Source organism: Antechinus flavipes, chromosome 2 (genome assembly GCF_016432865.1).
Source record: "Antechinus flavipes isolate AdamAnt ecotype Samford, QLD, Australia chromosome 2, AdamAnt_v2, whole genome shotgun sequence".
Lineage (NCBI taxonomy): Eukaryota > Metazoa > Chordata > Mammalia > Dasyuromorphia > Dasyuridae > Antechinus > Antechinus flavipes.
In genome coordinates, this window is record NC_067399.1 from 467,490,145 (window position 1) to 467,968,356 (window position 478,212).

At 35.0% G+C, this 478,212-nt stretch overlaps 8 protein-coding genes and 2 pseudogenes across 13 annotated transcripts; 4 read left to right on the top strand and 6 right to left on the bottom strand.

Annotated features, from left to right (window-relative positions):
• The first annotated feature begins 715 nt into the window (after positions 1 to 715).
• Positions 716 to 26,202, top strand: WDR38 (WD repeat domain 38). Its single transcript, XM_051979628.1, has 9 exons — positions 716 to 964; positions 8,414 to 8,534; positions 14,967 to 15,083; positions 18,932 to 19,029; positions 19,815 to 19,895; positions 24,375 to 24,503; positions 24,583 to 24,732; positions 25,434 to 25,481; positions 25,776 to 26,202. Exons 1-9 carry the CDS (start codon positions 749 to 751, stop codon positions 26,049 to 26,051), a joined length of 1,236 nt encoding a protein of 411 aa, XP_051835588.1. The 5' UTR covers positions 716 to 748; the 3' UTR covers positions 26,052 to 26,202.
• Positions 26,203 to 26,251: 49 nt separating this feature from the next.
• Positions 26,252 to 30,823, bottom strand: RPL35 (ribosomal protein L35). Its single transcript, XM_051979629.1, has 4 exons — positions 30,712 to 30,823; positions 29,573 to 29,709; positions 28,874 to 28,955; positions 26,252 to 26,442 (listed from the first exon to the last, which is right to left on the bottom strand). The coding sequence occupies exons 1-4, from the start codon at positions 30,712 to 30,714 to the stop codon at positions 26,293 to 26,295; spliced, it is 372 nt and encodes a 123-aa protein (XP_051835589.1). The 5' UTR covers positions 30,715 to 30,823; the 3' UTR covers positions 26,252 to 26,292.
• A 3,928-nt stretch (positions 30,824 to 34,751) lies between these two features.
• ARPC5L (actin related protein 2/3 complex subunit 5 like) lies at positions 34,752 to 50,126 on the top strand. Its single transcript, XM_051979636.1, has 4 exons — positions 34,752 to 35,079; positions 41,480 to 41,552; positions 43,365 to 43,541; positions 49,236 to 50,126. Exons 1-4 carry the CDS (start codon positions 34,916 to 34,918, stop codon positions 49,296 to 49,298), a joined length of 477 nt encoding a protein of 158 aa, XP_051835596.1. The 5' UTR covers positions 34,752 to 34,915; the 3' UTR covers positions 49,299 to 50,126.
• Positions 50,127 to 51,347: 1,221 nt separating this feature from the next.
• On the bottom strand, positions 51,348 to 111,362 carry GOLGA1 (golgin A1). Of its 3 annotated transcripts, XM_051979631.1 has the most exons (25): positions 111,256 to 111,362; positions 109,928 to 109,992; positions 108,824 to 109,142; positions 106,848 to 106,938; positions 103,779 to 103,853; positions 102,729 to 102,826; positions 99,704 to 99,736; positions 97,645 to 97,773; positions 96,766 to 96,935; positions 96,172 to 96,283; positions 88,402 to 88,497; positions 79,181 to 79,306; positions 78,191 to 78,286; positions 77,627 to 77,722; positions 77,440 to 77,535; positions 76,539 to 76,688; positions 75,864 to 75,959; positions 69,135 to 69,224; positions 68,045 to 68,147; positions 66,239 to 66,426; positions 58,579 to 58,737; positions 57,887 to 57,946; positions 57,103 to 57,273; positions 54,928 to 55,014; positions 51,348 to 53,732 (listed from the first exon to the last, which is right to left on the bottom strand). In XM_051979631.1, the coding sequence occupies exons 3-25, from the start codon at positions 108,956 to 108,958 to the stop codon at positions 53,652 to 53,654; spliced, it is 2,538 nt and encodes an 845-aa protein (XP_051835591.1). In that variant the 5' UTR covers positions 108,959 to 109,142; positions 109,928 to 109,992; positions 111,256 to 111,362; the 3' UTR covers positions 51,348 to 53,651. The 3 variants fall into 3 exon arrangements, with proteins under 3 accessions (XP_051835591.1, XP_051835590.1, XP_051835593.1); XM_051979630.1 differs by lacking the exon at positions 111,256 to 111,362 and having other exon boundaries at positions 109,928 to 110,023; XM_051979633.1 differs by lacking the exons at positions 88,402 to 88,497; positions 111,256 to 111,362 and having other exon boundaries at positions 109,928 to 110,019.
• Positions 111,363 to 113,408: 2,046 nt separating this feature from the next.
• On the bottom strand, positions 113,409 to 341,344 carry SCAI (suppressor of cancer cell invasion). 2 transcript variants are annotated; one of them, XM_051979634.1, is made up of 18 exons: positions 341,226 to 341,344; positions 335,757 to 335,801; positions 252,541 to 252,672; positions 198,531 to 198,626; positions 196,899 to 196,985; positions 190,401 to 190,499; positions 188,373 to 188,469; positions 186,368 to 186,466; positions 186,040 to 186,192; positions 173,498 to 173,599; positions 172,819 to 172,920; positions 171,280 to 171,358; positions 168,408 to 168,507; positions 165,050 to 165,131; positions 144,163 to 144,235; positions 141,974 to 142,147; positions 141,616 to 141,716; positions 113,409 to 123,185 (listed from the first exon to the last, which is right to left on the bottom strand). In XM_051979634.1, the coding sequence occupies exons 1-18, from the start codon at positions 341,273 to 341,275 to the stop codon at positions 123,036 to 123,038; spliced, it is 1,821 nt and encodes a 606-aa protein (XP_051835594.1). In that variant the 5' UTR covers positions 341,276 to 341,344; the 3' UTR covers positions 113,409 to 123,035. The 2 variants fall into 2 exon arrangements, with proteins under 2 accessions (XP_051835594.1, XP_051835595.1); XM_051979635.1 differs by lacking the exons at positions 335,757 to 335,801; positions 341,226 to 341,344 and adding an exon at positions 254,085 to 254,117.
• LOC127552621 (uncharacterized) lies at positions 199,463 to 199,561 on the bottom strand (annotated as a pseudogene).
• Positions 341,345 to 345,249: 3,905 nt separating the features above from the next.
• Positions 345,250 to 403,618, bottom strand: PPP6C (protein phosphatase 6 catalytic subunit). The gene is made up of 7 exons (XM_051979658.1): positions 403,501 to 403,618; positions 361,775 to 361,870; positions 357,717 to 357,782; positions 355,580 to 355,721; positions 351,627 to 351,706; positions 348,744 to 348,953; positions 345,250 to 348,034 (listed from the first exon to the last, which is right to left on the bottom strand). The coding sequence occupies exons 1-7, from the start codon at positions 403,573 to 403,575 to the stop codon at positions 347,786 to 347,788; spliced, it is 918 nt and encodes a 305-aa protein (XP_051835618.1). The 5' UTR covers positions 403,576 to 403,618; the 3' UTR covers positions 345,250 to 347,785.
• A 4,509-nt stretch (positions 403,619 to 408,127) lies between these two features.
• Positions 408,128 to 408,528, top strand: LOC127550582 (prefoldin subunit 4-like; annotated as a pseudogene).
• Positions 408,529 to 412,447: 3,919 nt separating this feature from the next.
• RABEPK (Rab9 effector protein with kelch motifs) lies at positions 412,448 to 434,366 on the top strand. Of its 3 annotated transcripts, none has more exons than XM_051979652.1 (8): positions 412,448 to 412,546; positions 413,133 to 413,191; positions 416,623 to 416,780; positions 418,233 to 418,385; positions 423,940 to 424,101; positions 428,187 to 428,336; positions 431,432 to 431,581; positions 434,066 to 434,366. In XM_051979652.1, exons 2-8 carry the CDS (start codon positions 413,139 to 413,141, stop codon positions 434,344 to 434,346), a joined length of 1,107 nt encoding a protein of 368 aa, XP_051835612.1. In that variant the 5' UTR covers positions 412,448 to 412,546; positions 413,133 to 413,138; the 3' UTR covers positions 434,347 to 434,366. The 3 variants fall into 3 exon arrangements, with proteins under 3 accessions (XP_051835612.1, XP_051835614.1, XP_051835613.1); XM_051979653.1 differs by lacking the exon at positions 412,448 to 412,546 and adding an exon at positions 412,554 to 412,652; XM_051979654.1 differs by lacking the exon at positions 428,187 to 428,336.
• Positions 434,367 to 438,645: 4,279 nt separating this feature from the next.
• On the bottom strand, positions 438,646 to 444,341 carry HSPA5 (heat shock protein family A (Hsp70) member 5). Its single transcript, XM_051979645.1, has 9 exons — positions 444,229 to 444,341; positions 443,792 to 444,033; positions 443,075 to 443,306; positions 442,266 to 442,403; positions 441,611 to 441,723; positions 441,132 to 441,522; positions 440,783 to 441,020; positions 440,136 to 440,303; positions 438,646 to 439,571 (listed from the first exon to the last, which is right to left on the bottom strand). Exons 2-9 carry the CDS (start codon positions 443,923 to 443,925, stop codon positions 439,012 to 439,014), a joined length of 1,974 nt encoding a protein of 657 aa, XP_051835605.1. The 5' UTR covers positions 443,926 to 444,033; positions 444,229 to 444,341; the 3' UTR covers positions 438,646 to 439,011.
• Positions 444,342 to 478,212: the final 33,871 nt, after the last annotated feature.

Consider the following 478,212-nt stretch of genomic DNA (forward strand, 5'->3'; position numbering starts at 1 on the left):
AAGCTAGATTTGAACTCAGAAGGATGAGTTTCCTGACACTCTATCCACTGTGCCACCTCGCTGTCTTATATTATTAACATTATGTCCTATTGTATTTTTACATTTGCAATCTATTGTATGTTGCTGCTTTATTTTTATTTATATCGTTGGATATTTTCAATTACATCTTTGTCTAGTCCAATGAACATTCAAGACAGTCGCAACTGGCGATGAGCCTCTGCAACTACAGGTTTGATTCCAGACTAGCCCACCTGTGAAGTCCCTTCCAGCTATGGTCCTACAAATAAGTTTTTAAAACTCACTCATATTTATAGAAGCTCTTTAAGGTTTATAAAATGTTTTTCTCCTTAAAAAAAAAAAAGGCGGGGATTACAAAGTTTATTGTTCTCATTTTTACAGCTGAGTAAACAGAGTCTCAAAAAGGGACCATGGAAAGCTGGCGCTGGCTCCGAGTTACATATTTAGAGGCGAAGCCCAACAGTATATTCTCCACTGCATCATACTGCCTAAATTCACGAAGTCGGGGGCTCTCCTGCATCTCCCGCGTACGGCCAGGAATTCTCGGTACACACTAAGCGTTTAATAGCTGCTGCTTGGGGATGCTGATGGCGCTCCCCAGTGGCTTTAAGCCGGATTTTGGAGGAGAGGAGGACAGCGAAGGAGAAGAAACCGGGCGGGGCGGTCACCATGGAAACCCCAGCGTACACATCCCCTACCCCACCCCTTGCTCGCCCAGAACAGCCCTAGCATGCCCAGGTCGGCAGTCGCCGTGAGAGAGATGCCCGCGGTGCGGGGAAGGTTTGGGGATCGCGGCCCCCGCGATCGAAGCCCCCACAAAGCTAGATCTGAAGCCACATCCGAGTCCTCCATCCAGACCCCTCCGACCCCGCCCTCACTAGCCAGAAAGGATTGGGCGCCTTTGACCGTGGGCAGTATAAAATACTTCAGTCGTCACAAAGGGGAGGTAAGCGGGAGGGGGTGGGGAGTGCGTTGCGGATGGGGGCCAAAGCTGTAGTCAGTTGGAAGAGGGGGCTTCCTGGACCCCTGGAGCATCCCACAACCACTTTTCCCATTTGCTGCATTCTGCCAGCACCCCAATCTAATTTCCCCCCAGTTTGCTACTTCTACTGGCTTCACTAATGCAATTTGAAGGAATCATCCCGTCCAGATTAGATGCTTTGGTGTTTATCTCAGAGAAGTTCCTTTTTCCTCATTTCATATACCCAGTGAGTCAGTCTTATGTCTGACCCCTCTCTATTCTCTCTAAAACGATTCCAACTCATATGGACGATTGCAATGGCTTCTTAAAATGGTATTGCTACCTTTTTAATCAACTCACCTCGCAGCTAGGTGGACTATTCTAGGAATTAATAGGATAGACCTGGAAGAGACCTTATTGGTCATTTAGTTCAGGCCCTACATTTTAGGGTTTTTTTAAATAAAGCTTTTTCTTTTCAAAACACATGCATAGATAATTTTCAACATTCACCCTTGCAAAACCTTATATTCCAAATTCTTTTTTCTCCCTCCCTTCTCCCCATCCCTTCTCCTAGACAGCAAAAGCCCCAATATATGTTAAATATATGCAATTCTTCTATACATATTTCCACAATTATCATGCTGCACAAGAAAAATCAGATCAAAAAGGATGGCCCTTCATTTTAGAGAGAAGGAAACTAAAGTCCAGCAAAATTAATATATATATATATAATGTATTACAGTACTGCTTTGCTTAAAATCTTTCAAAGTTTTCAGTTTCCTATTGGCTTTCTCAATTCAGATTCTTCCTGTTGGATTCCTCTCTCTCCTTAAAGCCCAATTCAAAGCCCTTTCTTTCATGAAGTATTCCTTGATTCTCCTCCCAGTCTTTTCAGATGTCACATAAAATATTACATGTTTGTGATTCTATTTGATGTTATTATGTATTATAGTCATTTGTATATTTATCAAAGTGTGATGATGTCATGGGAAATGTCTTAAAAGTCAGATGATTAGCTTGGCAGAGATTATTTGATCTACACCCATTTCAAAGGATGAAAAAAGGAGGCTCATAAGAGTGAAGTGGACCCCAGCTAAGAAACAGCAGTTAGAAATCTAATCCACGTCAGGTGATTTCTAGGTCCATTATTCTTTGCTCGGGTCCTGGAAGCAGCAGCATCAGGATATGATGACAAGATCTCTGGATTTAAATGGTCAGAAGACCTATGTTTTCACCCATCCTGGAATTTATTAGCTAGGTAATCTTGGGCAAGCCACTTCACAAACGCACTTATTTTCTGTGTCCTTTGCTGTCAAGAGACATTGGCGTGAGCTACCTCACAGACTTGATGTGAAAAAAGAAATCTGTAAACCATAAAGCTGGTATAGAAATAAAAACAATTATCACTGTCATCTCCTATCATTTCCCATGGAACTAGCACAAGGCTATAGTGCTAGAGATAAAAAAAGACAAAACAAAAGCAATCCCTGGCCTCGAGGTACTCAAATTTTACTAGGAAAATGCAACATGTAAACAGATAATAACCTATGCATTATAATGAGGCTCTAGAGATCTGCTATAAGGGAGATCAGGAATGGCTTGTAAGACTAAGAGATGTCTCAAAAACTGGGCCTGTAAGGAAAAGAGATTCTAAGAAATGGAGGTAAAGATCAAGAGAAACCTAAAAAGGTAAAAAGAAATCTTGGGAACTATATTTCTGCTATAAAGATGTATAATAAATACATGTATACCTTGTTCTAGAAACTAGAGGTGGAAAGGACATTGTACCAGAAAAAGGGTAAAGTGGGGGTGCTACATCTCACGAAGAGGCAAAGGAAATTTAATATATCTGAGAGAAAGAATGGAGAAGGATGAATATAGTGGGTATCTTACTGCCATCAGAATTGGCTTTAAGGGAAAAATTTTAGACATATTCAATTTATGGTGAAACTTCTCCCACCTCATTGAAAAGTGGGAAGGGAAAAGTGAAAAGGGAAAGGAATAAGCTTAGCGAAAGGAAAAATGGAAACTGTGAGGAAAAGGAGTAAGATAGGGGGAGGAACTCTAAGGCAGGGGGAGGGATACTAAAAAGGGAAGGCTGTGAGAAGCAAGTGGTGCTCACAAGCTTAATACTGGGGAAGGAGAGGAAGGGAGAAAGAAGGGAGAAAAGCATAAATAGGGGTTAACAAGATGGCAAGTAATACAGAATGGGTCATTTTAACCATAAATGTGAACGGGGTAAACTTCCCCATAAAGAGGAAGCGGTTAGCAGAATGGATTAAAAGCCAGAATCCTACAATATGTTGTTTACAGGAAACACACCTGAAACAGGGAGATACATACAGAGTAAAGGGTAAACAGTTGGAGCAGAATCTACTATGCTTCAGGTAAAGTCAAAAAAGCAGGGGTAGCCATCCTGATCTCAAATCAAGCAAAAGCAAAAATTGATCTAATTAAAAGAGATAAGGAAGGGCACTATATCTTGCTAAAGGGTAGCATAGATAATGAAGCAATATCAATATTAAACATATATGCACCAAGTGGTGTAGCATCTAAATTCTTAAAAGAGAAATTAAGAGAACTGCAAGAAGAAATAGACAGCAAAACTCTAATAGTGGGAGATCTCAACCTTGCACTCTCAGAATTAGATAAATCAAACCACAAAATAAATAAGACAGTCAAAGAGGTAAATAGAATACTAGAAAAGTTAGATATGATAAATCTCCAGAGAAAACTAAATGGAGACAGAAAGGAGTATACTTTCTTCTCAGCAGTTCATGGAACCTATACAAAAAGTAACCATATATTAGGACATAAAAACCTCAAACTCAAATGCAGTAAGGCAGAAATAGTAAATGCATCCTTTTCAGACCACGATGCAATGAAAATTACATTCAACAAAAAGCCAGGGGAAAATAGACCAAAAAATAATTGGAAACTAAATAATCTCATACTAAAAAATGATTGGTTGAAACAGCAAATCATAGACATAATTAATAACTTCACCCAAGAAAATGACAATAATGAGACATCATACCAAAATGTGTGGGATGCAGCCAAAGTGGTAATAAGGGGAAATTTCATATCTCTAGAGGCCTACTTGCATAAAATAGAGAAAGAGAAGGTCAATGAATTGGGCTTGCAACTAAAAATTCTAGAAAAGGAACAAATTAAAAAACCCCAGTTAAACACTAAACTTGAAATTCTAAAAATAAAAGGAGAGATCAATAAAATTGAAAGTAAAAAAAAACTATTGAATTAATAAACTAAGAGTTGGTTCTATGAAAAAACCAACAAAATAGACAAACCCTTAGTAAATCTGATTAAAAAAAGGAAAGAGGAAAATCAAATTGTTAATCTTAAAAATGAAAAGGAGAACTCACCACTAATGAAGAGGAAATTAGAGCAATAACTAGGAGTTACTTTGCCCAACTTTATGCCAATAAATTCGACAACTTAAATGAAATGGAAGAATACCTTCAAAAATATAGCTTGCCCAGATTAACAGAGAAGAAGTAAATATCCTAACAGTTCCATTTTAGAAAAAGAAATAGAACAAGCTATTAACCAACTCCCTAAGAAAAAATCCCCAGGATCAGATGGATTTACATGTAAATTCTACCAAACATTTAAAGAACAATTAACTCCAATATTATATGATTATTTGAAAAAATAGGGATTGAAGGAGTCCTACCAAATTCCTTTTATGACACAGACATGATATTGATACCTAAACCAGGTAGGTTGAAAACAGAGAAAAAAAATTATAGACCAATCTCCCTAATGAATATTGATGCTAAAATCTTAAATAAAATATTAGCAAAAAGATTACAGAAAATCATCCCCAGGATAATACACTATGACCAAGTAGGATTTATACCAGTAATGCAGGGCAAGTTCAATATTAGGAAAACTATTAGCATAATTGACTATATCAATAACCAAACTAACAAAAAACATATGATCATCTCAATAGATGCAGCATTTGATAAAGTCCAACATCCATTCCTAATGAAAACACTTGAGAGGATAGGAATAAATGGACTTTTCCTTAAAATAGTCAGTAAGCATCATATGAAATGGGGAAAAACTAGAACCTTTCCCAGTAAGATCTGGATGAATCAAGGTTGCCCACTATCACCATTATTATTAAATATTGTATTAGAAATGCTAGCCTCGGCAATAAGAGTAGAGAAAGAGATTAAAGGAATTAGAGAAGGCAATGAGGAAACCAAACTATCACTCTTTGCAGATGATGGTATACTTAGAAAACTCCAGAGACACTACTAAAACGCTATTAGTAATAATTCATAACTTTAGCAAAGTTGCAGGATACAAAATAAATCCCCATAAATTCTCAGCATTTTTATACATCACCAACAAAATCCAACAGCAAGATACAAAGAAAAATTCCATTCAAAATAACTGTCGACAGCAGAAAATAATTGGGAATCTATCTACCAAAGGAAAGTCAGGAATTATATGAGCAAAATTACAAAAAACTTTCCACACAAATAAAGTCACATTTAAATAATTGGAAAAATATTAAGTGCTCTTGGATAGGCCGAGTGAATATAATACTCCCTAAACTAATCTATTTATTTAACGCTATACCAATCAGACTTCCAAGAAAATATTTTAATGATCTAGAAAAAATAACAACAAAATTCACATGGAAGAACAAAAGATTGAGAATCTCAAGGGAATTAATGAAAAAAAATCAAATAAAAGTGGCCTAGCTGTACCTGATCTAAAACTATATTATAAACCAGCAGTCACCAAAACCATTTGGTATTGGCTAAGAAATAGATTAGTTGATTAGTGGAATAGGTTAGGTTCACAAGACAAAATAGTCAACTATAGCAATCTAGTGTTTGACAAACCCAAAGATCCTAACTTTTGGGATAAGAATTCATTATTTGACAAAAACTGTTGGGATAACTGGAAATTAGTATGGCAGAAATTAGGCATGGACCCACACTTAACACCGTACATCACGATAATATCAAAATGGGTCCATGATTTAGGCATAAAGAACAAGATTATAAATAAATTAGAGGAACATAAGATAGTTTATCTCTCAGACTTGTGGAGGAGGAAGAAATTTGTGACCAAAGATGAACTAGAGACCATTATTGATCACAAAATAGAAAATTTTGATTATGTCAAATTAAAAAGCCTTTGTACAAACAAAAATAATGCAAACAAAATTAGAAGGGAAGCAACAAACTGGGAAAACAGCTTCACAATTAAAGGTTCTGAAAAAGGCCTCATTTCCAAAATATATAGAGAATTGACTCAATTTATAAGAAATCAAGCCATTCTCCAATTGATAAATGGTCAAAGGATATGAACAGACAATTTTCAGATGACGAAATTGAAACTATTTCTACTCATATGAAAGAGTGTTCCAAATCACTATTGATCAGAGAAATGCAAATTAAGACAACTCTGAGATACCACTACACACCTGTCAGATTGGCTAAGGTGACAGGAAAAAATAATGATGAATGTTGATGGGGATGCGGGAAAACTGGGACAATGATGCTTTGTTGGTGGAGTTGTGAACGAATCCAACCATTCTGGAGAGCAATCTGGAATTATGCCCAAAAAGTTATCAAACTGTGCATACTCTTTGATCCAGCAGTGTTACTTCTGGGCTTATACCCCAAAGAGATACTAAAGAAGGGAAAGGGACCTGTATGTGCCAAAATGTTTGTGGCAGCCCTGTTTGTAGTGGCTAGAAACTGGAAATTGAATGGATGCCCATCAATTGGAGAATGGTTGGGTAAATTGTGGTATATGAATGTTATGGAATGTTATTGTTCTGTAAGAAATGACCAGCAGGATGAATATAGAGAAGCTTGGAGAGACTTACGTGAACTGATGCTAAGTGAAATGAGTAGAACCAGGAGATCATTATATACTTCAACAACGATACTGTATGAGGATGTATTTTGATGGAAGTGGATTTCTTTGATAAAGAGAAGATCTAACTCAGTTTCAATTGATCAAGGATGGACAGAAGCAGTTACACCCAAAGAAAGAACACTGGGAAATGAATGTAAACTGTTCGCATTTTTGTTTTTCTTCCCGGGTTATTTTTACCTTTTGAATCCAATTCTTCCTGTGTAACAAGAGAACTGTTCGGTTCTGCACACATATATTGTACCTAGGATATACTGTGACATATTTAACATGTATAGGACTGCTTGTCATCTGGGGGGAGGGGGTGGGGAGAGGGAGGGGGAAAATCGGAACAATCGGAACAGAAGTGATGCAAGGGATAAGGTTGTAAAAAATTACCCTGGCATGGGTTCTGTCAATAAAAAGTTAAAATTATTAAAAAAAAAAAAAAAGAAAGAAAGAAAAAGAAATGGAGGTAAAGAGGGAGTGGGGTGGGAAGATAGATGGGTAAGGTGTGGGGGGAGTAAGTAGGACTATTGATTGAAAAGAATGGGGGAGTAACAAAGGGGAAATATGTGAAATAATTGGGGAAGATGGTAGATTGTAAATTTGGCTTTAAAAATGCTAAACAGGGGTAGCTAGATGGCTCAGTGGAGAGAGCACCAGCCTTGAAGTCAGGAGGACCTGAATTCAAATGTGCCTTCAGACACTTACCACTAACTAGTTGTGTGACCCTGAGCAAGTCACCTCGCAGTTACCTCGGCCAAAAAAAAAAAAAAAAGAATACTAAATAGAAGAGTTTGAATTTTAGCTTAGAGATAATAAGCTACACAGAAAGTTATTAGAGCAAGGGAATTACATAGTCAGATCCCTAGTTTAAAGAAATTATGCGTTGAAGAGTCCAGAAGATGAGAATCCAATTAGAGATGGTTGATAATCTAGAACTGACATTTTGGAAACAGAAGGATATGGGGATCCTGTGTATAGTTGATTATAAGGAGCTTGATAAGATCATAAAGTCAGAGATACAAAGAGAGAGACAGACAGATACAGAGATAGACACAGGAAGACAAAGACAGACAGAAAGATAAGGATAAAGGTCCAAAGAGAGTTCCCCAGTGCCCAGTAGTTAAACTAAATTTTAGAATTTACTCTGCCCTCTTGAGGGACTGAAATTTCTAAGAGGCAATATTTTCAAGGTACCTGGTGAGTGGAACTACTGAATTAACTTACTAAATCATCAAACTTGATGGGAATTTTGAAACAATTTACGGAATGAAGTGTTCCCTTATGGAGGAAATACTGTTATTGACGATAATGGTCACAGTTAAATTTAAGCTGATCACGGATTTAGAGTTTTTCTTGAGAATGTTTAATCCAACTTCCTCACTTTGCAGATGAGGAAACTGAGACTTAGAAAGATGAAATGACTCCTACTCAGAGAGTTGCCTTTGAGCCAGGCATTCTTTTTAGGCTATCTGGCTACCTCCTTTTGGAACGGAATCCAATAGAATTATTCCCTCCCAGGTCAATTCGTGTGCCTTCTCCCCGGACACTCGGATCCTCCTCACGTGCTGTGATGACAACAAGGTGTACATGTGGGGGGCTCGGACTGGGAATTTGCTACGGAGGCTGCCGGGCCACACAGGTGGGCGCGCGGCGGGGGCGTCCCATCCAGTCTCTCACTTCCCACCCTTCCTACTCCCGCGCGCACAGTTTTTGCCCTCAAGCTTGCTTGCAGACCAGCGCCCAATATCGCCCCCGGGTCGTCACATAACTAACAGCTGGGGGGCCCAAGCTGGGATGGGATCTCACTTCTCCCTGCCAAGCTTCCCCAATAGCTGCTCCAAAGACTTGACGCTCCAACTAGGAGATCGCGAGTCGGAACTGAATCAAGAATTGCAAAGGAAAGGAGGAGGGAGGAGGGGCGGGTGGAGAGAAGTAGGCTATAGAGAGGAGACGTGGTTGTCTTCTAGCACTCTCGGATCAACCACTTTGGGGCTGCCCTCAGAGAGAAATGAGCAGTAAGAAAAATTCCAGATCCACGCACGGTAGTGGGGCTTTCTACGTCTCTGGTGCTTGCTGATCCAGCTCTCAGAGGGTTTGAATTTTGCTGGGGTTGTAAAAGATAAGTATTTGGAGCCCTTATCTCTTTATAACAAGGTATTACTGAACTAAATGATCTCAGATCCCTTTCAGATCTAACATTCTGTCCCAAGGATCCCTCCTTAGGGCCTTTCCACCCTCACCCTGCCTCTCCTTGACAGAAAAGAAAGGGGAAAAATAGCTTTAGAGTGGTTCAATCTGACTTTTATTAACATCAATCACACCGACTGTCCCAATCCACCCCTTACTTGCTTACACGGTTCTGGAGAAGGAAATTGTCTGAGTAAATGGGTAGTCAGAAGATTCTTCAAATCCCCCACGATTCACCATTTGTGACTGTGTCTCTTTGGGCAAGGCACTTACCCTAGAATCTCAGCTGCTTCATCTGTAAAAGGAAAATAATATTGCGCCCACAATTTTCCCAGAGTCCTCATGAGGAAAGCATTTTGTGGATAACCTTTTCTCATTGTTCTCCAAACAGCTTTTCTGCTTAAAGCCCATTTTGTTGCTTTAATTCATAAACTTTCACCTTACTCTGTAATATATGAACTTTATTTTTTAAAAGAAACTTTTGACACACTTTTGTATTCATTCTCTGTTCCAACTTGTCCTTTTTAAACTCGGTGGAGCTTATGGTGCAGCAACATCAGACTCTTTTAGACACTTCCCCCACCCTCACTTCTTGTTGGGATAATTCTCAATTGCATTGTTATAATTTCATTCTTGCTCTTCAAACTGATTTTTTTAGGTCCCTTAACCATAAGATCTTCCTAATCCTTTCTCCAAACTTTTAAAAATTTGCTTATTTGAAGTCTAAGTGATAATGGATAAATCTCTTAAATATGAAAAATAACATCTTACACAAATTTGATAAAAAAAAGAAGAAATTGCTTAGATGATCTATGGATAGTGAAGGTAACAAAAGATAAAAAGGAGAATCTTGTTTATGTAAAATTTAAGTCTTGCACAAACAAAACAAATGCATCTAAAATTAGAAGAGAAACAGATAACTCAGAAAAAAATTTCACAAGTTTCTCTGGTTAGGATATCATTTCCAAAATGTATGAGCATTGATTCAGATACACAAGACAAGAGCCATTCCCCAGTTGATAGTCAAAGATATGAACAGATAGTTCTCAAGAGAAGAAAATCCAAGTTATCAATATAGCCATATAAAAGAATCTATATCATTTAAGAATTAGAGAAATGCAAATTAAAGAACCTTGGTGTTCTACCTCATGTCCATCAGATTGCAAAGTTGACAACAAAAGAAAAATGAAAAATGAAAAATTTTGGAGGCGCTGTAGAAAACAGGCACCCTAATACCATGTTGATAGAATTATCACTGATCTAGACATTGTGGAAAATGATTCTGGAACTATGTCCCCAAAAGTCCATCAACTATGCATACCCTCTCTCCTAGAGACATCAATAGTAGAACTATACTTCAAAGACACAAAAAAAGAAAAAGGCCAGTATGTACAAAATATTTATGGCAACTCTTTTTGTGGAGAAAAAGAAATAAAAATCAAAGAGGTTCCCGTCAATTAGGGAATACTGTTAACCCAAAAGAAATGCCTGGGAAATGAAGCCTGGGAAGATTTGTAGGACCATGTACACAGTAAAGTGAACAGAACTAGGAGATCAATTTATATAACAGCATTGTAAAGACAAATAACTTTGAAAAGACTTAAGATTTCTAATCAATGCAAATTGAGAGAATGCCCATAAATGAAGGGCTGAACAAACTGGGACATATGATTGTTATGGAATACTATTGTGTTGCAAGAAATGATGCACAAGAAGGTTTCAAAAAAACTTGGGAAGACATAGAAATTGAAGCAAAGAACCAGAAAAATATTGTAGACAATAATAGAAATATTGTATGATGATCAACTGTGAATGACTTAGCTATTTTCAGAAATACAGTAATCCAAGATAATTCCAAAAAGCTTAAGATGCAAAATGTTACCCATCTCCAGAGGAAGAACTGTTGGAATCTGAGTGTAGATTGAATTATATTCTTTTTAAACTTTATTTTTCTTGGGGTTTTTTTGTCTTTTTTTTCCCTTAGTAACACAGCTAATATGAAAATGCTATTCATGATTGCACATATAGCTATATCAAATTGCTTGCCTTCTCAAGAAGAAAAGTGGTGGAGGAGAAGAAGGGAGAGAATTTGGAACTTGAAAAAATTTTAATGAATATCTTAAAATATCTTACATGTAATTAGAAAAAATATAATTAAAAAAAATTCTAACTAATGTGATAGTTGGCCACAATTCCAGAGAAACCACAATAAAATAAAGCCTGTTACCCATCTCTTTCAAGGGAGGTGATGGTTCAAGGTACAACTTGAAGAATAGTTTTAGACATGAGTATGCAAAAATTTGTTTTGCTTGACGATATGTATTTGTTACAAGAATTTGTTTTGTTTTTCATTGAGGAAAGGAGCTGAGAGGTAGAAAAAATATTTTTTTAAAAATTTTTTTAAAAATTAAAACCATTTTTTAATTTAAAAAAAGTTTAGGGAATAAGTCTGATTATGCCCAGTGTTTCCCAAAGAGTTTTCTCAAAATTCTTGTCATTACCAGTTCCTTTTTGTTGATTAAAAATAAGTCTGGAGTTCACTTTCCTTCATTTTTCACAATATCTATGTAACTGCCCACTAAAAACTTCCTCTGATGTCTCATAGCAATGGCCTTGGTTTCTTGAAAACTATGGCAACAGAGCATAAACTTAGACAGACGCTAATGGAATAAAAATTCAGCATTGACAACATCATTGTGAAGAGTCTTTTATCAGAAAACTATACTGGATCAGGTCACCAGTGGTGTTTGAACACCAAATTATGAATTTTTTCAACTATATCAATGGCCTTAAGTCAGGAAAGGATTTGTGAGGTGTTAGTGAATGGAGTGACCATAAATGGTCAGAAATAATGACTAAACTACAGACTGTCAGTGTTGAATGTTCTTTGGGGAGAGGGAGGGGAAGGGAGAAGGGTATGTGTGTCCTTCTCTCTGTGTATCTGTCTCTGTATCTGTACCTCTTGTTTCTGTCTGTCTCTGTCTGTCTCTCTCTCTGTGTCTCTGTCTCTCTCTGTCTGTCTCTATCTCTTTCTCTCTTTTTCTCCTTCTTTTCCTATTCCCAGCTCTCTTCTCTATGTATTTATCTCTCTGTCTATCTATCTAGGTAGTTACTAGAATCACATATCAGTGCTAGAAAGTACAGTAGAGATTCTCTAGTCTAACCCTTTTCATTTATAGACAAGAAGACTGGCAGAGCTAGGCCCAGAACCCAGGTCTCCTAACTGCTTAGTGTTTTTTTCCCAGAAATTCAGAATTTCATTAATGAAAAGGATCCCATAAATCATCCAGATAGTTCCACAGAAATGCTCTCTACAAGCCTTCACTTCACATTTATTGCCTTCAGAATCAAGATTTTTTACTGGTTTTTAGCTCTTTGATCACATTTTGAATCTTGAATCTTTACCATACTCAGGCTGTTTGCTGGCTTATTAACTTGTCTTCTCCCAGGATAAGAAATCATTCCAAAACCCCTTAGTTCAAGCTCTCTAGAGCCAGAGTCACCCAAATGTCTCCTTTTTCTTGTCCATTTACCAATGAATTTTCCAGTCAACAGTAAGGAACATCTTTTGTACCATATTCATCCCCAACCTACTGCTGTCATTAATGTCAGATTATGCACTGTGATAACCATCAACTAAATGCAGAGTTAAGAAACAAGAAAGCTGCTGATAACTCTCAGACTGGGAGGAACAGGAAAATGATGCTCCAGCCTGAAATCTCTACCTCTTCTGACCATAGCATGGAACACTGACAGTGCTTAATTTATTACCTCTGTGTGGCACTTTGAAGTTGAGTGGGTTAATGAAAGTATTATTATCCCTATTTTAGAGATGAAGAAACTAAGGCTGAAAGATCAAATGAATCAGAAACATGAATGGAATGGAAAGAGAAAAGAGGAAGAAGAAGAGAGAAAGGGAGAAAAGAGAGACAGAGACAGAGAGACGGACACACAGACAGACAGACACAGACAGACATATGGACAGAGAGAGAGAGACAGAGACAGAGAGAGAGGAAAGAGGAAGGGAGGAGAAAGAGAGAAACAGACTAAAAGTTAAGTGATAGCTAGATAATAGTAAATAGGTAGGGAGGTTTATAGATGATTGATAGATAACAGATAATAGATAGATGGTAGATATATTAAGTGTATCCTACATACTGGGACCTTGAGTTCTGAGAAAAGAAATATAAGCAAATGAAATAGTTTGTATCCTCATGAAGTTTACTCTTCCAATGGATGAAGATAAAACATAAAAAGAGCCTGGAAAGTGGTTGAAGGGCTATATGGAGAGAAAGACTGGGAGTGGGGTGATTGTGAATATCATAACTGCATTCAAATTATAAATTCCTTGAAGGCAAGAATTTGCTTTTATCACTTTTGTCTTTGTGCCCTCAATGCCTAGCACATAGTAGGTGCTTAAAGTTGCTTGCCTAAGGTCAGTAAGTTTCAGAACCAAGAATGAAAACCAGGTTTTCTAAATCAAAGAATCTCAGATCAGAAAGGGACCTCAAAAGAGATCTAAACTGTTCCAGAACGGAAATTCCCTCTATAACAATCCCAACAACTAGTCATCCAGCCTTCACCTGAACATTTCTCATAACTTAACACTTTATGAGCCTATCCAGTACATTTTTAGACATGGGTCATTATTAGAAAATGCTTGACTGACCCAAGCATAATTGGAATAACCAACATTTATATAGCACTTTACATTAGCAATGTACTTTACAATTACTATCTCAAATGAGATAGGTGTTATTATTCTTGTTTTATAGATGAGGCAGATGAATCAAAGCTTTAATAAATTATTATGGAGCACATAGTTAATGAGGAGCTGAGGCAGGATTTGAACTCTGGGCTTTTCTTCTTCCTGAGTGCAGGACCAGGACTCTGTCCACTTTGCCTAGCTGCCTGTTCCCACTACATCTTTTCTCCAGTTAGCCATCCTCACGTGGCCCAGTCTATCATCCTTTCACCATTCTGGTTACTCTCCTTTGGACTTTCCACCTTGTCAACAGCCTTCCTTAAAAAAGATGGCAGAGAACCCAACACAGTCCTCTAGATGTAACTTACGAGGGAAGAGCATAGTAGGGCTGCTAATTCCTTAGTTTCTGATACTATTCATTCATCGTTAATATCACTTGCTAGCTGTGTTAACTTGGGCAAGCGTCTTTCCCTCTATGGGTCTCAATGTCTTCATCTGTAAAATGAGGAGCCTAAGTAGGCTCCTTCAGAATTCTCAATTGCTGTGATCCTATCTTCCAAGTCCATTGTCACAAAAGACTCTATTGAAAGGGGTCTAGATCATTAGCTTCTAGGGCTGGGGCTGGATCCTAAGCAGCTTTTATGAAAGTAGTCTTTCTTCAGCCTTAGAAGATTGGCCAGAAACTCTGAGGGTCTTCCCCACCCAGATTTATTTATTTAGATTTTTTTTGACTAAGTGAAAAGGCCATTTTTTGCCTCAATTGCTACCCAGCCTTAATCACTGAATGGATGCAGCCTCAGTCAGACCTGTTAAGACCTTAGCTTCCAAAGGCCCAGGCCTCCCACTGCATTCCCCCTCCAGTCATCCTGATCTATGTCTGGCCACTGGACTCAGATGCTTTGGAGGGGCACAGCCTCCCTCACTTACATCCAATTCACTTGCATGTCCTGGCTTCACCTCCCAGATGTCATGGTCCCCTTCGAATACAAAGGTCAAACAATGGCTGACCTGCAAGAACCCAGACTCATCCCTAAGGATTCAGGCCCCTGTATCCCATCCCATTAAGGTCATAAGAGGCACGCTTTCCTGGAATTTACATGTATTTGTTATTCCCTGAGGGAGCCTGTTCTCCCAAAGATTGTGAGCTCCCTACCCAGTCCTGGTCTTTTTCTTTTACAGCTCCAGTGCTTTTCTGCAGATTCTCTCCTGATGGCAGATTTTTTGCAAGTGCCTCTCGTGACTGCACAGTCCGGTTGTGGGATGCCCAAACTACCCGGTGCATCCAGGTTCTGAAAGGTAACCTGAAAGAAAAAGATTAGGGCATGGAGGAGCAGAAAGGAAGGGAGGCTCTGGGGCCTGGGGATCATCACTGGTTTCAGATAGTTTGGTGTGGAGCCAAGGACTTGGGTTGGAATCCTTTTCTAATCCTTCTACCTGTGTGCCATTAAATAAGTCACAACCTCTCTGGGCCTCAGTTTTCTCACAGCTGGAAAAGGAAAGCACTAAACTAGATAAAAGGTCAGCAAACTATGGCCTGAGGCCCAATCCTGATCTGGTTTTGTGCATCCTTCAAACTAAGAGTAGATTAAGAGACCTGGAGTCAAGAGGATTCATCTTCCTGATTTTAAATCTGGCCTCAGGCACTAATTGACTGTGTGACTCTGGGCAAGTCACTTAATCCTGTTTACCTCAGTTTCCTTATTTGTAAAATGAGCTGCAGAAGGAAATGACCAACCATGTTGATATCTTTGCTAAAAAAACAAAAACAAAAACAAAAAAAACAAAATGGGATAATGAAGTTGCACATGACTGAAAAATATTCAATAACAACAAAAAGAAGCTAAGAATAGTTTTTACCTTTTAAAAATCTTAAAACATAAAAACATTCTTTGCTCAATAGGCAACAGGCTGGATTTGGCTCTGGAGCTGTTGTTTGCCATATCTAGACTGGATAACCTCTAAAGTCTCTTCCAATTCCAAGTCCTACTGATGCTATAACAAACAACTAGAAGCTAGTCTGTGTCTTGATTCAGAATCAAGAGAAATTCGGAGGGTACAAGGAGCTCATAATTCTTCTTGGGACCCAAAGAGAATCCCATGGCCCTCATTGCTCCTGACAGGAAACCCCCTGGAGGCTTCAAACTGCAACAGGGATACATGGGACTCCCTTCTTTCTCCCCAAGGCCTGGTACATTTCTTCCTTCCTTCCAAAGACAGATACTGACCTTAGAGTCCAGATGCTTGGCTTTGAATGCCTTTGGCTTTGTCACCTTGAAATTTATAAAAGTTAGGTCAGAACATGACTTTTCAGGGCAACTCGGTGGTATGTGGATAGTGTACCAGTCCTGTAGTCAAGAGAACCCGAATTCAAATCTGGTTGTGTGACCCTAGATAAACCACGAAATCCCAAGTGTCTCCAAAACCTTAACTTCTCCCAAACTCATTTTTCACAGGATTCCAATCCAGGTCTCTTGTTCTCTCTTGCTGAGACGGAAAGATTGGGCTTAGAGTCCAAGTTCAACATCAAGTATCAGGAATCCTCACTATATCACACTTGACCCTGGTCATCTGGTTACTGCTTGAAGATCCCCAAGGACGGGGGAGTCTCCACCTCCACAGGCAGCCCATTCTACTTTGGGATAATTAATTGTTAGGAATTTTTTCCTGACATTAAATCTGCCTTTGTCTTATTTTCAACTTCTACCCATTTCTCCCATGGGGTCAAGCAAAACAAGGTTAATCTATATTCTACATCCTAGCATCTTAAACTATGGTTTAAGAACCCATATGAGGTTTCATAACTGAATGTGGGGGTCACAAAATTATGATTTATTATCAGTAAATCAATATATTATCAGTTTGACTTGTATACCTATTTTATATGCCTATATACCTGGGATTGTATAAAAATTTCTCAGGCAAGAAGGGGGGTCATGAGTGGAAAAAATTTAAGATGTCCTGCTCTACATGATGACCTTTCCAATGATCAGGTTCTTCCCCATACCATTCCATTTGCCCATTCTTATCATCTCCAGTTTCTTCAATTGGTCCTTCTATTTCCAGAATATAGCTGGTACCTGGCACATAGAAAATAACTATTTAATATATGCTTGCTACTGATTATTTATGAAATTAACTCAAGGGTCTTGACCATTCTGATTGCCCTCATCTGAATACTCGCCAGCTTATCATGTTCTTCTCACACTATGTAGCTTAGAATTGGAATATATTGTCTGCCTGTCTGTTGTCTTGACCTGGTTTAGCCAGTATGACAAGACAGTTTTACAGGGAAGTAGGCATTGTGGAGGGCTTAAAGTTTGAAAAGCCATAAAGACACCAAAATCAATTGCTCATCCTTGGCCATTACCAGTCATCTTGACTTTTGTCTCACCACTGGGCTTTGATGACTATGGAAAAGAGAGTGAGGCTGACAACTTTGTGCAACTCTATTTCACTTAAGTCCAATTCACACTCAATCAACATCACAGTGATGTCAAGGGTCATCTTTTAAACAAAGGAGGAGCAATAGCCTAGAGCTGAATGCGGGTATTCCAGATGAGTCCTGAGAAAAGGACTCAGTACAGAGAGCTTCTGTGGAGTCACTTTCTAAGTATACATGTATCACAAGCTTTAAAGGACTGATAAAAACCAGGTTGTGAGATTTACTGTGTGAGTTGGGATCACCTATTCATTTACCTCCCAAAGTTTTTTCTCGGTGAATCTTTTCACCATTCATTACCTCGGTTTCATCATTCAGAAAAGATGAGCTATCCTGTGAGGCACGTCACTGAGATCACAAGTACAGGACAGAGCAGATTTGCATGAAAAAATTCTAGGAGTTTTAGTGGACCATAAATTCAAGGTGAATCAAAAGTATAATGTGGTAATTAAAAGGAAAAATCAAAAGTAAAATCCTAATATGATCTCGGACTGAATTAAGAGCAAAGCAGCTTTTTAGGAAAATACATACATATATATATATATGTAAAGTATGTATATAGCTCAAAGTTAGTGTAGGGTCATCATAGCTTGTGAAATTTGAAGTACTCTTTCCAACAATTAAATGATTCAGATCAGTTCCAATAATCTTGTTATAAAGAGAGCCATTTACACCCAGAGAGAGGACTGTGGGAACCGAGTATAGATCACAACATAGCATTTTCACTCTTTTTGTTGTTGTTTGCTTGCATTTTGTTTTCTTTCTCAGTTTTTTTTTCCCTTCTTGATCTGATTTTCTTGTGCAACAAGATAATTGTGTGTGTGTATATATATATATATATATATATATATACATACATATATTGGATTTAATATATATTTTAACATTTAACACGTATTGGTTTACCTGCCATCTATCTGGAGAGTGGGGGGAAAGGAGGGGAAAATTTGCAAGATTTTGCAAGGGTAAATGTTAAAAAAAAATTATCCATGCATATGTTTTATAAATAAAAGGCTTTAATTTAAAAAAATTCAAAAAAATAATAAAATTAAATTAAGTTAAAAAAAAGGAAACTTGAAGTACTTTCAAAGTAAGCCACTATTATTGTTTATTTCAGGGTTTCTCAAAGTTCTAATGGTCCATATCAAATATGGGGATGGGCATGGGTGGGCAAAGCCTCAAAGAAGAGAGGTCCTGTGCCTACAGAATGATTGCCTGTCTCTTGGAATTCCCTCATCACTTCTAAAGGAGTCCCAACTCCACATGTGAGAAATTGGTGCTCACTTTCATTCTCTTTTTTTTAATCATAGTTTTTTATTTTCAAAATATATGCAAAGATAGTTTTCAACATTTACCCTTGCAAAACCTTGTGTTCCAATTTTTTCTCTCTCCCTTCCTCCCACACCCTCCCCTAGACAGCATTCACTTTCATCTCATAAAAACTTTGGGAGATAGGTGAATTGAATAAGTGATCACAGGTCACACTATAAATCTTACAACCTGATTTTTACCGCCAAACCTCTAGGACATATGGTACATGTATTTATAAAGTACATGTACCACAGAGTCTTTAGCAAGAGAGGCCCAATCACCACCTTTCCTCTGCCTTGTACCATTCCTTTTATACTGCAGATTGGGCAGGAGACTACTCTTGGGGGCTAATTGTTTCTATTTCACATACCCTGTTTGCACTGGGGTCTTCCAGGTCATTCCCGGGGTGTGGAGACAGTCAGCTTCAGTTCAGACTCTAAACAGCTGGCATCTGGAGGCTGGGACCGCAAGGTTATACTCTGGGAAGTACAGGTATGGGAACTGGGGAAAACTAGATATGGTATATGTGTATGGGGGGAGGGTTAAGGAGGTGGGCTCCACAGGAATAGGGCTTTCCCCCCAAGAACCCTACATTGTCTATGCTAGGAAACTCACCTAATAGAGATTCGCTGAAACTAAACTCACAAAATGAGGGAATACTTGCTCACATTTCATCAGGAATCATTATTCTACAAAGAGTCCTTAATACGTGTATTTTATATATTTATTAATTTCATTGTGGGCATGGGAGTTGAAATGAATAGAGAAATCGAAAGTATTGGAAGTCTCTGAGGAATGAAAGTTAATCAGATTTTAGCATAGGGAATACTAGAACACAGAAACTATTCTAGCTGAAAGGGATCTTAGAACCCAGATTTCTCAAGTGAATCAAGAAGTGGTGACAATGATCCCTACTTCTAGGAGGCAGCAGAATGTAGTGAGAAGATCCTTGGATGGGAGGCTTGGATTGAGGCAACTGGAGTTAAGTGACTTGCTCAGGGTAAGCTAGTAAGTGTTAAGTGTCTGAAGGCTAGATTTGAACTCAGGTCCTCCTGACTTTAAGGCCAGTGCTCTATCCACTGTGCCATCTAGCTGCCACCCCTCCCCCAACTATGTTACGTTGAGGAAGCCACAACTTCTTTGAGACTCAGTTCCCCATCTATAATGGGGGCACTGGACTAGATGTTTTTTTTTAAATACCTCTTACTTCTAATGTTTCTCCTTTGCAAGCATTCTACTTTGATGTATATATTTAGACAAATTTTCCTTCTCTTTAGACGGGCCAAATCATCGCTCAATTTCTTGGACATCAAGATGCCATCCAAAGCAGTGACTTTTCACCAAATTCAGAATATCTTGTAAGTGTGACCTCCCTCTTCAGCACATGTAGTGGTGGGCACCTTGGCCTTCAATAACTGTCCTTGTGTGGATTAACTGGCACTCCTCCATTTTATTCACACATATCCCTGCAAACCCTTCCATCCAAATTCAGCCACTTACCAAGTTCTCTTGATTCTGCCTCTTAAGCACTTAATAGAGAAGCACTTAATAGAAGCTTTTTCATTCCTTCAGTCATCCACACACAGAGACCCCTCCTCTCTATACTCCTTTTTATTTCTCTAGTTCAAGCTCTTAACAAATAAACTCTTTAATCTGACATTTGAAATCCTCCATAGTCAGGCTCCAATTTATCAATCTAAACTTATTTCAAATTACTTCTTTTGATTAAGTGTTCCAGAATCTCAACCTAGACTCTTGCTTCTGCCTACATATACATATAGTGCCTGGAATGCACTCCTTAGTTCTACCTATTAGAAAAAAATCTCTAGTTCAGGGCCCCTAATCCTCCTTACATTCCATCCCCCCCCATACACACACCTTTATCCTTCTCTACTCAAATTAAAGTTTTCCTAGAGCACTTAGTCTGGATTTCCACTTGGCCCTTTATTAATTAATTTTTCTTTGCTTTATCTATATGGATACTGAATTCCCACCCATCCCCAAGTTACTGTTAAGCTTAGTGAGGGCAAAGACTATATAATTTTTTCATATTACCATTCCCAGACCTTAAATACAATATTTCTATATGGTAAATGCTTTACCAAGTGAATCCAATTGGTAAGATATCAGACTAAAGTGGTCTCCTATCTCCCTCTCCCAGAGGCGGTATGTTACAATAGAAGACTATCTTTGGAATCAGAAATCCGATCCTGCTTTTTGACACATTCCAGTTGTCTATCTGTAAGAAAGGCACTTTTCAATATCTCAGTCAACTCTCTAAGACTAAGTTATGGAGAATTTAACTGGCAGAGAATTTAACTGGCTATTTCCACATAGATAGCATAAAGTCTATATCCTCCCTGTCATTCCAACTCTCTTCCCCATGAAAAAGCTCAAATCTTCAAAAACATACCCTCTTCTCAATAGAAAATGAAATACCAAAAATGGTTCAGTTGCCAAAGTCCCATTAACCTCCCTTTGCTCTCCTTACCTCCTTCCAGTTCTCTTATTCCCAGAGTCAAGCAAACAAAGCCCCTTCCAAAACACTATTCCCAACAAAAACTAATCAAGGAAAAGAAAAGTAGGATATCATATTTAAAAGTCTAACAGCCTGATTTCCTTCATACCACGCTACTAAAGGCCTGAGTAAAATGGGATGATCACCCCACGTTGTTAGTCTATGGGATATAAGAGTTTAGACAGTTAAGCTTTAAGCCATGGAGTCAAATGAACATAAAGTCAGCTTTGGATTCAAAAAGACTTTGGCTGACCCAAAGGACCTCTCAGTAATCTTGGCAATTCTCTAAGACAAAAATGGAGAGGAAGTGCTACCTGCATTGGTAGAGAGAGTTTACTTATGTGGGAATTCCCCAAACCAATGAAATTACAAATCTGTTCCTTGATTCTGAATCCTGGATTCTTTCTACTCTTTAGCATTGCCTCTCTCTCTTTGATAGCTATGCTTGAATATGTTTTTTTAAATGATAAAAAAAAAAAAAAAACATTGCTTACTATATGTCTGGAACTAGATTAAACAGAGAAGTGAAAAAACATTCACGCACCAAGTGCAAACAGGTATAAAATAATACGGAGAGGTAAGTGCTATGTTTTACTGTTGAGGAACCCAAGGCAAACAGAGGCAGAATTTGAATTCAAGTCTTCTTGACTCCAGGCCCAGGGTTCTTTTCACTGTATCATTTGGTTGCCTCTACTAACAATGCCAGGGTTTGCGAATAGCTAGGAAGTAGGGTAGACAGTATCTTTATTCTGGGCAAGAAAATGTGAATGTTCACTTCTCACAACCCAATCATCCTAGGATAAGATTCCAGTGGGAGAGAATGAGAATGAGAAAGAGAAAGCTGGCCAGTATGAATGGCATAACCTGTATCTTTTTTGTTGTTATTATTTGAAATTCTCTTTTTTTTTTTTATGAATTTGACAAACATCAACATGAACATTAGTATTCTAAGAAGATCTAGAAAGAGTAATATATGAAACTGTAAACTTCTGTTACATACAATGTTTTTTTTAAAATGTGTGTTACACTTAACATGGAATAACAAAATTGACCTGGTGGTCTCCTTGGTCCCCTTCAAAACATCTTACTGTTTTCTTCTGTATTTTTTCAGTGTTTCATTGATTCTTTTTTTCTTCTCCATCAGTATCACTTCCCACCAGTTTTTTTCCTTAAAACTCCTATCTAGCCCTCCAAAATAGATGTAATACGTGACAAAATACAGTTAAGCAAAGCAATGGACACATGGGTCACATTTGAAAATGTATCTCATTTTGCATCTCTCTGGTAGTCTTCTCTGCCAAGAGGTAGGAAGAATGTTTCACTTTCTGTTTTTAAAGTCATGATTTTGATCACTGAACTGCTCAGTTTTTTTTTTTTACATCTTTAAAATTAATTTTCTTTTACATTATTATGGTCATTGTGTAAATTATGCTCCTGCTTAATTTTCCAGGTTTCTCTTCATTTGTCATTTTTTTCTTCATTTTATATGGTCCAGTTTAATATAACAGGCACCCTGATGGGCCTAATCTAATTTCAGAGCAAAGGAGACCTTGGAATCCTTCCTTTGATGGTACTGGCTATTTGAGCCTGGGCAAAGCACTTTAATCTCTCAAAAGTGGGCTAGCCTAGGGCTTCTTCAATTTTTCTTACTTGCAATCCCTTTTTGCCTGAAAAATGTTTACAGGACTCAAGATGTCTAAATTTATAAAATAGGTATATAAATCAAATATCAATTAAGTCATAATTTTGCAAGCCCCATATTCAATTATGAGACTTCATATGGGATTGTGACCTACAGTTTAAGAAACTGCTTTAGTCAAGTCTTTTTTGGGGGGAAAAGGAAAAGTAACCCAGGTCACAGAGCTAATACCTAAAGCCAAGTTTGAACAAATGTCCTCCTGGCTCTAGGCCCAGTACTCCATCCATTTTGCTACCTATCTTTTAATTACAAAAGAATCCTCAGTGTATGCAGTTAGTAACTTTTTGAAGAAAGTTCCAAATTGCTTTCTAGAATGGGTGGATGGATTCCCAGCTCAACCAACAGTTCATTAATGTGGCTGTTTGTATAGCTCTGCCACCACTCTATTCTGTTGCTTTTCCCCTTATTAGCATTTTCTTTTTTTTTTTTTTCTTTTTGATTTTTATCAACCTGATGGGCATGAAGCAGAATCTTAGAATTGTTCGTGTGTATTTCCTGATCACTTGCATTTCTTTCCTTTTTTTTTTTTCCCATTTATCTATTGCAAAATGACATGTTCTTACATGTAACAATTTTCTATATATTGATTATAAGATCTGAGAAATTTGCTAGAGGTTTCCCAATGGTTTTATTGATTGTGCAGAAGCTTCTCATTTTTATTGTTTTTATCTATTGCCTGTTCTAATTACAATCATCTCCCTTCCCCAAATTCTTCTAATTGTGAATGCCATTTCATTTCTTTAATTTCTTTTACATTTAGTTCTTTTGGTGATAGAGGATATGAAGTGACAATTGCTTCTCAATTTTCCTAAATTGTGGTCAGTTCTATAACGGTAATCGTCGTCTTCTTTCTCCCTCCCCATCCCCAAATTGGTATTTTATAGTTTTAACACTGTACAACTGACTCCATTTGTTTTGTTACCTGTTCTGTTGGTAAATTTTTATCTACTTTGAGATCTGATACTACCCCCTCCTCTTTCCAATCTTCCCTGAGATTCATTTTTTGTTCTTCCAAATGAATTTTGTCTGGTTCTAAAGTAATTCTTTGGCAAACCAGTTTGATTAGTATGCCAATTGTAATTTAGATAATATTGGGTTTTTTATATTAACAATCTTATTTTTATTTCTAAAGTTTTATATTTTGAAAATTTACAGAATTCTTGACTTATCTTGGTACAGACTAATAGAATCTCTTTTACTAGCCTAGCATGTTTTTCAGTGTGAAAATGCTTTGATGTGGCCAGTTATTTGAAGCCTGGCAATTTGTGATGGCTTCAAACCTGACATGGATCCTATCTATTTAGTGTTTTCAGGCTGGCTAGTTTTCAAGTTGCTTCAAATCATGCAATCAGTATAATCTAAAAGGGTCTTCTAGATTGTCTTCATCCCCTTATAGAAGATGGCTGTTCTCAGTGTTGTCATGAAGGGCTTCTATGCAGATAAAGGACCATTCTGGATTCAGAGGAGGATTTGGGCCAAATTTTCTCAAGTCACTTCATAAAACTTTTCTATCTCTTCCCTAGTGGTTGGCCAGCAGTTGCTTCTGCCTCACACAATGTTGAATCTGAGATGGTCCTTTCTCCAGAGCTCTTATCAGGTGCCTACTTTTCTTTGAGACAGGCTACTGGCTCCTGGGATGCTACAGTCCGAGTCTGGGATCTGCGCTCATTGGACAAGATTAAAAATAAAGTACTGGAAGGCCACAAAGGAAATGTCAGCTGTGTGTGTTTCTCCCCATCTGGGCTCCTGGTAAGCTGCAACTCTATTCCTTAGAAAGGAGGGAAGGTATCTCAGGAACTACTGCCAACTGCTACCACTTGTTCCACAGGCCTCAGGTTCCTGGGACAAAACCATCCGCATCTGGAATCCTGAGACTGGGAAACTCCTAGCCAAACTGTTAGGACATCTGACTTGGGTGAAGAGCATGGCCTTTTCTGCTGATGGGCTTCGATTGGCTAGCTCAGAATACTCTGAGATGGTAATCCTGACTTCTTTTCAGTTCAGAACTGGGCTCCAGTATACCCTACCCATAAGGTCTCTAGTACTACAGCAAGTGCTGCCTTTGGAGACAAAGAAACTGAATTCAACTACTGGCTCTATGTGAGTTCTAATCTGCTAAGGAAGCAGGCTTCAAATTTAAAGTTGAACTAGACCAGAGATTTTAAGTGCTCCTGAGGCCCAAACCACATTAAAATGTATTTGGGAGATATTTAGCAAAATAAAATATATCATGTGCCTCTCCCGGTCATTAAGTGGCCTCCTCTCTATTCGAGTTTGGCACCACCTCAAAAGAAAAAATCCTTTGAATCCCCTGTGAGCTGCGAACAGCTGCTGACTCTGTAGAATGGCCGAAATGGCTTTTACTTTATCTACCCTCTTACCTGCTTCATTCCTGATCATTGCCAGGTAAGAATGAGCAAAGTTGGCCAGGGTTCCTCTAGTCACCATAGGTGCATCAGAGTTAGATTTTTTGCCATTTAGGCTGGCAGAGGTAGAGATCTTGCCAGGAATTGAGCCTAATTAAATGATTTGCTTTTCAATGTTCTGATTACTTCCTTAACAATAACCTAAATTTAAAAGCAGACTAATAAAAATGGCTTCATATGATCTTTCTATAGGACCAAGCCTTGGTCTTCCAAGTAACAATATTTTGCTGACTTTCTCCCCCTTTTATCGTAGGTTAAAATCTGGGATTGTACGACTGGAAAATGCACCGAGAGCCTGAGGGTAAGATATGGCATGGGGATGTGAGGGTAGAAGAGTTTGGTTTAAGTTAGCAGATGACATATACCCCAACAATCAACAAACTGATTCTTAGAACATCCAAACCATTGAGCAAAACATGTTAACAACATTTTTGTAAAATGGTAGAATTAAAATTTTTAAGGTCATCTAGTACATCATAGAGGAATGAATGAGATCTCGAGTCAGGGTCACCCAGATGTTTTAGTGATAGAGGGACTTAAGAATCAGGTCTTCTGGCTCCTAGCCCAAGACTATTTTTTACTTTATTTTTTGCAGGGAGTTTTAGAAGTGGCCCATGTCTGTGCTTTCACCCCAGATGGGAAGTTGTTGGTTTCGGGGTCAGCTGATCACCGAATATTTGGAGAAGGAACTGCAGATCATCAAGTATTTGGAGAATATTCCAAACGCTGTCAGATGAGCCATTCAACAACACCGAAGTCAACTTTAAGTGAAAACTGTTCCAAGGGCAGCGAAATACGCAATTCAAGTGTACATTACATGGAACCAGGAGCCACAATGAAGAGAGCTGGGAAAGCACCATTTCCCCTTTAGGACAAGAACCGAAAATCTAAGACCCAAGTCAAGTTATAAGGAGTTTAAAAGAAACAGTGTTCGGGTTAACCTTAAATTCAACTATCAAGAGAAACTAAGACTTCTTATGAAATGAGTACCTTAAATGATAATCAATAAAGAGTCAAGACATTCCAGCCTCAACTTCTTAAAAGAGATCAAGGGTCTTCCTCACTACTACACAGGTTATACAATTTGTCTTTTTATTGAGCATCTTTACAAATTATGCCTTGACAGCAAATTTCCGAAGAGGGTACAGCCGTTCCTTCCTCTGCTGTTTTTTGGTCTTCAGGCCTTCCTCATGCTTATTAAGCCTGCGTCGCATGGCACGGGTTTTCTTGGGCCGAAGGTCCAGGGGCTTGTATTTCTTGCCCTGTTTTTTGAGAAAGTAAGACATGACCCTGAAGGCAACCACATATTATCAATGCATAAAATCTGGGAGAAAAGACTCCAAAAGTCAGGTGACCAGAAGTTATTGATTTTTGGGAATTCCTGAAAGGGCTACCAACTTTCCAGGCCTATAAAATCATGACCTTAAAATCAGAACTCTGAGGGACCTTCAAGATCTAGTCCAAAATCAGTTTTGCAAATTAGACCCAGGGAAGAGAATTTTACATGTCTAAGGTCACAGTTAGTAGCAGAATTATGATTTGAACAAGTGGAAAGGACCTTACTCAACTAAGACAAACTCTTCATTTGCCCGAGGTAGATGTATGATTAAATGTAGATTTTGAACTCAGGTCCTCTGACTCTAGAATCACTTTTGTCTCCCCCTTAGTCCAACTGCTGTTTTGAAACTAAGGATATGAGGAGCTCAGAAGTGACATGGATTCATCTAGCTAACTGGAGACAGAGGGAAGTTCTCCAATTCAATTTTTCTTCCCACCAGGGCTTTTGCCACGGGACGGACTGTACGAGGACTAAAATCCTTTTAGCATCAGGCCTCATTCCACATCCAGGAAAGTTAATCAGACCACCTCAGCCTGAAGAGAGCTCTTTCCCTCAATTCCCACATTGGTCTTACCATTTATCTGACTGGGCTGGGAGCTTAATGAATCAAGAGTATGACATGGCAGTGCCATGCCTCCACTGTGCTAACCACCATCCCATAAATGGAAGGCAGTGTCTATAACAAAGGGGGGGAGGATTAATATACTAGATTTTGCACCAGCCAGACAGAGTAAGTTCAGTTCAGAATGCGGCATTTTAGGAAGAACATTAAAACTAAAGAAAATCCAGATGGGGTTGACCCCGTTGATAAAGTGATTCCAGTTCATGCCAGCCAGATCTTAAAATTGTTTTTTAAAAAATGGAAACTTTTTAGCCTGGAAGAACATAAACACATCTCTCAAAAACAAAAGGCTACTGTGGAAAATTAAATAAATTTGTTTTATCCTGATCCTAGGGAAAAAACACCCCCCCCCCCCCACAACTACTCCCTATTTGTGCTGAGGACACTACCAGGCTTCTAAGCACTCAAGTTTATAGTCTGCAGAATAAATGTTAACTCTTCCCTCTCCCTTAATCCCATCCATTCCTAGTCAACCAGACAGTTGTCAAATGCCGTTCATTTTAATTGGGCAAAATCTCATGTGGCTATCCTTCCTATTTCCACTGCCACCATACTATTTCAAATTCTTAACACCTTTCCTTGTTCCATTTTTTACAGTGATGCCAAAACTATTTCCCTAAGGCAAGAGTTATCTTACCAAATGACTCTAAAATATATTAACTCTGCCTTCCACAATATGGTTCCAGACCAATTTCCTCTTATTCCGCACTTATTTTGACCTAACTGAACAAATAGCTGTTGTCTGACTTGACACTCCAAGCCTCCTGCCCAATTATGCAGTAGAAAGGATGTTGATTGGGAAAGGAACACCTGGGTTCACTTTCTTGCTTTGTCATTTGTCATGACTAGTGTGACTTTCCCCCTCACTTTTCCGTTTCTTCACCTGAATGGATTCAATGATCTACCTGAAAAGTCCATTCCAACAACATTGCTATTGATCTTACAATCTGTATTTCTGTATGCATAGAATGCCCACGTTTAAATGATATCCTTTCATCCCTCAAATCTGTTTCCACTTACCAGTGTCCATAACAGTTTGCAGATGTAATCTGAACTATCAGACAGCAACTGTGTACTGTTTTGTGGTTCAATTATTAGTAGTTTGATCACAGTAGGTGACTAATAAAAGTTACTCACTGTGAGCCAGATATAAGGAAAAAAGTCTAGGATCACCTATTAAATATCATTTAAGTATGGGTTAAACTGGATGAATTGGATCACAGATTCCAGCCTTGGTTCAACAATACAAGGATAGGCTTGGAACTTAGTACCTGACACAGTCCCATCCCATTTCTCTAAAGAAATTTTCTTACTGTCACCTAAAGGTTTCTCCTTTGGTAACCAGCACTTTTTAGTCTTGATTATCCTATCAGAAAACACACCTCTACTTTTATTAAGTTGGCACAAAATGAGGTTTCATATACACCCATATCAATTCTCATTTTTCCTTTTCTTTTTTTTTTTTTTAGGACCACTCTCAAGTCTCTGGTTTCATTTAAACCACATTAGGCAAAGGCAAAAAGAAATGCAAACTGTACCTTCTGGAAAGCTGATTGAGTGAAAAAACAAACAAACCCAACACAGCTTTTATGCTTCCCAGCAGATTTATGTAGCAAGATCAAATTCACACTTTCTCTATAAGTCAGAGCAGTGCTGGGTGTGTGTCTTGCAGTTCAGTACAAGCCAATTTTAACGATAAGATAGCTAATACACTTCTCAGAGCTCAATTTACCTTATAAAATTTCCTGAGGTTCTCTTTCTGTGTCTGGTTGATGACAGTCAGGACTCGGGCAATAGATTTTCTTACAACTCGGCTGTTAATGAAAGAGATTTCAGCTTAGGAAGCAAGGAAAACAGCTATATATTTTAGATTACCAACAATCTGCCCTGAACCAAAATCTAGAATGCACAATCAACATTCGTTGGATGAATGTATTTTTATATAAAACATAAAACACTATGCCTCAGAATATGGAATGAAGTTAGAAAAAAACATGGTCCAAACTTATAGTTGAAGGAAATGGAAACTCATGGCAGAAATGGCTGTGTTCAAGGACATACAGTTTATTAGTTGCTGAATAGAGTCCTCTTTATCTTTCTATTTTAATTGGCTGTATCTCAAATTTCCTAAAATAGATATCAGATTTTGGAGAATAGAATCCTAAAGTCAGTCAAGTCTCCTTTATTTTAGAAGAAACTGAAGCCCCAATAAGTGACTTTTCCAAGGTGACAAAGTGATGAGTGGCAGGCCAAAGAACAATTTCACTGCAATGGGTTTTAATCCTCTTATGTTCTAATTGACCCTTTCCAGGATATTTTCTATAACAGGCCACAAGCTAAAGAATTTCCAAAGTGCACTTTGAAAACCAGAACAGCAAATTACATAAATCACCTTCCCTGTCAAGTTTCTTTAGGAATTGAAGACACTCACATCTTAGACAGTTTGGATGCAGCTCCTCCAGTGACTTTGGCCACTCTCAATTGGGAAAGTTCCACCTTTAAATCATCTAACTGTTTGAGTAGCTCCTCCTTCTTCTTTCCACGAAGATCCCTGGCCTTGATTTTTGCCTAATGGCAGAAGCAAGAGATTATGAATTTAAGCAAGCCAAAGGATTGGGCTGTAAGGTTTGAAAAAAAGAAGGCTCCCAATTAAGGACAAGTGATTACATTTACTGGGGAAAAGGTACTGGAGGAAAAAAGGGGCCTATTTTCTCCCCAGAAAACTGAGCACTTTCATCATTTAGTTTTCCCAACAAACACTCTGTAAAATAGGAAAACAGTTGTAATAATTCACTTTTCACCTTCCCTCCCCATTTTAAACTCTTTCCATTAGATAGATGAAACAAAGATGCATTCAATTGCTACATTAGTGCTGCAATCATATTTTGACCTAAGGTCTAACCCCAAGTTCACGGCTCCCTTAGCTAAAATAATACAAGCAGGGCTTCTCAGATAAAGCATTAAGTGAACTGCAAAGGATCAAATGCGGTATTAACCAGACATGAAAGCATTATACCGAAACCCAACGAAAATGGATATAATCGTAGGAACGTTATAAGCAACATGGTCCAGCGTTAACACAGACGACCCGAATGCCAATTCTGGCTCTACCCCACTCGCTGAACTCCTGCACAAATCCTTAGCCTGTATGTTTCCCAAGAGCCACCGTCAGCATATTCCCTCTGGCTTCCTCTCCATCCTGGCTAGATTTGGATACGTCAGAACTGGAAGAATCCTGAGTCTTGCAGAACTACCGGCCCTTCCATTTTTCCGAGTAGGAAATTGAGGCCTAGAAAGGGCCACTACGTGCCCCGGGCGCGGGCGGGAGGCGGCTCCCAGTCCCCGCGCTCCCCTTCATTCCCGCCACCCTCGCCAAAGCCGGTTTGGCGCACAGGCCAAGGAGCCTGGACGCCGAGTCGGAGACTCATCGGGCGTCCGCAGTTCCCCGGCCTCGGCTCCGGAGCCTCCATCGCCCGCCACTGGAGTCCGGCCAAGAGGTCCCCAGGTGCGACGCGGGCCGTTGGACTCCGGAGTCCGAGGATGGCGGCGGATTCCCCGCACAGAACTTACCATGATTACGGATACAACACACCGCCACCCGCTCCGAGGAGAAAGAGGAAAAGGGAGGGGCGGATCCTGAGAACTACTACCGGGTCACGGGCGCGACCAAATCAAAGGGGAGGAAGGTTGTTCTGGAGAATGGTACAGTCCACCCATGGGGATTGGAGAAAGAGGAGGAGGAAAGGCCGCAAGCTAGGAGGGCAGGCCTCACGGAGACACACCCACTCACGGTTCAAGCCAAGGCTACTCTAGAGCTTGCATTTTTTTTTTCCCCTTCTTCCCATTTTTCAAAACCCAGTTTAGTTTCTTCCTCCTGGCAGCCCTCCTTGATTCTTCCCCCATTGAATTTGAACAACCTGGATCTTCCCTTACAACACAATATAAAGTCTCAGTTTTTTTCCTCCTGTAAAATCAGTCAATCCTACCTTGTTTTACATTCCTGACCTGGACACTCCCAGCAGCCCAGTATTACTGATTTATTTGTTCTGTGGACACAGATTATTCATCTCCAGCCTCCCTGTCTTTGCCCTTGTGGTGCCAATTCCTGGAATTCATTTCCTCCTAAACTCTTGCCCCCAATCCCATTTCAGAATCCCTTGTTTCCTTCAAGTCTCAACTCAAGCCTACCTTTGACAAGAAATCATTCCAGACCTCACCAATTTCTAATTCATTCTCACCTATAAATGACTTTGTATTCATTTTGTATTTAAATATATATATATGCATACATATGTACTTATATGTCTACATAAACTTACATATGTATATGCTGTCTCCCTCATTAGAATGTAGCTCCTTGAAGATAGGGGGTGTTTCATTTTTGTCTGTATTTCCAGAGCTTAGCACAGTGCCTGAAACATAATAGGTACTTAATAAGTGCTTGCTGATTGATTCATTCTGGGGGACAATTATACATTGTCTGCCTCACTACTGAGACTCACAAGAAATAAAAGCACAATAGCATCAAGTTTAAAACTGGAAGGAACTGAAAAATTGTCTAATTTTTTGACACAGAAACTGAATCTCAAGGAAGTTAAAGGGCGAAGATCACACAAAGGACAAGTAAGAAAACCAGGATTCCAGAACTTGAACTTCATAATATATGTTAAATTAAGGAATATTAAAATACAGAACACAAGGAAAGGCTCATAGAGCAGAGATGCTAGAATGTTAGAGCTGGAAAGACCTTTTAAGACTTATCCTCTTAATTTGAAGAGGTTCAGAATGCTGAGGCTTGGAAAAGGATAATAATTGAATTTGAAACAGAATTTTTTGAAATCTGTCTCCCAAAGCTTCAAGCTAACAGGAGAGCTGAGATAAAATCCAAGTCTTCTGATACTCAGTTCAATGTTTCATCCATTCTATTTAAAGTGCCTCCTTGTAAAATGTAAACTATAATGCAGAAATTATAATCTGCATACTTATAAATGATTATACAGGAATGCTTGGTAACAATATTTCCCATAACTGGACTTATTTTAGTAGTAGATCTGGGATCTGGATCAGAGTTCAAGAAATTGGAATGGTATTGGTTTTAATTTTCCTTCCTAAACTATTTAGTGATGTGGGAGAGATAAGATAGGTTAACATCTCCCTATGTCTGGAACTCAAATTGGAATACTGACATCACTTCTCTGAGCCCTAAAAATGAAGGAATTGGATATAAATTACTAGGAATGATTTTCTGATACTACTTCATTCCTTAAAACTGTTTAGTTATATCTAGCTCACATATAGAACCTGACAGGAATTAACATCTCTAATATATAGTTACCAACTGATGCTAAGCAACAGAGGCAGGGGCAGGGGCTGTTTCTGTATCTGGTACAGTCTCCAGCAGGCTGTGGGCGATTTACGAACGTCAAGTGATAATAATAACTGCTCCTTCTCCCACTGAAGATGTCAATCCCTATCCCCTGATGATGTAATACAGCTTCTAGGGGAGACAACAATAATTTTAAGGTCCCCTGACCTTAGGGTACTTCTGTTTTAACAATCTGTCAGTGATTCTAAATCTTCTGGCTTTGGAATCTATCCCGAGGCCCTCTGATCTAAGAATGCTATTGTTTTGTCAATGATTATAAAATCCTCTGGCCTAGGAATATAATAATATTTCTTCCGTTAGACTTTAGGGAAGATATGTTATTGATCCTGTCTGTCAATGATTTCAAGTCTTCTACCTTTAGAATAGTTCTACAATCATTACTGTTGTCCTTGGTCAGTGATAACCAAATTCTTGAGACCACTCCTTGGTTTTACCCCTGGGCCATAAAATTAGCATATCAATAACAATGGCATATCAACATCAATAACATAGCTGAGTCCCCTTGCTTCTGTTTCTTAGCTAAATCTTCTGGACTTTAGTCTGGTTCAACTGGTGTTAAAATTACAATAAACTTTGCCCCTTGCCTTGGATATGGGTTCAAGCCTACAAATTCTTTTGAGACACCTCATGATACGGGTCTGCGGAACCCCCTTTTAGGGTCCCTTCCCAGCCTCAACTTTGAGATATGGATCATTTTCCAAAAGTGCCTTTTGCAGTTGGGGAAGGGAAAGTGAGTACAACAGTAATACATCTCTACAGCATTTCTAAGATTCACAAAATGCTTTCCTCATAACACTGTAACACAAGTAGGTCAAGACAAAGAATCTGCTACCAAAGCTTTCTTGGAGGAAAAGCCAGAAATTGATGCCTTTGGGTCAGACCAAGTAAAGATTGTTGAGTGTTCTCTTGGTTCTCTGGTGTCATTCCCTTTCTCACATTAATTTTTTTGTGCCTCCCATAACATTACTGAATGATCATGACCTGGATTTCATTTTTGCCTTTTGGCAGGTAAAGACTCTCCCCCCCACCTCCCCAAAGTAGGAAGTGGGAAACAGATTCTAAACTGGATCTAACTTCTATATCTAATTTAGTCAAAAGAGCACTGGATTTGGAGTATAAGGACCAAGTTTCAAATCCTAGCTTTTCCAGTTACTAGATTAGTGACTTTTGGCTAATCATTACTATTCACTGGCCTCAGTTTCTTAGTCTTCATTAAAAAGGATTTTGACTAATCTCTAAGATCCCATCTAGTTCTAAATCCTATGTGGCCCTAAGCAGGTCATTTCTCTTGGGAATGTCTGCCTCTGTAAAATTCATTCAATAAACATTTATTGGACAGCTATTATATGTACTGTGAAGTTAAAGATGAGTGATGGTCCAGGATCTCAGAGTTGTGATCAAAAGAATTACTTGTAAAGCACTAAGCAGTCAGTCAGGTTCCCTCAGGAACCTCATCATCCTGCAAAATCCCATCACATCAGCCTCCCTACTCTTGCCTCTGGAAAACCTCTTAAGGGGGGAGCAGTCTGACAAGCCTTCACTTTCTAATTTTTCCTTTCCTCAAATCCTTTAGGTTACAAGCTCCTTGAAGTGCAAGACTGTGTTTTGCCTTTTTGTATTCCTAGCATTTTGTACAATTTAGTACATAATAAATAGGTGCTTAATAAATGATTGAATTCTCCCCCTTCGGCAAGAAACTTTCCCCCCTACTTCCTCCCGCTAGTGCCTTTCCTTCATCCCCTTCTTTCTCCCTCTCTCGCTTTTCTTTGTTTCCCTCGCGCTTGGCAAGATGCCTGGCACGTAGTAACAACAACCAATGTTTGTTGACTGACAGACTCCCTCTGCCAGCTGGGCAAAATCACTCACAAATTTTCAGACTACTAGGTCTGGAAGGGACCCCAAAGCTGCTCCGGCTTCCCTTTCTAGACTGCAGGTTGCTCATCTGCAGAAGAGAACTATTAGTCCTCACCCCTTCTTATTTCCCTGAGCTATTGGAGATGGGGAAAGCGCTTCATAAATCCTGAAGTACACACAGTAGAACATCAGTTTACAATGATAATTCAGCACTACTCCCTTAACCCCCGCCCCGCCGCCGCTGCCTCCAACAGCTAGAAACAACCTGGGGCTAGCCTCGCCAGGGTAAAGCAGCCTCCTTGCCTCCCCAAGTTCAACCCTGCCCGCCAGCCCCTCCCCCGGGCTGACCCCACATCCGGTTCCGGCTCTCGCCGGAAGCGGGCGTGCGTCCCGGCGCGGCGCGCGGCGCGGCAGAGTCGTCTCCCGGACCGTTGCCGGGGCCGTTGCCGGGCTCCGAGAGCCGTCCCTACGGGGTTTTTTGCTCCCTCTCTTCCATCTCCCGGCGTTGCGCGGGAGGCTGAGGAGACAGTCGCTATGGCTCGGAACACGCAGTCCTCGCGCTTCCGCAAGGTGGATATCGACGAGTTCGACGAGAACAAATTCGTCGACGAGCAGGAGGAAGCTGCGGCGGCGGTGGCGGCGGAGCCGGGCCCGGACTCGGACCCGGACCCGGGGGAGGTGGACAGCCTTCTGCGGCAATATCCTTCCGCCACCCGCGCGGGCTCCGGGGAGGGAGAGGAGGAAGGGAGACTATCAGGGGCCACAAGGGCGGAGAGAGGGGGAGCGGAAAAGGGAAGAGGGGCCCTGGAAGGTAATAAGCACCCGTGTCTGAGTGTCTTTACTACGCGTCCCCAGCGTACGGACCCTAGAGCCTTTCAAGGCTGCTTTCCGACTTCGGAGACCTTTCCCAGGACAGCTCCGTCCCACAGGTTCTGAGATTTCCCTTTTTTTCCCTGTACTATTTTGCTGTAGATTTAGTTTATCCCATACATTGTAGAAGCCGTTATAGGAAAGGTTTATCGAGGACCCCCCTCAACCCTTTCCCATATTTTCTCAGGTGGTATGCATCTCCCCCCCCCCCCCCCCCCGGTCTGGTGGTTTACACCCTTCCCCTGCATTGTGTAAAGCGATTGGGAGCCTCGAGGAACTTGCCCCCAAACCCTGGGACTCTGGCTTTTCCAAAGTCCTGATTTCCCGTCCCGCCGTCCGACCGAATACAGGTGTGAGGGAAGGAGGGATGGGCCAAGTTTGGAAAAATGTGGAGTGGTTGGTTTTTCCTGTTTAGAAATGGAAGAAGTGGGTGTCTTTAACTGTACTCGTACCCCACCCTACAGAATGGAGATGGGGGAGGAATGGGACAGGAAATTGGGCCCTTCTCCTCAGCCTCTGTCTGGGGAGTGCCCAAGGTGATCCGGTGCTGAGTAATAGATGGGGTCAGAGCAGTCCCGGATACAGATCTGCATTCATTAACCATGCTTCATACCCTCATGCTGTGACAGGGATCGAGCCTTGTTAAAAATAGGTGTGTGGTGGGGGAAGGGAAGTGAGGGAAGCAGTTTTAGAATAGAAGGCCTCCATGGATTTGAGATTTTAACCTCTGCCTGGGAATAGAAAGAAAAGCTTCAAGACCTAGTGCTGATTTCCACTGCCTTAAATTGAGATTTTCATGTTCATTTCCTCAGAAGTGTTTTTTTTATCTTCTGCCTAAAATGTTTAGCTTCTAAAAATAGCCTCACCTCATTTTCTCTTAGTATATTTTTGCTATTTTTAACTGCAATCATTTACTTTTTAGTATTCTGTGTTTGGCGTATCCTTTTTCCATATTGTTTCCCTTTGAGGTTGGAAGCAGTTTTTTAAAAAGAGGTAACTTTTAATACCAAAAATAGGCTCCCTAAATTCTAACTATAGAAATGAAGTCTTTTTAAGCAGGATGGTTATTAAATTGTGTCCAGCTATTCATAAATCCAAAAAGAATGTTCGTTATTTTCATAATAGTTATAGTCATTTATGTCTATCTCATACAACATCTGTTTAAAAAAAAGTTTTGACACTTAAAATTTGCAACCTTCATTTACTTAAGGAATTGATTGACTCCATCACAGAAAATCAGGACTACTTTAGGAAGCAGTCTCAGATGGAGGAAATTTAAAAGCCTGTAGTGGCTCCCATTTTTCTGTTTCAGGTTTAGAACAATCCTATGAAGACAGTAGTGCAAATATTACCAATTTGATCTAATCATAGTTTAAAAAAAATTTTGGTCTCATCATATTTACTCCTAATATCTGACTTGGTAAAATTTAAAAAGAGTATGGCTTGTAATTGGTGTTATTTTTATGTATATAGACAGGTCTTATGATTTCACTAGTATAGGGAATTCTCAAAAACTGCACTGGCCACATCTTCTCTGTAATTTAGTTTCTTAGCAAATTGCCTATAGCACTGAGAGGTCAGTAGATTTGCCTAAAGTCCCAGAGCCCTTATAAATCAGAAATCTTGGCTTCCAGGTCAGTTTCCTATTTATTTACTATGCCATACTATTAAAATTTTGATAAGACTAGTGGAAAAAACTGTTTACTAGAAGTCAAAAGACCTGGGATTAAATTCCATTTCAGCTTCTGATTGATTGTCTTTATGACCTTAGGCAGATAACTTATCCCCTCTGGGTCTCAAATTTCTGTAAAATATAACTAATGCTATAGTGATTGGAATGTAGCCTGCATTCTTCAAATGAGATGATAAAGTCATAGAAAGTCAATATTTTTGTTGTTCAGTCATTTTCAGTTATGTCTTATCCTTTGTGATCCTATTTGAGGGTCTTTTGGCAAAGACACTTGCCACTTCCTTGTTCTCATTTGACAGATGAGCAAATGGAGGCAAACAGGGTTAAGTGACTTGTCTAGTTTCACAAAGCTACTAAGTTTCCAAGGTTGGATTTAAACTCTGGAAGATGAGTCTGGCCTGGTACTCTTTTCACTGTGCCACCAAGCTGCCCTGTATTAATATTTACCTCATTCAAAATGAAACCTCAGAGCAAGAAGAATCCCTTCTGCACTATCCTTGACAAGTAGTCAGTCATTCATTCTGGCTTGAAGACCTTCATTGAGAAGAAACTAATAGTTGAATGATTGCTTGTCTCTTTGTAACCCTCAGTATAGACCAGATAGTCAAATATTTCAAACTTATGCAAACTCAGAATAGGTACAGTTATCTCTGTATTAACCCTGATAAAATGATTCATTGACAGAAATTATGTCAGCAGAGGTAGACATAATAGGAGAAATATAAATACATTCTGGAATGAATTTAGGAACAGGAAGGGTAAAATAATGTGTCTTTAAAAACTTAAACATCAGATAATCTAGGAGTTTAGGAAAGTGTTTTGGTTAAGAGAATGGGAAGAAAAGGACCTATTGCAGAACTTTTGCTTGGAATAGAGTGAACTTGCTTAGTGGGAGTGGATGGAACTAACTTGAGTCAGGATGACCTGGGTTCAAGTCCTGCCTCTGGTCCATAGTATTTATGACCTTGGGCAAATCATTTAACCACTTAGTGCCCCAGTCAGCTTTCTTAAGTCTATAACTTGTAGAACTATCACTGGTATACTTTGGAACAGGTTTCTGTTCTCACTGTTACTGTAACTCACTGATACTAATGAAATTAGAGAGTCTGCAGGTACAGATCAAAAGAAGGATAAGAAAAGGATGAGCTTGAGAACCAATCATTAGGCTTCCAGCTATACCTGATTCAGTGTGCTTTGGGGAGGGACCACAGGATCTCTGACAATGTACCCTTCCCCCTCCTCGAATCACCCAAAAGTTCTAGATTACAAGCTTGAATTTCAGGGCCAGTACAGTAATAATACAGTAATTTCAGAAATCTTTCTAGATTTCATTGTATTATAGATCGTAAGAAAATACATAGATTTATATCTAGAAGAGTCCATCTGTACTAGCCCTCTCATTTATAGAGGCAGAGATGCTAAGTAACTTAAAGGGGATGAAGTAGTATTCCCACCTAGCACACTTTCCACTGTGCCAAATCATGGCAACAAGCGTGTTTGTTGTCAGAAGGGACCTGATTTATTTTTACACCCACCACCACCCCATTTTATAAATGAGGAAACTGAGGCTCAGAGTGCTTAGAAGATTTGGCTTAAGATCATCAAAGTAATACAAGTAAAGCTTGTATTCCTTTCTTGGCAGTGGTAAATGTTCTAACATATTTTATGTTCACATCAGACATTTAGAAAAGTGAAGTGATTGCCCAAGGTCACAGGGTTAATAAATAGCAGACATGGGATTCAAACAAAAATTTTCTGATTCTCAATCTTTTCCCTTTCTTAAAATAAAAATACATAACATTTATATTGTCCTTTAATATCTCATTTGATTTCTATTTGATCTTTGTAGAACATCAGCTCTTGTACTAGAGATAAAGGACTGAAATGGCAAATATCCAATTAAATATCATGAGATTAAGATAGAAAGAGACCTTAAAACAGAATAGAATGTCAAAACAATGTAGACTATTAGACTTAGAAGTGACTTGTTTTTTTTTGGAGGGAGGTTTAAGAAAAGTTGTGGATATATTTTTCTTTGTTGTGTCAACCCGTCAGTGGGGGAAATGTTGGCTTTGGAGTCAACAAAACTTCTGACATTTTTCTTGGTAGACTGTAGTGTCACCTATTTAAAAAGTTTTATGAGTTGGGAAATACCTTTACCTGTCACAAGCTTTATTCAAGGGCTTTTAGGATATATCCTAATTAAAATTCATTCACAATAAAGTACAATTCAAACAAGTGGAAGTTATTGATATCAAGTAATTTGCTATTTTGGTAGAAGAGATAAAGAGGTAGTGGATATATTGGGCAAAGGTGAGTGAATGGAGGATTGTGGAGGAAAAATTTAGACACAAATGGTTTCATGTATTCGTAGCATATTAGAACTAGATTGTAACTCAGGTCCAACTTCCTCATCTTATAGATGGGAGGAGAGATACAAAGAAAAGTGAATTGACTCAAGTTCACAAGATGTCCTACAATCTCATTTGGAAGAGACCACAGAGATCATAACAGTTTAATTATTATTATCTCTGCAATATGTGCTTTGATTGAAAACTTTCCATGATATTGTTGAGGTAGGCATCCCATTTCTGAACAATTTTCATTTTGAAGTTTTTTCTTATGTTAAATGAATTGGCCTCTGAAAATTCTATCCATTTTTGCAGAATAAGTATAATCCATTTCATGTGATAATTCTTTAAGTACTTCTCCCAAGTTTTCTTTTACTCAGCTTAGACATCGTCAAGACCATCTGTTGTTCCTCATCTGTAAGAGACAGAATCAGTCTTGAACCTGTTCTTTTTCTGCCTTGATGTCCAGTTTCACTATACCATCCTGTTTCTTATTTGATATGCATGGTGATCTATTTAGAAGGAAGACAAATGTTTGAGGGAGTATTTGATATCTTCAACAATACTATAAATCTAACTTCATTAGATTTTGGAAAACTATTTTATCTACTTAACCTTAGAGTTCCTTAGTTTGAAGTTTCATTGGTTTAAGTCATGGAGGGACTTAATTGAGCAGAGGTTGTAATAGATATATTGAATCTGTATTTAGATTTCTTTTTGAAGGCCCCATAACATGTTTTAAAAGAGACTAGCAGATGTAATATAGCTAGAAATAAATGTCACCTTTGGGGATATAACCTAGATTTTCTCCAGTGTCCTTTGTTCTGAATAAAGAACAATGTATGAGAATGAAATACTATAATTGAGTTTGGGAAGAGGAAGGTTCTGATCTGCTATGAACTCTTCACTAGATTTAATTTTGAGATATTAATCAGTGCTTTGGGATTTCACTGGTAGACATTAGGAAGAAGACATTAGTCTGTAGTTTAATGACCATAAAAGACTTTGAATACAAGTAAAGCATTTATGTTTACTTTGATGAGATTAAATTGGCTTCAATACATATTTGTAGGCTGTGGAGACCAAAGGTGAAACTTGTTTCTCTAAATAATAAGTTCTCATTCTCAAAGAAGTTAAAATTTACAAATCACTTTCCTCACAGTAATACTTGGGAAGGGGGGGACCATCAAGTGTTGTTTATAGATGGTTTCACATCTATATTACCTATATTAGGAAACAAGTTCATAGAAAGCCTACTGGATCAAATCAAAAAAATATGGATGCTGGGAATTACCAAGACAAACAAGGAACAGCCTCTGCCCCTCCAGGTTTTAATCTGTTGGTGAATCAACATATGCAAATGTAAATCTAGGCACACAGATTCAATAACTTCAGGTTGGGTTGATGATAGCTACCCGAGCATTTCAGAAAAGCTGCTTGGAGGTTGAGCTTCAGCCAAGCTTTAAAGGAATCTAGATGAGAGACTAGAAGGTCCTTCAGGTGCCAGTAACAGCAGATAGGGCTCAGATTTGGCAGTTTATCACAGACTTAATGCTATCATTTGGGCCTTCATTACTGTGAGGACCGCGTATTTTAAAATCAGTAGGAGTCAGGAATTCAGGTTAGGGGAGAATTGTTGATCTTTATTCTTAGTAGAGGTGAAGAAGGATTGAAGGTGAAGGGGAATCGGAGGGGAAGGGAGATTAGCAATGTGAGAACTGTGACAAGATACCAGCCAGCAGTCTCTCTTTCCACTTCCTTCTCTGCCCCTCTGCCTCCACTCACCAAAATCGTCATTTCCTATATAATACATCAGGACTCGAGACTTGCACGAAGAGTAGGTAGGGGGGCCATTCTTTCTCCAAGAATATAAATAGAGTATGGTCCCAATTACTACTTAGCCTCACGTGCTTGGGACCTCAGTGCATCAACTCGAGCCTCAGCCCATTACACACTACCACCTATCAGAGCACAATACTGGTTACTTAAAAAAACAAAACTTAGTGAATAGACTGCCCTCTTTGCTTGCCCTTTTTCACATATTGCTGGGGGGTGAGGTGGGAGGGGAAAAGATGAAGATCTTCTATTTGGCTTTTTCATCCTAAGAACTTTAATGAACATTAAACACGTGCAGCAGGCTTAAATATTCTATCCCATCAGAGTGATCCTTGACTGGCAGTGATGCACAGGTGATATGCTCAGAGCATTTCATGCAGCTTTACGAAACTCCCCTGTCAATGCGAAGAATCAAGCAGTAAAGGTAAACAGGATAGTAGTTTTGGAAATGGGATTTGGGGTACATATTTTCACAGACTGGGTCTTGAAAACTGCCCACCCCCACCCCCACACCATGTCATACAGACTCAATAAAAAGTTTTGTGGGTTTGCCGAGAGAGTTAAAAGCTTATTTGGAAACAAATTCTGCATTATTAAAGATTCTTTTGACCAATTGTGAAATTTGTAGAAAATAATAATAATGGAGTATCACAGAACAAGAAAATTTTAGAATATACACTATTGGTATAGGAAAAGACTGTTGATATTGGAAAGGACATGAGGATATACAAGAATTCTTAATCTATGGCCTGAGAAATTTAAAAAACATCTCTATTTTTATTACTATCATTATATTTGATTTCCTTTATTGTTCTTTGTATTTCATTTTAAAAAAATTTTCGGACAAGGCCATATATAACCAAAGGAGGCTGTGATAATTTAAGATAGGGACCTTTAAGACATAGAATGTTGGTGCCAAGAAGTTCCTTAGAGTATAAAATGTTGGAATTAGAGAGGACCTTGGGATCAGGGTGTAGAATATTGGCACTAAGAAAGTTCTTAGGCCTTAGGATTTTAGCTTTGGGAGGGACCTGTGGTTGGATTTTGGCTAGTTCTTGAAAAGGAACTTGGAAAAGTAGGATGTTGGCCATGGGAGGATCCTGAGGATGTAGGATGCTGCTACTGGAAGGACCTTGAAGAGAGGACGACGTTAGAAAATGGGGAAGAGACCTATGAAGATAGCTATCTAGGAAAATTAAGTCTAGCGGTGATATGAAGGGAGAATTAGTTAGAACTAGAAGAGATCCTAAGAGATTAGTTGCTTTCATTTAATTGGGGAGAAAGGTAAGCTTCTGAGAGGGAAAGTGACATGCCAGATGCCACACATTGGTTAATGGTAAGACTAGATTCCAGGTCAGGTTTTCTGGCTCCAATGTTATTTCTTGTACACAAGCAGATGATTTTGTACATGACTTGTAGCATGGCAATTACAATCTTATGGGCTAGACAATATCTTTAATGGCTTGAAAAAATAGTTTTAGATACTGATTATTTGAAAAAAGCTTTTTGAGAGAGGACATTTAAAAATTAGTTGTATAAAATGCAGTTAACAAAAGATAATAAATTGGAATTAATATTATTATAATGAAATTTTCATTTTATTTTATTGTTAGCCATAGAATCACATATAAACCATAGTGATACAGAAAAGCCAGAAAAGAACCTTCTTTTGACTTCCAGTGAGACTCGAAACAGTGTTGCTTCTTCTGCTTTAGTTATTCAGATATCTGAAGTCTCTAGACTGTATAATGGTAAATGCTTGACTTTAAAAAAGTTATAGCTCACCTTGCAATAATATTTTCTTTATTTGTAAAGCACTTTCTATTAATTTGATTCTCAAAGTAGCTCTGTGGGGAAGATAGGACAAAATGTATTTTCATTTTACAGATAAGGAAACGAAAACAAAACCAAGGTCAAATAGCTTTTGTAGACGTTAGACTTCAAGTTAGGGATTTAGATGTCAAATCCAGTGCTGATTCCTAGCACTACACAGCTTCTCATAATGAGCTCTGTGTTGGAAGAGTAAAAGTGATTGCTCTCTTACCAGTTTTATGGACAGACATTAGTTCTCAGCATTATCTTATAATCCTATAAGACAAAATGGAGCCAACCCAGACCCTGAGAAAGATAGAACCTCTGCCAGCATCCCCGCTCTCTGTGTGGGCACCTTGTCTTGTCCAACAGCTGCCCTAGAATGGCCCCTTGGATCTCACCACTCTCTCTTCTGTCTTTGCAGGAACGGGCCCAAGGAGTGGTACTGAAAGTGCTCACGAACTTTAAAAGCAGTGAGATAGAGCAGGCTGTACAATCATTAGACAGAAATGGCATTGACTTGTTAATGAAGTACATTTATAAAGGATTTGAAAAGCCCACAGAGAATAGCAGCGCCGTGTTACTTCAGTGGCATGAGAAGGTATGTGTTTTTTCCTTCGCAGGGGTCTATTCACAAAGCAAGCGCCCATGTACACGGCCTGCTGTTGTCTCTCTATTTTAAAGTGTTTTGTCATCACTTTAGTATTTCATAAATACCTCACTGGGGCAGATCACCTTTCTAAGCCGTGGTAGATGATTTTTTGAGTTTGTGTGGCTAGCCTTCTAATGATGAGCACATCTCATTTAGCAAGTGGATACCTTGTGTATATATAGTTATGATCCTTGAAGGTTTTGCAGCTTTATTGAGACGTGCCAGAACTAGAACATAGTCTTTAAGAATAGAAGGCCTCAGGCTGCAATTAGGAATCAGAAAGATGTTAGTGGTGATGGTGGTATTCCCAATTTAGAGATGAAAAAAAACCAAAGGTCAAGAGAAGAGAGATTGCCTAAGGATAAATACATAGAGCCATAGCTCTTCATGAAGATAGGGAGTATATTCTGTTCCTTCAAATCTGTGGTGAAAAATTTCTGGGAACATCTTTTTTTGAGGTGGGGGTCTCTCCCCTTAATAAGTTTAATCATATTCAGTAATAATATGTTAGAATATAATAGATACTGAAGATACATATACTAATATATGATTATTGAAAGTCATGTTTCTGTAGTACTTGATGGTTTACAAGGTGCTTTCCTATTGTATGATTCATACAGCATCCCTGAGAGAGGCAAGTGAAGTATCTTGAAGCTTAAAAAATTAGGAAACTATATATTCTTTGGTATATAGTGCTAGGAATTGTGTATCCTAGGTAAGAGCAACTGACAGGCTTCACCCATGGAGACTTGTGCACTGATGGGATCAGGCTGTTTCTGATTGTTTGTATTTTAGCTAAACCCAGGTCCTTTCTGATCTGTTGAGAGAAGAATCAGGTGTGGAATTTCAGTACCTGCAGTGGCAAAACTTGTGGGGAATTTAATTTCTTTCTTCTTTACAGACTGATTTTTTCAGAGCTGATTAGCTATGTAGCAAATATTCTTTGGTTTATCTAAAGAGATTGCCATTATGACAATTTTGTTTTGTTTTGTTTTGTTTTTTTTTTGGCTATATATTTTTATTTTATTGATCATAGCAAATACATACGTTTTAAAAATAACACTCAAACTCAAATGAAAGTGCTTGGTATACATAATAATTATAGATCACTTATGCCATCTTCTTAGTCCCTGGATCCACAAGTTGGAAGCTAATAACCTAGATGATAGTAGGGAAGTTTGTGATGGTCTTTAGATTCTATTTTAGAATTTCCATATTCTGTGTCATGTAGCAGTCTTTTTGTGCTTTGGTTCCCTAACTGGTAGGACATAATTTAAACTGACACATTTATTTGTCACTCATTGTGTGACATAAGTATTCGGTTTTAAAATGGCAAGTAAATAGTGATTTGTTGAACATGGTTTTTAATTGAACTTGCTGTTCATTTTTTTTCTTAATTAAAGCTTTTTATTTTTAAAACATGCATGAATAGTTTTTCAACATTGACCCTTGCAAAACCTTGCGTTCCAAATTTTCCCTTCCTTCCCCCCAATCCCACACTTAGATGGCAGGTAATCCAATATATATTGAACATGTTCAAATATATGTTAAATCCAATATATGTATACATATTAATACAGTTAGCTTGCTGCACAAGAAAAAATCAGATAATAAAGGGAAAAAAGGAGATATCTATTTCTTTGCTTGTCTGAGATTACCCAAATATGTGAGATAGCATTTGCTATAAAAGAAAAATTAGCACCAGCTATAATAATGGGATTCTTCAAAATTTCTGTGTGACTCTTAGGGGTGGGGGGACATACTTTGGTAAGGCAGTTTTCAGCTTAATGTAAAGAACTGGGTAATCTGAGGCATTTAGAAGTAGAATGGTTGGCATGGTGAACTAAAATGATCAATGGGCATGGAATCAAGGGACCTAGGATCTCCTGGCCTTTGCTCTTTATAATCTATGTGATTGGAGGCAAGTCCCTGTACCTTTCTGGACTTTAATTCCTTCATTGATAAAATGAAACTGTTGGATTAAATGATCTTTGAACTCCCTCTTAGTTTTGACACTCTCTTGTGAGTTTTCACTTGGTGGTCAGTGAATTCACCTTCATTGAAAGTGTTCAGGTATGGAAACCTGATGACCAGTTGGGAATGCTCCAGAAAATTCATATATTGGCAGGGGTTGTACTAGATTATTATATAAACAGCAGCAGCAACAATTTATGAAGTTGCTTACTGTGTGCAGGACATTTGATAGAGGGTACAGAAAATACCAAGTTTAAATAAAATATAATCCTGAACTGCTTACAAGTCTAGTAGGATGAGTCAAAATGAATAATAGTAATATGCAGTATTGTTCTAAGCACATAAAAAATATATATAAGAAAGTTCTTTTGCAATTCAAGGAATGCTATATCTAGATGAAGGCATTTAGGAGCATAGATTTTATTCTGAAGAATAGGTAAGGAGTTTAACAAGTGAAGGAGAAGGTGAAGACAATCCGTGTAGGTACATGACAGGTGTGGAAAGCAGGAGATCATAGGCCATATTTGAGGAACAGTTCAGTTTGGCTAGAGTGTGGAAAGCATAGAACAGGGCAGTATAAAAAGGCTGGAAATGTAGGGTGTCCCAGATTATGGAAAGCAGAGGGAATTGATTTTATTTGGTAAATTTTTGAGCAGAGAAATGATATTATTAGATGCCTAAGATTATCCTTGCAACCATATGGAAATGGGTTTAGAGTGAAGAATGTAGAGGGAAACCACTTCTAAGGATTCTATTGCAGTAGTGTAGGTAAGTGGTAATAAGGGCCAGAATTAGGTGAAGACAGTGGGAATGGACCAAAAGGGACAGATATTGAGAATTTTGGAGTCGGAATTATTAGGATCTGGTAGTAATTAAAAAGTGATGGGACTTCCAGAGTTATGTGCATAGAAAACAAGGTGGAGATTTAGATGGTTTAGGGATTAGAGATAATTTACATCTGTGTGGGACAGATTTCATTTGGGATAATGCATAGGGCATGTAAGTAGAGATATCTTAGAAGTGATTAAAGGTGTTTGTATGGAACTTGGGACATCAGATTTGGGAATCTTACATAGATATGGTCAGAGTAACTGTAGAGGAGAGAGCCAGTGATAGTAATATAGGAAAAGGCAACAAAGCCAGTGAAACTGTTCAGGAGCAGGAAAATCCTGAGGAAAATAGAGAGACAGAGAGAGAGAGAGAGATGGGATGTGAGTGTGGAGACAGACTCTGAAGCAAGTTAAGAGAAAAGCGTCCCCCAAAGTGTAAGGTAAAAGATATGGGTAAAAAAAGGCCACTGGATTTGGTGATAAGGAAATCATTGGTTCCCCTGGAATGATGGTGACATGGGGCTGAAGAGAGATACTTTTGCAAGGAATTTATTTGTAAAAATTCCCACTAGTGTCCAGTTTTATTCCTGTTGTACTCTCTTTGGAATTGGCAATAGTCCTTTTCTGTTACTAATAATGTGACACAACTCCTTGTCTAACATTTTTTTCCATGAAAGCATTCCGGGGGGAGGAGGGGGCACAGCCATACAGAAGCTGTTGATTCCATGTTAAAAGTATTCATGTTGGCATTATAAATGTGTTCAGTGGTTTCACATGCTGGCTGACCTCAGAAACATAGCTTTGATGAATTATCACTTATCTATTCTTTCTGGTGCTTTGGTGGAGGCAGTACCTGTGCAAAGTGTGCCTGAAGAATGATTTTCACCCTTGTAAAAGACAAATGCAAATTTATTTTACCTAGAATAATGCCTCTACCATAGAAGTGTAAAAATGTTTTCATGTGGCTGCTTACATAAGAATCTCTGCTCACCTCATCAGTGGGACTGGCTGATATGGAAATATTTCTGCTCAGTGTTTTCTGTATCATAATAGGAAGTTGTTATACATAAGTAGCTTCCTCTGCTCTATTCTTCCCCCCTCTCCCCCAACTGCTGCAGAGGATCAATATGGTGTCCTGAGGAAAATCCCTTGGAGGGTGTCAGTAAATGAATTATTGCTACTGGAATGTTACAGTAGCCTAGCCTCTGATGGAGCTTTTTCTAGCATTCTTCGCTCTGCAGTCAATCTTTCAAGATAGAGTTCTCTGATCATAACACTCTTGCTCAGAATTCTTCAGTGGCTCTTTTTTGCCTATAATCCATATTCTTTAAGCCTCCCTTTGAATGTTATGTCCAAAACTTCTATTCTCCAGCTAGACTAGATTACTCCTGGATGTGCCCCAGATTTCCTATTCTTGCTACTTTCAGGCTATTCTCTGTATCCAGGAAGTCTTCCCCGTCACTGTTGTCCCAGATTTTTAAATCCTGCCCTTCCTTACTCATGGAAAAGACAACAAATATGATACCCACTATACATGTGAAGTCATATAAAACATTACTGCATTAATCCTATTTGGGGGGAAAGGCATCAAGAAAAATTTTTAAAGACCAGCTCAAGCCACTTTATAAGAAGGGACCCCACCCTCCCCCACACCTATTGCCACTTTATCTTATGGACTTTATATCCTTATCACTTCATTTTTATCTTTTTAATCAATCTTTTACTAGACAAAGTTCCACAAGAGCAAGGACTATGTTCTGACTAAATGTAGTGGCATCTGTCAGTGCCAGTACAGGGTATAGTTTAAGTATTTTGCACAGCTCTTAAAGCTGGCTGAGGTGTGCAGCTACATTGGCAGAGGCACTTCCTTATCAGGAGATTTGATCCAAAAAAAAAAAAAAAATTCTGTAAATACAACCTGAGAGTTGGGAGCTCTGAAACCATTTTTGTTACATAATTCCCTTAAATACTCTCAATCATAGAGCCACAGAGCTGGAAGGACGGGCATGATCTAGATCCCAGTTTCTCAAGCTATTCTTTGCGATTCTATACTAACTGAATGTGGGGGTTGTGGAGTTAGTAGTAGTTGTAGAAGATTAGTATTTGTTTGTCTTGTATATTTACCTATAAACCCCGGAGAGTCACATAAAAATTTCATGATCAAAAAAAGCAAGTGGAAGAAGTTTTAAGAAGTTTTGATCTAGATCAGGACTTGGGAACATTTGACTCGTGGGCTACAAAATCATTTGCTAAGGCAACCCCAAGTGATGAGCTGAAAGCTAGGTACAACAATCTCCCACTGCTTAAGTTCTAAAAGTTGATAATTTTGAATGGCCCACAAATGATCTTATAAATATCCAAATGGCCATTTGCAGAAAAAAGGTTCCCCATCCCTAAACTAACTAATAAACAGTGACATGAGTAGGGTGTTCCTTTGTATCATTCCTGACACGTGGTCATTCAAATTCTTATTTGAAAACCTTGAACAATGGGAAATATACTTTGGGAGGCAGCCTTTTTCTTTTTTCTTTCTTTTTTGTCAATTAGTGCTTAATAATAAACATTAACACATATGCAGTTGAATGTAGTGGGAAGAATATTGTAAATATTCTCAGGAAAATAGGTTGAGTCTCAGCACCGATAGTGGCTATATGAATTGTGCTTCCAAAAAGTAGAATTAAGATTTGCACTCCTTGCCTCATGAGACTTTATTTTGAAGAAAGTACTTTGTAAACCTTGAAGTGCTATAGAAATGTGCTAATTGGGTAGGGTAAGGTGGTGGTGTTTGTGGCTAAATGATCTAACCTGTATTATTGATCTCCTTTTCTCACTCCAATAGGCATTAGCAGTAGGTGGTCTAGGTTCCATAATAAGAGTTCTCACAGCAAGAAAAACTGTTTAAAAAAAAGACTTTTAACTTGCACTGAGAAGACCAGAAGAGTTTGGGGGACCCAGAACAAGGAAGAAGGAATAATGGAGATGACACTGGCCCATCTTCCCCAAAACTACAGTGAATATTTCAGACCATTCATTTGTTGAAAATGCTTTTTATTTTTGAGGTGGAGGGGGGGAAAATCCAATGTTCTGCTGCTGCCTTTTCTGAATTCTGCACATGAGCTGACATTCTCCTTCACCTAGGAGTAACAGAATTGCCACCACTGAAATTGGATATTGGAGAGAGGCGGCTTCATTCTGCTGGTGGGTGCTCCTGGGTACTGCTGATGTAGAATGTTGGGATGCCTTTGGCAAGTGTAGAATTTTTGCTGCTTGGAAAGGGAGTGCTTGTTTGGTGTTATATTTTCAAAGAATCTGAGGGTTTGTATAGAAATAGTCTTCCTTAGAAGAGGGAGGCAGACTCTGGGGCTGATTTTTATTGTAAAGTGCCTGCTGGATCAATAAAGCTCTTCACTCATTAGTATATTAATTTTTGGCGTGTTTCATCTAGTAAAACAGAAGAGTGATGTTAAATGGGCAGAAGTTCTGAGTTGTTCAGGGAGACTGACCGAGAACAGAGAACTGCTTCTCTTGGCTCTTAAGCCACGGGCAACTCGTGAGTCTAGTCTACATACAGCTCAGGCTGTTAGCTCTGCATCACACCCAGCTGATGGATCACAAGAAGGCAAAATGATGTTTGGTGTTTAAATATTTATTGTTTCATACAACTTCAAGTTTACCTTGTCTGTACATCTTGGATCTTAAGTTAATAAAGTACCAACCACATTTAATTGTCCATATTTTAAAAGTGTTTTTGTATGGCTTTTCTCAGAGGGGTGTTTTAAAAGGGCAAAAAAATCTGCCACTGAACACAGATTCGTGAATAGGAGAAACGTCAGTGTAAAATGAAATTTCCCAAACAGAATATTTTACTAACGACAGGTTTTCAACTTTTGCTTAAAAACAACTATAGAAATGGGTGGAGACCAGTAAGAAAATTTAATTCAGAGGATGCCACTATTCATATTAAATAAAAAAAAGTAAACTTGGATCTGCTCTCTTGTGAACTCATTTTCTTTAATAAGCAACTATGTTACTATTTTGTGAATTTTTATTACCTTTTTGTACAGTATTGTACAGAAAACCAAATTTTCTTTTTAGCCCAAATGAAGTGTAGATATCCTCATTTTGTAGACAGTTAAATCAAGGAACAGTGAGAGAAAGTGACAACTGATTTGAATCTGGGTCTCTTATACTTTTTACACCATGGCCTGTAGAAAATATCTGTTTACCTTTGGTATAAGCTTGCAGGTATGGGGACTATTTTTAGTATGTGTAATAAATAAGTGGTTCCTGCTACATGAAAGATTTTGCGAATTACACAAGGTGAAAATAGTTTCCTGATTCAAAAGTTGTTAGAAGACCCTATTATATCAAGAATTAAAATGAGCTGTGCTTAAAATGTGTGTGTGTGTGTGAACTAGTGGCACCAGGAAACTGCCCTTCCTAAAAAAAAGATCAGATGCATAGAAAAGTTGGAGCAACCTGAGAGATCCAAGTAAGGTCAGCCCCACTGAAAGAAAGAAACCTTTAGGAAAGTGACAGAATTAGGATTTGGAATTTGGGTCTTTTAATTCCAGATGTCTAGAGTAAAGCCCTTTACCAATCAGTATTTATCTTTAGGTAACATCAGAACTTTATTGCTGAGGCAATTGGGATTAAGTGATTTGCTCAGGGTCACACAGGCTGTGTTAAGTGTCTTGAGGTCAGATTTGAACTCAGGTCTTCCTGACTTCAGGGCTGGTGTTCTGTCCACTGTGCTACCTACCTGCCCTAACAAACATCAGAACTTTTAGAACAGGAAGGGATTGCTGGAGACCAATTAGTCCAACTCTGATTGATTGATTTGGGAGGCAACAGCTAAAAGTGATTTGTCTAAGGTCACAAATGGCTCATCTGAAATCCTATTTTAATACTGTAAACAAACAAACAAACAAAATACAGACCACAGCCTAGATTTAAGAGCTTTAATCAAAAAAAATTTATTGCACCACAAATGAATTCAAAGTTTTACATAATACAATGAATTTTTACAACATGAAGGGAAAGACCCAGAGTCAATGCTCAGATAAAGGATTATACACATGGACCCTGTATGTATTCCCATAATGGGTATTTTTTATACATGTCAAATGTGTCCAGTCAGTATATATTTACACCACTCTTGTTTTTAAGTTAAAAATCAACATGCAGGGAATCCTTAAATCAGTTTAGTTGTAAAATACTTAGTCAAGAGATCTAGTTAGTAGCTTCCCAGAATTACATAATTAACCTGCACCTAGGGAGAGAGATGGTGCGGTCAGATGATTTGGGCAGAAACAGGGCCTGTGTGACTACAGTCTAGGGTGTGTTTTGTTTGAACTGAGTATGTATGCTCAGACTTGCCCATCAACCTCATCTTGGTTCCTTTCCTTCCTCGCGCCAATCTGCTGAACGTACACTGGATATATGTGAAGCAAAACCAGCTTTTAGTTCTGTGTAGGAGTGCCTCTTGCTCAGAAAAAATACTTCTAAATATATTTTCGTGTTGTAAATGTAAATAAAACTTCGACTCGCAGACCTGGTGAGAATTCTTTTATCAGCCTTTTAAAGCTGCCTTTTGGGTGGAGGCAGTAGAGATAAGATTTGAATAGTACCTGGACACTGAACTAGAAGGAGATGATGCTGTCCCCCTCTGGGAACACCAGACTGCTGTGCATTCTTGAAGAACTTAAGACAAAAAAGCAGTGTAAATCTTTATTTTGCTGTGAAAATCTTTTTTTTTTGGCAAGAAAGAATAACCATTTGGTGAAAACTGAACTTGGGAAACATTCAGAGATACGTATGGTCCTGCAACTAGTTCTTAAGTCAGTAGTTAATCACAATGAAACCTTGAGCAAGCTACATACTTTTGTTTTTCAAATGGAATTTAAGCTCCTACTATACTGAATACATGTTGACTTTTCTTTAGAAATAGCTGGTAAATAAAATGGTCCTTAGCAATCATAGCTAGGGTGTTTCAAGGTAGCCAGCTTTGCAAAACCTATATATGTTATATACAATCTGTAGTGTGTTTACACATATTGGAAGCTTAGTGTTATTACGTACAAGGCAATTGAGGGTGTGCTGCAGCTCTCCATCTCCAATTAGGCTTATGGCCTGAGGGCCAGAGGCAATATATTTTGTTCTTACCGTATCAAAATTTGCTCAGTCTCAACTGCATAGAATTGGGAACAAATCCAGGTCTCTGCTACAAATAAGATATACTGATAATGAATTCTCAGGAGATTGTTCAAGAGTGCTATCAAATTGGAGGGAGGAAAACAGAATCTAGGGTGCAAGGCATTTCCTTTTATCTCTTGATTTTTCTCTTTCAACACTGGTAAACTGACTGCAAGACAAGAAATGTTTACAAGCAAATTTGGCTTTAAAAAGTATGTTTTAAAATGGTTTACCAGCAACCTGTACAAGACATAGTGAGTTTAAAAAGGCAACTGAGTATTCAGTACTGTATTAACACCTTTTTTAATATTTTTTTCTTTAAGAAAAGTAAAACGAGATCCCTCCATAAAGTTGCATATTCCTCACTAATATCAGCCCCCCAAGGCATAAATCATATCTTCTGACACATTCTAAAGTTAGGACATACCTAGCTTCAGGAATTGGTGGGTAGGATTAAGGATTGTTTAGTATTTTGCTGTTCCTGTGATCCAAACCACTAGAAAGGAAATGCCGAGAAAGATTTTTACAAAATGTGAGGCCATACTGGGGTTCAGCTGGGAAACTCAGCAAGACACAACTTGGAGGAATCAGGTTGTCCTGTACCACTAATGTCAGTCACTTTAACCCCTCACAGCACTAGCTGTCCACTGGCATTCAGCCTTCTGGACAGACATTAATAGTTATAACTTTTAAGTGCTAGTACTCGGGGTTAGAGAAATCCACATGCAAACCCTTTGGGCAAGGGCCCAAAGTGGGAATTTATAGCAGCACTATGTGAAAGAGGAGTTTCCCACTAGCTAATTGTCATCCCACCCACAAAAGCCCATGGAAAGCAACCCCTTCCTTTCAAAACTGGCCCTGTCTCTGAAACTGATCCTATTTTGTGGCTGTCAGTTTGCAATGAAGGAAGCTCTAACCATTATTTGTCTTGTAAACAATGTTTCAAAGCTTGTACAAAATACTGCAATTACAGTGATTAAAAAACCCACCCAGACTGGTGTGCTGTGTTCTTTTCATAGAAAAAGTGGCTACATATGGAATTTCCATTCGCAGGTTTCTTTTAAGACCATGGCACCCTGGGATTCGAGATGGATGGCCGAATGCTACCTCTGGGAGATGGCTTGGACCCAAACCACGACATCTGTCATTTAAACAGAAGAGCGACAAATGATTAGGATGATCAAGTCTATGGGGAAAAGGATGAAATAGTTCACAAAGGCCATCCATCTTCTGTGGAGAAAACAGTTATCACAATCTGTCACTGGTTCCTTTGGTCTACACAGGCCTTTTGTTGCTAAGCAGAACATCTGGTTAAACTTAAGATGACTAAATTTTTAGCTACATAGAACTAGGCAGCTTGAAGGAACCTTAGAGATCGGCTACATCAACCTACAATGAGGCAATAGGTTGAGACCTGAACTAAGTTCAAGGGTCCTTTCACCATCCTATGTTGTTTAAGGGCCTAGATATCAAGCTCCTTAGAGAACTGCCTTAGGATTTCAAAGTCTGGATGATGCATTATGCTTATAGTGACAATACCTTACTTTATTATCTAAGAATTACAAGGAGGCAGATTTTGACAAGAAAGACCTCTCCAAAAAATCAGATCTGCTTGATAGGGAAAGCTGCTTTCAGAGCTAAGTAAGCAGAAACTGGAAGAGCACTTATTAGAGATACCGTAGAGAAGATTCAAACATTACGTAAAGCTGAACTAGATGGCTTGAAATCTCTGGCAAGACTGTATGATCATAAGAATGTTAAAATAAGAAAGGAATCAGAGGTTGTTATAGAAGATAACCTTCACTATCAGGGGGGCCCAACACCATCCAAATGATCTGTTTTACTCTTCCATATTCAATCTTTAAACATGCCATCTAATTTTGTCCAAAGTATGACATATTAGTGTTCCTGTTTTCTTGTCATTGTTTGGTCTGGGATCACTCATAAACTTTTGAATCTGCTCTCACCACACTGTTGAGAAACTGAAAAGAAGGAATGTTTTTTAATGATTCTTCTTGCCTACTGCATATCAAATGACTGATAGTGAACCCCATTCTAATTGGTCCATTTTTCTACCCACATGATTTGCTTTCTCTGTCTCCACACCAACAAATTATCTGTCCTAGAATTTTCACTGAGATATCAAGGCAGGTGAATCCAGTCTCACTTTTGTGAAAGTGTGGAAGTGCTTTGCTCAATAGGAAAAAAAAAATTTGGCCTCTGGAAGAAAAAAAAAATCATTAAAGGGGTCCAGAGGGTTCTTTTTTACCCCTTTTAAACTATTCTCACCTAAGACTTTACTCTCCATTCTTCTGAAGAATAACAGAAAGATCTACCTTATATTCCAAGGTCTCTTTGAGCATGTTTTCTTCCTCTTGTGAAAAATTCAGTAGCACAGACACGGCTTTAATGAGATGAAAAGCCTAAAACGGAACATCATAAACATCATTACTTATTCCGAGAAGAAAGGATGGGAGGCAGAAGGCAGGTGTAGTGCAGGAGCTGCTGAGATATTCCAGTAAGATACTTGTTCTCCTCTAAACCAAGTTCAGAAGGAGTGTTGTGTGGCTATGGCCAAAGTGGGAACACATTCTTTATTTCGAGCCTACGGCCTGATGAGATTACTAAGAATTGGTTTGTGGTCAAACTTTAGAGGTGATAATTCCAAGTCAACAAAAAATTTTTTTTAAAGTTTTTGTTTTTTTTAAACTTCCAGTTTTTTTTTTTTTTGTTTTTTTTTTAAATCATTAGCAATGAATGGTCATTATTTTTACTAAATGAATGTTACTTTTAGTATTCTGTTCTTTCCTAAATGTTGATTTTCCCTCTACATCAAATGGTCTTCCTGGGTGGTTGTGGCCAAAAAAGATTTCTTCTCTGGTTGGCAACTTTTTGGGGATGAGCTTCTCAGATCACCATTAGGCCTGCATCTGGCTCCTTTCCAGTGCAGTATCTATGAGAGCACAGACACTACTAAACAGCCTTTGTTACTTCAGGGACACAGAGGAAAATGTCAGTGTACATATTATGTCATCAAAGGTTCAAAGGGGAATTTATAGCAGCATTATGTGAAGGAATTATTGAAATAATTATTCCTACCACTAACAAAAGCAGCTAACATTTATACAACCCTTATTGGTTACAAAGCTTTTTCAAAGACATCTTATTTGATCTTCACAAAAATCTCATGAAAGATGTATTACTATGAAAGGTTCAAACAAACTGGGCAGTACAGTGGGTAGGGTGCTATTGGCCCAAAGTCAGGAGGACCTGAGTTCCAAACATGTTTCAGACATTATCTTCACAACCCTGGGCAGGTCACTTTGCTTTTATTTGCTTCAGTTTCCCCATCTGTAAAATAGGGATAATAATAGCACCTACCTTTCAGGACTGTTGTGAGGATCAAATGAGATAATACAGGTCACATAGTGCTATATAAATGCTAGCTATTATTATGATTATTAGCCATCAATGCATTAGACTAAAGACAGGGTACTCTTAAGTAAAGGTTAAAAGATCTCATTGAAAGAAGAAAGTATGTGCTGCAATAAAATGCACAAAATTTCATTAAAATATTTTTCCTGTGAAATTTTAAGAAGCATTTCTTTTAAAACAAGGAAAAAGATGTTTTCTTTCATTTTATCACCATAATTGTCCCTTTCATCACTATTAGGAATTATTTATACACTATATGTTCAATAAATTAGATATGAGAAAAACTATTGTTATATTTAGTCTGATATGGATTGAAAAGTATGCATGCACGTTTCTGTATGTGTGTGAGATGTGCTTATCCCATTTACATCTGAGGAAACTAGTTTAAAAAGATGTGAAGTGATTTAACTAAGGGCACCCAACTCATCATTGGCTGCTTAATCGGGGCCTTGAGAGTCCAAGGTAAGGGACATCAAGGTAGTACATAGTGGGTAGAGCACTGGAGTCAGGAGGATCTGAGTTCAAATTCAGCGGCAGACACTTGACGCTTACTAGCTATGTGACCCTGGGCACTTAACCCTAATTACTTCCCCTTCCTCCTCCTCCTCTCCAGCCCCAAAAAGTCTAAGCTCATTGTTCTTCGACCTCTGATTAACAGGCAGATAGAGCTAATGCAGAAGGCAAAGAGCTGACTGATCTTGCAATTAAAAGAATCAGGTTCAAAGCCCTGGCTCTAGTAATTAGCTATGACCAGGGATGAGAACCCTGCAATTCTTAGAACCTTACTTTCCTCATGATACCAGTATTATACAATTCACAAAACTGTGGTGACAAAAAGACTTTGTAAATTGAAGTGCAATAAAAATAAGCAATTATGATTATTATGAAAAAAAAGCTGAATATAAATTTAGAAAACATGTAAAATGCTACTATAAATCATTTCCTAAGTTATGATTCAGCTATTAAAACCTAAGTTTGGGAGAAGAGGGACAAAGAAATAGGATGGCATGAGGACCTCCATGTGAAAATTCATATAGGAATAAAAATCTAGGGCAAACTGAAAACAGTGTTTTTACCTCTGATTCTCGACAGGACATGAATTTTAAAACCACATGCTTGAGGTATTCAAAATTTATCTCTCGAGAATCATTTAAGTCTGAGTTATTGGTGACAGTTGTGGAAGCAGTAGGCACTTCAGGATTGGGTTTCTCTCGAACTTCAAAGATATCATTTTCAGGCCGAATTTTCTGGAAGAGGACAAAAAAAGAAAACAGAGGAGAAAAACATTGAAATATGCTACCTTTTTCATTTCTAAGCAAAGTAGGTCAGATGTCTTAACATTTCTCAAACAGCATGGAAATAATCCAAGTTTTAAGTCTTTTGTCCTATGCCTTCTCCCTACCTGCAGACAAGAAGTATTTGGTGGACCAAACTGAAAGTTGATCCTTAATATATCATAGGATTTAGAAGTAAAAAAAAATTATCTTAGAGAGCACTGCATCTAACACATCATTTTACAGAAGACCCCAGAAGAAGTGGTTGGCTTAAAGCCACACAAGCATTAAAGGGTCAAAACTGGGATTTCAACCCAGGCTTTCTGACTTAGATCCAGTGTTCACTATACTGCTGCGCTCCTTTTAGGGGGAAGCTTCTGCCTCATGATCAAAGAAAGACTCTTTAAATAAACATGGCTGGTAGATCTGATACACAGGCAGGTTTAGGGTTGGGACTGTTGGGGCTAAAGAAAAAAGCAGCACCAGAAGACACACATTTATATGTCTGTCTGTCCCTTCCTTAGGGAGGGTGCCCCTGCCCACCCAAGCAGCCCAGTTAGGACAAGTCACCTGGATCACCACTCACCAGTTCCTTCTGGAGGGTCTTCTTAAGTTCCAGCATTCTCTGCTGCAGCTGCTTTATAGTCTGTGGAACAAATGTCACAGCATCAGAGAGTTAAGACTTCTGAGGTCATCCAGCCTCATGTTTTCTCCCTCTCCAAATCACAGAACTGCTAAAGGGATTATTCTAAAACACAATTTGAACCAGGTCACTCTCCTCCTCAATAAAATCTAGGGTAAAATAAAACTCTTAATTTTGCATTTCAATCCCTCTACAACTTTGCTGGTTTTTTTTTTTTTCCTTCTTTTTAGGCTCACTAGCCTTCCTTCTTTTCCTCACACTTGACCTTCCATCTTTCAATCTCTGTGCCTTTGCTTAGGCAGTTCTACCATAATTATAATACAGGTCCTCCTCACCAGTACCTTTAAAGATCCTTAATTTGCTTTAAGTGTTTTTCTCTACACGTAGTAGTTTCTCCTGATCGTGCTCTATTCCTACACAAAAGTACTTTGTAATTAACTTCATATATATTTTGAATATAGTAATATAGATATGCTGTCCTTGATAGGATATAATTTCCCTGAGGGCATGGACTGTCTCACTTTTATAGTCAGATCTTTAGTAATTAATACAATGCCTAGCTCGTAGTTGTCACTTAGTGATGACTGGCTGAATGATTTGTGGAGGTTGGTATTTTGAGAAGAAGCCCTTGTTACCTTATTTTTCTCTATAATTTGCTGTTCTAAGTCTCGGTTTTCTTTTTGTAGTTGTACCATATCAACACAGTCCATTTCTCCATTCAATGCTCTTTCATCATTTGAGAGTGGGTATAAATCATCACTCAATTCCTTTGCTGTTTCACCATAACCAATTACCTGTTAGGGTGGAGAAAGCACATCTCAGAGCCTTTTTTGCTATTTTTAGTCTAAAATTTATTCTCAGGTAGAAAGGATACAAAAAATTAAACCATGGAATTTCCCCCCCAGGTATAAGAATGTCTGCTCAAATTGTTACTTGATCCAGCACACTGTGCAATATCATTTGGAAATAAATTTCAATTCTCTGTTCAAAGACAGAGTGGGCCTTTAAAAAAAAAAAAAAAGAAAAGAAAACAAGAAAAGAACCTAAATGGACAATTTTTTAAATAGGTCAGACAAAACGAAGTAGGAATGTCAAATACAATATCCCCAAAGATATGTTTATAATATCAGAATTCAACAAATTTCAGTCACTGCAATGTTAATCTGTCTAAAGAATTTTTTTGAACAGTATTTATTTGACAACACTGCTAAAGTTCCCAAAGATGATCTAGCTTTCTATCCTCTTCCTATTTAACCCTGAGCCCAGATCATTTTCCATTTCAAATACTTCTTCAAGTTACAGGTAGTAACAGATTCAGTGGGTTGCTCTCCAACTGCTTATTTATTTATTCTAATCCAATAAAAATTTCAAATCATCTAGTAGCTTACAAATCAACAATCACTAATTAAGTACCTACTATGAAAAAAGCACTGGATTGGATGATGGGTTTATAATTAAAACAGTCCTCCCCCTTCAAGGAATTTATATTACATTGGGTAGGATTCAACACATAAAACAGTTAAATTTATATAGGATAATCTGAGAAAAGAAGGGGAGATGGTGAAGAAAGGCTTCCTTTAAGAGATGGCTCATTACCTGAGTCTTGAAAGAAGACAAGGATTCTTTTCTTTTTGTAATTGAAGCTTTTTATTTTCAAAACATATGCAAGGATAATTTTTTACCATTGACTGTTGCAAAACCTTGTATTCCCATTTCCCCCGCTTCCCTCCACACACTCTCTTAGATGGTAAGTAATCCAATATATGTTTTTATTTTGTTTTGATTTTTTGACAAGGATTCTACGAAGCAGACCCTGAGAGAGAGCACATTCTAGGGATGGGCACAGAATGTGCAAAAACACCAAAAAGGAAGATGGAGTGCCAAGTTTCTGACAACAAAATAGATCAATTTGGTAAGAACACACCAGTATGGATGGGAAGTAATATAAGTCTAAATAGATCCAAGTTTGGTGAAAGGTTTCAATTACTAGGATGGGGAATTTGTATTGCTTACAGTATATATTACTGTAGAGACAAGAGGAAACCCCTAGTTTCCTGATCAGGAAAATGACATTCTAAGAAGACTATTTTGGACTATGAAGGATGGAATGAAGAAGAGAGAGACTGAAAGTTGGAAGTAAACAAAATACAAGGATCTTTTAAGTGGAGAAAATGGAATAATCACTAAGAATGTTAAGGAGACAGAACTGAAAAAGACAGCATTGTTGGGAGTAAGGAAAAGGACAAGACAAATATAATTTGAAGGTCATGAACCTGGGAATCTGAAAGGATACTGATGTCTTCAACATATGGAGAAATTTAAAAAACTCATCATCTAAGGAAAGTAGGGGATCTCTGTGATAGACAAATTTGGGGATATCTATGGGACATCCAGATAGGCTAATAAGCGATTTGTGATGCAAGACTAAGGCTCAGGAGATAGGCTACTATATGAATCTGCAGCATTACAGAGGCAGAAATTGAATCCAGCAGAGCTGATGAAATGACTAAAATATTTTGTAGTGGGAGAAGGCAATAGACCCATGGTGTATGGGGCAGACCCACACATGGGTGTGGATGTGGATGATGATCCAATAAATGAGACTAGGAATAATCATACAGGGAGCAGAAGTATCAAGTGAAAGCCTAAAGAAGAGAAAGTACCCAGGAGGAAGGAGTGGTTAAGTATGTCAAATGATATAAAGAAATCAAGAATGAGTAAGTGTTAGAATTCTTAACAAGGTGCTAAGTCAATGGATAGAGACAATGGTTGTTTAGCAGGGTGCTTAACAGTTCTCCAAATGTACTTAGTACTTACTACAGCTCCACAAGATTCATACCTTTAAGAGAGCATACATAAACTAGGAGCCTCAACCAGGATTGACTCCCGAGATTCACAAGTCAGGATTCAGTCCGGGAGATTCACAAGTCAGAAACACACAAGCCCTCTCTTGGAGGGAAGAGTCACATTCATTTCAACTTCCACCTTTGTGCTGCCTGGAGACCTTCGGAGGAGGAGAGGCTGAGGCTGTCAGAGGCAAAGGACTAGTGGGCAAGAGCTCTCCGAACCAAGGAGAGAGATAGGCCTCTAAAAAAGCTAACCGGGCTATTTTGAAGGAGAAAATAAAGGATCTGGACTTTAATTCCTGGCCGCATTTGAGGTGATTATTATATTGAACTGAAACTAAGGCTGCTCCCATAAGCCCCTCAAGAAACTGGCTCTCAGAGAACATTATATTTTAAAGAAGAACATTACAAGTAAGAAGAAAAGGACTTCATTTTGAGCATTTAAGAGATTGCTGGCAACACTGTACACAGTTTTGGTTGGTTGGTAATAGAAAAACACTACATGAGATTAAGAAATAAGTGGAAGGGAAGTATTTGGCTTTGAATGGGAGGAGGTACAGGATAGTAAGATTGAGGACATGGAGGGCCAAGAATTTTTCAAATTATAGGGTATACTTGGGACATGTTTGTAGGCAGCAGGAGAAATTAAAGCTCAAACAATTTGGGATGAGGGGAGAAAAGAAAAAATGAAGGAACAGGTTCTCAAAGGATTTACAAAGATATAGAGATCTTGGGTGACAGGCCAAAGCAAAAGAGGAGAGAACAGAGAATGATGCTGAGAAGCATCATCATATGTAGACTAAGGGAGGTGAGAACTTGTGATGAAAAGCATCGATATTCCCAGGTAAAGTAAGAAGTGAAATCTTGTGCTGGAAGAAGAGAGAGAAGGAATTGAGGAGAGAAGAGGTTTGGAACAGTCACTATGTGAAAGTCAATTATGAAACCATAAAAGGATTGCTGTGTGGCAGTCAAGAAGACAGATGCAATTAGTTAACACATTTATAATAGATCCACTCTGAGTGGTTGTGACTTTTTCTATGCTATTCAGCAACACACAATTTTGAGAGTCAAGGTGGAAAATGGGAATAATGCAGGGACAGATTATGGGAAAGAGAATCATGAGCAAAGGCCAGATATACAACTGAAGGGGTAAAATGTAGGTTTAAGACTATAAATGGGCAAAACAAGGCTAGAGTCAGGATAATATACTGATGAGGGATGGGTGGAATTAATAGAATTTAGTGAAGATAAACAATAGATTTAGAAAGATGGAAGAATAGGGGGTTGTGGTCAGAAAGAAATTTCAGAGTTCTGAATCATAGTTCCCAATAGTAATCACATTTACATAGCATTTTAAAGTTTGCAAAACACTTTATTGACATCATCTAATTTGATCATGAAGATTTGTATAACACTTAGGGGTAATATTGAGATCAAGGGTGTGACTCTCCCCACATGTAGCTAAAGCTAAAGATATAGGTTAAAGGGAGAATGTATTAACATGCATACTAATTTCCAACCATAAAGACACAGATTGGTATGGAACATATCACATAAACTGTGTAGATAATTACAACCAGGACGAGATAAAGAGTTATGTATGGACAACGTAGATTTCAAAAAGGAGGGTACTGAATGATGGAAACGGAAGGAAGGTCTGACAACGGCAGTGATGTTTCGGGGGTTTATGACAGAAGATGAATACAAGATCAATACTGAGGAAAGTGGTAAGGGACTGTCTTCTGAAGGACATCAGCTTTCTATGAATAAAAAATAATGGAAGGAGTATGAGAAGATGAGGTCTAAGATATAGGGAAGTTCGTAAATGATAAATTGTGAATTTTTCATTGGACACAATGGAAGAACAGTAGGGGATGGGTAGCAAGGCTGATGACTAAGAGACTTGAAATCATGTAGTAGTAGAAGCGAAGAGGCTTTTTGCCTGGATAGTCAGTGATTCTGAATTGCAGATTTATTTGATAAAGAAGAAGGGGGAATTTGCTTGCCATTAGAAATGGATGTAATACTATATGACAAGAGTATGTACCCTCAAGTGTCCTATCATGATTATTAGGAACTATCAGTTCTCTCTGAAGCACAAACTGATTCTAGAAGTGAGAAGCATCACATTTGAAATTTCTTATGCATAAACTGCTAGGACAATCTCCTATGAAGGACTGTAGATCTCAACTGAGAAACTATGCAATGCTTTCTATGATCCCAAGCTACTCTTTGATATAAAAGCCTATCTTTTTAACAGTGTAGTTCTCCTGTTTATGCTATACAGTTACAAACCATAGAACATCATCTCTGAAAAATCAACATAATAGTGAACCCAAAATAAAATGAAAAGACAAAAAGAAAAAAAGTAGAGAAAAGTGCAAAGCAACAAGCAAGTATGTGGGTATAAATACAAGCAAAAAGTAAGACAATTCTTTTACTCAAAGAGCACATTCTAGTGGAAAAGACAATGCATAAAAGGGTGTTGAAAGAGAAGTGAGGGGAAAGAGACTCCTCCTATTCAAGGGAGTCAGAAGGACATCCAGGAGGGAATGAAGTATGGTCTAGGCTTATCCCAAAAAAGAACTCACCAGAAAAGGGAGAAAATGGGCAGCATTGTAAAGGATGAGCAGACCATAGGATATTATCGCTCATGGTGATATAACATGTAACAAGAAAAATTAAATGACAACACTGAGCACACATATTTTAAAGACACAAAAAAGGAGGTAGGTTGATCATGCAGCAAAAAGGAAAACAGATAACTGATGCAATGGTACTTATGAAGAGTATCTAGATCAAGTCTTTCAGCAATAGATAGATGTTTTATGGAAGACTTATGGAAAGGTTGTGAACAAGAACTATACAGGATGAGGTGTCCATACTATGGGATCTGCTTCAGTGAAGCAGATGAAGCAATGAAGCAATGAATATCGATACATTCATGATTCTCAGCTAAAGTTCTACATCCTTCAAAAGTCCTCTCCTAATATAATCTCTCTCACCCCCTAATCTCTGAGTGCTTATTCTGTATATATCCTATATTTCCTGAGCTTTGTATATATTGTATTTCCTAGTAGAATGTAAGCTCCTTAATAATTTGGAACTATGTCCAAAGAGTTATAAAACTGTGGATATCCTTTGATTTAGCAGTGTCACTATTGGGCCTGTATTTCAAAGAGATCATAAAGGAGAGAAAAGGACCCCCAAATGAAAAAATGTTTGTAGTAGCTGTTTTTGTAATGGCAAGAAACTGGAAATTGAGTGGATGCCCATCAATTAGGGAATGACTGAATAAGTTACGATATATAAATATAATGGAATGTTAATGATGAGCAAGCTGATTTCAGAAAAGCCTGGAAAAACTTGCATGATGCTGAGTGAAGTGAACAAAACCAAGAGAACATTGTACACAGTAACAGCAAGATTATGTGATAGTCAACTTTAGTAGACTTGCTCTCCTCAGCAATACAGTGATTCAAGACAATTTGATAGGCTGGAGATAGGAAATGCTGTCCCAGAGAGAGAACTACCTAGACTGAATGTGGTATTTTCATCTTAGTTTCTTTGCTTTTCTTTCTCATGGTTTTTTCCCTTTTGGTCTGATTTTTCTTGCACAAACTGACAAATAGGGAAATGTTTAAAAGTATTATACATACATAACTTATATTAAATTGTTTGCTGTCTTGGGGAGGAGAGAGATAAAGGGGATGGAGGAAAAATTTGGAACAAAATCTTACAAAAATGAATGCTAAAAACTATCTTTACATATATTTGAAAAAATAAAATACTATTGAGACTAACTCAAAATTTTTTTGAAATAACTAAACAAAAGAATGCAAGTTCTTTGAGGGCAAGGCTTTTTGTATCGCTGACACTAAGCACAGAACTTGACACAAAGTAGAGATTTAATAAATGCATTTATCTGAAGTATCAAGCTATAATTATTTGACAACAAAATGTATAAATACAGGTTTAAATTTCACACACATCTTAGATTTGGAACAGCCCTTATAGTTAACTAGACCAATCCTGGCATTAAGCACAGAACTTGACACAAAGCAGAGATTTAATAAATGCATTTATCTGAAGTATCAAGCTATAACTATTTGATAGCAAAACTCTGCCCTTATTCAAATCACTGATAAAAACATTAAAGAACACTCTAATCTCTTGGGCATTTCACTGAAGACCTTTCAAGATGACATCAAATTATTGGATTATGGATTCAAAATTAGAAGGGATTTTAGAAATCTTCAAGCCCAACATTCTCATTTTATAGATGAGGAAAATGAAGTCTACAGAGTTTAGTGACTTGCCCCAAGTCAAACTTAAGTATTTCTCTGACCTATCAGTCTAGTTATCCTATAAAAAAGAAACTAAATTTAGTTGAGCAAAACTCATTTTTATTAACAACTACTTTTCCCCACAGTGTAGCCACCTTCTGATATGCACCAACACAACCCCATCCCCTAACCGCGGTCTACTGCACTTTCCCCTCCTCCACAAAGGAAAAGAGGCAAAACCAATCAACAACAAAAACAAAAAATTTTCTTTTAAAGAGTTACATAATTTACGTGTAAGCAGTACGACTCTTTTATCAGTATTAATGCAAATAGCCAGGAACTAGTGTTCTAATGGGAGAGACAAATACACATAAAAATATCCTAGAGACAATAGAACTAGAGTTGATTTGGTAAGTCATATGGTCATATGTTATGTTTACTAGTTGTTTTAACTTGGGGGGAAAAGGATTCAGTTTCCTTATCTGCAAAATAAGGTAACTGGACTAGATCAAAGGTACTTAACCTATTACCTGAAGAACCTGGGAGTGCCAGGGAGCTACTGCAAAAGGATTTATAAATCTGTATGTGCATCGAGGATTATTTTTATCTTTACTGTACTCTTAAACAAAACATGCATGACAGTATAATAAGCTAATATACTTTCCAAATAGTGAATACTATAATGTCTTACTTAAATGAAGTGATGCAGAATGAAGGCCAAGAGACTACAAGGGACATAACTACAACAATTCAAATGAAAATTAAATCATATGAATCAGCTTGTAAATAACAACCAGTCTTAGTGGTAGAAGACTGGTGAGAACAAGTACCTCTTTTCTCAAAAGAAAAACAATGGACTATAGGTGTAGAATGCTGAAAATGCTATCAAACATTATCCCTGGGTAGGTGGGTTTGACTTGTTTCCCTTCTAAGGGAGAGTTCTGTGGCATGGAAAGATAGGAGTAAGGGGGGGGGGGGGGCACGCGCAGTTATTGAGGAAATGACTATGTTTTAAAAAGTACCAATAAAACATTATCATAATGTTTTATACATATATTATTAATTTTCAAATAGAGAGATAATAAAGATGAATAAAATAAAAAATCACCATACAATTCACAATTGCATAAATCTCGTGTTTAAAGCAGTGCCAAAATACTCACATTTGGCTCATCCTGGGTTTCAAGGGTTTCTTCTTCTTCCTCTTCTTCCTCCTCCTCTTCCTCTTCTATCTGCAGCCTCAACACATTCATATCTTTTCCTATGGATTCTTCATTTTTGGCTTCTTTACACCTGCAAGCCTCCATGTCACTCTGCAACTGGTGCATTTGTAGCAGGACAATGTCATGCCCTGGACCAGAACACATGGAGGCACCACATGATTCCTTTTATTTCTCTTTAAAATACTGAAAATAATCCCTAAAGTAATTTTCTGGAACTATATTTTCCACTCATTTGTCCACAAAATGCTTTTAGGTTTGCTATATAAGGAAAAAAATACCCATTCTAGGTAAAATGAATCGAAGTTATAGACAATCTTCCAGATAAATGGTGGGGGCAATCCTGGAGCTAAATGCCAAAAACAATTTCTATATTTTTATATGGAAAAATTTGTTGTACCGAGCAAGTATTTTTTGATAAATAACTTCAACTTTGTATTTCTGTTGATGGAACAGCTTTTCTTTCTAGCACCCAAGCACAAAAACCCAGAAGATAACTTTTGACTCTTTTTTTATTTTATCTGTAACTTCTGTCTTCATTCCCAGAACTGCAACCTTAGTCCAGGAATTCATTATCATCCATCTACACTATAATAATGACCTCTTAAAGTGGTTTCCCTACACTGTACAACTAGTCAAGTAATCCCAAAGCATTTATTCAGCCAGTTCCTCATGACCACTGTTCATTCAGAATCTTTCCATTCCTCTTAGGCTCAGTTCATTTTCTGAAGCTTTACTTAATATCCCTCATTAAAATTATTCTCTCCCTCTGCAGATTTTATGGAGAACTATGGGTCCTCCTATCTCTATTATTATTCTATCTTCTATTATGGATGTATGTTATTTCCTCACTGCAAACCCCTTTAAGCCAAAATCTGTGAAACATTAAAATTCTTTGTCTCTAGTAGCTTGCCTATGAGGTGGCATTTAAGAAAGGTTTAATTGAACCAAGAAATAAATGTTGCTACTATTGAAGTTCAAAACTCTTTTGCCTAACACTCAAGGCTACCTCTTCACCTGTCCAGCATTATTTCCTGTGACCCACACTCAATGCTCCAGCCACACAGCAGAGCACTCACTGATGCCTGTATTCTTCTGATACTTTTTTTGTTCATTTTGCTCCTTATGCTGAGACAGTCTTTCTTCTACTTCTCCTTTTGCTACTGAATTCATACACCTTTAAAAGCCCAAATCAAATGCCATTGCCTTGAGAAGGCCTTACCTGATTTTTCTGTCAGTAACAATGTTTTCTCTTAACAATTCTCACTGCACTTAGTTTTGCATCCACTAAAGCGTTTTTCATGTATAACTGTTTATTACAGATTCTGTGCTAGTAACTTAAAACTCCTAGTGGGTTGGCAGTTCCAGGAGGACAGAAATCATGTTTTAGCTAAACTTCAACTTTGCCTAAAAGTCACAGCACAATATTTTGCATGTTATTTTTAGGTGCTCCATTAAATGTCTATTCTATATTATTTTATTACAAAACTCCTATTCACATAATATGGAACACCACAGGTTCCATTATTTTGGAAGTGCAGGTTTTGGTCTCTCCTTACTTAGGTAGGATATAGACTTAGGTAGTTAATTATAATAATTATACATAGCAATTTTAAATTTAGGCCTCCAGAAGGAAGGAAGTTGGGCCTAAGCACTTTACCAATTTCTATTTCAATGTTGTTCTAACAAAGGGACAAACACTTAGAAAAGTATATGTAAGCACATTAGGATGGAGTTGGTTGGTCCAACCTTTTTTCAGCTGGTCAATTTCTTCTTCTTTTTGGAGAATAGCTTCAGTTTTCTCATTGAGAAACTGTTCCTTCTCATTTATTAATGTTGTTAGTTCAGCAACCTTGGTGAAAAGATAAACCAACATGAATCAGCAGTAGTTACTCCTTATGCAGAACCACCGCTATACAATTTGCCATTGTAAGTATCCCAAATATTTTCAGAAACTTCACTGAGAAGTACTTTCTCAAAATCTATCAGGTTTTTCCTTTTTCATTCCATCTTCAACCATGAATTCTGTGGAAATCATTTTTCACTATCACTCTGACCCATGGAGAAAATCTCTCAGCAGGGTTCTATCCAAAAAGTGGCTGTATAAGCAGGTACTCAAACTAATATACTAATAATCCTAGCTTGAATTTCTGGGCATTAGCTTGCAAGAATCCATTTCTTAAAGGCTCAATAATGCAGACATCAATAGCAACTATGTGTGATAATTTTATAAGACAATCCAATGATCCTTCAATAATGAACATGAGACCAGATGCTGAAATGAAATGGTGACTGTTAAGCAGTAGTATCTACTGAAGCATTTCCTTCAATGCTCCATCAAGGCACAGAGATGTCCCTGTGTTCTTGAAAGCTATGCAAGTAAAGAATGCCTCAGGGTAGTTACTGATATACTGAAAAAGCTTCAATCAAGAACAGTCCTTGGTTAGTAGATGATAATGAATTTTTTGGGCAACAGCATTCTATGGAACTGTTGGCTAAGAGGGGATGAACTACAGCAATGAATAGAAGTAGTAAAACCTACAGTCTTAGTTCTCTTAGAATATTGCAATAATGTTCACGCAAGATAATCTCCTTTAGTAAATAGTATTACATAAATAAGTTATAGCATTTTTGTGACCTTCTTCCATATCCTTCTAAATCTGAGATAAGTAGCAAATAAATAATGAAGCACAAATACTTAGTGGACCTAACTCCTACAGCTGAAAATGCCTTTATTAGTCATCTAAATTTTTGACAGACAAAATGCTGTGAAGCACTTTATCATAGGAATGCTAAAGAAGCAGCAGTGATCTGAACAAGTAGCCACTACTAGACAAACCTGCTGTTGAAGATCTTCCTTTTGTTTCCGGGTTTCTTCCAATGCCTTGGCAATTTCCACACTAACAGTTTCCCTCTGACCCCATTCTTCCTACAAATCAAAGTACACTCATGAGATTTTTAATACTAAAATTCTGGTTCACATCCCTTTGGCTATTACATATCAATTTATTACTAAACATAGCAACATAGTGCATGAGATCAAAGGATCAGATTTCTATATCACTTAGCAGAGAAAAAAAAATCTTAACAAACAATGGATTTTGAGGCAGGGAAGCAGAGTTGGATACTACCAAGTGATTTAGCAAAACATTTTTTTTGGTAAACCCCAGTTTCCTATCTTTAAAAGGAAGGAATTGGACTAGATAATCTCTAGGATCCCTATCTCTAGGAATACCATTGAGCTACCACTAAGAGAAGCATTTAAGGAACCTTCTATGGGAAAATTTTCTATAATGGAAGTAATTTTCCTTAAACAGAGATCTAACCATGTGACTCTTCTACTGAATCTACTCCAATGTCTCATTATAGCCTTTAGAATAAAATATAAACTCCTTTATTTAGCTTTTAAAACTACCCAACCTGGCCCTAAACTACCCTTTTAGGCTCATTGGACATGATTCCCTCTAGCATTAGGCAATCCCCTGCACAGACCAGTTCATCTCTCATTTTTGTGCCTTTGCAAAGGCCATTCCTCCTTATCCTGGCCTCAGAATTGCTTTTTTCCTTTATGACACAGCTTAAGCACCATCTTTTGTCCCCCCACATTAGCATTTTATTTTCCTAAGTAGGTATAAGGATAGCTTTCAATATTTATTTTTGTTAAGACTTTGTGTTCCAAATTTGTCTCCCTCCTCCCCAAGCCAGCAAGCAATCCAATATAGGTTAAATATGTGTAATCTTAAGTACCATCTTTTGCAGAAAACCTAATAAATACCAAATTTCCATATTACAGTACATTGTAGAATAGGTAAGAATTGTACAAATCTCTATTATATAATCTCAATAAATATAAATTATACAAAATATAGGAGGAAAGGCAATAGTAGTTGAGGCAGAGGTAGTCATATTCTAGGTATACGGTACAACCAGTGCAAAGACACTAAAATGGAGAAGAATATTGCATATAAGGAACATTCAAAAGGTCAATTTTGTCCTTTCTCTTCTTTTTAAACACACAATAAACTTAATATGCAAAATTTCCAAAACAGATTTCTTCTGGACTTTTTTATTTGTTGGGAAAGCTTTTCTTCCTCTTTTGCTTCCTCCTCCCCGATTTAAAAAAAAGAAAAGTAAAATCTTTCTGACAAATTGGTATTGTCAAGAAAAACAAATTCTCACATTGGTCATGTCCAAAAATGCATGTCTCATTCTGAACCTTTCTTTCATTATCCCTAGTCAGTAGATGGATAATATTCATCATTGGTATTGTGATATCTTTGTCCAAATGCCCACAATGCACTTCCTCTTTTTACATCACATTTCATAGAGTCCTCTTCCTTTAAGATAATGATTAAATTGATGAGGGTTAAGTCTTTCAAAGTAATTTTTCATTACATTGTTGTTATTGTTCAACTACTGGTTCTGTTCATTTTATTCTGTATTAGTTAATATAAGACTTTTGAAGCGTCTTTGAAATCAATCTTTTCCTAATTTTTTATGGAACTAATGGTTTCCCCATTAATTTTCAGTTCCTTGCCAGTACTTCCAGAAATATTCTTGAACATATAAGTCCTTATATACGCCTAATAGCAATATCCTTGAGTCAAAGTATGCAATTTGAGTCAATAAGCATTTATCAAGAGCTTTAGCTGTATGTTTAGTAACATTTGGGGCTAGAACATTGCATGGTTCTGAATGATTAGACAAATTCATAGTTCCATCAATAATGAATTAATATGCCTGTTTTCCCAAAATCCCTCAAGCATGTCATCTTCCTGTCATTTTGCCAATCTGATGGGATTTGAAGTAGAAGTTTTAAGTTATTCCACTTTACATTTCTATAATTATTAGTCATTTGGAAAACTTTTCTTTTAATATAGCTGTTGATAATGTAGATTTCTTCTTTTGAAAACTATCCATATCTTTTGACCATTTACCTATAGTCAAAGAGAAAAAAATAATGGCTTTTCTTTAAAATTTGAATGAGTTTCTTGTATATCTTGGAGAACTTGTTGCAGAGGATTTTTCTTGATTGCCTATTTTCCTTCTCTTATTTTAACTATACTAAATCTGTTTATGTAAAATATTTATCGATGATCCTTTCTATCCCTTGTTTGATCATAAACTCTGCCTTAGCCATTGATTCAAAAAGTTCTTCCTTCTTTTAATTTGTTACCTTTCATACAAAATGGATAATTTTGATTACATTATATTAAAAAAGGTTTGCACAAACAAAACCAATGGAGCCAAGATTAGAAGAAAAACAGAAATCTGGGGAACAATATATATATATATATATTTTTTTTGGTTAAGGCAATTGGGGTTAAGTGACTTGCCCAGAGTCACACAGCTAGGAAGTGTTAAGTTTCTGAGACCAGATTTGAATTGAGGTCTTCCAAACTTCAGGGCTGGTGCTCTATCTACTGCGCCATCTAGCTGACTCTGGGAGACAATTTTTATAGCCAATGTTTTCGATAAGGACTTCATTTGTAAAATATTGAGTCAAATTTATAAGACTATAAGCCATTCTCCAACTGATAAATGGTCAAAGGATATGAACAATTTTCAGATAAATTAAAACCATTTATACTCATTTGAAAAAATGCTCTAAATCACTATTGATTAAAAAAATGCAAGTTAAGACAACACTACACACTTCTAGCTTAGCTAAGATGACAGGAAAAGATAATGATAAATATTGAAGAGATATGGTGAAACACTAATGCATTTTTGGTGGAATTGTGAACTGACCTAGCCATTCTGGAGAATAATTTGGAACTATGCCCAAAGGTGTAGAGAGCTGAAACTCTTGAGTTGTTGCACTGAGGTCAGGACAGCTGAGCACTTGAGGCTAACTCCCGATTGGACAAAACTCTATGGGCATGTGCTTGGAAAATGGTCCTTCTTGCTATCCTATGCTGGTTCAATGATTGGTGTATACAGAGGATTGTAGGAGGGACTAGGGGGTGGAGTAAGACTAGCCAGGGTCACTTTCGCTGCGGACAAGGAAGAAGATGGTTGTGGAGATTCTACTTCCATCCCCTTCACTTCTACCCCTAAAGACCAAGAATAAAGACAAAGGACTTTTGCTTATCCTGACTCCAGTTGATTCTGGGGTATCCTGGGTGCTAGCGCAATCGTCACACAAAGGGTTATAAATCTGCACATACCTTTTGATTCACCAGTGCCACTAATGGGTCTAGATCCCAAAGAGAACATTAAAGAGAGAAAAAGAGCCATGTGTACAAAAATGTTTATTAGCAGTTCTTTTTGTGGTGGCAAAGAATTGGAATGAGTGGATGTTCATCAGTTGGGGAATGACTGAATAAGTTATGTTATATGAATGTAATGGGATATTATTCTGCTTTCAGAAAAGCATGGAAAGACTTAAATGAACTGATGCTAAATGAAGGGAGCAGAACCAAAACAATGTACACAGTAATTGTAAGATTAACTATGATAGATTTAGCTCTTCTCATCAATATGGTGATCCAAGACAATTCCAATGAAAAATGTCATTCACATTCAGAGAAAGAACTATGGAGAATGAATGTGGATTGAAAGTGTAGTATTTTCACATTTTGTTTGCTTTTTCTTTCTTGGGGTTTTTTCCCCTTTGTTGTGATTTTTCTTTCACAGAAAACTTTAAAAAAATGATGATTAATAAGGAAGCATTTAAAATGATTGTACATATATAACCTATATCAGACTGTTTGCTGTCTTGAGGAGAAAAAAATGTGAAACTCAAAATTTTATAAAAATGAATGCTGAAGTGTTTCTACTGGGTTTATATCCCAAAGAAATACTAAAGAAGGGAAAGGGACCTGTATGTGCCAAAATGTTTGTGGCAGCCCTGTTTGTAGTGGCTAGAAACTGGAAATTGAATTGGATGCCCATCAATTGGAGAATGGCTGGATAAATTGTGGTATATGAATGTTATGGAATATTATTGTTCTGTAAGAAATGACCAGCAGGATGAATACAGAGAGGCTTGGCGAGACCTATGTGAACTGATGCTAAGTGAAATGAGCAGAACCAGGAGATCATTATACACTTCGACAACGATATTGTATGAGGATGTATTCTGATGGAAGTGGACTTCTTTGACAAAGAGACCTAACTGAGTTTCAATTGATAAATGATGGACAGAAGCAGCTACACCCAAAGAAAGAACACTGGGAAACGAATGTGAACTATCTGCATCTTTGTTTTTCTTCCCGGGTTATTTTTACCTTCTGAATCCAATTCTCCCTGTGCAACAAGAGAACTGTTCGGTTCTGCAAATATATATTGTATCTAGGATATACTGCAACATATCTAACATATGTAGGATTGCTTGCCATCTAGGGGAGGGGGTGGAGGAAGGGAGGGGAAAAATCGGAACAAAAACGAGTGCAAGGGATAATGTTGTAAAAAAATTACCCTGGCATGGATTCTGTCAATATAAAGTTATTATTAAATAAAATTTTAAAAAAATGAATGCTGAAAACTATATTTACATGTAACTAAAAAAAAATACTTTCAAGTAAAAACAAACAAAAAAATTAATTAAATATGGAATCCTGGACAAGGGAAAAAAAGGCTATCTTTCACATCTAGGTTATGTATCCATCTGGAGTTTCTCTTGCTATATGGAGTGAGTAATTGATCTTCACCTAATTTCTGCCATTTTTCAGAAACTTTTATCCAATAGTAATGCCCTTCCCCAGGATCTTTTTTTTTTTTTGATTTGGCCAATTTTCTCATGATAAGGAAAATCAAGAACAGAGAGATTAAATGACTGGCCCAGTGTCTGAGATTCAAACCCAGGATCTCTCTGACTACAAATCTAGTGTTCTTTTTCCACTGTACCACCCAAGACATTGTCAGGTAAATAGGAAAATTTCATGAAAACCTGAGACAAAATTTATTACTTTTTGACAACAGTTTGACCAAATAAGGAGGAATAAAAAATTTATCAAGCCCATTAAGTTTAGCTTTGTGATTATTTTTGCCAGTCATTGCAGATCAATAACTACAAAGCCCTGGAATGGTCGTTTTATCACATATATTTCTTTATATCAGCTCAAAACCAGTATATTTTGGTCAAACCAATTTATGCTCAAACTACTTTAGGAATCATGCTCTAAAAGAAATTATCCTTCTTGCATATTATTGAAGAATTGTGGACATGTTTAGTTGAAATTAACCAAAGAAATCTTTGACTCCTTGTAATAGTACTCTTCTATTCCAGTATGATAAAATGGAAAGGACACAAAAGTTGGACCTGGCACTGAATCCTGTCACTTCTGCTTACGATTTGTATGACTTTGGGGAGGTTACCTTTCCTTTCTAAGCTTCAGTTTTCTCCTTTGTAAAATTAAGGAGTCGGATGATTTTCAAGTCCCATTCCAGCTTTAAGTAATAAGAAATTTATATTCTTAGGGAAAGGTCAAGATGGAAGAGACACCATTTTGGCAAAACACTGACTCTACATAAGGAAAATGACATAAAACCTTGAGAGACTGCATCACTCTTTGACCACAGTTTTATAGTTTTTAGTGGCATTTTTAAAAAAGAACATTTTAAACATTCCTTTGCTGTACTAAATTCAAATCTGATGTCACTTATATAGCTGTGTCATTCTGAGGATCAAATGAATAACAGGTAGAGTGCTTTGAAAATCTTAAAACCCTTTCTAAATGCTAGCGATTATTGTTATGATTCTAATTGGGAGAAATAACACAAGGGTGATTCAACAGGATTACTTTAACTTAATTCAATTCAATAAATATTAAGTGTTTCTATGATAAAACATAGGATACAAACACAGATGCTACCTTCAAGCAACTTATGTTCTACTGGAAGGGCATGACATGCCTTACTCAATATAAGTTAGAATGTACTAAGTGCATAGAAGGCGTCACATGGTATGGCTCAAGAAATCTGAAGGAGGGAAACATTTCTAGTTGGGAAGGAATGAAGGAAAGCTTAATGAATGAAGTAGCCCTGGACTATGAAGGAAGAGAAGATTTTCACCAGCCAAGTGGGAAGGAGGGATGGAAGAGTTCATATCAGGAATGGGGAATTGTCTGAATAAAAGCAAAGAAGCAGAAAAGGGCAGGATGTGATCAGAGACACTGAGTACTCTGACAGAGACACCACCCAATACTTTGGGTTAGAAGTATTAAAGGCAAATGCTACACTGTATGTTACAGAAGAAACTTTTACCAGTAAAAGGCATAAGGAGTATATTTAAGTTTTTAGAAACAACAGATTAAGCTAAAGCTTGCACTACTTGCTTTTTTGTAGAATCACAAATTAGACCTAAAAGGGACCAAAGAATCAAAGAATATTAGATGCACAGGGCTTTAAAACACAAATGTTAGAAACAGAGACAACTTAACTCCTTCATTTTATCAAAGAAGAAAGTGAGGCTTAAATGACCTATTCAGGGTCACAGAAATAATGATAAGTATTTGAATCATTGTTCTGTGATTCTGAGCCCAGAATTCTTTCTGCCATAAAGGCTGATAACTTTTCAAAACGATTCACATTGCTGGAAGTATCCTCATTTAATTGTAAATACCTTCAATTTCTTTAGCTCAAGCTTGTGGGCTTCTAAAGAATTTTCATATTCGTTTCTATTTTCTTTAAGGTTTGCATTTTCTTCTTTTAGCAGTTGCTGAAAATGTGAAAGAATAAGTATTAAAAGAAAAAAGTTTTAAAGGGTTATATATCTGCACAATATTCAAGTTACTAGTCCTTTAACTAGGGGGACCTTCAAACAGGCATTTTACAAAAAGAAGTCATTATAGGATTATCTCTAAGATACAGTGGATGGAGGAAGGTAAGGAACAAAGAAAAGAACAATAGACAGCTAGCTAGAAGCTGAGTTCACCAAAAAAAAAAAAAAAAAAAAAAAGGAATAAGAAGCAAAGACAAGGTGGAGAGGGGACAAAGAAGGTGTCTTAAGAGAATAAGAGTAAAGAACCAATACATTTTGGATATGAAGAGAAAGGAAATTTAGGCATTATAATCTGAAATATTTTAAAACTCTCTCTCCCATTCAAAACATTTACAAACTGCTGCTTAAAAAAAAAAAAAAAAGACTGCAACTAAGAAAATGACTTTCCTTACCCACATGGAAACAATTATAAAAACCACATTTTGTGTGTCCTTTTTATGTTTAGCTTCTTGGACTTAGAAAGGGAGTGCCTTGGTAATCACAATATCCTTGTGTCAAACACTTTCCTCCACTTACTATCTGGTGACTTGCTGCTGTTTTGTCAGACTCTCGAGCTTTCTGAAGGGCAGCTATTTCAGCCTCTAGTCGGTTTTCCTGCTCTACATTCTTCTGCTCCAGGACCAAGATGTGCTGTTGCAGTTTATTGCTTTCTTCTGTCAAACTGGACTGCTCAAAACCCAAAAAAAATTTTTTTATTATTACCTAGTTAATAATTTGTTAGCAGAGATGCACCAATTTAAAGTTCTGCAAAGTAATTTTACCTAGGAAGCAGGTACTATAGCTATTATTTCCATTTTACAGATGAGACTGAGACTTAGAGATACTGACTTTCTCATAGCCACATGACTAGTTAATATCAGAGATGGGATTCAAACCCTTGGCAGTAAATCTCCCTCAGCAGTAAATCCAGAGTACTTTATATTAGATCATACATTTCTCTTCAAAACAAATCCAGTGAAGCCCTTCTCATAGCACAAGAGGTTCTCTAGGTTCTCTAAGGCTAGCGTATCTTGATAACAAGTTGGTATTACTGCCATGTTCAGATCAGATTTGTTGAGTGCAGAGAAATTCATTATCATGAGCTGATTTTTTAAGGGGAGGAAGGGGGAGGGGAAGAGAGATCCTTCCCCAGGATCTTATAGAAGATCTAGTCTTTCTATAGAAATAAGCTGTCATCCCACTCATGTAGTCACATCCAATACTCTTGGCATGTCACAAGGGGAAAAAAAAGCACTCAAGAGGCACAAAGCTATGAATTATAGAAATCTGAGTGTGTGTCAAATGACAGGAATAATCATAGAATAAAGTCAGGATCAAGATATGATGCTTCCTAATTGATCCAAACCAGAAAGTCCACCTCCTGAAACACAACAAACCCCCTTTTTGCCAGCAAATGAAAACATCAGAGAACACTTACAAGCCTCTGAATCTGTGCTTCTTTCTCAATCATTATTTCATTGCTTTTCTTGAGCTTCTCATCTGAAATTTGCAGCATTTCCTCAAGTTCTTTTACCTAAATGGGGAAAGAAAAGAAATACTCTTCCCTATTCAACAAATGCAGACACGATAAGAGAAGAATGCCAGTTCACAGGCTTGAATTTCACCTGACTAAGACTGCTTTCTCTGAATCCTTTTATAAATTCTTCTTTCTCACGAAGTAATGCTTGGCTGTCAGTTACTTGACTATACAGGTTTGTGATCTAGAAATAAAACAAGAAGAAATATTTTCAATTGAGAGAAGTAAAGGATGGAGAACCCAAGCATAGCAGCTAATTCCACTAAAGGAAGGATCTCTTCAGGTGCCTGGCATGCATCACACTGAACATAGTAAGGTTCTGTTTCAGAGGCTGACGTCAGTAATGCTGAATATGATCCATACTTAATTGCTGTGTGATTATGGGCACACTACTTCCCCTCCCTGGGCCTCAGTTTCTTGATCTGTTAAATCTGGCTATTGTACTAGACTCATCACTTAAATCCCTTTAATCTTGAAGGGACCAGATGATACTATTCACTGAATCACTTATACCATGCTACTAAAAACAATTATATGGAAAAGCATTCCTGAATTTATAATTCCAAGAGATTTATAATTCAGTTTTTGTCACAGAGACACACTGTTTCATACATAAAGCACTTCCAATACACAGACATAATGAAAAAAGTACCTGGGTCTCTAGCAGGCTAACTGTTTCAGCTTGACTGGTTCTAGCAGCCAACAGTTGCTGTCTTGTATCATCCAATTTCTGTTCTGCAATAGTTTTCTGAAAGAATTGAAAAAAGAAAAGCAATACCCAACACTATTAAGGGTCACTCTCTATGGTATTCTGCAAACTAGGCCTAGTTAACCTGCAGCATAACTTTTTCTTAACATAATTCCACATCCATAACTATTTACCTACACAAGAACACAAAGGAAGGAGAAGGAGAAGAGAGAAGTAGTAGAGAGAGGATTCTCCAAGTAGTACAGAATGATGAGTATATTACTATTTGTAAAGTGCATCTCATCAAATCATAGCTATTTCTTACAAGTGGAGGGAAAAGTGCTTTAGTTCCTGGGAGAAGCCTTGTCATTTGAGGATGACTGATGGTCAATGAGATTTCCTCTTATGAGAACAGTAAATCTAAAAACTTTCTTTCTTGATGTGTTCTTTCAATTCTAAAATTCTATGAAATAGCAGAATTCAAATTCAAAAACAGATGAGAAACTTTACAATTTCCATATACCAGAATATTGGAAGAAATACTAAATTTCTTGCCCTTTGTAGATATTAGATTCTAGTAGATGATGTAACAAAAAGGCCAGTAACTATTAACACTTGATAGTACAGGATAGTGTAATAGATTGAGTCAGTCAGATTAGTGTAATGATGGAAAGCCACCATTGGGTTGAAGTCATTACTGACAAAAGTCACATCCTGGCTACATAGTACTGGGCAAGTCATTTAACTGTCCCTGCCTCAGGAAGCTTGGGAATAACAGAGCCCCATCCTAAAATGTAGGCTCACTGGGGCTGAGGGAGGCCACACGAAAAGTCATGAAGAAGAAATTATAAGACTTGAGCTTGAAAGAATGGGTAAGGTAAATATTCAACAGAAAAAAGGTGGAGGAAAACTCCCATTTCATCACTGTTTTATTTTGACTAACCAGGGGATTACCTCCTTAAGTAGTTCCTGTACTTGTTCCTCATCTGACAAGTTTCCTTCTAGTCTTTTCTCCAGGGATGAAACTTTTTCCTGCAAATGTTCAATGAGTTTTTCTCTTTCTTCAGCTTTGACAGCAGCCTGTTATAAAAAAGTGATGTTCACTTTCTTAAGTGTCTCTTGACACAAAAATTCTTCAGAATTCAATTCAAATCCCCAAAGATTAATTCCTTACTTCATGTTAGACTAGGAAATCCTTCACTTGACCCCATATTCTCAAAACTAAGAGAAGGCTTAGGTCAGAGTTAACCACAGCTTTCTCCCCACTTAAAGCAATGGGAATTCTTAGAAGTAGTAATGCAATTACCTAAGTTGGAAATTAGCCAGGAAGCTGGACGGATGCTCACTACTATTCTTTAAAAGAACTAAATGTTTTCTTGAATTAGAACTCATTTTAATTATATTATCTATGTTGTAATAATCAAGATTAGTAGCACTTGAACTGTTGAGCCTATGTCCTGAGGTTTGTCTTCATTTAATTAAAAATACCTAAGGGCTTAAGACTCTCCTAAAGCAGACTGAGTTTTTTGAAAAGTGAGCCACACTTGGATAGGCCGAGTGAATATAATAAAGATGACAATACTCCCTAAACTAATCTATTTATTTAATGCTATACCAATCAGACTTCCAAGAAAATATTTTAATGATCTAGAAAAAATAACAACAAAATTCATATGGAACAATAAAAAGTCGAGAATCTCAAGGGAATTAATGAAAAAAAAAAATCAAATGAAGGTGGCCTACTGTACCTGATCTAAAATTACATTATAAAGCAGCATTCACCAAAATCATTTGTTATTGGCTAAGAAATAGATTAGTTGATCAGTGGAAAAGGTTAGGTTCACAAGAAAGAATAGTGAACTATAGCAATCTAGTGTTTGACAAACCCAAAGATCCTAACTTTTGGGATAAGAATTTATTATTTGATAAAAACTGCTGGGATAACTGGAAATTAGTACGGCAGAAATTAGGCACGGACCCACACTTAACACCGTATACCAAGATAAGATCAAAATGAGTCCATGATTTAGACATAAAAAACGAGATTATAAATAAATTAGAGGAACATAGGATAGTTTATCTCTCAGACTTGTGGAGGAGGAAGAAATTTGTGACGAAAGATGAATTTGAGACCATTACTGATCACAAAATAGAAAATTTTGATTATATCAAATTAAAAATCCTTTGTACAAACAAAACGAATGCAAACAAGATTAGAAGGGAAGCAACAAACTGGGAAAACATCTTCACAATTAAAGGTTCTGATAAAGGCCTCATTTCTAAAATATATAATTGACTCAAATTTATAAGAAATCAAGCCATTCTCCAATTGATAAATGGTCAAAGGATATGAACAATTTTCAGATAATGAAATTGAAACTATTACCACTCATATGAAAGAGTGTTCCAAATCACTATTGACCTGAGAAATGCAGATTAAGACAACTCTGAGAAACCACTACACACCTGTCAGATTGGCTAAGAAGACAGGAAAAAATAATGATGAATGTTGGAGGAAAAACTGGGACACCGATGCATTGTTGGTGGAGTTGTGAACGAATCCAGCCATTCTGGAGAACAATCTGAAATTATGCCCAAAAAGTTATCAAACTGTGCATACTTTTTGATCCAGCAGTGTTACTACTGGGCTTATATCCCAAAGAAATACTAAAGAAGGGAAAGGGACCTGTACGTACCAAAATGTTTGTAGCAGCCCTGTTTGTAGTGGCTTAGAAACTGGAAATTGAATGGATGCCCATCAATTGGAGAATGGCTGGGTAAATTGTGATATATGAATGTTATAGAATATTATTGTTCTGTAAGAAATGACCAGCAGGATGAATACAGAGAGGCTTGGAGAGACTTACATGAACTGATGCTAAGTGAAATGAGCAGAACCAGGAGATCATTATACACTTCAACAATGATACTGTATGAGGATGTTTTCTGATGGAAGTGGATTTCTTGACAAAGAGACCTAACTGAGTTTCAATTGATAAATGATGGACAGAAGCAGCCACATCCAAAGAAAGAACACTGGGAAATGATTATAAACTATTTGCATCTTTGTTTTTCTTCCCGGGTTATTTTTATCTTCTGAATCCAATTCTCCCTGTGCAACAAGAGAACTGTTCGGTTCTGCAAACATATATTATATCTAGGATATACTGCAACATATTTAACATGTATAGGACTGCTTGCCATCTAGAAGAGGGGGTGGAGGGAGGGAGGGGACAAATCAGAACAGAAGCAAGTGCAAGGGATAATGTTGTAAAAAAAATTACCCTGGCATGGGTTCTGTCAATAAAAAGCTATCAAAATAAATAAATAAATAAATAAATGAACAGATAAATAAATAAATAAAGGAAAAGTGAGCCGCATGTGTATTCAGGCTGCTTGAATATTTAATATAATAGTGAAGTATATATTGAAATCTATTACATGTAAAATTTAAAAATTCACATTTTTTGTAATAATCTAAGATGAACCCCAATCAGTTTAGTGAAATTTAATAGTGTACAAAAGCACAGCTGAAAGTTTAGTGCTATCAGTGATCAATCACATCAATGACGTATTCCTTAGAAATAGTGATAAAAGAGTTATAGAGAACTATACTTAGGACATATCACAATTCTAACTTCAGGTTTATGTATCAGAGACATTGTAGAAGGAATTCTTATTTTAGCATAGATTGGGTAGGATGACCTAAAGTTCCTTAGAACTATGATTCTGTGAGCTCTTGATGGTGGCTCTCAGCTTTGATTTCAGCAATTTCATATAAAGGAAATGTAAGTACTCAAGCAGACCCAAACACTGAGTAAACTTTAGTCATACAATGTGAAATGTTTGGTATTTAGACCCAACTGGCTTAGTAATTTCCAATATTAAGTAAGTAAAGTTTGTTTTGCTAACCACTTCAGAAAGAGAGAATAATGAATAAGTCAATAATTGAGATATTAAAAAGAAGCTCTAATGCAAATATAAGCATGATTGTCACCTAGAATGGTCTAAGCAAAGCAATTTTCTAGGTAATAGTTCTAATAAAGACCAAAATGCAAAAGCAGACAAAACCCCACACAATATTCTCATCTAATCTGTGATCATATCATTTATTAAATTCAGAACATAATAAAAATATTTTTAAAAGAAAAAGAAAATGCCTCTAAATATTACATTTACTTAGACTGTTCTATTTGGCTAACAAGAAACAAGACTATGAAAAATCCAATTTTTCCTCCAACTACAACCAATTATTATATCATCAATAGCTAACTAAACCAGATAACTGCCTTGGTCTGATAACATCCCTTCAGTTTCCATCTACCACCAATTTAATTATATCCAATAAGCATTTGTTAAATGCTTCTGTGTAAAGCAGTTTATAACCATAGCATAAACTAATCCCTATCCTAAAGAACTTTCACAGAGGATTGTAGAAGTGCAATGGCGTAGTAGAAAAGATGCCAAAATTAGGAATCAGGAGATACTTGGGTTCAAATCCCACTTCTGACACCTCTAATTATGTGACCATATGCAATTAATTCACTTATCCTCTTTCAATGTCCATTTCTTCATATGTAAAATGGGGATAATACTATTAACACAACCTACCCTCATAGAATTGTTATGAGATAACATGTAAATCTTAAAAAACAAAACAAAACAAACCTACATATTGTCAGTAACTATTCCTATTCTTAATAGTAGTAGAGAAGATATAAAAAATATATTTAGGACAATCACACTGGTTATTCTAAGTATATATGAGAGGTATAAATAAAATTGTATATGAGGAAGTTAAAGTTGATGGAAGTTAAACTTAGTAAAATAAGTTACCAACTGTTGCATACAAGGAGTAATACTGAGCTTAAGAATCCTAAAGTTATAACACTTATTGTTTCTATTTACCTTGACAAATCAATTTACCTCCACAAACTTCAGTTTCCGTCTATAAAGTGAGATTAATTTTTAAACTAACTGAAACAGCTTTTTTGCTGTACACATTGATAAAAGACTTTAGGGTGCTATAGAAATAAGATCTGTTACAATTCTTATAACAAGAGCCTTGCTACAATCATACTTATCTGCAAATTTGAAGAAAGGCCTTTTGTGAAAATCAAATGAAACAGTTTAGGGGAAGGTAAGGATAGTGGAAAAATAAAGCAGAAGACTTATTCTGTTGCTCATCGCTTGTGCTACCTTGGGCAAGCCATTTTATTGTTCTGGGACTCAATTTTCTCAACTGTTTAATTAAGGGCTTCAATACACCCCTCTCAGACCAAAATGAATCTAATCATAAAATAAGCAACACAGAAGTTAAGGAGATGAATAGAATTTTAGAATAGTTAAATATGAAAAGTTTTGTACATATAAAATACTGAATGAGAATAGAAAACAGTATTTCTATTTCTCAGTTGTACAAGGCACCTTCACAAAAACTGACCGTGTATTACAGCATAAAAACTTTACAAACAAATGCAGAAAAGCAAAAATATTCAATGTCTCTTGTTAAACATAATGCCAAAAAAAATTTACACTTAACAAGAAGTCTTTTGAAACAGATTAAAAATAATTTCTAAAGAATGGGTGGGTCAAAGAACAAACCACAGAAATAACCAATATCACTAAAGAAAATGACAATAAAAAACAACAATTTGTGGGATGCAGTCAAAGCAAAACTTTGGGGAAATTCTGTATCTCCAATTTCTTATAGCAAAAAAAAAAAAGAAAAGATTAAAAAATTGGGTATGTAACTAAAAAAAATTAGAAAAACAACAAACTAAACTTCCCAATTAAATAACAAAATAAAAATTCTGAAAATCAAAGAAAATATTAGCAAAACTGAAAGCTGAAAAAAATTGAATAAAAAACTAGGAACTGTTTTGGTTTTTGTTGTTGTTTAAAAAAAAAAACATATAGTAAAACAGATAAGCCACTGGCTAATTTGATTCATTCATTTATTTATTTATTTAAATAACTTTTTATTGACAGTTGATTTATTTTTTAAAAGAAGAAAACTAAATTAGTATCATCAAAAATGTAAAAGGTGAATTCACAAAACCAATAAAGAAATGAAAGCAATTAGAAGCTGTTTTGCCCAATTATATGCCAAAAGAACTGACAATCTAAATAAAATGGATGAATATTTATGAAATTATATATGCCCAGAGAGACAGAACAGGAAATAGAATACTTAAATAATTCAATCTTGGGAATAGGAAATTAAATAAGCCATAAATGAATTTCCTACAGAAACAAAGTCAGGACCAGATGGATTTTAAAGTAAATTATACCAAACTTTTAAAGACTATATAGTTCTAGTATCACATAAATTGTTTGAAAAAATAGGTGAAGAAAGAATACTACCAAATTCTTACTATGAACCAAATATAATCTTTCTTAACACCTAAACCAGAGAGGGTCAAAACAGAGAAAAAAAACTATAAGCCAAATTTCCCTGAAGAATATTAATACAAAAATGTTACAAAAAAATTACTAGCAATGAGACTACATATTGTATCATGAAATCATGTACTATTTATAGCAGAGATACAGGGCTATAAGCATAAGTGACCATATTAAAAAAATAACCAATTTTTAATTAGAACTAGTATCTCTCTAAAATCAAGAGCCATCTAGCTGTACCAGATCTAAAATTATATTATAAAGCAGCAGTTACTAAAACCATCTGGTATTGGCTAAGAAACAGACTAGTTGATCAATGGAATAGTTTAAGTTCAAAGGACAAAACAGCCAATAACTTTAATAATATAGTGTTTGACAAACCCAAAGACCCCCAGTTTCTGGGATAAGAACGCATTATTTGACAAAAATTGCTAGGAAAATTGGAAATTAGTATGGCAGAAACTAGGCATTGACCCACACTTAACACCGTACACCAAGATAAGGTCAAAATGGGTTCATGACCTTGGCATAAAGAATGAGATTATAAATAAATTGGAAGAGCATAGGATAATTTACCTTTCAGACCTGTGGAAGAGGGAGGAATTTATGACCAAAGAAGAACTAGAGATCACTATCGATCACAAAATAGAAAATTTTGATTATATCAAATTGAAAAGTTTTTGTACAAACAAAACAAATGCAGACAAGATTAGAAGGGAAACAATAAACTGGGAAAACATTTTTACAATCAAAGGTTTTGATAAAGGCCTCATTTCCAAAATATAGAGAATTGACTCTAATTTATAAGAAATCAAACCATTCTCCAATTGATAAATGGTCAAAGGATATGAACAGACAATTCTCGGATGAAGAAATTGAAACTATTTATAGCCATATGAAAATATGCTCCAAATCATTATTAATCAGAGAAATGCAAATTAAGACAACTCTGAGATACCACTACACACCTGTCAGATTGGCTAGAATGACAGGGAAAGATAATGTGGAATGTTGGAGGGGATGTGAGAAAACAGGGACATTGATACATTGTTGGTGGAATTGTGAACACATCCAGCCATTCTGGAGAGCAATTTGGAACTATGCTCAAAAAGTTATCAAACTGTGCATACCCTTTGATCCAGCAGTGTTTCTACTGGGCTTATATCCCAAAGAGATACTAAAGAAGGGAAAGGGACTTCTATGTGCCAAAATGTTTGTGGCAGCCCTGTTTGTAATGGCCAGAAGCTGGAAAATGAATGGATGCCCATCAATTGGAGAATGGTTGAGTAAATTGTGGTATATGAACATTATGGAATATTATTGTTCTGTAAGGAATGACCAGAAGGATGAATACAGAGAGGACTGGCGAGACTTACATGAACTGATGCTAAGTGAAATGAGCAGAACCAGAAGATCATTATATACCTCAACAACGATACTGTTTGAGGATGTATTCTGATGGAAGTGGATCTCTTCGATAAAGAGAGCTTTAATTGATCAAAGATGGACAGAAGCAGCTACACCCAAAGAAAGAACACTGGAAAATGAATATAAACTGCTTGCATTTTTGTTTTCTTCCCTGGATTATTTATACCTTCTGAATTCAATTCTCCCTGTGCAACAAGAAAACTGTTCGGTTCTGCACACATATATTGTATCTAGGATATACTGTAACCTATTCAACATGTAAAGGACTGCTTGCCATCTGGGGGAGGGGGTGGAGGGAGGGAGGGGAAAAATCGGAACAGAAGTGAATGCAAGAGATAATGCTGTAAAAAAATTACCCTGGCATGGATTCTATCAATAAAAAGTTATTTAAGAAAAAAAAAATAATAAAATAAAATTAAGAGCCATTATTATCTGTAACAGAAACTAGATAAGTTTCTTTGATAAGATCAGCAAGTGAAATGAGGAAGCCCATTGTCACTATTATTATTTTTGAATTAGAAGTGCTATCTACAGCAATACTGGACAAGAAAAAGAAACTGAAGAAATAATCAATGAAGAAACAAAACTATAACTTTTTTTTAAAAACAAATGTTGGTTTCCTTAGGACCCTAAATCAATTCTAACTAATTGAAACAATGAATTTCAACAAAATTGCAGAATATAACTAATCCTCCACAAATCATTCAGATTTCTGTATACTACTAACAAAATGCTGTAGGAAGACAGAAAATTCTATTTAAAATAACCAAGGACACTTAAAATATCTGAGAAAGTACCTACCAAGACTCAAACAACAAATTATACAAACACAATTACAAAAACACTTTTCACACAAGTAAAGATGTCTAAATAACTGAATGTTATTTGTTCATGGCTAGACCAAGCCAATTTAACAAAAATGATAATACTACCTAAATTAATTTTTTTTCAGCACTATATCAATCAAACAACCAAAGAATTACTTTACAGAGATGGAAAAAAAATACCAAAATTCTTCTGGAGGAACAAAAGGAAGAATACCAAAGGAATCAATAAAAAAAAAAAAAAATGGAAAGAGGACCTAGCAGTACCAGATCTCAAACCTACACAGCTGTATGTGTCAAAACAATCTGATAATGGGAAAGAGAAGTTTTTCTGAAACTTTCCCCCCTTCATCCTTTATTATAATACATTAATATTCTACCATATTGACATATCAATTTTTTTTAATGAAAGCAACTAAAATGGAAACATGTCTTATATTACTAAACATTTGAAATATGTTTTGTTTTTCTTGTCTTCCCAATGGGTGGGAAGAAGTGGGAAAGGGAGTGAATTTAAACTGAAAAGAAACTGAATTAAAAAAATAACATTTCTAAAAGTCCCTTTCCTTCCAGTTCTAAATCTCATGATACAATAACTATGCCACATTGGCTTCTGGAACCTCTATGGATGCTTCCATTTCTCTGAAGCTGCAGAAAATAAAAATGATGGCAAGGCATGGGCTGATACTACAGGAATTTTTGGCCACAGCTCTTGTTAGCCAAGACACTCCAACAAAGAAGATTCAAAGATTGCTGGCATAGCTTCTAGAAGATGGGGCGTGATTTCTGTAGGATGGAAAAAGTTTACTTCAAAGAGAACAGGAAAGAGGAATCCAATGAAGGTTCTAGGTATAGGTGAGCAGGAGGATCAGCAGTTGTACTCCTTGAAAATTTCCTTTGTATTTAACATTAATATGTTTTTTTATTTGTCCATTTTAGGATTATTGTGTTTTGGGTTAATATTTTTTTGGTCCCCCAAAAGCTGTTTTTGGTCAGAACTAGGAGTTGGTCTGTTTGAGGCTATCTAGTTCTTTCTAGATAAAAAGAAGTGGACATAGTGAATAGCTGCTGGGTCCTATTTTAAGCTACCTCCCAGACATGTTAGTATAAGTTATCTTGAGAAATCCAACACTCTTTAACTATAAATGCTGGAGCAATAGATTACAGTTAATAAACCTTATTTTTATGTAGCTTACAAAAATTTATAAAGCTCTGATGTAGATATTAGGGAATATACCCAGCTAGTCAGCATGTACTGGGATCTAAGTAAAGGCCTGAATAACTCATATAATTTGTGATAAATACTAATGCCAACCCTACTTCATATGAGAGGATAGGAGAGTCAGAGATAAAGTGACTTGACCAGTCATATAGCCAAGAAAAATCAAATATGAACCCCGGATTTCTGATTATAAATCCTGTACTATTTCTACCTTTCAAAACTATTTGATCTCTTACTATTATTGCTATTTCTCTTATTCAGTTTTGTCCCTCCCTTGGCTATCCTAAACTCCCTACCTTTTGATTTTGCTGTTCATTTTCAAGCTTCAAAGATTCATGCTCAGCCTGCATCGTGCCCAACCTCTTCTCAGAACAAGCTGTGATAATCTGAGCCTACAATTTTGGGAAGGAGAGTTAGTTTTATGAATTCTGTATTTTTTTTTTAAAGGGGTAGGCCCTTTCCAGCTCCAAAATTACAATATTCTAACATATAACAAATGAATAATAAAAAATGGTACAAAGACTATTAATATATTCCAGATTCAATTTATTGTCAAATATTATAAAAAATGTAGAAATAGGTAACACTTTTAAAGTAAGAATACAAAAACTACAGACATATTATTCAAAATAAATCTGGACCAAGAAATGTATTGCAACACTTTCCATTTCTATTATCTACTTACTGAAAAAGTAAATCCAGTATCAATGAATGTGCGTTAGATGAGAAATCCTGCATGATTATGTATATGATGATTTATTGAGGGTAGGTTTGGAGGTCAGCATGGTATGATCACATGAAGTGAAGGAAGTCTAAAGAGTAATTCTTGTGAGATCCAAAGGAACATGACTTGCTAACAAGCTGGTAGAAAAAACAACCATCTGAGAATGAGTTATTGTCCACTCCTGCTGTGGTATCCCCAGAAGTTTCTGCTTGACAAAATTCCCCATTCACCTCACAGTGTAGAAAGACCCAACAAACATAAGGGAGTCTAGAGCAAAGCAGGCAAGGGGCCATCTGTACCTTCCCATGTCAAAGCAAAGTGCGGGGGGCGGGGGGGTTTCATGTGTTTTCCTAAAACAATGGAAAGGAGAGGCTTCGAGAAGGCTGTAGGGAAGACCACAGCAGCTGTTTGTCTGTCTTTGGGAGAAGTGGTACAGTAAGTTAGGAAGATATTGTAAAAGCAATTTGGGAATTTCTATTTCTGCCTCTGCTCTGACTCATAGCAATTGTGTGATCCTAAGAGGGGACTCCTTCACCTCCGAGTGTTTCCTAATGCATACAAAACAGATCACCAGGTCTGCAGCACCCACCTCACAAGGCTCAAATGATAAATCTTAATAAAACACTGTCAATCTTACCATGTTACATAAACACACGCTGTTTTTAACAGATCCTCATCTGATTCTTCTCTCCTTTTTTAGATCAAATAGAAATGAGTCTTAGAAGTCATTATTTAGTTTTCTTTTGTATTTAATGTTCTCTACACTTTTGCATAGGTAGATAAATAATTGCTCTTTGCAAATAATGAGAAAAGTTTGGGATGTAAGCTCCTCTTCTTTAGGCTCAAAAAAAAAAAAACCAAAAAACAATTCATGATAGTCTCAGTGACAGTAAGAGTGACAGAAATTGTATATCCACATCAGTTAATTCCAGCATGATTTTGATTTTTTCTGCTGGCTACTATGTTTTGAAAACCTTCTCTAAATGTAGCTGAATGATTATAGATATATTAAAATTTTTTTCCTTTAATTTTTACTTATCAGTTATGTCTGGGCAACTGTGAGTAACAATTCTGTTGGAATAGTCTAATTCCAGTTTTATGTGATGAAATTTAAAAGCTTTTGTAAAGTCTATACTTGTGTAATAAGGATTCATCATTTATGAAAAATATCAAGTTTCTGAAGAAAAACTATAGCCACTAGGTTATAGCTTGCTAAGCAGGTCATATCTTACACTCTATAATGATACATACTTTCTTGAATAATCTGCTTTGAACAGTATAAAAACTGAAGTTTTTATAATCTTACTCTTACCTTAAATTAAATTAAGTTCAAACAGAAATTGGCCTGGGAAAGATTATGTTGCTGTTCTTCTTTTATATCTAATGGACTACTGTGTAGGTGAATGCTTTTTAAAAATATAATACAAATATTGGGATGTCGGATCATTTCCAAGCTCACTAAAAGGAACTTTAGGCCTAAGTTTCAGGCATTTCTCACAAAAAGACAGGTAGAACATGCATTTCAATTTTGTTCCACCATGGTTTTGATTTATTGCACTAGATTTCTATATACTTAAAAACTTTTATTCAAAATAGTTAGATTATGAGTATTTGGTATGATGACATCTATTAAAAAAGTTCTTAAATGTTTATGTATCAGTATTATGTTTGGGTTAATTGATAGCAAAAGCTTCCTTTATCATACTACTTTGATTCTAGTACAATTTACTTCCAGAATTCTCAAGGATATTTTGAGGTTTTAATAGAATTTGTTATCCGTTAGTTTATGAAGAGGAGTGAACTTCTTAATGCAAGATCTCTGACCATCAGATATTCTAAAATATCTCCAGATAGTGAATTTGTACAACCATTGGAGTGATTATTTCAATTTCTACCATTTCTTCATAAAAATACGCATTGATTGCAGTGTTTCTACTAGGCTTGTTTCCCAAAGAGATCATGGAAAAGGAAAAAGGATTCACATATGCAAAAGTGTCTGTGGCAGCCCATTTTGTAGTGGCAAGGAACTAGAAACTGAGTGGATACCCATCAATTGGAGAATGGCTGAATAAGTTATGATATACAAATGTTATGGAATATTATTTTTCTATAAGAAACAATTAGTAGGATGATTTTGGAAGGGGCTGAAGAGACTTGCATGAACTGATGCTGAGTGAATTGAGTAGAATCAGAAAAACATTGTACACAGCAACAAGATTATGTGATGATTGACTCTGACAGACATGGCTTTTTTCAATTATGAGGTGATTCATGCCATTTCCAAGAGAAATCCAGAAATCTGCATCCAGAAAGAGGACTATTGGGACTAAATGTGGATCACAACATAGATTTTTGACCTTTTTTGTTGTTTGCTTTTTGTTTTCTTTCTCATTTTTCCCCTTTTTGACCCAATTTTCTTGTACAGCATGATAAATGTGGAAATATGTATAGAAGAAATGTACATGTCTAACATATATTGGATTGCTTTCTGTCTAGTTGAGGGAGTAGGAGAAGGCAGGGAGAAAAATTTGGAACACAAAGTTTTGCAAGGGTGAATGCTGAAAACTGTATTTGTATGTATTTTGAAAATAAAAAGCTATTAAAGATATGCCTTGATCAGTAAGTCTGAATTCTGAAATAATCTTTCTGTACCTTCTAGTGGTAAAACCTGTTTTTGAGTCACTATCAGAAATCCATTTCTGCAAACAAATACTTGAGAGAGCATTTATTAAATGCTTATGGATATACTATTGATTGAACTCATGTGGATGTTGCTGATTATGAACCTTCTGATTTCACTTTTGGATCTCAGATGTTTCACAGGTTCATTTGAAGGTTCATTCAATTTTGGATACATTTGATCCACTGAGTGACATGTCCCTATTGTTAGCTTTTACTAGTGCTCTTTGAAGTGATGTCAGTTCCATAAACATCTTGGTTGTTTTTAACCTTTTAATCACCTATTCTAAAATTATCTTTCATTTCATCTCTCTCCTTATTGATGTGTCAACCTTTTTATGACTAACTTGGAGAGAGGGTCCACTGTGCTTGGTTTATATTGTGCAAGTTAAAATCATCATCCTGCTCCTTTTATTATTTTTGTTGATAGGATTGATAGAAATGATCCAGAATCATCACTATCCTATTTTTTTTTTTTACATTTTACCTTCTGTAGACTCTGGAAAGGTAGATAAGTATTAGGATGTAAGCCATCTTCTTATACTCACTGTAAGCATTCTCAGTACATATCCAGGCTTCAGTCTAAGCCCTTTTACAGGCTGCATTCAGAGAAAAATTACTTTCAGTTAAATTTTTCGTAGTGATATCTATTGTCATCCTTTATACTTGCTTATAATCTGTTTATCATTGACATCTGCTTATTTCAAAAGTATTTGTGTAGGGTTGTTGGTTTTTTTTTTCCAATCTATTTATCATTTGCTCTGCAAATATCCACTAACCTTCTTCCTCTTTTCTGATAAGGAATTGTTAATCTTTGTATAATTATCTCAGGGGGACAACCCTGAATTTTAAGATTGTATGAATTTTGGTTAGGATACTTTCTAAATCTTTTTTGGTTTATAGTTTCAAAAATGGTTATTGAAATTGATATTAAATGTGTTCTTCCTCTCCAGTTTTGATTGTATGCTGACAATAAATCTCTTTATTCCTGATGTATTTTGCCTGGAGGAGACCAAAATATCTGTAGATATTACCTTCATCCATTGATTCAATGTGGCCTCCAAATTCAAGCTTGAAGCTGTCCATCTCTTTCATTGGTGTATAATAAGAATTTAATAATTATTTTTTCCAACTGACATTTTGGTAATATTAAAGGAAGATTTTATGAGATGAAGGATCCATCTAATGTCTATCCTGGTGGAGTTATATACTGTTTTTGTTTAATTCAGTCCTTAATTTGGAATACTGAAGCTGTACTTAGGAGAGATGATAATGGATTTTAAAATATACAGAACCATAGTAAGTTTAAATGGTCCCCAAGAAAATGCCGTATTTTATATCAATCATTCTTGACACTACTGCTTTGGTAATGTATCTTAAAAAGAAAAGTGTTTTCTATTTGGAACTTCAGATATTCTAGTATTCTAATTATACAGGGGTATATCTTATATGTACACAAATAAGCTACAAGTGATGAACTGAGTCAAAGACTATGTAATGATCAAAAGATAATATTTAAGAAACTGTTAAAGGCAGCTTGTTCAACAATTACCAAAGCAATGAGTTGCTTTTTATGATACTCTCATAATTTTCAAATCTAATCATCACCTCATTCATCAATCTTCTTGACTTCTTTGAATTTTGACAGTATTCATGTTCTTTTCTGGATATTCTCTTCTCTCTGGTTTTTCTTGACACTGCTCTCTTCTGGTTCTACTATCTGTCAGATGATTTCTGCTTGATTTTTTTTGCTGGATATTCCATTAAGTTAAGTTCACTAACTAGTGTGTTCACCAAGAATCTACACAGTTCCATGGATTAAATTATCATCTCAATACCGATGATTCTCGAATCTACTTGTTTAGCTCTAACCTTTCTCCTGACTTCCAGTTTTATATCAACAACTAAGTACTGGACCTCAAACTGAACATGTTCAAATCTGAAATCATTATCTCTTACTCTAAACCTTCCTGTACCTCAGCTTTCTTATTACTGTAGGAGAAATCATCACCATCTTCCCACTTACCAAGTGTATAATCTTGCCAACTACACTCACCTCACCTTTCGAATATATTGTCGAATCTTATTGTTTCTACTTTAAAATCTCTCTCCCAACAGACCTTTCTCCACTTACCACAACCACCACCCTGTTAGAGATCATTATCTTCTCACACCTGGACTCTGCCAATAGCCTTCCAATTAAGACTCCAAACCTTCTCTATTTTATCATTCAGTTGCTAAACTGATCTTCCTAAAGCACAAGTCTGATGTCATCAGTAAATTTCAGTGGGCCCCATTACCTCCAGAATTAAATATAAAATCCGATTATTTGATTTTTAAAATCCTTTGCAACCTAGTCTCTTCCTAATTTTTCAGTTTTTTTGTACTTTACTCACTTATACATACTCTATGATCCAGTGACAGGGACTTCCTTGCTCTTTCCTTAGTCTCTCTTCCAAATCCCATTTTTGTTGACTGTCCTCCCATCCCCAGAATGATCTCTTCTCAACTCTGCCTCCTAGCTTCCCTCAAGCTTCAGTTCAACTCTCACCTTTTACAAGAGTGTTTCCCCTCCAATGAGAGTGCTTGCCCTCTGAGAGTATTTTTCATCTAATCTATTTATATTTTGCAAGCACATAATTGGTTTTCGTGTTATCTCCCCATTAGAATGTGAGCCTTGTTTTTGCCATTCTGTGCCCCACCGAGAGGAAATGGTTAATAATGCTTGTTTGCTCAATGATTATAACCCCTAGGACTTTGTAGTATTCCCTTTTTTATCCTGTCAATATGTTATTTTTTTGTGTATGAAATTTATTTTAGCAATATAAGCAATATAAAGTTTGTGTTAAATATATAAAAATGTAACTGATATCTGGAGGAGTTGCTTTTGTTCCCATCTTCTAACAATAAAATGCTTTCTATTAAGAAAGGTGGAATTAGGTATATATCCAAAAAGAAGCTGATAAAATCTTTGCTAGTAATCTCTATGCCATTGTGAAGCAGTTAAGTCAGTACTTACTAAAACTACATCTATTACCACTAAGACATAAGGTAGCATGGTGGATAAAGAGTTGACTTTAGAACTCTGAAGTCAACATAATTTGGACTCAAGTCCTGTCTCAACACATCCTGACTGTATGACCCTGGGCAAGTCATTAAACTTCTCAGAGTGCCTGCTAACTCTCTAAATAGCTAAGTTGTAGAACTGAAGAATTATATTAGCACTGAGTTTGCTCTTCTAGATTTTTGAACACCAATAAAATCAACTATTATTAAAATGGATATAATTACATTTGTCCTACAAATATTAAAAGGCAATTGCACAAAAAAACTTTTACAAACCTTGAAACTACTCTCTAAGTATGTTTCTTTTTTTTCCCTTTTTTTCTTTTGTAAGGCAATTGGGGTTAAGTGACTTGTCTAGGATCACACAGCTAGAAAGTGTTAAGTGACTACAGCTGGATTTGGATTCAGGACCTGCTGACTCCAGGGCTGGTGCTCTAATCAGCCATAATATTTCACTTGACTATTGACCCACTCCAACTCCTCAGCTGTCAAACTTATAAATCATATAAGTCATAGGTTGCCAAAAGATATGTTAAAATAAGTTATTGTTACAATTATTAGTTTACACTACTAAGGAACATGCTATCTGGATTAATAATCAAATTGGAAAATTCTGCGTTCTACTGAAGACTAGAGGCACCTTCATCACTACCTTGAATTCTGAAGGTCAGGAAGTTTTTATGAAGTCAAAGGGCAATCAGATTCTTTTTACTACCATTGTGAACAGGTAAAAATGTGTTGTTAAGAAAATCCATGCTAGACTAGTCCTCACTTTATCTTAACTAAGCCAAACTCAATTCCTCAACTAAATAGTCACCTCCTCCCCAAACATTAAGGTAAAGAGAAAAGAACACTGAGCTTAGAGGCAAGAGACTGGGATTCAAGTCCTGACTTTTTCACTCAATATGATTTTGAACATTAAGTTCATCATCTATCAAATGGGGGGAGGGGAACCCCAACAACTCCCTAGCCCATATGGTTAAGAAAATGCTATGTAAACACTAAAACATAATATAAATGAATATAGTCTTATTATTCACAAATGTTGAATTTTTCACCAACTACTGATGTAAGCACATTATAAAACAAAATGGCTAAACTGTAGTTTTAAACTTACTGTTTCTGCAAGCTTAGCTACTGAACAGTCTCATAAGGGAAATTAATAACCTGTCATCTGCACTGTCCTGTACTCTTGCCTCCATGTCTTTGTCCACAACATTTCCTATTCCAAGAATAGTTTTACTTCCTACCTCACTGACAAGTGAATTTCTATCCATCTTTTAAAGTACAGCTAAAATTTTATTTCCTAAGGAAATCTTCTCCAATCTCTCCTCTAAGTAGCATTCCCTCTGAGAGTTCACTTAGTATTTGATTTTATACCTCTCTACTGCACTTAACCTGCAACAGGGTACATTATTCCTAAGATTGTATGTGCAATTCTTTAGGTCAATTGTTAGTATTTTGAGAGCAAGGACTTTGTCCCTTATGAAATTTATATCTCCCAATGGCCAGCACAATACTTTATACACAGTCGAATACATAATGTTGTTCTAAGTGTTATGAATCAGGGAAAGCTAGGTTCTCTTTCATAACTCACCTTTTGTAAATCAACAGAAAGCTGCTGAATGAACACTTGTAGTTCCTGTTCCCTTTGCTCCAAAGTAGTGATTTTATTTTCTGCACCTGTTTCTGCAGCTAACAAGTGATCCCTTGATTGGAAAAGAAAATACACAGAACATGTAAAGAACACAACTGGATAAGTTAGCTTAAAACAGTTTGCTTCTGGAAGCAAAAACCTCATGCTCATCTGAAACAATTAACAGAGACTATTCCTTCTGCTTTTCTTAAAAAAGGATACAAGAAGAAATAAAGTCCAACTAAGCAGTTGTGAGAAATTCTGATCTAGGTTCACTAAAAATGCTTACTCAACAATGATGAAAATATAAACCATTACACTGAAGAGGAAGAACGAGATTGGCCTACAGTTCTCCTGTGATCCCAAGCTGAAGTATTATCTACTGTTACAACAGATCTACAGTCAAATGCTGAATGCATGGATGAGGCACAAGTAAGGTAGAATGAAATAATGGACTGAACTCAGGAATATTATAAAGTTAAATTGGAAAAAGAACAGCTAAGTTCAGATTGGAATGAAAACAATCCTCATAAGCCCCATAGACCAAGTAATAACCTCTGGTCTTCCAGCGCTGAATACTGCCTCTGCAACATCTCCAGTTCACAGCTTAAATCTGAAGACACCCGAACAGAGGCCAACAATTCCTCGTGTGCATGACTTAATTCTCTGGTTCTTGCCTCCATTTCCTGTTCCATTTTTGCTAGACTTTCTTCCTTTTTCAAAAGCTACAGGATGCAAAATGAAGAATATATATATGCACAATGGCTACAATAATGTCAACCAAAAGAATACTAAAAGGCAGCTAAACTCAATTTACATGCAAAGTCCAATCTCAGAAAAAAAGGTGATGAAACACATTTCCCAACCTTTTAATATAAAGCTGGGAACCATGGGTGCAAAATATATACTTTTTTTTTCTTAATTGTTTTTCTTCACCGTAATGAAGAGTCTTTAAGGATGAGGGACTTTATTAGATTTCATCATGTAAAAATTATCAATAAAAATTTTTAAAGCTATTAAGCTATTTTTAAAGCTATTATTAAAGCTATATTGTTAACCTTTATAATAAATAAATATGGATTGATACTAAGAGGCCACTTGAATATTTATGTCTTTTTAGGGGAAAAACCTAAGCAAGGTAAACTTATATGCCCAAAAAGAAATTATATATGTAGATGACAATTTTATAGAGATCTTTGGTGGATCAATTGTAGTGACAAAAAAACCAAGCATGAGTTATCACACAGAAATATCTTTCTGTCCGTGAAAGATTTTCAGTGGGTATGAACATACATATGAATCAACAATCAAAAAGACTTGAAAGGCAATGTCTCAGAGGAACCCCTGATGTTTATTTTAACTTTCATCAGGTAAGATTAATCTCTTCAAAAATATTTTAAGTGCAGACTTGATGTATTTAAAAGAGATGCTCACCAAATGTTTGACTTTAGCCAGCTCCTGTTGCTGGAATCCCTCTAATTCATCAATTTCATCCCTCTTTTGGAACAGATTCAAACTTTGGTTCTTCATTTCCTGCAACTGAGCTGTCAACAGTCTTTTATCCTATTTGAAAGAAATAGATACTATCACTAAGATGGAGGAAATGTTTTGTTTTATTTTTTTGGAAAAAATTAATTTTTACCCAAAGAAAAGTCCCTAGAGAAATAGTCTACATTAATAGCTTTATAATACAAACAGCTTTTTTATATTTCATGTTAACAATAATGTTGATAAGAATTATACCTGTGACCAAGACTGAATAATTAACAATTAATATTCAATTAGTAAATAGATTTTGTAAAATAGCCAGTAATGAGATAGATGATGACCAAAACTATCTGAAGCATTTAATTAATTAAATTTGACCATCAGTTCCAAATAGTCATTTCACTTCTGTATTCACAATGAACATCCTGAACTAGTTAACTAATAACTAGATCAAGACTGAATGTCTTTAAAAATTACAATATAACAGAAATATGTTTGATATGATTGTTCATATATAGTCTATCGTTGGATTGCCTACTGTCTTGGGGAGGGAATGTTGAAAACTATCTTTATATGTAATTGGGAAAAATAAAATACTATTAAGTGAAAAAAAATTACAATATATTTAATTGGAACTTTGGTAAACTGACAATAATTAGACATGAATGTTGTCAGCAAAAGCAAATTTGTTGACCAAAAATTGCTATAAGGAATCACAAATACGCTAGTTATTTCTTTCTCTAGTTTAAAAAGATATTAAAGTCATCTATAAGATTTACTACTGCCTATAATTAAAATCCTAGACAAGCATTTCTATTGCCCTATAATTGGCACCAAAGCAGATTTTTCTTAGAATGAAATGAAGAAAATCCAGGTCAGATTTTATTTAGCATAGCTCCCTGTTTTAGAAATAGAAAAATAAAGAGGATGTTCACTAACTTAACTCATTGGTTTTTGATTTTTAAAAACCATAATTTTAGGGGCAGCTAGTTAATGTAGTGGATAGGGTACCAGCCTTGAAGTCAGGAGGACCTGAGTTCAAATCTGGCCTCAGACACTTAATACTTCCTAGCTGTGTGACCCTGGGCAAGTGACTTAACCCCACTGCCTCAGCAAAACCTTTGTACTCCATTGTCAAAGATACTCATTAAAAAGTTTTAATGATGTTTTCTGAAAGAAATTAATTTATGCATTTATTAAAAATACCAATTATGGATGGCAATTATGGGGTATGAAAATACTGAAGACTAACTGGAGGAGAAGAACTTCAAGGATTAATTTTTCCACTTTTGCTTAAAAAATTTCCCTGGATAGTCTTTTAATCAAGGACCCTATTTCTTCCTGTGTTCTGTGTCTAAATTAGTTTGGAAAACATTGTTTTAAAGTATGAACTATGCCTGATAAGAAAACACATGGGAGAAACAATTTAAAAAAGCCATTAGTTTAACTCAGCTTTATGTGCAAATTACATAGTATTCAAATCTTTTCTCCATTGAAAAGCAAAGGAGAAACTTCTTAAGATCTACAGAGGATACTACAGAGGATACAGGACTTGCCTGGGACTACCAGGACACTTTTTTTTATTAGTTTTATTCATATTATAATTTTTATGTTCTCTTTTCACTTTGCTAAATAGATATTAACATCAGGAAGTAAAAGGTTATATAGAGGCAGCTAAGTGGTACAGTAGACAGAGGGCTGGACCTGAGACAGAAAGACTTTGTAAACTTTTCTGAACATTATCTAGTAAGGAAAGATTCTTTTTTTAGCAGCTTGATACTATAAACTTAGAACACTCTCCACTCTGGCTACTTCTCTAAGTACTCCTGATTTTTAACTAGTAAGAACAATAAAACAAAGAGATTTTTCAATCAGTTTGCCTTCTTCAGGGACAGCTCCAGCAATAATACCCATTCCTGTGTTGCCTCATTTATTGCAAGCCAAAAAACAGATTTCTTAAACTCAGAGACAAAATCTAATTCTCAGAAAAATGAAAACAACTTACTTTTTCAAGTTGAGTCAACTTCTCTGCCCATTCCTGAAAAAAAGACAAGAAAAGTATAAAAATGATTATAGTTTTAAAAACTGGCAATGCCAAGATTTTGAGGGGAAAAAAAATCCTGTTACAAAACATTTCTATGTTAAGAAAGCAACAAGTTCTAACTGAAATAACAAAATAAACTTATGAAAGTTTGCAAAAGGACAAAGGCTATTGATTTTTAACCAGCTACTGACACCACAGCAAGCTCAACATTTTTCTAAAAAAATATATCTCTCACTTAACAAAAGCTTTGCTAAAACTTGAAATTAGATGAAACATTGCTTGGAAGTGATAGTAGTTAACCCCATAAAAACAGCATTTTAATCATTTATAGTGGCTGTACCAACATTACAACAGAATTTTACACGGGGTTTGGTTATTATAACCAATAATGCTACTGTAATAATGCATAAGTCAAAGCAATGTAGGGTGTGCCCATACAGTTTCATTTAGCACAAGTCAAAGGAACAAAGGTCAATTGTATTTCACACATTAAAAGAGATGAGGAAAAAAGCTAAGTTAATCCTGGAGACATTTTCTTATTAGCTTTTATTCATGTTATAATTTTTATGTTCTATTTTCATTTTGCCAAACAGATGTTAGCATCAGGAAGTAAAAGGTTATACAGAGGCAGCTAAGTGATGCAGTGGACAGAGGGTTGGACCTGGAGTCAGAAAGTCTCAACTCCCACTGGCTATCATTTAACTTGCCTGCCTCGGTTTCCTCATCTGTTAAAAAGAGGATAATAATAATAGGTACTATTAGTTGAGTTGTTGTGAAGATAAAATGAGATAATAATTGTAAAGTGCTCTGTAACCTTAAAGCACTATTTGTTATTACAAAGAAATAAATTTTAAAAACAATAACCACCTTAAAAACAGATTTTTTTCAAAGAAGTGAATTTAAATAACATTACTTATTATTTATATTATGTCGCAATGGCCCATGATATCAAACTTCCCACTTCACTCTAAAATATCACCTCCTTTAAAATAGAATTGTAAATGATTTACTAACCTCCTTTTAAAATAGTTGTAATTTACTAATCTATCACTGATAGAGTATTCAAAAAATAAATGGTTCAGAAGACTAAAGTTGACCATTTTAATTGCCACAACTTTTAAATTTTTAACCTGTTCTTAAGAACATATCTCTTTATTTCCCTAAACAGGATATACTGTGTGGCCATGAGTAATTAATCCCTTTAATCTCCCTCAAACTTCAGTATTCTAACTTATAAAGCAGAAATAATAATACCTGTAGCTCTTGCCCACCAAGGTTTTTATGAGAATCAGATGAAATAATACAACTTCAAAATTCAATCCAAAATTCAGAATTTAATCTTTTTTAATGGCTCTAAGTTGTCATTTTAATTCATAATACACACACACACACACACACACGTAAAAAACCCCCTCTATACTAGATTATGATAAACTATTTTTTGCTTCCTCCCTTGCCACAAAGCTAATGGTTACTGTTCCTTTTTTGCCAGGGTTATCTGCCTCATGTTCTCTTTCTAGTCTACTGAGATGATCAGAATTCTATGTATACTGAATCACTATTTTTATTAATAGCTTTTTATTAACAAAACATATGCATGGGTACTTTTTTAACATTGATCCTTGTAAAAACTTCTGTTCCAACTTTTCCCTTCCTTCCCTTCACTCCCTCCCCTTGATGGCAGGTAGTCCCACACATGTTAAAGTATATATTAAATATAATCTATGTATAGATATTTATACAATTGTATTGCTACACACAAAAAATCGGATTTAGAAAGGTAAAGATAACCTGGGAAGAAAAACAAAAATGCAAGCTACCAATAACAGAAAGAGTGTAAATGCTATGTTGTGGTCCACACTCATTTCCCAGTGTTCTTTCGCTGGGTGTAGCTTGTTCTGTTCATTACTGATCAATTGGAACTGATTTGGATCCTCTCACTGCCAAAGATAGCCACTTCCATCAGAATTGATTCTCATATAGTATTGTTGTTGAAGTATATAATGATCTCCTGGTTCTGCTCATTTCATTTAGCATCAGTTTATGTAAGTCTCTCCAGGCCTTTCTGAAATCATCCAGCTGGTCATTTCTTACAGAACAATAATATTCCATAACATTCATATACCATAATTTATTCAGCCATTCCCCAACTGATGGGCATCCACTCACTTTCCAGTTGCTAGCCACTACAAAAAGGGCAGCCACAAACATTTTTGGCACATACAAGCCCCTTTACCCTTTACTTTAAGATCTCTTTGGGATATAAACCCAGAAGAAACACTGCTCGATCAAAGGGTATGCACAGCTTGATAACTTTTTGAGCATAGTTCCAAACTGCTCTCCAGAATGGTTGGATCCATTCACAACTCCACCAACAAAGTATTAGTGTCCCAGTTTTCCTGCATCCTCTCCAACATTCATCATTATCTTTTCCTGTCATCTTGGTCAATCTGACAGGTATGTAGTGGTATCTCAGAGTTGTCTTAATTTGCATTTCTCTGATCAATAATGAATCACTAAGTATTGAATGATAGCTCAAAGGCTTCTCCTAAAAAAAGAGAACTGTAGGCACTCTGGGCTTGTGTTTTATAGAAACTATATAAGTTGCTTATTTTCAAGTTTTAGGAATACCAAAAAACCATACTCATCTCATCAGCATAAATGAAAGTTTTAACTCCAGATAAGTGAGGATGCTACTAGGATAGTATTTTCTTTCTCCACTTCATAACCTTGTAGCTGGAGATGGAAGAATCTCATTAGCCTTTTAGACCCTGGCAAGTATTTTATTACTAAAATCAGGTTGGTTTTGTTTTTGTTTGTTTGTTTTACTCTTTCCCCAACCCCAAATTTAAAGAGAAGTCAAAGAATGTGCTTAACAGCATAATTCCTTTTATCCACAGCTATCATAAAAACATTTGTCATAAGTCTATAATGCCACTAAATAAAAACAAATCTTTTGGATGGGCCTAAGTCACATATGCATTACCTGGTCCTTTTTTGCTAATGCCAAAACCATTCCTTCTGCCATTTTGGCTCTGTTGGCTTGATAAGTTTCATTCTGTTCTTGAAATTTCCTCATGGAAGCTGTTAATAGAGAGTCTTTATTTAGAAACTGAGAATATTTCAGGACTAAGCCTTGTTGGATTGCACCAGAACTTACTTTAAAAACATTCGCTAACTGAAAGATAGACACAATGCAAAAAGATCATGGAAGTTGGAAATTGACTATATCAATACTTCTGCTTACAAACATGATCTTCTGGGCTCAGTAATGTCAGGTAGGTAGGTATTTATTCCTCACTGGAGGGCACTGGTAATAATTAAATCAAACATAAATTACATTAAAAATTTCTTGGGCAAAAAAGAGTCAGGAATAGAAAAAGTTTAAAGAAGCCCTCCTCTATACTAAGCATCTCTCTTCTACAGTGTACAAAGGGCTGAAAAAATATTTTCTTTTATCAATCTAGGTGAATTTTACATTATATTGTTAGAGGGAAGGTAGACCTAGATTCAGATATCGGCTCTGTCATGTTTCCTCATTGGCATAACAGGACATAATAATCTCTATACTATTTTAATTCAAAGTTTAATCCACTATTTAGACACAGTTCACTTGTGTCAATCATATAAGGATTTTGAAGATCTTAAAACATAACATAAATGTAAATTCTTATTATTTTTATAATCACCAGAAACTTCTATGTTAGAGAGCAGATCACCAGTACAGCTAAGCCTACAAGCCAGATCTTCTAAGACTTGTTTACTCTCTTATCACTGGATCACAATGACAACTGAGAGAAGCTAATAGGTTTTAATATACCAAGAAAACAGACCCAGGGAAGACAGCAATCATTCCTATCTATTCAACATAAATGTAATTCACATTTTTTTCCTAAAAAAGATATATCTGTGATCGACTGTTATATCAAATATTTTGCTGTTATGTTACTTTCAAAGGGAAAAAAAATCTAGAATATTTTACTAAAAAAACCTCAATCCTTAACCAACTGGAAAAAAAAAAAGCAAGAATACATACAATCCTGGTGCTTTTCCAATGCAATTTCAAGCTTCTCTTTTATCTTCTGCAAGTTTCGTACCTGTTCAGCATATTCTTTGGTAAGGAAGGAATACACATAAATCAGGAATGGATAAATATTAGGATAGAAAATTTCAAAAAATGAGTTGAAAATGATCATGATTTTCTGAAATTAAACATTTTTTCTTTTAAGGAAAACTAGGTAGTTTCTCTTTAACAATGAGCAATACAAACAAACAGTTTTATTGCAAACTAATTATGGTAAAAAACAGTGAATACAAACAAGAGATCCTACTTAGTTCAAGAGAAGTAGTACTTAATACTTAATTTCAAAACTGATTAAAAAACAGTGAATACAAACAAGAGATCCTATTTAGTTCAAGAGAAGTAATACTTAATACTTAATTTCAAAACTGATTTCCCTTTTTGTCTATATAAATGGGATATCTAGCAACTCAATATATAACCTATTTGCAGGCCACACTTTTAATCTTTCAAGGCAGTTAAGCAAAATTACATTCTGGCTCAGCTAACAGTATGCTACTGTGACCTCAGAATATAAATACTTAATATTATAGGAATGTGAAGCTCTTGGCTCAGTAGAATCTGATCAACACTTGCCATATCCAAGGAGAAATGTAATATAAACTTGGATACTCAAGAGAAGTTTATTCATTTCTCAGATACCACAATAAAACCCAACTATCTTTCAGTGGGTAAATTATTCCCAGAAAAATCTATATTGAATACTTAATCTGTTTTCCAGTTTTCTGGAGGTTTTTTAGGGGTGATGGAAGGAAAGGAATGAAATAACATTATAACATTATCTTGAATTCAAAGAAATGTAAAATATAGCCTACTTTAATATTTGAATGAATTATAATTTCATCAGGATGGCTATTTCTTCCCCTAATATAAATGGCAACTCTTCCATGCTTCAGTAGATAAAAGCTAAAAATATTCATTATACACAGGCCCAAACTAAAAAGTTGATGAGTCCCTTTATACTCAGTTAGGCTAGTCTTCTGATAACAAATTCATGATTTCTTTACTGGGTCCATACTAAGAGCTTTCCAATTTGGTTAGATCCATCAGAGCTTGGGATCCATTGAAACAGCTTTCTAGAATCTAGGGTAGATCACCTCCATCCCCAGATAAAGTATAATGGGAAGTATATAAATGGGAAATCTTCTACCAAAGAAAACAGCCTGAGTAACAATGACATAACTGAATTCATTACAAATATATTGAGTTCAAAAGTCTACTACTATAATCTTAATAAAAAAGATATAGTGAATGCCATTAAGATTGAAGACAAACACAACCCAAAAAAGATATTCCTGAATTGTTGAAAGAAGTAAAATCTTTATAATACCAGTCTGCAGTTATAACAGTATAAGACATTCTATTCACTAAGAAGAAACTGTGCCTTATTGGACTAAATAAAAGGAGTACTAAAAAACTCTTAATTTCCAAACATCAATATCATTAGTTATGATAAATATAATTAATAAAGACCATCATAGGTATGGTCTGGAGAAAAATTTTAGCCTAAGAAAAATGTCAATGGAAACTAAAAACTGAAAATGTGTTACAGAAAGTCTATTAATGGTACATAAAAATATTCCTAGTTAGAAAGAAATCATACCTTTACTCCAAAATTTTCTTTCTTATGCAAAAGTTCATTATTCCTTTAGCTTGCCGTACTGCTTTCATTACTACTGCCTCTTCTTGGAGTTATCTTGCGCAAATGGGCATATTTGCTTTTATGAATATTCTTAATACTTTATACTTTCATGACTACAAATAATTGTAACCAGTAAAAGTTGCCTTAGTTTTCTAATCTTTAAAACATATGCTAAGTAATAACTCTTGCTATAACCTAAGAAGAAAAACATTCAAGTCAGACTATTGAATTTACTGTTAATAGAATGCAAGGATATCAATTTTTTCCGTTTCTAATCATAAAGTCACAGAAATTCAGAAAGATTTACAAAAAATAAGTCTCCAGACTACTCTACTCATATAAAATAACTACATATATAGGTAGTTCAGGTAGTACATGATCTCTTCAGTGTTCGCTAGAAACTAAGCTCAATTGTTTAGAAAAAAAAACCCAACTTGCACAGCTTTAGTAAAAAATAAAAATATAAGGGAATTTGCTGACCATTTATGTTTATTTAGTTTATGTTAGTATAGTTAGTATACATAAACATCATTAGTGTAGTTAGTATACATAAACATCAACATACAAATTTTACTAAAGCTGCATCTTATTTCAATGATCTTTGATTTTACTGACTTAGACTTTCATCAACACAAACTGAAATTTTTCCAAGTCTTATGAGATTTCATAAACTGCTATGGCCCAAAAAAATTTATCACCAGGTAGGCAATATTTTGATAGTTTCTAGCACTAATCTGGATTGATCCTTATGAAAAGACTAACACACATAGTCTTTAACTTGGCTTGAACTCAAATCATCATCAATTTTGCTTTAAATGTTTCTGGCCTTCAGCTACTTTGATGCAAGTACCACAATGCAGAATAATGAGAAGAATGTGCTCACTTTCTAAGTTCTTAGACATAAGCTGAAGCTATTGTATGCATTTAGAAGTCTAGTGTAGCTGAGCAGACAAAGGATCACCATCTGAGTCAGAAAAACCTGGATTTATAATCTTTCTCCCACTTATACTAATGGTGTGATCTTAAGTCATTTAACTTCTTAGAGTTTTAGGTAGCTCTAAGACTATAATTTACAGATGAGTTGTCAATATGCTTCAGTGGAAGGGAATTTCTGAAGTGGGAAAGTTTCCCCACATTGATGACATCAAAAATTCAAACTAAAAAATTTTTTTTAAAAAGAAGGTAGGACTTTTTGTGTAATTAAAACAATCTACTCTAAATGATTTTTTTTTTAAAGGAACTGATAATATGCCTGAAAAGCTAAGACTCCTAAAAAGAAACCTCTAATTCAAGTATTATCTAAATTATGACATAGTTTAAATGTTTTGCTTTTTAAGACACAGGAATGTTGTATTTATTTTCTTACAAATTAATGAACCTACCAGAAAGTTTAGCCTCTAGTTTCCTTATCTGTTCATTTCTTCTAAATAGCTGGGATGAAAGGTCTTCCCGAGAACTGCTTCCATCAGAAGCCTGTCAAGTTATAAAGAATTATAATTTCTGAAAAATACTGTTCAAACATTTCTGGAGAGTCAAATGAGGAATAATTTCACAGTAACTTGAGAAATAAACACTGAACAAGAAGCTCAGACCACCTACATTAGGCAGAACTATGCTGTTAACTGTGTGATCTTAACAGAGTCCCTGGGCTTTTCTGGGCCTGTTCTTCTGCCTGTAAAGTGGAAATAACACTACCTATGTTCATTTGCTTTACAGATCTTAGAAAGGACTTGTGGGATAAATAATATGGGCTTGAATGTCTCTTTTAGAATGTCCCATAAGATATGTGACTCTTTCTTAGAATACAGATTGCTTAGAAGAAATCCATTGTAAACTCATAGACTAATAGATTGTTAGTGATAAATGGAACCCTGAGATCATATATTCTCAGCTGTCTCACATTTGACAGGTGAGTAACATGAAGGAAGCCAAGAAAAGAGAAGTGACTTTACTCAAAATCTTAACTTAAAATAGCAAAGCCAAACTACTTTATATGGGATAAAATGTGTTTACAGCAACAATCAAAAAAGTAATTACTTCTTAATACTTTTTCCAAAGCATACAGTTCTAAAATATGGTGACAGCACAAGACAGGCATTATTTATTTTAAAGAAGGAGAAAAAGAAGGTCTGCAACTAAAAAAACACTATAATGATATTAATAGAAATTCTTACCCAATAACTTAAACTGTAACACATTAGAGATAGGTATGGGGAACTTTACTGTTGTTAGTAAATAATTTGTTTTGGATATATGTTTGATAGAGCAAATCAATTAAGTCAGAAGCTCTAAAGAGAGATTTTTTTCTCAATTACAGTTTTTAAATATAAGACTTTTTTTTTATTGCAATACCCTTAGCCTTGATTTGTTAGAAAAGACTATGCTTGCTGCAATCTAGCATCAAGGAAAAATAGGTCTCTTGCCAGAGTGTTAGTATTGGTAACTATATCCTCCTGCCTGATGCACAAGTGTATTTGTATTTCCTGTTAATACCTGGTAGCCAATGCAAACTCAAATTTAGAAGCCTGCTATACCTACAATGTACAACAACAACTCACTGCCTTGTAATTCGACCTAGGATCCAGCTGGCATAAAAATGGGAAGAGTCATCTGACTTGAAAGACCGCTTCAGTCACCCAACAAAGGAACTCTGTAATCCACAAGAATATCATTTCCTTAAATGCACTGACTTCTTACTTTTTAGTGTTTTAAACTACAAATTAGTTTTAAGACTATAGAGCCCATTCCACTTTCTCCAGTAAAGTCACAACTGACAAGTTTAGCAGTTCAATGAGAAAGAATACAGGGTATATAAACAGTTAATATACCTAGTCTATCTCTCATACTGTAGTCAGTGCTCAGTATTCAGTGACATTCAAAATGAATATACTTGAGGAAATAATAGCCAGGGGCACATACTTATCAGACTCTCAAGAATGTGGAGAATATAAGGAATCTCAGAGTTGGAAGAGACCTCAAAAGTCATCTAGCCCCAATAGTAACTCACTAAAAATTCCCTCTAAACTATTCTGAACGAGTGGACATCCAACTTTTTATTTATTCAAAACCCCAAAGTGGGAATCTCATTACCTCTCAAGCCAGTCCATTCCAATTTTGGTACTGTTAGGGAGGTTTTCCTTAACCTATAAGAGAGTGATCTGCTCACAACTAAGAGAAAAATCCCAGAATAAGATTGAGACTTAAACTATTTTAATGGCTAAAATTATGAAATCCAAAAGAAAAAAAATACAGATCAAAAGAAAACCCTTATCAAAACAATCCTCTACAGCATCAAGAAAAATATCCAAAAGACCATAGGACAGGTCATGCTAAATAACCAAAAGGAAGAGTTACTTACAAAATCATCTCCTGAGTCAGCACCAACAGAAGCAACAGATTCCTTGCTGATAGACCTTGGGATTCGTGCAGCTCCTCCTGGCCGGGGTGCAATGGCAGCCTCCTCCGCAATCTTCTTTTTAAGTTTGGCAAACATTTTCCAGAATGGGGCTATCCTAGTTGACTTTTCTCCCCACCTCTCCCACTAAACCAAAGAAATGATGCCCTAGAATCTACTGGTGAATCACTGAAGGGCCATTAAGCAGCTCTCAGGAGCCAAGATTTCCATTTAAACCTGATGAACTTTCAAAACCCTCCAAGGGTTCAAGACATCACAGTATCTACACAAAGCAAAAAAGAGAGAGTTCTGAGTTGGGGGCATCTTTTTTTAGAGGGAGTAAAAGGTGAGGGGCAGAAAGGGGATAGGTCTGAACTTCAGGCTTCAAGATTTTAGACAGATAATTAATAAAATACAGTTAATACATGAAATTAACAAATAGAAATAGAAGAAATTATTTAGGTAACCAAAAAAGCTGTAATATATTTATTCAAATTATTTAAGGTAACCATGTTTACAAGGTGACCTAGAGAGCCATTTGTAAGTTAACTATAGATTTTCAGTTTAGTAGTGAAGGGAAGGAACAGAGACAAGCAAGGAACAGAGAGCTAAACAATGATCAGAGGCATATATAGAAGCTCTGGATAGTTTTTAATTGGGTATCTCTATTCAAGACTAGTATCCCAAAGGTAAGCAGGTAGACAATATGATTCAGGTATTTGGACCTTTATAAATTTTCAATTTATGTTACCAAATATGATTTTTTTTCCTGAAGTAATCTGATAAAAATTACCCCAAACTACACTTTTTATTCCTGTGGCAGAAATAGCATATTAATATATCTCAGATTAAAATCTCTTTCCTCCCACTAGTCTGCAGAACATCAATACTGAGTTCTAATCATCATTTGTCTTGTATGTGAAGAATTATCATTGCCAAACTTTGCTCTGAGAACTTGACACAAATATGAAGACAATCTCTTTTACCACTCAATATTCATTTAAATTTGTGCAATTTGGAAAAACACCACAATCCATTACCTTCAATTACTCTGAATTACCCACTCACCTCATATATCTATATCTATATATATATCAGACATAAAATCAGTTTTCTTGTTACTGCATTCTGTCCTGTGAAGAAGACAAAAACAAAATACATTTGATGTTTCCTCTACCAATTTTAATTTAGAGGAAACACATACAAACATATTGTACTATTATTACATTTCACATTTTAGTAGTCTGATCTGCCTGGTGCTTCTATTGGCTGATCAAAAAAATATTCTTAACTTTTTTTCCCACAGGATCATAGAACTTAGAGCTGGAATGGTTCATCAAACCCAATATCCTCATTTTAAAGATAAAGAAACTGAGGCTTAGGAGGCAAAGTTTCATAGCTAAATAAGCAGATTCAGGACTCAGTGCTGGATATTGATTTGAAATCCAGTATTCTTTTTATTTTACTACACTGCTGTCAAGTTCCTAATTCCACTTCTCAAGCTTCAAAGAGGAAAGAAAAAGGGCTACTAAAAGAAAAAGACAAAAATAAAATAAGGCAGAATTCATTGACCAGGACGTACTTCCTAATTTGTTCTGTCAAGTCACAAAGGTCATATAATAAGCTGATTATGTTGCCAGACGATGGCCTGCCATTCTCTCCCAGGCTCACCTTTAGAATGCCACGGAGAACTGCAGCCCTAAATTTAATGAAGCTTTTAGTCTAAAGAGCAAAACCCCCAAGTGGGAATGAACTGCTGACATTTACAATTCTGGAGCGCTCTCCCTCTTCATTATCTTTTCTCACCTCCTCTATCAAGGGCTTTGCCAGCTAAATTCATAAATTAGGACTGAATGAGACCTCCTAAACAAATATAATCCAACTGTGCAAAGGAGGCAAGTGGCTTGCCCAACTGACAGGGGCAGAATCCAGAACGCGGGTCAGATCTTCTGACAACAGACCCCGAACTATTTTCAGTACAATCCACTGTCTCGAGTTTAGAAATGAACAGGGATCGCTTCAGGACAAACATGCTTGGCTTCCTGCAGGTTGGTGAGAGCCCTTCAGACCACCAAATCCACTCCACCCCCACCACTTAACAGACTGGGAGACTGAGGCCAGAGGAGGGGAAGTGACTTGCCCAGGGTGACACCGGGAGGCGGTGGCAGAGTCAGGTCTGCAATCTAGTCCTCCTGGCTCCCAGGAGGGGGCTCCTTTGAGACCCGCAGGCAGACCAGCCCCCTCTGAGTCCCAGAGTGATGCAAAGACTGGGCGGGGAGCCGGCCCCGAAGGGCTCCTGATGCGCAGCTCGGGGTCCTCTCCCGGGAGAACCCTCAGCCCGCCCGCTTGCCGCGGACACCGGCCTGACCAGGGACTCCTGCTCCGGGCCCGCGCACCTGTGGCTCGCACCGACTCGGCCAAAGCCCCTGTCTCCCAGGAGGAGGGGGGGTGGCGGCAGCAGTAACTTCCGGAACACAGTCCCTAGCGCCCCAGCGGAGGTGTCAGCAATACCTCCGAGGCGACTGCAGCCCCGGACCCGGAAGCGCAGCAGGCGGCGCCGGAAGTGACTGTGACGGCCCGAGCGCTTCGAGGGCTCTGCGCATGCGTTACAGTCCAGCGAAGCGGCTAACTTTTTTCCTTCTTTTCTCCTCATTACCTATTTTCTGACTGAGTAGAGAGGGACTAGATCGCGGCGCGAGCCTGGCGAGGACTGTTAAACGTAAGCGCTCCCTCCTGAGCGACTAGGCGCGTGCGCGGGAGGGCTGGGCCACGTCAGAGAATTGGAACGCGGCGTCCTTGGTCTTAGGGAGGTTACCGGGTGTTCCATTGACGTGCCTCGGAGGAAAGAAAAGGACGCGTTCCTGTGGAAAAAGCGCTGGTCCTCAGTTCGCCCATGTGTAAAATGGGATAATAGTTAGAAAACCAGTCCCTGGTACGCCCACATTGCTCACAGAGGAATGCAATGGTCTAGCCATTCGTGAAAACACTTGGAAATGGTGCAGAATCACTAAACTCGATCTATGTGTTGGTTTTATATAACTTTTTTCGATAAAAGATGGGAAAATGTACCTTCCTCCTCCTTTACGGAGGAATGGAACAAGGGTATGAAACGTGCATACTTATCAGATTTTCCTTTTTAAAAATGCTTTATTACAAATATTTTTTCCTTGGAGAAGGGAAGAAGGAATTCTTTATAAATAAAGATAACCATAAAATTTAAAATACCTGCCTCATTGCCTATTGTTTCAGCCAAATTGTTCTTTTCTAAGGTCTGTCAGAAGTGGTAAGCTGAGCTCTTGGCACAAATTAAAAAAAAAAAAATCAGTGTGAATGAATTCCACTTTTGTCTCTGAATAGCACACAGAGAACCATCAACCCGACAAATGTTCACGGAGTATCAACCAAATTCAATGAGCTGTGTTCGGTGCTAAGAAGCAAAGATGAAAAGCAAAAAGCCCTTCAATCTAATGAGACATGTAATATTTACATGACACAGAGATTTGCAAAGCATTTTACACATGCTATTTCATTTGATACAACGCTGTGAAGTAGGTGCTATTATCCTCATTTTACAAATAAGGACATTCAGACTGAAAGAGGTTAATGAGGTCATGCAGCTATTAAGTTCGAGAGGCAGGATTTTAATTCAGGTCTTCCTCACTCCAAGTCTAACATTCTATCGCTCTATGCACTGCCTACCTATCCTCCATACACAAGTAGGATTATGATGTCAGATAGAAAATGGGGTAAAGAAGTGAGACAAAATGAGTCAAGAATAAAAACAACTATCTGAGGCTGGGGAAAGTAAATGGGGTCCAGGTGTAACCTTTGGAATAGATTTCAATAGTTAGAGCTGGCTGGATGCTTATGAACATTTATACTGATAATTATAACTCATGATTATCATGTCAGGGAAAGAAGGTATTCAGTCATTGGTATAAAAGGTGACAGTAAGGCAACTTTTTGCAATTTAGTTTGGCACCTCTTTAGCAAACTTATAACTAACTTCCCTCTCTAGATTCAGACTGAAAGTTGGTATTTCATTGAATGAAAAGGTTGTCATTTACCCTAGGGACATACAGCCAGTAAGTGGGGAAACATGGAAGTTTCTGAATCTAAGATCAACTTTCTAGTCACTGCCCCTCAGTCTCTTATTTTGTGGGTAAGGAATTAAGTGACAGTTAAACAGTGTGTAACTCTGGATTCTTGAAGACTGTAACTAACCACAGAATACAAGCTTAAAAATATGTTAAGCTAGAAAGGTTTTGGATCTCAGTCTAGTAAAAGATACCTTTTCTGTTGTCATAGCACCAAGCATCAGCTAGCTAGCTGCTAAGAAAAGTCTGGCCACCAAAGAATGACTTTTTTTTTTTTTTTTTGGTTACAGCTTTTTATGAAACCATGTATTAATATGGAGACTTGTAGGTGTGGGTGATCTCTCAGTAGAGGGAATATTTAACAGATATGATATTACAGATCTTTTCAAGAATTTGAATTAAGTGAGAAACTCAGAATCATGATGTCTGACAAGCTGACAAAGAACCAGCACTTTAAGCAAATATGTTTATTTTTATATTGATAGTACACATAATATACGTGTGGATTCCAGATACAAAATTCATGTACAATAATAGTTCACAAATGATGAAGGTAGTCACATTCCTAGAGAACATTTATCAATGAGAAAATAGCTTTAATACACTGACAGCAAAAATCAAACCCTCCATAATCTTGTTTTTCAATGCAATATAAACAGTACGAAACTTAGCTTTTTTAAAAGCACCTTGAATGTGATAGATGCTTTTCAAAAGAACAAAATCCAGGAAAGACATGGTCCTGCTGCCATTAGCTCTGCAGAATCACAGTGTTATTTTTTTTTATTTTTATTTTTTTTTACTTTTGAGTTCATTTACTGAAGTACAAGGGTGAAAGGAATGAAGCACAGACTATGAAATAGCAATAGTAACAGATTTAAGAACTGGAAAAGTTTATCTAATGGGATGAAACAAACTGGAAACATTTGTTAAGTGTATGGCTTAAGCAACTGAGATGCTTCAACATACAAGGCCTATACAATATCACAAATGTAAGATATCAGATTTTTATGTCAAATCTATAGTACTGACAAAGCAACATTTTCTTAGTTATTGGTAGCAATATTTCCTCAAAATTGAATCTGACAACACATTGTGAAATGAATGAATCCAGATAACTGCCACCTGATAAGACTAAGTTAATGGGCTTGATTTTTCAAGTCATTTTTAAAAATACATGATTCCTTAAAGTTTTAACACAAATGGGCAAACAAGACAATGTATCAAAGATTACAGAGACTGAGAATGCTAAGTAGGTTCTTACACTTACAGTTACATCATATGCACTACAGACTTGCAGCACTTAAAAAAGGATTGAAACATGTAAAATTTTTTGTGCTTCAGTCTCTTCTGGAGAGCTCCTAAAAGATATACAGGTATATAATCCTTATAACTTGTTCCACAATTCAGAAACATTTCAGTTATAGACAAGTATTTGCCACAGTAAAAAAAAAAATTATATCACTAGGAAATCAAGTTATCATGATTTCCAAATATAACTATGTTTATAAACAAAAAAGTATTAATTTCTAATAACCACAGTATGAGGAAAAAAGTTTACAATAATTTCCATGAAAAACAGATGCAACTATATTTTTAGTTATTACATGGCTATCTTGAGGTTTAATGAGTTTTACATGAATGAGGTAAAATCTCAATTATTCCATGTAGACTCTGGTGTACTATGAAGAACACTAAAGATAGAGTCAAATGACCCATGTTTTAATCCTTTGTTCTGTCATTTATTACATTTGTGGTCTTAGACAAAGTCCCAATGTCTCTGACTTTGTTTCTTTTACCTTAAAAAGATGGATATTTGCTCTATTTACGCAAATATAAGGGATGATTATCAACAGCCTGCACTTACTGTCCTCAATAGGTTAGGCTATTGCTGGTTCCTGTAAACATTAGGTTCTAGAGAATTGATTAGGCCCAATCATCAAGATGAAGGTAGATAACCCAAATACATGTGACAGCATATTTCAATGTCATCTTGCCAACTGAAATATAAATACTGAGAGAAAACTGGCAAGGTGGATAAGAGCTGGACTTAGGAGTGAGCAAAGGTTGGGTTCAAGAACTGTCTCAAATATTTTCAGTAACCCTGGGCCAGTTGCTTAACTTTTCATTGCTGTCAGTCACTCCTTAAGAGTATAAATTGCAAAACAAATGCTCATCTGCACTTATATGGAAGGTGCCCTAAGGGAGCTCCCTAATATGGTGAAATAAATGGTGAAAAAAAAAGTGTTCAGAATTTATGTTCCCCATTACTTAAGGTCTTTCTATCTCGATAACAATTTTCAAAATTTGTGATCCATTTCCTCATATGTAAAATGGGCTTAATAACTACATTCTTTATTTCATAGACTTGTTGTAAGGAACTGTTTCATACATCTCCGAGTATTAAAAGTAGAAATGTAAGTTATTCTTTCTCTTCAGAATGTTTATTGACCAATGGTAAGTTCTGTGGAAACAGAAAGCACTCATAGAACCAGGAATGAGAGTTTAAATGACTCTATAAAGAATGCATTCAGGTCAGTGTAAAAAGCCATGAAAGTCCTAAAATATTACTTTAGAAACATAAATAAACAATTCTACATACTGACAAAATAAGAAATAGTTTTTAATCATGAATCATGAAAAAGAAAAAGAAAAATCCTCTTTTCTTGCTAACCTAGTCTCAGGGATTGCTTCTCACCCAAAACAGCCTAAAAGGAACTTATTAGGCTATCTTTTTGCAATTTCTTTAATATGTTTTAAAGGAAGAAAAGATGGAGGATATATTGGGTAAATTTATTTGTTTTAACAAAATGATCTTTTCTATTCAGAATTCTCTCTCCTGGGGTTATCAACTTCCATTCTTAAATGCTAGCCTTTGTATCATAATGTTCAAGAAGGTTTAAAAAATATAGAACATAGCATTGGCATTTCTTAAATTTTCAAATACTGGGGAAGGAGAGGATTCAGAATAGTCCTAAAAGCAAATGGAAATTAGGTGAAAAAAACTAACAGTTTTAAGATCTCACTTCCAGGAATAAGATCTAAGTTTTTTCTTCATAAATTCTCTAAAGTTAGTTTGAAAATGGTATAATATCATGGGGTAGGTAGGTGGTGCAGTGGATGAGGATTGAGTGAATAAAGAATTAGAAAAACCTGAGTTCAAATCCAACTATAGTCCTTTTTACTAGTTAGTGTGGCTAGTAAATGGACAAGAATGGGCAAGTCACTTAACTCCAACTGCTTTAGCCGCCCTCCCAATAGTATAGTAAGGAGCCTAGTTATATATTTTATTTATGATACTGGACCCAGAAATCCCCAGTGCTTTTTACTCTTTGTATGTAAGTGGTTACTGATTTTAGGATATCAACCATGTCCAGTAAATGAAGAAAAAATTCACAACTGAAAATTAGTTGGCAGACCAAAAATAACTTTAAAGGAAAAAGAAGAATCTACTATGCAAACATTTTATGTTTTAAAAAATGTCTTTGCTTATCAAACTGATAAAATAAAACAAGACATTATGTGAAATTTAAAAATATTTCAATCAAGTGTTCAAGTAACATTGTCAAGTAGAAATGGAAACACTAAAAAAAATCAGCAATTTAGAAATGAAAAATAAAATCAATAATCAAAAGCATAAACATGTTTCATATATACAGTTTCAAATAAAATGTTTCAATGCTGCAGAAAATCAGTCCCACTTAATTTAAAACATTTTTATTTTCCTAAAGGTATTTTCTCCACACTTTTTCTTAATACTCTCTTCCTTGCTATTGAGTAGACGACTGATTTTATTTACATACACACATGTCCATGCACATATACTGCTTTCCCCATTCTACAATAGTTTTATGTATACAAACCCTAAAGAGAGCACAATGAGACATTATGATTTTCAGATTTTTAACTCAACTGCAAGAACTAGTAAAAAGGAAAGAAAAATCAGTATTTCAGAGAAAATTGGGGAGGCAGCACCTTCATTTACGAAGTACTAATTTATAAAAGTACAGAAAACTATAAGGAAGGAAAGACTTGTTTTCCTAGGGTATGGATTTCAAATCTGTGCTCTATTAAATGCAAAAAATAAGAACTAACTTTCCAACTTTTGGGCCAAAGGAATATATCACAATAGGAATTATCAGCTTATCTACCCAGTACTTTTTGTAGCTACTGTTCTCAAAAGAAAATCCATATTGAAGGCAAATCATTTTCATTAAACTAAATAAAATATCCCTCACTTTTTTGGTATTCAATTGCAATGTCTTACTTTTTCTTACAGAAACAAAATATGAATTAAATACTTGCATTAATTTGCAGGTATGTGAAATTCTAAAATTCCTTTATTAAGAACAAAAAACTGCTAAGTATTTGAACCATCACTTTCAATTATATTTTGTAACTGAAAATATTACAAATTTTGCCTGTTAGCACAGTCAAAAAAAACCAAAAACCAACCAAACAACAACAACAATAACTAACAATTTGGGAAATAAATTTTTTTTTCAATCAATAAAAGGGAATTGGTTGATGTTTCAGTTTGTAAAAATTACAACTAATCTAAATTTCTATAATGAAAGCACCTCAAATGCAAAGCAAATACTGAGCATCTCTTGAACTATTCCATGCAAATATACATGCTGTCTAAAGATGGTGGTATCTTCCAAATCATTCAAAATTGCATGATCAATTATATTCCAAGGTCTAAAATGGGCATTAAGATCACAAAGCTATCCATTATTCTTGCTGGAGTCCAGTTATTTTTTTTTTTTCCTCTTCAGTTTTGGATGGTTATCAACAGCAAAATACGGTATATTATATACCTAACATTAGGGGACCCAATTTTAGTTCTCAAGTTATCCAAATGAAGGCACGAAATGGTTTCACAGAGAAACCAATTTTTACACTATTTCTTTCTAATTATTGGAGACTGGCATTGTTTAATCTAAACACACCTAACACTAATTTAAATGATATCCAATTGCTATTTTTGATCTATTCAGAAGGATCTACAATGAAAAATTTCAAGATGGGTATATCCACAATTGCTGTAGGTACAGCAGAACAAGCAGAAACTGGTGAAATTGTAGCTCACCTACCTTAAGCACTTTTTCCTAGGTCTGCCCCGAGAGCAGAAGTCAGAAAATAGCAAATGTCCTTTTCCCTGCCTCACCAAAATGCACACAGATAAAAACAAAGCACAGGAAAAAAGAAAAAAAATTAAATCCAGTATCAGGTTTCAGTGCAGTTGGGAAATAATTTTCCTTTTTAAAAGAACAAGTGATCTTTCATATTCATCTAATCATCTTGGTTTATGATAAATCAAATGTTATCCACACTCCCATAATAAAGTTCCTAATGGGTGTCCACTAAGTACAAATTACCCCACTTCAGATCAGGAAATAAGAGACTAATACAGTACCAGCAAGTGCCCTCATTTAAGATGTGAATCATTTCAGATACCCAGTCTCCAGATATATTTCACAAATTTATCAAAAACTTAAATGAGAATTCCTGATTATTTGCAAAATGTGAAAGAAGGGCTCTTTTGCTGAGATTGTCTGGTCCTAATTTTAATTTCCAATTATTGACCCAAACATGAGCCCCTCAAAATAGAGGCTCTTGAAGGATTACAGCCACCACCTTTATAAGCACAGCATGAATGATGCCATTCTGACGTCCTCAATGAACAAAAATAGATTCATGCCACAAGAGCTATGTGGTATATAATATACACATACTGTATCACTTCATACCAATATATTTACAAATATATACACATATACATACATGTACACACACAAGATTGCATCAAGCATCACAAAAATATATATACGTATATATCATTACAAGGAAAAAGATTTAAAATAAATAATGGCAACTATAGAATCACAGTCCCTCAAAAGGATACTGCATACTTTCCCAACACGTGAATGCACATACACACATACAAGCATATATAAACCCACTCAACATGCCATAATCAACTAATAGGAAAGCCCTAGAATCATTCATATCAAAGTCAAAATAAATTGGGTTTATCTAAGTCTGTTACTGGAGCAACAGCATGAACCAGCTAAAAAGAAGTGTCCCACAAATCCAGTTATCACATTTAGTATGCTTTCAAATCCTGGAACTGAGTAGGATTACACAGAGTGGTGTTTATAAATTTCTGTTGAATAGAATGGAACACATCTCATTCTGATCAGGATTAGCTGCATGCAACTTTGGTGCCAGTTCTCCCACAAAGAATTGTCAACACAATCTAATGCCCTCTTAAAGGCAATCAATCACACAGAAAATAATTAACTCACAGTAAGCAGGGTTAACTGGCAGGGACAGATATATGACAGAAAGGAACTGGTTGAGAAAGTGTGATTACTGATCTATCCACAGGACCCACTCCAAATTAGATGTGCTCTTTCCATTTGTGCTACACAAATACAATATAATTCTTATCTATTTCAGGGAATTAAAACATAAGAAAAAAAAATGAGAAATGAATCCTATGAGAGAGAAATTGGCTGGGACTTAGGTATTTTACATCGATAGACTCTAAAATGTTTCAGCTTGGTAAAACTTATGGAAGGTACAAAAAAGGTTAAATGTGCTAATGCTTTTTTCAGTTTTTAATGTCAAGCTCCTATCTTTTTAGGAAATACACTTCAAAAACGAATCTTGCCCTGCTAAAAATAAATTCATGCAATTTTAAGTATGTCACCTCACTCCTAAGAGAAAAATAAATAAATAAATAACTTGCATATGTGTGCTGAATCTTCAGTTTCTCAATTTCTCACAACTGTTTTTGAATCAGTGTTTTGTGCAATTTGACCAAAACAAACAAACAAAAAACACTACACAAGTTCTAAAGCAAGTGCCACAGCTAAAAATGCTAAAAAAAAAAAAAATTCCCAAAAAGACTCTATAGAAGTGTATAGTGTAGTGGAAAAAACTGCTGAGGTGATAGTTAAAATTTCCTTGATTCTGGATCTGGCTCCAGCACTAAACATATGATTTTAAATGAGTATCAAAGACTCTGGGATACAGTTTCTTTACCTGGAAAAACAGGAATAATACATATCTTATTTGCCTTAAAGTTATAAGGAGAAAGTATTATTATCAATTAATTGAAAACACCATACAAATATCATTATTATTATAGTTATTATGAAAATTAGTAGTGATAAAACTATTGTGCTTAAAATTTATTTTGCGGAGCCCTGATTTTATAGTTTTTAGAATGTTTCTATTCATTTCATGATTCCTCTCAATATCCATTTAGAGATCAACTATTACCAAGAGAAAACCGCTACAAAACAGCAAAATGTATTTTAACCCAAGGAGCAAAATTGTGCATCAATCTTTGTTAGAATAAACATGCTTAGGTAAGCAGTCATTATTGCTTGGTTATTGACCCTGGTTGAAGATTTCTAGCATTAACAGGGGCATGGACTGCTTCTAGAGCATGAAAGGTAGTATTTATGCATTTAAATTACAAGTATTTGCTCAGAACATCATTCTCTTTTTGAAATAAGTAACTGTCTTAGAATTATAGTACTGAAAGAGACCTCAGGGAGCACCTAGTACAACTTCATTTTAAAAAAGAAAACTAAGACCAGGTAGAAATGACTAAAGCTCAGTATGAATCAACTGAATGATATGGCAACCAAAAACAAATGCTGCAGTCTCTGGATTGTATTTACCAAAAAAACACAGTATACAGAATGATGTACTCTGTCCTTGTCAGTATGCATGTATTTAGTTCCAGGTACCACATTTTATGAAGGATATTGACAAATTGGAATATAGACAGAGGAGGGTAAATGGAATGGTGAGAAGACGTCAAAACATGCCAGAAAAGATATAAGTGATATTTAGCTAGGAGAAGAGACTTCTGAAGGAGAACTGATGGCCAGGCTCAAGGATTTAGTTTTGTTCTGCCCAATTCTCCAAGGCATAAATAGGAGCATTAAATGGAAGTTATAAAGACAAATTTAGGCTTTACATAAAGGAACACTTTCTAATAGTATGAGCAGTCCAAAAGTAGGATGAGTTGCCTCAGGAGGTAGTTGGTTCAGTGTCACCAGAGGTATTCAAGTGAAGATCAAATCACTACTTGTTGGAGAAATTGTAGAGAAAATTCATTTTCAGGCATGGGTTGGACTAAATGACTTCTGAGGTTCAAATCAGATTTTATTTTTTGCCTAGTTAACCAAAGGCATGATCCTGGAAGTCCAGGCTCCTGGCTTTGAGAATAGTGTTCTTCATGTACACAACACAATTAGAATGCTGCTTTGGGTAAGCTGTCTTTCAAACTTTGCCAAAATGGGAAATGTATTAAGGACATCTGTATCTTAAAGTTTGTTTATTTTTTAATAATCCCTGACTTGAGTTCAAGGGACCAATGCCATTCTGTTTCTAAGTTCTCAGTGTCAGGCAAAAAGCATTACAAAAGGGAATCAGTTACTCAAAAAAATCATCCTTATCTGAGAAGGAAAAGAGATCCACTAAACACTGAATTCTTTCTTCAAAATAATTCATTTTGTATATTTTAAAATGCTAAAGTTTACAACTATTACCTAATCCTTCAATATTTCAGAGAAGAAACTGGCAAATTAGATTTACTTTCTGAGTAACATAAAATAGATTAACACAAACAAACTGTGGCATGGCTCTAAACAAGGTGAGTAAGAGCAAGGGCCTGAATAAACAAAATAGGGTATAAATAACAAAAGTAATCACTTGATTTGTTGTAGGCTGAGGGAGACAGCACATAGGTCTATCCAGATGATATTAATGGGCATTATGTCTAATCAATTTTCTGTTATATGCTTTAGATTTATAATATAATACATTTAAAAGAATACAATCCTGTATAACTAACTCTAATGAGGGGAAAAAAGGTTGATTCCTTGCTGGTGCTAATAGAATAATGAATAGAAAACAGAAAGAAACAAAACCCTCTCTAGCAACCCTCCCTAGCCCCCACAAAAAAGTGTGCGTGCAGATACAAAAGGTCCCCTATTTTATTCAATATTAATTTTCTCTTATCAGGTTTTTCTCCCTTCTTTCTTATATTCAAAAGTAATGACAGCCCTACATTTCAAACTATACAGATTTAGAGCTGGGCACAGGCAAAATTAAAACTTCATTCTTTTTCTGCTTGCATCCTGGTGCCTAGAGAAGTCACAGATATAAACTCAGTTTACAAATTTGGTCCTGCTAGATAGAGTTATATTCACATTTTTTCCGCTGGCGTCAATGTACTGTAGAGCCAATAACCATGACATCATGACATTTTGCCAGAGAGGGTTTGTTCTTCAGACTTCACTATTTGAGATGTGGTTTTCAAATGATTGGCAATATGGAAAAGAGAAAATAAGACACATACATGTAGTGAAAGAAAAAGCTACATATAACTAACACATTGTCATGTTCCACTTCAAATTTTCAAGAAAAATTCAAAGCAGCAAATCCTTCTCCATAAGATCAAAAAATCTGGTAAAATTTGAAGAATATAAATGATGAAAGGAGACAAATTATATCGATTCAAAGAATCAGTCTTTTTTCCCTGTTTAAACAATGATATTGAATGAAAACAAGTGTTATGGAAGGGCTATGCTTTTGTTTTTCCTAGTATTGGTCTAAGTTGATTTGGTTCATCTTTGTGAACAATTCTACATTTTTCCAAATCCAGACTTTACAGGATAAAATATCACTGTTAGAATTTTCTCATTATACAAAAATAAATGATTTATTCTTCTCTGGGTGAGAGTGGTTACTGATTACGTGTTTGAATTTAGGACCAGTTGTTGAAGCTGGGACTCTTCAACTTCTAAATGACAACAAAACAACAACAACAACAACAACAAAAATTTTCAGGGTTATTCTAGCTTTTAAAAGATCGCAAAGATTGAATTACAAAAATTACCCTATCTGTCAGAAGAATATTATTTTGAGTTGTCTGTAAAATGGTGGTCCTAAATTTAAAAATAAAAATTTAATGCCACTATGTATCATCACATTAAAAAACTGCACCATTTAAAATTTGTGGCTAATGAAACACAGTTTCAACAAGAGTTCAATTAATAGTCATCTATAGTATTCTCAAAGAAAACATTTCGCACATCCAGGATGGACGCCAGCTCCAAAATGTGCTTCTGAAGATGAGGATTTTCAACTGTTTCATCCCTTGGCAGCTGAGGATATGTTTCTGGATAATTTCGAGTTTCCTGCTAGAAAAAGTAGAGGAGTAAAATTTTATGGTCTAATAAAGAGAAATCACATACAAAAATTAATTAATATGAATAACTGCATTTCAGGCTAAGGACAATAAATTATATCTCATCTTTACATATATACAGGAAAAAGTTCCTAATACTGATTTTATTCATTCATGCATTCATTCAATATCTTTTATCATTTAACAAGGCAACAAAGATACAAAAATGAACAAGGCAAACTCTCCAAGATGTTTATAATTAAGTAGGGGAGACATTAAAAATTACCCAAATAATAATAACAATACCTTGAAGAATATGATTAGATGCAATTAAAGGTAGTATCAAGTGCTGCAGAGATTCATAGGATAACATTTTATGTCAGATTGAAGAGGCTGAAAAGTTTGAACAACTTTATGAAGAATAGGAAAAATTTGAATAGAGTAGTTTAGTTGTGCTATAATGCAGGAAAGTAGTGAGTTGTGAGACTGGAAACTGAAGACTGGACTAAGGGAAAGCCTTAGATACAAGTTTGAAAAGTTTGGGTTTGGAGAAAGGAAATGACATGATGAGAAATTTCTTCTAATGAGTTTAAATTAGGAGAGGCATGCAAAATGGATTGATGAAGTGAAAAACCAACCATGAAGCTACTGCATACACACACACACACACACACACACACACACACACACACACACACACAAAAGCACATACACATATACAACATAAAGCAGACTTGACAGAAAAGGGAGGACTAGTTCTCAAGATCCAGGAATCATTTATTTAGAAATGTTTAACTGAAGTTGTAAGAATAGATGATATTGCTCAAGGAAAGAATGTACAGAGAGAAGAAAAAAGGATTGAATATATTACAGTATATGAATATAGTACAGTATATACATACTATATATGAATATATAGTACAGTATGAGTTACAAGCTCATAGTAACTAGGATAGGAAGGGTGAAGAACTAGGAACTACAGTAATAAATTGAAGAAATTTTAAAACTCTAATGTGATTAATAGGAGTCTTGCTAGCCCATAACAGAACTGTATTTAATAATCAAAATTACAACCTTTGGAGGTAGTAAACTTAAAAACCACAGAACACTATAGGTTTAACTACTAATCTCATATATAACATTTTGTTACAGAAAAATTTGACAAGCTAAAAAAATAGGCTAAATATAAAGAACTCTAAGGAACTTATTTGTGGTTTTTAATGCAGGAAAAAGAGCTAGAGAATCAGTAGAATTACTTCATGATCATTATATGAAAGCCATACTTGGGGGCGGAGCCAAGATGGTGGAGAGGACAAAATGCTTCATTATGAACTCCCCTACCATCCTCACTACTAATTACCAAATTCAGCCTCTGAAATAATGTTTGACTGGCAGAATGCAAGAATATTAAGAGTACAATAAATTACCAACCCATGATAATCTGGAAGATCACCAGAAAAGGTTTGTCCTGATTGGGCAGGAAGGGGCCAGTGCAGGCAAGGAGGCAGAACATGGAGGCCACCACACTCCATGCGGTGGAGGGGTGGGGAAGGAAGAATAAAGGGGGAGGAGAATTTGCAGGGAGGACTCTACCACAAGCTGGCTGCTTTGCTTTGGTTGCAAAGCAGTAGATCAGCAGAGAAGTTATACAAATGGCAAAAGTAGAGTGTACCCCCCAAAACACCACAGTTTAATAGGACCTGGCCATACCCACTCAGCACTAGGAGTAACTCAGCACAATCACAACCAGCCCTTGGATCACAGCGCAGCTGCACTCTGCAGCAAACAGTCGCTTTTCCCAGGGCAGCCACTTTTCCACAGCGTAATGACAGGATGCACGTCCCTGTTCTGCAGAGGAAGCTGGAAACCTCCTTGCCCTGAAGGTAGACCTCAAGGGCTTTTAAAAAAAACGAGTAAAAAAGCAAAGCGAACTCTAATTGTAGATAGCTTCTATAGTGAAAGAGAACAGACTTCCAACACTGAGGGGACTAATATCAGACAATCTCTAGATAAAACCCCAAAAGGGGATATAACTTGGTCCCCATCACACAATGCTTTCCTAGAAGAAATAAGAAAAGATCTTAAGAGAGAGCTAGAAGAAAAATGGGAAAAATAAAGAGAAGCTCTGCAAGAGAGTATGGAAAAGGCATATAACTCATTAAAAGAAAGTTTTGAAAAAGAAAACAACTTCCTGAAAAGTGAAATAGAAAAGGTAAAGAACTCCTATGGAAACAGAATTTGTGAACTGGAAAAGATAAAGAACTCCCAGGAAAGAAGGATTTGTGAATTGGAAAAAGAAAATAACTCACTAAAAAAATTTTGTGAAATGGAAAAAAATTCCATAGAAAACAACTCATTTAAAAACTCAATTGGACATATACAAAAAGAAGTTTAAAAAAAGTAAATGAAGAACATAATTCATTAAAAATCAGAACCAAACAAAAGAAAATGACTTGATGAGACATCACGAATCAGTCGAGCAAAAACAAAAAATTGAAAAAAATTGAAAAAAATGTTAAATATCTACTTGAAAAATAAGAGACCTGGAAAAATAGAAGCAGGAGAGATAATCTGGGGATTATTGGACTTCCTGAAAATAATGATGAAGAAAAGAGCCTAGACAGTATTTTTCAGGAAATCAAAAGAGAACTGCCCAGATGTAATAGAATCAGAGGGTAAAATAGACATTGAAAGAATTCATCAAACACCTTCTTAAGAGACCCCAAAATAAAAACTCCAAATAATATTGTGGCTAAATTTCATAACTATCAGAATAAGGGAAAAATAGTGAAAGCAGCCAGAAAAAAACAATTCAAATACCGAGGAGCCACAATAAGAATCACTCAGGATCTAACAGCTTCCACATTAAAGGATCAAAGTCCTGGAATCTGATATTCCAAAAGACAAAAGAACTTGGAATGCAGCCAAGAATAAACTATCCAGATAAGCTGAGCATTTTCCCAGGGAAGAAGATAGACATTTAATGAAACAGGTGAATTCCATTTATTTCTAATGAAAAAATCAGAGCTAAAAAAAACTTGACTTCCAAATACAGGATTCAAGAGAAGCATAAAAAGATAAAAAGAACTCTTGAGAACTGTATTTCTGTTACAAGCATACATAAAGAGCGCATACATAATTTGATTTTGTTATATAATATTAAAAAAAGGGAATTAGAAATGGAAAGGGGATTGTATCAGGAAAAAGGGAAAAGTGGAGGTAAAAAGAGGGAAATTACATCTCACAAAGAGGCAAAGGAAAACTATCATATCTGAGGGAATTAAGGGAGGGGGAGGAATATTATATGAATCTTATTCTCATCAGATTTGGCTCAAAGAGAAAATAATTGACATATATGGTTTACAGAGAAATTTCTCTCACCTCATTAAAAAGTGGGAGAGGAAAAGGGAAAAGGAAAAGGGCAGGTTAAATAGAAGGGAATACAAAAATAACAAGAGAAAGGTATGAGAAAGGGGAAGGGACTGAAAGGGGATAGGAAGGATTCTAAAGAGGGAGAGCTGCATGCGGTAAGTGGTGCCCGTAAATTTAATACTGGGGAGAGGGATAATGGGGGAAAGAAAAAGAAAAGTATAATCTGGGAATAATAAGATGGCAGGAAATACAGAATTAGTAGTTTTAACCATAAATATGAATGGGATGAACTCTCCCATAAAGCAGAAGCAGATAGCTGACTGGATCAAAAGCCAGAATTCAATAATATGTTGTTTACAGGAAACATACTTGAAGCAGGGCAATATATACAGAGTAAAGGTAAAAGGCTGGAGTAGAATCTATTATGCTTCAGGTGAAGTAAAAAAAGCAGGAGTAGCCATCCTGATCTCAGATCAAGCAAAAGCAAAAATTGATCTAATGAAAAAAGATAAGGAAGGAAACTATATCTTGCTAAAGGGTAGCATAGACAATGAAGCAATATCAATACTAAACATATATGCACCACGTGGTATAACATCTAAATTCCTTAAAGGAGAAGTTAAGAGAGGTGTAAAAGAAATAGACAGCAAAACTATAATAGTGGGAGATCTCAATTTTGTACTCTGAGAATTTGATAAATCAAATCACAAAACAAATAAAAAAGAAGTTAAAGAAGTAAATAGAATATTAGAAAATATATGATAGCTCTTTGAAGAAAACTAAATGGAGATAGAAAGGAGTACACTTTCTTCTCAGCGATTCATGGAACCTTTACAAAAATTGAAACATTATATAAAGACCTCAAAATTAAATGCAGAAAGGCAAAAATAGTAAATGCATTCTTTTCAGATCATGATGCAATAAAAACTACATTTGACAAAAAAAACTAGGGGAAAACTAGACCAAAAAGTAATTGGAAATTAAATAATCTCATCCTAAAAAATGAATGGGTGCAACAGCAAATCATAGACACAATTAATAATTTCACCCAAGAGAATGACAACAATGAGACAACATACCAAAATTTGTGGGATGCAGCCAAAGCGGTAATAAGAGGAAATTTTATCTCTCTCTCTCTCTCTCTCTTAATAACTTTTAATTGACAGAACCTATGCCAGGGTAATTTTTTACAACATTATCCCTTGCATTCACTTCTGTTCCGATTTTTCCCCTCCCTCCCTCCACCCCTTCCCCCAGATGGCAAGCAGTCCTTTACATGTTAAATAAGTTACAGTATATCCTAGATACAATATAGGTGTGCAGAACCGAACAGTTCTCTTGTTGCACAGGGAAAATTGGATTCAGAAGGTATAAATAACCCAGGAAGAAAAACAGAAATGCAAGCAGTTTATATTCATTTCTTAGTGTTCTTTCTTTGGGTGTAGCTGCTTCTGTCCATCCTTGATCAATTGAAACTGCATTAGCTCTCTTTATTGAAGAGATCCACTTCCATCAGAATACATCCTCAAACAGTATCGTTGTTGAGGTATATAATGATCTCCTGATTCTGCTCATTTCACTTAGCATCAGTTCATGTAAGTCTCGCCAGTCCTCTCTGTATTCATCCTGCTGGTCATTTCTTACAGAACAATAATATTCCATAATGTTCATATACCACAATTTACTCAACCATTCTCCAATTGATGGGCATCCATTCATTTTCCAGCTTCTAGCCACTACAAACAGGGCTGCCACAAACATTTTGGCACATACAGGTCCCTTTCCCTTCTTTAGTATCTCTTTGGGGTATAAGCCCAGTAGAAACACTGCTGGATCAAAGGGTATGCACAGTTTGATAACTTTTTGAACATAGTTCCAAATTACTCTCCAGAATGGCTGGAAGAAATTTTATATCTCTAGAGGCTTAATTGAATAAAACAGAGAAAGAGAAGATCAATGAACTGGGCTTGTAACTATAGTAAGCTAGAAAAAGAACAAATTAAAACTTCTCTTAATCAAATACTAAACTTGAAATTCTAAAATTAAAAGAAGAAATTAATAAAATGGAAAGTAAAAAACTATTGAATTAATAAATAAAACTAAGAATTGGTTTTTATGAAAAAACCAACAAAATAGATAAATCTTTCGAAAATTTGATTAGAAAAAGGAAAGAGGAAAATCAAATTGTTAGTCTTAGAAATGAAAAGGGAGAATTCTCCATTAATGAAGAGGAAATTAGAGCAATAATTAGGAGTTACCTAGCCCAACTTTGTGCCAATAAATTTGATAACCTAAATGAAATGGATGACTACCTTCAAAAATATAGGCTGCCCAGATTAATAGAGGAGGAAACAAATTGCTTAAATAGTTCCATTTTAGAAAAAGAAATAGAACAAGCTCTTAATCAAATCCCTAAGAAAAAATCCCCAGGACTAGATGGATTTACATGTGAATTCTACCAAACATTTAAAGAACAATTAACTCCAATGTTATATAAATTATTTGAAAAAATAGGGAATGAAAGGCTCCTACCAAATTCCTTTTATATCACAGACATAGTACTGATATCTAAACTAGGTAGGTTGAAAATAGAGAAAGAAAATTATAGACAAATTTCCCTAATGAATATTGATGCAAAAATCTTAAATAAAATATTAGCAAAAATATTACAGAAAATCAACTCCAGGATAATACACCATGACTAAGTAGAATTTATATCAGGAATGCAGGGCTGGTTCAATATTAGGAAAACTATTAGCATAATTGACTATATCAATAACCAAATTAACAAAAACCATATGATTATCTTAGATGCAGAAAAAGCATTTGATAAAACCCAACACCCATTCCTATTAAAAACACTAGAGAGTATAGAAATAAATGGACTTTTCATTAAAATAGTCAGTAGCATCTATTTAAAACCATCAGCAAGCATCATATGTAATAGGGATAAAGTGGAACCATAAGATCAGGGGTGAAACAAGGTTGCCCACTATCACCATTACTATTCAATATTGTATTAGAAATACTAGCCCTTAGAAACTGGAAAATGAATGGATGCCCATCAATTGGAGAATGGGTGGGTAAATTGTGGTATATGAATGTTATGGAATATTATTGTTCTGTAAGAAATGACCAGCAGGATGAATACAGAGAGGACTGGCGAGACTTACATGAACTGATGCTAAGTGAAATGAGCAGAACCAGGAGATCATTATACACTTCGACAATGATACTGTATGAGGACATATTTTGATGGAAGTGGATTTCTTTGACAAAGAGACCTGAGTTTCAATTGATAAATGACGGACAAAAGCAGCTACACCCAAAGAAAGAACACTGGGAAACGAATGTGAACTATCTGCATTTTTGTTTTTCTTCCCGGGTTATTTATACCTTCTGAATCCAATTCTCCCTATGCAACAAGAGAACTGTTCGGTTCTGCAAACATATATTGTATCTAGGATATACTGCAACATATCGAACATATAAAGGACTGCTTGCCATCTAGGGGAGGGGGTGGAGGGAGGGAGGGAAAAAAAATTGGAACAGAAACGAGTGTCAATATAAAGTGATTATTAAATAAAAATTAAAAAAAAAAAGAAATACTAGCCTTGGAAATAAGAGAAGAAAAAGAGATTAAAGGAATTAGATTAGGTGATGAGGAAACCAAATTATCACTCTTTGCAGATGATATGATGGTATACTTAAAGAACTCCAGATAATCAACTAAAAAGCTATTCGAAATAATCTAGAACTTTAACAAAGTTGTAGGATACAAAATAAATCCACATAAATCATCAGCATTCTTATATATCACTAACAAAATCCAACAGCAAAGAGAGATTCCATTTAAAATAACTGTTGATAATATAAAATATTTGGGAATTTATCTGCCAAGGGAAACCAGGAGATCATTATACACTTCAACAACATCACTATATGATGATCAATTCTGATGGACATAGCTCTCTTCAACAATGAGATGAACCAAATTAGTTCCAATTGTTCAATAATGAAGAGAACCAGTTACACCCAGAGAAAGAACTATGGGAAATGAGTGTGGATCACAACACAGCATTTCCACTCCTGTTTTTGTCCGCTTGCATTTTTTGATTTCCTTCTCAGGTTATTTTTACCTTATTTCTAAATCTGATTTTTCTTGTGCAGCAAGATAACTGTATAAATATGTATACATATATGCATTTAACATATACTTTAACATATTTAAGATGTATTGGTCTACCTGCCATCTAGGGGAGGGAGTGGGGGGAAAGAGAGGAAAAACTGGAACAGAAGGTTTTGCAAGGGTCAGTACTGAAAAATTATCTATGCATATGTCTAGTAAATAAAAAGCTATTTTAAAAAAAGCCATACTCAAGGATAAAAACATGATTGCAATCAGGTGAATGAGTTTGGCAATATATTTTTGCAAGGAATATATTAGAGATATTGCAACTTCTGATACATCAATCCTTTAAAAAATATGATGTACTTGAACTTGGACCACATTAAAGGCCACCTATTCTTCCTAAAGTTAGTCTAATCCTGTCTCCAAATAATACCAGGTTTTTTAGACATTTCAAATGTGAAGTGAAAATAAGATGCAGAAAAAAATCTTCTGAGCCTATATATAAGGTAAGAAAATTTTATGCTTAGGAAAAAACAACTAGATTGTCACAGAAAATTTTTCAGATTAAGATGACAAAATTGCAGAGCCAAGACAGTGCAATGACAGGAAAGCAACATAGTGAGCTATTCTCCACAATATTCTAAACATATCTAAAAAATGACATAATTGTGATAGGGAAATTCTGAAAAAGTCCCAGCAATTCATTGGTGCATCCCGGCTCAACACAGGGAGACAGACATTGAAGTTTGCAGACACTGGGGATGAGATCAGGCCAAGAAGACTTAACAAAGAAAGTACACTGATACCTAAAGAAAAGATATGCAAGAGAAGATCACAGACCCACACCCTAACTCTAACAGAGACAAGAGTGAAACAGCAACTTTTTCATCCACTAAAATAAAATGGATTTGGGTTAAAGATCTATAGAATACTGAGAAAGGGATCTGCACAAAGGGACAGCATTTTTGGGTAGGGACTTCTAACCAAAAAAGAAAGTTGAGAAACAAGTTGCAAGCAGTATGGACCAAATTCAGGGCAGAGTTGAGCCTTATGTCATATCTAGCCCATAACTATACAAGAATAACAAGACAGGAATTCCTTTTTTTGTATTTTGTTTTGTTTTTGCTGAGGCAATTGGGGTTAAGTGACTTGCCCAGAGTCACACAGCTATGAAGAGTTAAGTGTCAGATCCTCCTGACTTCGGGGCTGGTGCTTTATCCCCTGTGCCATCTAGCTGCCTCCCCACCACCACCACTTCTTTTTAAAAAGCTTTTCATTTTTAGAATTTATGCATGGATAATTTGACAACATTGACCCTTATATAGCCTTGTGTTTCACATTTTCTCCTCCTTTCCCTCATTCCCTCGCCTAGATAGCAAGCAATCTAATATATATCAAACATGTTAAAATATATGTTAAATCTAATATGTTTAAACATATTTATATACTTTTCTTGCTGCACAAAAAAAATCAAATCAAGAAGAAAAAAATAAACAAAACAAAACAAGCAAACGACAACAAAATGAGTGAAACAATATGTTGTGATCCACACTCAGTTCCCACAGTCCTCTCTCTAGGTGTAGAGGATTCTCTCCATCACAAGAGCACTGGAAGCGACATCAATTATCTCATTGTTAAGAAGAGCCATATCCATCAAAATTAATCTTTGCATAATAATATAATATGTAAATGTAAAATCATGTACAATGATCTCTTTGTTCTACTGACTTCACTTAGCATCAATTTATGTAAGTCTCTCCAAGCCTCTCTGAAATCATCCTGTTGGTCATTTCTTACAGAACAATAATATTCCAGAACATTCATACACCATAATTTATTCAGCCATTCTCCAACTGATGGACATCCAATTCAATTTCCAGTTTCTTATCACTACAAAAAGGGCTGCCACAAACATTTTTGCACATGTGGGTCCCTTTCCCTTCTTTAAGATCTCTTTGGGATATAAATCCAGTAGCAACACTGCTGGATCAAAAGGTATGCAGTTTGCTAACTCTTTGGGCATAGTTCTAAACTGTTCTCCAGAATGGCTGGCTTATCCCCTCCAACATTCACTATTATCTTTTCCTGTCATCTTAGCTAATCTAACAGGTGTGTAATGGTACCTTAGAGTTGTCTTAATTTGCATTTCTCTAATCAATAGTGATTTAGAGCATCTTCTCATATGACTAGAAATGGTTTCAATTCCTTTATCTGAAAATTGTCTATTCATATACTTTGACCATTTATCAATTGGAGAATGGTCAAATTCTCATAAATTTGATTCAATTTTCTATATATTTTAGAAATTAGACTAATCAGAACCCTTAGATGTAAAAATGATTTCTCAATTTATTGCTTCCCTTCCGATCTTGTCCGAATTAGTTTTGTTTATGCAAAAACTTTTTAACTTAACATAATCAAAGTTATCTATCCGGTGTTCAATTATGAGGTCCAGTTCTTCTTTGGACGTAAATTCCTTCCTTCTCCATAGATATGAGAAGTAAATTATCCTATGTTCTTCTAATTTGCTTGTAATATTACTCTTTATGTCTAAATCATAAACCCATTTAGATCTTATCTTGGTATGTGGTGTTAGGTGTGGGTCAAGCCCCAATTTCTTCCATACTAGTTTCCAATTTTCTCAGCAGTTTTTGTCAAATAGCAAGTTCTTATCCCCAAAGCTGGGGTTTGGGGGATTGTCAAAGATTAGATTGCTATAGTTATTGACTATTTTTGTCCTGTGAACCTAACCTATTCCACTGATAGACCACTCTATTTCTTAACCACTACCAAACAGTTTTGATGACTGCTACTTTATAATATAGTTTCAGGTCTGGCATAGTTAAGCCACCTTCTTTGGTAGTTTTTTTCATTAATTCTCTTGAAATTCTTGACCTTTTGTTCTTCCAGGTGAACTTTGTTATTATTTTTTCTAGATCTGTAAAATAATTTCTTGGGAGTTTGAGTGATATGACACTAAATAAGTAGATTAATTTAGGTATTATTGTCATCTTTATTATATTTGTTCGGCCTACCCATAGGCACTTGATATTATTTCAACTGATTAGATTTGATTTTATTTGTGTGGAAAGCGTTTTGTAGTTCTGTTCATATAGTTTTTGACTTTCCCTTGGCAGATAGATTGATAAATATTTTATACGATCAACAATTATTTTAGATGGAATTTCTGTTTGTATCCCTTGTTGCTAGACTTTGTAGGTAATATATAAAAATGTTGATGATTTATGTGGATTTATTTTGTGCCCTGCCACTTTGCTGAAGTTGTGAATTGTTTCTAGTAGCTTTTTAGTTGATTGTCTAAGATTCATCATATCATCTGCAAAGAGTGATAATTTGATTTCCTCATGACCTACTCTAATGCCTTAAATCTTTTTCTTCTCTTATTGCCAAAGCTAACATTTCTAATACAACATTGAATAGTGTAATGGTGATAGTGGGCAACCTTGTTTCACTCTTGATCTTATTGGAAATGATTCTAGTTTATCCCCATCACATATAATGCTTGCTGATGGTTTTAAATAGATTCTACTGATCATTTTTTGGAAAGATCCATTTTTTCCTATACTCTCTAGTGTTTCTAATAGGAATGGATGTTGGATGTTATCAAATGCTTTTTCTGCATCTACTGAGATAACCATATAATTTCTGTAGTTTGGTTATTGATATAGCCAGTTATTCTAATAGTTTTCCTAATATTGAACCAGTCCTGCATTCCTGGTAGAAATCCTACTTGGTCATGGTGTGTTAACTTGGGAATGATTTTATGTAATATCTTTGTTAATATTTTATTTAAGATTTTTGCATCAATATTCATTAGGGAAATTGGTCTAAATTTTCTTTCTCTGTTTTCACCCTACCTGGTGTAGCTATTAGCACCATATCTGTCATAAAAGGAATTTGGCAGGACTTTCCCTAATTTTTCAAATAGTTCATATAGTATTGGAATTGTTCTTTGAATGTTTGGTGGAATTCACATGTAAATCCATCTGGTCCTGGAGATTTTTCTTAAGGAGTTGGTTAATAGCTTGTTTTATTTCTTTTTCTAAAATGGGACTATTTAAATAGTTTATTTCCTCTTCTGTTAACCTGAACAATCTATATTTTTGTAAATATTCCTTCATTTCATTTAGATTATCAAATTTATTGGCATATAGTTGGACAAAATAACTCCTAATTATTGCTCTAATTTCTTCTTCATTGGTGGAAAGTTCTCCCTTTTCATTTTTTAAACTAACAACTTGGTTTTCTTCTTTCCTTTTTCTAATCAAATTAAAGGTTTATCTATTTTGTTAGGTTTTTCATAAAACCAATTCTTCCTTTTATTTATTAATTCAATAGTTTTTTTATTTTTAATTTAATTTTAATTTTTTTTCCCCTGAGGCAATTTTGATTAAGTGACTTGCCCAGGGTCACACAGCTAGAAAGTATTAAATGTCTGAGGCCAGATTTTAACTCAGGTCCTCCTGACTTCAGGGTTGGTGCTCTATCCACTAGCCCCCTTATTTTCAATTTTATTAATCTCCTCTTTTATTTTCAGATTTTCAAATTTGATATTTAATTGAGGGTCTTTAATTTGTTCTTTTCCTAGTTTTTTTTAGTTGTAAGCCCAATTCATTGATCTTTTCTTTTTCTGTTTTATGCAAGTCAGCATCTAGAGATATAAAATTTTCCCTTATAACTGCTTTGGCTGATCCCACAAATTTTGGTATGTTGTCTCATTATTGTCATTCTCTTGGATGAAGTTGTTGATTGTGTCTATGATTTTTTGCTTCACCCATTTATTCTTTAGGATTATTAATTTTTGGTTTATTTTCTCCTAGCCTTATATTGCATGTGATTTTTATTGCATCATGATCTGAAAAAAAATGCATTTACTATTTTTGCTTTTCTGCCTTTGATTTTGAGGGTTTTTTGCCTTAATATATGGTCAATTTTTGTATAGATTCCATGAACCGCTGAGAAAAAAAGTAAACTCCTTTCTGTCTCCATTCAATTTCCTCCAAAGATCTATCATACCTAACGTTTCTAACATTCTGTTTACCTCCTTAACTTCTTGCTTATTTATTTCGTAGTTCAATTTATCTAGTTCTGAAAGAGCAAGGTTGAAATCACCCATTAGTTTTGTTGTCTATTTTTTCTTGAATCTCTCAACTTTTTCTCTATGAATTTGGCTGCTATACCACTTGGTGCATATATTGATATTGTTTCATTATCTATGGTACCCTTTAGTAAAATAGTTTCCTTTCTTATTTCTTTTAATTAGCTCTATCTTTGCTTTTACTTGATCTAAATAGGATTGCTATCCCTGAAGCATAATAGATTCTGCTCTAGCCCTTTACCTTCACTCTCTATGTATCACTATGCTTTAGATATGTTTCTTGTTAACAACATATTGTAGGACTCTGGCTTTTAATCCAGTCTGCTATCCCCCATTTCCGTTTTATGGGAAAGTACATCCCATTCACATTCACAGTTAAAATAACTAATTATTTCCTGTCATCTTATTTACCCTAAATTATGCTTTTCTCTTTCTTTTCTCACTTCCCTCCTCCCCAATATTTTCCTTTTGATGACCACCTCAAACAGCCTTTCCCCTTTTTTATATCTTTCCCTTAAAACTTCTGTTTTCTTTTCTATTAGCCTTCTCCTTTCCTTTCCCTTTTCCCCTCTCACTTCCCTATAAATTGAGACAAGTTTCTCTGTGAAACCAGTATGTCTGATATTCTCTTTTTGAACTAAATCTGATGAGAATAAAATTCATACAATGCTCATCCCCCTCCCTTATTTCTTTCAATTATAATAGGTTTTCTTTGTCTCTTCATGAGATGTAATTTTCCTTATTTTATCTCCTTTTTCCTCTTTTTTCCAATACGAACCCCTTTCTACCTCTAGTTTCTCTTTCATCTTATAATAAAATCAAATTATACCTGCATTCTCTAAGTATACCCATAACAGAAATATGGTTCTCAAGAGTTCTTCCCTTTTTATTTTTTTATGTTTCTATGTTTCTCTTGAGTTCTATGTTTGGAGAGCAAATTTTTTGTTCAGCTCTGGTTTTTCATTGGAAATAGGTGAAATTCACCTATATCATTGAATGTCCATCTTCTTCCCTAAAAGATAATGTTCATTTTAGCTGGATAACTTATTCTTGGCTGTAATCCAAGTTCCTTTACCTTTTAGAATATTAGATTCCAGGCCCTTGGATTCTTTAAGGTGGAAGCTGCTAAGTCCTGGGTGATCTTAATTGTGGTTCCTTAGTATTTACATTCTTTCTGGATGCTTGCAATCTCTTTTCCTTGGTGCAATAGTTCTGAAATTTAGCCACAATATTCCTTGGGGATTTAATTTTGGGGTCTCTTTCAGGAGGTGTTCAGTGAATTCTTTCAATGGCTATTTTTACTTTCTGATTCTAAAATATCAGGGCAGTTTTCCTTTATGATGATTTCCTGTAAGAAAATGTTTAGGTTCTTTTTTTCATCCTGGCTTTCAGGAAATCCAATAATCCTTAGACTGTCTCTTCCAAACCTATTTTCCATGTCAGTTGTTTTTCCTAAGAGATATTTCATATTTTCTTTTATTTTTTCTTTTTCTTTTGTTTTTATTTGACTGATTCTTGAAGTCTTATTAAGTCATTCACTTCCATTTATTCAATTCTAATTTTTAGTATATTATTTTCTTCAGTTACTTTTTTAGTTCCTTTTGTAAACTGGCCAAATGAATTTTTTTGTTCATTGCATTTTTTTTTCCATTTCACAAATTTTGTGTTTCAGTGAACTAGTACCTTTTTCATATCTATTTTGCAGGACATTATATGCTTTTTCCATTCCTTCTTGCAATGATCTCATTTCCTTTCCCCATTTTTCTTCTAACTCTTTTAAAATCTTTTATGCAATTTTCCAAGAAAGCCTTGTGAAATGGAGATCAGCTCATATCTTCATTTGGGGCTTCATCTGGAATTGATTTGCCTTTAAAAACCTCAGAATTTGAAGTGTGTTTCTCTCTCTCTCTCTCTCTCGGTTTTTTGTTCATCTTTCCCCCCTCCTCTCCCCAAGACTTGAGGTCTGCTCAATGCAAAGGAGCGACAGCTGCTTTAGTTTGTCTTGGGACAGTTCTGCTGATTGAATTTCAGTGCTGGGTAATCACGGCTATATTCTGTGTTCTTCTGGGCCTCACTGGTTTACAATTTGTGTTTTGTAGCAAATCTGCCAAACCACCTGCTTGCAACCTGGACAGAGTAGCCTAAGAGGCTCACAGAAGATTCCCAGGTGCATGAAACCTACAACGCTCTGGCTCCCCACCCTAGCTTCTTGCTTCGGTCTCCCTGTGCTGCTATTTGGACTCACCAGGCTATCCCCCTGCCCATTTGTAACAGACCTGTCCTAAAGTTCTTCCAAGGTATCTTCTGGGAATGTGTTGTCCTCTAGATATTTATGGGTTCTTTGACTCCAGAACCAGTACAGAGGCTTAATCTGCTGTTGGTTTGAGAGAAGGTCAGAGACAATCACAGAGAGTCATGTCTGCTCTCCACCATCTTGGCTCCCTACTCCAAGACAGGAATTCCTAATCAAAAAGGAATCTACAATTCTGCCACTCTGAACCAAAAGAATTTTTCAGCTGGCTGGCAGAGGCTGAATCCAGCAGTAATCTACTCTGGCTCAGATCCAGGTCAGAAACCAGCAGAACTCAAACACGGTTGAACGGGGGAAAGGCAACAATCAGATTTTGCCCTTGATCACACACACTTTGGGAGCACTGAAATCCTGCAGAACCCCAGCAAATTGCTAAAATCCTAGAATAATAGAACACTCAATAACTGAGAATGCAACAGAACCAGCACAGACCTTCCCTCCAGAAGTGCCACAGTTCAACACTATTATTAATCCAAAGTCACAAAAAAGACTAAAAGAATGAACAAACAAAAAAAAAGCATATGCCCATAAAGAACTATTATGGTATCAGGGATACTCAGGACACAAACCTAGAAGAAGAAAGTGACTTCAAAATCTCTACAAGAAAAGCCTTGGGAAAAAATAGCTTGGGTAGACACTCAACTAGAATTCTATAAAGTGATGATGAAAGTGTTTTAAAAAAAAGTGTAAAGTGAAAAGTGAAAGTGTTAAAAAAAAAAGCTGAAAAATGTTTTTATAAATGAAATGAAAGCACTTGAAGAAAAAAACTAAAAAAATGAAAGCTATGGAGGAGAGAATTGGAAAGGTAATATAGCTTGGCACAAGCAATACAAAACCTTACCCAAAAAACAAATTCCATGAAAATTAGAATGGATTAAATAGAAGTCAAAAGACTTCATGAGACAACATGAAATAGTAATACAAAATTTTAAAAATTAAGAAAATGAAAATGTAAATTATCTCAATGCTTTGAGATTGGAAAGCAGACAGATTTAAAAAATTAAGGATCATTTGACTGTAATGAATACCACGAACAAAAAAAGAACCTAAATATTCAGTTTCAAGAAATCTTTAAAAACAAAACAAAACTGAAGAAGCAGAGAGAAAAGAATCCACTAATCACCTTCTAAAGAAATTCCTAAATGAAAACTTCTATGAACATCATAGCTGAAATTCAGTTTGTAGCTCACAGAAAAAAGATAGTAAAAAGTCAGAAAGAATTCAAGGACAGAAAACCATGGTCAAGATCACACAATACTTAGCGGATAACCTCATTATAAAGAAGAGGTGAACTCATAATTACAACACTGTAATTTTAGAAGGCAAAGAATATGGCCTTATAGCCAAGAAGAACTTAGCAAACTGAGTATAAAATTATCCCTTCCACATCATGGCTTTCCCCATCAAGGTTTGAACATATCACAGATCAACATAAGAAATTAAATGGGAATTTTGAGGGAGTTCTGTGGAAGCTGTAGATGACATGAAGACCAGCATACTACATAGAAAAAATTGAGAAATTCAGAAATGCATAAAATATATGTATGGTAATACATATTATCAACCCAAATTTTACAATAGGGCACTGTAAACAGCCAATAAAAGAAAAAAAATTCAGACTTTTTATCTAGTACAAATGGGGCACTATGTTTCCAACCCCCATGCTGTGGAAAGGATTACTGTAATAAAGACAGGGAAAAGTGAACCTTTATTGAAATAGAAGACTTGGAAGAAATTCTGATGAAAATAATCAGAGCAGTAGAGAAAATATGAAGTTTAAATAATGAAGCAAGGAGAAACAAGGAGAAACTGCTTATATTCAAATATGAGGAAATGATACATGTGTCCTCCCCAAACCCTATCATCATCAGGGGTGATGGAAAGAATCCATTTAGTTCTGGCAGTGTTATATCCTGATGATATTAAAAAATGAATGGAAATTGAGGGGAAAAGAATACTTGGAGGGTAAGAAGAAGGTTAAAAAAAAGGTTAAGGAAAATTATCTATACAAAAAAAGGAGGTGAACCTCACTCTCATCTGAACTATTTGGGAAAAAGAAAGGAATACACACACATAATTAAGAACAGAAATAAGTTTTACTCAAAAGAGAAATACAAAGGAAAGGGGAGAAGAAGAGGAGGGATAATTAGAGGGAAAGCATATTGAGGAATCAATTCTAAGAAAAACAAATTCCAAGGATATTTTAAAATATTTTTCAGCTCCTTTTGAGGTGGGAAATAATGAAAATCTGACAAGTTGCCCATAAACTGGAGATTTGATGAATAAATAGTAGTATATAAATATAATGGAATACTATTATAATGAATTTTTATCAGCATAGTAATCAAATATGATCGACAAAACATACTAACTACATTCTGATAGAGAGGTACAGAATGCAGAATCAGACAAATGTTTTTGGAACATGGTGAATATGTAAACTTATTTTGATTATTCATGTTTGTAATGGATTTTATTTTTCTTGAAAGAAAAGGCAGATTTTGGCTGATTAAAATATATTTTTAAAAGTTTTAGTAATACTCAATCTAGAACTACTAGTTATTTAAAATACATACATATACATAAATACATACATATAAGCATACACACATATGAATATATCAAAATAATGGGAGATTTAGATATATCTCCTAGTATCATAATTATTTATATATAGTAACTTTTCTCATGCAAATAAACTAGAAAATGTTTATTTGTGGCATGGGGTGTTTGGCAGGGGATGTTGGAAAGCAAAGAGAGAACAGATGTTATAATCAGACATCCAGTTACATTGCTAGGGACAGAATAAAAAGAAAAGTAATTAGGGATTGGATGAGGCAAATTTTTAAGTCAATAGAGCCTGTGCAGGTGCAGGGACCATGAAGGATCAGAAGGCTTGAGACCTCAAATTAGAGTTTAATAATCAAAGAAGATTTAGAAAGTGGAAAAAACCTATGAAATCATGGCAAAAATCCACGGATAGATAGAATGAGATTTTTCACATGTGATCATAGCAGTGGCATAACATGGCAATTCTTATGACTTTGTAACAACTGGGTGAGATTTAATAGGAACTTTTTTTAATAAAAATTTTTTTTAAAAATCACATATGCAGTTAGGATTACTGTATAAAGATAATCCATAAAAATAGATGAAACTGATGTACAGTTGTATAGAAAGTAGAGATAAAATATAATTCTGAACTTATATAAATGAAAAAGACCACAAATACAATAAATGTCCATTAAAATATGTGGATATTAAGAAAATACTTACTTGCAAACTCTGATTTTAAGTCCTTTATGAATATTATGAAGATTCAAATTTAAACTTAAATGTGGAAACTATATCAATCATCTTAAATAGTATCCATTGTAAGTGACCTTTTATTTGGTGAAGCCATTCAATTACTTTACCATAGAACTTGATTTCTTCCAAAGATTAGTGCATAAGTTGTATATGCCTAATCTTATTAAAGTTGGACCCAAGTGATTATTTTCCCTGCATACCCGAAAAATTTTGTGCATCCTCATGGTAGCTGAGCAGAAGACAAATCTGGTAAGAAGTAAGCGAAGAAATTCATCTCCGAAAAACTGGAGAAAAGCTTGATCTGAAAAGAATAAAAAGATGATATTTGAAGAAAGTTTGCTTGGGAAAAAATGAGAGAGACAGAGACAGAGAGAAAGAGAGAGAAGTAGGGAGGGAGAGAGAGAGAGGGAGAGAAAAAGAGACAGAGAATGAACACTTGGGGGAAAATTTTAATTTTCTTGTCTGTAACATATATTAAATGATCATTTGAAAGTCAAACAAAATATCATGAAGTTTAACCACTGTTCCAAAGTCTGATAAATTATATTAAGAGAGTACCTATGGAACGTGAGTGAGTCAGCAGTTGGGCAATATCCCGATTGATTTTTCGAAGGTATTCTTGACATTTTTCCCATAGACTTCTACGCATACTTGATAATCCAGAGACAAATAGGAAAGCCATTAGAGGATTGTTCAGAAAGAGAGTGAAAAGGCTACCACGTTGAGACTGATCTGAAATAAAAAACAGGTTGTATTGGGAGAGAATTAACCAAGGAAAGCATTCAGTTCCAGGACATATTATCCAAATGGTCCCAATTTTTTCATTCAAGTCAATGGAGACCACTTGTATGCATGAAAAACAAAATAAGCCCTAAATAAATTCTTGCTATGTTGTTTGTACACATTCATCAATTATAAACCATCTGATCTGCAGACTTTCTCTTGATGCTTTGTTATTTAAAGTTTACCTTTCTTATGCAATAGTTGAATAAAACATTTTATTTAAATAGACATTTAATAGCATTGGTATACCTCCTTTCAGAAATGCTGAAAACCTTTTTGTGGGTCATCTTTTCCACAATAAAAACTCAAAAAAAAAAAAAAAAGGTTTGCAATAAAAAAAAATAAATAAATAAGAGCAAAAACATTGGACTTGGAGTCAGACAGAAAATCTTTTTGAAACCGTTACTTGTGTGACCTGGAGAAACACATTTTACCTCTTTTGGCCTAAGTTTTCTCATATGTAGAATAAAAATGTTGAATGAGATCATCTCTAGGCTCTTCGGCAACTTAAAAATACAGTGATCCAATGAAGTCAAATTATGGATTAGTTTTCAAAAATTCTTTCAAAGTTAAATCTTTAAATAAAAATGTTACTTAAGTATTAGAAATAAGATAACAGGTACCCAGCAGAAGACTTTCACCATTGTTTTAAGGTAAGTTCTATCATTTAGTAGAAAGGATAATTCGATATTTAGACAAATCACTTGAATGTTACTGCTATGTTTTTTTTTTCCCTAATAATTATCTTGCTGCACAAGAAAAATCAAATCAAAAAGGGAAAAAAATTATAAAGAAAACAAAATAGAAGCAAACAACAATAAAAAGAGAAAAAATACTATGTTGTGATCCACACTTAATTCCCACAGTCTTCTCTCTGGGTGCACATGCCTCTCTCCATCACAAGAGCATTGGAACTGGACTGTATCATCTCATTGTTGAGAAGAGCCATGTCCATCAGATTTGATCATAGCATAATCTTGCTGTTACTGTGTTCAATGATCTCCTGGTTCTGCTCATTTCACTTAGAATCAGTTCATGTAAGTCTTTCCAGGCTTCTCTGAAATTATCCTGCTGATTGTTTCTTATAGAACAAAAATATTCTATAACATTCTTATACCATAAGATGTTCAACCATTCTCCAACTGAATCCCAATAGACTTTGGACAGAAAATGCCATCTGCATCTGAACTAAGGAGATTGAATATAAACCAACACATGTTTATGGTCACTTCTTTTTTGTTTTTTTTTAATATCTCTCATAGTTTTTCCTTTTTGCTCTGATTTTTCTCACCCAACTTTATTCATAAAATAACATGTGTTAAAAATAAATAAAAAACCCAACAGTTTAGTAGTTTAATGTTGCTTTAAGTATACTGGGTAATTTCAATGAAGACAGAAGAAATAATAGTTGTTGAACATAATATCATCTGACAGACACTATCTTTTTTTCATCTCAATATTTGCCTACAAGAGAAAGTTTAATACAGAGCAGGTTATATGGGAAATGACTGGTATAAAAAAAAAGATAAAAGTATCAATAAAATTTAAATTAAAAGTTTACATAGGAAAGATGTTTAATCAAGATGAATCCTTTGAATTTCAAAATAAATATCCACAAACAAAAAACTCATAAACCATAAAAATTTCTAAAACAGCAGAAGTAAAAAACAAAAGTAATGATAGTAGATATTTCTTCTGATAATAATGTATAGTATTTCTTGGAAGATAGCTCTATGATATTGAAATTGGAGTACTGCCTGGACCTTCTGAACCAGAGTCTACTTTTAAGCAAAGAGCTAAAATTTAGCTATATTACTAAGGCAATTCCAGTCTGACATACGCCACATTTGTTTTTCACCAATGAGTGCTATATGTGCTCATCAGAGAGGAAAATCAAGTTTAAGAATATAAAGCAAAAAAGAAACAGTTGAAATTAGGCCTAGGTATCTTAGTACAAAACATACCTTGTAATGCTTTTGGATATGTTGTTGGAGAAAGCAAGCAGACTAGAGGCTGTCCAAATAAGTTTGTGAAATTCTGTAACATAAAACAATTTAAAATAAGCCGCTAAGTCTCTGGCTAAATTTAGTTTTCCAATAATACACCCAATGAACAAATTTGTTTCTCAATAAACACATACAGCAAATAAAAAACATTAATAATGGAAAAAGTCAAAATGTTTTACTAGACTAGGAAAGTAGCAGACCTGTGATTTCATTAGGTTAGGAACTACTGCTGAAATACATCTATTACTGCAGATTGGCATCTGCTTTGCTATTTATTTTTAAAGAAAGTTTCCCAGGCCACTGAAAAGTCAGCTGACTTGGCCAGGGTTACAAACCAGGATATGTCTGAGGCAGGACATAAATCCAGGACTTCTTGGCTCTTAGATTTGGTCTATGCCAAATTATCATTCCAGTCTGCCTAAAATATAGTAGATACTTATTCATAAGATCATAAATTTAGAGCTGAAAAGGACCTTGTTGCTAATTCCCTCATTTTATAAAAAAAATAGAGGGCAAGAGAGATTAAATTACAAACCCACAAAGTCACACAAGCAGCAAGTCACAGAGAAGGGACTTGAGCCAAACTAGAATTCCTTTGGATCTAAATCTTAGCATATTTTTACTACATCATACTATATCTGATTATTAAAAGTTTTCTGATAAAATTATTATCCAAATGCTCAGATGAACCAAAACTCCAGGAAAAAAATAGTGTCAAAATAATGTAAAACCAACAAGATAAAAATGGTAAGGAGAATTAGTTACACACACTTAGATTACAATTTCAAGTTTAAGAAATGAATATAGTAAATTACTCCATGTAATTCAGAGGATTACCCAGATATAGCATCAAACAGCCTATAGGAGGAAGCATGGCATCTTCTTTTACACACTCCCTATTTAGTGTCTATTCATTTACATGTATGAGTGAAGAAAGAGGTAGGGTACTACCTTAACTATTTGCATTCCTGAGATTTGTTGGCATTATTGTTAGGGTACTTCAAAAGAGCTATGCTTTTTGTATGTGTGGAGAGAATTTTCAGTTTCCTGATATGGTCTGCAGCCACATCAAACTTTACCAGATAGGTTCTATGGCCAAAAACATTATCACCCAGTGCTAAGCCTCTGGTGATAAGTACCTCTTAACTCGGCAAATTCTCTGAGTTTTTCTAGATTGCTAGGATTTGTTAGAAACTGTGTTCTCCTTGTATTACCTTAAAGATGCTAGGATCATCTCAATGTATGAGAAGGTGCTGGAGTATGATATTTTAGTAACAATGGTCAGGGATACTTTCAAGAACATTGAACTCTAGGCAATGGCACCAACAAAATGTTGGGAAGAAAGGAGGATGCTTGAATGCAATACAAACATGCAAATGTGTTGCTTTTGGATTTCTGTGGGTAGAGGGTGTTTTAAATATCAAATATAATTAAATTTATATAAATCTACATATAGTATTCATACACCTATCAGCCTATAATTTATATTCTACAAGAGGCACCTAAGTTTGTCATCTGTCCACGGTCACACAGTTCAGTGTCAGATGTAGGATTGGAATCCATAATTTATTGACTCCAAGTTCAACATTCAAAACATTACATACTCTATATAGCCTCTCTTAATAACCAAAACACAGCAGAAATAATATAGTGGTCTCCATTAAATAAAATAAAGGTAATTTGTCTTTCAGGTTACTCCCTATTGTCCTGGATATCATGTCCAGTAGTGATTTTTAAAAGCAGGCAGCTATTATCAAATTTATTAGATATTTTAACATTATACTTCATTTCCTTTAATTTTAAAGACTTATCATTAAATATGCAAATACATTTGGGAAGGGCAACCCAGGAAGGGGTTACTTGTTAAAGTCTTAATTATCAGTTAGCACCTGAACAAAGATTAAATGGTATTAAGAGACCAGAAATTGGGAAGTAGAGGGAAAAATTCTGGGAGAAAAGAAAGGAATGCAGATGTAGAAGATAAAGCAAAGATAAAAAATGCCTACACAAGAAGGGTGAGACCAATACTACACTGAATTAAAAAATCATCTAGCTTTCTACTTTTAATAAGTCAATAAGCACTTATTAAGCACTATTCCATTGCAAGGCAATGGACAGATGCTGGAGTTATCAATACAAATAATGAAACTGCACACCCAAGAGAGCTTACACTGTCAAACAAAAAATATTAATACTGTACTACAAGTACAATTTGAGTACAAGTCTGTCACAAGTGGTCTAATTATTAGCATTACTCAAAATCCAAGCCCTGCCCAGAGTAAGATCTGAACTGGTATAGTACTCCCCGCTCCCATGTCCTGGAGATATCTCTACCACAAGACAATTTGAAATAATTATAGGCATCTTGAAGAAAAGAAAAGTTATATGTTAAAATACAGTTTGAGTCAATAATCCAAAATGATAGTCACTAAATCTTCAATTAGAACTCAATTTCTATCTTGATCTCTGCCCCCAAGACCTGAAAAGGCTTCTTTCTAATGCCCAATACTTAAGTTTCTAAAAGGAGAAGGATTGATCACCTCTTTAGGGGACAGGGAAAGCAATAATATTTATTAGAAAAGAGAGATTTTCCCATCTACCTTACCTTTCCTAATCTGTTACACATATTCCTAAAAGGAAAAGTCTGAGAAAGACTTTAGACTAAAGAAAACATTTCTTCATAATAAAAAGGTTTTTGATATGGTTTGGCACATTCTAACAGGGGAAACACATATATACCTGTATACTCACACTCACATGGATAGAGAATGAACCTATGATTTCATTGGTAAGGAACTCCCAAGAATTAAACTTTCTCTGTCAGAACTTTCTCTGGGATTTATCATTTTAGAGAATTGCCTAGAGAAGTCATATCAAAACAATACAACAAGAAGGTCCATTAAACTGTACTGAAGGATTCCTTAGAGCTGCATATTGACTTAGAAAAACATATTAACTTTATGTTTCATTTCATCTTTATTTATCCTGTTAAGTATTTCTCAATTATATTTTAATCTGGCTCCAGCCACACTTCAGAGTATTGTGGCCTGCAGAGGGCCATGACAACTTTGGATTACAGCACTTACAGGATCATAGAGTATGGAAAGGATCTGAACCCAACATCTTCCTAGTTTTGAGGCAAGCTCTCTATTCTACTCTATCACACATATATAAATATTTACAGAATAAATATAAAGACAAACAAATAGAAGCTAAGAACAGTACCAGCAATTGGGGAAATCAGGAAAAGCTGCATTTATAAGTGTAATCCAAGCATGGGACAGTTAGTATAAAAAGGGGCAATTTGATTATGGGAAGGGGATTTATGTATAATTAGGCTGAAAAGGTTGGGAATGAGATGTAACCACATTTAAAAGCTAAACAGAGAACTTTATATTTCATCCTAAAGAAAATGGGGGAGTGGGGGAGTCAGATTGTAAGATTTCTGATTAGGGAAAAATATTTTGGCAGCTGTGAAAAGGAAAGGGCAGAGGAAGCACAGGAGACCAATTAGATGAAAGTTTCAGTGAAAGGTGATAAAGGCTTGGATTGAGGTCATGACAATATGAGTAGAGAGAATCAGCTGGATAAAAATGATGTTGAAAAGAAGTTGAAAAGGCATGATTTTATAACAAACTGGATACTAGCAGTGAGGGAGAGAGATTGAGGAATGATGGATAATATCAAAATTATGAACTTGAGAGAGAACCTTCAACAGAAACATCAGGAATGATTTTGGTGATAAAAAAAAGTTTTGTTGAATTAGAAAGTTGGTTAGAAAAATGAACAAAAACAAACAAAAAGAATTCTAAAATAAAAAGCTATTACAGTGGTATGCTTCACACAAACCTAGAAGAGAATGACTCCAAAACATCTATAAGCAAAGTCTCAAAGAAAATAAAAGGACACAAATTTAACTAGAAATCCTTGAAGAAATGAAGGAGGAGATTTTTTTTTTTTTTTGGTTTAAAAACATTCTTGTAAATTAAATGAGAAAACTAGAGAGGAAAAAATGGAAAACAAATGAGAGCTATGGAAGAAAGAATTGGGAAGGGAATTAACAGCTTGACATAAAAGGTAAAAAAGCTTGTCCAAGCAAACATTCCCTAAAAATTAAAATGGTCCAAACAGAAAACAATGACTCCATGAGACAATAAAAAAAGGTATGAAAGTTTAAAAACTTTTTAAAAAATGGAAGAAAACAAATAAGATCTATTTGGGATATAATGAGTTTAAGATACCTCTAAAATCTGTAGTTTAAAATGTCCAAAAGGCAGCCTGTAATACAGAATTAAAGTTCATGGAAATTGTTAGGGTTGAATATATAGCAAATGTTAGTCATATGCATAGAGATAATTCTTAAAATGGTTTTAAGAATCATGAATCCTCAAGAGGGAGAATGGTGAGAAAATATAAAAGAAGATGTGTTATGTCCTGCTTTCTTAGAGCCCCCAACCCAGGGTGATTAAATATACCTTCCTAGTGGAGAAGTGATGAGGCAGGATTCCATTTTCCCACCCTCCTCAGGAGTCCCGCCTCATCACTTCTCCACTAGGAAGGTATATTTTAATCACCCTGATATGGGGGCTCTAGAAACCAGGACACAACAAAGGTGAAAGACACAATTCTGGTGAACAGACATAGTTAATGGGTAACAAAAGAGATGGAGAAAGGTCAATCAGTTATGAGAACCAGGAGGAAGTAGTATCACAAAAACCTAAAGGGGGAGAGAGAATAAGCAAAGTATCAGGAAGCAGTACAACTGAAGTTCCCTCTACAAAGCTCCTTCAGATTTAGAAGATGTACCAGATCAAATTCTGATGAGGAAACTCAGAAAAAGTTACAGTGAGCCATTTGCCCCACCCAGATGGGCATAAAAAGACAGAAAGAAATGAATAAAGGAACAATTGACACTATAACCTCATACTCATCTGAACTGGTTAAAGTAAGAATAAATATATACACACACAAACACACACTCAGGTACAAAATTACATTTCAAGGAAATTACAAAATTACAAAGAAAGAATAGGAAAAGGAAAAAAACAAGGTTAAGACATTAAGGATGAGATTAAGTTCTATGCAAAACCAATTAAATTAAGGATGTACAAAAATATTTATAGCTCTTTTTGAAGTAGCAAAGAATGGGAACTTAAGGAGGTGTTTATAAACTGGGGAATGGATGAACTGGCTATGGTGTATCAATGTGATAAAATATCATTGTGCGGTAAGAAAGGCTAGAAAGAATTTTAGACAAACCTGGGAAGACTAGTATAAACTGATAACTGAAAAAGGAGAAATAAAAAATAACAACCTAAAGGGTAACAGAATTTAGATTTCTAAGGATGGGGGAAACTTAGAAAATGAATAAGGTGGATTAAAGGACAGTGAAGAGTCAAAAATATCTTACAAGCTGCAAACCTAGGGAACTGAAGTATGGTGGTGCATCCTTGTTTAAAAAAGAGGGAGTAGATTTGGGGAAAAGATAACAGCCATTATGTTTGAGAAGCCTCAAGAACATCCAGTTTTAAAAGTCCAATAAGAAGTTTGTGACCCAGGACTAGAATGAGAGAGGGACAGAGAAAGGGAGGGAAATAGAAAGGGAGAGGGAGAGGAAAAAGGAGAAGAAGAGGGAGAGGGAGAGGGAGAGGGACAGAAAGAGAGAGACAGAGACAGAGAAAGAGGGAGGGAGGGAGAAAGAAGGGGAGAGGGAGGGAGGGGACAGAGGAGAGAGGGAAGAAGGAAGAAAGGGAGGAAGAGGGAGGAGAGGGAGGCAGGAAGAAAGAAGGGGAGAAAGGGAAAAAGGGAGAGAGAGAAGAAGGGAGGGAGAACAGGCCTATATAAACTGATCTGAGAATCAAAGGAAAGGGAATATCAAACCTATAGGAGCTGATGTTTCTACTAAGAATAAGAACTAAAAATAAGAAGAAATGGATACAGGATGGAAACTTAAGATACACTTAAAGACTAATATGAGACATGAATAATAACTTTACAAAGAAAATCTGAGGAGTCGTTAGCTTAGCCAGTTGGGAGAAGAAATAGAAGTGTCACAAAAACCCAGGAAGGAAAGAATATCCAAAAGGAGAAATAGTTTACAGGGTCAAATGCTACAGACAGGTCAAGAAAGAAGACGGAAAAGTCATATTTAGTAATTAAGAGAACACTGGTCATTTTGGAGAAAGCTTTCTGAAACAAAGTTGACTCACAAATAGTTGAGGAATGAGAAGAGAGAAAGCTCCACTAGAAATGAAAGATTTTTCTAGGAGTCTGGCTAAGAATTAGACATAACTTTAAAGCATATAGCAGGACAACTGAATGTGTTTTTCAGCAGAGAAGAAAACCGTATAGAGGAAGAACCATAGAGATTCATAGAGGAAACAGGATTATTGGGAGAGCAATCTACTAAGACAGTTGTTCAAGGGTCTATATAATTGGAGAGAAGAAGGGTCACCTTTTCAGAGACTGGAATGATGGAGACTAATGTCCAATTGTTTTGAGAAGTAGAGAAGGGATAAGAGGAAGTGCAAAGAAAACGGCTTTCTATTTTCTTCGTAAAGTAAAAAGCTGGGTCCTCAGTTATGAGGGTAAAGTTAGGTGGTAGGGAAGGCCTGAAAAGAGAAGAGGATTGGGACTGTGAGGAGTATGATGGAATATCAATTAGGAGTAAAAAAGATTGCTTTATTGCCACAAATGACCAGTTGAGATTCAATAATACACTAATTCTGGATCCAAGCTGGCTGAGTGGCTACTTGCTACTTTTCAGTTCCTTTCATTGAATGTGAATAGGAACAGAGGCTACTAGTAAGAATAATATAGGGTTGGGGTTTGGCAAAGTATGAGCTGTGACAGGACTAAGGGAAAAGGGAATCAAGAATAGGGGATAATTTAGTATTAAATAAGTCAACTATTGAATTGACAGTAAACTTGAAGAGAGTTTGGGAGAATATTGTGGAATAAAGTAGAGTGAGGATGGGGGAGGTAGGAAGAGGAAGGATATCACAGGAAGAAACAAAATTTCATCTTTACTATTCATCAGTGGCCCTGCTATTCACCATATATGAATGCAATCTTTTAGCACTTCACTTTTTCCAGCTAACTTACAGAAGCTCCCAATTAGTGAATGACAGAGCTGGAACTTAGTAACACATCCTCTCATGTCAAAATTCAGAATTTGTGACTACAATATCCTATTTTCTCTTTGTTATCTGTTAGCACTATCTAGGATCATAGAGCTAGAAAAGTAAGGGAACTTACCATTTAGTCCAACTCTCTTTTTAGGGATGAGGAAATTGAGGCCAAAGAAGTTAGGTGCCTTGCTTACAGAGTTATTAAGTGGCAAAACCAAGATTCTAACTTCAATAATCTGACTCAAAATGTATCCTTTCAGCAAAAGTAGTACTAAGGAAAGGAAAAAAATAGCCAGCAGGTGGGGCTGTGGAAGCATCCTCGGAACAAGCTGCTTGAATGGACAATTCAAAATGATGGGTGGAGGCGGATCAGGTGACAATAGCTGAGACAGGTGTGGGATTTGCTTTATCCTGAGACTGACTGGACAGATTTGATACAGAGGAGTCTAGTTTTCAGGAAAACAGATGATAGGTTATGTACCCTGGCTCCTAACACTAAACCAAGCAGGAGTATCCCTTCTATGTTCTCTTAATAGAAGATTAATTTGATATGTTCATTTTCAACTTCTCCCAGAAAATTTTTTTGTCCATTCTTGTCCTCAGAAGATCCAACTAAAGCTCACTAGTAAATTTTTCTCTGACTTTTTAAATATCTAATGGTTACCAGTTGCAATATTTGTGCGCTTCATCTACTATGTCATTCTGACTCTCCATAAGTAATTCAACTTTTCTAGTTACACTTCTCTCTCTTTCTCTCTCACATAACTTTTTATATACAAAACATATGCATGGGTAATTTTCCAAAATTGACCCTTGAAAAAATTTCTGTTTCAACTTTTCCCCTCCACCCACCCACTCCTCTAGATAGCAGGTAGTCCCATACAACATTTTTCTTGATAATGATGTCTCTTATACCATATCAGACTCTCTCAGGAGGAAGAGATTTTGTCACATTTGTAACTAACAGAAATGCCCTCTACAAGTTTCAAACATACAATCACAAATGAATTCAAACCAGATTAAAATGTCATTAGGAAATATTTAACAAAATAAATAAAAATATAACACACAAAATGATGTTAATTTACGGTTTTCGAGGTCAACAGTTAACATTTGGCTGGCCACTTCTATATGAAGTTAACACCACTAATCTACAGCATCCAATATCAAGCAAAAACGGTGATTAAGAATTCCCTACTGAGAGATGCTCAGACTACCTAGCATAAATAAGAGGGAAGTCTGTCAACTTCTTGAGGCCTTTATCCAGGCTGTGAATTAGAATATCCTGCAAACTGCCAAACTGATAACATGTAAGGACAAACTGGATAACCAGAAGGAAGAAACCTAGATTGCCAAGGAAGAAAGAAAATAAGCATTAAGTGCCTACTATGTACCAAGCATTGTGCTAATCTCAATTGGTCCTCACAACTACTCTAAGAAGCAGATATTATTATTATTCCAATTTTATAATGGAGAAAACTAAGGCAGATAGCCATTCAGTAACTTGCTTAGGGTCAGAGTTCCAGAAAGTGATTGAGGTAAGATTTGAACTAAGATTTTTTTGATTCTTGATCTAGCACTCTATCCTTTTAGCTATCTAACTTATTATTAAGTCCTGGGGGAGAAGAAGAAAAAACATTGAATATCTCTGGGCACAATGGTGCTTCCAAATTTATTCCAATTTAAATTAAATGATTTAGAAGAAAAAGAAGATATGGAATGTGAACAACTGGTTAAAAAAAGGTGGTATATTGAAGAAAATTTGGATTTGGGGTGCAGAATTTAGGAATACAAAATTGCAGCAAGGGACAGAGTACACCTGATGAGGATTAGTAAAAACATTTGCCTGAATGCCTGTGAGAAAGTAATAAAACTCTGGCCTTAGATGTCTAGTTACAAAGGATGGGTAAAAACAGTGAATTAGACACAAGAAAATGAATTTTATCTCAAAGTTAACAATGAGAATTGGCAGGATGGGACATAGTAGGATATACTACAAATACATGCATTTTTAAATGACAGAGTAGCATTACATATTTTTATTACATTATGTTGAGAAATTCTGATACATGAAGACAATCATTTGGGTAAGGATCAAGAGAATTAAAAAAGAATCATGTTATTCTATCATAGGAGAATATTACTAATAACCTGCAAAGAAGAAATTATCTGAGGAACTTGGGAATCAGATCATAAATTCAAAGGGAAAGCTGCAATAATAAATGACTATATATTGAGAGAGAATTGAAACTGAATATCAAAAAAATCTCCAGACTAGAAGAATCAATAAAGTAGCATTAATAGCAAATTTCTACATGTGGGTTAAAAATTAGTTTCAGAAGTATAGAATGAGAAAAATATGACTAAATAACATATCCTGTGAAAAAGATCTGGGAGTTTTAGTGAACTTCAAACACAATATAGCTCAATAGTGTGATGATATGACAATCAAAAAAGCTAAGTCTATGCTAGGCTGCAGTAATAAAGGTTTCTTTATGGTCTTCCCTAATCAATCCATGTTTGCAGAAATCCTTATTGGCACAATGTTTTAGGAAAAAAGTATTCAAGTTTGGAGTAAATTCATTAGATTGCAACCAGAATGGCGAGAGGAATATGCTATCCTATAAGGATAGGGTAGAGAAAATAAGGACATTTTAGTTTAAAGAAAAAATAATGAAAAGTAGATATAATAGCTATATTCAAGAATTTCAAGAGCTATTATTTTCTAAGTATCATTAGACTTCTTGTTCTTAGTCCAAGGAGGCAGAACTTTTAGTAATGAATGGAAGCTCCAGAAAGGCACATTTTGATTTAAGGAAAAATTGTAGAACTGCCAAATAAGAATATGCTTGTTGGGGGGTAAGAGGTCTTAGGTTGTCCTTCATTAGCTAGAGATCACAGATACTAAAAGCAGAAGGAACCTCAGAGGTCATTTAATTTAATATACACCTTCTACAAAATCTCTGTGAAATGGTCCCTTAGTTTCCACTTGAAGATTTCCAATGAAAAACCCATGACCTCAAGAAGCAGCCCATCTTTCTTCTAGATAGTTTTAATTAACTGAAAGTTTCATGGAGCTAAAATCAAACTCTGCAACTTCCACCCATTGTATCTAGTTCTGTTCTGAAACCAAAAAGAACGTATATCAAATCTTTCTTTCATTAAATGATAGTCTTTCTAACACATGAATACAATCATCATGTCACCCCATGTTATTATTACCATCCCCCTACACATATACTTCCCATTATCTAAGCCCACCATATTTAATTGTTTCACCTGAGCCTTTGTGACATGGTCTCTAGCTTCTCACCAACAATCATCCTTCTCTGAATAAGCTCTAGCTTATCAGTGTCCCATATGAAACATATTAACTAAAACTGAAGATAAAACTTCAGACATGGGTGGAAGAACAGCAGGTCTAGCATTTCCTTAGTTCTGGATACCATGACCCCAAAATCATATTAGATTTTTTAAAGTCATGTTATCCTGTTGCCTCATAATTCCCAGTCCTCCTTTACATCCAGATTTTTTCCACACAAACTCTCTCTATATTATGCTTGTATAATTGGTTCTCTGAACCAAAATACTGATGAACAAATCATCATTAGTTGGGATGACTGCGCTAGCACCCAGGACACCCCAGAATCAGCCAGAGTCAGGATAAGCAAAAGTCCTTAATCTTTATTCTCAGTCTTAGAAGCAGGATAGAACAGGATGGAAGCAGAATCTCCGCAACTGCCTTCTCCCTCATCTACCACCAAAGAGCGACCCTGGCTAGTCTTACTCCACCCCCTAGTCCCTCCTACAATCCTCTGTATACACCAATCATTGAGCCAGCACGGTTAGTGGAAAGGACCATTTTCCAAGCATATGCTTATAGATTATTGTCCAATTGGTAGTTAGCCTTAAGTGCTCGGCAATCCTGACCTCAGTGCATTGACTCAATAGTTTCAGCCCTACAATTACTAATCTTCTGCGTCATATATATATTTTTCTTTTTTGATAACGATATAACATGATTTGCTGATATACTATGGAAATACTGATGTTAAAGAGACTGGCTGTAGAGCAATTCACACCATATAATACAGCCAGATTACCTTTTTTTATTCAGTTCTGTGCCTAGTTCATTATTCATTAGCAGACAGTTTTTAAAAATAAAACAAAATCCAAACCTTTTTTTAATCCTTAAATATTTCTGAAAGCTCCTTATGTGTTTTTACTTTGCTGACACTCATTTAATAAGGCCATACCAATTGTTCATAATTATCCTTGGTTTACATTCCTCCTTCTATCTTCTGAATGATAGTTTAAAACTTTCAACACCTCTTAAAAATCTGTTTCATTATACGGTTCACTTAGCTTTATTTTAAAATCATTCATCTTGATCATTTTTACATTTTCTCAGTTTCATGGTTGAGAACCACCTATTCTTAAAGCATTTTCACTTTGAGAGTCTCTGGCCACCGGATCAGACTCAAATATGCTTTGAACCTTTGAATATCTGTTAAGTTTTGTTATTTTTAAAGCCTAAAGCTTATGATGAACTATGCCAAACAGTTGTTTCCTTATCTATTATAATCATGTTCAAGATTACAAGGAGTTCCAATAATTTTCAGTTCACTAACTCATTCTACCTTATTGATTAGAATGAAATACAGAAAAGCAGTTTCAGCCACTGCTTTCTCTAATACTTACGAACTGAAATTGCTTGAGAAACAAGCAAGGAATTTACAAGATAGGCTGCTTTGAAAAAATGAGACTACTGGCAAGTGCCAGTATGAATTGGAAAAATTTATCCACTGCCAATATATATCTCGCATATCCAAAATTTACATCTTTTTAAGAGGAAAGTTTTCATCTATAAGGTCTTCCTCTGGCTATGTACCTAAAGGAATGAAAGCTCAAATTGTTTCTTCTCATGCATAAATGTTAGCATTATTTCATACCATTGCATTCATGAAAGCATACTTTTTTGATTGTTTAAAGGATAAAATTCAAGCAAACTAACTTATAGAATATGAAAATCATATTCTTGGTCTAAAAGGCTGTTGAGGTTCTTTTGAGCTGGAAGGTGAGCCAGCAAAGAATATTTAAAGGAGTGGTCAGGGAGGTTATGATCCAGAGAAAACACTGTCATCAAAGACAGGAATATCTAGGAGTGAGGAGACATGGTTGGCAAATTTCACTAACACCAAGTATGAGCAAGGATAAGAAAGGACAATTGATTTAGACACTAAGAAATTACTATCAACCTTGAGAACATTTTTAATTGTGAGGTAAAGTAAGATTACAAAGATTGAGAGATAAGGATTGGTAAAGAACTGGAAACAGTAAGTATAGAAGATTGTTTGTCAGATTCTTTGACTGGGTCAAGTGAAGGTAACCCAACTGGGATAGAACCAATTAGAAGACAAAAAGGAAGGATGAGAATGCTACATGGGTAAAGTTCTTAGAAGATAAACAATATAGATAAAGATATGCTAATCCTGGCAGAAGGTTTTCTATCTTAAAATGGGCCACCTCTTTCTTAAGGTAGAAAAACTACTTGATTGGGGCTCCTTATCCCCCTGGGTCCTGTGCCCCATTATAATGGGGCAATGCTTCCACAGCAGATAACTCTAAACATACAGTATTTAAGTGAAAGTGGTTCCTTGGGCAAAAATGCACTCACAGCACAGAATATACTCTAAATATGTTGCAAGCACTCAGCCCCCCTACTCAAGCAGAAATCTACTATCAAATAAAATTAAACTTATGTAATTAAAATTAATTAACTAATATAACTACATGTAAATAATGTAATAAAATAAGTCATCTTTGGAAGGTATTTCTTCTAATACACATGGGTAGCACAAGGCAGCTAGGTGACTCAATGGATATAACTCTGGGCCTAGAGTCAAGAAGATCTGAGTTGGAATCTGGCCTCAGATGCTTGCTAGCTGTATGATCCTAGGCAAGTCACTTAGCTTCTGTTAAACTCAAAATGTAAAATTCTATGTAAAAAGGGAATGATAATGGCACCTATCTTGCACACTTATTTTGAGGATTAAATAAGGTATTTGTAAAACAGTTGGCATAATGTCTGGCACATAGTAGGCACTACATAAGTGCTTATTCCTCTTCCATCCTTTTTAGTGTTCATTATCCCTCAAAAGTAGACATCCAAGTTTGATAAGACCTCCAGAGAAAGAAAACCCTTCTGTGGCAAGAGCAAAAAGATATATCTTATCTCTTCCCCCTCTGCAGAAATACTCTAGGATGGAAGGTTTTGATTTTTCTGCCTTACTGATTAAGTAAAAAGCAACCATGAGGTTGAGTATCTGAGTATAAAGAATATCTGAAAGCTCAAACTGAAGATCATAATGGGTAATTCAGGCTAAGCAGCTTTAGTCAGCTAAATTGACTTGAGGTATTTTCAATGCTTACATAATTTTTTTTGGCAGATTCCCCTCTTGCTATAACTAAGTAAACCTTTTTGTTAACTGGTGAATGACTTATGAATGTCTCATTGTGTTCCAACACAACCTAAACTATTAGGGGATTGGCCTGATATGATATTGAAAAGTAGCCTATTCTATTTTTGGACAGCTCTACAATATATTTTTTATTTCAAGACCACTAAAGATTAATCATAAGTATATTATCATTATCTCATAGATAATTGGAGTTTCAAAATATTTGATATCATTCAAAAAACAAAGAAAACCAATCCAAAATTTCATTAAACATTTTAACATTAAGAACTGAAATACCATAAAAAGGAATACTTTACAGAATTAGACAAGAAAAACAAAAGGATCATTCAGAGGAAAAAATATATAAAACAAAACAAAGGATATAGAATTGCAATGGAAACAAAGGACAAAAGGGGAAGAAAGGCACTCCTAAGCCTTACATTTTTCTAGAAAGCAGTAATTATATAATAATTTTAATGATAAAAAAAGAAGAGTAAAACAAATTGGAAAATAGAACAAAATAGACAAAAAAAAATAAAAAACAACTGACCTCAATAATCCTATTAGGTTATAAGTTAAATTATTTGGGGAAAAACTCCCTATTTGCCAAGAACTGGTAGAAAACTGAAAAATAATTTACCAAAAAATAGGTTTAGAACAAGTAGGCTTCCATTGCACCCCTTAGCTACCAACGTCAAATCATTTCATTTCCACTCCAACCATTACCTACAAATCTTTCTAATGGAACCATTGACTATGGTTCTATAATCAACCTGGATTTTCACTTTAACTTCCCCCAAACCTGGCTTCTTTCTGACTTCCTGGCCACCAGCTCAATGTTCCTCTTTTAATGTCTTCCTCCATTAGAATGTAAGTTCCTTGAGGACAGGAGCTATCTTCCTTTTTGGTTTGTGTCCCCAGTGGGTTTAAGATAGGGATTGAAACACCACAAACTCTTAATAAATGCTTAATCTATTTTATGCCATATGCTATAGCAAGCTTAAAATGAATATGTAACCTGAATAGTAAGATCACATAGCAACATTAGAAGAGAACCAGATCAAGCACTGATTATAGTTACAGCTCGTAAGCAAATTAGTCACCAAAAAAGAAATAAAAGAAATCAAAAGAGATTGAAGTTAAAAAGCTTTTAAAAAACTAAATAGGATAAAAAGAAAAACTATTAATTGGGAGAAATGTAATATTACATCAATTATCTCTAATAAAAGTTTGATGTTCAAAATATATAGACAACCAGCAGAAATTTGAAGAACAAAAGCCATTTCCCAACAGACAAGTGCTCAAAGAATAAGAGGAAATGGTTTTCAAGTGAAAAATCATGAATAATTAACAACTGTATGAAAGAAGGCTCCACATTACTAATAAAAAGCAAATCAAAAACAACCCTGAAATTTAACTTTACACTCAAAAAATTGGCAAAGATGACAAGAGAATGCTAAAGGTACCTAGGGGATCCAGTAGATAGAATGCTGAACCAGATATTAGGAAGCCCTGAGTTCAAATTTTGCCTCACAGGCTGTATGACTGCTGGGCAAAGCTCTTCACCTGTCTTCTTAAATGTCATCATCTGTTTAATAGGGACAATAATCAATAATATTTGTAAAGTACTTTGCAAATTTTAAAGTGCTTTATGTAAATGATGCTTCTTCATTATTATTATTATTGTTGTTGTTGCTATAAATGTTGGAAGAGATATAGAAAAGTATTTTTGGTGGGGCTGTGAATTAATATAAAACCATTCTAGAAAATAATTTGGAATTATTATCACTTTCTTAGGAAAGTGACTTATAGGTCTTTTCTTTTTGACTTCGAGATCATACCTCTATACATTTATCCCAAGGATATTGTTGGTATTGTTTTGGTGAGGGGGAGCTAGGTAGCATAGTGATAGAGTTCTGGGCTGAAATCAGGAAGACTCATCTTCCTGTGTTCAAATCCAGCTTCAGATATTAGCTGTGTGACTCTGGAAAAGTCACTTAACTCTGTGTGCCTCAATTTGTAAAATGACCTGGAGAATAAAATGGGAAATGATTCCAGTATCTTTCCAAGAAAACCCCAAATATGGTTACGAAGAGTTAGACATAATTGAAAAACAACAGAATACATTTTTTTTTTGGTGTGGTAGCAAAGAGATGGAAACAAATTAGATGTCCACCAATTTGGAGCACAGCCAAACAAACTTCAATATGTGAATAATGTAAGAAACTATTAAAATGATAAAATACAATAAAGCAAGGCATCATTTACATGACTGAATGCAAAATGAAATAAAAAAATTAGGAAAATAGCCTGTACTTTAAGAATATAAAAGAAAATAAAAACAAATCAAATGAACCAAATGCTATGAAATTACAACCAATTTTTGCCCTCCAAAAGATATATGTGAATATGAATCTTTGCTGTTTTTGTAAAGGAGGAAGGAAGAGACCTTGGTATGGAACTACCAAAGGTAAGTAGGACTTAAATAATGTTGGATACTCGTACTGAACTACTTACTTTCCCCTAATGCATAATGTGAAAGCAGGTGATATAGAAACCAAAGAAATAAATTTTTAAAAGATTTCTATCTATATAACATGTACCTTATCTGAAACAGATGCAAAGTAAAACTCAGAGATTTAACAATAGTAAAACTTCTATGCAATAAAACTGAAAACTTAATTTTTATAGAAAAATCATTATTTCCTGAAAGCAGAATAACAGGGTAACTATTTTTCATATTGTATTAAGAGGTGATTTGAATGATCTTTTGCTTTTAAATAGAGTAAAAATTATGCTTTGGTAAATTCAGTGGCATAAAGAAATAATGACAAAGTTTAACAAATATGGAAATATGAGTTATTTCTTTTGAGGTATATTTCTATCAGCCTTTATTTGTGTCCTGCAGATGGCAACATCATGAAATGAAAATAAGGAAAACTTTTAACACATGATTTTAAAGCAAGAATGGCTTCTATTTTAGAATTTGCTCATTTGAACTAGCAGTACATTTTGAAACATTTGGGGGTAAAAAATATGCTGGAAGAAGATAAAGATTATTGGAGAAATGACGTATATTTCCCAAACCAAAAATAATCAGAAAGAGACAAGGGATGGCTTTTCTACTTTATTTTCTCGGCAAATTACTAGAGAAGTGCTTCAAACATATATTATTGTACATAAGAATATTGCCTTTGCTTTGAAGCTATGTAAATTATGATCTATTCTGCTTAGACTGTTGTTAGTTAATGGCATACTTTACATAAAAGCACAATACTTTGGGTTACTGAATTCTGTTGCTTTTTTCCTCGACTATAGCCTCTTGCAAAGATGACAAGAAGCTAGTATTAATTTAAAAAAAACAAAGAGACCAGGTTTTATCTGTATTATGTCAGTTATTCTGATTCATATAAACCAGATAGAAAACAATACAAATCACATTCAAACTCAAATTCCTATGTAATAATTTAAAACATTCACAGGGACAGAAAAGGGAAGAGTAAATTTTTTAAACTACATTTAATCAAAGTATTGTAGACCATATCCCTGATCTCCACTCCCGAAACAAAAGAAACACCAAAAAAATAATATTCAGGGAAAAGACATCATATGTCTATATTATTTGTTATTAATGTAATTTAACTTATGAGTTCTAAGTGGATTGTGTTAATCTAATTTGCTTGCCATAAATTAAATGATAAAAATGTTAAGAGTGGTTTGGCCTAATTAACCTAATCATAGATATCAAAGCTTAATAGATTTATAAAATGGAACAAATTATTATAAAAGCAGCATATAGATTATCAATGCAATGGAAATGTTAAAAGTGTCACAAAAGATTACAGGTAGCACAAACATCCACATTGGAAGGCAAAAGTGAGTGAAAACTATTTAATAGTTTAAATAAAAAGCTGCTTTGTGTAAAATAAATTAAAAAATAACAAGGTCTAAGTAATTTATTTAAATTATTTATACTTTACATATACAACTAGAAGGAAAGAAAAGGAAAAAAATTCAAAATTCATTTCACGAGGAAACTAAAAAGGGCTGTTATGCAAAAGGCTGATCCTAGACAGGAGGTTCCTACTTTGAAGAGAATGCTACAAAGGAACAAGAGTTTATTTAAATGTTTTAGTAGTTATGCTGTCTATAGTGAAATAATGAAAATCTATGTAGACCAATACATTTTTCTCAGGGAAGAAAAGTAGCTGATAATCAGGTTTAAAGATAAATAGACTAGTGTTTATGAATATTAATAGGCTATTATTATCATAAGAAGTTGACTATCAAGAAATGATTCTCCAAAAATCTAACTGGCAAGTTAAAATTAATGGCATCCTAAACTGACAGCCTCCTAGTGACATTTTCCTAAATATGAATTCTGATTATCTAGCTCCTGGAATTCCTCCTTCCTGACACTTCCTATATATCTGACCTTGATCAAGTCATTCAGTCTTTTTAATCCTCATGTTATTTATTTATAAAATAAGAAAGTTGGACTAAGTAGCCTTCAAGGTCCCTCCCAGCTCCAGATCTTTGATCAGTGATTCCCAAAGCCATCACTACATAAGTTATGTTGCTATGACACAATGGGATTCAATTATTAATGCATCAATATCTACTATATATTTCAAACTTCTTAAATCACCTTTTGCCATTAAAAGTTTTAACTTTTTAGTAGTTTCCTGAAAGTCAGAAATTATGAACAGACTGCAGCTGTCTGCTATGCTGAGCCAAATGCTTTAAAAATGAGGCTCTGTGGATAATTATGTTGATTTTGACAAAGATGCAAATCATTTCTTGGCAAGGATCCATCCTTCTCATTATACTTCAGTTCTTCAAAGGGGTTTCTTCTTTCAAAAGGAAAGAAAGAAGGAAGATGAAACAAAAAACCCATCACAGAATAACTCAAAACATTTTACCCTTACTCCCATTACCACTACTACAGATGACATCACTTAAACATGTAAGTAGCTACCATCCCCCAAAAATGGTGACAATAGCAGGTTAGAAAATTTCCAATGCTCAGGTCACAGAATTTCATAAATCACCTTTTCTAATTTGAGTTTCAGTCTTAAAATCGGAAAGGACATTATATATCATCTAAGTCAGGTTTTATCCAATTAAGGAATATACTCTACAACATTCCTGACACATCATCATTCAGCATTTGCCGAAATACATTGAGAGAGAAGATAATACACCACTTCAACTAAAGTTTATAAGTTCTAAGTGCTTTAAAAAAAAAAAAATGAATTGTTTGCTGTCAAGTCATATCTTCCTCAAACTATATCTTAGTTTATCTTTTTAACTTACACAAAGGACATTTTTCCTATTCTCCTTTGTACGTGAAAATATTCATGTTTGTTACTAAGTTCATAATAGAGAAAAATTTTAAAATGAAGTACTAGAGACATAAAGATTGCCGATCCCTGAAGATAATGCAATAGATCACTAGTACTACTACTCTTCATAACATATATGTTAGCATATAACACTTTAAAGTTTACAGGGAGTTTTACATGTGCCTTATTTGATCATCACAACAACCCTATAACATTGGTGCTATTATTTATTATCTCTTCTCTACAGATGAGAAAGCTGAGGGTGAGTAGTTCAATGATTTTCCTATGGTCATATAGCTAGTAACTGAGACAGGATCTGAACTCAGTCTTTCCAACTCACAAAGTCCAACATTATGACATAAAACTGGATTAAAACAACAAAATAAATGAATTTTTGTACATCAGAAAATCATTTTTCAACTTAAAACAGGTATATTCTGTTTTTTGAAAAATTATACATCAACTTAATTCCTTTGTTTTAATTGTAAGTTTCTTAAAAAAAAAAAAAAAAACTGCCTCAAAAGAAGCTATCTACCAGCCATCCTTTTCCACTCTTTAAAAAAAACAACAAAAAAAACCCTTGAGTAATTACAACTCCAAATCTGAAAAAAATCATACAGATATAGCTAACTTTCCAAGCAACTGAAAGACCTGACATTTTATTAACAGGGTATGTACTAAAAACTTGGTTAATACAAAAGCACCATTAAAATTCAAAGTTCAATCCTAAAAGGTAAAACTAAACATGTAAACCAGATGGAAAACATGTATTTAGCGTCAGACTTCCCTTAGTCAACAGATATCTCTATTGCTCTCTAGAAATAAATCTGAAAATTCAAATTCCTCTAATGTGATCATAAATATTAAAACATACAATGGAAAGTAGGTAAAAGAGGAAGCTCTGCATACCCTGAATATTTTTTAACATAAGCTTCACTAATGAAATAATTCCAGATAGATGCAGTAGATTCCAGAATTTTTCTTGGCATTTTTCTGGGAATTACCTAGTTTGAATCCTAACAATTATTCAGTTATGAAGTGTTGAACTGCTAAAAAAAAAAAAAACCTAAACATTTTATTTATTTATTAAAAAAAACTAAAACATTAATTTCACAGTGGATCTTGTTTTAGTATCCTAGGCCATAACCTTCTTTTACATCCATTATTTCACTTGATCTTCAAAAGCACAGGAAGAGGATAGGACAAACATTTACATCCTATTTTATATATAAGCTAAATGATTGTTCTAAACAACAGGATCAGAGAGTCTACAAACTAAAAAGACTGTTCAGTCCAACTTCCTCATTTTACACATTAGGAAATTAAGGCCCAGATTAGTTACAGGATTGGTATAAGTTGACTTAAATTTTAACTCAAAGTCTTCTGCCATCATTATCCCATTGTTATAACTGACAAAATCTTCATGATATACATATTCATAGTCATCCATCTATTTATAAGGACAGTAATTTGAAATAAGTTCAATGGCAAAAATATGGCACAGCAAACTAACTCAAAAACTAAAAGTAACTTAATGTACAGGAGGTAAAAAAAAAATTTTTTTTAGAAAAAAAAAAGAAATTTTCCCCAATACCCCCACCTCCAGAAAAGCAGACATCCTAGGATATATAACATAAATGAACCTCCCACCAGAGATCTTGGAAATCTTGATTTTTTTTTTCCTGCAGGATTTATTACTTTCCACTGAGCGTCCATTCATGCAGTTTTCTTCTTGTTTCTATTCATAGCACCAGATCCTTACTAGCATGCACAACCTCAAAAGAAAAGAAAGACTAAATACAAACTGTGTAAAAGAAATAAAATAAAGCAAGACACAAAACACACAATAACAAGAAGAGAATCCTGGGAATAAAATTTTATGACTATCACTAGCTCTTTCTAGACTCACCTTATATGCAACACTATTAGATGAGTCCACAATGATGAACAGGGGTTTTCTGGTGAAAGGATAAAGATCTCCAGGATGAAGGCTAAGAAGAGAAACACAGAGCTCCTTAAGACCAATCATCCAAATCAACTATTATATATCTTATACAAAGGGGGCCTCTTTTTCCCACACCCACATAACTCTTTATATATATATATATATATATGTATATGTATACACACACACACACATATACACATACACATATAAAACATTATAGCTAATGCATATGGAATAATTTAAAAAATGTTTTTCAGTTTTTATTTTAGATATTTTCACTTTCACTTTTTTTTCTCTCCCCAATTCTCTCCTCTGCCCTTTGAGAAAGAAATAGGATACCCAATATACATACACAATTATGAAAAACATTTTTGCATCAGCCATGTTCTGGGAAGAGAGGAGGGAAGAAAGCAATAAAGACACAGGGGGAAAAATGTTTCAATCTGCATTGTAGCCCTTCAATTCTCTATCTGGAGGTGGACAGCAATTTATATCACAAGTCCTTTGAAGTTGTGGTTGATCACTGTATTAATCAGAGTTACACAGTTTTTTACAATTCATTTTCCTAATACTACAGTTACTTTCTAGACTTTCCTCTTGGTTCTGGCTCACTTCACTTTATATAAGTTCAGACAAATCTTCCCAAGTTTCTCTGAAAACATTTCCTTCATCATTTCTTAAAGTACATTAATTTTCTATAACTATCATACAGTATAACTTGTTCATTGTTTCACCATTGATGGGCATTCCCTAAGTTTCTGGGTTTGGTTTTTTTTGGTACCACAAAAAGTACTGGTATACATATTTTTGGTAACATACAGGCTTTTCCTTTTTCTTTGCTCTTTTTAAGACACAGGTTTAATAAAGGTTTTACTTTAAGAAAGAATATGCAATTTTATCACCCTTTCTACATAGTTACAAATGTATTCTTTAGAACAGCTGGAATAGTTCACAGTTCCACTAATAGTGCATCAATGTACCTTTTACTTTACATCCTCTTCAGCATTTGTCATTTCTCTTTTACATCATGTTAATCAATCTTGTAGGTGTCAGGTGATACTGTTATGCCAGTTCTCTTTTATTGTCCTGACTCAGTTTCCCTAATTATCCTGACCCAATCCTGACTCAGTTTCTCTAATTGTTCTGCTTCAGTTTATAATTATCAGTTCCAAAACTTCCCTTCTTCATCAGAATATTTGATAAGGATAAAAAGATCTTATGTTTTAGAATATCAGAATGCTTCTCCCCATCCCAAGATATCAGAATTTAAGATAACATCTTATCAAGATGCCTCTCCCCATGTCCGGGGTTCCTCCCCCCATTAGGCCATCCGTCTCTGGAGTCTCCCATCCTATCAGAATCACGTTCCTGCTCTCAGCACCCTGATTCCGCCCCTGCCTCATTCTACCCCCTGAGTCTGAGAGTGTATGTGTGTGTGTGTGTGTATATATATATATATATATATGTGTGTGTGTGTGTGTGTATATATATATATATATGTGTGTGTGTGTATATATATATATATATATATATGTATGTATGTGTGTGTGTGTATATATGTGTATATATATATATATACACACACTCATTGAGAACTCATATTGTTTGCTGGATTCTTGGAGAAGGTAGTCTCATTCAACCCTAGGACCAAACCATGGATCCATTTGGTCCCTGTAAATCTTTCCCATTTAATAAATTATTAAATATTCTCTAATCTCTATCTTGACTCAGTTTCTTTGGCAATACAATAACTCAGAATTATTTTAATTGGCATTTTTGTAATTGTTATTAGTTAGAGGATTTTTTCATATGATTATTAATGGCTTTGTTCTTTTACTCTTGTCTGTTCTTATCCTTTGACCATTTATTAACTTTGGAATGGCTCCTGTTTTTATAAATTTGTCTCAATTCTCTATATACCTGAGAAATAAGACATTTATCAAAGAATGCTACAATTTTTTCCTTCAGTTTTCTATTTTTTTTTTGTGTGTGGGGGGATATTTTCTTTTTTTTGTAGACTTTTATCTTCAAAATATTTACAAAGATAATTTTCAACATTCACCCTTTTATCTTCTTTCTAAATCCGATTTTTCTTGTGTAGCAAGACAATTGTATAAATATGTATACATATATTGTATTTAACATATACTTTAACATATTTAACATGTATTGGACTATCTGCCGTCTAGGGAAAGGGGTGGAGAGAAGAAGGGGAAAAGTTGGAACAGAAGTTTTTGCAAAGGTCAATGTTGAACAATTACCCATGCACATGTTTTGTCAATAAAAAGCTATAATGATAAAAAAAAAAAAAATGAAGAGGAGGAAAAAAACAAATACTTTTTTAGGAGTTAGGAGACAGAATTAAGATAATATTCTTACCCTTTCTAGCTTTCAATCTCTCAAGATGGGATATTTTACACATACTAGTATGCAATAAGAATATTGAATAACTAGCATTCAGAGCATAATATAAGAGCGCAAGAGGTATAAGGTGTTATGAAAGGTCTGAGGAATAAAAGTGATTCCTGACTAAAGGGATGAAGGAAATAAGTGTTAAAAGAAGACTTAAGTTTTCCTGATTATAGGTCCATGTCTTTTCATTAAACCATATTTCTTCTGTCTCTTGAACAAAGTTTGGCTTTTGGATGAAAGATTGTTTCTCTTCCTATGCCAATACCATTAAAGTCCCATCTTGTTAGCTGTCAAATATAGGTATGCCCTTTTACTATTCAATATCATCCCATTAGAGACAAAGGACAAGAACAAACATTGTTGTAAAGGGAGATCTACTTACAATTCTAGTTATATCAATTACCAAAGCGCTCAGTTTCAGATAGGTTTGAGCAAAAGAATTCTTTCTTCCTTGAATAATCAATGGGTTCTGTCATTCACTGATTAAGTGATCTTAGGGAAATCACTCTGTCTTTTTGAGCCTCAGTTTCCTCTTCATTGCTCTAAAAAGTAACATTACAGCTCTAGTATTGTATGTTCTAATTCCTACCATTCTATGTTCCTAGGTCTTTATGTCCAGCTAACTTAATTCTAGATTAATTTTGTTTTTTAATGAATACTTACTATGTTCTGTTGCATCTCTGTGTTACTAGAAATCTTCTACTTTAAGAAGAAGTATAGACAGGACTGACATTCTGGGCCTGGAATCAGGAATACCTGAATTCAAGTCTGGCCTCGGACACAGCTAGGCAATCCTCTGTTAAGTGCTTAGTATAGCATCTTGTACAAGTGCTATAAATGCTTGTTTTCTTCTTTTCCTCTCCCTACCCCACCAAAGAATTACTGGAAGCTAGATCAGCTTTCTTACCAATGCATTTCTTTATGAGTTTGATTTCGTTTATGGATGGCATCTCCATTTATGATATCTCTATTACTATTAGTGAGTACTCCTCCAAAATCATATGGACCTATAAAAAGAAAGGGAAGGAAATGTGATATTAATTGGAATATTATTGTTTCTTAGGTTCAAACAAAATAGTAACAAAGAAATATATATTCTCATCAGGAGAGAAAAAGAAGTACACATTTTCTAATACATAACATAATGTGATTACTAAACAATTCCATGTAGTGTGTATCTCAACATTATAAAAGGTTTTTTGCAATTTTTTTTTATAAAATAGGGCATAATGAGAAACAATAAAAACTTAGTATATGACATTACTGTGAATATAAATAGTGATGGAGAACTTGAGTCATTATAATTAAAACTCCAAGAGAAAAAAAAACCCTAACATTTTATATGAAAATTAAAATCAATATATAAATTTTATGTAAAATAACTGAAGAATTGAAATTTTCCTGTATGACCTCTTATAAAAAGCCATGGAAAATTTTACCTATTTTTAGATTTACTCTAAGAATAAATATTGCCAAAGTATTTTAGAAGTTTGGGAATTCTCATAATGATACATAATTCAATATAAAGAAAACAGCAACAAATTCTAGTACTATGTCAAGTGTCTTATTAAGTTAAGCATGACATAGTACATAGAGAGCCAGATGCAAAACAAGAAGAATCCATATTCAAGTCCTATGTGTATGACCTTGAGCAAATCACTTAATCTGTCAAGATTGTGGACCAATGCTGTCAAAGTCAAATTCTGCAGGCCATATAATGACTTACAAAACCACAAAATAACATCATCTATGTTGTACTGTATTTTTATTTATTTTGCTAATTTGCTAATAAATATTTTCTAATTACATTTTAATTTGATTTGGGCCTCACAAGCTGTGAGTTTGAGACCTCTGTTGTAGGAAATTCTCTATCACTCTATGTTGCAGATTTACATTTGTAAAGGAAATTTCCTCACCCAGAATTATCAATGAAATCTGTAGTTCCTATTATCTACCCATTTTTGAATTGGTACTTTAACATTTTGAAGTATTATTTTTCAAACAAACTATACTACCTCAAGGCAATGTGGCTTACGAGAAAATGTGCTATTCAAACTGGCTCTGATACTTTCAAGCCATGTGACTTTGGGCACATCACTTCCCCATTTTAGGCCTCAATTTTCTCATTTAAAAATGGCGATGATCATATTTTTATGCTTTATCTTACAGGGTTGTTCTTTTAAAAATGCTTTATAAATCATCATTATTTTTGTTATTCTACATATTCTAAGAAGTCTGTATGATCAGAGGAAATCTTTTAACACATTGAAGGATTAGAGGAAACAAATGAGTAAAAATTAAAGGAAAAAATCAAGCTAGATCTGTCATCAGTACAGGGAGGGAGTAACCAACCCAATAAAAACAAGGCTCCACAAAAGAACCTATAAATTCACCATTAGGTAGTTTTAATGTAATAAAGCATACTTCTGAAGTTACCTTCCAGAATGATTTAGCTATTGTGAAGCATGACTGAAAATATGGTTGTTTCATTATAAAAAGGAAAAAAATAAGCAAATTATAAAGGTTCAATATTCTAAGAATTAATGTTTTACAAATCACACACTAGGCAAAATATAGAGTCCAGGTCACTTATCCAGAGGCTTTCAAAAGTAAAAATAAGCAGAATCTACTTCTTCAATGAAAGATTCACTTCAAACTTCCAGTCTTAAGACTAAAGAGGCAAATAGGGAGGAACCCAAAGTCAAATTGGCTAGACTAGATAGGAAACAAACCAGCATACAATGATGCAAAATAAGACGTGCAATATCATATTGTATTTTTCTTCCCCTCTGCTGCCTCCAAACTTCCCTCAAATCACTGGAACAAAAAACTAGAGAGATTTTTTTTTTTATTTTAAATATTTTAAGAGGGACTATGAGTCATGCAAGGAAGAAAAGAAGAGCATGCTTCATTATAAAGGAATGCAAGTTTCAAAAAAGAAATGAGTTTTTAAAAAGAGGAAGGAAATGAAATAGAATTTCTTTATAACAAAGAAACTATTTTAATTACTTAAATCAACTTATTTATATATTCTGACCATTCTACTTGTGTCAGAGAGTTTTCAGTTTTATCAGCAGCACCCTAATATGCAACTTGGTTTAAAAAAAAAGAGAGAGAGAAATGTAAAGAAGTACAGAATCAACAAAATCATGACAAGGGCTTGAACTTTCACAGTAATAAAAGTATAATGATTTCCACAAAGATTCTCAGCCACACTGCAGCCACAGACCCAACCATTTAATCAACTAGAAGCTCAGGGAACATGATTATGAAGGAGAGAATCATGTTATGAAGTCGAGATCAACAAGTTAAATGAGCTTTTGAGGATCTTCAACAGTATTCAGCGGGCTTTAGGCAAAAGCTGAAGTTTTCTCTTAATGTGTAATCAATAGGCTCACAAAAACAGAATTTAAGCTAGACTACACTTTAGAGATAACAATCTTATCCAAGTTCATTTTATAGAAGGAACCTGAGGCCCAGGAAGGTAAAGAAACTAGATGGTCACAGCTAGAAAGAATAGAGCATGAATTCAAATCTATAGGTCTTTGGACTCAAATCTAGAACTCTTTTATGTGATTAATAGGTATCTATGTATACTACTTAAGGAAATAAAATTAGCTGGGAATCTATAGGAGCATTACATTCAAAAGAAACTGGAACTGAAAATGGCCTCTTAAGAAAGGAGCTTTGAGACAGTCAGGAGGCCACAGGCCATCATCTTGCAGAATATAAAGAGAATTCAAGCCCTGCTCATGACAGGGAGCATTCCTTTATTATACCTTCACTATCAGAACGACCTGTGGGAAAAACTCCAGTGGCTGACAGGTAAATCAGGAGCACACTGTTGGCTGGCAGCTCCTGGAATTTAAGACACATATATAAAACAATAAACAAGGAGAAATGCACTTAAAAAAAAAAACAAATTGTGACTTATTAAAGAGCAATAAATTCCGCTAACACAATGTGGTGATAACCAGAGCAGAAATTTTAGTTTTGTTGGCTTAATCACAGAATACTAGACGTGCAAGAGATTTAGCAACTATCTAGTCCAAGCCCCTCATTTTATAAATAAGAAAACTGAGGGTCAGAAAACTAATTAAATCATACAACTACTAAACAGCAGAGCTAGATTCACACACACATTTTCTAGCTCAGGTCTAATGGCCTTATCACAAGCCCACACTTCTACTCAGTGATATCTACTTCTTCCATAATTGTCTACACAGCAAAAATAAAAAAGCTAACCATTACTCAGAGTGTGTGTGTGTGTGTGTGTGTGTGTGTGTGTGATCATAACTTATAAAGATTGTCTTTAGACACTAACATCTGAGTAATGAGTATTTTTTACATACCTAAATTCAGATTTGTAGGCAGCTGGGTGATGCCAGGGACAAAGCTCTGAGGGTGGAGTCAGGAAGACCAGAAAGACTTAACTTTCTGAATTCAAATCCAGCCTCAGATATTTATTAGCTGTGTACCCAGGGCAATTCATTTAACTCTATTTGCCTCAGTTTCCTCATCTGTAAAATGAGCTGGAGAAGGAAATAGCAAACCCCTCCAGTACTTTGTCAAAAAAAATTCTAAATAGGGTCACAAAGAGTAGAACATGACTGAAAAACTACTAAACAACAAATTCAGATTCAGGGCTAGAAGTAGATAAAGGAGGAGCCTAAGGCACAAGTAGAAAGGAGGAGTGCAAGGGGGTACAATTTTTAAGATGCAGATTTTTATAATTGCACAAATGTTCAAGTGGATACTAATACATACATCCTTTTCAAAAGTAAAGGGGTATAACACTCAAGATTTTCTTAAGTTGCAAAAATATTTTGTTCCTAAAATAGAGAATATATCTTAACTATTGCGCTAAAAGAAATTCTCTTCCCAGGCCTCTAAATTAGGGGTGGAGGAAAAAAAAAAACTGAGATCTTTAATCTCCCAAGCTGTTAAAATGAAGCAAAAATATATTTAGGATGCTTCTTGACAGGTGACAAATATACATGACAAGATACCGTTTTGCTTGATGAGGTGTCAGCAATAATTATTATGCCTGCAGTATTGGGGGTACGTACACTTATGATAAGCACAGTGGTAACTCATCATAACTTTGTTGAAAAAACATATTCATTAAGTTTCTCAGGAAAATACACATCACAAGCTCTTTCTATACTACATAATGATACTTAGGAGACTTATTTTCCAAGTTCTAAAGTAGGTATTTCATTTGAATATGGCTCATCAAATTTGTCACTGGCATATTTAATATGTTTCTTTTAGGACCCAATTTCTCCCTAAGCACTAGGAAACATAATCATACAAACCTTAAAAGAAGCTGCTAAAAATGTATATAGCTGGCTAAAGGTTGGTTTGTACAGCAAATATTTATGAGGGTTTTCTCGCCGGGCAGGTTTGTCAGCAGATTCCTGTAATCACACAAAATAAAAAAATAAATAACTCTAGTTTATTTTAATGGACAATTTTAATTTTTTTTCATGGAACAAATATGTCCTAGTACACTAAATAACAAAGGCCATTTTACTGGATCTATATACTCATGTTGTCCATGAAAGAAAAACTTTTATGGTGTATGGCCTTTCACAAAAGACCTCCTCTGATATATGAATATGGTATAAAAGTGAATCTAGTTCTTGAAGGCTACTTCTAATAGAGTTTAGTTCTGACATTTCTAGCTGATTACAAATTCAGGGAGGAATTAAGGGTCATTTAAAGATGAGCCTAGCCCAATATAAAGAGTATCATTACCAGAATACAGGCCACTTATTGGAACTTATTCTGATCACAATAAAAATAAGGAAAACTATACAAGTACTAGAGGAATTGCAATCTATATCCGTTAAAGAAACAGCCACAGTAATGAAAACCTGGATCTTCTGAAGAATTATTTTATTGTACACTAATTCTTGAGTTATAAGAAACAAAGATTTCCTTCTATACACAGTACAAGCAGCTCAAACTATAAAAACTACAGAAAACTGTCACCTGCATTCCAGGTTTGTTCATCTGTGAAGCTAAATTCATTGGCTCTCGTTCTAAGGCCTGCAACATCCGGAACATGTCAACAGTTAGTTCACTGAACTTCACCTACAAAAGAAATAGAACAAAATATTAATGTATTAGTCAAGGAAAAGATATAGTCTTAAACAAAGCTCAGTAAAATAAAGATCTTAATTATAGATGTTAACAAGGGCTACTGTCAACTTACTTAACGTCATTTTCTTAAATTCCCTTAACTATGAAGAAACCACCAAAGTAATCACGAAAGCAAATCAATGTTGCTTCATCAGACACTGTGTTAAGCACTGACTATATAAAAAAAGGTAAGCAGTTAATGTTCTCAAGAAACTCATAGTATAATGGGAAAGACAATGTGCAAACAATCATGTTCAAACAAACTAAATATAATTTGAATTGGAAATAATCAACAAGGGTAAGGCATTAGAATTAAGAGAAATTGATAATGTCAGTGGGATTTTAACTGAGACTTGAAGGAAGCTAGAGGATAGAAATAAATAGGGAAACAGTTCTGAGTGGAGCAGAGAAAAGAGAAACAATCCCTGAAAGTGACTGAAGTGGGGGATGGAGGAAAAGGAAAAGAAGGAACAAACATAGTAGAGTAGAGGAAGCTGGCCTCTCCCGACATTCCTTTCCAAACAACTTTAAAATAATGCTTCAAATTGAATTTCTGGAATGGTAAAGCCAACAAAAATTTGGGATAAGACTTTTTTCCCAGTCTAAGGTAATTTAAAAGATTGGAAGGAGAGGTCTGTGACACTGGGTTGGGGACTGGCCTAGAGCACATATCATGGCAACACCAGCAGCAATTTTAGGAGTTCTCAGCCCAGAGATGTTAAGGGGAATGGAACACTGTTTAGAAGGAAATTACAAGGGAGCCCTGTGCAAGCGCTGAGCACAGAACAGAGCACTGTAAGGCAACTCTATTCTACATAAACACTCCCAAATTACATTTCCAAGGTAAAGAGAAGGTGACAAGGGATTAAGGGACTTGAGCACTAGTACTGTGGCTACAGGAAATCTGAGACCCTTTCTAAGTAAAAACTATAGTACATAACTGGAGAGCTGTGACCTCTCCAAATCATATCACTATAGAAGCACTGAAAACTTCCAAAACATAACTTGCTCTGAAAGCAGCATACCAAAAAAGTCTGAATCTTGGGATAATGCTCAATTCTCCCATTCAAATAAACAGATTTCAACTAAAGCATAAAATTCAAAATAAGAAAATCTGGAAAAATGAGCAACCTATCAAAAAAAGAACCCGACTGTAAAAAACTACCATAGTGACAGCAAAGATCTAGATATAAACTCAAGAGGAGACAATGATATCAAAACAGCTATAAGTAAAGTCTCAAAGAAAAAAACGCAAATTGAATACAAGTCCAACAAAAATTCCTGAAAGAGCTAAAAAATTATTCTAAAACTCAAATAAGTGGCAGAGGAAAAACTTGGAATAAAAGAGTTATGCAAGAAAATTTTTTAAAAAATAAGTGTAGTGAAAGAGGCACAAAAAAAATTAACAAAATAACTCCTTAAAAACAGAATTAGCCAAATGATAAAAGAGGCACAAAACTTTACAGATGAAAAGAACTTAAAAAGAAGAACTGAACAAGTATAAAAAGAAATACAAAAGTTCAACAAAGTAATTTCTTACAAATTAGAATTGGGCAAGTAAAAGATAATGATTACATGAGATATGAAGAAATAATAAAATAAAGACATAAGAATAGAAAAAATAAAAGAAAATATGAAACGCCTTATTGGGAAAATAAGAGACACAGAAAATATTTAAAGAGAAATAATTTAAGAATGATATCTTTAATCCATGATCAACAGCTGAGTCATCATATTTCAAGAAATTATAAAGAAAAACTGCCCAGATATTCAAGTACCAGTATGTAAAATAGAAATAGAAAAAAAAATCTCACCTATCACCTTCTGAAAGAACCCCACCTCCCCTCCCCTGCAAAAGAAACCCTCCCAGGAATATTATCACTAAATCTCAAAGCTCCCAGATCAAGGAGAAAACATTACATGAAGCCAAAGAGAAACAATTCAAATATTGGAGAATCACAGTCAGTATCACACAAGATTTCGCCACTGTGAAGTTAAAGAAGTACAGGGCTTGGAATATGATATTCCAGAAAGTAAAGGAGCTAGGATTACAATGAAGAATAACTTACTCAGAAAAACTAAGTATATGCATCTTTCGGAAGTGAGAATGAACATTTGATGAAATGGAGGTTTTTCAAGCATTCCTTATGAAAAGACAGCAATGAATAGAACATCTGACTTTTAAATACAAGATTTAAGAGAAGCAACAAAAGTTAAATATGAAAGAGCAATCATGAGGGACTCAATACAACCAAACTGTTTACATTTCTACATGGTAAGATACATATTAACTTCTAAAAACTTTATCATTATTATGGTAGTTAGAACGACTCTATAGAGACAGAGGGCATGGGAGTGAATTGATTATGGTAGGATAAGCTAAAAAAAATTTTAACTGGTAAGAAAAAAGGATGCAGTGAAAGAAGAGGGAAGATAAAAAAATGGGCAAAATTATTTCATACAAAGGAAAAGCTTTTATATTAGAGGGAGAAAAGAGACAGGGGGGCAGATTTTAAAGGGAAATTGGGAGCCAAAGTGTACATTTTAGTTTGTTTGTTTGTTTTTTGCATGTGAAAAATGCCCCTGCCTGCTGTTGGCAAATTCAGAATATCAAAAATAAGGTTTTAATTATTTTTTAAAAAATAGAGTCAGGAAATGGCATGTCATTAAAGGAAGATCAAGCAGGTCAGTGACATTAGATCAAAGAGTATATGAAGGGGGTAAAGAATAAGGCTGAAAAGTAAAGGGACTGAATGTGAGAGAGGATTTTATACTTAATCTTGGAAGTGATGGGCAGTCTAGAATTTATCAAAGAGAGCAGTGACATGGTCAGATCTGTAAGAAAACCACTCTGACAGCTGAATAGAAGATGGATTGAAGTAGGAAAAAACCTATAGCAGACAGACAACCAGCTTGTTTAATGAGGCAATGAAGGCCTATACCATTGTGATGGCAAGGTGAGAAAAGAGAAGTGGACCTAAGCAGAGATGTTGCAAAGATAAAATTGACAAGTTTGGCAAGATTGAATATGGAGTAGGATAAGTCAAGAGTCAAGGGGCTGCTAGATAGCACAGTGGATAGAGTACTGGTCCTAAAGTTCAGGGAGACCTGAGTTCAAATGTGACCTCAGACACTTAACATTTACTAGCTTTGTGACCCTAGGCAAGTCACTTAACCCCCAATGCCTAGGCCCCCTTCCAAAAAAGAGTAAAAGATCACACCAAAACTGTAAATAAGAGAAATTGGGAGAGTGGTGATGCTTTTAACAGCAGTAGTAAAAAAGTTAGAAATAGGGAAGGATTTGGAGAGAAATAAAATTAGTTCAATTTTGAACTTGTTGATTTTTAAGATGTCTAAGAGATATCCAAGTAGAGGCAGTTGGAAATCCAAATCTAGAGATCAGCAAAGAGGTTAGGGCAGAATAAGAAGATAAGAAGATGATAAGATATCTCAACAAAGAGATAATAATCCAATCCATGGAAGCTGAGAAGATCAAGTAACATAGCAGAGAGGAAGAAGAGAAGACCATCCAAGAGAATCCTGTAAGAAATCTGTCATTATTGAACATACCTGGATGAAAGTCCAGTAAAGGAGACTGGAGGGAGATTAGCTAGGTAATATGTGAATCAAATTGATTCCATCTTGTGAAACTAACTCCAATTTGAAATTAAAGTTTCATTTTCCTGTAAATTCCATCTGCTTGCAAATCATAAGAATTGTGATATCTTGTGTCATATTCCAGAAAAGTCTACCTGCTCAGTCTGCTTTCAACAGATTACCTAATCTTGTTTTTTAATGTACACAAATTTGTCTCCCCCATATTTATGATTCACTGTGAAGCTAGGGACCTGCTTCCAATTTGTTATGCAATTGAAATGTATTGCTTAATAAACCAGAATACTTGGGACCTCAAACTTTTGTTTCCTCGGTTACTTCGGATTTCACCCACCATGGTTTTAGGTGCAGCCAACTAGGGTTGAAAAACAGGACCCCAATCACTAGGAAATAGTTTCAGAAAAACTCCCTAGAACTGCTCTAGATGTCCAACTTTTCCTCTCCCCTTCCTCAATTTTATTTTTTCCAACTTAAATTAAATCTCATTGTTTGCTAAGGAAGGCAAACACCATACATTATTTCCTGGGGAAGACTGAGAAAGCTCCTATCTCACTGGGAAAGCTAAGCTCCCATACTCCTGGGGAAGCTTAATTCCAATCTTCTAGGGAGATAAAATAGCTCTGAAAACTCCCTTTAAGGAACTAAAAGTAAGATTTTTCAGTGTGGGAAAATTTTCTTTAGGGAAATAAGCAAGGAAAACTCCACACAATTGGGGAAGTTCTCTTAAAGAAATTGTGGGATCCAGGAGTAACATCCCGGTAAAAAGCCCCCTGGAAAAATGTCTTTTGGCTTGAGACCAGAAAAAGAGTGTACTTTTAATTTGATATCACACTTAGGGAAATTCCTATACAGGAGTGGAAGGATTTATTTTAAAAAAAATAAGAACTCTTAGATTATGCCAAAAATTATAAAAATCCAAATCAATCAAAAAATTGACCTGAAAAAGGGACTTTTAATTGCAAATTGCAGCAAATTAAAGTTTTGAGATTAGATTTTCAGTAGAAGATAAGGAGGCTTGCAGGTATGGGTTTGTCTCATCATTTTGACTATTTTTATGTTTTAGTAAAATGCTTAGAAAACTCGTCTTCTGTTGTGTTCACTGTGGCTTGTAAATTCTGTTACCTTGAAAGATTTCTGAGGGGAAAAAGGCAAGCAGAAGACAAAGACTATAGTTATAAACCTAAGACTTTAAAATGTTGGAGAAGATAATGAAGTTTTATACCTGAACCATTTCTGCGAACTTTCTGTAATCTGATACTAAGCTCTTTGACCCAATAAGCAAGACCTACTCTCAGTCTAGGCTTTCAGCAGGAAGTTAAAACAAATAAACAAAAAACCTGACAAGATACTTTGTCATTTCAGCCCTAGCTAAGTTGAAGTTATAGAAACTAAAGGATAAAACAAGGAAAACTTTTTTCTACTTTGTACAAATTTTTGGCATTATAAATGATTGGATGGAATAATTTTACTGTAAATTACAGTAACTGCTTAAAAATATCTTAGTAACTTTTGATTAGGGAGACTGAATATTAGTCATTTTAAGATTGTAGAGGCAAACTACTAGGACTTTAGGTAATTCCAGAAACACATTCCATTTTCTTTGTCTTATCTGATGAGGTACTTAGCAGAATCAGGTCAACATATGCTGAAATATCTTATAATGAGTTCTGCAGTACTGTTTGGTACAATGTGTTAAGGAAAAATAAGAATAAGACTTTGAGAGTAAAAGTTACAGGGACATCATTCTTCCCTATAAACTTAAAGCAAGATCACCAGAGTAAACTAGAAAGAAAGAAACTGTTATGCCACAGTTCTCTTTTATTGTCCTGACTCAGTTTCTCTGCTTCTCAGTCCTGCAAAACCTTCCTTCCCTCTTTATCAGAATATCTGATAAGGATAAAACATCTTATGTTTTAGAATATCAGAATGCCTCTCCCTATCCCAAGGTACTAGAATGTCATATACCATCTTATCAAGATGCCTCTCCCCATTTCTGGGGTCTCTCCCCCTATTATGTCATCCCATCTCTGGTGGCTTGCCTCATCCTGTCAGAGTCCCGTTCCTGCTCTCAGCACCCTGACTCTGCCCCTGCCTCACTCTACCTGTCTGAGTCTGAGCCAAGTGTATATAGGTCATTAAGAACTCTCATTGTTTGCTGGATTCTTGGAGACAACGTCTCATTCAGCCCTGGGACCAAACCATAGATCCATTTGGTCCCAGTAACTCTTTCCATTTAATAAATTATTAAATTGTTCTCTAATCTCTATCCTCCCTCAGTTTCTCCAGCATTACAAAACCATGAATTAATAAGCTCTTAGAAATCTCAAAAAGTAAGAGTATTGAAATTAATCAGGGGTTATTCAAAAATTTGTAATAACTTACAATGAAGAAATACAATAAATAAAGATTTTGGGTTATGATTAGGAAATATCATACTCTGCCACTGAAATATTATTTAAGAAGCAAATCCTCCATCTGTAGAATCTTTAGAGCTCCACAAGGATGTCACTTGGAATCTTTCCCTATCTTTCATCTGCAGTTGAAACTGAAAAGAAAAAAAACCCTCATAAAATATTGGGGGTGGGGGTGAATTAGATTATAAACATATTGATTTGGCTTTTCAGCTAATATTTGAAAGAAAATTTTAAAATTATGGAAAGGTGAAAGTGCTATCAAAAGCCTTTGGAAATGAGCTCATTGTTAATATGCTAGGCTCTAAATTTTAAAATGCAGGTACCAGTAGCCCTATGAAATTGAAGTTTTGATTTTATGGTTGTAAAGTCATGTTTGATTTTTCTGAGTTTTGTCCTGTGACTAAATTATGATGTGGTGAAATATATTCTCCTGTTAATTGTGGCATCAAATGCAAAAAAAAAAAAAAAAAAAAAAAAAAAAGCTGGAAAATACAGGAAAACCTGAATTACGCTCTGGTCTCAAGCATTAATTGTATGATTTTAAGTAAGTTTCCTTATCTCGTTTATCTCTATAAAAAGGAAAACAATGATGTTACTCATTTCCCAGGATTATTGTAATGATCAAATATAATGATTGCAAAGTGTTTCACACAGTGCCTAATGTATGGTAAATACTACATATTATGTAGAATATTCTTTTTTTTTTTAATTTTATTTAATAATAACTTTATATTGACAAAATCCATGCCAGGGTAATTTTTTTTACAACATTATCCCTTGCACTCGTTTCTGTTCCGATTTTTCCCCTTCCTCCCTCCACCCTCTCCCCTAGATGGATATGTTGCAGTATATCCTAGATACAATATATGTTTGCAGAACCAAATGGTTCTCTTGTTGCACAGGGAGAATTGGATCCAGAAGGTAAAAATAACCCGGGAAGAAAAACAAAGATGCAGATAGTTCACATTCGTTTCCCAGTGTTCTTTCTTTGGGTGTAGCTGCTTCTGTCCATCATTTATCAATTGAAACTCAGTTAGGTCTCTTTGTTAAAGAAGTCCACTTCCATCAGAATACATCCTCATACAATATCGTTGTCGAAGTGTACAATGATCTCCTGGTTCTGCTCATTTCACTTAGCATCAGTTCATGTAAGTCTCGCCAAGCCTCTCTGTATTCATCCTGCTGGTCATTTCTTATAGAACAATAATATTCCATAAAATTCATATACCACAATTTACCCAGCCATTCTCCAATTGATGGGCATCCATTCAATTTCCAGTTTCTAGCTACTACAAACAGGGCTGCCACAAACATTTTGGCACATTATGTAGAATATTCTATAGTGTATCTTACATGTGGTTAGTATAGAATGTCAAACGTGGTAAAATGAATAATTTTCTATTTGCAATTTGGAAATGCATTCAACTAAAGTGATGCCATCTGTCTTATATTTTGATATTTAGAAAACCATTGTATCAGAAATGCTGTTAAAAAGAAAACTTTTTAAATCTACAGGTTGTTAAACTACAAATTGATAGGTTAAAAGAATGTGATTAAAATCAATATTTGAAAATTTAAATATTTAATGGAGTATAATTTCAGAGCAGATAATAATTTAATAATTACAATAATCATATATTTACTGTTTGGAGAAAAAAACTGCACAGACCATTTAAGATATCCTTATATATGAGGGCCCTTAGATTTTGTATTCAGGTGTCATAAGATATTATTAGCCTTATTGAATTAATACTATAAAATCTAAAGTACTAAAGTCTGAGAACCTAGAACTGAAAAACCAAATCCCCTCTCCTACTACTTGTCAAATGGCAAAAAGGAAAGGAGGAGGACTTACAATTTTACCAGAATAAAGAGTTAGTTTTCAACTGAAAATTTTTGGCTAGCTCTTATAAAAATTATCAAAATGTATGGAATAAAAATATAACTTCAATACATGAATAAGAATCAAGTATCAGGTATTCAATATATGTCTGAAACCCCAGAGTTGGATATTTTTAATTTATAAGTACAAGATAAATGAAATGTAACTGTTAGTGAAACATGAAAAAATTAATATTATTCAAGTCCTAATCTGTGATTAGTGAAATTTTGCTACTTCAGTTAAAAACTTTGAAAACTGTAATTTTAATAGTTATTTTTAGTTTTGATTACAGGGATTATCATGAAAACAAGAAAAGAAAAATTACACATGATACAGTCTGAGAAGTGGATGTTTATGGAATTCTGTCCCTAGGAAAAGTTGAGAGGACAACCTTGATATGACCTAAGGTAGGATCCTCAGTTTCTTCATTGTGCTATTTAATTTCTTAACAGAAAATTTCCCTACCTGATAAATCCTTAGCCTGATTTTCTGATACCTTGTGAACAATGTGGAGTCTTATTACAAGCTGACTGATAGATTATGACGCATGCCTAGAATCAAACAGGGATAAGAGTTGTTCCCCTGTTATGGTGTATGTCAGGTAAGTCTGTGCCCTGGAGGGGACAAGTCTTGACATTTTTTCCTTTTATTTAAAACTTAAATAAAAAATAGAAAAAGAAAAAATTGTCATATGCAAAGAAGAATGAGAGGATTCAAAATATGAAACAATAAATTTCCATTTCAGGAAAACATATATAATAAATACTATACATTATATTCATAACTGTCTATCTTTTCCTTGCTTCATTGTAGGTTTTCTTTTGTTCTCTGCTGTGTACTTTTTATTCTTTTTTTTCCCCATTTCCTCCCTTTCATCCCCCTCAAGAAGGCTATTATTAAGCAGATATATTTATATCCACATATATACATATACAAGGACATGTATAATTACATACATATATACATTCATATACATCTATGTATTACTATGTGTGTTTGTCCTGTTTCTCTGAAGTTGTATCAAAATCATCTTTCTTAAGTCCAAGTTTTTCCACAATTTTCTAAAATCACCAAGTCATCATTTCCTACACCAAAACAATATTCCAACTTTATACTATCTAGTTCTTTTAAATAGTCTAAAACAATATTAATATAGCTAACATGTGATGTAATTTCGCTACTTTTCTCTTTTGATTAAATCTATTTTAACTTTATCTGAGATCAATTACTCCCCGGTTTTTTTTCTAATAAATTCTTCACCTAATCATTATTATTATATTTATATGTATCTCTTGTTTCCTACCACTGCTGACTATTTCTAGTTTCTACCCTACCTTGATATTAAACTTAACCTCTTCCTCTTTAATCTCTGCCCTACTCTCTTACTCGCTCTTAATACCATTCCCACTAGTCTATATACCTTATGCCATTCTTTATATACCCCTCTTACTTTATTCCCTCCCCCATATTTCTTAGTGAATTTAGAAGACTTTTACATCTTAAATATATATATATGTATATATGTATATGTATATGTATTGCTCCCTCTTTAACTAATTCCTAATATGAGTAGAATCCCAGAACTACCAGTCCTCCTCCCTTACTGAATTCCTCTGTGGCAATTCTTGTTCTCATACCTCATTTGTATACCCTAATTAATCTTTTTACTTTTTCCTACATTGGTTTGGCTTTTCAAAATCATATCATATTCATTTATATCCCAATCTTTCTTTTCAACTACCTGTTTACTATGACAATTTTAGACACAAGTTTATTACATTTCCATATAATAAATCTGTCCTTGAGTCTCTTCGTACTCGGATCTTATACATCAAATCTTCTATTAAGTTCAATTCAAGTCTTTTTGCAACAAAATTCTGCGAGTCTGGCCAAATTGCATCAAATCTTGTTATAGGCAGATTTTTAACAGAATTACTAATAGCTAGTAGACAAAGAGAGAATGATGATAAATGAGACAGTGGAGATAATAGAAGGGACAATTTATGGGAGAAGAGGTGATGGAAAGGAATCACCTGTATATTTAGAAGTATTTCCCTTGGCAAGGAGAAGAATCATCTCTTCATGCAAAATAGGGGCAAAGGAGGAGACAATGAAAGAAGACATCTGGGTGATGAGTGATTAGGAGAAAGAGAGAAGAGGGAGTTTTTAAAGGATAGCCTCAAATTTTTTTCTTTTTGTATTTGATTTATTTATTTAATATTTTTCTTCAGAATCATTTAAAATAATTTTTTACATGTTTTAAAATTTTTGAGTTCTAGGTTCTCTCCTTTATCCTCACTCATAATTAAAACACTATATATGAAGTTATACAAAACATTTCTGTAAAAGTCATGTTGTGAAAAAAAAAATCCCCACACTCATGAAAATGAAAACTCTCAAGAAAAATAAAATTTTTTAAAAAGAAAATGCTCCAATCTGTATTCAGACACAATCAGTCCCTTCTCTGGGTATGAAGGGATTTTTTATTCTTAAGCCCTTCAGATATCCACAAATTGTAGATCACTGTATTGCTGATAACAGTGAATTCATTTACAGCTGGTTATCCCAGAACATTGCTATTGCTTTGTAAACAGTCCATTTCACTTTGCTTGAGTACATGGAGGACTTTCCAATTTTTTGTTTTTGTTTTTTGTTTTTTCTGAGAGCATCCTGTTCATCATTTCCCAGAGAACAATAATATTCTATCATAAACACATCACTTTATTGAGCCATTATCCAATTTTTCAATTTCCAGTTTTTTTGCCCTGAGAAGAGATCTGCTATGAATATTTTTTTGGTACATATAGGTCACTTTCCTTTCCTTTCTTTTTTTTTTTTTTTTTTAAACTTTTTGGGTATTTATGCCTAATGGTACTGTTGTGAGATCAAAGGATATACATGAATTTATAGCCCTTTGGTAACAGATTATGTCTTTTGATCATTTATCTTTTGGGGCATAGCTCTTATTTTTTAGTTCGGATTTTTTTTTTTTTTTTTTGAGATACAACTGGGGTTAAGTGACTTGCCAGGATCACACAGCTAGTAAATGTTAATAGTAAGATATATGAGGCAGAATTTGAACTTAGATCTTCCTAACTTCAGGGCTGGTACTTTATCCACTGCACCATCTAGCTGCCCCTATGGCTCTTTTTATAAATTTGACTCTGTTTCCTCTATGTTTGAGAAATGACAGCCACAATTTTTCAGTGAAATATGAGGCAAATGTCTTCACTGAGAAAATTAGGGAAAAGGAAACAGTGGGAGTTTGAGGAGGAATGAAAAGGTTTAGAAGAATTGCTGTATTGAGTGTGAAAATGAGTTATTTGGAGAGATGTAAAAGGGTTGTCTTATAAATATGAAAACCCAATTGAAGTTGTTCAACAGAAACTTGTGGAGGAAGGATCCTGTCAGCATGGTTTTATGACTATGTCAGCATATTCAAAGCATAAAAGGCTGAAGTGTGTACTGGAAAGAAGTCCATATATCCTGGTCATTACTTACAACGGGAAGTGATTTTGAGTCACTTTCTGGACTTCAATTTTCTTCTTTGTAAAAAGGAAGAAGTTGTACTGGCATCATAGAAGCAAGAATTAGAAGGTACTTTCAAGATCATATAACTTCTTAGTATCCAGCTCAATGATTTACTACTTCCAAAGGACAACATTAAAATTTTTCATTCTGTACCACATTTCCCCCCACTTAGCTAGAAAATGGGATAAAATTATCTCCATAAAGAAAATAGGGGCAGTTATATGCTGCAGTAGATACAGCACTGGTCCTGGAATCAGGAGGACCTGAGTTCAAATTCAGCCTCAGACATTTAACACTCACTAACTGTGTGACTCTGGGTAAGCTACTTAATCTCAATTTTGAAAGAAAGGGAGGGGAGGAGAAAAAAAGAGGAGGGAGAGGAAAGAAGGGAGAGAAAGTGATAACAGAAGGGAAAAGGGAAAGAGGGGAAGAAAGGGGAAGGAAATAATTGCAAAACCTAAATAGCAACATAGCCTTGAAGTACAAAATTCATTTTCTTAAACAATTTTTTAAAATAAATCTAATTTTTCCCCAAAAAGCTATAATAGTCAAAAGGTACAAAATGCTAAGGAACTAATATAACACTTTAATAGATATAAATGAAATAATTATTCCAAGAGTGGCTATTAGGGTTGTGCTTATTGATGGGGATCTATTCCATACTACCTAATAAATCTAAAAAATCTCTCTAGTTATTTCTAATTTATCACTGAACTGAACTAAAAACTCCATGAGGACAAGGATCATATTTTTAATCATGCCATGTAACTTTCTAAATTCTTGACAAAGTATTCGGCCAACACAAGACATTTAACATTTGCTTTTGAAACCTCATTATATTCTTCAAGAAAATGTGGCAAATGCATTAGGAAAATACTATTAATAATCCCACTTTGACAAATTTCCTATTTTTCTAGGTAAAATTTAAACATTACACAGTAATTCTTTACCTGATTATTACAGTTGCCAATAATGAGTGCATCAGCCAGAGTCAACTGTCCTACGATCATTCCTTGCTCCAATAAGGGGGCCCCTGCTTCAGCCAATCGGTTAGATGTGATAACAATGGTATTGTCATCATTTAAAACCATGACTGGATCTGCCTAGAAAAGAACCAGTCACAAATTAATTATACAAAAATGCTTACAAAGAAAAAGACTTTCAGATGTCAACCATTTTTGGTACAAAGATATACATATATACCCACTCTATACAGTAAAAATGTGTCCTCACACAAACGCATCAATAGTTTGATAAAAAACAACTAAGTAAGCCAACCTCAATAAAAGCTGCAACCTCCTGAAGTACCAAGTTCCATTCCACCTGATCTTCAGTATTAAAGCGATGAGTGTAATCTTCAATTTCATCTGACAGTTCCTGATTTTAAAAATCCACAAAGATAGATTTTAGACAATTCAACTAATGGTATGTAGACATTTAAATATCATTAATACCTGACAGAATAGAACTGACAAATGTAGGAAATCTTTTGAAAGTCTGAAAATACTGTCATCACAGAATCTCTTTAAATACAGCCTGAATAACTATATCCTAGGAATATTATAGATAGAATTCCTACTCTAATACTGTTTGAACTAGATGAACTCATAAGATCTTTTCCACCTCTATGAACTCAATTCTAATATTCTATGATAAATCTACTGCAAAACTTCCAACTAGAAGAGAAAGAATGGAATGTAAACATGCATTGGAGGCCAAACTAGAATTATGGCATTGTTCATTCATGAGTAATTGTTATATCTAGCAGTTCAGATGCCAACTCTTGCATAAAACTTTTTCTCACTATTTAAATTAGAATATAAATAAAAGGAAAGGTCCAAACAAAATAACAGAAAGAAAAAATAAGAGAATCTTTTTAGGTGGGGGTGGAGGGAATGAAAGAGTAAGGGAATCAGGGAAGGATTTATGGAAAAAGTAACACATGAGATAGATATTTTAAAAAGTAAAGATTTTAAAAGACATGAAATGGGAAGGGAGTGGAGGTAGTATTCTCCAGGAATATCTGTATATAAGTACAAGCATGGAAAGAGGACAGGATAAAGCAAGTAAATAATGGTTAAGGTAGGCTAACTGAAACACAGAGTCAATGAAGAGTGATAAAGAGATAAATTTGGAAAAGGAGATAAGAGTCATATGGTGAAGAGCTCTAAAAGCCAGGCTAATACTTAATTTTTTTATTTTTCCTTGAGATATCATTGACTTTTCTTTAATAAGTTTTTTATTTTTCAAAATACATGTAAAGATAGTTTTCAACATTCACCCTTGCAAAACCTTGTGTTCCAAATTTTTTCTCTCTCTCATTCTACCGCAAGCAATCCAATATAGGTCAAACATATATTATTGACTTTTGCTATTTGTCAGTAAAGAATTAACCCAAGTAGCAAAATTAACTGAGACTATACACGTCATTTTAAACTTCAATTTGATACCCCTAAAATCATCTCCGTCATGTAGTAGTACTTAGGATAGAAGTACCAGGTTAAAGTCTTCGCTAAAATTTTGTCATTTTAGGGGGCTTTCACTTATTTTGAATGGTCTAGAGATGAGCAGTTACTGCAGACAAAAGAAATTTAGTGGGAAGAGTACTAGACATGGAATAAGGAGACCTGGTCCAAGTTTCAACAGGGCTAATCATTAAGTGAATGACCTTGAACAAATCACTTTATTTCTTTGTTGTTGTTGTTTTTGCTGAGGCAATTGGGGTCAAGTGACTTGTTCCGGGTTACACAGCTAGGAAGTGTTAAGTAAGGCCAAATTTGAACGCAGGTCTTCCTGACTTCAAGGGCTGTTGCTCTATCCACTGCACTACCTAGGTGACCCCAAATCACTTTAATTCTTTAAGACTGTTCCTTCATCTTTAAAATATGTAAAATACTACTTGTACTACCTGTTTCACAAGTTTGTTGGCAGACTATATAAAGTGATGGGCATGGAGCTCTCTATAAACCCTAAAGTATTATGTGAATATAAGCCATTATTATTACTTATTTCAAGTATCAATAATTTTAATGGAATGATTATTATCAGCAACAATGCAGAAAGCAATTCTCATTATTAATAATAATAGTACTTACTACTTTCTTTAAAGCTCCATGATTTCATCTCTGTATGGGTGTGCCTCTACTAATTCAGTAGCAACTATTATTACTAAAGATTACTAAAAATATAATTCAAGTATGAGAGTATTAATATTATTTCACAATAACAGATACAATGGTAATAATGAGATTTGAACTTCCTCATTGTTCCAATTTCCACATACCTTGACCAGATCCTTAACAACATCCATTTTATTGAGGAGAAGGCAAACCACTATAAATCTTGCATAGTACCGTAGTTTCTTAACCACCAATTCGGGTCTGTGGCAGGAAAAGATAAAATCATGCTATCATTTAAAAAATATTACATATTTAACTATCTCTATTTTCCATGGCATTTCATAAGTCATTGTATTACAAGATGTTAGATCCTAAGATGAGACAGTTTTCCCCAAACATTCTCTTTCTGTATTATATTTGTAACAATATTTGATCTCAGAAAAGAAGGTGGTAGCCTCATATTCTGTCAGTGCTAATAGCACAGGCAGATCTTGAAATAGTTATTCTATGACCATAAAAGGAAAGAGAAGTATCTATCATGACTTATTTGCCATGAGAGGTTCATATTAGATATCAAAAATCTCCCAAACCTGAAGCAAGCTTCAAATTAGCATCTAGTTCTGAAGAGTGAAGAAAGAAGTGTTATAGGAGACAAGGAAAGAAAAGAAAAAAAAAAAAGAAAGGTAAGATGGATTATAATATATAGAGACAGCATAGCCCCAGAAAGGGAGAAGAGTGGGCTTGTGGGAATTAGCAAGGATCACCAGGCACATAGGAAGCTTGGAATGAGAAGTATATCAAAAACAGTAAAAGTTGAATATACAACTTGGCTGAAAACTGCATGCTTCCATGGAAGGTTGATTTTAAGACTATTTAGAGAGAAATAAAATTGAAAGAATACTTATTGGAATTAAAAAAGAATAAAATTAAGCTGAGGAGTAAGGTAGGTGGGGGAGTACAAAGAATCTCTATGATCCTATGAACCTATATGATTAAAGGCTATATGACTGAAGAATGATGAAGAAACACTTGTGCATGCTTGTGGCTAGCACCATGCAGATCTCTACAAAAATTAACGGAGATCAGTTTCACTCAGAAAGGTGTATTAAATGTTTTTGAACTTGCAAATGGCAAGTACAAGGCATACTCAATGCTTAAATTGCAAGGCATTTACACTACTTTGAGAGTAGAGAGAGAACTTAAGACACTGGGTATAAAAAAAATGCTAAGGAAACCAGGATTGTAACAAGACACAAATTAGTTCTTTAGAACACAATGGTGTAATCTCAAATGCATTACATAGAATGTAGTGAAGATTTCATCCTTTCTCAACCTGCCTGAAAATAATGGGCTTCCCATTATAACTGAATTCACATCACAATAACTCATTCTAAGAACTTTATTCTAGTCCCAGCATTGCTACTTATTATTTAAAAAATCAGTTAAATTCTTTGAAATTCAGTTTCCTTGTCTATAAAAGAGGTATTACATTTGTGCTATTGTAAAGATTAAGTAAGATGATGTAAAACTCTATACAAATATAAGGGATCATCATCATCATTCTGATTATAAAGATTTTAATTTTCTTATCATATGAAGGAACCAAAATTTAAATTTCTTTTATGTTCTTATAATTTTTGATATGTATATATATATATGTATGTTTATATATGTATATATACATGTTCTGGAATTACTGTCCTATGGTAATAACATTTTGAAATGGTTGAGACTAGGCAATGAAGAGACTACATTAGATAGCTTATGTTTGTTCTAATAAGACTGTTAAACTTCAAAAAGTACAGGTAAGTTTTCCTAAAGTATAAGTAACAAAAAAAAAATTCTCTAAAGTTTCATACTCTGGGTTATCTTAAAAATGTTGAAAAATATTCCTACTAATGAATTAAAAGTTACAAAGAACATAAATATTTAACCATCACTTCAATTAACTTCAAATCTTTTCCCTTTTTTTGACAGAATTAAATTGTAAAATTATTTAGATGAATATAACAGTTATCACCAAAATTTGAGCTTTTCTACCTAATTTTGTTATATAATTCAATTCAATAAACATTAAGCAACTACTCTGTGTGATGCACTCACTTAGGTACAGAAACTAAATGAAGTGCAGTTCATGAGTATTAGATACCATTATTTATAAACTCATAGGTATTGTGTTACTTCCACCATACCTGTCCTCTTTACTGACTTGAGAGTAATAAGATCTCTGTCTGATTGCAGAGTAGAAGGAAAAGGCCTCATTCAGATAGCTGGTCTCAGATGTACGCAGGCTGTAGGAGAAATATATCATCTTAATTCTCTATATCTGGGTGTATCTCAAACTCTCCAAATATATAGGTACTTGGCTCCTCTACTGTTTACAAAAATATAGGAGCTTTTTTTCCTACACTATAAGCTCCTCAAAACCAGGAAGCACATGTTTTTAATTCAGGTTTCAGCTCAGCATAAGAAAAACTTCCTAGAAACCAGCCCTGTACCAAAATAAAGTGGGCTGCTTGGGAAAGAAAGTCGTTACTTGCTATCTTCAAACAAGCTGGATGGCCGCTTGTTGGAGAAATTGTAAAGGAGATTCAGGTTCCAAATATGGATTAAACTAAATGACCTCTAGTGCTATGAACAGGAATAAGATTCTTCAGTGTAGGGGGGAAAAAACTTTCCTATTGCATCCAGAACAGTAATAAATACCGGAAACTCAAACACTCAAAGCTTGTATTTAGAATCCTTCACCTTCATAAGTTGATTATTGCACAAACTTGTGATTATTATGTACAATATATTCCTGGTTCTGCTTGTTTTGTTCAGCATTAGTTCATATAAATCTTTTCAGGTCTTTCTAAAATCAGCTTACCCATCATTTTTTATAGCACAATAATATTCCATTACTTTCATATACCATAACTTATTCAGCTATTCCCCAACTGATGGGCATCTTCAACTTTTTGAGGTATGTGTCTCCTATTTGTGCTACACAGTCCAAGTACTGAGGGAGTATTCTCATCTTAACGTGTCTCATTGTAGCCCTTCCTAGATTTTTCAGTCACTATTTCTCACAGCATAATAATAGGCCAAGACATTAATATGCCACTATTTTTTTTAAACCATTCCCTTAATGATAAGCATCTATAGACTTTACATTTTTTGTTATAAAAATTATGAATATTTTAGTGTACATGGAGCTCTACTTTTGGTTTGATTTAAGGTCCATACTCAAGGTAGGATCTCTGAGTCAGAGTAAGGACTTTTTAATCACTTTATTAATATAATTCCAAAATGATTTCCAAAACAAATGAACCAATTCACATGTATCCCCAAAATGGGATCAATGAATTTTTCTTTCTATGTCCTATATAATACTGACTACTTCCCTCTTTTCTCACCTTTACCAATTTATTAGGTATAAGATATAACTTCAAGGTTGTTTTGATCTGCAATTTTCTTTTTTAAAGTTTTATTTTTTCAATTAGCAAAAATCTCTTCCCCTCACCTCCATTACCACCCTCCAATTGAAATAGAAAAATAAAAAAACATTACATGCTTAGTCAAGCAAAAAAAAATTTCCTATTTTGGCCATGTTTAAAAAAAACAAACGAACATTACAATTAAAAACTACTCTGGGTCTTTCACTGTTCTATCAAGAGATGAAAAGCATGTTTCATCATGAGTTCTCTGGAATCATTCCTAGTCATTGCACTGATCAGACTTCCTTAGTATTTCAAGGTTATTTATCTTTACAATATAATTGTCACTGTATACATTGTTCTCTTGATTCTGCCACTTCATTCTGTTATCAGTCTTCCCAATTTTCTCTAAAACCATCCCCTTCATCGTTTATTACAACACAATAGTATTCTGTCACATTGTTTGGACATTCCTCATGCAATGGGTACTCCCTAGGTTTCCAATTCTTTCTTGCCACATGAAGAGTTACAATAAATATTTCTAACTTTTTCATATTTTGTTTGGCTTAAAACTGTTTTCTCCCTTAATATGCTCTCCTTAATTTTCCTCTTTCCAGTCTTTTCTCTTCTATTTCCCTTTTGAATAAAATGTTTTGCTGTACCCAATGGTGGTGAGATTCAAGTATCACACTACCCCCATACCCTTTTTCTCATTTTTTGCATTTATTTTGCATATTTCTATATACTGATTATGTGAATTTCTTTTTTCTATTCTTCCTTGCTCCTCCAGTATGATCTTTTTGCCCTGTCTTTCCTTTCTTTATTTATTCAATAGGACATAATACAATTGTTCATAGCTCTCAGTCTTATTAATATCCCTCTATGATCTTGATGAGAAGTTTGGTGGGGGAGGAGGACATGAAAGGAGACACAATCATCATCTCCTATAGCAGTTTGTCTTTTTTTTTTGTTACTTATGGCTTATTTTCATATTTTGTGTGTGTGTTTCTTCTGAATCCTGTGTCTGCACTTCAAATTATCTATGAAGCAATTTTTCGGCAGGAATGCTTGGAAGTCCTTTATTTCATTAAAGGTTAATTTTCTCCTTAGAAGCACTATGCTCAGTTTTGCATAACTAAGTTAAGTTTTGAATTACTAAGTTATTCTTAGCTATAAGTCCATTTTCTCAAATACTGTACTACCAGTTTTTCATTCCTTTAGAATGCTGGTTACTAAATCATGTATGATCCTGACTAGCTCTTCAGTACTTGAAGAGTACTGCATGCTTTACACATGCTTGCAATATTTGTTCTTAGATTTTTAGCAATTTCTAGATTTTAGTTCTAGATTTTAGCAATTTTGCTATGGGAGTTTTCATATAGTTATCTCTTTCAAGAGGTAACGAATGGATTTTTAAAAAAAATTTTACTTTGCACTTTACTTCTAAGAAGTCTAGGAAGTTTTCTCCTAAGCTTTCTTAAAATAGAATATTGTCTCCTTTTTTCCCAATCAGAGCTTTCGCACAGTTCAGTACCTCTTACATTATCTGTCAATCTCTTTTCCAGGTTAGTTGTTTTTGCTAAGAGATGCCTTATATTTTCTTCTACTTTGTTCATCTTTTGACTTTAATATTTCTTGTTGCCTCGTGCATTCATTGGCTTTTATTTGGTTCATTCACATTTTCAGGGAATTTGTTGTTTAGATATGATTTTGTACTTTTCATGCCAAGCTTTAATTTCCTTTCCACTTTTCTTCCTTCTGTAACTCTCATTTCTTTTCTAATTTTTTCCCTCTAGTACACTCATTTTATTGATGAAAACTTTTTTTAAGCCTTCACTTCAAATCTTTCCAAATGAAATTGTGAATTTCAGTTGTCAAAAATGTGTTTTCTTTTAAAGTTTGTAATGGAGTTATGTTCTTTTTCTGTGTTTTTATCTAGAAATTCCCAGTCATCATGATAATTTTTTTAAGGCGATTTTTTTTTTCTCTCTTTCTCCCAGCCTTCTTCCTGATTTTAGCTTTTATATTAGAATTAGGCGCTATATATTTTTGGAAGTAATGGATAGTCTGGTTTTGTTATGGGTTTCTTTGGGTAGTATTTTGTTATTCCAGAATTTTAGCAACAACTTGGGCTAGGTAGCTAAAAAATTTCAGTGCTCCCAATGTGGTCCAATCCAGGGCAAAGTCTAATTTTTGCCCTTCTTGTGTGAGTTCTATAAGCTCTTGCGGACTTAGGTTTGAGTCTGAGCCTATGGAAACACCTTATTTGAAGTTTTAATAAAATGCTCTTGGACTTAGTCATGATGAGACAACCTGAAAGTTCTGTTCGTTGAGAAGAACAAACTTATTAGGTGCCCTGTAGATCTGAATTTCCTCTCTTGGTTATTCTGTTGCAGGCTTCAGACTGGGCTGAATGCTGAAACGAGAACTTGATTCCACTTCTATCCTCCGATGCACACAGCGCTATTCATAGCTATGCTTGCTTCTGATGCTGCTCCTAACTTTGTATGTGGTCTGGGGCACACAAATGGTCCAGGAATGCCACCCATATGCACAGGTACCCTCCTTATCCATTTTGGATCTCTTACCCAGAAAAAGAAAGTGAACAAAAGAACTATACATTGGCATCTTTTCCAGCACTCTCCACAAGGTAAGCTTTCTCTCTGTGAGATCTGAAATCTCTCCTTGCCCTGGTGCACAACCTCTCTCTGCAGATGTTCCTTCCTACATTTACTCCCCGATCACCACAGACCTCTCTATCTTCCTATGACAATTAGGATTGGAAAAATGACTTAGTCTATTTTTTTTCCTTAGATTTTCTAATCAGGTTTAAGTTTTAATCAAGTTTAAGTATTAAGATCTGTTTGGAGGAACTGTGGAAGAAAACTCACTGTCTTCCTGCTACTCTACTATTTTGATCTCCCTCCCTCAGATTTCTCTTAATATTAATAATGTGGAGCAATATATTATGTACTTACTAATCATTTGTGATAATTTGAGAACCATTTGTTCCAACCTTTTGATTTTTCTCTTAGAAAATAATGTTCAGTCTTAATAATTTTTGTTTGTTGGCCACATATCTTGGATATATCAAGCCCTTCTAAGAAATAGTTGAATTAAAAAAAGAATTTTCCTCAGTGAATTGATACTCTTCTTCCATCAACTTTGTTCTTATGAAAGATTTTCACTTTCATGTACCTGAAGTTATTTATTTTATTCTTTGGTATCTCTTTTTTTCCTTTAAGAATTTCCCCACAGTCCTTCACTATTACTAGTGAAAGATAATTAATCTAGTTATCTTATAACTTTTTAAAATCAGGAGACCTTTAACATTCATTATTTTTGTTGATTGTTGTACATCTGACTAATTTTCTCAAGTTATTGAATTCTCAATTAGTTCTTTGCTGATTCTTTGGGGCTTTCTAAGTAAATCAGCATGTCATCAATAAATAGAAGTATTTTTGTTTCCTCTTTTTCTATATTTATGTTTTAAATTTTTTCTTTTAAGCTATGGCTATCACAAACATCATTAGCATAACTCCATCAAATGACAAAAGGAAAAGGAAACATCCTTGGTTTTTCTCAAGTTGTTCCCAAGATAATTTTTGACCTGCATCTTCTTAATAAACTGTCTTTTTTATCTCTTTCCTCTAGGATCTTCTTTTCATCTCAAACCTAAAAAAATTAATATGTTCAATGAATATTAAGTACTTATCTCTCTTTATCAGACCAAGCCTAGACTCATTTGATTCTATCCTTATTTTAGGATACATTTTATTTTTATTTTAGGAATGTGAAGCTAGAGTTTATCGAATTTATCCAGATTGACGGTGACTGTCACTCAGATAAGAGAAAAGTGGGGTGAGGATTGCTGTCTTCAAGTATTTAAAGGATCATTGTGGAAAAGCCATGTAGTGAGAGATTATATTTGTTTTAGTTGAATTTCAGAGGGGAGAAATGAAAATAAGGAGTAGAAGTAAAAAAAAAAAGAATTTGGTTTGGTAAAAGGAAGAGCATCCTAAAAATCTGTTCAAAAGTGAGTTCTTTTGCTTAAAGGCAAAAGTTGAATGACTTCTTCAGAATATTGTAGAAAAGATTCCTGCTCAGAGACAGGTGAGAATAAATGGCATACATCTCAAAGATCTGTTTTGTGGAAATTCTGACAATGAAATTTAGAAGTTGCTTAGTCTCTAGGATTCGAAGTTCCAAGGATCCCAAATGAGCAGTGTTGTAAATTAACAATGGGATTTCTGAGACTATATATACATATTGATTCTAAATTGTTAAGGCTGTAAGCAGCATGTATGTGGAGAACATATTTGAGAGAAAAAAAGAAGTCTAGTGCCTCTCAAAACACTTTTGACCATACCTAAAAAGGAGCTGATCTAAGCCACGTATCATGGACTTGTACATTGTAGGAATTAGAGGAATTCCAGTGATAAGGAAATCATTATACTCAGAAAAACTCCAACTTGCCAATATCCATCCTAAAATGTATTGCCATGAATCAGCCATAATACTCCAGAACTAGAGATCTGACTAGGGCAGGGTGCAAGGAGACTATCACCACTCTTTATTAGATACTATGCTCTTATTAATACAGCCCCAAATGCTGATGCCATTTTGGCTACAAAATTACAGCACAAATCCTATTTGAGTTTACAGTTTGCTAAATATTAATGTCTTTTTAATAAGAATCATTAGTCTAAGTATATTTATCTTATCTTCTATATGTGCAATTCGTCTTATAACTTAATAAATAATTACTGTTGATAAAGGGCAGGCTCCCTAAAAGATGTTCCCATCCCTTTCCCACATGTTATTATTTTAAGGATATAGTCAACTATAAAATGATTATTACCACACATCATCTTTTAATAAATACCTCATTACTCTGTAAGCTTGCTGTTTTATAAAATATATATATACCTATAGATAGTTATGTATATGTATACAAACATATAAACCATTAGAGTTCCTGGAGTTCATTTCAAATGAGCAGACTCCTAAACACTACATATAGGTATGAAGTATCTTCATGGAAGAAGTATGAAAGTCTCCCAGAGAGACAGGAGATTGCTTGACATGTAGTTCAGTGTCAATCACCTCATGTCATCCCCATCTGTTTTGTTTTCTAAACTCTTAGAATATCATTTGATTAGTTCTCTTCTTACACTAGGAATCAAGGTTAACCCATACTTCAATTCCTACATGTTTTAATTCACCCCTCTCAGTATAATATGTTAGTCTATATATAGTTTGTTTACTTACTAATAATGGTAGTAAAGTTGTCCAATCTTGGAAGCAATTTCCCCTATCTGCCACCGCTTCAAGCCATACCGATTATCCAAGACTTGACTGTTTTTTTTTTAAAGGGGAGGAGAAAATAGACACGAAGTTTAAATAACAAAGAAAACACAGATTTGCAAATACAATTGTCTTATTCGAAATTTTCCCCCCAAAGTGATCTCAAAGCAGCTATTTCACCACTTCAAAAAACATTTATTATTTGCTCTTATGAACTCAAGATGAAACAACTGATATTTAAGACAACCTGAGGAAACACCACAAAGATATAGTATGGTCAACAAGTCAAAACCAATGCAAAATAAGATTATATTTGATATAAAATTCTAAGTTCAAGATCGCTACTATGTGACCTTGACAAAGTTATCTTTAAAGTATTTAATAGGGCTTGATTAGATGTTCTCAAAAAATACATTCCAACTTACAAATAGTATGAATTTATCATTCTGTCAGTAATAAGGAAACCTATTTAAAAATTTTGAAATATGATTTATACATCATAGTGTTCCTTCTGGATTATTACAAATGTAAGAACATTTTTGTAAAGGTCAAATAAATGTGCTACCTTTTTAAATACTAATTTTTACAGTTTCCTTCTTCCCCATTCTAACATAAAAATTCAGCTACAAACCATTATTATCATTTGGCCAATAAAAAAAAAACTGAGGCAGGACAATGAAATATGGTTATCTCTAGTCACCAGAATAATGAGGGTCACAATTGGAATGAAAACAGAATAACATTCACTTGGGCCTTCTTACCATGTGTCATCAATGACTTGTTCTTCCCACACCAGATTTGACACTTGGACCTCTATATTCAGGTCTTCCTAAATTTATGCACCAGTTCATGAAGACGTTAATCCACTCATCTTTGAAATTCCCATTCAAGGGCCCAATCCAATGCCTTCTGACTAAAGATGTACAATCTAATATGCTGGCTCCCCTGGACATTAGATCATACTCCAGTCCATCTACCTATCTCATTCATCACATTCCACCCAGCAATCTTATTATCTGCCTGATTCTTCCCCAATGCATACCCCAATTCCATTTCATTTTTTTAGGAAAAACAAAAACCAAAAAAAATCCCTTATTTAGTCATATCTTTCCTACATATATTGTCTTCCTCTTTTAGAAGATAAGGTACTTAAGAAAAAAGATTGAATTAAAAACTTTTTCTTAATTCTCAGAGCTTACTGTAGTAAGCATTTAATATATTTTTTTTCATTTCATTCACTCATTCTCTCAGCCATTAATACTCTAAGACATATTCATTATGTCATCAGAGTGTGGAAGTCACCCAGGTTCTTGAAAACTCCAATAGTTGAGCTAGTAGATCTTGCTCAGCTAAAAGTAATTCCAGTACTACTTCCTCTCAACCAATAGATAATGTATTAACTGTCTTGGACCATCTTAACTAACTAAAGGTGGTTCAACCCCTGAAGGCTGATGAACAGTTGGTGATTTTTATAGCCACAATAATTTATGAAGACTAAATTACCTCCATAAGTTAGCAGTAGTAGTCTCTACAAAACCTATATAGTTTGTAGTAATATTCTCTGGACAGAAAATATAACAGGAAACATTTTCTTACCGATGCTGCTGTTGGAATTTCCAGAGTTTTGTGTAGACATCAAAAGTTCGCCCAAAATAAGATTGCCACTGCTTTTGTCCATACTGTGGCAAATCTCTGAAACATAAATTGCACCAAGTTAAATATTTTAAAATAATATGAATTTTTACAATTTAGACAATTCAGAAATACTTTCAATGAGAATCTATAGAAAAAGTATGACATATGAAAGAAATAAAGATGTGATAAAGTCACCTACTAATTGACTATAATTTGATCATTTTGTTTGTTTTTCTTTACACAGGAATGTAATTTTTCTGAAGACATGAATATTGTTCATAAGGGCAGCTAGATTATACAATGAATGGAGGGAGCATTGATTCTGAAATCAGGAGAACCTGAACTCAAATTTGGCCTCAGAGATTTGACATTTACTAACTGTGTGAACCAGAACAAGTCAATTAACCCCAATTGTCTTGCAAAAAAATAAAAAAAATACAAGGTGTACATAAAAAAAAACCAACATGGTACAGAAAATCACTTAATTTACAGTCAATGAAGTCTGTGTTCTAATATAAAGTGATATATTTGTGTAGCCATGGACTATTATTTAATAAAAAATAATAGATGATATATAGTATTTTAAAGCTTGCAAAGTCCTTTACACATATTTTCTAATGTGACTGTGAGAGAAATCTAATTGCCTTATTTTCCAGATGATTTTAGGACAGGTTAAGTGACCTGGTCAGGGTCATGCAGCTGCCAGGTACTTGATCAGGATTTGAACTTAGGTCTTCCCAACTCCCAAGTCTACTATATTAATATATAACAAGGAAACCTATATACTATTTATGATTTAAAGGGTTTTTATGAACAATAAAAAGTCTATCAACTATTTATTCTTGTATAATATAGATGAAATCCATGAACTTCATTCAACAAGTTGTTTTTTTTAAAATTTGGAACTTCACAAATTTGCATGTCATTCTTGTCCAGAAGCATGCAAATTTTCTCTATATCATTTTAATTTACTTTATGCACTGCTAAAGTAAACATTGACAAGTTCTTTTCATTTTTTTTTGGTTAGTTTTAATAAATTCCCTTTCCCGCCCTTTATATTTGAATCCTTTTTTTTTTTTTTTCTTAATTAAAGCTTTTTATTTACAAAGCATATGCATGGGTAATTTTAACAACACTGACCCTTGCATAACCAAATTTTTTCCTCCTCCCCCCAACCTCTCCCTTAGCTGGCAGGTAGTCCAATACATGTTAAATATGTTGAAATATACATAAGATCCAATATGTGTATACAGTTATCTTGTTGCACAAGAAAAATCAGGTCAAGAAGGAAGGAAAAGGAAAAACTAAGAAAGGAAACAAAATGCAAACAAATAATAACAGAGAGAGTAAAAATACCATGATATGTTCTACACTCTGTTCCCATGGTTCTCTCTCTGGGTGTAGATGGCTCTTTTCATCACTGCAATGATTTGAATCATTGCAATATTAAAGAGAGCCACATCTGTCAGAATTGATCGTCATATAGTATTATTGTTGCATTGTACAATGATCTCTTGGATCTGCTCATTTCACTTAGCATCAATTCATATACGTCTCTCCAGGCCTCTCCAAAATCCTCCTACTGATCGTTTCTTATAGAATAATAACATTCCATTACATTTATATATCATAACTTATTCAGCCATTCTCCAACTGATGGGCATCCACTCAGTTTCCGGTTTCTAGCCACTATAAAGAAGGCTGCCACAAACATTTTGGCACATGTGGGACCCTTTCTCTCCTTTAAGATCTCTTTGGGATATAAACCCAGTAGAAACACTGTGGGTCAAAGGGTATGCACAATCTGATAACTTTTTGAGTATAGTTCCCAATTGCTCTCCAGAATGGTTGGCTGCATTAACAGCTCCACCAAAAATGTATCAGTGTCCCAGTTTTCCCCACATCATCTCTAACATTCCACATTATCTTTCCCTGTCATCTTAGCCAATCTGACAAGTGTGTAGTGGGTATCTCAGAGTTGTCTTAATTTGCACTTCTCTGATCAACAGTGATTTAGAGCACCTTTTCATGTGGCTATAAATAGTTTCAATTACATCATCTGAAAATTGTCTATTCATATCCTTTGACTATTTATCAATTTGAGAATGGCTTGAACTATTATAAATTTGAGTCAATTTACTATTTTAGAAATAAGGCCTTTATCAGATCCTCTGAATGTAAAAATGTTTTCCCAGTTCATTGCTTCCCTTCTAATCTTGTCTGCATTAGTTTTGTTTGTACAAAAACTTTTTAATTTAATATAATCAAAATTATCTATTTTGTGATCAATAATGATTTCTAGATCTTTAGTCATAAATTCCTTCCTCCTCCACAAATCTGAGAAGTAAACTATACTATGTTGTAATGGGCTGAGGCTTGAGTTGATATTTTAAGGGGAAGAAGGGGAGGAGATGGCTCAGTGGATAGAGCACCAGCCTTGAAGTCAAGAGGACCTGAGTTCAAATCCAGCCTCAGACACTTAACAGAAAAAGTTGTCGAAAGCAGCAAAAGCAAAAAGAAGAAGAGAAACAAATCAGCTAAGAGAGAGCGATGCGAGCCGAGCCAACCGTGGCAATGGCAGTCCCAAAAAGTCTCTCCTCCCTTCCTTTTCCACTCCCCTGCCTCCACCCACCAAAATCGTCATTTCCTATACAACACATCAGGACTTGCACAAAGAGTGGGTGGGGGCCATTCTTTCTCCAAGCTTACGTATTAATAGAGTATGGTCCAATTACTATTTAGCCTCATGTGCTTGGGACCTCAGTGCATCAACTCAAGCCTCAGCCCATTACACTATGTACTTCTAGTTTATAGTATCATTCTTTATATGTAGATCATGAACCAATTTTGACCTTATCTTGGTATACAGTGTTAGGTGTGGGTCTATGCCTACTTTCTGCTACACTAATTTCCAATTTTCCCAGCAGTTTTTGTCAAAAAGTGAATTCTTATCCCAAAAGGTGGGGCCTTTGGATTTGTCAAATACTAGATTGTTATAGTCATTGGCTATTTTGTTCTATGAACCTAACCTATTCCACTGATCAACTAATTACTCTATTTCTTAGCCAGTACCAAATGGTTTTGATAATTACTGCTTTATAACATAGTTTTAGATCTGATACAGTGAATTCTCCTTCATTTACTTTTCTCTTCATGAATCCTTTGAAATTCTTGACCTTTTGTTCTTCCACATGAATTTTGTTGTTATTTTTTCTAGGTGATTAAAATAGTTTCTTGAAGATTGATTGGCATAGCACTAAATAAACAGATTAATTTAGGGAGCACTGTTATTTTTATTATATTCAATGGACCTATCCAGGAACACTTGATATTTTTCCAGTTGCTTAGATCTGACTTTATTTGTGTGGAAAGTGTTTTATAATTTTGCTCATATAATTCCAGACTTTCCCTTGGCAGATAAATTCCCAAGTATTTTATATTATCAACAGTTATGTTAAATGGAATCTCTCTTTGCTATTGGATTTTGTTAGTGATATATAAGAATGCTGATGATTTATGTGGATTTATTTTGTATCCTACAACTTTGTTAAAGTTCTGGATTATTCCAACTATCTTTTTAGTTAATTCTCTGGGGTTTTCTAAGTATACCATCATATCATCTGCAAAGAGTGATAATTTGGTTTCATCATTACCTAATCTAATTCCTTTAATCTCTTTTTCTTCTCTTATTGCCAAGGCTAGTATTTCTAATACAATATTGAATAGTAATGGTGATAGTGGGCAACCTTGTTTCACCCCTGATCTTATTAGGAATGGTTCCAGTTTATCCCTATTACATATGATGCTTGCTGATGGTTTTAAATAGATGCTACTGACTATTTTAAGGAAAAATCCACTATACTCACTAGTATTTTTAATAAGAATGGGAATTGGATTTTATCAAATACTTTTTCTGCATCTATTGAGATAATCATATGGTTTTTGTTAATTTGGTCATTGATATAGTCAATTATGTTAATAGTTTTCCTAGTATTGAACCAGCCCTGCATTCCTGGTATGAATCCTACTTGGTAAGGGTGTACTATCCTTGGGATAATTTTCTGTAATCTTTTTGCTAATATTTTATTTAAGATTTTTGCATCAATATTCATTAGGGAGATTGGTATATAATTTTCTTTTTCTATTTTGTGTCCTACCTAGTTGAGGTATCAGTACCATGTCCGTGTCATAAAAGGAATTTGGTAGGAGTCCTTCATTTGCTTTTTTTTCAAATAACTTATATAATATTTGAGTTTATTGTTATTTAAATGTTTGGTAGAATACACATGCAAATCCATCTGGACCTAGGACCATCTGGTCCTAGGAATTTTTTCTTAGGGAGTTGATTAATAGCTTGTTCTATTTCTTTTTCTAAAATGAGACTATTTAAGTAATTTATTTCCTCTTCTGTTAATCTGGGCAGTCTATATTTTTGTAGGTATTCCTCCATTTCACTTAGATTGTAAAATTTATTGGCGTAAAGTTGGGCAAAGTAACTCCTGATAATTGCTCTAGTTTCCTCTTCATTGTGGATAGTTCTCCCTTTTCATTTTTGAGACTAAAAATTTGATTTTTCTCTTTACTTTTTCTAATCAAATTAACTAAAGGTTTATCTATTTTGTTGTGTTTTTTTTTTCATAAAACCAACTCTTAGTTTTATTTATTAATTCAAGAGAATTTTTATTTTCAACTTTATTGATCTCTCCTTTTATTTTTAGAATTTCAAGTTTGGTATTTGATTGGGGGAGTTTTAATTTGTTCCTTTTCTAGGTTTTTTAGTTGCAAGCCCAATTTATTTATCTTCTTTTTCTTTATTTTATGCAAGGAAGCATCTAGAGATATAAAATTATCCCTTATTATCATTTTGGCTGCATCCCACAAATTTTGGTATATTGTCTCATTATTGTCATTCTTTTGCATTAAATTATTGTGTCTATGATTTGCTGTTTCACCCATTCATTCTGTAGGATGAGATTAATTAGTTTACAATTTCTTTTTGATCTATTTTCCCCTGGCCCTTTATTGAATGTAATTTTTATTACATCATGATCTGAAAAAAAATGCTTTTACTATTTCTGACATTCTGCATTTGATTTTGAGGTCTTTCTGCCCTCATACGTGGTCAATTTTTGTATAGATTCCATGAACTTAGAAGAAAGAGTACTCCTTTCTGTCTCCATTCAATTTTTTTCCAAAGATCTATCATATCTAGTTTTTCTAGTATTCTATTTACCTAGTTCTGAGAGAGCAAGGTTGAGATCTTCCGATATTAGAGTTTTGCTATCTATTTCTTCTTGCAACTCTCTTAACTTCTCCTTAAGGAATTTAGATGCTACACCACTTGGTGCATACATGTTTAATATTGATATTGCTTCAAGGGTAGCTAAAGGTACCCTTTAGCTAGATATAGTTTCCTTCCTTATCTTTTAATTAGATCAAATTTTGTTTTTGCTTGATCTGAGATCAGGATGGTTACTCCTGCTTTTTTTTACTTCAACTAAAGCATAATAAATTCTGCTCCAGCCTTTCACCTTTACTCTGTATGTATTTCTCTGCTTTAAATGTGTTTCTTGTAAACAACATATTGTAGGATTCTGGCGTTTAATCCAGTCTGCTATCTGTTTCTGCATTATGGGAGAGTTCACCCCATTCACATTTACAATTAGATCTATTAATTCTGTATCTCCAGCCATCTTATTAACCCCAGATTATGCTTTTCTCTTTCTTTTTCTCCTTTCTCTCCTTCCCAATATTTTACTTATGAGCATGAGGTGCCTCAATTCATTGGTGGATAGTTCTCCCTTTTGATTTTTGAGACTAAAATTTTGATTTTCCTTTTTCTAATCAAAATTTTAAAACCAACTCAGTTTTATTAATACAATAGTTTTTTTAGTTTCAATTTTATTGATCTCTTTTTTTATTTTTAGAATTTTAAGTTTGGTATCTGTTTGGTGGTTTTTAATTTGCTTTTTTTCTAGTTTTTTTTTTTTTTTTGTTGTTGTTGTTGTTGCAAGCCCAATTCATTAATCTTCTCTGTCTCTATTTTATGCAAGTAAGCATTAAGAGATATAAAATTTCCCCTTACTAGACATTATATTTCAAGAAATTACCAAGGAAAACAGTCTTGATATTCTAGAACCAGAAAGTAAAAAGAAATTCAAAGAATCTACTGATCACCTTCTAAGATTCCAAAATGAAAATTCCCAGGACTATTATAGCCAAATTCTGGAACTCTTAGGTCAAGGAGAAAATACTGCAAGCGTCCAAAAAGAAACAATTCAAGTATAGCGAAGCCACAGTCAAGATAACACAAGATTTAGCAGCTGTTACACTGAAAGATCAGAGAGCTCGTAATATGATATTCTAGAGAGTAAAGATGCTAGTACTACAATCATGATTTACATAATCCTTCAAGAGGAAAAATGGAAATTCAATGAAATAGAGGACTTTCAAGCATTCTTGATGAAAAGACCAGAATTTAATAGATTATTTGACTTGAACATACAAAAATCAAGAGAAATATAAAAAGGTAACTGGGAAAAGGAAATCATAAGAGTCTTAAAATTAATCTGTTCATATTCCTACTTGGGAAGATGATCCTTGTAATTCATAAAAACTTTCTCACATGTGAACTGAATATGAAGGGAAAATAAAAAAATAAAATTAAGAGGTGAGAAATTTATTGGAAGAAAGAGAAAGGAAAAGGTAGAATGGCTTAAATTATCTAGCATAAAAGAGACAAGAAAAAGCTTTTACATGGAGGAAGGAAGAAGAAAAGATGAATTAACTTTACTCTCATCAGAATTGTTTCAAAGATGGAATAAAATGCATATTCAAATAGGTATAGATATCTTACCCTACAGTAAAGCAGGAGAGAAAGGGGATAGTAGAAGGAGGAAGGGTAATTGAATGGAGAGCATATTGTAGAAGGAAGTAATCAGAAACAAAATACTTTTGATGAAAGACAGGGTAAGAGAACATAAACCAAGAGAAATAATAATAGTAATTGTGAAAAGAATTTTGAAGTAAATTTCTCTGATAAAGGCCTCATTTTTCAAATATATGAGCCATTCCCCAATTGATAGATGATCAAAAGATATGAAGATGCCCAATAAAATAATTAAAGCTATTTATAGTTATGTGAAAAAAAATTTGTTAATTCACTACTGGAGAAATGCAAATTTAGACAATTCTGAAGTATTACATTATATTTTTAAGATTAGTTAATAGGCCAGAAAAGAAAAATGATAAATGTTGGAAGGAATGGGGGAAAAAATAAGAAATATTCCATTTTTGAATGAATTGTGAATTGATTCAACTATTCTATAGAGGAATTTGAAACTGTGCCCAAAGTGCTATACAAATATGCATCCCCTTTGATCTAACAATATCACTAGTAGGCATGTATCCCAAAAGGGGGAAAAAAAAAGAAAAAAGACATACATGTAAAAAGAAAATATGCTTATAACAGATTTTTTTTTCAGGGCAAAAAATTAGAAATTGAAGGGAAGCCCATCAACTGAGAAATGGTTAACTAAATTGTGGCATATGATTGTGATAAAATACTATTGTGCGGGTGTCTCTACTGGGCTTATACCCCAAAGAGATACTAAAGAAGGGAAAGGGACCTGTATGTGCCAAAATGTTTGTGGCAGCCCTATTTGTAGTGGCTAGAAGCTGGAAAATGAACGGATGCCCATCAATTGGAGGATGGTTGAGGAAATTGTGGTATATGAACGTTATGGAATATTATTGTTCTATAAGGAATGACCAGCAGGATGAATACAGAGAGGACTGGCGAGACTTACATGAACTGATGCTAAGTGAAATGAGCAGAACCAGGAGATCATTATATACCTCAACAATGATACTGTGTGAGGATGTATTCTTATGGAAGGGGATCTCTTCGATAAAGAGAGCTAATTCAGTTTCAATTGATCAAAGATGGGCAGAAGCAGCTACACCCAAAGAAAGAACACTGGGAGATGAATATAAACTGCTTGCATTTTTGTTTTTCCTCCCGGATTATTTATACCTTCTGAATACAATTCTCCTTGTGCAACAAGAAAACTGTTCAGTTCTGCACACATATATTATATCCAGGATATAATGTAACTTATTCAACATGTAAAGGGTTGCTTGCCATCTGGGGGAAGGGGTGGAGGGAGGGAGGGGAAAAATCGGAACAGAAGTGAATGCAAGGGATAATGCTGTAAAAAATTACCCTGGCATGAGTTCTATCAATAAAAAGTTATTAAAAAAAAAAAGAAAGAAAAAGAAACTCAAAAAAAATACTATTGTGCGGTAAGAAATAATGAACAGCAAGATTAGAAGGGAAGCAATAAAGTGGGAAAAAAATTTTAACACCCAAGGGTTCTGATAAAAGCCTAATTTCTAAAATATATAGAAAACTGACTCATATTTATAAGAATTCAAGCCATTATCCAACTGATGGTCAAGGGATCTGAACAATTTTCAGATGAAGAAATTGAAACCATCTATAGTCATGTGAAAAGGTGTTCTAAATCATTATAGATCAGAGAAATGCAAATTAAGACAACTCTGAGGTACCACTACACACCTCTCAGATTGACTAAGATAATGATGAATGTTGGAGGGGATGTGAGAAAACTAGGACACTAATACATTGCTAGTGGAGCTGTGAGTTGATCCAACCATTCTGGAGAGCAATTTGGAACTATGTTCAAAGAGTTATCAAACTGTGCATACCCTTTGATTCAGCAGTTACTACTGGAGTTATATCCCAAAGAGATCTTAAAGGAGGGAAAGGGACCCACATGTGCAAAAATGTTTGTGGCAGCCCTCTTTGTAGTGGCTAGAAACTAGAAATTGAATGAATGTCCATCAGTTGGAGAATGGCTGAATAAGTTATGGTATATGAATGCTTTGGAATATTACTGTTCTGTAAAGAATGATCAGCAAGATAATTTCAGAAAGGACTGGAGAGACTTACATGAACTGATGCTAAGTGAAGTCAGCAGAACCAGGACATCATTATGCAGAACAACAAAAAGATTATACGATGATCAATTCTGATGGACATGGTTTTTTTCAACAATGAGATGATTCAGGCCAGTTTCAATGGTCTTGTTATAGAGAGAATAATTTACAGCCAGAGAGAAGACTGGGAACTGAGTATGAATTACAATGTAATATTTTCATCTCTTTTATTGTTGTTTGCTTGCATTTTGTGTTCTTTCTCACTTTTCCCTTTTTGATCTGATTCTTGTGCATCATGATAATTATGGAAATATGTATAGAAGAATTCCACATATTTAACATATTGAATTACTTACTGTGTAGGGGTGGGGATGAGGAGAAGGGAAAGAAAAAAAATTTGGAACACAAGGTATTACAAAAGTGAATTCTAAGAATTATTTATGCATATGTTTTGAAAATAAACAGCTTTAATCAAAAAAAGAAATAATGAACAGGATGCTCTCAGAAAAACCTAGAAAGTCTTCCATGAGCTTATGCAAAGTGAAATGTACTGTTTGCAAAATAATAGCAATACTATAAGATGATCAGGTAAGAATGACTTGGCTATTCTCAGCAATACAATAATCCAAGACAACTTTGAAGGACTTAGGATGAAAAATGCTATCCCTACCAAGCAAAAGAACTAATTGTTTCTAAATACAGATTGAATTAAATATACTTTTTTAAATTTAATTTTTCTTACGAGTTTTTAGGAGTGAGGGGAAAAACTTTCACAACATGATTTTTATGGAAATGTTTTACATGACTTCACATACACCTTGTAAATGTGGAGAGAGGAAGGAAAAGGATCTGAAATAAAAACCTTTAAAAACAAATGTTAAAAATTGTTTTATATGCAACTGGGGAAAAGTAAAATATTAAAGAATAGGGGGAAAGGGAAAAAATCTTACAAAGAATTTAATATAAAGTGATTTCTGGCCCATTAGAGATCTTTTGTCGAGATTGCCTGAATTTTTAAGTAATCTGGAAGTGAGAATAAAACCAAAGTCATATCCATCAGCCCCTCATTAAAATAAGTCCACCTCTTATAATATTCATTCTTATCATTAATTGTAACCTAATCAGAGTTGACTGTCACTCTCAGTAATATCTACTATTCCAAGGGCATTTAAGTATTAGATTCCATAAGCAGTCTTTGGCATTCAAAAGTACCACTGACATCTTTTATTAATTATCTGCTAGCATGATTAATATTCATCACCAAACTATATCTTTCAAATTTTTTGTACATCACAAATGAGTTAATTTTGCTTTCCTATATTTATGTGTTACATGGAATAGACAACTTGAGTAAAGGTAATGATGCAAAAAGAAGGGTAAGGGTAGCTAAGCACTTTTTTATTTTTATTTTTGCAAGATAATTGGGATTAACTGACTTGCCCAGAATCACACAGCTAAAAAGTGTTAACTGTCTAAGGTTACATCTGAACTCAGATACTCCTGATTTCAGGGACAGGGCTCTATCCATTGTGTCATCTAAAGACCCTGCATTTTTTTTTTTTAACACAAATATCTCTTTTGATCCTCAATACAATTCTGAGAAGTAAATGCTATTATCATCCCCATTTTACATTTGAATAAAATGAAGCAGTGTATTATTATGGTTACAAAGGCGGCACCAACAGTTATTCTTCAGAACACCGATCAAACATGCTGTGAATAAAATTTTTTTCAATTAATTTCTCAAACCTAATATGAGTCCACATTCTATACTGCTCAATTCTAAACACTACATGATTCAAAGTACTCGTCCCCATCAGCAAAAAGATCAAAATTTGTGAAATAAAGCTTAGAAACCATAAGAAATCTCAAAACTAATTTTAACTTACAACAACTCTTTCCAAAACTTTCTCTTCTCCCTAATCAAAATGGAAAATTGAAGGGTTATGGGCAGTTCCTTATTTTACCAAGTAAAATGATTCCAATTTTTTTTCTTATTTAAGAGCCTGTATGTCTGTTCTATTTTAATTTCCTTTAAATATTCTTGCTTCTAATTTGCTTAAGTGATTAAATTCTACCAAATCATTCAGAAAAGATCATAAATATCCACTTTCAAAAAGCTTAGTACATTTTTCTAAATTATTTGCCTTTTAGTGAACAAGCCTCTTACTTTAAAATTGGAGAGCAATCTAATACTTGAACTAAGACTTTCTCAAACTCCAGATGAAGATCTAAAAGTTTCAACTACAAAGCTGCTTTTCTAATTTGCTTTTAGAATTACTGTAGACAAAATTTTTAGTTTGCCTTCAGGTCAGTTTAGGACTACACATTCTCTAGCTGTTGAAAAACACTTTCTTCCTTTACAATAAAAACAAAAATTTTTTTTACTCTTCAAGGAAGGGAATGAGTAAGACGGGTTTGGGCGGTATTTGAAAAATTATAAAATCTTCACTTTTAATGCTTCAAAGAGCAGAGTTCTCAAACCTTATTATTTTTCAATATAGTTCATTAAAACTACACTGACATCACAATTTGGAAATTATGTATTAAATATGATATTTCAGTCATAAATGTAGGTTTATCGTGCCATAAATTTCTGCAAATGGGGAAAGAATGTCTTTATCTGTCTCTCTCCAGCTTACTCAGAATCATAAATAATAATAACTACATTTCAAAGGTGTTAAAACTTGAGCAGAAAAATTTTCACTTTTTTTTACCTTTTGTCCTATGGCTTATCAGAACATAAGAAAAAAGATGGACTTAATAAGATACATAATACAACCAATGCTAAAGTTACCAATACTCAAATAAAGTTTTTTTTTTTTGTTTTTAATACTCAGAAGGGAAGAAAGAAAAATTTTAAAGGGGATACAGACAAGCATGGTAATTTTGTTACTATTTTGTTAAATTTAGAGGTTTATATTTTCATATGTAACTTTCTTTTCTGTTCTTTATAAGTTGAAATGTACATATTTGTTGAGTTGTGAAGTTCAAAATAAAAAAGAAGATAATTTGGAAATAATTATGACAAGATTCATGAAATTATTTAAAGAATTATTACTTTGCTAGTAAACTTTGTTCCACAGCGATCCCACTAGTAAATATATTCCCCCCAAAGAAATTAAAGAAAGCAAAGTTCTCTTTTGTAACAAAATATTTATATCAATTTTTTTTATGATGGCAAAGAACTGAAAACCAAGTACTTGCTTACTGAGAAAAGAGTGAATAAAGTATGGTATATAAATATAATTGACTATCATTGTGCAGTAAAACATAATGCATATGATAATTCCAAAAATTGTGCAAACAAAAAAATTGATAAAGAATGGAGCCAGTAGGCTGAGAACAATATACAAAAAGACTATAGTAATTTAAATGAAAAAGATACAAAAAAGGGAGTGAAAATCTGAGTAGTCATATTGACCATTTATGGTCCTACACAATTAGTAATGAAACAAACCTTTTTTTCTTCTCTGCTAAAAGATGTGGGACTGCAGGAAAAGAATGCAGCAAATATTACTAGATATGGTCACTGTACTAATAATATTTATTTAAATGTTTCTTTTTCTTAAAAAGAAAGTACAGTGCTAGGGAAGCTATGATTGTGATATGATTGTATACTCACTAATTCCTGGTTTTTTGTGACATTGCTCTCTATTCTTTACTTACTTTTCTGACCAACATTTCTCAATCTCTTTAGAAGGATCACTATCCATTTTCTTTCCCTAGCATGCACCCCAAAGCTCCGCCATGGATTCCCTTCTCTGTATGTATTCTGTATCAGTAATCTCACCAGTTCAGATAGCATCTGGAAACAGATGATTTCCAAATATCATATCCAGTCCTCAACTCTCTTCAGAACTTGTTTGGCAGTTTTAGTGACCTATTGAACTTCAGCATCTTGTGGAACCATAGAGGTATACAAAATGAACTTATTTCTTTCTGCCAGACCCACCCCTTCCTAGCACCATCAGCTTCCCAGTTATTCAGGTTCATAACTTAGGCATCCTTATCAACCCTTCATTTTTACTACTCTCTACCTCCCATATTCATTCAGTTGCCTCATTTTATCAATTTTGCCTTTTAGTCTCATTCCTACCACAACAATCCTAAGTTAAATCTTCATTGCTCTCCTGTTGGTAACAGTAATATTCCTAATTAGTTTCTCAACCTCCATTTTCTCTTTTTCTTCAATCCTTTTCCCACAACTACTATCATGAAAGCAGAGCACAAAAATGTTATTCTTCTATTCAAAATTCTGCTCTGGCTCCCTACTGCTCCCAAGACAACTATAAATTTTTTTTTTTACATTTAATACCCTTCACAATCTAGATCCTACTCATCTTTTGAGACTGATTCAATGTCACCCCATTGCAAGGATGTTACAATCTGGCCAGACTAATTTTGTGAGATTTACAAAACACTATCTCCTGTTCCTGTGTCCTTCCTTGGGCTGGCCTAGATGCCCCATCTAGCCTCTTAGAAGACACAGCTCCCTTCAAGTTTCAGATAAGTGTCACACCTAATTCCCTCAATTGTTAATCTCTTTCCCCTCAGTCAAAATCACTTTGTATTTTATTTTGTATATATATTCCATTTGCTCTGTGTCTGTGTATATGTATCTCTTCCCTTCCACCTAAAAGAAAGTAAGCTTCTTTGAAGGCAGGATACTTCCTCAATTTTGTCTTTATAATATCAAGATGTAGCACATGAAAGGCATTTAATAAAAAATTAAGAAAGAGAAAGAGAGAATGAAAGTTGAAGACAGTATGAAAAATAAACAGCCATTTAAGTGAGGTGGGTCTAAAGTCACATATTCAGATGTAGTCTCAGAGATAGTACTTGAACTCAATTATTTATTCTAAAATCACTACCTCTTTATCCACTAAATGAATGGCTGATTCAGATAGCCCTATTAAATAGATAGTAATGATTACTATCCCTATTTTAAAAATAAGGAATATGAGATTCAAAGAAATTAATTTATTTACTCAGGTTCACTTTTACTAAGTAACATTTGAAGGATTTCATCCCAAGTCTTTTGGGCAAATTCTTGCACTAAGTTGATTTATTTATAGCCTTTATGTACATTTACTCCTACTATATCATAGCTCTTTTCTATCGTTTTTTCATCCTTGTTTTTTGAAATCTGATTAATTCCTTTAGGATTTAAGATGATGAAGGCTGGTTGAAAAAAAACTTACCATCTATTAATGTTATATTTGCTTATGATCACTAGAGGGAGAGTCACTGTTATAATTAGCACATGAGACAGAAAAGATAATGAGAAAGAGGAGTAGGATTTTTACAAATGTCCATAAGTCCTAGAAATAGTCCATAAGGAATCCATTGTTCATTAGTTCATGCGCCAGGAATCTAATAATTCCTGTAAGCTCTGAAGTATTGCAAAAAGTCTCATCAACAATTTTTCATCTCAGGGAATCCAGTGATTCTTGCTGGTTTTTCAGGAACTGAAAGCTGAAGATTTTAAAGTTCTTTTGACAGTCTCATTGTTAGCCATCTGATTCCTTTCTTCATCTGTGGAAATATAAGCAGATCCTCTTCCCCAAGCACTTAACCTATCTAATTCTCTTCTATTTACCACTTTTGGGATTTCTCCTCATCATCTGGTAATTACATTGGAGCTGTTTGCATTGGATATTGTCTTGTTGTCTTAAAAGGCCTGTATTCTTCCCAACTGTAATCCTGATTGCTTTTCTGTTGGTTGATGACATCAGAGTTCTGAATTTCTAAAGTCTCTCTGGGTGTAACCTCAGCTGCTATCATGCCCCACCTGTCCTTTGATTGATACTTTGGAGCTGGGCCTTGCCTCTCATTCCTCTGGGTCAATATACATTTAGAGGCCCAGTGAAAGCCTCGGTTACATTTTGGACATGGGGTTTTGGGTTTTCTCTCACCCTGTCTTCTCACTCTATCTCCATATCTACAATGAGCTCTCAAATGTCCAATTTTTCCTCACTGAAAACATTGACGAGTTTCTCTAGAATTCCTCTGCCAAGAAGGACCTTGTCTTTCCATGTTCATCATAGTCTGGGCATAATAAGCATTTGTGCCCACTGTGGCACAGCATCTTATGATTTCTTCTAAAGGAGCATCTTTGTCTAGCCCCCATATAATTCTTTTGCAAACCTCATTGGCATTTTCCTTAGCCAAATGTTTAGTCATTATTTCTGTTGCTGCATTGTCTCCAATGGTTCTTATTACAGCTGTTTGTAAACGTCCCACAAAATCTGCAAAAGGTTCATTGGGACCTTGCTCTATTTTTGTGAAAGCATTATTTCCATCTTTCTCTCCAGGGAGAGAATTCCAAGCTTTTATTGCAGCCTTAGAAATTTGCTCATACACTGTTATGGGATAATAAATCTGTTCTGAACTCTCTGCATACTGACCTTCTCCAGTTAGTTGGTCAAAAGCAACTTGTACAATAGCTCCTGTTTGCCTATTGCATTGGGCTTGAATCCTACATAATTCATGAAACTCCGAAAGCCACAATAAATTTTGTCCGGTTCTAGACAAGTTTTCGTTATGGATTTCCAGTCATTCGGGTTAGGATTTCATTAGACAAATTATCCAGTAACATCTTCACATAAGATGATGTAGCCCCATAAAGAGTGCAACCCTTTTTCAAATCTTTAATTTTTCCCAAATTAAAAGGAGTGTATTTTCTCTCTTTTTGACCTGAAGAGTCAATCTTTTCAATCACAGGATATGCATTTATAAAATCAGATATATCTTCTCCTTCATTTTTTGCTTTAATTAATGCTTTTTCTAATCTTGTCAAATTCTGCTTTACAGGAGAAGCTGACTGTGTTTCTGTCTCTCTCCCTCCCCCTTGTTCCACCCATGAAGGGTTAATTGCGGGGGGAGGGTCATGAGATGTGGAATCACCTAATTCCTCCTGCTGTGAAGTATCATACTCAGAATTGTAATTAACTCCATTCTCATCTGATTCATCCTCCTTTTCACCTAGTAAAGTTGGCACTTCCTCCTGTACTTTCCTTTTCATCATTCTATCACTTAAATAACTTCTTATAGCCAATTGTATTACATTATATGTATTAATTATTGAGTTAGGCCCATTTTTATCATAGAATTGACAAAGATCCTCTCCAACCAATTTCCATTCATTTAGATCTAATTCCTTATCAAGAGAGAAACAAGGACATATGTCCTTTACAGTTTGTAAAAATTCAGTGATTTGCTGTAAACTTACAATTAAGCCTTGGCTTTCCATAACTTTGACAATGCTCTCTAAACATTTTCCTTGAACAGAAACAGGCTGTTTTCTAAATATCTGTCCCATCTTAGCTGAAATTCTACTTTAACTCTTCTAACAAAATTTCTTTGTTGTACTCACTCTAATTTCTGGGTTGAAGTTTTTTCCACTGGATCAGGATCAGAGGCTTTTCCACTTGAATCAGGATCGGAGCTTTTCCACTGAAATCCACTGAGGGGTCTGTTTGTCCCACGTTCAGGGCGTCAAAATATTGGGATCTTTTTCTTCTCAAAACGCAGCCAGGTGATAAAAGTTCAGATCTTTTATTATCTCTAGTATAGCCCGGTTAGCTTAGAGGCCTATCTCTCTGCTTGGTTCCAAGAGCTCTCTCCGAATGTCTTTAAATCCAAAGGTCTGGTCCTTCAGCCTCTGCCTCTGCTTTCTTCAGCCTCCAGCCAGCTCCAGTCTTCATGTCATTCCGGTGAAATCTCGATTTGTAGCGTCTTCCTCTCTCCCAAGAACACTTCTGCCACCAGCCAGCCAAGTGGAAAATATTCTGCCTTGCCTCGGAGAGAGGGCTTCTGGCGTAACTCTACTGAAATCTGACCGAGAGCTTCTGTCTGTTTCTTTTATCCAAGAGGGAGGAATTGTGGGATACGAGAGAGAGGGATTATGGGTTTTCTCCCATAGTGCTCTCTGGCCCAACGAGCTTCAAGGGAGGTGTGAACTCATTGAACTTAGTTCTACTTAGTACCTTGTTTCAGGTTCTGCCCAAAACATCTTTTTGTAAGATTAGATCAACTCTAACTACTTAGCAGTTAGTAAGGATTCCAACAAAAAAGGGAGTGAAAATCTGAGTAGTCATATTGACCATTTATGGTCCTACACAATTAGTAATGAAACAAACCTTTTTTTCTTCTCTGCTAAAAGATGTGGGACTGCAGGAAAAGAATGCAGCAAATATTACTAGATATGGTCACTGTACTAATAATATTTATTTAAATGTTTCTTTTTCTTAAAAAGAAAGTACAGTGCTAGGGAAGCTATGATTGTGATATGATTGTATACTCACTAATTCCTGGTTTTTTGTGACATTGCTCTCTATTCTTTACTTACTTTTCTGACCAACATTTCTCAATCTCTTTAGAAGGATCACTATCCATTTTCTTTCCCCTAGCATGCACCCCAAAGCTCCGCCATGGATTCCCTTCTCTGTATGTATTCTGTATCAGTAATCTCACCAGTTCAGATAGCATCTGGAAACAGATGATTTCCAGATATCATATCCAGTCCTCAACTCTCTTCAGAACTTGTTTGGCAGTTTTAGTGACCTATTGAACTTCAGCATCTTGTGGAACCATAGAGGTATACAAAATGAACTTATTTCTTTCTGCCAGACCCACCCCTTCCTAGCACCATCAGCTTCCCAGTTATCCAGGTTCATAACTTAGGCATCCTTATCAACCCTTCATTTTTACTACTCTCTACCTCCCATATTCATTCAGTTGCCTCATTTTATCAATTTTGCCTTTTAGTCTCATTCCTACCACAACAATCCTAAGTTAAATCTTCATTGCTCTCCTGTTGGTAACAGTAATATTCCTAATTAGTTTCTCAACCTCCATTTTCTCTTTTTCTTCAATCCTTTTCCCACAACTACTATCATGAAAGCAGAGCACAAAAATGTTATTCTTCTATTCAAAATTCTGCTCTGGCTCCCTACTGCTCCCAAGACAACTATAAATTTTTTTTTTTTACATTTAATACCCTTCACAATCTAGATCCTACTCATCTTTTGAGACTGATTCAATGTCACCCCATTGCAAGGATGTTACAATCTGGCCAGACTAATTTTGTGAGATTTACAAAACACTATCTCCTGTTCCTGTGTCCTTCCTTGGGCTGGCCTAGATGCCCCATCTAGCCTCTTAGAAGACACAGCTCCCTTCAAGTTTCAGATAAGTGTCACACCTAATTCCCTCAATTGTTAATCTCTTTCCCCTCAGTCAAAATCACTTTGTATTTTATTTTGTATATATATTCCATTTGCTCTGTGTCTGTGTATATGTATCTCTTCCCTTCCACCTAAAAGAAAGTAAGCTTCTTTGAAGGCAGGATACTTCCTCAATTTTGTCTTTATAATATCAAGATGTAGCACATGAAAGGCATTTAATAAAAAATTAAGAAAGAGAAAGAGAGAATGAAAGTTGAAGACAGTATGAAAAATAAACAGCCATTTAAGTGAGGTGGGTCTAAAGTCACATATTCAGATGTAGTCTCAGAGATAGTACTTGAACTCAATTATTTATTCTAAAATCACTACCTCTTTATCCACTAAATGAATGGCTGATTCAGATAGCCCTATTAAATAGTAATGATTACTATCCCTATTTTAAAAATAAGGAATATGAGATTCAAAGAAATTAATTTATTTACTCAGGTTCACTTTTACTAAGTAACATTTGAAGGATTTCATCCCAAGTCTTTTGGGCAAATTCTTGCACTAAGTTGATTTATTTATAGCCTTTATGTACATTTACTCCTACTATATCATAGCTCTTTTCTATCGTTTTTTCATCCTTGTTTTTTGAAATCTGATTAATTCCTTTAGGATTTAAGATGATGAAGGCTGGTTGAAAAAAAACTTACCATCTATTAATGTTATATTTGCTTATGATCACTAGAGGGAGAGTCACTGTTATAATTAGCACATGAGACAGAAAAGATAATGAGAAAGAGGAGTAGGATTTTTACAAGTGAAAAATAATAATGTTCAGAGGATTATTCAGCATTGTTGAAAGAGTCTATTTTTTAGGGAACATGATGATCCAAAGTGAAATGGAAAGATGTATGATAGTCATAAATAAGCTACACAGCATATTGCCACTTATGATTTATATGCAGGAAATAGTGTGGGTAAAAGTTATAATCAGCTTCTCAATAATTACATTCTTTGGCTTGTTCTACAACATCCATTTTCCCTCAGGGCACTTCAGAATTTAGATTGTTCCAAAGTATGTATATAACAAAAAGGGCTCTGGGCTTCCATGAAAACACTTAGGCTAAAGTAACATAGAGGCAAGCTTTATTTAGCCCAACAATAAAAAAAAAATGTCGAAGCATAAAGAACTCATATCCTCACTCAAAAAAGAATGTTGCAACTTCTATCTCATATAACAAATACGCCTCCAATCCTTCTGATTAATTGTACTACTACCACCACCAACAATCCTTTGGGGCAAGAATTTAAGGCTGCTATAGAGTCAGCAACCTATGGTGAAGACCCACTTTGAGCTCTTATATTTTTTCCTATTTCCTTTTAAAGGTTAAGGCCCACAGGTAAAATAGTTCAAGTATGCATTAGTAGGAATATGACAAGACATAAAATAATTTCTGAGATTTTACACTTATCTCTAGGGTAAATTTCAGGAAAGTATCTCAAAATGTCAACTGCTACATAATGTGAACTATTATCATCATTATGATTATTTCTCCAATATCATATTCTATTGCTTCTTCATGGCATGGGACAGATAGAAACTTTTTATAGATATACCAGCTAAGTACAAATTCTGTCAAATGTAACATGTTCTCACTTATCCAGGAACAACCCAAATAAAAGTACTCATAGTTTCCCAATTGATAAATGGTTAAAGGTTATGAAAAGGCAGTTTTACAGAAAAAGAAATCAAAGCTATAGTCATATTAAAAAATGTTCTTAATCACTAGTGATTAGAGAAATGTAAGTTAAAACTTTCAACACCTCCACACCTATAAGATTGGCTACCATGACAAAAAAGGAAAAATGACAAATGCTGGAGGAAATATGAAAAACAGGGTCCTTAATGCACTGCTAGAAGAGTACTGAATTCATCTAAACATTCTAGAGAATGATCTGGAACTATGCCCAAAGGGCTATAAAATTGTACAAACCCTTTGAAATCACAACCAGATCTAAATCTCAAAGAGAGCAAAGAAAAAGGAAAGGATCTATATGTACAAAAATATTTATAGCAGTTCTTCTTGTGGCAAAAAAATGGAAATGGAGGGGATGTTCATCAATTGGGTTTAACAAGTGATATTTGGTTATGCTATAACAAATGATGAGAGGTAACTTAAAACATAAAGTGTAATACTATAAATAGTATATTTATATATAATATAAAATATATAATAAATCCTAAATAAAAAATAAATAAAATAATACAAATTAGAAGAACAAGCAATAGTCTGCCTCTCAGATCTGTGAAGATGGGAAAAATGTATGTCCAAAAAAGAACTAGAGAACATTATGAAATGCAAAATAGATAATTCTGATTACATTAAATTAATTTTTTTTTGCACAAACAAAACTAATGTAGCCAAGATTATAAGGGAAGCAATTGTAAATGACTTTGCTATTCTCATTAGTACAATCGTCCACGACTACTCTGAAGGAATTTTAATGAAAAATCCTATCCATATCCAGAGAAGGAACTGATTTTGTCTGATACAGATTGAAGTGTCCTGTCTTCTCTCTCTCTCTCTCTTTATCTTTCTTTTTAAGTTAAATTTTTTTGAGAGGTTATTTTCATTAGGGTGTGAGACCTTTGTTTTCTTTCACAACTCGACTTTTATGGAAATTTTTGCATAAGTTTACATGTAATTTTTTAATTGTGGGTGGGGATAAGGGAGAACCTAAAATGCAAAAATCTTAAAAACAAATGTAAAAAAATGTTTTGATTGCAATTGGGGAATATGTTAAATCAATTAAATTAAATTAGAGGAAACCAAGAGAGCTAAGAAAAAAAATTTATAGCCAGTGTTTCGGATAAAAGCCTCATTTTTAAAATAGAGAATTAACTCAAATTTATAGGAATTAAAGCCATTCTTTAACTGAGAAATGATCAAAGGATATGGACAGATAATTTTCAGATAAAGAAATTAAAGCCATTTCAAGTCATATAAAAAAATTCTCTAAATCACTGTTGATTAGAGAAATTCAAATTAATACAACTCTGACATCCCACTTCACACTTCTCAAATAGGCTGAGATGATAGGAAAAGATGATGATTAATGTTGAAAGGGATATGGGAAAACTGGGACATTAATATATTGCCGGTGGAGTTATGAACTGATCCAACCATTCTGGAGAGCTATTTGGAACTATGGCCAAAGGACTATGAAACTACACACACACACACACACACACACACACACACACACACACACACACACACACACCCTGATTCAGCAGCATCCCAAAGAAGTCATAAAAGAGGGAAAAGGACCCACATATGCAAAAATGTTTATAGCAGATCTTTCTGTAGTGGCAAAGAACTGGAAATTGAATGGTTATCCACTAGTATCCAGCCATCAGAATGGCTGAATAAGTTGTGATATTTGAAGGGAATGGAATATTATTGTTCTATAAGAAATGATGAGCAAGGCTGCATTCTGAAAAAGACAAGAACTGATGCTGAGTTAAATGAGCAGAAGCCAGAGAACACTGTACATAATAACAAGATTATGTGATGATCAACTGTGATGGACTGAGCTCTTTTCAACAATGAAGTGATTCAAAGCAATTCCAATAGACTTGTGATGCAAAATGATGAGAATTATGGAGACTGAATGTGGATTAAAATAAGTATTTTCACTTTTTTGTTATTGTTTGCTTATTCTTTCTCGCATTTTTTCCCCTGTTGATCTAATTTTTCTTCCTCAGCATGCTGAATATGGAAATATTTTTAGAGGAACTGAACATGTTTAACCTATATCACACTGCTTGCTGTCTTGGGGGAAAAATCTGGAACACAAGATTTTGCAAAGGTAAATTTTGAAAACTATCTTTGCTTATATTTGGAAAAATAAAATACCATTAAAAATAAAAAATACACTTAAAAAAAAAGGAAATGATCATATATGAATTAAATGAAGTGAGTAGAACCAGTGGATCACTGTATACATTAACAACAATACTGTAATAATGATCAATTATGAAAGATTTAGCCACTCTGATGAACATGATTACAAAGAACTCACAATAAAAAACAATTACTACTTGTGGCAGCCCTCTTTGTAGTGGCCAGAAACTGGAAACTGAGTGGATATCCATCAATTGGTAAATGGCTGAATAAATTGTGGTATAAGAATATTATGGAATATTATTGTTCTGTAAGAAATGACCAGCAGGATGATTTCAGAAAGGCCTGAAATGACTTACATGAACTGATGCTGAGTGAAATGAGCAGGACCAGGAGATCATTATATATTTCAACAACAATACTATATGATGATCAATTCTGATGGACATGGCCCTCTTCAACAATGAGATGAACAATCTCATGAACAACAATGAACAATAGAGCAGTAATGAATTGAACCAGCTATACCCAGTGAAAGAATTCTGGGAGATGACCATGAACCACTACATAGAATTCCCAATTCCTTTATTTTTGTCTGCCTGCATTTTTGATTTCCTTCACAGGTTAATTGTATACTATTTCAAAGTCCGATTTTTTTGTACAACAAAATAACTGTATGGACATGTATACATATATTGTATTTAAATACTTTAACATATTTAACATATATTGGTCAACCTGCCATCTAGGGGAGAGGGTGGGGGGAAGGAGGGGAAAAGTTGGAACAAAAGGTTTTGCAACTGTCAATGCTGAAAAATTACCTGTGCATATATCTTGTAAATTAAAAGCCATATAATAAAAAATAAAAACAAACAAACAAACAAAAAAACCACCTCCAAAAAGAGAATTGATGAACTCGAGTACAAATTGAAGTATAATTTTTTTCACATTCTTTATTTTTCTTTCCTTTTTGTAAAAGTGGCTAATAAAATTTCACAAATATATTTGATATATTGCTTTCCTACTCAATGGGTGGAAAAGGGATCAAAGAGGAAAACATATGAAAGCCAAAAAAATTTTTAACGAATGTTAAAGTCAAATAACGAATCTGATTTCTTAAAGGAGTACTCATATAGACAAAATAATGAATTGATTAAAATATCACAAGAATTATTCTCAAAATTATTATGTACACTTATGTTGGAACATCATCTGATATACTATGAAATCAAAATAACAACAATTCTATAACTTAAAAAAACAAAAGGTGATTATATCCCTAGAGTGAGACCTTTAATGCTGATAGGTCCCTGTGTAGTATGAGACGAGGGAGATGGGAAAAAAAAAAAAAAAAGGAAGAAATAATTTTTTAAAAGTAAGGCAATTAGGGTGAGGAATTCAAATTAGAAGAGGATTGAGTCTAAAAAGATACCAGACTTAAAGACCATCTAAGGAAGATAAAATTCTGCTTGGTTTGAGAAAAATATACAGGGATATTCCTCTGAAAGATATTCAAGAGCTCTATAAAAATATGACATCAGAAAAAACAACTTTACAAGAAGAAATTAATTCCATACAAATACTGTCATAAAGGGATTATCCAAGTAATGTTAAAAGATGTGATAGGGTTTTGTTATAATGTACTAATGAAATAACTGAATTTAATGTTGATTGGGGCCATGTTATATAAGGCATATTTATAAATAGGTCTTGGGGAACAAAGTAAAAAGAATCCTGTATGAGAAAAAGGTAAGTTAAAGAAGGGTGGATGGGAGTATGTCAAGACACTACCACACATAAATAGAGACTATTTGCCAGGACTAACCAATAATTCATGTGAAAAAGATCTAAGGATTTTAGTGGACTGAAAACTCAGTGAATCAAGAGCATGATGACATTAACAAAAAGACAAGAAAATATTGTTACCATTAAGAGAGATAAAGAACTTAGAAAAAAGGAAAGTAATAATTTACTGTATTCTGTCCGGGCAAGAGGACACCAAGTAGCACAATGGATAGAGTACTGGATCTGGAAGAAGGAAAACCTGAATTCAAATTTGGACTCAGATGATTATTAGTTATGTAATTCTGCGCAAGTCACTTAATTTGAGTCTACTTCTGTTTCCTCATCTAAAATGAGGACAATAATAATACCTATCCCTTATGGTTACCATAAGGATAAAAGGAGATCATATTTGTAAAGTGCACTGAAAACCTTAAAGCATCATATAAATAAACTCCAGTACTGGGGGGGAAAAAAGATCATATCTAAAGCAGTACATTATGATGAAGAGCAATGGATCTCGATCTAGAGACAAACAACCTGGATTCAGAGCCAACTCTGACACTACCTGTATGATCTTGGGCACATCATTTACCTTTCTAGACTTCAGCTTTCTTTTAACAATGAAGAGATTGAACTAGATTGAAGTGCCACCCCAACATCTAAACTAACCCTTGCCTAATCCTGGAAGCATGACTTAACCCACCTGTTCTCAAAGACAACACAAAATATCGTCTTGGCCCTGGGCAAAAACCCCTGAGAGGTCTCTACTCCTGACAGGTGCACCCACCTCGTGCACAACGGATAAGTATAAACTTGGCATCCAATGCTCAATCTCCCATGCAAGCATACTCTGTTGGCCCCATGACAGTGAAATTGCAGCAAGCTCCCCCTTTTGTTAGGCCTCTAGGGGTCCCCCCTTTGTTAACTCCTAGAAAATCTGGGCAGCATGAGACCTAAGGACATTCTGGTAATTCCCAAATGAGGAACTAAAGCTGACTTTTTGCTTCTGTACAATTATTGCTTATGGCAATAAGGACCCTCCCCTTTGCAGTTTTTACTCCTTATAAGCTTGATCCTTCCTCCATTAAGACTTGTTCAGATTTAAGACCCTTTCCCCTTGCAACCCAGCCTTTCAGTAAATCTTCACATCAAATTCTGACTGGGTCTTATCTCACATCTGTTTTGGCATAACACAGATAAGCTTTGAGATGCCCTCAACTTCCCAATCTATGATCCTATGACAACTAAGGATCTGTGTTCCTAGGACAACAGTCAGCTCATTAGGAAACTGATCACATCAACTTCTCTCAAATTTAGATGCTTTATCTATAAAATAAATAAGTGCAATTAGATCCCACCTCTAAGTTCTAATTAGAAGCCTTCTAACCCTAGAATCCTAGGGAATATAATGTTTGGGACTGAATACACATTTGAGGAAGAACAAAGACAGAATGAAATAAACCCAGATAATATCAACCAGGATGTTGAGATGACTCCACAGCGATATGAGGAAAAATTTATTTCATCTGAAGGATTAAAAGTACTCAGTTCTAAAATTCAGAGCTGGAAACAACAGGAAAACTGCAAAATAAAGTTCATCTGTGAATATGTTCAGTCCCTGACATTTCAAGGCAGTATCTTCAATATCACTTTTCTTTGACTTCTTTTTTAAAATACAAACAAGGAAAGAAAGATGAAAGCAGAGGTTTCTTTTTTTTATTATTATTATAGCTTTATTTACAAGATGTATGCATGGATAATTTTTCAGCATTGACAACTGCAAAACTTTTTGTTCTAATTTTCTTTAGACATTAAAGACATGTACACATGTCCACACAGTTATTTTACTGTACAAAAAGAATTGGACTTTGAAATTGTGTACAATTAACCTGTGAAGGAAATCAAAAATGCAGGTGGACAAAAATAGAAGGATTGGGAATTCTATGTAGTGGTTCATAGTCATCTCTGAGAGTTGTTTTGCTTGGTGTAGCTGGTTCAATTCATTACTGCTTTATGGGAACTGATTTGGTTCATCTCATTGCCACATCCATCAGAATTGATCATCATATACTATTGTTGTTGAAGTATATAATGATCTGATCTCCTGATCCTGTTCATTTCACTCAGCATCAGTTCATGTATGTCATTCCAGGCCTTTCTGAAATCATCCTGCTGGTCATTTTTTACAGAATAATATTCCAAAATATACCATATACCACAATTTATTCAGCCATTCTCCAATTGATGGGCATCCACTCAGTTTCCAGTTTCTGGCCACTACAAAGAGGGCTGCCACAAACATTCTTGCACATACAGGTTCCTTTCCCGTCTTTAAAATCTCTTTGGAATATAAACCCAGTAGTAACTCTGCTGGTGAAAGGATATGCACAAACCATTCCCAATAAGATCAGGAATGAAACAAGGTGGCCCACTATCACCATTACTATTCAATATTGTATTAGAAACACTAGCTTTGGCAATAAGAGTTGAGAATGAGATTAAAGGAATTAGAGTAGGCAATGAAGAAACCAAATTATCTCTCTTTGCTGATGATATGATGGTACACTTTGAGAACCAGAGATTCTACTATAAAGTTATTAGAAATAATCCACACCTTTAGCAAAGTCGCAGGATACAAAATAAACCCACATAAATCATCAGCATTCTTATATGTCACTAAGAAAATCCAACAGAGTTACAAAGAGAAATTTCATTTAAAGTAACTACTGATAATATAAAATATTTAGTAATCTATCTGCCAAAGGAAAATCAGAAACCATATGAGCAAAACTACAAAACACTTTCCATACAAATTAAATCTGATCTAACCAACTGGAAAAATATTAAATGCTCTTGGATAGGGCGAGCAAATATAATAAAGATGACAATACTACCTAAATTAATCTGTTTATTTAGCACTATATCAATCAGATTCCCAAAAAACTATTTTAATAACCTAGAAAAAATAATAAAGTTCATATGGAAAGATAAAAGGTCAAGAATGTCAAGGGAATTAATGAAAAAAAAATCAAATGAAGGTGTCCTAGTTGTACCAGATCTAAAATTATATTATAAAGCAGCGGTTACCAAAATCATTTGTCATTGGTTAAGAAATAGACTAGTTGATCAATGGAACAGATTAGGTTCAAAGGATAAAACAGCCAATAACTAATAATCTAGTGTTTGACAAACCCAAAGACCCCAGCTTTTGAGATAAGAATTCACTGTTTGACAAAAACTGCTGGGAAAAGTGGAAATTTGTATGGCAGAAACTAGGCATTGACCCACACTTAACACTAAGATAAGATCAAAATGGGTTCATGATCTAGGTATAAAGAATGAGATTATAAATAAATTAGAACACAGGATAGTTTACCTCTCAGACCTGTGGAAGAGGAAGGAATTTATGACTAAAGAACTAGAGATCATTATTGATCAAAAAATAAAAAATTTTGATTATATCAAATTGAAAAGTTTTTGTACAAAAAAAACTAATACAGACAAGATTAGAAGGGAAGCAATAAACTGGGAAAACATTTTTATAGTCAAAGGTTCTGATAAAGGTCTCATTTCCAAAATATATAGAGAACTGAATCTAATTTATAAGAAATCAAGCCATTCTCCAACTGATAAATGGTCAAAGGATATGAACAGACAATTCTCAGATGAAGAAATTGAAACTATTTCTAGCCATATGAAAAGATGCTCCAAGTCATTATTAATCAGAGAAATGCAAATTAAGACAATTCTGAGATACCACTACACACTTATCAGATTGGCTAGAATGACAGGGAAAGATAATGCGGAATGTTGGAGGGGATGTGGGAAAACAGGGACACTGATACAGTGTTGGTGGAATTGTGAATACATCCAGCCAATCTGGAGAGTGATTTGGAACTATATTCAGAGGACTATCAAACTGTGCACACCCTTTGATCTAGCAGTGCTACTACTGGGCTTATATCCCAAAGAGATACTAAAGAAGGCATAGGGACTTTTATGTGCCAAAATGTTTGTAGCAGCCCTGTTTGTAGTGGCTGGAAACTGGAAAATGAATGGATGCCCATCAGTTAGAGAATGGTTGGGTAAATTGTGGCATATGAATGTTACAGAATGTTATTGTTCTGTAAGAAATGGCCAGCAGGATGAATGCAGAGAGGATTGGAGAGACTTACATGAACTGATGCTAAGTGAAATGAGCAGAACCAGGAGATCATTATATACTTCAACAACGATACTGTATGAGGATGTATTCTGATGGAAGTGGATTTCTTCAACAAAGAGAAGATCTAACTCAGTTTCAATTGATCAATGATGGACAGAAGCAGCAACACCCAAAGAAAGAACACTGGGAAATGAATGTAAACTGTTGGCATTTTTGCTTTTCTTCCCAGGTTATTTTTACCTTCTGAATCCAATTCTTCCTATGCAACAAGAGAACTGTTTGGTTCTGCACACATATATTGTATCTAGGATATACTGTAACCTATTTAACATGTAAAGGACTGCTTGCTATCTGAGGGAGGGGGTGGAGGGTGAAAGGGGAAAAGTCAGAACAGAAGTGAGTGCAAGGGATAATGTTCTAAAAAATTACCCAGGCACGGGTGCTGTCAATAAAAAGTTATAATTATGAAAAAATAAAAAAATAAAAAACAACAAAAAAAGGACATGCAGTGTTTGATAACTTTTTGAGTATAGTTCCAAATCGCTCTTCAGAATGGCTTGGATGTATTCGCAATTCCACCAACAATGTATCAATGTCCCTGTTTTCCCACATCCCCTCCAACATTCCGCATTATCTTTCCCTGTCATTCTAGCCAATCTGACAGGTATGTAGTGGTATCTCAGAGTTGTCTTAATTTGCATTTCTCTGATTAATAATGACTTGGAGCATCTTTTCATATGGCTAGAAATAGTTTTAATTTCTTCATCTGAGAATTGTCTGTTCATATCCTTTGACCATTTATCAATTGGAGAATGGCTTGATTTCTTATAGAGTCAGTTCTCTATATATTTTGTAAATGAGACCTTTATCAGAATCTTTGACTGTAAAAATGCTTTCCCAGTTTATTGCTTCCTTTCTAATGTTGTCTGAATTAGTTTTGTTTGTACAAAACCTTTTCAATTTGATATAATCAAAATTTTCTATTTTTTGATCAATAATGATCTCTTTGGTCATAAATTCCTTCCTCTTCCACAGGTCTGAGACATAAACTATCCTGTGTTCTAATTTATTTATAATCTCATTCTTTATGCCTAGATCATGAACCCATTTTGATCTTATCTTAGTGTTAAGTGTGGGTCAATACCTAGTTTCTGCCATACTAATTTCCAATTTTCCCAGCAGTTTTTGTCAAACACTGAGTTCTTATCCCAAAAGCTGGGGTCTTTGGGTTTGTCAAACACTAGATTATTAAAATTATTGATCTTTTTTTGTTTTTTGTCTTTTTACTTAATCTATTCCACTGATCAACTAGTCTATTTCTTAGCCAATACCAAATGGTTTGGTAACTGCTAGAAAGCAGAAGTTTCTTAATAGTTTCTGTTATTTTATTACTGTTGTTATCATTTCTTCTTGTTATTATCACTGCTTGCATTTATTTACTTTTCTTGTACTTCTGATCTTTGGAGTGTTTGAGAAACAAATTATTCCTTTTCAGGTCTACTTACTAAGAATGTTTCAAATACTTCTTCATTATTAGTTTTTTCATTTATCTTAAGATTAGAATTGCAGGGTAAGTCACCTTGGGCTGCTTTCTGAGTTCTATTACTCTTAGGAATACATCGTTCATTCTATTCCTTATTCCATTTCCTAGTAGATTTAGAATAGTTTGGTCTTCATCAAATTACCTTTCCTTTATATTTGGAGTTTCTTCTCAGAATCCCTAGCAGAATTTCTCAATGAAATTGTTCATTTTAACCAGAAGTTTGCAGCTTAGGTTGTTCTTGGTTTTGTTTAGTTATCTTTTTTTTCTCTCTCCTGGAGGATATCCTTAGATTCTTTCAATTGGCACTTTGCATTCTATGTTAAGAAGTTCTAGGCACTTTTCTTGTATTATTCCTGCATTGTGGTTGGGTTTAGTGGAGAGACCTATCATCATTAAGTTGTCGCTACAAAACCTGCTTAAGGACAGGTTTTGCCATCAATATTTTTGCTTGGTCAGACACAATGCTATTTTTAAATGTTATTGCCTTTTTGCATCTCTTGTTCCACACTGTCCAAAACTTCCACATTGTATTTGCATTCTCAATTAATTCAGTTATTCTCTCTGTTGTTTGTTTGTTTGTTTTTTTTGGTAACAAAAGATTCAAATTTGCCCATTTTTGCCACGAAAGATTCAAATTTTTCTATCCTGCTAATTATTTATGCTGTACAGGCCATAAATACTATTCTCACAATTCAAGAACAGTAAGCAATTGTTCCATGTTCCATACAAAATGCACAGAATTCAAATTTGGCCTCAGACACTTAATACTTCCCAACTGTGTGACCCTAGACAAGCCACTTAACCCTAACTGCCTTTGGGTGGGCAAAAAAAAGAACCTACTCTAAAATCTACAGGTCCTTCTCCTATTCATATATTCCTTGTAGGTTTATCTGCATATGCTGCAGGTCTTTGAGTTTTCTTCCTCCTGTTTTGTTAAAGTACAAGTCAATTCTCTGAGAGCCTCCACCACTGTGGATCATAGCATCTGAAGGAGTTGCAGAACAGCCTTTGCTGACATAGGTGTTGCAGACTAGGAATGATATAAATTGGAGGCAGAGGGAAGAGTAGAGAGGTCAGACAACGCAATGGCCTCTCAGAGAAGTCAGAGAACAGCAACTGCCTCTCAGTCTCTTTGTATCATCTTCTTCACAAGAGAATTTCCATTCTGCAGGTCTGGGTTGGATGTCCAGCTGCCACTGTCAGGAGGCAACATTGTTTATGTTCTTTGGTCATTTCAATCTTTTTTTATCCCTTGTATTTTCTCCTGCTGTCTGACTCCCTCTCTTCTAATGGCAATTTTCCTAGGTATTAATCTCAAAAGTATCTCAGCCTCCTCTCACATCGAGCAATTCATTATTTACCATCCTAGGTTTCTGGCCTAAATGACTTTCAGAGTTAGCCCCAGTTAGACACTTTTTCCCTCAGACATAATCGAGTATCACACAATTCCCTGCCTCTCACTTCCCATCCCAACATATATCAAGTTTTGTTCTTTCAGTTTCTCAGTTCTCTGACCCAATGGCACAGAGCACTGGCTTGCACTATTGTAGCCCAAGCAAATTTCTGTCTTTTGGAATTTAGATTTCCCTAGTTCTGAGAGGAGGGGAAAGAAGGAGGAAAGGATGTTGAGCTGAGTTCTATTAAAAGCACACTGGTATAATATAATTATTGTGGCCTAACAATTTTCTACCTTTTGGAATTTGGATCTTTTTGGCACTTAGAAGAAGGAGGATGAGGGTAGAGAGAAAGAAACATGTTCTGATCTTTCTTCTGTTCTTCCACTAGGGCCAAACTTGGTTTCAGTATATAACACTGCCATGGGATTACTGAAACCTCAGCATGTTTCTGCCTTTGGGAAACTGGATCTCTGCAGCACTGTGAGGAAGGGATTGGGTAAAGAAATGAGTTCTGTTACAATTTCAAGGACTGATTTGTGCAGCTTCATTAAAACTTTACAGATAGTATGTAGGAGGGTACTTAGTGAATACTTATTGTGATTTAGGGAATATTGATCTTTTCTGCTGTTAGTTCATTGAGTTTTTACCTTGTTTAGATTCTTGGCGTCCTAAAGCACAGAGAGAGCTAAAACTGCTTTATTTGTGGCACAGCAAAACTATTTTGAATAGATATAAGAAATTGTGAGCATCAGAAATAATTTCTGTTTCTCTTTCTTGATCACATAATCCAGAAGTCCTCAATAAATTTATTATATAAATGCTTCCTTTCTTCCTCTTGTCCTGGGAAGATAATTTTAATAATTATCTTATTATACTTTTAATTATAAAATATATACTACAAATTATAAAATATATACTTTTTGGTTGTAGAAAAAAGTTTTTCCTCAGACAATTCATTAGATTCACAAGGAGAATGAATGTTTCAGTTCAGCAAGAAGCTTAGATTTATATTTAAGGAAGATTTTTCTAAAAAAGTGACATGAATAATTATAAATGGGTAAAAGAGAGGTAAGAAATAAGAATAGGACCAAAAGTGGAAGCCTATAGTCTACTCTGTAAACCATGATTAGCTCTGACTAATTTCAAAACTAATCACACTATTAACTAGTAATAAACAGTTTAAGATTTGACAGTTTTCATGTCTTCATTTTGGAAAATATAACCTACTTTGAAAAACAAGTTACAGTTAGTAGTCTATTTATGCTTCATTATTGTTAACACTTAAATTTAGAGGAAAAATTTGACTTCTAATTTTTAACATCTTAATGCACTTCACAAGAAAGGTGCTAGAGATATACACATTGAATGAAAGTATACACATTTTTCAATCTTTTGAAAGCCCAACCTAAGATTATATTCTAAAAATCTCATTACTGAGCTAAAAAAAAAAAAAAAAAACAAGTAAAAGAAAACAATTCATTGCTTTTAGGTTTTAAACTTTGAGATATAGGCTTAATCTCAATAAAACCTAAAATGCCACATGTTTTATTCTTTTAATCGTTAATATCTATTTTGAGTACTTCTTAATATAAATTGTATTAACACAATCTGATTAACAAAACCCAACAAGTATCCAACAAACAAGTGCTTTATTTTCAGTCTTTTTGTTTCAGAGTAATCCTAATTATATAAAAAATATTAAAATAAGACATATATTAGGACTCTTTGAAAAAGTCAGTTGATAAAATCAGTTCATAAGAAATGAGGAAAAAAGATGAAGACAAAGAAAAAAGAGGGGGGGAGGAAAAAAATCTAATTCACTTTCATTATTCCATGTCACAAAGACAAAACAATAAGTTACTTTCTTTATTTGCCCAACTTTAAGTTAAAAAATGTTTTTCTTAACAGTTTAAGTGAACATTTTACAAGTAATTTTTTCTATCATCACTTTGGTCGTCATAAAAAGCACAGAAAATAATGAGTCTACCCTAACATTAGAGTATTGACATAAAATTATTTATATTGATAACACTATTTACATATATTTTTGCTGAATTATATTTCTACTTTGTAAATTTTATAATTATAGGTAGTGAATATCACATTGTTATACCAGTTTCCATAATTATCCTGACCCAATCCTGGCTCAGTTTCCCTGCTTCTCAGTCCTGCAAAACCTCCCCTCCCTCTTTATCAGAATATCTGATAAGGATAAAAGATCTTATGTTTTAGAATATGAGAATGCTTCTCCCTATCCCAAGTTACCAGAATGTCAGATACTGTCTTATCAAAATGCCTCTCCCCATCTTTGGAATACCTCCCCCCATGCCTCCCCTCACCTGGGTCAGAACCGGATTGTCAGAGTCCTCTTTCCGTTCTCAGCACCCTGACTCTGCCCCCACCTCAGTCTACCCCCTGAGTCTGAGCAATATGTATATATGTCATTGAGAACTCTCATTGTTTGCTGAATTCTTGGAGACGATAGTCTCATTCAGGCCTGGGACCAAACCATGGATCCATTTGATTCCAATAAATCTCTCCATTTAATAAATTATTACATACTCTCTAATTTCTATCTTGCTAAGTTTCTCCGACATTACAACATGAACTTTCAAAAATATATTAAAAAAGGTTTTCTTTATAAAATGACATGGCATTAGATTATGCATACTGGTTTTTAACTTTTTTTTTCAAGGTGGAACTAGAAGTTGGAAAGAAGTAGAATTGGTTTTATTTATTAAAGAATAGAATTTAACATTTTGAAAAAGATGTCATGATATTTGAGTGACTTCTGTGAAAGATTGAATAAAATTATTTCAAACATCCAATCAAAATACCCACCATGAATAGTACAAAGACAAAAAGGAAAAAAAAGTTTAGACTAAAAAAGAATGTTAGAAAGAGTGATATCAAACTGAAATATAAATAAGGACAACTTATCCATATATAAAGACCACTGACTTCATCTTGAAATGTAATATTACTTATGTTTATTATATTTTAATTTATTTTATCAAATAGTTCCCAATTAGATTTTAATCTGGTTCTTTCTGTTCGGAGTATTATGGGCCACATGCAGCCCACTGGGAAGTGTGTTTGACAGCTCTTTCCTAGGTCTTAGAAGGGAAGATTTCAAAAAAATTCAGATCTTATCAACCAGAGAAAAGAGCTCATTTCTTCTGATTCTTTTTATTTCTTTATCTTCTCTTATTGTCACTGCTATGATTTCTAATACAAAACAAAATATTAGTGAAAAAGAACATCCTTGTTTCATATCTGATCTTACTGGTAACGCATCTAATTTATCTCCTTTTGCAAATAATGCTTGCTGATGGTTTTAGCCTTTTATTAATAATCCAATGAAAAATCCATTTATACCCAATCCTTTCAATTTGCAATTATTATTGATGCAATCAATTATGCTAATAGTTTTCTTTATATTAAACCATTCTTGTATTTCTGGAATATAAATCCCAATTGATTTTAGTATCACCTGCTAATGTCTACATTCAACTTAGATTCATATCCATGCTATGATAATCTACTTGTAAAAAGATACTTTCAATCTTTCATATCCTACCAGGGAGACATATTTCAAGAAATCTTTTTTTTTTTTTAAATTTCAAGAAATCTTAAAAAGAAAAGTACATCTACTGGACTGCAAATTCCATGAAGATAAGCAAAGCTGTTATTCAAACTTTTGATTCTAACACTGAAAAAGTACTTTGTACACAAGTGCTTAATTAACATTTGTTTTTAAAATTTCTGGTAATTGTGATGGATTTTGCTCTTTTCAGCAAAGTGGTAATCCAAGATAATTCCAATAGACTTTGAATGGAAAATGTTATCCACATGCAGAGAGAAAACTTTGTAGACTGAATATGGATCAAAGCATAATATTTTAACCTTTTTTTGTTTGTTTGCTTTTTCTTCCTGATTTTTTTTCCTTTTGGTATGATTTTTCTTGCACAACATCACAAATATGGAAATATGTTTAAAAGGATTGCACATTTATTGCATTTTTAACCTACATCAGATTGTTTGCTGCCTTGGGAAAGGGGCAGATAAAGGAAGGAGGGAGAAAAAATTTGGAATACAAAGTTTTACAAAAATGAATATTGATGTAACAGATTTGGCTCTTCTCAACAATGTCGTGATTCAAGCCAATCTCAATAGAACTGGAATGGAAATACCATTTGAATTCAGAGAGAAAACTATAGGAGAGTGAGTATGGATCAAGCATAGTATTTTCACCTTTTTTGTTTGTTTTCTTAATTATGTTTTTCCCTCCTTTCTGGTATGATTTTTCTTGTACAATATGACAAATACAGAAACGTTTAAAGGAATTGTACATATTTAACCAATATCAAAGTACTTTCTGTATTAGAGAGAGAAGAATTAAGGGAGGGAAGGAGAAAAATTTGGAACACACAGTCTTATAAAAATGAATACTGAGGTGGGCAGCTACACGACACAGTGGATAGAAGAATCAGTCCCTGAGTCAGGAGAATGAGTTCAAATCTGATCTCAGACACTTAACCCTTCTATTTACCTGTGTGACCCTGGGGAAGTCATTTAACCCCAACTGCATCAGAAAAAAACTAAAAACAAATGAACAAAAACATATCTTAACATGTATTTTAAAAAATAAGATATTATTGAGGAAAAAACACAAATAAAAATTGTTAAGCAAAAAATATTTTTAATTAAAAACTGCTGGTACTAAAAGATATGAGAAATAATCCTTCATGATTTCTCTTGGTGTTTTACTTTGCTAAATTAGTGATGATGAGGGATTTATATGATTGCTATGTGGGTAAGATGTCTGTTTTGCTTTCAATAGCATTTAAAATTGAAATGCCTTCCTTTCACATTTTCTGGCTGAATTACTATCCATCCTTTAAAGCTCAACTAAAATACCTTCCTTGAAGCAAATGCTAATCCTCGTCTGAAGGTTTTTTACCTTTTCCTTTGGATCTCACAAAGTATTTTGTTTCATATGTTTTTATAATGCAATAATTTTTTTTAAATGAACAAAATTCAACAGACGTTAAAAACAAAATTGTCTAATTCTTTTTTTTTTAATTTTATTTAATAATTACTTTATATTGACAGAATCCATGCCAGGGTAATTTTTTTACAACATTATCCCTTGCACTCGTTTCTGTTCCGATTTTTCCCCTCCCTCCCTCAATCCCCTCCCCTAGATGGCAAGGAGTTTTATATATGTTAGATATGTTGCAGTATATCCTATGTTTGCAGAACTGAACAGTTCTCTTGTTACACAGGGAGAATTGGATTCAGAAGGTAAAAATAACCCGGGAAGAAAAACAAAAATGCAGATAGTTCACATTCATTTCCCAGTGTTCTTTCTTTGGGTGTATCTGCTTCTGTCCATCATTTATCCATTGAAACTCAGTTAGGTCTCTTTGTCAAAGAAATCCACTTCCATCAGAATATGTCCTCATACAATATCATTGTCGAAGTGTATAATGATCTCCTGGTTCTGCTCATTTCACTTAGCATCAGTTCATTTAAGTCTCTCCAGTCCTCTCTGTATTCATCCTGCTGGTCATTTCTTACAGAACAATAATATTCCATAACGTTCATATACCGCAATTTACCCAGCCATTCTCCAATTGATGGGCATTCATTCAATTTCCAGTTTCTAGCCATTACAAACAGGGCTGCCACAAACATTTTGGCACATACAGGTCCCTTTCCCTTCTTTAGTATTTCTTTGGGATATAAGCCCAATAGAAACACTGCTGGATCAAAGGGTATGCACAATTTGATAACTTTTTGGGCACAATTCCAGATTGCTCTCCAGAATGGTTGGATTCATTCACAACTCCACCAACAATGCATTAGTGTCCCAGTTTTCCCGCATCCCCTCCAACATTTATCATTATTTTTTCCTGTCATCTTAGCCAATCTGACAGGTGTGTAGTGGTATCTCAGAGTTGTCTTAATTTGCATTTCTCTGATCAATAATGATTTGGAACACTCTTTCATATGAGTGGTATTAGTTTCAATTTCATCATCTGAAAATTGTCTGTTCATATCCTTTGACCATTTATCAATTGGAGAATGGCTTGATTTTTTATAAATTTGAGTCAGTTCTCTATATATTTTGGAAATGAGGCCTTTATCAGAACCTTTAACTGTGAAGATGTTTTCCCAGTTTGTTGCTTCCCTTCTAATTTTGTTTGCATTAGTTTTATTTGTACAAAGGCCTTTTAATTTGATGTAATCAAAATTTTCTAAATTTGTGATCAGTAATGGTCTCTAGTTTATCTTTGGTCACAAATTTCTTTCTCCTCCACAAGTCTGAGAGACAAACTATCCTATGTTCCTCTAATTTATTTATAATCTCATTCTTTATGCCTAGGTCATGGACCCATTTTGATCTTATCTTGGTATATGGTGTTAAGTATGGGTCCATGCCTAATTTCTGCCATACTAATTTCCAATTATCCCAGCAGTTTTTATCAAATAATGAATTCTTATCCCAAAAGTTAGGGTCTTTGGGTTTGTCAAACACTAGATTGCTATACTTGACTATTCTGCCTTGTGAACCTAACTTTTTCCACTGATCCACTAATCTATTTCTTAGCCAATATCAAATGGTTTTGGTGACTGCTACTTTATAATATAATTTTAGATCAGGTACAGCTAGGCCACCTTCATTTGATTTTTTTTTCATTAATTCCCTTGAGATTCTCGACTTTTTATTGTTCCATATGAATTTTGTTGTTATTTTTTCTAGCTCGTTAAAATATTTTCTTGGAAGTCTGATTGGTATAGCACTAAATAAATAGATTACTTTAGGGAGTATTGTCATCTTTATTATATTCGCTCAGCCAATCCTAGAGCACTTAATATTTTTCCAATTACAAAATTGTCTAATTCATTCAAATAATTATACAAGACCTCAAAGATACAAAAACTTTTAAAATGATGCTATCCCTATCTTCAAGGTATTGTGGGATGGGATATCAAGTTCAAGTAATGTGAAGTAAGCATGGAAAGATTAGTCAGAAAAAGAATTGAATGAGATTTTAAAGTCAGCCTACAGAGTTCATATCTTATTCTATCAGGAAAAAAGAACATTCAAGTGGACTTAAAATATATTATTATTATACAAAGTCTAGTTATCTAGAAGAACTTGAGAAGATACTAGACAAGTGCTAGTATTAGCAGATCCTAGAAAGGCTTCATGAATGGACTACAATAGGCTAAATGTTTTTTGCCTTATGCCCAGCTGGTAAAATTTAAATAAACTAACTGGTGATGTAATTTTTTTTTCAACCACAATAATTCTTAAAGACCAAACTGAACAATAAAGAGGTTTTAATCCTCCTTAGTGAGGGAATATCAATGAAATCATAGATTCTTCAACTACTGTTTACAATATCTGTGCACATGTCTCTTACATTTACAATTTGGGGGTATAAGAGAAGGGGGATCTTCCACAGGGTTGATCCCAGTGTTCTAAATATAGAAGGTACTTAAATGAATTTAATGAAATGAATATGATCTTCAAACTTTTAAAAACACTGATTTACAGAACTGCTGCCTCCTACAATTCACATCCTGCTGAAATCTTGGCACAGAGGAAATGAAAATTTTGATTAAAAAAGTGAGGAAATTGTATCTGTCATAGTGAACTGGCTCTCCAGTGATGCTTGGAGATAATTGAAAGAAAGGTTCAAAGATCAACTGCAAATACATAAGACTATGCAGTGTAATATTATTCTCTAATGAAAAGATAACAAGAGAGAGAAATAATTAAATAGACTAAAGAAAGAGGAACTCTACCACACTGCTGATAGAGCTAAGCAGGTTTCCTAGGGGGCTTCTGGGAGCAGCCTTCCTTATTCAATGTAATAATCACCTCAAATGCAGCCAGGAGTTAAATTCCAAATCCTTTATTTTCTCCTTCAAAATAGCCCAGTTAGCTTTCTTAGAGGTTTATCTCTCTCCTTGGTTCCAAGAGCTCTTGCTGCTAGTCCTTTGCCTCTCTAGCTTCAGCCTCCAACTCCCTCCAACTCTCAAGCTGGCACAAAAGTGGAAGTTGGATGAATCTGACTCCACCTCTGAGAGTGGGCTTGTGGGTCTCCCTGACTTGTGAATCTCCTAGACTCCATACTGATTGAGGTTCCTAGCTTATATATGCTCTCTTAAAGGTGTGAACCTTAAAGGTGTGAAAGGTGTGAACTCTAATAAGTACTAAGTTCATTAGTGAACTAGAGTACTGTTAAGTACCATGCTAAATTAGATAATTATTGTCTATCAATTCCAGTGACCTAGCACCTTGTGAGAATTCTAACAATGTACAATTCTATAACATAAACAGATAAGAAAGAACTATGCTTAAGAAATAAAACTGTCATAACTTTGAAACAGCTAAGGTAGACTGTATTCAAAGAACAAATGTTTGAAATAACCCTAAATTTTAGGAATAGCCCCACTGATGGAAAAAAAATATGACAGGGATAAGAATTGAACCTAAGAATGTAAGACTCAATCATTCTCTACAACTCAAGAGTCTTAAGAGTTGCCAAAGATATGGAGAAGCTAAGTAATTTTTCCAGGATCACATAATCAGGATGTATCAGAAGTAGGATTTAAGCTATTTCTTCCCATCTTTGTGTACAGCTCTCTCTACAATGTAATATGTTCTCTGTTCATTGAGAGGAAAACACTATGTATCAAATGTTAATGATAACATATTATGAACAAAGTACATACAAAATTAACACAAGTTTATAAGAACAAAAATCATTCCCCCTCAGATAAATGGTTAAGAGATATAACAAAGAGGTCTCAAAAGAACTAAAAACCATAAATAACCATATGAAAGACTGTTATACATATATAGGACTGCTTGCCATCTTGGGGGGGGGGGGAGGGAGGGAGGGGAAAAAAACGAAACATAAGCGAGTGCAAGGGATAATGTTGTAAAAACTTACCCTGGCATGGATTCTGTCAATACAAAGTTATTATTAAATAAAATAAAATTTAAAAAAAAAGACTGTTATAAATAATTATTAATCTGAGATTTTACTTCACACTCAGAAAATTAGAAAAGATGACAAGAGAGAGAAATAATTAAGAGGATTAAAGAAAGAGGAACTCTACCACACTGCTGATGGAGCTAAGTAAAATAAATAAATGGCTCATCATTCAGGAAAACAATTAGAAATTATGTTCAAAAAGTAACTAGAATGTCCAAATCTTATGATCCTATTATAAGACACATGAACATAAAAGGTCAAAGATAGAGAAAAACTATCTCATACATAACAAAATATACCTAGTAATATACTTTGTGGTAGCAAGGAATTAGAAACAATATAGTTAATCAGAGATTAAGTAATGGGTAAACAAGTTCTGGTACATTAATAAAATGAGTATCACTACACCATAAAAATGAAAAAGACAAAAAAGAAACATTTAAAGATCTATGTGAATCAATGCAAAATGAAGCAAGAGCAAGGAAAATAATAAATACAAAGACTATAAAAATACAGTTATAATGACCAATTTGAAATTCTACTTTCTTGGAACAGAATAAGATACATCTCTAGATATGGCCAATGTATTATGTTGTGTTAAACTGTAATTGTTTAAAAAAAGTAAGGCTTTTTATTGGGGGGTGGGAAGAGGACAGCATGGGAAGAATGAGAGGATAATGGTCATCATACCAAAAATGAAAAGAAAGAAAAAAATCAATAAACAATTTAAAAATAAGCACAAAAACAGATATTCAGAAATGGGAACAGATAAACTGAGCCGCTACTAATCAAAATTTATTATATACAACAGGTATATAACAGAAATTGATAGTATTTCATATATCACCTTTTATGATCATATTTATATAAGAAAATAACAATGTCTTCATTTTCATCAAATTTTTAATCATAAAAAGGAAAATTAAAACAAAACAAAACAAATATATGTCCTTCCTTTCTTTGAAAAGGTAGAGATTATAAACATAGAAAATCGGATATTCTGTCAGACCCAATTTAATTAGCTGGTTTTCTGAACTTTTTTTCTTTTTAAATTCCTTATTATAAAGAATTAGAGAATAAGTAGATGTCCATGAATTAAAGAATGGCTGAATAAGCTGTGGTATTTGAAGGTAATAGAATACTATTGTTCTGTAAAAAATGATGAACAAGTTGATTTTAGATAGGCCCGGAAAGATTTACCTGAACTAATGCTGAGTGAAACAAACAGAACCAGAAATACATTATACATAATAAAAGCAAAAATGCGTGATCAACTATAAAAGACTTCATTCTTCTCTATCAGTCAGTGATCCAAAGCAATCCCAACAGATTTTGGACAGAAAATGCAATCTGCATCCAGAAAAAGAACTATGGAAATTGAATGTAAATCAATACATGCTATGTTCACTTCTTTTTTCTCTCCCATGATTTTTCCCTTTTGTTCTGATTTTTCTCTCCCAACATGATTCATAAAACATGCACTAAAATAAGTAAGTACATTTTTTAAAAAATAATTATAACTTTTTATTGACAGAACCCATGCCTGGGTAATTTTTTACAACATTATCCCTTGCACTCACTTCTGTTCTGACTTTTTCCCTCCTTCCCTCCATCCCCTTCTCCAGATGGCAAGCAATCCTATACATGTTAAACATGTCACAGTATATCCTAATACAATATATGTGTGCAGAACTGAACAATTCTCTTGGTGCACAGGAAGAATTGGATTCAGAAGTTAAAAATAACCTGGGAAGAAAAACAAAAATGCCAACAGTTTACATTCATTTCCCAGGGTTCTTTCTTTGGGTGTAACTGCTTCTGTCCATCCTTGATCAATTGAAACTGAGTTAGATCTTCTCTTTATCAAAGAAATCCACTTCCATCAGAATACATCCTCATACAGTATCATTTTTGAGGTATATAATGATCTCCTGGTTCTGCTCATTTCACTTAGCATCAGTTCTTTTAAGTCTCTCCAAGCTTCTCTGTCTTCATTCTGCTGGTCATTTCTTACAAAACAATAATATTCCATAACATTCATATACCACAACTATTCTCCAATTGAGGGCATCCATTCATTTTCCAGTTTCTAGCCACTACAAACAGGGTTGCCACAAACATTTGGCACATACAGGTCCTTTCCATTCTTTAGTATCTCTTTGGGGTATAAGCCCAGTAGTAACACTGCTGGATCAAAGGGTATGCACAGTTTGATAACTTTTTGGGCATAATTCCAGATTGCTCTCCAGAATGGTTGGATTCGTTCACAACTCCACCAACAATGTATTAGTGTCCCAGTTTTCCTGCATCCCCTCCAACATTCATCATTATTTTTTCCTGTCATCTTAGCCAATCTGACAGGTGTGTAGTGGTATCTCAGAGTTATCTTAATTTGCATTTCTCTGATCAATAGTGATTTGGAACACTCTTTCGTATGAGTGGAAATAATTTCAATTACATCATCTGAAAACTGTCTGTTCATACATATCCTTTGACCATTTATCAATTGGAGAATGGCTTGATTTCTTATAAATCAGAGTCAATTCTCTATATATCTTGGAAATGAGGCCTTTATCAGAACCTTTAATTGTGAAAATGTTTTCCTAGTTGTTACTTCCCTTCTAATTTTATTTGCATTACTTTTGTTTGTACAAAAGCTTTTTAATTTCATATAATCAAAATTTTCTATTTTGTGATCAATAATGATCTCTAGTTCATCTTTGATCACAAATGGCTTCCTCCTCCACAAGTTTGAGAGGTAAACTATCCTATGTTCCTCTAATTTATTTATAATCTCGTTCTTTATGCTTAAATCATGGACCCATTTTGATCTTATCTTGATGTACGGTGTTAAGTGTGGGTCCATGCCTAATTTGTGCCATTCTAATTTCCAGTTATCCCAACAGTTTTTATCAAATAATGAATTCTTATCCCAAAAGTTAGGATCTTGGGTTTGTCAAACATTAGATTGCTATAGTTGACTATTTTGTCTTGTGTACCTAACCTATTCCTCTGATCAACTAATCTATTTCTTAGCCAAGACCAAATGGTTTTGGTGACTGCTGCTTTATAATATAATTTTAGATCTGGTACAGCTGGGCCATCTTCATTTGATTTTTTTTTCATTAATTCCCTTGAGATTCTTGACCTTTTGTTCTTCCATATGAATTCTGTTGATATTTTTTCTAGGTCATTAAAATATTTTCTTGGGAGTCTGATTGGTATAGCACTAAATAAATAGATTAGTTTAGGGAGTATTGTCATCTTTATTATATTCGCTCAGCCTATCCAAGAGCACTTAATATTTTTCCAATTATTTAAATGTGACTTTATTTGTGTGGAAAGTGTTTTGTAATTTTGCTCATATAATTCCTGACTTTCCTTTGGTAGATAGATTCCCAAATATTTTATGCTATGGACAGTTATTTTGAATGGAATTTTTTTTTGTATCTCTTGTTGTTGGATTTTGTTGGTGATGTATAAAAATGCTGAGTATCTATGGGGATTTATTTTGTATCCTGCATTTTTGCTAAAGTTATGAATTATTTCTAATAGCTTTTTAGTAGAATCTCTGAGGTTCTCACATCTGCAAAGAGTGATAGTTTGGTTTCCTCATTACTTATTCTAATTCCTTTAATCTCTTTCTTAACTCTTATTGCTAAGGCTAGCATTTCTAATACAATATTGAATAATAATGGTGACAATGGGCAACTTTGTTTCACTCCTGATCTTACTGGGAAAGGTTCCAGTTTTTCCCCATTACATATGATGCTTATTGACGATTTTAAATAGATGCTCCTGACTATTATAAAGACAAATCTATTTACTCCTATACTCTCAAGTGTTTTTATTAGGAATGGCTGTTGGATTTTATCAAATGCTTTTTCTGCATCTGTTGAGATGATTATATGGTTTTTGTTAATTTATTTATTGATATAGTCAATTATGCTAATACTTTTCCTAATATTGAACCAGCCCTGCATTTCTGGCATAAATCCTACTTGGTCATAGTGTATTATCCTGGGGATGATTTTCTGTAATCTTTTTGCTAATATTTTATTTAAGATTTTAGCATCAATATTCATTAGAGAGATTGGTCTATAATTTTTTTTCTCTGTTTTCAACCTACCTGGTTTAAGTATCAGTACCATGTCTGTGTCATATAAGGAATTTGGTAGCACTCCTTCAATCTCTATTTTTTCAAATAGTTTATATAGCATTGGCGTTAATTGTTCTTTAAATGTTTGACAGAATTCACATGTAAATCCATCTGGTCCTGGGGATTTTTTTTAGGGAGTTGATTAATAACTTGTTCTATTTAGGGAGTTGATTAATAACTTGTTCTATTTCTTTTTCTAAAATGGGACTGTTTAACCAATTTACTTCTTCCTCTGTTAATTTGGGCAAGCTACATTTTTGAAGGTATTCATCCATTTCATTTAAGTTATCGAAGTTATTGACATAAACTTGGGCAAAGTAACTCCTAATTTTGTTCTAATTTCCTCTTTTGGCAAGTTCTCCCTTTTCATTTTTAAGACTAACAATTCGGTTTTCCTTTTCTTTTTCTAGTCAAATATTATGTCTTTCTATCACTGAATTTGTATTTTACCAAAGTTTTTCAAATCAACGTCCATAGTCTCATAGACTCAGTACTTTAACAAAGTTGTCTTCCTTCATTTAAAGCACAAGCCAATGGTAAGTACTTTATCCTTTCTGATGTTAGTTAAGACGCATGAATTCTCATTCTCAACATACTGATGATTTTAACAGAAATTTTGTCAGGCAACAGTATTATCTCAGTTCCTGCTGTTGCCCCCCTTTCTCCTACCCCCACTCTAAAGAAGCATCCTAGCAATTATGTTCAAAGTTAGAAAAGCAGATATACCCACCAGACACCAAATAAACAGTCCCCTTGTTAGAGCATTTCCAAAAGAGCAGAAGAACCGTACAACATGTCCTACCAGAACTTCAAAGACTATCTACAACTGACCTTCCACAACATGGTACTAGCATGCCTTACAGCTCTTTTTAAATTTTTCATCAAGTATATACCAGAATTCTTATTTTATGTCCAAATATCCAATTCATTAAGCAAATGAAGAATATTATCAATTGTTCATTGAAAATGAGTAGGAGAGTTGACTAACCATCTGTGCTCAAATAAGCCATTCTTTTGTACCAAAAATTATTAAAGAGGAGACAAAATGAAACTGGTTGATAGGAATGTTTGCCCAGTACTACTGCTTGGCAGACTTTACAAAGGACTTAGGGACAACACAAAATCCAAGGGTTTCTGATTGCAAGAAAAGGATACCATCTGTCTAATTTGTGATGGTGTCTCTTCCCACATTAGGAGAGACACTGAAGAGTCAAAGATATCAACTTGCTCACCTACATGGCTCATAGAACCATACCTACAACAATAACAGAGAAGATAAGACAAATGGATGGTTTAAGAAGAAAAGATAATGGGTTTTATTTGAGTCATTGAGTTTAAGATGACTATGAAACATCCAAATTGAGATGTAAGTCTGAAGGTTAGCAGAGATTACAGCTGAAAAAGTAGATTTGAAAATCATCAACAAATAAATGGTAATTCAATTTATGGGAGCTGAGACAACCAAGTGACACAATATAGACAAAGAAGTGAAGTTACTGAGGTTTATGAGACATCCACCATTAACAAGCACGACTTGGATGAAGATCTAGCAAAGAAGACTGAGAAGGAACAATCAGAAATGTATAAGGAAAACTAGAAAAATAGTGTGCTGAAAACATAAAGAAAAAAAAAAAGAGTACCAAGGAGAAGAGGATGACCAACAGTGTCAAAAGCTGCACAGAAGTCAAGAAGGATGATAAATGGGAAAAGGATTTTTGATTTGGCAATTAAGAGATTACTGGCAACTCTAGATAGAGTAATTGCAGTGAATGAAGAGGTCAGAATCCAGAATATAGGGAGTTAAGAAAATAAGAGAAATGACAGAGGCCTCTATTTTAAATGGCCTTCTCAAAGTTAGCCATAACAAAGAGGAGATGTACTTATTAATAAATGAAAGCTAACAGATCAAAAGAGGAGTTTTTAAGGATGAGGAACACATCAAAATTTTTATAGTTAGTAGGGAAACAGACAGTAGAGAGGGAGACTGGAGATAAGTGAGATAGTAGATAAGAGAAAGGCAGAAATCTGCTGGAGAAAAAGGAGATGAAATGTACAGGTTTTGGCAAGAAGAATCTAATCATGTGAGATGGAGTAAAGGCAGAAATAGAGGCAAAAGATTATTTGGGTGATCTGTACTTAGGAGAAGGGAAGAGGAGGAAACAGTTCATAAATGGCTTCCATTTACTTTAATAAATTATAAAGCAAAGTTCATTATATTCTATACTTCATTCTTTGATTCATGGCCCCTGTACTTATTTATTCCTTAGGGATAGTTTCTGTATTCCTTATGAAATTAAGTCTTCTAAGATACCTATTTTGAGTTTTCCCAAAGCCCAGTGGGATACTCTCCCACCAATGAAATAAGATTTCCCCTCTTCTTTCCCTGTGTGCCAAATCCCATTCTTTGCCACCTCACCCAGTCTCCTGAAGGCCTCCTTTTTCCCTAGGATATGAAGGGAGTTATTTTCCTTTCTTTGTTGACCATGAACTTAATTAGGGTACCTCACTTATTCCTCTCTATCACAGTCTGATATATCCTCTCATTCTACAGTTTAGTCTCACCAAAACAAAAACAAAAACAAAAACAAAAAAAAAAAACAACAAAAAACAAAAAATCATTGATTGATTTATCTGTAGGTGAGCAAACTGGATGTTTCTTAGTCATCTTAAACTCAATGACCCAAGTAGGTAGGAGGTTTTAGTCCATGATATTTCAGGACCTATCCCTTCATCACTTTATTTGATTTCCACTTTTATCTCTGTATTCTTATGCCCTTTTAGAAAGAAATTACTTAATGGTCTTCTGTTGTTGTTAATTTCATAAATATCTTTCTCCTTTTCGTTTTTGCTCTTATTTTTGTAAGGTAAATTTGCCTTCTTTGGTAGCTATATTTGTTTATCTTCCTTACCTTTCTATTTGCAAAACAATTCGTCTGTTCATGTCTAGTTTTCTTTGGAGGAATGCTTCAAATAACTCTTTTCTTCTGAAAGGCTATTTTTTTTTTCATTACTACTTTGTCTTGGATTTTCAGGATGTTACTTTGGATTCTATTTTGGGAACCTTTGCTTTTTGGAATACCTTATTCCATTCGTTCAAGCATTTTCTGGTGAGTGCAAAATAGACTTATGTTATTCGTATTTTTCTTCCTTTATATTTGAAGGTCTTTCTCCTAGGCGGCTGCAGAACTTATGTAATTGGTAGTGTAGGGTTTTTGTTTGGTTTTCTGTAGGTACTTTAGATTCTTTCAATTTGCATTGTGTTCTGTTTTCTAGGAAGTATTTCTGAATTATTTCTTACATTATGATGTTCAGGTTGTTTGGCCTATTATGTTCCTCTGGGAAACTTATAATCCTTAAGTTGTATCTGCACATCCTGTCTTCACAATCAACATATTCTGACATGTGTCACAATGGATTTAATTTTTTTTTCCTATTCTGTCTTTTCTTTCTAGTGTACAAGGCATAAATTTTACTTTCCCAATTCCTAATTCTCAAATACTCTGCTGTCAGTTTCATGTTCTCTTGAGAAACTTCTAGGCTCTATGCCTCATCAGGTGTTGATTCATTTCCCTTTGTCATATAATATTTATTCACAGATGTCTGGTTTCATTTAGATGATCTGGCTGCCATTTACCCTTCTGTTAATAATCTTCCCTGTTAGTTTATCTCTGTGTATTCAAGGGCTTTGATTAAGTTTTCTTCCAACTGAAGTCTTCAGTAATTTCATACTTTATTTCTTCTCCCTCTTTAATATTCCTGAGGCCTAGGCCACAGAGTTGTCTCATATTATTCTCCAATTGAGCCACTATTTTTTACTGGCCTCAATCTCTGATTTCTAAAAGATAAAACTGGTCCCAACTGGAAGCCAGTCCCCTTTACTTCAGGCCTGGTAAATCCACAAACATACACACAAAGAGTAGCATCCTAGTGTAGTTCCCTATGTTCAGAATTCTCCAGCAGAGCACTGTTAGAGCACAGAGCATGGCTATACTATAGTCCAAGGCAGAGCAAACTTCTGCTTTTGCCCTCCTACAGTATTGGGAAGGAATGGGGATAAAAGAGTGTTAAGTTCTGTTGCAAGGTCAAGGACTGGCTTGTGTAGATTTACACAAAAGATAGTAACTGTTAGAGGAGGGGTAATGAATAAGCACATTAGGGATTAGTCTTCTTTGCTATTAGTTCAATTAGTTCAATGAATTGTTATTTCTTTGGGGTTCTTCATGTCTTATAATTCTGGGGACAGATGAAATTTCTTTATCTCTTGGGCATAATTCGTATTTTAGAGAGGTTCATGAGATTGTGAGAAGAAAATGTATGTAATCACCTATCTTGTTGGTCACAGGATCCAGAAATCTCAATTATTTTTGCCAAGGATCTTTTGAAGACTCTATATATATCTCCCCATTTACTTCAACAGATCTTATCACATAAGTTTTATCATTTCATTTCAAGTCATTTCAAGAAATGACCAAATACAAGTTTGGTCCAATTCCTGATAGGAGTAAATCCATCTGAACTACTAATTATACATATATATGTACATAAACACAAACACATACACCTTTTCATTAATTTACGAAAATAATGATGATGGCAATAATGATGGTAACTGATCTTTTTATGTTCACTAAAGTTTGTATGGTAAATTATGTTAGGAGTAAGAATAAGACCCTAAAGCAAAGTTCTTAACCTATGCATGGAACACAAGCCACATTTCAAGGAATCTTTGAAAATGGATAAGGGAAAATTTACACTTCTATTTTCACTAACATCAAATTGAAATTTAGCATTCCCTCCAATTATTTAAAAATATATATATATCCTGACAAGGGATCAAAGGAGTCTAAGACTTACACTAAATTTCTTGCACTAAAAATTCTTGGAAAGAAGTAACATGATCAGATTTGTGCTATAAGAATATCACTGTAGCAGCGATGTGTAGGACAGATTAGAAGAGGCAGTGACTAGAGTGATAGTGTGAATAGGAAAAAAAGGAGATTGTTGGAGATATTGTAGAAGTAGCATCAATAAGAGCTGAGTAAATGAGGAAGAGTAAGGGAATAAGAAAAGTAAAGGATGACTTCAAGGTTGTAAAGCTGGATGGATGTGTTGTGAGATTCCCTATCTCTCAGGGTCTCCCATTTGTACATTAAGGTTTTTTTTCCCCTTAAGCAGTAACTATGCTATTCTCAACACTCAACTAGGGAATGAAGATTTTTGCTTCCTAGCCATAGGCAGTCCTGGTAGCCTCACGCCATGCTGATGCTTTCCGATCACCTTTAGATTTGATAAGATTAATTTATGAGATTAAGCTAGTTGACTCTATATTCAATCATGGTAAAGTTGTTCATAAATAAAAAAATTATCAATACTGGTCATTCAAATATAAAAATATAGTTAAATGACTTACCCAGAATCATATAGCTAGTAAAAGTCAGGCCAGATTAACTCACAAAGCCTCTAGGTCCAAAGCTCTTTCACTACAGGATCGTACAACTAATAAGTGTATGAGGCTGGATTTAAACTCAGGTCTTCCTAACTCCAGGGTGAACACTGGGCCACCTCACTACCCCAAACACACACACACACACACACACACACACACACACACACACACACGTGTATTTATATATGTGTCCTTCTATCCTAGTCAATCAGCTATTAAATCTTGTCAATTTTATCCCTCACATCATTTCCTTTTCTACTCACACAGCCACCAACCCCTTCATATACTCATTATCTCTTGCCTAGAGAATTATAAAATCCTCCTAATTGGTGTCATTAGCTTCACCTTACATATAGCAGACAGATATGCATATATCTCTTATCATTTCAATAAATGAACAGAAAAATTAAAAGTTAAATCAGAACTTCACCTTGAACAAACTTAGCCATCATTATTTTGTGTATAATATCTGTGAATGGGAGGGTTTTTAAAAAATACAGCAAAGGCCATAAAAAACAGACCTTAAATCAGCTATAAAATAGGTCAAATTCTTTCCTGATTTCCCTTTCTCTGTCCTTTACCCCATCAAACAAAGATCCTCCAATATTTAGATTTAGAAATATAAGTATCAGTTAATATTTTGCTTTCTTACTAATCACCATGCTGGAGCCCCTGAAAACTGAAGGAGCATCCCTAATACATGTTAGAGAGAAGAATTTTTTTTTCAGTCAAAAAAAAAAGCAAAGTCAGGAAGTAATTTTGTGGGTCTTAACACCTTACTAATTCAATTTCAATATAAATTTAAAGGAAAACAACAACCCTCCAACCTCCTGAGATCCTAGGTGTCAAGTTCACAGTATGCTTAATAAACCTAATTGATAAGTATTGAACTTAGAGACCAAAAGACCTAATTTCCAATCTTACCTCTAACATTTGCTAACTGTGACTCGAAGCAAGTTTTTTCCGTATTTTTTCTTCCTTTACCTCTTTCCTTCTCTGATTCCCTGCCGCCCCCTTAACATATTTTTAATACACATTGCTTTATGAATCATGTTGGGAGAGAAAAATTAGAGTTAAAGGGAAAAACCATGGGAAAGATTAAAAAAAAAAACAGAAAAAAGAAGTAAACATAGTATATGTTAATTTACATTCAGCATCCTTACTACTTTTTCTGGATGGAGATGGCATTTTGCTTTGGATCACTGAACCACTGAGAAGAACCAAGTCTTTCATAGTTGATCATCACACATTCTTGCTGTTATTGTGTACAATTTATTTTTGTTCTTTTTATTTCATTCAACACCAGTTCATGTAAATCTTTCCAAGCCTTTCTAAAATCAGCTTGTTCATTGTTTTTTATAGAACAATAATTTTCCATTACCTTCATATACCACAACTTGTTCAGCCATTCCCCAATTGATGAGCATCTACTCATTTTCTAATTCTTTGCTACCACAGAAAGAGCTGCTATAAACATTTTGCACATGTAGATCCTTTTCCCTTCTTTATGATTTCCTTGGGATACAAACCCAGTAATGGCACTACTGGGTCAAAGAGTATCCACAGTTTTATAGCTTTTGGGGCATAGTTCCAAATTGCTCAACAGAATGGTTGGATTAATTCACAATTCCACCAACAATGCATTAGTGTCCCAGTTTTCCCACATCTCCTCCAACATTTATCATTATTTTCCTTTCATCTTAGCTAATCTGAAATGTGAGATGGTATCTCTGAGTTATTTTAATTTGCATTTCTCTAATCAATAGTGATTCAGAGCATTTTTTCATGCTCTATAGATGGTTTTCATCATCTAAAAATTGTCTATTCATATTCTTTGACCATCTATCAATTAGGGAATGACTTGTATTTCTATAAATTTGATACAGTTCATTATATACTTTAGAAATGAGACCATTATCAGAAATATCTAGGCAAGTTTCTTAACTCTGAGCTTTAGTTTGTTCATGAGTAAAAGGAGAGGGTTAGATGGTTTCTAAAGTCCTTCCCAGCTCCAAATCCATGACCCTAGCTCATGATTACTTTACTTGCTATATACTGGTTTTCTCTTTTTGTCCATCCCTAGTATGTACACTGATTTTACAAATACACAGAATTTGAGAGTTGAAAAAGACTTCAACAGTCATTTAGTCCAACCTATACATGAATGAAGCGCCACTAAGTAGATTTAATAAGAAAATGTCTAGCTGCTATCTAAAGACATACACATCTCTCCAAACAAGCCCTTTCACTTTGGGACCTTTGACTTATTCAGACATTTTTCTTGATATTTACTCTAAATTTACTTTTTTGCGATTTCTATATATTGCTCCTAGTTCTACCTTGTGGGTCTGAATAGTACAAATCTCATCCTAACTCCACCGAACAGCTCTTCTAATATTAAACGGACTATCATGTCCCCGCCCCCCCAATAATTTTTCTCTTCTCCAAGTTAAATACCCTCACTTTATTCAACTAATCCTCATACAACACAAATATATTAATAATCTTGATGGTCCTTCTCTGAACAATATCCAGTTATTTGTGGGGAGAAGATAAAGGAAGGAATAAACATTTATACAGTACCACAAAGCCAGATAGGTAGCACAGTGGATAAAACACTGAGCCTGGAGCTGGAAGATCTGAATTCAATCCAGTCTAAGACACTTACTATCCATGTAACCCTGGGCAAGTCACTTAACCTCTATTTGAATCAGTTTCCTCAACTGTAAAATAGGAATAATAATAATACCTGCCTCTTACAGTTATTATGAAGATCAAATAAGATAATAATTGTAAAGTGCTTAGTACAGTGCCTGGTACACAATAAATGCTATCTCAATATTAGTTATGAGGATTACAATGATGATGTTTACTTTGTTGAGATATATTTAGTTATTTTTAATAATTATTATCTCATTTGATTATCTATCCTTCATAGTGCTCAGAATTAAAGGTAGTACCACAAATAAAGTCCAACGGGGCAAAGTACAATGGAAGTATCTACTCCCCATTCCTAAAAATTGTGCACCTCCTAATGCAGTACAAGATTGTATTAGTTTTTCTGGCTGCTGCCACATCATATTGTTGACTCATATTGATTTTACAATTCACTAAAACTCCCAGATCCTTTTCTCCTTTTCTCCATACTTCCCACATACCTATGGAGCTGATTTTTTTTTTTTTTTTGGTACCTACATATAAGACTATCTTTACCCCTATTGAGTTTTATCTTATTCAATTTTGGATCCTGATTCTGTTATCCAATGTATTAACTATTCCTCTCATCTGTGTAATTTTTCAAAATTAAGGATCCTTTATCCAAGTCATTGATAAACTACACAGGGCCATGTACAGATCCATAGGGTAATCAACTGGAAACCCTGCCATGCTAACAGTAACCCATTAATTCTGAGTCTGTCAATCAAACAATTCTGACTCCATCTGAAATATTGTTTAATTCATAAATTTATTTGTGAAACTTGAAGAATCTGCTAAAACTTAAGTAAATTATATCCATAACATTCCCCTCTCCTATTTGTTTAGATAATCTTACTGTAAGATGGCACAGTAGACAGAGTACTGAGCCTGAATTCAGACACTTTCTAGGTGTGTTAGCCTGAGAAAATCACTTAACCCTCAGTTTCCTTATCATAAAATGAGCTAGAGAAGGAAATGGCAGACCACTCTGGGATCTTTGCCAAGAAAACCCCAAAAAGGGTCATAAAGAGTTAGACATGGCTGAAAAATAACCAAACAACAACTAATCTTGTCAAAAGAGAAAATGAGATTAATCTGGCATGATTTATTTTGTAGTAAGAACAGAAAAATGAAGAAAAGAAAATTTCATCTTCTCAATGAAATGTGCATATAGCAAATTTTTTTTAAAAATCAGATATACATTGTATAAAGAAAAACAAAAATATTCAGAAACAAAAATACCCCAAATCTATGCTTATCCCCCATGGTAACTTCTTCCTTAGACATGAAGAAAGCAGATCACACAATTGTACTGATATGTTTTATTCTCCAAAATGTACTCCCTTAATGGAATCCAAAGTGTGACAAAAGGAATTCTCAATTCCAAGTCTCATGCAATATTAGAATATTAACAATGATAGTCTTACAATCATTTATAATAATCAACGATAGTCTTACAATCATTTAAAATAATCACAGACTTCAATTTGGATTTAATATTACAAACCATCCCCTTCTCAAATGTCTTTGACACATATTTTAAGAAGAAATTCTAATGAGAAAAATTTCATATGAGTTTTCTCTCAGATCTTTACAAAAAATATTATCCATTAATTTTAGAAAACTTGGGTACATTAAGGACCACAAAGATTCAATGCTACAGAATATCTGGGGTCATTTGTCATTCACAATAAAGTATTAAGAATTTACTGACCTTAACCCATTGAATAGTTGCTTAGATTTATCCAGTAGGTAACAAAAATCGGTGACTGTTTTTCTCTCTCCCTGTGGGATATCATCTTCAGCTCCTCCAGAGGACATGATTTCTTTAAGAGCAAATTCAGTCCTATATATGTTTTTAAAAAAAAAAAAAAAAACCAAACATGTTCATATGCACATCAGATGAGGACAAAAAGAGAGATTAAATTTTAATGTTCTAAATATTTGTCCAAGTTTTTCTTTAAAAAAAAAATTTCCATCAGGTCATTTATACTAAACAAGATTAAAAAAGGTCAGAAAACTATTTATTCAACTCTACCAATTAAAGAAAGAATATTCTCAAAAATTATAACCACAGCTACTAAAATCGTACTTTGATATTTCATCATGATATAATTTTAGCCTAAAAACTATATTAGCTTAGTATAAACTCTGGCAAATCCAACCAAGATCAGTACATTGTATATAATAGATGTCCAATATTTATTAAACTGAACTGAATTAGATGAAAAAATATGAATCATTACTTAAAAAATAAAATAAATAAGATTTCAAGGATTTATCATCATAAAGCTAAATATTAGGCAATACTTTGCAGGGGCCATAGGAAACTCATAAAACCATTTAGCATATGAATGATATTAGAATCTGTATCAGTGCAGAGAACATTCAAATAACTGACATCTTCTTAACTTCTGAACTTAAAAAAAAAAAAAACCCAGTATTATAGAAAATGTTTGGTATATAATTGAGCTTTAAAAACACAATTCAAAATGGTAATGGTAGCTCACAGTTGATAGTATAATAGCATATAGTTTATAAAACATTTTCTTTACAAGAGCCCTGTGAAATAAGTATACATAGCTTATCTATATTTGAAATATGAGTAAGTTGAGGCTCTGGAAAGATAAGTGAGTTCTCAACATTTCAAGCTTACTAAGTGGAGTAAACAACATCAGCAAATACCTTATGACTCCAAATCCAATATCATTTCCACTTTATCTGTATGCTTTCCAAATTATTCATTTGAAAATCTTTGCTACATATATTATTAGAATAGCATAATAAGCATATTTGTATTAAGTAAAATTACAATTTTAGTCAATACTTTTATAAAATTTAGACCAATGATGATATTATTTTATATGTATGTGGTATCTGAGGAAACAGATACATAGCTCATGACACAGTGCCTGGATTATTTTTTTAAGTATGTTTTTTATTAATAGGTTTTGCTTTTATATTTCCCACTATATTCGTTCCTTCCTTTTTCCTAGGAAAGACATAAATTCTTTTCTTGGTGCTTGGCTCTTAGCTCAGCTCAATTAATTTTGCATCAGTTCATATATTTTCCCATGCTTCTCTGTATTAACCATGTTCATCATTCCTTACAACACAATAATATTATATTATATTTATATTTTGATTGACCACTACCTGACAGGTGGCCATTAACTTCGTTTTCACTTATTTGCTACACTAAAAAGTGTTGCTAAAAATAATTTGGGTTATATGGGGCATTTCTTTTTTGTCACTAACCTCCTTGGAGTATGAGCCTATCAATGGAATCTGTAAGACAAAGAATATAGATATTTTTAGTCACTTTATTTAAAAAATTCCAAATTATTTTCCAAAATGGTTGTACTAATTAGTAATTCTATTATTTAGCCATTCTCCAATTGATGATCATCCACTCAAATTCCAGTTTCTTGCCACTACAAAAAGGGCTGCCACAAACATTTTTGCACATGTGGGTATCTTTCCATCCTTTAAGATCTCTTTGGATATAATCCCAGTAGAAACACTGCTGGATTAAAGGATATCCACAGTTTGATAACTTTTTGAGCATAGTTCCAAACTGTTCTCCAGAATGGTTGGATCCGGTCACAACTCCACCAACAATGTATCAGTGTTCCAGTTTTCCCACATCTTAGCCAACCTTAAGTGGTATCTCAGAGTTGACTTAATTTGCACTGATCGATAGTGATTTGGAGCACCTTTTCCTGTGGTTACACATAGTTTAAGTTCTTCATTAGAAAGTTATCTGTTCATATCCTTTGACCATTTATCAATTGAGAATGGCTTAAACTATTATAAATTTGAGTCAATTCTCTATATATTTTAGAAATAAGGCCTTTATCAGATCCTTTGGATGTAAAAATGTTTTCCCAGTTTATTGCTTCCCTTCTAATCTTGTCAGCATTAGTTTTGTTTGTACAAAAACTTTTTAACTTCATATAGTCAAAATTATCTATTTAGTGATCAATAATGATCTCTAGTTCTGGGGTGAATTCATTTTTAAAAGAAAAGACTAGAGGTTATTGCAAAAAATAAAATATAAATTTTTGATTACTTGAGGTTGAAAAGGTTTTGCACCAACAAAAGTAATGTAATTAGGCTAATGAGGCAAGTGGGTATAAATTGAGGAAGGAATTATATATCTTCAACTGTAATTCATTTATTCTCCTCACAAAGAACAGCTAATCAAATATTCACCCCTTGGTTTTCTATATTTTGAAATCAACTTCCAAGTTACAGTAATATGCAATTTAGTTTCTGGTATATTCACTATAATATTTCATGACAAGGAAAGTACTGTTTATCATGCTACATGGAGTCAAACTCTGTGTGTGTGTTTGGCGGGGAGGGGTATGTGTAGTGGCTATGTGTCAATATGTTTTAAACCAATAGTACAGAAGTCTAACTGTGATGAGGGTAATTAAGTAATAAGGAAAGCATGGTGTTCTCCACAGCTCTATTCATTAGCTTATAAGCATAAAACATCAAATGCCTTACAATTTTAAAATCCTATTGCCTATGAGGTAAAACATAAACTCCTGAACCTGGCATTTTAAAAGCCCTTCAAAATGTGGTACCCGTCTGATTATTAATATTCATATTATTCCCTTTCTGGTGCTCTCCATTTCAGACAAAGTGGCCCACTCACTATTCCTAAACTCAGTTTTCCATCTTTCTTTCCTATATTCTTCCTTTCCTATGTCTTTGCACAAGCTATCTTCTATACTTAAAATGCATTTCTACACAGTACTTCCACACCTTGGATTTTTCAGCTGTCTTTCAAGGCTCAAATCACTTCTCATGAGAAGCTTTTTCTTATCTTCATAGTTATTGGTACTCAACTTCTTAAATTTGCTTGCATTATCTATGTACAAATTGGTTATATCTCTATAATAGAATGAACATGAGGTTTTTGTAGGACAGGATTATTTCAATTTTTTCTTGTATATATTTAACATATTTATGCTGCTAACCGGAGTTAAAAGTCACTACAAAAGACAAAACTTTTTATCAGAGAAGCAAGTTTCTATTTAATCTTATTCATGTAATTTTTGTTACGAAATCAATTAAAATTTAGTTAAATTCATTACATTCAAATAAGCTACTGATCAGGAAAGACTACAGATTTTCAAGTAGCAAAGACAATTCCTCCGTACTTTGAGAAAGGTAAACATAGACTTCCACAGATAAAAGGACTATCTTCCTTCCTTTTGATGTTAGAAAATCATTTTAGAAAATAATTTCAGAACTCTTGAGTACTCAAGATTCTCTATGCTCAGAGAGCTTGGAAAGGCAGGAAGGCAATTTAAAGCTAGGTCAAGTTTTTCTGAATCTAGTCAGAATTGCCAGGGACCTTAAAAGTGAATTAATCCTAAAATGGAGACTAATAGCAGAATGGTTTAAAAACCAGAACCTGACAATATGGTGTTCACAAGAAACAAACTCAAAACAAAGAGCCACAAAGAAAAAATAAGGGGTTAAAGCAGCATCTATTATGCTTCAACCTGAGGTAAAAGAAAAAACACAGTAGTACAATATGATGTAAGACAAAACAAAAGCAAAAATAAATCTAATTAAAAGAGATTAGCAAGGAAATGGCATTTTGCTAAAAGGTAAATATAATGAAGTAATAACAGTATTAATCATATATGCATAGGATCCAAGTTCTTAAAGTTAAAAAAGTACAGGGAAATAGTAAAACTACTAGTAGGGAATTTTCTCAGAATTAGATAAATAAAAAAAAAAAACAAAAAAAAACAAAAAAAAGTTAAGGAGATGAATAGAATTTTAGAAAAGATAAGTTTCTGAAGAAAATTCAACGGGGAGAGAAAGGAATATTCCTTTTTCTCAGCTATAGATGGCACCTTCACAAAAATTAACTATATATTAGGACATAAAAACCTCACAAATGCAGAAAAGCAGAAATATTAAATGTGTCCTTTTCAGATCATAACATTAATAATAATTATATCCAATAAAGAGTCACAGAGACATCGGTCAAAAATTAATTAGAAATTAAACAATCTAATCCTAAAGAATGTCATGACAATTTTCGGGAAGATAGCATACTAAGACAAGAAATACTGGATTTTCCAAAATTCTCCCATGAATAAGTTAAAATGTGTCTTCAAAATGAACTTTAAACAGCAAAAATAATTAAAAGTTAGGGAAACGCAGTTGTCTTTCTAAGACAAGAAGGGATTGTGCAGCACTGGGAGCTTAGGAAATCATGGAAGACATCAAAGTAACCAGCTGCATCTCAAACCATCATCAGTTGCCTTGATTCTGTCCTGCCACTGGACAATGGGGCCTTTAGAAGAGAGAGGCCAATGACTTCAGACAACTCTGCCTTACTGAAATCCACTTTATGCAAAATCAAGACATCACTATTCCATTTTAGCATTTCTGCCTATCTCAAAGCCATGGAGGCAGATGAGTAACAAAGTTGCAGGTGCAGATACACTGAAGGCTGTAGTCACAACCTTGACACAGGTTCCCTTCTCCCTGGAGACAGTGGGGGAATTCAATAACCCTCTGGGTGTCTTAGCAGCCATTTAAGGATCTTACTGCTCCCCTCTATATGTGAGGAAGGGGCTTGCAAAGATGCCCTAACAATGGTGCCTGATTACTGTGGCAGGCAGGGATGCTACTCTGTGACTGAGACACTAAAAAATGTACAAAAGGTTTTGAAGAACTGATTCCTTTAAAATTTACAATCAAATGTATGACTGGCACAGGCCCTCATCAGAAGATATGCTGTGCTCTGAGCAAAACAGAATTGAATAAGCCCAAAGGAAATGCTAGATGTAGAAAATTAAAGAAGCTACCCAAATGTTCATATGGACTATTTGTGTCCCACCTGTGGCACAGCATTCTGAGTGTGTATTGTTCTGATCAGCAACATTTGGACACACTGTAACTCAACTCTAATATAGTGATTATTATTTTGGTCCTCAGAACTAAGGAAACCTTAGAGAGGACCTTACTAAAGAAACAACAAGAATTTAAGAATTATATTAGTTTTTTATTATAAAAGTCTACATTGGGATAGAATACCTAATATATTCCAAAAGAGTTATGATCTTATTGATCAGGTTACTTTTTACACTGATACCCCCTCTATTAAACTTTCTTATACAGGGCACTTTCTTATTTCAGGTTCTTCTCCATAAGGCAAAGTTTCCAAATTCACAGAATCTAAGTTCAAAAGGAGAGATTCAGAAACCATCTGGTACAACTTATACCTAAATAAGGATTCACTTAAAAATATTCTTAACAAGACGTTACCCAGTTTTCCCTTCCAGTCAGGGAGAACCCACTATCTATTACTTCAGACAGCTCATTCCATATATGGATAAGTTATAATTATGTAGAAAACTTTCTTTGCATCAAGTTTTTACTTATTCCTATGCAACTTCTATCAATTGCTTCTTCTTTTGTCCTAGAGGACCAGGCAGACCAAATCTAAGCTTTTATTCCCCTATAAAAACTTTCAAATACTCAAAAGCAGCTAAGGAATCCTTTATAATAAACATTTCATATAATCTTCATACGGCTTGATCTTGATCCTGATTCATTCACTATCTTGGTTTCCTTTGTCTGGTCTGGGTAATTTCTACCTAATTAGTGCTCTTCCTAAAATTTGGTACAAAGAATTGAGCAAAATCTTCCAGATGTGGTATAATTAGACTATAGTATTGTATGACTATCACTTTCCAGGTCCTAGACAATATATCTATTAATGCTTAGTAAAGAACATGAGCTTTTTTGCCTGTAATATATGAACTGTCCAATTTCCTTAATTGTGGTGACAATAATTGTTCTTCTTCAATTAGAACTATGCTCATCCTTTTATAGTGCTTTTTGGCATATCCTAGGTAGCCTATCATGATTCACATTTTTCTTGTTTTAATAAGAATGATATAAGGGGGTGATTTGCCACCTTGTTTTCTATCTGGAGAGTTCTTGTCTTCAAAATGTTAAAATGGGGGGGTAGAGGGTCCAAAATTTTCTATCCACTTAAATAGAAGCTCCTCTGAATTACCTCTCTGAAAGTTCCACTTAGTGGAAGTGAATGACCACACTATGCTAAAAAGCTATAGTGTACCATTATACTGAATATTCCCCTTCAATTCAAGCAACCTAATGATCCACACAAATCCAAATTATTTCAGTGTCTGCATAGTTAAAAATGCTACAGCCCAGGTTCCAAAATTATCACATAGAAGAGAGAGGGCATCAAAACTAAAGAGATAAAAGAGGATCATCTTTCTTCCTGTCTAATGTCATTCTCTTTCCATTATGACTTTCTTTCTCTGGAAAGCAAGATTCTTAAAATGCCACTATGCTCAACCACAGTGACTCAGACAATGACTTTTCAGCTCATATTTCAGCCAGAAATTTTTTTCCTATACCTTTGCCAAGCTATCCATAACTTTAAGTAGTATTTGATTGGGGGATTAGTTGTCCTGTCATCAATGACACTTCTGAGTACTTTATTGGTAAAACAGACCAAACAATTACACAAATATACACCTTAAAAACTGATCCTTTTTTTTTTTCATGAAAACAAAAGTTATCCAATAAACCATTGAATTTTTTTCTTAAACTATAATGTTTAATTTTCATGTGTAATTATTCAGAATCTTTCAGAGTCCTCTAGCACTTACACAGTCCATAGAAACTCTTTATTCACATTGACAAACCCTGTCATATCAGATACAAGTTAATGTATCTCAGCAGATTCCTTTAGGATACTCACTACATTCAAGGGCATGGCTGCCTGGATGCTGGCCTATTTAGGCATATGGAATGAAAGCCAAAAGTGCTTTTACAAGCACCGCTTCCTACAGAGTAGCAGCACTCATGGGAATGTGTGGCAGGAGTCTGTCACCCTTTGGGAAACATTTGGTTGCTAGCTGAGCCAAACAATGCTAAGTGACAAAGGCTCCAAAACAGAAGTCTCTGGGGAAGAGGTGAAGTCAGAATGCCAGTCCAGTCATCAGAAAATCTTGATATTTTAACTCTTCAGAGAGCCAAGTCTCAACATTTTCTAACATGCCTGTGAATTACAAAATACAACAATCTCAGAGAAATCAAAATCGCAAAGTATACAAAGCACAAAAGAGAAAAATAGAAAGTGAAAAGGTTTCATTTTGTGTATTATGAGCAATAATAAGTTAGATTCAAAAAGCAGGATAAAAGATAACATCAAAGAGAGGTATGACTGAAAAGTAGAATATGTATTGAGAGTGAGGAAGAAGAGATGATACCTATGTAATGTGCTAGTACCCACATAACATGGAGAGACCAAGAAGAAACTGGTTTCCAAAATGTTAGATAGATTTTCTTTTTCTCTTTTTTTTGCTGAGGCAATTGAGGTTAAGTGACTTGCCCAAGGTCACACAGCTAGGCAGTGTTAAGTGGCTGAGACCAGATTTGAACTCAGGTCCTTCAGGACCTTAGGATTGGTGCTCTATCCACCACTGCACCACCTAGCTGCCCCTTGGACTTTCTGATGAAGATAATAGGGTCACAGATTTGTGGGGAGACAATATGGTGCAGTGAAAAGTACACTGTATTGCTGTCAAAGTATAATCCAACTGAGTTATGATCTCATAGATGACATTATTTACCCTTTCCACTAATACATCCTGTCATTCATATAAAGAAAATTTCTCATCTGTGCCTTTCTGTAAATCCTCCATTAAAAATTCAAAAAAAATAGATTTAAAACATTTGCTTTTGGTGGTAATTCATTTTAAAATATATATGTTGTATATTGTATTTAACATATACTTTAACATATTTAACATATATGGGACTACCTGCCATCTGGGGGGTGGGAGGAAAGAAGGGGAAAAGTTGGAAAAGAAGGTTTTGCAAGGGTCAATATTGAAAAATTACCCATGCATATGTTTTGTGTATAAAAAGCTATAATAAAAAATAAAATTAAAATATGTAATATATATATAATATATATATATATATGCTTCTTTGATTAGGACTTTAGACCAGTTTCCCCATATTTTTTGATCTCCTAATCTAATGAATTATTTGTTTCAAAATTTAAAAGTTTCCTTTTTCTAACTTTCTTTTTTTCTTTTTTTTTAATATTTATCAAAAACTGAATACAAAATAAGAAAAGCAAAATAGAAAAAAAAAGACAAAAAAGAAAACTAAAAAACAAAAACAAAACAAAACATTGTCATGTGCCTGTCAGGTAAAGAGTCAAAATATGTGACAATAAACTTCCATTTCAAGAAAGCATTAAAAAAAAAGATACAAAGAAATATTTTGTCATTCAGTCATTTTAGTCATGTTCAATTCTTTATGATCCCAATTTGGATTTTTTGGGAATTTTTTGACAAAGATACTGGAATAGTTTGCTATTTCCTTCTCCAGCTCATTTTTACAGATGAGGAAACTGAGGCAAAGCTAAGTGGCTTATTCACACAGTTTATAACACTTGTAACATAGGTTATAAATGTCTGAAGCTATATTTGATCTCAGGAAGAAAAATCTTCCTGATTTCAAGTCCAGTACTCTATCCATTGCACCCCTACTAACTGCTTACAAATATATACAAAATAAATTAGGGGTAATGTGATAAGGAAGGCACTAAGATTAAGAACTGGGAAAGGCTTCTTGCTAAATTTGGTGTTGAGCTAACAATATTAAGAAGCCAATGAAGATGAAGGGACATGAAGGTAAATTGGGACAGACATTGGGGACATATATTGAAATGCTCTGAGTTGGGCATCAAATGAATTCAATCCTGGAAACAGTAACCAAGGAAGTTATATCTTCAGGAGGGAGCCAGATCATAGAGCAAGAAGATAGAGGAAGCAAAACTGAAAAGGTTTAAGATGAAATTCAGTTTCTACCAGAAAGCCTACTAGAAAATATAATGGAAGGATTAGATATCTTTAGAGTAGAATTTTTGTGGGGAGGGGACAAGGAAACAGTCAATGAAGATAATAATAATAATAATAAACATTTATGTAGTGTTTTAAAGTTGACAAAGTACATTTCAAATATCATTTCATGTAATTTACAACAATTTTATAAGGTAGATATTATTTCCCATTTTACAAATGAAGAAACTGAGGCATCCTTTAAGTGTGAGACCAGATTTAAATTTGTTTATTCCTGAAATCCAAGTCTAATAATACTGTATCCACTGTACATACCACCACTGGGATGGAATGGATAGATTACGAGAGGGTGGAAGTATGTTAATCATTAAAGAAAGAGTTCCAATATGTTATCATTATCTACAGGGTTCTTCCTCAGTGGAAGTGTTCAAGGTCATCAAGGAATTACATATGGCTGGAAAATAGAAAAGAAATGTTGTATGGAGGGTGTACTAGAAGGAGCAAGGCAGGGATTGTAGAGCTATAGATGACCACAAATAGTGCCTGTCTGGAACAAGAGTGGAGGCAAGTCAGGCCTGTCGAATTATACGTGACCACAGACTGTGCCAATTTAGAGTGACAGAATACAAAGTAGGCTCTATGGAAGGTAATCTGAGATTTGTCTGCCTTAAGCATTGAGAATTCAAAGTCATTAAAAAAAAAAAAAAAGTACATATCCTTAAGGATATTTACACTGAACTCGGGTGACATGAGAACATATTACTGGACAAAGATCAACTTCTTCACTTAGTTAAAGAACTATCAAAAGTCTCATATACTACAATTTTCTTCTATGATTTTTTATTTAGCAATAATTTGAAATGACTCCCTATTGTCACCAGAATAAAATGCATTTCTCTCTGTTCATCATTCAAAGCCTTTTCTAAAATGTCATGCCTTTTTTCATATTTTCCTCCATGTTTTTTACATTCCAAAGTAGACTGCTCTCTTATCTTTAGGAAATGAGTTACCTTACCTCAATGTCTCTGTGACTGAAATATCTCCACTCCTCCTAACCTGCTGATTTTCAAGTCAGACTTTATGGTCCTCTCCTTCAGGAAGCCTTATTTAAATCCTGTTCCTTCCTACCCACCAAGTTGTTATCTTCCACTCTCAGAGGTAACCAAGCACTCTTATTTTGAAACCCACTAATGTACTTAACCTGTAGCATTATCTACCACAATTACTGGGTTGATGTTTTATATTCCTACTAATCTAATAATGGTCTAAACTGCTTAGTCTATTATCTCCAATATGTAGCAAGATACTCTGCACATAGAAGGAATTAAATTAATATAAGACCTTATTTAGAATGGCCTTAATGGAATCGTAACATATCTTTAGCCAGAGATAGTCAAGCTAGAACTGGACTTATTGATCATTTGTGAAAAATGTTGTAGGCATGTTTTATGTTTTGGATAGGGGCTCTATTAGATGAGGGCTTCTTAAAATTTTTCCACTAATAACCCCCAGGAATATTTTTGTGTTGCCCCTGGGTATATAGGTATATATAAAATAGGTATACTAATCAAGCATTTACTGATAATAAATCATAAAGAAATTTATTTTAAAACAATTCTTTGGTATACATATAATTTTACCATTTATTAAAAACAAACAAATCTACATATTAATAAGATGGTTGTGCTTATTTATTTTTACATAAAGAATTAAATCTTGGTGGAATATATAATACCTTTTACCACTGTCAAATTTTCTCGACCCCCACATTCAGATCCACTGTAATGACTCACAGTTTAAGAAGTTTGGGACTACATGACCTTTAAAGTTCCTTGAGGTAACAAGGTAGTACAGTGAGAAAAGCATTAGGTTTGGAGTCAGGAACACCTGAACTCAAATCCAGATGGAGACACTTCTTAACTTCATGTGTGACCCCGGGCAAAGCACTTAGCTTCTGCTTGCCTCAGTTTCCTCATCTGTAAAATGGAAATTAAAAACAGCATGCCCCTTTCAGGGATATTATGAGACAATTATTCCCATTCCTTTCTCAATGAATTCAACAAATGGGTCATCATTCAAGTGGATCTACTCTCTACACAGTCATCACTGACTTCTTAATTGCCAAATCTAATGGGCTTTTTCTAAGTCCTCCTCATCCTTCTTGAACTCCCTGGAGCCTCTAGCACTGGATCTGCTCCTGGAGACACTCTCTTCCTCAGTTTTCATATGACATTATTCTCTTCTGGTTCTCCTCCTATTTGCTTCTTTGCAATCTCCCTTGAAGACTCTTTATACCAGTCACGCCCCCTAACCTAAGGTTATGTCCTTAGCTCTCTCCTCTTCTCCCACTATCCTATCTCTCATGGCGATCTCAGATCCCATAGGTTAAATTACCATTTTTTTTTTTTTGCCAGTGCTTCATATAGCTATTTTTCTAGCCCTAACTTCTCTCTTCCGTATCTCTCATCATCAACTGTCTTTTAGGCATTTCAAACTGGATGTCCCAAACCTATTTTAAACTTAACCAGGCTCAAACAGAGCTCATTCTCTTCACCCCCATCAATAATATCCTTTCATTCAAATTTTCTTAATAGAAACAAATCTCCCCATTCACGTAGGGTCACAATCTCTGTCATTTTTGATTCCTCACTCTTACTTCCCACAGTTGTCAAGTCCAATCAATTCCACTTTTATAACTTCTTTCATATAATCCCCTTTATATCCTCTGACATTGCACCAGCTTCATGTAGATCCTCATCGCCTCATACCTGGATGACTGCAATAGCCTTCTGGCTGATCTCCCTAAAATCTCTCCCCATTCCAGTCCATATTCACTCAGCTACCAAAGTACCTTTCCTAAAGCATAGGTCTGACCATGTTACATCCCTCTTCAATAAGATCTACTGGTTCCATTTTACTGCAAGATATATATATATACATATATATATATAACACTTAAAATCTACAATTTGAACCTTTCCTACACGTCTAGTCTTCTTATATTCTATTTGTCTCCATGAACTCCATCTCTGTGTTTCTGCACTATCTATTCACATAACACTCTCTCTTCACTTCCACCTCTTGGCTTCCTATGTTGCCCTTAAAATAGCTCAAATTTAATCTCTGCAGCAAGTCTTTCCTGATTCCCCTCCCCTCCCGGAACCTACCCTTTAATATTATATTCCATATTTTCTTTTATCCATACAGTTATTACATGTTGGTTCTCCCATTAGAATGAGAACTACTTATCAGTAATTCAATAAGCTTTTATTAAGTGTTTTCTATATGACAGGTATTGTACTGAGTACTAGGAGGATATTAAAAAAAAAAAAAGTTAAAAGACAGTTCCTCTGGGGCAACTAGGTGGTGCAGTAGAAAGCCCTGAAGTCAGGAAGACCTGAGTTCCAATCTGTTCTCAGACACTTAACACATTCTAGCTGTGTGACCCTGGGCAAGTCACTTAACCCTGATTGCCTCAGCAAAAAAACAAACAAACAAAAAAACCCCCACAGTTCCTGCTCTCCAGCAGCACACAAACTAATAGAAGAAACAACATGAAACAACTCTGTACAAACAAGCTATATGGCAGATATATTTGAAATAATCCAAAGAAGACAATAGAATTAAGAGGAGCTGACAAAGACTGCCTGAAAAAAAGGTAAGATTTTTGTTGTTTTTGAAAGAAATCAAGGAAGTTAGAAGGAAGAGATGAGGAAGGAGAGCATTCCCAACATGAGGGACATCCAGAAAACATACTTGGAGCCAAGAGGAGGAATAACTTGTTCCAAAACAGCAAGGAAGCCAATGACATTGGATTAAAGAGCACATTTACATGGGACTTTATGGAAGTAGTTTGCATTACTTCACATGTGATTTCTTAATGGGGCTTGAAGATGGAGATGAGAGAGAATCTGGAATTCAAAAGTTTTAAAAATAAATGTAAAAAAAAATTTAAATGTACCTGGGGAAAATAATTAACTAATTAAGAAGGAGTACATGGGTATGAGGTAGAGGGGAAAGATGTAATAAGATTTAGGAATAAACTGGGTGGGAGATTTTATTAAGCTCTTACTATAAATATTAGGAATACAAATAGAAAAATTAAATAGTACTTGCTCTCAAGTTTCATATTCTAGGAGGAATAACAATATGGAAAGTTTCAACTGCAAATCTGATGGAAAAGTCCCATAATCCTTAGAGGGCAGTAACAAAATGGGTGACAATATCTCTTCTTTTAAGTGTCATTCCCACTGATAAAATAATTTTGGTTTCTTATGTTGAGTCATTTGATAGTGCCAAAATATTAGAGAGAACAACTTAATTTTCAGGGATTTCAATAGTTGTGGCTTAAGATACCAACAATATTAGGATCCCCAGGTCCATGTGGCAGGTATGGTGAAAGAATTTGCAAACTCAAATTGTCTCCAAGTTAAGGGGCAAAGATTTTTTATGCTGCTAATAGTAGGCTAAGTTCCAAAAGAAGTTGCCAAAGAAGCAGGAGCAAGAAGATAAATTTATAGGAAAAAGTTAAGAGAGAGTACTTCATGTCACTGATATGCTAATTTTATGGCTTAAAGGTGAAGCTGGAGAGTGATCTTAAAGATGAAGTTGAAGTGTGCACCTCATTATTCTCTCAGAAACTTTATTATCACTGACCAACAGATTGGCTGATAGCCAGCAAAGACTGTGGAACTACAGAATTCCCCAGGGCAGGTGGCCTTAGGGTTAAGGGCAGGTGACCTTAGGGTTAAGGGCAGGTAGCCTTAGGGTTATTGCTACCTCCTCTCTAGGAGCTACACCACATCAGCTGTAATCATTTGCAGGAGCAATTGCTTCTCAGGATAATGGATAAAGTCACTGGGCTTGAAGATTCAGGGTCATGGGTCTGAGTCTGAAGGGCCATAGTGGTCAAGGTGGTGAATGATTTGGCACATGCTGCCTCCTATCCCTTCTTCAGGGTACCTTGCTGCTTCAGTTAGACTAGCTAGCCCATTCTGACAGTTGGTGGGAATGACCTTTAGAATAATTTATATGAATCTCCTATTAAAGCAGATTAAAATCTTTCCACATTCCATATTTGCTATATATTGCACCATGGTTCTAACTTCAGTTGATGAACCTTTCAACAAAAGTCTACCTTTGTAAGTTGCCTGGTTGACAATTAAAAGCCTTCCAACAGTAGACAAAGTTGACTTAAAGACTGCTTTCTTATGGCCTTCCTCCTGGCATCTGCTATTTAATACTCTTCTGTCAACATAACCTTTGAGAATTCAGTCACAAAGCAGTTGCTGAATGCTAACTGGATCACAGTACTCAGTACTACAATATTTTTGAATGCTTCAAAGGACCTGTACGTTCAACAGTATGTATCTCTTAGTCTGATCCAGCTAAAAACTCCATTTTTAAATTCTGTCCAATGTATTCCTGTCTTTCTATAACTCTTCTATAGAAAATCTATGCATTGGAGGAGTTTCTCTGGTTCTTTCAACATTCTATAAATACCAGTAGACAACTCTAGCACTCCATCTGTTACCTCTCTCACAAAATTACTAACCCAGTGCTTTTAAAATCCCAAACTTCTTTGATTTCTCATGTGAAGTTTAACCTCAGAAGACTGCAATCTACTTAGTTATTCCCATCACATATATCTTTCTAGTGTTTTTCAGGTCACCTACAAAATTTTATCTTCTGAGATAATTGCTGTTAGATCATGTAATATTTTGATCTTAGTAGTCTCACAAGAATTTAATTCAGTAAGGTTGGTCAGTAAAACAAATAGTAGTTATTAAAAACTTACTATGTACTAGGCAATGTATTAAAGGAAAGACAATTTAGTTTTAACTAAAGCAATCTTTTTTATGACTCACTTGATTCCAAAAAAATCAAGAGTATAACAATAAGTTCAAAGGGGAAGGAAAAACATGAAGCATTAACATTTTTTTTCCAGACCTATGATTTTACTATTAAACAGAGTTTCCCTGACTTAGAAAAATGAGTCTTTAAAGGATATAGTTACCTGGAGCACTAGAGCCCAAGTCACAGTCAAAGTGGGTCAAAAGAAGGACAGAAGACTGAAAACATTACTCAATATTAGAAAGCTCTATCTTATCCATCCCTTCCCCCTCCAAAAAAAAAAAGAATTAAAAGAATAAAACATCAGACAAAAAACAATAAAAAAAATTTTGATAATTTGAAAATGACATGAAAGTTAACACAGAAAAATGAAGAAAATCAACAAAAGAAATCAATGGAGATTATGGCTTCAAACAAAGTTAAAAAATTCACAGAAATTATCAATATTTCTATATCCTACAAAAAATAGAAAAGGAAATACTGAAAACAAAATGCATTAAATATCTGGAAAGTAACCTACCCAGAGAGATATAAGATATATGCAAATACTAGAAAATATTTAGATAGGAAAGTCATAAACTGACCAGATTGAGATGGTATAATATCCAGAATAATCTAGTGATTTTTAAAAATACTAATCAAAATACCAAAAGGATTACATAGCTAGATATAACCAAATTAATATAAACACATGAACCAAATTAATCAAACATATGAACATAATATGAACAATAATATCAAGAAAGAAAAAGGAGGGAAAGGGACACTATATCTTCATTTATATTACCAGAAATGATCAAAGTTAACTGAAATCCAATGAAAATGGCAAAGTCGATCAATGAAAAGATCATATAAGGTAAACAAAAAATATAATGAAATGCACACAACTATTATTCAATAAAACTGAGAGCAAAAATTGCTGGTGAAATCATGTAACAATTTCAAGGAAAATGGGATTAGGGCAATATCTACTAACATATGTCACAACGTCCAACAAGCCCAATGTTTCAAAGGCTGCACCATTTTTAAATAAGATGGAAATGAAAGGCTATAGGTTCAAAAGTTTAGAGGTAGAAAGAATATGAAAAAACATCTAATCCAACTCTCTCATTTTACAGAAATCCAAAGAGATTCTTTAATTGGCCCAAGGTCCCATTGGTAATTCAGCCACAGGAGCTTAAATGACTTCCCCAAAATCACTTGGGTAATAAATGTCAAAGACAAGCAAACCAAATAGCACTGGGATTTGATAATCTTATAGAAAACAGAAACTCAGGGAAAGGATTCATTAATAAGCATGAAAAACAGCAGCATATAGGGGATATAGGTAGTCTTAGAATCAGGATGAAGCTAGGAAAGTGTTACCTCTGATCCATTTTGTCTGTTTGACTCTGGAATTTTCAACCTTCAAGACCAGAGAAGGCAGAACAATTGCTTATCTACATTGACAGAGGAAGTCCTTTAATAAGAACTTAAAACAATAAACCACAGATGCAATAAAATACATATATTTGGGAAAATTAACAAGGTACCAAAAGGAGAAAATGGAAAAGAAACACTATATACAAAATTAAATTCCACCTAGATTATAGAGCTAAAATAAAAAAGGACTAGAGATTATAAGGAATTCCTTATAGTTAGACAAGGAAATACTTAACACTGAAACATATGCAGTATTGCCAATGGAATATGCTCAGGGTCACACAGCAAATATATGGTAGGAAACATATAGAAAAATTTTCCAGACTCTGGGACCAACTATCTACTATAACATTTACACATTATAAAAATATGGAAGAAAATAAAATAATTTCAATTTTTGATGAGAAATAATTATCAAACAAAAAAAGAAAGAAATGGGAACAAGGTATATATACTGAATAACAAACTATTCAACAAGACTAGTTGAAGAGAAAAAAGATGAAACTTGGGGAGGGGGGGAAGAGAAAGGAAAAGAAGGGAGAGAAAGACATGCATTTTTAATTTCATGGCTATAGCAGCCACTATTTACAGTGATCTTTAAGACCAAGAATATAAAACCTGACACTGCTTTCATTCTTTCTCCTCCTATTTGCCAGCAAGTGATGAGATCACTTGCCATACTAAGTTTGCTTGTTTTGTTTTTTTTTAATTAAGCTTCAAGACATCTTTTACACTCTCTTCTTTCACTCTCATCAAGAGGTAATTTATATGATGATCAACTATAATAGACTTAACTCTTCTCAATGATGTGGTGATGATCCAGGACAATGACAATAGACTTGGGATGGAAAATATCACCCACATCTAGAGAGAGAATTATGAAGACCAAATGTGGATCAAAGCAAGGAATTTTCACCATTTTTTATTTGTTTGGATTGTTTTCTTTCTTATGTTTTTTTTTCCCTTTTGGTTTGATTTTTCTTGTATAACATGATAAATACATAAGTATGTTTTAAAGGGCTGTCCATATTTAATCATAGCTTGCTGTGTTGAGGAGATGGGAGATAAAGGAAAGGGAAAATTTTGGAACAAAAAAGTCTTACCAAAATGAATGTTGAAAACTATCTTTACATGTATTAGGAAAAATAAAATACTATTGAGAAAAAGAAATGATGAGCAAGCAGATTTCAGAAAAACCTGGACAGACTTACAGGAATTGATGCTGAGTAAAGTGAACAGAATCAGAACACTGTACACAGTAACAGCAACAATATGTGATGATCAACTGTGATGGGATTTAGTGATACCATTTAGTAATACAATGATCTAAGACAATTCCAAAAGACTTTATGATGGAAAATGCTCACATCCAGAGAAAGAACTGTGGAATCTGAATATAAATTGAAGCTTACTATTTTCTTTTGTTTCTTCTTTCTTATGGTTTTTCTTTTTTATTCTGCTTCTTTTTTTTTTACAATATGATTAAAGGTGGAAACATGTTTAACATTATTATGTTATGTATAACAAAAAAGGCATTTCTGTGCCTGTGTGTGTCTGTGTATTTGTGTGTGTGTCTTCTTTCTCTTCTAAGTCAGTTCAGATGAGAGTGACATTGAAGTATCAGCTGCTTCTCAAATTCGTTCCTCCTCATCTATATAGATGTCTACTTGGGCATATATCTACATGACATAGTTTTGGCTATCTTCCTTTTGCCTGTCTCATGCCCAATGTATTTTTCTTCCTCATTCTTTCCATTCCTTAATTAAGATCATCAAGATATAACAAAACCCACTCTCAGGCCTTGTCTAAGTAGATTCCCTCTCCAACTTATGATGATGATGATAGGTTTCAGAGGGGATACATATATCATCTCATTTTTTAAAAATAATAGCAGTTTATCTTTGTTTGGTCCCTTAAAAATTAAACATGAATGAACAACAATATGTTACTACTCTGAATTTCAAAGTTTTTATGAATTTCTTGTCTTTTCATCAGGAATATCTAAAGTCCTCTATTTCATTAGGATCCATTTTTCCCCCTGTAACAATAATCTCAGTTTTCCTGGAAAAGGTATTCTTGGCTATAAGTTCATATTTGTAACTTTCTGAAATATTGTACTCCAAGTTCTATGCTCTTTTAGAATAGTAGATCCTAAATACAGTATGATCCTGACTATGGTTCCTTAAGTTTTTTCCCTTTCTGGCTGTTTGCAGTATTTTTTCTTTGACCTGGAAACTCTGGATTCTGGTTGTTATCTTCCTGAGAATTTGTCTGGTGGATTCTTTCTACTTCTACTTTGTCCTCAGGTTCTAAGAGTTCTGGAAAGTTTTCAGATTTCTTGAAACAGGTTGTCTAGGCTGTGATATTCAGATAGTCCAATTATTCTTAATTTTTTTCTCCTCAGTCCATTTTCCAGGTGAAATGTTTTTGCTATGAGGTATCATATCATGTTTTCTTCTTCTTTTTAGTCTTCCTACTTTAATATCTCTTCTGTTTTATATAATGGTTTCCATTTGCTCCATTGTGATTTTCAAGGTTTGTTGTTTGAGCAGTTTTGTATTTTTTATACCAAACTACTGATTCCCTTTTTAATTCTTTCTTCCAAAGTGCTCATTTCTTTTTCAATTTTTTACTCGTGCTCTTCACTGCTTTAATTTTTTTTTTAACTTTTTTTAACTGTTGTTTCATCTATTCCAAGATTTCTAATTGTGACGTAGTGGCGATTTTTTCTGAGACTTTCTTTGTAGCTGTTTTGAAGTCATTCCCTTCTGGGTTTGCATCTTAAATATCTCTGTCACCATCATATCTCTTTTTGGGAGGATTCTTTTTGTGTTTGCCCATTCTTGCCTCTACTTACTGACTTTGGATTTGATGTTATTGTTTATTTTTTTTTGCCTGGCATTTCTGGATAGAAGGTCTGGGTTGGTCCTGCTGCCATCTTCTTGGAGTATTGAGAGTTGTATTATTTCAGGATCTCAGCAATAGCTCGGGCTAGGGACTTCCAAGCTTTCAGTGCTCCTGAAGTGGTCTGATTTAGGGCAAAGTCTAGATGCTGCTCTGAGGTTGGGACTAAGCAAGGGTAGATTTCTGCTGGATTAAGCCTCTGTCAGTCACATGCAAATTTCTTTTACTTTAGTAACAGAACTGTAGGTTCTTCTTCGGTCTAGGATTTCTGCTCTGGTTATTCTTTGGGACACTTGAATGCTAGAACTGAGATCCTGTACTTCCTAATGTCTAAGCTACATATCACTACTACTTGCTTCTAAACTCCCTCCTTTCTCCATATACTCTTCCAGAGCCTCCCTATTAAGGAATATCACTCCTGGATCCCAGTTTCATCTCAATCTGTCCTGGATCTATGACCTCAAACAAAGTATTAAGCAACAAAGCTGCCTTTTGGCACCTGTCTCTGAGGCTGTCTGTTATGAATCTGGGACCTATTCTTGCCCTGATGTAAAGGCTCTCTCTGAGCACTGGCAGGCACAAATGGTATACACGCACCTGATCCTATCCCCAGTATTTGCAGACTTTTCTATCTCTCTAAGCCAATCTGAGTTGGATAAATGACTATGACTTTTTCTAGATTTCCCCATCAAGATTAAGTTTATATCTGTTTGGAGGAGAATTATGAAGGAAGCTCAGCAGTACTGCTTCCTACTATTCCACCATTTTGGGTCCCCCTTCATAGTTCACCCTTTTAACAACTATAACCTTCGATAATTTTTTCACTGCACCAAACTGCTTATTATTACACTCATCTGTGTCACTTTAGCTCTCTGAGGGCATGAAGTCTGTTTATCTGTGCAATCATTTTGCTGAATGTATTCTTTAAACATACTGATACTTCCAGAACCACGAATGAATAGCAACAATAAGGATTTGTAAAGATTATCTTCTATCTCTGCTTTCTCTGCCAATTGGATTTATGTATCTATACTGGAAAAGTAGTGTCAACACAGGCTGGGAGATAGGAAATGAAAAAATTGCATTGTTAGTAATTTCTTGACTTATGGAATACTTCACTTCAGTTGTTGGATTCTCAGAAGCTAGCATAGGACCATGTACACAGAAGTAGTTTAATACATATTTGTTGACTTATTTATAACAAAGTCGTATCAGTCCAGTAGAATCAGAAGGCCCGGGGTCAAATTACAGGTCCGATGCTAACTGAGCTAAATGATCATGGATGAGTTATTTAATTTCTCTGAGACTGTTTTCTAATCTATGAAATGAGGATAATACTTCCATTACTTACTTGAAAGTTGAGTATAAGTATATAACTATAATTATACACTGAAACAGGCACATAAACAGGACTTTAAAATATAAGATAAAATCTCTATGTCTTTGCTCTACTTTGATTTATTTTTGAAATAAGAGGAAAGCAATTTTCCAATATTCTAAGTTAAACTTTTTTAAATGGTATTTTAGGGGCAGCTAGGTAGCATAGTAGATAGAGTACAGTCCTGAAGTCAGGAGGACCTGAGTTCAATCTGATCTCAGACACTTAACATTTCCTAATTGTGTGACCCTGGGTAAGTCATTTAACCCCAATTATCTCAGCAAAAAAATAAAGGTATTTTAGCATTTTGCAATGATGAATTTCAATAGAGTTAGCTCTCCTCAGCAATACAATGATTTATATCCACATCCAGAAAAAGAACAATGGAGTTTAATGCAGACTGAAGCATACTGTTTTCACTTTTGTTATTTTTTTTCTTTCACAATTATGACTAATCTGGAAATATGTTTAATATGACTATACATGTAAAACCTATATCAAGAGTACTTGATGTCTTGGGAAGAGAGGAAAGGAAGGAGAAAAAAATGGAAATCACAATCTTATAAATGTTGAAAACTATCTTTACACATAATTGGAAAAAATAAAACATACTACTAAGTGAACTTACAAAAAAGATAGTTTACACAGACATTTGTCCTGTAACAAAAAGTAAACTAAAGGTATAATTAATTAGTACTTTCCAAATCGAGGTACAAATTAACTAGAAACTGTTAGAAGTCAGGCTTATAATGTGAAAGGTAAGGTGTGTTTTTCACACTTCCACAGACAGGAAAGAAAATTCCTTGCTTTTAAAGGGCTCCATCTGTTCCTGGTGCTAACTGTCCACCTGGGGGTCAAAATGTGCTGAGATGATGATGTCATCTAAACAGTGCAGAACTGCTGACTTAGGACTTCCTGGAGATCAGACAGCCAAATTTGTCTCGGATTGTTTCTTATCAGGCTATAACCATGAATAGTACTTCTCTTGGGCCACCACCTCAATAAGTCTGATAAAAATTTCTGGCAGCAATATTTGTATCCAATTCAAATTCAATTCAACTACTTAAACTATAACTCTCCTCTGATTACCAGCTAAAAGTCAAAATTACATAAAAAATATAGTCTGGAAGGGACCATCTTTCCTTTTCCTTCGAGTAGAAATTCGCCCTTGCCACAAACTTAACAAATATTGCCCATATCTAAGAAAGCATTTCTGGTTCTATATCTCTAATTAAGGGTTTCTGAAATTCTTTTAAGTCATGGACCCCTCTGGCAGTCTAGTGAAGCTTATGAACCTCTTTTCAGAATAAGAAAATAATTTTTAAAAGAACAAAATAAATAAGATTAGAAAGAAAATCACAGATTAATTTCTGTTTGGTTTTTTTGGAGACAATTGGGGGTTAAGTGACTTGCCTAATGTCACACAGCTAATAAGTATCTGAGGCTAAATTTGAACTCCTATCCTCCTGACTTCAGAACCTGTCTTCTCTTCATTGCACCAAATAGCTGACCCTAGAAATCAAAGAAATGACTGAAAATAAAAATATCTATAAATAGATACGTACATGTATACACATATGTGTTTCTATATATATATCTGCATCTAAATTCAGAGAACCCCTGAAAACTATCCATGGACACCTTGGGGATTTGTGAATCCTAAATTAAGACTCTCTATTGCAGTTTATCCCCTCTCTCTCTCCCAAGATATCAAATTTTATTTAGTTAAATGCAAATACATTTAGAGAATAGACAAAAAGTAATGCTGTTAAAATATAATAATTTTAAGTTTTTAGTTTTTAGTTCACAATCAAATTATACCTTCTAAAATATTAATATGTTAAATTATTTTAAAATACTCAAGCTGTAAATGACTTGTAGTTCATTATATTTTTTGATGTCTTCTTTGTAGCTTATCTGAAAAGTAGTTTGTTGATAATGTTGATCAAGTTTGTAATAAAAATTACTTTTTTGATTTTTTTTACCAAATGGAAGTGACCAATTAATTCAATCTTTCTTATGCTGCTCAGCAGGGAAAGAGGCCCAGAAAAATTATTTGCTCAAAGGTCTCCTGATTTTTTTTTGCTGAGTCCTCTAAAATGCTAAATTTTTATACATTACATTTCATTGCCCATATCTTATTTATCTTCAATGCAAGAAACTGCATTCAAATGCATAAATATTTATTAGATACCCAATAGGTACAACATCTCAAACTGAGAAAGATCTGAGTTCATGTCTTATATTTTATACATACCAGCTATATGACTCTGGGAAAGTCACTTAACCTCTTGGTGCTCCCAAAGGAGTTGTAAGGCTATAAATTGAAAGTCAGGTTCAGATCTACATGAGTAGAAGGAGCTCCCTCATCAGAAATTTTACATTAAAGAAAAAATTTACAAAGAACTCTACTAGGAGCTAGGAAGAGATAGATTAATGTGACCCAATCCTTATCCTTAGAGAAAGAGCATTCTTATTTAACACTTGCTTAGATGCTGTTTTCCTCAATATTACCTTGTTATCTTTGTACCCAGGAAAAAGAATTGTCTAGAACTGTTAACATATAAGGAAAGTTAATTGTTGCCTTGAACAAAGCATTTAAAACTAAGAAAATAAAGAAAACATTGGACTTGCAAGAAGAAAAACCACAAGGGCAGTGAGTTTGAAGCCTGCCACAGAAAAATGATTCTAGCCCCTGGAGAGCAGTCTTCAATCCCTGACTTAAGACATTCATATATTAGCATTCTCTAATGTCCAGAGACACTCACCAGAGACCAATCAGAAAATTATAATAGCTAACATTTATATAATAAGGTTTACAAAGCACTTTATAATTAAAAAGAGAGAGAGAGAGAGAGAGATAATGGTCGCAACAGAGTGCAGACTCCAGGCTTGGAGGGAAGAGAGGGTTAGGCAAGGTTGGGGCTAATATAAAGAACCCTGCCTCAAAGATATATACAAGATGATTCTTGACCTAATTGTCTTCCAAATGAATAAGCATTTATTAAGCACTTACTTGGTACAAAGCACTCTGCTAAAGCTCTGGGGAGTAGAAAGTTATAATGACAAAGAACACATTCAAGAAATTTCAACTGTAAAACAGATGGAAAGGCCCAGTAGTACTTAGAGTGCAATAGTCAAGCAGATGGCAATGCATCTTACTAAGTGTCATTTTCATTGATAAAACCATACCAATTTCTGACACAGAGCTTTGAGAGTGCCAAGGGCTTTGATGAGATTTTTCTTTTCTGCATACTCAGTAGCCATGGCTCTTGGAAGAGACAAGGGCTGCCAAGTTACGGCTTTACAAGGTCTGTTCCCTTGGATGGATACTAGGTTGCAAACATGACCAGTGGTCTAGAGATGCTATTCTCTGGGCTTTTGGACTGTCTTGACTGCACGTCAGGGCAAGCAGCAGTCAAAGTGATAGCCATGCACTGATCTGCCTGATACATGTCAATTCCTATCTCTTCCTCTTCCCTAATCCCCTTCCAAGAGACTGGAGCCAGAGTACATGCTGCTGAGATGTTTTCTCTGATTTTACTAAATTCTTGTGACAATGGAACACAGGAATGTGTCCTCCTACAAGACCATTCCAAAGTATTAGGAATACGTAAATGAAGACAGGGAAAAGGAAAAGTAGAATTTTTTCAGATTTTTCCAAGGTGAAATCTTTTTTTTAATTCTAATTCCATTCAATGAATATTCTCTAAGATACTATAAAAGTGTGTATTTTTCTGGGAAATGTAAAATTGGAAAATAGATATGAGGCAACAGGAAATGGATACAAAAGCCAATTGCAATCAATTTTTGAAATATCATAAGATAGTGATTCTTCTATTTTAAATCTGGCTTCAGGACAACAAACACTAGATTGAGCAAAAAAACAAACCAGAAAGGCAAGGAAGGCAGAGAATACCTCCTTCTGTTGGATGATAAGTAATCCAGGTTTATTACATATCTAAAAAGAAAATCAAGCTATACATAATAGGAATTCATAGTTTCATATACAACCTCTTTTTTTTTCCTGTTCTAAAATGCATATGGAAATACTCCTTTTATTTATTTTGTTTGTTAAATTCAGAATTTAAAAATATATACCTACAAATAGAGTCACCCAGGCAGGTAGCCTAATGTAGTGTGATAGAGAGAGCTGGGGCTGGCAACCTGGCAACCTGAACTTATATGACTGCCAGATAGTTGACAATGAAATTTCACTCTGACTACACAAACCTCACCTCTGAAAGCCAAAAACTTGAGGAAAAGCTAGAAATCTAGTTTTGATAATAATGAATTACACAACAATTATACACAAAAAAAGAGTAAAAGAAAATAACAGGAAAAGTGTGTTGGATCCTTATTGTAAGAGGTTAATAAGAGTATAAAGTGAATCACTAAAGATTTTTGAACAGACAACTGTATTGAGTAGAGCTGTATTTTGGAAATATTATTTCAGCAACCATATGAAGAGAGATTAGAGACAGGAATGAATAAGAAAGTAAAAGAGATTACTATGTCCCAATCCTAAGTTCAAGAAAAGCAAAATGACAAATTGCTGCTCTCGAGAAATTCACATTCTGATTAGCAGAAACAACATATAAAGAAGGAATGTTAATTTCATGACAGATAAAAAGGCTAAGAAATATTCAGGTACAATATCAGGGGGAAAAGCAAGCCCCATGGACCTTGGAGAGTAAAGGCAGGGCAAATGGTGCCCTACAAATAGATCAGCGAATTTAAGGCTTTACATGTAATGGAGGCTCTAGGATACCCTGAACTAGTAACATTGGAGTCAGTATTCTCTGGTTGGCATGTGCATCCCATGATGGGAAGTCAGAAATGAAGCAGTTAAAATTACCTAAGGAAACTGGCTGACGCAATTGGGATTAAGTGATTTGCCCAGGATCACTGCTAGGAAATGTTACATGTTTGAGGCCAGATTTGAACTCAGGTCTTCTTGACTTCAGGGCTCAGAAGATAAGGAGTTAAGGATAACACCTAGATTACAGGTCTTGGATACAAAGATGGTGGTACCCTAGAAAGAAACAGAGAAATTCAAAAGACAGGAGGGTTTGGGAGAAAAGATAATGAACTGGCATGTGTGTTGGATGTTAGATGTGTTGAATTTAAAATTTCTAAAAGACTTAATTTTATGTGTCCTGCAGATAGTTACTGATGCGAAACTAGGAAAAAATAAAATAATAAATATATATTAAACACCAACTTTATGCCAAGCACTGTGTACAAATATAGCTTTTGATACAAAAAAGTAAGGATATCAGATTGACAGAGCTCACAAAAATAGAAAATAACACATGCTGGCAGGGCTATGGAAAATTCAGTGTGGAAATTACCTAAATTTAAGATATATTATTTGAGAAGAAAAACTGTCTCTGAAGGTTTGGCCTAGAACAGTAAAACCTACTTGAGTAAAACAAAAATCACAATTCCATAGCATCAAGCACAATTTACATACATTAGAAACTCAAAAAGTAGTTGAGTGAATACAAGATAAGCAAATGGACAAAAGAAATTAGGCTTTTGAACCAACTCAACAATATTTATTGTGTGCCACTCTCCCAAGTGTTGGACATTGTAATTGTTTCTGAAATTTACTTTTATATGATTCACAGTTTACAAAGTATTTTCTTTTATAAGTGAAAAGACACATGGTGATAGACAAGTGATAGAAATAAACCATTGCCAGGATGGAATTTGAAATTTATAGAGCCAGTACTCAAGCTTAGGTCTTCTGAATACACTTTCCATCATACCTTGTTGCCTTTAACAATTTTGTGAAATTGTTTCACAACTGAATGCCTTGACTCCCATACTTTCCTTTACCTTGGCAGAATACTTTCCAAGAATGTCCACATTGATCATGAGACTGACACATGCATTGCCAGAGTTGGCTCAGTGTTTGGGAGGCTCAGAAAGTGTGAGAGAGGTATTAGACTGATACCAAACTGAAGGTCTACAGGGCCATTGTGCTGACCTCATTATCATATGCCTGTGAAACCTGGACCATCTAACAGCGCCATGCCAGGAAACTGAATGTCTTCTATTGAAATTGTCCTAGGAAGATTCTGAAGATCACCTGGCAGGATAAGTTCCAGAGGTTCTTTCTCAAACTAAAGTGCCGAGCGTTCCAACTCTGCTGCAGACAGCACAGCTCTGCCGGGCTGGCCACACTGTTCCAATGCCAAATGTGCTCTTTCCAAAAAATGTTATTTTATGGAGGACTCACACAGGGCGAGCGCTTACAAGGTGGTCAGAAAAAGTGATACAAGGCCACTCTTAAGAACTTTGGAATCTATCGTATGACACGGGAGACACTGGCACAGAACCGCCCCACATGGCGTGCCCTCATCAGAGAGGTGCTCTGTGAGCAAAGCAGAATGGAACTAACCCAGAAGAAATGTGAAACACCCAAAGTTAGAGAAGCTAGCCCAAATGTTCACATTCCTGTCTGACCTGTGGCTGAGCATTCTGAGTTCATACTGGTCTCATCAGCCACTGTGGGACACACTGTAACTTAACTCTAACATGGGGATGTCATTTTGGTCCTGTTTGAGAAGGAAGGCCAACAATCAGCCATTCTTAACTGAAAGTTTTCATAGGCAATAATAATCAGGCATAATTACATATTACAAGATAGTCAAAATCAAACCATGGATAACCATAAAGACTCAACATACTGAATCACATACCCAGAAACAACCAACATAGACTATGAAAAATAAGGTTACCTTTGTTTTACATATACCAATAAAAATATTCTCGTACTCAAAAACCATCCAGACAGTATGGTATAATGTATATGGATATGTACAAATATTTGGAGTTAAAGGGTTTAATCTCCAGTTGATACCATTTATAAATTGAATATCTTTTGGACTCAATATTTCAAAAGAATTCTGTATTTGATAACAACAATTTTCAAAGATATTATTTTTATTTTTATTATTTTTTGCTGACACAATTGGGATTAAGTGACTTGCCCAGGGTCACACAGCTAAGAAGTGTTAAGTGTCTGAGACCAGATTTGAACTTAAGTCTGTTATGGGCCAGAACTCTGAACTTGAAACAAAGGATTCTTACAAGGTGCTAAGTCAGTGGAATTAATAGAGACAATGATTGTTTAGCATGGCGCTTAACAGTTCTCTAGTTCAGTACACATACTTAGTACTTAATATAGTTCCACAATATTTACACCTATGACAAGAGAGCATATAAGCTTGGACAAACTCAGCCAGAATCAGAACTGGAAGACGGAGACTGTGGTGGAGGTCCTCCTGCCTCCCCGACAGAAACCAAGACACATTCAGGAGGACCTCAAGAAGCTGGCAGAATATAACTTGTAAATAAAAAACTATTTTAAAAAAAGTATATCATAGAGGATATTGAGCATAGACTCTAAATATTAGAACGATCCCCTAGAGAAGATGAATTGTATTGAATATATCACAGAAGCTCAGGGAGGAAAATGAATTTAGAAGTCAATTAGTTTAGCCATACCTGAACAGGATCTGTTCAACAAAAAATCCCCAAAATGGTCATAAAGCCTTTGCCTAAAGATTTCACTAGATCCAGTGTATCTGATTCTAGGCCATATTCATGCATATAGTCAGGGTGATATTTTTCCCTTGACTATTCCTTCCACTCCTTTCCCATTTGCTATCCGAGACTCTCTAGTTATGGGACCATAATAAAGTCACTGATATATCAATCTAAATAGATGTCAATTTACTCTGTCATGATTCCATTCATTATCTCTATAACTTTTTACAAATAATATTATATCCCACTATCACTCTAATCTCCCATTAGAATAAAATCTTTTAATGACTATTGAAGAAGAAGAAGAAGAAGAAGAAGAAGAAGAAGAAGAAGAAGAAGAAGAAGAAGAAGAAGAAGAAGAAGAAGAAGAAGAAGAAGAAGAAGAAGAGGAGGAAGAAGAAGAGGAGGAAGAGGAAGCGGAAGCAGCAGCAGCAGCTGGCAGAGGCAGAAAAGACAAAGGACTGGTGGCAGGAGCTTAAGCTCTTGGAACCAAGGAGAGAGATAGGCCTCTAAGAAAGGTAATCAGGCCCCAGGAAAGGAGACAAGACTTGGAAAGAGATAATAAAGGATTTGGATTTTAACACCTGGCTGTACTCGTGGTGATTACTGAACTGAAATGAAGGCTGCTCCCAGAGACCCCAAAGAAACCAAACCAAGAAGAACATTACACAAGTCCTCTTGACTTCAGGACTGGTGCTCTAACCACTGTGCCACCTAGCTGCCCTGCAAAGATATTATTTTCGATGAACACTCAAATATCAAAACTTTCAGGGGCACAACATATAGATTACAAATCTGAGGCAACTTTTGTTTCAGCATCTTCAAGGACTGAACAAATATGTATCACCTTACAAAAGTACTTAGTTCTATAAGTAAAATTGCAAGTCTTTTCTAATAAAACCAACTTCTAAGAAATCAATTTAGAATGCTTTCTACTAGTTATGACTTTAACAAATATGAACCAGTATAGAATATTTTAGTGTGAATAAAAAGTGACACTCCATTCTACGATGATTTGTGCATGTATTCTGATTCTCAGAAGTAAAAGTACTACTTTGAACCACTTTAAGAAAAAAATATTTTTTGTCAAATCAATTTCCAAAGTAATCATAAAATAATCACTGTAACAACAAATTCTGGAGACACTAAGAAACTAGAAATTGGGCATGATACAAAATTTACATTTCAAAAGGCTATCTTTTGACAACAGAATCTAAGTTTTGTTCCTCTTCCACTTTTTCCAAATGTATATCTTTATATCAGTGACTTACTCTCAGAAACTTAATGAAAATGAAACTATCTAATTTACCAGGTACAGGAATATTTTAAATTGAAGTTTACAAAAACCAAATTTGACAAGGTGTTCTCAATACTTGTAATCAGAGCTATATATTTGCTACACTAAAAAGCTGCCTAACATTTTCCATTATGATCTTTTCAAGGAATATTAATAGGGCCACTAGAGTGTATTTGGCAAGAAGGTGGGGGAAGAGGAAGGTTAGAGTAGAATAACAACCCAAAATATGATGGAAGTAACTGCAGACTGAATATTTTAAGGACCTGTCCTCCACAAATAGCACTACTGAATAGGAAGGAGTATAAATGCATCTATAGTATAAGGATAGGCAATGTCCTTAAGTATGCAAAGAAAGTATCAAATAACAGAAGTTTTTAATCTGGCATTAACATTTTAAAAAATATTTTGACAAATGACTTTTAATATAATTGGTTTGTCTTTTAATCCCATGTATTTTATTTATTTAAAACATAATTCTGACTGGAAAATGAATGGATGCCCATCAACTGCAGAATGGTTGGGTAAATTGTGGTATATGAATGTTATGGAATATTATTGTTCTGTAAGAAATGACCAGCAGGATGATTTCAGAAAGGCCTGAAGAGACTTACATGAACTGATGCTAAGTGAAATGAGCAGAACCAGGAGATCATTATATACTTCAACAATGATTCTATATGAGGATATATTCTGATGGAAATGGATTTCTTCAACAAAGAGAAAATCTAACTCATCAATGATGGACAGAAGCAGCTACACCCAAAGAAAGAACACTGGGAAATGAATGTAAACTGTTTGCATTTTTGTTTTTCTTCCCAGGCTATTTTTACCTTCTGAATCCTATAAAGTGAAGCAAACAGAACCAAAGCAACAGTTTGCAGTCAGTGACTACAGCAATGTAAATGGAAAGCACCACATACACACGCAAAAAAAAAAAAAATCAAAAGTAAACATAATAAAATTATAAAGATAAAGAAAATGAATTTAAAAGATATAAAAACACTCCTAATCTATCCTTTTCCCCTTCATAGAGATAGGAGATCTACATGAATTACACAATGAACCTTTTTTGGGTACTTTTTCAATATATAAATCAGTTGTGCCGGGGATTTTCCTCTCTAAAAAAATTACTATTTGTCATATGGAATGATCCTCTGAAAGGGGAAAAGGAAGCATCCTCAAGATAATTATGATGAGATGTAAAAAACAGAAGATATAAATAAAAATCCATAAAAAAAAAAAAACATTTTGCTAAGAAGGTACCCAAAGGTTTCATAATATTTTCCCAAAAAAGTTAAGTCCTGAATTAGAAGAAAATTAGTATTATTGATGAGGTCTAGATATGGGGTATCTAAATGAAATTAGGGTTTGAGGTCTAGTGGCTAGTTCGGGGTACAGGGAGTCAAACAGAGCTCCCCTGCAATCCCTTTGGATTCAGCACAAGGATAGGAAGTTAAATGAGATCTAGTAGCGTCACAAGAGTCCTCTATAAAGGAATTTACAGGCCTGAAAACCTAGATTGATAAAAGAGGTTTATTATGGGTTTGGAAGGTTAAAGTACAATTAAGGAAATAGGTGAGGATCAAGAGAGGAGAGCACCAGAAACAGTGTTCCAGTGGACAGAGATCCCTGGCATGTCAAGCATAAGGCTGGCATGTTTGGAACCTCTGCAAAGAGAGGATTTTAGTTTGGCTCTTTTATAATGAGAGATTTAATTAAAGGGGCCCATGGGTGGAGTCCCAAGTCAGCTCCTTGCTGGGTTCCAATGAGGGCCATAGTCTGCTTAAGGGGGCTGGGGAACCTGAGCAGATCATTAAAAAGTCATTATTAATCAGAGAAATGCAAATTAAGACAACTCTGAGATCCCACTATATACCTATCAGATTGGCTAGAATGACAGGGAAAGATAATGCAGAATGTTGGGGGGATGTGGGAAAACAGGGACACTAATACATTGTTGGTGGAATTGTGAATACATCCAACCATTCTGGAGAGCAATTTGGAACTATGCTCAAAAAGTTATCAAATTGTGCTACCCTTTGATCCAGCAGTGCTACTTCTGGGCTTATATCCCAAAGAGATCTTAAAGAAGGGAAAGGGACCTGTATGTGCCAAAATGTTTGTGGCAGCCTTCTTTGTAATGGCTGGAAACTGGAAAATGAATGGATGCCCATCAATTGGAGATTGACTGAATAAATTGTGGTATATGAATATTATGGAATATTATTGTTCGGTAAGAAATGACCAACACGATGATTTCAGAAAGGCCTGGAGAGACTTACATGAACTGATGCTGAGTGAAATGAGCAGGACCAGGAGATCATTATATACTTCAACAACAATACTATATATGATGATCAATTCTGATGGACGTGGAGATCTTCAGCAATGAGAGGAACCAAATCAGTTCCAATGGAGAAGTAATGAACTGAACTAGCTACACCCAGTGAAAGAACTCTGGGAGATGACTAAGAACCATTACCCAGAATTTCTAATCCCTCTATTTTTCTACCCCTGTATTTTTTATTTCCTTCACAGGCTAATTATATACTATTACAGAGTCTGATCCTTTTTGTACAGCAAAATAACGGTTTGGACATGTATACTTACTTTGTATTTAATTTATACTTTAACATATTTAACATGTATTGGTCATCTTGCCATCTGGGGAAGGGGGAGGGGGAGGGGAAAAATTGGAACAAAAGATATGGCAACTGTCGATGCTGTAAAATTATCCGTGCATATAACTTGTAAATAAAAAGCTATTAATAAAAATAAAAATTAAATTTTAAAAAAAAAAGAAAGAAAAGCACTAGAATGGGGACTAGGAGAGCCCAAGTTGGCTCAGATCCAGGCTGGGACAGCCTTGGATCTTCTATTGGAATTCAAAGGGATGCTTTTGACCAGGATTTGTGAATCAAAGGTCCTAGCTTCCTGGATTGACCAGCTGATGGCATAGGAGGGGTTGGGAATCAGAAAGGAATAAATCAGTTCTTAAAGGGACCACAACCCACATCACTATAACAGAGAAAGGAGAAAAAGAAGAGGGAGAAAATCCTACTTAAGATTGTTAATGTGTTTTAAACTACCCAAATCAAATAAAAGAGGTAGAAAATTTTCCTCTGAAAAAGATTTATAGGAATTTGTTTATTTTTTATTCAACAACAGTTATCTCTGATAAAAATATTTCCAAATCTAGAACATTTTAAAGTTTACAGTGCTTTCCTCACAACAAACCTTTAAGACAGATAATACATTATATAATCATAATTATACATCATAAACAATGTATAAATTTACAGAAAAAGAAAGTGAGGCTCATAAGTGACTTTTCCAAAAGTAAGCCTGGTAAATTATGTCTTCTGTTTCCCACAGTTCTCCCTACCCCACTGTTGCTTCTAAGAGAACAGAAAAAAACAGAAGGGGAGAGTAACAATGAAGAGAATCATAACATCTCAGAGCTCCAAGGGACACCAAAGTTCACCTATTTCAGTGTTCTCAAAGTACAATTCAAGGAACTCAGGGGATTGATGAAATCAAAATTATTTTCATAATAATAGTAAACTGTTTTCATTTTCAATACAGCAATTTTGTTTTAGTCATATTATGACTTAGAGGCAGGGTCCTGACAAAAAAGTAAAGATCTGGCAGAGAAATCCCGACAGAGGAGTAAAGAGGGGTAAGGTCTTGTGGGGAAAATAGGTGAGAGAGATAAAGAGGGAGTAATAAGTGGGGATTTCTTGACAAAGATAATATAATGGTTTTCCATTTCCAACGACTACAACATTGTAAACTGAAAGAACGACCATACAACAATCAAAACTGAATATTACATAATTACAAACAAATTTCAAGGGTGAGAAGAGAGAAGATAGTCCCCTTTTACTCTTTTTCAGAAAGAAGAGAATCACAGAATGCAGAATATTACATGTTTTGTCAGAACTTTTCGATACATAGAACAGTTTTGCTTATTTCTCTCTCTTTTTTTAAATTATTTGCTAGGATGCAGCTTCATGGTGCAGTGAATAGAACACCAGCCCTGGAATCAGGAGGCTCTGAATTCAAATTCAGCCTCAGGCACTTAAGACTTCCTAGCTGTTGTAACCCCAGGCAAGTCACTTAACCCCAATTGTCTCTCAAAACAAACAAAACTATTTGCTATAAGAGAGAAGAACTATGGGGAAATTTAGGTGGTATAAAAATAAAAGATAACAAAAATTTATTTTTCAACCAAAGAAGTTTCTTGTTATAATAAGCTTAACTTTGCCATAGTGTATCTTCCATCCATTTCTGCCTTTTAAGGCCAAGTAAAACAAATCTAATCTCCTTTCTACATCAGATGTCTAAAGAAAATTATCATGGTCCTAGTAAATCTTTTTTCCTCCACACTAAGCAATCCTGAAATTGTCTCTAGTCTCCTCATCAATTTGATCCTGTATCAAAGTATAACAGAATTAAGGATAACTATAAAGGCTATGTCAGAAACAAGATGATCAAACCTGGAATCCTGTTGCTCTTTGGCTAAATGATGCCATAATAGAAACATAAAGGAAGGAATTTCTTAAATTTTGCTTTCTTTCCATTTTCTCTACAAAAATGGCCTCCAAAATGTAATGCCAGAGAAACTGAGGCAAGACAGAGAATAGAGAGTTTTTAATATTGTATGTGAAAGGGAGAGATTGTGCTGGGGGCATGGTGCCCCCAAGGCTGATATGCAAAGCATCTAGCAGCAAATTTGAGTTCTCAATGACATATATAGTGGCTGAGCTACAGAGATAGACTGAGGCAGTGGCAGAGTCAGAGAACTGAGAGCAGAAGGGACTATCAATCCAGTTCTGACAGGGTGAGAGGAGGCACTGGATATTGATAAGTAGGAAAGGGCTGGGGTCATGATATCTAAGACAGAAGGTCTTTCTCCTTATCTGGATCATGATGATTAGGAGGAAGAGGTGGTGTTGCAGGATTGAGCAAAGCAATTAGGAACTGAGGCAGAAAAATTCAGAGAAACAGAGGCAAACAATTTAGGGAAACTGAGGACAATTAGGGAAACTGAGTCAGGTCAATAAAAGGGAACTGTGGCACAACACATACTGGCAAGGATTAAATACAAACAAATGAAAGAGAATTGAAACTCAAGCTAAATGGCAGTCCCGATTTCTTAATAATTAAAATACTTAACTTTATTCATTCAAATATCAGCAAAACTAAATATATTCTTTTGTTTTAGTCAAAATTACAGTGAATCTTCTCAATTAGAAAAATGATACATTGGAGATGCTATATATTTACCAACAGGAAGTCAAACTAAAACAAGTTACAAAGTAGCTTGCAGAGTCAATACCAAAAGTAAAAAAAGATTTATTTAAAAAATAAAAATAAAAACAATAAAAAGATTTAATGCCAAAGACTTATTAAGAGTAACCAAAATGGACAGAAAACAAAGGGAGATATTAAACAATGATTTAGGAACTCCTACTAGTTAGTGGGTCAAATTCCTTCCCTTCTCTGTATGTTAATTGTCTCATTTGTAAAAGGAGAAAAGGGAGTAGATTATATGACCTCTAAAAGTCCTATTCAAGTCTGTAAGTCTATGAAAAAAATCTGCTAAATATCAATGGTTTATATAAGATCAACAGTAGGTATGATTACTCAAAAGAACTACTATTGGGTAAATATAGACAGATATTATATACATATTTACTTATAAGAAGGCCTTAGATTATCTCCAATTTGTCCTGTATATTCTTATTTGTGCATAGCTGTTTTTATATATCGTATGTTGTCTTCATCATTAGACTCCTTGAGAGTAGAGACTATTATTTGCCCTTGTAGCCCAAAAGTATAGCAGTGCCTGGCACATATTGGTTGCTTAATAAAAGTTAATTGACATAGCAACAAATAATGATACAATGAACAAAATGCGTAGACACATTAAAAGTTTTTAAATTATTAAATAATGACTGGAAGGGAAATGACATTATTATAAAAGCAAAAGAATAGTACATCAAAGATAATGACAACATTGATAGTACATATCAAAATCTATGAAATAAATGCAACATGCCTAAGTCAATAACAAATAGAATTCATAAAACTGATATCACACAAATTGAGAAAAGGAACAAAGCAACAAACAACAACAAAAAAGCTAGCCCAAGAGATGAAATCAAAAAAATAGGGGGAAAAAAAGATGAAATAACTAAATTTGAGTTAGTTTTTAAGACTAAACAAAACTGACCAAACTAACAAAATCTAATCAAAGAGAGTAAACTTAAAAATATGAAAACAAGAAAAAATAAGAGAATTCAAGCATAAAATAAATAAAAAACTACCAAAGTTGCTAAACAGAAGTCTATATTGACACATTTGGAGAGCTAAGATAAATAGATTATCTATGATATCTAATATCCCAAACAAAAAAATAAGAAATATACAAAATAAGAAATGAATTGCCTAGATAGAGCAATACAAAGAGAAGTCAGATAGGGCATTAAAGAACAGCTCTATGAAAAGGCCCTAAATCTAGATACTGTCACCAGATAATCTGACCAAATTATTGATTTGATCCTTGTGATTGACCTTGTCAATTTTACCTGCATTATATCTTCTGTTTATGTTCTCTTCTCTATGCTATCACCCTGATACATGCTTCATCACCTCATGCCTCAATTACTGTAATACCTTGCTAGCTGAACTTACTGCCATAAAACTCTCGCCACTCCAGTCCATCCTGGACTGAACTGTCAAAGCAATTTTCTGAAATTTAGCTACAATATTCTTTTGAGTTTTCATTTTGGGGTCTCTTTCAGGAGGTGATAGGTGAATTCTTTCAATGGCTATTTTACCCACTGATTCTAAGACATCAGGGTAATTTTCCTTGATGATTTCCTAAAAGATGCTTTCTAGATTTTTTCATTATGGTTTTCAGTAAGCCCAATAATTCTTAGACTGTCTCGCCAATATCTATTTTCCAGGTCAGTTGTTTTTTCAATGAAGTATTTTACATTTTCTTCCATTTTTCATTGTTTTGGTTTTGTTTGACTGATTCTTGAGTCATTCACTTCCATTTGTTCAATTTTAATTTTTAATGAATTATTTTCTTCAGTTAGCTTTTTTATCTCCTTTTTCACTTTTGCCAATTGAATTTTTAAATGAAGTGTTTTGTTCATTGCAATTTTTTTTTCCATTTTACAGATTGTTTTTCAATGAATTGATTTCTTTTTCATATCTATTTTGTAAGGAATTATATGCTTTTTGCATTTTATCACTTCTGTTTTTTAAATTTTCTTCAGATAATTTGTTTTTCCTTTTCCAAACCCTCTTGCAAAGATTTCATTTCCTTTTCCCATTTTTCTTCTAACCCTCTTTTAAGATCCTTTTTGAATTCTTCCAAGAGAGCCTGGTGAAATGGGAACCACGTCATATCACCCTTTGGGGCTTCATTTGGAAATGAGTTGGCTTTAGGAACCTCAGGATTTGAAATCTGTTTTTCCCTTCTTGAAAAGTTGTCTATGTTAAGCATTCTTTTTACTTTTTTGCTCATTTTTTAAAAGATTAAAGTCTGCTCTAAAGGCAAAGAGCTGACAGTGCTTTAGGTTGCCCTAGGGCCAGTGCTGGTGACTGACTTGTGGTGCTAGATAGGTTTGGCCATCTCCCCCGTTTTTTCCTGGGTTTCAGAGACTCATTACTTGCCTTTTGTATTTGCTTTGGGTGTCTCACAGCTACTCTGCTGAACCGCTAGCTTGTAGCCAGAACAGAGTAGCTAAAGAGCCCCAGTAGATTCCCCAGTAATGTCCTGGTTCCCTGTCCCACGCTGCTCCCCCAACCCAAGCCCCAGGTTCCCTTCCTTGGGCTCCCTGAGCTGCAGTCTGGGCTTGGCAGGCTCTCCCTCTGCTTGATTGAAACAGACTTGTTCTGAAGTTCTTCCAAATGATCTCTTCTGGAAATTCATTGTACTCCAAATATTTGTGGGTTCTCTCATTCCAAAACCAGTTAAGAGGCTTAATCTGGTATTGATATGAGGGATGTTTGGAGGAACTCAGATAAGGACATGTTTGCTCTCTGCCATCCTGGCTCCACCCCACAGTGATTTTCTTAAAATGCAAGTGTGACCATGTCAATAAATATCATTTGCTTCCTAATATCTCCACAATTAAATATAAAAATCTATTTTTAGTGTTCAGAGATTTTCATAACTTATCCATTTTTCTCATACTTACAACACCCTCACATATCCTGAAATCCAGTGGCACTAGCCTCCTTCTTGTCCCTCCCACCAGACCTTCCATCTCCTGACTCTGGGCATGTTCACTAGGTCCTTAACCACTTCATCCCTTATCTCCTGGCTTCCCAGGCTTCCTCCAAATCGCAGTTTGAATCTCATTTGCTATATAAAACTTTCCTTATTGTCCCCCTCTCCATTAATCCTAGTATCTCCCTTTTGTTGTTTAATGACTGTGTGATCTGTCTATGGCTTGTATGTACATAGTCATTTTAGTAGCATCTTCTCTATCAGACTGAGTTCCTTGAGAATATGAACTATTTTTTTTAACCTTTCTTTGAATTCTAAGTGCTAAACATACTATCTGATACAATAGTAGGCACTCAATAAATGTTAGATGACTGACAAACATTAATGTTGATCTTCCCTCAAATAGCAGTTCCTCAATTTCCATGATTCCACTGTTACATTATAAACTTCTATCTCCTTAGATCGCTTATGATAACAAAATATTTATGAAATGTTTATTTTACCACCATAATATTTCTATATTCATCCCTTTCTTTTTATTCATACAACTATCACACTGGTTCAGACTGTCATCACCTCTCAACTGGTCTACAACAATAGCCTCCTATTTGGTTTTCATTACAATCTATCTTCCACAAGGCAAAATGATTTTCCTAAACAAAAGAGTTTGATCACGTCACTAACCCCTCCAAATTCCAGTGGTTCTCTATTATCTCTACCTACCATTAAAAGTTTTTCACAACCTAGCTTCTTCCTATCTTTCCAGTCTTTTTTGTATTACTGCCCTCTATAATCCAATCATACTTGCCTACTTACTATTTCTTTTTTTTTAATATATATTGAAGCTTTTTCTTTCCAAAACATATTCAAAGATAATTTTTCACCATTGATCCTTGCAAAACCTTGTGTTCCAATTTCCTCCACTTCCCCCCACCCACTTCCCTAGGTGGCAAGTAATCCAATATATGTTAAACATGGTAAATATATATGTAATCCAATATAGACATACATATTTATACAATTATCTTGCACAAGAAAAATCAAATCAAAAGGAGAAAAAATGAGGAAGAAAATAAAATTCAAGCAAACAACAAAAAGAGCAAAAATGCTATGTTGTGATCCATACTAAATTCCCACCATCCTCTCCCTGGATGTAGATGGCTCTCATCATCACAAGATCATTGGAACTGGCCTTCATCATCTCATTGTTGAAAAGAGCCACATCCATCAGAACTGATCATTGTATGATCTTGTTGTTGCCATGTATAATGATCTCCTGGTTCTGCTTGTTTTTCACTTAGCATCAGTTCATGTAATTTTCTCCAGGCCTCTCTGAAATCATTCTGCTGATCATTTCTTACAGAATAATAGTATTCCATCACATTCATATACCATAATTTATTCAACCATTCTCCAATTGATGGGCATTCATTCAGTTTCCAGTTTCTTGCCACTACAAAAAGGGCTGCCACAAACATTTATGCACATACAGGTCCCTTCACTTCCTTTAAGATTTCTTCGGAATATAAGCCTAGTAGAAACACTGCTGAGTCAAAGGATATGCAGAATTTTATACCTCTTTGGGCACAGTTCCAAATTGCTCTCCAGAATAGTCGGCTCAGTTCACAACTCCACCAACAATGTATTAGTGTTCCAGTTTTCCCACATCCCCTCCAACATTCAGCATTATCTTTTCCTGTCATCTTAGCCAATCTGAGAAGTGTGTAGTGTTACCTCAGATTTGTCTTAATTTACAATTCTCTAATCAACAGTAATTTAGAGCGTTTTTTTATATGACTAAAAGTGATTTTAATGTCTTCATCTGAATTGCTGGTTGAATTGTGAATGGATCCAACCATTCTGGAGAGCAATTTGGAACTATGTTCAAAAAGTTATCAAACTGTGCATACCCTTTGATCCAGCAGTGTTACTACTGGGCTTATATCCCAAAGAGATCCTAAAGAAGGGAAAAAGATGTATATGTGCAAGAATGTTTGTGGCAGCCCTCTTTGTAGTGGCCAGAAACTGGAAACTGAGTGGATGCCCATTAATTGGAGAATGGTTGAATAAATTGTGGTATATGAATATTATGGAATATTATTGTTTGGTAAGAAATGACCAATAGGATGATTTCAGAAAGACCTGAAGAGACTTCCATGAACTGATGCTGAATGAAATGAGCAGGACCAGGAGATCATCATATACTTCAACAACAATACTATATGATGATCAATTCTGATGGACATGGCCATCTTCAGCAATGAGATGAACCACATCAGTTCCAATAGAGCAGTAATGAATTGAACCAGCTATACCCAACGAAAGAACTCTGGGAGATAACTATGAATCACTACATAGAATTCCCAATCCCTCTATTTTTGTCCGCCTGCATTTTTGATTTCCTTCACAGTCTAATTGTACGCTATTTCAAAGTCCAATTCTTTTTGTACAGCAAAATAACTGTTTGGACATGTATACTTATATTATATTTAATTTATACTTTAACATATTTAACATAGTATTGGTCAACCTGCCATCTGGGAGAGGGAATGGTGGGAAGGAGAGGAAAAATTGGAACAAAAGATTTGGCAATTGTCAACGCTGTAAAATTATCCATACATATAACTTGTAAATAAAAAACTATGTAATAAAAAATAATAATAAATAAAATTTCTTCATCTGAAAAATTTCTATTGATATCTTTTGACATTTATCAGTTGGAGAAAGGCTTTTATTCTTATAAATTTGATAAGGCCTTTATCAGAACTCTTGGATGTAAAAAATTTCCCCCAGTTTTCTGCTTCCTTTTTAATCTTAGCAGCATTAGTTTTGTTTATATGAAACCTTTTTAATTTAATATAATCAAAATTATCTATTTTGCATTTCATAAAGTTTTATAATTCTTTTTTGGCCATAAATTCCTTCCTTCTCCATAGATCTGAGAAGTAGATTATCTCTTGTTCTCCTAATTTGCTTATAATATCATCCTTTATGTCTAAATCAAGAATCCATTTCAACTTTATCCTGCCATAGGGCATTAGGTCCTGGTCAATGCCTAGTTTCTAACATAATGTTTTTCAATTTTCCCAGCAATTTTTGCCAAGTAGTGAGTTCTTATTCCAGAAGCTGGAATTTTTAGGTTTATCAAATACTAGATTCCTATAGTCATTGACTATTATGTTTTGTGAACCTAATCTATTCCACTAATCAACTACTCTATTTCTTAGCCAGTACCAAATGGTTTTTGATGACTGCTGCTTTAGTATAAATTCTTCTGAGATACTTCAAGACACTGGTCCAAAACCTCAATATGTTTTGGGGGTTCAACTCCTGTTCCCCAATATTAGGAAAAGTCCTAAAACTCCAATATATTTTTGGAGTTCAATACTTCTGCACTCCCAAACCCCATCAATATCAAAGGATTAGAAACAAAATAGCTGCCCACCAATTTATTAAACTATAATAATAAATGATGAATATAGAGAAAAAAATTATACAATCTGATACAGAGTGAAGATTCAAGAAAACAATACACATAATTCCAATAATCTAAATTGAAAGAAAATAGTGAGAATAGTAATAGTAACATGTGGGCATTTATAGTAGCTTAAGATTTCAAACCTCTGTAATATAGTATCTCATTTGATCCTCAGAGCAATCTTATAAGGTAGATGCTATTAACTCTCATTTTACCAATAAGGAAGATGAAATTAAGAGAGGATAAGTATATTCTGTATCACATATTTAGTAAATATCTAAGATATAATCTGAACTCTGGTTTCCCTAACTCCATCTTCAGTGTTGTTACTCACTGTATCTTCAAGCTTCATAATCAAAACAATCAAAAATTAATGTTGCAAAATTATAACAATCAAACATAGTTCTAAAGAAGAAAGAAAACGCCCTTTCCCCCACTCTTTTGCAGTCACATTAGGTCCATAGGAAGGGTATATTTCATATACTTTCAAATTTTTTCAATAGACTGATCAACTTTACTAAGTTTTTTTTAACTTAAAAATATTACTTGTTATATGGGATGGCTCTCTGTGAACTGAGAGGAGAAAGAATAATGAGAGAAATTTTGAGAATATAAAAAAGCAAAACAGATCCAAAAAAATTTAATTTAAAAAAAAATTCAAATTGTGTTCTGTTGGAATTTTTACAAATTGTTAAGTCATTAGAATTGATAGAGACAATAATTATCTAATTTAGCATGGTTCAGTATCATTGATCTAATCCTACAAGGAGATGTTTTGGGCCAGAACCTGAAACAAAATACTAAGTAGAACTAATTGATACAATGCTTGTGTTCACAACTCTAGAGAGCTCATATAAGCAAGAAGTATTTAAATACTCATTGGAGTTCACAAGTATGGGAGATTCACAAAGTAAACTTTGTAACTTTGTGAATTCACACCTCTCTTGAAGCTCTTAGAGCCAGAGAGCACTCTGGGAGAAAACCCATAATCCCATTCTATCAGAAGAGTCATATATAAACCCAGTTAAGGAAGTTCAGCTGAATTAGATTGGAGTGGAGCACACCGGGCCAAACACAGAGCACTCTGGGAGAGCCAGAAGCCCTCTCTTGGAGGCAAGAGAGATTCATTACAACTTTTACCTCGGTGCTGGCTAGAGGCAGAGGCAGAAGCAAAGGACAAAGCTGCAAGAGCTCTTAGAACCAAGGAGAGAGAGAGGTCTCTAAGAAAAACTAACCAGGCTATATTGAAGGACACAATAAAAGATTTGGACTTTCAGCACCTGGCTGCATCTAGGTGATTATTACTTTCAACTGAAACTAAGGCTGCCTCCAGAAAACCTCCCCAAGAAACCTGCTTTCTCCCAGAGAGAACCATCATATTATATATTTTAAAGAAGAAAAAGAACACCACAGTGTTCCCTTCTATAGAGATAGAGACTATATCTATCTATAGAGACTCCCCCCCCAAAAAAAAAGACTACCTTTATTTTTTTTTTAAATATTCTGTATACATTTGTGTATTATAGTTTCCTCCTTCCCCTAGCCACCACCTCAGAACATCAGCTCTTTGAAGGTAGGGGATGTTTTTCCTTTAATCTCTATATCCCCATTGATAATAAAGACCAACAGAGCTGCTCAAAATAATCCACTCTTGAAATACTTCCTAAAATTAGAAAACAAGTCAACATTTTATTTAAGACTAAAGTAGATCCATTGTCCTTTTCCTCAATGTACAAACTGTCTTCCATATTTATGGCCAAAGAGGAACTAGGAAACATTATGAAATGCAAAATGATTAAGTTTGATTACATTAAATTAAAAACTAAACAAAACCAATGTAGTTAAGATTAAAATGGAAGCAGAAAGCTAGAGAAAAAAAATTTATAGCCAGTATTTCTGATAAAGGTCTCATTTCTAAAATATACAGAGAACTGACTCAAATTAATAAGAATACAAGCCATTCCTCAACTGATAAATAGTCAAAGGATATGAACATTTTTAGATGAAAAAATTAATGTGAAAAAATACTTTAAATCACCATTGATTAAAAAAATACAAATTAAAACAATTCTGAGATATCAACACATACCTCTCAGATTGGCTAAGATGATAGGAAAATGTTATGGGCCAGAACTCTCACTTGAAACAAGGATTCTTACAACATGCTAACTAAATGGAATTGATAAGACAATAGTTATCTAGTTTAGCATGGTGATAGTTCTCTAGTTCAATATGATTCAATTAATCTTACAACAAATAATGGTTCCCTAATGATATAATGATTGACTTATACTCAGTATTCTGCATATAAACTGGAATAAACTCAGCCAGAGACAAACTCAGAAGGGCTAGGAGACAGACTCGGAAGGGGACTGGAACAGATTAGGGGAAGACAGTGGCTGGAAGCTGGAGCACAAGCCTTCGGACTGATACAGACTTCAAAACAGAGACCGTCGTGGTAGTCCTTCTGCCTCCCCCACAAAAACCAAGACGTATTCTGGAAGACCCCAAAAAAGTTAGGCCAGGCCCCAAGCAAGGAAACTAGATGGTAAAGGAGATAATAAAGAATTTGGACAATATCCTTGACTATTCTCATGGTGATTACTTTGCTGAAACGAAGGCTGCTCCAGAGACCTCCAGAAAACCAACCAGAACATTATAGGAAAAAATAATGATGAATGTTGGAAGGAATGTGGGAAAACTAGGACACTGATACATTGCTAGTGGAGTTGTGAACTGATCCAACCATTCTGGAGAGCAATTTGGAACTATGCTCAGAAAGTTATCAAACTGTGCATACCATTTAATCCAGCAGTATTTCTATTCGGATTATATCCCAAAGAGACCTTAAAGAAAGGAAAGGGACCCATGTGTGCAAAAATGTTTGTGGTAGCCCTTTTTGTAAGTTGGAAACTGAATAGATGTTCCTCAGATGAGGAATGGCTAAGTAAGTTAGGCTATATGAATGTTATGGAATATTATTGTTCTGTAAGAAATGACAAGCAGATGATTTCTGAAAAACCTGGAAAAACTCACCTGAACTGATACTAAGTGAAGTGAGAATAATCAAGAGAAAACTGTACAAAGCAACAACAAGATCAACTGTGATGGACTTGACTCTTCAACAATGAGGTGGTTCAAAGTAATTCTAATAGACTTTGGATGGAAAATGCCATCAACATCCAGAAGAAAAACTATGGAGATTGAATATAGATCAAAGCATAGTATTTTCACCTTTTTGTTGTTTGTTTGCTTGTTGTTTTTTTCTTTCTCATGATTTCTTCCCTTTTCATTTGATTTTTCTTGCACAAATATGGAAATATGTTTAGAAGAATTACACATATTTTAACCTATATCAGATTGCTTGCTATCTTGGGGTGGGGGGAGATAAAAAGGGAAGGAGAAAAATTTGGAATACAAAGTTTTGCAAAACTGAATGTCATCTACACAAAAGTATCTATACACATCTTTGGAAAAATGAAATACTTAAAATAAAAGAAAAAAAATTTTTTAAATCCCAAAACAAAAAAGCTAGTCAAACAATATGTGGTTAAAATCAGAATAAAAACATATGAAGGCAAAAAAAAAAAAATTGTCTTCCATTTCCATTACAGAAAGAGCTTGGATAACAATGTAGTCATTCATATAACAATGAAATAGTAATTGAAGGATATATTCTTCCCTAAATGTCAAAATTTGATTGCCAATTATACTAATATGTAAAACACTTTGAAAATTTCGACAGCAGCGATGGCCGAGTGGTTAAGGCGTTGGACTTGAAAATTTTAAAGCAGTATGTAAAGTTAGCTATTATTATATTTCTAATTATAAAAATTACTAATAATAACTGCTCAGTTTAAAAAGCATTTTTAAATAGATTATTTCTCATTGATTCTTATAGCCCCTTCAGGAATTAAACAAGCATTATTAACATCACTTTTTATATGAGAAAATAGTCTCAGAGAACAAATGATCTCCTAAGTACCAAGATTGAATTTGAACCAAGTAGTCTTCTGATTCTAAATTTAATGTTCTATTCATACTATATCTTGTAGATTCAAACAGAAGTGATCACTAACTTCATATATTTTTAGAGAATTACAAAGTACTTTCCTCACAACCTTTCAAGTTATACTATGCAATCCATTAACAAGCATTTATTAAGTATTTACTATGTGCTGGGTACCACTGTACACAATGCAATAATGAAAAAACAAAAAAACAATAGTGAAACAATCCTCAAAGAGCTTACTTACAGCCAACAGAGGCATTATGTACATAAAGAAATATATTTTAAAAATAGAGAATAGATATAAAGTAAATGAGGGAGAGAGTGAAACACTAGTGGCTGGGGTAGTGAGGAGATTAAGAAAGATTTCAGGTAGAAGGTAGTATTTAAGCTGAACCTTGAAGTTATTATTACCTCTATTTTAAATGAGGAAATAGGCTTAGAGAGTTGAAATGTCTTGCCAAGATATACATACCTAAAAAGTGCCAGAGCTAAACCAAATTCTCTGACTGCCGTTTCCATTATTTTTTCACTGAATTATTATAGAAGTTCACTGTAAGCTTTCTCAAGAAGGAAATGGCAGGCCTTTCGCTATATACTATGCCTTTTACTCTTAGCCAAAGTAGCTACTGCACTAATTCTGTAGTGATCTTACATCAGAAAATGTTTTCTATCTTATTGAATTATTCAGACTATCAAGTGCTTCACTGAGACATCTTCTGATAAGTAAAAGTAGAAAGAATGGCAAAAGCCTTTGGGTAAATGTTTGAGAAAATTAATTTGATGATTATACCTACCTTATTTTATTACATATTTGTTAATTAAATATTTGTCTCCCATCCTAGAACATTCACCATCTTGAAGATTTGTGAAGTATTTCCATATCTTAACCAATAGCACCTAATGCCTTTATAAAAGTACAACTCTGAAGCTTCATTGACATGGAGACAACTCTGTACTCTCAAAGGTTATTCCAGAAAATGACATGCTGCAGCACATTCTACCAAGCTGGAGAAATTCAAATAGAGATCCCAAACAAAACGTGTCTATTGTCTGAAGGTATAAAGTTAAATACAGAGAAACCTATCACTATAAAAATGCTAAAGTAACCCAATCTTAATAGTATCAGCTCACATTTTTGTAATGCTTTACAATTTTCCTGAAGACAAAGAATTCTAATATTATTATATCCATTTTACAGATGAGGAAACTAAAGTTTACAGCCTAAGTGACTTACCAGATTCACATAGCTACTAAGTGACAATGCCTATCAGGCCCAAGTTATCTGATTCCAAATCTAATGCTCTTTATATTATAACAGGTTACTTTCTTATAAAACAATTAGACCAAAGTGAGATAATGGATTATGTGCATTAGATCACAGGCATACTTTTTCATCTGTTACTATAATAAAAGACAGAACTTTTCCTAACCCCACAATAGAATAAAAAAAAAAAATTTAGATGATTAAAGTCAATGCTTTTATTTAAAAAAATTTCTATTGTAAGAAAAAATACTAAATAAAAATAAAAATAAATACATGATAATGTATTTTGTGTTGTTAGGTTCTGTGTAAAGGGGTTTTTTGTTTTTGTTTTAAGGAAGAAATGAAACTACTTTATTTTAGTTCATTCTTCATTCTGTATTCCAATGAGGAAATGAAAAGTTACTGGATAGGTTCAACAATTTTAAAAATTATGCTAAACATAATTGACTATATCAATAACCAAACAAACAAAAACCATATGATCATCTCAATAGATGCAGAAAAAGCATTTGATAAAATCCAACATCCATTCCTAATAAAAACACTTGAGAGCATAGGAATAAATGGACTTTTCCTTAAAATAGTCAGGAGCATATATTTAAAACCATCAGTAAGCATCATATGCAATGGGGAAAAACTGGAACCTTTCCCAGTAAGATCTGGAGTGAACCAAGGTTGCCCACTATCACCATTATTATTTAATATCGTATTAGAGACACTAGCCTCGGCAATAAGAGTCGAGAAAGATATAAAAGGAATTAGAGTAGGCAATGAGGAAACCAAACTATCACTCTTTGCAGATGATATGATGGTATACCTAGAGAACCCCAGAAATTCTACTAAAAAGCTATTAGAAATAATTCATAATTTTAGCAAAGTAGCTGGCTACAAAATAAATCCCCATAAATCCTCAGCATTTTTATACATCACCAACAAAACCCAACAGCAAGAGATACAAAGAGAAATTCCATTCAGAATAACTGTTGATACCATAAAATATTTGGGAATCTATCTACCAAAGGAAAGCCAGGAATTATATGAGCAAAATTATAAAAAAGTCTCCACACAAATAAAGTCAGACTTAAATAATTGGAAAAATATTAAGTGCTCTTGGATCGGCCGAACGAACATAATAAAGATGACAATACTCCCTAAACTAATCTATTTATTTAGTGCTATACCAATCAGACTTCCAAGAAAATATTTTAATGATCTAGAAAAAATAACAGCAAAATTCATATGGAACAATAAAAAGTCGAGAATCTCAAGGGAATTAATGAAAAAAAATCAAATGAAGGTGGCCTAGCTGTACCTGATCTAAAATTATATTATAAAGCAGCAATCACCAAAACCATTTGGTATTGGCTAAGAAATAGATTAGTGGATCAGTGGAAAAGGTTAGGTTCACAAGACAGAATAGTCAACTATAGCAATCTAGTGTTTGACAAACCCAAAGACCCTAACTTCTGGGAAAAGAATTCATTATTTGATAAAAACTGCTGGGATAATTGGAAATTAGTATGGCAGAAATTAGGCATGGACCCACACTTAACACCATATACCAAGATAAGATCAAAATGGGTCCATGACCTAGGCATAAAGAACGAGATTATAAATAAATTAGAGGAACATAGAAGAGTTTATCTCTCAGACTTGTGGAGGAGAAAGAAATTTGTGACCAAAGATGAACTAGAGACCATTACTGATCACAAAATAGAAAATTTTGATTACATCAAATTAAAAAGCCTTTATACAAACAAAACTAATGCAAACAAGATTAGAAGGGAAGCAACAAACTGGGAAAACATCTTCACAGTTAAAGGTTCTGATAAAGGCCTCATTTCCAAAATATATAGAGAACTGACTCAAATTTATAAGAAATCAAGCCATTCTCCAATTGATAAATGGTCAAAGGATATGAACAGACAATTTTCAGAGGATGAAATTGAAACTATTACCACTTATATGAAAGAGTGTTCCAAATCATTATTGATCAGAGAAATGCAAATTAAGACAACTCTGAGATACCACTACACACCTGTCAGATTGGCTAAGATGACAGGAAAAAATAATGATGAATGTTGGAGGGGATGCGGGAAAACTGGGACACTAATGCATTGTTGGTGGAGTTGTGAACGAATCCAACCATTCTAGAGAGCAATCTGGAATTATGCCCCCAAAATTATCAAATTGTGCATACCCTTTGATCCAGCAGTGTTTCTATTGGGCTTATATCCCAAAGAAATACTAAAGAAGGGAAAGGGACCTGTATGTGCCAAAATGTTTGTAGCAGCCCTATTTGTAGTGGCTAGAAACTGGAAAATGAATGGATGCCCATCAATTGCAGAATGGCTGGGTAAATTGTGGTATATGAATGTTATGGAATATTATTGTTCTGTAAGAAATGACCAGCAGGATGAATACAGAGAGGACTGGTGAGACTTACATGAACTGATGCTAAGTGAAATGAGCAGAACCAGGAGATCATTATATACCTCGACAACGATATTGTTTGAGGATGTATTCTGATGGAAGTGGATTTCTTTGACAAAGAGACCTAACTGAGTTTCAACTGATAAATGACAGACAAAAGCAGCTACACCCAAAGAAAGAACACTGGGAAACGAATGTGAACTATCTGCATTTTTGTTTTTCTTCCCGGGTTATTTATACCTTCTGAATCCAATTCTCCCTATGCAACAAGAGAACTGTTCAGTTCTGCAAACATATATTGTATCTAGGATATACTGCAACATATCGAACATATAAAGGACTGCTTGCCATCTAGGGGAGGGGGTGGAGGGAGGGAGGGAAAAAAATTGGAACAGAAACGAGTGCAAAGGAAATGTTGTAAAAAAAAAAAAAAAATTACCCTGGCATGGATTCTGTCAATATAAAGTAATTATTAAACAAAATCTTAAAAAAAAATTATGCTAAAAAGTTATTTTAAGTGCTCTTATAAAAAATAACGAAGAACTGATAAGAAAATACAGCTACTTACTACATTTCATGCCTCTTTTGTATGCACATTTAAACTCATGTAGTCTTATACTCAAAACAACTTAGTTTAAAGTGAATTGAAATTTTACTACATGATACTTTAAAAAACTTAACCTTCAAAGAAAGAAATTTTTAAAAAGGTATTTACAATAATTTAGGTAGAAGAAGGAAGAGGAAAAAAACCAAAGAAGTAGCCATAAAATTTCAGAGTAGGAAAACTTTAAATCATCCAAAGCAAACCCTTCAATTTCACAGTGAGAAAACTGAGTGCCAAAGAAGTCTTTGTCAAGTGAAGGGATTTGCCCACAACTAGATCGTGGTAAAGAAAGGACTTAGAACCCAGGTCTGCTGATATCCAGTACACTATTCCTTACACCACATCCAATAATTTCCTTGATGTTAACATTAAGAAGTCTTTTATGCTAAAGATTTGTAGCCACTTGTATCTAGACAATATCATCTACAACTGGAAAATTTTCCAAAGACTTCAAGAGAATATTTACTTGAAAGAAAATATATTATATATATTTTACTTGAAAGAAAATATATAATTATAGATTATTATATACTGTAACCTATTTAACATGTAAAGGACTGCTTGCCATCTGGGAGAGGGAGTGGAGGGAGGGAGGGGAAAAATCGGAACAGAAGTTAGTGCAAGGGATAATGCTGTAAAAAATTACCCTGGCATGGGTTCTGTCAATAAAAAGTTATTAAAAAAAAAAAAAAAAAAGAATCCTTATAATATGATAAATTAGGTAAAAAAAAAAAACACACTAAGAAGTCAAAATGTTAAATAATGTGACAAAAGCAATATATCTTTTAAAAATATTAAACCAGTATTATCTTTAAATATTTTAAACTGGCAAATTTTTATTAAGCACTATAGGAAAGCATGATACAAAGTTGAAATAAGACATGATCCTTGCTCTCACAGAATTGACAATATAACTGTGGATAAGAAATAAACATGAATATATGATATGTTTTCAAGCGGTACTATGTAAAGTCAAAGAAAAATGGTTATCATCAAGTGGAATACAGTTTAGGAAAAGCCTCCTAGAAGAACAGACATTTGAGCTGGACTATAAAAATGAATGAATTGGAATAAGACAGAATTTCTCAACAGATGCTTTTTATATTCTTTCTCCCTGTCATGTAAGTCATCCTCATTCCCTCCTGTGACCTATTTTTCATGGTACTCTTCCTCCTCAAAGTTTGCTTTACATAAATATAATACTGGAAAGTCATGCCTCTTTTTTACTTTGTAAAATGGATCTCATTTTAAAAGCACAAAAAAAGGATCTCTGCAAAAAATCTAGTCCTTTTTTCAAGAAATCTTTAGTAAAAGTGAATATTCATGCTTCTCAGTTTGTCTGCTTATTCCAAATATTCACGTATTTTTCTTAAAGCAGTAGGGTATGGTAGAAGTTTAAGTTTATTTTCATAAACAGCTGAAAAGGACAGATATTCCTAAACAATAGCTGACTCAAGAACACAAGATCTCTCATTCAAGTTAAAAGCTTAGTATTTCTCATTTTTCATTCTGTTTGTTGATTCAGTGCTAATTTTCAAAAGAACTAACTAGTTTTAACCAAATTTGGTACACTATAATTGGCTAAGAAAGAACTTAATTTGATTTATAGTAAAAAGAAAATGGTCCCCAATAAAAGTTTTCAAATGGGTTAAAAAAAAAAAATGAGATCCAAAGAAGCAGCAAGTTTTTTCCTCCAAAAAATGGCTAAATCAATTTAATATCTCTAAATTATGCAAACAGTCCAGCTGTTGCTTCCAAAAGATAGTCTCTTAAGAGGGGCAAGAGTTTTAAACTCTTCTCCAACTATTTGAGTTAAAGATGGCAAAAATCTGGTACTGTCAATACTCAATGAAATTCTAATTGAAAAACCTGAAAAAAAAAAAAAAACATTTGGAGAATAAAAGAGGGAGTAAGTTAGAGTGGGAGAGTTTGTTCAATTAACTTGTATAGTGGTATTTTTCCTATTTGTATACTGCAGAAGGAAATCACCAATCTAATAATTAAACCTTCTGTTTGTCTGTGGTAATAGCTACTATGGCAAAAGCAATTATATGATCTAGGAGTAAAGAGTCAAACAGTTGCAGGGTTTTTTCCTTTCACTTACAAATGAACAAAATCTTTTCTGGTTTTAGTGGATTTTCCCCCCTTAATCAGAATGTGAATACCGTACTTTAAAACTTATCCAAATGTCTATATTTCTCTCATTCTCTGAAGGCATAATTGGCATCTGGAGGTGAGAAATAACAAAGGGCCAGCTTAAAGTTGCATTAGTATCTACCAAAATAAAATTTTTTAATCAAAGGAAAACTTGCAAGATTTACAGAATGATATTAACAATAATTCGCCAAAGATGATAAGATACAGAATTAATTTTGTCCACAAAATCATATATCTACTAAAGTTTTGCCTTTGAAAACAGAAAAAACTGGTAGAAGTTTCCAGCATTTGAAGATCTGATACAAATTCACATAGTTTTAAACTGATTTTTCTTAAGAGATATTCATAGTATACGGAATAATTGCAGTTTAATTCTGATGAAGCTAACATCTCTGATTACCTTTAAAACTACATGTTCCAAATGAAGGTTGAAAATAATTCTTTCCCTGATGAAAGAGCTAACTAGAATGTAATGCTGAAATGCAAAGAAAGCCATTTTGGTTTTTGTGCAATATAAATGAATGTACCTGATGACTGATAATTCCTTATACTGAATGCAAGAAAAGTCACCTTAGTTTTTGTGTAACATAAACAAATATACATTATGACTCAAACAAAATTAAGAATTATCTCAAAGATCAGTTCTGGCAGATTTCTAATTTTCTGCCTAAGTGCTGAGCTTGGGAATAAAGAGCTGCCTGTCAGTAAAGGTTGTTAGACTGTTATTAAACATTCTCTAAAATAATAATTTTATTTTTTGTACATCTTTTACAAATGTCTCTTTATTTGACACTTCCCTTCCTGTGCATCTGTTCAAGTATCCATAATATCAAACTACTCTCTGTTGACTGTTTTGAAGCATATGCACAAACCATTTGCAATGTCCCTATTTTGTTTATTGGGGGGAGGAGGGGTTGGGCCATCACAATATCCTGGTGTGGAGTCTTTTAAGACAAAGTCACATTATTCTACAGAACTGGGAGGAGAAAGGACTCTACCAATTGTCTTCTAGGTCCTCAAAAACCTGTGGGAATTCAGACAGCATAAACTTTTAAGAAATTGTAGTACAGAGGTGGAAAATAGACTTCATGATTTATCATTTGTAAGAAAAATGAGAAATAGTTATCAAATTAAATTATGCTGCAAACAAAACTGTTCCTACATGAACTAAACTGTACTACTAAGGCTCACCTCATCCTGATATGGAGCTGACTATGTTTAAACAGCAAGGTTTGACGTGTCCCAATCAAGAAGGAAAGGGTTTGAGCAAAGGTTCATAGATAAACTGTGTCTCCAAGAATCAGCCTAGCTAAATGCATGAAGGTTTATCACCAAAATTTAGCCACCACAATGATTTGAGAGGTTTCATTTTGCTTTGTGTCCTTTTTGAAACATTAATATATACAACTATGTATCAAGACACGAGGCATTAGTAAATAGTACATACCATGCCCACTCATATAAATGAAATAAAAAATTTCTGAATAAGAAACAAAATGCTAATCAATTAATTAAGCTGCATTATAAAACTGTCCTTCACATAGAATAATATCATCATTAATATAATCTTAGTAGAGTATTGATTTAATTTCCCTAATGTTGATGAATTCCTAGTGATTTATGCACATTTTCACTTGTTCCTCTTTATGACCATCAGAATATATAATGGTAGGTTAGGTTTAGTAGTAGAGACAGTAAGTAGCCAAGAAACAGAGCAATTTAGTTTTTCTCTTTTTTAAAAATTTCAATAGTATTTCATTTTTACAAATATATGTAAATACAGTTTTCAACATTCATTTTTATAAGACTTTGCGTTCCAAATTTTTCTTCTTCCCTCCCATACCTCACTACTAGCCAAGACTGTAAGCAATCTGATGTAAGTTAAACACGTGCAGTTTTTTAAACAAATATTTCCATATTTGTCATATTGTGCAAGAAAATCAGACCAAAAGGGGAAAATACAAGAAAGAATAAACAAAACCAAAAAAAAAAAAAAAGGTGAAAATACTATGCTATGATCCATATTCAGTCTCTATAGTTGTCTTTTTGGATATGGATGGCTCTTTCCATCATAAGTCTATTGGAATTGCCTTGAATCACCATATTGTTGAGAAGAGCCAAGTCCTACATGAACTGATGCTAAGTGAAATGAGCAGAACCAGGAGATCATTATATACCTCAACAACGATACTGTTTGAGGATGTATTCTGATGGAAGTGGATCTCTTCGATAAAGAGAGCTAATTCAGTTTCAAGTGATCAAGGATGGACAGAAGTAGCTACACTCAAAGAAAGAACACTGGGAAATGAATATAAACTGCTTGCATTTCTGTTTTCCTTCTCCGGTTATTTATACCTTCTGAATCCAATTCTCCCTGTTCAACAAGAGAACTGTTCGGTTCTGCACACATATATTGTATCTAGGATATACTATAACCTATTTAACATATAAAGGACTGCTTGCCATCTGGGGAAGGGGGTAGAGGGAAGGAGGGGAAAAATCAGAACAGAAGTGAGTGCAAGGGATAATGCTGTAAAAAATTACCCTGGCATGGGTTCTGTCAATAAAAAGTTAAAAAAAAAAAAAGAGAGAGAGAGAGAGAGAGAGAGAGAGAGAGAAATTTGGACTCAAAATTTTACAAAAATGAAAGTTGAAAACTATCTTTACATGTAATTGGGGAAAAAATAAAATACCAAAGTGCAATTTATGTTATTTATTTTTTTAATAAATAAATAAAATAAAAATTATTTTAATATTTTAAAAAAAAAAAGAGAAGAGCCAAGTCCATCACAGTTGATCATCACATAATCTTTTTTTTTTCTTCCCTCTTTCTTTTTTTTTTTTTTTAAATAACTTTTTATTGATAGAACGCATGCCAGGGTAATTTTTTACAGCATTATCCCTTGCATTCACTTCTGTTCCGATTTTTCCCCTCCCTCCCTCCAACCCTTCCCCCAGATGGCAAGAGTCCTTTACATGTTGAATGGGTTGCAGTATATCCTAGATACAATATATGTGTGCAGAACCGAACAGTTCTCTTGTTGAACAGGGAGAATTGGATTCAGAAGGTATAAATAACCGGAGAAGGAAAACAGAAATGCAAGCAGTTTATATTCATTTCCTAGTGTTCTTTCTCTGGGTGTAGCTGCTTCTGTCCATCTTTGATCAATTAAGGCTCTCTTTATCGAAGAGGTCCACTTCCATCAGAATACATCCTCAAACAGTATTGTTGTTGAGGTATATAATGATCTCCTGGTTCTGTTCATTTCACTCAGCATCAGTTCATGTAAGTCTCGCCAGTCCTCTCTGTATTCATCCTGCTGGTCATTCCTTACAGAACAATAATATTCCATAACATTCATATACCACAATTTACTCAACCATTCTCCAATTGATGGACATCCTTTCATTTTCCAGCTTCTAGCCACTAGAAACAGGGCTGCCACAAACATTTTGGCACATACAGGTCCTTTTCCTTTCTTTAGTATCTCTTTGGGGTATAAGCCCAGTAGAAACACTGCTGGATCAAAGGGTATGCACAGTTTGATAACTTTTTGAGCATAGTTCCAAATTGCTCTCCAGAATGGCTGGATGGATCATCACATAATCTTGTGATTAATATATACAATGATCTCTTGGTTCTGCTTACTTCATTGAGCATCAGTTCATTTAAGTCTTTCCAGGCTTTTCTGAAATCAGTTGAGCAGAGAAACTTATAAATTAAATAGATTGATTCCACAGATAGACAGTAAGTATGACAAAACAGAAATGGCTCTGACACTTTCTAACCAAACAAAGCAAATAAAGCAAGCCATTTTACCTCTTCTGTGCCTCAGTACTCTTATCTTTGAAAATATTCTGACTTAGGTACAGGTTATACTTGATGGCCAGAAGTCCCTTTCTACTGATATTCTGTGACATATTTGTAATACATACTTCACAAGGTTGCTGTGAGGAAAATACTTTGTTAACCAGAATGTTAATGTAAGCTATTATTTTTAACAATAAGAAAAAAATCAGATTCCTAGAATCTGCTAGGGAATAAGAGGAATAGCCAAAAGTATTCTAAAAGTTCCAAATGCATTTTTCAACTCTTTACCTACAGATGGAAAAACAGAAAATGAAGTCATATTTATGAGAAATCTTCATCAATTACAACAGCTAATTTCCTAAAAGTAAAGCAGTTACTGTCACAGACAACTTTAAGTACATCTCATGAGTATATTAGTGTTGATGGCTACAAATGAATTCCTTCTTAGAAATTTTTGAATGAAAGTGCATTCTTTTCCTTTAGGATCTGTATGTACACTAATGTTTGTGGCAGCCCTCTTTGTAGTGGCCAGAAACTGGAAACTGAGTAGATATCCATCAGTTGGAGAATGGCTGAATAAATTGTGGTATATGCATATTATGGAATATTACAGTTCGGTAAGAAATGACCAACAGGATGATTTCAGAAAGGCCTGGAGAGACTTAACCGAACTGATGCTGAGTGAAACGAGCAGGGCCAGGAGATCATTATATACTTCAACAACAATACTATAGGATTATCAATTCTGATGGACCTGGCCATCTTAGGCAATGAGATGAACCAAATCAGTGCCAATAGAGCAATAATGAACAGAACCACCTATGCCCAGCGAAAGAACTCTTGGAGATGACTAAGAACCATTACATTGAATTCCCAATCCCAAATGCCTGCATTTTGGATTTCCTTCACAGGCTAATTATATACTATTTCAGAGTCCGATTCTTTTTGTACAGCAAAATAATGGTTTGGTCATGTATACTTTTTATATATCTAATTTATGCATTAATATATTTAATATCTACTGATCATCCTGCCATCTAGAGGAGGGGATGGGGGGAAAGAGGGGAAAGATTGGAACAAAAGATTTGGCAATTGTCAATGCTGTAAAATGAGCCATTCATATAACTTGTAAATAAAAAGCTATTAAAAAAAAAACATTCTTTTCCTTTAAACATTTCCATAAAACTCACTGTCAGTTTCTCCTGAGTTACTGAAATCTCGTAAGATAAATGAAAACATTTCAACAACACTGCATTTCTGGCTTAAGCATTAAGTTAAACGTTTTTCAGAAAGCCCTCAAGGCTACAGAGAAAATAGAAGTTATATAGTCTATCCCTCATACCTATGACAGAATTGTATTTACTCAAGACAGACGGGTATTTAAACTATTTTTAAAGACACTGAGAGAAAGCAATCCATTGCCAATTGCAGTACACAATGACATTCTGAATTTAGCTTATAAGCCCAATGGGAAGGGAACAGTCTAATTTTATGTTGTGCATATCTATGCCTTCACTTCCTATTGGTGCAATCGGTCAGACTATTACTAAAAGAAAGAATAGAAGGTTAAAAAGCTGCAACTGGGACCATAACATTAGTGTCTAAGAGGTCTGACAAAAATTCTTTCCTCCAAATTTAACTCCTCTACCTGAATGCTTTAAAAGTTTATGTGATTTACCTGTATCACAAACCAGTTTGAAAAAATTTCATCATAAAGCTTTATCAAAGTTAATATTGAAAACTATATTATATGTCAAATTTCTAAATTCCAAAAACTTAAATAGAAAATGTACCAAATTTATTAAGTGGTTATATACCAAAACTTCATTTAGAAGGTAATTTTCCAAAAATAATATTTAAAAGAGGTTAGATTTTTGTTTTAAAACCTGGATATTATATTAAGAAAGCATAAACAAAAATTACCTAGATCTATTAGAACTGGTGGTCAAAATGAAAATAAAAAGAATGTACCAACTTTCTGCCTATCTTTATGAAACTCCAAAAGAAAAAGTTCTACTATTATCATAGACAAAATCCAGAGTCCCCACATCTATTTTTTAAAAAGTTTCAAGCAATCAGAAAGAAGTAGTTTAAATACCAAAGGACTATGGTCAAAGTCACATAAAACCTGGCAACTTCTACTAAAAATGAGGGATCCTGGAATACAATATCTCAAAAGAAAAAAAAATACACTTACAACAAAGAATAACTTATTCTGCAGAGCTGAATATCAAGATACAGGAGAAAAATGGAAATTTTCAAGCCTTTTTTAAATAAAAATACTAAAGCTAAGTAAGAATTCTAAAATGCAAATATAGGAAGAACCATGCATTTTTTTCATTTTCATAGCACCAGCACTAACCACAATGCCTCACAATTAATATACTAAATACATAAATACTGAATATAAATTTGAAATACTATCCATTTGAAGTGAAAAAGGGGAGAAAAACAATACTAATGCATTTGGAATTCCTACTTAGTGAGCTAGATAGCTCAATGCTGGTCTTGTTTATCCTTCATTTTCAAAAAGGACCATGACATCAGAGAGGTGATGATATGCCAATAAGTTGGATGTAAATGAGGGAGGGCTGGGCAAAGTCACCAACCTTACTTTCCCCTCAGAACCATCTGAGTCCAGTGGCCAGGTCACAGATTAGGAGGACAATGCTGGTTCTAAAATCAGGAATACCCAAGTTCAAACTCAGCTTGATATACTTACTAGCTGAGTCACTCAGGACAAGTCATTTAATCCTCTCTCTGCTTCAATTTCCTCAATAAAGGCAGGGTTGAGGGTTGGGGATAGGGTGCAATAATAGCACCTCCCTCCCAGAAATATTGTGAGAAGCAAATGAGATAATATGTGAAAAGCATTTAATAAATGCTTGTCCACTTTTCCTTTTTAAAACTGAATAAAACCAAAAAAAAAAAAAAAAAAACACAACTGAATTTAAATGGCTATTGCCAAATTAGATATTTAGTGAAAAGCAGATTTAAGTAGTGAAAGATAAGAATAGAGGTAAACTTCTAGGAAGAATCAATTACCAGACATTTTCAAGGATGTTCATCCTTACTGGATTAGTAATTTTCACTTCAGTGCTTAGTCTTGCCTTTCCCCAATCCAAGTGTATTAAAATCATCTAGCAGCTCTGATAAGCAACATTTCTTGTAAATGTTCTGAAGGTAAGAAAGAAAATGGAAAAGAAGTTTTCTAATATAATTACAGTATGGTACAGTAGAAAGAGTAGGCAGAAGTCCTGCTAACTAATGTCCACTCTGTGAAGCTATGTGACATCAGGTTAGATGCTGCAATTCTTTGGCTTCAATCTGTTTCTCTATAAAATAAAAACACTGGACTGGAAATATAAAGGTCCCTTCCATATTAATATTTTATGTTCTGCCTTCTTCACCCAGAATCAGTGGTGCTATTTTCTTCCTTCTCTGACAAAACCCTTTCTTCCTTCCTTTCACAGATCCCTATACTGGGCAATAAGTAACTAAACTACAAAGTCTAAATGTGGTACCCGAAAACCAAAGTAGTGAAGAGATCTTAACATTTCACAGAATTGTAGTTTCTATAGCTGGAGAGGTTATCTAAGTTCTCATCTAGTTCAACCCTTCTTTCTTTTTACCCAAGAGAAAAATAAGAATCAGAAAAGTTAAGCAATTTGCTCAGAAGCACAGAGATCCAGACTTCAAAACCACGTCTTCTAACTCCAAAAGCAAAAACATACTGTAACTCTAATATCAGATGCAATATACTGTGATAAGAGACAGAATGGACCCAGAGTAAGGAGGCTTGGACTCAGTTCCCAGCTCTTGAGATTTCATGGTTTTGTGAACGTATGCAAGTGACTTGATGTCTGTCTGCTTCAGTCTTTTTATCTGATTGTTATGAAGAAAATACTTTGCAGATTTTAAAGTTCCATATGAATATAAGTGAATATGAAACTAATAATTTTTTCCTTTATACCACACATTCTTCTTTTCAACTACCTTCCTTGCAAATTGTGTTCTTCTCTCCAATCCTAACATCCTAACAAACACTACCATTGTCTCTTCTTTGTGAAGTAACAGCTAATTCCACTGAGAGCCCACATAGGGAATCAGTGGGGAATATAATGAAGAATACTATTTAATATGTTTTAATGCACACCTTGTTAATGACTTTAAAAAAAAAAAACACTTATTCTCCGTGGCATACAATTTATTTTGTGATAAGTTATCTGTTTTTCTGAAATCTCAAACAAAAAGAGGCCTAAGTTTCACACCATGTTAGGGAATTCAAATGCCTTAGTCCAGTTCTGAATTCATTTTAAGTAATTTCTTTCTAAACATCCTCTTTAACCTTCTTTCTAGCTCTTCCAAATTTTGATCAGAGTACATAGAATATCAGAATTGGAAGGAAGTCAAACTGGGTACATACCACTTAGTTACGGCTCAGAATGGAGCTGTAAGAAGGGGGAAGAGGAGAAAAGGGAATAGAGGGAAGGTGAACCAGGGATTTGGGAGAGGAAAAAAAAGCAAAAATTATATCAGAATGAATTTTAAGTGAAGACAGTGTTCAATCAACTATTCCATTCTACAGACCATTCTCAAAAATCTTTCTTAAATTAGCCTTGGGTGGGGGCAGCTAGGTGGTGCAGTGGATAGAGCACCAGCCCCGAACTCAGGGGGACCTGAATTCAAATTTGGTCTTACAAACTTAATACTTCCTAGCTGTATTGACCCTGGGCGAGTCACACTTAACTCCAATTGCCTCAGCAAAAAGAAAAAAAAATAGCCTTGGGCTTAGAAATCTTCAAAGGCATGTCATTCAAACTTATGTTCCACAGTATTTATGACTGCAGCTAAACTTAACAATCATTCAACTTAATCTTTACTAATAAATCAGGGAAATATAGCATCATTTGGTGGGAAGGTAATGATTTTGGAATCATTATTCTAACACAGAGTTTTGGGGAAAATCACTTGATGCATGATAAATTGTGGCTAAGCTATTCATTTTCATTGTATGTCTTTCTTTCTTTCCTTTTCTTCTTTTTTTTTTTGAAAATCCTCCTGACTGCATGGCTGGTACTCTTATCTACTATATCACCTAGCTGCCCCTATGTCTTAATTCTTTAGATATTTTCCTTCTCATGGAAAATTGTTGAATTTTGTTTTCTTTTTCATTCTTTCACCCTTTCATTTTATTAGACTGCTTAAGCCATTTATGCTTCCGTCATCCAATGAACAAACATTTATTAGGCACTTATTGACACACTAACTAGTTGTTATGCCCCTGAGCAAATCACTTAACACTATATGTCTCAGTTTCTCATCTTTAAAATGAGATGGAAAAGGAAATGGCAAACCACTCTAGTACCTTCACTACAAAAACTCCAGAAGGGGTCATGAAGAAATGGACACAAATGAAAAAATGACTCAACAGTATTTACCAGGTACTATGCTAAGCATTGAGAACACAAGAAAAGGCAAAATCAATTTCTGCATTCAAGGAGCTCATAATTCTAATAAAAACAACAACCTGAAAATGAAGGATATACAAAGAATATAGATAAGGCAATTTCCAAAGGCACTGAGAGGAAAGGGGGGGAAAAGATACCAGGAAAGTTATCCAGTAGAAGGCAAAATTTTGAACTGAATCTTAAGGAAAACCAAGATGGAAAAATGAGGAAAAAGCATTCCGGGCAGGAAGGACAGCAAGCAAAAAGGTACACAGTCAAATAGGAGCATGTCTTGAGCAAAAGAACAGCAAGAAGGCTGGATAGTAGAAAATAAGGAGACAAGTAGAGAGTAAAAACAACAGAAATATAAGATGGACAAAGGTTGTGAAGGCTTTCAAATGCCAGAGAATTCAGCATTTGATCCCTGGAAATCATCAAAATGTAGGCGTAGAGGAGTGACACACTCAGATAATGCACTTTAGAAGCTAACAGATTGGAGGAAGAAACTTGAGGAAGGGACATTAACAAGAAGATTATTAAGCATGTTTTCCACCATTTATTTTGTGTTTTATCTTTATTCCATTACTTTAAGCAAACATTTTGTCTCTACAATTAGTTTTGCTTACCATAACTTTGACTCTAGTCTACTCCTTCAGTCTCTTCCTGACTCTCATCATTCCTATTTACCTGCATTATCTCAAGTTTCTTGCTTAAATTTTTAATTTCTCTTTTTAGTTATCCTTTCCTCCCCTTCTTATGACCTCTCTCACTTCAAAAATTTTCCTTTCTTCTCCCCTCCAAACTCTTATTTTAAGTAACATTCTTTAACAGTACCCTTTTCCAAGAAGTTTTTCTTTTCCTGTTCTCTTTGTCTTTTTTTCCACACCAAATACAAGCTATATCCTTACTTTTCCTTCATTTTCTCTATTCTTTTATGAAACTAGAGTTTATAGAACATAAAATGTGAACTGCCTCTTTTATCCTATTCCTATATATCCCAATCTTTCTTTTTTTTCGGCTATACCTCACTGTTAGGGGAGAAAATCAATTTGTGTAAGAAATGAAGCTGAATGGAAGCAGTGTCATATCACAAAAATCCCACAGAAATCTCAATTCACAAGGCCTTGTCCCTTATCATGATCTCTTAATACTTTTTTTTAAATAAAACTTTTTATTTTCCAAACATATAAACGGATAATTTGACAACATTGACCCTTGCATAGCCTTGTGTTTTAGATTTTTCTCCTCCTTTTCCCAACCCCCTGCCCTAGATGGCAAGCAATTCAATATGTCAAACATATTAAAATATATGTTAAATCCAATATGTATAAACATATTTATACAATTCTCTTATTGCACAAGAGAAATCAGATCAAAAAAAAGTAAATAAGTAAAACAACAAAATGCAAGTGAACAACAACAGAAAGAGTGAAAATGCTATGTTGTGTACCACACTCAGTTCCCATAATCCTTTCTCTGGGTGTAGATGACTCTCTTCATTATTGAACAATTGGAACTGGTTTGAGTCATCTCATTGTTGAAGAGAACCACATCCATCAGAATTGATCAACATATAGTCTTCCTGTTGCCATGTATAATGATCTCCTGATTCTGCTTATTTCACTTAACATCAGTTCATGTAAGTCTCTCGGGACTCTCTGAAATCATTCTGCTGGTCATTTTTTACAGAACAATAATATTCCATAACATTCATATACCGTAATTTATTCAGCCATTCTCCAAATGATGGGCATCCACTCAGTTTCCATTTTCTTGACACTAAAAAAAGGGCCACCACAAACATTTTTGCACATGTGGGTACTTTCCCTCTTTCAAGATCTCTTTGATGTATATAAGCCCAGTAGTAATACTGCTGGGTCAAAGAGTATGCACAGTTTGATAACTTTTTGAGCATGGTTCCAAATTGCTCTCCAGAATGGCTGGATCCATTCATAATTCCACCAACAATGTATCAGAGTCACATCCCCTCCAACATTCATCATTATCTTTTTCTGTCATCTTAGCCAATCTGAGAGGTGTATAGTGGTATCTCAGAGTTGTCTTAATTTGTATTTTTCTGATTAATAGTGATTTAGAGCACTTTCTCATATGATTAGAAACAGTTTTAATTTCTTCATCTGAAAATTGTCTGTTCATATCCTTTGACCATTTATCAATTGGAAAATAACTTGGATTCTTATAAATTTGAGTCAATTCTCTATATATTTTAGAAATGAGGCCTTTATCAGAACCCTTAAATGTAAAAATGATTTCCCAAATTATTGCTTCCTTTCTGATTTTGTTTGCATTAGTTTTGTTTGTACAAAAACTTTTTAACTTAATATAATCAAAATTATCTATCTGATGTTCAATTATGAGTTCAATTACAAATTCCTTCCTGCTCCACAGATCTGAGAGGTAAACTATCCTATGTTCCTCTGAGATCTTATCTTGATATGTGGTATTAGGTGTAGGTAGAGCCCTAATTTCTTCCATACTAGTTTCCAATTTTCCCAGCAGTTTTTGTCAAATACTAAGTTCTTTTCCAAAAATCGCGATCTTTGCAGTGAAACACTAGATTGCTATAATTATCGCCTATTTTGTTCTGTGAGCCTAACCTATTTAGATTGGCTAATCTTTTTCTTAGACAATACCAAATGGTTTTGATGACTGCTGCTTTATAATTATAGTTTTAGGTCTGGCACAGATAGGTTACCTTCATTTCTTAATAATTCTAATGCCTCAGTTCCATATCTGTAAAATGAACTGGAGAAGGAAATAGCAAACCATCTTAAAATTTTTGACAATAAAACATCAAATATCATCCAAAAAAGTCAAAGCCAACTGAACAACAAGAAATCATTATTTCTGTAGAGAATGCTTTGCAGATATAGTCATATAGTTTGTGTATGTATATGTGTGCGCGCCTTGATGAATAGACCAATAAGTATTGTATATATTCTGTAATTATTTTAAATGGAATTTCTTTATCTCTTCCTGCTATGTTGGTAACATGAAAATCCTGATGATTTCTATATAGTATTTATTTTATATCTTGCAACTTTGTTAAAGTTAAAATAACAATCCCTTTTCCAAGTTACAGCCCTTAAAATACTTAAAGACAGTTACTGTATACCCTCTAAGTCTTCTCTTCTCCAGATAAAACAGCCCCAGTTCCTCAATCTAGCATAAGCCCCCATATTAAAAACGCCCTCATCTGGACCCTTTTAAGGTTATCAGTGTCTTTCCGAAAACATATTGCTAAGAACTAAGCACAATATTCCTCATCTGATCCAACCAGGACAAAGTACAGCAGAACTGATACCTAGCCCTGAACAGTCAGAGTACATTACCTTTCTTTTCCACTAGCACACTAGTGCATTTGTTTTGAGATAACTGTCCACTAAAACTTAATGTTCTTTTTCAAAAAAAAGAAATTTGCTTAACAATACCTCCCTCATCTTATACTTCTAAAACAGGTTTTGACCAAGTGCAAGATTTTACATTTATCCCTATGAAACTGCACTTCATTAAATCAGCGTAACATGATCATTCTTCTTAGATTTAAAAATGAATATTACAAATTGTTTTTAGATTTAATTGGGAAAAAATAAAACACTACATAAAAATAAAATTTTAAAATCAGAACTATGCCCAAAGGGCTATAAAATTGAACAGTGCCTCTACTGGATTTGCATCCCAGAGAGATAATAAAAGAGGGAAAAGGACCCATATGTGCAAAAATGTTTGTAGCAGTTCTTTTTGTAGTGGCAAGGAACTGGAAATTGAAGATGGCCACCATCCACTGGAGAATGGCTAAGTTATGGTATATGAAGGGAATAGAGTTCTAATAGAAAAAAATTGTTCTATAAAAAATGATGAGCAGACTGATTTCAGAAAAGCCTAGAGAAACATACATGAACTGATGCTGAGTGAAGGGTACAGAACCAAGAGAATATTATACACAGTAACAAGATTATGTGATGATCAACTATGGTGGATTTTGCTCTTTCCAATGGTGAGGTGATTCAAAACAATTCCAATAGACTTGGGATGAAAAATGCCAAATGTATCAAGAGAGAAAACTATGGAGACTGAATGTAGATCAAAGCATAGTTATTTTCACCCTTTTGTTGTTGTTGTTATAGTTTGTTTGCTATTTTTTCTCATGATTTTCTTCCCTTTTTGATCTAATTTTTCTTACACAGAATGACAAATATGGAAATATGTTTGGGAGAATTGCACATATTAAACCTATTTTGTATTGCTTGCTGTCTGGGGGAGGGGAGGAGGAAGAAAAATTTGGAACACAAAATTTTGCAAAGGTGAATCTCGAAAACTATCTTTGCATGTATTTGTAAAAATAAAATACCATAGGAAAAAACATATTAGTTCTTGAGATCATGCTAGAACCTAATTCTGTCATCAATTCTACTTGTTATCTCTGTCAATAATCAATTTAACAAACATTTAAGCTGCTACCTTTGCCAGGCTCTATGCTACGTGTTAGGCACTGTGCTATATACATTGAGTCACCTGAGAATTTGCTAAGTATACCATCTTTACCTTTACCTAAGAGGAAGATAAAAATGTTAAGCAGCATAGATCCCTAGAACATTCCACTAAGAGACCATCCAAGCTGATAGTGAACCTTTAATGATTTAGCCAATAAGATGACAGAAAGAGATAATGATGAATGTTGGAGGGCATATGGGAAAACTGGGACACTGATACATTGTTGGTGGAGTTGTGAAGTGATTAAACCCTTTTAAAGAATAATTTGGAATTTTGCCCAAAGTGCAAAACTACGCAGTGTCTCTACTGGGTCTGTATCCCAAGGAGATTTTAAAGAGGGAAAGGGATCCACATGTGCAAAAATGTTTGTGGAAGCCCTTTTGTAATGGCAAGAAACTGGAAACTGAGTGGATGCCCATGAGTTGGGAAATGGCTGAATAAGTTATGTTATATGAATGTTATGGAATATTATTGTTTTGTAAGAAATGACCACCAGGATGAATAGAGCGGCCTGGAGAGACTTTCATGAATTGATGCTAAGTGAACTGAGCAGAACCAAAAGATCATTGTCCAATGCAATAACAAGATTAATGTGATGATCAACTCTGATGGATGTGGCTCTTTTCAACAATGAGGTAATTCAGACCAGTTCCAATGATCTTGTGATGAAGAGAACCATCTACACCCAGAGAGGACTATGGAAACTGAGTATGGATCATAACATCGTATTTTCATCTTTTTTATTGTTATTTGCTTGCATTTTGTTGTTTTTTTGTCATTTTTTTCCCCTTTTTGATCTGATTTTTCTTGTACAGCATGATAATTGTGGAAATATGTATGGAAGAATTGCATGTGTTTAATATATATTGGATTATTGCCATCTAGGATAGGGGGTAGGGAGAAGGGAAGAAAAAAATTGGAACGCAAGGTTTTGCAAGGATGAATGCTGAAAATTATCTATGCAGATGTTTTGAAAATAAAAAGCTTTAATTTAAAAAAAAGATTTAGCCAGCTGCAATTCTATCTAAATGTACTAACATCTATAGACTATATCTTTCCAATTTTTCCACAAAAATTGCAAGATTTTGTCACATGCCTTGCTAAAACTTATGTAAGGTATATCTATAATATTCGTTTGATGATCTGAGTAACCCTTTTCAAAAAAGTAAAATTCTCCATAATCTTCATAAGATATATGATCTTATCTTGTTAATATCATTCTTATAGCAATAATTTTAAGAAATATCATTTAGCTTCTTTCCCATAACCCTTCCTTTCAGTTTTCTGGATGATAGTTCTGTAAATTCCCTTTTCAAGGGATCCTTTCCTCAGAATTCTACTCTTTGTTTTCAATGAGGTTGATATCTTTTTATTGCAGATTTCCTTTTTTATATTCAACTCTACATCATTTAAAGTTCCATCTGCCTGCCAATTCCAGATTTCTCTTTGGAAAATGATTAAGTAATATGACTTTATCAAAGAATCACATTTGTCCATGACAAGAATAAGTTCTATTTTTCAAAATTGATAATGGTGGGAAGGAAAATAATTATTTCATATTTCCACCTCTCTTTTCACTTCTTGTGCTACATAATTTTTACATAGTCTAAATTGTTGTCTATTGATGTATAAATTAATACTTCATGGCTGCTTGAAAAATTTATCCTTTACTATGAAGCTCACAACTTGAAAAGGACATTTCCAGGCAAATTAAACTTAGGGTTCCTCTCTTCCAATTTTACCAAAATGAACTCATTACTAATCCTGATTAACAATCCAATAATATTTAGAAGAATTACTCAGCAAAAGTCAAAAACAGCATAAGTAGTTTAAGATATCTATGATTTTACCATTTCCATCTAAAGATAAGCTTTACATAGTATTTTCATCTTTTTATTATCGTTTGCCTCTTTTTTTCTTTCTCATGGTTTTTTCCCTTTTAATCTGATTTTTCTTGCACAGCATGACAAATATGGAAATATATTTAGAAGAATTACACATGTTTAACCTATATGAGATTACTTGCTATCTTAGAAAGAGTTGAAGTAAGGGAGGAAGGGAAAAATAAATGGAACACTAGGTTTTGCAGAAGTGAATGCTGAAAACTATCTTTGCATGTATTTGGAAAAATAAAATACTATGGGGGGAAAGGAGGGAGGGAGGAGAGCAACTATACAGAGCTTAAGTTTGCCTGAGATAGGGTTTCAAATTAGATTAGTGATTCAACACTTTCCAAGAGGATTTGTGAGCACAATGGAGGAGATGGTAACTTTTTCCCTTTTGTATTTCATAACTTTTTTTTCAATTAAATTCTAACTAGTGAATGAAACTAGTACATTGTTGTTGTTTTTAATAATAATAATGCTATTTATAGCATTTCTATAGCACTTTGTTTTCAAAATGTTTTACAAATATTTTCACATTTTACCTTCATAACAACCAGAGGAAAAGGGTACTATTATTATCATCCCTCTTTTACAAACAAGAAAACTAAATCAATACAGAAGGTTAAATGATTTGCTCAGGGCCCCACAGCTAGTAAGTGTCTGAGGTCATATATGAACTTGGTTCTTTCTGGCTCCAGATCCAGTTCCCTATCCACTGCATTCACCTGTCATTCTAATATATTTTATATATTAGATCTGAGAATAGACAGAACAAGAGTTAGTATTGTGATATTTAAATTACAATTTGCAGTGCATTTATTTCTCAAATGGCTTTTCTCATCATTTTGATCTCCCTATTCACCTACATACAAACCATAGTTTCTAGCTACAAACTAAGGATTGGGTACATCAATCATCAATGTGATTTTGTGAAGAAACACTCTGGCTCTATATTATAACCTTGAACAAATGATTTAGTTATTCTGTAACACAATTTCCTTATCTTAAAAATAAGAAATTGTATTAAATCTTTTAAGATCCCCTCCTGCTTTAAAATGCCATGATTCTAAAATCTAAATGTGTCTATGTGTGTGAGAGAAAGATGGGAGGGGTGGATATTTACTGAAAGACAGACTTCAAAGATCAAACACCAGTTCAATTGTCCCATAGTTTGTAACATCCATTTTCTTTAACAAGAGGAAAAAACTTATACTTATTTCCAATATGCAATGTGATATAGGGAAAAAAACACAACACTTGACATAGGATCTGAGTTCAAATAACAATGCCACCACTTACTCTATATTCCTGGGTCCATTATTCAATACTGTTGCTTCACTTTTGTCATTTGTTTTTTAAAAATATCAATAACAAAATCTGTATTACCTAACTCACTAGATTATTATGAAGATAAAACTTTAAAATGTATACAAAGGGCTTTGTAACTATAAAAGTGCTATTATACCTAAATTCAAAATTAACCCTAAAAATCTCTGTGATTTAACATTTTGTCTGTCTCAAGACCACCATGAATAAACTTCAAATACAAAATTTCAGGAACACAAAAGTGAGCTATATTAAAAAATTTTATGCCAATTTTACCTGATGCCCACAACTTCTTGTTCTCAGTCCCCTGAAGCTTAATTCAAGCTAACAACCAGGCTACTATTAAGAAAAACTTTTTAAGGAAAACCCTGAACCAATACATTTGTATCTTGATAAATTCCTTATCCTTTAATTAGAATTCAGAAAATATTCAATGCTAAAACAAAACCAAAAATCTGAACATGGGAATTTTTCTTCTTGAGGGCCAGGCATCCAAAGAGGTTTTTACCATCACATTCCTTGTTTCCTGTCTGATATCCTCAGGGATCCAATTTGACAGCTCCTCTGCACAATTTCCCCTGCAAGACTACCCTGGCCTCTCTCTTGGCACATGTAAATGGCTGCTAGGTAATATTTCTTTTGGCAGCAACCTAACATACTTTGTAGAAACAGACCTCCAATTGACCCCTCCCCCTCTTAAGACCACATGCTTTCCTTTTCTAGCATTTTATAAGAAAGAAACCCTGTTGTCTACTGCACTAAGCTAGATATTTTAAAGATATTTAAATGCTAACTATTTATCATCAAAAATATCTTTAAATTTCTGGGGAATTAAGTTTAAATAATACTCACTTTCATAATTTTATTTTTATTTTGCAAAATATGCAAGTATTTTTACCTCAATGAAACTCACCCTTATTACTTTTCATTTATTTACCTGCAGAGTTTTTATAACATTTACTCAAGATTTAAATCTGGAACTGAAGACAAATAGATTCTAAAAAAGAAAAATAAAAGCCAATAGAACCAAATAGTTTAAGTGGAAAAAGTTAACAATGACTATAGAAAATAACTATTTTTATTAGAAAAGTTTATCATACTTTTTTTTAATAATAGCTTTTTGTTTTTCAAAATACATGCAAAGATAGTTTTCAGTATTTACCCTTGGCAAAATTTTCTGTTCCTGATTTGTCTCCCTTCCTCCCCATCTCCTTTCTTCCCTACATAGCAAGTAATCCAATATAGGTTAAACATGTGCAATTCCTCTAAACATATTTCTACATTTATCATGCTGCAGAAGAAAAATCAGATCAAAAGGGGAAAAAAACAAGCAAACAACAAAAAAGGTGAAAATACTATATTGAACATACACACTTCTTGATATTCCTCTCAAGTGTAAATTTTTTTTACACTTTAAATTAATGCATATCTACACTGACTTGCATACTTCTCTGAGGAACACTAATTACCTCACAGAACTTTAAGGGACATTTATAAAGACTGATAGATTAAAAAGGAAATTTTGTTAAATAATAGTCATTTGTTCATCAAATATATTCTCTTCTCTGACACTGCCACTTGGCTGGCACGGACCCTTCACCATCTCACACATAGACAACTGGAATAGTCTGCTGGTGAGGCTGCCTGCCTCAAATTTCTCCCTACTTCTAATCCTCCATTCAGTCAATAAAGGACTTTTCTTAAAGAGCTAGTCCAACCACATCATTGCCCTACTCAATAAATTCTAGTGTTTTCCCTATTGCTTCCAGAATCAAATACAAAATCCTCTACTTGGTGTTCAAAGGACTTTACAACCCAACCCCTTCCTATCTTTCCCAGCATATATTCTCATATCCAATGACACTGTCCTTCTTGCTGATCCACAAACAAGACAATCTCAAGGTTAGTGGAATTTTCTCTGGCTGGCCCTCATGCCTGGAACACTCTGCTACCTCATCTCTTTGACTACTAGGTTCCCTGGTTTCAAGTCCCAAGTAAAATCCAATCTTCTACAGGAAAGCTTTCCCAATTCCTCTTTAATTTAGTGTCATTTATTTCCTGTTTACACTGTATATAGCTTTTTTTTTGTATTTTTCTTTTGCTTGTTGTCGTCTCCATTAGATTGTGAGCCTTTTTTTTGTTGTTGTATTCCTAATCTTGAGGACAGTGTCTAGCATCTACTGGGTGTTTAATAAATATGTACTGACTGACAGATTTACCAACTGTTCTATGCAAAGCACTTGGCTAAGGAAAGAACCATATCCAACACAAATAGTTCCTATGTCATTTATCTTCTCAAAAAAAGAAGAAAAATGTCCTACACTTTTAGTCCCACAAGAAAATGCATGCTGGTTAAATAACAAAAAGGATAGAACCTGGGTTCTAATCTCAGCTGTAGGAGACTAAGTAGCATTATTATCATGAATTTAAGGTTTGCAAATCACTTTTCATATCTTACCTAAAGAGCTAGGCAGTACAGTGGAAAGAGCACTGAATACGGTGTCAGAAAGACCTGAATTCAAATACAGTTTCAGACACTAGCTATATGACCCCGGGCAAGTCATTTAACCTATCTCTCTGGGTTCCTCATTTACTCCCTAATATTGTTATGAAAATCAATGTGATAATATCTACAATGTACACTGCAAACTTTAAAGCACTATAAAAATGCTAGCTATCATGATTATTACTCATTTTATCCTCACAACAATGCAGTAAGGCAAGTGCTATTAACCCTATTATACAAATGAAAAAAAAAAAAAAGATTAAATAACTTTACTAGGGCCACAAAGTTAATGAATTTAGCTCAGATTTCAGTTCAATTCTCTCCTTACTGGAGGTTCAGGCTCTTTCCACTATCCACCGAACTGTACTAAGCAGATCATGTGCCCTTTCGTGGTCTCACTTTCCTCATTTATACATAACAGTTGATATTTTTATAATAATTCAAGCTTTACCAAGCAATTTCCTCACAATCGACTAACAAAGTAGGGAGCACGATAGTATCCCATCTTTACAAAGTACCAAACTAAGATTCAGAGAGGTTAAGTGATTTGCCATGTATCACACACTGGCAGAATCAGGACGCACACGTAGCACTCTTAACATAACATTAATGTTATTTTAGGGGGAGCAATATCCTTACCATTAACCCAGGCAAGTTAAGATAGTTTTTTTCCTTTAAAAAGTATCCTATCTCAAGATTTGAATGGCTCAGAGGGCAAATTTTTGATATCCTTCTTAATCCTCTGAACACAAGCAGCCAAGAGAGACAATCTACAGGCCCATTCTGATATTTGGCTGGTATTCCACAACGAACAACTCAAGGAAATCAGCTTAGCTAAATAGACTCTGGTATCCTTGATACATATTCTTGTGAATGCTCCTCTTCTGCTTTGACAATAAATTTCCTTTTATTAACTATTGAAAGATCTGTGAATGTCTTATTTTATTGAATTCCTAATGTAAATAGGATACTAACATATCTTAGACTTTCCTATTATAGCTATTTTTTAATCTATAAAAGATGAAGCAGAAGAGGAGGAATAAGGTGAAGGGGTCAAGACTAATGACCTCTATAACTCTGTGACTTGTGAGAAATGAAATCTTTGCCAAGATTATGGTAAGATTCTCTACGCTACCCTACACTAATTCTATTTGATGTGACTTTTTCCAAACGTAGAACTTTTTTTTTTTCCAACATGCTACAGAGGCTACAGGGATATAAAAAATGCCAGAAGCAAAGAGTCAAAAGTTGTACAAAGCAAAGATGCTTGTCACCATGATACAGAGCTGTACTTGAAAGAATATTAGACTGGATTCCTACAAATACCACCTAAACATGTTCTGCTTTCTTCAACAGTTAAAAGAACCTCTCCAACATGTAGTCCTAAGTGTGCTACCTATCTGGTAAATTAGACAAATGCAACAGAAGTGACATCATCACTACATCACTATCAACATGACAACATGACAAAACAAGCAATAAAATCTCATTACTTGACAACACTGTGATGTAAAAGAGGTGAAAGACTGATAGGCAGCCCTATAAGCTCTATATTGGACTGAACAACTATGGTATACACATACAATAGAATATTAGTGTGATGTAAGATTGGGTAAATATGAACAATTTAGAGAAACAGAGAAAGACTTTTATGAACTGCTGTAGAGGGAAGTATGGAAAAGACCATAATAATGTAAACAAAAAGAATACTAAAAGGAATCTAAACTGAGTACTGTAATGATCAATTCTAGTTTCAAAGAACAGGTAAGGAAACACATTTCCCCCCCTCTTAGGCTGATAGTGGATAATACTGTCTACGTTATCAAATGCAGTAACTGCATTGTCTTTTGCAAAAAAGTCCGGTGTTGGAGCAGTGTTGAGAGGAGAGAGGTGCTAAATCTGGAAATAGCTAATGTAAAAATGTAAAAACAAAAACCATCAGAACTTAAATCAACACAACTTTCAAAAAAAGATATTACTTTATAATTTTTAAGAAGTCCTTCAAGACAATGGGACATAATGGAAAAAGTACAGCCTTGGGCTCTAAAGATATGGATTTAAATATTAACAGATAAGAAGTATCTATATTCAACTTCAATAAACATTTATTAAGTGCCTACTATGTGCAAGTCTCTAAATCACTTGTTGTCCTAAGCATATAATTTTACTGCTCTGTACTCAAGGTTTCTTCACTACCCAATGGAGAAAGTAATCCCTCTACTATCTACCTCACAGAATTATGAAGGAAAAAAAGTCTTTTATAAGTTATAATGTATTGCATAAAATTATACAGTTAAGTTAGATAATCTCTATGATTCTATACAATTCAAATACTCTATGATCTTACAAATGATCACTGAAGGGAGAGAAGAAAAAGTAATAAGTATTAATTAAGGGCCTACTATGTGTCAGGCAAGATGCTAAATACTTTACAATTATTTTCGTAGTTAATCCTCACATCAACCCTGGAAGGAAGGTGCTATTATCTCCATTTTATAGAAAAGGAATCTGCAACAGATAAAGATTAAGTGACTTTGAATTCTGTTTCTCCTGACTCCAGGCCCAAGTCGACCCACTGTGCCACCTAGCTCCTTAAAATACTAAAGACATCCTTATAAAAATATAATTTGTTCCCTGTATTTGGAATGTATTACCAGATTTCACAACATTTCCATACCATTCCATTAATTTTTACCATCAATAATATGGAGTATCACTATTCTTTTCTTTTCATGTTCTTCTTACAGGCAATATTCATTATATATTCCACATTTTTCTTGAGATCTAGTAAAGAAGATAAGAACATATGTTCACTACCAGTCAGATACAAATTCAATAATAAATAGTCCACAAACTAAAGAAACAATATAGTCTTTTTTTCCTTTCACTTAAAAAAATGGCAATGGCTTCTAGACTAATAGAGGTACAATGCTCTTATAATTAATAATTATAATTTAATAACTGCTTTTACTGAAAACTGAAAATTTTCAGTTTAATATTATTCTCTCTTTAAAAATCTGACAAAAAATAGCAACTAAAAATTTGTCCACCCTGGGTAGGAATGATTTTTTTTTTTTTTAATAAAACTCCACAGCATACATACTTCAGTGTTTGCATTGCCCAACATTTCATCTAACTCAAGACAACTCAATATCATTTAGTCTTCATAAGCTGCTGTGGTCAAAAAAAAAAAAAATACATTTATTAACAGCCAATCTTCTGATAATAAGTATATCCAAAATTGTTACCAAATCCATGTTCAGAGGATTTTCTGATTTACCAATCAAACTTTTTGGCCTCAGACTCCTTTACACTCTTAAAAATTATTAAAAATCCCCTAAAGACTGTCTTTATGTGGATTATATCTATTAGTAGTTACTGTATTAGAAAATTAAAACTAATACATTTGTTTGAATGTATTAATTACTTTAAAATAAGATTATGATACTAACATAAGTAACATGTTTATTTAAAAAAAACTTTTACAAAACAAAAAATTGTGAGATAATAATGTTTTATATATTTTTGCAATTATATTTTAAGTTTGGCTTGATAAAAGATAGTTCAGGGCAGGCATAATGGATAGAGTATCCACCCTGGAGTCTGGAGGACCTGAGTTCAAATTTGCCCTCAAACGTTTAACATGTATTAACTGTGTGATCCTGGGCAAGTCACTTAACCCCAATTGCTTCACCAAAACAACAACAAGAACAAAAAAAGCCAACAACAATAAAAAACAACATTGATTCCCATATCTGTTTTTGCATTTCTTCTATTGTAATGTTGTTTTAGTTGAAGTATATGTAAAAAAAAAAAAAACCAGACATACATAAATATGTAGTTGGAAAGTAGAGTATTCTAATAAGAAAATAATGCCTTATGAAAACAGTTCTGATTTCAAGGACTTCCTTAAAGGATCCTGATTGAAACAAAAATCTAGGGACTTCACTTTAAGTACTCATATACTAACCCTTTTCGTAGTGGCAAGGAACTGGAAACTGAATGGATGCCTGGTTGAATAAGTTATAGTATATGAAAGGAATGAAATATTTTTGTTCTATAAAAAATGACAAGTAGAATGATTTCAGAAAAACCTGGAAAGACTTATATGAACTGATGCTGAGTGAAATGAAAACAACCAAGAGAACATTTTAGAGAGTAACAATAAAATTATGAGGTGATTCAAGACAATTCCAATAGATATGGGATCGAAAGTGCCATCTACCTCTAGAGAGAGAACTATAGATAATGAATATGGATCAAAGCATAGCATTTTCATCTTTGTTGTTTGCTTGCTTTTCTTTTTTTTTCCCATAATTGTTTCCCTTTTGATCCGATTTTTCTTATGCAGCATGATGAATATGGAAATATGTTTGCAAGATGTGCATATGTTTATTTTATATTGGATTGCTTGCTGTCTTGGTTAGAGTGGAGTTAGAAGAGTGACAGAAAAATTTGAACACAAGGTTTTGCAGCGGTGAATGTTGAAAACTATCTTTATAGGTATCTGCAAAGATAAGATACTATTAAAAAAAAAAAGAATTCATATGCTAGACATGTGCTAGAGCTTCAGTTTCTCTAGAATGATCTACAAACTATACTAAGGTTACTTATATACCATAAAAAGGTATAAGAAGCTAATGAAAATGGATAAAAATTATTACATAGTTTTTGAATATCATTTTTTGGAATAAAAATATGACATCATTTTATCTTAAATATTTTACTTAATAATCCAACAAATCTATTATCAACAATGTTCTATTGCTTTTGCTCACTTCACTCAGCATCAGTTCATGTAAATCTTTCCAGGCTTTTCTGAAATCAGTCTACTTATCATTTTTTATAGAACAAAAATATTCCATTCCTTTCATATACTATAACTTATTCAGCCATTCCCCAACTGATGGAAATTTACTCAATTTCCAATTTCTTGCCACTACAAAATGGGCTGCTATAAACATTTTTGCATCCTAACATCCTTTTCGGTCTTTTATGATCTCTTTAGGATACAGACATAGTAGCAAATCAAAGTGTATACACTGTTTTATAGCCCTTTGGACATCGTTCCAAATTGCTCTCCAGAATAATTGGATCATTTTTCAGGATTATTTTATTTTAAGACATTGTTTCCTTTAAGGTTAAAATTCAATTATTTGTTTAAAATAATTGAATAGAATATAAAGTAAATCCATATAAATCATCAGCATTCCTATATGTCACAAACAAAACTGCAATAGATAGAAAAGTGTTATAAATTCAAGAATATCAAAGGAAATAATGGGAGGGAAATGTAAAGGAAGAAGGTTTAGTTATACCAGACAGTAAACCCTATTATAAAAAAGGAATGATCAAAAGTATCTGGTACTAGCTAAGAAACAGAAAGGTAGATCAATGGAAGAGTGGACATATAATTTACAGCAGCAAATAAATGTAATAATCTTATATTTGACAAATATAAAGCCTTAAGATTTTAGGATAAGAGTTCATTATTTGGTTTTAAAAAAAAAAAAAACACTGCTGGGAAAACTGGAATGGCAAAGAACTGGATATTGCATGGATACTCATCAACTGAGGAATGCCTGAGCAAGTATACTATATAATTGTGATGGAATACTAATGGCAATAATGAATAATGATTTCAAAGATTTTGGAAAAACATAGAAATTTTGCACAAAATAATGAAAAGCAAAAAAGGTTTTCCCCCAATCATGTGTCTCCTGTGCATATGTTAAAATGTACAAGATTTTCTAACAATGTAACAGAAATAACTTTATCCAATGACCGTCTGATCATTAATATCAAGCGAGAATCAGGAATAAAACAGAAAGATTATGTTTGTAAAAGGTGTTTGCTATTATCACTGAGGATATTCAATACAGAACCCAAATGGAAGAGGGATTCCCTATAATGGAGAATTCCTGCATAACCTCTGGTTTGTAGAAGACATTAGCCAGAACTAATCAAGCTTCAGAATACTGCACTCTCCTAAATAAAATCCATGATTATTTAAAAAGAATTTGGCTTATCTAAATTGAAAACAAAAATAGATAAAAATGTTTATTATTTAGACTATTCAGGATGCAATTCCACAGACAACTCACAGAACTGGTTCATCATTATACAGTTCTTTAAAAAGGACTGTGAATAATTTGGAACCAAAATTGTCAGAACATGAACTAGACTGCTTTTTGAAAACAATCCGTACCTTTAATAATCTGAAGCGTCTCCTTGAAATAAAGGCCCATCATTTTTTAAAAACCACTTATGTCAAGATACCATGGCACTAAATCATATCAAAATATCCAAAGAACACAAGATCATCCAAAGGACAAGAGAAAAGCACATGATGGGTATCAGTGAGATGCAACATGATTTGTAACCAAGAATTTTACAAGAGGGAAAAAAATTTGGTAGAGAGGATGTTACCAGAGAGGTATACAACTGAATAATCAAGTGATGAAAGCAAGATCTAAATGGCTAGTTTTCAAGTTATGAAGCAGAAATTAATTAAAAAGGCAGCAGGTATAAGAGATGTATATATGCACATATCTACATATATATACGTAATTATATCTTTTCTTAATTGTAGTATGCTTGAGGGTGAGGGAGAATAAAAGGAAGGGAAAAAGAATAAATTTTAAAAGGTGGTGCAGCAGAGAACCAAGGAATAATTTACAAGGAAGTAAAGAAAAAAAATGGACATTCATGAATACAATTTCTTTTACTAATATATATACTTTCTTGATCTGGGAATTTGTTATTATATATTTTTAATCCTACCTGATGTTCTGCTGGGCATATGACAATGTTCTCTTTTGCTTTATTTTGTTTTGTATTTCTTTTTTTCTTACTGTTTTTTCAAATAAAATATATATATTTTAAAAATCCATCAAAATAATATGAGAATTTTTTATTTCCAGTGAATCTGGAAGTCTTGTCCTCTTTGTAGGAATGATAAAACTCTGTTAAATACATAGATTCATAATTGCCTTGAAATTATAAACATTTTTTCAAATGGAAATGGGAAATAACAATACAACATTGCTCCATGCCATACTTCAGGAAAAGTTGGGCATGCTTTAGAGGAAATGTAAATTAAATATGATTCATTGTACTTTGAACTCACCTTGTTTAAAGCCTATTGAAAACCTATGGGTTATAATCAAGTGTGTAAGTCTGGAAAAAGACTCCCTTTCAAAGGTACATTTAATATTCAATGTGATAGAAATGAAGTATAATGATGAATTTAAAAATATATCAAAAAATCTTGTGAACTAAATAGTGTAAATTAAGTGATTACAGCAAAAGAACAATGCACCTAAGTGTCAGAAAAGGAATGTGAATGAAGATCTCTGGGACTAAGACCCAAGAACTCAAATCTGTACTGCCCCACCACAGTTTAAAGGTTTGGGGTACTTTTCTTTAATAAAAAAAAAAAAAACTGAATTTAAACTACTCTTTTGCTATTTCTATATCTTCAACACTCTTTAGTCACAATGTCATATAACACTATTTTTTTTCTTTTTACAAAGCAGTTGGGTTGAGTGACTTGTCCAGGATCACACAACTAGTGCTATATCTGAGACTGAATTTAAACTGAGGTCCCCTGAAGTCAAGGCTGGTACTTTATCCAGTGCACCATTTAGCTACCCACATAATACTATCCTTGAAAACAGAAGCTATATCCAGTTTTAAAAAATTTGGACTGTGGAGGACAAATATACATTGTTTGTTTTTCTTTTCTTTTCTTTTTTTTTTTTTTTTGTTACACTGACAAATTTTTCCCATTTTTCTATGAAGCAGCAAACAAATTCTCTGTTCCTTATTGTATAGCCTCAGTCTCAAGGGATCCAGGCTGCATATGCTGATAACTTACTGAAACAAGTGCTTCAGGAAAAAGGTAACAGCAAACAGCCACCTTGGAGAGAAGTCAATTTATTCTGCTTTACAAAGCACATATTCAATCTACTGAAACTGAATCTCTTGTGTTTTAAAATTATAACCTCCCAAGCCCCAAATCCTATAGTGTGAAGAAAATCTTTATTAGTGTATATAACAATCGTTCTGTCTCCAACAGGATAAGAAAAGATTTAGTCCCTCAATTACTGACAACAGTTATTATTGAAAAGCTCAAAGAATTTTGTTCTGGAAATCTTTCCCTAACCGTACATAAAGAAAGAAGCATCTCAGCAAATGGTCAAGGCATGAAAAACCACCAGAGAAGACTTATATGAATTAATGTATATGAAATAAGAAGGAACAAAACAATGACATATTCAATGACCATAGCATTATATGGTAAAACAATACTAAAAACATTTGAAGTCAGATCAACAAGGTTACCAAAAGACACAGAGATGATTATGGTAATAATAACAGCTAATATTTATATAATATCATGTGCCAAGCACTATGCTCAGTACTTTACAACATCCTCACAACAATCCTGATAGGTAGCATGCTAATATTATCCCCATTTTAAGAAAAGAGATAAACAAAGATTAAGTGACTTGCCAAGTGTCACATAGTTAATAAATGCCTGAGTAAAGATTTCAACTCATGTCTTCTCTACTCCAGGCCCACTACTACATCCACTCTGCCATTTAACTTGAAAAGATAGTCTTTTATGAACTGCTATGAACAAAAAAAAGAAAAATTTCATCTGTTGATTAACGTTCTTCTAGAAACAAGGCTACCTAAACATAAGCTGGTCCTTGGATAATAACAGGGCCAAGACTATACCTGAAACTATCGATTCTGGCAGGACCTACTAGATCCTTCAAGACTCTACTGGTCTAGCTATATGACAACACATAGTCATATCCAAATTATTATTTAAAAAGGCCTTGGCTGGGGAGGGATGGAGCACAAAAAAGAGAAAGAAGTAGGAGAGAGATGCAGACAGATATATGTATGTGTACATTATATATATATATATATATATATATACACACATATACATATACACATATTAAACAAAACTATCTCTGAAGTTTACCACTGATGTAACCACTCATACAACATTAGCAAGTCACAAACTTTTCTGGGCCTCAGTTTTCTCAGCTATAAACCAAGGCAAGTGGAAATGAGATCCCTATCTCACATGACCAAATTTTACATTTACTTTCAAAAATGTTTTACCTTACCTCTCAGATTTGTGGAGAAGGAAGGAATTTATGGTCAAAGACAAACTAGAGAACATTATGAAATGCAAAATGGATAATTTTGACATTAAATTTAAAAGATTCTGTGCAAACAAAACCAATGCAGCCTTCAAAATTAGAAGGGAAGCAAAAAGCTTGGGGGGGGGGGGGGGGATTTTATAGCCAATGTTTCTGATAAAGGTCTCATTTCTAAAATATATAGAGAACTGACTCAAATTTATAAGAATACAAGTCATTCCCCAATGAAACATGGTCAAAGGATATGAACAATTTTCAGATGAAAAAGTTAAAGCCATTTGTAATCACATGAAAATATACTCTAAATCACTACTGATTAGAAAAATGCAAATTAAGACAATGCTTGAGGTACTACTTCACACCTCTCAATTGTCTAAGATCACAAGAAATAATGATAAATGTTGAAGGGGATGTGGGAAAATGAGGCCATTAATGTATTGTTGATAGAGTTGTGAACTGATCTAACCATTTTGGAGAGAAATTTGGATATGCCCAAAGGGCTATATAACTGTACATACCCTTTAATCCAGCAGTGTTTCTACTGGATCTGTATCCCAAAGAGATCTTAGAGGAGGGAAAGGGACCCACATGTCCAAAAAAGTTTGTAACAGCTCTTTTTTTAATGGCAAGGACCTGGAAATTGAGTGCATGCCCTAAGTTGGAAAATGGCTGAATAAATTATGTTACATGAAGAGAATGAAATTATTATTTATTGTTCTATAAGAAATGATGAGCAGGTTGATTTCAGAAAAGCCTGGAATGACTTACATGAACTGATGCTTAGTGAAGTGAACAGAACCAAAATAACACTGTACATAGTAACAAGATTATGGGATGATCAACTGTGATGGACTTGGCTCTTTTCAACAATGAAGTGATTCAAGGAAATTCTGTATTTCCTGGACAGAACTACAAAGGCTGAATGTGAATCAAAGCATAATATTTTCATCTTTTGTTTGTTTCTTTCTTTCTTTCTCATTCTCGGACAACATGACAAAAATGAAAATATGTTTAAAGGAACTACACATGTTTAATATATATAATATTACTTAATGTCTTGGAGAAGAAAAGTAAGAAAGATTTGGAACCTAATGTCTTATAAAAACAAAATGTTGAAAACTATCTTTACATGTATTTGGAAAAATAAAATACTATTGAAAATATTTTTTAAATGTTTTACCCTACCAGTAGTATAATCAAGGACTTCTTAAACTTTTTACCCTAGAGACACCTTTTCACCTGAGAAATTTTAAATGATCTCAGATATATAAGTATGTAAAATTGGCATATAGATCAAACATTTGATGATAATAAATCATAAGTTTACTACTTCCACATTCAGTTACATGGCCCCATAGGAGTTTGCAACTCATAGTTTAAGAAATTTTGGATAGCCCACTGATATACTGACAATCAAAGCTTCATCCATCACTAATAACATTCTGCCACTCTAAGAAATAAGAAAAGGTTGTTGGCCATTATTAGTAATAGTATATCAATAACATGGCTACTTATGAGACATATTCAAACTAATCACAACTATTTAATAAGCATATTTATGGCAATAATTATAGACTGGTCATTTCACTAAAATGAACCCTTCATAACTACATATTTGCTAGGATCTTTTGGTGATATAGTTGAAGGGCAATTTTAACTTTTCAGAATTCAAGTGACAATTCTCTAATCTATGGGTTATCAAACTCTTCAGTTTCTCCTCTTTAATTCCTTATATTTCAGATACTTCATTGCTTATTTCAAAGGTACTATATTTAATAATAAAATAATAAACTTGCTAAAAGTTCTAATAAAAGAGTTGCAGGAAAGAAGTTAAAATTATAAGCCATTTCTTGTAATAGCAAAGAACTAGAAACAAAGTAGATGCAATAGTTAAATTGTAGTACATGAATATAGTAGAATATTACTATACTATAAGAAACAAAGAACATAATGAATACAGAGGCATGAAAATACATGAAATGATATAATGGTAAAATAAAAATAACTAGAAAAATAACATAGATAACAAGTACAACAGTGTAAACAAAAAGAATAACATTGACACAAAACTGAAATTTCACTGGAAATTTATAATAATCTCAGTCAAATAACAGACATTTCCTACATATTAATTTTTTTTTCTTTCTTCCCCTTTTTTCCTTGTTTATTGTAGGGGGGAACCTTCAAGGAGGGAAGAATAAAGCAAGGACCATAGGTAATGTAAAAATAAAAAGATAGCAGTACTTTTTTTAAAAATTAAATTATTAGCTAATGATTCCAGAGAAGAGAGTGAGGAGGATGGATTCAGGGTGCAGAATGAAACATTTTGTTTTGGACATGACCAACTATGAAATTTGTTTTGTTTGACTATACATATCAATAATAGGAGTTTGTTTCCCTTGCTTTTTCAGCAGAAGGTGGGAAAGAGAGAAAACAGAGTTTAATTGATTGGAGAAAAAAAATTTAATATTGAGCAAAAAAGAAAAATGACAGGCTAAAATAAGAATTTAGGAATGTTAATAGATTTTAATTATCTAAGACCTACATTGTCCCAGATAATCAAAAGTTTACAATGAGAAAGACAACTACTCAAAAGACAGGTGCTTTATTTATATATTTATAGTGTACATATTAAATAAGTCAAGGAAGAATTTGGACAGGGTATATTATCTACCACAGAGCAAAAAAGCAGGCCTGAGCTTCAGAAGCCAAATACTACAAGCAAATAAAACTTAGGACTTACCTGCTTTTCCGTTTTCGTGATGGTTTCTCCACTGTGCCAGTTAGTCTAGAGACCAAATAGATAAAGCATTTATTAGAGAGTGATAGAGCTAGGAGCAGGGTGGAGGAAGGAAACTCTGGGTTTATCATATCAATTCAGAAATAATCCACCATCTTGAGAGCTAATTCACTCTAACCCAATTCATTATCCCAGCCTGGAAAATCCTGAATACAATATGCTCCTATATAACCACAGTACACCAATACAATGCCAGCTCATCTTACAATGATTAACTACTTCTATCACTTAAGCAAACTTAAAATTTCACACACCAATCTTCATTTGCACACTCTCTCACACATCAAACCAGCTCCATTTATACCTAATGCTATCCACAGTCAGGTCTAAAGGGCACTATGGGCTCCATACTCAGTTCTTCATGACATGCTGAGACCTGTTCACATTATCTAAAAAACCCAGTAAACTTTTCATTCATGGACAATTCTCTAGTTTTTAGGTCATCTTGAGGAGGGAAGTCCTGAAACACTCACACACACTCTCTCTTTCTTTCTTTCTCTCTCTCTCTCTCTCTCTCTCTCTCTCTCTCTCTGTCTCTCTGACTTTGAGGGGAAAGCTTGGGAAACTCCCTCAGAGAAGCTCTCCCCTGAAAGACCTGCCCTGGGGAATCAAGATAAAAGTAGTTTCATTCTGTTATCTGGGTGGGACTAATAGAGTCCAGGACCACTCCTACTTAGCCTGAGCTGGAGATAGAAATTTCTATCCAACTCTATTGAGTTGAAGATTAGCCCAGGGACACTCATTCAATTCCAAGACTCTCTATTCTGATTCCAGGTCAAAGTGCTCCCAGTCCCCATCAAGAATTGTCCATAAAACAAGCTTCCTTCAGCTCAATCCCTTGCAGAAGACCTAATCATGCCAGAGAACTTCTCTCTCCCCCCCTTGGCATAGCTGCAGCCCTCTCTGCCTGCTGAAAAGACAGATTTCTTTCAGCATTATTCCCTCTTTATTTCTCTCACCTATTTCCTAACAGGACCCTATTCACCTCTCTGTCAGGATTTTCTGCTAGAAACCTTCTCTGCCATATCTTTAATAATAAACTTCTTTTGCCAGTTTAACTTTTCGGTTTCGTAAATTCATTTATGAAGGACCTGCACCAACCAGAAGGGGGTTCCCACAACTCCCTGCCCTGTGCCAAACCTCATCAATCTGGGCCCTTTTTTCCTCCTCTCTAGTTCCCTGACTTTCAAATATGCAGACAAAAAGTAAACAAAATAAACCCCAAATCACCTACACTAATTACCCTGATAATAGAGTCCTATCACTCCTTACAGTTCAGTCCTGAATGCTCACTGTCTCTCATAGTACTTATTACCTACTCCTAGTCTTCTGCTCTTTACAATTCCAGACCACTTGTCATCCCTAGCAACCCAACTCTACCAAAACCTCCTAGCTCCTCTTTTGTTCTATCTTTTATCTCATCATTTCATCATAGAACCTCAGAAATCTTTTAATTCAACAGCCAATATCACTCAACAACCTCTTCATCCAATTATGGTAGGTTATGTCTAATTATCTACCTACCTACTCCCAAAGCAATCTCCCTCTTTTCTCAAGGAATTCAACAACTGGTTTAGTCTTATTGTGTACTCCAACTTCTTCCAATAAAAAATGTTGATGTTCCCTCATTCACCCAATGTATCGAAATCATCATTCATAAACTGCCTCTGTATTTCAGCAGTCAAATGCAGAGAGGATCATATCCTTTAATCTCATTATTACTTCTAAATGTTCTGCCCTCAAAATTCAAAACTCTTTAATTCCCAACATAATCTATCATCTCTCCCTGTGTCTAAGCTTTTTAAATCCATTCTTCACCTTTACTGCAACCATCACTCACTCTATCCTTTCAATCTTTCCCAATTTATCACCCCTATATCTACTCCTTTTTGTCCCTTTAGAATCTGGATATATAGTTAATTAGTTCAACTTCATGAAAAACCAGGTATCAAGAATTCAGAATTTGTCAGTAGTGTCAAATGTCTTGGAGGAGTCAAGAAGCATAAGGACTATTAAGTTGTTACCTACCCTCTAATTATTATCCTCTTGTCTTATTTTGTTGGGTTCATCCTTTTCCAAATTCCAACCCTGTCACCATATACCTTTTATGCTTCTTCTCATATGCCTCTGGAAACAGTAGGAAGAAGTCACAAAGCTGTGTTAATTGGGCCTACTAAAAAATTATGTTACTTCATCTCACCTAGTCCCTTACAGCTACATAAAAATCCTTTTACTCTTCCCTAACTGACTCTCTTTTGTAGGATCCCACAGTATCTATTCCAAATTTTCTCTTCTCAAACTCCCAACTATTTCCCTTCTTACATTCAGCAAAGGATTTTGCAGAGAAAACTGGATCAATACTGGAATTTCTTTTGTTTGACTATATATAATACATTTACATTGACTATATGTATACATATACATAAGGATTTTGTTTTTCTTTTTTCCAGTAGGAAGAGCAGGTAAGGTAAAAAGGAAACAAAGATTTTTGTTCATTGAAAAAAATTTAATTTTAAAAATCAAGGTCATTCATCATGACCCTTCTCTTCTCCCCAGTTCTACTCCTCAAAGTGCTTCACCATCACCCCTATTCTTTTCTCCTTTATTTCAATCTGCAAGAAAGAAATGTTCCTTTTACAGACCAAAAGGAACCCTTCTATTTTTGCCCTTGATCTTATCCCCATCAGTCTTCTGGAGAACAGAAGACAGGCAGTCCTTTAAAGATTCCTTCTAATTTTTAACCATCTAATTTTAAATTAAATTTGTCCACTAATTCCTTTCCTGCTTCATAAAAACAAATTATGGGATCCTAGATTTAAAAAAAAAAAAAAAAAAAAAAAAAAAGCTTCACTTGATCCTGTTATTCTTTCAAGTTACCATCCATCTCTTTCCTTTTCCTTTACCTAGAAAAAGCCCTATACTCTTTGCCTCTATTTCCTCATAATCCTACTTCTTAATTTTTTGCATTCTATCTCCAGATCCAGCACTTAACTACTCTCTCCAAGGTTAGAACAATCTCTTAACTGCTAAATCTAATGATTTTACCATCTTCATCCTTCTTGGTTCCTTTATGGCATTTGACACCACTGACAAACTCCGTATTCTTGATACCTGTTTTTCATGACATTCTTTTCTTCCGGTTCTCTTACTAATACTTTTCTGTCCTCTCAGTCTCAGTTTTCCTTGCTTAATCTTCCATGTCCTACTCTCTATGGGTGAATATACTGCGGCGTTCTGCCCCCCTTCTCTTCTTGGGTATCTCTCTCTTGATGATCTCATCTGCTCCCATGAGTTCAATTATATCTATGCAGATGGATCCCAAATCTATATATCCAGTTATCATCTTTCCTAAGCTATAGTCTCAATCGCCAACTACCTGCTGTGCATCTCTAACCTGTATGTTTCAAGGGCAAATCTAACTCCACATAGCTGAAGTAAAACTCATTATCTTTTCCTCTCTATGCATCCTTCTTCCTCACTTCCATACTTCTATCCATGGTACCATATACTCAATCACCCAGGTTTACAACTTAGAAACCATCCTCTTTTCTTCCTCTTCCTCACTCCCCCACCCCCACCATGCCCAATCAATTGTCAAATCTTATAGACTTTATCTCCACAACATTCACCATAACCATTCTTTTTTCTATTCAAATCCTTATCATCTGTGGCCCACTACAATAACCTATTACATGGTCTTTCTGCTTATATCTCTCCCGTTTTTTAAGGAATTTACTATACCCTTTGCCAAATGAATAGTTCTAAGACACCAAGTCTTACCACTCAATCCCCTGCTCATGAAGGTTTAATGGCTCCCTAGTGCCTTTAAGGCAAAAAAACAAACTTTTCCATTTGGTATTTAAAATCTTTTCCCACCTGGCTCTATCCTATTTTTATAAGTTGATGTCACATTATTCTCTTATGTATTCTAGGTTCCAGCCAAAGTAATCTAGCCTAGTTAAAGTTCCATATATAAAACATTCCATCTTCCATTCTGTGCCTTTCCACAGGGTATCTCTCATATCTGAAATGCTCTCCCTCCTCACTTCCATCTGTGAGGTGAGTTTTCTTCAATCTGAAGCTCAAATGCCACCTTCTACAAGAGGCCTCTCATGATTCCTCTATCATAACAGTTCTTCCTCCCCCCCCCATCAAAATAACTATTTACCTTTCACATATTTTGCATTTATTAGCCTATGTATTTGTTTTAACCTAGTTGTAACTATATTGTAATCCAACCAAAGAGAAAGCAAGTCAACAAGTATTTTAAGCACCTGTGTGCTAGGACTATGCTAAAAACTGAGAAAGACAAAAACAGCCTCTACCCTCAAAGAGCTCATAACCTAACTGGGAAAGCAACAGGCAGATAACTAAATACAAATAAAGTATTTCCAGATTGGAAATCAAAACTTCATTAGCATTTAGGGAGAGCCTAGAAAGAAAGAATTCTTGTGGAAGGTTGAATTTTAGCTAAGATTTGAAGGAAGCTAAGGGCCAGGAAAAGAGGGAGAGAATTACATGTTCAACTGACACACAGTGACCAATTTAATATATGCTTGTTGACTTGAATAGAACCTGTACCAAAGTAGAAATTCGCTCTACAAGAGCTCGGATCTGTGAACGTGTGTGTAAATATAGATATGCAGAGATCGATAGAGATATGCAGATTTATTTACATATATATGCACATATATATTTGATATTTATTTCCCAGTTGGTCTCCTTTTTCATCCTTAATCTTATTTTACACACTTAAAAGCAGTATTCTGGGGTGTCCACAGATTTCACCAAACTGCCAACACAAAAAAAGGTCGAGAAACCCCAAGCTCTCCAACTTCCTTAACAAGTGGCCATCTAGCTTCCATTCAAAGACCTCAGGTGATGGAGAACTCACTACCCTCCAGAGGCACTTCTGGACAGCTCTCCTGGTCAAGAAAGCTTTCCTTATCCACAACGCTATCTCTGTCACTTCCCCCCATCGCTCCCTTCGGGGCCAAAACGAACAAGTCTGAGCCTCCCCCTACTCGACTGCCCCTCAGCCCGTAGAAGGCGCCAGCGTCTATGTGCCCGTCTTGTCTCCCATGCTCAGGCAGCACGATTCCCCGTGCTCTTCCAACCTCTCCACTCTGGACCCTCTCCAGTTTGTCAAGATCCTTCCCAAAATGTGCTGCCCAGAGTCAAGCACAATTCTCCATCGGGGACCTGACCTGGGGAGCTGGGGGCAGAGTGCCCTCCCGGCCGCTGCCTGCTGCCACCCCCCGACCACGGCCCCTGACAACGCCGCCCCCCGGCCCAGTCGCCCTCCCGGCCGCTGCCTCTCACGCCCCCCTCGGCCTCGACCCCTCTTCTCGAGGCTGATCGTCGCCCCAATCCTTCTCGCCCCCCCTCTCCCCGTCCGGGGCCCCAGCTCACCTGGAGGGCAGGCGAGTCCGCGGCTGCTGCTGGCGGCCTCCTCTGACCATCCGTCCCCGGCCCCGGCTCCGCCGCGGGAGCTGCTCCGGCGGCCGCTGCGCTCGCGAGGTTAAGGCGGCGGCAGCGAGCGGCGGCGGCGGCGGCGGCGGCGGCGGCGGAGGCGGCGGCAGCGGCGGCGGCGGCGGCAGCCGAGGGGCGGGAGATAGCACCCTTACGCCTCAACCTAACATGCCATGGATCCGCCCCCTCCGCCTATTGTTTTCGCCCCTCATTGGCTGGGTGACTAGCGTGGAATCCCACTCGCTTGCTGAGTGGCTTGCGCCACCGTCCCTCCGGATTTGCCTGTCCAGACGGTTCGGTTGAGGTTGCAGGTGACGGCAAAGGCGCCTTAGCTACCGCTAAGCGAGTCGGGGCGAGAGAACCAAAGCGCCATCGTGCGCCCCAGATAGAAACTGCAATGAGCGCACCAGGCACCTGCATGCAAATCCCTCCCCCACGCCCACAGCCCCCAATGGCCTGCTCATCTTCGATGCACCACAGAAGTGATGCACCCTAATAAAGTTCTTACCCAAGCCTCCTGTTGTCCCCTAGCAAGGGGAGATGGAGCTAGGGCAAGGACGGTGTGTAATGTAGTGGTAAAATAACGGGAAATCAGCTTAGCACAGAACCTGGCCAATAATCGATGCTTAATTGTTGATTGACAGGAGCCATGTGACCCTGGGCAAGTGGCTTCCCTAGTCAAAATTCTTAAGTTCCTAAGAAATCATCTGGTGCCACATCTTTATTTTACACATAACAAGTCCAGGTTAGTGAACTTGCCCAAAGTGACACAATGGGGCTGGCTAACAAGCCCGGGACATAAATCCACGTCTAATGACGGAGTTTTTGGTTCTTACTGCCGCTCTACTGAGTTTTGTGGGTATTAGCCTTGTAAACAGGCTAAAACTTGCACTTAATGATAAGATAACATTTATGGTATTTTGAGGTTTGTAAGGTAATTTACATACACTGTACCTCAAGTGCTATGAGGATGTAAATTTGTAAACTGTAAACCGTCAGGGAAAAAGGGAGTTATTGTGCTTACCAAAGATGCTAAAATAAAACGTTTTCACCTCTCCTTCAATTTGGTGCTGGATTTTGGATCTTCCTAACCTTATACTTACTAAGAGCCGAGGGGGAAAAAAAATGCTATCCATTAAAAGACCAAGAATCACTACAAAGAACATCAGGGATGGGAGGTGTAAAGCAACTAAATCTCATGGTATAATAATTAATCCCATTCAGATTAAATAATTAGGCATAGGAGTCCAGTTTACCCTATGTATCCTACCCTTTTCCTTCACAACTTTTGGAAGAAGTGTTCTGTAGTACAGATTGAGAGCCAAGAGCCTCGAGTTCAGCTTCTCTATTTTAATAGCTTCCTAAGTGGTGGTCCTGCCTATTTTTATGCACATCACTTTCTTCATAATCTCCCTGATGGAGAGAGATAACCTTATCACTCCTTTACTCAAAAAAGTTTAATGACCTCCTATCAAAGAAAATCTCAGCTCCTTAGCCTTCAGTTCAAGGCTAACACTCTGGCTCCACCCTAACTCTCCAGTCTTAGTGATTCACTTTGACATCATAGTTCCAACTCAGTAAGATTCATCCTAACTGCAAGCATTTTTGTAAACTGCCCAACAGAGAACTCTCTCTCCACATCACTACCTGTTAAAATTGTACTACTCTTTCTTCAAAGGGTTAGCTCAACTACCATCTCCCTCCCGAAGCCACCACTGACCCTATACACTACTCTTACTCACCAATGAAAGTGATTCCAAATTTTCCCTTTGGACTTTGTACAATACCCCAACTCCTCTCCTCCTTGTATTCTATATCAATGTTTTTAGACCCTATGAACTACAATTTCCTTGTGGAGTTGTTTACAATTCTTTCTTCTTAATATCCTCAGAAGTAAACAAGCCCAGAATAGGTACTTAAGAATAATATCTATTGAGTGGGTATTTGATTACTTCTGGATTAAACTGATATATGAACCACTAGATTTCTAAAAAAAAAAGCTGCTTTGACAAAACAGTCAATTGTCAGAATTCCCTCATTCAAAAAGCTGAATCAGAAGAAAAGTCTGGTATCCTTTAACATTTTTACAATGTTCTATAATTGTTAGATTAATAGATTGTAGTCTACTATTCTCAGCCCCATTTCACCTCCATTCTACTTGAAAGACAAAAGAAAACTGAATTCCTATTTCTCAGCCAGGTTTTCTACCATTTAGTACTGTTCTTATCTGAAACAGTGAAGTAGAATGTTGTGGAAAGAGCCCTAGAGATGTGGGGTCAGAGAACTTGGATTCAAATTTGCTATTGCTGTGATTTTAGACAATTAATCCTCTGTGTTTGTCAAATGAAGACATTATATTAAATAACCCTAAAATCTCTTTCAGCTCTAAATCTTATAGTCTCATAATCTTAAAAGTATCTAGAAACTATTTGAACTGATGCTTTTTACAGGAAAAAGCAGATTCAAACCAAGTCCTTTAATTACAAAACATATTCAAATAGTCCCTGTAAAACTCTGAATTGTACTGTTATATAGAGGAGATCCAGAATGAGTAAGGCAGCACGGCAATAGGTGGTAAGAAAAAGATTTACTTCCATCTCTCCCACATTTTAACCCTGAGCAAGCCATCTCCCTTTTGAAGCTTCAACTTTCCTCATCTGTAAAATAGCAATAATTACAGAAAGGGGGTGACAGGGTGAGAAGAGCAAAGAACTTGGATCAGAAGACTGGGTTCAAATCTCTCTCTCCTGGCAAGCAGTTTCATCTTCTGTTCAATGGGAAAAGTACTTGTACTACCTACCTCACAAGGTAAAGATGAGTGAAGCACGTTACAAAACATGCTTACAAATATGACTTAAAAAACCATCTGACAGGGCTGAGAAGATTAGAAAAATAATGTTATTCAAAATACTTATAATAACCCCAAGCTAAACCTCAAGGATTGAGGAAGTAAAGTTTTGTGCCTCATCTAACAGGGGCAAACAAGTGCCTCTTTGTAAAAGCTGTATCATCATATTTACTACACATAAAGTGTAGTAGGTTCAGTTCCATTCATTATAAACTACCAAGCAGGCACAACTCTGATTCAGAAGTTCTGGGTTCGAATTCCAGCTACCACGCTTATTAGTCAATTTTTTTTTTCATTTGTAAAATGAAAAGACTAGATTAATGATGTAATATTTCTAATAGTTTATAATTATAGAATTCTATGATGGTGAGAATTTTTCTACTGTCAGGAGTATTTTCTTCATACACACCTAATAAACCATACAATGGATAAAATACTTACTTGACAAACTTCCTGTAAGCTTTTTATTTTTCATTTACAAAGGGCATAATAATAGCACCTTTCATCTGAAGAGCTGAAGGTGTTTTTACAAATGTCAACATTTTAAAACAATCAAAGAACAAGGAGTCTTGCAATCAGTCTCTGTTTCAAAGTGCACCATTTTCCAGAAGCTGTCATAGCGCAGACCTACCAATGATATTTTCAGGAAATGAATCCTGTTTCTATATTATAAATCAAACTGGAAAAAAGGTATAGTCTCAAATCCTTTCACAATACAAGCATCCATTTTAAAAGGATAATAAAAAATAATTGGCCCAAGCAGAAAAAAGGGAAAATTCGAAGGGTAGTCAGCACCACCCAAATACAATGTATAAAGCAGTCAACACTGATTTAGAAACACCACAATCTACCTCAAATGCCTGGGATAGATGCTAGTGTAAAACACATAGGAGGCTGATGTCTTCCATCATTTCTATTCATGCAGGTACAGAAGGAAATGATGCAGGCTATATGCTACCTGTATTGTAGACCCAAGACCTCTTACCACTGCACCCAATTTAATCCACTTATAGTGGGATTTTCCTGTGAAAAGCATCAATCAATAAAAGGTTAAAAATACATAATAGGGTGTCAGCAAAAGGGAGTCGATGACAATTAGAAGCAGACAGTGCTCACTACAGCCTAGGATATTTTATTAGAAACCAAGTATGTTGAAAAAAGTAAAAAATAAGTCACCCCCATCAATACAACAGAAATGATTTCACATACAACCTACAAAGGGAGTAACAGATCCTCCTGCCTACAGACATATTAAGACTGTCAATTAACTCCCACACCAAATGACATTTATTTTCTATTGTACATAGCCCTTTTTCATGGGATGGAGTCCAAATATTCCTTCTGAAGTTTACAAAAATCTAATACATTCACTCTTTCTTGAAACTGAATAAATCTAAATGATCCTTTTTCTCTGTGTCAAAAAGCTGTTACACTTTTGTTGACAAGAAATTAGACATGTCCACAATTATTGAGCAATGGATGTAGGATTATCGTTAGCATATGCCTTACCAGTGACATACAAGTGCAGTTCCATAAGAGAAAGTCACATTGGAGGGAGAATTTAAACAATGACAATGATATAGGAATAGAAGTGTCAGAGGGTAGGATAGGATACTAGATATAACTAGTTTTATTGGTACAACTTAAAAGCAGTAGAGGCTGAACAATTCAATACAATTTATAACGGAAAAAAAAATACTGTAATAAGGAGGTGTCAAAACAAACAGGAGTTATTTGCATCATATATCAAAAGATCATCAATTTCCAGTGTTCCACAATTAGTAAAATACACAGCTACGGATAGTCCCATAAGACAAAAATACCTTTTTTCCCCCTGAATTCAACTGGGGTCAAGTCAGTAATACAAAACTACTGACCTGACATTAGTTCAAGTGTGTGCAGAAAAGTGTCCAAGCCACTTCTTTTTCTGATAATAGCTACATAATCAAAAGCTACACAAAGGAAATCGTTAGGGAAGGGGTAAAGTAGAGGAAGAAGGAAAACGGAATCTCCAATTATTGAAGAAAATTGAAATCCAAAGGGAATTGTGCTCTTCTTTTCCCCAAACACAAAACCAAACCAAAAGTGTCCATCAAAAACAATGTGCCAAGGAGAACTTTAGCTACAGTGATTTTTTTTTTTTTTATTGCATTTCAGGATGACCTGGAGGTTATTTACCTAGAGGGGAAAAGTTGATTTTTCAAAACTACCTGAACAGATACTAAAGTGCTTTATTAAAATTGGCTGGCTTCACAAGATTCCTGGAATGACAAAAATGAACCACAGTCAAGGAATACCAAGATAGTTCACAAAATGGTCAAAGCCAACATGACTCACACGCACAGCTCTGAGATGGGCTGCTGGAACACTTGTCCTTCTTTAGCAGACAGTTGCATATTAAGAAGTGATCATCACACCACTGTAGGTGTTCAAACTGCTCACACAAAGCCTCAAACATGCTATCACAGAACTTTAAGGAAAGCTCCAACATATCTTCTTTGTAAGCATCAAGATTTTTAAGGATTTGCTTTTCACATATAGCCTGGATTCTTTTCACTTTTGAAGTTGCAACCAAATCAAAAGTCTTTCTTTAAAGTGAAAGGCAAGTGTTACAGCAAGAGAAACCATGATTTTTGCTTAATGGTACTTGTGGATGGATTGTAAACTGAGTTAATCTCAATCCATTAACTGGTATCAAATTAATACATCAGTATTACAAGTATTAAATGTTTCAATACTACCTACAGAAGATAGAACCAAAATTTTCATATGGCAGTTATGTTCTTTAGGCACAGTTTAGTGATTTTTTAAAAAATAAATACCATTGAATTTCAATTCAAGTTCTAAACCTGATAACCAAAGACTTAAGATATTCTTACTTAGGAAAACAAGGTATACCTTTAAGCTAAACAATGAAGGTTGTTGTTGAAATTTCTAATACTTAACCTAGTTGGGTTTCATTTAAGATTCTTTTATTAAAAAATACAAGGAAATCTGAAAAAGATTGATACAATTATTTTAACGTACAAAGTCATAAGCTGGAGCAGGATTTGCATTTTGCCTGGAATTTAAAAGAACAACAAAGAGGGCAGCCCTTTCGACCAATTTATTTTATAGCCACTTAAAATATCATCCAACAAAGGACAATGTTTACAGCTGGGACAGGTGTACACAACGCAAAGGCATTTACAGTCCATCGTGCCCACTGAATAATAACTTTGCTGCTGAAATTTCTTAAAACTTACCAAACTTAAAAAAAAAAAAGCTGAACAATACAAGAGGAGGGGAATATTCGGTGTGGTCTGTTCTTTCCAATTTGCTTTTTTTAAAAAGGAAAAATGTCCTGTTTCCCCCCAAACCAGTAATAAGCAAGAACTACATGCAGCAGTGTGGATGTTAAGACATTTCTCAAAGTCTTTGCAAATAAGTCCAAGGTGGGGATGGGATGGGGAGGAAATCAATAGAGAAACATTGCTATAGACACCATAATACACAATAAATTTAGATAATTTAAAATAAAAAAGGGGGGAAGGGAGGCAAGAGGCAGCATTTCAGCAGCAAAGTGCTCAATAAAAAGTATATTGTAGAGGGGTAAATACAAGGAATTTGGGGGGAAGGGTAGGAAAAGGGATCAGCAGGATGGGCGAAGGCCTCAAAGGAAATACGGCGTAGTTGTTCTAGGAGGAATTACACGTTCTGAATCTGGAACTGCCCGGAATAACTTTGGTTCTCTTGTATTTACATCTTTGAAGACCATGATTGAGGCGATATTTCCACAACGGTAGCAATAATTGGGAGCTGACCATACTGTCACCAGCTTTTCATCAAACATAAATTTATACCCTTCATGCACCAGTTGATGTGCTCTGCAGATGAGTTTTAAGTTGTTGATGTGAACAAACTGCAATATTAAAAAAAAATATATATATATAGGCCTTGTAAACAAACAGAGAATAAAAATACAATGTACACAGAAAATTAGACCTTTAGCCACTAAATGAGCAAATTCCTATTCAATTATACATAAAAAGATAAGCTTTCCATCAGGAAATCAAGTGTCAAAAGCCTTTTCCTTATTTACAGTAAGTCCACCAGTGACCAGAGAGCTTACTTACAAACTCTATTATTTTTGACAAGTCACTTCCCTTCTTTGGGGGAAAAAGTCTTCATATATAAAATAAAGATGACAATACTGGCAGCATCAGACTAAAAGGATGGTCTGAAATGATCAAATATGATAACATAATGTAGGGATTTGTAAGCCTTAAACCACTACATAAAAATGTCAAGTTATGATGATGATATGCATAGGGATCATTTCATTTCATTCTTTTCACATATACCCCCTCCCCATGCTTAATTAGCTAAGTATCTGGCAAAGAGTAGGAACTTAATAGATGTTTGTGATTATGTAACCATGGGAAACTCATCAAAAAGTCCCTAAGTCTAAGTTTCCTAACTGGTCATGTATATGGACTATGTACAAACAAGATATATACAGAATAAATTGGAGATAATCAACAGAGGGAAGGAATTATGATTCTATGACCCTTCTTAGCTCTAAATTCTCTAATTCAATTTATGCTATGTTAATCAAGAATGACTTTTACCTCGTTTGTGACCTTCGCTCCAAAAAGCCAACCTGCTCCCCGTGGACTGATTGCCCAAGTATCCACATCTTCAGGATCTGACCACACCAAGTCACAAAATGCTCCTTTGTGAGGAATTTCCTGATTCCTTTCAATGGTTCGGATTTGATCCAGTGTTTTGATGTCTGGAGAGAGACCACCATGGACGCATAAAATCTGCTCATCTATTAACTGGATAAAAATGTGAAGAGAAGGATCAGTGTGAAATGTTTTTAATAAGATTCAGGATTATAATTAGAAAGACTCTAGTGTAATCAAGTTAACAACCTTGTATTTTTGATCAAAAGGAGACTCAAAACCATGCCAAATCAGGATTGATTAAAGGAAATAGAGATGTTTAGCATCAAATCAAGTCCTACAGGGAACATGACTTTTGGTTCTTAAAATATTTGATGACTTGTCATTTGAAAGAAAAAAGCAGATTTAACCTGCTTAGTTATTAATGCTCCATAGGACAGAACCAGAACATGGAGTAAAAGTAGCAGAGAGGTAGACATAAACAAAATATCAATAACATGCTTAAAACAGAATTTTTAAAAAGCTGTCTGATGAGGTAATAAGTTCACCACTACTGAAGTAGTTGAGAAACTAGATGACCATTTATCAAGAACACATGAAAGGAGCAGGGAGGTTCCTAGGGTTTAAAATTATATTAAGAATATTTAGTGCAAGAAGGAAAAACTTCAGAACAAAATTCTGAAGACATCAAAGAAAAGCAATTCCAATGGGAAAAAGGAAATAATGTGAATAAGAAGTGCCCAGATCTTACCCAACTTGGATATTTAAGAGACATATACCTATGAAACACATCCTTAAGAACAGTCTCAAGAGGGTTAAATCTTAGAAAGGGCTAACGGTGGTGAAGATGATGTGGATCCCGCCCACTCAGGATGGGTGGGATAAAAGCAAGAATGTAAGTCAGGCAATTATTTTGGTTCTGTTTTCTATGCCAAAAAGAATGATCTTTGGACCTCTGCTGTTGTAAGCCTGGGCAAATCTGGATATCTCTCAAGGCAGTTATCAGGTGCCAATCTACAGTAATAGAAGACATATTCCAGTCAGTATCTAGAGTAAATAGTGATCATAAGGAGCCAGTACAGTTTTCTCAAAAATCGATCATGCTAAACTACCCTTCTTTCCTTTATTGACAGAGTCACCAAACTTTTAGACGGAGTGCTGAAGATATAGGTGACTTAAATGTTAGCAAAGCATTTGATAAAGTCTCTTATGTTATTATTATAGAAAAGACAGATATGTGGGTCAAAAAATGATAGTTACATGACAAAATGACTAGTGGTTCAAAGGCAACTTGGAACAAGTTATCTTTTGGAGTATAACAGAAATCTGTTTTGTCCTATGATATTTAATACTTTTACCAAAGACATGAATGTTTTGATAATGACTATTTATCAAATATACAAGTGACACAAAGCTAAAGAAGAGTGTTCATATGCTATGTGATAGGAAGAAAGAAGACCATTTCAGATATGGTCCTGTATTCTAATCTGTAGAGAAATTATACAGAACAGATATAGGACTATCATTATAAGATGATGACATTTAATAGGAATTATCTAAAGGTGCATATCAGAGTTTAAAAAAAATTTAAATTTTCGAATGCAAAAGGAGAGGATATAAAATGGCTAGATTAGAATTTATCTAAAAAAAATATAGGAATTTTAATGGACTTCAAACTAAAATTGGGGCAAAAGTTTCCAAAGATAGCCAACAAAGTTATGGCATTTTAAGACTGTATTAAGAGAAGTATATAGGCCAAGCCTCAGGAGGTAATAATCACCGGGTACTCTGTTCTGGTTAGATCTCACTTCTAGATGATATATTTTAGGAAGAACATTAATATGTCACAGTACATAGAGGAGGACAACCACAAAGAAAAGGTCTTGAGATCATATTATATGAAAATTATGTGAAGGAAATACAAATATCTATTGTAGTGAGAAAAATACCTGGGGAGCAAATTGAGAGTATTCTAATTATCTTTTAAATGTATAAAAAAATTAACATTTAGAAAAATCAGGTCTGCTGTATTTGGCTGTCAAGGGAACGACTGGGAACAAAGGATAGAAATTACAAAAAGGTAAATATGAGCTTAAAATAAGGAGAAATTTCCTAACAATTAGAGCTGCCCATAGTCCATATGACTAAGGCAACTACCCTTCAATGAAGGTCTTCCACCCAACAAAGATTAAATGATCATTTATCTAATATATCGTAAAGGAGATTCTTATTTAAATACAGACATCTGAAATCTCTTCCAACTCTGAAATGCTATGTGATCAGAAATTATGTACTAGGCAAGGACTATTAAAGAGTCAGCATGAAAAAAAATGTTAGATTTGAAGGAAGAGGATCTTGGGTTCAAATGTGCATTGTTACTTATTATCTGTGAGTCTACGCAAGTCAATAAAGCATTCTAGTCCTTAATATTCAAATCTCTAAAATGAGAAGACCAGATTTGCAGCCCAGAGATATGATGTGTCAGATAAAATTCTGTACTTTAAGACCCAAGTTTAAATCTAACCTCTAACACTTACCAGCTACAAGATAATTCATGCCACTCTCCATGACAAGACAAGCTGATAGACAATCCCTATCACTCTCCAAGCCTGCTCCCTTATCTGTAAAACGATCTCTTTTAACTCAAAATGTATGTAACTATGACTAGATGACCTCAAGGTCCTTTCTCTCCATAAATCCATGTTCATATGACTTTTGAAGTCTCTTCAAACTCTAAAATTCTCAATAAAATAATTAAACCTATATTGTGAGTTAACATTTATGAGACTTAGGAAACAAAATATAGAAGCGATTTTATAAACTTACAGCTGCTACTGTGAGCATATCAAAGACTTTGGTACAGTATCTCCAAGCATTAGCATTCCCATATTTGGTTTGGCACTCATCTGCAAAAGAAATAAAAGTATCAGTATCTTTCTATAAATCTAAAGTTAATTCTAGAACTGAAAGATAAAAATCAATAACATGCCTCATTCCAGTATTCCATGTTTTAAGATTCCTTCCAGCTAAAATATTTGGTTCCTTTCCACTCTCTTTTGAATAACTTAAAATTGTGAAATGGTAGATCTCATAAAGGATTAAAATTAAAATTTTCAAATGTTAATCAGTTAGTCAAACTGAAAAATTTGGAGGTAAAGAAATATTCATTCTCTCACCCTGTTTTAATTAATTTTAAACAAAGAATGTAAACAGAAATCACTTATTGCTACCTCTCAGTTATAGGTATAGCTATATTTCCAAGAAATAGTACAAAGAAGCTATCTAAATTAGCAATTAGGATTTCCATTATCACTTTGTTTTATCATCTCAGCTCTGGGAAGATATGATATAATGTATAAAGCACTCTATTTGAAATAAGAAAAATGTCAAATCTTAGCTCTGCCACTCTACTTTCTGTGTGATCCTGAGGTAAGTTTCTTCATCTATAAAATGAGGTGATTAGATTGTATAATTAGTGTGGCCCATTCCAGCAATAAAATGCTATGATCTTAAATATATAAAATATCTGGGGACCAGCCTATCAAAGCACACAAAGACTTATATAGATTTAATTATAAAGTGCTCCTTAAGGAAAAGAACAACTTACATAAGTGGAGGAATATTCAATGCTCCTGGCTAGGTCAATATAATAAAAATGACAGTTAACTATGGAAATTAATTTATACTTTTACTGCCATACCAATCAAATTACTGAGGGGACACATTATAGAACTTGATAAAAATAATAAAATTCATTTGGGGGGAGGCTAGAAAAACAAGAAAAATGATGAAGAGAAGTAGGGATGAAGAGGGAATAACACTTCCAGACCTCAAACTGCATTATACAGGAGCAGTCATCAAAATCATCTGGCATTAATTTAAAAATAGATATATCAATGGAATAGGCTAAACAAGAGAGAATCAGAAAGGACAGAATTCAATAACCCAGAGTTTGATAAAATGGAAAATATGAATTATCTAGAAAAAAACTCTTTTATCTGACTTTTTTTTTAAGTTGCTAGGAAAACTACAAAGTAATCTGGCAGAAATTAAGCACTGATGTTAAGAATGCTAAGGGATTCTCGGAACTTGTCTTTTGTCTCTGCCTATGTTGTGATTGCCTATTGACAACCAACACCTTACACATACTTCACAATGATATACCACCTTGATGGTAAATATCATACTACATAAAAATAAGAGGAGCTGATCATAATTATCTCTCTCTCACAGTTTTGCATGGAAGACACATTCTTAAGCAAACAAGAGATGAAGGCAATTACAAAAGATAAAACATAAGTTTGATAACATGAAGCTGAAAAACTTCTTCAAAAACAAAAATGAATGCACATAGGATAAGGAGGGAAGAGTAAATAGGAAAAAATCTTTTTATCAGATTTGATTTGCTACCCAAGACATATAAACAATCAATCAATATGGACATGTGTGTATGTATACACATCTATGATTGTAGCCATTTCCCAACATATCTGTACAAACAGTTCTCAAAATAAGAACAGCAATAAATTCATAATAATGTGGAAAAATTACATACATCACTAGGAATAGAGAAAAGCAAATAATAAACAACTTAGATTTTATCTCCCACTCTGAAAATTAGCAAAATTGATAAAAAATAGGAATACTTAATTTTGGAGGAATTGTGGAATGAAATCACATATAAACATTATTGTTGAAGCCACTGGGATAAGATAAAGCCAAATTGAAAAGCAATTTGGAATTGCTGAGTTTATATCACAAAAAAGCCTATGATAAGAAAAAAGTCCTCATATATTCCAAAATGTCATTAAGATAAACTATGGTGTGTGAATATAATAGAATATAATTATGTTGTAAGAAATTATATGTAATAAAAATGGTAAGATCTATAAGAATTGATAGAGTGAAATCAAGAAATCAATATACACAATGTAAATGAAAGAACTACACATCAAAAAACCAGAAATGAATCTATAAAATTCTAATGATCTAATAAAATTCTAATGAAGAGATATAAGAAGACATTCTTAACCCACCCCTTTGTGGAGACAGAAGATCCACATGTGTTACACATTGCATATGTTTTCATATTTATTAAATGTATTGATGAGTTGGATTGACTTTTTTCCTCTTTAAAAAATAATATTTGTTATGTGGAATGGTTCTCTGAGAGAGTTATATTCAAGAAATAACTGAAATAACTACGCTAAAGTAAAAAATTATAGAAATCAATAAATTTATTTTGAAATTAGTTTTTTTTTTTTAAGTATTAATAGTTCTATACTGAGCTGAAATCTCAGTTAACCATACTGATATCTTGTAATATTTATGGTTATAAAACCAGATTTTCAAAGACTCACCATTTTACATCAGAAGTCATGGGATATTTATGTTTAAAAACAGTTTCAACTGTTGGTGGCTGTTGAGTTGGGAGGTCAGGGTGTACATTTAACAACAAGATAAATTTTGTGCTAACTTTGATATCCTTCTACTCAAATAAATATGTGAAGCATGAACTCCTTTATAATAGCCATGATTTGAAGTAGCAATAAAGTTGAAACTCTTTAAATGTTCCACAATAGAGAAATGGCTGAACAAACTGTTTCAATCAGCATAATGGAATATGGACTATTTTTTAAAATAACATTTTATTTTTTCAAATACATCCAAAGACAGTTTTCAACATTCACCTCTGCAAAATTTTTTGTTCCAATATGGACTATTTTAAAAAAAACCTTTCCCTTTCTACCCTTCCCCACATACATATATTTCTAAAGTATTATAGTTGGTATGTATTCTTATATATTATTATGAGCCATCATTCTCAGTACATGTATCATATCTTATTAAGCCTCAGGAGGATAAGAACTATTATCTAAACTTTGTACATACCAAAAGGGGATAGGCCCAGGGTTCTCTATACAGAAGTACTTAACTAAATGCTTGTTGCATTGACTCAAAAATAAAGAAATAATAAAGAGATGAAATAATGCTAAGTGAAAAAATCTTATACGTGATCTACAATTACATGTAGAAAATACACACATAAATGTTGGGGAAAGTGAACAAAAAATGATGGAAAGAAGCACAGAAGAAAGGCACTCATATGAATTTGTTCTAGGAAGGGCTTTTAAAGATTATCTAGAATATCATCACTCTTTAATTTCAGAGATAAAGAAAATGAGACCTAGAGAGAGAAAATGAATTGCCCAAAGTAACAGAAGTATCAGCAGAACTGGGTTTTCAATCCAGATCTTCTGATACCAAATCCAACACAGTTTGCACGTCAACATATTATTTTATGGACTGAAAGGTTTTCTTTCAGAGATAAATTAGTTGTAAAATTAAATTCAGCTGATCCTATTACTACTTAAAGAATATAATGATTTACTTATAAGAGAGCTAACTCATTAAAAAACAAAATATCTCTGAAATATAGTATTCAAGACTTTTAGGTCCAATTTTTCTGACCCTTGTTTTCAATATGATTTTTCTTAGGATTATCAACAGCAACAGCTTTTCTTCAAGGAACATAAAAAAATTTTTTTCACTTTCAGAAAAATATACAGAATTCTGTTTTAATTACTGAGCTACACACTGGAATGAATAATACTTCCCCATCTTTGGAATATTTCAAATAACATATATTTCATATAACATTTACTGATCAACTTTTACATTTTGAAACTGATAAAAGTATTTTTTTTAAAAAGTGGAATAAAAAAATTTTTTTTAATTGTATATACCTTGAAGAGAAATAGATGGGAGAAAAGTCTTACCATAAAATCCATAAACCTGTGTTATCTGTCTACTCTCATGATTTCCTCTCAAGAGTGTAATGCGATCAGGCCATTTAGCCTTTAGTGCAAGAAGGTAAGTGAAGGTCTCCAAACTGTAGTAACCTCTGTCTACAAAATCACCCTGCAAATTAAAAGCACACAGATGTTAGTAACATCATGATCAGGATGATCTCACATCTATTAAGATATTCCTTCAATACACCTTCCTGTGCCAAGTTGTCCTGTGTTCCTAAAAGCTAGGTGAGCAAAGCAGATGTCCTAGAAATGCTCCCAAGATGAACCAGGTGATAAAACAAAAGAGTCTGTCTTCCAAGTATAAATGTAAACTTAGTTAAACTGGGAAAAGCTCAGTACTAGACAGTGACCTACAAAGTAAACATTATTTTTGATTACAGAAACTCATCAAACTGTATCCTAAGACATGGAGGAATCAAAAAGTGCTTTGATAGACATGTCAACAACAATGATCCTGAAGTTTCTTAAAGCACTTCCCTTCCTTCACTGGAGAGATAAGAGCAATAGTGACATAGAACTATAAAAATAAATAATAGGCAGATTCAATGGATATGTAGGCTGTTGGTTGCTTTTGCTCAACTATTTTATTTTTTGTTTTAAGGAATGACATAGTATATACAAAAGAAGAAAATATATTCAGAAATGAAGATGTAAAATGAAAGAGAACAACAATTTTTTTTTTCAAATGAAGGAATCCAAATACATTTACTTAAAATTATTTTAAAACCTGATTTCTCAGTCTCCTGAGTTCACAATTTTTCAAATATCATGTGTTTGGCTTTTTTGCTCTACTTAACAACTCCTTTTAAGTTTTGATTAGGCCCATATTAAATTACTGAATACACAGACCAACCAAAAGGGAAGTACTCTACAAAGTCTACGATTAGAAGCCTGTCATGCAACGATATTGTATGAGGATGTATTCTGATGGATGTGGATTTCTTTGACAAAGAGACCTGAGTTTCAATTGATAAATGACGGACAGAAGCAGCTACACCCAAAGAAAGAACACTGGGAAACGAATATGAACTATTTGCATTTTTGATTTTCTTCCCGGGTTATTTTTACCTTCTGAATCCAATTCTCCCTGTGCAACAAGAGAACTGTTCAGTTCTGCAAACATATATTGTATCTAGGATATACTGCAACATATCTAACATATATAGGACTGCTTGCCATCTAGGGGAGGGGATGGAGGGAGGGAGGGGAAAAATCGGAACAGAAGCAAATGCAAGGGATAATGTTGTAAAAAAAAATTACCCTGGCATGGGTTCTGTCAATATAAAGTTATTATTAAATAAAATAAAATAATATATATATCAATATAAAGTTATTATTAAATAAAATAAAATAATGTGTGTGTATATATATATATATATATGAAGAAGAAGAAGCCTGTCATGGGAAAATTACATAAAAGTAAAAATTAATTTTAAATGAAATTCAGAACACAAGACCCTAACTATCTTTGTGACTTTACTTCTTAATCTTAGTTCCTCACCTATAAAAGGAGATTAAAGCAGATGATTTCTAAAGTTTCATTTAAATTAAAATTCTAGGTCTCTGAAAATAGTAAATGTATTCTACTATTAACCTGGCATCAGAAATATTAGAATTACAAGGAGAAAATAAGTAAATTATTAACATAAGAGAAACAATACCAATTCTTTTAGAATATTTCTTTTAGAATTCTTTTAGAATATTTCTGTATACCATACCATTAAAAAATCAAAACAGAAACAAAAAACCTTGAGTCCAAAGGCACCTCAAAAAGAATCTAATCTCAAGCCAGCTGAAAAAGGAGGAATTCCTTCCTCAACCTTCCCAACAAGTGGTTATACAGCTAGTGATAGAGAATTCTCTAACTGCTCAGGTTTCCTCTAGTGGAAAGCTCTAATTGATATAAGAATTTTACTTATAGGGAAATAAAACATGTTTTCTTATAGTTTGTGACCACTGATCATCACTCTGGTCTCTACAATCAAATAGAACAAGCTTATTTAAGTAATAAGTACCTCTCATGTGGTTATCATATAAATGACTAAAATATACCTATTCACACTGACATCCATCTAACGACTTATCATCAATATTTACATACCATAAATATGTAGTTTGTATCTGGAACTTGACCTCCAGTTCTGAAGAGTTCACAAAGGTCATAGAACTAGGAAAAAAAATAAATAATGAAATGATCTATCATTTATTCTTATTAACAAACAAAATTATAAAACCAGTCATTAAAATAAATAAATTACAAAAAATAATTTATAGCATTTACAATTGAAAAATCTTTGAGATATACAATCCAATTTCCATATATTACAAAAGAATGAAATTGAGGCCCAAAGAAGAGTCATGCAGATAATAAGATTATACAGAGCTAGGATTCTAAGTACACACTAAGGAAAGCCTAAGATTTTTTCATACATAATATTAAAAATGGAGTAGAGCAAAAATGATAGCAGCAATGAGCTCCTAAAAACCTAAGCTCAGAAAAAAAACTAAACAAATTATCACTACTAAAGGACTTTAAGGGTCAATACTACCACTATCATTTCCACCACTACCATCACCAATTTTATAATTACTTCTAGAATCCCTAACAGGGTGGAACTTTGAAACAACTCCTATTTACACTAACAGAGCTATCAGAGCCTAAATTATGACCCACCTAGGCTTGGGTCAAGCCCTATTGTTGGCCAATCAACAAGCCAGAGTGGTCTGCATTTAAGGCATGGTCCTTAAAAAAAGAAATCTGCCTGTAAATCTCAAGATATCTTAGAAGATTTCAGCAATCAAAATTTATTTTTTGAGAGAGGAAAAGGAGGAAAGGAGGAGGGAGCTTCACTGCTCAAGTGGAATTGGTCAGTTAGGTCCACAGTGGGGCAGGGAAGACATTCTAAGAGTTGGAGGTGAGGGGGGGAAGAGTACAATCTATGCATGGGGAGCAGCCTGTGTAAAGGCACAGAAAAAGGAGATAAAATACCACATAACAGTAAAACCAAGTCAGTCAGTTGGGCTGGGATACAGAGTATATGTGATTAGCCTATAAAAGCAGTATATTGGTAAGGTCAGATTGTGAAAGGTTTAAAATCTTGGACAAAGGTGTTTGTTTTTTAACACAGTGACAGAAGAGAGCCCTTGAAGGCTTCTGGGTAGTAGCATGGTATAACTTGTGTTTTAGGAATATCTTTCTGGGAGAATTGAGATGGGAAAGATATGCTATAAAGAAATGAGGATACCACTACAATAATACAGGAGAAAGTTGATAAGGAGAGGGAAAGTATAGAAATAGAATCAATAAAAGCTGATTTAAAGACTGGCCATGAGAGAAAACGAAGTATGAAGAGTCTAAAATGACTCCAAGATTACAAACTGGGGTTACTGGAAAGATGACTGGGCCCCTGACAAAAATAGGCATATTAATATGTAGCGTATTTGTTGGAAGGAAAGATGGGGATTCTATTTTAGACATGCTGAGTTTGAACTGTTGATGGAATATAAGATTTAAAATGTTTAACAGGAAGTTGGTGATGTAGGATGCAGGACCAGAGCTCAAGATCTCTTATGAGATCTAAATTCATTCATTCATTAAAACTTATTAAGAGCCTAATATAGGCCATTCAAATGAAATCATCTCAAGGAACATCATTTTCAGTATGTCACAATGTCAACTGTCAACTCAGCTCTAATTCTAAATCTTATACAAATAAGAAGTAGGCCATGTCATAGACTTGGTGGACAGATGGGTGGGTCTGCTTTCAACTTTATTATCCCCAAAGTCAAAAATAACCCTTTAATTCTAACTCAAAATTTTATTCCCCAAACAGTTGTGCTTTTACAGGTCAGCAATTGATTATTCCAAATATTCTTAAATCAGATGATTAGTAAGATGTCACTATATCTCTATGGGTCTTAGTGTCATCATCTACAACATGGCATTAAGACTAATTGATAGGGGCAGCTAGGTGGTGCAGTGGATAGAGCACTGACCCCGAAATCAGGGGGACCTGAGTTCAAATCTGGCATCAGACACTTAACACTTATGAGCTATGTGACCCTGAGCAAATCATTTAACCCCAATTACCTCACAAAAGGGGGAAAAAAAAGATAAAGTTTTATGGACTCAAATGCAATTACTAAAATAAGACTAGATGATAGACATATTGTTTACTGTCTTGAGGAGAAAGATGGTAAGGGAAGAAGAAAGAAAAAATGTGGAACTTAATATGTTACAAAAATGAATGTTAAATGCATAAATGTTTGTGGCGGCCCTTTTATAGTGGCAAGGACCTGGAAACTGAGTGGATGCCCATCAATTGGAGAACAGCTGAAAAAGTTATGATATATGAATGTTACGGAATATTATTGTTCTATAAGAAATGACAAATAAGCTGATTTCAGAAAAGCCTGGAAAGACCTATGTGAACTGATGCTGAGTGCAGTGAGCAGAACCAAGAGAACATTTTACACAGCAACAAAATTATGTAACCAACTGTAATGAACTTGGCTCTTTTCAATAATGCGATGATTCAAGGCAATTCCAATAGACTTGGGAGGGAAAATGCCATCTGCATCCAGAAAGAGACCATAGGACTGAATGTGGATCAAAGCATAGTATTTTCACTTTTTTTGGTATGTTTGTTTTTTCTTTCTTGGGTCTGGGGGGTTTTTTGGTCTAATTTTTCTTGCACAACATGACAAATATGAAAATGTTTAAAAGGACTGCACATAACTTATATAAGAGTACTTATTGTCTTGGAGAGGAAACAGGTAAGGGAAGGACAAAAATTGGGAACACAAAGTCTTATAAAAATGAATGATGAAAACTATATGCATTTGAAAAAATAAAATACTATCAATAAAATCTTTTTACAAAACAAACATTGAAAACTATCTTTTCATGTAATTGGGGGGAAAATTACTACTGAAAAAAAAAAAAACTAGATGTTACAATCATGTTATGTTAGGGCTGGAAAAGATCTTCAAAATCATCTAGATCAATCCATGCATTTGACAAATGAGGAAAATTAGGAGAAGTGATACATCCAAAGTTATATTATAACACAATGGCAGCTAGGTGGATACTCACCTGTAATCCCTGCTACTGGAAAAAAAAAAAGGAAGGAGGTAGATCACTTGAGTTTAGGGCTAAAGTCCACTGGGTAAACACAGTACACATTGAGTCTGGAATTAATACAGGGAGCCTGACCAAAAAGGGATGAACCAACCCCAAATTAAGGAGGCAAAGCTTCTCTGCCAATGAGCAGTAGGATTTAGACTATGAATGGGTGCTACACTTCCAGTTGAGTGAGATCGTAAGAACCACTTGAACCTACCCTTCCAAAAAAAGTTAATGGCAAAGTTGAAAAGAAAAACAAATTTCCTAAATCCCAAGCCAGAGTTCTTTATACCACATAATGGTCTGTTTGAGCTAGGATATTGTATTATTCCAGTTCAGCAGATAAAGAAGGAAACAGAAGATTTCTAAACCCAACCCTCTGGGTTAGCCATTGTTAACTTTTTCTTTTGGAAAATTATTCACATTTACTCTCACTAACAAAATTATAGGATTTTCAAAGGCTTCAGTAATTTAGAAGAGAAGACAATACTGAGAACCAAATTTCAAGTTAATAAAGGGCAATTAATATAACTTTATAATAAATTCCTTTGAAGACCTAGATTTCTATGACTCTTACTTGCTAGTTCTGAGCCTCACATCTGTAAAATAAAACTATCTCATAGGGTTGATATGAAGGAAAAAAGACTTTTGTACTTTAACACACTATATAAATGTGAATTATGATAATAATCACTACTTTTTTGACTCACTAAATAAATCAATTTATCTGACTCCTCAACTACAAAATGAAGTGATTAAACCAATTTCTAAAGTCCACTGCACTCTAAACCCAATGATTCTTCTTCAGAGCCAGTAAATGATTTTTCTTTGTAATTAGTTTCAAATTCTAAATTTCACTATCCCAAAGGGATGACCCTCCCACTCTCATTTACTCACCATAACAATAACTCAAGAAATCCAAGTAACTGAGGCAACCTAGACAACCAGAGCTGATATATGTTAAAAATTTGAAGAACAAGTAGAAACACACATGGACAGTACAAAAGCTAAACATTTGCTCATGGGATGTTTACCTGTCCATGTATATCTCCACAAACTGTGACTGGTGTAGATACTGGCTGAACATTTGACTCTTCCAACAGCAGGTCACAAACGTAATCACATAATCGCTAGAAGAAAAAAGAAAGCTTGAAAATATTAGTACAATGTTAACAAAAATGAAAAGGCATCATTAATCATGGTTTTTGACAAAATTATTTCAACTGATGTGAATTAATCTGTTAGATTTATGCTGGATATACTGTTTTCCCTTATAATCTAGACTCCCTAAATATATTATTAGTAATTATTTAAAAAACAAAGCTCCCATTTATATTCAATAGCTTTTCTTTTAAATGAGAGGGAATATAAAGGGGGAAAAGAGGGTTAAAAAAAACTAAAAATAAAATAAAATCTTAAAAATGCAAGAAACACTAGAGGCCATTTAGTCTGACCCCAACTTGAATCCCCTCCATAACATTCCCTACAAGACTCCAGCTAGAGTTTACGACTCTAAAATCAGCCTATTCAACTTCTGGACAGTTCTAATTGTTAAGATCCTTTTCCCTTTAATAAAACAAAATATGCTTCTTCATAATATCCACCCAATTCTCTATGCCCTCTAGAGCTAATGAATCCAAAGATAATTCTTCCATGTAATAGCTCTTCATAAAATTAAAGGTGGTAATCATGTGCCCCTTGACATGTTACTCCCTTAAGTTTTCTCTTCTTCAAGTTAAAAGATTCCAGCTCCTTTAGTGGAAGCCAAGCTGACAAATACAGCAGAGGGACTACTGACTATGCAATCAGAAGACTTTCATTAAAATCCTGCCTGTAATTCTATGTGACTTTGGATAAGTCATCTAAGCTTTGCAGGGACTAGACAATTTCCCAGGCCTCCTCCAACTCTTGATCTACCATCCTACAAATGACATCTAACAATTCATCACAGCTTCAACTAAATTCAACACATACTTATTAAGCATCTATGTAGAATAGCTTCCTAATGAGATTATATGGCTATGAATGATGGTATAGCAGTTTCCAAATAATCAAAATTGCAAGTGACTCAAGAAATTAAGAAAGTATGGTGGATAAGCAGACTGCAGTATATTACCAATGATGACTTGCATAAAGGAAGTAGCAAAAAAATCATCTGAACAATTAAAAAGGAGTAAGATGACTGGTCATATAGAATGAAGCAAAACAAATGTTAAATTCTGCTTTGGTATTTGTGAAATGGTAAAAGACCTACAAAGGTCCATCTTCTGTAAAGGATTTATTTAGAAAAGGACATCTCAACAAGAAATGTACTTCAAACTCTAATTAACCCCATGACTCACCACTTGACTTCTCCATCTCTACCCATCCTAACTCCAAATGGTGAGTTCCTCTCTGGCACCTCTACTTGGGGTATAATCACTTCAAAGGCAGGCTGAGCTGAGCAGAGAGCCAGACTTTGGGCCTACTTTTTCCATTTTCCCCTCCAGCTCTAGATCAGCACCTTTACAATCCTCACATATTCTAAGATCTTTGAGGGCAAGGGCTATCATTCTTTCAGTGTTTGTATTTGCATTCCATGTGCTTATCATAGTAACTCAATTCATAAATGCTTTATACACTTAATAAGTATCAAATGAGCTGCAATAAATATATATGACTAGAAGCACACATTCTTGGGTTCATGATATCAAAGAAAAGGCTGAAGTATATGCACACCAAGCATTCTGCTAGGCACTGCAGATCCAAAGACAAAATGCCCTTGGGTTGTTTACTGAGTGGTTATCATAAATACAGAGTCAGGGTCTGAACCTGTGATTTCATTGGTAGAGGATACTTTCAGATTAGAAAACAACTATTGTCCAACTCAGTATTTGGCAATTTAAGAGAATTACAGCCAAAACTAGCTCAGAGAGATTGTCTTCCCCAGATTGACAGAGCCAGTCAGTAAACAGAGCTTGAATCCAGAGCTTCTTAGCTCAAAGAGCTCTCTACCCACTATAGGCAAGGCTGTTTATCCTGCAAAAGCCTTTCGATAACAAAAATGTGTTATGAATTCACAAGGAAATTTGATATACTTATTTTAGGTTTATTAAGTATTTACAATAACTGATAATTTTTCCCCAAAAAAGCTCCAAGGCAAAATTTTCACTATATAATTATAATACAACTTAATTATGCCCATAATTATGAAATTCTAAATACAAAATTACAAAATAATTACAAATATTTTATATGGGATATTTTTTAAGAATTAAAAGAACTGCTTACCATTACTCTTATCTACAGGACAATATTTTAAATGAAATAAGTTGCAATTTGGAATATAGTTAAGATTATAATTATATACAACTTTAATTTCTTAGACTATTTTATTTGAATAAAGATTTGTAATATGGGGCTCAACATCAGACAAATACAATCTTAAATCGAGTTCTGCATCAAGTTTCTTTCTGTACTTTGATTTAAAACAAGAACAAAGCGAAAATGTTTGCTCCCTATAAAACCTAGCACACTCTTTGATTCAGCAGGATTTCTTTTGGGATTATATCCCAAAAAGATCAAAGAAGAAGAAAAAGAACCCATATGTGCAAAAATTTTTGTAGCAGTCCTTTTCATAATGGCAAGGAACTGGAAACTAAGTGGATGCTCATCAGTTAGAGAATGGCTGAATAAATTATGGTATATGAATGTTATGAAATATTATTATTCTATAAGAAACGATCAGCAGGATGATTTCAGAAAGGCCTGGAGAGACTTACATGAACTGATGCTAAGTACAGTGAGTAGAATCAAGAGAACATTGTACACAGCAAAGCAAGATTATGTGATGGTCAATTCTGATGGACATGGCTCTTTTCAACAATGAGATGATTCAAGATAATTCTCATAGACTTGGGATGGAAAATGTCATCTGCATCCAGAGAGAGCATGGAAACTGAATGGGGAGCAAACGTCTTTGTTCTGCTGTTGTTGCTGCTTGACTATTTGCATGTATTTTTTTCTTTCTTGTGTTTTTTCTCTTTTGATCTGATTTCTTTTGTGTGTGTACAGCATGATGAATATGGAAATATGTTTAGAAGGATTGCATATGTTTAACTTACATCAGACTGCTTGCTGTTTGGGGGAAGGAGTGGGAGGAAAGAGAGGGAAAAAAATTTGGAACACAAGGTTTTGCAAAGGTGAATGCTGAAAACTATCTTTGCATGTATTTGGAAAAATAAAATACTGTTAAAAGTTTGCTCCCACAAATATGTGACTGAAATGGGAAGATAATTTTTACAATCTCTTTTGCTGGAAGATGAAAATTCACTTTTTATTTTAAGCTACCGAAGCAAGCAATGAAAATGAAAATACAGTTATAAAATATTTACTTTTCTACTGATTAATGACAAGCATTGTATTAAGTGACAGAAGCACTTACATATTGCTTCATTTAAAAAAAAATTTATATATAATTATCCCAAAATCCTAAAGGAGTTTTAAACTATTAAAATTTAAAACTTTGGAGATGCTCTGTATATAAACTAAACTCCGTGAGGAAAAAATTTCTTTAGACATGACTTTCTTTTCTTCTACCACTGTCATAAAAGCTTTGTTGTTTTAATTCATTAATGATGTCCAATGCTTCATGACTCCCATTTGGAGTTTTCTTGAATAAAAATACAGGGGAGTGGGAGGGGGAGGTTGTTGTCATTTCTCTAGCTCATTTTATAATTGAGGAAACTGAGGCAAATAGGGTTGAGTGACTTGCCCAGATTTACACAGCTAGGAAGTAGATACTTAGGAAGTATCTAAGATCAAATTTGAATTCAGGTTTTCCTGATTACAGCATCAGCACTCACCATCTAGGTAGTGTATCAGCTACTTTCACAGAAACAAAAGTGAACAAAAGATCAGTGTTGCCAACCAGATCATCCAAAAATCCTCCAGATACCAGAATAACAACATAAGGAGAGGATAAATTTAAAACAGAAAAGTGTTAATATTAAAACAAGAAGCAATATTAGATTTGTTTCTGTAATTTACAATGGTTTCAAGATGACTTAAGATGCACATGCCTAACAACCATGGTTTTCAAACAGCCAGATAATTTGTGCTACAAGAATACAATCATTCAAAGCACCTTGATCAAATGATTACATAGATGACAAGATGTAATTACAGGCTAACTGGGGAATGACGGAGCTACTCTCCCAAAATGTATACTACATAAATGAAGCACATATATCTGGATAGCTGAGTAGCAGTTGAGAATCATTTTGAGCTGAAATGTTGAACCCACATTGGAAGTTATAGAAACAATTTGGTGACAGGTTGACAAATTGCAAAAATACACTGCATTTAGTGCAATCAATGAACAAACACCAAAATTACTGTGCACACAATCATGACAGTTCCAAATTCCTGCAGAAACAATTCTATATAATGCTTCAAACATGCACATATTTGTTGTCAGAAAGAAAAAAATGTATTTGTAATTTACCTGGCCAATTATTCATTGATTACAGCACCATTAAAGAATTTTGAGTGCAAACCCCTTGGATCATTATGGGAATTCTGGAACCACTAGAGCAAGCTATATTCTCATACATACATATAAGTTTAAGTATACAAAGTAAAGGGAGCAAGAAAGGAATCAAAGTATTTAGGAAAATTCAAGGAGAAAGGCACCACTAATAACATGAAGGGAAAATGAAAGGTACAGAGAAGTAGCATCTGGGTTAAACCTTAATATTTCAAATTTCCTCTTTATTCCAGAGCCCCCTTCTCAGGATATACTCAGAGGCAACAATACCCTTTCTAAAATGAACTGTAAAATAATGATAGAAATGAAATTCTAAAGGATAATGGATCTGTCTAAAAGTAAATGGATTTTGGTCATGACTTGTCGTCCTCTGTCTCTGAATGAATAGCAAATGATTTCCATATATAGAAATCCAGGAAAATCAAAATGTCTATTGTGTTACCTAAAAATAGAAGAGCTCTTGACCAGAAAAAAGCTATCAATCCTTCAGAAAAGATGGGCTACAGGAGACTTGGTTATTAAAAAGTGAAGAGGAAAGGAAAAAAAAATATGGAAGGAATACTTTAGGGTCTTAATGTTAATGTTGACCAAATCTGTACTGAATTTTTGGTATATTCATTTTTTTTTAAACCTGTACTAGACCTTACTTCAAGGACCTTTGATTTCTTAAGTTTAATTATTTTCTTCCTACCTTCCTATGCATTCTGAAGTCTTCTTGAGTTGTTGTGGCCTAAAAGATTCATCATTTAGTCAAAGATACTTTGTCATTAGCATCTCTAAATTTTTATAGGCTAGTCTTAAGGAGAAAGAAATCTATAATGAAAGCATTTTCAACTTTTTAGGACATTCAAGAACTTATAGTTCATTAACATAGCCTTCAAGAATGAAAGATAATTTCTAAGCAAAAAGAGGCACTGCAAAAGGACTTAAAAGGAGATCTTAATCTTTATGTTATGATAGAATGATAAAACTTACAGACCCCCATCTAGAAAGTAGTTTCTCTGTTTTGTTTTGTTTTTTAAGTATTGTGAATCCCATCAGTTGGGGAATGGTTGAATAAGTTATAGTCTATGAATGTAAGGGAATATTATTGATCTATAAGAGATGATGAGCATATTTAACATATGTTGGATTACTTGATGTCTAGAAGAGAAGGTGGGGGAAACGAGGGAGAAAAAATTTGGAACACAAGGTTTTGCAAGGGTGAGAGCTGAAAACTATTTTTGCATATATTTTGAAAATAAGCTATTTTTTTTTAAAATGAGCAGATTGATTTCAGAAAAGCCTGAAAAAGACTTACATAAACTGATGCTGAGTGAATTAAGCAGAACCAAGAGGACATTGCATTCAGAAAGAACAAGATTATGGGATGATCAACTGTGATGGACTTGACTTTTCAACAATGAGTTGCTTCAAGGCAATTCCAATAGATTTGTGATGGAAAGTGCCATTCACATCCAAAGAGAACTATGGAGACTTAATGTAAATCAAAGTATAATATTTGCACCTTTGGTTATTATTGTTGTTCTTTGTTTGCTTGTCTTTTTTTTCTCCTGTATTTTTCCCCTTTTGATCTGATTTTCCTTGTGCAGCATGAAGAATTTGAAAATATGTATAGAAGATTGCACATGTTTAACCTTGCTTGCTATCTAGGGGAGGGAAGAAAGAGGAAGAGAGAAAAATTTGCAATACAAGGTTTTTCAAAATGAATGTTGAAAACTATCTGTGTGTATTTGGAAAAATACAATACTATTTTTAAAAAATTATAGTACAGTACATAATGTACAGTATTTCTATCCTTCAAAACTCAAATCAAAAATCTTATAAATGAGATTAATTATCCTGGTCTCTTTCTGATGTGACCCTATAAATGCTAGTGATAGCAATAAAACAAGAGAAACAGAATTAAAGTAATTAAAATATAGAGGGATGAAACAAAACAATTCCTATTTGTTAACGATTTCACTTCCAATTTTTTTTTTATTTAAGATAATTCTAGAGAATCAGCAAAGACACTAATTGAAACAACAGATTTAGCAAAGCTGCCAAGGCTGAAGTAAACTTGTCAATATTATAAAATAAACTCATTTTTTTAAAAAAAATGAACATTTCTATTCAAAATCAAGAGGCAATTATAAAAAAGGAAGCCCCTGGGGCAGCTAGTAGGCCCAGAAGTCAGGATGACCTGAGGTCAAATCTGAGCTCAGACACTTAACAGTTTCTACTATGTGACTCTGGACAAGTCACTTAACCGAAGGGAGGGGCGGAAGGGACTGAGGGAGGAAGGGAGGAAGGAAGTTCAATTCAAAATAACTATAAAATATATAAATACCTGGGTGTCACTCCAACAAATTACAAAAACATTCCTTAAAGAAATAAAGAAAACCTTAAATAACCAGAGGAATACCCACAGCTAATCACTAGGTCTTGTCAATATGATAAAATAATTCTACCAAAGTTAATCTGCAGATTTAGTGCTAGACAAACCAAACTACCAAAGGATATTTTACAGAGCTAGACAAAATAATAATTTTGCAGGAACAAAAAAGATAAGAATAGAGGGAGACTATGACTTCAAGACATCAAATTATACTATAAAACAGTAAATTTTCTAAGCTATTAGTTATTAATTAAAAAAAAACGAGATCAGTGGAAATGACTAGTCAAAGATGAAACAAATATAATTGAATTTAGCTGGTATTATAAAATTGAAAAGATAAATTACCTAGGAAAGAACTCCCTAATACAGTAAGAGCTTCTGGGAAAACCCCAAAATAAGCTGGCAGAAAGTATATTTTTATAATAATAGCTTTTTGGTTTTTCAAGTACATGCAAAGTAGTTTTCAACATTCACCTTTGCAAAACCTTGCAAAAAAATTTTTCTCTCTCCCTTCCTCCCCTCTTCCCTTGGCAGCAAGAAATCACTATAGATTAAACATGTGCGATTTTTCTAAAAAATCTCCACACTGGCTCTCTTCAACAATGAGATGATTCAAACTAGTTCCAATTGTTTATGATTCAGAAGAGTTAGCTGCACCCAGAGTGAGAACTATGGGAAATGAGTGTGGACCACAACATAGCATTTACACTCTTTGTTACTGTTTGCTTGCATTTTAGTTTTCTGGGCTTTTTTTTTCTAGATCCGATTTTTCTTGTGCAGCAAAATAACTGTGTGTGTGTGTGTGTGTGTGTGTGTGTGTGTGTGTGTGTGTGTATGTATTGTATCTAACATATACTTTAACATATTTAACATGTATTCAATTACGTCCCATCTAGGGGAAGGAGTAAGGGGAAGGAGGGGAAAAGTTGGAACAGAAGGTTTTGCAAGGGTCAATGTTGAAAACTTATCTATGCATATGTTTTGTAAATAAAAAGCTATTTAAAAAAAACCTCCACATTTATCATGCTATGCAAGAAAAATCAGATCAAAAGGGGAAGGAGAATCAAACAAAAGAGCAAACTCATACCACACCATCAAGAAAAAGTGAAAATAGTATTCTTTGATCCACACTCAATCCCCATAGTTCTCTTTCCGGATGCTAATGGCTTTTTCTATCACAAATCTATTGAAATTGGCTTGAATCATTTCATTGCTGAAAAGAGCCAAATCCATCACAGCTGATCATCACATACTGACATTGTTGCTGCAGACAATGTTCTCTTGGTTCTATTTACTTAGCTTAGAAATACTTCATGTAAATCTTTCCAAGCTTTTCTGAAATGAGCCTGCTGATTGTTTGTTACAAAACAATAATATTCCATTAAATTCATGTACCATAACTTACCTGGCCATACCCCAACTGATAGGCATCTGTAAGTTTATACTTCGTTGCCAATTCAAAAAGAGCTGCTACCAACGTTTTTGCACATGTGGGTCCTTTTCCCTTTTTTATGATTTCTTTGGGCTACTGACCCAGGAGAGACACTACTAGATCAAAGGGTATACACAGTTTTAGAGCCCTTTAGGCATAGTTCCAAATTGCTCTACAGAATGGCTTGAATCAATTCACAACTCCAGCAACAATGCATTAATGTCCCAGTTTTCCCACATCCCCTTCAACATTTATCATTATCTGAGCAGTTTTTTCCAGGGAAGAAGATGGACATTCAACAAAATAAGTGAATTTCATCTATTTCTGATGAAAAAACCGGAACTAAACAAAAAATTTTATCTACAAATATAGAACTAAAGAAAAACCTAAAAAGATAAAAAGAAATCTTGGGAACTATATTTCTGCTATAAAGATGTATACAGAACACATGTATACTTTGTTCTAGAAACTAGAGGTGGAAAGGAAATTGTACCTGAAAAAAGGGTAAAATGGGAGTATTGCATCTCACGAAGAGGCAAAGGAAATCTACTATATCTGAGAAAAAAGAGGGGGATGAACATAGTATGTATCCTTCGCTCATCAGAATTGGCTTAAAGAGAAAAATATTACACATATTCGATTTATCGTGAAACTTCTCCCACCTCATTGAAAAGTGGGAGGGAAAAAGTGAAAAAGGAAATAGTAAGCTAAAAGGAAGGGAATACAGAAATTGTGAGGAAAAGGGAAAAGATAGGGGGAGGAATTTTAAGGTGGGAGGAGGGATACTAAAAAGGGAGGGCTGTGAGAAGCAAGTGGTGCTCACAAGTTTGATACTGGGGAGGAGAGTAAGGGAGAAGGAAAGGAGAAAAGCAAAAGTAGAGGTTAACAAGATGGCAAGTAATACAGAATTGGTAATTTTAACCATAAATGTGAATGGGGTAAACTCCCCCATAAAGAGGAAACTGTTAGCAGACTGGATTAGAAACCAGAATCCTACAATATGTTGTTTACAGGAAATACACTTGAAGCTGGGCAATACATACAAAGTAAAGGTAAAAGGTTGGAGCAGAATCTACTATGCTTCAGTTGAAGTAAAAAAACAGAGGTAGCCATACTGATCTCAGATCAAGCAAAAGCAAAAATTGATCTAATTAAAAGAGATAAGGAAGGGAACTATAGTTTGCTAAAGGGTAGATAGATAATGAAGCAATACCAATATTAAAAAATACATGTACCAAGTGGGGTAGCATCTAAATTCTTAAAAGAGAAATTAAGAGATCTGAAAGAAGAAATAGACAGCAAAACTATAATAGTGGGACATCTCAATGTTGCACTCTCAGAATTAGATAAATTAAACCACAAAATAATTTAAGAAAGAAGTCAAAGAAATAAATAGAATACTAGAAAAGTTAGATACGATAGATCTTTGGAGAAAACTAAATGGAGACAGAAAAGAGTACACTTTCTTTTCAGCAGTTCATAGAACCTATACAAAAAGTGACCATATATTAAGACATAAAAACCTTCAAACGCAGTAAGGCAAAAATAGTAAATGCATCCTTTACAGACCATGATGCAAGGAGAATTACATTCAATAAAAAGCCAGGGGAAAATAGATCAAAAAATAATTGGAAACTAAATAATCTCATACTAAAGAATGGTTGGTTGAAACAGCAAATCATAGACATAATAACTTCACGCAAGAAAATGACAATAATGAGACATCATACTAAAATGTGTGGGATGCAGCCAAAGCGGTAATAAGGGGAAATTTTATATCTCTAGAGGCCTACTTGCATAAAATAGAGAAAGAGAAGATCAATGAATTAGGCTTGCCACTAAAAATGCTAGAAAAGGAACAAATTTATAATCCCCAGTCAAACATTAAACTTGAAATTCTAAAAATAAAAGGAGAGATTAATAAAATTGAAAGTAAAAAAACTGTTGAATTAGTTAATAAAACTAAGAGTTGGTTCTATGAAAAAAAACCAACAAAATACATAAACCCTTAGTAAATCTGATAAAAAAAAGAAAGAGAAAAATCAAATCATTAGTCTTAAAAATGAAAAGGGAGAACTCGCCACCAATGAGGAGGAAATTAGAGCAATAATTAGGAGTTACTTTGCCCAGCTTTATGCCAATAAATTCGATAACTTAAATGAAATAGAAGAATACCTTCAAAAATATAGCTTGCCCAGATTAATACAGGAAGGAGTAAATTGGGTAAACACTCCCATTTTAGAAAAAGAAATAGAATAACCTATTAATCAACTCTCTAAGAAAAAATCCCCAGGACCAGATGGATTTACATGTGAATTCTACCAAACATTTAAAGAACAATTAACTCCAAGCTATATAAACTATCTGAAAAATTAGGGATTGAAGGAGTCCTACCAAATTCCTTTTATGACACAGACATGGTACTGATACCTAAACCAGGTAGGTTGAAAACAGAGAAAGAAAATTATAGACCAATCTCCCTAATGAATATTGATGCTAAAATCTTAAATAAAATATTAGCAAGATTACAGAAAATCATCCCTAGGAAGATACACTATGACCAAGTAGGATTTATACCAAGAATGCAGGGCGGATTCAATATTAGGAAACTATTAGCATAATTGACTATATCAATAACCAAATTAACAAAAACCATATGACCATCTCAATAGATGCAGAAAAAGCATTTGATAGAATCCAACATCCATTCCTAATAAAAACACTTGAGAGTAGAGCAATAAATGTAAATTTCCTTAAAATAGTCAGGAGCATATATTTAAAACTGTCAGTAAGCATCATATGTACTGGAGATAAACTGGAACCTTTCCCAGCAAGCTCAGGAGTGAAACAAGGTTGCTCACTATCACAATTACTATTCAATATTGTATTAGAAACGCTAGCCTTGGCAAAAAGAGTGGAAAAAGAGATTAAAGGACTTAGAATAGGTAATAAGGAAACCAAATTATCACTCTTTGCAGATGATATGATGGTATACTTAGAGAACCCCAGAGATTCTACTAAAAAGCTATTAGAAATAATTCACAACTTTAGCAAAGTTGTAGGATACAAAATAAATCCCGATAAATCCTCAACATTTTTATACATCACCAACAAAATCCAACAGCAAGAGATACAAAGAGAAATTCCATTCAAAATAACTGTCAATAGCATAAAATATTTGGGAATCTAACTACCAAAGGAAAGTCAGGAATTATATGAGCAAAATACAAAAGACTTTCCACACACATAAAGTCACATTTAAATAATTGGAAAAATATTAAGTGTTCTTGGATAGGCCAGGCGAATATAATAAAGATGACAATATTCCCTAAACTAATCTATTTTGTTTAGTGCTATACCAATCAGATTCCCAAGAAACTATTTTAATAACCTAGAAAAAATTACAACAAAATTCATATAGAAGGACAAAAGGTCAAGAATTTCAAGGGAATTAATGAAAAAAAAAATCAAATGAAGGTGGTCTAGCTGTACCTGATCTAAAACTATATTATGAAGCAGCGGTCACCAAAACCATTTGGTATTGACTAAGAAACACATTAGTTGATCAGTGGAATAGGTTACAATCACAGGACAAAATAGTCAATAACTATAGCAATCTAGTATTTGACAAAGCCAAAGATCCCAACTTTGGGGATAAGAATTAATTATTTGACAAAAACTGCTGGGAAAACTGGAAATTAGTATGGCAGAAATTAGGCATAGACCCATACTTAACACGTACACCAAGATAAGATCATAAGGGTCCATATTTAGGCATAAAGAACAAGATAAATAAATTAGAGGAACACAGGATAGTTTACCTCTCAGATTTGTGGAGGAGGAAGGAATTTATGACCAAAGAAGAACTAGAGACCATTACTGATCACAAAATAGAAAATTTTGATTATATCAAATTAAGAAGTCTTTGTACAAACAAAATTAATACAAACAAGATTACAAGGGAAGCAACAAACTGGGAAAACATTTTTACAGTAAAGGTTCTGATAAAGACCTCATTTCCAAAATATATAGAGAATTGACTCTGATTTATAAGAAATCAAACCATTCTCCAATTGATAAATGGTCAAAGGATATGAAAAAACAATTCTCAGATGAAGAAATTGAAACTATTTTTAGACATATGAAAATATGCTCCAAATCACTATTAATCAGAGAAATGCAAATTAAGACAACTCTGAGATACCACTACACACCTGTCAGATTGGCTAGAGTGACAGGGAAAGATAACGCGGAATGTTGGAGGGGATGTGGGAAAACAGGGACACTGATACATTGTTGGTGGAATTGTGAACACATCCAGCCATTCTGGAGAGCAATTTGGAACTGTGCTCAAAAAGTTATCAAACTGTGCATACCCTTTGATCCAGCAGTGTTTCTACTGGGCTTATACCCCAAAGAGATACTAAAGAAGGGAAAGGGACCTGTATGTGCCAAAATATTTGTGGCAGCCATGTTTGTAGTGGCGAAACTGGAAACTGAATAGATGCCCATCAATGGAGAATGGTTGAGTAAATTGTGGTACATGAATATTATGGAATATTATTGTTCAGTAAGAAATGACCAACAGGATGATTTCAGAAAGGCCTGGAGAGACGTACATGAACTGATGCAGACCAAAATAAGCAGGACCAGGAGATCATTACATACTTCAACAACTATATGATGATCAATTCTGACAGACGTGGCCATCTTCAGCAATGAGATGAACCAAATCAGTTCCAATAGAGCAGTGATAAATTGAACCAGCTACACCCAGCGAAAGAACTCTAGGAGATGACTATGAACCACTACATAGAATTCTCAATCCCTCTATTTTCGTCTGCCTGCATTTTTGATTTCCTTCACAGGCTAATTGTACACTATTTCAAAGTCCGATTCTTTTTGTACAGCAAAATAACTGTTTGAACATGTATACTTATATTGTATTTAATTTATACTGTAACATATTTAACATGTATTCGTCAACCTGCCATCTGGGGGAAGGGGTGAGGGAAAGGAGGGGAAAAATTGGAACAAAAGGTTTGGTAATTGTCAATGCTGTAAAATTATCCATACATATAACTTGTAAATAAAAAGCTATTTAAAAAAAGAAAAAGAAATCAAGCCATTCTCCAATTGAAAATGGTCAAAGGATATGAAGACAATTTTCAAATGATGAAAATGATATTATTTTTACTCATATGAAAGAGTGTTCCAAATCATTATTGATCAGAGAAATGAAAATTAAGACAACTCTGAAATACCACTACACACCTGTCAGATTGGCTAAGATGACTCGAAAAAATAATGCTGAATGTTGGAAGGGATGTGAGAAAACTGGGACACTGATGCATTGTTGGTGGAGTTGTGAATGAATCCAAGCCTTCAGAGAGCAATCTGGAATTATGCCCAAAAAGCTATTAAACTATGCATACCCTTTGATCCAGCAGTGTTACTACTAGGCTTATATCCCAAAGGGATACTAAAGAAGGGAAAGGGACCTATATGTGCTAAAATGTTTGTGGAAGCCCTGTTTGTAGTAGCTAGAAATTGGAAAATGAATGGATGCCCATCAATTGGAGAATGGTTGGGTAAATTGTGGTATATGAATGTTATGGAATATCATTATTCTGTAAGAAATGACCAGCAGGATGAATACAGAGAGGCTTGGAAAGACTTACATGAACTGATGATGAGTGAAATGACCAGAACCAGGAGATCATCAACAGCAATATTGTATGAGGATGTATTCTGATAGAAGTGGATATCTTCGACAAAGAGAAGATCTAACTCAGTTCCAATTGATCAATGATGGAATCAGCTACACCCAGAAAAAGAACACTGGGAAATGAGTGTGAACTGTTTGCATTTTTTTTCCCCCAGGTTATTTTTACCTTCTGAATCCAATTCTTCCTGTACAACAAGAGAATTGTTCGGTTCTGCACACATATATTGTATCTAAGATATACTATAACATATTTAACATGTACAAGACTGCCTGTCATCTAGGGGAGGAGATGGAGGGAGGGAAGGGAAAAATCGGAACAGAAATGAGTGTAAGGGATAATGAAGTTTAAAAAAAAAATAACCCATGCATATGTACTGTCAATAAAAAGTTATAATAAGAATAAAAAAAAAGAAAATAGAATCAAAAAACATTTATCATTATCTTCTCCTGTCATCTTGGCCAATCTGAGAGGTGTGTAAGTCGTACCTCAGAGTTGTTTTTATTTACATTTCTCTAATCATTTGTGATTTAGAGCATTTAGAAGTCTATTTTTTTAAAAAAATTGTATACCACAGATCACAAAAAATTCAAAGTGATATGACCTAAACATTAAAGTTAAAAAATAATTAGAAAAGTTCATCATACTTATAGCAAAGTATGTAGAGGGTGAATTCTTTTTTTTTTTTTTTTGAGCAATTTTATTTATTTTTTTTTATTAAAGCTTTTTATTTGCAAAACATATGCATGGGTAATTTTTCAACACTTACCCTTGCAAAGCTTTTTGTTTCAAATATTCCCCCCTTCCCTCAACCCCTTCCCTAAATGCAATATATGTTAAATAATATGTTAAAATATGTTTTAAATCCAATATATGTATACATATTTATAGAATTATCTTGCTGCACAAGAAAAATCAGATCAAGAAAGAAGAAAAAAAAACCTGTGAAAGACAACAAAATACAAGCAAACAACAACAGAAAGAGTGACAAAGCTATGTTGTGGTCCACGCTCAATTCCCACAGTTCTCTCTCTAGGTGTAGATGGCTCTCTTCATCACTGAACAAGCGGAACTGGTTTAAATCATCTCATTGTTGAGGAGAGCCACGTCCATCAGAATTGATCATTGTATAATCTTGTGGTTGCTGTATATAATGATCTCCTGGTTCTGCTCATTTCACTTAGTATCTATTCATGTACTTCTCTCCAAGGCTCTCCGAAATCATCCTGCTGGTCCTTTCTTACAAAAAAATAATAATCCATAGCATTCACATACTATAATTTATTCAGCCATTCTGCAAATGCGCATCCATTCAGTTTCAAGTTTCTTGCCACCACAAAAAAAGGGGCTGCTACAAACATTTTTGCACATGTAGGTCCCTTTCCTAGAGGGTGAATTCTTAAACAAAAGGATGAATTGAGGAAATTACAAAAGATAAAACATATAATTTCAATGATGTAATTTATTTTTTTTAATAACTTTTTATTGATAGAACCCATGCCAGGGTAATTTTTTACAGCATTATACCTTGCATTCACTTCTGTTCCGATTTTTCCCTTCCCTCCCTCCACTCCCCCTCCCCCAAATGGCAAGCAGTCCTTTACATGTTTAATAGGTTACAGTATATCCTAGATATGTGTGCAGAACCGAACAGTTTTCTTGTTGCACAGGGAGAATTGGATTCAGAAGATATAAATAACCTGGGAATAAAAACAAAAATGCAAGCAGTTTATATTCATTTCCCAGTGTTCTTTCTTTGGGTGTAGCTACTTCTGTCCATCCTTGATCAATTGAAACTGAATTAGCTCTCTTTATTGAAGAGATCCACTGCCATCAGAATACATCCTCAAACAGTATCGTTGTTGAGGTATATAATGATCTCCTGGTTCATGTAAGTCTCGCTAGTCCTCTCTGTATTCATCCTGTTGGTCATTCCTTACAGAACAATAATATTCCAGAACGTTCATATACCACAATTTACTCAACCATTCTCCATTGATGGGCATCCATTCAGTTTCCAGCTTCTCGCCACTACAAACAGGGCTGCCACAAACATTTTGGCACATAGAGGTCCCTTTCCCTTCTTTAGTATCTTTTTGGGGTATAAGCCCAGTAGAAACACTGCTGGATCAAAGGGTATGCACAGTTTGATATCTTTTTGAGCATAGTTCCAAATTGCTCTCCAGAATGGCTGGATGTGTTCACAATTCCACCAACAATGTATCAGTGTCCCTGTTTTCCCACATCCCCTCCAACATTCTGCATTATCTTTCCATGTCACTCTAGCCAATCTGATAGGTGTGTAATGGTATCTCAGAGTTGTCTTAATTTGCATTTCTCTGATTAATAGTGATTTGGAACACATTTTCATATGTCTATAAATAGTTTCAATTTCTTCATCTGAGAATTGTTTGTTCATATCCTTTGACCATTTATCAATTGGAGAATGGTTTGATTTCTTATAAATTAAGAGTCAATTCTCTATATAATTTGGAAATGAGGCCTTTATCAGAACCTTTGATTGTAAAAATGTTTTCCCAGTTTATTGTTTCCCTTCTAATCTTGTCTGCATTTGTTTTGTTTGTACAAAAACTTTTCAATTTGATATAATCAAAATTTTCTATTTTGTGGTCAACAGTGATCTCTAGTTCTTCTTTGGTCATAAATTCCTCCCTCTTCCATAGGTCTGAGAGGTAAACTATACTATGCTCTTCCAATTTATTTATAATCTCATTCTTTATGCCTAGGTCATGAAGCCATTTTGACCTTATCTTGGTGTATGGTTTTAATTGTGGGTCAATGCCTAGTTTCTGCCATACTAATTTCCAATTTTCCCAGCAATTTTTGTCAAATAATGCGTTCTTATTCCAAAAACTGGGGTCTTTTGCTTTGTCAAACACTATATTATTAAAGTTATTGGCTGTTTTGTCCTTTGAACCTAACCTATTCCATTGATCAACTAGTCTATTTCTTAGCCAATACCAGATGGTTTTAGTAACCGCTACTTCATAATATAATCTTAGATCTGTTACAGCTAGGCCACCTTCATTTGATTTTTTTTTTCATTAATTCCCTTGAAATTCTTGACCTTTTGTTTTTCCATATGAACTTTGTTGTTATTTTTTCTAGTTCATCAAAGTAGTTTTTTGGGAGTCTGATTATTATAGTGCTAAATAAATAGATTAGTTTAGGTAGTATTGTCATCTTTATTATATTTGCTCGCCCGATCCAAGAGCATTTAATATTTTTCCAGTTGGTTAGATCAGACTTAATTTGTGAGGAAAGTGTTTTGTAGTTTTACTCATAAAGTTTCTGATTTTCCCTTGGCAGATATAGTCCTAAATATTTTATACAATCAGTAGTTACTTTAAATGGAATTTCTTTTTGTAATTCCAACTGTTGGGTTTTGTTAGTGATATATAAAAATGCTGATGACTTATGTGGGTTTATTTTGTATCCTGCAACTTTGCTGAAGGTGTGGATTGTTTCTAATAACTTTTTAGTAGAGTCTCTAGGGTTCTCTAAGTATACCATCATATCATCAGCAAAGAGTGATAATTTGGTTTCCTCATTGCCTATTCTTATTCCTTTAATCTCTTTCTCAACTGTTATTGCCAAAGCTAGCATTTCTAATACAATATTAAATAGTAATGGTGATAGTGGGCACCCTTGTTTCACTACTGATCTTATTGGGAATGGGTTGCAGTTTGTCCCCATTATATATGGTGCTTACTGCTGGTTTTAAATAGATGCTCCTGATTATTTTAAGGAAAAGTCCATTTATTCCTATACTCTCAAGAGTTTTTAATAGGAATGGATGTTGGATTTTATCAAATGCTTTTTCTACTTCTATTGAGATAATCATATGGTTTTTGTTAATTTGATTATTAATATGGCCAATTATACTGATAGTTTTCCTAATATTGAACCAGCCCTGCATTCCTGGTATAAATCCTACTTGATCGTAGTGTATTATCCTGGGGATGATTTTCTGTAATCTTTTTGCTAATATCTTATTTAAGATTTTAGCATCACTAAGTGAGATGAGCAGAACCAGGAGATCATTATACACTTTGACAACGATATTGTATGATGATGTATTCTGATGGAAGTTGATTTCTATGACAAAGAGACCTAACTGAGTTTCAATGGATAAATGATGGACAGAAACAGCTACACCCAAAGAAGGAACACTGGGAGACGAATGTGAACTATTTGCATTTTTTATTTTCTTCCCGAGTTATTTTAACCTTCTGAATCCAATTCTCCCTGTGCAACAAGAGAACTGTTTGGTTCTGCAAATATGTATTGTATCTAGGATATACTGCAACATATTTAACATATATAGGACTGCTTGCCATCTTGGCGGCGGGGGAAGTGGGGGGATGGAGGGAGGGAGGGGAAAAATCGAAACATAAGCGAGTGCAAGGGATAATGTTGTAAAAAATTACCCTGGCATGGATTCTGTCAATACAAAGTTATTATTAAATAAAATTAAATTAAAATAAAAAAAAAAGATTTTAGCATCAATATTCATTAGGGAGATTGGTCTATAATTTTCTTTCTCTGTTTTCAACCTACCTGGTTTAGGTATCAGTATCATGTCTGTGTCATAAAAGGAATTTGGTAGGACTCCTTCATTCCCAATTTTTTCAAATAGTTTATAAAGCACTGGGGCTAATTGTTCTTTGAATGTTTGGTAGAATTCACATGTAAATCCATCTGGTCCCGGGATTTTTTTTTAGGGAGTTGATTAATAGCTTGTTCTATTTCTTTTTCTGAAATGGGATTATTTAAGCAATTTACTTCCTCCTCTGATAATCTAGGAAGCCTATATTTTTAGAGGTAGTCATCCATTTCACTTAGGTTATCAAATTTATTGGCATAAAGTTGGGCAAAGTAGCCCCTTATTATTTCTTTAATTTCCTCTTCATCAGTGGAAAGTTCTCCCTTTTCATTTTTAAGACTACTAATTTGATTTCCCTCTCTCCTTTTTCTAATCAGATTTACCAAAGGTTTATCAATTTTATTGGTTTTTTTCATAAAACCAACTCTCAGTTTTATTTATTAGTTCAATAGTTTTTTTACTTTCTATATTATTAATTTCTCCTTTTAATTTTAGAATTTCAAGTTTAGTAATTGATTGGGGGTCTTTAATTTGGTCTTTTTCTAGATTTTTAAGTTGCAGGCCCAATTCATTGATCTTCTCTCTTTCTATTTTATTCAAGTAAGCCTCTAAGGATATAAAATTTCCCCTTATTACTGCTTTGGCTGCATCCTATAAATTTTGATATGATGTCTCACTGTTGTCATTATCTTGAGTGAAATTATTAATTGTGTCTATAATTTGCCGTTTCACCTAATCATTCTTTAAAATGAGATTATTTAGTTTCCAATTACTTTTTGGTCTATTTATACCTAACTTTTTGTTGAATGTAGTTTTTATTGCATTGTGATCTGAAAAGAAAGCATTTACTATTTCTGCCTTCCTGCATTTAATTTTGAGGTCTTTATGTCCTAATATATGGTCAATTTTTGTGTAGGTTCCATGAACTGCTGAGAAGAAAGTATACTCCTTTCTGTCACCATTCAGTTTTCTCCAGAGATCTATCACACCTAATTTTTCTAATATTCTATTTACCTCTTTAATTTCTTTCTTATTTGTTTTGTGATTTGATTTATCTAAATATGAGAGTGCAAGATTGAGATCTCCCACTATTATACTTTTGCTGTCTATTTCTTCTCGCAACTCTCTTAACTTCTCTTTAAGGAAGTTAGATGCTTGTTGGTGGAGTTGTGAATGAATCCAACCATTCTGGAGAGCAATCTGGAACTATGCCCAAAAAGTTATCAAACTGTGCATACCTTTTGATCCAGCAGTGTTACTTCTGGGCTTATATCCCAAAGTCATACTAAAAAAGGGAAAGGGACCTGTATGTGCCAAAATGTTTGTGGCAGCCCTGTTTGTAGTGGCTAGAAACTGGAAATTGAATGGATGCCCATCAATTGGAGAATGGCTGGGTAAATTGTGGTATATGAATGTCATGGAATATTATTGTTCTATAAGAAATGACCAGCAGGATGAATACAGAGAGGTTTGGAGAGACTTACATGAACTGATGCTAAGTGAAATGAGCAGAACCAGGAGATCAGTATACACTTCAACAACGATATTGTATGAGGATGTATTCTGATGGAAGTGGATTTCTTTGACAAAGAGACCTAACTCAGTTTCAATTGATAAATAATAGACAGAAGCAGCTACACCCAAAGAATGAACACTGGGAAATGAATGTGAACTATTTGCATTTTTGTTTTTCTTCCCGGGTTATTTTTACCTTCTGAATCCAATTCTCCCTGTGCAACAAGAGAACTGTTCGGTTCTGCAAACATATATTGTATCTAGGATATACTGCAACATATCTAACATATATAGGACTGCTTGCCATCTAGGGGAGGGGGTGGAGGGAGGGAGGGGAAAAATCGGAACAGAAGCGAGTGCAAGGGATAATGTTGTAAAAAAAATTACCCTGGCATGGATTCTGTCAATATAAAATTATTATAAAATAAAATAAAATATATAATAAAAAAATAAGAAAAGAAAAGAAAAAAAGGAAGTTAGATGCTATACCACTTGGTGCATATATGTTTAATACTGATATTGCTTCATTATCTATAGTACCCTTTAGCAAGATATAGTTTCCTTCCTTATCTCTTTTAATTAGATCAATCTTTGCTTTTGCTTGTTCTGAGATAAGGATGGCTACCCTTGCTTTTTTTACTTCACCTGAAGCATAATAGATTCTACTCCAGCCTTTTACCTTTACTCTGTATGTATCTCCCTGTTTTAAATGTGTTTCCTGTAAACAACAGATTGTATGGTTCTGACTTTTGATCCAGTCTGCTATCCACCTCCTCTTTATGGGAGAGTTCATCCCATTCACATTTATGGTTAAAATAACCAATTCTGTATTTCCTGCCATCCTAATATCCCCAGATTATACTTTTCTTTTTCTTGCCCTCCTTCCCTTCTTCCCTAGTATTAAACTTATTGGTCCCACTAATGTCATGCAGCTTTCCTTCTTTAGTATCCTTCCCTCCTCCCTTTGAATCCCTTCCCCTTTCTTGTACCCTTCCCTTATTACTCTTTTTCCTTCTCCCTTTTCCTCTCCCACTTTTTAATGAAGTGAGAGAAGAATCTCTGTAAAACAAATATGTCAATTGTTTCCTCTTTAAGCCAACTCTGATGAGAGTAGTATTCACACAATGTTCCTCCCCCTCTCTAAGTTCCCTCATATATGATAGGTTTTCTTTGCCTCATTGTCGCATGTAGTTTCCCTCTTTTTATCTCCTCTCTTCCCTTTTTCTGACACTAAACCCTTTCCATTTCTACTTCCCTTTTTTATGTTATATTGGTAAAATCAAATTATACATATGGTTTTTATGTATATCCACAACAGAAATATAGTTCTCAAGAGTTCCTTTTATCTTTTTCTACTTCTCTTGATTCCTGTTGTTGGAGATCAAATTTTTTGTTTAAGTCTGGATTTTTCCTTAGAAACAGATAGAATTCCTCTATTTCATTAAATATCCATATTCTTCCATGGGTAGTTTATTCTTGGCTGCATTCCAAGCTCTTTTGCCTTTCGGAATATCTGATTCCAGGCCCTTCAATCCTTTAATGTTGAGGCAGCCAGATCTTGCGTGACCCTTATCATGTGGCATTTTGGTATTTGAACTGTTTTTTCCTGGCTGCTTGTAAAAAAATTTTTTTTAATCTAAAAATTCTGAAGTTAGGCCACAATATTCCTCAGAGTCTTTATTTTAGGGTCTTTTTCAGAAGGTGTTCAATGGATTCTTTCAACGCCTATTTTCCCTTCCGGTTCTATTACTTCTGGGCAGGTTCTCTTTGATGATTTCCCGTAAAATAGTATCTAGGCTCTTTTTTTCATCATAATTTTCTGGTAGTCCGATGATCCTCAGGTTATCTCTCCTAGATCTATTTTCCAGGGCTGTTGTTTTTCCAAGTAAATATTTGACATTTTTTTCCAATCTTTCATTTTTTTGGTTTTGCTTGACTGATTCTTGATGTCTCAATGAATCAGTTATTTCTATTTGTTCAGTTCTGATTTTAAGTGAGTTATTTTCTTCATTAGCTTTTTTTTACTTCTTTTTGTATATGCCTATTGAGTTGTTTTGCTCTATGGAATTTTTTCCATTTTACTAATTTTTTTTTTAAGTGAGTTTTTTTCTTTTTCCAATTGGCAAATTCTGTTTCCCTGCACTTCTTGGGAATTTTTTATCTTTTCCAATTCACATTTTAGGAAGTTGTTGCTCTCTTGCACAGCTTCTCTTTCCTTTCCCCATTTTTCTTCTAGTTCTCTTTTAAGGTTTTTAATAGTCTCTTCTAGGAGAGCCTTTTGTGTTGGGGACCAACAATTGTCTGGAGACTGTCTGCTATTGGTCTCTTCAGGTTTGAAAAGGTGTTCTCTTTCTGTATAGAAACTATCAATTGTTCTTTTGATTTTTTTACTCATTTTGTTAAAGCCTGTAAGATCTGCCTTCAGAGCCAGGAGGTTGCCAGCTTCCTCTGCAGAGCAATGAAAGGTATGGACGGGTAACTGTCCTGCCAGCCAGCTACAAAAAGCAGGGAGGTAGTGGAATGCTCTGGGAAAGAGCTCCCCACCCGGGAATAACTGAGGCCTGCAGGGCAGAGCTGGGAAAGTGCTCTTCAAAGAACCCCTGCTGTTCTTTGAGATAACGACTGCCCTGGGGCTAGACCCTGAGCAGTGAGAGTTTCACTACCCCAAGCCAAAGCCTGCCCTGGGGCTGTGGGTATTAGCAGCTGAGCAGTGAATGTATTTGCAGGAACTGGAAGTGTCTGCCCCTGGAAGCACAGTCAGCTGAGGAGGTTCTATTGCCCCAGGCCGAGCCCCCACTCTGCCGATTAGAGGCTGCCCAGGCTGTGCCCCCTTGCCGTGCAGATTTGTACATGCCCCCGCAAAAGCCCCGAACTGCAGGATGTGGCTGCAGGGTGCGTTAAAGTCTGCCTGAGTCACTTCCGGGTTTAAGGGGTTATAGCCAGATCTCGTTAGGTTCTGGCATTTTTTAGAGGACCCTCTGTTTTAGGCTTTCATTTCTCTGCCAGTTTACTGCTTTGTAGTCAAGGCAGAGCAGTCAGCCTATAGCAGAGTCGTCTCTCTAACTTCTCTAGCCACAGAGATCACTCCCGCCCCTGGTCTGCTCAGGACGCTAGTCTCTCGCAGCCTGTGCTAGTCTGTTCCTGGCCCCTCAGGACAAACCTTTCCTGGCGAGCTTCCAGATTGACTCCTGGCAGGTAAATTGCAGTACTTCTAATCTTCAAGAATTTAAGCAGTGAAGAGCTATTTTTGAGGCTGGATTAAATAGTTGGTTATGAGGGGAATGAGAGGAGTTTAGAGAGTCGTGTGTGCCTTCTCAGCCATCTTGGCTCCGCCCCCGGAAGTGAGAGATGTAATTTATTCTTGCAAAAGGTTTTTTATTTTATTTTAACAGAACTAGGACAAGAAGGAAAGCTATTACAGAGGGAAAATCTTCATATCAAATATCTCTGATGATTTATATCCAGTTATACAGAAAACAAAGACTATGAAAAGTATTTTCTTATAATGTTCTAAGGTGATAAACAACATTTCTTAAAATAAGAAATACAAACCATTAACAACTATGTGAAAGAGTGCTCCAAAGAAGAGAATTACAAATCAAAACAACTTAAAGCCTTATCAATACACCCATCAAACTATCAAAGATGACAAAAAATGGAAATAATTAATGTTAGAGAAATTGTAGAAAAATGAGTAAACTAATTTACAGTTGGTATAATTATAAATTAGTCCAAACATTCTGGAAGATGATTTAAAATTATACCAAGAAAGTAACTTAATTATAATGACCAAATAAGAAATGTCTTTGTTTAATCAACTTAAAAGAGGGATCATTTTGTTCACCTAGGACCAGACTGAAAGGGAAATCTTTAAAAAGTACTGAAAAAAAGAGTTAATTGATAGCAGGTATATAGTTTCTTTTAACAATATGTTGTATTAATATTACTATTGTTATGATATGTAAAACAAAACTCTAAAATTGAACTTATCTTGATTTTACTTTGTGGTGGAATTTTACCTCTTGTTTCACAATTACTATGAAATATAAGCTGGAAGTTAATTGAGCTACAGAGAAAATATCAATTAGTAGAAGAAACTGCCCATCTGGATCCCTTTCCAGAAGAAATGCTTGCATATTAATAAACTGTCATACAGATTTTGACTTGAAACAACATTGCCCCTCTTTTCTCTGAATATTCTGTACCTCTAAATATACTTTCACATCATAACGTGTATTATATGTATCTCTATGTATGTCATATATTCTCAGTCTTTATATTCACTAACGCTCCTAGTATGATATCTTAGAGAACAGAGCAAGTCAACAAGCATCATTAAGCATGAAGTAGTATGTACCAAGCAATGAAATGTACTAAGCACTTGGAAAATAAAGAAAAGCAAACAAATTCAAAAACAAATTCAAAAACTACTCTCAAGAAGTTCATATTCTACTTGGGGGAGAAGGGGAAGGACTTAAAAAACAATTATGTATAAACAAGACATATACAGGCTATTTTAGAATAATCTTTGAAGAAATGCTCTACGGTTAATTATGGAGGACCAGGAAAACATTCTTGCAGATGGTTGGAATTTAACTTAGACTTGAAGGAAATCAGAAGGCAGATAAAGAGGAAGGGGAAAGCTCCAGGCATGAGAGACAGGCAATGGAAATGCAAAGAATCAGAAGTGTCCTTGTTAGAGGCCAGTTCACTGTAAATTTAGTGCCTTTCCTCTGAGAATAGCCCAATTACTTCTCAAATATTCTATGTATACCTTGTTTGTACATAATTATTTCCATGTTGTCTCTGTCATTATACTGTGAGCTCCGTGAGAACAGGCACTGATTATTTTGTTTTTGTTTGTTGGCTTGTTTGCCTCTTTTTGTATCCTGAGCACTTAGCAGAGTGGCTGACACATTAACAGTAACTATAAAAACTGATTATGTCACTGCATCCCTGATCTGATTTTGATCAAGTCCAGAATCTCATGGGCTATGCCTCCCTGCCTGCCCAACACTTAATTGAAACATTTGTTGATCTTTTGTTATATCTACATTAGCTTTCTACCATAAATACATATATACATATATATAATGAATTTAATTTACTCATTACTCTTAATGCACATGCTCTTTCTCTCTTTCTTTCTCTTCTCTTTTTCCCCTCCTTTCTCCTTCTCCTAATTCTTTCCTATTTATCTGACCACTTCTTTTCAATCTTTTTTTGCAGAACTGTCATCTAAGTTTTGCCCACTATGGATGTTTCCCAAAGCTCTGTGTTGGATCCTCCTTTTTTCTCCTCCCCTCTACAATTTCCCTTGGTAATCTCATCAGCTTCCATGGATTCAATTATAAAATCTTTGCTTCTCAAATTAACTTAGCTTTTACTTCTCTTCTTATCTCTAATTTAATAAACATTTATTAAGCACCTAATGTGCCAGGCATTATGCTAAAGATCTGTTAAACATCTCGAACTGGAGTTCTCAAAGATAGCTTTAAATTCATCTTCTCCAAATCAAAACAGTATCTTTATCCCTAATACTCCCTTTTCTCCTAACTTCCCTGTTAGTATTAAGAGTACTATCCTCCCAGTCATCCAGCCTCATAACCTCTATTTTTTATTCTTCCTCCACCTCCCTCGTTCAGTCCCTTGACAAGTCTTATCAGTTTTACAACATCTCTCATACACCATCCCCCACTTCTCTCCTCTGACACTGTCACCACCCTGGTTTGAACTACTATCCCCTCCTGCCTAAACCAGTACAATAGCATTCTGGTTAGTTTTCCAACCTCATGTCTTTCCCCACTCCAGTCTAACCATCCTCTTTGCTCAGCTGTCAAATTGGTTTTTCACAAGGCGCAAATCTGACCATATTACCCACCACCACCACCAATTCAATCACCTTCAATGGCTTCCTGGAGCAAATATACAAACCTGTTTCACTAAACTTCCGTTTCACTTTTAAAGTCGTCTTTTTATTTTTTTTAAAAACTCGTCTTTTTATTTTTATTCCTCCTTCTCATGTATTCTGTGATGCAGTGAACTCCCAGTTCAATAATTTTTTCCATCAAATGATGTTTTACCTTTAGATAGTGCAAAGTACTGTGCCATACCCTATGGCAATATACAGCTATATAAAATATTTTCTCTACTTTAAGTAGAGAAGTGCTCTTAAGTGATCATTTAAAATCTAGCTGGGAAAAGACAGCAGCTCCTTACCTATAGCTTATCTAAACCTGGTAGTGCTTAAGAAATGCTTTATTTGAGTTGCTGAATAAACAATAATATAGAAAATTTAAATTATATCATTTAGACAACAATTCAAGACAATAAGATTATTTCATTCAATAAATATTTATTAAGCAAGTACTATGAAGTTCTGGGCATTGCTGAGCATTGAAGAAGATCAAAAATTCAACTAAAACACAGTATCTGTTTCTTCAACACAAGATTCTGCAAGCTTTACAAGTAACACAAGTTCCTAATCCTAGAGAGACAGAATCAAAAAAAAAAAAAAAAAAAAAAAAAAACCCTCAGGATTAGAAGAAACATCAGAAGCAATCTGAAGAATTCCCTCTAAAGATCCCAGACAAATGGTCAATCATCCTTTGTTTTAAAGATCCTTAGTGAGGAAAATCCCACCACCTATTTGGTGTACATAGCTTTCACTTGTAGGAAAATTTTTATTTTTATCAACTGTAAATCTACCAGTGCACAATTTTTTTTTGGTCATTCCTCAGCTTTATTAATTTTTGTAATATTTTACAAATTATAATAAAATTACTTTTTTTAAAATAACTTTTTATAGATAGAACTCATGCCAGGGTAATTTTTTACAGCATTATCCCTTGCATTCACTTCTGTTCCGATTTTTCCCCTCTCACCCTCCACCCCCTCGCCCAGATGGCAAGCAGTCCTTTACATGTTGAATAGGTTACAGTATATCCTAGGTACAATATATGTGTGCAGAACCGAACAGTTTTCTTGTTGCACAGGGAGAATTGAATTCAGAAGGTATAAATAACCCGGGAAGAAAAACAAAAATGCAAGCAGTTTATATTCATTTCCCAGTGTTCTTTCTTTGGGTGTAGCTGCTTCTGCCCATCTTTGATCAACTGAAACTGAATTAGTTCTCTTTATTGAAGAGATCCCCAGTGCACAATTTTTATCAATTGCTATTAATTCAGTACTCTGGAACCAAGCAGAACTAATTCCCCTTCCATATCAGAGTTCTCCAAATACTCAAAAATAAATGAAAGTTAAAAGAGCATAGAATCTATAATTAGAAAACCTGGGTTCCACTACTGTCTGAAAATTAAACGATATGGTCTTGAGCAACACATAATTTTTAAAAACTTGTTTCTACACTAGTAAAATAGAGATGATAATTCTTAGTGATTCAATGGTGATTCAAGTACTTCTTATCTATTATTCCATATGAGTTTCACAACAATTCTGTGAACTATTTTCCCATTTTACAACTAAGAAAAGTGAAGCTAAGACAGGTTAAATGTCTTGTCGCGGGTCACATAGCTTGTTCAAGGCAAGATTGGAACTCAGATATTCCTATTCTGATCCTAGTACTCCAGTCATTGAACCAACCAGGTGTATTCACCAATATTACCTGTTTCACTGTCATTTTAAATACTATATATAATAACCATTTACCTACTTCCTAGATCATCTTGCTAATTATATTCCAGTGAGTAGGCATGTGGGCTATTAGATAGCTTCAAAACCTAGCATGAAGTTCGACCAACAATTAAAGGTCTGGTACTATCAAAGTTCATTCTTTCCTCTTCTTCATCATGCAATCATTTACCAAAATGCCAATTCTCCTTCCACAAAGTCTCTTTCCTTCTCTCCAATTACACCATGCTCCTTAAAGACTCTCATCACTTTTATCTGGGCTACTGTTATAACTTTCTGATTTTAGTCTTCTAGATTCTAGTCATTCCACTCTCCAATCCATTGTCTTCATGACCGTTCCCACCTATCCTCCCAAAATTTAAGGCCTTAATGTGCCATGTTACTCCTCATCCTCCCATTCAATAGTTTCTGAATACTATTAGGACAAAATAATCAATATTTAAGGCCTTCTGCAATATGATTCTAACACAACTTTCACATTACTTCTCAACACACAATCTACATTCCAGCCAAACTCCTTGAACCTGACATTTCACCTCCTATTTCATGACTCATTGTGCTATGATCAAAAAAAGGGGGAAAAAAATCAGGAAGGGTGCAGGAAATAGCAACAACAACAAAAATGCCATATGAATGCAAAATGTTGTCCACACCTGAATAACACATGCAGTTTCCAATATACCTGAAGAAAGATAAAACATAATATCAATGATCCAGAGAGGCATGAATAGAAAAATTAAAACAGTGACACTGTATGGAGAAGAAAAAAACTAAATCAATTAATCTAAGATATGCAGAATGTAAGCTTCTTAAGGGCAGACTTTAGCTTCTCTCTTTGCATCTCTAATGTCTTGCACATGGTAGATGCTTATTGGTAGATGCTTAATATATGTGTGCTGAAGATAATTTTCTAACAAATTAGAATCTATAAAATCATGGAGGGGATAGAAAACTCTGTTCCTGCAGGAAAAGAACTTTACAGGAATACCAAGCACACTGCAACCAAAGTTGTTGCTTTGTTGGTTGTTTTTTGGGAGTTTGGGGTTTGTTTGTTTGTTTTGCTTTTTTTGGGGGGGTAAGACAGTCATAATGATTATTGTTCTTAATATATTGTAACTAACTTCTAGATTCCAGCTTCTTAAATTATGGTTTTTGATCACTTAGGGAGTCTCGTAACTGAATTGGGGGGGCGGGGTCGTAAAATTATGATTTTGTCAATAAATGCCTTATTTGTGCACATAGTGTCTTTATGCCTATAGGTATATTGTGTAAAACCTTCTCAGTCAAAAAGAGATCAAAAGTGGGAAAAGTTAAAGAAACTCTGTTCTAGATCATATGAGCAACAAGATAAAGGACAAGATATTTTCTTTGATCCCCATGATCTCTACAAGCCTCTCCAAAATAGAAATTATGTACAAAAGATAAAGTAATTTTAGCTGTTTCCATGGTATAGGACAACCAGAATTTAAAAAATAAAAACAAAAAAACAAAAAATGGGCTTACATTAAAACCTACTTCTACCTCAGGGTCCAGTCTCCCAATCCCACCCCCCATCTCACCCTATCGCCACCTTCTTTTTCCAATGCCATGGAAAACTCCAACTTCAGGTTGAAGAAGTTTGCAAGTCTCCTAAAGTTTGCAAGCCTCCAAAAGTTTGGTCAGACCTGGACAGTGAGCTAGGCCACAGTCCTTTAAGAGCATAAGTCTGCTGGAAGTGGTAACCTGGAAGTACCAGTGCTGCAAACCTCTGAACTGCTAGTGCCAGTGAAGATCAGAGAAAGTAGAACATCAGAACATCTGTTCTGATGAACAGAAAAGAGAGTGATAGTTCAAGGGCTATGTAGCATTCCACCAAGACTAAAAGAGCACTGCATCCAGCTGAGACCAGTTCTAACCATTCAGAGATCTAGATTGGAAAACCACAAAGTAAAGGAAGATAAGACTATTTGAGATACAGCACCAAGAAAACCACAACCAGAAAAGAAAGAGTCAGAAAATGAATAATTAGGAAAATGGGAGAGGGAGAGATGAGGGAATACTGAGAGTACTAAAGATTTCAAGAAGAAGGAATTTTAACAATAGTAACATCAAAAGGAAATATGGCGTCAAGTTCTAGTAAACAAGTTTAGGAATCTGTGAATAAAAACTGCATAATAAAAGATGACCCAATATTTGATAAACAGAGGACCTTGTGGAATTTGAGGAGAACATGGAAGCAAATATGCTTTTTTTTTTGAGTGATATAAAAGAAAAATAATAATTGAGAGCAGAATTTTATGGCCTATATACAATAAAAATAATGAGCAGAAGAGACAAACTCAAATCTGCAATAGCAATCCTATCAAAGATTTATAAGCGAGAACAACAGATTAAGAATGCAAATACACAGAAGTGAAGGGACAAACCATAAGAGAAGCAAAAAAAAAAAAAAAAAAAAAAAGTGCTTGGTATGTAAACAAATCATATTGATCTTAAAAGTAGGGTACAGAGATAACTTTAAAATTAGAGATCTCCCAGAATTATATAACAAGACAAAAAAGCCTTAAGGAAATCATAAACAAAAGATGCCCAGAACTTCTGAACATAGAAAATGAAATTTCAATAGAAAAAAAATTCATAGACTATCTCCAGGAAAAAAAAAAAATTTCCAAGGCTGCAAACTCCAAGACATATAGTACTGAACTTTGACAATTTGATTCAGAAACAAATTCTGGAAACCATCAGGAGAAAGACCTTCAAATACAAAGGAAAGGACATTCAAACAATATAAGGGTATAAGGCTATTCTTGACCAATTGGGAAAAAAGTTAAGGAAATAATGTGTTTAGAAGAGCAGTGGAACTCAGAATGCAGTGCAGGGTGATCCATCCCACAAATATGAACTTAACCATACAGGACAAAAGATGGATATTCAATAATAAAACAGAACTGAAGAAATTATTTACTTCTCTAATATAGAAAATGAGAAATGAGAAATGTGAGAAGAAATAAATACAGCAACAGAGTAACAACAAAGATTAGTAAGAGACTTGTTTCTAAATGTAAACAAGGAGGAGATAAGTTAAGGCAGAAATTCAGGAGTTAAGAGTGAAGAGCTGGAGAGCAGTTATTATGGACAAAACAAGGAAACACCCTGATTACAGCTGAATGCTTCATTTGTGGGACTACATTATAAGTTGGGGGGGGGGGGGGGCCATGCGGGAGAGAAAGAGAGAAAAAGTGATTGACCAAAAGGGGAAAGGGTAGGGAGAAGAATGTACAGTAACTACAACAATGGAAATGGGAAAGAATGACACACCAAGAGACCAGAAACACAAAAATAAATGTAACAAAATTACAAAGATTTGCACAAACAGATTATGAGAAGATACCCAAAACTTACCCCTTCATGGATACGAGGTCCTCATGTTATACAATGCAGTTTCAGACTTTTTCAACAAATCAATTGTGCTAATCGTTTTTTCCTCTCTAAAAATACTATTTGACAAGAGGCAGCTAGATGGCACAGTGGATAGGGCACTGGTCTTGAATTCAGGAGGATCTGAGTTCAAATCCAGCCTCAGAAACTTTACACTTCCTAGCTATGTGACCCTGGACAAGTCACTTAACCCTAACTACACAAAAAAATTTAATAAATAAAAATACTATTTGTCATATGGGACGGGTCTGGGGGGGGGGGGGGGGGAAGGAAGATATATGAGATACCACAGTAATGAAAGAAACAGAAAATATCAATAGAAACATTTTTCCAAAAAATACATTATAAACAAAACTCAATTGTAAACCAAATTCCAGAATACAGAGAAGAGTAAGGGGCTATTCTTTGGAAGCTAGGGAAAGGTGAGCTTTGAACAAATAAAAGAGAATTGCTACTTCATAATCAAATATATTTCTTTAATAAATCAATAAGCATTTATTAATGCTTATTGGCATATACTAATATGCCAGGCATCAGGCTAAGAACTGATACAAAGATAAAGCAAAAGTAGTCCCTGCCCTCAAGAAGCTTACATTTGGGGAAAGCTAGATGGTGCAGTGGATAGATCACTAGTCCTGACGTCAGGAGAACCTGAGTTCAAATCTGATCTCAGACATTTAACACTTTCTAGCTGTGTGACGTTGGGCAAATCACTTAACCCCAATTGCCTCAGCAAAAAAAAAAGAAGCAGCAGCAGCAGCTTACATTTTAATAAGACAAAACTCAATGGAAAGGGATATATACTAATAGACTCTCAAAAAGCTGGTGTGAATTATTGAACCATGATGGATACTTAAGGAAATTTAAAATTTCTGACTTCACTTCTGAAGCATAGAACAACCACACCTTCTGACAAAACATCATTTGATGCCTCCAATATAGAAAATACTCGCCTGGATGGACTAAGTGACTGAGTCCCCCCCCAAAATCACAAAATTATAGATTTAAAAACTGGAAAGGACTCAGCAATCTTATTTAAAAGAAGAAATAACTAAAGATCTGAAGAGGTTAAATGAACATAATGACCACAACCACATAAAGAAAACAGTATTGAAAGACTTCAGTATACCAATCAAACCTTTGCTTCATACATGGACAGGAAAAGGCATCTATGTCATTTCTGATGGTTTTTTGGGCACAGCAGTGTACTAATCTAGTAATTTCTGATACAAACTCGCTAAAATACACTATTAATAGAATAGTATTATAGGGAGCAGTCCCTCAGGAACTGTTATAAATATAATAACATTAGGGTAGGTTTTGGTTATCATTTATTATTCCCCTCCAAGCACTTCACAATCTAGCCATGTTAGTCCAGTGGCCCATGCTAGTTCCTCACATAGGTTTCATTTTCTGTCACAGGACATGGGCTATCCCTCATTCCTGAAATTCTGTAACTATTCACCCACATATCTCTGAATCCTTTGCTTTCTTCAAGAGTCATCTCAAATGCCACCTTCTACACAAGACCTTTCCTGGTCCTACCTAGTTGCTGGTGCCTTCCTCCCTAAGGTTAAGGTTACCTTCCATCTCATCTGCATGTATCTTATATAAACGTATTTGTCACCTCTACCATTAGATTAAAATATCCTTGAGGTCAGGAATTTTTTTTTTGAGGGGGGGAGTATCCCCAACAATTAGTACAATCTTGTCACATAAAAGCCAAAACAAAGTCTTATGGTTTGCTTGATGGATAATAATTACATTATGAAAGTGACCAGTCTTAACTTTAGAGGACTGGAAGTGAAACATGCTTCCCTCCTGACTTTAGGAAAAGTATTAGACTATAGCTATAAAACAAGGCTTTGTTTTTTGTAAACAAAGTTTGTTTTTAAGATAACAAGTAGAGGGCAGCTACCTGGCGCAAGGCATAGAGCACCAGTCCTGAAGTCAGGAGACACTGAGTTCAAATCTGTCCTCAGACACAACAATTCCTAACTGTATTACCCTGGCCAAATCATTTAACCCCAATTTCCTCATCAAAAAAAAAAAAAAAAAAAGATAACAAGTGTGCCCCAAGTCCCACAAATACTAACAGAGAATTCTAACAAATGTCCTCTGACCCCAAATGTAGTTGCTTTCCCTCCATATCACTTATTTTCACTCAAGCTTTTTTTTAATAGTTGTCAGCTACTGATTTTTCCTTTACAAGAAGTTATTCTTTCTTCTAAAAAGCTGATCAATACAGCCCTCCTTTACCATTTATTTCACTACTTCCCTGATATAAGAGAATTGATAAGACAAAAGTCAGTAATTCTCAACACTCTCTATGACCTTAAGAATCAGCCATATTGAATTAGTTGCAGTAAAATATTCATTAAGTATATACTATGTGCAGAGACTGTGCTGACTGCAAGATGTACGAATGAATAAGAAACAGCATAATTCTCATAGTTTTCAATCATGTAGGAGTATAGCAGATACTATAAAGATGTTAGCTCCAAGGGATACAATATAATTCACTTTAAATAGCCCTTGACAAAAACCGGAAGACCAGGGATTCAAAAAAATTAACAAGTCTCTTCATACTGAAGCCTCATTTTCCTTGCTTGTAAAATGAGACAGCCAGAATAGATGGCCTCTCTGGCCTATACCAATTCCAATATTCTGAATCTAGATCCTGTTTAACCCATTGCTTTGTACATGAAATGCTTAATAAATTGTAAGTTTTATTTAATTGTAAGTTTTGGTAGGAAAGGTACAGTGAATAATGATTCAGCCTCAGAAACAAGAAATCAGAAGACCTGGGTTTAAATCTCCTCTCTGACAAACTTGCTCCCTAATAATTCAGTTGATAATAGTTGTCCTTTGTTCTCAAAAAGGACCAAAATGGCATTATTCCATTAAGAGTTGAGTTACAGTGGCTGATCAGACCAATATAACCTCAGAATGCTCTGCCACAGGTCAGACACAATAATCTCTATAAATATTTGGGATATACTTTCTTAAATTTGAATATTTCAAGTTTCTTCTGAGCTAATTCAATTTTGCTTTGCTCTTTGCCAGTCACCAATGGAGTGAAACAAGGCTGCGTACTTACTGACCTACTTTTTTTAGAATGTTTTCAACCATGTTGTCAAATGCCTTCAATCAAAACAAACACTGACTCAAAATCAGCTACCACACTTGATGGGAAATTCTTGAACCTGAAAAGGCTACAAGCCAAAAACAAAGTAAAAGTAGTATTGGTGCATGGCTTTTTGTTTGCAGATGATTATGAAATCAATACAACTTCTGAAGCCAAGTGCAACAAAGTATAGATTGAATCTGCTACTTGAGCTAATATTGGACTAACACCACCAAGAAAATACAGGTACTTCAACAACCAACACCACATCATCCATATGCAGAATATAGTAAATCACTTAATTTCTGGGTGCAGTCACTTAACTCCTGGGTGCTGTAGGCCAGAGCTTAAATTTTTTCCACTAGCAACCCCTTTTTACCCAAGAAATTTTTACATGGACTCAGGTACATAGATATATAGAAAAGGTAAGCAAATCAAACATTTACTGGTAATAAACAATAATTTCACAATCCTAATATTCAGTTACAAAATCCAATATTGGGTCATAAACCACAGATTAAAAAAATGAGCCAATACTCAAACTCTAAGCTGAAATACAGCTGTGGATTCAAGTAAGTAGAGAGAGTTTCTTCACCAAAGATTTCTTTACATCAATTAAATCATAGATCAAGACTACCTCCCCTGCAAAAATGTACAAAGAGCATAGTCCATTCATCCACACAGGATTATTTGTAAAGTAGTATACAGAGATTCGGTATATGGTCCTGCACATTCCAATCTAAAGGATTTTCATATTGCCATCCAGTCCTAGATGTCAACATTTTGTTGATTAGCCTAAATACATTAGCATTTATTATCACTTATTCTAGTGCCTCAAACAAGAAAAAGTAAGGAAAGCTTCCAATACATTGAGTAGACTCTCTATGGACACATAAAGGGTTTCCATACAGCATGATTAGGTGCCCACACTTTTTGAGAAATATACTAGTCACAATGTAGTCACAGATCCATTTGAGACTAGTAAGTATCTCCAATTTAGCCCCTTCAAAAATAAAGTAATAATTTAGGTAAGAAATTCATTTAACTTTCATACTAGAACAAACATTTTTCCCATTTAGCATTTATTCTTTCATTCAATAAACATTTATTAGGCAACTAACATGCAAAGCACTGTAATAAGTCTTCAGAGAGAAATAAAGATTAAATTAAAAAGGCTCTCAAGACTTACATGAACTGATGCTAAGTGACATGAGCAGAACCAGGAGATCATTTTACACTTCAACAACAATACAGTATGAGGATATATTCTGATGGAAGTGGATCTCTTCGACAAAAAGATCTAATTCAGTTTCAATTGATCAATGCTGGACAGAAGCAGCTACACCCAAAGAAAGAACACTGGGAAATGAATGTAAACTGTTTGCATTTTGATTTTTCTTCCCAGGTTATTTTTACCTTCTGAATCCAATTCTTCCAGTGCGACAAGAGAACTGTTAGGTTCTGTACACATATATTGTATCTGGGATATACTGTGACATATTTAACATGAATAGGACTGCCTGCCCTCTAGGGGAGGGGGTGGAGAGAGGGAGGAGAAAAGTCGAACAGAAGTGAGTGCAAGGAATAATGTTATAAAAAATTACCCAGGCATGGGTTCTGTCAATAAAGTTATAGTTATTTAAAAAAAAAAGGCTCTCAGTATTATCTAAGTTCGTCCTGTATTCAGGTTTTCCTATACTCAAATCTATCTTCCACACAGTTGCTAAATTGATATTCTTAACCTAGCTTGGCTCAAGAAGCTTCAGTGGCTCCCTATTGCTTCTTATGATCAAAACCAAATTCCTTTGTTTAGCAGTTAATATCTTCATATCTAGTTACAGACTGATAACACGATTATTCTATCCTCCCCACTCACCCCCACCTCAAGAACTCTCTATTTCAGTCAAACTGACCACTTGTTCCTCCTCTCACATAGTATTCTATCTGCATGTAAAGACTATCACCCTGGCCTGAGAGTCAGCTTTCTAACCTTGAACTTCTCTCTTCAAGAACCAACTCTTAGAAGTCATTCTTGCTAGCCTCAATTGTTAATACTGTTCATTACTGTGTACTTTTTAATGTACCCATTATTTTCATCTTTGAATAGAATATAAATCCCCTGACACTTAATAAAGGCTTACTGATTGATAAGACCTAAACATTTAACTATAAAATACATTATTACTTTGCAAATTAATTCGAGCAGAACAAAATAACTAGTTGAGTGATGAATGAGGAAGATGACAACTAACTATAAGGAAAGTCTTCAAGAAAAACAATTAAGAATTATCCTTTAAAAAGTGATTAAAGGGCCTATTTTTGACAATGACTCACTCCTAAGAATATGCCCCAAGAAGGTCAATGACAGGTAGAAAGTCATCTTATATACTGAGATACTTCATGCAGAGCATTTTGCATTAGCAAAAACCTAAAAATAGATGTTCAGCTATAGGGGAATGATTAAATAAATAGTGATACTTAATGCAGAGCATTTTGCATTAGCAAAAACCTAAAAAATAGATATTCAGCTATAGGGGAATAATTAAATAAATAGTGGTTTATACTGTAATGGAATATTTCTAGGTCATAATAAATGATACATGTGAAGAATTCAGAGAAACTTTGGAAAACTTAGCAAGTACTAAACTAAAGCAGTACCAGAAAAAAAAAGGAGGGTAGTACAACAATATAACAGGAAAAAACAATAAAAATAAATAAAATGATATGCTATATAATTACAATGACTATATCTGATCCTAGAAAAGAGTTGAGTAAATGTACTTTCCTCTATTTATTACAGAACTGAGGGCTATCAGTGTAGGGTATTGCATATGTTGTTAGACATAGTCTTGTGTCATTTGGGTTTGGTGAACTCTATATTTGCTTTTTTTTTTCCCAAGGGACGATTCACTTTTCAGGGAAAATATATATTTGGAAGTTCATATCATACAAAAATAAAAGACATCAATAAAAAATAAATATAAATTAAATAAAGAAAAAGAAAAATTAGCAGTTGAACAGGATCTGAGACTAAGATTTTAATCCTTGTTCTGTACTTGGCTTTAGGCAACTTAATTAATTTCCTTGTGCCTCAATTTCCTCATTTGTAAAATGGCTAGAACTACCTACCTCCCAGGTTTATCCTGAGAGTGCTCTTTAATATAAACTTTAAAGTGCTAAACAAATGAAAAAGCATTTTTTAAACAGTTATTATGTGCTAGGCACTAGACTAAATCTAGGGATAGGAATACAAAAGAAACCATTCCTAATGCCTTCATTCAGAAGAAGATTCTCAAAAGAGAGAGAGAGAGAGAGAGAGAGAGAGAGAGAGAGAGAGAGAGAGAGAGAGAGATTGAGATTCAGAATAGGTGTTTTGGTTTGAGAATCAAAAGAGATGGTGAGTTCAGCCAAAAAGGCAAATCAATCAACACATCTTAAAAGCAATCAGTTATTATTATTAGTTATTATACTTAACCCTACCATTGATAAAATTTAAACTGTAATGCTACCAACAAATACTAAAGTACTTAAAATTAAATTAGGACCTCTATGCAATTTAACAAAAGCTTATTTAAATAGCTGCAAGACCCTGTATTAGGAACTAAAAGAGTTGTAAAATTTGGGTAATCCCTATCCTTACAGAGTTTGGAGTCTAGGAAGATAGGACATGATAAGAGATACAATAATAAATAATAATTCTATATCACTTTAAGGTTTGTGAAGTATTAGTGCTAACTCATGTTTCCTTCTGGGTAAGCCGCACAGTAAGTATATGGGGCTAGATTTGAATTCAAGGTCTTTGAAGATATGTCAAGTACTCTAACAATTGCACTCTCTAGCTGCCTCTAATACATATATATATCAACAAATATAATACAAAAAACAACATAAAATCAACCCAAATGCCTAAAGGAAGAGAAGAAAAGAAGGAACATTTATTAAGCTCCTACCATGTACCAGACATTGTACTGAGTATTTTATAAATAATTTCTCATTGATCCTCCTAACAATCCTGTAACATAGATTCTATTATTATTCTATAATTATATGAGGGAATTGAGACAAAGGTTAAGTGACTTGCCAGGGTCACAAGTTATTAAGGACCTCTGAGGCTAATTTGAATTCAGGTTCTTGAACTGCAGGCCCAGAGACTAGAGGAAGTGAAAACAAAGTTTCAATAACTGATATACTGCAGAGGATAGACTCAGATACAAATCCTCTAAATTTAAATCAATACTTTTCCCACTGTACTTGAGAAAAGATAAGAAATTCAATCTGCGGTGTACTGAGTTTGAAGTGTTAGTGAGAAGTCCTGTCTTGGTAAATATGTCCTGAAAGTATTCGTGTATATCCAGAGTTCAAGAGAGGTCAGGACTGAAAAAAGATTTGGGTGTCAATCTATACTACACTAATAGCTGAAACTGTGGAGATGAGATTGCCAAGAGAACAGAATCAAGGATAAAGCTTTGAGATGCAAACCTTAAGGCACAGAGATGAAGAGACAGAGAAGTTAAATAAGATAGGCCAGGGAAGCATGGAACTCTCTGAGACAAAAGGAGAAGAATATATTCAGAAAGAAAATGTGGACATGGCATCTAATGCTGAATATTTTCAAGGAAATAATACAAGAAATGGATGTCAGAAGGCCTCAGCTGCAATCACAGCTCCATCACTAGTTCCATGACTGTAGAGAAGTCTTTTCGTATCTCTGAGATACTATTTGTTTAACCTACTTCATAAAACTGTTGAGGAAAGTGCTTCCTAACTTGCCAAGTACTACTTATATTACTATACACAATTATTATTATGGAACAATCTTTTAACTTCTCATTTGTGTCTAGACAACTTGTTGAAAATAAAATGCCCATAAATTTCTTCCAAAGAGAAAAAAATCATAATAAACTTATATGCAATTATTACACATAAGTAAATTTCATGAACTGAACAGATTCATTAAGCAAAAGACTTCTCAGAACAGCATTTTACATTGACAAATTCCTTTAATATCTACAAATGGAATAGAAACTTGCCTATAGGCTAACAACTGAGCAAACAGCTGATCAAAGTTTATTGAGTAAAGCAATACTCTGGCACTAGTACCCACTCTTAAGCACAAACACCTAAGCACTAAACAAACAAGAAACCACTTAGGAAAAAAAAAAAAAAAACAATATTCCAGAGATTTAAATTCTTTCATTCTCAAATTACTAAAATATGGTAGCATACCAGAAACAACTTGGGAAGAAGCAGAGATTAAACTTCAAAATATCAATCAATTGATAAACATTAAGCACTTGCAATGTATTAGGCATTAGACTAGACACTGAGATATCAGAGATAAAAAGATAAAGAATGAAATCTGTATGGTCAAGGAACTTACATTCTAACAAAGGAGCTTAGGCTGCCACTTCTTTAGATAAATAGAATTAGCAAGTAAGCTTATCCTGTTAAGGCTTATAAACAACTCGAATTTGGGGGATGGAGGAAAATAAGGAAACTTGGTTTATTTCACCCTCCTGAATTAAATTATAATCTCTGCTATATAGTTTAACAATAACCTTAATATTGATACTCCAACTCTGCAAAAAAAAAAAAAAAAAAAAAAACATAAAAAACATTCATTCCTAGCAAGTATGGTTAAGTCTAAAAAGAGCTCAATCAAAACAAAGCAGAGTGTTAAAATTTGACAGAGATAAAAAGTTTGATCTGAACTCTTGAACATACAAGATTCAGAAAAATTGCTTTCCTCCCCCTCCCCCATAAGGAGAGAGAAATAAAAGTAGAGTCACAAAAAACTCTTGGTCAAAAAGGACCTCAGAAATGACCAATCCTACCATAGCTGAAACATAAATTCCCATTAAATCTTCCTCAATAAGTGTTTTATTACTGTCTTCTTGAAGAAATCCAGCATCTGGGAACTCACACTTATTGAGGGAGTCAACTGTACTACAGAACAGGTCAATTTTTTTTTTTTAACGAACAGGGAACAAGGGCTGAACTTTGATTTGTTGTATTTGTTGTACAGAAATCCTAGATGAAGAAACTCAATGAATTTCATTCTTCTGCAATTCTTAATCTTAAACAACTGCCTAAATACTAAGAGGTTTGTTAAAATAGCTTACCTAAGACCACAAGTATTACCTTTATCAAAGATTCTTAAGACTTAAAACCTCAACTTCTTGACTTGGACCCATTCTATGTCCCTAACACTTCCCCAAACCTCTCGATTTTTAGGTAGTTTCAAAACTATGCCACTGAAAATTTATACCCACTTGTTTCTACTTTTGCCTGCACTGCTCCCTCAGGACCAGGCAGAACAAGCCTAATGCCTATTCTCCGGTGGGGAGGTGGGGGAAAGAATAGGGAGACAACCTTAAAGTTCATTACAAATGGCTATCAAAGCCCTAGTATCTAAAAACTAGAAGACCTTCAGATTTATCGGAATCAACTCACACCTGAGCAGCAATACCTTCTACAGGTTCCCCAAGAAGTTAAGCCATCGAGTCTCTATTGGAAGACCTCTAGGGAAGGGGAGGTCTGAGGTTGCCCATTCCACTTTTAGTCGGCTGTGGTCTGGCAGGAAGTTTTCCCCCACGTAAGGCTCAATCGCTGCAACTTCCATCTACTGCTCCTAATTCTGCTCTCGGGGGCCAAGCGGAGCAAGCTCAATACCTCTCGCACATGACAACCCTTCAAACACTTGAACTGCAACTTTCCCCTTAAATGACAGAACCAGAGCATCTCAAGCTGGAAGGAACTTCAAGAACCAGAACCCCTTCTGGAGCACACATCGCCGGACAAGCAGGCACCCCTGCCCCGATGTAGGATCAGCAAGAAGCAGCATCCCCAGGTCTTGGCCGGGAACTGCCAGGCTAACTAGCTTGAAGTTCCGACCCCGAAGGCCCCAGAGACTTCAGACAGCTGTCCATGCCCCCGTCCTTTATTCCAACCCAAGATCAACCAGCGACTCCCTGGGTCTCCTTCCCTCTCGGTATCTCAGTTTCCCTATTTGTTAAAGGGAGCTGAACCAGATGATGTTTCAAGTTTCCCCAAGCTCTTTCCTTGACTACTCCCCGCTTCTCTGCATCTCAGCTCCAGGGACCAGTGGGGACCAGGTGCAGGGAAAGTGAGATTGGGATGAAAAGGGAAAGGACACAAAAGCCTCCGGGGGGCAGGAAGGCGCCGCCACCATTCCCACTCCCCCGGGACTCCAGGAGCTGACAGGGGCGGGGGCCGGGACGGAAAGAAGGAGGGAAGAAGGGCGGGAGGACTCTCAGCTGCACAGCTCCCGGAAGGCGCGGGACCCTGGAGTCAGCGCCCCACGGCCCCGCCGGCCCGGCCCAGCAGCCCGGCGCTTACCTTCAGGTCATTCTCCGGCAGATACTTGCAGAGCCGCGCGATCTCCACATACTTGTCCAAGTCTAGGGGCGCCATTTTAGGAATAACAACCCGCAGTGGCGGCGGCGGCGGAGAAGGCCGAAGCCGGAACTCTGTACAGCGTCACTTCCTGTAGACGCGGAGCGTCTCTGCGTCAGGGCGTGAAAGTTTGCTCTTCCGTTTCTTCCTTCGGCCCGCCTCTAAGGCCCTTCTTCTCACTAGCTCAATGAAAGTCGCAGGAGTTTCCTTGAAAAAGTGGAGCTTTGCTGCTCTCGAAACTTGCCAGGATCCGTAGGGTCCTGTCAGGATCCGCTAAGCCGGCTGGGACTTGTAGTTTCCCATGTCAGGCGTCGCTTCTTATATCTCTGGTTTATGCACATAAACACTTACAGAAAGACATGCACATATACTGGGCAAAGACCGCCTTGTCCCATGCAGGAGATCGATACTGAATTGTGACGTGGGAGAACCTTCTCTGGACATTCAGGCCATGGAGCCCTCGATCGTGCCCCTCCCTACCCTGCGTAATTCTCTGACTCTCGCCTCCCCTTTCCCCGCGTCCCCCAACTCAGAATCTAGTTCAAATCCTGACCTCTTCGTACTTTTCCAGGTTTCCTACGCTTTCTTCTCTTCCATGTACTGAACGATCCAGTTACACACTCTTCTTTTTTGTACCTCCCACAAGACACTTCATCTCCCAACACCGAACATTTTCACTAGCGGTTCCCCAAACCTGGAATGCTCTTCCTCCTTGTCTCCGCCTCCCGGTTTCCATGTCTTTCTTCAAGTCTCAACACAGATTCCACTTTCTGCAAGAAGTCTTTCCTCCTCCCCTTTATTGCTAATGTTTTCCCTTCGAGATTACATGTAATTTATCAAGTATATACCTTGTTTGTACATAGTTGTTTGCATGTTGTCTCCCTCCTAAACTGAGCTCCTAAAGAGCAGGAGTAAGTTGTTGTTTTTCCTTTCTTTGTATCCGCAAGTGCTTAGCAAATGCCTGGCACATAGTAGGAACTTGTAGACTGAATGACTGACTCATCTCCAGCTACAGGGAATGGATAGAAGAGGGGGTAGGGGAATTCCCTCCGCGTCATAGGCCTGGGGGCTGCCCATAGGCCCGCAGGTGTCCTTCCCTGCTGCGCTAAGCAAAGTACACCCCCAAGTACGATAAAGAACTGATCTAGGACTGCGATCCCAATCCAGGTAAACAAATAAGCTGCATCATAGAAAGGGTCCTAGGAGACCCGAGACCTGGATTCCAGTCCTGGCTGGGGCCCTTTGCTCTTTGTGTGACCATAGACAAGTCACTTCTCTTTGGACGTCGGTTGTCCTCGTTTTTAAAATGAAGGGTTTAGATAACGTTATCTTCACTCTCCCTCCCAGTACCGACATTCTACCGATTTTGCCCAACTTGGCCATTAACTTCAGCAAATCACTTCTTTTCACTACGTCTCCGTTTTTGCTTCTTTAAAATGAGTCGGTGTACCAGTTGCTCACTAAAGTTCCTTCAGGATAGTTTCTCTGTATAAGGCTGACTCTCATCCCAAGACTCCGGGATTGCTTTTTTAACATACGAGCATAAGGCAGAAGAAAGGCTGTAGAGTTCTGTGATTTTTTTTTAAGACAAGTATAATACTTGACATTTGTATACCTATTTATTTAATGCTTTTAAAGTTTTGCACGTTCTCATTTGCTCTTTACAACAGTCCTATAAAAGAGAGTTTGAAGCTATTACTAAAATTTGTGGATCATCTAAAAATTGTGTAATGCTTAACACCCCTTGAATCTTTTTTGCCACTTTGCCAAAGGCACTTTTGAAATGCATAGGGGCGCATAGGATGGTGGTCTTTTAACCGTTCAATAGATTTGGAGTCAGAAGATATTCTAGCTGTTACACTTGCACTATTTCCAGCACCTAGTACAGTGCCTGGTACAATGGGCAGTAAATAAGTAGTTGTTTATTGATTGAATGATTGATAGATTGATTGATTCAATCTTAAAACACTTTGGAAATGGGAACTTTAATTAGTATGAAGTCATTTAACTTTTCTGATATTCAGTGATACTGCCCAAGAATATGCCCCAAAAGACCGCTGAGTATAGAGCCCTGTCCTTTGAGCTGTGAAAGATAAAGTTTATGTAATTACAGAATTCAAGAATCAAAAGGCATCACAGAAGTCAATTACCTATATATGAAGAGAAATTCCTTCTATCCATAAGTCAATCAACAAGTATTTATTAAGTACCTACTATATTCCAAACACATTTTCATAAATAGTGCTTGGTATTAGAGAGAGGCAAAAACAAAACAAACAAACAAACAAAGGGTCCCTGACTTTAGGGTGCTCCCATTCTATTAGGGAAGACAAAATGTATACCCACATCTAAGCATGGTTGTGGGGTATAGGGTATGTATGTGTGATCTTGGCTCAAAAAACTAGTTGTATGGGATTCTCTTTATATTGATGTAGATCAATGCCCTTGGTTGCATTGAGAGGTAAGAGGAGTTGATGAAAGATCTAATCTCTTTACTTTCTTTGGACTCTTGAATCTCTTGAGCTCTTTCTGGCTTTCATCATCAAGAGAGAAGATGCATGGGATTCCAATTTTTCTTCACAGCCATGAAGAGAGAATAACTCTAGGGAGAAGCCAATATGAGAGTCCTGTCATTCACTTCATACAATGACCAGGAATTTTCCTCTGGGTGAGATTTAGAACTTTCCCTCTTTTGGTTGAAATGAGCCATCTCTCTCCCAATTTGAAAGCTTTAACCTGTATTGTCTACTATATATTCTCATCTTTATTCTTTATCTGATTTCTGTTTTCTTAGATACTTAGATAAATGGGTTTCTTTGCTATTTGCTACATGAGTTCATTGTGGAACTAACATTGGGAAAGGATCAAGCCTTGAATATAAAGGAAGTACTTCTTTCTCATTAAAAAATAGCAATAAATAGAGAAATACAAATTAAAACAGCTCTGAGATACCTATCAGATAGGCTAAGATGACAGGAAAAGATAATGACAAATATTGGAATGAATGAGGGAAAACTGGGATATCAATGCATTAGTGATAGAATTGTGAACTGATCCAGCCATTCTGGGAAACAATTTGGAACTATGCCCAAAGGGTTATAAAACTGCATATCTTTTGATCCAGTAGTATCACTACTGAGTCTGTATCCCAAAAAGATCATAAAAGAGGGAAAAGGACTCACATATGCAAAAATGTTTGTAGCAGCCTTTTTTGCAGTGACAAGGAATTAGAAATTGAATGAATGCCCATCAGCTGGGAAATGACTGAATAAATTATGGTATATGAACATAACAGAATATTGCTGTTCTATAAGAAATGATGACAAGCTAATTTCAGAAAAGCCCAGAAAGATTTACATGAATTGATTCTGAATGCAATGAGCAAAACCAGAGTGACAGCAAGATTATGTGATGATCAACTATGATAGACTTAGCTCTTCTCAGCAATATGGTATTTCAAGACAGTTCCAATAGACTTGGGATAGAAAATGCCATCCACCCCCTTAGGAGAACTATGGAACCTGAATACAGATCAAAATATACTATTTTCATTTATTTTTTGTTTGCTTTTTCTTTTTTATTATTTTCCCTTTTGTTCTGATTTTCTTTTCACAACATGACAAACAAAGAAATATGTTTGAAATCATTGTATATGTATAACCTATATCAGATTGCTTGCTCTCTTGGAGGAGGGAAGTAAGGGAGGAAGGGAGAAAAATTGAAACTCAAAATCTTACCAAAATGAATGTTGAAAACTATCTTTACATGTAATTGGAAAATACTATTAGGAGGGGGAAAAGAAAGAAATAGCAAACAAGAGTTTAACTTAAACCTAAAAATTACACCCCCTGGACTAATAATATCTAAAGGAACACATAGATATAATTCTAGCTCCATATACCCATACTCCAAAGAGAGCAGACCATCCTCTTCCCCCCTCCACTTCCCTCTTCCCTTTCATGGCAGGAATCAATTACTCTCTTGAAGAAGGTAGGGGAGGAAAAACTAAGAGATGTCTATTCTTGTTTTCCTATGAGCCATAAAATATAGAAAATAAGTAAAAGATTAATAGGATAAAGGCATTAGCATCTTGGAGAAGTAAGGCCTTATGAGAAGGTAATACAAGAACTTTGAAGAAAACTAGGAATGCTAAGAGGCAGAGATGAGCAATGAGTATATTCCTCATGTGGGAAATAGTGCAAAGGGTCAAGATGTTAGATGGAGTGACATGGACTAAAAGCAACAAAAAGACTAGTTTGACTAGACTATAGAAAGAATGAGTATGCCTTAGTGAAACTGTTGATGGAGCACTCAGGAAGACCAGAGTTTAAATTTAGCCTCAGATACTTTCTAGATTTCTGACTTGGGTAAGTCATTTTTCCTCTACCTCAGTTTACTCAACTGTAAAATGGGAATAATTATTGCATCTATTTCTCAGGACTGTTGTAAGTATCAAAGGAAATAATATTTGTAACATACTAAGCACAGAGTGATACACAGGTACTTCCTAAATACTATATTTCCATCTTTCCCAGGGTTGCTGTAAGGATAAAATGGGATCATTCCCAATATGGCCACCATCATGAAGTAGGTGGCTACAGAAGATGTCAATGTTACCTTTGAAGACTAACAAAAGATTAACAAATTTGCATGGACTATTAGTAGAAAAACAGAACTGAAGGAAGAAAGAGATGTTTAAATGTTACAGCTCCAAATTTAGAGGTTGCTCGTGTTATAATGATGATGAAGATTCTTTAATGATTCCCTATCAAATTGGTGATTTTTTTTTAAATTAATCACTCTCAAAATGAAATTCAAGAAATGTTGGAAGAAGCAAAGAAAAATTTACAAGATGAAATTGAAGCATTAGAATCCAGAGTTAAATCAATACATTGGGTGTTAGCTGATTCGTAAGTTCAATTATATGGAAAAATTGAGAGTAACATAAACCTTGAAGCAGGTCACAATTAAAAGTCTTCCAAATATAAATTTTTATTTGTTTAATAAACTTGAATAGGTAACAAAAAGAATAAAATGGGATAATATTTATAAAGTGCTTAGCAAACCTTAAAGTACTATGTAAAAACTATCTACTCATTAATAAAGTCTGGAAAAGTAGGTTGATATCAGTTTTGAAGGATTTTAAGTAGTAGACAGAAGAGATAAAAGGAAAAGATATGAAATTTTAATGAATAGGAGAATAAAATGGTTAAATTTGCATTTTAGAAAAATCACTTTAGCAGATTATTGAGAATGGATTGAAGAAAGCAAAAATTTGACACTATTATAATAGTCTAGGGTAAGGGGAGATAAGTGCCACACTATGGTGGTGGCTGAATGAGTAGAGAAAGGGGGACATATGAAAGAGATGTTGTAGAAATGAAATTGCAAGATTTGGCCAATGGGTGAATATTTATGATAATTAAGAATGAGGAGTCAAAGGTGACAGCAAGATTTCAAAACTGGGATAGGCATGATCATTGGTTAATAATTTCTCCAACCTTTCACCCTGAGATCATGCTTGTTTAATCAAGTCATCTTATGCCTTGTTCCCTGATCCTACTCCATCTTCTACCATGGACCTCCAAAGACTATGTCCAGGAGAAACTAAGTCCCTCAGCTCCAGACTTCCACTTGGGACCAGACTTTTTATCCCAACCATTTTCTTTTTTCTTTCTTTTGCTGAGGCAATTGGGGTTAAGTGACTTGCCCAGGGTCACACAGCTAGGAAGTATTAAGTGTCTAAGGTCAAATTTGAACTCAGGTCCTCCTGATTTCAGGGCTGGTGCTCTATCCACTGTGCCACTTTTCTATCATGCTGACATGACTATATATCTTCCTCACCTTCATTTCCTTCCTCATATTGCTCTGGGAGCTGTATTCAAATCAACATTACCATTATTTCATAAAAGACTATGTCAGTAGACTCCCTTATGGAACTACTCACCATCCGGCTGATTTACTAGACTAAAATATGCTTCCTTAACTACCACTGTCCCAGTAGAACATAAAATCCTTGAAAGCAGGAACTCACTTTAATATTTGTATTTAGAGTGTCTGGTCCACACAAATGCTTAAGTCTTTGGGTTTTTCCCTTCATTCAAGCAAGTCATCTAATAAAAATCCAGAGACCTCCAGTGGTGGGAAATACATTTTCCTAAAGAAACCCATTCCTCTTTTGGATAATTCTAATTGATATAGAATTTTTTGCATTTTTTTTGCAAATCTTTTGCAAGAATTACTTGCATAAAGCTGACATACAAAGACTTTCTACATTTATCTCCTCCAAGATTCTCCTCTATTGGAGGAAAAGGCTTAGAAAATCCTACACCTAGTTGCAAAGACCTTGGTTTTTGTTTTGTTTTTTAACTGTCAATATTTTTCCCCAAATACATACAAAGACATTTTTCAGCATTCATCTTTGCTAAACTTAGTGTTCCAAATTTTTCTCCCTCCTTCTCCCTGCTTCCCCAAGACAGCAAGCAATCTGATATAGATTATACACATACAATATTTTAAACATATTTCCATATCCATCATGCTTGGCAAGAAAAACCAGTCCAAAAGAGAAAAAAACCATGAGAAAGAAAAAATAAAAAATAAAAAGGTGACAATGCTATCCTTTGATCCACACTGTCTCCATAATTATCTTTCTGGTTGAGGATGACATTTTCCATTTCAAGTTTATTGGAATTGCTTTGACTCACTGCATCTTGCAAGGGCTTTGAATATAGTTCTGATGACAAAGTATGTGTCCACTGTCAGAGAACTAACCCAATCAGCTACAGAGAAATTCATCACCAAGAAGGTTGACTATTAGTTTATGAAAATTTAGCCATATTAACTCATGAAGACAATGTGGAAAGGGGCAAAATCTTCTTTATCCAGAAAACTCCCTAATTTTCCTTCTCTCTGTCTCTCTGTCTCTGTCTGTGTGAAAAAAGGTAATATGTCAAGAACTTGAGTACCCACCCTACTTCCCTCACTAGGTTGTTGTTATTCAACACAAGATATTAGCTGTGAAATAGTTGTAAAAAATATAAAGTGTAATACGAGTATGAAGGATTACTGTTACAAACCCCCCTCCTTAATTGTTCTGGGTCAGTTACTAGTTTGGCAATTAAAGGCTGAAGTGTCTTTTCGCCTCTGAGCAAAGTACTGTACTCACTTTTCCTAAGTGCTTTGAAATGTGAAGGTCTCTCTGGAGGATAGACTTTTTGCTCTACAGCAGACACTAACTAGAAACTGGAAAGGAAAAGTTTCCTGGAGTGGCAGGTAAGTGCCTGGAATGGAACTTAAAATGCCTCTGGATAGTAAACATACTACAAAGTATTTCCTTTGGGACAAAGAATTTGGAACTTTAGTCAACTTGAACATATTCTAGAAATGGAAGTTTTTGCATAGAGTTCTATTTAAATATCTTTATTTGCAGACAGCAAGATGCTGTAGTACCTGTCTTAATTAGCATTTTTGTCTTGTTCTGTACCTAGCATTCAGAATCTACCATAGAGCATTAATTACATTACACTAACAGTTTTTTGAATAAATTGATAAAAGACATGAAAAAAACAAAAAAACTTGTGATCTGCTTCAAGTAAAGTTACTGAAAGACAAAAAAATTTATTTTGGGGATAATCCTGAATTTTTTTTGAATGAGGAAATATTCTCATTATAACATAACATTAGGAATTTGAAGACTAGAAAAATAATGTCTCTTTCTCTCTCCCCTTTCTCTCTTTCTCTCTTTAAACTGGACAGTGCTCTATCCATTACTTAATGATTTTTTCTCATATTACCTGTTAATCCCTCTCTCTGAACCTCAGTTTCCTAACCTGTAAAATAAGAGGCTAGACTAGATGATCTCTAAGGTCCCTTCTAGCTCTTGTGGATATATTTGGATGCCAGGCCTTAAAAATCAACCAAATACTACTTCAGTGGGGACATCTAGATAAGGAGATGAGCACAGAGGAAGGATTTGGAAGCTTCCTATCCCTAATGCATTTACAACTTCTGAAGAAGACTATTTGAGTGCTGACCATCAGCAATCATTTCATCTCTTTAAGTCTCAATTTCTTTATCTATAAATAATCACTATTTTACTTGTATTATCTGCCTCTTTGTAAGGGTTTTGCCCTTTAAAGCATTATAGCAGTTCTCAAACATTTTGGTTTCAGCATTCCTTTTTGCTCTCAGATTATGAGGATCCTCTCCCAAGGAGCTTTTGTTTGTACCGGATATTTTTGTGGATATTTATTATTTATTAAAAATTTAAAATTATAAAAATATTTTTGACCTCCAGAAACCTCATGCTTCAAGAATTCTGCCAACAGAAATGTGAGCTTTTATTATTGTTGTTACTTTTTCAGCTAAATGGGAGAAGCAAGGTTGCTCCTCTTTCCAAGAAGAGCAAGACAGTTTGAATTTTTTCTAGCATAGCAACAAGATCTATTGGAAAGACTGCTGATTCTGGAGTCAGAAGACCTGGTTTCAAGACCTCTACATGGGATCTGTTTGATCCAGAGAAAGTCAGGTTCTTAATCTCTCAGTGCTCCAGACATCTTTCTGAGACTAGGAATTGCAGAACAGCAGATCTTCACAGAGAGTTTACTTGCTGAGAGTTCCATACTCCAATGAATTCGTAGCTCCCGGACAACGGAAATTATAACTCACATTTCTAGTGTTTTCAGGGTATAATCTCACAAGATCATTTTGAAGATCAAAAGAGATAATGTAGGCACTTTGCAAACCTTAATGCACTACAAAAATAGGAATTATATTTATAAGCCTTAAAGAGCTCTAGAAATGTGAGTTATTATTACTACCGAACCACCACGGCAACTGCTTTACCTTCAGTCACACTGACCAGACTTCTCCCCTTTCCCCTCCCCCACCTATTTGTGCAGGCGGAAGGTGGAGCCCCAGGCTCTAAGCGGGGCGGATCCTGTGGCCCTGGAGAGACTAAAGCCACTAGCTCGCTTAAGCAGTCCAGGTAACGTGGTAACGCCGTCCTGGGCCCCACACATTAAGGAGCTTCCCCAGCTCCCAGATCGAGCAGATCGCGGGCGAGAGCTCCATACACAGGAAACAATTTGGGGGTGAGCGGGCGGGAGCGCGGCGGGGTCATGGGAGTGGAGGTGGGGGTGGGGGTGGGGCGGCGGGAACTGCAAGGTTTAAAAAGGTGACAGCGGAGAGTGGACAGTTTGGAGCTGGGAAAAGGATGAATACTAGATCAGGGCAAAATATATTAAGGGATGAGCCCTTAAATACCGTCTATCTCTATGTCCTAAAGCTTCTGCCGTAGCATATTTACAGAAAGCTCTCGCGCCTTCACCCTTTTATCCCCTTAATCCCACAAATTCAAAGTGGTTCACTGCTCTCCCTCCCACGTGTATGGCTTTGTAGCTTGCTGGGGACTGCATTTTTGGGGATCTTTGCAATAAAAGCCTGCAAGGATCAGGACTATTTTTTTTAATGCTAGGATGGCCATAAACGGCCACGCAAAAGTCCTCGTGTTGAACCAGGCTAATGGTAACAACAGTGAGTTCCTAAAAAGTCCCTTCATTTCACCTTTCTAGGATACCATGAAGCTACTTCAAGTCTTGGAGCCTGGAGACTGCCCCCAGAAGGCAACATGGTCAGTAATGGAAGATTTGAGTGCATACCCTTGTCATTAACCAACAAAGTGTTTTAGAGAATATAAGAGTTGGAAGGGAGCGCAGAGGTTTTCAGGTTTTCAGGTGTGAAAACTAAATAAAGTGGCTTGCCTAAAGTCTTAGTGCTAACTAGCTAGTGACAGAGCCAGGAGTCAATCAAAGGGAACTTAGGGATCATCTACAGTAGTCCAATCTAGGCATTTTACAGATGAGAAAACTGAAGTATGTCAAAGAGAAAATGTTTATCCAAGGTCAGTGGTGTCAAACTGAAGCAGAAAGAGATCATTAAATATAAATATGTACATATATATATGGATCCCTAAAGGCTGCATTTTGATTTAGAAAACCACATTTTAAGATGATCTGTATTTTATTATATTTTTATTCATTTTGTTAAACATTTCCCAATTACCTTTTAATTTCATTCCGCTTCACTGGGAAGTTTTGTGGGCCACATGTAGCCCACAGGCTGCTGTTTAACACTTCTGTCCTAAATCACAGCTAAGGTGGTCAAGGGTGTCACAATTTGAACTCAGATCTTCTATTTGATTCCAAGTCCAGCATTCTTTCCATCCTACCATTCCCTTCTGAAGGCCTGTTTGCTCACCTGTCAAATCAGACTGTTCTATTACTCAACCATTAAGATTCCTTCCAATTCCAAAGTGAAATGCTATGATTTAAATGAAATTTAAATTAAAAAAAAAAAGGATAGAAACCCTATAGTGCTCTATAGATCTTCAATAGACCTATAAATCTAATTAGGATCATAAATTTTGGTTGGACTTACCATTTCATTAGTATAGGAAACTCATTTTATTTATGCAGATCTATGACTTAGAGTTTTAAAATTTTTAAATGACTTTCCCAGGATTATAGTTACTTTGTGTCAGAAACTAACTTTCCATGGCTAAGCTTACTTCTCTGTTCATGCTCTCTCTCACAAAAAGAGTACTCTCTGTATTTAGATTCAAACTGATTTTTTAAGAGTATCAAAGTTATAATTATTGCAAAGCTGACAATCTCTTTACTGAAGTACATTTCGGGGGTAGAATTAAATCAATAATTAAATCTAATGTTCTTGGTTCTAAAGTTAATGATGATGATTTCTTACCATGTATTATTTCATCTACAAGATTTTGGTTTCTGTTAAACTGGCATCACTGTTTCTCTACCTGTTGTTCATAACAGCAATGGGGTCGTCTTCAGAAGCTGCTTGTTGTAGTAGAAAGGGCTTTGCATTTGCAATCAGAAACCTCTACTTGGAATCTGTCTCCAACACTTCCTGATGGTTAGTTCCAAGTTAGCAACTTCCTGGGCAAGTTACTCCAGTCAGTGAAAAAGGATTTGAAGGGAAGAAAAAAAACCTGTACCTTTCTTCTACACCAGGTACTAGCTGACTTCTAGAAAATCACTTAATCTCTGAGCCCTAATTTTCTTCTCTGTAAAATTAGAAGGATTAAGAAGATCATCTCTAAGATCCCCTTCTGCTCTGAATCTCATGATTCTACGACGAGATGCCCCGGAAATTCATTTTACTTCTCAGAGATTTTATTTCCTATGTAAAATTAGGAGGGTAAGGATGGTAACGATGTTTCCCTACTTAGCTCTTAGGATGATTGTAAGACTCAAAAGAAATAATATGTTTAACCAATTAGTAAAGAGCTATATATGTGAAAGCTGCTATTATTCATACTAGAAATACTTGCAGTATACTTGTCTTAGCCACATCCAATGATCACATTTAGAATGGGGATAGAGTTGGGGCCTGGAGTCAGGAAAACTCATTTGCCTCAGTTCAAATCTGGCCTCAAACACTTACTACTATGGGACTCTGGGCAAGTCACTTAACCTTGTTTGCCTCAGTTTCCACATCTGTAAAATGAGTTGGAAAAAGAAATGACAAATACTCCAATTGCCAAGAAAACCTCAAATGGGTTCACAAAGAGCTGAATATGACTGAAAAATGACTGAACAACATCCACATTCAAAATAATTTTATGATTAAAATAAATGGATCCCTTATTTCATTTGTTAAGAGATTCATCAGTTTCTGCTTTATAATTATTTGGGAAACATATTACCTAGAATTTCTCAGGTAATATTTCATGACATTAGGGCTAATAAACCTATAGTAATATCCTTCTCTGATGCCTAGTCATGTCCTAGAAATGCCTTTGGATTCTTGAAGGCACTTCCAGCAAAGTAGGTCCTGACAAATTGGAAAAGTTTTGGGTAAAGGTCTGTCAATCAATCAGCCAATAAGCATTAATTAAGTCTATTATGTGTCAGACACTGTGCTATGTACTAAAGATACAAACACAAAAAAAGAAATAGTTCCTGCCCTTGAGGCTTGCATTCTATCAGGGAAGATATTTATATATATATATATGTATATACAAAAGAAATACAAGATTTGGGGAGTAGGACAAGAAACTGTATCTTCTGTCCAAGGACCAATTTAGCTAAGTGTTGAAAGTTGAACAGTAGGTAACTGTTTTTTGATCTTAGTCACCTATGGGAGGGGAGAAAGGGGGAGGGAAATGGCTAATTAAAGATAACAAGGCTTAGAAATAATAATAACTAACTTTTTTTGGCACTTTAGGGTCAAAGCACTTTCCTCATAGCTGGTCTATGAGAGAAGGTGGTGGTACAAAGTTCATTTTAATGAAAATCCCCTGGGCCCAGGGGAAACAAAAGGCCACAATTCTAGACCCAGTTTTTGTCCACCTTAGATAAATACTCCATAAATAAATTGTTCTGACATTCCAGAACCTAAATTTCCCCATCTATAAAACGAGAAATCCAAGAATGAAAGCTGGATTGAGAGTCAGAGTTTTGAATTCTGAATCTTCCAGGATATGACAATGTGCTATCATGTGGCCTCTCTTGACCTCAGTTGCTTCATCTGTAAAAAGAAGTGGTAAAACAAGATGATGGCCTTTTAAAAATGTCCTTCCAACTCTAAATCTGTTACCTTGGAACCCAATGATTAATTTTAACTTGTTTTTGTGAAGTGAAAAGGAGTGACATTCCTCCCCCCCAAAAAAATACAAAGATACTATATAGAGGTAAAGCATCAGATTAGTTCTAATTACTCTAGCCTTATAATATGGATGATACAAGCTGAATTATCCCCATTTTACAGAAGAGAAAACCGAGGCTTAAAAAGATCAAATGACTTGTCCATGGTCACATAGCTATAGTAACCCTGCCCTAGTGACTCTGCTTCCTGTTCTCTTTCCACTACACCTGCATTGCTTCTATTCACACGGAAAATGCTCCTTCGAATTAGACAATCACACTGTGTGCTCGAGACTCCTTTTCCCTGGTGCATATTTAATGGTGAAGGAAAGCACACACTCCTTCATTTATTTATCACCCTTATCTCTTGAACACAAAATCCTGTTGGCAGGTACTCCTTGGCACCCCCTGGACTTGGCCCCTGTGCTCGAGTTGGCCATAACTGTCTCTACCTTCCCCCTGGTCAAGATACCGATCGAGGAAAAGTCTTCGTAGTTGGGGGAGCGAATCCTAATGGCAGCTTCTCAGATGTGTACTGCATTGATCTGGGTAAGATTAAGAACTGCAGAATGTCTTGATTTCATATTCTGCTGTTTCTTTGGTTGGGGTTGCCAAAGAGGGATTTCTACAAAATTCTCAGCCATTTCTACAAAATTCTCAGCCATAAATGATTCTGGGTGCCCAGAGATTTTGTGAATGAGTGGGAAAAATACTACAATTGGACTTTCAATTTAGTTTGAATGACTTATAGCTTGAATCCCAGCCCTGCTACTTACTGTGTGACCTTGAATAAATCCTTTTCTCTCTCAGCCTGTTTCCTCATCTGTAAAGTGAGGAGACAAGATTCATAAGCTCTAAGATTTCTTTCAGTTCTATTGTCATGGGATCCTATGTCTAGTCTTAACATTACTGTGAAGTTAAAAGGAGTGTAAATACTAAAAAAAAAAAAAAAAAAAAAAAAAAAAGTGTTCTTTACAGAGGTAAGAAAGAAGTTCATGCCTTCTGTTTCTCTTGCAGTCAGGTATATCCAGGGTGAATCCTGGTTCTATTACTTACTATCTATGTGACTTTGTATGTTACTTACCTCTCTGAGCTTTAATTCATTTATCACAAGAGAAGGCTTGACAAGATGATCTCTTAAGTCCCTTACAACCATATATCCTATAGTCCTATGGGTCCCTGAGTCTCAACTTCCTCATCTATAAAATGAGGATGATATTAGTACTGTTAGAAACTCAGAAACAATCTGAGAAACCAATTAATTAATAAGGTTCTCTATATGTGTAAGCTATCGTTATTATATTATTAGCAACCTCCTAGGATTGTTTGCATATAGGAAATACTCAATAAATGCTTTTTCATTCATTTAGATAATAGTCATAAACCCCTTAATAATCTTTCAACTACAAATAAATATCAATGTGCGTACAGATAACTTTCACTGATTAAGATCAAACTCTTCATCTTATGGTTTGCAATTCTTACCCATGTCTTCACCTAAAACCTCCAAAGAGCATTCACCCAATGCAATGGAGACCTCCCAACTAGGAAACACTAATATAAATGTGAGCTATTATTATTATAGAAAATTCATTGTTCTCATCTTGCTGGAGGGAATTCAGAGAGGTACGATTCTGGAATCAGTTATTCATCTATTATTCTTTTATATTTAATGCTCTGTGGATGACTGTGATGAATAAAATACCTGTATTTTAGGTTGAATAAAAGTATTGGTGTTGAGTTCATCTTCTATAGACTAACAGAAAATATTCTCAAGAAACTAGTTTGTATCATTGTTAACATACACTTGACAGTTGCCTTTTCTTGTGAATTATTTGGATCATTTCAGTTTAATTGAAATGTACTAATTGTCTGTTATATGTAAAATCAGTTGACTTTGGTACACAGAAGATTAGTTTTTTGCCATTAGCTGCATAAATCAGTGTATCCAGAAGAAGGGACTGACCAACCAACCCAGTAATTATTGAAAATGTTTTACAGATACTCATCAGTGGGATGAAGTGGATTGTGAAGGTCTATTGGCCCGCTATGAGCATGCCAGTTTCCTTCCCCTCAGCACCCCTGGCAGGATCTGGGTGTTTGGAGGAGCAGACCAATCAGGGAACCGAAATTGCTTGCAAGCATTGGATCTTGGTAAGTGCCTCTTGGCTACCATTCCTTTCCTGATGAGGAAATCATCTCATTTCCTATGGAGAAGATTATTTGGATTTAGTGAATAAATGTGTAACAGAACTGATGTTGCAGAAAATAAGAATTGTATTCCCTATGATAATCTGAAAATATTTTAGATTTTTTTTATCTGTGATGAGAAAATGTACAGTCCTTTCACATGTTGCATTCTATCCTGGTCTCTACATTTAGGAAGGACCTTGAAAAAATAAAATATATCCAGAGAAGAGAGATAGTAGGTAATGTATGAATTTAGAGAAAATAGTAGTTTGAATTCTGCCTCTCACCTCAGGCAAGTCACTTAGTTTATCTAGGTCTCTGTTTTTTTCAGCTATAAAATAAAGGGGTTAGAGTTAATGTTCCTAGATTTAAATCCTATGATTCAAGTGTGTGACAGAATAATATTGTAGAAAGAATTCTTGCCCTGGGTAGGGGGTTGAACTAAATGACTCGTTTTTGTTTTTTTTTTTTTTTCTTGAGGCAATTGGGGTTAAGTGACTTGCCCAAGTCACACAACTAGGACCTATTAAGTGTCTGAGGACAGATTTGAACTCAGGTCCTCCTGATTTATCCACTGCACTACCTAACTGCCACTAAATGACTCTTAAGATTCCTCTCCAGTTCCAGAATTCTTTGACTCGCTGTTGATCAGCTGTGGGAGCACCCAAGTTGGTTTTCCAGAAGAGGACATGGGATGTATGAACCATTCCCACAATTTCCCCCAGTCTCCCTTATGAAGTATATATTTCTCAGAATCTCAGTGCCAGAAAGACTAACACGTAGTCATCTAGCTTCTATATAAAAGTGTGCATGGATAGGAAATTCATTACCTCTCAAGTCAACTCATCTATCTTCTGTGTAGCTTTGATTATTAGGAAGTTTTTCTTCATATGAAATAGAAATCTGCTTCTCTGCTACTTCCCACTCATTGTTCCTAGAAGAACAAGTCTAATCCCCTTCCACACATCAGTCTTTCATAGAACTCCAGGTTGATAAGCGATTCAGAAGTCCAACTCAACCTTGAACAAAAACTTACAAAGCTCCAGCAAGTGTCCACTTTTAAGGCAACCGTCCTGTTTCTCCCTATGCTTTCCCAGGCCCAAGGCTTAGCCCCACTTCCTTCAGGGACATGTAAATCATTTTCACTGTTAAGGAGAAGGGAAAGAATATTCCCTCTGGGTAATTCTCACTTGTCAGAATGGAGAATGGAACTAGAACCTTGAACTTATTAAGCTAAGTCTGATAGGACTTGTAAAAGAGAGAATATAGATGTTGGAACTGATCCTACATCAGCTCCTGTCCCTTTCCTAGAAAACATAAATTTGACACTAAGCTAAGAAATATCAAAAACAAAAAATCATTGTTGACAATTCTTATAGTTAAGAATAATTAAAAAAAAAAAGAATAATTTCAGAGATGGCACCATACTCTGAGATCATATGGGGACTGAAGAAAAGAGCATGAGAGTTATACTTTTAGGCAGCTAAGTGGCACATTTTGTACACTGGGAAACTGAGGCCCAATGAGGACAGTATGTGGTCATAAATCTGGTAAGAGATCTCTCAATGACAACTCACATTTCTCAGCATTTTACAGAGCATTCTTCTATGAGACATTCCTGTGAGGGAAGTAATCCAAATGAGATTTTCTCCATTTTACAAGTAAAAAAATTGAGGCTGAGAGGCTGACGTGTCAAGGCACTATTCAAGCTCTAGGTTCTGTCCTCTTTCCACAATATTATGCTGTAATTCCTTAGCAGTGGGCTTTCAGTTAGAACACCTGTATTCAAGTGCCAGCTCTGCCACTTGGCAGCAGCATGGCTTGAGGTAAATCACTTTAGGTTTCTGAGCAATCAATTACTTCACATATTACCTCAGAGGCTATTGTGAGGATTTAATAGAGTAATATATATTGAAAATACTTGGCTTGTACTCATAGATCATCATATGCATATATATATATATATATATATATATATATGTATATATATAGTTATCTTTGTATATCACAAAAAGTCAGTGCAGTTTTAAGTGATTGAGGCTTTGTGGAAATTACAAATAAAGACATACCTGTATGAACACATACATATATGATCACAAACATACATGGGATTTTTACTAAGATTTTGGTTAACTTTATGATGATTATGGGTTTTAGAGAACTCTGGGAGGTTTCTCCCGTAGGTATTCATAGGGACAATAAGACAAATGTGGGGGTTTCCTATATGTTATAATTTGAGGGAAGCCACAAGCTTTCTCTCTGTTAATGAGACATTGTTATATATTGGTGAAGGTCAATTAGTTAACAAGCATTTAGTAAATACTTATGATATGCTATGTTCTGTGCCAAACTCTGAGAATAAAAAGAAAGCAAAAACTATAATCTCTGATCTCAAGGACCTATTTTAATGGGGGAGGGAAGCATGCAAAAATTAGTCAATAAAAGATCATATATCATATAATATAATATCATCAATCAATAAACATTTATTAAACACCTACCATTGCTAAGCACTGTGTTAAGTGCTAGAGATCCAAAAAAAGACAAAATATAGTCCCTGCGCTCAAAGAGCTTACAATCTCATGGGTGAGACAACATGCAAATAAATATATTCAAAACAACATATAATACAGCATAAAAGAAAAATACTTGACAGTGAAGGCAGTGAAATTAAGAGGAGCTGGGGAATACTTTCTGTACAAAGTGAGATTTTAGTTGGACTTATTGGAAGCCAGGGAAGTTAGTTATTGAAGCAGAAGAGGAAGGCGTGGGAGACAGCCAGAAAAAAATTCTGGGAGCTGAGAGAGTCTTGTTTGTGTAACAGTCAGGATCATTGGACTGAAAAGTATATGTTGGGGAGGAAAGGTGTAAGAAGATTGGGAGGTAGGAGAGGCTTGGATATGAAAGGCTTTGAATGTCAAACAGAATATTTTGTATTTGATCCTGCAGACTATATAAGGAACCCTTGAAATTTACTAAGTGTGGATTAAGTATTAGATCTGTGCTTTAGAAAAATCACTTCCTGTCAATAAAAAGTTATTTAAGAAAAAGAAAAATCACTTCAGTGACTGAATAAAGATCCTCCGGAAATGAGGAGGGGCTTGAAGCAGGCTGACTGACTTGCAGGTTATTGCAATAATTCAGGCAGGTGGTACTACACTACACTAGAGTGGTGGTATTGCCAAAGGAGAGAAAGAGTGATAAAGATAAAATTGACATGCCTTGGCAACAAACTGACTATGCTGGAGATAGTGAGGAATCTAGGATAGATGGTCCTTACATTTGAGGTCTGAGAATTACCGAGCAGCAGTGAGAGCCCAGTTGAGATTGTATAATAGAAATTTGTAGTAGACTCAGTCAGAAAAGTGATTTCCTCCGCCTTCATTTAACAGTATTTATGTAAGAGTAAAGGTGACAAATGATCCAAAGTTTAGGCTTAGCTGGACATAATTGATAATATGATAAGGGGGAGGCGGGAGATTCAAAAGAAGAGAACATCATAAGAGTTGAATTAGTTCATCAGGGGATCAAGATGGGGAGAAGAAAGAGTGGATAGTACAGGGGAGATGGCTGAGGAGATAACTGAGGGGTCAAAGCATTGGAGATCACAGTGCAAAGAGTAGGGTCTTAAAAAAGATAAAGTCTTTAAGAGACTAAGAGAAGGCAGGGGGACAGATTAAAACACAAATCAGATTGTGATTAGTTAGGGAATTTAGGAATTCTTGAATAAAGACATGGTACATTTGTGGGTGAAAGATCAAGGGTATGACCATTTTTGTATGTGGCTGGAAGAGTAACTCATGAGAAGTGAATAGACTGATGAATTTAGTAGTTAGGGTTTTTGAGGCAAAATTACTATATCTGTTGAAGTTTCCTAGTATGAGGATAGGAACTGAAGAGGAGATATAGCCAGCAGTATTGAATCACTGAGGAAAGATGAGTAGTGAGCTGGGGATTTGTAGATAATTTGATTTTGATTGGGAAGTTCTGAGTTCAAGTCTTGTCTCTGACATTTGTTAAATCATATGACCCAGGGCAAGTTACTTTGCTTTATGAATTTCACTTTTCTCATCAGTACAATAGAGATGATAATATTTGCACTATCAAACTTCTGAGGATATTAGGGAAAAGTATTTCATAAATCTTTAAACAAAATAGAAATGTGAATTGTAATTAAAATGTCAGTACTATAACTCTTATACTTGTGCTTCTCCGTGCTTAGAATTTCACCTTAAAGGTAATTAACTCCCTTGATCCTTATTTTAAAATAAAAATTCAACAAAACTTTAGGACATTATTGTGTGCATAGCCATCTTTGAGGCTCTCGTGTCTCTCTTATCCATCCATCCCCCTAGTGCCAGGCACATTGCTCTACAAACTGTAAGGATTTTAATAAAAGTTCATTCATTGAATAGAATAATAATTTTATTATTGCTTATGATAAGAGCCACAAGTTCTCAAGGATTAAACCAGCAAAATACAAAGTTGGAAAAACTACAAGTTTAGGTCTAACAATTGACTGAGTGTTTGTCAAAGGACCAGTCCAGCTGAGTACAGAGAAGTTTATTACCAGGGGGCGTTGGCCTCCAGAGAATGAATGTCTTTGCCTACAGCAATTCATTATGGTCATCTACTAAAGTATAGAGGGATTGTGACTACCACAGATCCCTGAAATGTAGAAAAACTATTGGTGGCAACTAGGTGGTACAGTGGATAAGATCTGAATTCAAATCCTTTCTTAGACATATAGTTGTTGTATGACCCTGGGCAAATCACTTAACTTCTTGTTCTCAATTTCCTCATAAATAAAATGGAGATAATTTTCAAAATTAAAAAATACTTTTAAAAAATTCATTTTTATTTTCACTTCCAAATTTTTTCCTCCTGTTACCATTCTCCATTCAAAGAGAAGGAAGAACCACAATATCCATTATAAATATGAAGTCATACAAAACATATTTCCAGTAGTTATATTTTTTAAAAGAAAAAAAAATAAATGCTTTTGTCTTCTGTCTGAGTCCATCAGTTTTCTATCTAGAGATGAATAGCATTTTTCATCATGAATCTTGGAATTATGGCAGATCATTGTATGAACAGATTCACTAAGTCTTTCAGAATTATCTTTACAATATTGTTACTATATAAATTGTTCCCCTGGTTTTGCTCACTTCACTCTGCATCAGTTCAAGATCTTCCAGGTTTTTTTGAAACCATCCCCTTCATCATTTCTTACAGCATAATAGTATTCTGTACATTCGTATAGCATTACCTATTCAACCATTCCCCAACTGATGGACAAAATGGGGATAATTTTAAATACTTACTTAACAGGTTTGTTGTGGAACTCAAATGAAATTAAATTACATAAAGTTCTTTGCAAACTTTAAATATAAGTATTGGCTCTTATTAAATATAAAGTTGTAGCTCATGGCCTTGTAGTATGATAATAATGATGATGATGGTGATGTAGCAATTCCGCTAACCTAAGATTGTCTTACAAAAATTACATGTGGATCAGAAACCAGGATATGGAGCACTCCTAATGTGACTGGCACACCACCATCTCCAAGAACATTTCACACAGCATCCGCGATCATCGGAAACCAACTATATGTTTTTGGTGGTGGGGAAAAAGGAGCCAAACCTGTTCAGGACACGCAGCTCCATGTATTTGACGCAAGTATGGTTAACAAATTTATTTAGTAATCCAACAAACTTTAGGCCCTCATCACCTCTTTCTTTTACTATTTTTTTCATAGCCTCTTTGCTTTAACTTTTTTGCCTTGAATCTGTCTTTCATATTGCTGTCAAAATAATCTTTCTAATGTACAAGTCTGATCTTGGCCATCCCTTGACCAGAATTCTTCAGTGATTTCCCATTTCTATAAGATAAAATACAAATGCCATATCCTGGTATTCATTATTTTCTACAATATGACTTCAAATGAGTAATTTCATATTATTTCTCCATTATTTTTTCTAGGTGCTCTAGTAAATTATTCAGCTGTTCCCTAGTCTTCTGTGGTTATTTCCTTTTACTGTGCAATCATGTAGACCATTCTACAATGACTGAAGTTCTTCTTCATCTCCAACTTTTGAGAATCTTTTCTTTGTTCAAGACCCACGTTAGGTGCTACCTCCTCAATGAAGCCTTTTCTGATTTCCCCTGCAGAAAGTAGTCTTTCCTTTCTCATCTTTTTCTAGAGCATTTTGGATCTTTCTCTCCTTCCCTTCCCATTGTCCATCATATTCTGCTTTGTTTCACATTTATTTACATCATCATTGTATATTCACCTAAATCCCTAGATTGAAATTTTCTTAAGATTAGGATATGTCAGGCTTTTTTAGTCTTTGTATTCATAGTACTGACCATAGGGCTGAGCACATAATAGGCATTTAAATGATATTTGTTGAATTGAATTGAAATTGGGTATTTCTTTTGCAAAACATGGTATTAAGTGTTATGAGGGAAACAGATATAGGGTAGCTGGTCTTTGATCAAAAGAGCTTCCAGTTGACATAGGAAGACATGATATAAAATATCAGATACTCTAGTAACTAGGAAAGATTCTGTTAGAATGTCTGAATTCTAATCTTTGCTTTACCACTGACTACTAGATAAATCATTTGGTTTCTCTGGACTTTAGTCTTTTGAAAGTTCTAATCTCCTTGAACTCTGAAGTTTATCTTTTGTGGAAAGTTTAGGAGTCTCAACCACAAATGGTGTATGGGTCTAGATTTTCTTCTGTCTCTATCTCAGATTTCTCGTCTATAAAATGAGAAACCTAGATTAGATATTCTCTAAGGTTCCTTCCAGTTCTTTTTTTTTTTTTTAATATTTTGTGAGACAAAGGGATTAAGTGACTTGCCCCGGGATCACACAACTAGGAAGTGTTAAATGTCTGAGCTCATATTTGAACTCAGGTCCTCCTCACTTCAGAGCTGGTGTTCTTTCCACTATGCCACCTAGCTGCCCCAATTCCTTCCACAGTTCCTTCCACTTCTGACCTCTTCTTTTCTATATCTTAAAATTCTATGTTCATTCCAGCTCAAATATTCTAGGACCTGTATTCTCACATTCTGTGTCCACAGATCCCTTACAGCTCTAATTGTCATTTATGATCTAAACTTGCTTTCAAGTTCTCTTTGGAAACTCCCAAAAGTTGTTTCATTTACATCTCTTTATATATATATATATATATATATTCCAGATGTGACTTGCTGAGAAAACCCAACAGACAAAAAAACATAAGCTACAGAACAGATGAATTTGGTGGAGGGAAATAGAGAGATTTGTTCAAATCGCCAAAGGATTCTCTCACTTTTAAAAAAGCTTTAGGGTTCCTTTACATAATAAAAACTTAATAATGTATTTTATTAGTGGCTTTGGCCAAAAAAAAAAAAACAAACAAAACAAGCCATCATTTTTTGACAAACTCTCTGCTCTTAGCTAGCTTGGTTCTTGAACTGTATATGAAACCTTTCTAGCTGGATAGAACCTAAAAGAACTTACACACCATTGAGAGAACTTCCAACAAACCAGTAAAAATTTAAAAAAAATTTTTTGAACTTGTGGGTTAAAGCAAACATTTCCATAATGTTGTACAATAAAAAAGATAATTATATATGAAACTACAAATCTACTATGCACAACTTGATATTCCCTTCAAATATACAACAAAATTACATAAGTTTATTTTTTCCTTTTTTTTTCTTCTCTCCCTACTCTGTCTGCATCTAGAGAAAGAACTGATAAATATAAGTGTGTATAAAATAATTTTAAATAATAATTCAACAAACATTTATCAAGTACTTATGCAAGGCTCTCTGTATTAGGCACAAGAATTCAAAGATAAAAAATGACCCAGTTCTTGCCTTTAGAAACCTGCAGAAATACCTTAAAGGAGAATATGGTGAGCCTACATATCATCACTTAACATCTCAGTGCCTCCAGGCAACTCCCTAAGACTATAAATTACAGACCATTACTAACTTTTATCATTGGAGAGAATTTCCACACCTGTCATACTCTATATTGATAAAATAACAACAGCATTAATAATAGCTAATATTTACATAGGTTTGGATGTAAAGTCTAAGGTTTGTAAAACCCATTTACATATGTAGACACACACACACAAATAATCTCATGATTACCATTCTGGGAGGTAGATGCTATTATTATCCCCATTTTACAGATGAGGGAGCAAAGAGGTTAAATGATTTGCCCCAGGTCATACAGTTTAATGTATTTGAAATAGAATTTGTATGCACATCTTCTCAACTTCAAGGCTACAATTTTGACATCTAGATGCCTTACAAAATTTTTTTCCCCAATAGTATTTTATTTTTCCAAATATATATAAACATAGTTTTCAACATACTTTTTTGTTTCCATATAAATTTTTAAAAATAATAATCGTTTTTTATTTTTCAAAATACACGGAAAGATAGTTTTCAACATTCACCCTTGTAAAACCTTGTGTTTCAATTTTTTTTCCTTCCCTCCTCATCTCCCCCCTCTCTTGGACAGCAAGTAATTCAATATAGGTTAAACATGTGCAATTCTTCTAAACAAGTCAGATCTAAAGCGGGGGAGGAGTGTGAGAAAAAAAATAAGCAAACAAACAACAACAAAAAAGGTAAAAATACAATATAATGTGATTCACATTCAGTCTCCATAGTTCTTTCTCTGGATACAGATGACTCTTTTCATCAAAAGTCTATTGGAATTGCTTTGAATCACCTCATTGTTAAAAACAGCCAAGTCCATCACAATTGCATAATCTTTCAACATTTTTTTGTTTTGTTTTTACTTATTTATTTTTATTAAAACTTTTTATTTTCAAAACATAGGCATGGATAATTTTTCAACATTGAGCCTTGCAAAGTTTTGACCTTGTGTTTCAATTTTTCCCTTCTTTCCCCCCATCCCCTAACCTAGTTGACAAGTAATCCAATATATCAACATAAATTTTTATAAAACTTTGTGTTCTAAATTTTTCTCCCTCCTTCTCGTCCCCCTCCCAAGACACCAAGCAATCTGATATAGGTTAAATATATGCAATCTTTTAAAACATATTTCCATATTTGTCATGTTGTGTAAGAAAAACCAGACCAAAAGTATGTGTGTGGGGGAAGAAACACAAGAAAGAAAAAAACAAACAATTTTTAAAATATGCACACAAATAGTAGAATATGAAGTAGAATGTTTAGGAGACAAGAAAGCCAGGAAAAGTGCTATAATAGGGACAATCTTTTCTAACATTTCTCTGCCATTTCAAATTTTTTGATCGTGGATGGATTCTAGATATTCTTTTTTTCTAGCTCTAGATATAATAATAGTTCCTATCTCCAAAACACTTTAATGTTTATAAGGCACTTTGTTCATAATAATCCTGAAAATATACATCTTATAAATTTTATCTCCATTTTGCAAAAGAGGAAGCTGGGCCTCTAAGTGGTGACTGACACAGCCACAGTAACATAACCAAAACATTCCAGAGCCATGAGTTGAATCTGAGTCTATTGGAACCCTTGTCTATGCTTTTTCCACTATGACAATTTATTCAGCAAGATTTAATTTAAACTTAACTTTCCAGGAATGACTTTTTGCATGAAATGAGGTTCATTTATTCTCATAGGATTGTTTCTATAAATTTTAAAAGTTCGTTATTTCACATGATGCCAATGCATTGTAGTTTAGGGGTGCTTGTAATTTTGCAAAGTATTGCTGTCTAATGTCATTATATCTTATATTTTCAGTGACATTAACCTGGTCACAGCCTGAAACCTGTGGGGAACCACCCCCACCCCGTCATGGACATGTGATGGTGGCCTTAGGGCCGAAACTTTTTGTCCATGGTGGCTTAGCAGGGGATGAATTCTATGATGATCTGTATTGCATAGACACAAGTAAGTAGAGTAAAAAATGGCGGTGAGAATAGAAACAATGACTTTTTAAAGAAAAATTTAATAATTTTTTATTTTCAAAATACATGCAAAGATAACTTTCAGTGTTCACCTTTGCAAAACCTTGTGTTCCAAATTTTTCTCTCTCCCCTAGATATCAAGTAATCCAATATAGGTTAAACATATGCATTCTTCTATACATATTTCCACAATTATCATACTGAACAAGAAAAATTAGATCAAAAAGGAAAAAAATGAGAAAGAAAACAAAAAGCAAGCAAACAACAATAAAAGGGTGGAAATACTATATTGTGACCATAGTTTCTATACTCCTCTTACTGGATGCAAATGGCTTTCTCTATCCTAAGTCTATTGGAATTGGCCTGAATTACCTAATTGTTAAAAAGAGCCATGTCCTATAGTCTTGTTGTTGCTGTATATAATGATCGTCTGGTTCTGCTCATTTCACTCAGCATCAGTTCATGTAAGTCTCTGTAGGCCTCTCTGAAATCATCCTGCTGGTCATTTCTTACAAAACAATAATATTCCATAACATTCATATACCATAACTTATTCAGCCATTCTCCAATTGATGGGCATCCATTCAGTTTCCAGTTTCTCGCCACTACAAAGAGGGCTGCCACATACATTCTTGCACAGACAGGTCCCTTTCCCTTCTTTAAAATCTCTTTGGGATATAAGCCCAGTAGAAACACTGCTGGCTCAAAGGGTATGCACAGTTTGATAACCTTTTGGGCATAGTTTCAGATTGTCTCCAGAACAGTTAAATCAGTTCACAACCAACGATGTTTTAATGTCTCAGTTTTCCTGCATCCCTTCCAACATTCGTCATTATCTTTTCTTGTCATTTTAGCCAATCTGAGAGGTATGTAGTGGTACCTCAGAGGAGGAATAACTTTTAAAAACAGTTTTTGGTGTACCAAATTGGGAAATAGGTAATCATACTGAATAATGAATAATCTTTTTTTTCTAATCTTCACTTAATAACAATGACTAATAGTATTATAAGCTTTTAATATTTGCAGAATTGTTAAGATATAGTTTTACTTAAGCTTCATAGTTATTTCCATGAGATAGAATGCTATAAGCAGTATCTTCTCCCATTTTATACATGAGGAAACTGAGGCTCAAAGAAGTTAAGCAACTTGTCCTAAATTATGCTACTAATAAGTTCATGGAAGGAATTAGTTCTTTCTTGACTACAAGGCCAGTGTCACCTCTTCTATATCATGCTGCTTTAAATATTGTAAGGGACTTTTCTTTATAGCAAATGTATATGCAAAATGTATAGGAAAAGCATTATTTTGCCCATTTTACAGATGTATTGGTACTTGTCTTATCTCAGGTTTCCAAATTTCTAAATTCCAGCATTTTTTCCTGCTGCTATACAGTATATTTGAGAGAGCTTTATCCATAAAAAGCTAGGTTTTATAGCTTTCAAGACTCAATGTTTTGCTTTGAGAAGATCAGAAACATCTCAGATTTTACATAAGGACAATCTGCAACAGCTACCCATCGCTATCTCCTAGGATTCCTTGTAATTCTGTCTTCTGGATAAACTTTAGTTTGTCATTGTCCTTTACTTGTATCATGTTTGTTCCCTTGGGCAAACAGCAGGCAAAATTGAGCTAATGGATTTTAGAACAAAAAGAATGAGGAACTCTCTAATATCCCTTCTGCCTTTAAATCCTTTCAGACTTCAAGACTTTTTAGTGTCTGAGAGTTCATTACATCCCAAAAGAGTTCATTCAACTTTGGGGTTAAAATAATTGTTAGGAAATTATTCCATATTTGGAGCCAAAAATCTCCCTCTTTATGACTTAAAGAGTCCTACTTTTGCCATCTGAGGTCTAGCAGAATAAATTAATTTGTTCTTTCATGAAACAATAAAGTATTTAAAAATAAGTATGCAAGTATTTTAAAACAGTCATGTCCCCTCTTCCATATTGTTGTTGTTTTTTCTCTCCTCTACCAGCTTAAATATTCTAGTTTTTTCAAGTGATTTTGAAGAACATGGTTTCCTCATGATTCTGGCCTCTGGATAAACTTTAGTTTATCTGTGTCCCTTTATGGTGTCAAAGAAAAACTAATAATACTAACATTGTACTTTACAATTCAGGCTGAAGTCTGCTAGAACATTAATTTATTCCTAAGTCATTTCTACTTTAGAAAAAGAGATGTGTTGACTGTTTCCTGAGCAAGTTTCATCTCTACACCATTTCCAGGTAGTTGACCTGACTCTGACTCCGATATTCTTTAGACTAAATAACTAAATTATCTAAAAGCAAATTTCATATAACATATAAAATGTAGAATAGGGAGGAAAAAGAGAAAAGAATCAGAAAAGAGAATTATTTTGAAATGAAATATCCTCCCAAGAACTTGGGACCAGGTCTATCCTACAAAACTATTTAAATAAAGTTAATAAATGTTCGATCCCTCTCCTTGAATGAATGGCCTTTTGCTGAAAACTGTGAAGTCCCTGTTAAAGCTACAAAGGAATGTGTCTACTGTGATTGCAGTTTCATACAAACCACCTGCTAGGAAAATGGCTCTAAAACTGAAAGGGACTTCACAGGGCAAAACTTTAATTTTCTAGATGAGGGATCTGAAGCCATGCTAAGCAGCTCACCCACAGGCAGGATTTGAAGTCAAGTACTTTAACTCCCAAATCAGTGCTTTTTCTACTCCATCATTCCACTTGAAAATCACCAATGACAGCTTTCAAGCTGAAATCATATGTAAACTGTAGGCCATGTGGCAGTAACATATCTCAAACTAAATTCTGGTTGTATATAATAAGCAATTTTTATTTAGATAATTCAATTCTGAAAATATTTATTAAGAACTTATCCTGGGCAAGGCAAAGCAGTCCCTGCTCTAAAGAAATTTACACTCTATGGGGAAAGGTAAATATAATGCAAAGTAAGGCATGATGGTAGCAACAGAGAGAGAGAAAGTGTTCTGGGAAGAAGTGTGAGATAAGCATGAGACTGGGTGGAGAATTCGGGAATTTACCTCAGTTGAATTCCTTGTCTGCTTATTTGCTTCTGAAATAATGTCCCCTCTTTTGGTAGATGACATGAAATGGGAGAAGTTGGAGACTACAGGTGATGTTCCTTCAGGCTGTGCTGCCCATTCTGCTGTGGCTCTGGGGAAGCACTTATACATCTTTGGAGGAATGGCTCCCACAGGGGCTTTGGCTACAATGTACCAATATCACATAGGTAGGAAGTTCGCTTTTATCTCTTTAAATCAGTGTTTCAGCTGTGACTGGAAAATGCTACATTATTTTGATTTTTCAACAGGGCCATATAAGTAGCAATGGATCTCAGAGATTAGAAGGTGCATTTATGAGGAATTTTTTTTTGTTAACATATTTTGTTTCCCAATTACATGAAAAAAAATTTTATCATTCATTTTAAAAATTTTGAGTTCCAAAATCTCTTTCTCTTTTACCCCTCTCTCGCCCTTGAGAAGGCAAGTAATATGATGTGAAGTCATGCAAAACATATTTCTATATTTTATTGGTGTTCAGTTGTTTTTCAGTCATGTCAAACTCTGTGACTCCACTGAAATTTTCTTGCCAAAGAGACTTCATTTGTTTGCCATTTCTTTCTCAAGTTCATTTTACAGATGAGGAAACTGAGGCAAACAGGGTTAAATGATTTGCCCAGGATCACACAGCTGGGAGGTGTCTGAGGCCAGGTCAGTTTCATGCTATGTAGATCTAAGGTTTGTAACCTTTTTTGATTCCTGGATCCACTGGGCAGTCTGGTGAAGATTTTGGACCCTTTCTCAAAATAATATTTTTAAAAGCATAAATTTAAAATATGTAGAGTTACAAAATAAATATATTTAAATACTATTGTAAAAAGAATTATAAAGGAAATCAATTTTATTGAAATACCATTATAAAAATATTTTTTTTAAAAATTCATGGACCACATAAAATTTTGAAGGATAAATGTTGAAAACTATCTTTGCATGTATTTTGAAAAATAAAAAGTCATTATTACAAAAACCAAATAAATACAATAAAATACATAAAATGAAATAAAAGAGATTACAAAGGGAAACAATTATACTAAAATACAGTTATCAAAAGATTTTTTAAGTGCACAATTTTGTGCACAGCAAATTTTTAAAAAATTTTAGAACTCATGCTATAAACACTGGTTCCTTTGACTTTTCGCCTTTCTCTGTTTATTTTTCTTCTTTGTTCTTTATTATTATTATTAAAAAATAATTTATCAATCCCTTAATTTCCAACAACAGAAACACCAAATAAAATACACATAGCTATTTATAACTAAAAATTTTCTACATATGATAAATCCAGTTAAACTATTTGTCTGAACTTGTAATTTTATCAGTGAAGAGAGCTTTAAGAAAATTCCTTTTACCAATGCAAATAGTAGCTCTTCTGCATTTTATCCATGTTAGAGAATTGCCTGGACCATTAAGCAATTGTAAACCTGTACAGGTTCACATAACTAGTAAGTATTAAACATAGAACCTGAATGCATGTGGTCTTGATTCTGAGGCAGGCAGTCACCCTTTCTGTACAACCTGTTTCTCCTGTCCATAAAAGCTCAAGAATTACTAACTCCATATTCATTTCTCTTTGTCCATTATTCTCTGTATTTGTTTATACGTTTTTATGAATCTGATTTTAATCAATGTAATTGCTGTTTTAATTCTAATTTCTTTATATATTATTTCATATTTTTAAAAAACTGTCTTTATATTCCTCTCTTCTTTTTGGAAGGAGTCGTCAAAATCTATGACTTCATTGAAGTATAGAGCTCTCCATATAGAAACTCTCTCCATAAATGCAGCTCTGTGGCTCATCCGTAATTTGTACTTAGAGAATTGTCTGGGACACAGAGAGGTTAAGGACACATCTACTGTATGTAAGGACAAGACATATCTACTTACTCAATTCACTTCAATAAAATTTAGGTAAATGTCTCCAGATACTATGCTAGCTTTTAACTAGCTCTCCATTCACTATACCATACTACTTTTTGTATTCTTCATGTGTCATTTCAATGGCCTTGTAGTGTTATTTTGTGGGGTTTTGTTTGTTTTTCAAAGGAAATTGGAGTTAAGTGACTTGCCCAGGATCATGCAAGTAGTAAGTGTTAAGTGTCTGAGGCTGGATTTGAACGCAGGTTCTTCTGCCTACAGATCTGGTATTCTATCCACTATGCCATGTAGTTGTGCCATGTAGTATTATTTTGATATTTCATAGTTATTTTTCTAGTTGTTTCTAATTATATACAAATATATGGGGCAACTAGATAGTGCCATACTGCACAGAGTGCTAGGTCTAGAGTCAGAGAGTCTCATCTGAGTTCAAATGTGACTTCAGATACTTACTAGCAGTGTGACTACAGACAAATCTTTTACCCCTGTTTGCTTCAGTTTCTTCATCTGTAAAATGAGCTGGCCAACCACCCCTCACAGGGACACCCAAAGAATCAAACATGACTGAAAACAACTGAAGAACTATCATTTTTTCTTTATTATAATACTTTGTGTTTATTCTCAAAAATGGAATTATTAGAACAACAGATAACATTTTGTAGTATTTGTATTTTACCAAAATGTCCTCTGAAAAGATTCTACCGGTTTTCAATTCCAATAATAATATATGGGTGTTTCTTGGATGTTGTTTTTTGGGGTTTTTCTTTTTTCAAACACAGAAAAACAACACTGGAGCCTGCTTAAGTTTGATACATATTCACCCCCTGGACGACTGGACCATTCAATGTGCATCATTCCTTGGCGTGTGGCTCCTGCCGCTGCAGAAGAACATACAAATGTAGGCAGTGTCACCAGCAATGTAGAGAAAGAAGACTTAGCTGATGAAATTGTGAAAGAAGGTGATCAGAAAGTGACAGATACATTCCTATGCTTAGTGTTTGGTGGGATGAATACTGAAGGGGAAATCTATAATGACTGTGTTGTAACACCAGTTGACTAATAAAATTAATGTTTTCTTAATACCTTTCAAATTTTCTATTTTAAGAAATTTAAAGTGAACATCTGTTAGGGGTAGATAGGACTGCAACATTACTTTTATGCTAGAAGCTTGTTTAAGTGTTTGTGATACACAGGTGGCACAGTCAGATTGACCAGATGAAGAAATTATCCTGTCAATAAAAAGTTATTTAAAAAAAAAAGAAAAAAGAAATTATCCACAAAAGTGAAAAAATTCAAGAATCATAGACTGTTAAAGATGGAAAGGGACGTTAGGCTAGGGGTTCTTAGGTGTTTTATGTGCGTCATGGTTACTTTAAAAAGAAAAAAACAGAGTTTTTTTAAGAGTTTATGTTAAGAACCTCTGCCTTAGAATGTAGAATATTAGAACATGAAACACAAAATGTTGGAATTCCAAATGGGCTTAGAAATCACCTCCTCCAATCCTCTTATTTTAGTTATAAGGAAATTAAGATTTAGTGGTTAGTAACTTGCCCAGGATCATATCAAACTAGTAAGAGAACTAGCATCTGATCATTTCCTGATACCTAGGCCAGTAGTTTCCCCCTGCCCTCACCCCACCACATTTTCTCCCTGTGATCATGGAAATCTTATTTTGCACTAGCAGTGGGACTCAGAGAGTTTATCAACTAATATGCCTAGATTTCATAAAAGGCAAAACAATCAGGTGGTTTATATTAAATTGCACGTATTCACTCCAACTTGAATTGAAAAAAGATTTCAAACTTTTAAAAGAGGGCTTGAATAGTCATTAACTTTATTAAGTTCTGTATGATAATACTGGACCCACTGTTGTTTCTTTTACAAAATAAAATATTCTCTTTCCTGATTTCTGTCTTTCCTCCCTCAATCCCCTAGATCTTGCACATCATTATGAGATTTGCCTTTAGACAGTTTAGTTTTCAGAAAACAAGGATGGTTTAGTTCAAAGAATACTTGAAACAGAAAACCTTTTTTTTGTCTAGAATACTTACTACATGGCTTTAGGAAATCATTTAACCCCTCTTGGTACCATTGTACTTTGAGATTAGCCTAGATCATCTCTAAGGACCCTTCAGACTGCTACTGCTCTATAAACGTAAGAAGCTACAATTGGTACCTGTTGATAATCATATTGAATACAAATGTCTATCTCACTTTCAAATCCCTAGGTTACTCTCAATCTACCTAACCTCACTGTTCCACATACCAGCTTTCTGCTTCAAATATTCATTCATAGGAGAACCAAGTTCAAATCCAGCTTCAGATACTTACTACTTATGTGGTCCTGGGCAACTGCCTAAAAAAAAAAGTATTCATTCATTTACATTCAACATTAAGTGAATAGGCATAACTCTCCAGCTCATTTCGGCTATCAATATGTTCTTTAAGCTTCTTGTCCTCCTCAGCAAACTTCTCATACCAGGAGGAAATCCTATACTCTAGTAGGGAGATAGCAGCACTGATAACAATATTACTTATGACATAAGTTAATGTGGTCCAAAAAAAAGTACTATGAATGTTAGAGTATCAAGCAAGACTTCATGGAGGAGCTGACATTTGGGTTAAGATTAAATAATATCTGGAAATTTGGCTAAACAGAGATAGGACGGAGATTGCTGGTGTAGGGGGGCAGTGTGGACGATAGCAGAAATAGCAAGATTCTAGATAGTTCATTTTTCCAGGGGTATAGAATATGTAGAGGAAAATTGTGACAATGTGCAGGACCTCGGGTGGAGGCAAAGTAGTCAATCTTAGTTATTGTTTGTCCTTTTTTCTCGAAGAGGACCATGACATCAGGAAGGTAATGCTGTGACATGAAGTGAATTGGATGTGAGAGAGGGAGGCTGGGCAAGGTCACTGGCTTCACCTTCCCCTCCAGAGCCATCTGGATCCAGTGACCAGGCATAGATCAGGACTGGAGAAGGCTCTCATAATTGATTATATATGAGAGGTGAAGAAAGGAAAATTCAGGCTTATGAATGGCACTGTTGCAGACATAACCAACAAACATTTGTAAAGGAGCTTATTGTGCAGCAAGCATTAAATTCCTATTATGTGACAAATGGAAGAGGAAAAAGAAATATAAACGAGAACGTTCCCTGCCCACGGGAGCTTAATTGAGGGATATACATAGCCTAGATATTTATAAAAGATAATTTGGTAGGTTGAGGCTATAGTAGTGAAGCATAAGGTTTCATGCAGGTGTCGTTTGACTTTAGAAGTAAATCAGGGAGTCTAAGAGGAAGAACTAAGAAGTCAAGAAGAGCACATTTTAAGGGAAGAAAAGATAATAAACTCAATTTAGGTATATTGGGATGTCCAAGTAGAGATATTCTATATGCAACTAGAGGATATAAGATCATAGATTTAGAGCAGGAAGATACTATAGTGGCTATCTTAATGCCCCCATTTTAGAGAGAAACTGAGTCCCAGAGAGGTTATTTTTTTCCCCTAAGGTCACATAGAGAAGCAGCAATTGGAATTTGAATTCTATTTATTTTTTATACTGTGACACACTGCCTTATGAGAATGTTTTCCTTATCAGGGTATGTTAATAGCTATTTTAAGTTATCTCTGGGAAGGTAGTTATAGAGGGAAAAAAATGGAATTTAGCTTTGGGAAATTTAAATGTGACTACTCACTCCAATTTACATGTTGGGGAGCCATGGTTCTCTGAATTTTCCTACCTCTTTGAGCATAGGCAACTCAAAATTCTTTCTATACCTATAAAATTTGAAATACCTGTATTATCTTCCTCAAAGTGCAAATTTAAAAGTGAATTTCATTTATAATTAGCTGAGGAATCAGTCATATAAATGTCAGTCTTTTTCTCATGGGATAATGGCTTTGGTTTTAAGAGTTTGTTAAAAAACTTTGTAAACTGTACACCATACACAGAAGCTAGTTAACTTAAGTAGCCAGATCACTTCAACTTTAGATTTTATCTAATTTACCTTATCACACACAAATGCCGTGATGACTGAAGCCCAGATCCTTCTAAAGTATTTTCTAAAATAATTTTATTTTAGAAACAAATCTGGGAACTTAGAAACTAACTTATGTTGAATAAAACCCCCACTATTACTTTTTTTGTTAGCAGAAGAATGAAAAGTTGCTGTATTAGACTAAAGTATTTAAATAAGAATCCTGAAAGCTTATTTTAAAATTAAATTTTTGGCTGGGAATTTGTGTTTCTCTAGACTTTTGCTCAATATTCCTTCATAAAATTAAGCTATCAATCTCCAGTTTAGTGTCATCTATCCTTTTTCTACCATCAAATATCACGTATTTGTGTTAGGAATTATTTTTGAAAAATTGTTTACCAAAAATTGGTACCAATAAATATTATTCAAAATTGAAGTAGTTTGTTGTCTTTTTTTAAAGGTCCCATGGCAGAATGAAACAATTAGGAACCACAGGTCAAAAGAATAATGATCTATATTTAGCTATTAACCAGTCCTAGTTATCACTCATCTTTTTTCATCCTTTGAGAAGTATCATAAATGCTCTTTATAGTCCCTTCTAGCTAACATGCTTATAATTCTAGCTCTATGTAGACATGTTTAACTTTAGTAGGCTCTTTGGTGTAAAATTTTTGAAAAACCTCTGAAAAGGTTTAAAAAAAAAAAGGGTCAAGACTACAAGGCACCTTATTTTATTAATCTAGTTACAGCCCTCATTTGACAGAAACCTCTATCAGTTTGTTCCTACTGTCCTATCAGTTCCTCAAAACATACTGTTTCTTCTCACACTGAGTCTGGCCAGACTAGTTTTCTTATCTTTTTTCTTGTCATGAAATCCTTTGACTGTACAATAATGCCTATGGACCCCTTCACAGACATCTGTGTATGTTGTGAAAGATTACAAAAGGAAACCAAAAGGGGAATATGAATAAATCCCTCCCCCCCCAGTTTGTGTATGCTAGATTAAGAACCCTTGTCCTAGAGGATAATTGAAAGCATTATTATCACATGGAAATGTAGAGTACTAAATCAGTTTCTAGCCCATTTGAAAGGACTATTTAATGGAATAGAAAATATTGGTTAGAACTCAGAAAACCTGTTTTATTACTTTTGACTAATTATAAGGGGATTTGGATAAGGTCCTAAAGCAGCCTTAATGAGCTATTAATTCCAGTGTATCAAACTTCTATCACCATTAGGCGTGAAGACAAAGTTTCTATCACTTGATTTCTTACAAAGTTCTAATATTAGCAACCTCTTGCTTTTCATAGGGTTATTTGTATAAACTTCAAAGGTATTAGAGAAACCAGTTTTTAAAAGTCACTAAAACCAACATGTAAATAACAAACATTTATTGGTATCACTTAATGGTAGAAAAAAAGTTCTACACCAAAATGCACATGACCCAATTGTTAAATAGAACATTTGCAAGGTGAACACATTTGCCAACCCAGGTTTCTTTACCCCTCCCCCCTTTAAGCCAATTCTAATCCCCTTCCAACCATCCCCCCCCTCCCACCACCCAACCCCCCCAAGAGTAACTGCTAACAAAAGCAGCAAACAGCCACTTGGGCTATAGCATTTTCAACTCCACTCCATAGTGAAGATTCCAATTACATTCGAGATTGAGTTCTCTCCATTTTCTCCTAACAAAAAGTTCCTGAGTCCAGTATTTACAATATTACAACACACACAAGTGGTGTCTACAACTCATCTTTTTCTCCTGTTTCTTCACTCCCTGGGGGAGGGCCTGCACCACCATATAGCTTACTAACAATAGGCTGGACAATCTCTTCAAGTTCCTTCTTTTTTGCTTTGAAATCTTCAATTTCTGCATCTTGGTGACTCTCAAGCCACTCAATTTTTTCTTCCACTGCTTTTTCTACAATCTCCTTGTCTTCAGAGGAGAGCTTTCCACCCAGCTTTTCCTTATCACCAATCTGGTTCTTTAGTGAATAGGCATAACTCTCCAGCTCATTTCGGCTATCAATACGTTCTTTAAGCTTCTTGTCCTCCTCAGCAAACTTCTCAGCATCATTTACCATTCTCTCAATCTCTTCTGGTGTAAGACGGTTTTGGTCATTGGTAATTGTGATCTTGTTCTTGTTCCCTGTGCCCTTGTCCTCAGCAGTGACCCGAAGAATACCATTCACATCTATTTCAAAGGTGACTTCAATCTGAGGAACCCCTCGAGGAGCAGGAGGAATTCCCGTTAAGTCAAATGTTCCCAGGAGGTGATTATCCTTGGTCAGAGGTCGCTCACCTACAAAGATATTACATCAATCCTTAAAATGTTGTTAGGACAAACTATTAGAAAACCCCCACATATCATTATCTTTGGTTAATATTTTTATATTCATTCAACTTTAGCTCCAACTATATACCACTGGCAAGAACTACATTCCCCAAAGGCAGTCCAACCAAATTGAATGTTCTAATCTTTTTTTTTCTATATAAGCAAAATATTTAGCACAGTAACCTATTTTTAAAAATTAGTAACAAAAGGTGGTATGGTTTCAATAAGCAGGCAACAAGGTAGGAATGGAGAAAAACATGTTTTAGTATTACTTTGGATATATATGACTTTTCTCCCCAATGACTGAGAATTTAAAGAAAGGCAAAATCCTATTTTTTAGAGCCCAAGATGGTCAGGAGATCTCTAAATGCTAGCTGATAACTTTATTAGCTGGGCCATAAGCAAGTTATTTTTTTTTTTAGTCTCAATTTTCTCATTTCTAATTACAGTCCTATTCTTAAAGACAATACTTGATAAATGGTCTAAGTTCACTACTTAGTAGATTTATTTCTTTGTATTAAAATATCTTACCTTCATAGACTTTGATAGTGACAGTTGGCTGATTATCAGAAGCAGTAGAAAAGATCTGAGATTTCTTGGTGGGCACAACAGTATTTCTTGGGATTAATTTGGTCATGACACCACCAACAGTTTCAATGCCAAGTGTAAGGGGACACACATCAAGAAGCACCAGATCACCTAAGACAAAAAGAATTATAGTTTCAAGTAAAGTTTGACATTAGTAATAGTCCTTTAATGAATACACAAAATAATTTATGTGCAGCATCATACCACCACACTCAGGATTGTGGATTACTTCTAATCTCTCAATATTCTTTCATTCCCTATGCTTTCTAATTTTTAAAAAAAATAGTATTTTCTTTTTCCAAATACACATAGACATAATTTTCAATATTAATTTTTTGTAAGAATTTTTCTCTCCCTCCCTTCCCAAGACAGCAATCTGATATTGGTTATACATATACAATAATTTTAAACATCTTTTCTGTTTTAGTCATGTTGTGGAAGGGAGAAAAAAAACATCAGTAGAAAATATTATTTTATAATATTCTTTCAACAAATCCGGGTCACAAGTCATAAGCTAGTTCTTGGTAATGGCTGCAAAGAGAAGTGTGTTAGGAATTCTATCTTTTTGGAAATGTTAGATGTTGACCTACCAGTATCCTGATCACCAGACAATACACCAGCCTGGACAGCAGCACCATAAGCAACAGCTTCATCTGGATTAATGCCCCGGGAAGGCTCTTTACCATTGAAGAACTCTTTCACCAACAGTTGTATTTTAGGGATCCGAGTAGAACCCCCAACAAGAACAATTTCATCAATATCAGACTTCTTCAAGTCTGAATCCTCTAGTACTTTCTGGACAGGCTTCATTGTAGATCGGAACAAATCCTAAAACACGAATCAGTAATATGTAATCACTAGAATGTCTTTACTATACTATAATTAACAGGGAAAGTAAAAATCCATTAACCCACCATAGTCCATATCCTATAAACCTACCATGTTTAGTTCTTCAAATTTAGCACGAGTGAGTGTCTCAGAGAAGTCTTCACCTTCAAAGAAAGATTCAATTTCAATTCTAGCCTGATGCTGAGAGGACAAGGCCCGTTTAGCCTTCTCAACTTCCCTTCGAAGTTTCTGCACAGCTCTGTTGTCTTTCCTCACATCTTTTCCAGTTTTCTTTTTGTACAACTTAATAAAGTGCTCCATAACTCGCTGATCGAAGTCTTCTCCACCCAAATGAGTGTCACCATTTGTGGCCACCACTTCAAACACTCCATTGTCAATGGTGAGTAAGGACACATCAAAGGTGCCACCACCCAGATCAAACACAAGGATGTTCTTTTCTCCCTCCCTCTTGTCTAGGCCGTAGGCAATGGCAGCTGCCGTACTGGTGAAAGGGAAAAAAAAGGGGCTGTCAGATTAGCACTTCCCCTATTTCCAAAACACTTTATATTTCCCAGATTATCAATACTTACGGTTCATTGATTATCCTCATGACATTAAGACCAGCAATAGTACCAGCATCTTTGGTTGCTTGACGCTGGGCATCGTTGAAATAAGCAGGAACGGTAACAACTGCATGAGTAACCTAAAAAAAAAAAAAAAAAAGTCACTCATTTAAGGCCATGATAAGTCAGTAGTTGTTATACAATCATAAATATTAGGGATGAAAGAGAGGGGAAAAAACCTCTATTGAGGAAATTATGTCAGTTTCCCAAAAAATCATATTAATAAGTATGTCTCTTGATTTTTCCCTCTTCAGTAAAGAGCTTTTTATGGCTGCATCTTGCCTATCCATTTTTCCATAACCAATCAATCCCCATTTTAAGACATTACACTATATGGGGAACAGTCTAGACCTATAGTTATCACTGGCATAGGAAACTCCTCCTTCCAATGAATGCAGGATGAACCTTTTCTACAGCAAATCTGACAGAACTATCTAGAATGCTGAAAGGTTAAGTTACTTGCTCACAGGTCACATAGCTCAGTGTGCCAAAACAGCACAACATTCAAGACCAGCTTTTTATGTAGTATACTATTTTATTTCTCTTCAAAACTGTTATGGTAACAATGTCAAAAGTTATGAATGAACCCCACATTTGACTATCAATTTTCTAAAGTTCTTACCTTTTTGCCTAGATATGCCTCAGCTGTTTCCTTCATTTTTGTCAGGACCATAGCAGAAATTTCTTCAGGAGCAAATGTCTTTGTTTGTCCACCTCCAACATCTACTTGAATGTATGGTTTGGTCTTCTTTTCAACCACCTAATTTTAAAATGATTAAGAAGATATGATTATTTACATCCAAATAAATTATATTATATACAGACATAGGTTCATTTTGTTATAAGAATCTACTATCTTATAAGGACTTTACATTTATAACCTTAAATTTTCTCCAAATAGCTAATTTGGTGTCAGCATTTTAAATTCCCTGGATTCCATAGAAACTTGGAATCCTAAAAAAATCCTAATTTGCTTTGCTAGTACTAATACTATGCTGTCCAAAAGTAGTTATGGATTTTTGTTTACTTAGTTATACTTTCCGAGAACTTTTGATGATTTTAATCAAAACCAATACTGATCACATTCTAAAAAGAATTTCTGGGTAATATGGTTGGACCAACACCATTGTCTAACAAAAAAACTGTTCTTTCCAGGCTTAATTTTATTAGAACACCACTGTTTGTTCAAGCACTATTAATGTTCTAAAGATTTTTTTTAAGATGGTAGAACTGGGAAAAAAACAACCTCTGGGATCTTTAAAACAAAGGGGTTATATAAAACCAATATCAAATATGGCTAAAGACACTTTTTAACTTTTTAAAAAGTTAAAGTAAAAAAGGTGAAGTTCAAAACTACATCCCAGAGTTTTCCTAATTGAGGTTTAACATCCTATATTTTAATACATTATTAACTCACGGAGAAAAACAGACCTTGAAAGGCAGATATTTAATGTCTTGCTGCACTGAAGGGTCATTCCACGTTCGGCCAATCAGCCGCTTAGCGTCAAAGACTGTGTTCTCCGGGTTTGAGGTAAGCTGGTTTTTGGCGGCATCACCAATGAGCCGCTCTCCTTCTGGGGTGAAAGCTACATAGGAAGGTGTGATTCGGTTGCCCTGATCATTGGCAATAATTTCCACTCGACCATTCTTAAACACGCCAACACTGGAGGAGAAAGACCACGCCGGAGAAAACAAATGAGCCTTGGACATAATTGTTAAAGAAAACACTGCCAGAGAACAGGAAAAAGGGATGAAAAAACATCCTCCTCATTGATTCTCCCCTTGCCCTGATCTTGAGAAATCAGGTTTGGGCAGGAGGGGAGGCCTACCTGGGCCTAAGGGCTGATTCCGTCTCATCTCATCCCTTCTACCCCCTAAACCTCGCCCCCCCCCCCCTCGCCCGAATCTGGTCGCCGGCTTCCAAGAAGGATCTCAAAAAAAAAAAAAAAAGAAAAAGAAAATCTTCCGGGACCAAGGAAAAAGATCTAACAAAGGCTTGTGGAAATTTTCCAGACTGGATCCACCCAACCATAAGCCTTGGCCTAGAGACGCTGTCAGAAGCCAGGGATGGACCTAATCATCTCCATTACCCCCCCTACCCCAAACTCTCGAGATGAAGATTTCAACAGAGGCAGCTGTTGCTCTTACCACGAGTAGGTGGTGCCCAGGTCGATGCCCACCACCGTGCCTACGTCCTCCTTCTTGTCGTCTTCTTCAGCCCGAGCTCCCATGGCCACCAGGAGCAGCAGAGTGGCCGCCACGGCCACGAGCGAGCGCCTCATCCTGTCTGTAGGTCCACCCGCCCTCCTGCTTATCTGCGCTTCCGTTCGCCCTCCGCTCTCCCGACAAGATTCCTTCGATGGAGTTAACTCGGATGAAGAGTGAACAACCTGCGGAGACACGGGTCGTGCTTACTAGGAAGGCCGGGGCCGACAGAGGCCCATCGCCTATGAGCGGAAGCTCCCCCAGGACCGGCCAGAGCCAAGTGGCGACGGCAACGGTGGGTCCAAGCGAGGCATAGATTAGTTCAATTCGGTTCCCTTCCCCTTCTTCCCCAACTTGGGGCCCAAGGTCGTGGCGCTTACCTCGCACCGCTGGTTTGCAAAAAGTCTCAGCAGTCTCAATAGTCCTTCGTCAGTCCGTTGGTCAAGTCTGGGCCCGAGCCGGCGCCGACTTCTCTTATATATCCACCCCCCAGCCCCGTCGTGGAGGCCTCCGATTGGTGAAGTCTCCGCGCGTTGGACGCCGCTTATTGGCCTCAAACACCAAGCTGGCCACCGCCGATTCGAGGCGGCGGCAGCCGCAGACTACGTCAAGACATCGACCCTCCTCCATTAAACAATTGGTTTTCCTTTGCGCCAAAGAGAACCAATCGAAGAGGCATTTGGGCCTTGCGGAAGTATTTTATTGGTCAACTCTCTGTCAATCATTTAAAAGTGGCGCGCGCCAGCCTCTCAATCCTCAGAGCAGTTTCCGCTGGTTGCCGCCCTGGTCCCACCTTTTCTCTGGAGCTTCCGAGATGTTCATGTGGGTGTCGGCTGGGTAACCTGTTGGGGAGTTGCGAGCTCTGGTCCCCGCCCCTTCAAACATTCCCTGCGCTTCCCTTGGCTCCCCCGATTCTAGCGTCTGTATGGTAATCTCTCTTTACGCTGCCTATTGGTGCTGCAGTCCCAGAGTATTAATATGATCGCCGCGTACCATTAAATACTTGTTCCGCCCTCCGGCGGCAGGTATCTGTTCCCAGAATCTATGGAAGACTCAAGGAATGTTTAGAGCTGGAAGTTAGTTATTCTAGGAAGTTTCTAGCCTTTCATTTTACCGATGGGGAAACTGAGGCTCAAGGAGAGCAAAGGTCTTGTATATCCGCAGTAGAATTCTGGTACCGAGACTTAATTCACTCGTCCGCTGTGGAAGTGACAAATCACTTTCCCTCTCTGGGCTTGTTTCCTCCTCTGTAAAATGGGGCAAGAATTTCTCTGGCCCATCTCTTTAAGTCCCGTGATCCCACAACACTGTTTCCTATAATCGTACAACTGGAAAGTTTAATGCCCACCTGAACAAGAATCTCTTATGCAATATTACTGACAAGTGATAAATTAACCTTTCCTCTAGTCATAGAAAATCCAAATCTGAAGCAGCATAACTCCATTGCTGTGCAGTTCTCAATATAATAATTATTAGGAAATTTGTTTGCCGCTGAAATCTGTCTACTCAATTTCTAACCATTGCTCCAAAGTCTCCACTCTAGGGGCTAAGGGAAAGAACTCTAATACATATTCGTGTTTTGTTTTGTTTTGTTTTTTTAATTGTTATTGTGAACTATTTGCATTTTTGTTTTTCTTTCCGAGTTGTTCTTACCTTCTGAATCCAATTCTCCCTGTGCAACAAGAGAACTGTTCGGTTCTGCAAACATATATTGTATCTAGGATATACTGCAACATATTTAACATATATAGGACTGCTTGCCATCTAGGGGAGGGGGTGGAGGGAGGGAAGGGAAAAATCGGAACAGAAGCGAGTGCAAGGGATAATGTTGTAAAAAAAAAAATTACCCTGGCATGGATTCTGTCAAAATAAAGTTATTATAAAAAATTTTTTTTAATTAAAAAAAATTGTTATTATTTCAGCAGGATGATTTCAGAAAGGCCTGGAGAGACTTACATGAACTGATGCTGAGTGAAATGAGCAGGACCAGGAGATCATTATACACTTCAATAACAATACTATATGATCAATTCTGATGCATGTGGCCCTCTTCAACAGTGAAGATGAACCAAATCAGTTCCAATAGAGCAGTAATGAACTGAACCAGCTACACCCAGGGAAAAAATTCTGGAAGATGACTATGAACTACTACATAGAATTCCCAATCCTTCTTTTTGTCCACCTGCATTTTTGATTTCCTTCACAGGCTAACTGTACACTATTTCAAAGCCCGACTCTTTTTATACAGTAAACTAACTGTTTGGACATGTATACATATATTGTATTTAACTTACACTTTAACATATTTAACATGTATTGGTCAACCTGCCATCTGGGGGAGAGTGTAGAGGGAAGGAGAGGAAAAGTTGGAAGAAAAGGATTTGCAACTGTCAATGCTGAAAAATTGCCTATGCATATATCTTGTAAATAAAAAGCTATAATAATTAAAAAAAAAAAAAGGAAAAAAATTGCTATTATTCAGTTGTTTCAGTCTTTCCTGGTTGTCTTCAGTAAGATCAGAAGGGGTTTGCCATTTCCTTCTCCAGCTTGTTTTACAGATGAGGAAACTGAGTCAAAAAGGGTGAACTGAATTACCCAGGGTCAGTATCTGAGGTTACTGCCATGGGGCGCTTCTTGACTCCAGGCCCAGGGCTCTATTTACTTCAATACTTGAAGACATCAAGACAATCAGAACTGGAAGAGGCTTAAGACCACATCTAATCCAACCCCCTTATTTGATAGGGAAGGCCAGAAATATAAAATTACTTTCTTAAGATGACACAGTATCAGAGTCACAACTCCAGACTAGGTCTTGAGCCATCTTTTTGCTTGATCACTTTTCCTCCTCTCTTTTCTATGTCAGCTGCTACCTGAATGCCACAGCACTTCAGATAATATTTTAAAAATGTATTTTAAATGTTTTTACTCATATCCTTTCCTAGGCAGAGTAAGTTTCTCAGGATTCCCTCTCTTCTAATTTTCTCTGACAGTATTATGCTTCTACCCAACAGCTGATAGTGTGATGGATCTGGTCCCACTGCCCATGATAGGTCATCATTTCACCTGCCTCTAGTAGCTGTAATTTTGCCTCTTTCAGCATTATCACTATGAGTCTTTCTTAATTGCCACTATGATGATTTGGATTTCCAAAGAAAGCTGTTCTGACTTGGAAATGAGTCCTTTATTCTCCCACATTTCCTCCTCCATATATCTTAGACTTGAATGTTACTCTACGAGTGTCAGCTATTCAATGACTTTATTTGTGATTCCTGTTCTCTCCAAAACAAAATTTAAAAATCAAAAACAAAAAACTCTCTCATTTCTATTATACTATAATATCCTATGAGGAAGGTAGGGAGATCTTGGTAAAAATTTCTATTTTACTATCAGATTCAGGAATGTCTAATTTCTACTTTATACTAGTTATTGCTGTTAAAATGAACATCAGAACATTTTATCACATAGAAATGTGGTGTGATGTACTCCCAGTTGACCACAGTTTTAAGTCCCAGTTCTGCCCCTTATTAGCTCTTGGGCAAGTTATTTCCCCTCCCTTGATCTCACTTTTCTCTTCTATAATATGAATAGGTTGACTAGATAATCTCTAAGATCTTTTTTAACTTTGTGAGTTTTTGATTCTATGTATAAACTGATTACATTGTGTTTGAAATCTTGCCCCCAGAGTTCTGTTTGAGATCTTGATCTGATCATATATTGGCAGAAAATTTCTTTCTCCTAAAAAGTTCCCTGAAGTTATACTCCCTCAGATAGGTTTGGCTTTTAAATTACTTTAGTGATTGCATCATCTAGCTCCTTCATTGTGCTGGTCCTGCAATACTCTTGCAATATTGACCTTCCTTCAATTCCACTGACCCCCTGTTGCATCAGAAGATTTTAGAATGTCAGAGCTGGAAAGCACTTTACAGTCAAGAACGGTACAGACATAAAATTAGAAGTCTGGCTGAGACTTTAGAGTATTACAAACTAGAACCTATATATATATATGTATATATGTATATATATATACATATATATATATATATATATATATAGAGAGAGAGAGAGAGAGAGAAGGAATTTTAGAGATTATCTAGCTCAACTTCCTCATTTCCTATTGTAAATACCTAAGTCAATAAGACCAAATAGTGAAGTGACTTTATGACTTGATAAAATTTATAAAGTTTCATTTGAAAATATCAGGTGATTTTCAAAATTAAATAAAGGCAAAATTAAAGAGAGAAAGCTAGTAGTTTTAAGATCATAGACTGGTAAAAAATATTAGAGCCTGAAGAGACTTACAGAGCATAGAATATAGGAAGTTAAGAGTTGAAAGGGGCCTTCAAATAGAAAATATTAGCATTAATATCTTAGAACACAGAATTTTTTGACCTTTAATTTATTTTTCCCCAGTTACATGTGAAGACAATTTTTACTTTTCATTTAAAAAAAATTTTTGAATTCCAAATATTCTTTCTCCCTTACTCTCCTATTTTCTTCTTGAGACAATTTATTATAGGTTATATATAGAACACAGAATTTTGGAATGTAAAACAAGGAATATAAAAGCTGAATGGGATTTTAGAGATCATCTAGTCCTCATTTTATAAATGAGGAAACAAGCCCAGAGAAAAGAAAATGACTTAGGTAATAATTAGCTGAGCAAGCAATCCTCAGCTTTTCTCACTACCCTTTCCACTTGCTTTTATATCCTTTCTTTGCCTCTTAAAAGGATGATTAGCAATCTGAAAAGTGAGATTGGGAAAAGGCTACTATAGTAAAAAATTTAACACTCAGTCTTAAATAATTGAAAGTTCATTATGATGTGATAAAGAGTATCAGATTAATAGTAAGAAAACGTATGTTGTAATCTCAGTTCTCCTATATATTAATTTTCATCCTCAGGCAATTAGCTTATCCTTTTAAAGCCTCAGTTTCCTCATCTGTTAAATTAATATATCCTCTGCCTACCAGTTTTAATGTTCAAAAAGCTTTTCTTTCTCAAGAAACAAAATTTGCATCTCTGTACCTTCCACTTCTGGCCTCTAGCCTCTGTTCTCTAAAGTGCAAGAAGGAGAGAAATATTGTATTTGGAATTGAAAGACTGACTTTGACCTAGCTCTGCCACTGATGTAACTGCCTCTCAAAGGGTTTCAATTTTCTTATTTGTTAAATGTGATAAGCAGGTTGAGTAAAAAGCAGTATGGAGTTGAGACCAAATTCAAAATTAGCATGATCTAGGTTCAAAGCTGACCTCTGGCTCTATGACTAAGTGACCTGAGCAAGTCACATATTTCTCAGAGCTCCTAGAAAATTTCTAAACTTATAAATTACAGGAGCAGTTGCTGATTTGCATTGAAAGACAGATTTCTTAATGAGGAACTCACTAAATAGTTGTAATCAGAGCTCTGAACCAAAAGTAAAAATTGGTAGGGAGCAGAGAGAAAGAAAGATGGAATTGGATCAGATGATTTTTTTATGGTCTTTTCTAGTTCCAAGGCCTAAAGTATACTTCATAGCATTGCTGAAATCAAATGAGATAAAATATATAAGTAGTAATCTCTCTCCTAGTCCTTTGGGCTCCAGCCACCAGCAATGACTAATACATCCCTCTCTCCTCTCTTTTGAAGATCTTTGAAGAATTAGCCTAGGGTTATGTGTAGTGCCAGGACTAGTTTCAGAGGAAAATGGTGTTAGGAAGACAAATGGAAAGAGAGCAAAGGAAAATATCAATTGCTCGTGGGTAGGCTGAGCTAATGTAATAAAAATAACTATTCTATCTAAATTAATATATTTATTTAGTGCCATACCAAACTGCCAAGTATTTCATAGAGCCAGAAAAAAATAATAACAATTTATCTGGAAGAAAAAAAAAAGTCAATATCAAGGAGATTAATTTTTTAAAATGCAAAAGAAGGTGTCCTAGGCCTAGTATTATAAAGTAGAAGTCATTAAAACCATTTGGTACTGGCTAAGTGTTATGGCTCAGAACTTGAAACACAGTGCTAAGTCAGTGGAATTGATAAAGACAATGGTTATTTAGCATGGTGCTTAACAGTTGTCTAGTTCAGTACATGTACTTAGTACTTACTAGAGTTCCACAAGATTCAAAGCTTTGATTAGAGAGGATATAAGTTTGAACAAACTCAGCCAAAATCAGAACTGAAAGACAGAGACAGTGGTGGTGGTCCTCCTGCTTCCCTCACAGGAACCAAGACACATTCAGGAGGACTCAAGAAGCTGGCAGAAGCAGAGAAGACAAAGGATTGATGGCAGGAGCTCAAGCTCTTGGAACCAAGGAGAGACATAGGCCTCTAAGAAAGTTAACCAGGCCCCAGGAAAGGAGACAAGACTTGGAAAGAGACAATAAAAGATTTGGACTTTAATCCCTGGCTGCACTTGTGGTGATTACTGAACTGAAACGAAGGCTGCTTCCAGAGACCCCAAGAAAACTTCAAAAGAGAATATTACATTTTATTTTTTTTTTTTTACTTTTTATTGATAGAATTCATGCCAGGGTAATTTTTTACAGCATTATCCCTTGCATTCACTTCTGTTTCGATTTTTCCCCGCCCTCCCGCCACCCCCACCCCCAGATGGCAAGCAGTCCTTTACATGTTGAATAGGTTACAGTATATCCTAGAAACAATATATGTGTGCAGAACCGAACAGTTCTCTTGTTGCACACGGAGAATTGGATTTAGAAGGTATAAATAACCCGGGAAGAAAAACCAAAATGCAAGCAGTTGATATTCATTTCCCAGTATTCTTTCTTTGGGTGTAGCTGCTTCTGTCCATCCTTGATCAATTGAAACTGAATTAGCTCTCTTTATCAAAGAGATCCACTTCCATCACAATACATCCTCATACAGTATCTTTGTTGAGGTATATAATGATCTCTTGGTTCTGCTCATTTCACTTAGCATCAGTTCATGTAAGTCTCGCCAGTCCTCTCTGTATTCATCCTGCTGGTCAGTATATTTTCTTTCAAGTAAATATTCTCTTGAAGTCTTTGGAAAATTTTTCCAGTCATAGATGATATTGTTTAGATACAAGTGGCTACAAATCTTTAGCATAAAAGACTTCTTAATGTTAACATCAAGAAAATTATTGGATATGGTGGAAGGAATAGTGTACTGGATATCAGCAGACCTGGGTTCTAAATCCTTTCTTTACCATGGTCTAGTTGTGGGCAAATCCCTTCACTTGACAAAGACTTCTTTGGCACTCAATTTTACTCAGGATATGTTCTTTTTATTTTATTTTTTAAAAATTTATTTAAAATTTTTTTAATTTTGCAAAGATAGCCCTCAACAATCACCCCCAGAAAAACCTTGTATTCCAAATCTTTCTCCCTCTTTTCACCTCCTACCTCCTCCAGACAGCAAACAATACAGGGTATATTCTAACAGGATATGTTCCTCCCAAGTTGGAATGTCCAGAGCTATAACAATATTGCAATTGGTTCTAACCAGCATAGGATAAAGTAGGTTTATCATTCCTGTGGCTCTGCCTAGCTCTAGATGTCAATTTTGGGATTTAAAGAAAATTTGAATAAGTCCCTTTTCTTCTCCAGGCTTTAATTTCTTCATCTAAAAAATAAAGGGTCTGCCTAAAGTCTACTCCTATTTTGAATCTTATTCTATGAAATTAGAAATATATTTTAAAAGGCAGTAAATGAAAAAAAGCCTTTTAAAAACTTCTAATTGCTCTTGGGTTCAATTGATGTCTAAATGAAGTCCAAGCCAATGTGTCAAATAATTTACCATCAATTGAATGGTCAAAAAATAAGCATCTAATTTCATATTTATTTTGTTTATTTATATATTTATATTGTTTTATACTGTTGTGTGGGTCAGAAACCATTAATAAAAAAAGACTGGAGAGATCTCTAGAAGCAAAGCAAAGTTTATTATACGTTCTCGGGAGAATAGGGCGTCCCACCCATAGAGCAGACAATCAAAGGGAGGAAGCACCTTAGGGGGCGGGGTCAAGGCTTTTAATCCCTAACGCAAATTCCCCTCCCACCACTGACCCTCATCCTTATTGGCTGAGGATCTTACATTCTAAATGGGAGAACTACCCAAGAAATTGAACTGGACCAAATAAGTACACAGTTGCCCATATTTGGTCGAAATAGGGAGGATAACAAGAAGGGGACTTAATTATGCCCTTAGGGGGATAACAGGGAGGAGACTTTAAGTATGTCCTTAGGAGTATAGCAGGGAAGAGAGACTTTAAGTATGTATGCCCCTACTCAAACTTTGAAATAGATGAAGCCTTACTCGATTTTCATAACTGTCTTGAAAGATCTCACCTTATCTCGTTCAGTATGATAAGTAATAGTACTGCAAAAGCTAAAATGAAACAATCTGTGTTCTCCTTCAAGGAACATATATTCTTGTAGGGGAATATGACTCTCTCTGTATATATGGGAATGTATACACTCACTCTCCAATCTCTGGAGTCTCAGTCCCCTATGCCTGGAATTCTCTTCCTCTTCATCTCCCTTTCGGGGCTTCTTTTTCTTCCTTCAAGTCCCAGCTAAAACCCCACCTTCTTCAAGAAGACTTTCCTGATCTCCTTAATGCCTTCCCAAGTTGATTATCTCCATTTATCTTATATGCACATCTTGTTTGTACATAGCATGATGTCTCTTAGATTGTAAGCTCCTTGAGAACAGGCATTTTTTGTTTGTTCTGAGGTTTTGTTATGGTTGTCTGTTTTTGTTTTTCTTTTTATCCCTGAACGAGATAAAATGAGATCTTTCAAGACAGTTGTGAAAATCGAGTAAGGCTTCATCTATTTCAAAGTTTGAGTAGGCCTGAAGGACTTTAAAGTCAAGGGCATACTTAGTGTCTCCTCCCTGCTATCTTAAGGACATACTTAAAGTCTCTTCCTGCTATCCCCTCCCTGTTAGCCCCCTAAGGGCATACTTAAGTCCCCTTCTTGTTATCCTCCCTATTTCAGCCAAATATGGCAACTATGTACTTGTTGGTCAAGTTCAATTTCTTGGATAGTTCCTGCATTTAGAATGTAAGATCCTCAGCCAATAAGGATGAGGGTCAGTGATGGGAGGGGGAATTTGCGTTAGGGATAAAAGCGCAGACCCTACCCCCTACGGTGCCTCCTCCCTTCGATTGTCTGCTCCATTGTTGGGACTCCCGTTCTCGAGAACGTAAATAAACTTTGCTTTGCTTCTAGAGATCTATCCAGTTGTTTTATTAATCGTTTCTGACCTACACATCCCCAATCCAACTTTGTGACCCCATCTAATATGTATGTACCAACATAATGTGTGGTACATAGTAAGTGTTTAATAATTGATTGTTAATTGACAGGCAGACTTATAAATGAAGTATTGAACAAATTAAGGTCAAATGATACCTTAAGAATATTTGGAGGGTGTGGAAGGATGAATTAGAGAAGGCTTTATAGAAGAGCTGAACCTTGAAGATAAGGGCTTTGAAAGTCTGATAAGAGGAAGTGAGTTCATGATTGGGATCCAACTTCAAAGAATTCAAAAAGGAAGGTATACCAAGATGAAGGAATAATAAATAGTTCAGTTCTTCTGAAAAGTAAACTATGCAAAGGGGAGTAATATAAAACTGTAAGGGTGGACTAGAGTCAGATAGTAGAGTCTTGAATATCAGATTTTTGGTAGGAAATATTACATTTTATCCTAGTGCTGATAATAAAAAACCATAGAATATTTTTTAGCAGAGGCATAAAAATGATCAGATCTCTGGGCCTTAAGATTATTTTGGCAGCTGTAGAATAGTTACTTGGAGGAATACCAGTTAGGATAGAAATTGGACTCAGCTCACTCTGCTTTGCTTTTGCTGGCTCCCATGACTTGAACAAAATGCCTCTCCCAGATAAATTCATCTCTTATAATCTCATCAACGTACAATTAAATCAAGGCTTGATATCATTTCTCTCAACCTTCTCTTTCATCTGAATGGAGGGCTATTGTTCAGTAATTTTTTCAGTTGGGTTCAATTCTTTGTGACCCCATTTGGGATTTTCTTGGCAAAGATACTGAAATAGCTTGCCTTTTTCTTTTCCAGATCATTTTATAGATGAGGAAACCGAGATAAACATGGTTAAATGACTTGCCTAGGATCACAATAGCTAGTTGGTGTCAGAGGCTAGATTTGAACTCTGGTCCTACTGATTGCAAACCTGGCATTCTATCCACTTTAATACCTAGTTGTCCCCTTTTCCTGGGTAGGGGTGGATTTTATGGATGTAATTAGTTTAGGAAGTGATCCTAGGCATCTCTTCCCCAAATTTAGCCTCATTAACCTGAAAATAATGTTTTATACATTTATCACTGTTTGGGATTGTTATTTAACCATCTAAAGTATGCTATGAGAAAATCTCTAAATATGCATTATTAATCAATCAAGAAGTATTTATTAGGTCTTCTCTAAGAGTGAGAAAAGGAAACTGAGACGGAATAATCAGACAAGTAGGAGAAGCAGGAGAGAATATTGTCCCAGAAGCCCAGGTATCAAAGGGTTTCTGAAGGAGAGGGTCAACAATGGCAAAAATTATAAATAAGCATAAGAGGGATGAGGACTTAAAACATAAGTCAGTGGCCAAGAATTGGAAAAATGAGAGGATGCCCACCAATTGGAGAATGGTTGAATAAGTTATGGTATATAATTATGATGGAATACTATTGTATTATAAGAAATGATGAGGAACTTGATCCTAGAAAAACATGGAAAGATGAAGTATTGAAGAGTAAAATAAGCAGAACCAAGAGAATATTGCATACAGTCATAGCAATATTGTTTGCAGAATGATTAAATTATTCTGAGTATTATAAATGCTTAAATCAACTACAAAGGATCCAAGAAGGACAATGCTATTCTAGTCCAGAGAAAAAAATTAATAAATAGAAATATGCACAGTATGATTTTACATACACACACACACACACACACACACACATACACAACCACCCCTGTATTTAAATGGTAATCTTCTCTAGTGAAAATCTCAAAGTGGATGTGAGAGGATCATAAAATTATGATTTGTTATTATTATATGATTATTATAAATTAAAGTAAATATATAAATTATGTTTAATTTATATATTTATTTTATATACCTATATACCAGGGAATAGCATAAAAATTTCTTGGTAGAAAAGGAGTCATAAGTAGGAAAAGCTTAAGAAGCCCTGTTCTAGGGCAAAGTATAGAGGAAAGGAGGAAGACAGTTTGAAACTTAAAATGGAACAAAAAAAAATTAAAATTTCAAAATAACATCAATATGATCTGATGAATAATATTAAAGTACTAAAAAAAAAGTCAGAATTTCATTTAGTCCTTTCAACTTGACTAAAAAAAGTACTGATACTAAACCAAGAACAAGACAATTTGTGGATTTAAATTCTTATCTTATGAGATTCAACTTAATTCAACTTTATAAGTATTTATTAAGTGTCTACTATGTTCCAGGCACCTGCTTGGTCATGGGACTACAAAAATGAAGGTAAAATAATCTTTACTTTCAAGGAACTAAAATTCTACTGGAGCTATGCAACAGGAACACAGAAAAATAAATACAAAGTGTACAAAATATCACAAATTAATTTGGTGAGGGGGAGCAGTAACAGGTTTGAGAGGAGAACATCAAGAATAAGTTTTTATGCGGGAGTTAACTTTTGATCTAAGCCTTGAAGGAGGGTAGGAATTTAAAGAGAGAAGTCAGGTGGGAAGTAGGGCATGAAGCAGTGGTGGAACCCATATGTGCAAAAATGTTAGTAGCAGGTCTTTTTATGGTGGCAAGAAATTTAAAATTCCCATCAGTTGCAGAATTGCTGAATAAGTTATGGTATATAAATGTAATGGAATATTATTGGTCTATCAGAAATGATGAGCAGGCTGGAAAGCCTGGAAAGACTTACATGAACTGATGATGAGTGAAGTGAGCAGAACCAGGAGATCATTGTACACAGTAACACATGATTATGTATGACCAAATATGATAGACTTAGCTCTTCTCAACAAAACAATGATCTAAGACAATTCCAAAAGACTTGGGATGGAAAATGCCATTTGCATCTAGAGAGAGAACTATGGAGAATGAATATAAATGGAAGCATACTATTTTTACCTTTTTTTGTGTTTCCTTTTTCTTTTTTATAATCTTCCCCTTCTGATTTTTCTTTCACAATATAATGAATATGAAAATATATTTAAAATGATCGCTCATGTATTATATAGATATCAAATTGCTTGCTCTCTTGGAGAGGGGGAAGGTAAGGGAGGAAGAGAGAAAAAAATCTGGAACTCAAAATCTTACAAAAATGAATGCTGAAAATTATTTTTAATTTTCAGATTGGAAAAATCAAATACCATTGAGAAAAAATTGAAGATCCTTTAACCACATTTTTCAATATGGAAATTTCTTCCTCATTTCATTTCTTTCAATATTTAAAATTTTAGATCTCAGATAAACTCAAGAACTTTAGACTTACCTTTTTTCATTCAGTAAATTCACCCATTGAATTTTCTAAGCTGGACAATTGGGAAGAGTCAAAAGCATAATAAATGGTAAAAATATTTAGAAATTGAACATGTATTTCTTAGAACAAAACTGCACTTTTATTAAAAATAGGTCTCAGCAAGATAAAAATCATAACTATTTTTATAGCATAAGATAAAAAACCATAATTGATATGAAGAGGGGCAAATTGGAGGAAATCTCGCGGGAAAGCATTATCATAAGAGGGACTGGGAAAGATTTCTAGCAGAGAGAGAATTTTAGCTGAAATTTCAAGAAAGCCAGAAGCCAGTAGGAAGAGCTAGAGAGAGAGAGAGAGAGAGAGAGTTCCAAGGCTAGGGTTAGCTAGAGACAATGCCTAAAACAAAGTGATAGCCTTTTTCAAGGGACAGCAAGGAGTCCGATGCCATTACACTAAAAAGTAACTGGAAGAGAGTTAAGAGTATAAGAGCAGCAGCAGCAGCACAGTGCAGTTTATAATGGGCTGGCCTTCTTGTCAGGAAAACTATAAGGCCGCTAGGTGGCGCAATGGGAAAGAGCACCGCCCTGGAGCCAGGAGGACTTTAGTTTTCAAATTCAGCCCTACTATTTATTATTATGATGTCCGTGATCCTGGGCAAGTCATTTAACCATGACTGCCTTCTACCCACCCCAACAAAAAAGATAAACCAATATTCAAATCTAAGCTTCAGTAAGTTCCTAAAACTATAAAGCATGAATTAGTAATCTGTATCAGTCAGGTGAGTTTCCAAACCAGGATGTCCCTACATCAATGAATTCATTAATTTTAACCTTTTTTTCCCCATCCCCAAAATTAGTTTTATGGAACTAACATAGAAGAGCATATGCTTTAGAGCTAAAAGTTGAACATATAGATAATTCTGTCCAAGCTACTTCTCTGACAAACAAGGAAACAGTGTCAGGAAGGTGAACTGATGTGTTGGAAGTAAATGGAAAAATAAAAACTGAATCCAGGACTTCTGACTCCTCATTTAGTGACTTTTATCTGGTAATGTTATTACTCTTTTTTTTGCATGCGATTTTATTATGTGGAATATGGTGATGTTGACATTGTCGCTAACAATGTGGATATATGCCTTGGAAGTTACTGAATAATGTAATTTGATGTTTCAGGACTTGGCATGGGGAATTTTATTTCTTCCACTTATTATCTCTAGCTTTGGAAAGTCTCTTTACTTCATTGGGCAGGATCAAATTAAGAAAACATTATGATAATCATTAAGTAAACTGAAAAACTAGAACAATCCTTACCTCAAGAAATTTCCATGCTAATGGTGAAGACAACACAGATTAATAACAAATAGATAGTCCTAGATAAATATTGGGCTACTGGGTGATGCTTTTTCAATTGAAAGATAGGGTTGAAAATCAGATTATAAAAAATGTTTAAAGGAATTAAGAGGAGAGTGAGTTTAGAAAACAATTGTAAATAGCTTGTGCAAGGATTTTAGCCAAAACAATGGAGAGAGGTTCAGGATGATCTATGGGAGGGATGGGAGGATTTCTTCAGGACTGAGGAGACATGGGTGTACTACAATCCAGTAGACATCTTATCAATATATCCAAAATGAAACTTGTTACCTTTCCTCCAGTGCCATCTACCCAGTTCTTCAGGCTTAAAAGCACAAAGTTATCCTAGATGCCTCATTATCAGTCATCTCCCATTCTAATGTGTGGCCAAAGCCATCCGTTTCACCTTTGCAACATTTCTCCTATATGCCCACTTCTTTCTTCTGACACTGCCACCATTCTAGTGCAGACATTCATAACCTTACACTTGGGGCATTGTAATAGCTCACTGGTAGGTGAGCCTGCCTCAAGTCTTTCCCCACTCCAGTACATCCTTCACTTATCTGCTCAAGTTATTTTCCTAATACATAAATCTAATTATGTCTCATATTGCATCCTTATATCCCCAATTTAATAAACTTTAGTTGCTTCCTATTGCCTCTTGGAACAAGAATCCCAAATTCTTTACATCTAGCTTCCTCCTATCTTTTCATTTAAAAAAAAAAAAAACAATCTGAGATTTAAATAATTGGGAAAAATATTAAGTGCTCTTGGATAGGCCAAGCCAATATATAAAGATGACAATACTTCCTAAACTAATCTATTTCTTTAGTGCTATACCAATCAGACTCCCAGGAAACTATTTTAATGATCTAGAAAAAATAACAACAAAGTTCATATGGAAAAACAAAGGGTTGAGAATTTCAAAGGAATTAATGAAAAAAAATCAAATGAAGGTGGCCTAGCTGTACCTGATCTAAAACTATATTATAAAGCAGTGGTCACCAAAACTATTTGGTATTGGTTAAGAAATGGATTAGTTGATCAGTGGAATAGGTTATGCTCACAGGACAAAATAGTCCATAACTATAGCAATCTAGTGTTTGACAAACCCAAAGATCCCAACTTTGGGGATAAGAATTCATTATTTGACAAAAACTGCTGGGAAAACTTGAAATTAGTATGGTAGAAATTAGGCATAGACCCACACTTAACACCGTATAACAAGATAAAATCAAAATGGGTCCATGATTTAGGCATAAAGAACGAGATTATAAATAAATTAGAGGAACATAGAATAGTTTATCTCTCAGACTTGTGGAGGAAGAAGCAATTTGTGACCAAAGAAGAACTAGAGATCATTATTGATCACAAAATAAAAAATTTTGATTATATCAAATTAAAAAGCCTTTGTACAAAAAAAAAAAAAAACAAATGCAAACAAGATTAGAAGGGAAGCAACAAACTGGGAAAACATTTTTACAGTTAAAGGTTCTGATAAAGGCCTCATTTCCAAAATATATAGAGAAATGACTCTAATTTATAAGAAATCAAGCCATTCTCCACCTGATAAATGGTCAAAGGATATGAACACACAATTTTCAGATGATGAAATTGAAACTATTACTACTCATATGAAAGTGTTCCAAATCACTATTGATCATAGAAATGCAAATTAAGACAACTCTGAGACACCACTACACACCTGTCAGATTGGCTAAGATGACAGGAAAAAATAATGATGAATGTTGGAGGGGATGCGGGAAAACTGGGACACTGATGCATTGTTGGTGGAGTTGTGAACGAATCCAACCATTCTGGAGAGCGATTTGGAACTATGCTCAAAAAGTTATCAAACTGTGCATATTCTTTGATCCAGCAGTGCTACTATTGGGCTTATACCCCAAAGAGATACTAAAGAAGGGAAAGGGATCTGTATGTGCCAAAATGTTTGTGGCAGCCCTGTTTGTAGTGGCTAGAAGCTGGAAACTGAGTGGATGCCCATCAATTGGAGAATGGTTGGGTAAATTGTGGTACATGAATGTTATGGAATATTATTGTTCTATAAGAAATGACCAGCAGGATGAATACAGAGAGGCTTGGAGAGACTTATGTGAAGTGATGCTAAGTGAAATGGGCAGAACCAGAAAATCATTATATACTTCAACAACAATACTGTATGAGGATGTATTCTGATGGAAGTGGATTTCTTCGACAAAGAGAAGATCTAATTCAGTTCCAATTGATCAATGATGGACAGAATCAGCTACACCCAGAAAAGGAACACTGGGAAATGACTGTTTGCATTTTTGTTTTTCTTCCCAGGTTATTTATACCTTCTAAAATCAATTCTTCCTGTGCAACAAGAGAACTGTTTGGTTCTGCACACATATATTGTATCTAGGATATACTGTAACATTTAACATGTTGTATAGGACTGCTTGCCATCTAGGGGAGGGGGTGGAGGGAGGGAAGGGAAAAATCAGAACAGAAGTGAGTGCAAGGGATAATATTGTAAAAAATTACCCAGGCACAGGTTCTGTCAATAAAAAGTTATAGTAAAATAATTTAATAAATTAAAAAAACAATCTGAGGATTTATTCCATTAGTGAATGTCCAAGTTAGGGTTTATTTGCCCCTTGGGGCTTTGACCTTTCTTAGGTAGAACTTCAGCTCTTTGCCATCTTTTCTGCTTGGCCTTGATGCGATACAGACAAGGAGCTTGCCTTGGTGCATCCATTCCTCTTGGAGCAAGCAGATCTTGGTGTTCTTCTGCTCCCATATTTCTTCTGGCTCTTCTTTGACAGCTTTTTATTTAAAATTTCTTTCTCCTCAGGAGTCAGCTTTGCTTCTTTCTTCTAGTCAAAGAAGTGGGACTCATACCATATGGAGTGCTGCTGATGAGCACAATGCATTTCCTCACCTGTCTTGGTCCCAACCAGCTCAGTTGGATGCATTGTAGACCACATCAAATGTCCTTGTTTTCTGGGTATGGCACTCGGAGCCCGAGGAGAAGCTGTCCATGTCCAGCCTTGGGCCTAGCACTTTTTAGAGCCCCCATGGATTCCCATACAGCAGGGAACAATTTTGGAGTGGACCGGCTGGTGGCCAGCTCACACTTGAACTTCCCGCAGTAGGGCTCCTGCACTTGCAACTTGTGGTGCTTGTGCCACTTGTCCCAGGAAATCCCCATGGTCAGTATGAGCTGCAAGAGCCTTTTCAATCTTTTTACACCTTAATATCTTAATATTGTTCTTTGTCCCTTGTTCTCGAAGAGGACCATGACATCAAGATGGTGATGCCATGATATACTAGTGAATTGGATATAAGTGAGGAAGGCTGGGCAAGGTCACCGATCTCACTCTCCCCTCACAGCCCATCTGGTCCAGTGGCCAGATATAAATCAGGACAATTGGAGATGGCCCTGCCTTTGATTTGTACTCTTTGATCCAGAGACATTGACCTCCTGGCTATTCCATGAATCCAATATTCCATCTTCCAAAATGAGCAGAACTTAAAGAACAATTTATACTAAAACATCAATATTATTTAAAAGAATGATTTCTGGAGACATAAATTGATGAAGAAAGAAATTAGCAGAAACAGGAGAACAATTTAGATAACAACAGCATTGTAAAAACAAACAATTTTGAAAACCGTAAGAACTATGATATATATCATGATTATCCAGGATTCTAGAAGACTGAGGATGAAAGGTATTAGCTATTTCCTCACAAAGAAGTGATGAATTCAAAATAGAGAATTATATATAAATTCTGAACTTGATCAATGAAGGAATTTGTTTTGTTTGATTATGTGATTTGTTATGATAAATGTGATTTTCTTTTTTTTAATGGGGTGGAGAATAGATAGAAAAGAAAACAGATTTCTGTTCATTAAAAAATAAAACTTTTAAAAGAGTCATGAGAGATGGAGGGATCATTGTGAGCACATAGTTTCAGGACTTTAAGAGAAGGACAAAGGGGAGTGAAGCATAGTTAGAGATGGAAAGATAAAAGATTATGATCACATAAAAGAAACTCAAAATTCTTGACTATGGAAATAGAACATTTGTGGGTGGTAGCAAGATCAAGGATAAGATCATAAAGCACGACATTATATGTCGCTGAGATGAAATGAAAGAAAAGGCCATGGGAGTTGAATAGTTAGGGCATTTGAAGGAATATTAACATGTGTATTAAAGTCCCCTAGAATGAGGGTAGGATTGGGATGATCTCTAAAATGTTATTTAGTTTTAAACTGTACTGTCAACATTTAAGTCTTAACTATGATGCTTACCCTGGAAGATCATTTAACTTTATCTAGCTTTTGTTTCTTTTTTCATCAAGTGAAAATATTAGTCACAGCAATTCATCCATTATCTCATCCATTCTCTATCTCAATTATCATATGTAATAGCTATGTAATTTATGGCAAATTATTTTCTCTCTGCCCAGTTTTCTGATTTGTCAACTGAAAGTTAAGTCAGTTTTAAAATCTGTTCTATCTCAATTTTAAGAATTGTCTTGTTTTCTCCCTAAAGCAAAAGGGAAACTTATTTATAAGGGAATAGAAACTACAGCGAAGACTATTTGGCTATTACTTAGGAAAAATTCTAGTAATTGTCATCATGTTAAGTCTTACCAGTTTATCTCCAAGTAAGAGGTGTGCAACTCTTTTCCCCCTTCACAGAGTGGGGGGAGGTATCAAACAGTACAGTCTACAAAAGCACTAAGGATAGTTCGGGTGGGTAATTTAGCAAGCTCAGCCCCTTTCCTGGAGTCTCTGTCAACTACCCTTAATTTGTAAGCTTGCCAGCTTTCTTGAAACCATCAGAGTAAACATCATTAGCCCTGAGAAATAAGCCTGTTTAGGATTTATAGTTTCTGAACAAGGAACGCATTTACTAAGAATTCATAAGCCTGTATAATGATTGATTCTTTACACCAGGATAACTTTTAACATATAAAACATGTTAAACAAAATTTCTTATGTGTTTAAGTCCTGGTAAACTTTTAAAATAATGTATTTAGTACTAAACTGGCGATTGGTAGAATTTGCTATTAGAGATAGGTAGAACTTTTTTAGAGATAAAATCTCTTGGGTATTGTAACAGATAGTCATTTGAGTTCTGAATTTGATTGCCTGATTATTAAATCAGTAGCCTATTCTTCCAGAAAGAGAAGGAATGACCTCTTAATCTGCCTTACTGAAGGCATAAAGAGGAGAATTAAGAAGCAAGTTAATTATGAAAGATTTAGGGAAGTTACCCAAGGAACTGAGAAGAATCCTGCCCTCTTTCAGGGACACCTTGTAGAGGCTCTTAAAAAATAATAGTAATCTGGACCCCACTTCTCCAGAGGGTATCACTGTCCTCAGCAGGCATTTTATTAATCACTCTGCTCCAGATATTCCAAGGAAGCTACAGAAATTAACCTTGGGCCCTCAAACTTCCCAGACTCAGCTGTTAGAAACATCTTTTGGAGTCTTTAATAATAGGGACTGAAACAGCTGCAGAGAAGCAAGACCACAAGACCAGAGCTAGAAGCAAGGAACAGGTTCAATTTTTAGCTGCTGCCATATCCAGGAACTATGGGGATGCGTGCTTTAAATGTCACAGGCAAGGCCACTGGGCTCGCAGCTGTCCTCGGAAGAAACTCCCAGGCTCATGCCCCAAGTGCAATCAGGAGGGGCACTGGAAGAGAGACTGCCCACCGGGGTTAGGCTGCGCCCCTAAATCCCTGCTCTCCAGTCTGCTCAGGACCAGGAGTTTGGGACTTAGCCAGGTTCCTCACCCAGGGTAACTTTGGATATGACAAGTAAATGGGGCCCTTGTTTTCTGTCTTGCTCTGGCATTCTGGTCTTACCTGCTCCTCTCCCCATAGAGTAATGGGGATTGAAGGGAGACTTAAGAATTGTTTTGAGACCTCCCCTCTGTTTTGCCAGTTTGGTGGCCTGTTATTTAAACACTCCTTTCTTTCAGTTCCTTGTGAGTCTCCCTGAAATATTCCCATCCTACAGGTAAGAAAACTGAATGGGGAGTTTCCTATGCTACAGGACCTTAGAGCAGTTAATGAGGCTGTTATTTCAATTCATCCCATTGTACCTAATCCCTATACTATTCTCACTCAGATCCTAGGGGACACAAAATGGTTTTCCACTCTAAATTTTAAAGATGCTTTCTTTTGTATACCATTGCATAAAGACTCACTTTATGAGTGAGGAAAAATTCTAAAAATGCATCATCAATGCATATAGCCAGTATGGATGGTATCTTGACCTGCATGACCTGCATCCCCACCTGAGAGGCTTCTCTGACTGCAGCCATAGAAACCCTTAACTTCCAGCCCGCTCCCCACCTTGCAGGGCTATGAAGTTTCTTTGTTTAAAGGCCCACACAGTCCTATATATTTGTTAAGATCCTGAAAGCTAAACCAATCTCTTGCGGTGGCCTTAGCCCTACCTAAAGCCACTCTAGGGGACTTGACTCAGGTCCAGACCCCTTGCTTACTTCTCAGAGAAATTTGGTGTCTTTGGAGTGACCCTCCTGTTTTAGAGCTAGCTGCCACAACCCTTCTAATTGAGGAAGCCTCCAAGCTCACCCTAGGCCAACCATTGGAGGTTCTAACTGCCCACTAGGTTCAGAGCATTTTTGCCCTCACAGAGTTTTAGAATAAGAGTGAGCATCTATACTGACTCTAAATATGCTTTTCATATTTTGTACACTCATGGACTATATGGAAAGAAAGGAGACTTTTGACAGCAAAAAGTTTTCCTATTAAATATGCAAGGGAAACAGGCTTGCAGATTCCACTGCCCATGATGCTGCTCATTTACCCCTTACCATGGCTCAGAAGAAAAGGGACACATCCTTTCTCCTTCTGGGTGGTTTCAAACACCCCCTGGCCAGCTTCTAATCCCGGAGATCAGCCAGTGGGCACTTCCTTCTGGTCTGCCCAGCTCTTTGCTGAGTGACTATGACCCAGCCTTCACTTCCCAAATAACTCAAAAGGTGATTGAGGCACTTAAGATTAGCTTTCTTTCTTGTTACTTTCCACTTTTTCCAGGTGTACTTGGAACAAAACTCGAAGGATGAGAGTTTTGCTCCAAGAATTTTTTATCCAGCTCTCTCGGTGTCACTCTGTGGGTCCCCATCAGAGGGAAGAGAACTCTTCAGTCAGACTAGGGAACTCCATCGGCAGTGGGAGCAATCAGGGTTGGTGGATGTGCCATCAGCATCCCCAGGGCAGTCCACATATTGACCTGATGCATTATTTTGCAAAGGCCCCTTTCCCAAATGTCACTATCCCCACCTGGGATGCTACCCCATTTGTGACTACCTGCCCTCCCAGGGGGATAACTTTAACCTGACTATCCCTTGTTTTCTTGCCAGAATGGATATCCATTTCAAAATTATTCCAGCAAACTCACTCATTATGCTTCTACACCATCTTTCTTGAATCTTCTTCATGACTTCTGAGAACTAATATTCTGAATCCAGAAGCCAGCCAGTGGAAACTTCTCTATGACCTACACCAAGCTATTCACTTGAAAAAAATGCTCTCCAATCCCTTACGAAACCTATTTTTACTTGTCACAAGTTAGGAGAAACAAACATCTGTCAAATATGCCCATTTTGTGAAAGGGCTTCTAAGCTCCTCACTCTGAAGCTTATTTGGAGGAGAGGTACATATTTAGGGAAGGACTGGCAGATGGATTTTACATGTAGGCCCCTTCTCAGGGGCTTCAAACTGCTTTTTGGTTTTTGTTGTCACCTTTACTAATTGGGTAAAAGCCTTCCCTTGTAAGACTGAAGGCTCAGGTTTTTGCAAACAGAGATCAAACCTAGTTAAGATTAATTGTTAACTCCGCTCCGCATGTCCTCTTCTCTACCCAATGCTTCACACCCTATAACGAGGTTCTTGCGCCCTAGGTCATCTGAGTGCTCCTTTCACTGTGTATAATGCCCTTGTTTCAGATATTGCCCCCAGCCCTTCAAGGAGACAAAAGTGGGCATTTTGGGGAAAACATTCTTTGGTATTTATCCTAGGAAAAGCTGTCTGGATGAGGCATTCATGGTAGCCTCATCTCTCCGTCCCAGCTTTCCTCTGTGTGGGGTTCCTGGCTATTGTTCCTACTAACTCCACTTTTAAATTATTTTTTTTTGCTCCTATTTGGCCTCTGCATTTTAACCTACTTGTGAGGTTTGTTTCCTCCAGACTCCAAGCTATGAACTTCTAACTATTTGTTCACCTTGAATACCACTGGCTAACTGATTCTGACATCCAGCACCCTTCTGAATGCTGCTGCCGCATCTTGCCTCCCTCCTCGGTCTGGATCCCACTGAGCAGGACTTTCTACTACTCCTCTTATGAGCATGAAGCAGCTCCAGAAAATGGAGACCTCCATCCCTTTGTCCCAAATGAATTTGGGGTTACAGACTGCTTGAGAGGGGAAAATATGTATAACTGATGCGGCCTAGATTCCAACTGAATGAGACCACTTAAGTTCAGGTTAAGAGTGGTCCTGGACTAATTTCACCTCAATAGAGGTGCAGCTAGTCCCACCAAGATTACAGAATGAAGTCTCTAATTTTGATTCCCTGAGGCGGGCTTGTCCCAGAGGAGAGTTTCTTAAGTGTTTAAGGAGAGTTTCTTCCCCCAAAGTCAAAGGACAATTTCAGGGTTCCTCCCATCATAACTTCTAGGGAAATATAGCAGTGGTTTTGGGGTCCCCTGACCTTGGGGCTTCTGTTCTGGCAATCTATCTGATTCCAAAGTCCTCTGGCTTTGCCCCAACTCACCCACCCTAGAGATGCTCTTGTTCTGACAATCTGCCTGATTCTGGAGACCACTCCTCAATTCATTGCTGACTGATAATCTTGTCAAGGAGAACCAAATTCCAGAGACCACTCCTCCTTCATACTTATGTGGCAAAGAATTAGCATACCTATGATGGAAAGCTGAATAAATGTGTCTCCTTGCTTCTGTTTCTCTGCTAATTTCTTTTAAAAATTCAGACTGCCTTTTTAATGGCGTTACGATTACAATAAACTTTGCCCCTTGACTAGGAGATGGGTTCAAGCTTGCAAATTCTTTTAAGACACCCAGAGACAATGGTCTGTGACCCCAAACTTTTGGAGTCCCTTTCCCACCCTCAACACAAGGATATATGACAATAAATAATTCCCTGGAAAAAGTAGGACATTAAGACAGAGAGATTAACCCAAACTTTTACAATTTCATACCATCCAAGCTATTTCTATGGAACAAAATGCCCCTTCCAGTTCATCTATTCTAATCTCATCACCATGCTGCTAATCCAAACCTTGAAAATACCTCCCACAATCTCCTCTCCCCTCTTATTGGGGGACTTGATAGGCTGTGCAATTAAATAGAGAGCCAGTCCTGGAGTTAGAAAGAATCATTTACTTGAGTAAGTTACTAGCTATGTGACCATAGACAAGTGATTGAATTCTATTTGCCTCAGTTTTTCCATTGTAAAATGAACTGAAAAAGGAAATGGCAAACCTACCTACTATAGTATCTTTGCTTAGAAAACCTTAACAGAAAGTCTCACAAAGGACTGAACAACCACAAAATGGGTGGAGTACTTAATTCTTTTCAAAACCTTCTTTTATTAAGGGCCAAAAGACTTGGAGACATTTCATTTTGTATCAGCAATGTTGCCTGGTTTCAATTTCAAAACTATATGCACATGGTGCTCCTCCCCCTATCACCTTCCAGATTCCTTTTGTGTGTGGTCTTCTCCCATTAAATTACACACTCTTAGAAGGCAGGGACTATCCTTATTCGTAGCCCTGGAGCCTAGCTGAGTGTCTGGCACTTATTAAATTAATAAACTGAATAAATTAGTTTCTAAGATATTAAGAAGCTGTGTGTATTCATGAAAAAATGTGGTTGTGGGTAAGTGAAAGCTATATGACAAACTTTTAAGAATTTTAAGTATTTAAGATTGTCCCATTTAACATTCTTGTTCTATACTTTGCATTCTGTATGTTGAAGAGAAATATATTTCTTAGTAAGGAAGAAAAGATTTCCCTAGAAACTGAAATCCTTAGATTTCCATTAGATTAAATTAAAAAACAATCATTGAATGCCTACTATGTTCTTTTTTTTTTTTTTTTAAAGCTTTTTATTTACAAAATATATGCATGGGTAATCTTTCAACATTGAACCTTGCAAAACTTTTTGTTCCAAATTCCCCCCCCTTCCCTTCTCCCTTCCCCTAGATGGAATACCTACTATGTTCAAGGCAATATGCTGGACTAAAGGACTATAGCAATATAATACAGATCCTCATCCCAAGAATTTTTAAGTCTGGTGGTGATGGTTGTGATGGGGTCTAAAGGAAGACAAAAATCTGCGAATTTCTTCTGCTAATGAGGAAATTAAAAGTAGTTGATCTCTAAAGACTTTTTCATTACCAACATTGTATGATCCTCTGAACTGTAGTAAAGGGAAGAATTAGAATAGGTACAAATTCAAAGAAAAGGTAAAGTTTTGTGAGAAATTTGAGGGGAAAAGATCATTTCCATTTCAAAAGTTTAGGGCTCTTTGAAAAGGATGGAATGTACCTAATGTGAGCCAATAAAAAATCTGATTAGAAAAAGAAACCCTTATTGTGAAAATCCTCCTCTCTAGGAGGAAAACTCCCTAGATCATGGGTTCTTAATTCTAAGGGTTTTATGGATATTTTTCTGGGAGTCTATAAAAAGTAGATTAGAGGGGGAAGAATTTGTCTTTATTTTCATCAGCCTTTTATTGAAATTTTCTTTCACTATTGGAAAAAAACAAACAAACATTACTCTGAGAAGGAATCCATAGGCTTCACCAAATGTCCAAAGGGATCTTTGATGCAAAAATGTTAAAAAAAAAAAAAAAAGCCCTAAATTAAAAATAAAATAAAAGCCCGAAACTGTATTTATCTACCAAAATAGTAAGGGATAACAGCAACAACATGAGAAACATAAAATCAGTAGGGAGGATCATCACATTTTGCAGGCAGCAATGTCTTAGAAAAGAACAATAAAAAACAACCAAACAAAAACAAAACTTCATATGTCTATGCATAGAGGTGTAAGTAAATTAGAAATCCATAAAAAGGGAGGCATAGTGGAGCTTACTGACTGATTGTTGAGACTGTGGGATGGAATTGAAGACTGTTATATGGTTCTAAAAAGATATATATTATCTAAAGTAATAAAAGATGGAACTATGCTCAAAAAGTTATTAAACTGTGCATACCCTTTGATCCAGCAGTGTCTCTACTGGGCTTATACCCCAAAGAGATACTAAAGAAGGGAAAGGGACCTGTATGTGCCAAAATGTTTGTGGCAGCCCTGTTTGTAATGGCTAGAAGCTGGAAAATGAATGGATGCCCATCAATTGGAGAATGGTTGAGTAAATTGTGGCATATGAACGTTATGGAATATTATTGTTCTGTAAGGAATGACCAGCAGGATGAATACAGAGAGGACTGGCGAGACTTACATGAACTGATGCTAAGAGAAATGAGCAGAACCAGGAGATCATTATATACCTCAACAATGATACTGTTTGAGGATGTATTCTGATGGAAGTGGATCTCTTCGATAAAGAGAGCTAATTCAGTTTCAATTGATCAAAGATGGACAGAAGCAGCTACACCCAAAGAAAGAACACTGGGAGATGAATATAAACTGCTTGCATTTTTGTTTTTCTTTCCGGATTATTTATACCTTCTGAATTCAATTCTCCCTGTGCAACAAGAAAACTGTTCGGTTCTACACACGTATATTGTATCTAGGGTATACTGTAACCTATTCAACATGTAAAGGACTGCTTGCCATCTGGGGGAGGGGGGGAAGAGGGAGGGGAAAAATCGGAACAGAAGTGAGTGCAAGGGATAATGCTGTAAAAAATTACTCTGGCATGGGTTCTATCAATAAAAAGTTATTTAAAAAAATAAAGTAATAAAAGAAATAAAATGGACAGTATTGTAATATTTTTTTAAAGCTACAAATACATATACAACCCTGTCTTAAATTGCCCCTCTCATAGAAATTTTGGATACTGTTCCTTTATATATAACAGGAAGGAATATATAAAACTCATGGGGAGTGAAAGTTAACTGTCATCTTTGAGAGAATCTGAAAAGTCTCCTCAGAGGATTAAGCTTAGCTCATTCTGTACAGAAAAGATTGTAATGCCAGGGAAAGTGAGGCAAGACAGAGATTGGTTTTTAATCTTTTAATGTGGAGAGTTTTCGGGCTAGCTGACTGGATGGGACTAGTCCAAAATCATTCAGCCACCAGGAACTGAGGATTTTAGCTAATAAGGGTTTGCAAGCAGGATACAGAAACCGAGAAGACAATTACATTTTACAGTTGTTATCTTTACTTCAGAGAGAGAGTCTTGAGAGAGAGAAGTTGACATTTCCAGCTTTGGATTGTGGCTCAGGCCCTATCAGACATTCTTGGATAGATAAAGCCTATAACTTGGGTTTTTAGAAAGTAGGCAAGATAACAATTCTATTCCAGGGTAGTTTTGGACAAGGACAGAGTCAGAGTGGCAAGCACCTGGAGATTGTTTTTCTTTTCTATTCTTCATTGTGCCATAATGTAAAACTCAATTTCCAGTCCTAATTGTTAAGGGACAGGTCAGTTCTCCAAGAGCCTCCACAGCTGTGAATCATAACATCTGAAGGAGTTGCTGGGCAGCCTTTGCTGATACAGGTGTTGCAGACTGGGTATGAGATAAATTGGAGGCAGAGGGAAGAGGAGAGAGGTCGGACAAAGCAATGGCCTCTCAGTCAGAGAAACTGCCTCTCCATCTCCTTGTATCATCCTCTCACAAGAGGAGAGCCATTCTGGGTTGGATCTCCAGCAGCCACTGTCAGGTGGCTCCCATGTATTCCAACACCTAATGGCAAGGAACCGCGGGGGAGTACTGCCCAACAATATTTTGAGAATAATTCCTGAGACATATTAATTGTCATGCTGGGAGACTAAATCATTGGATTGTAGTTCTTATGTTTTCCAAAAGTTAACAGTTAACCTCATGAATAAAAGTGACTCTAATTATTACCTTTTTCATAGCAATAAATGGATTTTTGAAATATTAATTTATGTCTTCATATTATTTATTATTTATTCATATTATTAATAAATTATATGTGTGGTAATAGGGATACTTGTCTAAACTTAAGAGAATGGGGTTTGAAATTGAGAGAGAGAAAGCTTATGAAAAAAGAGTTTTTAATAAACTGGGATGGGTGGGTGCTGCAGAACTAATTAATTAATGATACAGTTTTTATGTTTATAACATAATGGTGGCCATCCCATGGAGCCCTGATGGAGATAGGCTTTGGGCTCTGGCCACGTCCAATAACAAGTGTCCTTGTTGAGGCTGGGAAGGGACCCCAAAAGACTGCACTCACAGACTGGCATTGCTAATTGTCTCAAAAGAATTTGCAGGCTTGAACCCATTTCCAAATCAAGGGGTAAAGTTTATTGTAATTGTAATGCTAATTGAAGTGAGATAAATTCTAAGAGAATTTAGCAGAGAAACAGAAGCAAGGAGACACATTTATCCATTTGTTCATGTCGTTGATATGCTTTTATGGTCTGGGGGTAGAACCAAGGAGTGGTCTCAAGATTTTGTTTCTCACTGACCAGCAGACCTAGGACTATCCTAAAGCTGAAGCCTTTAGAATCACTGACAAATTGTTAGAACAGAAGCTCCCTAAGATCAGGGTACCTTAAAATTATCCCTGTCTGCCCTAGAAGCTATATAACATTATCCTGAATGGGTACTTCCCATGGAATTCTGAATCTGTGTCCTATCTACAACTAGAAAAATAAACACAATGCTGAAGAGTCCCTTATTGTAGAATGGAAAAAAACCAAACCAAACCAAGACAAAACAAAAAACAAACAAAAAACCCCCTTGAAAACAAAAACCAATTTTCTATTGATGTTCCACCAACACTGTAACAGAGACTGAGGGACTCCATTTTAAAAAGGAGAAGAAAACTTCTGACTCCAGCTTTTCCTTAGACTTTTGCTGGGCTTCTTGTGAGCAGAGGTCTCTGATTGTCCTCCCCAGCAGTACAGGGAATGCCTATTTGATTAGACAAGTCTTATTTATACCTCACGTGGTTCCCAGGTTGCCTTTTTTCCTTTGTGTTTCTTTTCCTGAGTATAGATTACTTAATACCAGTAATACTAATACTTAATACAGAATACTAAAGATCGTATCTGTAGCTATATATCTATAACAAATATAAGACATATCTATATCTAAATATATGTCTATAGCTATATCTATGTACAAGTTCAGAAATCCTGAGTCTCTTGGTTGGAATCAATTGAGAATAAGGAATGTTTATAATATAAATAAAATAGATCCCAGGCTTGTGAAAGAATTCGCAAACCCAAATGAATACAGGAAGGAGGTTTGTGGCAAAAATGGGTTTATTACACTGGGAGAAGAAAATATCTTCATCAGATGGCAAAATCCTGTTAGATTATTTTGCAAATAGGGGCCAATCTTCAGATGAATTTAAGGGACTAACTTTCAACTCAAAAGAGGGCACTGACCATGTCTCAGGCCAAGATTTCCAACTGAATGAGTTTCCCCTATGAACAGGATGGTGGGGTCCCTCCCAGAGGGGTTTGAGATTTCTAACCCAGGACTACTCTTCCCCCCTCTCCCTCCCTGCCCCCCCAAGATCTCAGTTTATATCAGTAGTACAGGGACTAAGAGCTCTGAACTCGAAGACAGGAATATCTGTGTTCAAATCCAGTGTTGGACATATTTAGCTCTGTGATTCTGTAAAATCTATTTCAGTTTCTTCATCTAAGGAATGTAATAATAGTACTTCCCTGGCTTGTTATAAGGATCAAATAAGATAACATTTATTTATTAAAATTTTTTTAGCTTCTTATTTTCAAAATATATGCATAATTTTCAACATTCACCCTTGCAAAACCTTATGTTCCAAATCTTTCTCCCTCCACTCCACTTCCACATTCCTATCTTCCCTCCACTATCCTTTAGACAGCAAGGAATCCAATATATATTAAACATGAGCAATTCTTATAAATATTTCCCCAGTTATGATGCTGCATAAGAAAAATCAGATCAAAAAGGGAAAAAATGAGAAAGAAAACAAAATGCAAGCTAACAACAACAAAAAAAAAGTGGTGTGGTATGGCAAATCCAATTTACAAATACTCAGAGATATCTCAAATGAAGAATAGAAGTGTTTATTTTAGAATCTTCAAGAAGGGAATATCTTTCCACCAGAGTATCACCAGTGGAGAGAGATTAATTTTCACAGAGATTGAAGTGACTTATATAGTTGTGACTACAAGAATCCATGACATCCCTCTTCCCCTTATCCGATGGACTATCTTGCTTAATGCTTGGAAGCAACATGAACTTGTTAAATTTTGACCTGAATTTTATGATGATCAGTTTCACAAGGTTTACAACTGTTTGCAGGTATGTTTTATGGTGATCAGTTTTGCAACTGTTTACAACTTTTTACTTGAGCCAGTATGAACTCCCTATTTCATTTTCTCAAATTTCTCAGATAAACTGAATCTAAGTTATAAATTCAATTTACCTTAGTTAATGATTTTATAAGAAATCATATAATCCCCCACAAAGAGGAGATTTGTTTAGAGGTAAGTAGTCTATTAAGCTAAAATAACCAAGGAAACTTAGTTTACCTCTGGTTTCCTCAATTCACAAATAGAGATTAGCCAGTTTATAGATCTTTAAGAATATCTCCAGGCCATTAAATAGTTAGATTCCTCTCTAAGCAGTTAAGGACAGGTCCAGGGGATCACTTCAAATATTTCTACTAGAAGAGCAAGCCTTTTGTTCTCCTTCCAGAACCTTAATGATTAACAGACCTTTGAAATTGGGTCTGGAATTCTCAAGTGACTTATTCTGAGAAGTCCTCAGTTTGCTGTTACATTCCTGGTGATCCACATTCCGTCCCCACAGTGCTCTCTCTGGGTGCAGATGGCTCTCTCCATCACAAGACCAGTCGATTTGGCCTGAATCACCTCATTGCTGAAAAGAGTCATATCCATAAGATAACGTTTATAAAGTGCTTTGCAAACTTAAATGCCATATAAAAAACAGATATTATAGCTATTATACTCATTGAAGCAGATACTCACTGACAAGGGGAGGAGCTAGACTCCTGATTCATCTTGCCAGAAGATTGAGATCTAGAGGAAATTGTTTGGATGGTGCAGAGCCAAGGCAAAATGTAAAATTGCTATTCATCAGTCTGGCAAACAATATCATGTCTTGATGTTTGATATATTTATCTCTTGGGAAAGTATAACAGTAGTTATGTCGCAGCTGCTTGTTTAATTTTTGCTGCCACTGCATACTTGGGGAAGTCTTGTATGTATTAAACATTTCTTTTGTGTAGAATAGCAGTTTTGTTGACCCTTGGGCTTGGGCTTCCCCAATACTCTTTCAGGGGAGTCCTCAAGGTCAAAACTATTTCCATAACAAAATGAAAATATAATTTGCATAATGAAATATTTCTTCCTCTTCCAACTATATATCTACTTAAGGCTGGATTTTAATCAAACCAACATATTGTAGTAGATTAATTACAAGAGCAGATATGAGAATCCAGCTGTCTTCCATTAAGCCAGACATAAAAGGGATTTGCAAAAACAAGAGGCACTCATAAAAATCTAGTCATTTTTCATAGAATTTAATGCTAGAAGGAGCAAAAACATCAACTATAACAATAATTCTTTTAGAATTAAAAGAAAAAATTAAACATTTTACTATGATTTATTTTATTAATATTATACAGATTAAAAGATGTACAAATTTTAAAATAATTTTACTTTAACTTAATATGAATAATTATAAGTAGATATAATTTTGTTTTTAAATTCATAGAATTCATGGAATTATTTACATTAGCATGTAATGAACCTATTATTAATTTTTTTTTTTTTTTGGCAAAGCAGTTGGGGTTAAGTGACTTGTCCATGGTCATCCAGCTAGTGTCACGTATCTGAAGCTGCATTTGAACTCAGGTCCTCCTGACTCCAGTGCCAGTGCTCTCTCCATTGCGCTACATAGCTGTCTCTCTATTATTATTTTAAAGAATTAATAAATATTTTAAAAATTTATCAGCATCTAAGTGGAAAAGTGAATCGACACTCATAAAAATGTAGTTTTTTAAATAGAAGTTACTTATATAAGTATGTAATGAAAATATTACTGTTATTTTAAGTGAATTGATTAATGTTTTAAAAATTTATCAGCTTCTAAGTGGCAAAGTGGATTCCGTGATGCTGTATCTGGAGTGAGGAAGACCTAAGTTCAAATCTGGCCTCACATACTTGCTAGTTATGTGGCCCTCGGCATGCCGCTTAAGCTCTATTTGTCTCAGTTTCCTCGGTTGTAAAATGAAGATAATAACAGGATCAAATGAGTTAATATACTTAGCACAGTGCCTTCAACATAGTAGATACAATGTAAAAGCTTTTTCCTTCAAACTTCCTGCTCCCCTTCAGTTCTAGTATGGTAAATATCAATATATATAACCCAAATAAACAAAAGTTCTTTGAAAAGTACTCAATGATTTTTAAGAAAAGGGTCCTGCTTGGTAGTTCAAGGCAATTCCAATAGATTTGTGGTGGAAAGAGTCATCTGCATCCAGAAAGAGAAGAATGGAGACTGAATGTGGATCAAAACATAGTATTTTCACATTTTGTTGTTGTTATTGTTATTTGTTTGCTTGTTTTTTTCTTTCTTGTGTTTTTTCTCTTTTGATCTGACTTTTCTTGCTTATCATGAGGAATATGAAATTATGTTTAGAAGAACTGCACATGTTTAACCTATATTGGATGGCTTACTGTCTAGGGAAGAGGAAGAGGGAAGGAGAAAAATTTGGAATACAAGATTTTGCAAAGATGCATGTTGAAAACTATGTTTGCATATATTTGGAAAAAGAAAAAGTCAACATAAAAATAAAAATAAATGAAGAGAAAAAAAAGGGTCCTGACATCAAAAAGTTTGAGAAATGCTGTGTATAGAAAATAAATAACAATTCTATCTATATTTTACACCAAGTACTATTCTACTTATCTTTTGGAGAAATCTAATTTTAATGCTAGAAGGAGCAAAAACATCAACTATAACAATAATTCTTTTAGAATTTAAAAAAAGAATTTAAATATTTTACTATGATTTATTTTATTAATATTATACAGATTAAAAGATGTAAGAATTTTAAAATAATTTTACTTTAACTTAATATGAATAATTATAAGCAGATATAATTTTATTTTTAAATAAAAAATTTCTTCTACTATCTCTAATATGGTCAGCATGGTTCTTTAATTTAATTTTAATTTTTATTATTATTAATAATCTATTATTAAATTCTAAGAGTTAAAAAGTTAAAAGAATAAAAGAGTTAAAAACAAAAGCCTAACCTTTTTTTATTAGAGGCTAGACTTCCTCAGATTTGAAGCTGGTTCTAGTACATGGATGTAGAAACGTAGAAAATGTAAAAAAAAGGAGCTCATTAGTGGAATCAAAGAGGATACAATGCTCTAGTTCCCTGGACCCAGCAACCTAATGTAATTTTAAAAGAAAAATCAGAAAGTATTTATTGCCTGTGATCCCAATATGAAAGAATTAATGTCACGTACCAGTTTGAAGGTGAGTGGTTTAGTTGTTCCACAACATCTTAGAAATGTTCCTCTCATTTCTTAATACACACTCAGACCCTCACTCTTAGGGTCTATGTCTAGGTTAAAAAAAAACCCAAACAAATAACTAACAAACCAAACTGAAATCAAAAAATAAAAAATTGCTACATATACATACTAAGAATTTCAGGAAACTGAAGAAGGAAGCTTGGTAGAATGTATTTGGTTGAGTATCAAATGGAGAAAAAAAAGTTATGTTATCACTGAAATATATTGTAAATCACCTGGATAGGAGTTAAAAGAAATAGCTCAGAAATCTGACACAAATATATGACAAGGTAGTGATGGGGACTTCAACTATCCGGATATATTCTAAAAACAGACCAGGGTATACTTTTGATTTGTCTTAATGAGAATTTTAAACTTCTAAATAAATTAGAAGAATCACTATTTTGAACTTTATTTAGATCAACAAGGAAGAAGTTGTTTAAGAGCAGATATATCCTCATTGTAGATTTTTTGAAAGAGAAGGAGAGGACTGATGGGTATAGTCTCATGTACAGGGATAAATTTTGGCATAGAAGATTTTTGAAGAGACTAGAGAAAAATTAGATTGGATTCCATTGTCTAAAATTCTATGTGAAGAGTCATCTAAAGAAAAATGGGAAGTACTCAAGAAATAAATTTTGAAGCCACAATTCAATTCAAATTCATCAAGAATTTATCCATTTTTTGATTTTTAAAGATCAGGAATAGAATTTATTGGAAAAAAAATAGAGATAGTAATCATTGACCTTAGACAAAGTCATACTTTAAAAAGGATTCACTCAAAAGAGAGAACTCTAAATTATATATTTATTATATTAATATTATTTTAGACTATTCAAAACAACCAGATAGTATAATGTTGGAATATGGCTGTGGGGTAGGAAATGATGAGTTGAAGAATTTAGAAAAATATGGAAAAATTTGGATCTAAGAAGGATGAGGGCAAATAACCATACTACATATGTATATGTGTATATATACATACACATAAAGGTATATGTGTATGACTATAAGTATTTATGTATATATATATATGTGTGTGTGTATATGCATATGTTTATGTGTGTATATATGTGCACATCATATATACATACATGTATATGCACACACATAGGTATATACACATATGTATATGTACACACATATATGTGTATATATGTATATGTACACACACACACACACACACACACATATATATATAAAACCATGCTTAGTTGTAGCCTGACATCAAGCACTTATTAAATATATATTCCATGGAAGATTCTGTGCTAAATTGTTGTTGTTTTCTCTTCATTCTCAGAGAGGACCATGACATCAGGAAGGTTATGCCATGATTTGCAAATTAATTGGCTTTCAGTGATGGAGAACTATGCTAAGTCACCAGCCATCTGGGTCCAGTGACAAGAGGTAGATCAGAATGAGTGGAGATGGCCCTGGATGCAGTGGGAAACTTTAGCCTTTTGCTAGGGACACAAAGACGGAAACAAAGTCCCTGTCCTCAAGGAGCTTATCTTTTAATGGAGTGATAGAGTAATATGTAAACACATAAGTACTAGAACCTTGGAAAGAATTCTGATTATAGAGAAAAAAGAACTTGTTTAAAAGACCAATGGAGGCCTATGAGGAATGGATCAGATTTTTGAAAGAGACAGAGAAGCTAGAAATAAAGATTAGCTGTAGAGGATTATTACAAAATAAATATTAATAACATCCTGGGAAAACAATGCTAGGAACACCAAAATTCAAAGTGAAGTTTAGCAACTGTTCATGAATG

Coding starts and splice junctions, on each gene's coding strand:
- WDR38 (XM_051979628.1), top strand. CDS start 749: ATGCCCAGGTCGGCAGTCGCCGTGAGAGAGATGCCCGCGGTGCGGGGA. Junction 8,535..14,966: donor GAGGCTGCCGGGCCACACAG/GTGGGCGCGCGG, acceptor TTTCTTTTACAG/CTCCAGTGCTTTTCTGCAGA. Junction 25,482..25,775: donor AATGCACCGAGAGCCTGAGG/GTAAGATATGGC, acceptor TATTTTTTGCAG/GGAGTTTTAGAAGTGGCCCA.
- RPL35 (XM_051979629.1), bottom strand. Junction 28,956..29,572: donor GCATCCAAACTGTCTAAGAT/GTGAGTGTCTTC, acceptor TTTCATTAACAG/CCGAGTTGTAAGAAAATCTA. Junction 26,443..28,873: donor ACCTCAGGAAATTTTATAAG/GTAAATTGAGCT, acceptor CTCAAAAAACAG/GGCAAGAAATACAAGCCCCT.
- ARPC5L (XM_051979636.1), top strand. CDS start 34,916: ATGGCTCGGAACACGCAGTCCTCGCGCTTCCGCAAGGTGGATATCGAC. Junction 35,080..41,479: donor GTGGACAGCCTTCTGCGGCA/ATATCCTTCCGC, acceptor GCAGTGATGCAC/AGGTGATATGCTCAGAGCAT. Junction 41,553..43,364: donor CGAAGAATCAAGCAGTAAAG/GTAAACAGGATA, acceptor CTGTCTTTGCAG/GAACGGGCCCAAGGAGTGGT.
- GOLGA1 (XM_051979631.1), bottom strand. CDS start 108,958: ATGTTTGCCAAACTTAAAAAGAAGATTGCGGAGGAGGCTGCCATTGCA. Junction 97,774..99,703: donor AGTTGACTCAACTTGAAAAA/GTAAGTTGTTTT, acceptor TCTTTCAAATAG/GATAAAAGACTGTTGACAGC. Junction 58,738..66,238: donor AAACCCAGGATGAGCCAAAT/GTGAGTATTTTG, acceptor CCACCCTAACAG/GTAATTGGTTATGGTGAAAC.
- SCAI (XM_051979634.1), bottom strand. CDS start 341,275: ATGGTCAGAGGAGGCCGCCAGCAGCAGCCGCGGACTCGCCTGCCCTCC. Junction 190,500..196,898: donor CAACTTTACTACCATTATTA/GTAAGTAAACAA, acceptor TTTCTCCTACAG/CCTGCGTACATCTGAGACCA. Junction 188,470..190,400: donor CAAGTCAGTAAAGAGGACAG/GTATGGTGGAAG, acceptor TTCCTGCCACAG/ACCCGAATTGGTGGTTAAGA.
- PPP6C (XM_051979658.1), bottom strand. CDS start 403,575: ATGGCGCCCCTAGACTTGGACAAGTATGTGGAGATCGCGCGGCTCTGC. Junction 357,783..361,774: donor GTGGAGATATACATGGACAG/GTAAACATCCCA, acceptor TTTTTTTCCTAG/TTCTATGACCTTTGTGAACT. Junction 348,035..348,743: donor GAGCGAAGGTCACAAACGAG/GTAAAAGTCATT, acceptor TTAATATTGCAG/TTTGTTCACATCAACAACTT.
- RABEPK (XM_051979652.1), top strand. CDS start 413,139: ATGAAGCTACTTCAAGTCTTGGAGCCTGGAGACTGCCCCCAGAAGGCA. Junction 424,102..428,186: donor GCTCCATGTATTTGACGCAA/GTATGGTTAACA, acceptor TTATATTTTCAG/TGACATTAACCTGGTCACAG. Junction 431,582..434,065: donor AATGTACCAATATCACATAG/GTAGGAAGTTCG, acceptor TTTCAAACACAG/AAAAACAACACTGGAGCCTG.
- HSPA5 (XM_051979645.1), bottom strand. CDS start 443,925: ATGAGGCGCTCGCTCGTGGCCGTGGCGGCCACTCTGCTGCTCCTGGTG. Junction 441,724..442,265: donor AGGCATATCTAGGCAAAAAG/GTAAGAACTTTA, acceptor TTTTTTTTTTAG/GTTACTCATGCAGTTGTTAC. Junction 439,572..440,135: donor CACTATCAAAGTCTATGAAG/GTAAGATATTTT, acceptor ATATCTTTGTAG/GTGAGCGACCTCTGACCAAG.